The sequence below is a fragment of the Pseudophryne corroboree genome, chromosome 7 (assembly GCF_028390025.1).
Source record: "Pseudophryne corroboree isolate aPseCor3 chromosome 7, aPseCor3.hap2, whole genome shotgun sequence".
In the NCBI taxonomy this organism is placed as follows: domain Eukaryota; kingdom Metazoa; phylum Chordata; class Amphibia; order Anura; family Myobatrachidae; genus Pseudophryne; species Pseudophryne corroboree.
Genome location: NC_086450.1, coordinates 448,216,151 through 448,731,780, shown reverse-complemented (window position 1 = coordinate 448,731,780; position 515,630 = coordinate 448,216,151). Strand labels below are relative to the sequence as shown.

General features: G+C 48.1%; 3 protein-coding genes and 2 pseudogenes across 14 annotated transcripts; 2 read left to right on the top strand and 3 right to left on the bottom strand.

Moving 5' to 3' along the window:
- Positions 1–47,840: 47,840 nt before the first annotated feature.
- GLYR1 (glyoxylate reductase 1 homolog) lies at positions 47,841–186,673 on the bottom strand. 5 transcript variants are annotated; one of them, XM_063935037.1, is made up of 19 exons: positions 186,515–186,673; positions 177,754–177,790; positions 175,151–175,230; positions 174,432–174,570; positions 158,383–158,448; positions 151,707–151,895; positions 144,371–144,457; positions 139,171–139,224; positions 96,391–96,462; positions 95,434–95,484; positions 95,272–95,345; positions 89,813–89,912; positions 89,015–89,068; positions 88,783–88,893; positions 85,472–85,573; positions 51,992–52,154; positions 50,868–51,047; positions 50,545–50,669; positions 47,841–50,399 (listed from the first exon to the last, which is right to left on the bottom strand). In XM_063935037.1, the coding sequence occupies exons 1-19, from the start codon at positions 186,550–186,552 to the stop codon at positions 50,325–50,327; spliced, it is 1,797 nt and encodes a 598-aa protein (XP_063791107.1). In that variant the 5' UTR covers positions 186,553–186,673; the 3' UTR covers positions 47,841–50,324. The 5 variants fall into 5 exon arrangements, with proteins under 5 accessions (XP_063791107.1, XP_063791109.1, XP_063791108.1 ...); XM_063935039.1 differs by lacking the exon at positions 89,015–89,068; XM_063935038.1 differs by lacking the exon at positions 139,171–139,224 and having other exon boundaries at positions 186,515–186,672.
- Positions 111,288–111,406, bottom strand: LOC134947377 (5S ribosomal RNA; annotated as a pseudogene).
- Positions 186,674–186,712: 39 nt separating the features above from the next.
- Positions 186,713–316,161, top strand: UBN1 (ubinuclein 1). Of its 7 annotated transcripts, none has more exons than XM_063935032.1 (18): positions 186,713–187,062; positions 189,241–189,700; positions 191,437–191,526; positions 193,858–193,953; positions 195,625–195,759; positions 197,244–197,329; positions 199,978–200,356; positions 231,436–231,503; positions 233,577–233,706; positions 234,321–234,430; positions 235,561–235,683; positions 236,004–236,180; positions 236,439–236,489; positions 239,598–239,634; positions 239,731–240,729; positions 241,386–241,629; positions 242,355–242,450; positions 314,589–316,161. In XM_063935032.1, the coding sequence occupies exons 2-18, from the start codon at positions 189,464–189,466 to the stop codon at positions 314,639–314,641; spliced, it is 3,111 nt and encodes a 1,036-aa protein (XP_063791102.1). In that variant the 5' UTR covers positions 186,713–187,062; positions 189,241–189,463; the 3' UTR covers positions 314,642–316,161. The 7 variants fall into 7 exon arrangements, with proteins under 7 accessions (XP_063791102.1, XP_063791104.1, XP_063791105.1 ...); XM_063935030.1 differs by having other exon boundaries at positions 186,716–187,062; positions 234,321–234,439; XM_063935031.1 differs by having other exon boundaries at positions 186,716–187,062; positions 189,238–189,700; positions 234,321–234,439.
- LOC134946223 (5S ribosomal RNA) lies at positions 190,677–190,795 on the top strand (annotated as a pseudogene).
- Positions 316,162–331,495: 15,334 nt separating the features above from the next.
- Positions 331,496–451,424, bottom strand: PPL (periplakin). 2 transcript variants are annotated; one of them, XM_063935028.1, is made up of 22 exons: positions 451,239–451,424; positions 371,626–371,725; positions 362,790–362,944; positions 356,077–356,200; positions 354,497–354,622; positions 354,372–354,413; positions 354,025–354,186; positions 353,647–353,754; positions 352,597–352,692; positions 350,912–351,034; positions 350,231–350,377; positions 349,923–350,074; positions 349,720–349,814; positions 345,941–346,107; positions 345,341–345,519; positions 339,720–339,858; positions 339,132–339,325; positions 338,899–339,049; positions 338,650–338,733; positions 338,072–338,185; positions 336,866–336,958; positions 331,496–334,980 (listed from the first exon to the last, which is right to left on the bottom strand). In XM_063935028.1, the coding sequence occupies exons 1-22, from the start codon at positions 451,301–451,303 to the stop codon at positions 332,314–332,316; spliced, it is 5,283 nt and encodes a 1,760-aa protein (XP_063791098.1). In that variant the 5' UTR covers positions 451,304–451,424; the 3' UTR covers positions 331,496–332,313. The 2 variants fall into 2 exon arrangements, with proteins under 2 accessions (XP_063791098.1, XP_063791099.1); XM_063935029.1 differs by lacking the exons at positions 362,790–362,944; positions 371,626–371,725; positions 451,239–451,424 and adding an exon at positions 362,380–362,510.
- Positions 451,425–515,630: the final 64,206 nt, after the last annotated feature.

Here is a 515,630-nt window from a genome sequence, read left to right as displayed (position 1 = left end):
TTTTCACTCGTGCTTTGGAGATGATAGCGAGAGGAAGTGGCTGCGTTCTCGCAGTTTCTGTGTTCACTGCTCAGTGTGCTGCAAATATCTGTGCCCAGTGTGCTGCAAATATCTACGTTCTCTGCCTGAAAACACTCCATATCTGTGCTGCATTGTAGGAGGACAGTGCAGAATTTTGCTGACCACCAGTATGTATGTATGTATGTATATATATGTATATATATATATATATATATATAGCAATACGGTACAGTAGTCCATTGCTCTACCTCTGTGTCGTCAAGTACACTATCCATATTTTTGCTGCATTGAAGTTGTGTGCAGTATATAGTAGGAGGACAGTGCAGAATTTTGCTGACCACCAGTATATGTGTGTGTGTGTGTGTGTATGTATATATGTGTGTATATATATATATATATATATATATATATATATATATATATATATACGTTATGGTAAGAACTTACCGTTGATAACATGATTTCTCTTATGTATACAGGTATCCACAGGATAACCTTGGGATATTGTCGAGCGACAGCGAAAATGGCACCAACACAGTCACGAGCTTTCTGGCCTCCCAGGATGCATTGGGGCCTCCCCTATATAGTCCCGCCCACTGACTCAGTCAGATCAGTTCTTTCCACAGCGATTTTAGGCAGGAACATTAGGTAGAGACCTGTACAGGCGATAAGAACACACATGCACACCCTTCCATACAAGAAGGAAGAGGTTTTAGTGATTGTCTAGATCCTCAAATCAAATGCGTCAGGGTGGGATCCCTGTGGATACCTGTGGACATAAGAGAAATCACGTTATCAACGGTAAGTTCTTACCATAATGTTCATTTCTCTGGCTGGGTCCACAGGATTATTCACAGGATAACATTGGGATTCCCAAAGCCATTTTAGTGGTGATTGCACAGAAGGACCTTTCACCCGAAGTCTGCGTCATGAGAGGCAAAAGTATCCAAGGCATAATGTCTGATGAATGTGTTTATGGAAGACCATGTGGCTGCCCTACATATCTGTTCTGCTGATGCACCCTGTTGTGCTGCCCAAGAAGGACCTACCTTACGTGTAGAGTGTGCAGAGACATTAGCCAGAACAGGGAGATCTGCATGAGAATAAGCTTCATATATTACCATTCGGAGCCATCTCGCCAGCGTCCGTTTACTAGCAGGCCATCCTCTTCTATGGAATCCGTAGAGCATGAAGAGGGAATTTGTTTTCCTGATGGCACTAGTACGATCTATGTAGATTTTTAAAACCCGGACCACGTCCAGCGACGCTTCTCCCGCAGATAGTCCCGATACCTGAAAGGCTGGGACTACAATCTCTTCCTTCAGGTGAAACTTTGACACCACCTTTGGAAGATAACTAGATCTCGTTCTGAGAACTGCTCTATCTGGAAAAAAACTTAGGAAAGGAGACTTACAAGATAATGCTCCTAAATCTGACACTCTTCTGGCTGACGCCATTGCCAGTAAAAAAAGAACTTGACCCGTTAACCACTTAAGATCTGCTCTCTCAAGTGGTTCAAACAGAGGACCCTGGAGAAATTTAAGAACTAAATTCAAATCCCAGGGAGCTGCAGGAGGAACAAATGGAGGTTGAATATGTACTACTCCTTGGAAAAACGTACGTACATCCTGTAGGTCAGCAATCTTCTGCTGAAACCATACAGTCAACGCTGAGACTTGCACCCTCAAGGAAGCAACCTTCAACCCTTTATCCAATCCTGCCTGCAGGAAATCCAAAATCCCAGCTACTTTAATTTTTTCCAGAACACCAATGAATATAGGCTTGCCATATTCTATGATACACATGGGCCGAAGAAGGCTTTCTTGCTCTAAGCATGGTTTGGATTACTTGCTTTGAAAATCCTTTAGACTCTAAGATAGAGGTTTCAACAGCCACGCCGTCAAAGACAGGCGATCCAGATGACTGTGACAACAAGGACCCTGCATTAATAGATCTGGACGTTGAGGGAGCAGTATCGGTGCTTCCACGGACATTCTCAACAGATATGTTTACCAATGCCTTCTTGGCCAAGCTGGAGCTATTAGAATGATTGCTCCTTTTGCCTGTTTTTATCTTTCTCACTACTCTGGGTAACAGAGATATTGGTGGGAACAGATATGCCAGCTGAAACCTCCATTCTACTGACAGTGCGTCTATCAGGACCGCTCCTGGGTCCCTTGTTCTTGATCCGTACCTCGGAACTTTGTTGTTTAGACGAGACGCAATAAGGTCTATCTCTGGTAGACCCCATCTGTTCACCAGTGTCTGAAACACTTCTGGGTGTAGTGCCCATTCGGTTTCCTGAATGGTGTGCCGACTGAGAAAATCCGCTTCCCAATTTAGTACACCCGACACAAATACTGCTGACAATGCCGGGAGATGGAGTTCTGCCCATTTTAGAATCAGAATCAGCTTTATTGGCCAGGTGTACTCACGTACACTAGGAATTCTTTGTGGTACAATGCATCGCCAAGCAGCAACATGGAGGAAAAAACGTAGCATACATTACACATATGAGTTCATACTGCACATATGCAACTGTACAGTAGACATATTATACATTTAAGACTAAAAACTAAGGCTGCTTGGCAGAGCAGCACCGAGGCAGCCATCCGCGGCGCCAACTAGAACTCACACAATGCACATAATACAGAAGATTTAAGTATTACATCAAAAGATAAACCACACAGACAAAGACAGAAATAATAATGCATGATTGGTGTAGGCATTTTGAGTAATAACCTCCAGGGGTTGTGTATTCCACCATCACAAGGCACCAGGTGCGGCAGCCATCTTAGGCGCACTGCATAGGATTACCCAGGGTGGAATAGTCCACCCCTAGAAGAGAACACAAAATGGGGAGATTGCAGAGTCCTTAAGTTCAGAGTAGGGTTCCAATAAAAACATCAGGTCCACACATTTTTCATCCCATCCACAAGCGCACCAGATAATGCAGCCATGTTGGGCGCACTACAAGGTTACACAGTGGGAGATGAGCCATACAGGGGCCAAATGCATGTATGGGAGAACTGACACGTGTGTAGGAGTATGCTATACCCTGCATGGAAAGATCCAAATGAAGCACACCCCGCCCACAGGGGAACCATCCGAGGCAGCCATGTGGGGCGCACTGCATAGGTTACTGCTGGCAGGGTGTGCAACCAATGGAGGTACACATTACGGGAATAGCACACAGTGGGGTGGAAGTACCGTGTAAGAAGAAAGAGAAGAGAAAGACACATTTGCAGGAAAACTGTACTAACATTATTTTGTGAAAAAGATAAATGTCCTGGTCTCATGAGAGCAGTGCGGGTGGGTGTGAGAATGTGGGGTGCACACTAATGTCCAATGGAACTGACCCAGCAAAGTCTAGTCCTGATGCGCACGTCCCTCAGTTCCCTGCTGAGCTTGAGGGGTAGTCCCGGGGTCAGTCATGATGTTTTTGGACACAGAAGTAATAGGCATTGGTCCTGGTGTTCTCATGGCAGAGGTGAGGAGAGGCCACATAATGTTCCAGATTTCTTTCTTGATGCTGTTCAATGTTTGTTTAACTGTTTTTTTAACTGTTCATTTTCAAGACGCTTAGAGAAGGAACGCTTTCAGTATTGGAACGCACAGCTGTGCATGGTTGAAGTTACAGATATACTATGGGAAATTGACCCAACTACAGCTGAGGCAAATGTCCCCCTTGTCAAAGGTGTTACATTACACAGTGATTGACTAAACAAACACCAGCCCAGTGAGCCTTAATTAAATATGCGGCACTGACCAAGCTTTGAAATGCAGGTATTTTAAATTACAAACAAAAGCATAAATCACAAAACTGTCTAACAAATGATTTAAACATACATTTGGAATATAGATGATTTGCATAGGTGCAGATAGCAATAGCCAGATTACATGGGGAGATTTGAACATACATTTGGAATATAGATGATTTGCATAGGTGCAGATAGCAATAGCCAGATTACATGGGGAGATTTGAACATACATTTGGAATATAGATGATTTGCATAGGTGCAGATAGCAATAGCCAGATTACATGGGGAGATTTGAACATACCTGAGGATGAGAAGAAAAAGGAAGATGGTTAAATTCAGTCCAATGCAGGATCTGTTTTTTTAACTGTTCATTTTCAAGACGCTTAGAGAAGGAACGCTTTGAGTATTGGAACGCACAGCTGACATGCACAGCTGTGCATGGTTGAAGTTACAGATATACTATGGGGGTTACTTCCTCCATCAGACTCTTGCTGCGAGTTCCTCCTTGATGATTGAGGTATGCTACTGCCGTCGCATTGTCTGAACGGATCTGGACTGGTCATCCTTGTAGATTGTCCTTTGCCTGAACCAGAGCCAAGTAAATGGCTCTTATTTCTAACAGATTTATTGGCAGGCGACTTTCCCTTGCGGTCCATTTTCCTTGGACCATAGGCTTCCGAGTACCGCCCCCCAGCCTTACAGGCTGGCATCTGTTGTCAGGACTTGCCACTCTTTTATCCAAAAGGGTCTCCCCTTGTTTAAATGGTCTGTCTGTAGACACCACGCTAGAGACCTTTTTACATTTAGTGGAATCTTTATCATCTGCTTCTTTATCGTTTGATGATTTCCGTTCCATTTGGTCAAAATAAGGTGCTGCAACGGTCTGGAGTGGAATTGCGCATATTCCACCATGTCGAAGGTTGATACCATCAGACCCAACAGTCGCATTACTGCATGGACTGACATTGTCTGGGCTTGCAACGCTTCCTGAGCCATGACCTGCACCTTGACTATCTTTTTCTCCGGTAAGAGAATTTTCTGTAGGTCTGAATCCAATATGGCTCCCAAATGAACTCTGTGACGGATTCAGGGACGACTACTCCCACTTTATGAGCCACCCGTGTCTCTGTAAACAAACTATCGTCTGTTGGAGATGGCTCAACAGTAAATCTTGCGACTGTGCTAAGATTAATAGGTCATCTAGGTGTGGGAATATTCTTATCCCTTGTTTGCGCAGACAGGCTGCCATAACCACCATGATCTTGGTAAACACCCTGGGAAAGCGCTTAAGCTGGGGACTCTTGTGTGCTGGACTGACTGGAACTTTGGAGAACGGACCTGACAGCGTGGGGACACCTCGAGTGAACCGGGACTTGCGGTGACTATAATCCGTGCTGCTGGTGGCTGTTTTACTCTTGCCCTGATGTCCATGCAATTTCTTCCTTGTTATATGCTATTTTCAAGTCTGTGTTTTGTGAGTGGTTTTTATTAAATATCTTTTTAAATATACACAGACAGGATTGCACTATTTTTTATTTTCTCTTTTCTATGTGCTAATTGGATTTTATGCTCTCTGCATATTTATGAAGTTGAGTCATCACGCTTATGGATTTCTACATGTGAATTTAACAATTCTATCATGTGAGTGAGACCAAGAAGCAATAAAGATCCATCAATCAATTTATTTGGAATACACTATGTTTTTGTGTTTCTTCTGTTATATCCTTAAAATTCATATTTGTGGAAGGTGAATTTCAATTCACCCATTTTCTCTCCGGCTGTGAGAATATTTTATGTAAGCATCTCTGTGTGTCCATAGAAGTGACAAGTTGCGCCATCTCTTCCTCACGTTTTCTGTTGGTGTATACCCTGGGTGCTGTAGCTAGCTCGAAGGGCAGAGCTTGGAACTGGAAGTGTTCCTTGAGGATAGCAAACCTGAGGTAATACTGATGTGATAGTGCTATAGGCACATGTAGGTAAGCATCCTGTACATCCAGAGATACCATGTAATCTCCCGGTTCCATAGCCAACATTATGGAGCGTAACGTCTCCATGTGGAACTTCGGGATCCATATGTATCTGTTCAACATTTTCAGATTTAGAATTGGTCGATATGACCCATTTGGTTTCTGGATTAGAAATAGATTTGAGTAATACCCCTGTCCCTTTTGTGATGGAGGTACTGGGACAATCACACCTGACTGCAGTAATTTTTGGACTGCTTCTTGCAGGGCATTGGCCTTCGACTCTATACGAGACGGGCTGGTGCAAAAAAATCTTTGAGGAGGCTGCCTCCTGAATGGGAACCCATACCCCTGAGATACCACCTTCTGCACCCAGGCATCTGTTGTTTACTGTTGCCATGTGTGTGCAAATTGAAGGAGTCGGCCCCCAACCCTGGAATCCTCCAGGCGGAGGCCCGCCTCCTCAGGCTGAGGGTTTCTGTTCAGGTTTGGAAGCTGGCTTCTTGCTAGCCCACTGCTTTCTACCCCTGGATTTAAACTGGGGCTGTTTAGGCTCCTCTTTAGCTTTCGCTTTGCCAACGAAAAGAGCGAAATTTTAAACCCTTGGACTTAGGGTTATAAGCAGCCGGAAATCTGACCTTTTTCGATTCAGCCTCTGATTCTAGGATATCCGATAAAGGTTTTACAAATAATATATTACCCACGAAAGGCAACGCTTCCAATTCTTTCTTGGACTCTGCATCCGCCTTCCAGGTCCGTAGCCAAACTGCTCTGCGAGCGACTACTGTCAAGGCTGAAGCTTTAGAAGCAACAGTGCCTACATCAATTGCTGCTTCTTCTAAATACTGGGCAGATTGTATTAAATGGCAAAAACGATCCTCTTGCTCCCTAGTAGGAGAGGGGATGTCATTCTCTAGTTCCTCTATCCATTCGCGCATTGCCTTTGCTACCCAGGCCGAAGCCATAGCAGGTCTTACCACTGCTCCTACAAGAGAAAAAATATTTTTCAATAGGTGACATCATTCAATGAGGTAGATGACAGTGGTAAAGCAGATTTATGCACGAGTCGCAGAACATGTGCATCTACTTTTGGAGGAACTTCTCTCTTCGAACAATCCACAGCAGGAAATGGATAATAAGAATCCCATCTCTTAGGAATCTTATAATTTTTACTGGGCGCTGCCCAAGACTCATCCATCATTTCCGTCAACTCATCTGACGCTGGAAATTCAGCTTTCACTGATTTTGTTTGTTTAAATACAGGTGCTTTTGCTTTTAAACACTGTCTTGGCTGGCTCTTCCAAAGAAAGCACAGCCTTCACGGCATTAATAAGTTCAGCTACATCTTCTGAACTAAAGCTCTGCGACTGATCATCATACGGAGTTGAATCTATTGTTTCCGCATCATCATCTGATGTATCATCTTGTGTAGTCTGCCATACAGACGTATCTGTCTTAGTCTTACCTGCCCCTTGGTTGCTTGTAGAAGCTACTGGAACCAAACCATAGGAAGGGAGCTGCATGTATGGGTTCATAGTGTAACCTAATCCTTGAGGTGGTGCTACCGGAGCTAACCTGTCCGCTATTGAAGACAGAGTCTTTGCGAACATATTCCATGGTGGCTCTACTGGAGGTTGAACTAACTCCTGTTTTTTACTTCGCTGAAAAGCGAAAGTTTGCACACAAACCCTCATAAGTGACCAATTGATTCATATCAATTACCCCTGACTTACAAGATAAGCATGTTAGGGTTATAGGAGTGCTTGGTAAATTCTCCTCATCACTTTTGCCGCTCATAGACATGGTATTAACCTGTTATCGACTACACACTTTGTGACTGAAAAACACCCTATATGTCAGTATATAGAGGTGAGATCAATCTGACCAAAGTGCACCTGATTTGAGGATCAGAACAGGACTGAAATTACACAGAAAAGTCAGCACACATACTAGCAGTCAGTCACATGATAAAGCATTAGACATTGTCATATGAGAATACAACTTCCATAATAACTTAAACATAAGTAGGAAAATTGTACTTCTGTTTTAACTGGTTCTAATTTCAACATAACATGCAGAAAACAGTAATATACAGGTCTCATATGCAATAGGTACTAAAAAATTAACAATGCATACTAAGAAGCAGAGAGAATTTTTAGTACTGTATACCCTGCCTCCAGAGAGCGGGATACAGGGAGACTCACCACACTTCCATATCCAAGCAAATACACTCGTAAGACGCTGAGTGGATTCAGACGCTACTGGTGTACACTGCCGCTCTTGGTAACTGATAACGGACACGGACGCTCACCAACGGACACGGACGCTGAGCGACTTCCACGTGTATGCAGACGCTAAAGGCCTGCGACTCGGTCTGGGCGGGTTTATATCCAGTGTACACAACCGCAACGTCTAAACTGCGACCGAGTACCCTCGTGGTAGCGTCTGAGCCGGAAGTGAGGTCATTCAGTTCATGAAACGAGAGACACGCGGGAACTGGCCATGAACTCGGAGGGGCGGCCAGGAGAGCGTCTGAATCCCCCTGTTGACTTAAACTCCCAGGATCGCGACCTCTACCTAGTCCTGGCGCCTATGATCCCCGGAGCGTAGCGCTGTCACACTCGAGATGTTCGGCGCATCAACACACTGTAGTCTCCACCAAATCAGTGTAGCTGTGTCCTGACCCCTCTAGTAAGAGGAAGTCCATAGACTCACCGTCTCCCCATGCTCCGGCCACAGCCTGGTTACGTCTGCTGGACCTGCTAGAACATCCGACACAGACGCCCGTCGAAACAGCACTGATACCCGAAGGTAAGCGTTGTTGCGACCCGGTGGGGAGTTGTTGGAGCGACTCTTTCTAATATGCGTTTAAGACGCTGTTAAGAGAAGTCGCTCTAAAAAACATTATAGTAAGTCTATAAAAATAAAGTAATGAAAATTTGAGGCTGCTCTCACAGCAGCCCTGTGACCATGCGGCTTCCTGCCGCACCAAGCAGAAAACTGATCTGACTGAGTCAGTGGGCGGGACTATATAGGGGAGGCCCTAATGCATCCTGGGAGGCCAGAAAGCTTGTGACCGTGTTGGTGCCATTTTCGCTGTCGCTCGACAATATCCCAATGTTATCCTGTGGATAATCCTGTGGACCCAGCCAGAGAAATATAGCAGTACGGTACAGTAGACCATTGCTCTACCTCTGTGTCGTCAAGTATACTATCCATATCTGTGCTGCATTGTAGTTGTGCGCAGTATATAGTAGGACAGTGCAGAATTTTGCTGACCACCACTATATATATATATATATATATCTATATATAGCAGTACGGTACAGTAGTCCATTGCTCTACCTCAGTGTCGTCAAGTATACTATTCATATCTGTGCTGCATTGTAGTTGTACGCAGTATATAGTAGGACAGTGCAGAATTTTGCTGACCACCAGTGTGTATATATAATATATATATAGCAGTACGGTACAGTAGTCCATTGCTCTACCTCTGTGTCATCAAGTATACTATCCATATCTGTGCTGCATTGTAGTTGTGCGCAGTATATAGTAGGACAGTGCAGAATTTTGCTGACCACCAGTATATATATATATATAGCAGTACGGTACAGTAGTCCATTGCTCTACCTCTGTGTCATCAAGTATACTATTCATATCTGTGCTGCATTGTAGTTGTGCGCAGTATATAGTAGGACAGTGCAGAATTTTGCGGACCACCAGTATATATATATATATATATATATAGCAGTACGGTACAGTAGTCCATTGCTCTACCTCTGTGTCGTCAAGTATACTATCCATATCTGTGCGGCATTGTAGTTGTGCGCAGTATATAGTAGGAGGACAATACAGAATTTTGCCGACCACCAGTATATATATATATATATATATATATATATATATATATATATATATATAAAAACACAGTAGTATCTTTATCTCGCGCCAACCTAGAAGCGGCACCACGGGAGAGATCTTTGTTGAGAGACCTCAAAAGCATACAAGAATAAACACAAATTTCCAAGTGCGCTAAAGTGGAATGTAATTACACAGTTCTTCCAGCGTTATTTTCGTCGGAATGTAGACTGGAGGGTATTTAAATCTGGGGACCTGTAACAGACACCCCTCACCAAATAGTCACCCAAACAAGAGGCCAACAGGCTAATTAGTAAAAAGTTATTTTAATAATGTATACACAGTTCAAAGTATAAAATTGTGTCAATAAAATGCAACTAAAAGAGTACACAGCCAACACGTTTGTAAGGTGGAATCTAGATATCCCCTCACCTTTTGCAAGGTGCGAGCTCGACAGGGAGTATCTTTACAGACTAGGTTGTGATTCTCTGACTGACAAACCCAATGCGTTTCGTCTTATCGACTTCATCAGGGGTAACTTGTTTGGGGGGGAAATAAAAATAGTGGACTATTTGAGAAAAACTGCTACTATAAATTGGGAAAATTACATGTTTGTGGTATGTAAACAGTACCTACCGAATATAGGAAAAGGCTAATTTGCTCATGATTAATTAATATAAAGGATCATAACCTGAAATAAATATGTAAATAACACATTCTTAGATGTGTTTATTTTAAGGAACTAATAAAACATTATTATTGTCGTCATTACTACAAATATTGACTGGACATACCTCTAATGTACGATTATTCAGAATCTCCTATATCTGGACTTAGTGGATGAAGGTCTTATATCAGGGCTCCTGATTAGAGCTTAAGAGGTATTCCTTCTTAAATGTGTAATCGGTTGGATAATGGTGTTTTGTATAAACTACCTAATGAAAAGAAGTAAGAAATCCACTATGGACAAATTTATCATCTATTAGATTCTATTAATTAATTATAGGAAATACCATACCTTAAAACTGATTGGGCGTAAATCCTTACAGGGTCGCCTAGGAATACTATTGGTTATAATCTCTTAGGAGTGCTGACAACCATATGTCGGCATTTTTGCAAACTACCTAATGAGATATATAAATACAAAAAAATAGTGTTATTTATATAAAAATACCTATTGATGTGATTTAATAGTCCAGTCTATTGAAAGCATACCTAAAGTGTGGTGTCCAATTTTTAATTCAAGACTATTTCTGATTCGGATGTTGACCAACGTACAACGAAATTCTGGAAAAATCAATATTAATTTCTCTAACGTCCTAAGTGGATGCTGGGGACTCCGTCAGGACCATGGGGTTTAGCGGCTCCGCAGGAGACAGGGCACAATAATAAAAGCTTTAGGATCAGGTGGTGTGCACTGGCTCCTCCCCCTATGACCCTCCTCCAAGCCTCAGTTAGATCTTTGTGCCCGGCCGAGAAGGGTGCAATCTAGGTGGCTCTCCTGAGCTGCTTAGAATAAAAGTTTAAGTTAGGTTTTTTATTTTCAGTGAGTCCTGCTGGCAACAGGCTCACTGCTACGAGGGACTTAGGGGAGAGAAGTAAACTCACCTGCGTGCAGGATGGATTTGCTTCTTAGGCTACTGGACACCATTAGCTCCAGAGGGAGTCGGAACACAGGTCTCACCCTGGGGTTCGTCCCGGAGCCGTGCCGCCGACCCCCCTTGCAGATGCCGAAGTTGAAGAGGTCCAGAAACAGGCGGCAGAAGACTTTCAGTCTTCATAAGGTAGCGCACAGCACTGCAGCTGTGCGCCATTGTTGTCAGCACACTTCATACCAGCGGTCACTGAGGGTGCAGGGCGCTGGGGGGGGGGGCGCCCTGGGCAGCAATGTATTATACCTTTTTTATGGCTAAAATACATCACATATAGCCCTTGAGGCTATATGGATGTATTTAACCCCTGCCAGATCTCACAAACTCCGGGAGAAGAGCCCGCCGTTTTAGGGGGCGGGGCCTATTCTCCTCAGCACACGGCGCCATTTTCCTGCTCAGCTCTGCTGTGAGGAAGGCTCCCAGGCTCTCCCCTGCACTGTATTGATTTATGGAATCCTATTTATGAATATTAATATTTAATATAACATATATGGTTATTAATATATGGATATATTTAAATTAATATGCGTTATCATATATATCTGCAAATATATTATGTCAGGCTTACAAATTAATTGGCTGATACATATATGCAGTCCTTATATATATATGACTTATGAAATTATGAAGTTAAGATTCCTTAAAGAGAGTTCAAGCTTGAATATTACCGCTCTTTTTATATGATTATTTATTTACAGGCAGATCAAATCGTACAGAATAAGATATACACAGTAGTGATATATATACTAATTATATATTAAGCTATGCTATGCTTCCTTCGTTACATAACATAAAACAACATGACATAAGTTTCACAAACAGTTTCAATTGCTAACATAAAATGTATACTTGCATCCTTTCCTCCTGCATGTTCTCTCCATGACTTCTTCTCCTCCTGACTGACTTCCTTCCTTCTCCTTCTTCTCCTTCTTCTCCCTCTAACTCCTAACTAAAAAGTCTGCTGCTTTTTATCCCATATTTTACCAATTCAAACTATCATATTCTCATAGTTTCCAATGGAATAGGTAATTATAGGTTTGTCATTTACATTCCAAGGTGTCGTAAAACATGCTCTGCTCCAAGTTGGATATTCTGCTCAAGCAGGTATGGTGCCATAAAATGTGTCCTTTCCTTATACTGTACATCAAAGACCTTCCTTTGGTTATTTGAAGTGTAACAATATTTGTTTGCCTGAAGCATGTTTTATCAATGGATGTGATCTTTTTTCGTAGTAGTTAATTTATGGTCCTACTGGACAATTGACCAGCTAGTTTTATAATTGCTAAAGGTATTGCGAATCTTGATTCTGATCTACTGTAAGCACACCTGGGAATTCCAATGACCAACAGAGCTCTGTCACACACCTATTATCATTTATGGCCTAATACCTTTTCTCTACAATGACTCTTGATCTTACTGTGACCTCTCTAGCCTTATTTATGACTAGAGCAGAATAAACCTGTTCCCTACACTGTTTTACCATCTTGCAGTAAAACACAAATATACAGTATATCTATATAAACACATACACAAACCTAATCTCTTTAAATCAGCTAAACATTACCTCATACATTCAAACTTATTTCATATCTATTCCTTACTATATATATCCAGTATACTGTCCACTATGGTAACATCGCCTATTTATAATGAATTCTATTTTGATTCAGACAACATCTATTGGCCTAATATTAAACTAAGTGCAGACAATTACCCATATGGCAACAGTTGCACTACAGAAACAGGGTTAAAACAGAGAGGGGGGGCACTTATTTGGCGATATGATTACATATGTGAAAATGCTATAAGGGAAAACACTTGTATAAGGGGTTGTCCCTGTATAATTATAGCGTTTTTGGTGTGTGCTGGCAAACTCTCCCTCTGTCTCCCCAAAGGGCTAGTGGGGTCCTGTCCTCTATCAGAGCATTCCCTGTGTGTGTGCTGTGTGTCGGTACGTGTGTGTCGACATGTAGGAGGACGATGTTGGTGAGGAGGCGGAGCAAATTGCCTGTATTGGTGATGTCACTCTCTAGGGAGTCGACACCGGAATGGATGGCTTATTTAGGAATTACGTGATAATGTCAACACGATGCAAGGTCGGTTGACGACATGAGACGGCCGGCAAACAAATTAGTACCTGTCCAGGCGTCTCAGACACCGTCAGGGGCTTGTAAAAACGCCCATTTACCTCAGTTGGTCGACACAGACACAGACACGGACACTGACTTCAGTGTCGACGGTGAAGAAACAAACGTATTTTCCTTTAGGGCCACACGTTACATGTTAAGGGCAATGAAGGAGGTGTTACATATTTCTGATACTACAAGTACCACAAATAAGGGTATTATGTAGGGTGGGAATAATCTACTTGTAGTTTTTCCTGAATCAGATAAATTAAAGTGTGTGATGATACGTGGGTTTCCTCCGATAGAAAATTATTGGAGGTATACCCTTTCCCGCCAGAAGTGAGGGCGAGTTGGGAAACACACCTTAGGGTGGATAAGGCGCTCACACGCTTATAAAAACAAGTGGCGTTACCGTCTCCAGATACGGCCGCCCTCAAGGAGCCAGCTGATAGGAAGCTGAAAAATATCCTAAAAAGTATATACACACATACTGGTGTTATACTACGACCAGCAATCGCCTCAGCCTGGATGTGCAGCGCTGGGGGGGCTTGGTCGGATTTCCTGACTGAAAATATTGATACCCTTGACAGGAACAATATTTTATTGACTATAGAGCATTTTAAGGATGCATTTCTATATATGCGAGATGCGCAGAGGGATATTTGCATTCTGGCATCAAGAGTAGATGTGATGTCCATATCTGCCAGACGATGTTTATAGACACGACAGTGGTCAGGTGATGCAGATTCCAGACGGCACATGGAAGTATTGCCGTATAAAGGGGCGGTCCATCGGACCTGGTGGCCATGGCAACAGCTGGAAAATCCACTTTTGTTAACCCAAGTCACATCTCAGCAGAAAAGGACACAGTCTTTTCAGTCTCAGTCCTTTCGTACCCATAAAGGCAGGCGGGCAAAAGGCCAGTCATATCTGCCCAGGGTTAGAGGAAAGGGAAGAAGACTGCAGCAGGCAGCCCATTCCCAGGAACAGAAGTCCTCCACAGCTTCTGCCAAGTCCGCAGCATGACGCTGGTGCCATACAAGCGGACTCAGGTGCGGTGGGGGGTCATCTCAAGAGTTTCAGCACGCAGTGGGCTCACTCGCAAGTGGACTCCTGGATCCTACACGTAGTATCCCAGGTGTACATTGGAAATTCGAGACGTCTTCCCCTCACAAGTTCCTGAAGTCTGCTTTACCAACGTCTCCCTCCGACAGGGAGGCAGTATTGGGAAAAAATTCACAGGCTGTATTCCCAGCAGGTGATAATCAAAGTACCCCTCCTACAACAAGGGAAGGGGTATTATTCCACACTATATTGTGGTACTGAAGCCAAACGGCTCGGTGAGATCTAAAAGATTTGAACAATTACATACAAGGGTTCAAATCAAGATGGAGTCACTCAGAGCAGTGATAGCGAACCAGGACGATATGGTGTCACTGGATATCAGGGACGCTTACCTACATGTCCAAATTTTGCCCTTCTCACCAAGGGTATCTCAGGTTCGTGGTACAGAACTGTCACTATCAGTTCAGACACTGCCGTTTGGATTGTCCACGGCACCCCGGGTCTTTACCATGGTAATGGCCGAAATGATGATCTTCCTAAAAGAAATATGGACGCTTTCCTGATAAGGGCAAGGTCCAGAGAACAGTTGGCGGTCGGAGTAGCACTATCTCAAGTAGTTCTACGACAGCACGAGTGGATTCTAAATATTCCAAAATCGCAGCTTTTTCCGACGACACGTCTAATGTTCCTAGGAATGATTCTGGACGCAGTCCAGAAAAGGATGTTTTCTCCCGGAGAAGAAGGCCAGGGAGTTATCCGAGCTAGTCAGGAACCTCCTAAAACCAGGAAAAGTATCAGTGCATCATTGCACAAGGGTCCTGTGAAAAATGGTGGTTTCTTACAAAGCGATCCCATTCGGTAGATTTCACGCAAGAACCTTTCAGTGGAATCTGCTGGGAAAATGGTCCGGATCGCATCTTCAGATGCATCAGCGGATAACCCTGTCTCCAAGGACAAGGGTGTTTTCTTCTGCGGTGGCTGCAGAGTGCTCATCTATGAAAGGGCCGCAGATTCGACATTCAGGACTGGGTCCTGGTGACCACGGATGCCAGCCTGAGTGGCTGGGGAGCAGTCACACAAGGAAAACATTTCCAGGGAGTGTGATCAAGTCTGGAGACTTCTCTCCACATAAATATACTGGAGCTAAGGGCAATTTACAAGGCTCTAAGCTTAGCAAGACCTCTGCTTCAAGGTCAGCCGGTATTGATCCAGTGGGACAACATCACGGCAGTCGCCCACGTAAACAGACAGGGCGGCACATGAAGCAGGAGGGAAATGGCAGAAACTGCAAGGATTCTTCGCTGGGCGAAAAATCATGTGATAACACTCTCAGCAGTGTTAATTCCGGGAGTGGAAAACTGGGAAGCAGACTTCCTCAGCAGGCATAACCTCCACCCGGGAGAGTGGGGACTTCAGCGGGAAGTCTTCCACATGATTGTAAACCGTTGGGAAAAACCAAAGGTGGACATGATGGCGTCCCGCCTGAACAAAAAACTAGACAGATATTGCGCCAGGTCAAGGGACCCTCAGGCAATAGCGGTGGACGCTCTGGTAACACTGTGGGTGTACCAGTCAGGGTATGTGTTCCCTCCTATGCATCTCATACCAAAAGTACTGAGAATCATAAGAAGGAGATGAGTAAGAACGATACTCGTGGTTCCGGATGGGTCAAGAAGGACTTGGTACCCGGAACTTCAAGAGATGCTCACGGAAGAACCGTGGCCTCTACCTTTAAGAGAGGACCTGCTCCAGCAGGGGCCTTGTCTGTTCCAAGACTTACCGCGGCTGCGTTTGACGGCATGGCAGTTGAACGCCGGATCCTGAAAGGGCATTCCAGATGAAGTCATCCCTACCCTGGTCGAAGCCAGGAAGGATGTAACCGCAAAACATTTTCACCGCATTTGGAGAAAATATGTTGCGTGGTGTGAGGCCAAGAAGGTCCCTACAGAGGAATTCCAACTGGGTCGTTTCCTACATTTCCTGAAAACAGGACTGTCTATGGGCCTAAAATTAGGGTCCATTAAGGTTCAAATTTCAACCCTGTCAAATTTCTTCCAGAAAGAACTGGCTTCAGTGCCTGAAGTTCAGACGTTTGTAAAAGGGGTACTGCATATACAGCCTCCTTTTGTGCCCCCAGTGGCACCTTGGGATCTCAATGTTGTTTTGAGTTTCCTAAAGTCACATTGGTTTGATCCACTCACCACTGTGGAATTAAAATATTTCACATGGAAGGTGAAGATTCTATTAGCCCTGGCTTCAGCCAGGCGTGTGTCAGAATGGGCGGCTTTATCATATAAAAGCCCTTACTTAATTTTTCATTCTGACAGGGCAGAATTGAGGACTCGTCCTCAATTTCTCCTTAAGGTGTTTTCTGTTTTTCACATGAACCAACCTATTGTGGTACCTGCGGCTACTAGGGACTTGGAGGACTCCAAGTTACTTGATGTTGTCAGGGCCCTGAAAATATATGTTTCCAGGACGACTGGAGTCAGAAAATCTGACTCGCTGTTTAGCCTGTATGCACCCAACAAGATGGGTGTTCCTGCTTCTAAGCAGACGATTGCTCGCTGGATTTGTAGTACAATTCAGCTTGCACATTCTGTGGCAGGCTTGCCACAGCCAAAATCAGTAAAAGCCCATTCCACAAGGAAGTGGGCTCATCTTGGGCGGCTGCCCGAGGGGTCTCGGCTTTACAACTTTGCCGAGCTGATACTTGGTCAGGGGTACACCCCCTTTTCCACTAGCTCAAAAAACACGGGTAAATGCACGGGGGCGCGCATTTACCCATGTTTTTGGCAAGTGGAAAAGGGTAAACCCGGATCAAGTGACCCGTGAATCCTACCCGGCTATTTACCTGGGTAGGACACGGGAATGATCCGGGTAGGGTGTAGTGTAAACGGGAGCCGTGTCGATGCGACACGGCTCCCGTTTACACTGTATGGATGGGCGGCGCTGGGAGATCATGTGATCTCCCTGCGCCGCCCCTGCCGTGTAGCTAGAAGCGTCACCAACCCGGCATATGCCGGGTTGTGACTGCTAATGGGAAAGGGACCGAGCACGGGTCGCAGCAGGGGGCAGCTCCCGTGTCAGGCTCCCGGCTGCGACCCGTGCTCGTAGGTGTAAAAGGGGTATTAGGAGGACCTGGAGTTCTCTCATTCGGTGCTGCAGAGTCATCCGCACCCTCCCGCCCGTTTGGGAGCTTTGGTATAATCCCCATGGTCCTGACGGAGTCCCCAGCATCCACTTAGGACGTTAGAGAAAATAAGAATTTACTTACCGATAATTCTATTTCTCGTAGTCCGTAGTGGATGCTGGGCGCCCATCCCAAGTGCGGATTGTCTGCAATACTTGTACATAGTTATTGTTACAAAAATCGGGTTATTCTTGTTGTGAGCCATCTTTTTAGAGGCTCCTTCGTTGTTATCATACTGTTAACTGGGTTCAGATCACAGGTTGTACGGTGTGATTGGTGTGGCTGGTATGAGTCTTACCCGGGATTCAATATCCTTCCTTATTATGCACGCTCGTCCGGGCACAGTATCCTAACTGAGGCTTGGAGGAGGGTCATAGGGGGAGGAGCCAGTGCACACCACCTGATCCTAAAGCTTTTATTATTGTGCCCTGTCTCCTGCGGAGCCGCTAAACCCCATGGTCCTGACGGAGTCCCCAGCATCCACTACGGACTACGAGAAATAGAATTATCGGTAAGTAAATTCTTATTTTTCAATATTAATTTCTAGTGAAAGGCGTGTCAGTCATCAAATAATCGATATTAATTTTCAACACTAATTTTTAGTGGAAGGTGTATCAGTCATTAAAGATCACTTACAAATATATGTACACCTATATATTTGTAAGTGATCACTACGGACTACGAGAAATAGAATTACCGGTGAGTAAATTTTATTTTCTCCGACGTCCTAGTGGATGTTGGGAACTCCGTAAGGACCATGGGGATTATACCAAAGCTCCCAAACGGGCGGGAGAGTGCGGATGACTCTGCAGCACCGAATGAGCAAAGGCAAGGTCCTCCTCAGCCAGGGTATCAAACTTGTAGAACTTAGCAAATGTGTTTGAACCCGACCAAGTAGCAGCTCGGCAAAGCTGTAAAGCCGAGACCCCTCGGTCAGCCGCCCAAGAAGAGCCCACCTTCCTTGTGGAATGGGCTTTTACCGATTTTGGATGCGGCAATCCTGCCGCAGAATGAGCTTGCTGAATCGTGTTACAGATCCAGCGCGCAATAGTTTGCTTTGAAGCAGGAGCACCCAGCTTGTTGGGGGCATGCAAGATAAACAGCGAGTCAGTTTTCCTGACTCTAGCCGTCCTGGCTACATAGATTTTCAAAGCCCTGACTACATCCAGTAACTTGGAGTCCTCAAAGTCCCGAGTAGCCGCAGGCACCACAATAGGTTGGTTCAAATGAAACGCTGATACCACCTTAGGGAGAAATTGGGGACGAGTCCTCAATTCTGCCCTGTCCATATGGAAGATCAGATAAGGGCTTTTACATGACAAAGCCGCCAATTCTGACACACGCCTAGCCGAAGCCAAGGCCAAAAGCATGACCACTTTCCACGTGAGATATTTTAGCTCCACGGTCTTAAGTGGCTCAAACCAGTGGGATTTCAGGAAATCCAACACAACGTTAAGATCCCAAGGTGCCACTGGAGGCACAAAAGGGGGCTGAATATGCAGCACTCCCTTAACAAACGTCTGAACTTCAGGCAGTGATGCCAGTTCTTTTTGAAAGAAAATAGATAGGGCCGAAATCTGGACCTTTATGGAACCTAATTTTAGGCCCATAGTCACTCCTGACTGTAGGAAGTGCAGGAATCGACCCAGCTGGAATTCCTCTGTAGGGGCCTTCCTGGCCTCACACCAAGCAACATATTTTCGCCATATTCGGTGATAATGTTGTGCTGTCACGTCTTTCCTAGCCTTTATCAGCGTAGGAATCACTTCATCCGGAATGCCCTTTTCCGTTAGGATCCGGCGTTCAACCGCCATGCCGTCAAACGCAGCCGCGGTAAGTCTTGGAACAGACACGGCCCCTGCTGTAACAGGTCCTGTCTGAGAGGCAGAGGCCATGGGTCCTCTGAGATCATTTCTTGTAGTTCTGGGTACCAAGTTCTTCTTGGCCAATCCGGAACGATGAGTATAGTTCTTACTCCTCTCTTTCTTACTATCCTCAGTACCTTGGATATGAGAGGAAGAGGAGGGAACACAAACCGACTGGTACACCCACGGTGTCACTAGTGCGTCCACAGCTATCGCCTAAGGGTCCCTTGACCTGGCGCAATATTTTTTTAGCTTTTTGTTGAGGCGGGACGCCATCATGTCCACCTGTGGCCGTTCCCAACGGTTCACAATCTGCGTGAAGACTTCTGGATGAAGTCCCCACTCTCCCGGGTGGAGGTCGTGCCTGCTGAGGAAGTCTGCTTCCCAGTTGTGATTGAATCAGCACTGGTTGGTTTTGAAGTAGGGGCTCTGCTTGACTCAGGGCGTTGTAAATGGCCCTTAGTTCCAGTATATTTATATGTAGGGAAGTCTCCTGACTTGACCACTGTCCTTGGAAGTTCCTTCCCTGAGTGACTGCCCCCCATCCTCGGAGGCTTGCGTCCGTGGTCACCAGGATCCAGTCCTGTATGCCGAATCTGCGCCCTCGAGAAGATGAGCACTCTGCAGCCACCACAGCAGAGACACCCTGGCCCTGGGGGACAGGGTGATCAACCGATGCATCTGAAGATGCGATCCGGACCATTTGTCCAACAGATCCCACTGAAAGATCCTTGCATGGAACCTGCCGAAGGGAATTGCTTCGTAAGAAGCCACCATCTTTCCCAGGACTCGCGTGCAGTGATGCACCGACACCTGTTTTGGTTTCAGGAGGTCCCTGACCAGAGATGACAATTCCTGGGCCTTCTCCACCGGGAGAAACACCTTCTTCTGTTCTGTGTCCAGAATCATGCCCAGGAAGAGCAGACGCGTCGCAGGAATCAGCTGCGACTTTGGGATATTCAGAATCCAGCCGTGCTGTAGCAACACTTCCTGAGAGAGCGCTACGCTGACTAACAACTGCTCTCTGGACCTCGCCTTTATAAGGAGATCGTCCAAGTACGGGATAATTATAACTCCCTTTTTCCGAAGGAGTATCATCATTTCGGCCATTACCTTGGTAAATACTCTCGGTGCCGTGGACAGACCGAACGGCAACGTCTGGAATTGGTAATGACAATCCTGTACCACAAACCTGAGGTACTCCTGGTGAGGTGGGTAAACGGGGACATGCAAGTAAGCATCCTTGATGTCCAGCGACACCATAAAATCCCCCTCTTCCATGCTTGCAATAACCGCCCTGAGCGATTCCATTTTGAACTTGAACTTCCTTATATAAGTGTTCAAGGATTTTAAATTCAGAATGGGTCTCACCGAACCGTCTGGTTTCGGTACCACAAACATTGTGGAATATTAACCCTGTCCCTGTTGAAGGAGGGGAACCTTGATTATCACCTGCTGGAGGTACAGCTTGTGAATTGCCGCCAGTACTACCTCCCTTTCCCTGGGAGCAGCTGGCAAGGCTGATTTGAGGTAACGGCGAGGGGGAGTCGCCTCGAACTCCAGCTTGTATCCGAGATACAATTTGTACAGCCCAGAGATCCACTTGTGAGCGAACCCACTGATTGCTGAAGTTTCGGAGACGCGCCCCCACCGCACCTGGCTCCGCCTGTGGAGCCCCAGCGTCATGCGGTGGACTTAGAGGAAGCGGGGGAGGATTTTTGTGTCTGGGAACTGGCTGCCTGGTGCAGCTTCTTTCCTCTACCCCTGCCTCTGGGCAGAAAGGATGCGCCTCTGATCCGCTTGCCTTTCTGAGGCCGAAAGGACTGTACATGATAATACGGTGCTTTCTTAGGCTGTGAGGGAACCTGAGGTAAAAAAGTAGACTTCTCGGCTGTTGCCGTGGATACGAGGTCCGAGAGACCGTCCCCAAACAATTCCTCACCCTTATAAGACAAAACCTCCATGTGTCTTTTAGAATCAGCATCACCTGTCCACTGCCGAGTCCATAATACTCTCCTGGCAGAAATGGACATTGCATTAATTCTAGATGCCAGCAGGCAAATGTCCCTCTGTGCATCCCGCATATATAAGACAACGTCTTTTATATGTTCTATGGTTAGCAAAATAGTATCCCTGTCGAGGGAATCAATGTTGTCTGACAGGGAATCAGACCATGCGGCTGCAGCACTACACATCCATGCTGAAGCAATAGCAGGTCTCAGTATAGTACTTGAGTGTGTATACACAGACTTCAGGATAGCTTCCTGCTTTCTATCCGCAGGCTCCTTTAAGGCGGTCGTATCCTGAGACGGCAGTGCCACCTTTTTTGATAAGCGTGTGAGCGCCTTGACCACCCTAGGGGGCGTTTCCCAACGTAACCTGTCCGTTGGCGGGAAAGGGTACGCCATCAGTAACCTCTTAGAAATTACTAGTTTCTTATCGGGGGAACTCCACGCTTCCTCACACAATTCATTTAATTCATCAGATGGGGGAAAAGTCACTGGCTGCTTTTTCTCCCCAAACATAATACCCTTCTTGGTGGTAACCGGGTCAATATCAGAAATGTGCAATACATTTTTCATTGCAGTAATCATGCATCGGATGGCTTTTGTAGATTGTGCATTTGTCTCATCCTCATCTACACTGGAGTCAGACTCCGTGTCGACATCTGTGTCTGCCATCTGAGCTTGCCAGCAGATCTCACTGAAAATAAAAAACCTAACAAATACTTTCTTTCTAGCAAGCTCAGGAGAGCCCACTAGGAGCACCCAGCTCTGGCCGGGCACAGATTCTAACTGAGGTCTGGAGGAGGGGCATAGAGGGTGGAGCCAGTGCACACCAGATAGTAACTAATCTTTCTTTTAGAGTACCCAGTCTCCTGCGGAGCCAGTCTATTCCCCATGGTCCTTACGGAGTTCCCAGCATCCACTAGGACGAAGGAGAAATATGGAATACATACCAGTGGCGGCATTCCAGTGTTGGCACGGTGCCCACCAGGATCCCAACATGCGATGTCGTTATTACATCCCATATATACAATCTGGGTTCCTTAGTGCATACTGGCTTAAGGAACAATACGAGGAGAGGCATTAGTGATCATAGTACCTCCTTGTAATTAATTCCTATGTTACCATGTATATTATCACATACTAATCAATAGAAATTTAATTTCTAAATGCTAATCTCTTGCAGCAATTGCTATTACCATACAATATGTAAGTACGCAGGACAAATACATCAAATTAATTGCACTACCCAGATCTGGTTTGAAATATACCCCCTCCCGAAGAGTCCATCAGTTACAGAACTGTGCACACATGGGTGGAGGGGCTCCGGTCCTCTCTGAGCACATATGGCTGTAGCTGTACCATATTATGTGTTACAGTAATACATGTTACTGGTCGGTTATGACACAACCTCTTTCCTGACTTTCTGAACACATGGGGGGGGGGGGATGAAAAATATTGCAAAAGACATAAAACATCAGCTCTTCGTTATCTCCATTATTATCCTTTTCTGGCCCAATAGGATCCGTTTTATTTCTCTTGTACTTGAACATGATTGGATCGGATTCCTCTGCGATCCATTTCATAAGTTCTGTCTTCGCTTATAGATGTATATGTATTCCTTCAACAATATTACCAATTTTTTTTTTGTTTACATGTAGGAATGTTATTATTTTGACACCTTTAGTATTTGACATATTGCCTTCTGAGAAATACTATTGCTCTTTAGTTTATTCTTACAACAGTTATTTATTTTTATTTTTTAATATGGAAACGGAAGTTACTGCTACCGCAGAAACTGTAGTGCAGCTATCACTATGCACTAAAGGCCACTACATCTGCTCTTTCGCTGCACCACACGGCTGGCATCAGTGCTGCTTGCCATGGCATTTCTACCACTTTATAAAGATAGCGGTCTTAAAATGCATCCATATCCGTTTCTGCCACCACAATCACAAATCTCACTGCTCTGAATTCCAGGCACAGGCGTTTTATACCCCACCGCTCCCCATGTAAAGTGTCCTCATGGTGTAGTAACCATCAATCTCTCACCACATGCAGCCATTACCTCCAACATGAAGGTACAGCTCAACCCTACTGTAGATTCTGTACCGCCATAAGCTCCCACTGTCTTCCAGGTATGGCGGACCACAAAACTGTTCAGGTCCTTGTGAGCAATATGTGCCTTGACTTGTAAGATTTCTGGAGGGCCGCAGAAGGATCTACCTACCCAATCCACAATACAGATGGAGCCCTGCTCATCTATTCCTTTAATAGGATTAAATGAGGCAGTGCTTGTCAGAAGTAATCCCCTGCTGTATTGTTCTCTCTGTATTGTATTGCAGCTGAGAACAATAGATGAAAGGTTTATGCTAATAAGCCTTGGTGCACCTAGGTGCAACAGAGAGGGCTAAAATGAGCAAAGCTCCATCTGTATGTCAAACCAGAGGAACAATGTCACCGCAAACTGTTTGCCATTCATAGCCCTGAATTACACCTGTCTGGTCTGCCACAGACTCCTGCTTCCACCTTTAATAGAGCGGTAACTACCTTGGTTGCTATAAAACTTCACATAAGTTTAACAGTATTCTAGAAAAGCGCTTCCCAACATTATTTAAATGACTATGTTTGTCCTTAATTGATATTGATGCAATGACTGGTCATTAAGTTATTGGACTCTTGTGCGGCTTATTCGTGTTCACGTACGCTATTAAAACTACTGTATTCTGCGGCCACTGCAGAGATATCCCCAATATTAGCCAACTTCCCCCCTGGCCCAAATGCACGGGGACTATTTATGCATCTAAAACTAGACTATGAGCTTCCATATGAGGACCTCGGTCACACAGCGCACAATAGTAATCCACCATGGCACAAGATGAAGCAAGGGTGCCATTCCCAATTAGGCAACACGTATGGATAGCACTCTACCGCATATTACTATAGGGGACAATTCTTCAAAACTAAAAGCATGCAGTATTAGATTTAAAGGAGTGAATTTAATTAGCATGCCCCTGTGAATCCGTGCGAAAAATAAGATTTTACTTACCGATAAATCTATTTCTCGTAGTCCGTAGTGGATGCTGGGGACTCCGTCAGGACCATGGGGATTAGCGGCTCCGCAGGAGACAGGGCACAAAAATAAAGCTTTAGGATCAGGTGGTGTGCACTGGCTCCTCCCCCTATGACCCTCCTCCAAGCCTCAGTTAGGATACTGTGCCCGGACGCGCGTACACAATAAGGAAGGATTTTGAATCCCGGGTAAGACTCATACCAGCCACACCAATCACACCGTACAACTTGTGATCTGAACCCAGTTAACAGTATGACAACGTAGGAGCCTCTGAACAGACGGCTCACAACAAGAACAACCCGATTTTTTTGTAACAATAACTATGTACAAGTCTTGCAGACAATCCGCACTTGGGATGGGCGCCCAGCATCCACTACGGACTACGAGAAATAGAATTATCGGTAAGTAAAATCTTATTTTCTCTAACGTCCTAGTGGATGCTGGGGACTCCGTCAGGACCATGGGGATTATACCAAAGCTCCCAAACGGGCGGGAGAGTGCGGATGACTCTGCAGCACCAAATGAGAGAACTCCAGGTCCTCTTTAGCCAGGGTATCAAATTTTGTAGAATTTTACAAACGTGTTCTCCCCCGACCACGTAGCTGCTCGGCAGAGTTGTAATGCCGAGACCCCTCGGGCAGCCGCCCAAGATGAGCCCACCTTCCTTGTGGAATGGGCCTTGACAGATTTAGGCTGTGGCAGGCCTGCCACAGAATGTGCAAGTTGAATTGTGCTACAAATCCAACGAGCAATCGTCTGCTTAGAAGCAGGAGCACCCAGCTTGTTGGGTGCATACAGTATAAACAGCGAGTCAGATTTTCTGACTCCAGCCGTCCTTGAAATATATATTTTCAATGCCCTGACAACGTCCAGCAACTTGGAATCCTCCAAATCGCTAGTAGCCGCAGGCACCACAATAGGCTGGTTCAGGTGAAACGCTGACACCACCTTAGGCAGAAAATGAGGACGCGTCCGCAGTTCTGCCCTGTCCGAATGGAAAATCAGATATGGGCTTTTATACGATAAAGCCGCCAATTCTGACACTCTCCTGGCTGAAGCCAGAGCCAGTAGCATGGTTACTTTCCATGTAAGATATTTCAAATCCGCCGATTTGAGTGGCTCAAACCAATGGGATTTGAGAAAATCCAAAACTACATTAAGGTCCCACGGAGCCACTGGGGGCACAACCGGGGGCTGTATATGTAGTACTCCTTTTACAAAAGTCTGGACTTCAGGAACTGAAGCCAATTCTTTCTGGAAGAAAATCGACAGGGCCGAAATTTGACCCTTAATGGACCCCAACTTGAGGCCCATAGACAATCCTGTTTGCAGGAAATGTAGGAATCGACCCAATTGAAATTCCTCCGTGGGGGCCTTCCTGGCCTCACACCACGCAACATATTTTCTCCAAATGCGGTGATAATGTTGTGCAGTCACCTCCTTCCTGGCTTTTACCAGTGTAGGAATGACCTCTTCTGGAATGCCTTTTTCCCTTAGAATTCAGCGTTCAACCGCCACGCCGTCAAACGCAGCCGCGGTAAGTCTTGGAATAGACACGGTCCCTGCTGAATCAGGTCCCGTCTTAGAGGTAGAGGCCACGGATTTTCCGTGAGCATCTCCTGAAGTTCCGGGTACCAAGTTCTTCTTGGCCAATCCGGAGCCACGAGTATCGTTCTTACTCCCCTTTGCCGTATAATTCTCAGTACTTTGGGTATGAGAGGCAGAGGAGGAAACACATACACTGACTGGAACACCCACGGTGTTACCAGAGGGTCCACAGCTATTGCCTGAGGGTCTCTTGACCTGGCGCAATACCTGTCCAGTTTTTTGTTGAGGCGAGACGCCATCATATCCACCTTTGGTTTTTCCCAACGGTTCACAATCATGTGGAAGACTTCTGGATGAAGTCCCCACTCTCCCGGGTGTAGATCGTGTCTGCTGAGGAAGTCTGCTTCCCAGTTGTCCACTCCCGGAATGAACACTGCTGACAGTGCTATCACATGATCTTCCGCCCAGCGAAGAATCCTTGCAGCTTCTGCCATTGCTCTCCTGCTTCTTGTGCCGCCCTGTCTGTTTACGTGGGCGACTGCCGTGATGTTGTCCGACTGGATCAACACCGGCTGACCTTGAAGCAGGGGTTTTGCCAGGCTTAGAGCATTGTAAATCGCTCTTAGCTCCAGTATATTTATGTGAAGAGACATCTCCAGGCTTGACCATACTCCCTGGAAGTTTCTTCCCTGTGTGACCGCTCCCCAGCCTCTCAGACTGGCATCCGTGGTCACCAGGACCCAGTCCTGTATGCCGAATCTGCGGCCTTCTAACAGATGAGCACTCTGCAACCACCACAGAAGAGACACCCTTGTCCGTGGCGATAAGGTTATCCGCTGATGCATCTGCAGATGCGATCCTGACCATTTGTCCAGCAGATCCCACTGAAAAGTTTGTGCGTGGAATCTGCCGAATGGGATTGCTTCGTAAGAAGCCACCATCTTTCCCAGGACTCTTGTGCATTGATGCACAGACACTTTTCCTGGTTTTAGGAGGTTCCTGACAAGTTCGGATAACTCCTTGGCTTTCTCCTCCGGAAGAAACACCTTTTTCTGAACCGTGTCCAGAATCATTCCCAGGAACAGCAGACGTGTTGTCGGGGTCAACTGAGATTTTGGGAAATTCAGAATCCACCCGTGTTGTTGCAGCACTACTTGGGTTAGTGCTACTCCGTCCTCCAGCTGTTCTCTGGACCTTGCCCTTATCAGGAGATCGTCCAAGTAAGGGATAATTAATACGCCTCTTCTTCGCAGAAGAATCATCATTTCGGCCATTACCTTGGTAAAGACCCGAGGTGCCGTGGACAATCCAAACGGCAGCGTCTGAAACTGATAATGACAGTTTTGCACCACGAACCTGAGGTACCCTTGATGTGAAGGGCAAATTGGGACATGCAGGTAAGCATCTTTTATGTCCAGGGACACCATAAAGTCCCCTTCTTCCAGATTCGCTATCACTGCTCTGAGTGATTCCATCTTGAACTTGAATTTTTGTATGTACAGGTTCAAAGATTTCAGATTTAGAATAGGTCTTACCGAGCCGTCCGGCTTCGGTACCACAAATAGCGTGGAGTAATACCCCTTTCCCTGTTGTAGGAGGGGTACCTTGACTATCACCTGCTGAGAAAACAGCTTGTGAATGGCTTCCAATACCGTCGCCCTGTCTGAGGGAGACGTTGGCAAAGCAGACTTTAGGAACCGGCGAGGGGGAGACTTCTCGAATTCCAACCTGTAACCCTGAGATACTACCTGCAGGATCCAGGGGTCCACCTGTGAGCAAGCCCACTGCGCGCTGAAATTCTTGAGTCGACCCCCCACCGCTCCTGAGTCCGCTTGTAAAGCCCCAGCGTCATGCTGAGGGCTTTGCAGAACCCGCGGAGGGCTTCTGTTCCTGGGAAGGGGCTGCTTGCTGCCCTCTCTTATCCTTTCCTCTGCCTCGGGGCAGATATGACTGTCCTTTTGCCCGCTTGTTCTTATAGGACCGAAAGGACTGCGGTTGAAAAGACGGTGTCTTTTTCTGTTGGGAGGGGGTCTGAGGTAAAAAGGTGGATTTCCCGGCAGTTGCCGTGGCCACCAAATCCGATAGACAGACGCCAAATAATTCCTCCCCTTTATACGGCAATACTTCCATATGCCGTTTGGAATCCGCATCACCTGACCACTGTCGTGTCCATAAACTTCTTCTGGCAGATATGGACATCGCACTTACTCTCGATGCCAGAGTGCAAATATCCCTCTGAGCATCTCGCATATAAAGAAAAGCATCCTTTAATTGCTCTAAAGTCTGTAAAATACTGTCCCTATCCAGGGTATCAATATTTTCAGTCAGGGAATCCGACCAGACCACTCCAGCACTGCACATCCAGGCTGAGGCGATGGCTGGTCGCAGTATAACACCAGTATGTGTGTATATACTTTTTAGAGTAGTTTCCAGCCTCCTATCAGCTGGATCCTTGAGGGCGGCCGTATCAGGAGACGGTAACGCCACTTGTTTTGATAAGCGTGTGAGCGCCTTATCCACCTTAGGGGGTGTTTCCCAGCGCGCCCTAACCTCTGGCGGGAAAGGGTATAATGCCAATAACTTTTTAGAAATTAGCCCTTTTCTATCTGGGTTAACCCACGCTTCATCACATACATCATTCAATTCCTCTGATTCAGGAAAAACTACAGGTAGTTTTTTCACCCCCCACATAATACCCCTTTTTGTGGTACTTGTAGTATCAGAGATATGCAAAGTCTCCTTCATTGCCGTGATCATATAACGTGTGGCCCTACTGGAAAATACGTTTGTTTCTTCACCGTCGACACTAGATTCAGTGTCCGTGTCTGGGTCTGTATCGACCGACTGAGGTAAAGGGCGTTTTACAGCCCCTGACGGTGTCTGAGACGCCTGGGCAGGTACCAACTGGTTTGACGGCCGTCTCATGTCGTCAACTGATTTTTGTAATGTGCTGACATTATCACGTAATTCCATAAACAAAGCCATCCATTCCGGTGTCGACTCCCTAGGGGGTGACATCACCATTACCGGCAATTGCTCTGCCTCCACACCAACATCGTCCTCATACATGTCGACACACACGTACCGACACACAGCAGACACACAGGGAATGCTCTATTGAAGACAGGACCCCACTAGCCCTTTGGGGAGACAGAGGGAGAGTTTGCCAGCACACACCCAAGCGCTATAATATATATGGGAACAACCCTATATAAGTGTTGTATCCTTATAGCAGCTTAAATATATTAATATCGCCAAAAAAAGAGCCCCCCCTCTCTGTTTTACCCTGTTTCTGTAGTGCAGTGCAGGGGAGAGTCCTGGGAGCCTTCCTCACAGCGGAGCTGAGCAGGAAAATGGCGCTGTGTGCTGAGGAGAATAAGCCCCGCCCCCTATTTCGGCGGGCTCTTCTCCGGAATCTGTGAGATCTGGCAGGGGTTAAATACATCCATATAGCCTCAAAGGGCTATATGTGATGTATTTTTAGCCATAAAAAGGTATTATATATTGCTGCCCAGGGCGCCCCCCCAACGCCCTGCACCCTCCATGACCGCTGTGTGAAGTGTGCTGACAACAATGGCGCACAGCTGCAGTGCTGTGCGCTACCTCAGGAAGACTGAAGAGTCTTCTGCCGCCTGCTTCTGGACCTCTTCCATCTTCGGCATCTGCAAGGGGGGTCGGCGGCGCGGCTCCGGGACGAACCCCAGGGTGAGACCTGTGTTCCGACTCCCTCTGGAGCTAATGGTGTCCAGTAGCCTAAGAAGCCAATCCATCCTGCACGCAGGTGAGTTCACTTCTCTCCCCTAAGTCCCTCGATGCAGTGAGCCTGTTGCCAGCAGGACTCACTGAAAATAAAAAACCTAAAAACTTTTTCTAAGCAGCTCTTTAGGAGAGCCACCTAGATTGCACCCTGCTCGGACGGGCACAAAAACCTAACTGAGGCTTGGAGGAGGGTCATAGGGGGAGGAGCCAGTGCACACCACCTGATCCTAAAGCTTTATTTTTGTGCCCTGTCTCCTGCGGAGCCGCTAATCCCCATGGTCCTGACGGAGTCCCCAGCATCCACTAGGACGTTAGAGAAAAGTGCGGCTATATGCCAAACTTACGGTAACTCCAGACTCAGATTTTTTATTTATTTTTAGCAGCCACTTAGGGCTGTGTACAAATATCTGCGAGGCCAGGTCATGTATGGGCCACGAGGGAGATAAGAGTAGGTGTCACTGCGGCGTTTCCACACTGCTGCAACGGCAGTTTACCTCCCCTCATGGCTAATTGAATTGACCCAAAGAATATAACAGTGTAGAACACAAGCAAAGGTACAGTAGTGTTTAAGGGTGGTATCCAATTAGCTGCAGTAATTTACCACAGTTAACAGATTCTCCATGAGCTATCCAATTAGCCTCAATACTCGGCACTTATCAGTGATTATACTTAGCGTGCCTCATAACCACGATAACACATGGGATCAGGGACTTATCCCAGATCCCATGCATCAGCACCTGAAAGTGGGTAGTTTTTTGGCAAAAAAAAAAACAAAAACAAAAAAAAAACCACAGACAACAATTGGGATAGCCAGATGACCATCGGGCTAAAATTGCGATGATGGCCTGTTTTTTTGGAGTAAAATGTAGTGCAGCTAATTGAATACCCTCCAAAAACTCAAACTACACAGTATTAAAAAAAAAAAAAAAATAAGAAGATTTTACTTACCGGTAAATCTATTTCTTGTAGTCCGTAGTGGATGCTGGGGACTCCGTAAGGACCATGGGGAATAGACTGGCTCCGCAGGAGACATGGGCACTTTAAGAAAGAATTAAGATTCTGGTGTGCTCTGGCTCCTCCCTCTATGTCCCTCCTCCAGACCTCAGTTAGAGAAACTGTGCCCGGAAGAGCTGACAGTACAAGGAAAGGATTTTGGTAATCCAGGGCAGGATTCATACCAGCCACACCAATCACACCGTATAAAACTTGAGATAAACATACCCAGTCAACAGTATGAACAACAACAGAGCAACAGGTCAACCTTGATGCAACCATAACATAACCCTTATTTTAAGCAATAACTATATACAAGCATTGCCGAAGAAGTCCGCACTTGGGACGGGCGCCCAGCATCCACTACGGACTACGAGAAATAGATTTACCGGTAAGTAAAATTTTATTTTCTCTAACGTCCTAGTGGATGGTGGGGACTCCGTAAGGACCATGGGGATTATACCAAAGCTCCCAAACGGGCGGTAGAGTGCAGATGACTCTGCAGCACCGATTGAGCAAAGACAAGGTCCTCCTCGGCCAGGGTATCAAACTTGTAGAACTTTGCAAAAGTGTTTGAACCTGACCAAGTAGCCACTCGGCAAAGTTGTAATGCCGAGACCCCTCGGGCAGCCGCCCAAGAAGAGCCCACCTTCCTAGTGGAATGGGCCTTAACTGATTTTGGCAGCGGCAAACCAGCCGCCGAATGAGCCTGCTGAATCGTGTTACAGATCCAGCGAGCAATAGTCTGCTTTGAAGCAGGAGCACCAAGCTTGTTGGAAGCATACAGGATAAACAAAGACTCTGTTTTCCTGACCCTAGCCGTTCTGGCTACATAAACCTTCAAAGCCCTGACTACATCAAGCAACTCGGAATCCTCCAAGTCCGTAGTAGCCACAGGCACCACAATAGGTTGGTTTATATGAAAGGATGAAACCACTTTCGGCAGAAATTGTGGACGGGTCCGCAATTCTGCTCTATCCGCATGGAAAACCAGATAGGGGCTTTTATGTGACAAAGCCGCCAACTCTGACACACGCCTAGCCGAAGCCAAGGCTAATAGCATGACCACCTTCCACGTGAGATATTTCAACTCCACCGTTTTGAGTGGTTCAAACCAGTGGGATTTCAGGAAACTCAACACCACGTTAAGATCCCAAGGTGCCACTGGAGGCACAAAAGGGGGCTGAATATGCAGCACTCCCTTTACAAACGTCTGAACTTCAGGTAGAGAAGTCAACTATTTTTGAAAGAAAATGGATAGAGCCGAAATGGACCCCAATGGACCCCAATTTTAGGCCCAAATTCACTCCTGACTGTAGGAAGTGAAGGAAACGACCCAGCTGGAATTCCTCCGTAGGGGCATTCCTGGCCTCACACCAAGCAACATATTTTCGCCATATACGGTGATAATGTTGAGCTGTCACATCCTTCCTAGCCTTTATCAGCGTAGGAATGACCTCCTCCGGAATGCCTTTCTCCGCTAGGATCCGGCGTTCAACCGCCATGCTGTCACACGCAGCCGTGGTAAGTCTTGGAACAGACAGGGCCCCTGTTGCAACAAGTCCTGTCTTAGAGGAAAAGGCCACGGGTCCTCTGTGAGCATTTCTTGCAGTTCTGGATACCAAGTCCTTCGTGGCCAATCTGGAACAATGAGTATCGTTCTCACTCCTCTTTTTCTTATTATTCTCAGCACCTTGGGTATGAGAGGAAGAGGAGGAAATACATAGACCGACTGGAACACCCACGGTGTCACCTGGGCGTCTACAGCTATCGCCTGAGGGTCTCTTGACCTGGCGCAATACCTCTGTAGTTTTTTGTTGAGGCGGGATGCCATCATGTCCACCTGTGGCAGTACCCACCGACTTGCAGTCTGTGCGAAGACTTCCTGATGAAGTCCCAACTCTCCCGGGTGGAGGTCGTGTCTGCTGAGGAAGTCTGCTTCCCAGTTGTCCACTCCCGGGATGAACACTGCTGAAAGTGCGCTTACGTGATTCTCCGCCAAGCGAAGAATTCTGGTGGCTTCCGCCATCGCCACCCTGCTCCTTGTGCCGCCTTGTCGGTTTACATGAGCCACAGCGGTGATGTTGTCTGACTGAATCAGAACCGGTTGTCCAGTAAGTCCCATTGAAAGGTCCTCGCATGGAACCTGCCGAAGGGAATGGCCTCGTATGATGCCACCATCCTTCCCAGGACTCGAGTGCAGTGATGCACTGACACCTGTTTTGGTTTTAATAGGTTCCTGACCAGTGTCATGAGCTCCTGAGCTCTCTCTATCGGGAGATAAACCCTTTTCTGGTCTGTGTCTAGAATCATGCCTAGGAAAGGCAGACGAGCCGTAGGAACCAACTGCGACTTTGGAATATTTAGAATCCAGCCGTGTTGCCGTTACACTTCCAGAGAAAGTGCTACGCTGATCAGCAACTGCTCTCTTGATCCCGCTTTTATGAGGAGATCGTCCAAGTATGGGATAATTGCGACCCCTTGCTTCCGCAGGAGTACCATCATTTCCGCCATTACCTTGGTAAATATTCTCGGTGCCGTGGAGAGACCAAACGGCAACGTCTGAAATTGGTAATGACAATCCTGTACCACAAATCTGAGGTACGCCTGATGAGGTGGATAAATGGGGACATGAAGGTATGCATCCTTTATGTCCAGACACACCATAAAATCCCCCCCTTCCAAGCTTGCGACGACCGCTCTCAGCGATTCCATCTTGAACTTGAACCCTTTCAGGTATATGTTCAGGGATTTTAAATTCAATATGGGTCTGACCGAACCATCCGGTTTCGGGACTACAACATGGTCGAATAATAACCCCCTCCTTGTTGAAGGAGGGGAACCTTGACCATCACCTGTTGAAGATACAATTTGTGAATTGCAGTTAACACTATTTCCCTCTCGTGGGGGGAAGCCGCAGGGCCGTCGGTGAGGGGGCATCTCCTCGAAGTCCAGCTTGTATCCCCTGAGACACAATATCTATTGCCCAGGGATCCAACAGGGAGTGAACCCACTTGTGGCTGAAATTTCAAAGACGTGCCCCCACCGGGCCTAGCTCCGCCTGTGGAGCCCCAGCGACATGCGGTGGATTTTGTAGAGGCCGGGGAGGACTTCTGTTCCTGGAAACTAGCTGTGTTGTGCAGCTTCTTTCCTCTGCCCCTGCCTCTGGCAAGAAAGGACGCACCTCGGACTTTCTTGTTTCTTTGTGATCGAAAGGACTGCATTTGATAATGTCGTGCTTTCCTAGGCTGTGCTGGAATATAAGGCAAAAGATCAGAATTACCAGCTATAGCTGTGGAGACCAGGTCCGAGATCCCTTCTCCACACAATCCTCAGCCTTGTAAGGTAAACCTTCCATATGCCTCTTAAGTCGGCATCACCTGTCCATTGCATGTTCCACAGGACACGTCAAGCAGAAATCGACATAGCGTTGACTCTAGAACCCAGTAGACTAATGTCTCTTTGGGCATGTTTTATTTATTTTTATATATATATATATATATATATATATATATATATATATGACAGCATCTTTAATATATAGATCTATATATATACATATTATATATATATATATATATATATATATATATATATATATATATATCTTTAATATATAGATCTATATATATACATATATATATATATATATATATATATATATATATATATATACATACATACTAAAGTCTCAATCTCTGCTGATAAGGTATCTGTCCACGCTGCTACAGCGCTATAAACCCATGCCGACACAATCGCCGGTCTGAGTAGTGTACCAGAATGTGTGTAAATGGACTTCAAAGTACTTTTACTGCATGCTATCTGCAGGATCCCTGAGGATAGCTGTTAAGTCAGCGCTACCTTTTGGGCAAACGTGACACCCTAGGGGAAGATTCCCATCGTATCCTGGCCCTAGTAGGGAAAAAATACTCCCTGAGAATTCTTTGTGGGAAACTGCAGTCTCTTGTCTGGAGATTCCCGCTCTTTTTCTTCATGAGAGGAGGGAAATTTACCTCAGCTTTCTTCCCCTTAAACATGTGTACCCTTGTGTCAGGGACAGATGAGTCATCAGTGATATGCAAAACCTTTTTTTTATTACAATAATCATAATAAGAATTTACTTACCGATAATTCTATTTCTCGTAGTCCGTAGTGGATGCTGGGGACTCCGTAAGGACCATGGGGAATAGCGGCTCCGCAGGAGACTGGGCACAAAAGTAAAGCTTTAGAACTACCTGGTGTGCACTGGCTCCTCCCCCTATGACCCTCCTCCAAGCCTCAGTTAGGATACTGTGCCCGGACGAGCGTACACAATAAGGAAGGATTTTGAATCCCGGGTAAGACTCATACCAGCCACACCAATCACACCGTATAACTCGTGATCTAAACCCAGTTAACAGCATGATAACAGAGGAGCCTCTAGAAAAGATGGCTCACTACAGCAATAACCCGATTTTTTGGTAACAATAACTATGTACCAGTATTGCAGACAATCCGCACTTGGGATGGGCCCCCAGCATCCACTACGGACTACGAGAAATAGAATTATCGGTAAGTAAATTCTTATTTTCTCTAACGTCCTAAGTGGATGCTGGGGACTCCGTAAGGACCATGGGGATTATACCAAAGCTCCCAAACGGGCGGGAGAGTGCGGATGACTCTGCAGCACCAAATGAGAGAACTCCAGGTCCTCCTCAGCCAGGGTATCAATTTTGTAGAATTTTACAAACGTATTTGCTCCTGACCAAGTAGCTGCTCGGCAAAGTTGTAAAGCCGAGACCCCTCGGGCAGCCGCCCAAGATGAGCCCACCTTCCTTGTGGAGTGGGCATTTACAGATTTTTGGCTGTGGCAGGCCTGCCACAGAATGTGCAAGCTGAATTGTACTACAAATCCAACGAGCAATAGTCTGCTTAGAAGCAGGAGCACCCAGCTTGTTGGGTGCATACAGGATAAACAGCGAGTCAGATTTTCTGACTCCAGCCGTCCTGGAAACATATTTTCAGGGCCCTGACAACGTCTAGCAACTTGGAGTCCTCCAAGTCCCTAGTAGCCGCAGGCACCACAATAGGTTGGTTCAGGTGAAACGCTGAAACCACCTTAGGGAGAAACTGAGGACGAGTCCTCAATTCCGCCCTGTCCGAATGGAAAATCAGATAAGGGCTTTTACAGGATAAAGCCGCCAATTCTGACACGCGCCTGGCCCAGGCCAGGGCCAACAGCATGACCACTTTCCATGTGAGATATTTTAACTCCACAGATTTAAGTGGTTCAAACCAATGTGACTTTTGGAACCCAAAAACTACATTGAGATCCCAAAGTGCCACTGGAGGCACAAAAGGAGGCTGTATATGCAGTACCCCTTTTACAAACGTCTGAACTTCAGGGACTGAAGCTAGTTCTTTTTGGAAGAAAATTGACAGGGCCGAAATTTGAACCTTAATGGACCCCAATTTCAGGCCCATAGACACTCCTGTTTGCAGGAAATGTAGGAATCGACCCAGTTGAATTTCCTCCGTCGGGCCTTACTGGCCTCGCACCACGCAACATATTTTCGCCAAATGCGGTGATAATGTTTTGCGGTTACATCCTTCCTGGCTTTGATCAGGATAGGGATGACTTCATCCGGAATGCCTTTTTTCCTTCAGGATCCGGCGTTCAACCGCCATGCCGTCAAACGCAGCCGCGGTAAGTCTTGGAACAGACAGGGTCCTTGCTGGAGCAGGTCCCTTCTTAGAGGTAGAGGCCACGGATCCTCCGTGAGCATCTCTTGAAGTTCAGTTTACCAAGTCCTTCTTGGCCAATCCGGAGCCACGAATATAGTGCTTACTCCTCTCCATCTTATCAATCTCAGTACCTTGGGTATGAGAGGCAGAGGAAGGAACACATACACTGACTGGTACACCCACGGTGTTACCAGAGCGTCTACAGCTATTGCCTGAGGGTCCCTTGACCTGGCGCAATACCTGTCGAGTTTTTCCCAACGGTTTATAATCATGTGGAAGACTTCTGGGTGAAGTCTCCACTCTCCCGGGTGGAGGTCGTGTCTGCTGAGGAAGTCTGCTTCCCAGTTGTCCACTCCCGGAATGAATACTGCTGACAGTGCTATCACATGATTTTCCGCCCAGCGAAGAATCCTTGCAGCTTCTGCCATTGCCCTCCTGCTTCTTGTGCCACCCTGTCTGTTTACGTGGGTGACTGCCGTGATGTTGTCCGACTGGATCAACACCGGCTGACCTTGAAGCAGAGGTCTTGCTAAGCTTAGAGCATTGTAAATGGCACTTAGCTTCAGGATATTTATGTGAAGTGATGTCTCCAGGCTTGACCATAAGCCCTGGAAATTCCCTCCCTGTGTGACTGCTCCCCAGCCTCGCAGGCTGGCATCCGTGGTCACCAGGACCCAGTCCTGAATGCCGAATCTGCGGCCCTCTAGAAGATGAGCACTCTGCAACCACCACAGGAGGGACACCCTTGTCCTTGGTGACAGGGTTATCCGCTGATGCATCTGAAGATGCGACCCGGACCATTTGTCCAGCAGGTCCCACTGGAAAGTTCTTGCGTGGAATCTGCCGAATGGGATTGCTTCGTAGGAAGCCACCATTTTACCCAGAACCCTTGTGCATTGATGCACTGAGAGTTGGCTCGGTTTTAGGAGGTTCCCGACTAGCTCGGATAACTCCCTGGCTTTCTCCTCCGGGAGAAACACCTTTTTCTGGACTGTGTCCAGGATCATCCCTAGGAACAGAAGACGAGTCGTCGGAACCAGCTGCGATTTTGGAATATTGAGAATCCAATCGTGCTGCCGCAACACTACCTGAGATAGTGCTACTCCGACCTCCAACTGTTCCCTGGATCTTACCCTTATCAGGGAATCGTCCAAGTAAGGGATAACTAAAATTCCCTTCCTTCGAAGGAATATCATCATTTCGGCCATTACCTTGGTAAAGACCCGGGGTGCCGTGGACCATCCATACGGCAGCGTCTGAACTGATAGTGACAGTTCTGTACCATAAACCTGAGGTACCCTTGGTGAGAAGGGTAAATTTTGACATGAAGGTAAGCATCCTTGATGTCCCGAGACATCATGTAGTCCCCTTCTTCCAGGTTCGCAATCACTGCTCTGAGTGACTCAATCTTGAATTTGAACCTCTGTATGTAAGTGTTCAAAGATTTTAGATTTAGAATCGGTCTCACCGAGCCGTCCGGCTTCGGTACCACAACAGTGTGGAATAATACCCCGTTCCCTGTTGCAGGAGGGGTACCTTGATTATCACCTGCTGGGAATACAGCTTGTGAATGGCTTCCAAAACTGTCTCCCTGTCAGAAGGAGACATCGGTAAAGCCGACTTTAGGAAACGGCGAGGGGGAGACGTCTCGAATTCCAATTTGTACCCCTGAGATATCACCTGAAGGATCCAGGGGTCTACTTGCGAGTGAGCCCACTGCGCGCTGAAATTCATTGAGACGGGCCCCCCACCGTGCCTGATTCTGCTTGTAAAGCCCCAGCGTCATACTGAGGGCTTGGCAGAGGCGGGAGAGGGTTTCTGTTCCTGGGAACTGGCTGATTTCTGCAGCCTTCTTCCTCTCCCTCTGTCACGGGGCAGAAATGAGGAACCTTTTGCCCGCTTGTCCACGAAAAGACTGCGCCTGATAATACGGCGTCTTCTCATGTTGAGAGGCGACCTGGGGTACAAACGTGGATTTCCCAGCTGTTGCCGTGGCCACCAGGTCTGAAAGACCGACCCCAAATAACTCCTCCCCTTAATAAGGCAATACTTCCAAATGCCGTTTGGAATCCGCATCACCTGACCACTGTCGTGTCCATAACCCTCTACTGGTAGAAATGGACAACGCACTTAGACTTGATGCCAGTCGGCAAATATTCCGCTGTGCATCACGCATATATAGAAATGCATCTTTCAAATGCTCTATAGGCAATAATATACTGTCCCTATCTAGGGTATCAATATTTTCAGTCAGGGAATCCGACCACGCCAACCCAGCACTGCACATCCAGGCTGAGGCGATTGCTGGTCGCAGTATAACACCAGTATGTGTGTAAATACATTTTAGGATACCCTCCTGCTTTCTATCAGCAGGATCCTTAAGGGCGGCCATCTCAGGAGAGGGTAGAGCCCTTGTTCTTACAAGCGTGTGAGCGCTTTATCCACCCTAGGGGGTGTTTCCCAACGCACCCTAACCTCTGGCGGGAAAGGATATAATGCCAATAACATTTTAGAAATTATCAGTTGTTATCGGGGGAAACCCACGCATCATCACACACCTCATTTAATTTCTCAGATTCAGGAAAACTACAGGTAGTTTTTCCTCACCGAACATAATACCCCTTTTTGGTGGTACTCGTATTATCAGAAATGTGTAAAACATTTTTCATTGCCTCAATCATGTAACGTGTGGCCCTACTGGAAGTCACATTTGTCTCTTCACCGTCGACACTGGAGTCAGTATCCGTGTCGGCGTCTATATCTGCCATCTGAGGTAACGGGCGCTTTAGAGCCCCTGACGGCCTATGAGACGTCTGGACAGGCACAAGCTGAGTAGCCGGCTGTCTCATGTCAACCACTGTCTTTTATACAGAGCTGACACTGTCACGTAATTCCTTCCAACAGTTCATCCACTCAGGTGTCGACCCCCTAGGGGGTGACATCACTATTACAGGCAATCTGCTCCGTCTCCACATCATTTTTCTCCTCATACATGTCGACACAAATGTACCGACACACAGCACACACACAGGGAATGCTCTGATAGAGGACAGGACCCCACTAGCCCTTTGGGGAGACAGAGGGAGAGTTTGCCAGCACACACCAGAGCGCTATATATATACAGGGATAACCTTATATAAGTGTTTTTCCCCTTATAGCTGCTGTATTGTTAATACTGCGCCTAATTAGTGCCCCCCTCTCTTTTTTAACCCTTTCTGTAGTGTAGTGACTGCAGGGGAGAGCCAGGGGAGCTTCCCTCCAACTGAGCTGTGAGGGAAAATGGCGCCAGTGTGCTGAGGAGATAGGCTCCGCCCCTTTTTCGCGGACTTTTCTCCTGCTTTTTTATGGATTCTGGCAGGGGTTAAAATTCATCCATATAGCCCTGGGGGCTATATGTGATGTATTTTCGCCAGCCAAGGTGTTTTTATTGCTGCTCAGGGCGCCCCCCCCCCCTAGCGCCCTGCACCCTCAGTGACCGAAGTGTGCTGAGGAGCAATGGCGCACAGCTGCAGTGCTGTGCGCTACCTTGGTGAAGACAGGACGTCTTCTGCCGCCGATTTTCCGGACCTCTTCTGTCTTCTGGCTCTGTAAGGGGGCCGGCGGCGCGGCTCTGGGACCCATCCATGGCTGGGCCTGTGATCGTCCCTCTGGAGCTAATGTCCAGTAGCCTAAGAAGCCCAATCCACTCTGCACGCAGGTGAGTTCGCTTCTTCTCCCCTTAGTCCCTCGATGCAGTGAGCCTGTTGCCAGCAGGTCTCACTGAAAATAAAAAACCTAAACTAAAACTTTCACTAAGCAGCTCAGGAGAGCCCCTTAGCCTGCACCCGTCTCGTTCGGGCACAAAAATCTAACTGGGGCTTGGAGGAGGGTCATAGGGGGAGGAGCCAGTGCACACCAGGTAGTTCTAAAGCTTTACTTTTGTGCCCAGTCTCCTGCGGAGCCGCTATTCCCCATGGTCCTTACGGAGTCCCCAGCATCCACTTAGGACGTTAGAGAAATATTGAATACTTTCCTGCCATTTTGGCTGTAACTTTGCATTATCGTAGTCGACACTGGAGTCAGACTCCGTGTCGATAATAGTGTCTATTATTTTGGATAGTGAGCATTGAGAGACTCTGAAGGTCTCTGCGACATAGGGACAGACATGGGTAGATTCCCTGTCTGCTCTCTAATCTTTTGTGCAATAAATTTACCTTAGCACTTAATTTCACATATCCAAACAGGTGTTGGCGTTGTCGATGGAGACACCACTCACACACACATTTGCTCCATCTCCTCCTTAGGGGAGCCTTTTACCTCAGACATGTCGACACACACGTACCGACACACCACACACTCAGGGAATGCTCATCTGAAGACAATTTCCCCCACAAGGCCCTTTGGAGAGACAGAGAGAGAGCATGCCAGCACACACCCCAGCGCTATAAACCCAGGAATAACACAGTAACTTAATGTTAACCCAGTAGCTGCTGTTTATATAGATTTTTGCGCCTAATTATGTGCCCCCCTCTCTTTTTACCCTCTTCTACCGTTTATCTGCAGGGGAGAGCCTGGGGAGCTTCCTCTCAGCGGAGCTGTGGAGAAAAAAATAAGAATTTACTTACCGATAATTCTATTTCTCGGAGTCCGTAGTGGATGCTGGGGTTCCTGAAAGGACCATGGGGAATAGCGGCTCCGCAGGAGACAGGGCACAAAAAGTAAAGCTTTTCCAGATCAGGTGGTGTGCACTGGCTCCTCCCCCTATGACCCTCCTCCAGACTCCAGTTAGGTACTGTGCCCGGACGAGCGTACACAATAAGGGAGGATTTTGAATCCCGGGTAAGACTCATACCAGCCACACCAATCACACCGTACAACTTGTGATCTAAACCCAGTTAACAGTATGATAACAGAGGAGCCTCTGAAAGATGGCTCCCTAAACAATAACCCGAATTAGTTAACAATAACTATGTACAAGTATTGCAGATAATCCGCACTTGGGATGGGCGCCCAGCATCCACTACGGACTCCGAGAAATAGAATTATCGGTAAGTAAATTCTTATTTTCTCTATCGTCCTAGTGGATGCTGGGGTTCCTGAAAGGACCATGGGGATTATACCAAAGCTCCCAAACGGGCGGGAGAGTGCGGATGACTCTGCAGCACCGAATGAGAGAACTCCAGGTCCTCCTTTGCCAGGGTATCAAATTTGTAGAATTTTACAAACGTGTTCTCCCCTGACCACGTAGCTGCTCGGCAGAGTTGTAATGCCGAGACCCCTCGGGCAGCCGCCCAAGATGAGCCCACCTTCCTTGTGGAATGGGCCTTAACAGATTTAGGCTGTGGCAGGCCTGCCACAGAATGTGCAAGTTGAATTGTGTTACAAATCCAACGAGCAATCGACTGCTTAGAAGCAGGCGCACCCAACTTGTTGGGTGCATACAGTATAAACAGCGAGTCAGATTTTCTGACTCCAGCCGTCCTTGAAATGTATATTTTTAAAGCTCTGACAACGTCCAACAACTTGGAGTCCTCCAAGTCGCTTGTAGCCGCAGGCACTACAATAGGCTGGTTCAGGTGAAACGCTGATACCACCTTAGGGAGAAAATGCGGACGCGTCCGCAGCTCTGCCCTATCCGAATGGAAAATTAAATAAGGGCTTTTATAAGATAAAGCCGCCAGTTCAGATACTCTCCTGGCGGACGCCAGGGCCAGTAACATAGTCACTTTCCATGTGAGATTTCAAATCCACATCTTTTAGTGGTTCAAACCAATGGGATTTGAGGAAATCTAAAACTACATTTAGATCCCACGGTGCCACCGGAGTCACCACAGGAGGCTGTATATGCAGTACTCCCTTTACAAAAGTCTGGACCTCAGGAACTGAGGCCAATTCTTTTTGGAAGAATATTGACAGGGCCGAAATTTGAACCTTAATAGATCCCAATTTGAGACCCATAGACAATCCTGATTGCAGGAAATGTAGGAAACGACCCAGTTGAAATTCCTCCGTCGGAGCACTCCGATCCTCGCACCACGCAACATATTTCCGCCAAATGCTGTGATAATGCTTCGCGGTGACTTCCTTTCTTGCCTTAATCAAGGTAGGAATGACTTCTTCTGGAATGCCTTTCCCTTTTAGGATCTGGCGTTCAACCGCCATGCCGTCAAACGCAGCCGCGGTAAGTCTTGGAATAGACACGGTCCCTGCTGAAGCAGGTCCTGTCTTAGAGGTAGAGGCCACGGATCGTCCGTGACCATCTCTTGAAGTTCCGGGTACCAAGACCTTCTTGGCCAATCCGGAGCCACTAGTATCGTTCTTACTCCGCTTTGCCTTATGATTCTCAATACCTTTGGTATGAGAGGCAGAGGAGGAAACACATACACCGACTGGTACACCCAAGGTGTTACCAGCGCGTCCACAGCTATTGCCTGCGGATCTCTTGACCTGGCGCAATACCTGTCCAGTTTTTTGTTGAGGCGAGACGCCATCATGTCCACCATTGGTCTTTCCCAACGGTTTATTAGCATGTGGAAAACTTCTGGATGAAGTCCCCACTCTCCCGGGTGAAGATCGTGTCTGCTGAGGAAGTCTGCTTCCCAGTTGTCCACTCCCGGGATGAACACTGCTGACAGTGCTATCACGTGATTCTCCGCCCAGCGAAGGATCCTGGCAGCTTCTGCCATTGCACTCCTGCTTCTTGTGCCGCCCTGTCTGTTTACATGGGCGACTGCCGTGATGTTGTCCGACTGGATCAACACCGGTCTTCCTTGAAGCAGAGGTTCCGCCTGGCTTAGAGCATTGTAGATTGCTCTTAGTTCCAGAATGTTTATGTGAAGAGACTTTTCCAGGCTCGACCACACTCCCTGGAAGTTTCTTCCTTGTGTGACTGCTCCCCAGCCTCTCAGGCTGGCGTCCGTGGTCACCAGGATCCAATCCTGTATGCCGAATCTGCGGCCCTCCAATAGATGAGCCCTCTGCAACCACCACAGAAGAGATACCCTTGTCCTTGGAGACAGGGTTATCCGCAGGTGCATCTGAAGATGCGACCCTGACCATTTGTCCAACAGATCCCTTTGCAAAATTCTTGCATGGAATCTGCCGAATGGAATTGCTTCGTAAGAAGCCACCATTTTTCCCAGGACTCTTGTGCATTGATGTACAGACACCTTTCCTGGTTTTAGGAGATTCCTGACCAGGTCGGATAACTCCTTGGCTTTTTCCTCGGGAAGAAAAACCTTTTTCTGAACCGTGTCCAGAATCATCCCTAGGAACAGCAGACGAGTTGTCGGCATTAATTGGGATTTTGGAATATTCAGAATCCATCCGTGCTGCTTTAGCACCTCTTGAGATATTGCTAATCCCATCTCTAGCTGTTCTCTGGACCTTGCCCTTATTAGGAGATCGTCCAAGTATGGGATAATTAATACGCCTTTTCTTCGAAGAAGAATCATCATCTCGGCCATTACCTTTGTAAAGACCCGAGGTGCCGTGGACAAACCAAACGGCAGCGTCTGAAACTGATAGTGACAGTTTTGTACAACGAACCTGAGGTACCCCTGGTGTGAGGGGTAAATTGGAACGTGGAGATACGCATCCTTGATGTCCAAGGATACCATAAAGTCCCCTTCTTCCAGGTTCGCTATCACTGCTCTGAGTGACTCCATCTTGAACTTGAACTTCTTTATGTACAGGTTCAAGGACTTCAGATTTAGAATAGGCCTTACCGAGCCATCCGGCTTCGGTACCACAAATAGAGTGGAATAATACCCCTTCCCTTGTTGTAGAAGAGGTACCTTGACTATCACCTGCTGAGAGTACAGCTTGTGAATGGCTTCCAAAACCGTCTCCCTTTCGGAAGGGGACGTTGGTAAAGCAGACTTCAGGAAACGGCGAGGTGGATCTGTCTCTAATTCCAACCTGTACCCCTGAGATATTATCTGCAGGATCCAGGGATCTACCTGCGAGTGAGCCCACTGCGCGCTGTAATTTTTGAGACGACCTCCCACCGTCCCCGAGTCCGCTTGAGAAGCCCCAGCGTCATGCTGAGGCTTTTGTAGAAGCCGGGGAGGGCTTCTGTTCCTGGGAAGGAGCTGCCTGTTGCCGTTTCTTCCCTCGACCTCTGCCTCGTGGCAGATATGAATAGCCCTTTGCTCTCTTATTTTTAAAGGAACGAAAGGGCTGCGGTTGAAAAGTCGGTGCCTTTTTCTGTTGGGGAGTGACTTGAGGTAGAAAGGTGGATTTCCCGGCTGTAGCCGTGGCCACCAAATCTGATAGACCGACTCCAAATAACTCCTCCCCTTTATACGGCAAAACTTCCATATGCCGTTTTGAATCCGCATCGCCTGTCCACTGTCGCGTCCATAAAGCTCTTCTGGCCGAAATGGACATAGCACTTACCCGTGATGCCAGTGTGCAGATATCCCTCTGTGCATCACGCATATAAAGAAATGCATCCTTTATTTGTTCTAACGACAGTAAAATATTGTCCCTGTCCAGGGTATCAATATTTTCAATCAGGGACTCTGACCAAACTACCCCAGCACTGCACATCCAGGCAGACGCTATAGCTGGTCGTAGTATAACACCTGCATGTGTGTATATACTTTTTTGGATATTTTCCAGCCTCCTATCTGATGGATCTTTAAGTGCGGCCGTCTCAGGAGAAGGTAACGCCACTTGTTTTGATAAGCGTGTTAGCGCCTTGTCCACCCTAGGAGGTGTTTCCCAGCGCTCCCTAACCTCTGGCGGGAAAGGGTATAATGCCAATAATTTCTTTGAAATTATCAGCTTTTTATCAGGGGCAACCCACGCTTCATCACACACGTCATTTAATTCTTCTGATTCAGGAAAAACTATAGGTAGTTTTTTCACACCCCACATAATACCCTGTTTAGTGGTACCTGTAGTATCAGCTAAATGTAACGCCTCCTTCATTGCCAAAATCATATAACGTGTGGCCCTACTGGAAAATACGGTTGATTGGTCACCGTCACCACTGGAATCAGTGCCTGTGTCTGGGTCTGTGTCGACCGACTGAGGCAAAGGGCGTTTTACAGCCCCTGACGGTGTTTGAGGCGCCTGGACAGGCACTAATTGATTGTCCGGCCGCCTCATGTCGTCAAACGACTGCTTAAGCGAGTTGACGCTATCCCGTAATTCCACAAATAAAGGCATCCATTCTGGTGTCGACCCCCTAGGAGGTGACATCCCCATATTTGGCAATTGCTCCGCCTCCACACCAATATCGTCCTCATACATGTCGACACACACGTACCGACACACAGCAGACACACAGGGAATGCTCTAAACGAAGACAGGACCCACTAGCCCTTTGGGGAGACAGAGGGAGAGTCTGCCAGCACACACCAAAAAGCGCTATATATGACAGGGATAGCCTTATAATAAGTGCTCCCTTATAGCTGCTTTATATATATCAAGATATTGCCATTAAATTTGCCCCCCCTCTCTGTTTTACCCTGTTTCTGTAGTGCAGTGCAGGGGAGAGACCTGGGAGCCGTCCTGACCAGCAGAACTGTGAGAGGAAATGGCGCCGTGTGCTGAGGAGATAGGCCCCGCCCCTTTTTCGGCGGGCTCGTCTCCCGCTATTTTGTGAATACAGGCAGGGGTTAAATATCTCCATATAGCCTCTGGGGGCTATATGTGAGGTATTTTTAGCCTTTTAATAGGTTTTCATTTGCCTCCCAGGGCGCCCCCCCCCAGCGCCCTGCACCCTCAGTGACTGCGTGTGAAGTGTGCTGAGAGGAAAATGGCGCACAGCTGCAGTGCTGTGCGCTACCTTTAGAAGACTGCAGGAGTCTTCAGCCGCCGATTCTGGACCTCTTCTTACTTCAGCATCTGCAAGGGGGCCGGCGGCGCGGCTCCGGTGACCATCCAGGCTGTACCTGTGATCGTCCCTCTGGAGCTGATGTCCAGTAGCCAAGAAGCCAATCCATCCTGCACGCAGGTGAGTTCACTTCTTCTCCCCTCTGTCCCTCGTTGCAGTGATCCTGTTGCCAGCAGGAATCACTGTAAAATAAAAAACCTAAGCTAAACTTTCTCTAAGCAGCTCTTTAGGAGAGCCACCTAGATTGCACCCTTCTCGGCCGGGCACAAAAATCTAACTGGAGTCTGGAGGAGGGTCATAGGGGGAGGAGCCAGTGCACACCACCTGATCTGGAAAAGCTTTACTTTTTGTGCCCTGTCTCCTGCGGAGCCGCTATTCCCCATGGTCCTTTCAGGAACCCCAGCATCCACTAGGACGATAGAGAAATGGCGCAGGTGAGTGCTGAGGAAGAAGCCCCGCCCCCTCGACGGCGGGCTTCTGTCCCGCTTAAATATACATTTTCTTGGCGGGGGCTCATACATATATACAGTGCCCAACTGTATATATGTGTACTTTTGCCAAACGAGGTCCATATGCTGCCCAGGGCGCCCCCCCCCTCTGCGCCCTTACAGTGACCGGAGTATGTGAGGTGTGTGGGAGCAATGGCTCACAGCTGCAGTACTGTGCGTTACCTCAGTGAAGAACGTAGTCTTCTGCCGCCGATTTCGAAGTCTTCTTGCTTCTCATACTCACCCGGCTTCTGTCTTCCGGCTCTGCGAGGGGGACGGCGGCGCGGCTCTGGGATCGGACGACGAGGGTGAGATCCGGTGTACGATCCCTCTGGAGCTAATGGTGTCCAGTAGCCTAAGAAGCAGGACCTATTTCAGAGAGTAGGGCTGCTTCTCTCCCCTCTGTCCCACGATGCAGGGAGTCTGTTGCCAGCAGAGCTCCCTGAAAATAAAAAACCTAACAAAATACTTTCTCACAGCATGCTCAGGAGAGCTCACTGAACAGCACCCAGCTCGTCCTGGCACAGTCTCAAACTGAGGTCTGGAGGAGGGACATAGAGGGAGGAGCCAGAGCACACCAGAATCTAAATTCTTTCTTAAAGTGCCCATGTCTGCTGCGGAGACCATCTATTCCCCATGGTCCTTTACGGAGTCCCCAGCATCCACTAGGACGTTAGAGAAAAACACAAAAACAAAACACCAGCAAGAGTTCAAAAACCGAATGACGCTTTTTGCAGACACTTCCCTAAGAGAAGAAATGTAAATAGGATATACTACTGATTTGAAGACCGCGCACGTTTCAGACAACAGCACAGATGGCCCTTGGTTACGATTCTTCACTATACCTAACAAAGTAGAGCAGGTGTCTAAGGAGATCTATTCATTATACAGTACTCACAATCAATGGGCACAATGACCGTAATTACCAAGGTAGGTTTTATTGTTTGCCAGTAGCATAGCTAATTGCACAAAACTCACTTAATTACCCACTTCCCTCCCGCCCCATATAACACACTTTTTCCAATGACAAAACTTGAATTATAAAACATAAAAGCGCCACCCCTTTCACAAGGCTCCCCTCAACCCCCCTCCCCAACAAAATAAACAATAAAAAGAAATCATAACTTATGCTACTGGGTTTTCGGATCAGCAGGAAAGCTGCAATGGGGGAAATTATAGCATGGGTGATTGGAAATGAAGAGGGGGGGGGGGGGGGAGATAGGGTAATCATCAAAAAAACAAGGATGTGGAGAGAAATCAAAGCTCATATGGCATTGCATGTGACACAAATAGCACTATTCACAAAAGCCGGAATAGACAATGGTTCTATCAGTGCAGGTTTTCTGGTCACCTGAATTGTTCTTCACCATACCCATGGCCTTTAATCCACAACGCTACAAAGAGGTCATAGAGTAATCATGTTTTATCAGGTAACACGTCTGATAAGCAGCACAATCTGCGGCACCTTAACGGTAACCGGCTTCAATACTGAACATTCGTTATTGCAGAAGGATGGTTGTTTTAGATGGTGCTGCATAAAAGACACGGATAAATACGTACGGGCACGGTGCAATTAAATTAACACTTATATTATGGCTTACTGGACAAAGCAAAGCACAAACCTCGGCATATTTCTTTGGAAAAATTTACCATCAAATAAGATTTTTAATTTTTTTCAGTCATGCAAGAAGTTGGTTTATGTACACAGCAGGCAGCCATGTTGTGGACCGAGCCATTATTCCGTCTACCGGTACAGCTGCAACTGGTGACATTACAGAGGCTACATGGGGAGATCACTAGCTTACAGTGAAGGTATTACCAAGAATATTCCTCGGCTCCACAAAAATGGCTGCCTCCATTGCGACGGTAATGTGATCACATTAAAACTGGTTGTGCCTCATCCTCAATATTTGTATATTAAGACTAACACAGGAGAAAACAAGCACTTGTCTCCAAATATGATGGGCGAGGTTCACCTACAAGGCTGCCTTTACCTTAACTGAATCAAAAGTGTATTAAACTCAGAAAAATGCAGATTAATGCCTTGGTGCTCGGAAACGGGATGCTTGAGATAGGATAGCTATGTGGTATGTGTACAACACAAACGCCCGATGCATAAATACACACCTACGTTTTATATGGTAAATACATGGACAATATCTCATCTTTCAGAGGATGCATTTGGACACTGTTGTTCTTTATCAAGGACCTCCCCAGTAACAGCCCATAGGACAACCCCCTTTGGGTACCAAGATCCAGCCTCGCCAGCATGCCATTTTCTAGCTTATCGCAAAACAATTGCACAAAAACAGGAAGCGAACACAATTATTTAAAAACTCAAAAGCAGAAATAAAACGCACAATAAAAATCGAATTAAAAAATTAAATAAATAAAAATGTTATTAAAAAAAAAGTTGACTTCAGTGAGAATGTGTTTTGTTTTGTTATACTTCGGGATGACGTCTGGTCTTTTAGCTGCCATTATTGTTGAAACGGCCAAATAAGGTTTCTGGAGGGGCTGGAGATAGAAAGGGTTGGGAATGAATGTGTAACATCCAAAAATACATTCTGTATATGGTAACTGAGGCTCATTTTACGGAGGATGTCAGACTACTATATATTCCTGCATCATAAACCGAGGTCTAATGGGGGAGAATGTTTTCACCTAGGATGATCAGACACCTATGGATCACCAGCTTTTATGGAACGACATGACCCAGCGGGCCATAACACCTGTAAAAAGACACAGGTTGCCCAAACTTGGTACCAAGGAAACCCAAGTAGAACCTTTGCATTGTAGCACAGACCACGGGAAGAGTGAAGACAGGTGATCAGAAAGAGCGCCTGAACCAATAACCACTTTACGTGGGACTGGAGAAGGAGGTGCACGGGATCCAAGAAAAAATAAAATAAAAAAAGTGCACTGTACAACTACAATACAATAATCTTCCAAGAAAGTAGTCATCTGGAGGACACGCGCTCTTGTGAAAACCAGGTGCTGGTGTCTACAAGTCAACATTTCTTGTATGTCCTTCAGCAGGTGAAGAGGAGCATGTACTGGTGGTTTCACTCCGACGGCAAAGTCCTGCGCACCAGAGGGTCCACTGTGTGGGCTTGGTCACTACAGAGAGCACTGCATGAACTGTCGCCTTTAGTGCAAGGCTGGAAGGGTTCCAGCACCCGCCTCTCCTCTGGCCATGGCGCCTGGAAAGGAGCAGACGTGTTGACAGCTCACAAGAACTTGACTGTGGTGCCAATGGTAGAAATTGAACAAAGGACAACAGCAACAAAAAAAATAAAAAAAAAGTATATATATATATCTGGAGAAAAAAAGAAGACCGATGGACTGGTGGTGTGTTAGAAACAAGTTATAGAAACAATCCTTAACAATGAAACGGAGGAACTAGTGGATGTAGGCTCTGTAGACGGCGGACATGTCATTGTCGGATTGATCCAATGCTTTCGCTCTTTTGTAGACCTGCAAGACAGAAAAAAGTTTATGGATAGAGTCCATCACAACGGGCAAACTAGATGGGCCACGTGGTTACCATCTGCCATTAAACCAACAATAACCTCCTCGCATAGAGCCGGCACGTCATGGGTGCAAGCCTCAGCAGACTCACCTCGTTGGCTGCAGCAGCCATAGGAGTTGGGTGGTTGACGGAGTCTCCCAAAGCAATGGCTAGCCTCAAGTCTTTCTGGATGTACTTCAGATAGAAGTCTGGCTTGAAATTCCCCTGCAGGATATCTGCAAAGAGACCACAGCGGTTAGGGTGAGCCTCAGAACCAGCTGTAAAGCTCTGAATCCTTTCAAGTTGTTCTTTGGAAACACGGCAGAAAATGCGGCATGGATACACACATTTCATGCCCTTCATAGCTTAACAGTTAACTAATGTCATTCAGCCGAGACAAAGAGACGTCATCACAGAAAGACTTCAGTCCTTACTTTGGCACTTCTGGTCCAGAAAGATACTGGCGAGCTGTCCTTGATTCAGGATGTCCAGCAGGGTCTGCTGAGACTGACCGGTCACCTGGGCTAAGGTCATGCCCTCTGCTATTGTGGCCATGAAGCTGCCTTGAACCATGTTGAGAATCAGCATCATTCTTGCTGCGTTACCCACCTCCCCTAGGACAAAGAGACGCACCAGTGAGAATTGCTTCATCCTCGACCTGTCTATATACAGTATTCAGGAGAGATCAGCTCAAGGATCTGGGGACATCCATGAACACATGGGCTGTTTTTATGAATACCAAATGCCTTATTGGGACCCTGCTCCTTCCACTATATAACTGTTACCTCCATCCCCCTCCTCACATCATGTCACATGCAGCCTTGTCCTCACTGACATATCACTTCTCTCCTGATGTACTCTGTGCTGCTGGTGTCCCTGCTTCTTCCACTAACTAACCCTCAGTCTGTGGCTTCCTGCTGCCTCCATTCCCCTCCTCACATCATGTCACTGCCTCTGTCACATGCAGCTCCAACCTCACTGACACATCACCTGATATACTCTGTGCTGCTGGGGACCCTACCCCTTCCACTATATAACGCACTCTTGCTGCCTCCATTCACCTCACATCATGTCACTGGCCCTGTCACATGCAGCCGTGTCCTCACTGACACATCACTCATCTCCTGATATACTCTGTGCTGCTGGGTACCCTGCTCCTCCCACTATATAACGCTCAGTCTGTAGCTTCCTGCTGCCTCCATTCCCCTCCTCACATCATGTCACTGTTCCTGTCACATGCAGCCCTGTCCTCACTGACACATCACTCATCTCCTGATATACTCTGTTCTGCTGGGTACCCTGCTCCTCCCACTATATAACTTTCAGTCTGTGGCTTCCTGCTGCCTCCATTCCCCTCCTCACATCCGGTCACTGCAGCATTCTGACAATCTGATTGGCCTAACACCCACAAACATCAAAAGTGGAACCATAAGAGAGAAGCAGGAGATGAAAGGCCTCAGATGACGTAATGTAATGAGAAGTGCGCTACATAGCTTACATACACCACCTGCTGGAGATACTATATCACAGCACTGAACAGCAGCATAGGTCTCATTACCGAGAAAGAAGGAGGTTTTCCCCATGGCCTGGAAGCAGCTGCTGCAGTCCTCATAAACACCATGATCTCCAGCTGCCAAGATCATCAACATCCCGTCATTGGATAACTGCTGGTTACCAGACACAGGGGCCTCCAGAAAACGCCCACCCCGGGACACAATAACCTGGGAACCAAAGAACAGTGAGCTGGTTTAAAGCGCAATGTGAAATAGTGGAACATACAATGGGCATGGTAAAAATAACAAGAAACAAATTGACATGCGCACATGCATTTTTTGTGTATATACATATACAGTATATCACACAATACCTCTTGAAAGACCTTGGAGAGACTGGAAGTGCAGTCTGCTCCGTAGCAGTGACATCACAACACCCCAATTACATCACGCCACTATAAGGTGAAGTTACTTATAATTGATATATATAACTGATGATTGATAAAGGGAGCTTGGGAGAAAACAACAAGAGTTATGGTAGACTTTACGTTGATAACCGTTTCTCCGCGGTCCACAGATCCACAGGATATACATTGGGTAGTAGGTGGTGTTAGAGGATCGGGCATCAAACGGTTAAACTTTTGGTCTCCCAGCATGCTCCGGTCCAGCCTCCCTATAACCCCGCCTCCTGGCTCAGGGAACTCCGTTTGTCATACAGCCCAAGGCAGGAGCAGGATTAGAGCAAGCAGGAAGACCTATTCAGGCGAGAAACACACACACACACATACATACACACACACACACACACACACACACACACCCTATACCAGAAGGAAGGAAGGGAGGGATTAGTAAGTGTAGAGATTCTCAAATGAAGTGCATCAGGGTGGATTCCCTTGGATTCTGTAGATCTCAGAGACACAGAGTTATCAATGGTAAGTCTACCATAACTCGTTTACTCCATCGGGGTCCAAAGTAGATCCACAGGATATACATTGGGATGTCCCAAAGCAGCAATTAAGGGAGGGGACGCTCCTGATTTGACAGGAGAATCCTACGCCCAAACGCAGCATCCTGAGAGGCAAAGGTATCAAAGGCATAACGTCTAACAAATGTATTTATGGATGACCATGTGGCTACCTTACAGAATTGCTCGGCTGAGGCATCACGGTGGGCTGCCCACGAAGGACCCACTGAACGGGTAGAATGGGCAGACATGTTACACGGGATAGGGAGACTGGTTTGAGAGTATGCTTCTGAGATAGTCATCCGAAGCCATCTAGCCAATGTTTGCTTATTGGCAGGCCATCCTCTCTTGTGGAATCCATATAGGACAAAGTGTCCGTTCCTCTGATGGCACTGGTACAATCCAAATATATCCTTAGTGCAAAAACTACATAAAATCATGCATCTCCCACAGAGAGATCCGGCAATTGGAAGGCCGGAACTACTATTTCTTCATTAAGATGGAATTTTGATAGCACCTTAGGAAGATATCGAGAAATGGAGAGCCACACGATTGCACCCCTAGATCTGATACTCTTCTAGCTGAAGAAATTGCCAGTAGAAAGAGAACTTTTGCTGTCAACTATTTGAGGTCCACCTTTTCAAAGGTTCAAATGGAGCACCTTGAAGAGCCTTGAGGACTAATTCCAGGTCCCAAGGAGCAGTTGGAGGTACAAACGGAGGCTGAATGCGAAGCATTCCCTGGAAAAATGTGCAAACATCGTGTAGATTTGCAATTTTTCTTTGGAACCATATTGTTAATGCTGACACTTGTACCTTCAGGGAGGTTAGGTGGCGACCTCAGTCCATTCCAGCTTGAAGGAATGCTAAGATTCTTGAAACTCTGAAAGACCTTGGGTCATAGTTTCTGGCAGAGCACCACTGAAAATAGATGTGGGTTGAGGATGGTTTCCTTGCTTTAAGCATCATTTGAATTACCACCTGTGAAAAGCATTTCACTTTTAGAATAGATGTTTCAAGTGCCGCGCCGACAAAGACAGCCGATACAGGTGTGCATAGAGACAGGGATCCTGAATCAATAGATCTGGTCGTTGAGGTAGTAGGAATGGAGTGTCCATGGATAGCATCTGCAGAATCGAGTATCAATTTCATCTGGGCCATGCTGGAGCTATTAGTATCACGGCACCCCCTTCCTGTTTGAATTTTTGAATCACCCTGGGTAACAGGGAGATTGGTGGGAGGACATATGCCAGATGAAATTTCCATCTCACCGACACGGAATCCACGAAGATTGCTTCGGGATCCCTTGTTCTTGACCCGTATACTGGTACCTTGTTGTTCTGACATGAAGCCATAAGGTCCACTTCTGGCAGTCCCCATTTGTTTACCAGAATCTGAAAGACTTCTGTGTGCAACGCCCATTCGCCCGCATGAATGTCGTGCCGGCTGAGGAAGTCCGCTTCCCAATTTAGGACTCCGGATATAAATACTGCGGACATGGCTGTATGATGAAGTTCTTCCTATTTTAATGTGCAACTTACTTCCCTCATTACCATCCGACTGCAAGTGCCTCCTTGGTGATTAAGGTACGCTACTGCAGCGGCACTGTCTGACCGAATCTGAATCGGCTTGCAGTGAAACATTTCCTTTGCCTGGGTGAGTGCCATGCAGATGGCCTGAAGTTCCAGGACACTGATTGGCAGACAACTTTCTTCCTTGGTCCAACGGCCCTGGAGAGAGTACTGCCTTTTTACGGCTCCCCAGCCTCGTAAACCGGCGTCCGTTGTCAGAAGTTCCCAGTCTGAGATCCAAAAGGGTCGACCTTTGTCTAAGTGGGACGTCTGTAGCCACCAGGCTAATGCCTGATGTACTTCCTGAGGAAGAGAGTCATTTTTTGGACTTATCGTCTGATGCTGTCCATTCTATTTTGAGAGAATCAGATGTTGAAGGGGTCTTGAATGGAACTGGGCGTATTCTACCATGTCGAATGCAGAGACCATTGATCCCAGGATCCACATTGCTGCATGTATGGATACTCTCCGACTGTGTAGCAATTCGTGAATTCTCATCTGTATCGTGGATATTTTGTCCAGAGGTAGAAAGATTTTCTGACCACTGGAATCCAATACAGCCCCTAGGTGCGTCATCAATTGGGATGGAACTAGGGTGGACTTCGTCCAATTTACTAGCCAGCCGTGAGCCTGTAGGCAGGCTATTGTCACTTGTAGATGGTAGTGAAGGGTTTCCTGGGATTGTGCCAGGATTAGCAGGTCGTCTAAGTATGGGAAAATCAGGATTTTGGTACTTACCGATAAATCCCTTTCTCCGATTCCACAGGGGCCACTGGAGCGCAGTTACAATGGGGAAATAGTAGGCAGTAATTGGGAGCTGGCACTTTAAAATTCTAACACTGTGGCTAGCTCCTCCCCTACTATGTCCCCCCTCCAAGCCAGTCTACGTAAAACTGTGCCCGAGGAGAGCTGGAATAAACAAACTTTAAGGTAGAGGAGGTTAACGCCGCCATGTAAACCAGGATAACACAAACCAAACCTGGAACATAACCTAACAAAAAAAGGTTAACCTGAACCAAACAAGCAGTCACATAGTGATCTGCAAACTGTTAAGCAAAAAAGGAGGAAACAGCGCTGGGCGGGCGTCCAGTGTCTCCTGTGGAATCGGAGAAAGGGATTTATCAATAAGTACCAAAATCCTGATTTCTCCTTCATCCACTAGGGGCCACTGGAGAGCAGTTACAATGGGGACGTCCCAGAGCTCCCAAAACGGGTGGTAGAGCGCTGAGAAGTAGCCGCCCGACATAAAGTAGTCATGGAGACCCCACGGGCAGCCGCCCACGAAGGTCCCACAGAGCACGTAGAGTGCGCTGAAATTGAAGATGGAGGTTCCCGGGAAGCTGCCAAATAAGCTTGTCTGATGGTCAGTCGAATCCATCGAGACAAAGTCTGCTTAGAAGCCGGCCAACCACGGCGAGCAGCATCGTAGAGAATAAATAAGGAATCTGACTTCCTAATAGCTGAAGTCCTATCCACATAGATCTTGAGCGCCCTGACAACGTCCAATGATCTCGAATCCGGAGAGTCCACCGAGAGTGCCGGAACCACAAGCGGCTGATTGATGTGAAAATCAGACACCACTTTAGGTAGAAAAGACATACGAGTACGAACCTCGACCCTATCCGCATGAAACACCAGGTAAGGAGACGTACAAGAGAGGCCCCAAGTTCCGACACTCGTCTAGCTGAAGCCAGCGCCAGGAGGAGAACCACCTTCCAGGTGAGATATTTTATCTCCACTGATTCCAGGGGCTCAAACAATGAAGACTGCAGAAAGAGAGGACCAGACTGAGGTCTCATGGCGCTGTTGGCAGGCGGAAGGGAGGCTGTATTCGAAGAACCCCCTGTAAGAAAGTCTGAACTTTCGGCAGCAAGGCTAACTTTTTCTGGAAGAAAACCGAAAGAGCAGAGACCTGCACCTTTAGTGAACCCAGTCTTAGGCCTGCTGAAAAACCTGCCTGCAAAAAACGGAGAAGGCAGGCTAAGCGAAACACGGAAGGAGAAAATTCTCGACGTTCACACCAGGCTACATAAGCCTTCCAAATGCGGTAGTAGTGAGAAGATGTGACTGACTTTCTAGCCCGAAGCATAGTAGGTATAACCGTACGAGGAATCCCCTTCCTTTTCAAGATGGCTTTCTCAACAGCCACGCCGTCAAACGTAGCCTGCGTAAGTCTGGATAAAGAAAAGGACCCTGCTGTAGAAGATCGTCTCGTAGTGGCAGGGGCCAAGGCTCGGATACGGACAACAGGTGTAGGGTGGAGTACCCTGCGTGGCCAATCCGGAGCCACCAGGAGAACCAGAGCGTTTTCTCTCTTGATGCGCTGCAGAACCCACGGCAACAGCGGGAAAGGAGGAAAGAGGTAAACGAACCGGAAATTCCAAGGAGCCGTGAGGGCATCCACGCCCGCCGCCGCCGGGTCCCTCGTCCGAGAGTAATAAAGAGGCAACTGATGGTTCAGGCGGGACGCCATGAGGTCAATCTGTCGTTTTCCCCATCGGCGGACCAGTTGCCAAAACACCTGGGGATGTAGTGACCACTCTCCCGGGTGCATGTCCTGTCGGCTTAGATAATCGGCTTCCCAATTGTCCACTCCCGGAATGAATATCGCCGAGAAGGACAGAGCAAACTTCTCCGCCCAGAGAAGGATGTTGGTGACCTCCCTCATCGCTGCGCGGCTGCGAGTGCCGCCCAGACGGTTGATGTACGCCACCGTCGTGGCGTTGTCGGACTGAACTCTGACCGCTTGACCGCGTAGTAGGTGATGTGCCTGAAGCAGAGCAGTGTACACCGCCCTTAGTTCAAGAATGTTTATAGGGAGAGCGGATTCGTGGCTTGACCAGCGCCCCTGAAACCGATGTTCCAGGGTCACTGCCCCCCAGCCTCGCAGACTGGCGTCCGTGGTGAGGAGAGTCCAATCCCATACACCGAACCGCCTTCCTTCCAACAGATGTGTCGACTGGAGCCACCAGAGAAGCGACGACCGTGCCTTTGGAGATAGCGTCACCCTTTGATGAAGGAACAGATGAGATCCTGACCACTGATGTAGAAGACACAGCTAAAAAGGTCGAGACTGGAAGCGACCGTACGGAAGAGCTTCGAACGCTGCTACCATCTTTCCCAGAAGGCGAATGCACAGATACACCAACACCCGACGGTGTCGAAGAACTGACTGTACCAGTGTCTGCAGAGACAGGATCTTGTCCTGAGGAAGGAAAACCTTCTGACGGACCGTGTCGAGAATCATCCCGAGAAACAACAGCCATTGTGAGGGGCATAAGAGAGACTTCGGGAAATTCAGGATCCACCCGTGTCGAATCAGAAGGTCCTGCGTCATCCGGATATTCTGAAGCAACAGTTCTGCCGAGCTGGCTTTTATTAGCAGATCGTCCAGATAGGGAACAATCGTCACACCCTGCTTCCGAAGTAGGGCCATCATGACCGCCATGACCTTTGTGAACACTCTGGGAGCAGAAGAGAGACCGAAAGGAAGGGCCTGGAACTTGAAATGAGCGTCCTGTATCGCGAACCGGAGAAAAGCCTGATGAGGAGGCCAAATGGGAACATGCAAGTATGCATCCTTGATGTCTAAGGACGCCAGAAACTCATCTTTTTCCAACCCAGCAATAACAGACTGAAGGGACTCCATCTTGAACTTGAATACCCTCAAAAACGGATTGAGATCCTTCAAGTTCAGAATTGGCCTGACCGAGCCGTCCGGCTTCGGTACGAGAAACAGGCTTGAGTAATAGCCCTGTTTCTGATGATGAGAGGGAACAGGGATCACCACACTTGCGGACAGAAGCTTCTGGACCGCTGCCTGTAAGGCAACTCCTCGGTTGTCGGAAACTGGCAAACCCGTGGTAAAAAACCGCTGGGGCGGTTGTTCCTGAAAATCGAGCTTGTAACCGCAAGTGATTAGATCCCGGACCCAAGCGTCTGGACAGGACTGTACCCAGACCTCCTTGAAATCCCACAGACGAGCTCCCACCCTGTGATCTCCCAGGTGGGAGGGAAGCCCATCATGAAGTGGTAGTGGTAGAGGACTTAACCTCTGACTGGGCTGAGGCTGCAAAACCTCTACCCCTGCCGCTGCCTCTACGGCCACGGAAGGTAGAAGCTCCTCCCCGGGCCTGGCCTCGAAACCTGGAAGGGGCACGAAAGGATCGAAAAGTGGGACCCCTATATGGCCTGCCAGTGGCTGGAGCAGCAGAAGGAAGATAAGTCGACTTACCACCGGTGGCCTGAGAGATCCAGGCATCCAGATCCTTACCAAACAGAACCTCACCCGTAAAGGGCAACGCTTCTGCTGCTCTTTTGGATTCCGTATCCGCTTGCCACTGCCGGAGCCAGAGACCTCTGCGGGCCGCAATTGCTAAAGCGGAAATTCTAGCTCCGAGAATACATATGTCCTTGGACGCTTCGCAAAGATAAAGGGCTGATTCACGGATGTGTTCCGCCAACTGTATCAATTGATCCGCCGGCAATTCGTCACGAATTCCAAGGACAAGTGCTCCGCCCAAGTTTCGATCGCCTTGTTAACCCAACCACCTACCTGCGCCGGGCGATGTAATACCCCCGCCGACGAGTAAATAGTCTTCAAGGTGGATTCCAACTTCCTATCCGACGCCTCTCCCTTGGGCACAAATTAAAGACTGGCTTGGAGGGGGATATAGTAGGGGAGGAGCTAGCCACAGTGTTAGAATTTTAAAGTGCCAGCTCCCAATTACTGCCTACTATTTCCCCATTGTAACTGCGCTCCAGTGGCCCCTAGTGGATGAAGGAGAAATTCTTATTCCATGACGACGTAGGTGAGCTGCCATCACCACCATAATTTTGGTAAACACCCAAAGAGCCGTAGCATGGGCAAAGGGTAGTAAAATGTTGGAGGAATGTGAACCTGAGATAGCACTGATGGGAGAGTGCTGCTATTGGTACATGTAGGTAAGTATGTTGAATGTCCAGGGACACAATGAAATCCCCCGTCTCCATTGCCAAGATAATGGTCCGTAATGTTTCCATATGGAATTGAGGCACCCAAATTTATTTGTTCAGAGCTTTGAGATTGAGACTGGGCCAGTGAGACCCATTTGGCTTCTGAACCAGGAACAGGGTAGAGTAGAAACCTAGCCCTCGTTGTGCTGAGGGAACTGGTACTGTCACTCCAGATTGTAGCAACTTCTGAATTGCATCTTGTAGAGCCCTGGCCTTCGTTACGACTGGCGGTGGGCTGGCACAAAAGAACTGTTGAGGGGGGCGCTTCTTGAAGGCGTACCCGTGAGACACCGCTCCTTGCACCCAGGTATCTGTAGACTGCTGCCAGATCTGTACAAATTGAAGTCGGCCTCCCACCCTGGGGTCCCCCAGGTGGAGGCCCATGCCATCAGGCAGAAGACTTGTCTTCTGGTTTAGCAGTAGTGCATCTGGTTGACCAAGCCTGTTTGGACTAATGTAACCCATACACTTGTGAGATAATCGATGCTAATCTTCTATTTCGACCGGATCTGTGAGAGAAATCGAAGGATTGTATGCACATTTTAGGTACCTTGTGACGCGATGCCCGGGCACGCCGGTCGAATCTCACGTCTCAAGATAGTATGTGCTGCACTTAATATTTATCGAATCGCAGTGTGGTCGTATGTGTTTTAAAAACACATGCGATATATCGCACTGCGATGCGCACCGGCCGGGAGCGGACGGAGGCTGCTCCCACTCGGCAGCGACATGCCCATCACATGATTACCATGTGATCTATCGCATGATAATCACTTTGGCAGTTCAGGTGCGATTTAATCGCATCTGAACTGCCGGTGCGATGCTCCGCGATGTCGTGTCGCGGGGCATCGCACAAGTGTATGGGCACCATTAGTACTTAACAGTTTTATATGATTGAGACTGTTTGACATAAGCCTTTGGCTATGTACACATTAGAACGATGGGATACAGTAAGATATTGTACACAACTTTCCTTGATCTCCCGGCCACGTGATATCTTATGTACACACTATACGATGTGACATAAGATATCTTACGTCGTATGCCTCATACAAAAAAAACAACAACCACCATATTCTAAGTAAAATAAGAGAGACTTAGATGAACTCTCCAAATGCCAGCAAGCCCTGCCTCAGATGTGCTCTCCGTGACAGCACATATGTCAGATCATGCTGGGACTTGTAGTTTCACAGCAGCTGCACAAACAATGCATGCCCAGACCTGAACAGAGAAACATTACAAACATCACGGTGGTAAGCAGCAGCAAGAGACTCTTTTTATAATTTAAAAACATACCAAATAACGCTGGAAATATTCTTCAAAGCTTTATAACTATTTTAAGAAACACTGCCGGGATACAGTCATTAGGTCGACATGCATTAAGTTATTATTTTGACAGTTCAAAAGGTCGACATGAGTTTTTCACATTTATTTCCAATTTTTGAACTTTTTCATACTTTACGATCCACGTGGACTACAAGTGGGAACGGTAACCTGTGCCGACCGCAGCGGTAGAGGAGCGAGGCACCTTGCCCGAAGCATGGTGCACTAATTGGGGTTCCCCGTCACTGCACGAAGAAAAAGACACAAAAAAATGGAAAAAACAAACAAACTCATGTTGACCTTTTGACCTGTCGACCTAGCACGTCGCCCAAATGACTATCGACCTAAGTTGTGCCGACCCATACCCACACTGGCTTGCTTCCTGTAATTACTGCTCTCCTCTCTACACGTCCTGCCACACAGTAGAGAAGAGGGGTCTGGCTGGCATCCAGTTGCGTATGATATCCTATGATGTCATGATCGTATGTCCACACTAAACAATATGTGCAGAGCATCACCCAAATACACTATCTCACCATGAAGCCTGCATGCAGGACTATAGCTGGCCCATACATTAGGACAACCATCATCCGACCAGATTTCTCATAGGATTTCCCTTAAATCCCCCCCGGGAGCCCCTAGGACACGGTTTGGAGTGAGTTTTATGTGCATACGATGAAGCATACAATCGATGTGATCACCTGGAAGGAAATGTCACTCAATAATGATGCTGATCGTATACGATGCATTATATGTGCATAAAACAAGGTGCGACGTGCATACTATTACGACGGACAATATGGGCTGCACGTATGATCTGAGGATGCGACATTTGACCCACGGGGCTGCACACTGCATTGTAATCATGCACAAAACACGTACGATGTGCACACAATGGGGCAGATGTATTAAGCCTGGAGACGGCATAAAGAAGTGATAGAGCAGTGATAAGTGCAAGGTGATAAACGCACCAGTCAATCAGCTCCTAACTGTTCATTTACATATTGGAGCTGATTGGCTGGTGCGTTTATCACCTTGCATTTCTCACTGGTTTATCACTTCCTTATGCCTTCTCCAGGTTAATACATCTGCCCCAGTGCATCATACGACGCGTCCAAATCGTACATTTGTATGTGATATCGTACTAGTGTATGGCCAGCATAACATACGATGTCTCATAAGATGCACGGAAGTGCGCATCTTACAACAGATCGCGTGTACACATTATACAATATTGTACCAAACTGAATTAAACCGTTACAATTGTGTACAATATTGCATAATGTGTATGCCCTTTCCCTTTGCTCTACCTTGGGGCTGAAAGGCAGATAATCTAGGTTTAGATGTTGAGGGAAACCCTGTTGATTTAGAGTTTGCTTCAGACATTAGAATGTAGTCTATAATTCTGTTCCAAACAGAATATTTCCGACAAAAGGTAGGGATTCCAACACCTTCTTGGATTCCGTATCAGCCTTCCATGAACGTAGCCATAGTGCTGTGTGAGCTGCTACTGAGAAAGCTGAAGCCTGAGAAGCTAATATACCCATATCTAGGGCTGCTTCTTCCATATAGGCAGCTGCTTGCTTTATATTTGTTATATGGGATAATTGTTCCCTTGTTCCTAGAACTGAGAAATTATTTTCCAAAGCTTCCGCAAAGCCTGTCACGGCTTTTGCCATCCATGCTATGGCCATAACTGGTCTTGTACTTGCCCCCGTTAGGGAAAACACAGTCCGAAGATAGCCATCAATTCTTCTGTCCGTTGCATCATTTAATGATGTTGAAGGCAGAGGTAGTGTAGATTTGCGCACCAGTCGAGCTACGTGATCATCTACCTTGGGAGAAACTTCCCTTTCTGAACAGTCCACAGGTGAAAGAGGATAGTAAGAGACCAATTTTTTTGGTAACTTAAACTTCTTACTGGGTGTTACCCATGCGTCCTGCATAATTTACGTCAACCGATCTGAGACTGGAAATTCAGTTTTTACTGTTTTTGGACGTTTAATGATTGGAGCCTTAGGGGTACATTCAATTGAGGTCGGATCCATTCCGACATGCATTTGTCGGAATGGTTCAGACAAGGGCTATTCAATGCCCATCTCAATTCAACTTTAAAAAAATAAGAATTTACTTACCGATAATTCTATTTCTCGTAGTCCGTAGTGGATGCTGGGGACTCCGTCAGGACCATGGGGAATAGCGGCTCCGCAGGAGACAGGGCACAAAAATAAAGCTTTAGGATTAGGTGGTGTGTACTGGCTCCTCCCCCTATGACCCTCCTCCAAGCCTCAGTTAGGATACTGTGCCCGGACGAGCGTACACAATAAGGAAGGATATGGAATCCCGGGTAAGACTCATACCAGCCACACCAATCACACCGTATAACTTGTGATCTGAACCCAGTTAACAGTATGACAAACGTAGGAGCCTCTGAACAGACGGCTCACAACAATAACAACCCGAATTTGTTTGTAACAATAACTATGTACAAGTATTGCAGACAATCCGCACTTGGGATGGGCGCCCAGCATCCACTACGGACTACGAGAAATAGAATTATCGGTAAGTAAATTCTTATTTTCTCTAACGTCCTAAGTGGATGCTGGGGACTCCGTCAGGACCATGGGGATTATACCAAAGCTCCCAAACGGGCGGGAGAGTGCGGATGACTCTGCAGCACCGAATGAGAGAACTCAAGGTCCTCCTCAGCCAGGGTATCAAATTTGTAGGATTTTGCAAACGTGTTTGCCCCTGACCAAGTAGCAGCTCGGCAGAGTTGTAATGCCGAGACTCCCCGGGCAGCCGCCCAGGATGAGCCCACTTTCCTTGTGGAATGGGCCTTGACAGATTTAGGTTGTGGCAGGCCTGCCACAGAATGTGCAAGTTGAAATGTGCTACAAATCCAACGAGCAATCGTCTGCTTAGAAGCAGGAGCACCCATCTTGTTGGGTGCATACAATATAAGCAGTGAGTCAGACTTTCTGACTCCCGCTGTTCTTGAAATATATATTTTCAATGCCCGGACCACGTCCAACAACTTGGAATCCTCCAACTCGTTAGTAGCCGCAGGCACCACAATAGGCTGGTTCAGGTGAAACGCTGACACCACCTTAGGCAGAAAATGATGACGCGTCCGCAGTTCTGCCCTGTCCGTATGGAAAATCAGATATGGGCTCTTATATGATAAAGCCGCCAATTCTGATACTCTCCTGGCTGAAGCCAGGGCCAGTAGCATGGTTACTTTCCATGTAAGATACTTCAGCTCCACCGATTTGAGCGGCTCAAACCAATGGGATTTGAGAAAATCCAAGACTACATTAAGATCCCACGGTGCCACTGGGGGCACAACCGGGGGCTGTATATGTAGTACTCCTTTTACAAAAGTCTGGACTTCAGGAACTGAAGCCAATTCTTTCTGGAAGAAAATCGACAGGGCCGAAATTTGAACTTTAATGGACCCCAATTTGAGGCCCATAGACAATCCTGTTTGCAGGAAATGTAGGAATCGACCCAGTTGAAATTCCTCCGTGGGGGCCTTCCTGGCCTCACACCACGCAACATATTTTCTCCAAATGCGGTGATAATGTTGTGCAGTCACCTCCTTCCTGGCTTTTACCAGTGTAGGAATGACCTCTTCCGGAATGCCTTTTTCCTTTAGAATTCGGCGTTCAACCGCCATGCCGTCAAACGCAGCCGCGGTAAGTCTTGGAATAGACACGGTCCCTGCTGAAGCAGGTCCCGTCTTAGAGGTAGAGGCCACGGATCCTCCGTGAGCATCTCTTGAAGTTCCGGGTACCAAGTTCTTCTTGGCCAATCCGGAGCCACTAGTATCGTTCTTACTCCCTTTTGCCGTATAATTCTCAGTACTTTTGGTATGAGAGGCAGAGGAGGGAACACATACACTGACTGGAACACCCACGGTGTTACCAGAGCGTCCACAGCTATTGCCTGAGGATCTCTTGACCTGGCGCAATACCTGTCCAGTTTTTTGTTGAGGCGTGACGCCATCATATCCACCATTGGTTTTTCCCAACGGTTCACAATCATGTGGAAGACTTCTGGATGAAGTCCCCACTCTCCCGGGTGTAGATCGTGTCTGCTGAGGAAGTCTGCTTCCCAGTTGTCCACTCCCGGAATGAATACTGCTGACAGTGCTATCACATGATCTTCCGCCCAGCGAAGAATCCTTGCAGCTTCTGCCATTGCTGTCCAGCTTCTTGTGCCGCCCTGTCTGTTTACGTGGGCGACTGCCGTGATGTTGTCCGACTGGATCAACACCGGCTGACCCTGAAGCAGGGGTTTTGCCAGACTTAGAGCATTGTAAATCGCTCTTAGCTCCAGTATATTTATATGAAGAGACATCTCCAGGCTTGACCATACTCCCTGGAAGTTTCTTCCTTGTGTGACCGCTCCCCAGCCTCTCAGACTGGCATCCGTGGTCACCAGGACCCAGTCCTGTATGCCGAATCTGCGGCCCTCTAACAGATGAGCACTCTGCAACCACCACAGAAGAGACACCCTTGTCCGTGGCGATAAGGTTATCCGCTGATGCATCTGCAGATGCGATCCGGACCATTTGTCCAGCAGATCCCACTGAAAAGTTCGTGCGTGGAATCTGCCGAATGGAATCGCTTCGTAAGAAGCCACCATCTTTCCCAGGACTCTTGTGCATTGATGTACAGACACTGTCCCTGGTTTTAGGAGGTTCCTGACAAGTTCGGATATCTCCCTGGCTTTCTCCTCCGGAAGAAACACCTTTTTCTGAACCGTGTCCAGAATCATTCCCAGGAACAGCAGACGTGTCGTCGGGGTCAACTGAGATTTTGGAAAATTCAGAATCCACCCGTGTTGTTGCAGCACTAGTTGGGTTAGTGCTACTCCGTCTTCCAGCTGTTCTCTGGACCTTGCCCTTATCAGGAGATCGTCCAAGTAAGGGATAATTAATACGCCTCTTCTTCGTAGAAGGATCATCATTTCGGCCATTACCTTGGTAAAGACCCGAGGTGCCGTGGACAATCCAAACGGCAGCGTCTGAAACTGATAATGACAGTTTTGCACCACGAACCTGAGGTACCCTTGATGTGAAGGGCAAATTGGGACATGCAGGTAAGCATCCTTTATGTCCAGGGACACCATAAAGTCCCCTTCTTCCAGATTCGCTATCACTGCTCTGAGTGACTCCATCTTGAACTTGAATTTTTGTATGTACAGGTTCAAAGATTTCAGATTTAGAATAGGTCTTACCGAGCCGTCCGGCTTCGGTACCACAAATAGCGTGGAGTAATACCCCTTTCCCTGTTGTAGGAGGGGTACCTTGACTATCACCTGCTGAGAAAACAGCTTGTGAATGGCTTCCAATACCGTCGCCCTGTCTGAGGGAGACGTTGGCAAAGCAGACTTTAGGAACCGGCGAGGGGGAGACTTCTCGAATTCCAACCTGTAACCCTGAGATACTACCTGCAGAATCCAGGGGTCCACCTGTGAGCAAGCCCACTGTGCGCTGAAATTCTTGAGTCGACCGTTCCCGAGTCCGCTTGTAAGGCCCCAGCGTCATGCTGAGGGCTTTGCAGAACCCTGGGAGGGCTTCTGTTCCTGGGCAGGGGCTGCTTGCTGCCCTCTCTTACCCTTTCCTCTGCCCCGAGGCAGATATGACTGTCCTTTTGTCCGCTTGTTCTTATAGGAACGAAAGGACTGCGGCTGAAAAGACGGTGTCTTTTTCTGTTGGGAGGGGGTCTGAGGTAAAAAAGTGGATTTTCCGGCAGTTGCCGTGGCCACCAGATCCGATAGACCGACGCCAAATAATTCCTCCCCTTTATACGGCAATACTTCCATATGTCGTTTAGAATCCGCATCACCTGACCACTGTCGCGTCCATAAACTCCTTCTGGCAGATATGGACATCGCATTTACTCTCGATGCCAGAGTGCAAATATCTCTCTGCGCATCTCGCATATAAAGGAAAGCATCCTTTAATTGCTCTATAGTCAATAACATACTGTCCCTATCCAGGGTATCAATATTTTCAGTCAGGGAATCCAACCAGACGACCCCAGCACTGCACATCCAGGCTGAGGCGATGGCTGGTCGCAGTATAACACCAGTATGTGTGTATATACTTTTTAGGGTAGTTTCCAGTCTCCTATCCGCTGGATCCTTGAGGGCGGCCGTATCAGGAGACGGTAACGCCACTTGTTTTGATAAGCGTGTGAGCGCCTTATCCACCCTAGGGGGTGTTTCCCAGCGCGCCCTAACCTCTGGCGGGAAAGGGTATAATGCTAATAACTTTTTTGAAATTAGCATTTTTCTATCTGGGTTAACCCACGCTTCATCACATACATCATTTAATTCCTCTGATTCAGGAAAAACTACAGGTAGTTTTTTCACCCCCCACATAATACCCCTTTTTGTGGTACTTGCAGTATCAGAGATATGCAAAGCCTCCTTCATTGCCGTGATCATATAACGTGTGGCCCTACTTGAAAATACGTTTGTTTCATCACCGTCGACACTAGATTCAGTGTCTGTGTCTGGGTCTGTGTCGACCGACTGAGGTAAAGGGCGCTTTACAGCCCCTGACGGTGTCTGAGACGCCTGGGCAGGTACTAACTGGTTTGCCGGCCGTCTCATGTCGTCAACTGATTTTTGTAATGTGCTGACATTATCACGTAATTCCATAAACAAAGCCATCCATTCCGGTGTCGACTCCCTGGGGGGTGACATCACCATTATCGGCAATTGCTCTGCCTTCACGCCAACATCGTCCTCATACATGTCGACACACACGTACCGACACACAGCAGACACACAGGGAATGCTCTTATCGAAGACAGGACCCCACTAGCCCTTTGGGGAGACAGAGGGAGAGTTTGCCAGCACACACCCAAGCGCTATAATATATATATGGGAACAACCTTATATAAGTGTTGTTCCTTATAGCAGCTTAAATATATCCAATATATATCGCCAAAAAATGCCCCCCCTCTCTGTTTTACCCTGTTTCTGTAGTGCAGTGCAGGGGAGAGTCCTGGGAGCCTTCCTCACAGCGGAGCTGAGCAGGAAAATGGCGCTGTGTGCTGAGGAGAATAAGCCCCGCCCCCTATTTCGGATTTAGATAACTGGCATGGGTTAAATACATACATATAGCCTTAATGGCTATATGTGATGTATTCTTTTGCCATAAGGTATTAAAATATTGCTGCCCAGGGCGCCCCCAGCAGCGCCCTGCACCCTCCGTGACCGCTTGGTGTGAAGTGTGTGACAACAATGGCGCACAGCTGCAGTGCTGTGCACTACCTTCATGAAGACTGAAGAGCCTTCTGCCGCCTGTTTCCGGACCTTCAATCTTCAGCATCTGTAAGGGGGGTCGGCGGCGCGGCTCCGGGACGAACCCCAGGGTGAGACCTGTGTTCCGACTCCCTCTGGAGCTAATGGTGTCCAGTAGCCTAAGAATCCAATCCATCCTGCACGCAGGTGAGTTGAAATTCTCTCCCCTAAGTCCCTCGATGCAGTGAGCCTGTTGCCAGCAGGACTCACTGAAAATAAAAAACCTAAAAAACTTTTTCTAAGCAGCTCTTTAAGAGAGCCACCTAGATTGCACCCTGCTCGGACGGGCACAAAAACCTAACTGAGGCTTGGAGGAGGGTCATAGGGGGAGGAGCCAGTACACACCACCTAATCCTAAAGCTTTATTTTTGTGCCCTGTCTCCTGCGGAGCCGCTATTCCCCATGGTCCTGACGGAGTCCCCAGCATCCACTTAGGACGTTAGAGAAAGTCGAATTGAGATGAGGGACCGGAGAGAGGGGGGAGAGCCGCGGGCAGACGGGACAGCAGCGCTGCAGGAGGATGTGGCACAGCCACCAGACCTCACGGCAGCATCCACCCAGCTCCAGCAAGCGGGACCTCACTTGCTGGAGCCGGGTGGAAGCTGCCGTGAGCGGCGGCTATGCCAAACCCTCCTGCAGCGCTGCTGTCCCCCCCCCCATCTGCCTGCGGCTCTCCCCCCTCTCAGGTCCCTCATCCCAGTCCGATTTTTTTTGTTTTTTTTTTAAAGTCAGACAGATGGTCGGAAACGGGGCCAAAACCTGTCGAATTTGGCCCCGTTTCCGTCAGAAGCACCAGAATCGGCAGCTATACCGCCAATTCACGTACTATTCAACAAGTCGAATTCCCTGACTTGTCGAATAAAAATGCTAGGGACTGAATAGGTCGGAACCCCTTCCGACCTGAAAAAGTCAAAAACTGCCGTCTTTTCGACAAGATGGCAGTTTCGACCTTAATTGAATATACTCCTTAGACTTTAGTACAGGCTCTGCTACTTCATCCATTGACAATATGGATTTCACTGCACAATTTATATACATTGAGGCGTGGTGCTCCTCTTCTCTTGAGGCAGACACAGAGAGAGAAGATTCAGCTTAATCTGCAGTATCCTCGGATTCTGAACCATGCGTAGATTGTGAGGGTGATACCTCATGTCTACCAGTTTTCAAATCCCTGGGCCTGTCTGCCTGTAACAATTGCTGAAAGGCAGACGAGGTCTGGGCCAAATCTTGGGCTGAGTATAACAGCACATTCATCCATGGGGGTTGTTGCATGAGATCGTGTCTGCTGAGGAAGTCTGCTTCCCAGTTGTCCACGCCTGGAATGAAGACTGCTGACAGAGCCCTTGCATGTCTTTCCGCCCAGCGAAGAACTTTTGTGGCCTCCACCATTGCCGCTCTGCTCTTTGTTCCGCCCTGGCGGTTTATGTACGCCACTGCTGTTATGTTGTCCGACTGAATCAAGACGGGCAGACCTCGAAGAAGATGTTCCGAATGCAGGAGGCTATTGTAAATGGCCCTTAATTCCAGAATGTTTATGTGCAGACAGGCTTGACCATTTTCCCTGACAATTTTCCCCTAATGTGACTACTCCCCAGCCTCGGAGACTTGCATCCGTGGTCACCAGGATCCAATCCTGGATCCCAAACCTGCGTCACTCTAGAAGGTGAGAACTGTGCAGCAACCACAGGAGAGAGATTCTGGTCCTGGAAGATAGGATTATTTTCCAGTGCATGTGCAGGTGAGGCCCGGACCACTTGTCCAACAGGTTCCACTGAAACACCCTGGCATGAAACCTGCCAAATTGAATGGCCTCGTAGGCCGTCACCATCTTCCCCAGCAACCGAGTGCATTGATGAATCGACACTCTTGCCGGTTTCAGAATCTGTTTGACCATGTTCTGGATTTCCAGAGCCTTTTCCATTGGAAGAAAAACTCTAATTCTGTATCCAGAATCATACCCAAGAATGACAGCCGTGTTGTCGGAACCAACTGTGATTTTGGCAAGTTTAGGAGCCAACCATGTTGTCGCAGGATCGCCAGGGAGAGCGTAACATTCTTCAGTAATTGCTCCTTGGATCTCGCCTTTATCAGGAGATCGTCCAAGTACGTGATAATTGTGATTCCTTGCTTGCGCAGGAGAACCATCATTTCCGCCATTACTTTGGTGAAAATCATCGGAGCCGTGGACAGACCAAACGGCATGTCTGAAATTGGTAATGACAATCCTGAACAACAAACCTCAGGTAAGCCTGATGCGGAGGATATATGGGGACGTGTGAGTAGGCATCCTTTGTGTCGACCGACACCATAAAATCCCCCTCCTCCAGACTGGAGATCACTGCTCGGAGAGATTCCATCTTGAATTTGAATTTTTTTAGATAGAAATTGAGGGATTTTAGGTTCAGAATTGGTCTGACCGAGCCGACCGGCTTCGGAACCACTAACAGGCTTGAATAAAAGCCTTCTCCCTGCTGTGACGGGAGTACCGTGACAATAACTTGATTTTGACACAGCTTTTGTATTGCACCGCATACTACCTCCCTTTCCGGAAGAGAAGCTGGTAAGGCGGATTTGAAAAATCGGTGAGGGGGCACGTCTTGAAACTCCAACTTGTACTCTTGGACTACTATTTCTAATACCCAAGGATCCAGGGCAGAGCGAACCCAGACCTGACTGAAGAGTTTGAGACGTGCCCCCACCGGTGCGGACTCCCGCAGAGGAGCCCCAGCGTCATGAGGTAGATTTGTCAGAAGCCGGGGAGGACTTCTGTTCTTGGGAACCTGCCACAGCCGGTGACCTCTTTCCCCTTCCTCTTCCTCTAGTAGCAAGGAATGAAGACCCTCGTCCTTTTTTGTATTTATTGGGCCGAAAGGACTGCATCTGATAGTGGGGCGTTTTCTTTTGTGGTGCCGGGACATAAGGTAGAAATGATGACTTACCCGCAGTAGCCGTAGATACCAGGTCAGCGAGGCCGTCACCAAACAATACACCACCTTTATACGGCAGAGACTCCATAGCCTTCTTAGAGTCAGCATCAGCATTCCATTGATGAATCCACAATGCCCTCCTAGCCGAGACTGCCATGGTATTGGCCCTTGATCCCAAAAGGCAAATATCCCTTGCAGCTTCCTTTAGGTAGGCTGCAGCGTCCCTGATATAACCTAGTTTCAAAATAATGCTATCCCTATCCAGGGAATCCATATCAGATGACAAGTTATCTGACCACTTTTCAATAGAGCTACTCACCCATGCCGATGCAACGGCAGGTCTGAGTAGCGTACCCGTAGTGACATAAATGGATTTCAATGTATTTTCCTGCTTACGATCCGCAGGATCCTTCAGGGCTGCCGTGTCGGGAGACGGAAGCGCCACCTTTTTGGACAGACGCGATAGAGCTTTGTCCACAGTGGGGGTTGATTTCCACCTTTCCCTTTCCCCAGAGGGGAACGTATATGCCACTGCAATTCTCTTGGGAATCTGTAACTTTTTGTCAGGATTTTCCCAAGCCTTTTCAAAAAGCGCGTTCAGTTCATGAGAGGGAGGGAACGTCACCTCAGGTTTCTTTCCTTTAAACATACAGACCCTTGTGTCAGGAACAGCAGGATCCTCCGTGATATGTAAAACTTATTTTATTGCCACAATCATGTACTGAATGCTCTTAGACAGTTTAGGATTCAATGTGGAATCACTACAGTCGACACTGGAGTCCGAGTCCGTGTCGGTATCTGCATCCGCTATCTGGGTAAATTAACGCTTCTGTGACCCCGAGGGGGTCTGTACTTGTGACAATGCATCTTCCATGGATTTTCTCCATGCCTGGTTCTGAGACTCTGATTTATCTAATCTCTTATTCAATCGAGCCACATTAGCATTCAAACCACTCATCACATTTACCCAATCAGCAGTCGGCGGTGCCGACAGGGTCACTCCCACAGTCTTTTCTGTCTCCAGCCTCCTCCTGGGAAGAGCACTCAGCCTCAGACATGCCGACACACGCGTACCGACACCCACAACCACACTGGGGCTATAGGGGACAGACCCACAGCAAAGCCTGTTAGAGAAACAGAGGGAGTATTGCCAGCTGACAACCCAGTGCCCATCCCGGTACTGAAACGTTTAGAATAATGCCTCAGACCTGTTAGCGCTATTAATATTAAAACAGCACCAAAATTACTGTCCCCCCCGTTTTTGCACCCTGTTACTTGTACAGCAGTGTAGGAGGTCAGGGCCAGCGTCTCTGCAGCTCTGTGAAGAGAAAATGGCGCTGATTAGAACTGTGAGGGCTAAGCCACGCCCCCTTAATGGCACGCTTCAGCCCCGCTATTTTTACACATATTTATACTGGCGGGGGTCTGGTTTTTGTGCCCAGGCACTGTATACCGCGTTTGACAGTCCATTTAGTGAAGTTTTATGCTGCCCAGGGCGCCACCCCTGCGCCCTGTAGTGCCGCTGTGTGTGTGGGAGCATGGCGCGCAGCGCGGCCACTACGCGGTACCTCAAAGCAGTCACTGAAGTCTTCTGATCTTCTACTCACCCGTCTTCTGACTTCTGGCTCTGCAAGGGGGTTGACGGCGCGGCTCCGGGAACGAGCATCTAGGCGTACCTATCGATCAGACCCTCTGGAGCTAATGGTGTCCAGTAGCCTAAGAATCAGAGCCTTGAAACTCACAGAAGTAGGTCTGCTTCTCTCCCCTCAGTCCCACGAAGCGGGAGCCTGTTGCCAGCAGGTCTCCCTGAAAATAAAAAACCTAACAAAGTATTTTTCCGAGAAACTCTGGAGAGCTCCTCAGTGTGCATCCAGTCTCACTGGGCACAGAATCTTACTGGAGTCTGGAGGAAGGGCATAGAGGGAGGAGCCAGTTCACACCCATTCAAAGTCTTAAAGTGCCCATGTCTCCTGCGGATCCCGTCTATACCCCATGGTTCTTGAAGCGTCCCCAGCATCCTCTAGGACGTATGAGAGAAAAAAGATAGTTTAAAGCAGCACTAGCAACATCACATAAAATAAGATTTTACTTACCGATAAATCTATTTCTCGTAGTCCGTAGTGGATGCTGGGACTCCGTCAGGACCATGGGGATTAGCGGCTCCGCAGGAGACAGGGCACAAAAATAAAAGCTTTAGGACTAGGTGGTGTGCACTGGCTCCTCCCCCTATGACCCTCCTCCAAGCCTCAGTTAAGATACTGTGCCCGGACGAGCGTACACAATAAGGAAGGATTTTGAATCCCGGGTAAGACTCATACCAGCCACACCAATCACACCGTATAACCTGTGATCTGAACCCAGTTAACAGTATGACAAACGTAGGAGCCTCTGAACAGACGGCTCACAACAATAACAACCCGATTTTTTTGTAACAATAACTATGTACAAGTATTGCAGACAATCCGCACTTGGGATGGGCGCCCAGCAGACACTACGGACTACGAGAAATAGATTTATCGGTAAGTAAAATCTTATTTTCTCTGACGTCCTAGTGGATGCTGGGACTCCGTCAGGACCATGGGGATTATACCAAAGCTCCCAAACGGGCGGGAGAGTGCGGATGACTCTGCAGCACCGAATGAGAGAACTCCAGGTCCTCTTTAGCCAGGGTATCAAATTTGTAGAATTTTACAAACGTGTTCTCCCCCGACCACGTAGCTGCTCGGCAGAGTTGTAATGCCGAGACCCCTTGGGCAGCCGCCCAAGATGAGCCCACCTTCCTTGTGGAATGGGCCTTGATAGATTTAGGCTGTGGCAGGCCTGCCACAGAATGTGCAAGTTGAATTGTGCTACAAATCCAACGAGCAATCGTCTGCTTAGAAGCAGGAGCACCCAGCTTGTTGGGTGCATACAGTATAAACAGCGAGTCAGATTTTCTGACTCCAGCCGTCCTTGAAATATATATTTTCAATGCCCTGACAACGTCTTGGAATCCTCCAAATCGCTAGTAGCCGCAGGCACCACAATAGGCTGGTTCAGGTGAAACGCTGAAACCACCTTAGGCAGAAACTGAGGACGCGTCCGCAGTTCTGCCCTGTCCGAATGGAAAATCAGATATGGGCTTTTATACGATAAAGCCGCCAATTCTGACACTCTCCTGGCTGAAGCCAGGGCCAGTAGCATGGTTACTTTCCATGTAAGATATTTCAAATCCACCGATTTGAGTGGCTCAAACCAATGGGATTTGAGAAAATCCAAAACTACATTAAGATCCCACGGTGCCACTGGGGGCACAACCGGGGGCTGTATATGTAGTACTCCTTTTACAAAAGTCTGGACTTCAGGAACTGAAGCCAATTCTTTCTGGAAGAAAATCGACAGGGCCGAAATTTGAACCTTAATGGACCCTAATTTGAGGCCCATAGACAATCCTGTTTGCAGGAAATGTAGGAATCGACCCAGTTGAAATTCCTCCGTCGGGGCCTTCCTGGCCTCACACCACGCAACATATTTTCTCCAAATGCGGTGATAATGTTGTGCAGTCACCTCCTTCCTGGCTTTTACCAGGGTAGGGATGACCTCTTCCGGAATGCCTTTTTCCCTTAGAATTCGGCGTTCAACCGCCATGCCGTCAAACGCAGCCGCTGTAAGTCTTGGAATAGACACGGTCCCTGCTGAAGCAGGTCCCGTCTTAGAGGTAGAGGCCACGGATCTTCCGTGAGCATCTCCTGAAGTTCCGGGTACCAAGTTCTTCTTGGCCAATCCGGAGCCACGAGTATCGTTCTTACTCCCCTTTGCCGTATAATTCTCAGTACTTTTGGTATGAGAGGCAGAGGAGGAAACACATACACTGACTGGAACACCCACGGTGTTACCAGAGCGTCCACAGCTATTGCCTAAGGGTCTCTTGACCTGGCGCAATACCTGTCCAGTTTTTTGTTGAGGCGGGACGCCATCATATCCACCTTTGGTTTTTCCCAACGGTTCACAATCATGTGGAAGACTTCTGGATGAAGTCCCCACTCTCCCGGGTGTAGATCGTGTCTGCTGAGGAAGTCCGCTTCCCAGTTGTCCACTCCCGGAATGAACACTGCTGACAGTGCTATCACATGATCTTCCGCCCAGCGAAGAATCCTTGCAGCTTCTGCCATTGCCCTCCTGCTTCTTGTGCCGCCCTGTCTGTTTACGTGGGCGACTGCCGTGATGTTGTCCGACTGGATCAACACCGGCTGACCCTGAAGCAGGGGTTTTGCCAGGCTTAGAGCATTGTAAATCGCTCTTAGCTCCAGTATATTTATGTGAAGAGACATCTCCAGGCTTGACCACACTCCCTGGAAGTTTCTTCCCTGTGTGACCGCTCCCCAGCCTCTCAGACTGGCATCCGTGGTCACCAGGACCCAGTCCTGTATGCCGAATCTGCGGCCCTCTAACAGATGAGCACTCTGCAACCACCACAGAAGAGACACCCTTGTCCGTGGAGACAAAGTTATCCGCTATTGCGTCTGCAGATGCGATCCGGACCATTTGTCCAGCAGATCCCACTGAAAAGTTTGTGCGTGGAATCTGCCGAATGGAATCGCTTCGTAAGAAGCCACCATTTTTCCCAGGACTCTTGTGCATTGATGCACAGACACTTTTCCTGGTTTTAGGAGGTTCCTGACAAGTTCGGATAACTCCCTGGCTTTCTCCTCCGGAAGAAACACCTTTTTCTGAACCGTGTCCAGAATCATTCCCAGGAACAGCAGACGTGTCGTCGGGGTCAATTGAGATTTTGGAAAATTCAGAATCCACCCGTGCTGTTGCAGCACTACTTTGGTTAGTGCTACTACGTCCCCCAGCTGTTCTCTGGACCTTGCCCTTATCAGGAGATAGTCCAAGTAAGGGATAATTAATACGCCTTTTCTTCGCAGAAGAAACATCATTTCGGCCATTACCTTGGTAAAGACCCGAGGTGCCGTGGACAATCCAAACGGCAGCGTCTGAAACTGATAATGACAGTTTTGCACCACGAACCTGAGGTACCCTTGATGTGAAGGGCAAATTGTGACATGCAGGTAAGCATCCTTGATGTCCAGGGACACCATAAAGTCCCCTTCTTCCAGATTCGCTATCACTGCTCTGAGTGACTCCATCTTGAACTTGAATTTTTGTATGTACAGGTTCAAAGATTTCAGATTTAGAATAGGTCTTACCGAGCCGTCCGGCTTCGGTACCACAAATAGTGTGGAATAATACCCCTTTCTCTTTCATCCATCTGGGGGACGCTGCGCCATTACTTGTGGGTTAGAGGTGTGTGGTAGTGGAGTTTGGCACAGAACTATTAAAACCTGACTCCTCCCCCCTCTAACCCCTCCCATCTCCTTCCTGCCTAGCCAGTACCTCAGTTTTTGTTTTGTGCCTGTGGAGTACAGACACAGATTTTTTTTCTCTCTGAATATTTTAGTTAGGTATTTTCTTATTTTATTATTTAAGTGCCTAGTCCCTGTATACAGGTGACAGGTACTATTAGAGTGGGGTTAGATAAGTTCCCACTCTATAATCTGCCGCTGGAGGTCACCACACTTCGGTCACTGGGGCTGGATTCCTATTTCTAAGAAGTCGGCAGTGAGAAGGTACAGGATAGACACAATCTGTCTCTGACAGTATTGGTCTATCCTTCCTATATCCTTCCTATATCTTTATATATTTATTATGTTCCCCCTATCTCCCCCCCCCCCTCCCCCCACCCCCACCCCAGCTCTCTCTCGGGAGGTGAACGGAGGAGCGCATTACCAAGGATTTATTTATTCCTACTAAGGTTGTTGGCGGAGTAGCCCGGGAGAGTGGTGAGTCACTCCCTGGGAGATATGTGGATAGATGCTGCCGAACAGAGCCGCTGTGAGTAGCGGCGCGCGGGAGCCACTAGCAATCAGATGGCGGCGCACGGGAGTCACTGCTTGAGCAGGGCCGCTGTAAGTAGCGACACCCGGTGGCCGCTGTAAGTAGCGACACCCGGTAGCTGCTGCCGAACAGAGTCACTGTATGTAGCGGTGTACGGGAGCCGCTACCCGAACAGGGGGACGCGGCGGGAACTGTAAACTTCCGGTTATAGCGCGCCTACGCTGAGCTACCCGGCGCGCACTTGCTTCAGAGAAGGGACGGATTCCCGCCCTGCACTACCTGACACACACTCCCGTACAGCGTTTACAAAGCTCCGGCCGCCATCTTCTCCAGGCAGTATGGGGGACGCGGTGAGACACACAGCACTGAGCTTGGACACCTTTTAAGTAATACTCACCCTGTTTATTCAGTGGAGGTCACCTAACAACAAGTATACTTTGGGGGGCATTATGTATTCTATACTTTAATGAGTGAACAGAATTTGTCTCAATATAAATTACACAGTATGCTTCACAGTGCTGACCACTACTCTACTGAGTTTATAGTACATTGGTAGTGCATTTGTTTTTAAAAAATTTCATTATGAACATAAGGTGGTCTGTGATGTCATAGTGGTTTCAGTCTCCACCTGTAATGCGTGCATCCCGTGTTCGAATCCTGGCGAGACCAGAATTTTCCAGAAGGGGGAAGACACCCTAGGGGTTTTTAAATTGCCTACTTGCAATGTGAGTCAAGGCTCGCTAAGGGTAGGGCGGACGCGGGTACCCTATATCCTTTATGCTCTGGTGCATCGGTGGTGGACCAACAGGAAGGTTCTGCGGACCTGTCTCTGCCTCCGTGGGCTCAAAATATGGGCAGATGTCTTGCTAATTTAACTCAATCCCTAAACAAGTTTGTAAACTTGCCGACAGTTTTCCTACTACAACACGGTCACAACCGTTGCCCGCTATAACTTTATGGGGGAGGAGTTAGAGTCAGTCCCATTGGAGAATGGGGACATAGACCCAGAGTGGGACAAAGTTTCGGTCTGAAAAAATTATTGTGTTATTAGCTCAAGTGTTAGATTGCTGTTAGACACCATCCGGCAGACTCTTAATAACAGGGATATTTTAAAGGAGGCCTGACTTAAACCGGATTATCGTTCCAAGTCCCTAAGAAATTAAAATTTCTATATCCTTTTACAGAAAACAGCCCAAAGGTAGGCACACTCATTTCACTTTTAGCAGGAGCTACGGCTATTCCTTCGGTACAGTCGGTGACATGGAAAGATCCTACAGATAGGATGATTGAAGCAATGCCTAGATCTGTTTTCTTTATCACGATTCTAGCTGGCGCTTGGGTCCTCAGGGCCGCGGATGACGGACTAGCACAGGTCATATCTGGAATGCAATCTGACGATCCATCGGAAGCCATTCAATTAGCAGGACAGATTTCAGAGACTCTTATTTATGTGGGTGAGGCCTTGATTGATTCTGCTACACTACACTCCCGTATTTCTGCCTTGACCGTGACAGCAAGACGGTCTCTTTGACTTCGGGGTTGGAATGCCGATTTTGACTCCAACAGACCTTGTCGGCGGTACCCTTTGAAGGTGAGTTCTCTTTGGGTCGGAATAAAAGAAGATTATTTCAGCTACTACAGGAGGGCAGGAGCCCTTTCTTCCGGCTGTTCCTTCCGAAACCAAATACAAGGGTTTGTTCCTTTCATGTACAGGACAGAGGTAGTTCCATTCCTTTCGTGCTGTCTCCACATATCCACGAAAACAGTTTCAGAGGTAGAAGTAAACCTACCGACAAACCTACTGCATAACGCCGGAGGGAGCAGTGACGGTCGGGACTCTGTTACTACAGTTCAAAGAAGTGCGACTCCTGTCGAAACCAAATAGGTAGGTGACGGAGGTCATATCCAGAGGATATACGTTAGATCTCGAGGAACCAGTCCCGTATCGTGTGTTCTTCACTTCTCTTCCAAACGGTCCCTCCAGCCGTCGAGTTCTTCGTCATGCAACAGCCACTCATCTACGAAATTAAGAAAATTTTTCTAGTTCCCGCTCATTAGAGAGGTTGGGGATTTTACCCGTGGACAAAGTGGACGGTTCGTTTCAACCCAAAAGCTCAAAATGGACTACATCCCCTCGATTATCATCGCCATGGAAACAGGGGAATATTTGGTTGCATTAGACATACTGTAAGACGCATATCTGCTTGTTCCTATTTGTACGGATCATAAAGCTCTTAGAGTCACCGTCAGCCTTGACATTTCAGTTTCAGGCTCTTCCCTTTGGCCTAGCCACGGCTCCTCGGGTATTCACAAAGATCATAGACCATGCGGTTGCAGTTTTGCAGCGTCAGGGAGTCAACATTACTCTGTATTTGGATGATCTGTTGATCAGGGCACCGTCAGAGTTGATTCTTCACCAGACCTTGCGTCTCACAATAGAGACCCTACAGTTATTTGGATCAATAATAGATTGTCCAAAGTCGTCTTGGCTTCATTCCCAGAAGATAATGTTTCTGGAACTCTTATTCGATACCAACAACAGAAAGTGTTCTCCCTCATTCAGGACATACAGTCCAGAATTTGAGCACTGCTGCATTTCCAGGATGGTGGCAACCTTCGCGGCAGTTCCATATGCCAAGTTTCATGCTCGACTCCTTCAGGCTCAGATTCTCAACTGTTGGACTCGGACAGGGCCTCATCTCAACTTACAGCTGTTCCGCTTGTCTGTACAGACTCGTCAGTCACTTCGCTGGTGGCTTCACAGCTCCAATTTGACCAGAGCTCGAGGCCAGTCAAAGAGTCAGAGTTGCAGATCAACATCTTGGAGTTGAGGACGATTCGGTAGGCACTACTCCGGATTCAAACCAGAGTACAGGGTCATCAAGTGCGGATTCGGTCCAACACCACCACGGCGGTTGCTTACATAAACAAGATTTTCATATGGTCGGAACATTGGGTTCCGACCAGATCCGAGATTCACATGCCAGGAATCGAGACCTGAAAAGCGGATTTCTTAAGCCGTCACACGGTGCATCCAGGAGAGTGGGAACTTCACCGGGTGGTGTTCTGACTCTAGTAGCTGGTCGGGGATACCCGATGTAGTACTCGGGTCCCTCTAGAAATTCTAATCGATGCACTGATGGCGCTGTGGCACTTTCAGCTGGGTTAGGTGCCAACATTTCCACTAACTCCAAGTCTGCTTCAACGCATTCGGAGAGAAGATCTTCCAATCATTCTGGTGGCCCAGATTGGCCAGGCTGACAGTGGTACGCTCTTCTGCGCACTATGGTCATCAGGGAACCATTCCGACCCCCTCCGCATCCACATCTTAGGATTCAAGGACCATCTCACTACCCAGGTTGAATCGGCTGGTTTTCAAGTAAAAAAAAAAAAAAAAAAAAAAAAAAAAGTTTTATTCTCGTCCTGTTGTGTAAATTATGATTCAGACTAGCAGGCCGGTGGCTTCTGAGATTTACCACAGAGTGTGGCGTATTTACGTTGCTTGGTGTAAAAAGCGTGGTTTAACACCGGATTTGTTTAGAGTTCCTCGTCTGTTATTCTTCCTTCCGGAGGGTCTCAATAAGGGTCTGAGACTTTCTTCACAAATGGGTCAGGTTTCTGCCTTGACGGTTCTTTTTTCTAAAGAGACTGGTTATCATTCCAGAGGTTCTGACGTTCCTTCAGGGATTTCTGCGGATTTAGCTACCTTTTTGTTCCTCCGGTTCTTCCCTGGGACTTTACCTTAGTCCTTACGTCTCTTCAAAAATCTCCATTGACCCTTTGGAATCTGTAGAATTGTGGTGTCTAACGTTCCTCTATTGTTTTCCTATAGAAAATTGCCTCAGCAAAATGAGTATCTGTATTGGCAGCTATTTTCTTGCAGTCCACCCTTGTTGGTGTTTCATGATAATCGGGGGGTTCTGCGAACAAAACATTCCTTCTGAAGGTTGTGTCAGCATTTCATCTAAATCAGGACATTGTCCTTCCAGCGTTACTCTTTCCCCTTCCACGGAGGATTCCCAGTTGATTTTTTAGATGAGCTTAGGACCTTATGGTTTTCTTTATCTCGTGCGGATTATATCCATCGTACGGATGCTTTGTTGGTTTTTAATTGATGCGTCCAAACGAGATTGTCCGGCTTCCAAGTACATAGTGGCTCGTTGGGTACCTTCGACCATATCAGTCTTCTGCCGTTTCAGTTCCTGAGTCAATCCGAGCTCCTTCACCTCGAGCTGTTGGAGTTTCTTGGGCTGTTCGCGGGGGTGCGCCTATTGAGCAGCTGTGTCGGATGGCGACATGGTCATCTGTGCATTAGTTTAATAAATTTTACAGTTTTCATACTTTCGGTTTGTAGACTGCCTTTGTTGGGCGTCACATTTTGCGGACGGCTATGCCGTCTCCGTCTCCCTCCTCTTATTGGCTTGCTTTGGGAAATCCCACAAGTAATGGCGCAGCGTCCCCCAGATGGATGAAAGAGAAATAGGGATTTTTGTTTACTTACCGTAAAATCTCTTTCTCTGATTCCATCTGGGGGACGCTGCGATCCCTCCCAGATGTTTGTCTGGTTTAACCAGTAAATTTTTGTTGGTCTATCTTGTCTAACCAGAAAATTTTTGTTGGTCTATCTCCTTTGGCTTGGCTAAACGTTAACTGAGGTACTGGCTAGGCAGGAAGGAGATGGGAGGGGTTAGAGGGGGGAGGAGTCAGGTTTTAATAGTTCTGTGCCAAACTCCACTACCACACACCTCTAACCCACAAGTAATGGCGCAGCGTCCCCCAGATGGAATCAGAGAAAGAGATTTTACGGTAAGTAAACAAAAATCCCTATTTCCCTGTTGTAGGAGGGGTACCTTGACTATCACCTGCTGAGAATACAGCTTGTGAATGGCTTCCAATACCGTCGCCCTGTCTGAGGGAGACGTTGGCAGAGCAGACTTTAGGAACCGGCGAGGGGGAGACTTCTCGAATTCCAACCTGTAACCCTGAGATACTACCTGCAGAATCCAGGGGTCCACCTGTGAGTGAGCCCACTGTGCGCTGAAATTCTTGAGTCGACCCCCCACCGCCCCTGAGTCCGCTTGTAAAGCCCCAACGTCATGCTGAGGGCTTTGCAGAAGCCGGGGAGGGCTTCTGCTCCTGGAAGGGAGCTGCTTGGTGCACTCTCTTACCCTTTCCTTTGCCTCGGGGCAGATATGACTGTCCTTTTGCCCGCTTGTTCTTATAGGAACGAAAGGACTGCGGCTGAAAAGACGGTGTCTTTTTCTGTTGGGAGGGGACCTGAGGTAAAAAGGTGGATTTCCCGGCTGTTGCCGTGGCCACCAAATCCGATAGACCGACCCCAAATAATTCCTCCCCTTTATACGGCAATACTTCCATATGCCGTTTGGAATCCGCATCACCTGACCACTGTCGCGTCCATAAACTTCTTCTGGCAGATATGGACATCGCACTTACTCTCGATGCCAGAGTGCAAATATCCCTCTGAGCATCTCGCATATAAAGAAAAGCATCCTTTAATTGCTCTATAGTCAATAAAATACTGTCCCTATCCAGGGTATCAATATTTTCAGTCAGGGAATCCGACCAAACCACCCCAGCACTGCACATCCATGCAGAGGCGATGGCTGGTCGCAGTATAACACCCGTATGAGTGTATATACTTTTCAGGGTAGTTTCCAGCCTCCTATCAGCTGGATCCTTGAGGGCGGCCGTTTCAGGAGACGGTAACGCCACTTGTTTTGATAAGCGTGTGAGTGCCTTATCCACCCTAGGGGGTGTTTCCCAGCGCGCCCTAACCTCTGGCGGGAAAGGATATAATGCCAATAACTTCTTTGAAATTAGCAGTTTTCTATCGGGGTTAACCCACGCTTCATCACACACTTCATTCAATTCCTCTGATTCAGGAAAAACTACAGGTAGTTTTTTCAGACCCCACATAATACCCCTTTTTGTGGTACTTGCAGTATCAGAGATATGCAAAGCCTCCTTCATTGCCGTGATCATATAACGTGTGGCCCTACTGGAAAATACGTTTGTTTCTTCACCGTCGACACTAGATTCGGTGTCCGTGTCTGGGTCTGTGTCGACCGACTGAGGTAAAGGGCGTTTTACAGCCCCTGACGGTGTCTGAGACGCCTGGACAGGTACTAACTGGTTTGCCGGCCGTCTCATGTCGTCAACTGATTTTTGTAACGTGCTGACATTATCACGTAATTCCATAAACAAAGCCATCCATTCCGGTGTCGACTCCCTAGGGGGTGACATCACCATTACCGGCAATTGCTCCGCCTCCACACCAACATCGTCCTCATACATGTCGACACACACGTACCGACACACAGCAGACACACAGGGAATGCTCTTATCGAAGACAGGACCCCACTAGCCCTTTGGGGAGACAGAGGGAGAGTTTGCCAGCACACACCCAAGCGCTATAAATATATAGGAACAACCCTACAGAAGTGTTGTTTCCTTTATAGCAGCTTAATATATCAATATCGCCAAAAAAGTGCCCCCCCTCTCTGTTTTTTTACCCCGTTTCTGTAGTGCAGTGCAGGGGAGAGTCCTGGGAGCCTTCCTCGCAGCGGAGCTGTGCAGGAAAATGGCGCTGTGTGCTGAGGAGATAGGCCCCGCCCCCTATTTCGGCGGGCTCTTCTCCCGGTGTTTGTGAGACCTGGCAGGGGTTAAATACATCCATATAGCCCCAGGGGCTATATGTGATGTATTTTTAGCCAGAACAAGGTATTATCATTGCTGCCCAGGGCGCCCCCCCCCAGCGCCCTGCACCCTCAGTGACCGCTGGTGTGAAGTGTGCTGACAACAATGGCGCACAGCTGCAGTGCTGTGCGCTACCTCATGAAGACTGAAAAGTCTTCTGCCGCCGGTTTCTGGACCTCTTCACTTTTCGGCATCTGCAAGGGGGTCGGCGGCGCGGCTCCGGGACCGGACTCCATGGCTGGGCCTGTGTTCGATCCCTCTGGAGCTAATGGTGTCCAGTAGCCTAAGAAGCCAATCCATCCTGCACGCAGGTGAGTTCACTTCTTCTCCCCTAAGTCCCTCGTTGCAGTGAGCCTGTTGCCAGCAGGACTCACTGAAAATAAAAAACCTAATAACTTTTTCTAAGCAGCTCTTTAGGAGAGCCACCTAGATTGCACCCTGCTCGGACGGGCACAAAAACCTAACTGAGGCTTGGAGGAGGGTCATAGGGGGAGGAGCCAGTGCACACCACCTAGTCCTAAAGCTTTTATTTTTGTGCCCTGTCTCCTGCGGAGCCGCTAATCCCCATGGTCCTGACGGAGTCCCAGCATCCACTAGGACGTCAGAGAAAAATGCATTAATATACATTTGCAAATGAGCATATAGTCAACTACATACTCTAAGGTAGGTAGGAATCATTACTGTATAACATCACTACGGGGAGACTAGCGTATACAGACGCACAGCGAATAATACAGCAATATTTTTACACCGTCATGCATTTGCATTAAAAACGTATTCAACGACGCAACACCACAGAGGTAGGTAGGAAATCAGTGCTGTATCACCTGCCTCCGGAGGGCGGGATACAGGGAGACTACAACCCGGCTTCCTCAACTCGATAAAACTGCTAAGAAAAAAAAAAAAAAAAAAAAAACAGCCATCACTAAGAGACGCTCCAGTGAACACAGCGGCATAGCGACTCCTTTCAGTGTACTTAGACTCATTGCGTCTCAGCTGGAAGCAGGTAAATGCAGTGGATTGTGGGAAACTCGGAGGAAACTGGGGGAAGGGGCGACCAGGGAAGGACCATTACTCCCCGCTACGGACATCCATCTCAGGGTTCTGCCGCCTACAAATGTATCCCCGGAGCCTGTGATCCTTAAGGTCTAGTGCTGGTCCACGACCGCATCAGCGACTCTCCAGTAGTCTCCAACCCGAGACTGCAAGACTGCGTTACATGCGTCTCATAAAGCAAGCGGAAGAGACGCCTTACCTACTCCTCGGGCTCTGGGAGCAGCCTGGTATAGTCAGCGTGGACCTGCTAGTACATCCAGCTGGCACCCGCCGTAACACCGGTGTTTACACAAGGGTAACTGTTGTTGCAACACCGGTGGGAAGTTGTTGGAGCAACTTTGTTAATGCGTATAAGATGCATATAAAAGTCACAAAAATAAAATAAAATTAAAAAACCCTATAAAATAAAAGTTTTACAAAACAAAAGCTTGTGCTGCACCCAACAAAAAAACTCAGTTCCTGAGCCAGAAGGCAGGGTTATAGGGAGGCAGGACCAAAGCATGCTGGGAGCCCAAAAGTTTAACCATTTGGTGCCCCATCCTCTGACGCCACCTACTACCCAATGTTATATCCTGTGGATCTACTGCGGAACCCGATGGAATAAATGGGATTATAAGGGAAGATGAAAGACCACTATAAAAGAGAATTATAGAATGCATATAAGGTTTGTGGGGTCTGTAAGTGAAAGTCTGCAAGTCTCACAAGCGACAGCGGCACGGTAACACATATGCACCCGACAGCGGATGTTACGACCAACTGTAACTGGAGGAAAGCCTGCTGCCCTTACCTGTGCTAATTCCAGCACTGTTTCTGCATCCACTGTGGACATATCCACGTAACATTTTCCTGGACGGATACCTTGTAACACCCCACTGGGTCCCAACACCAACTGGGAAGAGGAGAGACAGAACAGTTTCAGGTTACAGATGGATTCCTGTATATACTGAGGCAGCCATTTTGTAAGCTGAACCACTCTGTGCATCATGAGGTCCCACTGGCTCCTAATGGCTGCAGTCTCAGCGAATAAAATGGTTACTTTCATTGTAAGTGATGGGCAAACACATCCTTATGCCTCCAATACAGACGACAACAGACCTCTCTCTCCACTTCTCTTGGGGAACAAAAGGGGAATTCAATTCCGAGTGTAGGGTGCAAAATGCAGTTGCAGCAAAGTTTACACACCAGCAACGGCACCGCATCTTGGCACCCTTCGCTCGCCTGTCCGAATGCAGAACTCAAATCAAAAGCACAGCTTTTGTCGCGCTGATTCGGTCAGGCGGATTTATTCACCCAAAATTGAATTACCCCTTAAATCTCACAGTCACCCAAATCTTCTCTTCTCCCCTAACCAGTCACCTTCTATATCTTATGTGACCAGCTGTCTCCCTGCTATATCCACATGGATGTCCCAGCACAGCCTAAAAATCATCAGGATTCATGTTCCCGTAGTGCCAATTCCCCCCTCACTATCAATAACACCACGTTTCCCTCAGTCTCCCAATCATGCTGGTGGTGCACCATAGGTGTAACCCCCTGCCCGCCTTATTGCTCTTGTAGTCTTGCGCTATACAACCATAATGCTTACCCACTCTCCTCACTTCTTGCATTGAATACGACAACCTCCGACAACCTTGGACAAGGTTGAAAACGACAACCTTTAGCATTCCCCTCAGCCCTCTATCCCGGATTCAGTATGATTTCCCGGCTGACGGGATCCTGGCAGCGGCATAAAGCCAGCCAAAATACCGGCAGCGAGCCCCCTCATGGGACTGCTGTGCTCGCCACGCTTCAGGCCAGGAGGCGAGCCTCCAACCTTCAATCCATGATATATGTTGCGGCAGGACTCATTTCTTCACTCCCAATCTCTAGTCCAGCTCCCCATATACTGCATAGAAGCTTCCCATCCCTACCATGGTTACTTAGACAATCCCCACCGCATTCACATCACAATGCCTGAAAACACATTACTATTAGATATTACTCCCAGCAATACTACCCACCCCTATACTATATCAACTTATACTTACCTTATTAATGCCTCCTCACACCTACCCTACTCCCACCCATACTACCCACAATAATACACCCTTAAACCTACCCTACTCCCACCTATACTGCCCACACACCTACCCTACTCCCACCTATACTACTACTACTACACCCTCACACCTACCCTACTCCCACCTATACTACTACACCCACACACCTACCATACTCCCACCTATATTACTACACCCTCACACCTACCATACTCCCACCTATATTACTACACCCTCACACCTACCCTACTCCCACCTATACTACTACACCCTCACACTTACCCTACTCCCACCTATATTACTACACCCTCACACCTACCATACTCCCACCTATACTACTACACCCTCACACCTACCCTACTCCCACCTATATTACTACACCCTCACACCTACCCTACTCCCACCTATACTACTACACCCTCACACCTACCCTACTCCCACCTATATTACTACACCCTCACACCTACCCTACTCCCACCTATATTACTACACCCTCACACCTACCCTACTCCCACCTATATTACTACACCCTCACACCTACCCTACTCCCCACCTATATTACTACACCCTCACACCTACCCTACTCCCACCTATATTACTACACCCTCACACCTACCCTACTCCCACCTATATTACTACACCCTCACACCTACCCTACTCCCACCTATATTACTACACCCTCACACCTACGCTACTCCCACCTATATTACTACACCCTCACACCTACCCTACTCCCACCTATACTACCCACACTATTATGCATCCTCACAGCTACCCTACTCCCACCTATACTAATCACACTAATATACCCTCCCTCACACCTACCCTACTCCCACCTATACTACACCCTCACACCTACCCTACCTATACTACTACACCCTCACACCTACCCTACTCCCACCTATACTACCCTCACACCTAACCTACTCCCACCTATACTACTGTACCCTCACACCTACCCTACTCCCACCTATACTACCCTCACACCTAACCTACTCCCACCTATACTACTGTACCCTCACACCTACCCTACTCCCACACTAATACACCCTCACACCTACCCTACTCCCACACTAATACACCCTCACACTTACCCTACTCCCACACTAATACACCCTCACACCTACCCTACTCCCACCTACCCACACTAATACACATTCACACCTACCCTACTCCCACACTAATACACCCTCACACCTACCCTATTCCCACCTACTCTACCCACACTAATACACCCACACACCTACCCTAACCAAACTAATAAAACCTCACACCTACCCTACTCCCACCTACCCACACTAATATACCCTCACTCCTACCCTACTCCCTCGTACCTACACTAATACACCCTCGTACCTACCCTACTCCCACCTACCCACACTAATACACCCTCACACCTACCCTACTCCCTCGTACCTACACTAATACACCCTCACACCTACCCTACTCCCACCTATACTACCCACACTAATACATCCTCAGACCTACCCTACTCCCGGCTACACTTCCCACACTAATGCACCCTCACACCTACCCTACTCCCACCTATAACCACCACAATAGTACATCTACCCTACTCCCATTTACCCTAATCCTACCAATGCACCCTCACACCAATCTTAGTCCGTATCTCAGAGTACGCTATACCAACAAGACTGTAAGCTCCTATGAGCAGCGCCTTCTGTATCCTTTAGTTTCACACGTGCATTTAGTATATAACCTGCTTGCCACACTGTTTGGCACTGATTAGTACTGTGATCAATGGCAACATTAAAATAATCTTAGGACGGTGACATATACAGACCATAAAGATAAATATGTGGTCCTAGTAGTGTCTGTGACAAGCCTGCACCCAACCTTGTGCATTCATCAGTCTGTACAACAAGTCGGCCAGGCTGTCAGTCACTCTGCTAAAGAAGCTCCTGCCCCCCACAACATGACAGCCTGGCATGCAGGAGTGAAGTATAAACACTCTAGTTCCTTCAGCAAAACATAGTCTTTTGGGAAACCTATCTTGAATAGGAACTGTACAATGATGGCAGACATGACATGAACGCACATCTTTAGCTGCTGAGGGATCTGCCACGCAGGCAAACGTGATGTCACAGGTGGAGACCACTTCTGCTGGAGTCCGGCCCAGGTGTGCCCCTTCCTGGATGAACAAGTCACACTGCAAGGATGAAAATAGAGGAATGAGGCGAGAGCAGCACTTGTGACCCACCATATACTTTACAGCCAAGTGAAGGTAAAGTCCAACCTATTTACTGTGCGGTTAAACAAATTGTCTTTACCTTTCTGTTCTCATCTTGATCCCACACTTCACTGTCATTTCCTCCAGACGTTTTCTATTTTAGGGATATAACGGAAATTGATTTTCTCAGGGCTTTTTATTTTAGAGCAACAAAAATATGAAGCCAGAGATCAGCCCATCTGACACCGATACAAAAAATGCTGCAGTGATTCCAATGAAGTATGAGATCACACGTGAAGCAGTACATACAGCCGGGTATATCACATGTATGTGACAGAACCGGCAGGAGTAATACCACCAGTAATGAGAGCAGCTTCTTTTAGAAATACAGACTCAGGAGTGTTTTTTTTTTTTTTAGCCCATTGTATTATACATGGGGGGAGATTCAAATGTTTGAAAAGTCAGTTGGGAGTCTGTTTTCACCTATCTAATAGACAGGAAAAAACAGGCAACTAACCAACTTTTCAAACATTTGAATTCCACCCATGGAGTTCAAAAAGTCCTTCCCAGTGCAGTAAGTCTCCACGCAGAGAATGCGCTAATTAATAGGACGACTTTACTGTTTTTAAACACTTTATTTCCATGAAATAAGCTTATGCTGCAGGGTCTCTGGCGGCCCTGTGAGTCCACACCGCCTTTGTTCCTCCCAGATCTCAAGAGTGCAGAGTAGATCTGCAGTCAGACTTGTTCACTGCGGAGGGACTTTTTGAACTCCCTATATAACAGTATTTTCTGTGTAACGAATATAAAATACAGAGGTTCTGAATTACACATATACCAAAATCATACTTATGGGTAAATGGCGGTCTGGGGCCGCGGTCGACGCCTAGTTTGTTACCTTCTCTGCAGTCCTGTTCCATACAGTCACAGTGTGCCCCCTCTTCAGCAGGTTGGATACTATCCCACTTCCCATTAACCCCAAGCCGAGAAAGCCAATCCTATGTAAAAGTAGAGAGGACAGGATATAACACTGACAAGCTGACATTACTAACAGCACCGCAGCACGTCTCCAGCAATATACCTACACGACTGTAACAAGTCTATTCCTACCGCATTTTGCGAGTTAGATTTTGGTGGAATAATTTTATTATTTGTAGGCTATAAAGTAATTTGCTTCATCAGGGATGGTAAGACTACAATGTTAGTGTGACAAGACTTATGCACAGCAATGTGATGCATTGCTCTGCAGGTGTTACATACAGCAATATAATAGGGAGACACGGCCCTGCAGGTGCGTCACACACAGCAATGTGATAGGGCTGCATCGCCCTGCAGGTGCGTCACACACAGCAATGTGATAGGGCTGCATCGCCCTGCAGGTGCGTCACACACAGCAATGTGATAGGGCTACATCGCCCTGCAGGTGCGTCACACACAGCAATGTGATAGGGCTGCATCGCCCTGCAGGTGCGTCACACACAGCAATGTGATAGGGCTGCATCGCCCTGCAGGTGCGTCACACACAGCAATGTGATAGGGCTACATCGCCCTGCAGGTGCGTCACACACAGCAATGTGATAGGGCTACATCGTCCTGCAGGTGCGTCACACACAGCTATGTGATAGGGCTACATCGTCCTGCAGGTGCGTCACACACAGCAATGTGATAGGGCTACATCGTCCTGCAGGTGCGTCACACACAGCAATGTGATAGGGCTACATCGTCCTGCAGGTGCGTCACACACAGCAATGTGATAGGGCTACATCGTCCTGCAGGTGCGTCACACACAGCTATGTGATAGGGCTACATCGCCCTGCAGGTGCGTCACACACAGCAATGTGATAGGGCTACATCACCCGGCAGGTGTGCTACATACAGCAATATAATAGGGAGACACGGCTCTGCAGGTGCGTCACACACAGCAATGTGATAGGGCTGCATCGCCCTGCAGGTGCGTCACACACAGCAATGTGATAGGGCTACATCGCCCTGCAGGTGCGTCACACACAGCAATGTGATAGGGCTACATCGTCCTGCAGGTGCGTCACACACAGCAATGTGATAGGGCTACATCGTCCTGCAGGTGCGTCACACACAGCAATATAATAGGGAGACACGGCCCTGCAGGTGCGTCACACACAGCTATGTGATAGGGCTACATCGTCCTGCAGGTGCGTCACACACAGCAATATAATAGGGAGACACGGCCCTGCAGGTGCGTCACACACAGCAATGTGATAGGGCTACATCGCCCTGCAGGTGCGTCACACACAGCAATGTGATAGGGCTACATCGTCCTGCAGGTGCGTCACACACAGCAATGTGATAGGGAGACACGGCCCAGCAGGTGCGTCACACACAGCTATGTGATAGGGCTACATCGTCCTGCAGGTGCGTCACACACAGCAATGTGATAGGGCTACATCGTCCTGCAGGTGCGTCACACACAGCAATGTGATAGGGCTACATCGTCCTGCAGGTGCGTCACACACAGCAATATAATAGGGAGACACGGCCCTGCAGGTGCGTCACACACAGCTATGTGATAGGGCTACATCGTCCTGCAGGTGCGTCACACACAGCAATATAATAGGGAGACACGGCCCTGCAGGTGCGTCACACACAGCAATGTGATAGGGCTACATCGCCCTGCAGGTGCGTCACACACAGCAATGTGATAGGGCTACATCGCCCTGCAGGTGCGTCACACACAGCAATGTGATAGGGCTACATCACCCGGCAGGTGTGCTACATACAGCAATATTATAGGGAGACACGGCTCTGCAGGTGCGTCATGTACAGCTATGTGATAGGGCTGCATCGCCCTGCAGGTGCGTCACACACAGCAATGTGATAGGGCTACATCGCCCTGCAGGTGCGTCACACACAGCAATGTGATAGGGCTACATCGTCCTGCAGGTGCGTCACACACAGCAATGTGATAGGGCTACATCGCCCTGCAGGTGCGTCACACACAGCAATGTGATAGGGCTACATCACCCGGCAGGTGTGCTACATACAGCAATATTATAGGGAGACACGGCTCTGCAGGTGCGTCATGTACAGCTATGTGATAGGGCTGCATCGCCCTGCAGGTGCGTCACACACAGAAATGTGATAGGGCTACATCGCCCTGCAGGTGCGTCACACACAGCAATGTGATAGGGCTACATCGTCCTGCAGGTGCGTCACACACAGCAATGTGATAGGGCTACATCGCCCTGCAGGTGCGTCACACACAGCAATGTGATAGGGCTACATCACCCGGCAGGTGTGCTACATACAGCAATATAATAGGGAGACACGGCTCTGCAGGTGCGTCACACACAGCAATGTGATAGGGCTGCATCGCCCTGCAGGTGCGTCACACACAGCAATGTGATAGGGCTACATCGCCCTGCAGGTGCGTCACACACAGCAATGTGATAGGGCTACATCGTCCTGCAGGTGCGTCACACACAGCAATGTGATAGGGCTACATCGTCCTGCAGGTGCGTCACACACAGCAATGTGATAGGGCTACATCGTCCTGCAGGTGCGTCACACACAGCAATGTGATAGGGCTACATCGTCCTGCAGGTGCGTCACACACAGCAATGTGATAGGGCTACATCGTCCTGCAGGTGCGTCACACACAGCAATGTGATAGGGCTACATCGCCCTGCAGGTGCGTCACACACAGCTATGTGATAGGGCTACATCGCCCTGCAGGTGCGTCACACACAGCAATGTGATAGGGCTACATCACCCGGCAGGTGCGTCACACACAGCAATGTGATAGGGCTACATCATCCTGCAGGTGCGTCACACACAGCAATGTGATAGGGCTACATCACCCGGCAGGTGCGTCACACACAGCAATGTGATAGGGCTACATCGTCCTGCAGGTGCGTCACACACAGCAATGTGATAGGGTTACATCGCCCTGCAGGTGCGTCACACACAGCAATGTGATAGGGCTACATCGTCCTGCAGGTGCGTCACACACAGCTATGTGATAGGGCTACATCGCCCTGCAGGTGCGTCACACACAGCAATGTGATAGGGCTACATCACCCGGCAGGTGTGCTACATACAGCAATATAATAGGGAGACACGGCTCTGCAGGTGCGTCATGTACAGCTATGTGATAGGGCTACATCGCCCTGCAGGTGCGTCACACACAGCAATGTGATAGGGCTACATCGCCCTGCAGGTGCGTCACACACAGCAATGTGATAGGGCTACATCGTCCTGCAGGTGCGTCACACACAGCTATGTGATAGGGCTACATCGCCCTGCAGGTGCGTCACACACAGCAATGTGATAGGGCTACATCGCCCTGCAGGTGCGTCACACACAGCAATGTGATAGGGCTACATCGTCCTGCAGGCGCGTCACACACAGCAATGTGATAGGGCTACATCGCCCTGCAGGCGCGTCACACACAGCAATGTGATAGGGCTACATCGTCCTGCAGGCGCGTCACACACAGCAATGTGATAGGGCTACATCGTCCTGCAGGTGCGTCACACACAGCAATGTGATAGGGCTACATCGTCCTGCAGGTGCGTCACACACAGCAATGTGATAGGGCTACATCGTCCTGCAGGTGCGTCACACACAGCAATGTGATAGGGCTACATCGTCCTGCAGGTGCGTCACACACAGCAATGTGATAGGGCTACATCGTCCTGCAGGTGCGTCACACACAGCAATATAATAGGGAGACACGGCCCTGCAGGTGCGTCACACACAGCAATGTGATAGGGCTACATCGCCCTGCAGGTGCGTCACACACAGCAATGTGATAGGGCTACATCGTCCTGCAGGTGCGTCACACACAGCAATATAATAGGGAGACACGGCCCTGCAGGTGCGTCACACACAGCAATGTGATAGGGCTACATCGCCCTGCAGGTGCGTCACACACAGCAATGTGATAGGGCTACATCGTCCTGCAGGTGCGTCACACACAGCTATGTGATAGGGCTACATCGCCCTGCAGGTGCGTCACACACAGCAATGTGATAGGGCTACATCACCCGGCAGGTGTGCTACATACAGCAATATTATAGGGAGACACGGCTCTGTAGGTGCGTCATGTACAGCTATGTAATAGGGCTACATCGTCCTGCAGGTGCATCACACACAGCAATGTGATAGGGCTGCATCGCCCTGTAGGTGCGTCACACACAGCAATGTAATAGGGCTGCATCGCCCTGCAGGTGCGTCACACACAGCAATGTGATAGGGCTACATCGTCCTGCAGGTGCGTCACACACAGCAATGTGATAGGGCTACATCGTCCTGCAGGTGCGTCACACACAGCAATGTGATAGGGCTACATCGTCCTGCAGGTGCGTCACACACAGCAATGTGATAGGGCTACATCGTCCTGCAGGTGCGTCACACACAGCAATGTGATAGGGCTACATCGCCCTGCAGGTGCGTCACACACAGCAATGTGATAGGGCTACATCGTCCTGCAGGTGCGTCACACACAGCAATGTGATAGGGCTGCATCGCCCTGCAGGTGCGTCACACACAGCAATGTGATAGGGCTGCATCGCCCTGCAGGTGCGTCACACACAGCAATGTGATAGGGCTACATCGTCCTGCAGGTGCGTCACACACAGCAATGTGATAGGGCTACATCGTCCTGCAGGTGCATCACACACAGCAATGTGATAGGGCTACATCGCCCTGTAGGTGCGTCACGTACAGCAATGTGATAGGGCTGCATCGCCCTGTAGGTGCGTCACACACAGCAATGTGATAGGGCTGCATCGCCCTGTAGGTGCGTCACGTACAGCAATGTGATAGGGCTGCATCGCCCTGCAGGTGCGTCACACACAGCAATGTGATAGGGCTGCATCGCCCTGTAGGTGCGTCACGTACAGCAATGTGATAGGGCTGCATCGCCCTGTAGGTGCGTCACACACAGCAATGTGATAGGGCTGCATCGCCCTGTAGGTGCGTCACGTACAGCAATGTGATAGGGCTGCATCGCCCTGTAGGTGCGTCACACACAGCAATGTGATAGGGCTGCATCGCCCTGCAGGTGCGTCACGTACAGCAATGTGATAGGGCTGCATCGCCCTGCAGGTGCGTCACGTACAGCAATGTGATAGGGCTGCATCGCCCTGCAGGTGCGTCACGTACAGCAATGTGATAGGGCTACATCGCCCTGCAGGTGCGTCACGTACAGCAATGTGATAGGGGTGCGTCACGTACAGCAGTGCGATAGGGCTACATCACCCAACAGGTGCATCACACACAGCAATGTGCGGGGATGTTTTGCCTATCTCCTGCCGGTGGACAAGTGCAGCGCTGTGGAAGCCGGCATAGTACCGTGTGAAGCGGGCGAGGACGTACTTTTTGTCTGTGGGTGTGATGCTGCCGTTGATGGCTGTGCTGTCTGCTGCCTGGATGGACGTTGAGCCGGTATCCTGAAGACAGTAAGAAAGAGGATTATTAGTAACACACATCAGATGGTACTGGGACTTAACAATGAGCACGAGGGGCGGGGGTTCTCACTTCCTCAGACACCTTCAGTCGCTTGCTGATTGCTTGATATGTGACGCTGGGCTGAGGGCAGAAGAGTCATAATTAGGGGTCAGGTACAATATGATGCTCTAAATCACACTCACACTATAAATAAAATGTATTGGTCAATAGGCCCATTTACAAACCGATATGCTTTTAATCTTGTATGGTCTCCCTCCTCCCCCCTCTTATGTAGATAGGGCAGCAGAAGAAACTATAGCCTCTGGTTTCGCTTCAGAGAACCTTTTACAAAATCCGGCATTTCACATAACCTATTTATGGATAGCCTAATGAGTGCTGATAAAATGTAAAATCACTGATACTGCAGTCATTTGAGCTGCTGTGACATAACTGGCCACACCCTTTCTATATGAACCCATGCAGTATTTCTGCACTGCAAGGCCGCCAGTCAATGTATATCCTGTTCTGATAGGGAACCATCACCCCCACCATCGATAACCTGCGTCAGGAGGTAAGGGCAGCATGATAAATATACAGAGAGGAAGAAATGCTGCAGGATTTGTCCAGGTATATTATTCGGCTGCACAGGATTTAATACATATTCATTTCAAATACTGACTTTACTGTCTCTTTAATTCAAGGAAAGAAATACATCAGCAGAAGTTTGGAGGGAGGATTACAGGACTAAGCAGAGGTGGCATAACAGTCCCTCCCCCAGAACACTGGCTACGCAAACTGAACCTATGTACTAAAATATCTGATTCCGTACAGGTATTTTAAAAACTCAGAAGCTCCTATGAGAAACGCAGCATCAAATATTTTTTTAGGTGATGCTACACGATAATAGCACAATAAGATTACATTAATTTTAACAACCTTAATTAAGAACAAGCAGTATAATTTACTTAATGGCCTGATCTATTCTATCCACCCTGCAAACACAGTTTTTCATTTGACCAGTGGAGGGAGCTAGAGTCATTATAGTACCTTTTTCAGCACCATCTCTGTGCCTAGTGTTCTGTGGCCATGCATCAGCCAGCTGTCACCTGCTGTATCCTCCTGCAATGGGAAACAGAATTACATTCGTCAGGCCACCAGTCAGTAACACCGTGAGGAAATACTACAGTACGAAAAAAAAAAAAATGTAACGGAGATCTCTGAATTCTAATATTCATATGTGGGATTTAAATCTGGTTACTGTTATCATTCAGGGTGCTGGGGGAAACAAAATGTTTTTTTTTTTTTTTCTTGCTTAGAAATACCCCTCCCTTTCAAGCACCTGTTGATATCACTAAGCTAATTGAGCATCTGCCATTATATATGTCTGTTGTGAGAGGCAGAGAGGTTCCTGCATTAGGAGGAGGTGCAGACCCTGACATGCCATATGGAGCATTATGGGGTTGCTCCAAGGTAGGTAGCTCTTAGCTTAGATATATTTAAGTAAGGATCCATCATCATGTGGCTCCTTGCTGGTTAATCATAGACCCAGAGTGGGGTAATGGAGGTGTGATGCCCCTGGACTGGCTGAGCTGGATGGCTTTAGTGTGGCATACCTTTACATTCTATTAACACTTTTTACAAACTAATTTCTATAACACTATATCTCCATTTTAAATTACATCTCATTTTTGTATCCCATTTATAGCTTCGGATTCCTAACCCTAATTTATTAACACTATAGTTTTTTCACTGGTATGCTGCCCTGGGCTTTCTGGTTTATGCTGGTGCTTTGGGGTGCCACACCCTGCACCTAGATATAGCGCTAGGGACCCCAAATATACAGAGGTGCCTTGATGCGGCTTTGGGGCTTATTCATACATCTGCGCAAATATATGTAACCAAGATCTCTGATTCCTAATATTGTGTGGGATTTAAATCTGGTTACTGTTATTATTCAGTGTGCTGGGGGAAACAAAATTTATTTTTTCTTGCTTAGAAATACCCCTCCCTTTCAAGCACCTGAATGATATCACTAAGCTAATTGAGCATCTACCACTATATATGAAATACTACAGTACACAAGAGACCAGTCACCTATACGGACGTGCTGAGCGCAGTAAGGAAGGGGGGAACCGGCTGGAGAGTATGAGTCCATCTCATCGGCTCCAGCTGCAGTTCTGCACAATAAATGGCACTCTAACCTCTTCTACAGCAGCCCCCCATTGGATTATCTACATATATGGTACATAAACACTCCCAATGAAAGGCTGCCCATGCTTTTATATCAGCAAGCAGTGAGATTAGATGTAACGCAAAACCCTTCCCCCATCCGCCACCCTCCCCAATGTGTCAGGGCAGGTATTAGCACTCCCTGGCCAGAAATGTGCACACAAATAGGAACACATGCAAACTTCTCCAGAGCCTCAGGGAGGTGTTACATGCTGCATGCAGGACCAGAAGTGGATGCCCAGGGTACGGACCCACTTACTGCCATGACCAAGATACATTACTATAAAGTTACATTATAGTCTGGATATAGCTCTCAAAAGTTATTTACAAAAGAAACTGAACATAATGGCAACCAATAATAAATCTTAAATATTTAAAGAACATCTCACAATGTATGTGCCACGATATCTAAGCTCCACCCCTGGGAGGAGACATTTCTCCATTCCTCCCCTGTGAGATACGTCACAGTGTATGGCTGCACAGTATCTGTCCCCCGCCCCTGGGAGGAGACATTTCTCCATTCATCCCCTGTGAGATACGTCACAGTGTATGGCTACACAGTATCTGTGCCCCGCCCCTGGTAGGAGACATTTCTCCATTCATCCCCTGCGAGATAGGTCACAGTGTATGGGCCACAATATCTAAGCTCCGCCCCTGGGAGGAGACATTTCCCCATTCCTCCCCTGTGAGATACGTCACAGTGTATGGCTACGGCCCCTTGGGAGGGGACATTTCCCTGTTCGCACCTGTGAAGGAACAGGGAAAATGTCGGTCAGGCAGCGCAGAGCGGTTCAGAGACGGCATCTTACAGGGATCAGTGATCCCCACTTTTATTCCGGTTCAAGATGTATTAATACTTATGCCAACGTACCAGACACTGAGGATTCTGTCCATGAGTATTAGGCCTATTGTAATAAGTACATTTTCGCTGTTAGTCACTAGTAGAGTGTCTGTCGCCCCTTCCCACTAGATTGTTAGCTCCTCAGAGCAGGGCCCTCTTCTCCTTACATTTCACTCACAGCTCTCTCCTACTCAGCGACCATCTTCACCCACCTATTCTCCTGCTGGTAAAGGCTCATCTCTATCTATGGCCGCCAGTCCCTAGTAGTGCGCTGAATACTCCCTCGCTACTTACATCTTAGCTATATTGTGTATTGAGACTTGTGGTGCTCTTTGTTACCTTTGTTATTTTTTACCTTAATGTTAAGTTCTGTCTCCCTGTACTGTTCTATTGTATGCCCTTTGTGCAGCGCTGCAAAACGCTTGTGGCGCCTTATAACTAAAATTAAGTAATAATAATAATATACCTCCTGCAGATTACAAGCAGTAGGGTGTAGGTGGGTACTGGACAGACAGGTATCTAGTGGAGTTCACTGGGTGTGAACATAGTAACACAAATGGATACCTCTGTAATCTGATGTCATATTAGAAAGCCTTCACAACAGCAGATTTAGGGGGGGGATATTCAATTTGCCAGCAACGATTGTGGGTGTAAAGTATCGCCGCCAGGGGGCTATCTAATTAGCCCCGATAAACCGGCGCGTGCAGCGGCTTATCAGGGATTTTGCTTCACTTGCCTTAGGCAGGCAAAGCAAAATGGCCGATAACAGCCCCATGTTCATCCGAAAACGGGGCTATTTCACCCGAAAACACACAGGTTTCACTGAACCTGTGTGTTTACAGTTGTAACTGCACTCATTACCAGCCAAGCGAATTAAATAGCCCGACCGCAGCACCTGAAGAAACATCAGGGTTTTTACTCCCAATGTCTCTTCGGAGGCAAATTGAATAACCCCCTTAAGGTTTAAGAAAAGGCAATGGTTGCTCCCAGACCAACAGCCTAGAGAAGTGTGACTGTAAACGCTGTGACATGTACAGGCTTCAGTGCAGCCACCTGGATGAACCCCGGCAGCAGTCCAAACCTGCCATGAAGAGAGTTTACCGTCAAATATCTCCACCCGGTGATGGCAGGAGCAGTTTTGGGAACATATGTGGGATGAGAGTTCCCATTCTAATGCCATCTACCCCCACACACACACACACACACACACACACACACACACACATACCCACGTGTCCACCACGGACGGAGATAGATTAAGGCACAATCCATACTTGCTTTACTAGTATATAAGGCTCCTCATGGAACGCACTGCCTTGGGGGACACTTCGAAAAAATAAGATTTTAAACCTACCGGTAAATCTTTTTCTCCTAGTCCGTAGAGGATGCTGGGGACTCCGTAAGGACCATGGGGTATAGACGGGCTCCGCAGGAGACATGGGCACTATAAAGACTTTAGGTGGGTGTGCACTGGATTCTCCCTCTATGCCCCTCCTCCAGACCTCAGTTAAAGAACTGTGCCCAGAGGAGACGGACAGTACGAGGAAAGGATTTTTGTTAATCTAAGGGCAAGATACATACCAGCCACACCAATCACACCGTACAACATGGAATATACTAACCAGTTAACAGTATGAAACAAAACAGCATCAGCCAGAGACTGATCAAACTGTAACATAACCCTTATGTAAGCAATAACTATATACAAGTCTTGCAGAAGATAGTCCGCACTGGGACGGGCGCCCAGCATCCTCTACGGACTACGAGAAAAAGATTTACCGGTAGGTTTAAAATCTTATTTTCTCTTACGTCCTAGAGGATGCTGGGGACTCCGTAAGGACCATGGGGATTATCCCAAAGCTCCAGACCAGGCGGTAGAGTGCGGATGACTCTGCAGCACCGATTGAGCAAACATGAGGTCCTCATTAGCCAAGGTATCAAACTTATAGAATTTAGAAAAAGTGTTTGAACCCAACCAAGTAGCTGCTCGGCAAAATTGTAATGCCGAGACACCTCGGGCAGCCGCCCAAGAAGAGCCTACATTCCTAGTGGAATGGGCCTTTACCGAATTTGGTAACGGCAATCCAGCCGTAGAATGAGCCTGCTGAATCGTGTTACAGATCCAGCAGGCAATAGTCTGCTTAGAAGCAGGAGCGCCAACCTTGTTGGCTGCATACAGGACAAACAGTGCCTCTGTTTTCCTAACCCGAGCCATCCTGGCTACATAAACTTTTAAGGCCCTGACTACATCAAGAGACTTGGAATCCTCCAAGTCACCCGTAGCCACAGGCACCACAATAGGTTGGTTCATATGAAACAATGAAACCACCTTAGGCAGAAATTGAGGACGAGTCCTCAACTCTGCTCTATCCACATGGAAAATCAGATAGGGGCTTTTTGTGAGACAAGACGCCAATTCAGACACCCGCCTCGCAGATGCCAAGGCTAACAACATGACCACTTTCCAAGTGAGAAATTTTAACTCAACTCTTTGAAGAGGTTCAAACCAGTGTGACTTAAGGAACTGGAACACCACGTTAAGGTCCCATGGCGCCACTGGGGGCACAAAAGGAGGCTGGATGTGCAGCACTCCCTTTACAAGCCAATTCCTTCTGAAAGAATATTGACAGGGCCGAAATCTGCACCTTAATGGAGCCTAACTTTAGGCCCATATCCACTCCTGTCTGCAGAAAGTGGAGAAAACGGCCCAGGTGGAAATCTTCTGTAGGAACATTCTTGGCTTCACACCAAGATACACATTTCCTCCAGATGCGGTGATCATGTTTCGCCGTCACCTCCTTCCTAGCTTGTATCAGAGTAGGGATGACTTCCCCCGGAATACCTTTCCTAGCTAGGATTTGGCGTTCAACCGCCATGCCATCAAACGTAACCGCGGTAAGTCTTGGAACACGCAGGGCCCCTGCTGCAACAGGTCCTCCCTGGGAGGAAGAGGCCACGGATCTTCTGTGAGCATCTCCTGAAGATCTGAATACCAGGCCCTTCGAGGCCAATCCGGAACAATGAGTATTGTCTGGACTCTCTTTCGTCTCAATATTTTTTAAATGAGTGGAAGAGGAGGGAAGACAGACCGATTGAAACACCCACGGTGTCACCAGGGCGTCTACCGCTACTGCCTGAGGGTCCCTTGACCTGGCACAATACCTCCGAATCTTCTTGTTGAGGCGTGACGCCATCATGTCTATTTGAGGAAGCCCCCCAAAAACTTGTTATCTCTGCAAAAACTTCTTGATGAAGTCCCTACTCTCCTGGATGGAGATCGTGTCTGCTGAGGAAGTCTGCTTCCCAGTTGTCCACTCCCAGAATGAAGACTGCTGACAGCGCGCTTACGTGATTTTCCGCCCAGCGAAGAATCCTGGTGGCTTCCGCCATTGCCACTCTGCTCCTTGTCCCGCCCTGGCGGTTTACATGAGCCACTGCTGTGGCGTTGTCCGATTGAATCAGAACAGGTAGGTCGCAAAGAAGAGTCTCCGCTTGTCGTAGGCCGTTGTATAAGTCCCTTAATTCCAGCACGTTGATGTGTAGACAAGCCTCCTGGCTTGACCACAGTCCCTGAAAATTTCTTCCTTGTGTGACTGCTCCCCATCCTCGGAGGCTCGCGTCCGTGGTTACCAGAACCCAGTCTTGAATGCCGAACCTGCGACCCTCTAGAAGGTGAGCACTCTGCAGCCACCACAGGAGAGACACCCTGGCCCTGGGGGACAGGCTTATTTTCTGATGTATTTGTAGATGGGACCCCGACCACTTGTCCAGAAGGTCCCACTGAAATGTCCTCGCCTGGAACCTGCCGAAGGGGATGGCCTCGTAGGCCGCCACCATCTTTCCCAGTACTCGAGTGTATTGATGAACGGACACTCTTTTTGGCTTTAACAGGTCTCTGACCATGTTCTGGAGTTCCTGGGCTTTTTCCGTTGGGAGAAAAACTCTCTTCTTCTCCGTGTCCAGAATCATGCCTAAAAATGATATCCGAGTCGTTGGAATCAAATGCGACTTTGGCAGATTTAGGATCCAGCCGTGTTGCTGCAGCACTCTCAGGGAGAGTGACACGCTTTTCAGCAACTGATCTCTCGATCTCGCTTTTATCAGGAGATCGTCCAAGTATGGGATAATTGTGACTCCTTGCCTGCATAGTAGCACCATCATTTCCGCCATTACCTTGGTGAAAATCCTCGGGGCCGTGGACAGCCCAAACGGCAACGTCTGAAACTGGTAATGAGTGTCCTGTACAGAGAATCTCAGGTACGCCTGATGGGGAGGATAAATGGGGACATGAAGGTATGCATCCTTTATGTCTAGTGATACCATAAAATCCCCCCCTTCCAGGCTGGAGATCACTGCCCGGAGAGATTGCATCTTGAATCTGAAACTCTTTAGACACAGGTTTAGGGATTTTAGATTCAGAATGGGTCTGACCGAGCCATCCGGTTTCGGGACCACAAATAGGGTTGAATAGTACCCTTTCCCCTGTTGTATTAGGGGAACCGTGATAATCACCTGCTGTCGACACAGCTTTTGTATTGCAGCTAAAACTATTTCCCTCTCTGGGGGAGAAGCTGGCAAAGCCGACTTGAAAAATCGGCGAGGAGGCACTTCTTTGAATTCCAGTTTGTAGCCTTGGGATACAATTTCTATCGCCCAAGGATCCAAATCTGACAGAACCCAGACCTGGCTGAAGAGTCGAAGGCGTGCCCCCACCGGCGCGGACTCCCACAGTGGAGCCCCAGCGTCATGCGGTGGATTTTGTAGAAGCCGGGGAGGACTTCTGTTCCTGGGAACTAGCCGTAGCAGGCATTCTTTTCCCTCCACCCTTACCTCTGGCGAGGAAGGACGAGCCCCGACCTCTTCTAGACTTATGCGACCGAAAGGACTGCATCTGATATTGAGGTGTTTTCTTTTGCTGTGGGGGAACATAAGGCAAAAAAGAAGATTTACCCGCGGTAGCTGTGGAAACCAGGTCCGCGAGGCCCTCACCAAATAAAACCTCACCCTTGTAAGGCAAAGTTTCCATATGTCTCTTTGAATCAGCATCACCCGTTCATTGGCGGGTCCACAGGGCTCGCCTAGCAGAAATTGCCATGGCATTGGCTCTTGAACCCAATAGCCCAACGTCTCTCGCAGCGTCTCACATATATAACGCTGCGTCTTTAATATGAAAAAAAGAAAAAGAGGGTGTTCCGCACTGGTAAATGATAACAGACAAGACCTTATTTGAGGAAATGTGTCCGTGACCGACATCGGAAATGTAACACTGATGTGTAAATATGCCGTCGGTGGTGCTCCCAGAGTCATTGGGTTTACATTGAAAAGAGGAGGAAAAAATAAAGACTCTGTGCTGGGGCACTCTTTATGAAAAAATGAGACAATAAAAATGAACATTTATTTAGGATCATATAAGATATAGTGTGACAATCAAGATCAAGTATTTTTAAATAGAAAATAAGAATTTACTTACCGATAATTCTATTTCTCATAGTCCGTAGTGGATGCTGGGGACTCCGAAAGGACCATGGGGAATAGCGGCTCCGCAGGAGACTGGGCACAAAGTAAAAGCTTTAGGACTAGCTGGTGTGCACTGGCTCCTCCCCCCATGACCCTCCTCCAAGCCTCAGTTAGGATACTGTGCCCGGACGAGCGTACACAATAAGGAAGGATTTTGAATCCCGGGTAAGACTCATACCAGCCACACCAATCACACCGTACAACTTGTGATCTGAACCCAGTTAACAGCATGATAACAGAAGGAGCCTCTGAAAAGATGGCTCACAACAACAATAACCCGATTTTTGTAACAATAACTATGTACAAGTAATGCAGACAATCCGCACTTGGGATGGGCGCCCAGCATCCACTACGGACTATGAGAAATAGAATTATCGGTAAGTAAATTCTTATTTTCTCTAACGTCCTAGTGGATGCTGGGGACTCCGAAAGGACCATGGGGATTATACCAAAGCTCCCAAACGGGCGGGAGAGTGCGGATGACTCTGCAGCACCGAATGAGAGAACTCCAGGTCCTCCTCAGCCAGGGTATCAAATTTGTAGAATTTAGCAAACGTGTTTGCCCCTGACCAAGTAGCTGCTCGGCAAAGTTGTAAAGCCGAGACCCCTCGGGCAGCCGCCCAAGATGAGCCCACTTTCCGTGTGGAATGGGCTTTTACAGATTTTGGCTGTGGCAGGCCTGCCACAGAATGTGCAAGCTGAATTGTACTACAAATCCAACGAGCAATCGTCTGCTTAGAAGCAGGAGCACCCAGCTTGCTGGGTGCATACAGGATAAACAGCGAATCAGATTTTCTGACTCCAGCCGTCCTGGAAACATATATTTTCAGGGCCCTGACTACGTCCAGCAACTTGGAATCCTCCAAGTCCCTAGTAGCCGCAGGCACCACAATAGGCTGGTTTAAGTGAAATGCTGAAACCACCTTAGGAAGAAATTGAGGACGAGTCCTCAATTCTGCCCTGTCCGTATGAAAAATTAGGTAAGGGCTTTTATAGGATAAAGCCGCCAATTCTGAGACACGCCTGGCTGAAGCCAGGGCTAACAGCATTACCACTTTCCATGTGAGATATTTTAAGTCCACAGTGGTGAGTGGTTCAAACCAATGTGATTTTAGGAATCCCAAAACTACATTGAGATCCCAAGGTGCCACTGGAGGCACAAAAGGAGGCTGTATATGCAGTACTCCCTTGACAAACGTCTGAACTTCAGGAACAGAAGCCAGTTCTTTTTGGAAGAATATTGACAGGGCCGAAATTTGAACCTTAATGGACCCTAATTTGAGGCCCATAGACAGTCCTGTTTGCAGGAAATGCAGGAAACGACCCAGTTGAAATTCCTCTGTAGGGGCCTTCCTGGCCTCGCACCACGCAACATATTTACGCCAAATACGGTGATAATGTTGTATGGTTACATCCTTCCTGGCTTTGATCAGGGTAGGGATGACTTCATCCGGAATGCCTTTTTCCTTCAGGATCCGGCGTTCAACCGCCATGCCGTCAAACGCAGCCGCGGTAAGTCTTGGAACAGACATGGTCCCTGCTGGAGCAGGTCCTTTCTTAGAGGTAGAGGCCACGGGTCTTCCGTGAGCATCTCTTGAATTTCCGGATACCAAGTCCTTCTTGGCCAATCCGGAGCCACGAGTATAGTCTTTACTCCTCTCCTTCTTATGATTCTCAGTACTTTGGTATGAGAGGAAGAGGAGGGAACACATACACTGACTGGTACACCCACGGTGTTACCAGAGCGTCCACAGCTATTGCCTGAGGGTCCCTTGACCTGGCGCAATATCTTTGTTGAGGCGGGACGCCATCATGTCCACCTTTGGTTTTTCCCAACGGTTCACAATCATGTGGAAGACTTCTGGGTGAAGTCCTTACTCCCCCGGGTGAAGATCGTGTCTGCTGAGGAAGTCTGCTTCCCAGTTGTCCACTCCCGGAATGAACACTGCTGACAGTGCTATCACATGATTCTCCGCCCAGCGAAGAATCCTTGCCACTTCCATCATTGCCCTCCTGCTTCTTGTGCCGCCCTGTCTGTTTACGTGGGCGACTGCCGTGATGTTGTCCGACTGGATCAACACCGGCTGACCCTGAAGCAGAGGTCTTGCCTGACTTAGGGCATTGTAAATGGCCCTTAGTTCCAGGATATTTATGTGAAGTGACGTTTCCATGCTTGACCACAAGCCCTGGAAATTTCTTCCCTGTGTGACTGCTCCCCAGCCTCTCAGGCTGGCATCCGTGGTCACCAGGACCCAATCCTGAATGCCGAATCTGCGGCCCTCTAGGAGATGAGCACTCTGTAACCACCACAGGAGAGACACCCTTGTCCTTGGAGACAGGGTTATCCGCTGATGCATTTGAAGATGCGATCCGGACCATTTGTCCAGCAGATCCCACTGAAAAGTTCTTGCGTGGAATCTGCCGAATGGAATCGCTTCGTAAGAAGCCACCATCTTTCCCAGGACCCTTGTGCATTGATGTACTGACACTTGGCCTGGTCTTAGGAGGTTCCTGACTAGGTCGGATAACTCCTTGGCTTTCTCCTCCGGGAGAAACACCTTTTTCTGTACTGTGTCCAGAATCATCCCTAGGAACAGCAGACGTGTCGTCGGAATCAGCTGTGATTTTGGAATATTTAGAATCCATCCGTGCTGTCGTAGTACTACTTGAGATAGTGCTACTCCGACCTCTAACTGTTCTCTGGACCTTGCCCTTATCAGGAGATCGTCCAAGTAAGGGATAATTAAGACGCCTTTTCTTCGAAGAAGAATCATCATTTCGCCCATTACCTTGGTAAAGACCCGGGGTGCCGTGGACAATCCAAACGGCAGCGTCTGAAACTGATAGTGACAGTTCTGTACCACAAACCTGAGGTACCCTTGGTGAGAAGGGCAAATTGGGACATGGAGGTAAGCATCCTTGATGTCCAGAGACACCATATAGTCCCCTTCTTCCAGGTTCGCTATCACTGCTCTGAGTGACTCCATCTTGAACTTGAACCTTTTTATGTAAGTGTTCAAGGATTTCAGATTTAAAATGGGTCTCACCGAGCCGTCCGGCTTCGGTACCACAAACAGCGTGGAATAATACCCCTTTCCCTGTTGTAGGAGGGGTACCTTGATTATCACCTGCTGGGAATACAGCTTGTGAATGGCTTCCAATACCGCCTCCCTGTCGGGGGGAGACGTTGGTAAAGCAGACTTCAGGAACCGGCGAGGGGGAGACGTCTCGAATTCCAATTTGTACCCCTGAGATACTACCTGCAGGATCCAGGGGTCCACTTGCGAGTGTGCCCACTGCGCGCTGAAATTCTTGAGACGGGCCCCCACCGTGCCTGAGTCCGCTTGTAAGGCCCCAGCGTCATGCTGAGGACTTGGCAGAAGCGGGGGAGGGCTTCTGTTCGTGGGAAGAGGCTGTTTGCTGCAGTCTTTTTCCCCTTCCTCTACCCCAGGGCAGATATGAGTGGCCTTTTGCCCGCTTGCCCTTATGGGGACGAAAGGACTGAGCCTGAAAAGACGGTATCTTTTTCTGCTGCGAGGTGACTTGGGGTAAAAAGGTGGATTTTCCAGCCGTTGCCACCAGGTCCGATAGACCGACCCCAAATAACTCCTCCCCTTTATACGGCAATACTTCCATATGCCGTTTGGAATCCGCATCCCCTGACCACTGTCGCGTCCATAATCCTCTTCTGGCAGAAATGGACATCGCACTTACTCTTGATGCCAGAGTGCAAATATCCCTCTGTGCATCTCGCATATATAGAAATGCATCCTTTAAATGCTCTATAGTCAATAATATATTGTCCCTGTCCAGGGTATCAATATTCTCAGTCAGGGAATCCGACCAAGCCACCCCAGCACTGCACATCCAGGCTGAGGCGATTGCTGGTCGCAGTATAATACCAGTATGTGTGTATATACTTTTAAGGATATTTTCCGGCTTCCTATCAGCTGGTTCCTTGAGGGCGGTCGTATCATGGGACGGTAACGCCACTTGTTTTGATAAGCGTGTGAGCGCCTTATCTACGCTAGGGGGTGTTTCCCAACGCGCCCTAACCTCTGGTGGGAAGGGGTATAATGCCAATAATTTATTAGAAATCAGCAGTTTTTTATCGGGGGAAACCCACGCTTCATCACACACCTCATTTATTTCCTCTGACTCAGGAAAAACTATTGGTAGTTTTTTCACACCCCACATATTACCCTTCTTTGTGGTACTTGTAGTGTCAGAAAGGTTCAATGCCTCTTTCATTGCCGTGATCATGTAACGTGTGGCCCTACTGGACATTACGTTTGTCTCGTCACCGTCGACACTAGACTCAGTATCTGTGTCAGGGTCTGTGTCGACCCACTGAGGTAACGGGCGTTTTAGCGCCCCTGACGGTGTCTGAGACGCCTGGACAGGCACTAATTGATTTGCCGGCTGTCTCATGTCGTCAACAGTTTTTTGCAAATTGCTGACATTATCACTTAATTGTTTAAATACAATCATCCAGTCAGGTGTCGACTCCCTAGGGGGTGACATCACCAACACAGGCAACTGCTCCGCCTCCACATCATTTTCCTCCTCATACATGTCGACACACGCGTACCGACACACAGCACACACACCGGGAATGCTCTGATAGAGGACAGGACCCCACTTAGCCCTTTGGAGAGACAGAGGGAGAGTCTGCCAGCACACACCCAGCGCTATATATATATACAGGGATAACCTTATATAAGTGTTATTCCCTTATAGCTGCTGTTATTATCGTTATTTGCTGCCAAAAATGCCCCCCCTTCTCTTTTTTACCCTGATTCTGAAGCAGGACTGCAGGGGAGAGTCAGGGAGCCGTCCTTCCAGCGGAGCTGTGAGGGAAAATGGCGCTTGTGTGCTGAGGAGATAGGCTCCGCCCCTTCACGACGTCCTTATCTCCCGCTTTTTTGTGTAAAAATGGCAGGGGTTAAAATACATCCATATAGCCCAGGAGCTATATGTGATGTATTCTTTTTGCCACCTAAGGTATATACTGTTATATTGCGTCTCAGGGCGCTCCCCCCCAGCGCCCTGCACCCTCAGTGACCGGAGTGTGAAGTGTGCTGAGAGCAATGGCGCACAGCTGCGGTGCTGTGCGCTACCTTAGTCTGAAGACAGGATGTCTTCTGCCGCCGATTTCACCGTCTCTTCTGGCTCTGTAAGGGGGACGGCGGCGCGGCTCCGGTGACCCATCCAGGCTGAACCTGTGATCGTCCCTCTGGAGCTAATGTCCAGTAGCCTAAGAAACCCGATCCACTCTGCACTCAGGTGAGTCCGTTTCTTCTCCCCTTAGTCCCACGATGCAGTGAGCCTGTTGCCAGCAGGACTCACTGAAAATAAAAAAAAACCTAAACTAAACTTTTATTCTAAGCAGCTCAGGAGAGCCACCTAGATTGCACCCTTCTCGGCCGGGCACAAAAATCTAACGGAGGCTTGGAGGAGGGTCATAGGGGGAGGAGCCAGTGCACACCACCTGATCCTTAAGCTTTTATTTTGTGCCCTGTCTCCTGCGGAGCCGCTATTCCCCATGGTCCTTACGGAGTCCCAGCATCCACTAGGACGTCAGAGAAAATACGTTTGTTTCCTCACCGTCGACACTGGAGTCAGTGTCCGTGTCAGTGTCTGTTTCGACCTGAGGTAACGGGCGTTTTATAGCCCCTGACGGTGTTTGAGACGCCTGGACAGGTATTAACTGATTTGCCGGCTGTCTCATGTCAACAGTCTTTTGTAAAGTGCCGACACTATCACGTAATTCTTTCCATAAGACCATCCAGTCAGGTGTCGACTCCCTAGGGGGTGACATCACTAACACAGGCAATTGCTCCGCCTCCACACCATTTTACTCCTCATACATGTCGACACAGCGTACCGACACACAGCACACACACAGGGAATGCTCTGATAGAGGACAGGACCCCACTAGCCCTTTGGGGAGACAGAGGGAGAGTTTGCCAGCACACACCAGAGCGCTATATATATATATATATATATACAGGGATAACCTTATATAAGTGTTTTTCCCTAATATAGCTGCTGTATATATTAATATGCCAATTTAGTGCCCCCCCTCTCTTGTTTTACCCTGTTTCTGTTGTGCAGGACTGCAGGGGAGAGTCAGGGAGCCTTCCTCCAACGGAGCTGTGAGGAAAAAATGGCGCTTGTGTGCTGAGGAGATAGGCTCCGCCCCTTTTTCGGCTGCCTTTCTCCCGCTTTTTGTGGAAAACTGGCAGGGGTTAAATACATCCATATAGCCCAGGAGCTATATGTGATGTATTTTTAGCCATTTAAGGTATTTTCATTGCGTCCCAGGGCCCCCCCCCCCAGCGCCCTGCACCCTCAGTGACCGGAGTGTGAAGTGTGCTGAGAGCAATGGCGCACAGCTGCGGTGCTGTGCGCTACCTTATTGAAGACAGGACGTCTTCTGCCGCCGATTTTCCGGACCTCTTCACTCTTCTGGCTCTGTAAGGGGGCCGGCGGCGCGGCTCCGGGACCCATCCATGGCTGGGCCTGTGATCGTCCCTCTGGAGCTAATGTCCAGTAGCCTAAGAAGCCCAATCCACTCTGCACGCAGGTGAGTTCGCTTCTTCTCCCCTTAGTCCCTCGATGCAGTGAGCCTGTTGCCAGCAGGTCTCACTGAAAATAAAAAAACCTATTTAAACTTTTACTCTAAGCAGCTCAGGAGAGCCACCTAGATTGCACCCTTCTCGTTCGGGCACAAAATCTCAACTGAGGCTTGGAGGAGGGTCATGGGGGGAGGAGCCAGTGCACACCAGCTAGTCCTAAAGCTTTTACTTTGTGCCCAGTCTCCTGCGGAGCCGCTATTCCCCATGGTCCTTTCGGAGTCCCCAGCATCCACTAGGACGTTAGAGAAATATAAATACCAGAATTGTATAAGATTAACCGTAAACACTGCCAAGGTGAAAATGTATTATATATAGTCACAGGAGTGGCTTAACATATGTCCACTGACAATGAGTGAATAGCCAAAGTCTCCTAAGGTGATATCCCGTGGGTTAACCTGAGCACCAATAGATTGAAAGGTTTGTTGCCTAATGTGGTGTGGATCCACCTTCTGTATAGATGTCTAACAGTTGTGTCACCATAGGCATTTTAATGCAGCGGATTAGACAAGAGTGTATAATCTGCTGAGTTTATAGGAAATTAGTGATGGCCAACAGATAGTGGTTTAAGTCATGAAGAGGTGGTGTTGAGACACAGCAAGTTTGTGGGAAAGTACACCTGTAAAACTTGGGAGGGCCGTTCTGTTAGTTCTAATGAGAGAAGAAAAAAGGGAAATACGGTTGAAGATTAAGGGAATGTTCCTGCTGCTTTCCAACCAAGTTTACTGCACCTGGTGTTCCTTGGCAGTCTCCCAAACAAGTACTGACCAGGCCTTCCAGAGCTTAGCTTCCAAGATCAGACGAGATTAGGCGTCTCCTGTGGAGTATGGCCGTAAACAGGTGGATGAGTGAGTACTTAATCTTATACAATTCTGGTATTTATATTTAAAAATACTTGATCTTGATTGTCACACTATATCTTATATGATCCTAAATAAAGGTTAATTTTTATTGTCTCATTTTTTCATAAAGAGTGCCCCAGCACAGAGTCTTTCTTTTTTCCTCGTCTTTAATATGACCCAAGGTCAATAAAATGCTATCCTTATCTAGGGTGTCAATGTGAGATGACAAGTTATCTGCCCATGCTGCTATTGCGCTACATACCCATGCCGATGCTACTGCCGGTCTGAGCAAGGCACCCACATATGTGCATAAATTGATTTTAAGGTAGTCTCCTGTCTGCGATCAGCAGGATCCTTAAGCTGCCGTGTCTGGAGACGGTAGCGCCACCTTTTTTGACAAGCGCGTCAAAGCCTTGTCCACCCTGGGCGAGGATTCCCACCGTAACCTGTCCTGTGCGGGGCAAGGATACGCCATAAGAATTCTCTTGGGAATCTGCAGTTTCTTGTCCGGCGTTTCCCAAGCTTTTTCAAATAAAGCGTTCAGCTCATGAGATGGGGGAAAGGTTACCTCAGGTTTCTTCTCCTTAAACATGCATACCCTCGTGTCAGGCACCGAGGGGTCCTCTGTGATATGCAAAACATCTTTTATTGCAATAATCATATAATGAATACTTTTGGCCACCCTTGGGTGTAACTTCGCATCTTTGTAGTCGACACTGGAGTCAGAATCTGTGTCGGTATCAGTGTCTGCTACCTGGGACAAGGGACGTTTATGAGAGCCCGAAGGGCCTTGTGACACAGTCAAAGCCATGGATTGACTCCCTGCTTTTTCTCTGGACTCTGCTTTGTCCAATCTTTTATGTAATAAAGACACATTTGCATTTAAAACATTCCACATATCCAACCAATCAGATGTCGGCGTCGCCAACGGAGACGCCACAATCATCTGCTCTACCTCCTCCTTAGACGAGCCTTCCGCTTCAGACATGTCGACACACACGTACTGACACCCCCACACATACTGGGATATACAATTATGGGGACAGCCCCCCAATAAGGCCCTTTGGAGAGACAGAGAGAGAGTATGCCAGCACACACCCAGCGCCACTGGACACTGGAATAAAATCCCAGACTGTACAGCGCTCTTTTATAGAATAAATAATACACTCACTGCGCCAATTAAATGTGCCCCCCCCCCTCCTCTTTTTTGCCGTCTGTACTTGCTCAGCAGGGGAGAGTCCGGGGAGCAGCTTCTCTGCAGCTTGCGGTGAAGAAAAATGGCGCTGGTTGGTGCTGGAGGATCAAGCTCCGTCCCCTCAACGGCGGGCTTCGGTCCCGCTCAAATTCTTTATCCTGGCGGGGGGGTTTCAATATACTGCCTCCGCAGTATCTAATATATTAGCCAGTGTCCCTTGAGGTTAATATTGCTGCCCAGGGCGCCCCCCCTGCGTCCTGCACCCGTACAGTGCCTTCTGTGTGTGTATGTGTGGGAGCAATGGCGCGCAGCGTTACCGCTGCGCGGTACCTCAGTGAAGATCTGAAGTCTTCTGCTGCCTGTGAAGTCTTCTTTCTTCTTATACTCACCCGGCTTCTATCTTCCGGCTCTGTGAGGACGGCGGCGTGGCTCCGGGACGAACAGCGAGGACGACACCTGTGTTCCGACCCTCTGGAGCCAAGGGTGTCCAGTAGCCTAAGAAGCAGAGCCTATCAGTTAAGTAGATCTGCTTCTCTCCCCTCAGTCCCACGATGCAGGAAGCCTGTTGCCAGCAGTGCTCCCTGAAAATAAAAAACCTAACAAAAAGTCTTTTCAGGGAAACTCAGTAGAGCTCCCCTGCAGTGCATCCAGTCTCCTCTGGGCACAGGATCTGAGGTCTGGAGGAGGGAGGAGCCAGTGCACACCCATCTAAAGTCTTTAGAGTGCCCATGTCTCCTGCGGAGCCAGTCTATACCCCATGGTCCTTACGGAGTCCCCAGTATCCTCTAGGACGTAAGAGAAACAAATACAACTCTGATGGATTGCAGAACCACATCCACACAGTGGTAATGAAATACATGTAGCATTTTCTGTAACACAGCTGCACGGCTAATCATATAAATGTCCTGGCTAACCAGAAAATAAGATTTTACTTACCGATAAATCTATTTCTCGGAGTCCGTAGTGGATGCTGGGGTTCCTGAAAAGACCATGGGGAATAGCGGCTCCGCAGGAGACAGGGCACAAAAAGTAAAGCTTTTTCAGATCAGGTGGTGTGCACTGGCTCCTCCCCCTATGACCCTCCTCCAGACTCCAGTTAGGTACTGTGCCCGGACGAGCGTACACAATAAGGGAGGATTTTGAATCCCGGGTAAGACTCATACCAGCCACACCAATCACACCGTACAACCTGTGATCTAAACCCAGTTAACAGTATGATAACAGCGGAGCCTCTGAAAGATGGCTTCCTTCAACAATAACCCGAATTAGTTAACAATAACTATGTACAATATATGCAGATAATCCGCACTTGGGATGGGCGCCCAGCATCCACTACGGACTCCGAGAAATAGATTTATCGGTAAGTAAAATCTTATTTTCTCTATCGTCCTAGTGGATGCTGGGGTTCCTGAAAAGACCATGGGGATTATACCAAAGCTCCCAAACGGGCGGGAGAGTGCGGATGACTCTGCAGCACCGAATGAGAGAACTCCAGGTCCTCCTTAGCCAGAGTATCAAATTTGTAAAATTTTACAAACGTGTTCTCCCCTGACCACGTAGCTGCTCGGCAAAGTTGTAATGCCGAGACCCCTCGGGCAGCCGCCCAAGATGAGCCCACCTTCCTTGTGGAGTGGGCCTTTACAGATTTAGGCTGTGGCAGGCCTGCCACAGAATGTGCAAGTTGGATTGTGCTACAGATCCAACGAGCAATCGTCTGCTTAGACGCAGGAGCACCCATCTTGTTGGGTGCATACAATATAAACAACGAGTCAGATTTTCTGACTCCAGCTGTCCTTGCAATATATATTTTTAATGCTCTGACAACGTCCAGTAACTTGGAGTCCTCCAAGTCACTTGTAGCCGCAGGCACTACAATAGGCTGGTTCAGATGAAATGCTGACACCACCTTAGGGAGAAAATGCGGACGAGTCCGCAGTTCTGCCCTGTCCGAATGGAAAATCAGATATGGGCTTTTGTAAGATAAAGCTGCCAATTCTGATACTCTCCTGGCAGAAGCCAGGGCTAGAAGCATGGTCACTTTCCAAGTGAGATATTTCAAATCCACCTTATTTAGTGGTTCAAACCAATGAGATTTTAGAAAGTCCAAAACCACATTGAGATCCCACGGTGCCACTGGAGGCACCACAGGAGGCTGTATATGCAGCACTCCCTTAACAAAGGTCTGGACTTCAGGGACTGAAGCCAATTCTTTTTGAAAGAAAATCGACAGGGCCGAAATTTGAACCTTAATAGATCCCAATTTGAGACCCATAGACAATCCTGAGTGCAGGAAATGTAGGAATCGACCCAGTTGAAATTCCTCCGTCGGAGCACTCCGATCTTCGCACCACGCAACATATTTTCGCCAAATTCGGTGATAATGTTGCACGGTTACTTCCTTCCTTGCTTTAATCAAAGTAGGAATGACTTCTTCCGGCATGCCTTTTTCCTTTAGGATCCGGCGTTCAACCGCCATGCCGTCAAACGCAGCCGCGGTAAGTCTTGAAACAGACAGGGACCCTGCTGAAGCAAGTCCCTCCTTAGAGGTAGAGGCCACGGATCTTCCGTGATCATCTCTTGAAGTTCCGGGTACCAAGTCCTTCTTGGCCAATCCGGAACCACTAGTATCGTTCTTACGCCTCTTTGCCGTATAATTCTCAATACTTTTGGTATGAGAGGCAGAGGAGGAAACACATACACCGACTGGTACACCCAAGGCGTTACCAGCGCGTCCACAGCTATTGCCTGCGGATCTCTTGACCTGGCGCAATACCTGTCCAGTTTTTTGTTGAGGCGAGACGCCATCATGTCCACCATTGGTCTTTCCCAACGGGTTACCAGCATGTGGAAGACTTCTGGATGAAGTCCCCACTCTCCCGGGTGAAGATCGTGTCTGCTGAGGAAGTCTGCTTCCCAGTTGTCCACTCCCGGGATGAACACTGCTGACAGTGCTATCACATGATTCTCTGCCCAGCGAAGAATCCTTGCAGCTTCTGCCATTGCACTCCTGCTTCTTGTGCCGCCCTGTCTGTTCACATGGGCGACTGCCGTGATGTTGTCCGACTGGATCAACACCGGTTTTCCCTGAAGCAGAGGTTCTGCCTGGCTTAGAGCATTGTATATTGCTCTTAGTTCCAGAATGTTTATGTGAAGAGACGTTTCCAGGCTCGTCCATACTCCCTGGAAGTTTCTTCCTTGTGTGACTGCTCCCCAGCCTCTCAGGCTGGCGTCCGTGGTCACCAGGATCCAATCCTGTATGCCGAATCTGCGGCCCTCCAATAGATGAGGACTCTGCAACCACCACAGAAGAGACACCCTTGTCCTTGGAGACAGGGTTATCCGTAGGTGCATCTGAAGATGCGACCCTGACCATTTGTCCAACAGATCCCTTTGGAAAATTCTTGCGTGGAATCTGCCGAATGGAATTGCTTCGTAAGAAGCCACCATTTTTCCCAGGACTCTTGTGCATTGATGTACAGACACCTTTCCTGGTTTTAGGAGGTTCCTGACAAGCTCGGATAACTCCTTGGCTTTTTCCTCCGGGAGAAAAACCTTTTTCTGAACCGTGTCCAGAATCATCCCTAGGAACAGCAGACGAGTTGTCGGCATTAACTGGGATTTTGGAATATTCAGAATCCACCCGTGCTGTTTTAGCACTTCTTGAGACAGTGCTAATCCCATCTCTATCTGTTCTCTGGACCTCGCCCTTATTAGGAGATCGTCCAAGTATGGGATAATTAATATGCCTTTTCTTCGAAGAAGAATCATCATCTCGGCCATTACCTTTGTAAAGATCCGAGGTGCCGTGGACAATCCGAACGGCAGCGTATGAAACTGATAGTGACAGTTTTGTACAACGAACCTGAGGTACCCCTGGTGTGAGGGGTAAATTGGAACGTGGAGATACGCATCCTTGATGTCCAAGGATACCATAAAGTCCCCCTCTTCCAGGTTCGCTATCACTGCTCTGAGTGACTCCATCTTGAACTTGAACTTCTTTATGTACAGGTTCAAGGACTTCAGATTTAGAATAGGCCTTACCGAGCCATCCGGCTTCGGTACCACAAAAAGAGTGGAATAATACCCCTTCCCTTGTTGTAGAAGAGGTACCTTGACTATCACCTGCTGAGAGTACAGCTTGTGAATGGCTTCCAAAACCGTCTCCCTTTCGGAGGGGGACGTTGGTAAAGCAGACTTCAGGAAACGGCGAGGTGGATCTGTCTCTAATTCCAACCTGTACCCTTGAGATATTATCTGCAGGATCCAGGGATCTACCTGCGAGTGAGCCCACTGCGCGCTGTAATTTTTTAGACGACCGCCCACCGTCCCCGAGTCCGCTTGAGAAGCCCCAGCGTCATGCTGAGGCTTTTGTAGAAACCGGGGAGGGCTTCTGTTCCTGGGAAGGAGCTGCGTGTTGCTGTCTCTTCCCTCGACCTCTGCCTCGTGGCAGATATGAATAGCCCTTTGCTCTCTTATTTTTAAAAGGAACGAAAGGGCTGCGGTTGAAAAGTCGGTGCCTTTTTCTGTTGGGGAGTGACTTGAGGTAGAAAGGTGGATTTCCCGGCTGTAGCCGTGGCCACCAAATCTGATAGACCGACTCCAAATAACTCCTCCCCTTTATACGGCAAAACTTCCATATGCCGTTTTGAATCCGCATCGCCTGTCCACTGTCGCGTCCATAAAGCTCTTCTGGCCGAAATGGACATAGCACTTACCCGTGATGCCAGTGTGCAGATATCCCTCTGTGCATCACGCATATAAAGAAATGCATCCTTTATTTGTTCTAACGACAGTAAAATATTGTCCCTGTCCAGGGTATCAATATTTTCAATCAGGGACTCTGACCAAACTACCCCAGCACTGCCCATCCAGGCAGTCGCTACAGCTGGTCGTAGTATAACACCTGCATGTGTGTATATACTTTTTTGGATATTTTCCATCCTCCTATCTGATGGATCTTTAAGTGCGGCCGTCTCAGGAGAGGGTAACGCCACTTGTTTAGATAAGCGTGTTAGCGCCTTGTCCACCCTAGGAGGTGTTTCCCAGCGCTCCCTAACCTCTGGCGGGAAAGGGTATAATGCCAATAATTTCTTTGAAATTATCAGCTTTTTATCAGGGGCAACCCACGCTTCATTACACACGTCATTTAATTCTTCTGATTCAGGAAAAACTATAGGTAGTTTTTTCATACCCCACATAATACCCTGTTTAGTGGTACCTGTAGTATCAGCTAAATGTAACGCCTCCTTCATTGCCAAAATCATATAACGTGTGGCCCTACTGGAAAATACGGTTGAATCGTCACCGTCACCACTGGAGTCAGTGCCTGCGTCTGGGTCTGTGTCGACCGACTGAGGCAAAGGGCGTTTCACAGCCCCTGACGGTGTTTGAGTCGCCTGGACAGGCACTAATTGATTGTCCGGCCGCCTCATGTCGTCAAACGACTGCTTTAGCGTGTTGACACTATCCCGTAGTTCCATAAATAAAGGCATCCATTCTGGTGTCGACTCCCTAGGGGGTGACATCCTCATATTTGGCAATTGCTCCGCCTCCACACCAATATCGTCCTCATACATGTCGACACACACGTACCGACACACAGCAGACACACAGGGAATGCTCCTAACGAAGACAGGACCCACTAGCCCTTTGGGGAGACAGAGGGAGAGTTTGCCAGCACACACCAAAAGCGCTATATATATATCAGGGATAGCCTTATAATAAGTGCTCCCTTATAGCTGCTTTGTTATATCAAAATATCGCCATAAATTTGCCCCCCCCTCTCTGTTTTACCCTGTTTCTGTAGTGCAGTGCAGGGGAGAGACTTGGGAGCCGTCCTGACCAGCGGAGCTGTGAGAGGAAATGGCGCCGTGTGCTGAGGAGATAGGCCCCGCCCCTTTTCTGGCGGGCTCGTCTCCCGCTATTTAGAAAAATCAGGCAGGGGTTAAATATCTCCATATAGCCTCTAGGGGCTATATGTGAGGTATTTTTAGCCTTTATAGGTATTCATTTGCCTCCCAGGGCGCCCCCCTCCCAGCGCCCTGCACCCTCAGTGACTGCCGTGTGAAGTGTGCTGAGAGGAAAATGGCGCACAGCTGCAGTGCTGTGCGCTACCTTTAGAAGACTGCAGGAGTCTTCAGCCGCCGATTCTGGACCTCTTCTGACTTCAGCATCTGCAAGGGGGCCGGCGGCGCGGCTCCGGTGACCATCCAGGCTGTACCTGTGATCGTCCCTCTGGAGCTTGATGTCCAGTAGCCAAGAAGCCAATCCATCCTGCACGCAGGTGAGTTGACTCCTTCTCCCCTCAGTCCCTCGCTGCAGTGATCCTGTTGCCAGCAGGAATCACTGTAAAATAAAAAACCTAGCTAAACTTTTTCTAAGCAGCTCTTTAGGAGAGCCACCTAGATTGCACCCTTCTCGGCCGGGCACAAAAATCTAACTGGAGTCTGGAGGAGGGTCATAGGGGGAGGAGCCAGTGCACACCACCTGATCTGAAAAAGCTTTACTTTTTGTGCCCTGTCTCCTGCGGAGCCGCTATTCCCCATGGTCTTTTCAGGAACCCCAGCATCCACTAGGACGATAGAGAAAATGTTGTTCTTCTAATAACCTGCGTTGCGTGGGCACATCAGGCGGCATTTACACTGCTCGCTGCGCTGGCGAACAGGGGGTCTGTATTTGCTGCCCTGACCACTTTGGTTTATACCACAGGTTCTCAAACTCGGTCCTCAGGACCCCACACAGTGCATGTCTTGCAGGTCTCCTCACAGAATCACAAGTGAAACAATTAGCTCCACCTGCGGATGTTTTAAAATGGGTCAGTGAGTAATTAATACACCTGTGCACCTGCTGGGTTACCTGCAAAACATGCACTGTGTGGGGTCCTGAGGACCGAGTTTGAGAACCACTGGTTTGCAAACTCGGTCCTCATTACCCCACACAGTGCATGTTTTGCAGGTAACCCAGCAGGTGCACAGGTGTATTAATTACTCACAGACACATTTTAAAAGGTCCACAAGTGGTGTTAATTATTTCACTTGTGATTCTGTGAGGAGACCTGCAAAACATGCACTGTGTGGGGTCCTGAGGACCGAGTTTGCAGACCTATGGTTAATACAGTATACGGACAGCATGACATTTGCCGGAGGGATCATCATTCCCATCACATTACGTTAAAATCACAGGGGCGTTAGTGTTTATCGCAGCGGCTGATGGCCACACTCACAGCAACATTATAGGCTGCGCCTGACAAACCAGTCACTGTGCCTGCTGAGAGGGAAGGACTCTGGGCTCGGCTTAGTGGCGAGACATCTCAACCAAACCGTACTGTGTTCACTGCACTTGGCAGAGCCTAATCTCTTTCTACAGCGGCAAAGATAAAGAATAACGGGTCTTCCTCTGTGTTAGACAGGACACCACGCACAGGAAATAAAGTGTCAATAACATGACCCAAAAAAGACTAACAAAAAAAAAAAAAAAAAGGTTTTCTTTTAGGTACATGTACGCAGTCATTCCTGTGGTGTTTTTTTTTATCTGCAACCTCCTGGCAGGTAACTATTATATGTATATGGGACCTAGAACAAAAATGTTCTCCTTATAAAAAAAATTCATAAAAATTACATCTCAAAAAAATTAACACAAATCAAATGATGCTGATGAGGATAACGGGTCACCAGTCTCTCTGTAAGGGCTCAAACGCAAAGCTCTTGCAACACTTTCCAAACAGAATTGAGACATAAAAGTGTGCAGTGACTTTTCAGACATGTTATCCGGGAATTTGCAGGGTCTAGCTGCCAGCAAATTCCTGGGTCTCAGCTCCGTGATCCTGGTCGGGAGTAGGGTCAAGGACCCAGGACTTACTCCCAAGTTAATGAGTGTTCACATGCATAAATCCAGGATTTAGCTGCATGTCTGAAAGGGGTATTACCCATCTATCGCTGCATGTTGCTGCTGTCTGCTTAGACCACAGGTTCTCAAGACCCCACACAGTGCACAATAATAATTAGCTCCACCTGTGTCCTTGAGTAATAAATACACCTGTGCACCTGTTGGGTAACCTGTACGAACAGAGGGACAGATGTATTAACCTGGAGATGGCATAAGGAAGTGATAAATTCAAGGTGATAAACGCACCAGCCAATCAGCTCCAATATGTAAATTAACAGTTAAGATCTGATTGTCTGGTGCCCTTATCACCTTGCACATATCACTGGTTTATCACTTCCTTATGCCTTCTCCAGGTTAATACATCTGCCCCTCTGAGAGTTTGAAAACCTATAGTTTAGAGCAGACTATTGTTTATCATCTCCATCCCTCAAATACTCCTGTCAGGTCTGTTCTCTGGATTTCATTACGCATGCACAGGGGAGATGATCTATTTGGGTGGGTCAGTTATTATCCCACCAGCTTGCACGGACAGAAATCCTGAAAACATGACCTGTTGGGGATACTTAAGGACCGAAGACTCAGGACAAGGATTTGCATTGCGGGGTGCTTAAAAGGGTGGTCTTCAGTATGCCGACTGACGGGATCCCGGCGCACAGTATACCGGCGCCGGGATCCCGACAGCCGGCATACCGACACTTATTCTCCCTCGTGGGGGTCCACGACCACCCTGGAGGGAGAATAAAATAGCGTGGCGCGCCACCGTGCCCGCAAAGGGGCTCATTTGCGCTCGCCACACTGTCTGTAAGCCGGCGGTCGGGCTCCCGGCGCCGGTATGCTGGTCGCCAGGAGCCCGACCGCCGGCATATCGTAGTGAACCCGCTTAAAATAAATACAATAAAATATAACTTTTATTTCACTACTTTCAATATTACATTTTTAATGACAGTGAGATAATGTTAAGATTTACGTGAATAAAGATAGGAAAGTGATTAAAATGTTTTTCCTGTTTGCAAGAATGCCGCTGTAATGTCTCTTTTCTTATTCTTAGAATCTGTTTTGGCGTTTGCATTCATTCATATTTATTGATGTCAGTTGAGTAAATATAACAGACACTGCAGAGAGTTACACAGGGGCAGATTTATTAAGTTCGGTGAAGTGATAAATTAGAAGGTAATAAAGGACCAGCCAATCAGATCCTGTCATTTTTCAAACCCAGCCTGTGACATGGTAGTTAGGATCTGATTGGCTGGTCCTTTATCACTTCACCGAGCTTAATAAATCTGCCCCACAGTGTGAAGTTCTGTACACTGTTTTACAATATTGATCAATATATCATTACAATGTTGCTTGCATAAGGAGGAACCCTGTGATTTAATATGAAGCAGTATTCTCAGGGGTTTTATGAAAGCATTTGCAGACACACACTATTCTGCCATTTATATTGCAGGGATTGGGTATGGCTGTCTAGATTGACCTGCAAAAGGTCAACAGGCAAAGTCCTCACATAAAAAGGGTCGACATGACGAAAAGGTCAACGTGAGGTTTAAAAAATGAAAAATGTAAGTTGTTTACTCCGTAAAGTGACTGGGAACCCCAATTAGTGCACTGCGTCCCCTTGCCATGCTGCGGGTAAGGTGCCTTGCTTCCACTACTGTTACGCCCGGCACAGGTTACTATTCACAATCCTAGTCCACATGGATGGTAAAGTATGAAAAAAAGTTTTAACATTTTTTTTGTTGTAAAAAGTCATGTAGACATTTCCTGTGTCGACCTTTTGACAATGATCACCTAATGCCTGTCCACCTAGTATGCGGATACCGCAGGGATTGATCCCCCTTTATCTCCTCACACATGAGTGTACCCCTAATATTAAGTAGAATACTGCCTCAGATTAAATCAAAGGGTTTCTCCTTATGCAATCAACACTGTAGCTATATATTAAACAACATTGTAAAACAGTGCACATTACTTCACACTGTATACATCTCTGTATTGAAAAACTTTATTTGTTCTATATTTATGCACATTAATTGGAACATTATTTCGCAGTCATTTTAACTAGAGATGAGCGGATTCGGTTTTACTCGGTTCTCAAAACGACATCTTATTGGCTCACGGATGTCACGTGTTTTGGATAGCCAATAAGATTCGGTTTTGAGAACCGAGTAAAACCGAATCCGCTCATCTCTAATTTTAACATTTTCAATAAGTGAAATAAAAGTTATATTTTATTGTATTTCTTTTGTGTACCACGCAAATCCTTGTCCGGAGTCATCCTAAATTGTTTGTGCAGTGGCAGCACCCCCTAACCAAGACTTCTGCACATAAAAGTAACTTCTTTAAATGATGGCAATAGGGAATTGTGTGATACAATCCAAATCCTGTGCGGTTAGTTACTTTTCTGGTACTTAAAGACCACAAGACTGTGGCTAAAGATGTGTAAATTACTACCTTGCCCCGGGTGACGAAAGTCTTAGTTTCGGCCCTGGCGGAACAATCAATTATGCTGTCCAGAAATAGAAAGAAGCAATCCTGTTCCCCTGCAAGCAGCGCCATTGCAGCGGCGCTAACACACTGGCAAGGGCACCACACCCACTGTAGCCCTTTCTAGTGCCAGACTCACACATTTTTGCTTGATACCGTAACTGCAGCATAAAGACGCACTTAGGGGGTTATTCAGAGTTCTTAGCAAACCAAAAAAGTTAGAAATTGGGCAAAACCATGCTGCACTGCAGGTGGGGCAGATGTAACATGTGCAGAGAGAGTAATGGGCCCTACACACTGGCCAATTGCCGCCTGAGGTGGTAGACAGGCACCCCCGCGGCGGAGGGGATGTGTGTGACTGGGGGGGGGGGGGGTGAAGTTTCTTCTCTCCCCGGTCACCCGACCTCATAGCCCTGCATGCTAATACGGACAAGTTAAATTAGCATACTGGCTTGCATGTATAAACGAGCCAGCACCAATGATGAACGAGCGCGGGGTAGCACATCGTTCATGCCTACACACTGAAAGATATAAACGAGAGATTGTTCATATCTTTCAGTGTAATCGGCTAGTGTATAGGGCCCATTAGATTTGGGTGGGTTATACTGTTTCTGTGCAGGGTAAATACTGGCTGCTTTATTCTTACACTGCAATTTAGATTTCAGTTTGAGTACACCCCACCCAAATCTAACTCTCTGCACATGTTACATCTGCCCCCCCTGCAGTGCAGCATGGTTTTGCCCAACTGCTAACTTTTTTGGTTTGCTAAGAACTCTGAATAACCCCCTTTGTTGCGGATAATTGGATTCCACCCAGAAGTGCCATATAATGTGTACATATTAGGTGCTGTAGCTTCAGCAAACACTGTGAAGCCACATTTCCTGGTATAAACCAGGCCCATACACCAGGGTTCTACTGGCGTAAACCTGGCAGATATACTAGAGCTGGGGACAGTGTTATGCATCCAATCCATATACTGTAGGGACATTTTTTCCTGGACAAAGCCAAAAAATAAGAATTTAAACCTACCGGTAAATCTTTTTCTCGTATTCCGTAGAGGATGCTGGGGACTCCGTAAGGACCATGGGGATAAACGGGCTCCGCAGGAGACATGGGCACTTTAAGAAAGAACTTTAGGTATGGGTGTGCACTGGCTCCTCCCTCTATGCCCCTCCTCCAGACCTCAGTTAGAGAAACTGTGCCCAGAGGAGACGGACAGTACGAGGAAAGTATTTTTGTTAATCCAAGGGCAAGATTCATACCAGCCCACACCATTCACACCGTATAACTTGTGTTATATACGAACCAGTTAACAGTATGAAACAACACAGCATCAGTTCGAGACTGATGAAAACTATAACATAACCCTTATGTAAGCAAAACTATATACAAGTCTTGCAGAAGTAGTCCGCACTTGGGACGGGCGCCCAGCATCCTCTACGGACTAGGAGAAAAAGATTTACCGGTAGGTTTAAAATCTTATTTTCTCTTACGTCCTAGAGGATGCTGGGGACTCCGTAAGCTCCCAAACGGGCGGGAGAGTGCGGATGACTCTGCAGCACCGATTGAGCAAACAGGAGGTCCTCCTTAGCCAGGGTATCAAACTTATAGAACTTTGCAAAGGTGTTTGAACTTGACCAAGAAGCAGCTCGACAAAGTTGTAATGACGAGACGCCTCGGGCAGCCGCCCAAGAAGAGCCCACCTTCCTAGTAGAATGGGCCTTAACCGGTTTTGGTAACGGCAATCCAGCCGTAGAATAAGCCTGCTGAATGGTGTTACAGATCCAGCGAGCAATAGTCTGTTTTGAAGCAGGAGCGCCAACCTTGTTGGCTGCATACAGAACAAAGAGTGCTTCTGTTTTTCTGACCCTAGCCGTTCTGGCCACGTAAATTTTCAAAGCCCTGACCACATCAAGGGACTCGGAATCCTCCAAACCTCGCGTAGCCACAGGCACGACAATAGGTTGGTTCATATGAAAAGATGACACCACCTTAGGCAAAAATTGAGGACGGGTCCGCAATTCCGCTCTATCCATATGGAAAACCAGATAGGGGCTTTTATGAGACAAAGCCGCCAATTCCGAAACTCGCCTAGCCGAAGCCAAGGCTACCAACATGACCACCTTCCAAGTGAGATATTTCAACTCCACCGTTTTAAGTGGTTCAAACCAGTGCAACTTAAGGAAACTCAACACCACGTTAAGGTCCCAAGGCGCCACCGGAGGTACAAAAGGAGGCTGAATATGCAGCACTCCCTTCACAAAAGTCTGTACTTCTGGGAGAGAAGCCAATTCCTTCTGAAAGAAAATGGATAAGGCTGAAATCTGAACCTTAATGGAGCCTAACTTTAGGCCCAAATTCACTACAGTTTGCAGGAAGTGAAGGAAACGGCCCAGATGGAATTCTTCCGTATGAGCATTCCTGGCCTCACACCAAGAAACATACTTTCGCCATATACGGTGATAATGTTTAGCTGTCACATCCTTCCTAGCCTTTATCAGAGCAGGAATGACCTCATCCGGAATGCCCTTTCCCGCTAGGATCCGGCGTTCAACTGCCATGCCGTCAAACGCAGCCGCGGTAAGTCTTGGAACAGACAGGGCCCCTGTTGCAGCAGGTCCTGTCTTCGAGGAAGAGGCCACGGATCTTCTGTGAGCATCTCCTGCAGATCAGGATACCAGGCCCTTCGCGGCCAATCTGGAACAATGAGAATTGTCTGTACTCCTCTTTTTCCTATTATTCTCAACACCTTTGGGATGAGAGGGAGAGGAGGAAACACATAGACCGACTGGAACACCCACGGTGTCATTAGCGCGTCCACAGTCACTGCCTGAGGGTCTCTTGACCTGGCGCAATACCTCTGTAGCTTTTTGTTGAGGCGGGACGCCATCATGTCTATCTGTGGCAGTCCCCACTGACTTGCAATCTGTGCGAAGACTTCCTGATGAAGTCCCCACTCTCCTGGATGCAGGTCGTGTCTGCTGAGGAAGTCTGCTTCCCAGTTGTCCACTCCCGGAATTAACACTGCGCTTACGTGATTTTCCGCCCAGCGAAGAATCCTGGTGGCTTCCGCCATTGCCACTCTGCTCCTTGTCCCGCCTTGGCGGTTTACATGAGCCACTGCGGTGATGTTGTCTGACTGGATCAGAACCGGCAGGTCGCGAAGCAAGGTCTCCGCTTGACGAAGGGCGTTGTATATGGCCCTCAGCTCCAGGACATTGATGTGAAGACAAGTCTCTTGACTTGACCAAAGACCTTGGAAGTATCTTCCCTGTGTGACTGCTCCCCCGCCATTAAAGTACATAAAACGCGGGACAGAAGCCCGCTGCCGCTGAGGGGGCGGGGCCTTCTTCCTCAGCACACCAGCACCATTTTCCCTTCACAGCTCCGCTGGAAGCAGCTCCCCAGGTTCTCCCCTGCAGTATCTGGATACAAGAAGGGTAAAAAAGAGAGGGGGGGCACATAAATTTAGGCGAAAATAAGATAATAAACAGCTATTGGGAAAAATCACTCATTATAGTGTAAATCCCTGTGTTATATAGCGCTGTGGTGTGTGCTGGCATACTCTCTCTCTGTCTCCCCAAAGGACTTTGTGGGGTCCTGTCCTCAGTCTGAGCATTCCCTGTGTGTGTGCGGTGTGTCGGTACGGCTGTGTCGACATGTTTGATGAGGAGGGTTACGTGGAGGCGGAGCAGGGGCAGATAAGTGTGGTGTCGCCCCCTACGGGGCCGACACCAGATTGGATGGATATGTGGAAGGTATTAACAGACAGTGTCAACTCCTTACATAAAAGGTTCGATGACGCAGCAGCTTTGGGACAGCCGGGATCTCAGCCCGCGCCTGCCCAGGCGTCTCAGAGACCATCAGGGGCTCATAAACGCCCGCTAGCTCAGATGGTAGACACAGATGTCGACACGGAGTCCGACTCCAGTGTAGATGAGGATGAGACAAATGTACAGTCTACAAAGGCCATCCGATGCATGATTACTGCAATGAAAGATGTATTGCACATTTCTGACGTTAACCCGGTTACTACCAAGAAGGGTATTATGTTTGGGGAGAAAAAGCAGCCAGTGACTTTTCCCCCATCTGATGAATTAAATGAATTGTGTGAAGAAGCGTGGAGTTCCCCTGATAAGAAACTAGTGATTTCTAAGAGGTTACTGATGGCGTACCCTTTCCCGCCAACGGATAGGTTACGTTGGGAAACATTCCCTAGGGTGGACAAGGCGCTCACACGCTTATCAAAAAGGGTGGCACTGCCGTCTCAGGATACGGCCGCCCTAAAGGAGCCTGCGGATAGACAGCAGGAAGCTATCCTGAAGTCTGTGTATACACACTCGGGTACTATATTGAGACCTGCTATTGCTTCAGCATGGATGTGTAGTGCTGCAGCAGCATGGACTGATACCCTGTCAGACAATATTGATTCCCTCGACAGGGATACTATTTTGCTAACCATAGAACATATAAAAGACGTCGTCTTATATATGCGGGATGCACAGAGGGACATTTGCCTGCTGGCATCTAGAATTAATGCAATGTCCATTTCTGCCAGGAGAGTATTATGGACTCGGCAGTGGACAGCTGATGCCGATTCTAAAAAACACATGGAGGTTTTGCCTTATAAGGGTGAGGAATTGTTTGTGGACAGTCTCTAGGACCTCGTATCCACAGCAACAGCTGGGAAGTCGACTTTTTTACCTCAGGTTCCCTCACAGCCTAAGAAAGCACCGTATTATCAAATGCAGTCCTTTCGGCCTCAGAAAGGCAAGCGGGTCAGAGGCGCATCCTTTCTGCCCAGAGGCAAGGGTAGAGGAAAGAAGCTGCACCAGGCAGCCAGTTCCCAGGAACAAAAGTCCTCCCCCGCTTCCACTAAGTCCACCGCATGACGCTGGGGCTCCACAGGCGGAGCCAGGTGCGGTGGGGGCGCGTCTCCGAAACTTCAGCAACCAGTGGGTTCGCTCACAGGTGGATCTCTGGGCTGTACAAATTGTATCTCAGGGATACAAGCTGGAGTTCGAGGCGACTCCCCCTCGCCGTTACCTCAAATCAGCCTTGCCAGCTGCTCCCAGGGAAAGGGAGGTAGTACTGGCGGCAATTCACAAGCTGTACCTCCAGCAGGTGATAATCAAGGTTCCCCTCCTTCAACAGGGACGGGGTTACTATTCCACAATGTTTGTGGTACCGAAACCAGACGGTTCGGTGAGACCTATTCTGAATTTAAAATCCTTGAACACTTATATAAAGGAAGTTCAAGTTCAAAATGGAATCGCTCAGAGCGGTTATTGTAAGCCTGGAAGAGGGGGATTTTATGGTGTCGCTGGACATCAAGGATGCTTACTTGCACGTCCCCATTTACCCACCTCATCAGGAGTACCTCAGGTTTGTGGTACAGGACTGTCATTACCAATTCCAGACGTTGCCGTTTGGCCTGTCCACGGCACCGAGAGTTTTTACCAAGGTAATGGCCGAAATGATGATACTCCTTCGGAAAAAGGGAGTTATAATTATCCTGTACTTGGACGATCTCCTTATAAAGGCGAGGTCCAGGGAGCAGTTGTTGGTCGGCGTAGCACTCTCTCGGGAGTTGTTGCAACAGCCCGGCTGGATTCTGAATATCCCAAAGTCGCAGCTGATTCCTGCGACACGTCTGCTCTTCCTGGGCATGATTCTGGACACAGAACAGAAGAAGGTGTTTCTCCCGGTGGAGAAGGCCCAGGAATTGTCATCTCTGGTCAGGGACCTCCTGAAACCAAAACAGGTGTCGGTGCATCATTGCACGCAAGTCCTGGGAAAGATGGTGGCTTCTTACGAAGCAATTCCCTTCGGCAGGTTCCATGCAAGGATCTTTCAGTGGGATCTGTTAGACAAATGGTCCCGATCGCATCTTCAGATGCATCGGTTGATCACCCTGTCCCCGAGGGCCAGAGTGTCTCTGCTGTGGTGGCTGCAGAGTGCTCATCTTCTCGAGGGCCGCAGATTCGGCATACAGACTGGATCCTGGTGACCACGGATGCAAGCCTCCGAGGATGGGGGGCAGTCACTCAGGGAAGAAACTTCCAAGGACAGTGGTCAAGTCAGGAGACTTCACTACACATAAATATACTGGAACTAAGGGCCATTTACAACGCCCTGAGTCAAGCAGAGCCCCTGCTTCAAAACCAACCAGTGCTGATTCAGTCAGACAACATCACGGCGCTCGCCCATGTAAACGCCAGGTCAAGGGACCCTCAGGCGATAGCTGTGGACGCACTAGTGACACCGTGGGTGTACCAGTCGGTTTATGTGTTCCCTCCTCTTTCTCTCATACCCAAGGTACTGAGGATAGTAAGAAAGAGAGGAGTAAGAACAATACTCATCGTTCCGGATTGGCCAAGAAGAACTTGGTACCCAGAACTACAGGAAATGATCTCAGAGGACCCATGGCCTCTGCCTCTCAGACAGGACCTGTTACAGCAGGGGCCCTGTCTGTTCCAAGACTTACCGCGGCTGCGTTTGACGGCATGGCGGTTGAACGCCGGATCCTAACGGAAAAGGGCATTCCGGATGAAGTGATTCCTACGCTGATAAAAGCTAGGAAGGATGTGACAGCAAAGCATTATCACCGCATATGGTGGAAATATGTTGCTTGGTGTGAGGCCAGGAAGGCCCCAACAGAGGAATTCCAGCTGGGTCGATTTCTGCACTTCCTACAGTCAGGGGTGACTATGGGCCTAAAATTGGGGTCCATAAAGGTCCAGATTTCGTCCCTATCTATTTTCTTTCAAAAAGAACTGGCTTCACTGCCTGAAGTTCAGACGTTTGTTAAGGGAGTGCTGCATATTCAGCCCCCTTTTGTGCCTCCAGTGGCACCTTGGGATCTTAACGTTGTGTTGGATTTCCTGAAATCCCACTGGTTTGAGCCACTTAAGACCGTGGAGCTGAAATATCTCATGGGGAAAGTGGTCATGCTATTGGCCTTAGCTTCGGCTAGGCGTGTGTCAGAATTGGCGGCTTTGTCATGTAAAAGCCCTTATCTGATCTTCCATATGGACAGGGCAGAATTGAGGACTCGTCCCCAATTTCTCCCAAAGGTGGTATCAGCGTTTCATTTGAACCAACCTATTGTGGTCCCTGCGGCTACTCGGGACTTGGAGGACTCCAAGTTACTTGATGTAGTCAGGGCTTTGAAGATCTATGTAGCCAGGACGGCTGGAGTCAGGAAAACTGACTCGCTGTTTATCCTGCATGCACCCAACAAGCTGGGTGCTCCTGCTTCAAAGCAAACTATTGCGCGCTGGATCTGTAACACGATTCAGCAGGCTCATTCTGCGGCAGGATTGCCGCATCCAAAATCAGTGAAAGCCCACTCCACAAGGAAGGTGGGTTCTTCTTGGGCGGCTGCCCGAGGGGTCTCGGCTTTACAGCTTTGCCGAGCTGCTACTTGGTCGGGTTCAAACACATTTGCCAAGTTCTACAAGTTTGATACCCTGGCTGAGGAGGACCTTGCCTTTGCTCATTCGGTGCTGCAGAGTCATCCGCACTCTCCCGCCCGTTTGGGAGCTTTGGTATAATCCCCATGGTCCTTATGGAGTTCCCAGCATCCACTAGGACGTCAGAGAAAATAAGAATTTACTCACCGGTAATTCTATTTCTCGTAGTCCGTAGTGGATGCTGGGCGCCCGTCCCAAGTGCGGACTCTCTGCAATACATGTATATAGTTATTGTTTAACTTAAGGGTTATTGTTATGAGCCATCCATTGAACGAGGCTCAGTTATTGTTCATACTGTTAACTGGGTAAGGTTATCACAAGTTGTACGGTGTGATTGGTGTGGCTGGTATGAGTCTTACCCTGGATTCTAAATCCTTTCCTTATTATGTCAGCTCTTCTGGGCACAGTTTCCTTAACTGAGGTCTGGAGGAGGGGCATAGAGGGAGGAGCCAGTGCACACCAGGTAGTACCTAATCTTTCTTTTAGAGTGCCCAGTCTCCTGCGGAGCCCGTCTATTCCCCATGGTCCTTACGGAGTTCCCAGAATCCACTACGGACTACGAGAAATAGAATTACCGGTGAGTAAATTCTTATTATTATTGAATGCAGTGTAAAAAATAAGAATTTACTTACCGATAATTCTATTTCTCGGAGTCCGTAGTGGATGCTGGGGTTCCTGAAAGGACCATGGGGAATAGCGGCTCCGCAGGAGACAGGGCACAAAAAGCAAAGCCCCAGGATCAGGTGGTGTGCACCGGCTCCCCCCCCCAAGCCAGCCAGGTACTGTGCCCGGACGAGCGTACACAATAAGGGAGGAATTTTGAATCCCGGGTAAGACTCATACCAGCCACACCAATCACACCGTACAACTTGTGATCTAAACCCAGTTAACAGTATGATAACAGCGGAGCCTCTGAAAAGATGGCTCACAACAATAACCCGATTTTTGTAACTATGTACAAGTATTGCAGATAATCCGCACTTGGGATGGGCGCCCAGCATCCACTACGGACTCCGAGAAATAGAATTATCGGTAAGTAAATTCTTATTTTCTCTATCGTCCTAGTGGATGCTGGGGTTCCTGAAAGGACCATGGGGATTATACCAAAGCTCCCAAACGGGCGGGAGAGTGCGGATGACTCTGCAGCACCGAATGAGAGAACTCCAGGTCCTCTTTTGCCAGGATATCAAATTTGTAGAATTTTACAAACGTGTTCTCCCCTGACCACGTAGCTGCTCGGCAGAGTTGTAATGCCGAGACCTCTCGGGCAGCCGCCCAAGATGAGCCCACCTTCCTTGTGGAATGGGCCTTAACCGATTTAGACTGTGGCAGGCCTGCCTCAGAATGTGCAAGTTGAATTGTGTTACAAATCCAACGAGCAATCGACTGCTTAGAAGCAGGCGCACCCAACTTGTTGGGTGCATACAGTATAAACAGCGAGTCAGATTTTCTGACTCCAGCTGTCCTGGAATATATTTTCAGGGCCCTGACAACTTCTAGCAACTTGGAGTCCTCCAAGTCCCTAGTAGGGGCAAGGCACCACAATAAGCTGGTTCAGGTGAAACACTGACACCACCTTAGGGAGAGAACTGGGGACGAGTCCGCAGCTCTGCCCTGTCCGAATGGACAAACAGATATGGGCTTTTTAGAGAAAAAACCACCAATTTGACACTTGCCTGGTCCAGGCCAGGGCCAAGAGCATGGTCACTTTTTATGTGAGATGCTGCAAATCCACATATTTGACTGGTTTTAAACCAATGTGATTTGAGAAATCCCAGAACTACGTTGAGATCCCACAGTGCCACTGGAGGCACAAAAAAGGGGTTTGTATATGCAATACTCCCTTGACAAACTTCTGGACTTCAGGAACTGAAGCCAATTCTTTCTGGAAGAAAATTTACAGGGCCGAATTTGAACCTTAATGGACCCCAATTTGAGGCCCATAGACACTCCTGTTTGCAGGAAATGCAGGAAACGACCGAGTTGAAATTTCTTTGTGGGGCCTTCCTGGCCTCACACCACGCAACAAATTTTCGCCACACGTGGTGATAATGTTGTGCGGTCACCTCCTTTCTGGCTTTGACCAGGGTAGGAATGACCTCTTCCGGAATGCCTTTTTTCCCTTAGGATCCGGCTTTCCATCGCCATGCCGACAAACGCAGCTGCGGTAAGTCTTGGAACAGACATGGTACTTGCTGAAGCAAGTCCCTTCTTAGCGGCAGAGGCCATAAGACCTCTGTAAGCATCTCTTGAAGTTCCGGGTACCAAGTCCTTCTTGGCCAATCCGGAGCCATGAGTATAGTTCTTACTCCTCTACGTCTTATAATTCTCAGCACCTTAGGTATGAGAAACGGAGGAGGGAACACATACACCGACTGGTACACCCACGGTGTTACCAGAACGTCCACATCTATTGCCTGAGGGTCCCTTGACCTGGCGCAATACCTGTCCCGTTTTTTGTTCAGACGGGACGCCATCATGTCCACCTTTGGTATTTCCCAACGGTTTACAATCATGTGGAAAAAACTTCTCAATGAAGTTTCCACTCTCCCGGGTGGAGGTCGTGCTGAGGAAGTCTGCTTCCCAGTTTCCATTCCCGGGATGAAAAACTGCTGACAGTGTTATCACATGATTTTCCGCCCAGCGAAAAGTCCTTGCAGTTTCTGCCATTGCCCTCCTGCTTCTTGTGTCGCCCTGTCTGTTTACGTGGGCGACTGCCGTGATGTTTTTCCCACTGGATCAATACCGGCTGACCTTGAAGCAGAGGTCTTGCTAAGCTTAGAGCATTATAAATTTACCCTTAGCTCCAGTATATTTATGTGGAGAAAAGTCTCCATACTTGATCACACTCCCTGGAAATTTTTCCCTTGTGTGACTGCTCCCCAGCCTCTCAGGCTGGGCTCCGTGGTTACCAGCATCCAATCCTGAATGCCGAATCTGCGGCCCTCTAGAAGATGAGCACTCTATAACCACCACAGGAGAGACACCCTTGTCCTTGGATATTGGGTTATCCGCTGATGCATCTGAAGATGCGATCCGGACCATTTGTCCAGCAGATCCCACTGAAAAGTTCTTACGTGAAATCTGCCGAATGGAATTGCTTCGTAGGAAGCCACCATTTTTACCAGGACCCTTGTGCAATGATGCACTGTTTTTAGGAGGTTCCTGACTTGCTCGGATAACTCCCTGGCTTTCTCTTCCGGGAGAAACACCTTTTTCTGGACTGTGTCCAGAATCATCCCTAGGCACAGCAGACGTGTCGTCGGGATCAGCTGCGATTTTGGAATATTTAGAATCCACCCGTGCTGATTGTAGCAGTATCCGAGATAGTGCTACTCCGACCTCCAACTGTTCCCTGGACTATGCCCCTATCAGGAGATCGTCCAAGTAAGGGATAATTTAAGACGCCTTTTCTTCGAAGAAGAATCATCAATTCGGCCATTACCTTGGTAAAGACCCCGGGGTGCCGTGGACAATCCAAACGGCAGCGTCTGAAACTGATAGTGACAGTTCTGCACCACGAACCTGAGGTACCCTTAGTGAGAAGGGCAAATTTGGGACATAGAGGTAAGCATCCCTGATGTCCCGGGACACTATATAGTCCCCTTCTTCCTGGTTCGTTATCACTGCTCTGAGTGACTTCATCTTAATTTGAACCTTTGTAAGTGTTCAAAAAAAATTTTTTAGAATAAGTCTCACCTAGCCTTCTGGCTTCAGTACCACAATATAGTGTGGAATAATACCCCTTTTCTGTAGTAGGAGGGGTAATTTAATTGTCACCTGCTGGGAACACAGCTTGTGAATTTTTTTCCCATACTACCTCCTTGTCGGAGGGAGACTTGGTAAAGCAGACTTCAGGAGCCTGCGAAGGGGAAACGTCTCGACATTCCCATCTGTACCCCCGGGATACTACTTGTAGGATCCAGGGGTCCTGTACGGTCTCAGCGCCATGCTGAGAACTTGTCAGACGCGGTGGAACGCTTCTGTTCCTGGGAATAGGCTGCCTGTTGCAGTCTTCTTCCCTTTCCTCTATCCCTGGGCAGATATGATCTTATAGGGACGAGAGGACTGAGGCTGAAAAGACGGTGTCTTTTTCTGCAGAGATGTGACTTAGGGTAAAAAACGGTGGATTTTCCAGCAGTTGCCGTGACCACCAGGTCCGATGGACCGACCCCAAACAAGTCCTCTTCCTTTATACGGCCATACTGTGCCGTTTGGAATCTGCATCACCTGACCACTGTCGTGTCCATAACATCTTCTGGCAGTTATGGACATCGCGTTTATTCATGATGCCAGAGTGCAAATATCCCTCTGTGCATCTCGCATATATAGAAATGCTCTATAGTCAATAAAATACTGTCCCTGTCAAGGGTATCAATATTTTTAGTCAGGGAATCCGACCAAGCCACCCTAGCTCTGCACATCCAGGCTGAGGCGATCGCTGGCCGCAGTATAACACCAGTATGTGTGTATATACTTTTTATTATATTTTCCAGCCTTGTCAGCTGGTCCTTGAGGACGGCCCTATCTATAGACGGTACCGCCACTTGTTTTGATAAGCGTGTGAGCGCCTTATCCACCTTAAGGGGTGTTTCCCAACGCGCCCTAACTTCTGGCGGGAAAGGGTATACCGCCCATAATTTTCTATCGGGGGGAACCCACGCATCATCACACACTTTATTTAATTTATCTGATTCAGGAAAAACTATGGTAGTTTTTTCACATCCCACATAATACCCTCTTTTGTGGTACTTGTAGTATCAGAAATACGTAACACCTCCTTCATTGCCTTTAACGTGTGGCCCTAATAAGGAATACGTTTGTTTATTCACCGTCGACACTGGATTCAGTGTCCCTGTCTGTGTCTGTGTCGACCGACTAAAGTAAACGGGCGTTTTAAAACCCTTGACGGTGTTTTTGAGACGTCTGGACCGTACTAATTGTTTGTCGGCCGTCTCATGTCGTCAACCGACCTTGCAGCGTGTTGACATTATCACGTAATTTCCTAAATAAGCCATCCATTCCGGTGTCGACTCCCTAGAGAGTGACATCACCATTACAGGCAATTGCTCCGCCTCCTCACCAACATCGTCCTCCTACATGTCGACACACACGTACCGACACACAGCACACACACAGGGAATGCTCTGATAGAGGACAGGACCCACTAGCCCTTTGGAGAGACAGAGGGAGATTTTTCCAGCACACACCAAAAACGCTATAATTATATAGGGACAACCTTATATAAGTGTTTTCCCTTATAGCATCTTAATATATATAAGCATATCGCCAAATTAGTGCCCCCCCTCTCTGTTTTAACCCTGTTTCTGTAGTGCAGTGCAGGGGAGAGCCTGGGAGCCTTCCCTCCAGCCTTTCTGTGAGGGAAAATGGCGCTGTGTGCTGAGGAGATAGGCCCCGCCCCTTTTTCGGCGGCCTCGTCTCCCGCTCTTAACGGATTCTGGCAGGGGTTAAATATCTCCATATAGCCTCCGGAGGCTATATGTGAGGTATTTTTAGCCAAAATAGGTATTCATTTGCCTCCCAGGGCACCCCCCTCCCAGCGCCCTGCACCCTCAGTGACTGCCGTGTGAAGTGTGCTGAGAGGAAAATGGCGCACAGCTGCAGTGCTGTGCGCTACCTTTAGAAGACTGAGGAGTCTTCTGCCGCCGATTCTGGACCTCTTCTTACTTCAGCATCTGCAAGGGGGCCGGCGGCAAGGCTCCGGTGACCATCCAGGCTGTACCTGTGATCGTCCCTCTGGAGCTGAAGTCCAGTAGCCAAGAAGCCAATCCATCCTGCACGCAGGTGAGTTCACTTCTTCTCCCCTAAGTCCCTCGTTGCAGTGATCCTGTTGCCAGCAGGACTCACTGTAAAATAAAAAACCTAAGCTAAACTTTCCTAAGCAGCTCTTTAGGAGAGCCACCTAGATTGCACCCTTCTCGGCCGGGCACAAAATCTAACTGGCTTGGAGGGGGGTCATGGGGGGGGGAGCCGGTGCACACCACCTGATCCTGGGGCTTTGCTTTTTGTGCCCTGTCTCCTGCGGAGCCGCTATTCCCCATGGTCCTTTCAGGAACCCCAGCATCCACTAGGACGATAGAGAAATTGTCTGCTTTTGCATGTAGCCCACAACGGCTGAATCGCTCTTGTTGCACTGCAAATTAGATAACAGCTAGGACACTACCCAGCACATCTAACTCTCTCTGCACATGTTACACCTTCCCCATCTGCAGCGCAGCATGGTAATACCAAAATGCATAGTTACTGTGTGAGACTGAGAACCAGCCGTACAGTGCACAGAATACATCTTTTTGCTGGTGCATTTCATGTAAAACCCACAGGTGTAACATGCGCCTCTACTAACTCTACCTCGTTCCCAGTGTGAGTAGGGTGAAAGTTAGGAAAATAAGGCAAATTAAAGAGAAGGGGGGAATGTGACATAATCAAGCTCATTCAATTAAAAGTGATGCAGTAAGCACATCACCCGCACTTATAGTAATTCATAATCAGTGTCACTTAATATAAGGCAACAACAAATGCTCAATTCGATGAAGTGTCACTGCCGGAATTCCAACTGTCCCTGATGATTTCATGCCCTGCACACAGAGCCTAGGCACACCATACCAACAAGGGGCAGTAGACCGACGAAATCATGCCTGCTTTCCTTCTAATATAGAGTATCTACCGCTGGTATATAAAAGTACAAAAGACATTTTGGTACTTTGCCCGTTACCAGACTGCAACTTGCTATAATCACCCCATTACCAGGACAGGACACTCTGCACCTTTACCTCCAATTGGCTTATTGCTCTCGAATAAAGAGATGATCTGCCGGCGTTTAGCCTCACCCGTGCCAGGAGCCCAGCAAAGCAGCTCCAGAAATACTGTACTCACACTACCGGCACCCTACAATCCTAAAAATACGTTATATATACTGACTATAGGAACCTGGCGATCTGATGTAATAAATACCTCCGTTTTGAGATCTTAAAATATACAGATTAACAGAGGCCAGAAAGCTGCCAGTTCTCTTCTCTGTGCCCGCCACTATATCTGCTAATCCGCATAATACCAGCCATCACTCCCTGCTGTCTATAGGATACCCCCTTGTCAATCCCACAGATGGCACCAATTACACCTTTGCAAGCTTCACTTGTAGCCTCTTCTGAATACTATAGCCCAGCAGACACTGTAGAACATCCGTGTGTGGGTGGGCATTTAGACTACAAGGAAATGTTCTATTTGGCCCTACCCGCCTGAGATGCCATATTGGAAAGAGGTTCTACTAGAACGCTCTAGGGCCGACCCAGATTTCGGGTTAAACTCTGTCCCAAAAGTTTACTTGCCCCAGATGCAGCATTAACACAAATCAGCATCTTCCAGAGGTCTCGTCGGTGGACTAGGCCTGCTGGAGCATAGGCAGTCCTGGACATCTGGAGCACCTGCTGCATCCCCTCATTCCAGCCAACCCGGTCTCTTTTCAGACACTGTCAGCAGGATCAGGGAGGAGGTAACTGAGCTGAGCTGCAGGGGGTGCTCATAAAACATTGGGGACCCGGCTGATCAGGTCACTCAAGGCAAGCAAGCTCCTGGGACCAGTTGTACATAGGGATGGACTTTGGGAATCCCGGCCTCAAATGTCGTGGTGCAGCCATGCGGTGGATACTAGCCAATATGTCTCAATAATTCGATGGTTTACCATTGAATATGTTACAGTGCATATGCGCAGAAGCTTTCTGAGGTTCGTACACGTGCACATTAGCCGAGCTGCAGACCCCACCGGGTATCCGCAGCTGCACAGAAGCAGCCAGCCACTGGATGGGCACTGGAAAGCTGCATCCGATGGCTGGCAACCATTGAATACCTGCAAATCGATGCAAAAAGTACTTTCATCAATTCGGGAAGATCAATGGTTGCCAGCCACTGTCCATCCCTAGTTATACTAGGGTTCTTTCACCCAAAAACTAATTTAAAAGGGGAAGAAGCGGAGAAGTTTTGGGAAGAAGGAGTGCGTGTGACCTCGCTAAGGACAGCAAATGGTAGAGTCAGGGAGCCCCCCAAAGTGTACTCATAGGGGGGAGCTTAAGGTCAGTAAATTGTGGGGCCAGGGAGTCACCCCAAAAGGTACTATCATTAGGAAGGGGGACTTACAAAATATTAAAGCAGTAAAACCCATATAAATAAAAGCTAGCCCCGGCGAGGAGTTACAGGACATCTACAGGGCATGCACAGGAAATGCACATTTCTAATCCACTTTCAGGCCTCACAATGCACCCATCAAACCCAATTATAAGTTTATAATATACTTAGTTATTTAACAGTATTGCATAGTCTAGGTTTCCAGCCAAAAACGGATAATACACTTTACAACCGAGGTAGACAGCAGCTACGGGCTCTCCCAACGCACCTCTCACATCCACCTGCATGGCAGCCGCCAGCTGCAGCACAAGAGGGAGAGGTGTGTTCTCAATGACAATGAGGCAGACCAGTGACTAATGGCGGATGTCACGCTGTGTAGGAACCTCAGGCCATAGTCTCAGGTCAGTCTGTAGCCCAATAGCCCACTATGTACTGTGATAACATAGAGGCGTAAATGCCAGTAACCAACACTCAGGAGGAACTTATATGAATGGCACATTCCTGGAATGGAGTGGTCTGATGCTAAAAGCACAGAGGTCCAGACATGGCCTCAGGTCTGCTCTTGCATGCGTGCGTGGCCTACCTTCTCGGTCTGGCTGAGCAGGAAGTGCTGGAAGTGAGGGTCATCCCAGGAACGCTGCAACCGAACAGAGAGAGAAACTGAGATGCTTCCCTCTATAGCAGGACAAGTCAGGCTGTGCTTACACTATCACCACACCAGTGTGAGAGGAGCCTCTACCGCGTGTGACAGAAGCTTTACCAGACAGGAGGGACCATAGGGCACCGCTCTAGTGTACAAGCAGCGTCTGCACTAAGATGGACATCTAGTTCCGTAAGGAGCATCAGCTGTCTCACTGCGGAGCACACAGGAGGCCAGAACAGCTGTGACTGTGCAGAGAATATTCTCTGTACAGCACTGTGTAGAATGGTGGTGCTATATAACCGGAAATAGATGTCAGTGACGTGTGGTGAGGTGAGGCAGAGCCTCTATCATATAAACGTATTTGCCAGAGTTTTGACTATATAAAGTATATAATAAATACACCGACTATATTATAAATATCTTCTTTGTAGTAATCTAATAATTTTCATAGTCAAACCTCTGGAGTAAAAAAAGTCTATGGTAGGTAAGGCATCCCCCATCCTCCTGCCTATCTTTTCTGCACATCTCTGATCAACACTCACCAAATTTCCAGCAGTATATACCGCTGCACCTGTGTATAATGCCCACATGTATATACCGCTGCACCTGTGTATAATGCCCACATGTATATACCGCTGCACCTGTGTATAATGCCCACATGTATATACCACTGCACCTGTGTATAATGCCCACATGTATATACCGCTGCACCTGTGTATAATGCCCACATGTATATACCGCTGCACCTGTGTATAATGCCCACATGTATATACCGCTGCACCTGTGTATAATGCCCACATGGAGACACTGCTGTACCTGTGTGTAATGCCCACATGGAGACACTGCTGCACCCATGTATAATGCCCACATGGAGACACTGCTGCACCTGTGTATAATGCCCACATGGAGACGCTGCTGCACCTGTGTATAATGCCCACATGGAGACGCTGCTGCACCTATGTATAATGCCCACATGGAGACACTGCTGCACCTGTGTATAATGCCCACATGGAGACACTGCTGCACCTATGTATAAAGCCCACATGGAGACACTGCTGCACCTGTGCATAATGCCCACATGGAGACACTGCTGCACCTATGTATAATGCCCACATGGAGACACTGCTGCACCTGTGTATAAAGCCCACATGGAGACACTGCTGCACCTGTGCATAATGCCCACATGGAGACACTGCTGCACCTGTGTATAATACCCACATGTATATACCACTGCACCTGTGTATAATGCCTCATGTATATACTGCTGCACCTGTGTATAATGCCCACATGTATCTACTGCTGCACCTGTGTATGTCCACATGTATATACCGCTGCACCTGTGTATAATGCCCACATGGAGACACTGCTGCACCTGTGTATAAAGCCCACATGGAGACACTGCTGCACCTGTGTATAATGCCCACATGTATCTACTGCTGCACCTGTGTATGTCCACATGTATATACCGCTGCACCTGTGTATAATGCCCACATGGAGACACTGCTGCACCTGTGTATAAAGCCCACATGGAGACACTGCTGCACCTGTGCATAATGCCCACATGGAGACACTGCTGCACCTATGTATAATGTCCACATGGAGACACTGCTGCACCTGTGTATAAAGCCCACATGGAGACACTGCTGCACCTGTGCATAATGCCCACATGGATATACAGCTGCACCTGTGTATAATACCCACATGTATATACCGCTGCACCAGTGTATAATGTCCACATGTATATACCGCTGCACCTGTGTATAATGCCTCATGTATATACTGCTGCACCTGTGTATAATTATGCCTCATGTATGTACTGCTGCACCTGTGTATAATGCCTCATGTATATACTGCTGCATCTGTGTGTAATGCCCACATAGATATACAGCTGCACCTGTGTATAATACCCACATGCACCCTTGGGCTCATATAGTGTGTGTAAATCTGGCTCTGGTACTAGCCAGTGCCGCCTCAGCCATTTACCTCGCTGCACTGATCGATGTGATAGAAGTTGACACCCTGGAGAGTACAAGTGATGTGAGCAGTAAAGTGTAAGCTCCTCAGCACAGTGCCGTCACACTAAGGTAGTACAGTGCAATCACCGCACAGTAGGCATACAAGCATTGTTAGAATTTGCACGCTGAAGCCACTATGAGACCAAATTTCATCCCCTCACAAATCACTTTTCTGCCATCGTCTACATGTTCTACAGGTCACCCATGTGTGTGCCAGGGGTTCCCAAAGTCTGTCCACAAGCCACCCCAACAGTCCAGGTTTTAATGAGGAGTTGAGAACAGAAGGATAAATCAATGTGACCGATATATTAAGTCACCTGTGTTCAAGCACTGGTTTCCTTAAAACTTGGTCTGCTAGGGTGTCTTAGGACAGAGTTTGGGAACCTCCGGTGTGGGCTAAACCAGTGTCTATGACAATGCAGTGTGTCAATCATTATACCAAACACAAACATTGTACAAGTACAGGCATGTCATTCAGGGACAACAGTCCCTGCCCCCTGCGGAGCTTACAATCTAATTTCCCAGACATACAGGCACACGTGACATGCACCAGGGCATATAGGCACGTCTGTATGTCCTTACACCATGGGAAGAAAGCCACACAAACTAGATTGTACCCTGGGGGCGCTTATGAAGATATCAATGCGAGCAGCTTAAGTCGCACTGCCCGCTGGGGGTACGGATCACCACCAGGGCACCATGTGTCCTAGGGTCTTAGTGACGTTATGAGCTGCATTTTCATACACGTTGGTTCAGCATACAAAATGGCTGCCGCCCAGTGTGTTTGGAGACAGGTGCAGCGAAGCAGAAGACAAAGCATAAGAACTATTGCACATTCCCCTTACCCTCCACAACTCTATAATATGATTATTCTGAAAACAAAAAGCTTTCAAACTAGTTTTTGTAATAACAGAAGTGCACCTAATGCGTGTGTAGTAAGATGCAGGTAGCGGACCAAAAACAAACACCAGTAACGTTACTTAGGAACCACAGTATGGCATGGAGCCTGTCTATGTCTGTGGGAATACAGCACTGTTCTTCTACAAGGCACCTGATGACAGGGATGGAAAGTGCCACCACAGAGGTTGTTCTAGAATATCCCATATGTGGACAGCGGCGTCAGGTGTGGTGAGCAAGATGGGAATCACATATGGAGACACTGTTCTAAAATATACCATAGGTGGACAGTGGCATCAGGTGTGGTGAGCGAGAGGCCCATCACATATGGAGATACTGTTCTAGAATATCCCATAGGTGGACAGTGGTATCAGGTGTGGTGAGCAAGACGGGAATCACATATGGAGACACTGTTCTAGAATATCCCATAGGTGGTCAGTGGTGTCAGGTGTGCTGAGCGAGACGCCCATCACATATGGAGACACTGTTCTACAATATCCCATAGGTGGACAGTGGCATCAGATGTGGTGAACTGCACCAGGAAAGCGTACCATACAACAGAACAAACCATCCACGTACGGTGTCCTACTCAGGCGCCTCACATGCACACACCCGTTTGTGGGGAACATGATGGAGGGTGATCCGCCTGCCTCCAGTGTCCTGTAGTCTAATCGCCCTTTTTTTTCTTCTTTTCTTCTTCTCTCACTCCTCCCCTTATTTCCTTCATACTCACAGACCTCCGACCCACAGTAGGACCTCCCTTTCTTCTCTCTTCTTCACCTCTCGATTTCTCTCTCTAGTTCCTCCCTTTCTACACCTATCTGTCTTGCTAAATACTTATCGTCTCTATTATAGCTCGAACCCTTACGAGCTCCCGCCTCTTCCTGATGTTATATCTTTTTCTCTAAAAATGTCTTACTAAATGCGCACTGCCAGGTGTGAGGCGAGGCCTATGCACTACAACTTTACGATGATGTCCTGCTCCGTGGACTCCTCACCAGACATACCAAACGTGTCTGATAAATCCTCTCCTACATACAATAATTCCCTGATCTCCCCCTGCAGCCAAGCCAACCATAAGCCCACCATTTCTATACATGCCCATGTCATCCATCGCTTTTTCAGTGGTTGCTTCCCCGCATCCTCTATCAGATGGGGACTAAAAGGCTCACAGATGTAACATGTGCAGAGTGAGTTAAATTTGGGTGAGGTGTGTTCAAACTGAAATCTAAATTGCAGTGTAAAAATAAAGCAGCCAGTATTTACCCTGCACAGAAACAATATAACCCACCCAAATCCAACTCTCTCTGCACATGTTACATTTGCCCCACCTGCAGTGCAATATGGTTTTGCCCATTAGTGTGTTTTTTTTGGTTTGCTAAAAAACCTAAATAGCCCCCAATATTCACACCGGCCAATAGTAGTTCCCGACCTGACATCTATTTCTTTTTCCATGACAATAAACCCTACCCATTAAGTTTGCTGTCTAGGGGGGGGGATTCAACTGAAAGTAGGAAATTTAAAGAAAACCTGTGGCGTAGATTTTATTTTTACTCACACCCCTGTGTATCTTCTGACCCTCCAGAGAGGATTGTACTTCTATAACATCTGTATGCTGTGATTTGTCCCAAGCACCTTCAGCAAGGAACAATAAACATCTTGCCGTAAGATGCCTGCATCTGCCTGTATCCTCTTACTGCCAGGAGAGCCAAACACCACTTCATTCTCCGGCTGTTCTAAATTGAGCCCAGTGCCTCTAAGCTGAAACCCTCCGCCAGCTACTCAGTGCAGACTGGTCCGTAGTTAGGGACCAGTGGGAATAAGCCACCACTGTCTAGGAAGTGTTCCAGCAGCGTGGCCACACATACCCAATAGTTAGCGGTGCCAGTGGAAGGAACATGGTATAAGTAGATCCAGATGCCAGTGTAGGAGCATGGGTGGTACAAGCAGTTCCAGGTGCTGGTGTAGGCACCTGATTATGACCGTGACTTACCCGCCCACTACGCAGTGAGAGGACTGAAACAGGTGGTTATAGATGTGAGAGGGAATCCTTAAGGGTGGTAAAGTAAGCCCTCTCAGGGACACTCACATACAGTTACCATCAGTGATCTAATACACAGTACTGCACGCTATCCAGGACCCAAAGCTCAGCACTGCACCAACACCAGGACAATAGGGCTATAGCGGACGGTATCAGCAGCTTCTATAGGTTCAGTGCCTAGTCTTACCTCGCTTGTGGGTGGGGGCCAGCTGAACCGGGACACAGTTTTCATTGCCAGCTTCTTCAGGGAACTCGGCTGTGGGGATGCGATGCCCTGAAGAACCAGAACGCGGAACATTAGCTACAATCCGTCACCTCTGTATTCCAGACTCCACTTGTGGACAATGTGGTTTCTCTTCATCAAGGGGGAGGGGGAATCATACTGCAACACCACCAGTTATTAGTCACATCCCTACATAACAGTGTTATACTGGGGGCCATACCGCAGCTCCCCCTCCCCCCCAGTTGCCAGTCACATACTTATGTATCAGTGTTATACAGGGGGGTCATACTGCAGCTCCCCCCCCCCCACCAGTTATCAGTCACATCCCTATATATCAGTGTTATACTGCAGCTCCCCCCTAGTGATCAGTCACATCCCTATATATCAGTGTTATACTGCAGCTCCCCCCTAGTGATCAGTCACATCCATATATATCAGTGTTATACTGCAGCTCCCCCCTAGTAATCAGTCACATCCCTATATATCAGTGTTATACTGCGGGTCATACTGCAGCTCCACCTAGTGATCAGTCACATCCCTATATATCAGTGTTATACTGCGGGTCATACTGCAGCTTCCCCCTAGTGATCAGTCACATCCCTATATATCAGTGTTATACTGGAGGGTCATACTGCAGCTCCCCCCTAGTGATCAGTCATATCCCTATATATCAGAGTTATACTGCGGGTCATACTGCAGCTCCCCCCTAGTGATCAGTCACATCCCTATATATCAGTGTTATACTGCGGGTCATACTGCAGCTCCCCCTAGTTATCAGTCACATCCCTATATATCAGTGTTATACTGCGGGTCATGCTGCAGCTCCCCCCTAGTGATCAGTCACATCTCATTATATCAGAGTTATACTGCGGGTCATACTGCAGCTCCCCCTAGTTATCAGTCACATCCCTATTTCTCCTTCATCCACTAGGGGCCACTGGAGCGTAGTTACAATGGGGAAATAGTAGGCAGTAATTGGGAGCTGGCACTTGAAAATTCTCACACTGTGGCTAGCTCCTCCCCTACTATCTTCCCCCCAAGCCAGTCTTAGTTTAGTGCCCAAGGGAGCTGGTTCACTTGGGTTTAGCTGAAGAAATTTTTCTTTTTTCTTTATTATTTTATTTTTCTTAATGTATATAGTTGTGCTGGGTATGTATATATGTGTATAGATACATATCTTGTATGTATATTATATTATGTTTTATATATAGTGTTATATCGGATTATATCCATATATGCATATATAATCAACTAGCGCCGTTGATTTTAAAGTTAGGCGCCATAGCAGTGCCCCTTTGTCAGGGGGGCTAGTGCTGTTAATTCAACACGGAGTCCCCTGTTTTATGGTATACGGAGTAGGTGGCTCCGTGGCGCAATGGATAGCGCATTGGACTTCTAGCGGGGGAAGTGATTCAAAGGTTCCACAGCTCACTACTGCTCTTTATCAGGGCACGGTTAGGCTTACTGAATATTTACAATAAGATAGAACTACAAGCTCCACCGACATTTCTTATAATAACACCTGGGTTCCCGTACCACATATCTTCACCCTGCCATATTGATTTTTCACCCGGCAGGCTGTCCGCCATTTTGCTCAACCAGCGGGGGTGGGTGTTGTCACCCCTTTATTACTCTTTTATTTCACTTGGTAATAATACTGTGTGTAATTTGGGGGAATTGGTGTGGTATCGGCCAAATAGCCGATGGGACTCGGTACGCTTATAGCGGGGACATCTGAACACAGATTGAATTCCACCAAACACAGCTTTAGGGGATATGCGCCTGTCAAAGCACGTTATAGTGCAGAGTTTATAGAGGGTTACACTTCTTTAACCTGTCTTTTCTCTTTTCGTTTAACTAAACGTAACACCCAGGACAGAGAATTCCCTGTTATGTGTAGATTGTGCGGTGGAGCCATCTAATTATCCCTCAATGCAGCGGCAGGACGTTCCTGTTTGAACAGTTCAGCTTATGCAGGTAAGGTCACCGTTACCAGAGACCCCGTCCGTCATTTCTTCCCAGGTTGCTAAACGACGCTGCGGATGACAGACCTCTCTGGAAGGAGGCAATGAATGTCCGGGATACTAAGGATGTCTGTTTTCGATGGAGTCCGACCAGTGTCTCTGGGTCCTGGAGACATCCGATTGCACGTTTTCAGGTTTCTAAAAGGATCTTGCTAACCTCCATGTTACACGAGATACTGATTATGTTTCGGTGCAGTCTGAACCAGTATCTTAGGATATTGAGGCGTATTGTACAGCAGTTCGTCTGGTGCTGCAGGTAAAGAGGTTGGACACGTCAGATCCCTCAGGGTTTGACGCCAAGGAAGAAATGACAGCTACTTGTTCAGTTTCGGATGAGCTGGGCATGTTCCGGTAGGCGGCCGGGAGACATTCGAATTCACAATTTCAGGTATCGAACAATGTTTGTTTGCCTATCCTTTTCCCGCAGATAGCAGGAAACGATATCAGACCTCTCCAGGTATACGTCTCAATGTATCGCCGGTCCAACAAGCTGCCGTTTTCCTGGGCCAGCCTTGCTGAGGGATCCATCTGAGAGACAGATGCGACAGCAGGGGTTCGACCTTATCCGGAGCAGGTAGGTTGCGGAACAATCGTCTTCTAGGTTACTGGATAATTCGCATCAGGATCACCGGATGCTTTGGGATACATCAGAATCACGATTCTGCTTTATATTCTTTTGAGGTCTCCACGTCTGTATACTCGGAACCTGCATTTTCGCTTGGGCTGTCTTAACCCGACGACCTCTGGGGCTGCACCAGTGACAGGTGAACATGAAATCCTAAGGGGCAGCGGGTTCAGGGGAAGGAACTTCTGGCATGATTTCTCGAACCATTGGGGGTAAGTCCATTTTTCTTTCCCCTACTGCTGCCCCAGCTCCAAGACGGACCTTTACAGGTTTTTCCTTTAGATCTTTATGTGCCTTTTCAGGCTTTCGACTCCACACGGGCGGTATGTCCGTTGCCAAGGGATCTCATGGTAACAGGCTGAAGCAGAGGTTCAGCAACCTCGGTCCAGTCTGATTTTAGGTCATCCTATACATCCACTACAGGTCAGACCTTCCTACCACCTGGAGGGTCCCAGGGTAGGGGCAGGTCGGTGGTCCTACTGGGAGGACTGAGAAGGCTTGGGCGGTTACAGACTAGATTTGAGTACAACCGTCTCAGGGGTCCCTCGGCATGGGTCGGCCGATTTACGATGACAAGAGAGTCATACTGCAAGCGGTGCTCCATATGCTTCTAACCGCAAAGGGTGTTGATCCCTGCTTTCACATATCATTTGAATCGGGACAGTTCTCAGGCCTTTGTTTTCTTTTCACGTGCCGAAGCCAGATGGCTCGGCCACGCCTATTCTGGCCTTGCAATCCTTTCAGTCTGTGATTGCTAGTTTTGAACCAGATTCGCATTACAGTCCATTCGGTCTCTCTTCCGCTCCCACAGGGTTCAGGAAGATCTCAGAATATCTCTTTTTCAAGGGCAGGAAGTGACGTTTGTTCCCTAATGGCACAATCTACTGCTAATATCTCACTCTGCAGATTAGGTGGCTTCTGAATATCCGGAGGATCCAGGAGTTTCTGGGTCGACACGGATCCAATTTATGCTCCTCGTAGATGTTTCTCAACACGGTCCGTCAGAGGATTTTTCCTTCCTCGGCACCGAGTACTCTCTTTCTTCAGTCAAGTTGCGACGCAATGAGTGGTCGCCTACATTCCCCTCTGTGCAGAGGACAACAATCTTCTTTCCAGGTCAAGCCGACAGTTCAGACTCCCGGGTGAGAGGACATTCCTCTGTGTTTTGTCAGCTGGTCCGCTGTTGGCGGAGATTTCGGATCAACCTCCGGGCGTTCTGACTGACTCTTTAACCCTTTACTACTCTCGGACATGAGCTCTGGCGGCAGTAGCCGAGGATGACCTCAGGGCTCCTTGGAGTTTCGGGTTAGTCTATCCTGCCTCCTTTTCTATTTCTACCTCACTTTCGGTAACACAGGACGGGAGAATGCGTGCTATTCCTCTCTGTGGCTCCGGTTGGGCCACGCATGACTTAAAGATCCAGCCTGCACCGGTTGTCAGTAGAGGAGCCTTGGCTCCTACCTCGACTGGACTGTCTACTTCAACAGGGTCCTTTTTCTTTGTTCAATCTTACACTGGTTTCATTTAACCGCGTGACTGTTCACGAGACCTCGGAAGGGAGGAGTTTCCTAGTTCGGTTATGCCTACTGGGCCCCGATTTCAGAAGTCTGGTACCTCTTTTCGCTTTTGCCACTTTTGGAAAACTTTATGGGGCATAGTGAGGATAACAGGGGTTTTCTCCTTCTTTCAGTTACATTCAGCCGTCATCTCTGGTTTTTCTGGGAGGTTTCGCTCGGCTGCACTTCAACCTACATTGACCTGAATTTTAGGTCTCTGCCCTTTAGGTTCTCTTCCAAAAGAGTTTAGCCTGGCAGCCGTAAGTTCGAGCTGTCTTTCAGGGAGTACTCTATTGACAACTCCCCCGATGGAGCTTCAGACTCAGCAGTCTTTTCTTCCGGGGGGGATGTCCGTTTTTCATATATGTCTGACACTAGTGTTTTTCAGCCCTCTTTGAATGTTGTCAGGGCTCGCCGACTCTCTCTACAGAGGTCTTAGGCTATTCGACGAAGTGTTTTCTTCTTTGTTTCTGTACGATGCTCCCGTACTAAATAACTGGGGTCCCAGCATACACTGGGCCGTTGGATACATCTGACCATCAGAGAGTCTTATTGGCGGTGGCTCGGGAGCCTCCGTTTTCCATTTCAGCGCGCTCTACGCGCGTTGTGGGACCTTCGTGGGCAGCTGCCCGTGGGCTCTCCATGAATACTTTGTCGTGCGGCTACTAGGTCAGACCGACATTCATTTTGTCAAATTCTACAAGTTTGACACGTTTGCGGCCTCGGCATCACAGATTGGCCGAGCGGTTTTACAGGACTCTCAGCGCTCTCCCACCCGTTTTGGGAGCTCTGGGACGTCCCCATTGTAACTACGCTCCAGTGGCCCCTAGTGGATGAAAGAGAAATCAGGATTTTGGTACTTACCGATAAATCCCTTTCTCCGATTCCACAGGGGCCACTGGACGCCCGCCCAGCGCTGTTCCTCCTTGTTTTTTTGCTTAACGGTTTGCAGATCACCATGTGACTGCTTGTTGTGTTCGGGCTAGCCTGTTTGTTAGGTTCTGTTCCAGGTTTGGTTTGTGTTATCCTGGTTTACAGGGCTTCATTAACCTCCTCTACCTTATAAGGTTTGTTTATTCCAGCTCTCCTCGGGCACAGTTTTACGTAGACTGGCTTGGGGGGAAGATAGTAGGGGAGGAGCTAGCCACAGTGTGAGAATTTTAAAGTGCCAGCTCCCAATTACTGCCTACTATTTCCCCATTGTAACTACGCTCCAGTGGCCCCTGTGGAATCGGAGAAAGGGATTTATCAGTAAGTACCAAAATCCTGATATATCAGTGTTATACTGCGGGTCATACTGCAGCTCCCCCCTAGTGATCAGTCACATCCCTATATATCAGTGTTGTACTGCGGGTCATACTGCAGCTCCCCCCTAGTGATCAGTCATATCCCTATATATCAGTGTTATACTGCAGCTCCCCCCTAGTGATCAGTCACATCCCTATATATCAGTGTTATACTGCGGGTCATACTGCAGCTCCCCCCTAGTTATCAGTCACATCCCTATATATCAGTGTTGTACTGCGGGTCATACTGCAGCTCCCCCCTAGTGATCAGTCACATCCCATTATATCAGAGTTATACTGGTGGTCATACTGCAGCTCCCCCCTAGTGATCAGTCATATCCCTATATATCAGTGTTATACTGCGGGTCATACTGCAGCTCCCCCCTAGTGATCAGTCACATCCCTATATATCAGTGTTATACTGCGGGTCATACTGCAGCTCCCCCCTAGTGATCAGTCACATCCCTATATATCCGTGTTATATTGCGGGTCATACTGCAGCTCCCCCCTAGTAATCAGTCACATCCCTATATATCAGTGTTGTACTGCGGGTCATACTGCAGCTCCCCCCTAGTGATCAGTCATATCCCTATATATCAGTGTTATACTGCAGCTCCCCCCTAGTGATCAGTCACATCCCATTATATCAGTGTTATACTGGGGATCATACTGCAGCTCCCCCCTAGTGATCAGTCACATCCCATTATATCAGTGTTATACTGGGGATCATACTGCAGCTCCCCCCTAGTGATCAGTCACATCCCATTATATCAGTGTTATACTGGAGGGTCATACTGCAGCAACCCCCCCTAGTTATCAGTCACATCCCTATATTATCAGTGTTATACTGGGGGGGGGGGGGGGGGGGTTTCATACTGAAGCTCCCCCCCTAGTGATCAGTCACACCCCTATATATCAGTGTTATATACTGGGGGGGAGGGGGTCATACTGCAGCAACACCCCTAGTTATCAGTCACATCCCTATATATCAGTGTTATACTGGGGGTCATACTGCAGCTCCCCCCTAGTGATCAGCCACATCCCTATATATCAGTGCTATACTGGGGGGGTGGGGGGGGGTTATACTGCAGCAACCCCCCTAGTGATCAGTCACATCCCATTAGATCAGTGTTATACTGGGGGTGCAGTTTCCCCCTAGCGATCAGTCACATCCCTATATAGTGTTATAATGGGGGTGGGGGGTGTCATATTGCAGCACACATAATCAGTCACATCCCTATATATCAGTGAATTATCCTATGCGCCATGCTCTGTCCATGCCAGCGAGACTGCACTGTGGATCATTATATTGCGTTCCCGTGATACTATCCCTTTATATGATGTTTCTTTATGTCAATAAGTGATTCACAACAATGAGAAAAATACATCAAAAGGGGCCACATGGGGCCAATCCAGCTGCTCTGACCAAGTGCAGCGATAGGATGAGCGTCTTATCTATCGGGTCACATATACATGGATGGGCAGTGCGTACACTGGCGTCATTCACCCACTGGTTCTACCAACGTGGCCAATAATCACAGTCAGACATCTCAGATTGTGAGACAATATTATCATTTGGGATGAAATTGAGGCTTCTGCTGAAGTACCCAAGCGATACACAGCTGATCACAGCCAACAACAACAACTGTATGTAATGAAGCCTTTCATTACAGACATGCTACCGGAAGTTACGTCACCACCAATCAGGAAGAAACCATAAAGGTTTAGTGGCCATTTAAACTGAGCACAAACATATCCTGTTCCATTATCTGTTGTCTCCATCTACTGGAAGTCTCAGGAATTACAAACCTTGTCTTCCTTGGGCGGCCTTCCACGTTTGCGTGGGCTCTGATCATTGGGCTTTTTCTGTGACAACTTAGTGCCAGGCTTTGGGGGCTTTGTGGGCTTCTTGCGTTCTCCGCTGGCTTTCTTAGCCCGTTCTCCGCTGGCCTTCTTAGCCTTCCCTTCCCCCTTCTTGCCCTTGTCTTCTCCAGCGTTCTGTGGAATGACAGCGAGAAACATCGACTGGGTCACCGGAATGCATAACAGAGGAGAACCAGTAACCTATGTTACATCGAGGACATAGTGTTTATTTAGAACGGAGATATAAACAAGTCATTTTATGAATATGCTAGTGCTATATAACGTTGTAAATAATAACAATAATATATTTCAAAACACCACAATACTCAAAAATCCAGCTGCATGAATGTCACAAATATACATTCTATACCATAACGTTATAATTCAAAGTTATTAGATTCACTTGAAGTAGATGCATCGAACCTTCTAATGGTTGGACAAATTGCCTATCCTATATAATAAAAGGCTGCTCCTAACCTCTATGGGGAGAATTCAAGTGTTTTGCACGCCGGTGGCCACTAGATGGCACCTGAAGGAGTTGCTCTGTTCGGGCAGCACAGCTGACATTACTGTTCTGCTGTTCCGTCATTTTAATGAGCTGATAACTAGTAGAAACCTTAAATGGTTACACTCCTCATAGGCTTCTGCCAGGCTGGGCTCAGAGCTGCCCCCTACAGTTTTGGATATAGACACTGAAGTGCCTGACTCCTCATCTCTTTTACTCTCCCTCTCCTGGATATATGTTATTATATACATACACGCTGCATGACGGCCGATCAGTCACAGCTACACTGGGCGGCACATTACCAGTAATGGAATTCCATGCTTAGAATGAGGCCACTTGGTACTAACTTAATAGACTAGATGCACCAAGGTGGTAGAGGCAGCTAAAATTATTCTTGGTGAGGATTTACCCTCCTGTCCTAGTTTTTGGCTATTAAATCTTACGCGTACACCCAGGCATCAACTCAAGAAATCGCTACTACGCCATATCTTGAGTGCCTCTAAGGCAGTCATCCCAGTACACTGGAAATCTACAGTGATTCCTACCATGAAGGAATGGAATGCCCGCCTAGATCATTATATGGCAATGGAGGACCTCATTTGGTCACTAGAAGTGAGAAACCCATCCTTCACTGCTACTTGGAGCCCTTGGCTGGAATACAAAGGGACAACCCATTATAAATCTTCCCTTTAAGGGATACCTTATTTTCTATCAATTTTGAGTAGCCCGCTGTTGTTGCGTCAAGGCTCTCTGAGTCGGGAGGAGATAACCCCCCCATTCCCTCTAACGCTCTTCTCTTGTGATACCCTTTCCTTCTTTATCTTGGGAGTCACTGTACTCCTCTCTCTCTCTCAGCTCTCTCTTTCTTATTCTTCGTCTTTCCTTTCCCTCTGCCATTTTTTCCTCTTTTTTCTTTTTCTATATATAAGAAGTTGTAATTTTATCTATGTTTTAAGAGATACGATATGTTAATGGAAATGTTGCATTCCCTTTACGAGTCTCATTAATGTGTATGGCTTTGGGAATTTTTTGATGTTGTATCTCTGATTGCCATTTGATGTTCGTATTTTTGAAAATATCAATAAAATTAATTTGTAAAAAATAATAATAATAATAATAATAATAATAATAATAATAATAATAATAGACTAGATGCACTATAGCTGCTAGGCTACTAAGGAGTATTGGAGGATAGCTAGTCTGTAGTGGGAGATCTTATTCTTGTACAGGCTGACAATGCCAGACCAATATAGTCCAACACTGTCTGCCAATAGAAGCTAGTTCGTTAACTTGGTAGGGAGGTGGCAACCATTCATTGGAATATGGAAGGGTGGAGAGAAGAACTAGTGAATGGTTTGGTACGTGGACCGCTGTTTAGACAATCAGTGGAAAGGATTTACTTCATGTAAAATGATCATACAGATAGTAAAGCAGAGATAAAACACATCAAGCCCTATGTAACCAGAAGGCAGCTGCACACAACAGTACATGAATATAACAAATACAGCTGCCTCCAAAACTGTCAGATGCTCTGTATGAAGTGTGGGGCGTTAGGTACAATACTGTCAGCACATCACATAAGAACATCTGCAACATTAGAGCAACCTAGTACTTGGCCAGATCCCTAAACAAACATCCCGGACAGGACAAGCCCAGAATGATGGATTCACCACCCCGGTGATATCCTGTAGAACACACAGCGGCTGCTGCCAGGAGTCTGTGTACTGGTGTAATAGCAGCTGAGTGTAGGAGAGAGTACAGAACAAATCCTCCTGTGACATGTGAGGATAGAACAGGAGTGTGTCTCCATCTATAGGATGCAATGGTTCTACACATGGGTAACACAGATAAACTACCCATCTGCCAAAAGGAAGCGTCCCTATCCGAGGGACAATGGGGGTAATGCAGACCTGATCGTTGCAGAAAATTTGTTAGCAGTTGGGCAAAACCATGTGCACTGCAGGGGGGTGGGCAGATGTAACATGTGCAGAGAGAGTTAGATTTGGGTGGGTTATTTTGTTTCTGTGCAGGGTAAATACTGGCTGCTTTATTTTTACACTGCAATTTAGATTGCAGATTGAACACACCACACCCAAGTCTAACTCTCTCTGCACATGTTATATCTGCCCCACCTGCACTGCACATGGTTTTGCCCAACTGCTAACAAATTTGCTGCTGCGATCAGGTCTGCATTACCCCCATTGTCCCTCGGATAGGGACGCTTCCTTTTCGGCAGATTGGTAGTTTAACCTTTTAATTCCAGTTAATTCCTTTTAAACTAGGAAATGCAACACTGGGAAGATAACAGGAAAACCTATGTAATGTAACTTCAGCCAACATTTCCATCTCCCAATGAAAAGATCTCATGTGCTATAGCCCTGCAGAGGTTCAAGAAGGCCCCTCCCCTCAAGTTAACTAAAGGCCCCCCATACATCAGAAATTAATTGGGGGAATTCGCCGTTTTGCAGATGATTGTGCAAATACATTTGCAGTACATGAGGTTCACCCATCATAGATTCAGACCAAAAATCGATTGGGGTTGGTAAATCAGGTTGTCCGACACATTGGATTTCACAGACTAATTGGGGCTGTAGATTGCTAGTGTTATGTAACAATCGGCAGATCTGCAGACCGTTTCTAGTAAACTGATGGGCCTTTCAAGATTGTCAGACCTGTATTTGCTGAAAATGATCTGCAAATCACTGAAAAATATCTGTACTGTACAGTATGGGTGCAGTTTGGTGTATTGGGGAACCTTTAAATCTGGGGACAAATCTCAGAACCTGCATATGTTTTACATGACTGCTGATGTATGGGGGTCTTAAACTGCTGTCAAAAAAAGATCAATGTAGACTGCTGCCCCTAGTAATAAAGTCTGTTCTGTTTAAGCCATTTCCTACACCGCTTGCCCATTGCACAATGTAAAGGCCCTATCTCCAGGTGTATAACAGTTTAATTCTGCCAGATCAGATCTATCGGATGACCACAAACGAGGGCCCGCGTTTGACCAAGCTGGCACCTCATCTCTGACCAGATCTGTATAACTGGGCCCTGCTGATGAGTACAAGACTAAGACCTCATAAGGGAGAGAAGACCGCTGTATAAAAACAGGACGTCTCACGAAGGGTTTCTACACGCACTTAAAATAATTCAGTAGTAAATTAAAAGAATACATTTAATCAATAAAAGAAGACCCCCTGGGGGTTAATGGGTTAAACATCTTGTTTTCCGGTCTGTAATTAGAGACGTCAAACTGAGGCAGAACTGCGCCACGGAGGCGAGTACTATTAAATGAAGGAACATTATACACCCATGTTCTGGCTGACTGTACCTCTGCCAGTCTAATCCCAACTCTAAAAATAAAACCGTATCCTACGTATGTATTTAACAAAAACACTACAGGCTATGCCGCGGCTGCTTGGCAGGGTGGAGCTGTTAATGTAAAGCGGTAATAACAGTGTAAAGCCTGGCATGGCTCATAAATATAGGCCTAGCGACTGGTAAATGGGCACAGTGCACGTCCAGCCTACGTTAGGGATTATCTCCAGTTTGGCAAGAACCCTTTTAGAATCTGAATATTTGTTGCAATGGTCAGTAATTTGTTTGATGGCTAGAACGGACTCCCCAGGCCTGGCTACAAATAATGGGCCAGTCTAATTGTCTACGACCCTACAGTAATGTCTGAGGAAGTACAACTTCCATAACTGCGCCAGAAGGGAAGATGATGGACAACCAGCCCTGTTCCCCTCTGCACAAACAACGGATCAGATACAAAGCAGTTATAGGTGTTATATATATTGATCACATAGCTACAAATCCATTCTTTTCCTTCCGGTTTAGCATTTTGCATAATTGACCCCAGCTAATTAGGTCAAAAGATTTTTCTGCATCAAGGCTCGTTACACTATTAGGTTCCTGCAGCGTTTTCCCTCACAATATTGGACACAGGACATTTTTGCCATGTGAAACCGGTTTAATCTTCAGCCAATTAGTTTGTTAGAGTGTTAACGAGGTCTGTAGGATGAGAGATCTCACCCTGTATTGGCAATACATTAATAGAAGCAGGATTGAACCCTGCTGACACAATATCAACAACTGGAACATAACACACCTCCTGATAATACAAAATTATAAAAATTAAAAAAAACCTCTCGCCTGAAAATCTCCAGGGCCAGACGGGTGAGTTTACGGGTCTATCTAGTGTGAAATTGCAGGATTGTCCTCCATAGTTATTCATTTCAATATTCCAACTGCACCTCAGTGATTTGCCGTAAACTAATATGGTTTCCATAGGGTTGTCCCAATAACCAAAAAGCTTATGGAGAGATTATTAGAGAGCTGGTTTCCATGACTTAGGGCAGGTCTGGCCTGTGGCTCTCCAACCGTTATGAAACTACAAGTCCCAGCATGCCCTGTCACAGTTTTGCCATTAGGGAAAGCTAAAACCATGCCAGGGCATGCTGGGATGTGTAGTTTCACAACAGCTGCAGAGCAACAGGTAGGGTAGGCCTCACTTAGAGCCGGATTCTGAGTTGGGAGTAAAGATATACCCCTTTTAACACCAAAATCCCAGGTCTGACCTAGTATTTAGAACACATTTCCAATCCGGGACAGAACCCCATCGACACAGCATCTCCAGGTCAGCACACGGGTACAGTGGAAACCGTCTGTTAGCGGTTAGAGATGACATGATCTCCAAGTGCCGGGAATCCGGTTCTCCCTATAATGTGAACAGGACCTACCCAATCACACTGCCACTTAACCCAGCTCCTTCTGGGGACCCCACCCTGCAAACTACCTCGGTTGGATTCCATGGTCACTGGACTCTGGATTTTTTCTGGGACCTTTTCACACAGACACTTAGAAACTTAGATTTGGGTGGAGTGGGTCCAAACTAAAATCTAAAAATTGTAGAGTAAAAAACCAAGCTGTCCAATATTTGTGGGCTACATGGAAAAGCAGCCCGTATTTACCCTACATGCAGACAACTACCTGTATTTGCACTATCGTACAGGTCCATCTCCTTTATTTCACATTGCTGCCTTGGTCTGCCAGGAAAGTACGGCTCAGTGTAATGCGGATTATCGGCAAGAAAATATACCATTTATGCTGTAGATCAGGAGCATACAACATGCAGACCTCCAGCTGTTGTGGTACTACTCATCCCAGCATGTCCTTCCATAGTTTTGCTACTAGTGCAATTTACACGGTGGCAGGGCATGCAGGGATTTGTAGTTCCACAGTCGGATGTTGAATACCCCTGCTCTAGATAGTCTTAATAGATTACAGTCTGACAGGGAATCTCTATGGTTTGGAACAGTGCTTCATAAACCCAGTCCTCGGTACACACTAACAGGGCATGTTTTCCACATCTACTTGCAGGAGCACAGGTATTTTCATTGGGTGTACTACGCTATACCGGCACTACCGGCACTAGGGATTACGGCGCCCAGCATACCGGTGTCGGGTTCCTGACCGCCAGAATGCCGGCAGCGGGGTGAGCGCAATAGAGCCCCTTTGCGGGCTTGCTGCACTCGCCACGTTGAGGGCACGGGGCCCTCCAGGGGTGGACACCCCAAGAGGGAGAATAGTTGCCGGTATCCCGGCGGTCGAGTTCCCGGCACCGGTATGCAGGGCGCCGGGATATCGAATGCCTCCCATTTTCATTACAGACGTTTTAAAAGATCCACAGGTGGTTATTAAATTCACTTGCGATTCTGTGAGGAGACCTGGAAAACATGCACTGCTATTGTATCCCAAGGGGGTGACTTGAGAAGCACTGGTTTAGAATATCCTCACTATTTAAAGATAGGGAGAACCACACCAAAGCATGATCTCAGATTAAAGTGGGCTCAGTCATAGCGTGAGTCACATCCACAAAAATACATGCGTCTCCTAAAATACATCCAGTCTGGTCTGGAAAATGAATCAGAAGCATTAGAGTGAGTAGAATGTCTTCTTCCACCAGGCTGTGCAGTTCTCCACACGTCCACCAGCTGGAGATATGCATGCATCAGCTAAAAGGGGCAATTCAATTAGAAGCAAACTTTGGGCTTTCAGCATAAAAATAAAACACAGTTGCATGAAAAAGCTATTCAATTATGAGACTTCATTCACCTGTTTTTGCATCTCAAACGTTGGACAAAATGATTTACAAATGATCCATTTCAATCTACTGTAGAACTGACAGAATAAAAGCACAAAACATCAGGTTAATAACTCCCTAAAAGAGAAAAAAAAAAAAAGTATTTCTGTAGCAAAATGAAGATCACTTAGGGGGACATGTACTAAGCAGTGATAAAAGTGGGGAAGCGAGCCAGTGGCAACCAATCAGCATTGACGTAACATTTATAATTTGCATGCTATAAACGTATACAGAGCAGCTGATTGGTTGCCACGGGCAACTTCTCCACTGGCTCCATTCTCCACTTTTATCACTGCTTAGTACATGTCCCCCTTAGTCTTTAAAGCACAATAGTGACCTAGAGATGTGTTTATGTGGGTCAGGCATGTTGTTGATGTATATAGGTGAATTCGGGTGGGATATTACACTTCTCCGGGGTAGGGGGGGAAGGGGGGGGGGTAGGAGAATCTATATATTTGGTAAGCCTATTTAATTTAAATAAAACCCATTACTGCTAGGCATTCAATAAGTAAAAAGAGTTGAATGACTTACATGCGGTGGCTGCATTGCCTGAATGTGCAGTGCTGGAGGGAACCGTGCTGTCTAAAACCCCTCCCTGCAAAACGGTACATTAAAGAGCCGTGTGGAAATGATCAGCAGGTGTGCTTGTGTGTGTGTGTGTGTGTGTGCGCGCGCGCGCGCGTGCGTGCGTGCGTGTGTGTGTGTTAATATGTGCCTTTGGAGTGGGCCTGCTTACCAGACCCGCTCTTAGGACCGCTAACCAGGGATAATAATGGTGCAGTGAGTACAGAAGTCAGGGGCTCACAAGCCAGACATGTCTAAAAATAGACCAAAAAGAAAATAAGAATTTACTCACCGGTAAATCTATTTCTCGTAGTCCGTAGTGGATGCTGGGACTCCGTAAGGACCATGGGGAATAGCGGCTCCGCAGGAGACTGGGCACAACTAAAGAAAGCTTTAGGACTACCTGGTGTGCACTGGCTCCTCCCACTATGACCCTCCTCCAGACCTCAGTTAGGATACTGTGCCCGGAAGAGCTGACACAATAAGGAAGGATTTTGAATCCCAGGTAAGACTCATACCAGCCACACCAATCACACCGTATAACTCGTGATACTATACCCAGTTAACAGTATGAAATATAATTGAGCCTCTCAACAGATGGCTCAGAACAATAACCCTTTAGTTAAACAATAACTATATACAAGTATTGCAGACAATCCGCACTTGGGATGGGCGCCCAGCATCCACTACGGACTACGAGAAATAGATTTACCGGTGAGTAAAATCTTATTTTCTCTGACGTCCTAAGTGGATGCTGGGACTCCGTAAGGACCATGGGGATTATACCAAAGCTCCCAAACGGGCGGGAGAGTGCGGATGACTCTGCAGCACCGAATGAGCAAACTCTAGGTCCTCCTCAGCCAGGGTATCAAACTTGTAGACTCTTGCAAAAGTGTTTGAACCCGACCAAGTAACAGCTCGGCAAATTTGTAAAGCCGAGACCCCTCGGGCAGCCGCCCAAGAAGAGCCCACTTTCCTCGTGGAATGGGCTTTTACAGATTTAGGGTGCGGCAGTCCAGCCGCAGAATGTGCAAGTTGAATCGTGCTACAGATCCAGCGAGCAATAGTCTGCTTAGAAGCAGGAGCACCCAGCTTGTTGGGTGCATACAGGATAAATAGCGAGTCAGTCTTCCTGACTCCAGCCGTCCTGGAAACAAATATTTTTCAGGGCCCTGACTACGTCCAGTAACTTGGAATCCTCCAAGTCCCAAGTAGCCGCAGGCACCACAATAGGTTGGTTCACATGAAAAACTGATACCACCTTAGGAAGGAATTGGGAACGAGTCCTCAATTCCGCCCTATCCATATAAAAAAATCAGATAAGGGCATTTGCATGACAAAACCGCCAATTCTGATACACGCCTGGCCGACGCCAAGGCCAACAGCATGACCACTTTCCACGTGAGGTATTTTAGCTCCACGGATTTAAGTGGCTCAACCCAATGCGACTTCAGGAAATCCAACACCACGTTGAGATCCCACGGTGCCCCTGGAGGCACAAACGGGGGCTGACTATGCAGCACTCCCTTAACAAAAGTCTGAACTTCAGGCAGTGAAGCCAGTTCTATTTTGGAAGAAAATCGATAGAGCCGAAATCTGGACCTTAATGGAACCCAATTTTAGGCCCATAGTCACCCCTGACTGTAGGAAGTGCAGAAATCGACCTAGCTGAAATTCCTCCGTTGGGGCCTTCCTGGCCTCACAGCACGCAACATATTTCCGCCATATGCGGTGATAATGGTTTGCGTTCACTTCTTTCATAGCTTTAATTAGCGTAGGGATAACTTCCTCCGGAATGCCCTTTTCCTTCAGGATCCGGCGTTCAACCGCCATGCCGTCAAACGCGGCCGCGGTACGTCTTGGAACAGACAGGCCCCCTGCTGCAGCAGGTCCTGCCTGAGCGGCAGAGGCCATGGGTCCTCTGAGATCATTTCTGGGAGTTCTGGGTACCAAGCTCTTCTTGGCCAATCCGGAACCATGAGTATAGTTCTTACTCCTCTCCTTCTTATTATTCTCATTACCCTGGGTATGAGAGGCAGAGAAGGGAACACATACACAGACTGGTGCACCCACGGTGTTACCAGAGCGTCCACAGCTATCGCCTGAGGGTCCCTTGACCTGGCGCAATATCTTTTTAGCTTTTTGTTGAGGCGGGACGCCATCATGTCCACCTGTGGCCTTTCCCAACGGTGTACAATCATTTGGAAGACTTCTGGATGAAGTCCCCACTCTCCCGGGTGGAGGTCGTGTCTGCTGAGAAAGTCTGCTTCCCAGTTGTCCACTCCCGGAATGAACACTGCTGACAGTGCTAACACATGATTTTCCGCCCATCGGAGAATCCTTGTGGCTTCTGCCATCGCCATCCTGCTTCTTGTGCCGCCCTGTCGGTTTACATGAGCGACCGCCGTGATGTTGTCTGACTGGATCAGCACCGGCTGGTGTTGAAGCAGGGGTGTAGCCTGACTTAGGGCATTGTAAATGGCCCTTAGTTCCAGAATATTTATGTGTAGGGAAGTCTCCTGACTTTCCTTGGAAGTTTCTTCCCTGTGTGACTGCCCCCCAGCCTCGAAGGCTGGCATCCGTGGTCACCAGGACCCAGTCCTGTATGCCGAATCTGCGGCCCTCTCGAAGATGAGCACTCTGCAGCCACCACAACCGCGACACCCTGGCCCTTGGAGACAGGGTTATCCGCCGATGCATCTGAAGATGCGACCCGGACCACTTGTCCAACAGATCCCACTGGAAGATCCTTGCATGGAACCTGCCGAATGGAATTTCTTCGTAAGAAGCTACCATCTTTTCCAGGGCTCGCGTGCATTGATGCACCGACACCTGTATTTGTATTAGGAGGTCTCTGTCTAGAGACGACAACTCCTTGGACTTCTCCTCCGGGAGAAACCCTTTTTTCTTGTTGTGTCCAGAACCACACCCAGGAACAGTAGACGCGTCGTAGGAACCAGCTGCGACTTTGGAATATTCAGAATCCAGCCGTGCTGTTGTAGCACTTCCCGAGATAGTGCTACTCCGACGAACAACTGCTCCCTGGACCTCGTCTTTATAAGGAGATCGTCCAAGTACGGGATAATTATTTCGGCCATTACCTTGGTAAATACCCTCGGTGCCGGGGACAGACCAACGGCAACGTCTGGAATTGGTAATGACAATCCTGTACCACAATTTTGAGGTACTCCTGGTGAGGAGGGTAAATAGGGACATGCAGGTAAGCATCCTTGATGTCCAGTGATACCATGAAATTCTCCAGGCTTGCAATAATCGCCCTGAGCGATTCCATTTTGAACTTGAACCTTCGTATATAAGTGTTCAAGGATTTCAATTTTAGAATGGGTCTCACCGAACCGTCTGGTTTCGGTACCCCAAAAATTTTGGAATAGTAACCCCGGCCTTGTTGAAGGAGGGGTACCTTGATTTCACCTGCTGGAAGTACAGCTTGTGAATTGCCGCCAGTACTACCTCCCTTTCTCAGCAGGCAAGGCTGATGTGAGGTAACGGCGAGGGGGAGTCGCCTCGAACTCCAGCTTGTATCCCTGTGATACTACTTGCAGAACCTAGGGATCCACCTGTGGGCAAGCCCACTGGTCCCTGAAGTTCCCGAGACGCGCCCCCACCGCACTTGTCTCCACCTGTGGAGCCCCAGCGTCATGCGGTGGACTCCGAGGAAGCGGGGGAAGATTTTTGATCCTGGGAACTGGCTGTCTGGTGCAGCTTTTTCCTTCTTCCCTTGTCTCTGTGCAGAAAGGAAGCGCCTTTGACCCGCTTGCTTTTCTGAAGCCGAAAGGACTGTACCTGAAAATACGGTGCTTTCTTAGGCTGTGAGGAAACCCGAGGTAAAAATTTTTCTTCCCAGCTGATGCTGCGGATACGAGGTCCCAGAGACCATCCCCAAACAATTCCTCACCCTTATAAGGCAGAATCTCCATGTGCCTTTTAAAGTCAGCATCACCTGTCCACTGCCGGGTCTCTAATACCCCCCTGGCAGAATGGACAGTGCCTTAATTCTGGATGCCAGCCGGCAAATATCCCTCTGTGCATCCCTCATATATAAGACGACGTCTTTTTTTTTTTTAAATTCAACAATTTTTATTGAAATTTGTTTCCTTTTTTGTACATGTTACAAAACAAAAATACAACATAAACCTAAAGCATTACTGACGACAATAGTATCAGGCAACATATAGCATATCACGCACAGACCTATATTGTAATCGGTTGACATCTGTTATTGAACCCGGCCGACACGTCACTTCACCCATATATATATCTATATGCACACATACACCTATGCATATATATATATATATATACACATATTTACACATACCTACAAATACATACACAAAAAAGAAAAGAATACATCTTTCCAGAACCGCTGAATACAACCATATCAAATACAGGAAGTAGTGCCTCGGGTGGGCTACATAGTAAATAACAATATTGTGCAAGCAGCACAATTTCCTAGCCTCATCAGGTAGCTTCGGGGTGATTATGTTAAAGCTAAACTTGCATCCGCAGATATTGTAGTGCAGGCACCCCCAACATATGGTGATGACAACCATCTATCCCATATCGCATAATATTTATTAATGGCTTTCCTGGATACATAGACAAATCTTTCATGCGCCACTGTAGTATTCACTAAAGCAATCCATGAGTCAATATCTGGGCCATCAGGTGCCATCCACGACCGGGCTATAGAAACCTGTGCAAGAGCACACATGTTGATAACGTAACGCCTGGAGGGGGCATCCAGCAACTCCTCATCCACCACCGCCAGCACACACACAGGGGGGGTCAGCACATCAGCAGGTATACCAGTGGAAACCACAATCTTGAGTACATCCTGCCAGAAGGCATTAACTATCCTACAGGACCAAATCATGTGCCAAAAGGTGCCCCCATCTAGAGTACACTTGGGACATTTAGAATCCATTCTTCCTCCGAATCTCATCAACCTCTCAGGAGTAATATAGACTCTATGTAAAACAAAAAGATGCACCTGTTGGTAACGGACCGCTGTGGTCGCCAGTCTAGAGGCACCCAGTGCATTCTCCCAGGTATCATTAGATATGGGCCCCAAATCACTTTCCCATCTAGATTTAAGAGAAAGAAGGGTCTCACAATGATAAGCACGCAGTAGAGCCGAATAGAATATGGAAATAGTACAATTTTGAAGCTTAACAAATAGTTCCCTAACTGGTGTGTCCCGGAGCATCAGGGAAGTGTTTGCAAATTGAGTTTGACAAGCATGGCGGAGTTGTAGATATCGATAGAAATAGAAGGTAGGAATATTATAATCCTCCTGCAATTGTTGGAAAGACTTAAATACCCCCATATGATACAATTGCCCAAGAGACTGCACTCCCCAGCTGCTCCAGACCTCCCTCATCTGCAACGATGTAAGCTCATTAAAAGAATGTGCATAGGCTAGAGGTGTTTCCGGATCCCAACCCTCTCCCTGGAGCAATCTATGCGTCTGTCTCCATACCATAATTGCTTGTTTGACAATGGGAAGGTTAAGTAGCGATACATTGTCACTCAACAGTAGTTGTAATGGGGTGCAATTCCGATCGGTTACATAGAGAATTCGGGAAATCAATTCATCTCTACCAGGATCATGTAACCACTTACTAATATGTACCATTTGTGCCGCTAGATAATATAATCTGAATTTAGGGAGGCCCAGGCCCCCAGAGTCACGTGGGCGCGTGAGGGTGTCTAATTTTATTCTGACCCGACGTTTAGACCATACGACAGAGGACAGAAGACTATCTATTCTCCGAAAGGTTTTTAATGGGAGATAAACAGGGGAGTGCTGTAGCGCATACAGCAACTTAGGCAGGGCCACCATTTTCACTAAATTAATTCTACCCGTTATAGTTAGAGGTAGAGTCCCCCACACCGCAATACGGGAGTGCAAATAATCCATGTGAGGTTTTATGTTAAGGGAAAAGTATTGAGAAGGATTATTTGTGACCCAGATTCCCAAGTACTTGAATGAGTCCACCCAGCGAAGAGGGAGGGCCACGGGCGGGACCCCAGGACAAGCACCCCGAAAGGGCAATATGCAGGACTTATCCCAATTTATGGACAAGCCTGAATACCCGCCATAGGTGTCAATAATACGCAACACGTGCGGCATGGTGTTGCAGTAGTCTGATATAAACAGCAGAAAATCATCCGCGTATAGAGCAATCTTGTCCGTGGTGGGGCCCACCCGGAACCCCCCCACCCGCAGGTCAGAACGCACCAAGCACGCCAAGGGCTCCACTGCTAGAGCAAAAAGGATAGGGGATAGCGGGCAGCCCTGTCTTGTACCCCTGGCCAGAGGGAATGCAGAGGAAATAAATCCATTTATCGAGACCCTGGCTAATGGGGTGGAGTAAAGTAACTTGACCCACCGTATAAAGCGTGGTCCAATACCGAAGCGGGCCATAGACCCCCACAAGAACGCCCACTCCACTGAATCAAAAGCTTTAGCAGCGTCGAGAGACACTACAACAGAAGTGTCGGCGTCCCCGCGAGGGCCCTGTAAGTGCGTGAACAAGCGCCTAAGGTTAGTTAGAGTGGACCGCCCCGGTACGAAACCAGTCTGATCTGTGTGTATAATTTGGGTAATAACGGAGTTGAGTCTAAGTGCCAGGATCTTTGCTAACACCTTGACATCAGTTGTAAGTAGCGAGATAGGTCTATATGAATCTACCCGCTCTGGGTTCTTATCCGGTTTCAATAGCACTATTATCAAAGCCTCAGTCATGGAATCTGGCAGCGACCCCAACTTCAACAAGTCATTGAACAGAGTAAGTAATCTAGGGGCATAAAAGTCAATATGCTTCTTATATAGCTCAATAGGAATTCCATCTAGCCCTGGTGCCTTGCCTCCAGGAAATGATTTGATGGCTGTTTCAATCTCCGTCAATGACAAAGGGGAGTCCAGGAATTCAACCGCCACATTAGAGAGCGAGGGCAATGGTATACCAGCAAGATAATCATCTATTTCGGTTAAATCAGCCGATAGTCTCGTACTATACAGACTTTTATAATAATCAACAAATTGGTCCGCTATTTCCGGAGTTTTTACATAAGTTACACCGTCATCCCCACCTATCGCCAGGACAGTATTAGAGAATTTATCTGCCGCCGCTAAATGTGCTAGATAAGTACCAGGTCTATCGCCTGTAGCATAATAAGAGTGTTGGGCATACAGCAAACGGTATTTAGCTTTATCAGACAGACAGTTCCTCCATTTGGACTGCGCAAGCAACCATGCGTCCTTGGAGGCAATCAATCCATCTTGCAAATATTGTATTTCTAGGGACCTACAGGACGCTTCAAGTTCCATTTCTTGGCGTTTGTAACCATTTTTTAAGGTAGCAACCCGTCTAATTAGGGAACCACGTATAAATGCTTTAAATGTGTCCCAGAGGATTGCTGGTCCAGCAGTACCCCCGTTTAGCTCCAAGAACTCCCGCCAAGCAAGCTCAAGCTCCGCTCCAGTGCCCATCTGTGACAGCCAGAATGAGTTAAATTTCCAAAACAACTGTCCCCGGGTACCCCCAGTATCCAGATTCAACAGTACTGGTGAATGGTCAGAGATACCTCTAGTTGCATACTGGATATCAACAATTTTGGGAATTAAACAGGGGGAGACCAGGGCCATATCAATCCTAGAAAAGGAGGAGTAAGTAGGGGAGAAGCAGGAGAACTGTTGAGCAGCTGGATGCCGCGCCCTCCAGACGTCCACCAAACCCATACCCTCCACTAACAGAGCAAAGTTACCCGGACGTGGGCGAGGCACAGTAGCATTGGTGCTGAATCTATCCACTCTAAGATCCATGACATTATTAAAGTCCCCAATGCAGACAGTGGGAATATTGGGGTAAAGGGACATAAAATCAGCAGCCTTGCGTAGAACCTCCGGGGAGTACGGTGGAGGAATGTAAATAGCTAACAATAATAAAGACATGGAATTTATCTGACATTTAAGAAAAATATATCGTCCCCATTGATCCACCTGGGCCTGGTCCAAAACAAACGGGACAGATCTACGGATCAGAATGGAGACGCCTCTGGAGTGGGAGGTATGAGTGGAGTGGTATAGCCACCCAATCCATGGCTTTTTAAGAGATAGAACTTTGGCTCCCTCCAGGTGCGTCTCCATAAGACAAACAACATCTGCGGAGTACTGCCTAATCTGCCGAAGCACCAGGGCCCTTTTAATTTTATCGTTAAGGCCCAGCACATTCAAGGATAACATTTTTAGACTAAGTGATGCCATAATACATAAGAGCACCAAGTGCCAAATGTGCCCACAACATTGTTATTTGAAAGAGACAGAAAAGTAACCGCCTGCGAAAAATTTCTCTAAACATGTCGCAACAGCAATGCTTATAAAACAACCACCCATTAAATCCTCCCTTCCCCCCCATACAACCCCCCACCCTGTATACCGGCCCGAACTGTGGCATACCTAATTCCAAAAAAAACCCCTTCAAAACTAAATAACTAGTAAAGAGGACAAAAAATACAGCGGTCAAAAGCAGGCACTGCTCCCCCGCCATAACCCAACCCCCCCAGGGCCAAATAAGCACCCAACCCCCTAACATGCAGGGACCCAATATCAAGTGCAACATTTAGTATACTACCAATAAAGGCTGTATTGACCCCCTAGTAGGAAAAAAGAAAAAGTCAACAAACATTAATGCAATAGCTGTATACACAAATACTTAATGACATAAATCACAGCCCAGTCAGCGGGCAGCTGCGACATTCAGTCATTTGCCAGAGCACGCCCCGCCGGGAACTGCCGGTCAAGCCACGTCGCCGCCTCCCGCGGGGTCAAAAATTATTTAGTCTCTCCTCCTGCGACCACCCGCAACTTTGAGGGAAAGAGCATAGCATAAGGGAGATTGAGCTCCCGGAGACGTCTCTTAATTGGAAGGAGCTGGGCTCTCTCCTTCTGGACGTCGACCGCAAAATCAGGAAACACAGAAATCCGGGTACCATTCCATTTAAGTGGGCCTTTGGTGCGTGCCAGGGTGAGTACCATGTCCCGATCCTTGAAGTGGAGGAATTTAGCTATAAATGTACGGGGAGGAGCCCCCGGCGGTAATGGCCGCATAGGGATTCTATGTGCTCGTTCCACCGCGTAGTGTGACGTAAAAGCATCCGTCCCAAAGAAATCTGTAAGCCACTTCTCCAAAAACCGCTCAGGAGCATCACCCTCCTCCTTTTCCGGCAAGCCCACAAACCGAATGTTATTCCGTCTCAGACGCCCCTCCATATCGGTCAATTTTTTCTGCACCTCCGTCATCTGGGATTCAAGGGCAGTGGTGCGTCGGCCAAGCGGGGCCACAGTATCCTCGACAGTAGAAATGCGGGTTTCCGCCTCCCCCACTCTCTCTCTAACTCGTTGTAGATCCTGGTGAATTAAGGAAAGATCTGATTGCACCTGGGTGATCTTTTCGGCCAGCCTGCATTCGCTGGCATTAACTGCGTCCAGTACCCTTTGGATAGCATCCTCTGAAGCCTCCGGGGGGCCGGAGCCAGCACTTGTAACCGGAGAGGGGGGAGAAGAACCATCCTGCGACCCCCCATTCTCTTATTTTGCGCGGGAGGATTTCTAGCGTATTTTTCAAGCTTGGCCGCGGCCTGAGAAGTCTTCCCCATAGTATTCGTTATAGTCACCCTTACAGGGAGTTGCAGCACTATATGAGAGAGTTATGGTAAACCAGGCAGGCAAGCCTCCAGTCAGTGCTATATCAACAAATCAGGAATCACACAGTGGTATACCAGCAGCCTCCAGCTGGATATATATAATGAAAAGAGAAAAAGTCACAGTAATATATTTCTGACAGGGATTAAGCAGCAGAGGGGGCCGTGATCCGGGGGCACTGAGCAGTTGTTAGGACAATGGGTGGGAGCCTAATTCCTCATCTCCCAAGCCCCACACTGGAAGGTTATATACTATCCACAGCAGGGGTTCTCAGAGACTGCAGCCGGAAGTGCCTGTGCAGCCTCTGATAGAGCTCGTTTTATTTATTTATTTATTTTTTATTTATTTCCCCCCCACAGTGCCCCAGCCTGTGGAGCAGGAGAGCAGTGACAGGCAGAGAGCGTCAGGCAAGGAGGACACGCTCAGCCCAGCGGACTGCAGCAGAGTCTCCCAGCCGCCGACCGGAAGTAGCAGGGCCAGCCGCGGCCGGAGCAGGGGAGACCGCACTTACGGCAGCGGGTTCAGGCGGCAGCAGGAAGGAGGAGAGCAGGGAGCGCTCACCGCCGCAGATCTCTCTCCGGGAGCCCGACAGGCAGTGCAGACACAACGCGCCGATCCCCGCCACCACGGACACCGCGTCCCACGTGGCGCGACAGCAGCCAGGCCGGAGCCGTCCCGCCGACCAGGCAGTACAACGGAGCGAGCCAGAAACACTCCTATGGGTGCACCAGACGTCAAGGCAGGTCCAGGGCACCTCCAAACCCCGGGGGGGAGACTTCAGGGTATTTTTGAGGATGTTCAGGCAGGAGAGCTCAGCACAGTACGTGCTACTCCATGCCCAGCATAGCCACGCCCCATAAGACGACGTCTTTAATATGCTCTATGTTAGCAAAATATTATCTCTTCATATTATCTGACAGGGTATCGGACCACGCTGCAGCAGCACTATTCATGCTGAGGCAATTGCAGGTCTCAGTATAGTACCTGAGTGTGTATATACAGACTTCAGGATAGCCTCCTGCTTTTTATCAGCAGGCTCCTTCAAAGTGGCCGTATCCTAAGACGGCAGTGCCACCTTTTTTGACAAACGTGTGAGCGCCTTATCCACCCTAGGGGATAACTCCCAACATGACCTATCCTCTGGCGGGAAAGGGTACGCATCAGTAACTTTATAGAAATTACCAGTTTCTTATCGGGGGAACCCACGCTTCTTTACACACTTCATTCACTCATCTGATGGGGGAACAAAGCACTGACTGCTTTTTCTCCCCAAACATAAAACCCCTTTTATGTGGTACTTGGGTTCATGTCAGAAATGTGTAACACATTTTTCATTGCCGAGATCATGCAACGGATGTTCCTAGTGGATTGTGTATATGTCTCAATCTCGTCGACACTGGAGTCAGACTCCGTGTCGACATCTGTGTCTGCCATCTGAGGTAACGGGCGTTTTTTGAGCCCCTGATGGCCTTTGAGACGCCTGGGCAGGCGCGAGCTGAGAAGCCGGCTGTCCCACAGCTGTTACGTCATCCAGCCTTTTATGTAAGGAGTTGACATTGTCGGTTAATACCTTCCACCTATCCATCCACTCTGATGTCGGCCCCACAGGGGGCGACATCACATTTATCGGCCTCTGCTCCGCCTCCACGTAACCTTCCTCATCCAACATGTCGACACAGCCGTACCGACACACCGCACACACACAGGGAATGCTCTGACTGAGGACAGGACCCCACAAAGTCCTTTGGGGAGACAGAGAGAGAGTATGCCAGCACACACCAGAGCGCTATATAATGCAGGGATTAACACTATAACTGAGTGATTTTTTCCCCCAATAGCTGCTTGTATACACATATTGCGCCTAAATTTAGTGCCCCCCCTCTCTTTTTAACCCTTTGAGCCTGAAAACTACAGGGGAGAGCCTGGGGAGCTGTCTTCCAGCTGCACTGTGAAGAAAAAATGGTGCCAGTGTGCTGAGGGAGATAGCCCCGCCCCTTTTTCGGCTGACTTTTCTCCCGCTTTTTTCATGGATTCTGGCAGGGGTATTTATCACATATATAGCCTCTGGGACTATATATTGTGATTTTTTGCCAGCCAAGGTATTCATATTGCTGCTCAGGGCGCCGCCCCCCCCCCCCCCCCCCCCATCAGTGACCAGAGTGTGAGGTGTGCATGAGGAGCAATGGCGCACAGCTGCAGTGCTGTGCGCTACCTTGTTGAAGACCGAAGTCTTCTGCTGCCGATTTCCAGGACCATCTTCATGCTTCTGGCTCTGTAAGGGGGACGGCGGCGCGGCTCCGGGACCGAACGATCGAGGTCGGGTCCTGTGTTCGATCCCTCTGGAGCTAATGGTGTCCAGTAGCCTAAGAAGCCCAAACTATCTCCAGTCAGGTAGGTTCGCTTCTTCTCCCCTTAGTCCCTCGTAGCAGTGAGTCTGTTGCCAGCAGATCTCACTGAAAATAAAAAAACCTAAATATACTTTCTTTTCTAGGAGCTCAGGAGAGCCCCTAGTGTGCATCCAGCTCAGCCGGGCACAAGATTCTAACTGAAGTCTGGAGGAGGGTCATAGTGGGAGGAGCCAGTGCACACCAGGTAGTCCTAAAGCTTTCTTTAGTTGTGCCCAGTCTCCTGCGGAGCCGCTATTCCCCATGGTCCTTACGGAGTCCCAGCATCCACTTAGGACGTCAGAGAAAAGAAAAGGTCAAATGGCACCAATTACTGTAGCAAAGAAACTCAAACCGTAGCAGCTGATTATAATAAACCTCTGCATGGTTTATAATCAAATACTGACCCAAACCTGAATATACCGCACTATAAGGTTCCATGTAATCAAGTGGCTCCAAGGAGCAATAAAAAGTGTTTGATACAAATAAACGGTATAAAAAGCAACCATAATGCAACAGTGTCATATCTCAAATGTGTAACAATGGGGCAGATGTATTAACCTGGACTAGGCAAGATGATAAACACACCAGCCAATCAGCTCCCATATGTAAATTAACAGTTAGGGGCTGATTGGCTGGTGCCTTTATCACCTTGCACATATCACTGGTTTATCACTTCCTTATGCCTTCTCCAGGTTAATACATCTGCCCCATTGTTCCAAGCAACAGTATGCTATTCAGAACGAAAATCCCTTTCCAAAATGGGATACAGTCAATAGGTCGACATGTACTAGGTCAAATGGTCGACATGAGTTTTTCACTTATTTTTTCATACTATCTCATACTTGACGATCCACGTGGACTACAATTGGGAACGGTAACCTGTGCAGAGTGCAGCGGCAGGTGAGCGAGGCACCTTGCCAGAAGTTTGCTCGCCATGCAAGGGGACACGGTGCACTAATTGGGGTTCCCCGTCACTTTACGACGAAAACGACGCCAAAAAAAAGTCCAAAAGCCCATGTCGACCTTTTGACCTGTCGACCTAGTACATGTCTACCTACTGTCCCTGTCGACCTTCCATGGTTGACCTAATGACTGTCGACCTAAGTTGAGTCGACCCATACCCTCTGAAATCGCTTGGGTACACACTAGCAGATATATTGGCAAATTAATTGGTCGGCCAATAGATCTTCTGCTGATCTGCAGGTGTGTACAAGCAATATATCTGTGTGTAGATTGAACTGCGAGATATATCTGCCATGTGTACCCAGCTGAATGGTGCCCACAGACTTGTGCGATGCCCCGCGACATCGCAGGGCATCGCACCGGTAGTTCAGGTGGGATGAAATCGCACCTGAACTGCCAAAGTGATTACCATGCGATAGATCGCCTGGTAATCACATGATTGGCGCATCACCGCCGAGTGGGAGCGGCCTCCATCCGCTCCCGGCGGGTGCCCATCGCACATCGTAGTGCGATATATAGCATGTGCGATCGCACTGCAATTCAATAAATATTAAGTGCCGCAAATACTATCGAGACATGAGATTCCATGCGATGCGCGGGCACGCCGGTCGAAAGGTAACTAAAATGTGCATACAATCCTATTTCTCACACAGATGCGGTCGAAATCGAAGGTTAGTACCGATTATCTCACAAGTGTATGGGCACCATTACTGTTGCCTGAAACAATGTCACACATTTGATCTATGGTACTGTTGCAACATTATTATTTTTTTTATAATGTTAGTTTTATTTGTATTAAATACTTTTTATTGCATCCTTCCAGTCATTTGATTCCAAACCTCAAAGTGCCGTTTATTGCAGTTTTAGGTCTAAAAGCAGGTGGGAAACAACAAAAGACTTGCTTGCGATACCGGAAAACAATATTCGATTAAACAAGCGGTTTCCTTATGGTATACATAATCATCTGCACCAGTGGTCTATATTACACGGGCAAACAACAAGACCATTCAAGGGCCGCATGGCCATGTATAAATCCACCAGCAGGCCAGCACACCCACAGCAAGACATTTCCTATGCAGCCCAACTGTCTGGCATCCCTGATACATCATCACATCCCAGAGAAGGGGAGATCCTGCTAACCTACTGCTCACACCCCAGGCTGGTTGGATTCACAGGACTTAGGGGGTCATTCCGACCTGATCGTAGAGGTGTTAAATTTAGCACAGCTACGATCACTTACACTGACATGCGGGGGGACGCCCAGCACAGGGCTAGTCCGCCCCGCATGTCAGGTCGCCTTCCCCTCGCACAAATACAAAAGCATCGCACAGCGGCGATGCTTTTGTACTTGAAGAGTAACTCCCAGCCTGCGCATCTCCTGTGGCTGGCCGGGAGTTACTCGTAGTTGCCTGGGTCGCCGCAGCTGCGTGTGATGTCATGTAGTCGCTGCCCCACCCACGGTCCGGCCACGCCTGCGTTGGCCGGACCGCACCTACAAAACCCATGACACCCCCTCCCGCCCATCGCTAGGCAACGACAGCCGTTGGCTGTCAGCCATGCGCCGGCGCACTGCGGCGCCGGCGCAGTTCTGACCTGATCGCTGTGCTGCGAAGAACTGCAGCGAGCGATCAGGTCAAAATGACCCCCTTAATACTATAGCACCTACGGTCCTCAATGAAACCATATATTGAACAGCTTCCTAGAATCCTCCTCCATAAACTATATTCAGTCATTATGTTTCCATAATGCATCCTGCTTGGCAACCATTGTTTTCACACTATCCTCATGCACTGATGGGGCACATTACTATACGCTGGCCTGATCACTTGGTTACTTTACCTTCAGATGCGTTTCTACACCATGCCTCAGCAGGTTTGCAGTTCCAGCCAAGCTTCAGTCACATTATCCATGCAAACCCTAGTGATCAGACCTAAGTATGGTCACTGAATATGCTTATTTTTCTGCTTTGCACTATTGACGCACCCGTCACACTTTCTGCTTTTACCTTCCTGTACACTCCTGGTTGCCATGGAGACAGAGGGAGCCACCTGCTAGCCACACCCACTCCTCCTACACACGTTGTATTGGTGTCTGAATGCGCAGCAATTTAAAGTCAGCGTCTCACCTTTTCTGTTCTCCCTATAGAAAGTTTCTCTGTAAGCTGAAATGTTGGGATGAACACTATCTTTGTTTAGAAGGACCCGAGTTGCGGCTTCTAAACAGACATAAAACTCTCATATATATAATATGAGTCTACACACATATAACTCTCATATATAATCAATGTATTTTATGCATTCCATGCGGTTTCAATAACCAGACTGAGTTATCCACCAACGCATCTAAACACACCGGGGATGTATTAATCTGGACCCACCTGTTCCTTTGCTTTGGCCTTCTTCAAGTACTCCTCCACAGCATTGACCGCTTGCTGGAAGCGCTTCCCCTTGGTGGCCTTTAGCATCTCTTCCTTGTGCGCATGGTAGGGCTTCAGCTGCTCCACCTTGATCCAGGCACTGCCAGAGGACACACATTGGAAGTTACGCTGGTCCCAGAGGAAGAGATCTCTCCATGACATAACAGGTCTGATCTTTACAATTAGTTATGTTTATTTTTACATGGGACGTATAAGCAGATAACTCGCAAGGATAAATGTGTACACCACGGGGTAAATTTACTAAGATGTGAGTTCTATGTAAGATGGGATGTTGCCCATAGCAACCAATCAGATTCTACTTCTCATTTATCTAGCACCTTCTAGAACATAATATCTGGAATGTGATTGGTTGCTATGGGCAACATCCCATCTTAAATTGAACTCCCATCTTAGTAAATTTACCCCCACGACTTAAAGGCTAGCTCCGCGTCCACCATGCCCCAGACATATACAGAAGTACAACCCCCAAGAAATCTTCTGTCCTGTAACACAGCAAATCCACTGAAATAAAACATGCACCATATAGTATAGGATTCACATAGAAGTGTGAAATACAACAAATATGGTTTATTAATCAGGCTGTAAGACTACAATCTCCTATGTACAGTACTTTCCCGAGAGCCTGGAGTTCTGCATCTTGTTTTTAGAAAAATACTTACTGGTCCTCACTGCCAAAAAATTTCACAAACAAGGATTTTTTGCCAGTCGGCTTCTTTAAATCTTTGGGCGGGTTGACGATCTGCAGATTAAAAAAAATAAAAAAAGGTTGGAAGGTAAGGACACAGGATTACTAATGGTCAACAGTAGGTTTACTATAGTGTTCCCCCTAATTTTTGAGGGCAGGGCGCCGGTCTGTGGGGGCACTTGAGCACGCGTCTGAAAACGTGGCGTGGCTATGCAAATTGGGGGCGTGGCTCTAAGATCTCTTTAGAGCGGGCAGTGCTGCCCCCACAGACGTCACTAAAGGGGGCGTGGGCAGCGTAACTAAAGGGGGCGTGGGCGGCCGGCAGCGTCGCTAGTGGTGCTGGGCTTCCCCAAAGCGTGAATGGATGCTGTGCACATGCGCACAGCATCTATACACGCTGGGAGAGCAGGAAGCGGGCAGGCTGCTTTAGCAGGGCGCCGCAGAAAGGGCAGGACAGATTTTGCCTTTAAAAGAACCTGGCAGGGCACCGTGCCCTACTAAAACAGCCTAGCGTGAACACTATACTAGCCAAATGCAGATAGCGGTAAGCAGGACACAGGATTAGTAATGGTCACCAGTAGGTTTACTAGCCAAATGCAGATAGCGGTAAGGAGGACACAGGATTAGTAATGGTCACCAGAAGGTTTACTAGCCAAATGCAGATAGCGGTAAGGGGGACACAGGATTAGCAATGGCCACCAGTAGGTTTACTAGCCAAATGCAGATAGCGGTAAGGAGGACACATGATTAGTAATGGTCACCAGTAGGTTTACTAGCCAAATGCAGATAGCGGTAAGGAGGACACAGGATTAGTAATGGCCACCAGTAGGTTTACTAGCCAAATGCAGATAGCGGTAAGGAGGACACATGATTAGTAATGGCCACCAGTAGGTTTACTAGCGAAATGCAGATAGCGGTAAGGAGGACACAGGATTAGTAATGGTCACCAGTAGGTTTACTAGCCAAATGCAGATAGCGGTAAGGGGGACACAGGATTAGTAATGGTCACCAGTAGGTTTACTAGCCAAATGCAGATAGCGGTAAGGGGGACACAGGATTAGTAATGGTCACCAGTAGGTTTACTAGCCAAATGCAGATAGCGGTAAGGTGGACACAGGATTAGTAATGGTCACCAGTAGGTTAACCAGTAAACCAGAAATACTTAAAATGTCTTTTGCACCTGATTCTTGATTACATTTTTAATAGAATCCGTTGTATTCCCTATAATTATTAATTTCCTTGCCTCCTTATAGGAAATACAGAACTGAATGGCACCTAACTTTTCCCTTTTAACTGCTTTTCTTCAATCTGCAATCTTGAGGGAATGAGCGTAGTGTTCCTTCTAGGCTGTTTCAGCAGGGTGCTGCACCCTGCCCATTTTTGAAATGTGAAAAAGCACCCTGCCCTTTTTCAGTGCACCCTGCAGGACCATAAATCACCCCCTTGTATACAGAATGCAACAGTCAGAGGGCATGTTACAATTTTATTGTCTACTCCTTGCTCATCTCTGAAATTGGAGCACAATTTCTATCCTTAAGGGGGTACTCCCGGAGCGATATTCTAAGCAATCTGACTAGATTGCTTAGAATTTAAGCATTATCGCTCCGTGTGTACCCCCTACAGCGATAGCGATGCGCAGCCCTGCGTATCGCTATCGCTGGTGCTAGCGGGTCGCTCACTTCACCCGCTGGGTGAAATGAGCGGCCCCCCCGTCTCCCCCCGCACGCTCGGCACACATCGCGCTGTGCTGAGTGGCGGGAGAGGTGTGTGCTGAGCGGTTCGCTCAGCACACATCTCTCCCACATCGGCCCGTCTATATGGGCCTTTAGCGAACTGGATGGCAGATGAGGGACTGTAAATGACATCACTGCTGTGACTGCCTGCATAACACTGCGCTCTGATGAAGAGGGAAAGAACAGGGTAAGCAGTGAGCATGTACTGCTTACAGTATTTCCCTAGTAGAACAGACTTTTTTTTAAACCTATATGTTTGAACCCTCTGCTTAACTTTTCTGGTTTATAACACATACGGATTATAACCACTTCAGCACTGGAGGAGACATTTATTATTACCTACTTATGTATAACCTACAGCCAATCTTTCACGAAGACTGGACATACACAGTATGTTTCTCAGTACAGATGTTGGGTGTTACATGGGTGTCCTATATGTGTATGTATGTATGTATGTATGTATGTATGTATGGGTATATGATATACTAAGGGGAAAATGTATGTACAAAAACGATAAATATTTGCGCTATGCTTTGTGCGCAAAGCGTCACATCAAAAATGTGCCCTTCAAAATAAAAATGTGCCCTCTTCAATGACCAGCACCCTGCCCTAAAAAAATCCTAGAGTGAACACTAGAGCGTATGCAAATGATGTAAGTCAGTGAGATTGCTGCGGCAATATACCACAATGACGCTACCTGGCGAGCACCAGCAGCTCACTATTACTGCGCACTGACCCCTACAACCTCTCTCTATACTTATCTCAGTCACTGGGCTACATGACAGCTACATCTAAGACGGCTTATAGTCATTGTGCATTATTACAACAACTGTCATCTACTCACCTTCCCAGGCCACGGGGGATATCGGCCCAGCTTTCCCCTACAACATAAAACAAACAAGGATCAAACAAACTATAATAGCTGTAGTCAGTGAGGGGTCCCCATATTCCAGCACATCACATAATCCCCATTGCATATGTATCAGGCCCGGACTAACGCTACTCATAGCACTTACATAGCGATACAGACTGTGGGGCAGATTTATTAAGCTCGGTGAAGTGATAAAGTGGATGGAGATAAGTACCAGCCAATCAGATCCTAACTTCCATGTCACAGGATGGGTTTGAAAAATGACAGTTAGGAGCTGATTGGCTGGTTCTTTATCACCTTCCACTTTATCACTTCACCAGGCTTAATAAATCTGCCCCTGTGTATGATGCCCTAAAGGCCACATGGGTGGCTTTTACCTGCTTTTTAGGCCTAAAATCATACACAGAAAAATAACAAAATCCGCCAGTAACCAGAATGACACTTTCCGGGGTATAAAGTCATCACACCGGTGTAAAGGAGACAGACACAAGGCTGGCTGCCAATCTTCGCCAAGAGATCTCTATGAGCTGTATATTCCTTCGGATAATCCAGCTATGGAAGGACAAAGCAGGCATTGTTCTCAGCAACTATCTCAACACTGAAAACCTGGTACAAAATATTTCACAGCCCAGAGAGGATCCACGGCAATCAGAACATCACGGTGAGATACAGGTGTCTCGGATAAGGCTGCTATAAGAGGTAATTCAGACCTGATCGCAGCAGCAAATTAGTTAGCAGTTGGGCAAAACCATGTGCACTGCAGGGGGGGGCAGATAGAACATGTGCAGAGAGAGTTAGAATTGGGTGGGTTATATTGTTTCTGTGCAGGGTAAATACTGGCTGCTTTATTTTCAAACTGCAATTTAGATTTCAGTTTGAGCACACCCCACCCAAATCTAATGCTGCATTCAGATCGCAAATGCCGGATCCTACCCGGTAAGAGAAACGTGTACTTACCGGGTGGGATCCGGCATTTGCGCTCCGTTGCTGGCTTTCCGACCCGGCAATATACCGGGTCGGTTGCCATAGCAGCGGAGGGCGCAGCAGCAGCGGGGGTGGAGGCGGCGCCGGGAGATGAGCTCATCTCCTGCGCCGCCTATGCTGTGAATGGGAGCCGTATCGCATCGGAACGGCTCCCATTCACACTGCGCCTGACCCGGTAATCAACCCGGTAATAACCCTTCTTTTTTACCGGGTTGAATTACCGGGTCAGGCGACCCGCTAATTCACCAAAGGACCTTTCACATCGCACACGGACCCGTTTCGACACGGCAATATGCCGTGTCGATACCGGGTTTTTAGTGCGATGTGAAAGGGGTATAACTCTCTCTGCACATGTTATATCTACCCCCCCTGCAGTGCACATGGTTTTGCCCATTAGCTAACAAATTTGCTGCTGCGATCAACTCTGGATTAGGCCCATAATGTATTACCCCGCTATAATGTAATACCCCATTGCAGCAGTAGAAAAGGCGCATATAATTACAAACTCAGTTTCCAGCAAAATAACCACAACACAGAAAACTAGATCAGCATCTGCACAATGGCGAGAGCTTTATACGGCGCTAAATCAGACATCTGTAAACACACACATAATGATCTGTCCCCTAAAAGATCATTCAGAGACCAGTACTAGGTTATGCTGGTACTTGCAGTTACTCTGGTTTCTCAAACCTGCATTATGGCAAGAGAAACCAAAATGAGGAAAACTGTTATTATTCCACATAACACAACCCAATGTAGAACTGAGGTAACACTAAGACAGCTGAAGCCATATGCAAGAGCCGTCTATTGCCCTTATAATCCACAATAGGAGCCCAGATATTCCACATTATATAGGAGCTGTAGTACTGATCTTGGGAATTACAATGCTACACAGACAACATCAATGTTTCCTCATAGGAGACTTATGAAATTACAAACAAAATTGCACTTTGCTTTGCAAACAAATCATCCTCATTCAGAAACAAGATTTCACTGGCAGAATATTTTCCAATTCTGACCCAAAACCACTCAGCATAACGAGCTGACCCTGCCGTCTGCTCATCTCTAGTGACAATCTACCACTTCCTGCCGACAGTAACTTCTTATAGCACACTACTAAAATGTCATAACCAAGTCTCCGCGGCTGAAAGATAAACAGTGTCAGGCATAAGTAACAGTATTTCCTACACAGAGACTGATGGGCTTTCGGAAGACTTGATTGGTATCTGAAAACAGATTATTTTTAGAGGATAAATATAAATTTACAGTCATGTCGCAGATGCCTGATTGCAGGTGATTACTCACGTCCCAGCGATTGATCGCTCTACAGCAGCCATCTTCCTACGTAGGCACAGGGCATTTACCATTGCGAAGACCATCGCCTTCAACCACGCAATACTGCAATTTTATGGTGTGTCCTGGACTCCAAGATATCAAACATATCCACAGCCCATTGTGGGATGAGCAATCAATTCTCATTCATGCAGAATATACTCTGTGCCTACAGCGGAAGCTGCTGCGCACACTGGCCGCGTGCCTATAAAGTGATAAGGATGGAAGTACAGTGGCTATACACAGTCTCAATAAACCTGCAGCTTTTTGCCCCTTATATTTAGTTCAAGATCCATCAAACTACAAGGGCACAGCCTTTTCTAAGACATTTCACAGGTTCTCAATGGGATGAAGGTCTGGGCTATTCAAAGGGGCAGAAGCTGGCAAAATGTGTCCCGACAGCTTCCACGCATTAACGGCAGAAGCCAGATATGGCGCGCAGTCTATTGATCCGCAGCCGCAATGCGTCACTAGCTACTGGAAGTGAATCAGCCCCCAAGTCTTTTATTCCCTTCTCTGAAGCCATACCTTGGTTGCCTCAGTATAGCTCTTTGGACCATTACCATGTCGGAACATGAGGTTCCCCGTCATCTTCAGCTTTCCGACAGCAGCAGTACGTTTCACACCAAAACATCTTGCTATTTGGAACTATACATTATCCTTCTAGCTCAGGGATTGGGAACCTTCAACCCTCCAGCTGTTGTTGAACTACACATCTCAGAATGCCCTGCAACAGCTTTAGCATGGCCAAAAAGCAAAACTGTAGCAAGGCATGCTGGTATGTGTAGTTCAACAACAGCTGGAGGGCCGAAGGTTCCGCCCCAGGGCACAACGCTGTCACAGCGGGTACGGTGATCTTTGGGTTATGAGCTGCTTTGTCTTTGTGGCAAAAGCAGCTGTTAGAATTAAAGTTCAACCTTGATTTTGTCAAACCAGAAAACATTTAGCAAGCGGTTGGTGGTGGTGGGGGGGGGGGGGGCGGGTGCACTACGAGTGGCCGGCGCCGGGATCCCGACAGCGAGGCAAGAGCAAAAGCGCAGCTTGCGGGCTTGGAGGTGCTCCAGGGGCGCTCCATCCCAAGAGGAAGAACAGTTGTCGTTGTCCCGGCGGTCGGGGATCCCAGCGCCGGTATATCGATTGCCACCCTGATTTGAGGATACGTAATGTTTCTTTATCTGTAAAACTGAAAATGGTTCTGACGTCGTTCTTTTTGAGAGAAAGGGCTTGCGTCTCGTCACCTACCCCAAGACGTGTGCAGGATGAGGGAGGCTGCTGTCACATGCAGGGACCAGCCCCTGACCGAAACACCTTCCCCATGCCTCCTGGTGGCCTACTTAATGAGGTCGATCTTTGCGATGCCCCGATCTTGGTGACGTCCCTGTTGTTCTCCACTTATAGATGAAAGTCTCACCGTGTATCATGGTACATTTAATGCCTCTGAAAATCTTTTATTCGCCTCCTCTCCTAATTGTTCGCTTTCAACAAAGAGATCCCGTAAATGTTCTGAAAGCTCCTTGCGGAGTACAGCTATCCCAGTAGGATGCAACCAGGAAAATAGCAGGATCTGTATTTGGGATTACTCACAGCCACTGTGAATGCTCAATGCCGTTCAACATGACTTTAGATTGTGATTACTTAACTCTGAACACAGCAACAGCCCCGTCATGTACAGGTGTGCACATTTATGCAACTGGGATATTGTTTTTTTGTGTGTGGGGGGGGGGGGGGCTATTTTTCCTTAAAATGTCCTATTTGTGTGTCACTTTTTGTTGGTTGCAAGGTGACATTACAACAGGGTGGACACGCTGTAGTCTTTCTATAAGCACTGTATGTATGTGGTTCCAGGTGCAGATCAGTAATCCATAGGTCACCTCTGTAAGTTTTAGCCACCTGATCATCATTCGTTTTATTGGGTAATTCTTTGGCGCGAAAAGATGAACAAATTTAGTCACAGCTCTAATTGCTTCCAATACACAGCAATGTAGAACACCACCAGGATGACTAATGGTATTGCTGACATGGTTTCAATGTTGTCGTTCTGAAAGTCAAATGGACGTCATGTCGACAGTGAACATGTCAACATGGTTATTACACGGACATTGCAGATTTGGAGCTAGAATAAGATATAGTAAAGACGTCATGCAACAAGATTGTGGACCTGTCGAGCACACATGCGGAGGAGATCTAGTGGTCTGTTTACTAACCCTTGGAGAGAGATAAAGTACCAACCAGCTGCTGTCATTTTTCAAACACAGCCTGTGACATGGCAGTTAGGAGCAGACTGGTTGGTACTTTATCTCTCTCTCTCCAAGGCTTAGTAAATAGACCCAAAAGTCATTCAGCACTGGGCTGGAATGCAAGGTATGGCACAGAGACTAGCGGTGACACTCCAACAATGACCAGCCATCTCACTTTCCGGCACACGTACCGCGATAATCGCTGGATATGGCGGCATGTGGCTGGCCTAATCCTAGCAAGCCCTGTAGGAGAAACCCAAACCATGGTAGTCTATAGGGAGCTATGCTTGTTGCAAACAATCCATCAGGATTCTAGTGTACTGACGCTTACTTCCCAACTCTGCATTAGCCGCCATTCCGTCCACACAACTTTGTCAATATGTCAACAACAGGTTACAGCTCAGTTCTGCCTACTGCAGTGTAAGTGAAGGTGCAATCAAAATGCGTAGACCCCTGCACTCGATCCAGAGCATGCACAGAGCAAACACAGAGCAAGATAGGTTCCGTAAACAGGTGTAGGTGCAACGCAGTCGCAGACCCTAATTCTGCTTCAAATCGCATACTAAAAATGTTTCTATGTAACAGAACAATAACACTTACATTGAACTGTATTACAAAAAAAGGCCTAAGTTTTAACTACTGAGCACACGCACCGTATCACTTACATAGGCTATAACATGGATCTAGTCAGGAATTCTTACCACTGATCAATACAAAACATTCGAATGTCAAAAACAAATTTAAACATCAAAGGGTTCTTCTTATATGTCCGTTAGGTTTAGGCAGCAGATGGGGGGTTAGGGTGCAGGCATGGGAAGGTTAGAGTTAGGCACCCAGCGGGGAGTATTAGGCTTAGGCAGCAGGAAAGGGAGGGTTAGGGGGCTAAATGGGGGACTGTCAGGATTCTGATGGAAGGGATGCCACTATCAGTATACTGACTGCCAGCATCCCGTCCATCGGCGAGTCATACTGAACACCGGAAAGCACAAAGATCTCCCTCCCCATACACAAGATGCTTTCTCCACCAACCATACCATCCCTGTCATCGTTTCTGCTGCCACTCCATAACCACTAATGGCCCATTCTAAATGCCCAATACCAGCTCCCTATTACTTAGGTCACCAAATGACCAAAGACAACCCACTCAATGTTTGACCAGTTAGACCGGCCTGGCTTAACCGCCAATACTGTATCCACCAAGCCTTGATTAGCGCTTTTTAATTAAATACTAAGGTGTCAATCCAATTAGGTGCAAGATGTTTCAAGAAACGCACAGACATTCGCACAAAAGGCGCACCCCCGAGAATTCTCCAATCCAATTAAAAATGACTATTTGCGATACTCGCAGTGGAGGTTTGCGAATTCTCAGCCCTATGCGATGTGAGAGAAGTGCATGAAAAGTGGGATGACCTTCCTGGACCGACTAAAAATTATTACCAATGTAAGATCCAGCCATACTCCACTCATATGACCCCCAATGCAAGGAACCCTTTCATACGTCCACCCCCACGAACCCCAATGCAGGACCCATCAATACCCACCTCACATGATCAACAATGTAAGATCCATCCATACGCCCCCTCACATGACCCCCAATGCAAGGAACCCTTTCATACACCACCCCCCATGAACCCAGACGCAGGATCCGTCCATACCCCCCTCACATGAACAACAATGTAAGATCCATCCAAACCCCTCTGACATGATCCCCAATGTAATAGGCCAGTGATGGCTAACCTTGAAACTCCAGCTGTTGTTGAACTACACATCCCAGCATGCCGTGCTACAGTTTTGCTATTTGGCCATGCTAAAATTGATGCAGAGCATGCTGGGATGTGTAGTTCAACAACAGCTGGAGTGTCAAGGTTAGCCATCACTGTAATAGGCCCTACACATTGGGCGATATTACTGAAAGATATGAACAATCTCGTTCATTAATGAACGAGAACTCGTTCATATCGTTCAGTGTGGAGGCAGCAATGATGAACGATGCGCGGCCCCGTGCTCGTTCATCGCTGGTGCCCAGTCGCTTGTGTATGCAGGCCAATATGGACGATCTCATCCAGATGTGCCTGCAATGCTATGGAGCCGGGTGACAGGGGGAGTGAAGAAACTCCCTCCGTCACTGCCCCCCCGCCGCCGGGTCGCCCATATCGGCGGCAGATCGCATAGTGTGTAGGGACCTTAAGATCCATCCATAACCCCCCTCACATGACCCCCAATGTAAGATCCATCCATAACCCCCCCTCACATGACCCCCAATGTAAGATCCATCCATTACCCCCCAATGTAAGATCCATCCATAACCCCCCTCACATGACCCCCAATGTAAGATCCATCCATAGCCCCCCTCACATGACCCCCAATGTAAGATCCATCCATAGCCCCCCTCACATGACCCCCAATGTAAGATCCATCCATTACCCCCAATGTAAGATCCATCCATAACCCCCCTCACATGATCCCCAATGTAAGATCCATCCATAACCCCCCTCACATGATCCCCAATGTAAGATCCATCCATAACCCCTCACATGACCCCCAATGTAAGATCCATCCATAACCCCCCTCACATGACCCCCAATGTAAGATCCATCCATAACCCCCCTCACATGACCCCCAATGTAAGATCCATCCATAACCCCCCTCACATGACCCCCAATGTAAGATCCATCCATAACCCCCCTCACATGACCCCCAATGTAAGATCCATCCATAACCCCCCTCACATGACCCCCAATGTAAGATCCATCCATAACCCCCCTCACATGACCCCCAATGTAAGATCCATCCATTACCCCCAATGTAAGATCCATCCATAACCCCCCTCACATGACCCCCAATGTAAGATCCATCCATAACCCCCCTCACATGACCCCCAATGTAAGATCCATCCATAACCCCCCTCACATGACCCCCAATGTAAGATCCATCCATAACCCCCCTCACATGACCCCCAATGTAAGATCCATCCATAACCCCCCTCACATGACCCCCAATGTAAGATCCATCCATAACCCCCCTCACATGACCCCCAATGTAAGATCCATCCATAACCCCCCTCACATGACCCCCAATGTAAGATCCATCCATAACCCCCCTCACATGACCCCCAATGTAAGATCCATCCATAACCCCCCCTCACATGACCCCCAATGTAAGATCCATCCATAACCCCCCTCACATGACCCCCAATGTAAGATCCATCCATAACCCCCCTCACATGACCCCCAATGTAAGATCCATCCATAACCTTCCTCACATGACCCCCAATGTAAGATCCATCCATAACCCCCCTCACATGACCTCCAATGTAAGATCCATCCATAACCCCCCTCACATGACCCCCAATGTAAGATCCATCCATAACCCCCCTCAGAACATCAACAATGCAGGAGCCATCTATATCCCCTCACACATGATCCCCAAAGAAGGAGCCATCTATACCCCCCCTCACACATGATCCCCAAAGAAGGAGCCATCCATAGCCCCCTCACACATGATCCCCAAAGCAGGAGCCATCTATACCCCCCTCACACATGATCACCAAAGCAGGAGCCATCTATACCCCCCTCACACATGACCCCCAATGTAAGATCCATCCATAACCCCCCTCACATGACCCCCAATGTAAGATCCATCCATAACCCCCCTCACATGACCCCCAATGTAAGATCCATCCATAACCCCCCTCACATGACCCCCAATGTAAGATCCATCCATAACCCCCCTCACATGACCCCCAATGTAAGATCCATCCATAACCCCCTCACATGACCCCCAATGTAAGATCCATCCATAACCCCCCTCACATGACCCCCAATGTAAGATCCATCCATAACCCCGCTCACATGACCCCCAATGTAAGATCCATCCATAACCCCCCTCAGAACATCAACAATGCAGGAGCCATCTATATCCCCTCACACATGATCCCCAAAGAAGGAGCCATCTATACCCCCCTCACACATGATCCCCAAAGAAGGAGCCATCTATACCCCCCTCACACATGATCCCCAAAGCAGGAGCCATCTATACCCCCCTCACATGGTCCCTAAAGCTGATCCCTTACACACGTCCATAAGACGAAGCTCTCCCGGGAGCACAGTGCGCCCCCACCGCTCTCCCCGCTGAGCCCGAGCTATGTGCTGGTCACGGTAACCCCCAGGGACGGAACTCACCACACCAGATCTCCCTGTCGCAGACTCACTGTCGCCATCTTACCGACGCGGGCGGAGCGGGAGGAGGAGGTGGGAGGAAGGAGGATGGACGCGCGAAGGATGCCGGGAACAGGAACCCGCTCACCTCCCCCCTCTGACGTGCCGTGCGCGCTCCTTGCGCCCTACGTACCCACGTGATAGCGCGCGCCAATCGGGCACGTCCACAGTGCCCAGCGCTCCACTAATGGGTGAAGGCGGGAACGAGCGTCTGCGCAGACCACACCCCCGTAGCGGCAGAGGGAGACGACGGTTGGCTGTCAACGTCACGTGAGCCGGCGTGCGGCTGTCAACGGCCGCCGCAGCTTGTGTTGTTGTTATGCTGGATAATGGGGGGGAAGCGAGGGACGGGTCACGTGACGCGGTGGGGACGGCGGGGAGGAGCGAGGGACGAGCCTCTAACGTTCCTGCGGGACACGTGACCCCCCCTCCCGCCTCCGCTGAGTGACGTCTCCCGCTCTGCGCCCACTCCGGCTGCTGCCAACGGAGAACCGCGGACCGGACACATCGCGGTGAGTGAGCCGGGGGGCAGTGAGGGCATCAGAGTGGGGACAGTCGCCGCCTGGGTGTATTGTCCGAGAGCACTTCCGGGTACTCGTCTCACCCCTCTGCTGGGACTCCAGTGGGATGGTCCTCCCCCCCGTGCTGCTCGCGATGGAGCAACCCGCGGCTATAAAGTGCGGACACCACAGAGAGCGGGGAGTCGGGACTGTCCGGCTGACGCGGTCATTGTGCTGCATGCCGGCGTGTATTCCGATATACCTGTCATATGCAGTACACCTGTATATCCCGATATACCTGTCATATGCAGTACATCTATAAATGTGTCCTATAGCTCATATAATCCCCTATATACCTGTATATAATATTCCTATACAATGTTACCTATTTATGTATATAGATATGTGTATAATATACTCCCATATATATGTTACTTATATACAGTATATATCAATATGTCTGTAATATACCCCACTATATATTATACCTATACAATCTGTCCTATATGTTGCTAATATACCTAGGGTCGCCACCTCATCTCTTTAATTCTGGACACATATTAATTACACAGGTTCTGTGGCTGGCTGTCTTCAAGACTCCATTTCACATGGTTTTAATCAGCCACAGAACCTGTGTAATTAATATGTCCACAATTAAAGGGATGAGGTGGTGACCCTAAATATACCCCATATGTACCCTACATCTCTACAGTATATCCATATATACCTGTGCAATATATATCAGTCGTATATCCCCTATATACATTATTACTTCTATACAGCATATCCATATATATGTCTGTAATATACCTCAATATATATTTTCTATATTCAGTGTATTCTATGTATCTCTCATATATCCCCATACCCTTGTATACAATATTACCCCTATACAGTATATCTGTAAAATACTCCAATATATAGTATACCTATACAGTATATCATATTACTGACTGCTCCTCTACACTGTATCCCTATATATCTAATACTGTATACCCCCACCAAGCGCTTTATTCCTATACAGTATATCCCAGTATTGACTGCTCCACTGTACTATATCCCAATATATCTGTAGGTACATTACTCTTATACACTGTGCCATATGACTGTGCTCCATTGTAGGATGTAACTGTGTATCCTGCCAGGTACATTACTCCTGTACATTGTATAAAACAGATATCCGATTTCAATCCAGTTGTTGGTTATTATCCGGGACTAGTTTTATCCCTGTGTTCTGGATGGAAGTATAATCCTACGCTGCTCCTCCGACCAGTCAGTGTATGCAGTGAGACCTATCCAATAAGGTGCAGATATGTCCTCATACATCTTTACTGCAGTCACACCAAACAGTCCCAGATCTTTTTTGCTGAAAATGCGCTTTAGTTGCAACGAGACTAAGACGCACGAGGAGACTGTGCTGATTAAATGACCGCAGTATATATGTGTGCAACTAGTGCTGGGCATACACAGGCAGATAAAATGCCAGTCAGACCAACAGTGTCCTAGTTCCTGTTCTGAATCACCCACCAGACTGACTGTCTCCACTGTGTACAGGCAATGCTGATTATTTACTAACCAGGGGCAGTGCGTTTTAAGTGTCACTTCCCATTTGCAACCAATAGCTTTTGTTTTCCAAATGCCAAAAAAAAAAGACGTGACTGGTTGCTAGAGGTTACAGGGTTTTTAATTCTCTTACACCAATGCTTGCAACTAACGTGCATGCCCGAGACAGCGGTACCGGTTCTGGTTTTCAATTCTAAATATACAGATATGTTTTGATTATACACAAGCAGAAACTGTAGGAAAGATCTCTAATAACATTACAGCTGTAACAAGAGAAGTTATCTAGCTGTGGGAGATTGGCATGGGAATCCTCAGATTTGGAAATGTGTGTATACTGTATGAGTGGGTGAATTGCATACACAATGGGTTTTTATCTAGACCCATGCCCTGTGGGCAGTGAGACAACCTTATGTCGTACCAATGTTCCTGAGAGCACGGGCCAGCAATTCACAAGGAACCTGCAACATCACTTTGTGCCTCCTACCATAATGTTACCAGGCCCTGGTGAATTGGCAGGCTGATACTGGCTTAGCCCAATGGCAGGTGGCTCCGCTTTCAGGGCAGAATGAGGATGGCGCAGTGCCTAATCGTCTCCTATACTCACCAGCCATGATTATTTTTCAGCAGGACAGTAAAAATGCAGCATGAGTGGAAGACCTCACCCACGTACATATCCCCCAATAAAGGCCCCAGGATAGCGGCATAGATACCTACAGCATCTCCCACCAGCAGGCAGCCCTGTGGCGTCATATCCCAGCTGGCGAATTCTCTCCGACGGCATACTGACACTTTGCTGAGGCGATGGCTGTTGTAAGCTGAACACAGAGGCGTATCTGGGGGGGGGGGGAGCATGGCTGAGTCTCGGAGGCTGCAACTTCCCTGTATCCCTTCATCGGCTCCTTTACACCCTTCCGCCCCAAAGAGGGCTGTGAACGACGATCAGGACCCAGAGTCACCCGTGGCTGCCACGGTCCGCATTGCTGTGTCCCTCTTTGAGCCAGATCAGAAGCGCTGCCCAGAGTTCTGCTACCCAGAATTGTTAAAGAACCTGCAAGGAAACAGCAAGAAGAGGCCACCCGGGGAGAAGGTAGGAGATCATACAACAACGTACTGTAGCAATGTGCAAAGATTTCTGTTTTCCTTATGTGGTGGCAAAAATGTGTCGGGCGCCCAAGCGCAGGACGTTCGGTAGTTTGCATGGTTTTTTGCTGCCTTATACGTCCAGTCTGGTGTATTTGGATGCAACATATGTGAAAAGAAATGGACGCCCAGTGGCACAGACAATTGAATATTGCCCGACACTTTAGATGGGAGTTGCTGTCCCCCCTCCCTCCCCCGCCAAGTAATGCAATATACAGTTTATTTTGTTCTAATTGCAAATTCCCTAGTACACTGTAGTGGCTGAGCGCATTGACTGTTGCAGTCTGATGGTGCTATAGGGTTGTAAGTAGTCTAGTTATGCAGCAAGTCTCGCTGGGCTGTACGGTCATGTATCTCACAACATAGATATGATTCCGCACTGGTTCTGAGTTTTCACGAAAAATAATAACAATAGTAGAGTACCAGAATGACGTATAATGTGTACATATAATTCGTTTTTTGATGAATGAGTCTGGTGGTGCACCCAGAGTCAGAGGCGAGCTAGGAAGAAAAGGAATTACAGAAGACTCTTGTGTGGGTGCACTCTTGTTTAGATTGTTAATATGACAATATTAAAACATAACTTTTATTATCTCATAATAGTTAGAAAAAAATCCACACTTTTATAATCCACTTGAATTAATTAGACAAACTATATTGTTACCCATGTAGACCACAAACATCTATGCGAGGTGTCACCCCTATTTGATGGATCTATTGGGAATTTTTATCTCACAAAAAATTGGAAATGTTCTGGTTAGTCTATGTTATTAGACTCAGGAGGGATGTAGACACTCAGGCTCTACACCCTGATCCTATCCCACCAGCACAAGCTCAGCTTGTATTAATAAGACCTCCAAGGGTCATTGATCCGAAGTATTAGGTGCACTCTCATTGGTGAGTCGGCTATAGAAGGCCCAGTGAATTACTACCATACCCCACCGACAGAGCCCGATCTCGTCCGATCTTGGAAGCAAAACGGTGGTGGGCTGGGTTAGTATCTGTGAGGGTGACCCCCAGAGAATACCCGGTGTTGTAACTCGTGACCCTCTCGACTTGAAACCAACAGCAGGATCACCACATTTTCTTCAATCATCTCTTTCTGCTCACCTACTTGACCTGTGTCACCAAAACTTTGACTCTCTCCAAGTACCGTTTTCCTTGATATGTCACAGATCTGACATTTGCCAATGCGAATAAAGATCTATACTCCTGATAATACTTCGGATCAATGACCCTTGGAGGTCTTATTAATACAAGCTGAGCTTGTGCTGGTGGGATAGGATCAGGGTGTAGAGCCTGAGTGTCTACATCCCTCCTGAGTCTAATAACATAGACTAACCAGAACATTTCCAATTTTTTGTGAGATAAAAATTCCCAATAGATCCATCAAATAGGGGTGACACCTCGCATAGATGTTTGTGGTCTACATGGGTAACAATATAGTTTGTCTAATTAATTCAAGTGGATTATAAAAGTGTGGATTTTTTTCTAACTATTATGAGATAATAAAAGTTATGTTTTAATATTGTCATATTAACAATCTAAACAAGAGTGCACCCACACAAGAGTCTTCTGTAATTCCTTTTCTTCCTGTACGGTCATGTGACAGATGTGCGATGGGTGACCTGTCAGTAGGAAGATGCAGATGAAACTCAGCCTTCCCGCTTTTTTGCCTTTCAGCCTCAAAAGAAACCTTCCAACCTCTTTAACTATGAAGAAGCGGAGATGAAGGAGGTCGCAGATTTAGCGCATAAGTTTGAAGAGAAATATGTAAGTGTCAGTAGTTCAGCGGGGCTTTATATTACTGTACTGAGTCGGGCGGCTCTCCGTGCACTGACGCATATGGTGGTGTTTGCATGCGCACATACGAATTTATGCATCTTTGTGTATTTCTGTCCTATTCTAAGTTGTATGGAACTCCTCAAAACTGTCTGAACAAGAAATTGGATGTTGGGGGGAAACACACTCGCACAGAGTCACCCTGACTTGGACGTGTTTGTAAAGCTTTCATGTGAGTCATGTGTTCAGAGAGGGGAAGCATATTGCACCTAATATGGGGCAGTTGCAAGTGCGGATTCTCTTGATGGCAATGACGGTTGCTGGTGTAAAATCCATGGGCGGCACAGGTTACCGCTTGCAGGAGCTGAGGCTTCCTGAATTAGCATAAGGTAGTAAATCTTATTATGTGTTCCTATTAATGTGCCCGACGGCTACACACATGAGCCATTATCCACGAGAATGCAACCTACCCTGTCACTTGGATCCAGTAACATTACTGAGACATGAGGCAAAAAGTGCCTCATGTCTCATTGAGGTCACTGCTGGCTGAGGAGCGGATAAGCTGCGTTTTCGTGGATTTTGGTTGCGTTCACAGAAAGTGTTATTTTAGTGTGTGGAGGAAACAGAATTCAATGTAATTATGTCAGTCATGCCCTTTATGTGCTATGTTCTGCTCACACTGCATCCCAGCTGTAACGGAAAGAGCAGGTGTCCTGGGCGCCTTCTGTGTAATGTTACAGAAAGCCTTTATGCTGGCTCTTGGTAAAGGAAAAGAGACGTGTGATCTAAGAACAGGCAGAGATGGTATGGGTACTATACGCCAGGCAACCTAATAGTGTTTGCCACCCCAGGGAGGCAGGGTCATTATGTGCAGTTAATAAGCAGATGAGCGGTGTGTGCAGCTGGCAGACTGGGTACTCTGGGGGTCTTTGCTGTAACGTGCAGTGAGGATCGGGCAGAAGTCATTCTGTTCGCTGATATGGCCTTGTCACACACTGCTGAGGTGTCTCTGGGTAATGAGCTTGCCTCACACTGAATCAGAATTGGAAAGGAAAACTATCCGTTTAGCTGTTTAGGGTATGTACTCCTTGCTGGGTTCACCTGAACCTCCAAGTCTGTTGATCTCTGAGGAGCACTGTCAGCACTCACTAGACATCCCAAAACACTAAACAAGCTGCCTTCAGGGTCTGACCAGAATCGACTATTCTATACACCTATAGTGGGAGTAGACCCTGTGTGTTGGCATTCAGTCCTGCAGCATTGTGATTGGTCCGGATCCCGAGCGCCAGTCACATAACCGCAACCCCCGTCCAGTGCTAGACGGAACGTTTCTCATGTAATCACAAATCATTCATTTATGGTCTGCTTATAATCCTCCACAGCCGGTGGATGCAGCGCAGAGTAACTCCACACCCCAGGCACTAATATCAATACATATAAATCGGGATTGTGCGCCAGCGCCCAGATTAGTCCCTTGTATCCTAGGTGTGAGGTGTATGTACATCCAGTGCTCTTATTTTTGTTCAATAATATTGAAACTACTTGTTTTGAATGAATGATATATTACTCCAACAGAGCTAAGGTTGTGCAACAGTGGTGTGAGGTGTGACTTAATGATGTCTGGGTACGGGGCCTGATTCAGTGCTAGACACAGTAAGCACAGCAGCTGCATCCGAAAATATGCCAACGTAGCTGGAGACGGGCGCAATCCACACGCTTGGGTGATCTGCTGCAGCATCGGATCCCTCTGTGGGAATATCCGTCACCTTCAGGTTACGCAGAACGGCCGGGGAATTCACAATGCAGACGACAGTGTGAATCAGGACTCCTCCGTTTTTTGGGAACCGCTCTCAGCCCATAGCTTGTAAACCAGGGGAGGGGGGGGGGGGGGGGGGGGGGTTGTCGGGCGGGAAGGGGATCTACATCCAACGAAGCCGTCACCACTGACCTCTGTCTGCTGAGTGTACTGTATGATCCTGCCCACCTCTGGCCCTGTGTTAGTGAGACTGGCAGACATAATTTATAACCTCCAGAGAGATTTTGAAAAGGAGATAATAATTTGCAGAAGGGTAGCTAGAAAAATTACCTTCGAATGCACGCTTAAAAGATACGTAACCTGCTATTTAAAGAAATTGAACCTCCTATGCCTGATTGCTGCTTCATTAAGTGACTTTAAAATAAGCCTCATCCAGTGCGGAAAACATTTGCTTTGTTTAACCCATGAACATATAACCTGTAAAACAGAGGTGCTTTATCTCCTGGAATAATGTGCTTGCAGTTTATGCTTTGTGGCCTCCAGTCATGAAATGTATATGTTCACAGGGGAACAAGAGGATGTGCAGGGACCGCGTGCAAGACATGATCGACATGGGCTATGGGTACGATGAGTCCGACTCCTTCATTGACAACTCCGAGGCAGTAAGTTGTCGGCGCGTGAGGCGGAGCCAGGTCTGGGGTTGTGTAAGGGGCAGTACAGAGAAATGTGACCTGCAGGGATCTTGCTCTATCCCCTGACAGTTGCATCCCATTCCTACCTGTGGGTTATGTTCTATCCCCACCGCACTGATGGGTACGCGCAGGTAATGGTGATCGCTGTGCACAAGATCCCATCCCCTGCGAGCACTGGTAATTTGTTTTGAATCTTCCTGTACTGGTCCCTAAACAGTTGTCTCCATTGACATTTGGGATTTGGAATGTCTCTGGTTTCTCTGCCAGGTGCAAGCTATGGAGGAATCAGTCCCGAAGGATTAAAAAAAAAAAAAAATGAAAGACCATGTGTGATGGCTTGTTAGAATTAATAAGGGAAGAGTATATTACAGGTGTGACTTGTCACTTACACAATGGGGGCAGTCATTCATGTGCTGAACAGGAGTTATGACTGGAGCATGGTCATCATAAATCAGTGGTATTGCTGAGTTGTAGTGCCTCAATACCTCTGGTTCCTTGTGTGGGGTGTGTAGTGCCTCATTAATACCTCTGGTTCTTTGTGTTGGGTGTGTAGTGCCTCATTAATACCTCTGGTTCCTTCTGTGGGGTGTGTAACGCCTCATTAATACCTCTGGTTCCCCATGTTGGGTGTGTTGCGCCTCATTAATTCCTCTGGTTCCCTGTGTTGGGTGTGTAGTGCCTCATTAATACCTATAGTGCCTTGTGTAGGGTGTTTGGTGCCTCATTAATACCTCTGGTTCCCTGTGTGGGGTGTGTAGTGCCCTGGTGATATCTCTGGTTCCCTCTATGGAGTGTGTAGTGCCCTGGTGATATCTCTGGTTCCCTATGTGGGGTGTGTAGTGCTCTTGTGATACCTCTTGTTCACTCTATGGAGTGTGTAGTGCCCTGTGATACCTCTTGTTCCCTCTATGGAGTGTGTAGTGCCCTGTGATACCTCTTGTTCCCTCTGTGGAGTGTGGAGTGCCCTAGTGATACCTCTTGTTCCCTCTGTGGAGTGTGTAGTGCCCTAGTGATACCTCTGGTTCCCTGTGGGGTGTGTAGTGCCTCGTGATACTTATGGTTCCCTGTGTGGTGTATGTAGTGCCCTGGTGATACCTCTGGTTGGCTTTTTGCGTGGGTCAGTTTTGTCCTCCGGTTCCTCATTAAGGGCACATAGGGCCTTGGTAATGCCTCCTGTTTTCAATGTTTGGGGCACACAGGGCCACAGTGATGCCTCTGGTCCTTGTATTGTGCACTAGAGCCTTGGTGATGCCTCTGGTTGCTTATGTCTGTCACATATGGCCTTTAGTGATACCTCTGATTGCTCATGTAAGGCACATAGCGCCTCGGTAATGCCTCCAGTTTCCTTGTGTGGGGTACAGTGATGCCTCTGGATTATTGTGTGGGGCATGTAGAACCTCTGTGATTCCTCCGGTTCATTTTTAGTTGCCCATAGGGCCAAAGCGATGCACAAGGTTCCTGGTGGACTTCGGCCTGCATGTCATGGCTATCTATTCAGCACACAATTGCTGCCTCTACTTCATGTAAGAAGCAGTTCCACCATAGTAACACAGTACATCTGCATGTCAGTGAGATAAGAGTCTCTGACACTTGCGGCTCTGCCTAAAGGCTAACCCCTGCACCCCACCTTCCTCTCCTCAGTATGATGAACTTGTACCGGCCTCCCTGACCACCAAGTACGGAGGATTTTATATCAACTCGGGAACACTGCAGTTCAGGCAGGCATCAGAATCAGAGGATGAACTTGTCAAAAAGAAGAAAAAGAAATCTCCTAAGGTACTGTCCTCTTTCTCTTCACCTCCTTTCTTTCTTTCTTTCTTTCTTTCTTTCTTTTCTCTCTCTCTCTCTTTTCTCCCCCCCCCCCCCCCCTACTTTTACATAATCCTACAACTATAGCGTATTAATCCCTGGGAATATTTTCGGCCCAGCAGCCAGATCTGTCACATTTCATAAGATGTATGTACACGTGGTAGTTCAAATCTGAGGGACCCAGACTATTCGCACTAGAGACTAAAGGCTGTTTTTGACAATGCACACCTGTAGATCTACTGCACAGTGACCCCAGTTTTCATCTGACCCGCATTTCAATCGCTTCCAATTGCCCTAAAGCGTGGCATTCCGATATTGGTTTGAAATGGCGGCCTCTCTGGGTCTGTACACGTCACATACCACCCAGCTGTCCGGATTTCTGCAGGACTGTCCCAAATAGCAGGCCTCAAAATGATCCAGATTTCATTGCATTGGGCAGATTGCCACCAGCAGTGGGTGTGAATGGGTGGAAAGTGTCCAGGTTTGGATAGATTGGGGGTGGGGCCTCCTCTGTCCCAAGGTTGACAACTGAAATGTTAGGAGGCGTGATGCTGAGATCTGTGGACTGGTCAGTGTAAAGTGGCCCATGTACAGATGTGCCCTGCTACACTGTGGCTATAATCACGGCTAACAGGCGCTCTCGGTGTGCCAGTTCCCGGGTGACGCAGCCACGCAGGAGTTTTTTTTTGTTTTGTTTTTTCACACAAAATGTACATCATAAGGCGGGTACACACTATGCGATGTGCTCTATGAGCGATGTCGCCTAGTGTTTCCCCCTCCCGGGCGGCCGGCGGCAGTGCATACACACTGAGCGATATGACGACCATATTGCTCAGTGGCATCACGCCGCGGGCGGGACGTGCAGGCAGCTGTTAGACGACGGTTCAAATTGAGCTGCATGCATGGCCAGCAGAGAGGGTCGTTAATGACCAGTGGGGGCCGCGCATCCCTCGTCGTCGGCGGCATATACACTTGCCAAGAAAGTGAACAACGTCGCTCAGGAAGGGTGAAAATGAGCGACGTCGTTCATTTTCTCGCCAAGAGTGTATGCAACTTTAGTCACATAAATAGAACAACCTGGAGCATCTGAATGATATTGCACTGATCCATTGGATGTGTGACACTCTTACATCTGCGTGCGACTGAGTCCGAATCTGTATAGGAAGTGCAACGATGCTGCGGCTCTTTCTTGCGGCAACTTCTGTTGTGCCTCATCTGTGACTTTGTACGTTTTTAAAACTATTCCCTGTGTGGTTACAGTCGCAGCCCAACATCTCTGGTGTTTAGTTGCATCTGTGATGTAAATGAGATGAACAATGTAATGAAAAAGACGCTACATTACATGGCTCGGAGCGACTCGGTGGCGCTATGTGGCGTGTGGGCTATAGGTGTATGAGGACTCATCTGTTTGTTATAATTGTATTAAAGCGCCGTCTGTTTTCTTTTGGCAGAAAATGAAGGAGCGAGGAGACAAAGTGAAGAAGAGAAAAAGAGAGGAGGACAGAAAAGGCAAGAAAAGCAAGCACCCAAAGCTGGGGTAAGATGTGCTGCTGCATATTCCGTGCCTGTGTCTTCGCACACCCGTCCTATTGGTTCAGTGAATAAAAACACATTTGTGACTTTCTGTATAGCAGCTGGAGTCTCGGGCAGTGGGATTGACTGCGTAGAGCAAGAATTGGCCGCACTTGACGCCTCTGCCAGACTCCTGTGGAGGCGCAGTGGGCCTGATCTGAGTCGGACAGGTCTGACATATTGGACACAATTGGTGCGTTTTGCACACAGCACATGCACGAATGGATGTACACATTGAGTCAAATGGACCTTGGCCAGATCTCTCATTCCGTGAAATGGACATTTCCGGGCGGGCGGTGAGGATGCGATCACTCGGCGCTTTTCTGCCTGGTAGAAGTGTTCTGGGAATATAGTGAGAGTTACATGCTAGTCTGATGAGTGGTGTGTGCGGAGAAGGGAAGTCTGTGTCAGACGGTCGCTGCCGAGGACAGGGAAACCATGGGAGGAGTGGCTTACGGATGGAAGACACACGGATCCTCACTGGGGTCGATTCAATTCAGCAACAGTTGAATAGCGCCAGGAATTAGCTCCTGGCGCTATTCAATACAGCGACTAGTTACCCTCAATTGTCAGGAATTCTTCTCTCGCCCCCGGGGGGTGAGAGAAGAAAACCGACAAAAGGGCTGCTTCTGTCGGGAATCAGCATCGGCGCGGGTAGTTAAGTCGGAGAATGCCCATTCTCCCAACAAAACAACCTGTTAAGTCCGCGAAAACGGGCATTCGCCAACTTAACTTTAGCTGAATATAATAGCGTCGGGAGCTAATTCCCAGCGCTATTCAACTGTTTCTGAATTGAATCGACCCCACTGTAACCCTATGGAAACTCACATTAGCATAAGGAAATAAAATAGGCTTCAGCGGCATCACGCCAAACCAGCCACATTGTGTTCATCCCAGAATCCGGCCCTGTGAGTCTCTACCAATAAAAGCAGAAGACAAATTGGTTATACAAACAATTAGGTCCATTTTAAAAGTGCAATAAATTATACAGGATGAGGCAGAAAAATCTCCCAAGATTTAAAAGGTTAACAAAAAAAAGGTAAATGCTTTTCAAAATCTAAGTACATAATGTAAAAGTGCTTGGAATACAGTTTCTATCACTTGGTTATGAATATATTTTATAGCCCAGATGGTGGTCTTCATTCGTGATATACACTTGTAGTCGATTTCTGAAGTGTCGCATCACTCGACGGGTCATTTCCGGTGTTATCGCTACAATCTTCCTGATGAAGCTCACTTTCATCTGTCAGCTTCATGAGAGGCCTCCACACAGCCAATGAGGCCATCTGACAGCTGAGGCCTACACGCATCCACCAAGAACCATTAATGAACTGAAGCCTGCTATACACCAAGAAATGAGCATATCCTATTCAGCACCAACTGAAAAGAAACTATTCCCTGCATTTTTACATTATATACTACAATGTTGAATAGCATTAACCAGGCCTGTTTTGTTAACTTTTAAAAACTGTGAGGTTTTTTCTTGTACGAGTCTGGGGACTTATTGCCCTAGCTGGCATTAGATGCTGGGCATGGCCACCCTATTACCACTTACAGATAGATGTGTCCCCTTTATGTAGGGTGTAACACATTATCCAGGTATGTTTTCGTGGTTCTTGTGTTCACTCGTACATCTGCCCAATAACACGGGCACATTATCATCTCTGGGGCCTGGCATTCGCACACTAGGTGATACAACATGCAGGACAATTTATTTCCATAGAATAAATACAAAGTCATAACACTCAGCCAAAGGTCCAGCAACAGAACCATCGCAGCTGGATAACCGTGTCCTGTTGATGAAGACAGAAGATGACCTTCCGCCATGACCAATGATGGACTGAATGCAGAAGATGGATTATGTAGTATTGATGGTTTTACCATTGAACACGCCATTGAGCCAGTAGTACAGTGTCGCCTGTGCTGTCCCTGCGTATGTAGCCAGCTGCACAGTGTGGCCCAGTGAAGGTCCATAATACAATACTAAAAGCACCAGTCTGTTAGCGTCAGTCTGTTACTGAAGGTCAGGAGAAGTGAGCCAGTGGAGTAGTTGCACATGGCAACCAATCAGCATTGAAGTTACATTTATAATTTGCATACTGTAAAATTATACAGAGCAGCTGATTGGTTTCCATGGGCAACCTCTCCACTGGCTCACTTCTCCACACTTTTCACTGCTTAGTACATATCCCTCTAAAGCTCTGCAGGGGAAGCTATTGAGAAGCTATCTAAGAAGGATGCCCCAAGGGCGACTACACAGCAGAACCGTGTGTAGGCAGATGATTTGGCGGGCGACGAGACCCAAAATTGGCAAGTGTGTGTGCATTGCAGGGAGCGACAGAGAATGATGCAGCCTGCAGCGTGGGCCGACCAGAAGACATCGCTAAGGACCGCAGGAGTGGGTAAATCACGGGTACCAATACGTCGTTCCGATTTGGCCGGAAATGGCGTATTGGGCCGAGGATGCTCTAGTGTTCACCCAGCCTAAGTCCACATATTTTACAGTGCACTTATAGTAAACTTAATTGAAAACTAAGTCTATGTTAAATCCTGTTTAATTCGGTAACAATATAGTCCGCTTATAAGTAATTGTCGTAACTTTGGCCTTTTCAGTTTTGCAGCTCTGAACGGTACAAAGGACAAAAAGAAGAAAAAATACCCCATGCCTTTAAGAGAGATGCTGGAAAAATTTAAAAGAGAGAAAGAGGCTGAAAAAAACAAATTGCAAGCTTCTACCACCCCAACGCCCCCAGCCCCACCACCTACACCTCCGCAGGAAGCCAAGCCGCCTCCTGAACCTTTACCATCCACCGTGGTGTCCGAGACTGCAGCCAAGCCGATGAACTCGCTGAGCCCAAAAGACGCAGAGAAAGGGGCCAACATTCCAGCCGGGAGAGGTGGCGGCTGTCCAGTTGGGGAGACACTCGGTCAGGAACTTATCCCAGAGGGACTGCCGCCTCCTCTGGAAAAGCAGATCAAGGAGCTCACAAAGGTATAGAAGATTTCAGTTAGTTGAATGGAACCTGTACAGTGACCCTTGGGATAGACCTGTGTAACAAAGGTGCTGTTACCATAGAAACTATTCAGATGTTCTCACCGATATCTAAGCTGCAGTGATAGGGTGGAATTCAAATGTTTGAATAGTCTGTTGGGTGTCTGTTTTTTCCTGTCTACTAGATAGGAAAAAACAGACTCCCAACTGACTTTTCAAACATTTGAATCTCCCCCATAGAATCTTAACAGTTGCTATGGATACAGAACCGTTTTGCACAGCTGTACACCATTTTCTTGAATGTTCCACATTGGAAATTATATGCCAATTTCTCCTTCATCCACTAGGGGCCACTGGAGCGTAGTTACAATGGGGAAATAGTAGGTAGTAATTGGGAGCTGGCACTTTAAAATTCTAACACTGTGGCTAGCTCCTCCCCTACTATCTTCCCTCCAAGCCAGTCTTAGATAGTGCCCGAGGGAGCTGGTTCACTTGGGTTTTAGCTGAAGATTTTTTTCTTTTTTCTTTATTATTTTTCTTTTTCTTACTTACACTCACAGACTGGCTGCTTTGCCACTGCCAGTCTGCACCGCGGGAGCTGCCGGCGGGGTCCCATCGCAGCTGCATGCGGCTCGGGATGGGCCCCGGCTGAGGGAGACACTGAGCTCTCCTGAGCTGGCCGGACACCGCTGCGTGCGGCGCGTGTCGGGGCCGCTCCACCAGCAGAAGATTCCGGCAGCATGGCAGCGGTAAGTCTCAAAAGTGGCCGGACACCGCTGCATGCGGCGCGTGTCGGGGACGTTCTGTCGTGCAGAGTATGAGTTAACACCGCTGAGTGCGGCGCGTGTCGGGACCACTCCATCTGGACAGCGGTGAGTACAATCTCCCCCCCTCCACACTGATGTAGGTTTTTACATGCCTTTCATTTAATTGTGCACATTATGTGGTGGTTGGACGGCTCCCCTATAATCCCCAGTCAGAGTCTGTCTGGAGAGTATCAGAGGCGCAATTACTGTTTTGAAATTGGCGCCATTATGGGGGGGGCGGAGCTTCAGCCCGCTCTGTAAGCGGGCTCAGCGCTCCCCGGCCGCGGCATACATTGCAGGCGGGGGATACACGGCGCTTCCCGCTTCGTTTACACTGAAGCGGGTCTGTTTTGAAATTGGCGCCGAAACGGGGGGGCGGAGCTAACTCCCGCTCTGTACGGCGGGCTCAGCGCTCTCCGCTCCCCGGCCGCTGCAGCATGCCAAGACACCGCTTCACAGTCCTACCGCTCCCCGGCCGCTGCAAGCTCCCTTCCCTCTGCCTGGCTGTTCGGTGCAGGATATTTTCCATCTTACATTTAAAAGGTATGAGGTGGGGGAGGAGCTTATTCCCCGGCGGCGGCTCGCAGCGTTCATTGTCTCTATGCACAGTTACTGTCTCAGTGGGATTTTAGTTTTTTCTGTGCATTGTGATGCTGAAATATTTGTAATATCTCACTTTGGCTGCCATTCCTCCCTGCAGGGGAGTCCTCTGCCCGGCAGTTCATAGAGGCTGTAGATCAGGGAGTCTGCTCTATAACAGGAGCTGTGGCTCAGCTCATTAATGATTAAAATCTAGTGTGCATAGACAGTATTTATCAATATTTATCTACCCTATTAGGTTCACATAGACAGTATTTATCTACCCTATTAGGTTCACATAGACAGTATTTATCTACCCTATTAGGTTCACATAGACAGTATTTATCTACCCTATTTATATATATATATATATATATAAGTCCAGAAATGAAGCGCACACACTTAAATGAGATCCAGGGGTGCCGTGTCAATACCTAGTAATACAATCGTTCCCAATGTTTACCCAGCAGGGTCATACATAAGGAGACCAGCACACCACCAAGTAGAAAAATGAAAAAAAACATTTAATATTTAAGCAGCATTATCAGGCCTTTTGAAAAAAGTTATTGGTACTCATCAAAGTTCGCTGAAAAGAGTCCATAATACATCATATCAGCCATCCCTACGGCCCGTTTCGGTTGTTACACCTTCATCATGGGGTCATCATGGGGTAGCTGACCCCATGATGAAGGTGTAACAACCGAAACGGGCCCTAGGGATGGCTGATATGATGTATTATGGACTCTTTTCAGCGAACTTTGATGAGTACCAATAACTTTTTTCAAAAGGCCTGATAATGCTGCTTAAATATTAAATGTTTTTTTCAGTTTTCTACTCGGTGGTGTGCTGGTCTCCTTATGTATGACCCTGCTGGGTAAACATTGGGAACGATTGTGTGTATGTATATATATATATATATATATATATATATATATATATATATATATATATATATATATATATATGTGTGTATGTGTGTGTATATGTATGTGTATGTATATATATATATATATATATATATATATATATATATATATAATGTGTATGTATATATATATATATATATATATATATATATACAATACCATATATAGGGGATAAAACAAAACACTTCCGCAATGTTTTATAATAACAGAACAAGCCCCGCCCTGCCACATAACATTTTCCCCCATCTTTTCTCGCAGGCTGGTCACCATTTTGGAAAACCAGCGGAACCTCCGAGAAACATCTGGTGCACCTAAATTAGCAGTACACTACATACAGGGCGGGGTGTTGCCTTCCCTTTATTATTCCTTGGTGTCACTTGGTACTAATGCTATTTGTAATTTGGGGAATGTGTGTGGCATCAGACAAATAGCGCTGTGGCTCAGTACGTTAGTAGCGGGTATCTGAAAGACCAGGGTTTGAATCCCCCCCAAAAAAAAAAAACTTTAAGGGGAGCTCCTATAGCCTAGTGGCTAAGACTCCTGTCCCACAGCGCAGCGCTACTGGTTCAAGTCTCCACTGCTCCAGAAAGTTTATTTGAATCGTGTCGGTCACTGCACGTTATAGTGCAGACCTTACATAGGGCTGTGTTTATTTAACACACCTTTTCTCCTTTCGTTTGTCTCACCTGGGATAGTCAAAGAAATCCCTCTTAGGTGTGAAGTATGCGGTGGAGCCATCCGCTTAGCCCTCCACGCACCTGCAGGACGCTCCTGTTTGAACAGCTCAGATTATGCAGGTAATGTCACTGTTAACCAGAGACCTTGTACGTCATTTCACCTCTCCAGGTTTCTAAAAGAACCTTGCTAACCTTCCATGTTATACGACTCGGCGGTGGAAAGGCCTCTCTTGGAGGAGGCGAGAGATGTCCAGGATACTGATGATGTCTGTTTTCGGTGGAGTCTGAAGCAGTGTCTCAGAATATCAGGGTGCATTATACAGCAGTTCGTCTGGTACTGCAGGTAAGGGAGGCAGACACTTCAGGTCCCTCGGGGTTCGACGCCGATGACGAAATGACAGCGACTGGTCCAGTTTCGGATGAGCTGGGCATGCTCCGGTAGACGGCCGTCAGACACCCGAATACACAATTTCAGGTATCAAACAATGTTTGTTTTCCTATCCTTTCCCCGCAGACGGCAGGAAACGGTATCAGAAACTCTCCAAGGTATACCCCTCGATGTATCGCCGGTCCAACAAGCTGCCGTTTTCCTGAGGCAACCTAGCTCAGGGATCCATCTGAGACACATATATGGCAGCGGGGTTCTACCTTGTTCGGAGCAGGTAGGTTGTGGAACAATTGTCCTCTAGGTTACAGGATAATTCGCATCAGGATCAACTGATACTTTGGGACAGATCAGAATCACGATTCTGCTTTACTTTCTTTTGAGGTCTCCACGTCTGTAGACTCGGAACCTGCATTTTCGCTTGGGCTGTCTTAACCCGACGACCTCTGGGGCTGCGACAGTGACAGGTGAACATGGAATCCTAAGGGGCAGCTGGTTCAGGGGAAGGAACTTCCTGCATGATTTCTCGAACCATTGGGGGTAAGTCCACTTTTCTTTCCCCTACTGCTGCCACAGTTCCAAGACGGACCTTTACCGGTCTTTCCTTTAGATCTTTCCGTGCCCTTTCAGGCTTTCGATTCCACTCGGGCGGTATCTCCGTCGCCAAGGGATCTCAGGGTAACAGGCTAAAGCAGAGGTTCACCATCCTCGGTCCAGTCTGATTTTAGGTCATCCAACACACCCACTGCAGGTCAGACCTTCCTACCACCTGGAGGGTCCCAGGGTAGGCGCATGTCGGTGGTCCTCTTGGGAGGACTGAGAAGGCTTGGGCGGTTACAGACTCGATTTTGGAGTCCAACCGTCTCAGGGGTCCCTCGGCAGGGGTCGGCCGGTTTACGATGACAGGAGAGTCATGCTGCAGGCGGCGCTCCATATGCTTCTAACCGCAAAGGGTGTTGATCCCTGTTTTCACATTTCTCTATCGTCCTAAGTGGATGCTGGGGTTCCTGAAAGGACCATGGGGAATAGCGGCTCCGCAGGAGACAGGGCACAAAAAAGTAAAGCTTTACTAGGTCAGGTGGTGTGCACTGGCTCCTCCCCCTATGACCCTCCTCCAGACTCCAGTTAGATTTTGTGCCCGAACGAGAAGGGTGCAATCTAGGTGGCTCTCCTAAAGAGCTGCTTAGAGAAAGTTTAGTTTAGGTTTTTTTCTTTACAGTGAGTCCTGCTGGCAACAGGATCACTGCAACGTGGGACTTAGGGGGAAAGTAGTAAACTCACCTGCATGCAGAGTGGATTTGCTGCTTGGCTACTGGACACCATTAGCTCCAGAGGGATCGAACACAGGCCCAGCCGTGGAGTCCGGTCCCGGAGCCGCGCCGCCGACCCCCTTGCAGATGCTGAAGCGTGAAGAGGTCCGGAAACCGGCGGCTGAAGACTCCTCAGTCTTCATAAGGTAGCGCACAGCACTGCAGCTGTGCGCCATTTTCCTCTCAGCACACTTCACTGGGCAGTCACTGAGGGTGCAGAGCGCTGGGGGGGGCGCTCTGAGAGGCAAATATAAACCTTATACAAGGCTAAAAATACCTCACATATAGCCCATAGGGGCTATATGGAGATATTTAACCCCTGCCTGACTGGAAAAATAGCGGGAGAAGAACCCGCCGAAAAAGGGACGGGGCCTATCTCCTCAGCACACGGCGCCATTTTCTGTCACAGCTCCGCTGGTCAGAACGGCTCCCAGGTCTCTCCCCTGCACTGCACTACAGAAACAGGGTAAAACAGAGAGGGGGGGCACATTAATGGCTATATATATATATATATTAAAGCAGCTATAAGGGAGCACTTAATATAAGGATATCCCTTGTATATATAGCGCTTTGTGGTGTGTGCTGGCAGACTCTCCCTCTGTCTCCCCAAAAGGGCTAGTGGGTCCTGTCTTCATTAGAGCATTCCCTGTGAGTTTGCGGTGTGTGTCGGTACGTGGTGTCGACATGTATGAGGACGATATTGGTGTGGAGGCGGAGCAATTGCCAAATATGCAGATGTCACCCCCCAGGGGGTCGACACCAGAATGGATGCCTTTATTTGTGGAATTACGTGATGGTTTATCTTCCCTTAAACAGTCAGTTGAGGACATGAGGCGGCCGGACAATCAATTAATGCCTGTCCAGGCGCCTCAAACACCGTCAGGGGCTGTAAAACGCCCTTTGCCTCAGTCGGTCGACACAGACCCAGACACGGGCACTGATTCCAGTGACGACGGTAGAAATTCAAACGTATTTTCCAGTAGGGCCACACGTTATATGATTTTGGCAATGAAGGAGACGTTACATTTAGCTGATACTACAGATACCGTAAAACAGGGTATTATGTATGGTGTGAAAAAACTACAAACAGTTTTTCCTGAATCAGAAGAATTAAATGACGTGTGTGATGAAGCGTGGGTTGCTCCTGATAAAAAGTTGATAATTTCAAAAAAGTTATTGGCATTATACCCTTTCCCGCCAGAGGTTAGGGCGCGCTGGGAAACACCCCCTAAGGTGGACAAGGCGCTCACACGCTTATCCAAACAAGTGGCGTTACCCTCTCCTGAGACGGCCGCACTTAAGGATCCATCAGATAGAAAGATGGAAGTTATTCAAAAGAATATATACACACATGCAGGTGTTATACTACGACCAGCTATAGCAACTGCCTGGATGTGCAGTGCTGGAGTAGTTTGGTCAGAATCCCTGATTGAAAATATTGATACCCTAGATAGGGACAATGTTTTACTGTCGTTAGAACAAATAAAGGATGCATTTATCTATATGCGTGATGCACAGAGGGATATTTGCACACTGGCATCTCGGGTGAGTGCTATGTCCATTTCAGCCAGAAGAGCCTTATGGACACGACAGTGGACAGGCGATGCGGATTCAAAACGTCACATGGAGGTTTTGCCGTATAAAGGGGAGGAGTTATTTGGAGTTGGTCTATCAGACTTGGTGGCCACGGCTACTGCCGGGAAATCCACTTTTTTACCTCAAGTCACTCCCCAACAGAGAAAGGCACCGACCTTTCAACCGCAGCCTTTTCGCTCCTACAAAAATAAGAGAGCAAAGGGCTTGTCGTACCTGCCACGAGGCAGAGGAAGAGGGAAGAGACACCAACAGGCAGCTCCTTCCCAGGAACAGAAGCCCTCCCCGGCTCCTGCAAAAACCTCAGCATGACGCTGGGGCCTCTCAAGCGGACTCGGGGACAGTGGGGGGCCGTCTCAAAAATTACAGCGCGCAGTGGGCTCACTCGCAGGTAGACCCCTGGATCCTGCAGATAATATCTCAGGGGTACAGGTTGGAATTAGAGACGGATCCTCCTCATCGTTTCCTGAAGTCTGCCTTACCAACCGTCTCTTCCGAAAGGGAGAGGGTGTTGGAAGCCATTCACAAGCTGTACGCTCAGCAGGTGATAGTCAAAGTACCCCTATTACAACAAGGAAAGGGGTATTATTCCACTCTATTTGTGGTACCGAAGCCGGATGGCTCGGTAAGGCCTATTCTAAATCTGAAGTCCTTGAACCTCTACATAAAAAAGTTCAAGTTCAAGATGGAGTCACTCAGAGCAGTGATAGCGAACCTGGAAGAAGGGGACTTTATGGTATCCTTGGACATCAAGGATGCGTATCTACACGTTCCGATTTACCCCGCACACCAGGGGTACCTCAGGTTCATTGTTCAAAACTGTCACTATCAGTTTCAGACGCTGCCGTTCGGATTGTCCACGGCGCCTCGGGTCTTTACCAAGGTAATGGCCGAGATGATGATTCTTCTTCGAAGAAAAGGCGTATTAGTTATCCCATACTTGGACGATCTCCTAATAAGGGCAAGGTCCAGAGAACAGCTGGAGACAGCTTTAGCACTATCTCAAGAGGTGCTAAGACAACACGGGTGGATTCTGAATATTCCAAAATCCCATTTAATCCCGACAACTCGTCTGCTGTTCCTAGGAATGATTCTGGACACGGTTCAGAAAAAGGTTTTCCTTCCAGAGGAAAAAGCCAAGGAGTTATCCGATCTGGTCAGGAACCTCCTAAAACCAGGAAAAGTGTCAGTACATCAATGCACAAGAGTCCTGGGAAAAATGGTGGCTTCTTACGAAGCAATTCCATTCGGCAGATTCCATGCAAGAATATTCCAAAGGGATCTGTTGGACAAATGGTCAGGGTCGCATCTGCAGATGCACCTGCGAATAACCCTGTCACCAAAGACAAGGGTGTCACTTCTGTGGTGGTTGCAGAAGGCTCACCTATTAGAAGGCCGCAGATTCGGCATTCAGGATTGGATCCTGGTGACCACGGACGCCAGCCTGAGAGGCTGGGGAGCAGTCACACAAGGAAGAAACTTCCAGGGAGTATGGACGAGTCTGGAAAAGTCTCTTCACATAAACATTCTGGAACTAAGAGCAATCTACAATGCTCTAAGCCAGGCGGAACTTCTCCTGCAAGGAAAGCCGGTGTTGATTCAGTCGGACAACATCACGGCGGTCGCCCATGTAAACAGGCAGGGCGGCACAAGAAGCAGGAGTGCAATGGCAGAAGCTGCCAAGATTCTTCGCTGGGCGGAGAATCACGTGATAGCACTGTCAGCAGTGTTCATCCCGGGCGTGGACAACTGGGAAGCAGACTTCCTCAGCAGACACGATCTTCATCCGGGAGAGTGGGGTCTACATCCAGAAGTCTTCAACATGTTAATAGACCGTTGGGAAAGACCAATTGTAGACATGATGGCGTCTCGCCTCAACAAGAAACTGGACAAATATTGCGCCAGGTCAAGAGATCCACAGGCAATAGCTGTGGACGCACTGGTAACTCCTTGGGTGTACCAGTCAGTGTATGTGTTTCCTCCTCTGCCGCTCATACCAAAGGTATTGAAGATCATACGGCAAAGAAGAGTAAGAACAATACTAGTGGTTCCGGATTGGCCGAGAAGGACTTGGTATCCGGAACTTCAAGAGATGCTCACGGACGAACCGTGGCCTCTACCTCTGAGAAGGGACCTGCTACAGCAGGGTCCCTGTCCTTTTCAAGACTTACCGCGGCTGCGTTTGACGGCATGGCGGTTGAACGCCAGATCCTAAAAGGGAAAGGCATTCCAGAAGAAGTCATTCCTACCTTGATTAAGGCACGGAAGGAAGTCACCGTGAAACATTATCACCGCATTTGGCGAAAATATGTAGCGTGGTGCGAGGATCGGAGGGTTCCGACGGAGGAATTCCAACTGGGTCGTTTCCTACATTTCCTGCAATCAGGATTATCTATGGGTCTCAAATTGGGATCCATTAAGGTTCAAATTTCGGCCCTGTCAATATTCTTCCAAAAAGAATTGGCCTCTGTCCCTGAGGTCCAGACTTTTGTCAAGGGAGTACTGCATATACAGCCTCCTGTGGTGCCTCCGGTGGCACCGTGGGATCTAAATGTAGTTTTAGATTTCCTCAAATCCCATTGGTTTGAACCATTGAAAAAGGTGGATTTGAAATATCTCACATTGAAAGTGACTATGTTACTAGCCCTGGCCTCTGCCAGGAGAGTATCTGAATTGGCGGCTTTATCTTATAAAAGTCCTTATCTAATCTTCCATTCGGATAGGGCAGAACTGCGGACTCGTCCGCATTTTCTCCCTAAAGTGGTATCAGCATTTCATCTGAACCAACCTATTGTGGTGCCTGCGGCCACTAGCGACTTGGAGGACTCCAAGTTGTTGGACGTTGTCAGAGCCTTAAAAATATACATTGCAAGGACGGCTGGAGTCAGAAAATCTGACTCGCTGTTTATATTGTATGCACCCAACAAGTTGGGCGCACCTGCTTCTAAGCAGTCGATTGCTCGTTGGATTTGTAACACAATTCAACTTGCACATTCTGTGGCAGGCCTGCCACAGCCTAAAACTGTAAAAGCCCACTCCACAAGGAAGGTGGGCTCATCTTGGGCGGCTGCCCGAGGGGTCTCGGCATTACAACTCTGCCGAGCAGCTACGTGGTCGGGGGAGAACACGTTTGTAAAATTTTACAAATTTGATACCCTGGCAAAGGAGGACCTGGAGTTCTCTCATTCGGTGCTGCAGAGTCATCCGCACTCTCCCGCCCGTTTGGGAGCTTTGGTATAATCCCCATGGTCCTTTCAGGAACCCCAGCATCCACTTAGGACGATAGAGAAAATAAGAATTTACTTACCGATAATTCTATTTCTCGGAGTCCGTAGTGGATGCTGGGCGCCCATCCCAAGTGCGGATTATCTGCAATACTTGTACATAGTTATTGTTAACTAATTCGGGTTATTGTTAAGGAGCCATCTTTAAGAGGCCCTTTCTGTTGTCATACTGTTAACTGGGTTTAGATCACAAGTTGTACGGTGTGATTGGTGTGGCTGGTATGAGTCTTACCCGGGATTCAAAATGCCTCCCTTATTGTGTATGCTCGTCCGGGCACAGTACCTAACTGGAGTCTGGAGGAGGGTCATAGGGGGAGGAGCCAGTGCACACCACCTGACCTAGTAAAGCTTTACTTTTTTGTGCCCTGTCTCCTGCGGAGCCGCTATTCCCCATGGTCCTTTCAGGAACCCCAGCATCCACTACGGACTCCGAGAAATAGAATTATCGGTAAGTAAATTCTTATTATCTTTTGAATCGGGGCATTTCTCAGGCCTTTGTTTTCTTTTCACGTGCCGAAGCCAGATGGCTCGGCCAGGCCTATTCTGGCCTTAGAATCCTTTCAATCTGTGATTGCTAGTTTGAAGAAGAAAGGGGGTTTTACGCGTCCCTTGTCTTCAGGGATGCCTGTTTACTGATTTCCGTTGGGTTTTCTCATCGGGCTTTTCTCAGATTCGCATTACAGGATACTCATTTTCACTGTCAGTCCTTTCCATTCGGTCTCTCTTCCGCTCCCACAGGGTTCAGGAAGATCACAGAATAGCTCTTTTTCAAAGGCAGGAAGTGACGTTTGTTCCCTAATTGGACAATTTACTGCTAGAATCCCACTCTGCAGATTAGGTTGCTTCTGCATATCCAGGTTCTGGTTCGACACGGGTCCAATTTATGCTCAACGTAGACGTTTCTCAACCCTGTCCGTCAGAGGATTTTTCCTTCCTCGGCACCAGGTACTCTCTTTTTTTCAGTCAAGTTGCGACGCTATAGCGGTCTCCTACATTCCCCTCTGAGCTGAGGACAACAATCTTCTTTCCAGGTCAAGCCGCCAGGTTAGACACCCGGGTGAGGGGACATTCCCCGGAGTTTTGTCAGCTGGTCCGCTGTTGGCGGAGATTTCGGATCGACCTCAGGACGTTCTGACTGGCTCTTTACCCCTTTACTACTCTCGGACGTGAGCTCTGGCGGCAGTAGCCGAGGATGCCCTCAGGGCTCCTTGGAGTTTCTGGTTAGTCTATCTTGCCTCCTTTTCTATTTCTACCTCATTTTCGGTAACACAGGAGGGGAGAATGCGCGCTAGTCCTCCCGGTGGCTCCGGTTTGGCCACGCATGACTTAAAGATCCAGCCTGCATTTGTTGTCAGTAGAGGAGCCTTGGCTCCTACCTCTGCAGGACTGTCTACTTCAACAGGGTCCTTTTCTTTGTTCAATCTTACACTGGTTTCGTTTAACGGCGTGGCTGTTCACGAGACCTCAGAAGGGAGGAGTTCCCTAGTTCGGTTATGCCTACTGGGCCCCGATTTCGGAAGTCTGTTACCTCTTCTCGCTTTTGCCACTTTGGGGAAACTCTATGGGGCATAGTGAGGATAACAGGGGTTTTTCCCCTTTTCTCTGACGTCCTAGTGGATGCTGGGGACTCCGTAAGGACCATGGGGAATAGCGGCTCCGCAGGAGACTGGGCACAACTAAGAAAGATTTAGGACTACCTGGTGTGCACTGGCTCCTCCCTCTATGCCCCTCCTCCAGACCTCAGTTAGAATTTTGTGCCCGGCCGAGCTGGTTGCACACTAGGGGCTCTCCTGAGCTCTTAGAAAAGAAAGTATATTTAGGTTTTTTATTTTCAGTGAGATCTGCTGGCAACAGACTCACTGCTACGAGGGACTGAGGGGAGAAGAAGCGAACCTACCTGCTTGCAGCTAGCTTGGGCTTCTTAGGCTACTGGACACCATTAGCTCCAGAGGGATCGAACACAGGCCCAGCCTCGGTCGTCCGGAGCCGCGCCGCCGTCCCCCTTGCAGAGCCAGAAGCAAGAAGAACGTCCAGGAAATCGGCGGCTGAAGACTCCGGTCTTCATTAAGGTAGCGCACAGCACTGCAGCTGTGCGCCATTGCTCCCCATGCACACCACACACTCCGGTCACTGATGGGTGCAGGGCGCTGGGGGGGGGGGCGCCCTGGGCTGCAATAAGAGTACCTTAGCTTGGCAAAAAAACACATAATATAGTCAGTAAGACTATATATGTGTAAAATCCCCTGCCAAAAATATCCTGAAAAATGCGGGAGAAGTCCTCCCTCAGCACACTGGCGCCATTTCCTCTCACAGCTCCGCTGGAAGGACGCTCCCAAGGCTCTCCCCTGCAGTTTCCAGGCTCAATAGGGTAAAAAAGAGAGGGGGGGGGGGCACTAAATTTAGGCGCAAACTGTGTATTATAGCAGCTATAGGGGAAAAATCACTGTGTGTAGTGTGTATCCCTGCATTATATAGCGCTCTGGTGTGTGCTGGCATACTCTCTGTCTCCCCAAAGGACTTTGTGGGGTCCTGTCCTCAGTCAGAGCATTCCTTGTGTGTGTGCGGTGTGTCGGTACGGCTGTGTCGACATGTTTGATGAGGAGGCTTATGTGGAGGCGGAGCAGGTGCCGATAAATGTTATGTCCCCCCCTGCGGGGTCGACACCTGAATGGATGGACATGTGGAAGGAATTACGCAACAGTGTCAACTCCTTACATAAAAGGTTTGACGACATAGCAGATGTGGGACAGCCGGCTTCTCAGCCCGTGCCTGCCCAGGCGTCTCAAAAGCCATCAGGGGCTCTAAAACGCCCACTACCTCAGATGGCAGACACAGATGTCGACATGGATACTGACTCCAGTGTTGACGACGATGAGACTAGTGTACATTCCAATAGAGCCACTCGTTATATGATTACGGCAATGAAAAATGTGTTGCACATTTCTGATATTACCCCAGGTACCACAAAAAAGGGTATTATGTTTGGGGAGAAAAAGCTACCAGTGGTTTTTCCCCCATCTGATGAATTAAATGAAGTGTGTGAAGAAGCGTGGGCTTCCCCCGATAAAAAACTGGTAATTTCTAAAAAGTTACTAATGGCGTACCCTTTCCCGCCAGAGGACAGTTCACGTTGGGAGACATCCCCTAGGGTGGATAAAGCGCTCACACGTCTGTCAAAAAAGGTGGCACTACCGTCTCCGGACACGGCCGCCCTAAAGGAGCCTGCGGATAGAAAGCAGGAGGCTATCCTGAAGTCTGTATATACACACTCAGGAATTATACTGAGACCGGCTATTGCTTCAGCATGGATGTGCAGTGCTGCAGCTGCGTGGTCAGATTCCCTGTCGGAAAACATTGATACCCTAGACAGGGACACTATATTGCTAACCGTAGAGCATATTAAAGACGCTGTCTTATACATGAGAGATGCACAGAGGGATATTTGCCGGCTGGCATCTAGAATAAATGCAATGTCCATTTCTGCCAGGAGAGGATTGTGGACTCGGCAGTGGACAGGAGATACAGATTCTAAAAGGCACATGGAAGTTTTGCCCTACAAGGGTGAGGAGTTGTTTGGGGATGGTCTCTCGGACCTCGTTTCCACAGCGACAGCTGGGAAGTCAGCATTTTTACCCCATGTTCCCTCACAGCCAAAGAAAGCACCGTATTATCAGGTACAGTCCTTTCGGCCCCAGAAAGGCAAGCGGGTTAGAGGCGCGTCCTTTCTGCCCAGAGGCAGAGGTAGAGGGAAAACCTGCAAGATACAGCCAGTTCCCAGGAACAAAAGTCCTCCCCCGCTTCCTCTAAGTCCACCGCATGACGCTGGGGCTCCACAGGCGGAGCCAGTTACGGTGGGGGCCCGTCTCAAGAACTTCAGCGACCAGTGGGCTCGCTCACGGGTGGATCCCTGGATTCTACAAGTAGTATCTCAGGGGTACAAGCTGGAATTCGAGACGTCTCCCCCTCGCCGTTTCCTCAAATCTGCCTTGCCGACAGCTCCCCCGGACAGGGAGACAGTGCTGGAGGCGATTCACAAGCTGTATTCTCAGCAGGTGATAATCAAGGTACCCCTCCTTCAACAAGGACGGGGTTACTATTCCACAATGTTTGTGGTACCGAAACTGGACGGTTCGGTGAGACCCATTTTAAATATAAAATCCTTGAACACTTATATAAGAAGGTTCAAGTTCAAGATGGAATCGCTCAGGGCGGTGATTGCAAGCCTGGACGAGGGGGATTACATGGTATCACTGGACATCAAGGATGCTTACCTGCATGTCCCCATTTACCCTCCTCACCAGGAGTACCTCAGATTTGTGGTACAGGACTGTCATTACCAATTCCAGACGTTGCCGTTTGGTCTGTCCACGGCACCGAGGGTATTTACCAAGGTAATGGCCGAAATGATGATACTCCTTCGGAAAAAGGGAGTTTTAATTATCCCGTACTTGGACGATCTCCTTATAAAGGCGAGGTCCAGGGAACAGTTGTTGATCGGAGTAGCACTAGCTCGGGAAGTGCTACAACAGCACGGCTGGATCCTGAATATTCCAAAGTCGCAGCTGGTTCCTTCAACGCGTCTACTGTTCCTGGGGATGGTTCTGGACACAGAACAGAAAAAAGTGTTTCTCCCGGAGGAGAAGGCCAAGGAGTTGTCATCTCTAGTCAGAGACCTCCTAAAACCAAAACAGGTGTCGGTGCACCACTGCATGCGAGTCCTGGGAAAGATGGTGGCTTCTTACGAAGCAATTCCATTCGGAAGGTTCCATGCAAGGATCTTTCAGTGGGATCTGTTGGACAAGTAGTCCGGATCGCATCTTCAGATGCATCGGCTGATAACCCTGTCTCCAAGGGCCAGGGTGTCGCTGCTGTGGTGGCTGCAGAGTGCTCATCTTCTAGAGGGCCGCAGATTCGGCATACAGGACTGGATCCTGGTGACCACGGATGCCAGCCTTCGAGGTTGGGGGGCAGTCACACAGGGAAGAAACTTCCAGGGACAATGGTCGAGTCAGGAGACTTCCCTACACATAAATATTCTGGAACTAAGGGCCATTTACAATGCCCTAAGTCAGGCAAGACCCCTGCTTCAACACCAGCCGGTGCTGATCCAGTCAGACAACATCACGGCGGTCGCCCATGTAAACCGACAGGGCGGCACAAGAAGCAGGATGGCGATGGCAGAAGCCACAAGGATTCTCCGATGGGCGGAAAATCATGTGTTAGCACTGTCAGCAGTGTTCATTCCCGGAGTGGACAACTGGGAAGCAGACTTTCTCAGCAGACACGACCTCCACCCGGGAGAGTGGGGACTTCATCCAGAAGTCTTCCAAATGGTTGTACACCGGTGGGAAAGGCCACAGGTGGACATGATAGCGTCCCGCCTCCACAAAAAGCTAAAAAGATATTGCGCCAGGTCAAGGGACCCTCAGGCGATAGCTGTGGACGCTTTAGTGACACCGTGGGTGTACCAGTCGGTTTATGTGTTCCCTCCTCTTCCTCTCATACCCAAGGTACTGAGGATAATAAGGAGAGGAGTAAGAACTATAATCATTGTTCCGGATTGGCCAAGAAGAGCTTGGTACCCAGAACTTCAAGAAATGATATCAGAGGAACCATGGCCTCTGCCGCTCAGACAGGACCTGCTGCAGCAGGGACCCTGTCTGTTCCAAGACTTACCGCGACTGCGTTTGACGGCATGGCGGTTGAACGCCGGATCCTGAAGGAAAAGGGCATTCCGGAGGAAGTCATCCCTACGCTGATTAAAGCTAGGAAGGAGGTGACCGCAAACCATTATCACCGCATATGGCGAAAATATGTTGCGTGGTGTGAGGCCAGAAGGGCCCCAACGGAGGAATTTCAGCTGGGTCGATTTCTGCACTTCCTACAGTCAGGGGTGACTATGGGCCTCAAATTAGGTTCCATTAAGGTCCAGATTTCGGCTCTGTCGATTTTATTCCAAAAAGAACTGGCCTCACTGCCTGAAGTTCAGACGTTTGTTAAAGTAGTGCTGCATATTCAGCCCCCTTTTGTGCCTCCAGTGGCACCTTGGGATCTCAACGTGGTGTTGGATTTCCTTAAGTCACATTGGTTTGAGCCACTTAAAACCGTGGAACTAAAATATATCACGTGGAAAGTGGTCATGCTGTTGGCCTTGGCTTCGGCCAGGCGTGTGTCAGAATTGGCGGCTTTGTCATGTAAAAGCCCTTATCTGATTTTCCATATGGATAGGGCGGAATTGAGGACTCGTCCCCAATTTCTTCCAAAGGTGGTATCAGCTTTTCATTTGAACCAACCTATTGTGGTGCCTGCGGCTACTAAGGACTTGGAGGATTCCAAGTTGCTGGACGTAGTCAGGGCCCTGAAAATCTATGTTTCCAGGACGGCTGGAGTCAGGAAAACTGACTCGCTATTTATCCTGTATGCGCCCAACAAGCTGGGCGGTCTATTGCTCGCTGGATCTGTAGTACGATTCAACTTGCACATTCTGCGGCTGGACTGCCGCATCCTAAATCTGTAAAAGCCCATTCCACGAGGAAAGTGGGCTCTTCTTGGGCTTTACAACTTTGCCGAGCTGCTACTTGGTCGGGTTCAAACACATTTGCTAAATTCTACAAGTTTGATACCCTGGCTGATGAGGACCTTGAGTTTGCTCATTCGGTGCTGCAGAGTCATCCGCACTCTCCCGCCCGTTTGGGAGCTTTGGTATAATCCCCATGGTCCTTACGGAGTCCCCAGCATCCACTAGGACGTCAGAGAAAATAAGAATTTACTCACCGGTAATTCTATTTCTCGTAGTCCGTAGTGGATGCTGGGCGCCCATCCTAAGTGCGGATTGTCTGCAATACTTGTATATAGTTATTGCCTAACTAAAGGGTTACTGTTTGGAGCCATCTGTTGAGAGGCTCAGTTGTTATTCATACTGTTCATTGGGTATAGTATCACGAGTTGTACGGTGTGATTGGTGTGGCTGGTATGAGTCTTACCCGGGATTCCAAATCCTTTCCTTATTGTGTCAGCTCTTCCGGGCACAGTTTCCTAACTGAGGTCTGGAGGAGGGGCATAGAGGGAGGAGCCAGTGCACACCAGGTAGTCCTAAATCTTTCTTAGTTGTGCCCAGTCTCCTGCGGAGCCGCTATTCCCCATGGTCCTTACGGAGTCCCCAGCATCCACTACGGACTGCGCTTCAAACTACGTTGACCTGAATTTTCGGTCTCTGCTCTTTCGGTTTTCTTCCAAAAGAAATTAGCCTGGCGGCCGTAAGTTCGGGCTCTCTTTCAGGGAGTACTCTATTGGCAACTCCCCCTTTTCGACTGGGGTTACGGCTGAGCTTCAGACTCAGCGGTCGTTTCTTCCAGTGGGGATGTCCGTTTTTCATATAAATCTGACACGGGTGTTTTCGGCCCTCTTTGAATATTGTCAGGGCTCGCCGACTCTCTCTACAGAGGTCTTCGGCTATTCGACGAAGTGTTTTCTTCTTTGTTCTGTACGATGCTCCCGTACTAAATAGCCGGGGTCCCAGCATAAGCTGGGCCATTGGATACATCTGACCATCAGACAGTCTTATTGGCGGTTGCTCGGGAGCCTCCGTTTTCCATTTCAGCGCACTCTACGCGCGTTGTGGGACCTTCGTGGGCAGCTGCCCAGGGGGGTCTCCATGAATACTTTATGTCGGGCGGCTACTTGGTCGAGGCCGACATACGTTTGTCATATTCTACAAGTTTGACACTTTTGCGGTCTCTGCATCACAGGTTGGCCGAGCGGTTTTATAGGACTCTCAGCGCTCTCCCACCCGTTTTGGGAGCTCTGGGACGTCCCCATTGTAACTACGCTCCAGTGGCCCCTAGTGAATGAAGGAGAAATCAGGATTTTGGTACTTACCGATAAATCCCTTTCTCCGATTCCACAGGGGCCACTGGATGCCCGCCCAGCACTGTTTCCTCCTTGTTTTTTGCTTAACGGTTTGCAGATCACTAGGTGCCTGCTTGTTGAAATCAGGTTAACCTGTTTTTTATTAGGTTCTGTTCCAAGTTTAGTTTGTGTTATCCTGGTTTACAGGGCGTCATTAACCTCCTCTACCTTCAGGTTTGTTTATTCCAGCTCTCCTCGGGCACAGTTTTACGTAGACTGGCTTGGAGGGGAGATAGTAGGGGAGGAGCTAGCCACAGTGTTAGAATTTTAAAGTGCCAGCTCCCAATTACTGCCTACTATTTCCCCATTGTAACTATGCTCCAGTGGCCCCTGTGGAATCGGAGACAGGGATTTATCGGTAAGTACCAAAATCCTGATTTTAGACCTATTTACATGGACAAATCTGCCAGTGCTGTTTGCAAAGGGAACATGTCACTAGATTTTGACACATGTCCAAGACGGCTCTGTGCAAATCACATTGCCCCTACCCACTGCTTCACCCACCTGGCAAGAAAGGTTAGGCAGTTTTATACTGGGCTAATACATAAACTGTTGTAAAACTGGTAATTTCTTTATTCTCATTATGTTGAATCAGATACCCATCTTAGAATCACGAATGAATGGCATGGTAGAATAGAGGAGTATGGATAGAAGGGACGCTTGTTGTGGCATTGTTATTTTCAAAGCACTAATATGACCAAGATTCACCAATTTGTGAGAGTGTACAGCCTGAGATCATCGATGTTCCCCGGATGACAGTGTACTGCCTGTGGTCACCAAGGCCTCCTGGATGAGACTGTACTGCCTATGGTCACCAAGGCCGTATGTGAGAGTGTACAGCCTGATGTCACCGAGGCCCCGGGATGAGAATGTACAGACTGAGGTCACCAAGGCCTCCTGGATGAGAATGTACTGCTTGAGGTCACCAAGGCCTCCTGGATTCAGAGTGTGCAGCCTAAGGTCACCGTGGTCCCCAGATGAGTGTGCAGCCTGAGGTCACCGTGGCCCCCCGGATGAGATTGTACAGCCTGTGGTCACCATGGCCCCGGATGAGAATGTACAACCTGAGGTCACCAAGGCCACCAGATGAGCGTGTACAGCCTGAGGTCCCCAAGGCCCCCCGGATGAGAGTATAAAGCCTGAGGTAGCCGTGGCCCCCGGATGAGAGTGTACAGCCTGAGGTCACTGAGGTCCACGGATGAGAGTGTACAGCCTGTGGTCCCCAAATGAGAGTGTACAGCCTGAGGTCACCGAGGCCCCCAGATGGGAGAGTACAGCCTGAGGTCCCTGTGGTCCCCGGATAAGAGTGTACTGCCTGAGGTCCCTGTGGTCCCCGGATAAGAGTGTACTGCCTGAGGTCCCCGTAGTCCCCGGATAAGAATGTACAGCCTGAGGTCCCTGTAGTCACCGAGGCCCAGAATGAGTGTGTACAGCCTGAGGTCACCAAGGCCCCCTGCATTAGAATGTACAGCCTGAGGTCACCGAGGCCCCCCGGATAAGAGTGCACAGCCTGAGGTCACCGTGGCCCCCCGGATGACAGTGTACAGCCTGTGGTCTCCGGTTGAGAGTGTACAGCCTGAGGTCCCTGTGGTCCCCGGATGAGAGTGTACAGCCTGAGGTCACCGAGGCCCCCAGATGGGAGAGTACAGCCTGAGGTCCCTGTGGTCCCCGGATAAGAGTGTACTGCCTGAGGTCCCCGTAGTCCCCGGATAAGAATGTACAGCCTGAGGTCCCTGTAGTCACCGAGGCCCAGAATGAGTGTGTACAGCCTGAGGTCACCAAGGCCCCCTGCATTAGAATGTACAGCCTGAGGTCACCGAGGCCCCCCGGATAAGAGTGCACAGCCTGAGGTCACCGTGGCCCCCCGGATGACAGTGTACAGCCTGTGGTCTCCGGTTGAGAGTGTACAGCCTGAGGTCCCTGTGGTCCCCGGATGAGAGTGTACAGCCTGAGGTCCCTGGATGAGAGTGTACAGCCTATGGTCTCCGTGGTCCCCGGATGAGAGTGTACAGCCTGTGGTCCCCGGATGAGAGTGTACAGCCTGTGGTCTCCGGATGACAGTGTATAGCCTGTGGTCTCTGGATGAGAGTGTACAGCCTGAGGTCACCGTGGCCCCCCGTATGAGAGTGTACTGCCTGAGGTCCCTGTGCTCCCTGGATGAGAGTGTACTGCCTGAGGTCCCTGTGGTCCCCGGATGAGAGTGTACAGCCTGAAGTCCCCGTAGTCCACGGATGAGAGTGTACAGCCTGGCATCAGCTAGAGCCTGATTTAAGTTCATAGGGCCTAGCTTCATTATCACATAGGAGAGTTCTATTGCTGAAGTAGAAGGAATGTATTGTTATTTTCTCTGACGTCCTAGTGGATGCTGGGAACTCCGTAAGGACCATGGGGAATAGCGGCTCCGCAGGAGACTGGGCACAAAAGAAAAGCTTTAGGACTACCTGGTGTGCACTGGCTCCTCCCCCTATGACCCTCCTCCAAGCCTCAGTTAGATTTTTGTGCCCGACCGAGCTGGGTGCAATTTAGGGGGCTCTCCTGAGCTTCTTAGGAAAAGTTAGTTTTAGGTTTTTTATTTTCAGTGAGACCTGCTGGCAACAGGCTCACTGCATCGAGGGACTAAGGGGAGAAGAAGCGAACCTGCCTGCTTGCAGCCAGCTTGGGCTTCTTAGGCTACTGGACACCATTAGCTCCAGAGGGACCGAACACAGGCCCAGCCTCGGAGTCCGGTCCCAGAGCCGCGCCGCCGGTCCCCTTACAGAGCCAGAAGCAAGAAGAGGTCCGGAAAATCGGCGGCAGAAGACATCAGTCTTCACCAAGGTAGCGCACAGCACTGCAGCTGTGCGCCATTGCTCCTCATGCACCACACGCTCCGGTCACTGATGGGTGCAGGGCGCTGGGGGGGGGCGCCCTGAGCAGCAATATAAACACCTTGGCTGGCTAAAATACATCACATATAACCCCCAGGGCTATATGGATGTATATTAACCCCTGCCAGATTCCTGAAAAAAGCGGGAGAAAAGTCCGCAGAGAAGGGGGCGGAGCCTATCCTCTCAGCACACTGGCGCCATTTTCCCTCACAGCTCCGCTGGAAGGACGTCTCCCTGACTCTCCCCTGCAGTCCTGCACTACAGAAAAGGGTAAAACAAGAGGAGGGGGGGGGGGGGGGGGGGCACTAATTAGGCGCAGTATAATATACACAGCAGCTATAAAGGGAAAAACACTCTGTATGGTGTTATCCCAAAATATATATAGCGCTCTGGTGTGTGCTGGCATACTCTCCCTCTGTCTCCCCAAAGGGCTAGTTGGGGTCCTGTCCTCTATCAGAGCATTCCCTGTGTGTGTGCTGTGTGTCGGTACGACTGTGTCGACATGTATGAAGAGGAAAATGATGTGGAGGCGGAGCAATTGCCTGTACTGGTGATGTCACCCCCTAGGGAGTCGACACCTGAGTGGATAAGGTTATGGAAGGATTTACGTGAAAGTGTCAGCTCTTTACAAAAGACAGTTGATGACATGAGACAGCCGGCTACTCAGCTGGTGCCTGTCCAGGCGTCTCAAAGACCATCAGGGGCTCTAAAACGCCCGCTACCTCAGATGGTAGATACAGACGCCGACACGGATACTGACTCCAGTGTCGACGATGAAGAGACGAATGTGACTTCCAGTAGGGCCACACGTTACATGATTGAGGCAATGAAAAATGTTTTACACATTTCTGATAGTACAAGTACCACTAAAAAGGGTATTATGTTTGGTGAGAAAAAACTACCTGTAGTTTTTCCTGCATCTGAGGAATTAAATGAAGTATGTGATGAAGCGTGGGTTTCTCCCGATAAAAGACTGATAATTCCTAAAAAGTTATTGGCATCATACCCCTTCCCGCCAGAGGATAGGGCACGTTGGGAAACACCTCCTAGGGTGGATAAAGCGCTCACACGCTTGTCAAAACAGGTGGCACTACCGTCTCCGGATACAGCCGCCCTTAAGGAACCTGCTGACAGAAAGCAGGAGAATATCCTAAAATGTATATACACTCACACGGGTGTTATACTGCGACCAGCAATCGCCTCAGCCTGGATGTGCAGTGCTGGGGTGGCTTGGTCGGATTCCCTGACTGAAAATATTGATACCCTGGATAGGGACACTATATTACTGACTATAGAGCATTTAAAAGATGCGTTTTTATATATGCGTGATGCACAGAGGGATATTTGCCGACTGGCATCAAGAGTAAGTGCGCTGTCCATATCTGCCAGAAGAGGGTTATGGACGCGGCAGTGGTCAGGTGATGCTGATTCCAAAAGGCATATGGAAGTATTGCCTTATAAAGGGGAGGAGTTATTTGGGGTAGGTCTATCGGACCTGGTATCCACGGCAACTGCTGGGAAATCCACATTTTTACCCCAGGTAGCCTCTCAACATAAAAAGACGCCGTATTATCAGGCGCAGTCCTTTCAGCCCCATAAGGGCAAGCGGGCGAAAGGCTCTTCATTTCTGCCCCGTGGCAGAGGGAGAGGAAAAAGGCTGCAGCAAACAGCCAGTTCCCAGGAACAGAAGCCCTCTCCCGCTTCTGCCAAGTCCTCAGCATGACGCTGGGGCTCTACAAGCGGACTCAGGCACGGTGGGGGCCCGTCTCAAGAATTTCAGCGCGCAGTGGGCTCACTCACAAGTGGATCCCTGGATCCTTCAAGTGGTATCTCAGGGGTACAAATTGGAATTCGAGGCGTCTCCCCCTCGCCGTTTCCTAAAGTCTGCCTTACCGACGTCTCCCTCCGACAGGGAGGCGGTATTGGAAGCCATTCACAAGCTGTATTCACAGCAGGTGATAATCAAGGTACCCCTCCTGCAACAGGGAAAAGGGTATTATTCCACGCTGTTTGTGGTACCGAAGCCGGATGGCTCGGTGAGACCTATTCTAAATCTAAAATCTTTGAACACTTACATACAGAGGTTCAAATTCAAGATGGAGTCACTCAGAGCGGTGATCGCGAACCTGGAAGAAGGGGATTATATGGTGTCTCTGGACATCAAGGATGCTTACCTCCATGTCCCAATTTACCCTTCTCACCAAGGGTACCTCAGGTTTGTGGTACAGAACTGCCACTATCAGTTTCAGACGCTGCCGTTTGGATTGTCCACGGCGCCCCGGGTCTTTACCAAAGTAATGGCCGAAATGATGATACTCCTTCGAAGGAAGGGAGTTTTAATTATCCCTTACTTGGACGATCTCCTGATAAGGGCAAGATCCAAGGAACAGTTGGTAGTCGGAGTAGCACTATCTCAAGTAGTGCTGCGGCAGCACGGTTGGATTCTCAATATCCCAAAATCGCAGCTGATCCCGACGACACGTCTTCTATTCCTAGGGATGATCCTGGACACAGTCCAGAAAAAGGTGTTTCTCCCGGAAGAGAAAGCCAGAGAGTTATCCGAGCTAGTCAGAAACCTCTTAAAACCAGGCCAAGTATCAGTGCACCAATGCACAAGGGTCCTGGGAAAAATGGTAGCTTCCTACGAAGCAATCCCATTCGGCAGATTCCACGCAAGAACATTCCAGTGGGACCTGCTGGACAAATGGTCCGGATCGCATCTTCAGATGCATCAGCGAATAACCCTGTCCCCAAGGACAAGGGTGTCTCTCCTGTGGTGGTTGCAGAGTGCTCATCTTCTAGAGGGCCGCAGATTCGGCATTCAGGACTGGGTTCTGGTGACCACGGATGCCAGCCTGCGAGGCTGGGGAGCAGTCACACAGGGAAGAAACTTCCAGGGCTTGTGGTCAAGCCTGGAGACATCACTCCACATAAATATCCTGGAGTTAAGAGCCATTTACAATGCTCTAAGCCAAGCAAGACCTCTGCTTCAAGGTCAGCCGGTGCTGATCCAGTCGGACAACATCACGGCAGTCGCCCACATAAACAGACAGGGCGGCACAAGAAGCAGGAGGGCAATGGCAGAAGCTACAAGGATTCTTCGCTGGGCGGAAAATCATGTGATAGCACTGTCGGCAGTGTTCATTCCGGGAGTGGACAACTGGGAAGCAGACTTCCTCAGCAGGCACGACCTCCACCCGGGAGAGTGGGGACTTCACCCAGAAGTCTTCCACATGATGATAAACCGTTGGGAAAAACCAAAGGTGGACATGATGGCGTCCCGCCTCAACAAAAAACTGGACAGGTATTGCGCCAGGTCAAGGGACCCTCAAGCAATAGCTGTGGACGCTCTGGTAACACCGTGGGTGTACCAGTCGGTGTATGTGTTCCCTCCTCTGCCTCTCATACCCAAGGTGCTGAGAATTATACGGCGGGGAGGAGTAAGAACTATTCTCGTGGCTCCGGATTGGCCAAGAAGGACTTGGTACCCGGAACTTCAAGAGATGCTCACAGAGGACCCGTGGCCTCTACCTCTGAGAAGGGACCTGCTCCAGCAGGGACCCTGTCTGTTCCAAGACTTACCGCGGCTGCATTTGACGGCATGGCGGTTGAACGCCGGATCCTAAAGGAAAAAGGCATTCCAGACGAAGTCATCCCTACTTTGATAAAAGCCAGAAAGGATGTAACCGCAAAGCATTATCACCGCATCTGGCGGAAATATGTTGCGTGGTGCGAGGTCAAAAAGGCCCCGACGGAGGAATTTCAACTGGGTCGATTCCTGCATTTCCTGCAAGCAGGAGTGTCTATGGGCCTAAAATTAGGATCCATTAAGGTCCAGATTTCGGCCCTGTCGATTTTCTTTCAAAGAGAACTGGCTTCACTGCCTGAAGTCCAGACGTTTGTTAAGGGAGTGCTACATATACAGCCTCCTTTTGTGCCTCCAGTGGCACCCTGGGATCTGAATGTTTTGGGTTTCCTAAAATCACACTGGTTTGAACCACTCAACACTGTGGACTTAAAATATCTCACATGGAAAGTGGTCATGCTGTTGGCCCTGGCTTCAGCCAGGCGTGTGTCCGAATTGGCGGCTTTATCCTGTAAAAGCCCTTACCTGATTTTTCATACGGACAGGGCAGAATTGAGGACTCGTCCTCAATTTCTCCCAAAGGTGGTTTCAGCGTTTCATCTAAACCAGCCTATTGTGGTACCTGCGGCTACTAAGGACTTGGAAGACTCCAAGTTGCTGGACGTTGTCAGAGCCCTGAAAATATATGTTTCCAGGACGGCTGGAGTCAGAAAATCTGACTCGCTATTTATCCTGTACGCACCCAACAAGCTGGGTGCTCCTGCTTCTAAGCAGACTATTGCTCGCTGGATTTGTAGTACAATTCAGCTTGCGCATTCTGTGGCAGGCCTGCCACAGCCAAAATCTGTAAAAGCCCACTCCACAAGGAAGGTGGGCTCATCTTGGGCGGCTGCCCGAGGGGTCTCGGCTTTACAACTTTGCCGAGCTGCTACTTGGTCAGGGTCAAACACTCTGGCTGAGGAGGACCTGGAGTTTTCTCACTCGGTGCTGCAGAGTCATCCGCACTCTCCCGCCCGTTTGGGAGCTTTGGTATAATCCCCATGGTCCTTACGGAGTTCCCAGCATCCACTAGGACGTCAGAGAAAATAAGAATTTACTTACCGATAATTCTATTTCTCGTAGTCCGTAGTGGATGCTGGGCGCCCGTCCCAAGTGCGGATTATCTGCAATACTTGTACATAGTTATTGTTAACAAATCGGGTTATTGTTGTTGTGAGCCATCTATCCAGAGGCTCCTCTGTTATCATGCTGTTAACTGGGTTCATATCACAAGTTGTACGGTGTGATTGGTGTGGCTGGTATGAGTCTTACCCGGGATTCAAAATCCTTCCTTATTGTGTACGCTCGTCCGGGCACAGTATCCTAACTGAGGCTTGGAGGAGGGTCATAGGGGGAGGAGCCAGTGCACACCAGGTAGTCCTAAAGCTTTTCTTTTGTGCCCAGTCTCCTGCGGAGCCGCTATTCCCCATGGTCCTTACGGAGTTCCCAGCATCCACTACGGACTACGAGAAATAGAATTATCGGTAAGTAAATTCTTATTTCTCTAACGTCCTAAGTGGATGCTGGGGACTCCGTAAGGACCATGGGGAATAGCGGCTCCGTAGGAGACTGGGCACATCTAAAGAAAGCTTTAGGACTAACTGGTGTGCACTGGCTCCTCCCCCTATGACCCTCCTCCAAGCCTCAGTTAGATTTCTGTGCCCGACGAGAAGGGTGCACACTAGGGGCTCTCCTGAGCTTCTTAGTGAAAGTTTTAGTTTAGGTTTGTTATTTTCAGTGAGACCTGCTGGCAACAGGCTCACTGCATCGAGGGACTAAGGGGAGAAGAAGCGAACTCACCTGCGTGCAGAGTGGATTGGGCTTCTTGGCTACTGGACATTAGCTCCAGAGGGACGATCACAGGCCCAGCCTGGATGGGTCCCGGAGCCGCGCCGCCGGCCCCCTTACAGAGCCAGAAGAGCGAAGAGGTCCGGAAAAATCGGCGGCAGAAGACGTTCCTGTCTTCAATAAGGTAGCGCACAGCACTGCAGCTGTGCGCCATTGCTCTCAGCACACTTCATACTCCGGTCACTGAGGGTGCAGGGCGCTGGGGGGGGCGCCCTGAGACGCAATAAAACATGATAAAAATACCTTACATGGCAAAAAATACATCACATATAGCTCCTGGGCTATATGGATGCATTTAACCCCTGCCAGAATATACAGAAAAACGGGTGATAAGGCCGCCGAAAAGGGGGCGGAGCCTATCTCCTCAGCACACTGGCGCCATTTTCCCTCACAGCTCAGTTGGAGGGAAGCTCCCTGGCTCTTCCCTGCACTACACTACAGAAAGGGTTAAAAAAAGAGAGGGGGGCACTAATTAGGCGCAGTATTAAAACATACAGCAGCTATAAGGGGAAAAACACTTATATAAGGTTATCCCTGTATATATATATATATAGCGCTCTGGTGTGTGCTGGCATACTCTCCCTCTGTCTCCCCAAAGGGCTAGTGGGGTCCTGTCCTCTATCAGAGCATTCCCTGTGTGTGTGCTGTGTGTCGGTACGTTTGTGTCGACATGTATGAGGAGAAAAATGATGTGGAGACGGAGCAGATGTCTGTAACAGTGATGTCACCACCTAGGGGGTCGACACCTGAGTGGATGTACTGTTGAAAATTACGTGACAGTGTCAGCTCTGTATTAAAAAAAACAGTGGTTGATATGAGACAGCCGGCTACTCAGCTTGTGCCTGTCCAGACGTCTCATAGGCCGTCAGGGGCTCTAAAGCGCCCGTTACCTCAGATGGCAGATACAGACGCCGACACGGATACTGACTCCTGTGTCGACGGTGAAGAGACAACCGTGATTTCCAGTAGGGCCACACGTTACATGATTGAGACAATGGAAAATGTTTTATACATTTCTGATAATACGAGTCCCACCAAAAAGGGGTATTATGTTCGGTGAGGGAAAAACTACCTGTAGTTTTCCTGAATCTGAGAAATAAAATGAGGTGTGTGATGATGCGTGGGTTTCCCCCCGATAACAATTGATAATTTCTTAAAAAGTATTGGTGTATACCCTTTCCCGCCAGAGGTTAGGGTGCGTTGGGAAACACCCCCTAGGGGGGATAAGGCGCTCACACGCTTGTAAGAACAAGGGCTCTACCCTCTCATGAGATGGCCGCCCTTAAGGATCCTGCTGATAGAAAGCAGGAGGGTATCCAAAAATGTATTCACACACATACTGGTGTTATACTGCGACCAGCAATCGCCTCAGCCTGGAGGTGCAGTGCTGGGTTGGCATGGTCGGATTCCCTGACTGGAAATATTGATATCCTAGATAAGGATAGTATATTATTGCCTATAGAGCATTTAAAAGATGCATTTCTATATATGCATGATGCACAGCGGAATATTTGCCGACTGGCATCAAGTATAAGTGCGTTGTCCAATTCTACCGGTAAAATGGTCAGGTGATGCGGATTCCAAACGGCATTTGGAAGTATTGCCTTTGAAAATGGACATTTGGGGTCGGTCTTTTAGACCTGGTGGCCACGGCAACAACTGGGAAATCCACGTTTGTACCCCAGGTCGCCTCTCAAAATAAGACGCCGTATTATCAGGCGCAGTCCTTTGTTGGCAAGCGGAAAAAAGGTTCCTCTTTTCTGCTCGTGACAGAGGGAGAGGAAAAAGGCTGAAGAGATTAGCCAGTTCCCAGGAACAGAAACCCTTTCCCGCCTCTGCCAAGCCCTCAGTATGACGCTAGGGCCTTACAAGCTCAGGCACGGTGGGGGCCCGTTCTCAATGAATTTCAGTGCGCAGTGGGCTCACTTGCAAGTAGACCCCTGGATCCTTCAGGTAATATCTCAAGGGTACATATTGGAATTCGAGACGTCTCCCCCTCGCCGTTTCCAAAAGTCGGCTTTACCGACGTCTCCCTCTGACAGGGAGGCAGTTTTGGAAGCCATTCACAAGCTGTATTCCCAGCAGGTGATAATCAAGGTACCCCTCCTGCAACAGGGAACGGGGTATTATTCCACACTATTGTGGTACCGAAGCCAGACGGCTCGGTGAGACCGATTCTAAATCTAAAATCTAAAATCTTTGAACACTTACATACAGAGGTTCAAATTCAAGATTGAGTCACTCAGAGCAGTGATTGCGAACCTGGAAGAAGGGGACTACATGATGTCTCGGGACATCAAGGATGCTTACCTTCATGTCAAAATTTACCCTTCTCACCAAGGGTACCTCAGGTTATGGTACAGAACTGTCACTATCAGTTCAGACGCTGCCGTAGGGATGGTCCACGGCACCCCGGGTCTTTACCAAGGTAATGGCCGAAATGATATCCCTTCGAAGGAAGGAAATTTTAGTTATCCCTTACTTGGACGATTCCCTAATAAGGGTAAGATCCAGGGAACAGTTGGAAGTCGGTGTAGCACTATCTCAGGTAGTGTTGCGGCAGCACGATTGGATTCTCAATATTCCAAAATCGCAGCTGGTTCCGACGACTTGTCTTCTGTTTCCTAGGGATGTTCCTGGACACAGTCCAGAAAAAAGGTGTTTCTCCCGGAAGAGAAAGCCAGGGAGTTATCCGAGCTAGTCAGGAACCTCCTAAAACCGAACCAAGTCTCAGTGCATCAATGCACAAGGGTTCTGGGTAAAAATGGTGGCTTCCTACGAAGCAATCCCATTCGTTAGATTCCACGCAAGAACTTTCCAGTGGAACCTACTGGACAAATGGTCCGGGTCGCATTTTCAGATGCATCAGCGGATAACCCTGTCACCAAGGACAAGGGTATCCATCCTGTGGTGGTTGCAGAGTGCTCATCTTCTAGAGGGCCGCAGATTCGGCATTCAGGACTGGGTCCTGGTGACCACGGATGCCAGCCTGCGAGGCTGGGGAGCAGTCACACAGGGAAGGAATATCCAGGGCTTAGGGTCAAGCCTGGATACATCACTTCACATAAATATCCTGAAGCTAAGGGCCATTTACAATGCTCTAAGCTTAGCAAGACCTCTGCTTCAAGGTCAGCCGGTGTTGATCCAGTCGGACAACATCATGGCAGTCACCCACGTAAACAGACAGGGTGGCACAAGAAGCAGGAGGGCAATGGCAGAAGCTGCAGGGATTCTTCGCTGGGCGGAAAATCATGTGATAGCACTGTCAACAGTATTCATTCCGGGAGTGGACAACTGGGAAGCAGACTTCCTCAGCACGACCTCCACCCGGGAGAGTGGGGACTTCACCCAGAAGTCGTCCACATGATTAAAAAACTCGACAGGTATTGCGCCAGGTCAAGAGACCCTCAGGCAATAGTTGTAGACGCTCTGGTAACACCGTGGGTGTACCAGTCAGTGTATGTGTTCCCTCCTCTGCCTCTCATACCCAAGGTACTGAGATTGATAAGATGGAGAGGAGAAAGCACTATATTCGTGGCTCCGGATTGGCCAAGAAGGACTTGGTAACCGGAACTTCAAGAGATGCTCACGGAGGATCCGTGGCCTCTACCTCTAAGAAGGGACCTGCTCCAGCAAGGACCCTGTCTGTTCCAAGACTTACTGCGGCTGCGTTTGACGGCATGCCGGTTGAACACCGGATCCTGAAGGAAAAAAGGCATTCCGGATGAAGTCATCCATATCCTGATCTAAAGCCAGGAAGGATGTAACCGCAAAAACATTATCACCACAATTGGCGAAAATATGTTGCGTAGTGCGAGGCCAGTAAGGCCCGACGGAGGAAATTCAACTGGGTCGATTCCTACATTTCCTGCAAACAGGAGTGTCTATGGGCCTGAAATTGGGGTCCATTAAGGTTCAGATTTCGGCCCTGTCAATTTTCTTCCAAAAAAGAACTAGCTTCAGTCCCTGAAGTTTAGACGTTTGTAAAAGGGGTACTGCATATACAGCCTCCTTTTGTGCCTCCAGTGGCAATTTGGGATCTCAATGTAGTTTGGGTTCCAAAAGTCACATTGGTTTGAACCACTTAAATCTGTGGAGTTAAAATATCTCACATGGAAAGTGGTCATGCTGTTGGCCCTGGCCTGGGCCAGGCGCGTGTCAGAATTGGCGGCTTTATCCTGTAAAAGCCCTTATCTGATTTTCCATTCGGACAGGGCGGAATTGAGGACTCGTCCTCAGTTTCTCCCTAAGGTGGTTCCAGCGTTTTCACCTGAACCAACCTATTGTGGTGCCTGCGGCTACTAGGGACTTGGAGGAATCCAAGTTGCTGGATGTTGTCAGGGCCCTGAAAATATTTCCAGGACGGCTGGAGTCAGGAAATCTGACTCGCTGTTTATCCTGTATGCACCCAACAAGCTGGGTGCTCCTGCTTCTAAGCAGACTATTGCTCGTTGGATTTGTAGTACAATTCAGCTTGCACATTCTGTGGCAGGCCTGACACAGCCAAAATCTGTAAAAGCCCATTCCACAAGGAAGGTGGGCTCATCTTGGGCGGCTGCCCGAGGGGTCTCGGCTTTACAACTTTGCCGAGCAGCTACTTGGTCAGGGGCAAACACGTTTGCTAAATTCTACAAATTTGATACCCTGGCTGAGGAGGACCTGGAGTTCTCTCATTCGGTGCTGCAGAGTCATCCGCACTCATCCGCCCGTTTGGGAGCTTTGGTATAATCCCCATGGTCCTTACGGAGTCCCCAGCATCCACTTAGGACGTTAGAGAAAATAAGAATTTACTTACCGATAATTCTATTTCTCATAGTCCGTAGTGGATGCTGGGCGCCCATCCCAAGTGCGGATTGTCTGCAATACTTGTACATAGTTATTGTTACAAAAATCGGGTTATTATTGTTGGGAGCCATCTTTTCAGAGGCTCCTCTGTTATCATACTGTTAACTGGGTTCAGATCACAAGTTATACGGTGTGGCTGGTATGAGTCTTACCCGGGATTCAAAATCCTTCCTTATTGTGTACGCTCGTCCGGGCACAGTATCCTAACTGAGGCTTGGAGGAGGGTCATAGGGGGAGGAGCCAGTGCACACCAGTTAGTCCTAAAGCTTTCTTTAGATGTGCCCAGTCTCCTGCGGAGCCGCTATTCCCCATGGTCCTTACGGAGTCCCCAGCATCCACTACGGACTATGAGAAATAGAATTATCGGTAAGTAAATTCTTATTTATTAGTGATTACAATAAATGGAATTTACCACTTATGTTTTAGACTGTCCGTATGTCAGAAGGTGACAAGAATATATTATTTACCCAGGAAGTGAACACTGCTTTACTAGAGTAAGTATTATAGGGCATTGCTTTGTATTAGTGACCAGGAACACCAGCTTTGTATGCTGTCACTGGCACACTGTATTCAGCACTGGTTTATGTTATTATATGTACCCTCCTCCATGGGAGGTGTCTGTCCTGGGGCTCACCTTAGGACGCCAGCGTTATGGTTTTACAGGTGTACTGCCCAAGTCACGCTGACCATCTGCTGTAATAATCCCTGCTGTGCACTGCTCAATTCCTTCAGCTGTGCGCTGCCTTCTGCCTCTGTCAGTCCTGCCTCTATGCACTGCCTCCTGTATTAATCCGTCTCTTCCGCTATGCGCTGCTTCCTGTATTAATCAGTCTCTTCCGCTATGCGCTGCCTTCTGCCTCTATCAGTCCCTGCCGCTATGCACTGCCTCCTGTATTAATCAGTCTCTTCCGCTATGCGCTGCCTTCTGCCTCTGTCAGTCCCTGCCGCTATGCACTGCCTCCTGTATTGATCAGTCTCTCCCGCTATGCACTGCTTCCTGTATTGATCAGGCCCTCCCGCTATGCGCTGCCTCCTGTATTGATCAGGTCCTCCCGCTATGCACTGCTTCCTGTATTGATCAGGCCCTCCCACTATGCACTGCTTCCTGTATTGATCAGGCCCTCCCACTATGCGCTGCCTCCTGTATTGATCAGGCCCTCCCGCTATGCACTGCCTCCTGTATTGATCAGGCCCTCCCACTATGCGCTGCCTCCTGTATTGATCAGGTCCTCCCGCTATGCACTGCTTCCTGTATTGATCAGGCCCTCCCACTATGCGCTGCCTCCTGTATTGATCAGGTCCTCCCGCTATGCACTGCTTCCTGTATTGATCAGGCCCTCCCACTATGCGCTGCCTCCTGTATTGATCAGGTCCTCCCGCTATGCATTGCTTCCTGTATTGATCAGGCCCTCCCACTATGCGCTGCCTCCTGTATTGATCAGGTCCTCCCGCTATGCACTGCCTCCTGTATTGATCAGGCCCTCCCGCTATGCACTGCCTCCTGTATTGATCAGGCCCTCCCACTATGCGCTGCCTCCTGTATTGATCAGGCCCTCCCACTATGCGCTGCCTCCTGTATTGATCAGTCTCTCCCGCTATGCACTGCTTCCTGTATTGATCAGGCCCTCCCACTATGCGCTGCCTCCTGTATTGATCAGGCCCTCCCACTATGCGCTGCCTCCTGTATTGATCAGTCTCTCCCGCTATGCACTGCTTCCTGTATTGATCAGGCCCTCCCACTATGCGCTGCCTCCTGTATTGATCAGTCTCTCCCGCTATGCACTGCTTCCTGTATTGATCAGGCCCTCCCACTATGCGCTGCCTCCTGTATTGATCAGGTCCTCCCGCTATGCACTGCTTCCTGTATTGATCAGGCCCTCCCACTATGCACTGCTTCCTGTATTGATCAGGCCTTCCCACTATGCGCTGCCTCCTGTATTGATCAGGCCCTCCCACTATGCGCTGCCTCCTGTATTGATCAGGCCCTCCCGCTATGCACTGCCTCCTGTATTGATCAGGCCCTCCCACTATGCGCTGCATCCTGTATTGATCAGGTCCTCCCGCTATGCATTTCTTCCTGTATTGATCAGGCCCTCCCACTATGCGCTGCCTCCTGTATTGATCAGGTCCTCCCGCTATGCACTGCCTCCTGTATTGATCAGGCCCTCCCGCTATGCACTGCTTCCTGTATTGATCAGGTCCTCCCGCTATGCACTGCCTCCTGTATTGATCAGGCCCTCCCGCTATGCACTGCCTCCTGTATTGATCAGGCCCTCCCGCTATGCGCTGCCTCCTGTATTGATCGGGTCCTCCCGCTATGCGCTGCCTCCTGTATTGATCAGGCCCTCCCGCTATGCACTGCCTCCTGTATTGATCAGGTCCTCCCGCTATCCACTGCTTCCTGTATTGATCAGGCCCTCCCGCTTTGCGATACCTTCTGTAGTGATGATCCTCCCAGTGCCCACTGCTGTAGGTAGTGATCAGCCTCACTTCTGCACATAGCTTCTAACCGTCATGAGAGCACACTGACTGACCCTAAGTGAATGATCCTACTGTCTTTGTCAAAGCATTTGCCTTCTGACCCGGGATCTCAGCTCCGCACTGCGTGCTGCCGTCTTCAACCACCTGTCCTCGGTTCTCCCCTGCAGTAAAGATACCCTGATGAAATGGGCCACCCGCCTCTACCTACAGAAACAGGTGAGCCACATCTAGCGGTGTTACTCAGCCACCCAGTAGCTATAAGTGCCACCTGAGAGTAGGTGCTGCCACCAACACCTGTAGCCATTCCTGGGTAGTGCGTGCAGCTGCGGCAGCACCCCTGTGACTGGGGCTGGTTCCTCCAGACCACTTACATTAGATCAGGACTGCAGGCAGTGATGGTCAGAGGATTCCAGCAGGTATAGGTTCTTCAGGAATATTGTCATTAATAAATAATAGCGCTTAGACTGTGACATCACAAAGGCATACATGCATACATTTTACTTGGGGCTCTTGACCTTTTAGACACATTAGCAGCGGATAACCCAAATCTGTTTGGAATTGACATCAGGGGAAAGTGCAAAATGTTGAGTTTCCTAAATCAGCATTTTGCAGAATGAACGGAGCACGACGATGATGATGGTCCATTGATTTGAAACCCAAAATTGCATGGGCAGAAGTTTGTGGGTAAAACCAGAACAAGGCTAAAATGTTGCAGATCAGTTCTTACATTACATTTATCATCTGCCCTAGAGAATTGTTTTTTTAGCATGGATTAAATGATGCATCCTGGAAGCACAGAACTGACCGTCCCTGCGCCGCTTTCTCCACAGGGCGGGCGACTGCAGGAGCCGTTACAGAAGCTGCGGGAGGCTGTGGCGAAGGCTATGCCAGAACAGGTCAACAAGTACCACGAAGAGTGCAAAGTCCACAACAGGGCAAAGTACGCCAAGTAAGCAGCATCGCAGTATTGCCACAGTGGTTGGAGGGAGCGAAATACAACATTACTACATTTCTGTCCATGTGAAAGTCCAGTATAGGATACGCAGCACAGAGAGCCATGCTACGTATTGGACAGACACAGTGTTACCCATAGACCTCAGTGACACAGTGCCCCCTGATGGCCAACTTATTATCCAAGTGTCAGGGATAAGGGGGGTAATTCTGAGTTGATCGCAGCAGCAAGTTTGTTAGCAATTGGGCAAAACCATGGTGGTCATTCCGAGTTCGCTCGTTATTTTTTTTTCTCGCAACGGAGCGATTAGTCGCTAATGCGCATGCGCAATGTCCGCAGTGCGACTGCGCCAAGTAAATTTGCTATGCAGTTAGGTTTTTTTACTCACGGCATTACGAGGTTTTTTCTTCGTTCTGGTGATCGTAATGTGATTGACAGGAAGTGGGTGTTTCTGGGCGGAAACTGGCCGTTTTATGGGAGTGTGTGAAAAAACGCTACCGTTTCTGGGAAAAACGCGGGAGTGGCCGGAGAAACGGAGGAGTGTCTGGGCGAACGCTGGGTGTGTTTGTGACGTCAAACCAGGAACGAAACTGACTGAACTGATCGCAGATGCCGAGTAAGTGTGGAGCTACTCAGAAACTGCTAAGAAGTGTCTATTCGCAATTCTACTAATCTTTCGTTCGCAATTTTACTATGCTAAGATTCACTCCCAGTAGGCGGCGGCTTAGCGTGTGCAAAGCTGCTAAAAGCAGCTTGCGAGCGAGCAACTCGGAATGAGGGCCCATGTGCACTGCAGGTGGGGCAGATATAACATTTGCAGAGAGAGTTAGATTTGGGTGGGTTATTTAGTTTCTGTGCAAGGTAAATATTGGCTGCTTTATTTTTACACTGCAATTTAGATTTCAGTTTGAATACACCCCACCCAAATCTAACTCTCTCTGCACATGTTATATCTGCCCCCCCTGCAGTGCACATGGTTTTGCCCAATTGATAACAAACTTGCTGCTGCGATCAACTCAGAATTAGGCTCAAGATCGGGTAGGATAGATGCCTGGAAAAGCCACAGAAAACAAAGATCACTGTACTGAAATTTTCACGTTTCACTCTGTTTCCGCCAGGATACTGGCAGAAGACAAGGAGAAGGAGCAGAAGATGCTTTCCGAGGAGGAGGAGGAAGAGGACAAGAGCAGCAAGAAAGCAGCTGGCCCACGGAAAAAGTTTCAGTGGAATGATGAGATCAGGTGAATGGGCTCAATGACTACCAGGGGAGAGGGAGGGGGATTCAGTGGGCAGACCCCTCGGAATAGGTTAAGGGGCGGTTAGGGAAGCGCTTGATGGGTGCAGGAGCAAGGGAGATCCTCAGTGGGTGACGGGGTCAGCGAAGGGCTTGGTTGGTGCCAGTGGTCGGGAGGGGGGGCTCTGTGTTGGGTGGCTTGATGGGTGCCAGGGTCCAGAGAGGAGCTTGGCAGATATTAGGGGAGTGTAGGATTAGATAAAACAAGGGTCTCAGTGGATGCCACCAATCAGGGATATAATAAATGTTTTATGTAATGTTCACCAGCCGCTTTCCCTGCACCCTATGCTGTCTCTGCAGGCAGCTCCTGTGCCACCTAGTGCGTGTAAAGGTGGAGTTGTGTGAAAAGGAGGGGAGCTGTGTGCCAAGCCTGGAGGATTATTTCAAAACCTTTCTGGATGTGGAGGTGAAACCCCTGTGGCCCCGGGGCTGGATGCAGGCCCGGTAAGTATATACAGGGTAAAACATCTGCTAAATTCTTAAGTGATTATTAAAAACAGTCCTCTTCCAGGACCACTAACTCTAAATTCTGCAGCGTGCTTGAATATATATATATATATATATACACCTTTGCAGCTCCTTCTTCTTGCTGTCTGTAAATGCATGGGCAGTGTTCTCACCGGAGTAACATTCCTCTCCCCACCATCCGCATACGTACAGCCACTGATCAGATGGGTGTCTATGTACTTGTTTTCTCTGCAGGACTCTGTATAAAGAGAGCAGACGTTTGTACCCACAGCTGAGCTCCGTGATGTAAGTATGGCTTTCTCCCACCACATTTTACTTTGCCACAATAATGCTCCTATATCCAGTGTCTGCACACGGTGGAAGCAGCCATCTTGTGTGACCTTACTGGTTCTTAGTAAAGTCTATTAAGTCATAACTGCCCCAACTCTGTATAGGTAATAGCCAGTATGATGCATCAGCATTACTTTCCCCACTTTCTCAGAAACCTCTCACATCTTCTACAACAGGCACCCCAACAGTGCAGGCCTCAGTGATAGCCAGGCTTCAGCACAGATAGTTACATCAGAATAACTGAGGTACTGATTAAGTCACCTGTGCTCAAGCCTGGATATCACTAAAACCTGGACAGTTAGTGTGCCTTGAGGGCTGCGGTTGGGAATGCCCATTCTACAAGCAGCTGCTGTGCTTGCTGAGTGGCGATAAGATCAAGATCTGACCACAGAGTAGGAGAGCGGTGGCCATTTTCTTGTAGCACACTAGTAATTGATGTCATTTTTGTGTGTGTGTGATAGATCAAAACATCACTAAGCATTACTTTTTTTTTCTTGCTGTTGCTTTGTTTATTAAGAAGAGTACTACAAAGTATTGTCCTACCAAGTGGGCAGTGGCCATAGTGTCACCTACTACTGGCTGGCCGTAGTGACCATAGTGTCACCTGCTACTGGCTGGCGGCAGTAGGCATTGTGTCACCTGGTGGTGGTAGTGGCCGTAGTGTTAGTGGGCTATAGTGTAACCTGGCTGCTGTCCGGCGGCAGTGAGCACAGTCTCACCTTCTGACAGGCGTTAGTGGGCATAGTGTCACTAGCGGTAGTGGGCATAGTGGCACCTGCTGGCCATCGTAGTGGGCATAGTGTGACCAGCTGGCCAGCGGTAGTGGGCATAGTGTGACCAGCTGGCCAGCGGTAGTGGGCATAGTGTGACCAGCTGGCCAGCGGTAGTGACCATAGTATCATCTGGCTGCTGGCTGGCGGCAGTAGGCATTGTGTCACCTGGTGGTGGTAGTGGCCATAGTGTTAGTGGGCTATAATGTAACCTGGCTGCTGTCCGGCGGCAGTGAGCACAGTTTCACCTTCTGGCAGACGTTAGTGGGCATAGGGTCACCTGCTGGCCATCGGTAATGGGCATAGTGTCACCTGCTGGCCGGCGGTAGTGGGCATAGTTTGACCCACTGGCCTGCGGTAGTGGGCATATTGTCACCTGCTGGCCGGCGGTAGTGGGCATAGTCACCAGCTGGCCGGCGGTAGTGGGCATAGCGTCACCAGCTGGCCGGCGGTAGTGGGCATAGCGTCACCAGCTGGCCGGCGGTAGTGGGCATAGCATCACCAGCTGGCCGGCGGTAGTGGGCATAGCGTCACCAGCTGGCCGGCGGTAGTGGGCATAGCATGACCAGCTGGCCGGCGGTAGTGGGCATAGTGTCACCTGCTGGCCATCGGTAGTGGGCATAGTGTGGCCAGCTGTAGTGGGCATAGTGTGACCAGCTGGCGAGCAGTAGTGGGCACAGTGTGACCAGCTGGCAAACGATAGTGGGCATAGTGTCACCAGCTGTCCAGCGGCAGTGGGCATAGTGTGGCCAGCGGTAGTGGGCATAGTGTCACCAGCTGGCCAGTGGTAGTGGGCATAGTGTGGCCAGCGGTAGTGGGCATAGCGTCACCTGCTGGCTGGCGGTAGTTGGTATAGTGTGACCAGCTGTCCGGCGGTAGTGGGCATAGTGTCACCTGCTGTCCGGCGGTAGTGGGCATAGAGTCATCTGCTGGCCGGCGGTAGTGGGCATAGTCACCTGCTGGCCGGCGGTAGTGGGCATAGAGTCACCTGCTGTCCGGCGGTAGTGGGCATAGAGTCACCTGCTGTCCGGCGGTAGTGGGCATAGAGTCACCTGCTGTCCGGCGGTAGTGGGCATAGTCACCTGCTGTCCGGCGGTAGTGGGCATAGAGTCACCTGTTGTCCGGCGGTAGTGGGCATAGAGTCACCTGCTGTCCGGCGGTAGTGGGCATAGAGTCAGCAGCTGGCCGGCGGTAGTGGGCATAGTGTGACCAGCTGGCGAGCAGTAGTGGGCACAGTGTGACCAGCTGGCAAACGATAGTGGGCATAGTGTCACCAGCTGTCCAGCGGCAGTGGGCATAGTGTGGCCAGCGGTAGTGGGCATAGTGTCACCAGCTGGCCAGTGGTAGTGGGCATAGTGTGGCCAGCGGTAGTGGGCATAGCGTCACCTGCTGGCTGGCGGTAGTTGGTATAGTGTGACCAGCTGTCCGGCGGTAGTGGGCATAGTGTCACCTGCTGTCCGGCGGTAGTGGGCATAGAGTCAGCAGCTGGCCAGCGGTAGTGGGCATAGTGTCACCAGCTGCCCAGCGGTAGTGGGCATAACGTCACCTGCTGGCCGGCGATAGTGGGTATAGTGTGACTAGCTGGCCGGCGGTAGTGGGCATAGCTTCACCAGCTGGCCAGCGGTAGTGGGCATAGTGTGGCCAGCGGTAGTGGGCATAGTGTCACCTGCTGGCCGGCGGTAGTGGGTATAGTGTGACTAGCTGGCCGGCGGTAGTGGGCATAGTGTCATCTGCTGGCCAGCGGTAGTGGGCATAGTGTGACCAGCTGGCAAACAGTAGTGGGCGTAGTGTCACCAGCTGGCCAGCGGCAGTGGGCATAGTGTGGCCAGCGGTAGTGGACATAGTGCCACCAGCTGGCCAGTGGTAGTGGGCATAGTGTGGTCAGCGGTAGTGGGCATAGTGTGGTCAGCGGTAGTGGGCATAGTGTGACCAGCTGGCCAGCGGTACTGGGCATAGTGTGACCAGCTGGCCAGCGGTACTGGGCATAGTGTGACCAGCTGGCCAGCGGTACTGGGCATAGTGTGACCAGCTGGCCAGCGGTACTGGGCATAGTGTGACCAGCTGGCCAGCGGTACTGGGCATAGTGTGACCAGCTGGCCAGCGGTAGTGGGCATAGTGTCACCTGCTGGCCAGCGGTAGTGGGCATAGTGTGGCCAGCGGTAGTGGGCATAGTGTGACCAGCTGGCCAGCGGTACTGGGCATAGTGTCACCTGTTAGTCGGCAGTAAAGGGATCTCCTCTTTCTAGTGTGAATGTGTTTCTATTTTGGTGTCATTTATTTTTTCTATTACCAGGGCAAAGAACAAAGCACCAACCCCTCCAAAAGCAAAGGTAATATAACAGGCTTGTTCTTTTTTTTTTCTCTAGGCCTTTTACAATACCATCATATAACCTGTATTTCTTTCTTTTCTATTTTTTTTGTTGTAGGAGTCTTCTAACAAGCCTGATAAAAATGTCTCTCCCAGCCCCGTGGAGACGTCGGGCGCTGCGGTCACCACTCCTGTTTCAGCCAAAGACAGTTTAGTTCCTTCCTCTGGAGGATCTCCGGTGTCTACCTACACCCAGGATAACTCTCTGGATGGAGATCTGATCCTCCATCCGCCTTCCCTGGATGCCGTGTCGGAGCACCTGACCGCCCTGGCTACCCGAACATCTGGCATCTCCTTTGACTTTACTGCCCCCAAATCAGCGCCTGCTGCCGAGAAAACAACAGTAGTGGAGGACAGAAAGAAGCCATGTCCTTCTGTATCTGTAGCCACCAGTTCCCAGCCACCCCCACCACTACGAGCAGTGTTTGTGGAACAGCCTTCAGTTTTAGGCCTGGAGAAGAAGTTGCCAGCTCACAGCCCGAAGCCTATGCCTGAAGTCAGGCATAAGCAGGTGCCTCAATACCCACATGGGCTGATAAAGACTTCCCAGATCACAAGTCCATCTCTTCAGCCCTCTGTGAAGCTCTACCAAATGGACACCCAATACAGCAAGGGGAGCATAACACATACTATTCAAAGTGGGGGTCCCAAAGTGCCCACACCCTCACCTACGCAACGGCCTATTGCCCCCCAAACCAAATCTTCTAAACCACAGGTGTTAACCCCTCCAGCATCTTCTGCAGGCAGCAAACACAAGTCCATAATATCCCCAAGTTTTGTCGGCAAGCACCCCAGCAATGGCGGTACTGTCACGGCACAAGTCTACAGACCACCGGTGCCAAGACTGGCGGTTCCTCTGCACAGTAACTCAGGGAATAATGCAGCCTCTCTGAACCCATCTCTCAATCGTAATCCCATCACCATTCCTGCCAAGAAGCACCCTCACAATCCTCACAGGCTGACCCTGATGGCACCACAAGACTCTGGGGGGTTTGGAGTGGCCAAACTGCTCACTTCCTCCATTGTCACGGGAGGAACCCCCGTGCCCCCTCCCAATGTAAGTGCACCATGTGACCTGTTTGGCGGAGGCACAGCATAGGTATATAGTGTAGCGAATAATGTGATTATGTGACAAATACACGGCCTGTTTACAGTACTCATCTACTATAGCCGTAACTATACTTTCCATTGTACAGTAAGGGGTCAAACCTCAGTTACAATTCCAGATGCTTACACTGGATTCAGGGGCAGATTTATTAAGCTTGATGAAGTGATAAAGAGGAAGGTGATAAAGTACCAGCCAATCAGCTCCTAACTGTCATTTTTCAAACCCAATCTGTGACATGGCAGTTAGCTTAATAAATCTGCCCCACTGTTCTTATCGAGCTATCTGCCCGTATGTCGTACTCCTCACATTGCAACTGCCCCCCAGCAGTGATCACCACCATCAGCTGCACTTACCTCCACCCCATGATAGGTGTATGAGTTGCACAGAAATTTGGCGTGTACTGTGCATACCCTGATAACACGCCTGCAAACGTCCTGCTGCCACCCAGTGGTTGCCTAGTAACGCCCATTCAACTGTCGCAGACAACTCCGATGTGTACAATTTAGAATCTCTCGTAAATACCTTATATGCTTCATCATGAACGACTTAAAACTGCTTTTATTGTATATTAATAGTGTATTTTGCCTTATCTTCCTCTTTCGCAGTCCCAAAAAGGCAGCACAGGATCCGGACTACTCAACAGCTCCCCTTCACTGATCGTGGTGACTCCCTCTTACAAACCCAATGGTGGGAAGCTCCCTGGAACCTTGGACCTCCTGTCCTCTATGCACTCTCTTCCTCTGCACGTCTCATCCTACACCAACGTTCCCACCCCAAAGACTGCAAATTCAAAAGATGCTGTCGTCACCGGACCAGCCCCAGGCACTTTTAACCACGGATTGCAACGGAGTAAGTTCTGCTGATCGGAATAAGTGGGCATCATAAATAGCCCTGTGGAAAGAATGAGGGGGATATATATGTGAGACCCCCAGGAAGCAGACGTCTTATTCTATAAAATGTGATGTTTTCCACTTAAAAAATATATTTATATATTACTAACTCTTCTCCACCAGTATTGCACCGGGTGTCGGGATCCCGGCAGCTGGCAACTTGATTGCCTCCCCCTCATACACTATTGCTGCACTCACGACATTCAGCCCTTCTCTGTGCTCCAGGAGCCTGATTCTGATTTGGAAGTAAAGCAAAAAAAGCAAGAAACTGTGCACCTGGGCAAAACTATGCTGCACTGCAGGTGGGGCAGATGTAACATGTGCAGAGAGAGTTAGATTTGGGTGGGAGGTGTCCATGCTGAAATCTAGATTGCAGTGTAAGAATAAAGCTGCCTAACATTTGTGGGCTACATGCAAAAGCAGCCAGTATTTAACCTGCACCAAAAAAATTCTAAATGTATTCCCTTTGCATTGCAACATGGTTTGTTCCAAACACAAAGTTACTTGCTTCACGAGACTGCACTTATTCATTTGATATGTGAAAGAGATGCTACGCCATCTGGCGCTGCTCACCATATAGCGCATTGACGCTTGGTGCATGAAACACATCTGTATGTTCTAGGTGTCAGGATGTGAAGATGACACCCCCCCCCCCCCCATTCCTCTCTCTCTCTCTCTCTCCAGATCTCCTCGTGAGTGGTCTGCGTGCAAATACAGGTCATCATTCCAGCCAGATTGCCCACCCAGCCCTGTCCGGACACATGCAGCCAGCACAGACGGGTAACAGTCCATCTGCCAGACATATAATACAACAGAGGTTTCATTTATAATGCTACTGCTGTTAGCCAGCTGAAACAAAACAGTGTTTTTTTTGTTTGTTTTTTTATTTCTTAGCCTTAATGTAAATGCAACAAATGCATGTCTTATAAAAGATAAACTTGAAAGGAGAAAAAATAATTAATGATGTAGATCTGAGTAGCCGCATTCCAAAGGCCCCCCCCATATGCTAGCTGCATCCATAGCCCCACTGCGTCTGCTAGCTGCATCCATAGCCCCACTGCGTCTGCTAGCTGCATCCATAGCCCCACTGCGTCTGCTAGCTGCATCCATAGCCCCACTGCGTCTGCTAGCTGCATCCATAGCCCCACTGCGTCTGCTAGCTGCATCCATAGCCCCACTGCGTCTGCTAGCTGCATCCATAGCCCCACCGCGTCTGCTAGCTGCATTCCAAAGCCCCACCCCTGTCTGTTAGCTGCATTCCATAGTCCCACCCCTATCTGCTAGTCTCATTCCAAAGCCCCACCCCTATCTGCTAGCACAGTGGTTCTCAAACTCGGTCCTCAGGACCCCACACAGTGCATGTTTTGCAGGTAACCCAGCAGGTGCACAGGTGTATTAATTACTCACAGACACAATTTAAAAGGTCCACAGGTGGAGCTAATTATTTCACTTGCGATTCTGTGAGGAGACCTGCAAAACATGCACTGTGTGGGGTCCTGAGGACCGAGTTTGAGAACCTGTGTGCTAGCAGCATTCCCCACTATCTACTAGGCACATTCCAAAGCCCCACCCCTATCTGCTAGCAGCATTCCATAGCCACACCCCTATCTGCTAGTCGCATTCCAAAGCCCCACCCCTATCTGCTAGTCGCATTCCAAAGCCATCACCCCTGTCTGTTAGCTGCATTCCATAGCCCCACCCCTATCTGCTAGCAGCATTCCCCACTGTATCTACTAGCCACATTCCAAAGCCCCACCACTATCTGCTAGTCGTATTCCAATACCCCATCCAATAGCCGTATCCAATGCCCCTCCCCAACCACTAGCCACATACAAAGCCCTATCCCCTAGCAGCATACTAATCATATACTGCTGCCACTCTAGTTACACAGTAGAGCATGGCAAAATTAGTAATTCTCCTTTTCCCGGATCAATCGGAACTTCACACACTTACAGAAAACAAGGGATAGAAGACTTATATGCCCTACACACTGGCCGATCCGCCGCCGAGCTGCCCGACGACGGATATGGGCGACCCGGCGGCGGGAGGGCAGTGACTGGGGGAGTGAAGTTTCTTCACTCCCCCCGTCACCCGGCTGCATTGAAGTGCAGGCAAATATGGACGAGATCGTCCATATTGGCCTGCATGTACAGCCGACGGGGGACCAGCGATGAGCGAGCGCGGGGCCGCGCATCGTTCATCGCTGGAGCCTACACACTGCACGATATGAACGTTATCTCGTTCATTAATGAACGAGATCATTCATATCGTGCAGTCATGTCGGCCAGTGTGTAGGGCCCTTTAGTGTGGGCTCTGTGACAGACCCTTCACTCTGATGAGAGTGTGGAGCCTGTTTCTACAGACTTACTATTGTCCAAAAGGAAGAAGAAGAAAGCGTCTGTTTCTTTCTCATCCTCTCCTCACCTGGAATATTTGCTTTGTGAGTCGGGGACCAAACCAGACTATTTTCAGTGTCTCACACAGACTGAAGTCCTTTGATATTTTCCTGGAAGAAGATAGGGACTAATGGGAGCCTCTGCTTAAGTTGGATGCTCCTGTTAAATGTTTGGGTCACAACGATTCCTATTCTCAATGCATTCACTCTCAAAGAAGACTCAGATAGAAGATAAGTACTTTTAAAATCTCTATTGCTGCTGGAACCTTAGACCCATGTCTGCATCAGTCTGGGTTACCGAGCACTGGGAAAGTTGTTGGAGCACCTTTTAGAAGGGCTGCAGTAGTTCAAGGCCAAGATCAGAATTGATGACGTTGGTTGACTACATGCAGGAGCCTTCTGAGAATCTGGGAAATGCAGGACATTTTAGGAAGAAAATTTCTATCCCAGTGGTCAGGGCTGAAAGCTGAGGTCTATAAACATCCACCAAGAACCATTAAGGAACTGAAGAAGGCTGCTATATGCCAAGAAAATAGAATTTTAAATACCTACCGGTAAATCCTTTTCTCGTAGTGCGTACTAAAGTAACATCCCAGTATCCCCTATGGATGTAAGAGAAATGACCATATCCTATTCAAAACCAATTGAAAATAAATTGTATTCCATGCACTTTTAGATTATGTACTAACAGCTTGAATAGCATTTACCAGGCCTTTTTTGTTAACCTTTAAAATCTGGGGGGCGGTTTTGTCTCACCCTGTATTTCTCTAACGTCCTAGAGGATGCTGGGACTCCGTAAGGACCATGGGGATAGACGGGCTCCGCAGGAGACATGGGCACTTTAAAAAATACTTTGACTCTGGGTGTGCACTGGCTCCTCCCTCTATGCCCCTCCTCCAGACCTCAGTTTGATACTGTGCCCAGTGGAGACTGGGTGCATTTCAGGAGCTCTCCTGAGTTTCCTGTAAGAAAGCATTTATGTTAGGTTTATTATTTTCAGGGAGCTCTGCTGGCAACAGACTCCCTGCATCGAGGGACTGAGGAGAGAGAAACAGACCCACTTCTCTGAGTTCAGGGCTCTGTTTCTTAGGCTACTGGACACCATTAGCTCCAGAGGGATCGGTACGCAGGTCTCACCCTCGCCGTCCATCCCAGAGCCGCTCCGCCGTCCTCCTCGCAGAGCCGGAAGAAAGAAGCCGGGTGAGTATGTGAGGAAAAGACCCATCTGAGGCGGCAGAAGACACTTGGATCTTCACTGAGGTAACGCACAGCACTGCAGCTGTGCGCCATTGCTCCCCTTCACCTCACACACTCCGGTCACTGTAAGGGCGCAGGGGGAGGCGCCCTGAGCAGCAATATAAACCTCTCTTATGGTACAGATGTATATATACATGTACAGCTGGGCACTGTACATGTATAAAAAGAGCCCCCGCCATGTATTGAAAAAATTGAGCGGGACAGAAGTCTGCCGCCGAGGGGGCGGGGCTTCTCCCTAAGCACTCACCAGCGCCATTTTTCTCCACAGCACCGCTGAGAGAAAGCTCACCGGACTCTCCCCTGCTTGACACACGGTGACAGAGGGTTTTAAAGTAGAGGGGGGCCACATAATTGGCGCAGATACATAAAACAGCGCTGCTGGGTAAACATTAATTTCTCTTACGTCCTAGAGGATGCTGGGGACTCCGTAAGGACCATGGGGTATAGCCGGGCTCCGCAGGAGATAGGGCACCTAAAAAGAACTTTGACTATGGGTGTGCACTGGCTCCTCCCTCTATGCCCCTCCTCCAGACCTCAGTTAGATCTTGTGCCCAGAGGAGAATGGGTGCACTGCAGAGAGCTCTCCAGAGTTTTCTGTTGAAGAAGAATTTTGTTAGGTTTTTTATTTTCAGGGAGTCCTGTTGGCAACAGGCTCCCTGCATCGTGGGACCGAGGAGAGAGGAGCAGAGCTGGCTTGTCAAGTTGGGCACTGCTTCTAAGGCTACTGGACACCATTAGCTCCAGAGGGAGTCGGAACACAGGTCTCACCTGGGGTTCGTCCCGGAGCCGCGCCGCCGTCCTCCTCACAGATGCCGAAGATAGAAGCCGGATAGAGAAGGCAGAAGACCTCCGATCTTCATGAGGTAACGCCATTGCTCCCAGTCACACACACACAGAGCAGCACTGAAGGGTGCAGGGCGCAGGGGGGGGCGCCCTGGGCAGCAATAAACCTCACATTTGGGCAAATACAGTTTGATTAGGCTGCGGAGGCAGTAAATCTATGATCCCCCGCCATTTTTATTGAAAAATCACTGGGACCGAAGCCCGCCGTCGGGTGGGCGGGGCTTGATCCTCAGCACTAACCAGCACCATTTTCTCCACAGAAGCTGCATGAGGAAAACGCTGGCTCCCTGGTCTCTGCCCTGCTGAACTTCACAGGCTGGAAAAAAGAGGAGGTCGGCACATTAGCGACGCAGTGAGTGGGAATTGGCATATTATATATAGAAAAGCGCTATCTGGACATATTTTTCCAGTGTTTTTAAGTGCTGGTGTGTGCTGGCATACTCTCTCTCTGTCTCTCCTTAGGGCCTGGTTGGGGTTTTGTCCCCTTATAGGTTAATCCCTGTGTGTGGGGTGTCGGTACGTGTGTGTCGACATGTCTGAGGCGGAAGGCTTCTCCAAGGAGGAGGTGGAGCAAATGAGTGGTGTCCCCCCGTCGGTTGTGCTGACTCCAGATTGGATGGACATGTGGCATATGTTGAATGCAAGTGTGGCATCTTTACATAAAAGGCTTGATAAGGCTGAAATAGGGGGGACATCAGGGGGTCAATCCTCGGATTGGACCGACTCACAGGGCCCGTCGGGGTCTCAAAAGCGTCCCTTAACACAAGACACTACTACCGACACGGATTCTGATTCCAGTGTCGACTATGACGAAGTAAAATTGCACCCTAGGGTGACTAAAACCATTCAGTGTATGATTGTGGCAATAAGGGATGTGTTGCATATTGTGGATGAACCCTCGGTCCCCGACATAAGGGTACACATGTTTAAGGAAAAGAAACAGATTATTAACTTTCCCACATCTCATGAATTAAATGAATTCTTTGGAAAAGCTTGGGAGACTCCGGATAAGAGACCGCAGATCCCCAAAAGAATTTATATGGCATACCCATTCCCTAAGCAGGACAGGGAGATTTGGGAATCACCCCCCCACTGTGGACAAGGCCCTGACGCGCTTGTCCAAGAAAGTGGCGCTACCGTCTCGTGACACAGCAGCCCTTAAGGACCCTGCAGATCGCAGGCAAGAAACTACCTTAAAGTGTATTTATTCTTATACAGGTGCTGTGCTAAGACCGACAATTGCGTCGGCATGGGTGTGTAGCGCAATTGCAGCTTGGACAGATGAGCTGACAGATCAATTTGATAATATGGATAAGGATACTATATTCCTAACTCTAGCCCATATTAAAGACGCAGTCTTATTTATGAGGGATGCTCAAAGGGACATTGGATTGCTAGCTTCTAGGGCCAATGCCATGTCTGTCTCAGGGAGAAGATCCTTATGGACTCGCCAATGGACGGGTGATGCGGATTCCAAAAAACATATGGAAGTACTACCCTATAAGGGTGATGTATTGTTTGGGGATGGGCTGACGGACCTGGTTTCCACAGCTACAGCAGGTAAATCAAATTTTTTACCATATATTCCCCAACAGCAAAAGAAAGTAACACCCTATCAGATGCAGTCCTTTTGGTCGCACAAGTCCAAAAGAGGTCGGGGATCCTCTTTCCTCGCCAGAGGTAAGGGCAGAGGCAAGAGAGCACCTGCTTCGACAGGTGCCCAGGAACAAAAGTCCTCCCCGGCTGCTCCAAATCCCACAGCATGACGCTGGGGCTCCCCTGAGGGAGTCCGCACCGGTGGGGGCACGTCTTCGACTTTTCAGTCAGGCCTGGGTCAGTTCGGACCTGAATCCCTGGGTGTTGGAAATAGTTTCCCAGGGTTACAAATTGGAATTCGAGGAGGTGCCCCCGCGCCGATTTTTCAAATCGGCCCTACCAGCTTCCACATCGGAAAGGGATATAGTGTTAGCTGCAATTCAAACGCTGTGTACACGGCAAGTGATAATCAAGGTTCCCCTGCACCAGCAGGGAAGAGGTTACTACTCAACCCTATTTGTGGTCCCGAAACCGGACGGTTCGGTCAGACCTATCTTAAATCTGAAATCCCTAAACCTGTACATAAAAAGATTCAAATTCAAAATGGAATCTCTCAGGGCGATTATAGCCAACATGGAGGAGGGGGAGTTTATGGTGTTTCTCTGACGTCCTAGTGGATGCTGGGGACTCCGTAAGGACCATGGGGAATAGACGGCTCCGCAGGAGACTGGGCACATCTAAGAAAGATTTAGGACTATCTGGTGTGCACTGGCTCCTCCCCCCTATGACCCTCCTCCAAGCTTAGATTTCTGTGCCCGGCTGAGCTGGATGCACACTAGGGGCTCTCCTGAGCTCCTAGAAGAAAGTATAGTTTAGGTTTTTTATTTTCAGTGAGACCTGCTGGCAACAGGCTCACTGCATCGAGGGACTAAGGGGAGAAGAAGCGAACCTACCTAAGTGGTGGTAGCTTGGGCTTCTTAGGCTACTGGACACCATTAGCTCCAGAGGGATCGAACACAGGACCCGACCTCGTCGTCCGTTCCCGGAGCCGCGCCGCCGTCCCCCTTACAGAGCCAGAAACAAGAAGGTGGTCCGGAAAATCGGCGGCTGAAGACTTCTGTCTTCTCCAAGGTAGCGCACAGCACTGCAGCTGTGCGCCATTGCTCCTCATGCACACCACACACTGCGGTCACTGATGGGTGCAGGGCGCTGGGGGGGGGGCGCCCTGAGCAGCAATAGTAACACCTTGGCTGGCAAAACTAACACCATATATAGCCCCAGAGGCTATATAGGTGTATATTAACCCCTGCCAGAAACGATAAAATAGCGGGAGAAAGCCCGCCGAAAAAGGGGCGGAGCCAACTCCCTCAGCACACTGGCGCCATTATTCCCTCACAGCTTCGCTGGAAGGAAGCTCCCTGGCTCTCCCCTGCAGTCCTGCACTACAGAAAGGGTAAAAAAGAGAGGGGGGGCACAATTTAGGCGCAGTATATATATATATATATATATATATATATATATATATATATATATATATATATTCTAGGCAGCTATAGGGGAAAACACTCTGTATAGTGATATCCCTGTGTTATATAGCGCCCTGGTGTGTGCTGGCATACTCTCCCTCTGTCTCCCCAAAGGGCTTTGTGGGGTCCTGTCCTCTGTAAGAGCATTCCCTGTGTGTCTGCTGTGTGTCGGTACTGCTGTGTCGACATGTATGATGAGGATAATGATGTGCAGGCGGAGCAAATGCCTGTGAATGTGATGTCACCCCCTGCGGGGTCGACACCAGTGTGGATGGACTTATGGAAGGAATTACGTGACAGTGTCAGCTCCTTACATAAAAGGTTTGACGACATAGGACAGCCGGCTACTCAGCTTGTGCCTGTCCAAGCGTCTCAAATGTCATCAGGGGCTATAAAACGCCCGCTACCTCAGATGACAGATACAGATGTCGACACGGATACCGACTCCAGTGTCGACGATGATGAGACGAGTGTACCCTCCAATAGATCCACCCGGTATATGATTGAGGCTATGAAAAATGTTTTACACATTTCTGATGATACCCCAGGTACCACAAAAAAGGGTATTATGTTTGGTGAGAAAAAACTACCAGTAGTTTTTCCTGCATCTGACTAATTAAATGAGGTGTGTGAGGAAGCGTGGACTTCCCCAGATAAGAAATTGATCATTTCTAAACGGTTAATGGCTGCGTACCCTTTCCCGCCAGAGGATAGGTCACGCTGGGAAACACCCCCTAGGGTAGATAAAGCATTGACACGCTTATCAATGAAGGTGGCACTACCGTCTCCGGATACGGCCGCCCTAAAAGAACCTGCTGATAGAAAGCTGGAAAGTACCCTAAAAGCTATATACACACACACTGGCATTATATTGAGACCCGCTATTGCATCAGCTTGGATGTGCAGTGCTGCTGCTGCGTGGTCAGACTCCCTGTCGGAAAACATTGATCCCATGGATAGGGACAATATTTTGCTAACGATTGACCATATAAAAGACGCGGTCTTATACATGCGTGATGCACAGAGGGATATTTGCCGGCTGGCATCAAAAATAAGCGCTATGTCCATTGCCGCCAGACGGGGGTTATGGACTAGGCAATGGTCAGGTGATGCCGACTCCAAGCGGCACATGGAAGTTTTACCCTATAAAGGGGTGGAACTTTTTGGGGAAGGTCTTTCAGACCTCGTTTCCACAGCTACTGCTGGGAAATCGACTTTTTTGCCACAGGCTACCCCACAGCAAAAGAAAGCACCGTATTATCAGGTACAGTCCTTTCGGCCCCAGAAAAATAAGCGGGCTAGAGGCTCATCCTTTCTGCCGAGGGGCAGAGGAAAGGGGAGAAAGCTGCAGCACACAGCTAGTTCCCAGGAGCAGAAGTCCTCCCCTGCGTCCGGTAAGTCCACAGCATGACGCTGGGGCTGCTCAGGCGGAATCGGGAACGGTGGGGGCACGTCTCAGGTTTTTCAGCGCACAGTGGGCTCTCTCACAAGTGGATCCCTGGGTCCTTCAAGTAGTATCTCAGGGGTACAGGCTGGAATTCGAGACGTCTCCCCCCCGCCGTTTCCTAAAATCTGCCTTGCCGGCAACTCCCTCTGCCAGGGAGGCAGTGTTGGTGGCTATTCAAAAACTGTATTCACAGAAAGTGATCGTCAAGGTACCCCTCCTTCAGCAAGGAAAGGGTTACTACTCCACAATGTTTGTGGTACCGAAACCGGACGGTTCGGTGAGACCCATCTTAAATTTAAAAACCTTGAACACTTATATCAAAAGGTTCAAGTTCAAGATGGAATCGCCCAGGGCGGTTATTGCGAGCCTGGAGGAGGGGGATTACATGGTATCCCTGGACATCAAGGATGCGTACCTGCATGTCCCCATTTACCCTCCGCACCAGGAGTACCTCAGATTTGTGGTACAGGACTGTCACTATCAGTTCCAGACGCTGCCGTTCGGGTTATCCACGGCACCGAGGGTCTTTACCAAGGTAATGGCCGAAATGATGATACTCCTTCGCAAGAAGGGAGTTTTAATTATCCCGTACTTGGACGATCTCCTGATAAAGGCGAGGTCCAAAGAACAGTTGATAGTGGGGGTGGCACTTTCTCAGGAAGTGCTACAACAGCACGGCTGGATTCTAAACATTCCAAAGTCACAGCTGGTCCCGACGACACGTCTTCTGTTCCTGGGAATGATTCTGGACACAGACCAGAAAAGAGTGTTTCTTCCACTGGAAAAAGCCGAGGAATTGTCATCTCTGGTCAGAGACATCCTAAAACCAGGAAAAGTGTCGGTACATCAATGCACACGAGTCCTGGGAAAAATGGTAGCTTCGTACGAAGCAATTCCATTCGGAAGGTTCCACGCAAGGACGTTCCAGTGGGACCTGTTGGACAAATGGTCCGGGTCCCATCTCCAGATGCAACAGCGGATAACCCTATCGGCCAGAACCAGGGTGTCGCTGCTGTGGTGGCTGCAGAGGGCTCATCTACTAGAGGGCCGCAGATTCGGAATACAGGACTGGGTCCTGGTGACCACGGATGCCAGCCTTCGGGGCTGGGGGGCAGTCACAAAGGGAAGAAATTTCCAAGGACTGTGGTCAAATCAGGAGATTTCTCTTCACATAAATATCCTGGAGCTAAGGGCCATTTACAATGCCCTAAGCCAGGCAAGACCCCTGCTTCAAAACCAGCCGGTACTGATCCAGTCAGACAACATCACGGCGGTCGCCCATGTAAACAGACAGGGCGGCACGAGAAGCAGGATGGCGATGGCAGAAGCCACAAGGATTCTCAGATGGGCAGAGAATCATGTGTTAGCACTGACGGCAGTGTTCATTCCGGGAGTGGACAACTGGGAAGCAGACTTCCTCAGCAGGCACGACCTCCACCCGGGAGAATGGGGACTTCATCCAGAAGTCTTCCAAATGCTGGTCAACCGGTGGGAAAAACCACAGGTAGACATGATGGCGTCCCGCCTCAACAAGAAGTTGAAAAGATATTGCGCCCGGTCAAGAGACCCTCAGGCGATAGCGGTGGACGCTCTAGTGACACCATGGGTGTACCAGTCGGTTTATGTGTTTCCTCCTCTACCTCTCATACCCAAGGTACTGAGAATAATAAGAAGGCGAGGAGTGAAAACCATACTCGTGGTTCCGGATTGGCCAAGAAGAGCTTGGTACCCGGAACTTCAAGAGATGCTTACAGAGGACCCTTGGCCTCTGCCGCTCAGACAAGACCTGCTGCAGCAGGGACCCTGTCTGTTCCAAGACTTACCGCGGCTGCGTTTGACGGCATGGCGGTTGAACACCGGATCCTGAAGGAAAAGGGTATTCCGGAGGAAGTCATCCCTACCCTGATCAAAGCCAGGAAGGATGTCACCGCAAGACATTATCACCGCATTTGGCGAAAATATGTTGCTTGGTGTGAGGCCATGAAGGCCCCGACGGAGGAATTTCAACTGGGTCGATTCCTGCACTTCCTGCAAGCAGGGGTGACGTTGGGCCTCAAATTGGGGTCCATAAAGGTCCAGATTTCGGCTCTGTCGATTTTCTTCCAAAAAGAACTGGCTTCACTACCCGAAGTTCAGACTTTTGTCAAAGGAGTACTGCATATTCAGCCTCCTTTTGTGCCCCCAGTGGCACCTTGGGATCTCAATGTGGTTTTGGCATTCCTGAAATCACATTGGTTCGAACCACTTAAGACTGTGGATTTAAAATATCTCACGTGGAAAGTGGTCATGCTGTTGGCCTTGGCGTCGGCCAGGCGGGTTTCAGAATTGGCGGCTTTGTCTTGTAAAAGCCCTTATCTGATTTTCCATATGAACAGGGCAGAATTGAGGACTCGTCCTCAGTTTCTCCCAAAGGTGGTCTCAGCTTTTCACTTGAACCAACCTATTGTGGTGCCTGCGGCTACTAGGGACTTGGAGAATTCCAAGTTGCTGGACGTAGTCAGGGCCCTAAAAATTTATATTTCCAGGACGGCTGGAGTCAGAAAGACTGACTCGCTGTTTATCCTGTATGCACCCGCTAAGCTGGGTGCTCCTGCTTCTAAGCAGTCTATTGCGCGCTGGATTTGTAGCACTATTCAGCTGGCGCATTCTGCGGTAGGCTTACCGCAGCCTAAATCTGTAAAAGCCCATTCCACACGGAAGGTGGGCTCATCTTGGGCGGCTGCCCGAGGGTTCTCGGCTTTACAACTTTGCCGAGCAGCTACTTGGTCGGGGGCAAACACGTTTGCAAAATTCTACAAATTTGATACCCTGACTGAGGAGGACCTGGAATTCTCTCATTCGGTGCTGCAGAGTCAAATCCCGCCCGTTTGGGAGCTTTGGTATAATTCCCATGGTCCTTACGGAGTCCCCAGCATCCACTAGGACGTCAGAGAAAATAAGAATTTACTCACCGGTAATTCTATTTCTCGTAGTCCGTAGTGGATGCTGGGCGCCCATCCCAAGTGCGGATTGTCTGCAATACCTGTACATAGTTATTGTTACAAAAATCGGGTTTTGTTGTGAGCCATCTCTTCAGAGGCTCCATTTGTTATCATACTGTTAACCGGGGTTCCTATCACGTGTTATATGGTGTGATTGGTGTGGCTGGTATGACTCTTACCCGGGATTCAAAAATCCTTCCTTATTGTGTCAGCTCTTCCGGGCACAGTTCCTAACTGAGGCTTGGAGGAGGGTCATAGGGGGAGGAGCCAGTGCACACCAGATAGTCCTAAATCTTTCTTAGATGTGCCCAGTCTCCTGCGGAGCCGTCTATTCCCCATGGTACTTACGGAGTCCCCAGCATCCACTACGGACTACGAGAAATAGAATTACCGGTGAGTAAATTCTTATTTTCTGGACATAAAGGATGCGTACCTTCATGTCCCCATATATGCCCCCCATCAGGAATACCTGAGATTCGCTGTACAGGATTGTCATTACCAATTTCAGACGTTGCCGTTTGGACTCTTCACGGCCCCGAGGATTTTCACCAAGATAATGGCGGAAATGATGGTGGTCCTGCGCAAGCATGGAGTCACAATTATCCCATACTTGGACGATCTCCTGATAAAAGCGAGATCAAGGGAGAAATTGCTGAGCAGTGTTGCGCTTTCTCTGAGAGTGCTCCAGCAACACGGTTGGATTCTAAGTCTACCGAAGTCACAGTTGATTCCGACAACTCGACTACCGTTCCTAGGTATGATACTGGATACGGAACAAATGAAGGTCTTCCTCCCAATAGAGAAAGCCCAAGACATCCAGAACATGGTCAGAGACCTGCTAAAACCGAAAAGGGTGTCAGTTGACCAATGCACTCGAGTTCTGGGGAAAATGGTGGCGGCCTACGAGGCCATTCCCTTCGGAAGGTTCCAGGCAAGGACTTTTCAATGGGACCTTCTGGACAAGTGGTCCGGGTCCCATCTGCACTTACATCGGAAAATAACTCTGTCCCCAGGGACCAGAGTGTCCCTCCTGTGGTGGTTGCAAAGTGCTCACCTCCTGGAGGGTCGCAGGTTCGGAATTCAGGATTGGATCCTGGTTACCACGGACGCGAGCCTCCGAGGTTGGGGAGCGGTCACACAGGGAAAAAATTTTCAGGGTCTTTGGTCAGACCAGGAGTCTTGTCTACACATCAATGTGTTGGAACTCAGGGCCATTTACAACGGCCTTCGACAAGCGGTTCTGATTCAGACAATGTCACAGCAGTGGCTCATGTGAACCGCCAAGGCGGGACAAGAAGCAGAGTCGCGATGGCGGAAGCCACAAGGATCCTTCGCTGGGCGGAAAATCATGTAAGCGCTCTGTCGGCTGTCTTCATTCCGGGAGTGGACAACTGGGAAGCAGACTTCCTCAGCAGACACGATCTCCATCCAGGAGAGTGGGGACTTCATCAAGAAGTCTTTGCAGACGTAACACGTCTTTGGGGAACTCCTCAAATAGACATGATGGCGTCACGCCTCAACAAAAAACTTCGGAGGTATTGCGCCAGGTCTCGGGACCCTCAGGCAGTAGCAGTAGACGCTCTGGTAACACCGTGGGTGTTCAAATCGGTCTACGTGTTTCCTCCTCTTCCTCTCATCACAAAAGTGTTGAGGATCATAAGACGAAGAAGAGTACAGACGATACTCGTTGTCCCAGACTGGCCTCGAAGGGCCTGGTACTCGGATCTACAAGAGATGCTCACAGGAGATCCCTGGCCTCTTCCTCTGAGGGAAGACCTGTTGCAGCAGGGGCCCTGTGTATTTCAAGACTTACCGCAGTTACGTTTGACGGCATGGCGGTTGAACGCCGAATCCTAGCAAAAAAGGGGATTCCGGAAGAGGTCATCCCTACTCTAATAAAGGCTAGGAAGGAGGTGACGATAAAACATTATCACCGTATCTGGCGAAAGTATGTGTCTTGGTGTGAGACCAAGAATGCACCTACGGAAGATTTTCATCTAGGTCGTCTTCTCCACTTTCTACAGACAGGAGTGGATATGGGGGGTCATTCCGAGTTGTTCGCTCGCAAGCTGCTTTTAGCAGCTTTGCACACGCTAAGCCGCCGCCTACTGGGAGTGAATCTTAGCTTATCAAAATTGCGAACGAAAGATTAGCAGAATTGCGAATAGACACTTCTTAGCAGTTTCTGAGTAGCTCCAGACTTACTCGGCATCTGCGATCAGTTCAGTGCTTGTCGTTCCTCGTTTGACGTCACAAAAACACCCAGCGTTCGCCCAGACACTCCTCCATTTCTCCAGCCACTCCCGCGTTTTTCCCAGAAACGGTAGCGTTTTTTGACACACACCCATAAAACGGCCAGTTTCCGCCCAGAAACACCCACTTCCTGTCAATCACATTACGATCACCAGAACGAAGAAAAAACCACGTAATTCCGTGAGTAAAAAACCTAACTGCATAGCAAATTTACTTGGCGCAGTCGCACTGCGGACATTGCGCATGCGCATTAGCGACTAATCGCTCCGTTGCGAGAAAAAAATAACGAGCGAACAACTCGGAATGACCCCCATGGGCCTGAAATTAGGCTCTGTTAAGGTACAGATTTCGGCCCTCTCGATTTTCTTTCAGAAGGAGTTGGCTTCTCTTCCAGAAGTCCAGACGTTTGTAAAGGGAGTGCTGCACATCCAGCCCCCTTTTGTGCCTCCAGTGGCACCATGGGACCTAAACGTGGTGTTGCAGTTCCTAAAATCACACTGGTTTGAACCGCTTAACAACGTTGAGTTGAAATTTCTTACCTGGAAGGTGGTCATGTTGTTGGCCTTAGCATCAGCAAGGCGAGTGTCAGAATTGGCGGCTTTGTCACACAAGAGCCCCTACTTGATTTTTCATGTGGGTCGAGCGGAATTGAGGACACGTCCGCAATTTTTGCCTAAAGTGGTTTCTTCGTTCCATATGAATCAACCTATTGTGGTGCCTGTGGCTACAAGTGACCTGGAGGATTCCAGATCCCTGGACGTAGTCAGGGCCTTAAAAATTTATGTAGCCAGGACGGCTAGAATTAGGAAAACAGAGGCTCTGTTTGTCCTGTATGCGGCCAATAAGATTGGCGCTCCTGCTTCGAAGCAGACTATTGCTCGCTGGATCTGTAATACGATTCAGCAGGCTCGCTGTACGGCTGAATTGCCGGTACCAAATTCGGTTAAGGCCCATTCCACTAGGAAGGTGGGCTCTTCTTGGGCGGCTTCCCGAGGCGTCTCGGCTTTACAACTTTGCCGGGCAGCTACTTGGTCGGGGTCAAACACTTTTGCTAAATTCTACAAGTTTGATACCCTGGCTGATGAGGACCTAGAGTTTGCTCAGTAGGTGCTGCAGAGTCATACGCACTCTCCCGCCTGATTGGATGCTTTGGTATAAACCCCATGGTCCTTACGGAGTCCCCAGCATCCTCTAGGACGTAAGAGAAAATAAGATTTTAAACCTACCGGTAAATCTATTTCTCCTAGTCCGTAGAAGATGCTGGGCGCCCGTCCCAGTGCGGAAACTCTGCAAGACTTGTACGTAATTGTTGCTTACATAAGGGTTATGTTACAGTTGACATCGGTCTTGGACCGTTACTGTTGTCTGTTCATACTGTTAACTGGTTATGTATGTTCCAGGTTACATGGTATGATTGGTGTGGGCTGGTATGAATCTTGCCCTTGGATTGCTAAATCCTGCCTTGTATTGTCCATCTCCTCTGGGCACAGTTCTCTAACTGAGGTCTGGAGGAGGGGCATAGAGGGAGGAGCCAGTGCACACCCATAGTCAAAGTTCTTTTAAGGTGCCCTATCTCCTGCGGAGCCCGTCTATACCCCATGGTCCTCACGGAGTCCCCAGCATCCTCTATGGACTAGGAGTAATAGATTTACCGGTAGGTTTAAAATCTTATTTTACTGTGTTATTCCTGGGTCATATAGCGCTGGGGTGTGTGCTGGCATACTCTGTCTCTCCAAAGGGCCTGGTGGGGAACCTGTCTTCAGAAAAGAGCTTCCCTGTGTATGTGTGGTGTGTCGGTACGTGTGTGTCGACATGTCTGAGGTTGAGGGCTCACCTAAGGAGGACGGGGAGTTTAATAATGTTAGGTCTCCGTCGGCAGTGCCGACGCGGGACTGGATGGATATGTGGAATGTTTTAAGTGCAAATGTTAATTTCTCTGACGTCCTAGTGGATGCTGGGAACTCCGTAAGGACCATGGGGAATAGACGGGCTCCGCAGGAGACTGGGCACTCTAAAGAAAAGATTAGGTACTATCTGGTGTGCACTGGCTCCTCCCTCTATGCCCCTCCTCCAGACCTCAGTTAGAATCTGTGCCCGGCCAGAGCTGGGTGCTCCTAGTGGGCTCTCCTGAGCTTACTAGTAAAGAAAGTATTTATTAGGTTTTTTATTTTCAGTGAGATCTGCTGGCAACAGACTCACTGCTACGTGGGACTAAGGGGAGAGAAGCAAACCTACCTGCTTGCAGCTAGCTTGTGCTTCTTAGGCTACTGGACACCATTAGCTCCAGAGGGTTCGAACACAGGCACCTGTCCTCGATCGTCCGTTCCCGGAGCCGCGCCGCCGTCCCCCCTCGCAGAGCCAGAAGAACAGAAGCTTGAAGACGACGAAATCGGCGGCTGAAGACTCCTGTCTTCATAAAGGTAGCGCACAGCACCGCAGCTGTGCGCCATTGCTCCCAGCACACTTACACACTCCGGTCACTGTAGGGTGCAGGGCGCTGGTGGGGGGCGCCCTGGGCTGCAATTGAAGTACCTTTTGGCATAAAAATACATATATACAGTCTGGCACTGTATATATGTAAAAACCCCCGCCATTTTTTCACACCGAAAGCGGGACAGAAGCCCGCCGCTGAGGTGCGGGGCCTTCTTCCTCAGCACACCAGCGCCATTTCTCTTCACAGCTCCGCTGGAAGCAGCTCCCCAGGCTCTCCCCTGCAGTATCCAGGTACAAGACGGGTTAAAAAGAGAGGGGGGGCACATAAATTTAGGCGCAAATAAGACATATAAAGCAGCTATTGGGTAAATCACTTATTATCAGTGAGAATCCCTGTGTTATATAGCGCTGTGGTGTGTGCTGGCATACTCTCTCTCTGTCTCCCCAAAGGACTTTGTGGGGTCCTGTCCTCAGTCTGAGCATTCCCTGTGTGTGTGCGGTGTGTCGGTACGGCTGTGTCGACATGTTTGATGAGGAAGGTTACGTGGAGGCGGAGCAAGGGCAGATAAGTGTGGTGTTGCCCCCGTCGGGGCCGACACCTGATTGGATGGATATGTGGAAGGTCTTAAATGACAATGTAAACTCCTTACATAAAAGGTTTGATGACGCTGCAGCCTTGGGACAGCCGGGGTCTCAGCCCGCGCCTGCCCAGGCGACTCAGAAATCGTCAGGGGCTCATAAACGCCCTCTATCTCAGATGGTTGACACAGATGCCGACACGGAGTCCGACTCCAGTGTCGACGATGATGAGGCACATTTACAGTCTAAAATGACCAAGGCCATCCGATACATGATTATTGCAATGAAAGATGTATTACACATTTCTGAGATTAACCCTGTTAATACCAAGAGGGTTTATATGTTTGGGGAGAAAAAGCAGCCAGTGACTTTTCCCCCATCTGATGAATTAAATGAATTGTGTGAAGAAGCGTGGAGTTCCCCTGATAAGAAATTAGTGATTTCTAAGAGGTTACTGATGGCGTACCCTTTCCCGCCAACGGACAGGTTACGTTGGGAAACATCCCCTAGGGTGGACAAGGCACTGACACGCTTATCTAAAAAGGTGGCCCTGCCGTCTCAGGATACGGCCGCCCTAAAGGAGCCTGCGGATAGAAAGCAGGAAGCTATTCTGAAGTCAGTGTATACACACTCTGGTACTCTACTGAGACCTGCTAATGCTTCAGCCTGGATGTGTAGTGCTGTAGCAGCGTGGACAGATACTCTGTTAGACGACATAGATTCCCTCGACAGAGATACTGTTTTGCTAACCCTGGGCCATATCAAAGACGTCGTCTTACATATGCGGGATGCTCAGAGGGACATTTGCCTGCTGGGCTCTAGAATTAATGCTATGTCCATTTCTGCCAGGAGGGTCTTATGGACTCGGCAATGGACAGGAGATGCTGCTTCTAAAAAACACATGGACTTATAAGGGTGAGGAATTGTTTGGGGACGGTCTGTCGGACCTCGTGTCTACAGCGACAGCTGGAAAGTCGACTTTCTTGCCTCAGGTTTCCTCACAGCCTAAGAAAGCACCGTATTATCAAATGCAGTCCTTTCGTTCCCAAAAAGGCAAGAGGGTCAGGGGCGCATCCTTTCTTGCCAGAGGCAGGGGTAGAGGTAAGAAGCTGCACCATGCAGCCAGTTCCCAGTAACAAAAGTCCTCCCCTGCTTCCACTAAGTCCACCGCATGACGTTGAGGCCCCACAGGCGGAGCCAGGTGCGGTGGGGGCGCGTCTCCGAAACTTCAGCAACCAGTGGGTTCGCTCACAGGTGGATCTCTGGGCTATACAAATTGTATCTCAGGGATACAAGCTGGAATTCGAAGCGACTCCCCCCCGCCGTTACCTCAAATCAGCCTTGCCAGCTTCCCCCATGGAAAGGGAGGTAGTACTGGCGGCAATTCACAAGCTGTACCTCCAGCAAGTGATTGTCAGGGTCCCCCTCCTTCAACAGGGACGGGGTTACTATTCCACAATGTTTGTGGTACCGAAACCGGACGGTTCGGTGAGACCCATTCTGAATTTAAAATCCTTGAACACTTATATAAAGAAATTCAAGTTCAAAATGGAATCGCTCAGAGCGGTTATTGCAAGCCTGGAAGAGGGGGATTTTATGGTGTCGCTGGACATCAAAGATGCTTACTTGCATGTCCCCATTTACCCACCTTACCAGGAGTACCTCAGGTTTGTGGTACAGGACTGTCATTACCAGTTCCAGACGTTGCCGTTTGGCCTGTCCACGGCACCGAGAATATTTACCAAGGTAATGGCCGAAATGATGATACTCCTTCGGCAGAAGGGAGTTATAATTATCCCGTACTTGGACGATCTCCTCATAAAGGCGAGGTCCAGGGAGCAGTTGTTGATCAGCGTAGCACTCTCTCAGGAAGTGTTGCAACAGCACGGCTGGATTCTGAATGTTCCAAAGTCGCAGCTGATTCCTACGACGCGTCTGCTTTTCCTGGGCATGATTCTGGACACAGAACAGAAGAAGGTGTTTCTCCCGGTGGAGAAGGCCCAGGAATTAGCATCTCTGGTCAGGCACCTCCTGAAACCAAAACAGGTATCGGTGCATCACTGCACGCGAGTCCTGGGAAAGATGGTGGCTTCATACGATGCCATTCCCTTCGGCAGGTTCCATGCGAGGATCTTTCAGTGGGATCTGTTGGACAAGTGGTCCGGATCGCATCTTCAGATGCATCGGCTGATCACCCTGTCCCCAAGGGCCAGGGTGTCTCTTCTGTGGTGGCTGCAGAGTGCTCACCTTCTCGAGGGCCGCAGGTTCGGCATACAGGACTGGGTCCTGGTGACCACGGATGCAAGCCTCCGAGGATGGGGGGCAGTCACTCATGGAAGAAACTTCCAAGGGCTGTGGTCAAGTCTGGAGACTTCTCTACACATAAATATACTGGAACTAAGGGCCATTTACAACGCCCTGAGTCAAGCAGAGCCCCTGCTTCGAAACCGGCTAGTACTGATTCAGTCAAACAACATCACGGCGGTCGCCCATGTAAACCGCCAGGGAGGCACAAGAAGCAGGATGGCAATGGCGGAAGCCACAAAGATTCTTCGGTGGGCGGAGAATCACGTGCAAGCACTGTCAGCAGTGTTCATTCCGGGAGTGGACAACTGGGAAGCAGACTTCCTCAGCAGACACGACCTCCACCCGGGAGAGTGGGGACTTCATCAAGAAGTCTTCACACAGATCGCAAAGCGATGGGAACTGCCACAGGTGGACATGATGGCGTCCCGCCTCAACAAAAAGCTAAAAAGATATTGCGCCAGGTCAAGGGACCCTCAGGCGATAGCTGTGGACGCCCTAGTGACACCGTGGGTGTACCAGTCGGTATATGTGTTTCCTCCTCTTCCTCTCATACCCAAGGTACTGAGAATAGTAAGAAAGAGAGGAATTAGAACAATACTCATTGTTCCGGATTGGCCAAGAAGGACTTGGTACCCGGAACTGCAAGAAATGCGCACAGAGGACCCATGGCCTCTGCCTCTCAGACAGGACCTGCTGCAACAAGGGCCCTGTCTGTTCCAAGACTTACCGCGGCTGCGTTTGACGGCATGGCGGTTGAACGCCGGATCCTAGCTGAAAAAGGCATTCCGGATGAAGTTATTCCTACGCTGATAAAGGCTAGGAAAGACGTGACAGCAAAGCATTATCACCGTATATGGCGAAAATATGTTGCTTGGTGTGAGGCCAGGAAGGCCCCTACAGAGGAATTCCAGCTGGGTCGTTTCCTGCACTTCCTACAGTCAGGGGTGACTATGGGCCTAAAATTGAGGTCCATAAAGGTCCAGATTTCGGCCCTATCCATTTTCTTTCAAAAAGAACTGGCTTCACTGCCTGAGGTTCAGACGTTTGTTAAGGGAGTGCTGCATATTCAGCCCCCTTTTGTGCCACCAGTGGCACCCTGGGATCTTAACGTTGTGTTGGATTTCCTGAAATCCCACTGGTTTGAGCCACTTAGGACCGTGGAACTAAAGTATCTCACGTGGAAAGTGGTCATGCTGTTGGCCTTAGCATCGGCTAGGCGTGTGTCGGAATTGGCGGCTTTGTCATGTAAAAGCCCATATCTGATCTTCCATATGGACAGGGCAGAATTGAGGACTCGTCCCCAATTTCTCCCAAAGGTGGTATCATCGTTTCATTTGAACCAACCTATTGTGGTGCCTGCGGCTACTCGGGACTTGGAGGACTCCAAGTTACTGGACGTAGTCAGGGCTTTGAAAATATATGTTTCCAGAACGGCTGGAGTCAGGAAGACTGACTCGCTGTTTATCCTGCATGCACCCAACAAGCTGGGTGCTCCTGCTTCAAAGCAAACTATTGCGCGCTGGATCTGTAGCACGATTCAGCTAGCTCATTCTGCGGCTGGATTGCCGCATCCAAAATCAGTAAAAGCCCATTCCACAAGGAAGGTGGGCTCTCCTTGGGCGGCTGCCCGAGGGGTCTCGGCTTTACAGCTTTGCCGAGCGGCTACTTGGTCGGGTTCGAACACATTTGCAAAGTTCTACAAGTTTCATACCCTGGCTGAGGAGGACCTTGTGTCTGCTCATTCGGTGCTGCAGAGTCATCCGCACTCTCCCGCCCGTTTGGGAGCTTTGGTATAATCCCCATGGTCCTTACGGAGTTCCCAGCATCCACTAGGACGTCAGAGAAAATAAGAATTTACTCACCGGTAATTCTATTTCTCGTAGTCCGTAGCGGATGCTGGGCGCCCGTCCCAGGTGCGGACTTTCTGCAATACGTGTATATAGTTATTGCTTAAATAAGGGTTATTGTTATGAGCCATCCGTTGAGTGAGGCTCAGTTGTTGTTCATACTGTTAACTGGGTAAGGTTATCACAAGTTGTACGGTGTGATTGATGTGGCTGGTATGAGTCTTACCCTGGATTCAAATTTCCTTTCCTTGTAATGTCAGCTCGTCCGGGCACAGTTTCCCTAACTGAGGTCTGGAGGAGGGGCATAGAGGGAGGAGCCAGTGCACACCAGATAGTACCTAATCTTTTCTTTAGAGTGCCCAGTCTCCTGCGGAGCCCGTCTATTCCTCATGGTCCTTACGGAGTTCCCAGCATCCACTACGGACTACGAGAAATAGAATTACCGGAGAGTAAATTCTTATTTTATTGCACAAAAGGCTAGACAAAGCCGAACCTGGGGCACAGTCAGGGAGTCAACCCATGCCTGTCCCTATGTCGCCGGGACCTTCGGGGTCTCAGAAGCGCCCACTATCCCAAATAGTTGACACAGATACCGACACGGATTCAGACTCCAGTGTCGATTACGATGATACAAAATTACAGCCAAAGGTGGCTAAAGGTATTCGATATATGATTATCGCAATAAAAGATGTGTTGCATATCACTGAGGAACCCCCTGTCCCTGACACGAGGGTACACATGTATAAAGGAAAGAAACCTGAGTTCTCCTTTCCCTCCTCACATGAGCTGAACGAAGTATGTGAAAAAGCGTGGGAAACTCCAGACAAAAAACTGCACATTCCCAAAAGGATCCTAACAGCGTATCCTTTCCCGTCGCAGGAAAGGATACGGTGGGAATCCTCCCCTAGGGTGGACAAGGCCTTGACGCGCTTATCAAAAAAGATAGCGCTTCCATCCCAAGATACGGCTACCCTCAAGGATCCTGCTGACCGCAAGCAGGAGGTTACCCTGAAGTCCATTTACACACATTCTGGTACGTTACTCAGACCGGCTATTGCGTCGGCCTGGGTTTGTAGTGCTGTAGCAGCATGGACAGATTCCTTATCAACGGATATTGAGACTCTTGATAAGGATACCATTTTATTGACCCTAGGGCATATAAAAGAAGCGGTCTTGTATATGAGGGATGCTCAAAGAGACATTAGTTTACTGGGTTCCAGGATAAATGCTATGTCTATTTCTGCTAGGCGTGTCTTATGGACCCGACAGTGGACTGGTGATGCCGACTCCAAGAGACATGTGGAGTTGTGGCCTTACAAGGGTGAGGAATTGTTTGGAGAGGGACTTTCGGACCTCGTCTCCACGACTACGGCAGGTAAATCAAATTTTTTGCAATATATTCCCTCACAATCTAAGAAAGCGCCTCATTATCAAATGCAGTCCTTTCGTTCCAATAAAAGCAAGAGAGCACGTGGATCGTCCTTTCTTGCCAGAGGTAAGGGCAGAGGGAAAAAGCTGCATAACACAGCTAGTTCCCAGGAACAGAAGTCCTCCCCGGCCTCTGCAAAATCCACCGCATGACGCTGGGGCTCCCCTGAGGGAGTCAGCTCCTGTGGGGGCACGTCTTCGACTGTTCAGCCACGTCTGGGTCCACTCACAGGTGGATCCATGGGCAATAGAAATAGTTTCCCAGGGTTACAAGCTGGAATTCAAAGAAGTGCCTCCTCGCCGGTTTTTCAAATCGGCCCTACCGAAACAACCCCTGGAAAGGGAGATAGTGTTACATGCGATTCACAAATTGTGTCTTCAACAAGTGGTGGTAGAGGTTCCCCTGCTTCAAAGAGGGCAGGGGTACTACTCAACTGTTTGTGGTTCCGAAACCGGACGGTTCGGTCAGACCCATTTTAAATTTAAAATCCCTGAACCTTTACTTAAAACGGCTCAAGTTCAAAATGGAATCGCTCAGGGCGGTCATCGCCAGGCTAGAAGGGGGAGATTTTTTGGTATCTCTGGACATAAAGGATGCATACCTGCATGTCCCCATATATCCTCCTCATCAGGCGTACCTGAGTTTTGCGGTACAGGATTGTCATTACCAATTTCAGACGTTGCCGTTTGGGCTTTCCACGGCCCCGAGAATTTTCACCAAGGTAATGGCGGAAATGATGGTGCTCCTGCGCAAGCAGGGTGTCACAATTATCCCGTACTTGGACGATCTCCTCATAAAAGTGAGATCACGGGAGAAGTTGCTGAACAGCGTATCAGTTCTGGGCACCGTACTACAAAAAGGATATCCTGGAGCTTGAAAAGGTACAAAGGAGTGCGACCAAACTAATTAAGGGCATGGAGACGATGGAATACAAGGAAAGGCTTGAAAGACTAGGCATGTTTACATTGGAAAAGCGGAGACTAAGAGGGGATATGATCAACATCTACAAATATATAAGGGGACAATACTCAGAGCTTGCGCGGGACCTGTTTTTGGTTAGATCAACACAGAGGACTCGTGGACACTCGCTCAGGTTAGAGGAGAGGAGATTCCGCACAATACGGCGTAAAGGCTTTTTCACGGTAAGGACAATACGTGTTTGGAATTCCCTGCCCGAGGGAGTTGTAATGGCGGAATCTGTCAACACCTTTAAGAATGGGTTAGATCAGGCATGTCAAACTCGTGGCCCTCCAGCTGTTGTGAAACTACAAGTCCCAGCATGCTTTTCCAGCATACCTTCCACTGATCAGCTAGTAAAGCATGCTGGGACTTGTAGTTTCACAACAGCTGGATGACCACGAGTTTGACATGCCTGGGTTAGATAAATTCCTATTGGATAAGGATATCCAGGGGTATGGTGCATAGTCATGCATTATAGTTACTATTTAGTCAAATCATCATGCAGAGGACACCACAAATAGGTTGAACTCGATGGACAATTGTCTTTTTTCAACCTCAGATACTATGTTACTATGTTACTTTCACTGAATGTGTTACAGTGACACGGCTGGATTCTCAATATTCCAAAGTCGCAGCTGAATCCTACAACTCGTCTGCCCTTCTTGGGCATGATTCTGGACACAGACCAGAAAAGGGTTTTTCTTTCGACGGAAAAAGCGCAGGAACTCATGACTCTAGTCATGAACCTGTTGAAACCAAAACAAGTGTCAGTACATCATTGCACTCAAGTTCTGGGAAAGATGGTGGCAACATACGAAGCCATTCCATACGGCAGATTCCATGCAAGGACCTTTCAATGGGACCTATTGGATAAATGGTCCGGGTCGCATCTGCAATTGCATCAGCGGATCACCCTGTCCCCCAGGGCCAGCGTATCTCTCCTGTGGTGGCTAAACAGTGCTCACCTTCTAAAGGGCCGCAGGTTCGGCATTCAGGACTGGATCCTGGTGACCACGGACGCGAGCCTCCGAGGTTGGGGAGCAGTCACACAGGAAAGAAATTTCCAAGGACTTTGGTCAAGTCAAGAGACTTGTCTTCACATCGACATCCTGGAACTAAGGGCCATATACAACGCCCTACGTCAAGCAGGGATCTTACTTCGCAATCGACCAATTCTGATCCAGTCAGACAACATCACCGCAGTAGCTCATGTAAACCGCCAAGGCGGCACAAGGAGCAGAGTGGCAATGGCGGAAGCCACCAGAATTCTTCGCTGGGCGGAGAATCATGTAAGCGCTCTGTCAGCAGTGTTCATTCCGGGAGTGGACAACTGGGAAGCAGACTTCCTCAGCAGACACGATCTGCATCCGGGAGAGTGGGGACTTCATCAGGAAGTCTTCGCGCAGATTGCAAGTCTGTGGGGACTACCCCAAATAGACATGATGGCATCCCGTCTCAACAAAAAGCTACAAAGGTATTGCGCCAGGTCAAGAGACCCTCAGGCGGTAGCTGTGGACGCCCTAGTGACACCGTGGGTGTTCCAGTCGGTATATGTGTTTCCTCCTCTTCCTCTCATACCCAAGGTGTTGAGGATAATAAGAAAAAGAGGAGTGAGAACAATTCTCATTGTTCCAGATTGGCCACGAAGGACCTGGTATCCGGATCTGCAAGAAATGCTCACAGAAGATCCGTGGCCTCTTCCTCTAAGGCAGGACCTGTTACAACAAGGACCCTGTCTGTTCCAAGACTTACAGCGGCTGCGTTTGACGGCATGGCGGTTGAACGCCGGATCCTAGCGGAAAAAGGTATTCCGGATGAGGTCATTCCTACGCTAATAAAGGCTAGGATGGACGTGACGTCTAAACATTATCACCGAATATGGCGAAAATATGTTTCTTGGTGTAAGGCCAGGAATGCTTCTACGGAAGAATTCCATCTAGGCCGTTTTCTTCACTTCCTACAAACTGGAGTGAATTTGGGCCTAAAATTAGGCTCCATTAAAGTTCAGATTTCGGCCTTATCCATTTTCTTTCAAAAGGAATTGGCCTCTTTACCTGAAGTACAGACTTTTGTGAAGGGAGTACTGCATATTCAGCCTCCTTTTGTACCTCCGGTGGCGCCTTGGGACCTTAACGTGGTGTTAAGTTTCCTTAAGTCACATTGGTGTGAACCACTTAAAACAGTGGAGTTGAAATATCTCACTTGGAAGGTGGTCATGTTGTTAGCCTTGGCTTCGGCTAGGCGAGTTTCGGAATTGGCGGCTTTATCACATAAAAGCCCCTATCTGGTTTTTCATGTGGATAGAGCGGAGTTGCGGACCCGTCCTCAATTCCTACCTAAGGTGGGCTCATCCTTTCATATGAACCAACCTATTGTCGTGCCTGTGGCTACATGTGACTTGGAGGATTCCGAGTCCCTTGATGTGGTCAGGGCTTTGAAAATTTACGTGGCCAGAACGGCTAGGATCAGAAAAACAGAAGCACTGTTTGTCCTGTATGCAGCCAACAAGGTTGGTGCCCCTGCTTCAAAGCAGACTATTGCTCGCTGGATCTGTAACACGATTCAGCAGGCGCATTCTACGGCAGGATTGCAGTTACCGAAATCGGTTAAGGCCCATTCCACTAGGAAGGTGGGCTCGTCTTGGGCGGCTGCCCGAGGGGTCTCGGCATTACAGCTGTGCTGAGCTGCTACTTGGTCGGGGTCAAACACCTTTGCAAAATTCTACAAGTTTGATACCCTGGCTGAGGAGGACCTCCAGTTTGCTCAATCGGTGCTGCAGTCATCCGCACTCTCCCGCCCGTTTGGGAGCTTTGGTATAATCCCCATGAGTCCCAGCATCCTCTAGGACGTTAGAGAAAATAAGATTTTAAACCTACCGGTAAATCTTTTTCTCGTAGTCCGTAGTGGATGCTGGGCGCCCGTCCCAAGTGCAGGCTACTTCTGCAAGACTTGTATATAGTTATTGCTTCAATAAGGGTTATGTTATAGTTTCATCGGTTTTGGGCCGATGCTATGTTGTTCTTCATACTGTTAACTAGATAGTATATCACAAGTTATACGGTGTGATTGGTGTGGCTGGTATGAATCTTGCCCTTGGATTACAAAAATCCTTTCCTTGTACTGTCCGTCTCCTCTGGGCACAGTTTCTCTAACTGAGGTCTGGAGGAGGGGCATAGAGGGAGGAGCCAGTGCACACCCAGAGTCAAAGTCTTTCTTAAAGTGCCCATGTCTCCTGCGGATCCCCATGGTCCTTACGGAGTCCCCAGCATCCTCTACGGACTACGAGAAAAAGATTTACCGGTAGGTTTAAAATCTTATTTTTACTGGAACTGCTGAGTAGGCATAGCCACTGTGTCTCTGTAAGAGTCTTGTACATCAGTGCAGTCTCGCCAGGTGCTAGTACCCTGCTTTATTCAATCAGATGTGGTATACAAGATCTGCAATGTCTAGGTGTCAACATGCATTAGGTCGAAATTAAATGGAATGTCTGGAGGAACAGATACACCTTTAACAGTGAGGGGGATGTAGGGCTGCCACGTGTATACCGGAAATGGAATGAGCACTCTGTTCCACAAAACTATAGATATGCTAATGAGGTATATACGTTTGGCGCTGATATCTCCTTGATGTCTCAATGAAGAGTAACAATTTGTATTAAAAAATGCAGATTTTTAATGATAAACGATAAAAAGTACAGTACAATTCATTATCACAATGCGTTAGCAACAGAATAATAAAGTGACTCGGTGCATTTCCATAAATCACAGTACCATCAAGTGACACAGTGCATGGGGATCATCAATTTGTACTTGGGTCTCTCACCCAAAGAGGTGCTGCGGTGGGCTAGCTATATGGCAATGCTGGTCCCGGGCTAAAAAGCTTGGAACCACCACAGTAAGTATGGATCCATTCTTGAAAAGGTTTATGAAACCGAAACGCGTTGTTTGGACTGCCTGCTCTTTATATCCACACAGGAGGGGAGAACATCAGACTGGTCCTACTAAGCCTACTACGGTGGTGCTGTGCTTTTTAGCCTGGGACCAGCATTGCCATATAGCTAGCCCACCGCAGCACCTCTTTTGGGTGAGAGACCCAAGTACAAATTGATGATCCCCATGCACTGTGTCACTTGATGGTACTGTGATTTATGGAAATGCACCGAGTCACTTTATTATTCTACTGCTAGTGCATTGTGATAATGAATTGTACTGTACTTTTTATTGTTCATCATTAAAAATCTGCATTTTTTTATACACATTGTTACTCTTCATTGAGACATCAGGGAGATAGCGCCAAATGTATATACCTCATTTGCATATCAACATGCATTAGGTCGACATTGACAAAAGGTCAAACTATGAAAGGTCGACAGGAAAAAGGTTGACACGGACAAAAGGTCAACATGGCAATGGTCGATGCACCTCTTCTTCTTCTTTTTTTTTTTTTTTGCATTTTTGGGGTTAGCGTGGATAGTTTTTCCATCTGCAACCACCATTTGTAGAAACGCGCCCCCTCACAGGCTCGCTTCGCTCAACACAAGGTTACTAACGGTTATGATTTCTGACATGGATAGTCAAGGATGGAAAAAGGTCAAAGACATGAAAAAAATCCCCAAAAACGTGTCGGCCATTTGAACCTGTCGACCTTTTGTCCATGTCGACCATATAGGGTCGTCCTGTTGACTGTCAACCTATAGTCCGGATCCCTATTCGCTCAGTCATCCTACAGTGATGTCATCTGTCTATATGTCTACATCCTCAGTCATCTGTAGATCAGCCTCAGAGACTTTTCTATGTAGCATATTATCCATATAGAATATATTACAACTATGGGGTAAATTTACTAAGCTCCCGATTTTGACCGAGATGGTGTTTTTTTCTTCAAAGTGTCATCTCGGGAATTTACTAAACTCAAATCACGGCAGTGATGAGGGCATTCGTATTTTTATTACGGCTGTGTAGTAAAATTACGAATGAATACACCATCGGTCAAACGCGGCTGTTTAGGTATTGAACACGGTCATTTACTAACCATTCGTATTTGAAATCTCTACCGTGAAAATGCATGTGCGGCCGTGAAAAAATACTAATCGTACAAAAAGCCTAAAAAAAAATAGACCTGCTTTTGAGAAGCGTGTTTACATGTGTTGCCAATTCTACATTACTCACACCTGACTTTTTGGACCTTTAAAAGGGGCCCCAACACATTTCTTTTTCATCCACTAGGGGTCACTGAAGTACTCTTGGGATATGGACGGCTTCCGCAGGAAACAGGGCACTGAATATTTAAATTTAGAACTCTCCACCCCTCCATATCCCCGAGTACCTCAGTGTTTTTTCTGTGCTCATGCACTAACAGAGGCTTGTGTGGGTTCCCACACTTTTCTTTGAATATTTTTTATTTTAATTTTTACCTTTTTATTGCTATTTCAGCACATCCCTTCCCAGTTTCTCCTAAAAACATGGGTCCGGGATAGTGCCGCTGCACAGAAGCAGCGCATGGCGTGTCGGTCCTCACAAAGAGCACCCTCACTGCCACACGCAGCTCACTGAATTGCTGCAAGAGCTGGACGGAGCTTACAGAAAGAAGCCCCGTCACAGCCATGAACTGATGCAAGAGCTGGACGGAGCTTACAGAGAGAAGCCCCGTCGCAGCCCTCCCTACTGGAGACAAGGTATGCTGGGGGGGACGGGGCGGTCAGCGCATGCTGCCGCCCCGCTGTGTGGGGTCCGTGTTTAACCGCTGCCCGCACCCGCCGCTAATACACCAGCCGCTCTGTCTGGCCGCCCAGCCGCTCCGTCCGCGCTGTATCCAGCGCTAAGAGGGGGAGAACCGCTGCAGCTCATCGCTCACACTAGCACCGCCGGAAGCCGCTAGCTCCAGCCAGCCGAACTCCGTTCACTCAGCGGCTCTCCTCACAAGCGTCCCCCGCCTCCCTGCAATGAAGGTCAGCTTCCTGGCACCCGCTCCCCGCTAAGACACAGCGCTACACGGAGCACAGGGGGAGGGGAGGGGGACAAGTCTGATCACAGGCAGCGCTGCTGCAGGGGAGAGAAACTTATAAGGCTGCATGACATGCTGCCAGATTTCATATTCAGGCACCATAGGTATATTAATATTGTGCCTATATTAAACACAGGAGGCATGTATTGTAACCTGACCTGTGGTTATCAGTGTAAGCATGGCATGGGGGCCATTGTAACCATGCTTCCTGTTTTCTTCCTGTTTGTAATTCCAGAACGTTCCTGTCCTACATCTCTACTCCACCGGAGGCGCAGGGGTGTTAGTGGGAATTTTGGTTCAGGTTTCACATAGGCTGGCCATGTGAACTGCACTTCGGCCATATATATATATTACACACCTTAAGTAATAATTTTACTGAGTCGTGCAAGTGTCTGTCTTTGTCTATTGTGTTGTCTGTCTGCATAATGAGTAAGGCACCAGCAAAGACTAAAAATAATGTCTGTACATAAATCTATGTTTTGTAGGTTTCCACTCCGGAAGCCGGTTTCATTCCCAGATCCTATGTTAAGCAAATGTAATGGCTGGGTTGGCAATTAAAATGGCCGCCGCTCGACAGGAGCGGCAAGATCGGAATCTCGGGTGACACCGCCAGCTCTAACGGAGGAGTCTCAGCCTTTGCAAAGGTCCAACTTCACTTTGGGTAACAGGGTGTTAATTTAATTGGTCTTCTAATTTAACCATTTCTGCTATGTTGCAGTCTGACAATTCTATGCCAAACCTCACGGCGCTAAATAAGGGTGAGGAGGGCACATTAGACCAGCAGTCAGTCAGTGCGGTTTTGACAACCAGACATTGATAATGACCAGTGCGTCAGTCTCTGAAGTTTACAGAGACTAAGAAGCCTCTAACATATAATCAGTCGTATTTACTAAACGACAGAGATCTCCAATGGGCTTCTTATTTAGGATATCTTACTAAGATGTTAGTAGAAATAAGCGAATAACCCGTTCTATACCTCACAGATTTAAGTCTATTTACCCGTTTCCACACAGTGACATCTACATTGGAGAATCCGCCATTGGTGAATTCGTCTGTGTCAAATATTATAAAGACCCAACATACATTTGGGTCACTAAGGCGCTCTATGTATGGAAACAATGACGATCACGTTATACTTATCGTTAATCAAATCTGAGAAGCTGCTGAGTATCTATGTACAGCTTCTGCTGCCGGCTGTTAGCTCGCTTCTCGCCGTTCATCGTCGCTAGTTACAGCACGACAAGGACTCTGGCTGCGTTCTTGGCAAGCGGAGTCAGAGGTCAAAAGAATACGGTGGCCAGAAGTTGTTTGGTCCTAAATTTGACAAATGTATTTCTCAGGCCAAGGCGGTGGGGGGGGAGTCTAGTTTCCTGCCATTGCCTCCTCCGGTACCAAGACGGAAATACTCTGGTCCGGCGTTTAAATCCTTTAGACTTCAATCTTTTCAAGGCTGTGGTACAGAAACAGTCACGCCTTGTAACGCCAGGGCGCTAAAGTTACCGACAAGCCAGTGGCTTGACGGGCTCCCAGGCCATCTCGGATTTCCAATTGTGGGAGCGCGCCTTTAGACGTTACATTTGCCGGGATTCCAGACATCCACTGATGGATGTATCCGCAATTTGGTGTTAAAAGAAAGCTGTCTCCAGCCACTGCGCTTTTTCTAGATAGGACTGCCTCTGTCGGACGACAAGAAGGCGTTTTGGCAGATTGCCATTCAGTCTCTGCTGGATTCAGCAGTTTTTAATTCCAGGCCTGGTACACCAACAAGGTCAGGGTTATTATTCCCGTCCGTTTGTGGTACCGAAGCCGGAGGGCTCCGTCACAGTCTCAATCAGTAAGTCACTTACTACAGATTGAAGATGGAATTTCTGCGGTCAGTATTTGCAGAGTTGGAGCCACAAGATTGCATGATTGCACTTGATTTCCAGGATGCGTACTTACACATTTCGATTTGGTCACCTCATCAGAGGTTCTTGCGTTTTGCAATACGCCACAACCATTAACTGTGTCAGGCTCTACCGTTTGGCCTCTCGTCAGCGCCACGGATATTCACCAAAGTGATGTTTGTGATGATAGCTCATCTCAGATCCCTGGCAGTGACATTCGTTCCGTACTTAGACGATCTGCTCATAAGAGCTCCATCTCAACAGATGCTCCTCCAACTTGCGCTGCTAACGTACACCACGGTTGCAGTGTCAACTTCAAGAAATCGCATCTAATTCCGTCTCAACGACTTAAATTCCTAGGTATGATTCGAGATACGGTAAATCAGAGAATTTACCTACTACACCAGAAAGTACAGATTATTCGCCATCTGGTACAATTAGTGCTCAAGCCACGCACACTCTCGGTACATTTGTGTATTCGCCTATTGGGAACAATGGTGGTGGCTTTCGAAGCGCTTCAGTTCGGAGGTTTTCACTCGCGTCCATTTCAACAGCATGTGCTCGCACAGTAGTCGCCCTCGCATCTGCAGATTCCCCACAGGGTGAGGTTGTCGCCAAGGGCGAGGGTGTCTCTACTCTGGGTGAGAGTCTCAGAAGTTGGGGAGCTGTAGTTTAAAATGGTCAGCGACAGGGTCTCTAGGCGGATCACGGCAGATTGCTGTCTTTAAATGTCATGGAACTCCGCGCAATTTACAATGCACTACATGCTTCGCTCTCAGACTGTCCAAGTGCAGTCAGACAACGCGACGGCAGTCGCATACATCAACAACCAGGGAGGAACGAGCAGCTGCATGGCAATGCGGGAAGTAGCTCGAATCCTCAATTGGCCAGAAGACCACCAGGTGATATTGTCAGCAGGGTTCATTCCGGGAGTGGACAACTGCGAGGCGGATTATCTCAGCTGTCGGGATTTTCATCCAAGGACTGGGCATTAAATCCAGAGGTGTTTCACATGTTGGTCCACAGGTGGGGTTTCCCTCAGGTGGATCTGATGGCACCTCGCCACAATTACCAAACGCTCCAGTATGTGTCCAGAACGAGAGATCCAAAGGCAGTGGCGGTGGATGCTCTCACAATCGCGTGGCCGTACAGCCTCGTGTATCTGTTTCCACCGTTTCCGCTACTCTCTCGGTTGCTAAAACGGATCAAAAGAGAGTCCGTCACAGTCATACTAGTGGTGCCTCATTGGTCTCGGAGAGCTTGGTTCTCGGATCTCCGCGGACTACTCGCATAAGATCCTTGGCCGCTCCTACTACGTCCAGACCTGTTACAACAGGGTCCGTTCTTTTACCCCGATTTAGCGCGGCTGCGTTTGACGGGGTGGCTGTTGAGACTGCCCTCTTAAGAAAAGAGGGCATTCCAGTATCGGTTATACCAACCATGTTACGAGCTAGGAAGCCGGTTACGGCAGCTCATTATTACAGAATTTGGCGTGCCTATATAGGTTGGTGTGAAGCTCGGAAGTTTCCGACATCATCTTTCAAGTTATCCCGTCTTTTGTTATTTCTACAGACGGGGTTAGATGGAGGACTGCGTTTATCTACACTAAAGGTGCAGGTATCTGCGTTGTCAATTTATTTTCAAAGACGATTGGCTCTATTGCCGTCGGTACACACTTTTCTACAAGGTGTCCTCAGAGTACAGCCTCCATTCATTCCACCTACAGCGCCATGGGCAGGGCCGGACTGGCCATCTGGCACTTCTGGCAAATGCCAGAAGGGCCGATGGCCACTTGGGCCGGTACAGCGGTCACTGAGACACGCTGCCGCTCAGTCAGGCGGCAGCATGTCTCAGCTGTCAGGAGAGGAGAGCAGAGCTGCGGCGGCTTCGCTCAAACCAGCCGCCGGTTCCTGAGCCAATCAGAGCTCGCGGACCGGCAGCCAATCAGAAGCCGCCGGTCCGCGAGCTCTGATTGGCTCACGAACCGGCGGCTGGTTTGAACGAAGCCGCCGCAGCATCAGACAGAGCCGCGCTGGCGGGCGCTCTGCTCTCCTGATTCACCCCCGTCCCTCACAGCCCGGAGGAGCAGCAGCAGCAGCAGTGCAGCAGCGCAGCAGCGGTAAGTAGCTGCAGCACTGGCTGCTGAGGGGACAACTGTATATCTGGCACTGTGGGGGCAATTGGCTGGCACTGTGGGGCATTTGTATACCTGGCACTGTGGGGGCAATTGTATACCTGGCACTGTGGGGGCAATTGTATACCTGGCACTGTGGGGGCAATTGTTTACCTGGCACTGTGGGGGCATTTGTATACCTGGCACTGTGGGGGCAATTGTATACCTGGCACTGTGGGGGCAATTGTATACCTGGCACTGTGGGGGCAATTGTTTACCTGGCACTGTGGGGGCATTTGTATACCTGGCACTGTGGGGGCAATTGTATACCTGGCACTGTGGGGGCAATTGTATACCTGGCACTGTGGGGGCAATTGTTTACCTGGCACTGTGGGGGCAATTGTTTACCTGGCACTGTGGGGGCATTTGTATACCTGACACTGTGGGGGCATTTGTATACCTGGCACTGTGGGGGCAATTGTGGATCTGGCACTGCACTATTGGGGGCATATAATGTAAATTTCGGCTCATACTGGGTGCTATAATGTAAATTTCGGCTTATACAGTGTGCTATAATGTAAATTTTGGCTCATACTGGGTGCTATAATGTGAATTTTGGCTCATACCGGGTGCTATAATGTGAATTTTGGCTCATACTGTGTGGTATAATGTGAAAGAGGCACCAGTACTAGATAGTATAAGGGGTCCTACTATTGTGGTGCATAATGCGTATAAGGGGTGTATGGTGTGATAAACTACACTGAAGGACACGCCCCCTTTTGAGTGGCCACGCCCCCTTTTCCGGAGCGCGCGCGCCTTCGGCGCGCGCTTATTTACAAACTTCACATTTGCATACCCCCACTTAAAAATTTACACTTCAACCACAGGTTGTGTGTATTTTAATAGAAAATGATGTACGCTTGTATGTTGTTAGAATATTAATTATATTTGTAAGAGCATAGACTAATAAGTGGGAGGAGTCAGGAATAGTAAGGGGAGGAGTCACAAAGGTGGGCCTGTGTGCTTCAAAAATGCCAGGGCCTATTTTTAGTCCCGGCCCTGGCCATGGGACTTGAATCTGGTTTTAGATTTCTTACAGTCTTCATATTTTGAACCCTTACAACAAGTGGATATAAAGTTTCTCACTTGGAAAACAATTTTTCTTCTAGCCTTCGCTTCGGCAAGGCGTGTTTCAGATTTGGGTGCCTTGTCATGCAAGCCACCGTATTTGGTGTTTCCTGATGACCGAGCGGAACTTCGGACGAATCCCGCTTTCTTACCAAAGGTAGTGTCATCTTTTCACATCATTCAACCAATAGTAGTTCCTGTGTTTACAGCACATTCTGGAACTCTGAATGTGGTACGCGCATTACGCGTTTATGTATCCCGAACGTCTACAGTTCGTAATACGGATACGTTGTTTGTTCTCTATGATGCTGCCAAGTTGGGTCGGCCAGCTTCTCAGCAGACCTTATCCAGATGGATAAAACTGACTATACGTCAGGCTTACCTTAATGCTAGGTTACAGCCGCCTACATCAGTAACAGCTCATCCCACACGTTCTGTGGGAACTTCATGGGCAGCTGGTCGTGGAGCTTCTATGACGCAGCTTTGCCGTGCGGCTACATGGTCTTCAGTGCACACGTTTGTGCGCTTTTACAAGTTTGATACGTTTGCGGCATCAGCATCTAGATTTGGCCGCCTAGTGTTACAGGTGTCAAACAGCTCTCCCGCCCACGGGGGAAGCTTTGGTACGTCCCAAGAGTACTCCAGTGACCCCTAGTGGATGAAAAAGAAAATAGGATTTTGGTACTTACCAGGTAAATCCTTTTCTTTGAATCCATAGGGGGCACTGGACGCCCACCCAGAGCAGTTTTACCTGGTTTGTATTAAGCTCAGGGGATCTTATGGTAACACATTTTCACAGACTGGTTCAAATTATAAGGTTTTATCGGTTATGGTGTCAACTGTTTAGTTGTCAGTAACGTTATGTGTCAACTTTGTTGTTGTCCGTTATGTTATATGTAATTCTCCATTGTCAAGCTCTCTATAGTTCCTGTTCGGCTCAGTAAAAAACACTGAGGTACTCTGGGATATGGAGGGGTGGAGAGTTCTAAATTTAAATATTCAGTGCCCTGTTTCCTGCGGAAGCCGTCCATATCCCAAGAGTACTCCAGTGCCCCCTATGGATTCAAAGAAAAGGATTTACCTGGTAAGTACCAAAATCCTATTTTTTCTCCTCTCTCACTCTGAAATGGCTGCTACTGTGTGTAGTACTGCTGTCTTGTTTGCTGGGGGATACCTGACACTGCTCCATGAGGCTACAATAAACCCAGGCCAGGAAAATGAACATGGTCAGCAGGTTGTACAGGTTCCGCATAGGCTGGACATGGCTTGTTTTTTTAGTGGGCGTTTAAACTTTAACAAATTGGCTGATGACCATGTTATACAGATGGTCCGACTAAATGTAAATAACATTTTCCGTCTGTATGACCTTGACAAACTGAACCTAGACCCTGAGACAGCACGCTCTCGCTCTGTCTCAGGCCTGCTCAAACTCCTGGCTGTGTTGCACTTTATGGCTACTGGCAGCTTCCAGCCTGTGACTGGCGATGTCATTAGTATCTCACAGGCCACCTTTTCTAAATATTTAATTCAGGTGAGTTAAAACATACATACACGTCTATGTCTAAGTGGTGCTTCTGTAATGTAATATAACACAGTATTGTATTGATTACAGGTCATGACACTCACCTTAAATTTAGGAATGTGCACTCAGGTTTTGGATGTCTTGGATGGCCACATAGATGCCTCTCTCTGCTTCCCTACCCAGGAGTCGCAGTGGCATGCAGTCAGGGTAGCTTTATCTGAGCTTGCGGCCATGCCCAATGTGCTGGGTCCCATAGATTACACACACGTTGAGCTGAGGCCACCTAGGGGCAGGCAATATATTTATACCAATAGACATCTGGCCCAAGACACTAATGTGGAGGTGGTTTGTGTAGCTAATTAAACAATACACATATTCCGTGTTAACAATTTATTAAGTTGAACACAGGCATTTTTGTTCAAACAAATAAACATAATTTTTTAATGTACAAACTATTATCAGCAGGCCTGATTATTATTTTTTTTGGTGTGTTCTTTGTGCCGAGGATTGGGCTGGCTCGTTGGTCCGGGTTCTACTGGAGCGTGTAACTGGGGATTGAACTGGGGTCTGGCTTGGTGTAGTTGTCTACGAGCTAGAGCTGACTTGGTGTGATGCCAACACATTAAGGCTTTGACTTAGTATATTGAGGCTTGCAGTCCATTGCGTATTAGCGGCAGTGTTGCTTGCTATTATTCTGGACAGGTTGTCGTTTACAATTTGGTTGTGTTGGATTAGCTGGATTAGGGATTGGTGCTGCCGCTGTTGTTCATCCATGATGCGTTGGAGATTGGCTTGCATTTGGCAGTTGTCTGCCCTCATCTGCTCCATTGAATTGGCAATTCTGCCCACCTGAACTATAAGTCTGCCTGAGTTTCGACTCAGTCTAGGCAGATGATGGGGCAGACTTGCCAGGTATTGGCTGTGGGTGTTGAGGCACGCGTAGTTTTGATCTTGTTGTGTGGCCCAACGGCTCCAAAACTCAGGGCCCATTTGTGTCTGGGGTGGTGTTGTGCTCATTTGGGGGTTGTGGGATGTTTGGGGTGGTTGGGGTATGTCCTGTGGCGTCGTGGTTGGCTGGGTAGGATCGATGGGCTGCAGGTGTAGTGTGTAGGTTTCCTGCTGGTCACTTTCCTGCTGGGCATCCTTGGTCATGATGGCTGGTTCTGTATGGGGTTGAAGACAGCCACTATTTAGTAATTATTTAGCATTGGTCTTACTATAGCTTTACGTCAACATGCATTACTTCTTAATATTCATGTTGGAATTGATAAATAGATTGTGGCCTAAACTTAACTCTGGTGGTCATTCCGAGTTGTTCGCTCGGTATTTTTCTTCGCATCGCAGCGATTTTCCGCTAATTGCGCATGCGCAATGTTCGCACTGCGATTGCGCCAAGTAAATTTGCTATGCAGTTAGGAATTTTACTCACGGCATTACGAGGTTTTTTCTTCGTTCTGGTGATCGTAATGTGATTGACAGGAAGTGGGTGTTTCTGGGCGGAAACTGGCCGTTTTATGGGTGTGTGTGAAAAAACGCTGCCGTTTCTGGGAAAAACGCGGGAGTGTCTGGGCGAACGCTGGGAGTGTTTGTGACGTCAAACCAGGAACAAAACTGACTGAACTGATCGCAGTTGCCGAGTAAGTCTGGAGCTACTCAGAAACTGCTAAGAAGTGTCTATTCGCAATTCTGCTAATCTTTCGTTCGCAATTTTACTATGCTAAGATTCACTCCCAGTAGGCGGCGGCTTAGCGTGTGCAAAGCTGCTAAAAGCAGCTTGCGAGCGAACAACTCGGATTGACCACCTATGTTGTTCACCTTTTTGTATAAGTATGTGGCTTCTAACGTTCACTACTCAGTTGTAATAAGTTTGAGGGAATTGTTGGACTCTGAGCCATAATTAATGTGCGAACACGAAGAACTCTAACAAATACAAATGACTACATTTACATATTGGGCATGAAGCTTCCTTTGGAACAACACACACAATACAATAAATGTGTTGACCAATACACTCATACATTGTTCAAGGCAGTCAGTGGTCTGCCCAAAACGTTAACAAATATAGGGGTATATGCAATTAGCGGCGAATCGCGGCAATTTTTCGGCCGTTTTTTAATTCGACACAATTCGACCGTCTAATTTCGGCAAGTGGGTGCCGAAATTGACCATATTCAATAAAAAACGGATTCGATAGTCCCGCTGACGAAAAACAGCCGATTTGACGGATTTTGTTCCAATTTTTAAAAAACGGGAAAAAACATTGCGTGGGGTCCCCTCTCCAAAGCATAACCAGCCTCGGGCTCTTCGAGCTGGTCCTGGTTCTAAAAATCCGGGGGGAAAATGGACAGGGGATCCCCCGTATTTCTCTGACGTCCTAGTGGATGCTGGGTACTCCGTAAGGACCATGGGGAATAGACGGGCTCCGCAGGAGACTGGGCACTTCTTTATAGAAAAGATTAGGTACTACATCTGGTGTGCACTGGCTCCTCCCTCTATGCCCCTCCTCCAGACCTCAGTTAGAATCTGTGCCCGGCCTGAGATGGATGCACTTAGTGGGCTCTCCTGAGTTCACTATAAAGAAAAGTATTTGTTAGGTTTTTTATTTTCAGTGAGATCTGCTGGAAACAGACTCACTGCTACGTGGGACTTAGGGGAGAGAAGCAAACCTACCTGCTTGCAGCTAGCTTGTGCTTCTAGGCTACTGGACACCATTAGCTCCAGAGGGATCGAACACAGGGCCCGACCTCGATCGTCCGTTCCCAGAGCCGCGCCGCCGTCCCCCTTGCAGAGCCAGAAGACGGAAGAAACCGGAGAAAATTGGCGGTTGAAGACTCCCACAGCACACCACACGCTCCGGTCACTGGTGGGTGCAGGGCGCTGGGGGGGGGGGGGTGCCCTGGGCTGCAATTAATTTACCTTTTGGCACAAAAAAGCACATAATACAGTGTATAACACTGTATATGTGCAGAAACCCCCGCCATTAACGTTATAAAAAGCGGGAGAAGCCCGCCGCTGAAGGGGCGGGGCTATCTTCCTCAGCATAGCCAGCGCCATTTTCTCTTCACAGCTCCGCTGGAAGGACGCTCCCCAGGCTCTCCCCTGCAGTATACACTACAGAAAGGGTAAAAAAGAGAGGGGGGGCACATAAATTTAGGCGCAAATTGTGATATAAGCAGCTATAGGGGGGAAATTCACTTTGTGTATAGTGTATATCCCTCTGTTATATAGCGCTCTGGTGTGTGCTGGCATACTCTCTCTCTCTGTCTCCCCAAAGGACTTTGTGGGGTCCTGTCCTCAGTCTGAGCATTCCCTGTGTGTGTGTGCGGTGTCGGTACGGCTGTGTCGACATGTTTGATGAGGACGCTTACGTGGAGGCGGAGCAGGTGCCGATAAGTGTGATGTCGCCCCCTGCGGGGCCGACACCTGAGTGGATGGATATGTGGAAGGTATTAACCGACAGTGTCAACTCCTTGCATAAAAGTTTCGATGACGCAGCTTTGGGACAGCCGGCATCTCAGCCCGCGCCTGCCCAGGCATCTCAGAGGTCATCAGGGGCTCAAAAACGCCCGCTACCTCAGATGGCAGACACAGATGTCGACACGGAGTCTGACTCCAGTGTCGACGAGGATGAGACAAATGTACAATCCACTAGGGCCATCCGATGCATGATTACGGCAATGAAAAATGTGTTGCACATTTCTGACATTAACCCGGTTACCACAAAAAAGGGTATTCTGTTTGGGGAGAAAAAGCAGCCAGTGACTTTTCCCCCGTCTGATGAGTTAAATGAATTGTGTGAAAAAGCATGGGGTTCCCCAGATAAGAAACTAGTAATTTCTAAGCGGTTACTTATGGCGTACCCTTTCCCGCCAACGGATAGGTTACGCTGGGAGACATCCCCTAAGGTGGACAAGGCGCTCACACGCTTATCAAAAAAGGTGGCACTGCCTTCTCAGGATACGGCCGCCTTAAAGGAGCCTGCAGATAGAAAGCAGGAGGCTCTCCTGAAGTCTGTGTATACACACTCAGGTACTATACTGAGACCTGCTATTGCTTCAGCATGGATGTGTAGTGCTGCAGCAGCATGGTCTGATTCCCTGTCTGATAACATTGATTCCCTTGACAGGGACACTATATTGCTAACCATAGAGCATATTAAAGACGTAGTCTTATATATGAGAGATGCACAGAGGGACATTTGCCGGCTGGCATCTAGAATTAATGCAATGTCCATTTCTGCCCGGAGAGTATTATGGACTCGGCAGTGGACAGGTGATGCTGATTCTAAAAGGCACATGGAAATTTTGCCTTATAAGGGTGAGGAATTGTTTGGGGACGGTCTTTCAGACCTCGTATCCACAGCAACAGCTGGGAAGTCGACTTTTTTACCTCAGGTTCCCTCACAGCCTAAGAAAGCACCGTATTATCAAGTACAGTCCTTTCGGCCTCAGAAAGGCAAGCGGGTTAGAGGCGCGTCCTTTCTGCCCAGAGGCAGGGGTAGAGGGAAAAAGCTGCACCATACAGCCAGTTCCCAAGAACAAAAATCCTCCCCTGCTTCCACTAAGTCCACCGCATGACGCTGGGGCTCCACATGTGGAGCCAGGTGCGGTGGGGGCCCGTCTCTGGAACTTCAGCGACCAGTGGGTTCGCTCACAGGTGGATCTCTGGGTTCTACAAGTGGTATCTCCGGGATACAAGCTGGAGTTCGAGACGTCTCCCCCTCGCCGTTACCTCAAATCAGCCTTGCCAGCTACTCCCCAGGACAGGGAGGTAGTACTGGCGGCAATTCACAAGCTGTACCTCCAGAAGGTGATAATCAAAGTTCCCCTCCTTCAACAGGGACGGGGTTACTATTCCACAATGTTTGTGGTACCGAAGCCAGACGGTTCGGTGAGACCCATTCTAAATTTGAAATCCTTGAACACTTATATAAGGAAGTTCAAGTTCAAAATGGAATCGCTCAGGGCGGTTATTGCAAGCCTGGAAGAGGGGGATTACATGGTATCACTGGACATCAAGGATGCTTACCTACATGTCCCCATTTACCCACCTCACCAGGTGTACCTCCGTTTTGTGGTACAGGACTGCCATTACCAATTCCAGATGTTGCCGTTTGGTCTGTCCACGGCACCGAGGGTATTTACCAAATTAATGGCCGAAATGATGATACTCCTTCGAAAGAAGGGAGTTATAATTATCCCGTACTTGGACGATCTCCTTATAAAGGCGAGGTCCATGGAGCAGTTGTTGGTCGGAGTAGCACTATCTCAGGAAGTGCTACAACAGCACGGCTGGATTCTGAATATCCCAAAGTCGCAGCTGGTTCCTACGACGCGTCTGCTGTTCCTGGGTATGATTCTGGACACAGAACAGAAGAAGGTGTTTCTCCCGGAGGAGAAGGCCAAGGAGTTGTCATCTCTGGTCAGAGACCTCCTGAAACCAAAACAGGTGTCGGTGCATCACTGCACGCGAGTCCTGGGATAGATGGTAGCTTCTTACGAGGCAATTCCATTCGGCAGGTTCAATGCAAGGATCTTTCAGTGGGATCTGTTAGACAAGTGGTCTGGATCGCATCTTCAGATGCATCGGTTGATCACCCTGTCCCCGAGGGCCAGGGTGTCTCTGCTGTGGTGGCTGCAGAGTGCTCATCTTCTCGAGGGCCGCAGATTCGGCATACAGGACTGGGTCCTGGTGACCACGGATGTAAGCCTCCGAGGTTGGGGGGCAGTCACTCAGGGAAGAAACTTCCAAGGACAATGGTCGAGTCAGGAGGCTTCCCTACACATAAATATTCTGGAACTAAGGGCCATTTACAATGCCCTAAGTCAGGCAAAACCCCTGCTTCAAAACCAGCCGGTGCTGATTCAGTCAGACAACATCACGGCGGTCGCCCATGTAAACCGACAGGGCGTCACAAGAAGCAGGATGGCGATGGCAGAAGCCACAAGGATTCTCCGATGGGCGGAAAATCACGTGATATCACTGTCAGCAGTGTTCATTCCGGGAGTGGACAACTGGGAAGCAGACTTCCTCAGCAGGCACGACCTCCACCCGGGAGAGTGGGGACTTCATCCAGAAGTCTTCCAGCTGATTGTAAATCGTTGGGAAAGGCCACAGGTGGACATGATGGCGTCCCGCCTAAACAAAAAGCTAAAAAGATATTGCGCCATGTCAAGGGACCCTCAGGCGATAGCTGTGGACGCTCTAGTGACACCGTGGGTGTACCAGTCGGTTTATGTGTTCCCTCCTCTTCCTCTCATACCAAAGGTACTGAGGATAATAAGAAAGAGAGGAGTAAGAACTATACTCATCGTTCCGGATTGGCCAAGAAGGACTTGGTACCCGGAACTACAAGAAATGATCTCAGAGGACCCTTGGCCTCTGCCGCTCCGACAGGACCTGCTACAGCAGGGGCCCTGTCTGTTCCAAGACTTACCGCGGCTGCGTTTGACGGCATGGCGGTTGAACGCCGGATCCTGATGGAAAAGGGCATTCCGGTTGAAGTCATTCCTACGCTGATAAAAGCTAGGAAGGATGTGACAGCAAAACATTATCACCGCATATGGCGAAAATATGTTGCTTGGTGTGAGGCTGTGAAGGCCCCAACTGAAGAATTTCAGCTGGGTCGATTTCTGCACTTCCTACAGTCAGGAGTGACTATGGGCCTAAAATTGGGATCCATTAAAGTCCAGATTTCGGCCCTGTCTATTTTCTTTCAAAAAGAACTGGCTTCACTGCCTGAAGTTCAGACGTTTGTTAAGGGAGTGCTGCATATTCAGCCCCCTTTTGTGCCTCCAGGGGCACCTTGGGATCTCAACGTTGTGTTGGATTTCCTAAAATCACATTGGTTTGAGTTACTTCAGACCGTGGAGTTGAAATATCTCATGTGGAAAGTGGTCATGCTTTTGGCCTTGGCTTCGGCTAGGCGTGTGTCAGAATTGGCGGCTTTGTCATGTAAAAGCCCCTATCTGATCTTCCATATGGACAGGGCAGAATTGAGGACTCGTCCCCAATTTCTCCCTAAGGTGGTGTCAGCGTTTCATTTGAACCAACCTATTGTGGTACCTGCGGCTACTCGGGACTTGGAGGCTTCCAAAATCTATGTTTCCAGGACGGCTAGAGTCAGAAAAACTGACTCGCTGTTTATCCTGCATGCACCCAACAAGCTGGGTGCTCCTGCTTCTAAGCAGACTATTGCTCTCTGGATCTGTAGCACGATTCAACTTGCACATTCTGCGGCTGGACTGCCGCATCCTAAATCAGTCAAAGCCCATTCCACGAGGAAGGTGGGCTCTTCTTGGGCGGCTGCCCGAGGGGTCTCGGCTTTACAACTTTGCCGAGCTGCTACCTGGTCGGGATCAAACACGTTTGCAAAATTCTACAAGTTTGATACCCTGGCTGAGGAGGACCCTGAGTTTGCTCATTCGGTGCTGCAGAGTCATCCGCACTCTCCCCCCCGTTTGGGAGCTTTGGTATAATCCCCATGGTCCTTACGGAGTACCCAGCAGTCACGGGGGGGTCTCTGCATTCGGGGAAAGGGGTCCCATGTGTAAACATGGGACCCCTTTCAGTCCGGCTTGGTCGGGTGTTCGTTTATTTTTTTTGCCAAGTACGAGGATTTATATCTGGACACTGGATTGAGGTGAGTATAATTTTATTCACAGGTACCCCGGATCGTCGGATCACGAGACGTGGCAGTCAGCGGGTCAACATAGGTAAGTATGTGTGTGTCGGCAGGTGTGAAATAAAGTTTCTCTATCGTCCTAGTGGATGCTGGGGTTCCTGAAAGGACCATGGGGAATAGCGGCTCCGCAGGAGACAGGGCACAAAAGTAAAGCTTTCCGATCAGGTGGTGTGCACTGGCTCCTCCCCCTATGACCCTCCTCCAAGCCAGTTAGATTTTTGTGCCCGGCCGAGAAGGGTGCAATCTAGGTGGCTCTCCTAAAGAGCTGCTTAGAAAAGTTTAGCTTAGGTTTTTTATTTTACAGTGAGTCCTGCTGGCAACAGGATCACTGCAACGAGGGACTTAGGGGAGAAGAAGTGAACTCACCTGCGTGCAGGATGGATTGGCTTCTTGGCTACTGGACATCAGCTCCAGAGGGACGATCACAGGTACAGCCTGGATGGTCACCGGAGCCTTGCCGCCGGCCCCCTTGCAGATGCTGAAATAAGAAGAGGTCCAGAATCGGCGGCAGAAGACTCCTCAGTCTTCTAAAGGTAGCGCACAGCACTGCAGCTGTGCGCCATTTTCCTCTCAGCACACTTCACACGGCAGTCACTGAGGGTGCAGGGCGCTGGGAGGGGGGCGCCCTGGGAGGCAAATGAAAACCTATTTTGGCTAAAAATACCTCACATATAGCCTCCGGAGGCTATATGGAGATATTTAACCCCTGCCAGAATCCGTTAAGAGCGGGAGACGAGGCCGCCGAAAAAGGGGCGGGGCCTATCTCCTCAGCACACAGCGCCATTTTCCCTCACAGAAAGGCTGGAGGGAAGGCTCCCAGGCTCTCCCCTGCACTGCACTACAGAAACAGGGTTAAAACAGAGAGGGGGGGCACTAATTTGGCGTTAGAAATATATAAAAAAGATGCTATAAGGGAAAACACTTATATAAGGTTGTCCCTATATAATTATAGCGTTTTTGGTGTGTGCTGGCAAACTCTCCCTCTGTCTCTCCAAAGGGCTAGTGGGTCCTGTCCTCTATCAGAGCATTCCCTGTGTGTGTGCTGTGTGTCGGTACGTGTGTGTCGACATGTAGGAGGACGATGTTGGTGAGGAGGCGGAGCAATTGCCTGTAATGGTGATGTCACTCTCTAGGGAGTCGACACCGGAATGGAAGGCTTATTTAGGGAATTACGTGATAATGTCAACACGCTGCAAGGTCGGTTGACGACATGAGACGGCCGACAAACAATTAGTACCGGTCCAGACGTCTCAAAAACACCGTCAGGGGTTTTAAAACGCCCGTTTACTTTAGTCGGTCGACACAGACACAGACAGGGACACTGAATCCAGTGTCGACGGTGAATAAACAAACGTATTCCTTATTAGGGCCACACGTTAAAGGCAATGAAGGAGGTGTTACATATTTCTGATACTACAAGTACCACAAAAGAGGGTATTATGTGGGATGTGAAAAAACTACCATAGTTTTTCCTGAATCAGATAAATTAAATAAAGTGTGTGATGATGCGTGGGTTCCCCCCGATAGAAAATTATGGGCGGTATACCCTTTCCCGCCAGAAGTTAGGGCGCGTTGGGAAACACCCCTTAGGGTGGATAAGACGCTCACACGCTTATCAAAACAAGTGGCGGTACCGTCTATAGATAGGGCCGTCCTCAAGGACCAGCTGACAGGAGGCTGGAAAATATCATAAAAAGTATATACACACATACTGGTGTTATACTGCGACCAGCGATCGCCTCAGCCTGGATGTGCAGAGCTGGGGTGGCTTGGTCGGATTCCCTGACTAAAAATATTGATACCCTTGACAGGGACAGTATTTTATTGACTATAGAGCATTTAAAGGATGCATTTCTATATATGCGAGATGCACAGAGGGATATTTGCACTCTGGCATCAAGAGTAAATGCGATGTCCATAACTGCCAGAAGATGTTATGGACACGACAGGGGTCAGGTGATGCAGATTCCAAACGGCACAAAGGTGTATTGCCGTATAAAGGAAGAGGAGTTATTTGGGGTCGGTCCATCGGACCTGGTGGCCACGGCAACTGCTGGAAAATCCACCGTTTTTACCCTAAGTCACATCTCTGCAGAAAAAGACACCGTCTTTTCAGCCTCAGTCCTTTCGTCCCTATAAGATCATATCTGCCCAGGGATAGAGGAAAGGGAAGAAGACTGCAGCAGGCAGCCCATTCCCAGGAACAGAAGCGTTCCACCGCTTCTGACAAGTTCTCAGCATGGCGCTGAGACCGTACAGGACCCCTGGATCCTACAAGTAGTATCCCAGGGGTACAGATTGGAATGTCGAGACGTTTCCCCTTCGCAGGCTCCTGAAGTCTGCTTTACCAAGGTCTCCCTCCGACAAGGAGGCAGTATGGGAAAAAATTCACAAGCTGTATTCCCAGCAGGTGATAATTAAATTACCCCTCCTACTACAAGAAAAGGGGTATTATTCCACACTATATTGTGGTACTGAAGCCAGAAGGCTAGGTGAGACTTATTCTAAATCTAAAAAATTTTTGAACACTTACAAAGGTTCAAATCAAGATGGAGTCACTCAGAGCAGTGATAACGAACAGGAAGAAGGGGACTATATAGTGTCCCGGGACATCAGGGATGCTTACCTCTATGTCCCAAATTTGCCCTTCTCACTAAGGGTACCTCAGGTTCGTGGTGCAGAACTGTCACTATCCGTTTCAGACGCTGCCGTTTGGATTGTCCACGGCACCCCGGGTCTTTACTAAGGTAATGGCCGAAATGATGATTCTTCTTCGAAGAAAAGGCGTCTTAATTATCCCTTACTTGGACGATCTCCTGATAAGGGCATAGTCCAGGGAACAGTTGGAGGTAGGAGTAGCACTATCTCGGATACTGCTACAACAGCACGGGTGGATTCTAAATATTCCAAAATCGCAGCTGATCCCGACGACACGTCTGCTGTGCCTAGGGATGATTCTGGACACAGTCCAGAAAAAGGTGTTTCTCCCGAAAGAGAAAGCCAGGGAGTTATCCGAGCTAGTCAGGAACCTCCTAAAAACAGTGCATCATTGCACAAGGGTCCTGGTAGAAAATGGTGGCTTCCTACGAAGCAATTCCATTCGGCAGATTTCACGCAAGAACTTTTCAGTGGGATCTGCTGGACAAATGGTCCGGATCGCATCTTCAGATGCATCAGCGGATAACCCTATATCCAAGGACAAGGGTGTCTCTCCTGTGGTGGTTATAGAGTGCTCATCTTCTAGAGGGCCGCAGATTCGGCATTCAGGATTGGATGCTGGTGACCACGGAGCCCAGCCCGAGAGGCTGGGGAGCAGTCACACAAGGAAAAAATTTCCAGGGAGTGTGATCAAGTCTGGAGACTTTTCTCCACATAAATATACTGGAGCTAAGGGTAAATTTATAATGCTCTAAGCTTAGCAAGACCTCTGCTTCAAGGTCAGCCGGTATTGATCCAGTGGGAAAAACATCACGGCAGTCGCCCACGTAAACAGACAGGGCGACACAAGAAGCAGGAGGGCAATGGCAAAAACTGCAAGGACTTTTCGCTGGGCGGAAAATCATGTGATAGCACTGTCAGCAGTGTTTCATCCCGGGAATGGAAACTGGGAAGCAGACTTCCTCAGCAGGCACGACCTCCACCCGGGAGAGTGGAAACTTCATCGGGAAGTTTTTTCCACATGATTGTAAACCGTTGGGAAATACCAAAGGTGGACATGATGGCGTCCCGTCTAAACAAAAAACGGGACAGGTATTGCGCCAGGTCAAGAGACCCTCAGGCAATAGCTGTGGACGTTCTGGTAACACCGTGGGTGTACCAGTCGGTGTATGTGTTCCCTCCTCTGCTTCTCATACCTAAGGTGCTGAGAATTATAAGACGTAGAGGAGTAAGAACTATACTCATGGCTCCGGATTGGCCAAGAAGGACTTGGTACCCGGAACTTCAAGAGATGTTTACAGAGGTCTTATGGCCTCTGCCGCTAAGAAGGGACTTGCTTCAGCAAGTACCATGTCTGTTCCAAGACTTACCGCAGCTGCGTTTGTTGGCATGGCGGTGGAACGCCGGATCCTAAGGGAAAAAGGCATTCCGGAAGAGGTCATTCCTACCCTGGTCAAAGCCAGAAAGGAGGTGACCGCACAACATTATCACCACATGTGGCGAAAATATGTTGCGTGGTGTGAGGCCAGGAAGGCCCCACAAAGAAATTTCAACTCGGTCGATTCCTGCATTTCCTGCAAACAGGAGTGTCTATGGGCCTCAAATTGGGGTCCATTAAGGTTCAAATTTCGGCCCTGTCAATTTTCTTCCAGAAAGAATTGGCTTCAGTTCCTGAAGTCCAGAACTTTGTCAAGGGAGTATTGCATATACAACCCTCTTTTGTGCCTCCAGTGGCACTGTGGGATCTCAACGTAGTTCTGGGATTCTTCAAATCACATTGGTTTAAAACCAGTCAAATCTGTGGATTTGAAGCATCTCACATGAAAAGTGACCATGTTCTTGGCCCTGGCCTGGACCAGGCGAGTGTCAAATTGGTGGTTTTTTTCTCAAAAAAGCCCATATTTGTTTGTCCATTCGGACAGGGCAGAGCTGCGGACTCGTCCCCAGTTCTCTCCCTAAGGTGGTGTCAGTGTTTCACCTGAACCAGCTTATTGTGGTGCCTTGCACCTACTAGGGACTTGGAGGACTCCAAGTTGCTAGATGTTGTCAGGGCCCTGAAAATATAGGTTCCAGGACGGCTGGAGTCAGGAAAACTGACTTGCTGTTATCCTGTATGCACCCAACAAACTGGGTGCTCTTGCTTTTAAGCAGACTATTGCTAGTTGGATGTGTAATACAATTCAGCTTGCACATTCTGTGGCAGGCCTGCCACAGCCAAAATATGTAAATGCCCATTCCACAAGGAAGGTGGGCTCATCTTGGGTGGCTGCCCGAGGGGTCTCGGCTTTACAACTGTGCCGAGCGGTTATTTAGTCAGGGGCAAACACGTTTGTAAAATCCTACAAATTTGATACCCTGGCTAAGGAGGACCTGGAGTTCTCTCATTCGGTGCTGCAGAGTCATCCGCACTCTCCCGCCCGTTTGGGAGCTTTGGTATAATCCCCATGGTCCTTTCAGGAACCCCAGCATCCACTAGGACGATAGAGAAAATAAGAATTTACTTACCGATAATTCTATTTCTCGGAGTCCGTAGTGGATGCTGGGCGCCCATCCCAAGTGCGGATTATCTGCAATACTTGTACATAGTTACAAAAATCGGGTTATTATTGTTGTGAGCCATCTTTTCAGAGGCTCCGCTGTTATCATACTGTTAACTGGGTTTAGATCACAAGTTGTACGGTGTGATTGGTGTGGCTGGTATGAGTCTTACCCGGGATTCAAAATTCCTCCCTTATTGTGTACGCTCGTCCGGGCACAGTACCTAACTGGCTTGGAGGAGGGTCATAGGGGGAGGAGCCAGTGCACACCACCTGATCGGAAAGCTTTACTTTTGTGCCCTGTCTCCTGCGGAGCCGCTATTCCCCATGGTCCTTTCAGGAACCCCAGCATCCACTACGGACTCCGAGAAATAGAATTATCGGTAAGTAAATTCTTATTTTTACTCTCAAGGTGTGTGTCTCCTGTTTTTATTTGGGTATTTTTTTTCCAGTAGTACTACAGGTACCAGTGGGCCCGTTTTTCTCCCGCATGCTGGTACTTGTGGTTCTCCAAGTACCAGCTTGCGGGGGAGGCTTGCTGGGACTTGTAGTACTACAGGGGAAAAAAACAATATTCTTGTCATTTTCACAAGGCTATCAGCCCCCCATCCACAGCCCTTGGATGGGGGGGACAGCCTCGGGCTTCACCCCTGGCCCTTGGGTGGCTGGGGGGGGGGACCCCTTGATTGAAGGGGTCCCCACTCCCCCAGGGTACCCCGGCCAGGGGTGACTAGTTGGATATTTAATGCCACGGCCGCAGGGCGCTGTATAAAAGTGACCCCCGGCTGTGGCATTATCTGTCCAGCTAGTGGAGCCCGATGCTGGTGTAAAAAATACAGGGGACCCCTACTCTTTTTGTCCCCCATATTTTTTGCACCAGGCGCAGAGCCCGGTGCTGGTTTTAAAAATACGGGGGATCCCCTGTCATTTTTCCCCCCGGATTTTTAGAACCAGGACCGGCTCGAAGAGCCCGAGGCTGGTTATGCTTTGGAGGGGGGACCCCACGCCATTTTTTTCCGGGATTTTACCATTACATCTAAAAAAAAAATATATATATATATTTTTAAAAATATATAAATAATACTTGTGCCTCCCAAAAAGACAAACCAAGTACCTAATCCCTTCTAATATAAATAGATATGCTATTACCAATAAAAAAAACACCCAAAAAAACATGTTTTAAATTTTTTTTATTAGATTCACCCACCAAAGTGTGGCGGATTGAAAATTACGAATTTACTATCTAAAAGCACTGTTGTCGAATTTCCAAACTTCAATTGAATATACTTTTGTCGAATTGCCGCAGTTGTACCATTGCAGAAATGTCGAATTTGACAAATGTCGAATTTCAAAAAGTCGAATTTTGAAAGTCCGGTTTTTTTGACGGAAAGTACTGAATTGCATTGTCGAATTATTATTTTTTTTTGGCGAAAAAGTCCAGTTTTTCGACAATTTCGGGAATTCGACCGCAATTGCATATACCCCATAGTGGTCTAAAATGTACACATTAACAATGGGTGAAAAAGTATTAGGGTGCCCTATGTTTCGAACTGGTGATGTTGGCCATGCAAAACAATTGGATGAGACTGAACATTTATGTAGGTGTTTTTAGCAAAAATTAAAACTATAAATATTTGTTGATATGGCCAACATCACATCTGTCAATTAACCATCTTAAAAAACCTTACCACCATGTGCTTGTTGTTGGTGATTATTACAAGGATGACTGGTCATTTGTGTCTTTTTTTTTTTTGCTGTGCACAAACAGTGGTGCAGATGTATAAACCTGGAGAAGGCATAAGGAAGTGATAAACCAGTGATATGTGCAAGGTGATAAAGGCACAAGGCAAACAGCTCCAATATGTAAATTAACAGTTGTGTTTATTTTGTGCTGCTGCCTTTATCACCTTGCACATATCACTGCTTTTTCACTTCCTTATGCCTTCTCCAGGTTAATAAATCTACCCCACTGTTTTTTTACTTATTTACAGGTAATTGTTATGTTTACTCACCAGACAACTGAGGTGATTGTGGATCCTCACTTTGTGGGCTGGCCAAAAGAGCTAGTGGTGGCAGGGCCGACACTGCGGAGATGCGCCGTTGGGGTGGTGATGCTGGTGCTGGAGTTTCAGCCTCAAGCCGGCGTCTCTTGGTTGGCCTACTAGCCACAGTAACCGAGCCCTGTGATGGGCGCCTTAGTGGAGGGGGGTTTGCAGATGAAGAATCCATGTGATAAGATAAACATTAACATTTTGTATTTCTATGTGTTTGCAGAATATGTGTTTACAGTAAAATCTTACCTGCATTGCCACCATCTGCATCTCTTGGCAGTGTGGGATGTGGCCTGGCTGTGCTGCTTCTCTTTCGTACTGTAGAAATATGAAGAATGTCCTTATGAACATACTTTCTCTTACGTCCTAGAGGATGCTGGGGACTCCGTAAGGACCATGGGGTATAGACGGGCTCCGCAGGAGACATGGGCACCTAAAAGAACTTTTCCTATGGGTGTGCACTGGCTCCTCCCTCTATGCCCCTACTCCAGACCTCCGTTAGATTCTGTGCCCAGAGGAGAAGGGTACACTGCAGAGAGCTCTCCTGAGTTTTCTGTGGAAAAATAATTTTGTTAGATTTTTTATTTTCAGGGAGTCCTGTTGGCAACAGACTCCCTGCATCGTGGGACTAAGGGGAGAGAAGCAGACCTACTTAACTGATAGGCTCTGCTTCTTAGGCTACTGGACACCATTAGCTCCAGAGGGAGTCGGAACACAGGTCTCACCCTGGGGTTCGTCCCGGAGCCGCGCCGCCGTCCTCCTCACAGATGCCGGAAGATAGAAGCCGGGTGAGTATGAGAAACAAGAAGACATTTCAGGCGGCAGAAGACTTCAGATCTTCATGAGGTAAGGCGCGCAGCGGTAAGCTGTGCGCCATTGCTCCCATACACAACACACAGACAGCACTGATGGGTGCAGGGCGCGGGGGGGGGGGGGCGCCCTGGGCAGCAATAAACCTCGTTTTGGGCAATAAGGTGCTATTAGGCTGCGGAGGCAGCAAATAGATGATCCTCCGCCATTTTTGTGAAAATTGAAGAGGGACCGAAGCCCACCGCTGGGGGGGGCGGAGCTTGATCCCTCAGCACTAACCAGCGCTATTTTCTCCACAGAGCTGCATGAGAAACGCTGGCTCCCCGGACTCTCCCCTGCTGAACGCTTCAGAGGTTGGAAAAAAGAAAGGGGGGGCACATTGGCGCGCAGTGAGTGGGAAATTGGATATATATATATATATATATATATATATATATAATATAAAAGTGCTATCTGGTTTTTCCAGTGTCATTTGGGCGCTGGGTGTGTGCTGGCATCTCTCTCTCTGTCTCTCCTAAGGGCCTGGTTGGGGTTTTCTCCCCTTATAGGTATATCCCTGTGTGTGGGGGGGGTCGGTACGTGCGTGTCGACATGTATGAAGCGGAAGGCTTCTCCAAGGAGGAGGTAGAGCAGATGAGTGGTGTGTCGACTCAGGAATGGATGGACATGTGGCATATGTTGAATGCAAGTGTGACATCTTTACATAAGAGGCTAGATAAGGCTGAATTCGGGGAGGCGTCAGGGGGTCAATCCTCGGATTGGACCGACTCACAAGGCCCGTCGGGGTCTCAAAAGCGTCCCTTGGCAAAAATTGTGGACACAACTACTGACACGGACTCTGATTCCAGTGTCGACTATGATGAAGCTAAATTGCACCCTAAGGTGACAAAGAGCATCCAGTGTATGATTATAGCAATAAGAGATGTGCTGCATATTGCTGATGAACCCTCTGTTCCAGACACGAGGGTACACATGTTTAAGGGAAAGAAACCGATAATAAACTTTCCCCCATCTCATGAACTTAATGAGTTTTTTGAAAAAGCTTGGGAGACTCCGGATAAGAGACCGCAGATCCCCAAAAGAATTAATATGGCATACCCCTTCCCTACACAGGACAGGGTACGTTGGGAATCCTCTCCCACTGTGGACAAGGCTTTAACGCGCCTGTCAAAGAAAGTGGCGCTACCGTCTCCAGACACAGCGGCCCTCAAGGATCCTGCGGATCGCAGGCAAGAGACTACTTTAAAGTCTATTTATTCACATACTGGAGCTTTGCTAAGACCGACAATTGCGTCAGCATGGGTATGTAGCGCAATTTCAGCCTGGACAGATAATCTGTCGGCTGACCTTGATACCATGGATAGAGATACTGTTTTGTTAATTCTAGCCCATATCAAAGACGCAGTCTTGTATATGAGAGACGCTCAAAGGGACATTGGATTACTGGCTTCCAGAGCCAATGCCATGGCTATCTCAGCGAGAATATCCTTATGGACCCGCCAGTGGACGGGTGATGCGGATTCGAAAAAGCATATGGAGGTTCTACCCTATAGGGGAGACGTGTTGTTTGGGGATGGGCTGGCGGACCTGGTTTCCACAGCTACCGCAGGTAAATCTAACTTTCTCTAACGTCCTAGTGGATGCTGGGGACTCCGTAAGGACCATGGGGAATAGACGGGCTCCGCAGGAGACATAGGCACTTTAAGAAAGAATTTAGATTCTGGTGTGCTCTGGCTCCTCCCTCTATGTCCCTCCTCCAGACCTCAGTTTGAATCTATGCCCAGACGAGCTGGGTGCTACTTAGTGAGCTCTCCTGAGCTTGCTGTAAGAAAGTATTTTGTTATGTTTTTTATTTTCAGGGAGCTCTGCTGGCAACAGACTCCCTGCATCGTGGGACAGAGGGGAGAGAAGCAGCCCTACTCTCTGAAGCTAGGTCCTGCTTCTTAGGCTACTGGACACCATTAGCTCCAGAGGGATCGTACACAGGATCTCACCCTCGTCGTCCGATCCCAGAGCCGCGCCGCCGTCCCCCTCGCAGAGCTGGAAGACAGAAGCCGGGTGAAAGAAGCAAGAAGACTTCGAAATCGGCGGCAGAAGACTCCAGTCTTCATATGAGGTAGCGCACAGCACTGCAGCTGTGCGCCATTGCTCCCACACTACACCCACATACTCCGGTCACTGTAAGGGCGCAGGGGGGGGGGCGCCCTGGGCAGCAATTATAGACCTCTTTGGCAAAAGTTTGCATAATATACAGTTGGGCACTGTATATATGTATGAGCCCCCGCCAAAATTGTACATGAAAGCGGGACAGAAGCCCGCCGTCGAGGGGGCGGGGCTTCTTCCTCAGCACTCACCAGCGCCATGTATTTTCTCCACAGCACCGCTGAGAGGAAGCTCCCCAGCCTCTCCCCTGCAGTTACACGGTAGAAGAGGGTGAAAAGAGAGGGGGGGCACATAATTAGGCGCAAAAATCAATGTAAACAACAGCTATTCCTGGGTTAATAGCGCTGGGGTGTGTGCTGGCATACTCTCTCTCTCTCTCTCTCTCTCTCTCTCTCTCCAAAGGGCCTTATGGGGGAATTGTCTTCAGATGAGCATTCCCTGAGTGTGTGGTGTGTCGGTACGTGTGCGTCGACATGTCTGAGGTAAAAGGCTCCCCTAAGGAGGAGATGGAGCAAATATGTGTGTGAGAGGGTGTCTCCGTCGACAACGCCGACACCTGTTGGATATGTGTAATTAAGTGCTAAGGTGAATTTATTGCACAAAAGATTAGAGAACAGACAGGAAATCTACCCATGTCTGTCCCTATGTCGCAGAGACCTTCAGAGTCTCTCAATGCTCACTATCCAAAATAATAGACACTGATATCAACACGGAGTTTGACTCCAGTGTCGACTACGATAATGCAAAGTTACAGCCAAAATGGCAGAAAAGTATTCAATATATGATTATTGTAATAAAAGATGATTTGCATATCACTGATGACTCATCTGTTCCTGACACAAGGGTACACATGTTTAAGGGGAAGAAAGCTGAGGTAAATTTCCCTCCTCTCATGATGAAAAAGAGCGGGAATCTCCAGACAAGAGGCTGCAGATTCCCACAAAGAATTCTCAGGCAGTATCCTTTCCCCACTAGGGCCAGGATATGATGGGAATCTTCCCCTAGGGTGTCAAGCTATTCTCAGGGATCCTGCAGATAGCGTGCACTTTCTGGTACACTACTCAGACCGGCGATTGTGTCGGCATGGGTTTATAGCGCTGTGGCAGCGTGGACAGGTACCTTATCAGCAGAGATTGAGACCCTAGTATGTATATAGATATATATGTATATATAGAGATATATCTATATATATATATATTAAAGATGCTGTCTTAAGAGATATGTATATATAAAACATGCCCAAAGAGACATGAGTATACTGGGTCCTAGAGTCACAGCTATGTTGATTTCTGCTTGACGTGTCCTGTAGAATATGCAATGGACAGATGATGCCGACTTAAGAGGCATATGGAAGGCTGAGGATTGTGTGGAGAAGGGTTCTCGGACCTGGTCTCCACAGCTATAGCTGGTAATTCTGATATTTTGCCTTATATTCCTGCACAGCCTAGGAAAGCACGACATTATCAAATGCAGCCTTTCCAATAAAGAAACAAGAAAGTCCGAGGTGCGTCCTTTCTTGCCAGAGGCGGGGGCAGAGGAAAGAAGCTGCACAACACAGCTAGTTCCCAGGAACAGAAGTCCTCCCCGGCCTCTACAAAAATCCACCGCATGTCGCTGGGGCTCCACAGGCGGAGCTAGGCCCGGTGGGGGCACGCCTTCGTAAGTTCAGCCACAAGTGGGTTCACTCCCTGTTAGATCCCTGGGCAATAGATATTGTGTCTCAGGGATACAAGCTGGACTTTGAGGAGATGCCCCCTCACCGACGGCCCTGCCGGCTTCCCCCCACGAGAGGGAAACAGTGTTAACTGCAATTCACAAATTGTATCTTCAACAGGTGGTGGTCAAGGTTCCCCTCCTTCAACAAGGAGGGGGTTATTATTCGACCATGTTGTAGTCCCGAAACCAGACGGTTCGGTCAGACCCATATTGAATTTAAAATCCCTGAACATATACCTGAAAAGGTTCAAGTTCAAGATGGAATCGCTAAGAGCGGTCATTGCAAGCCTGAAAGGGGGAGATTTTATGGTGACTCGGGACATAAAGGATGCATACCTTCATGTCCCCATTTATCCACCTCATCAGGCGTACCTCAGAATTGCGGTACGGGATTGTCATTACCAATTTCAGACGTTGCCGTTTGGTCTCTCTACGGCCTCGAGAATATTCACCAAGGTAATGGCGGAAATGATGGTGCTCCTGCGGAAGCAAGGTGTCACTATTATCACGTACTTGGACGATCTCCTCATAAAAGCGAGATCAAGAGAGCAGTTGCTGAACAGCGTATCACTTTCTCTGGAAGTGTAACGGCAACACGTCTGGATTCTATATATTCCAAAGTCACAGTTGGTTCCTACAGCTCATCTGCCTCTCCTAGGCATGATCCTAGACACAGACTAGAAAAGGGTTTATCTCCCGATAGAGAGAGCTCAGGAGCTTGTGACACTGGTCAGGAATCTATTAAAACCAAAACAGGTGTCAGTGCATCACTGCACTCGAGTCCTGGGAAGGATGGTGGCATCATACGAGGCCATTCCCTTCGGCAGGTTCCATGCGAGGACCTTCCAATGGGACTTACTGGACAAGATCACATCTTCAGATGCATCGGTTAATCACCCTATCCCCCAGGGCCAGGGTGTCTCTCCTGTGGTGGCTGCAGAGTGCTCACCTTCTCGAAGGTCGCAGATTCGGCATTCAGGACTGGGTCCTGGTGACCACGGATGCAAGCCTCCGAGGGTGGGGTGCAGTCACACAGGGAAGAAATTTCCAAGGGCTGGGGTCAAGTCAGGAGACTTGCCTTCACATCAATATCCTGGAACTAAGGGCCATATACAGCGCCCTACGTCAAGCGGAGTCCCTGCTTCGCGACCAACCGGTTCTGATTCAGTCAGACAATGTCACCGCAGTGGCTCATGTAAACCGCCAAGGCAGCACAAGGAGCAGGGTGGCGATGGTAGAAGCCACCAGAATTCTTCGCTGGGTGGAGAATCACGTAAGCGCATTGTCAGCAGTGTTCATTCCGGGAGTGGACAACTGGGAAGCAGACTTCCTCAGCAGGCACGACCTCCACCCGGGAGAGTGGGGACTTCATCAAGAAGTCTTCATGCAGATTGCAAGTCGGTGGGAACTGCCATAGGTGGACATGATGGCATCCCGCCTCAACAAAAAGCTGCAGAGATATTGCGCCAGGTCAAGAGACCCTCAGGCGATAGCTGTGGACGCACTGGTGACACCGTGGGTGTTCCCGTCGGTCTATGTATTTCCTCCTCTTCCTCTCATACCAAGGTGCTGAGAATCATAAGGAAAAGAGGAGTGAGAATAATACTCTTTGTTCCGGATTGGCCAAGAAGGACTTGGTATCCAGATCTGCAAGAAATGCTCACAGAGGACCCGTGGCCTCTGCCTCTAGGACAGGACTTGTGCAACAGGGGCCCTGTCTGTTCCAAGACTTACCGCGGCTGCGTTTGACGGCATGGCGGTTGAACGTCGGATCCTAGCAGAAAAAGGCATTCCGGATGAGGTCATTCCTACGCTGATAGAGGCTAGGAAGGATGTGACGGCTCAACATTATCACCGTATATGGCGAAAATATGTGGCTTGGTGTGAGGCCAGGAATGCCCCTACGGAGGAATTCCAGCTGGGCCTTTTCCTTCACTTCCTGCAGTCGGGAGTGACTTTGGGCCTTAAATTGGGTTCCATTAAGGTTCAGATTTCGGCCTTATCCATTTTCTTTCAAAAAGAACTGGCTTCTCTGCCTGAAGTACAGACGTTTGTAAAGGGAGTGCTGCATATTCAGCCCCCTTTTGTGCCTCCAGTGGCACCTTGGGATCTTAACGTGGTGTTGAGTTTCCTGAAATCACACTGGTTTGAACCACTCAAAACGGTGGAAGTAAAATATCTCACATGGAAGGCGGTCATGCTATTAGCCTTGGCTTCGGCTAGGCGTGTGTCAGAATTGGCGGCTTTGTCACATAAAAGCCCTTATCTGGTTTTCCATGCGGATAGAGTAGAATTGCGGACCCGCCCACAATTTCTGCCGAAAGTGGTTTCATCCTTTCATATAAACCAACCTATTGTGGTGCCTGTGGCTACTACTGACTTGGAGGATTCCGAGTCACTGGATGTGGTCGGGGCTTTGAAGGTTTATGTAGCCAGAACGGCTAAGGTCAGGAAAACAGAATCTTTGTTTATCCTGTATGCTTCCAACAAGCTTGGGGCGCCTGCTTCAAAGCAAACTATTGCTCGCTGGATCTGTAACACGATTCAGCAGGCTCATTCTGCGGCTGGGTTGCCGCTGCCTAAATCAGTTAAGGCCCATTCCACAAGGAAGGTGGGCTCTTCTTGGGCGGCTGCCCGAGGGGTCTCTGCAGTACAGCTTTGCCGAGCGGCTACTTGGTCAGGTTCAAACACCTTTGCAAGGTTCTACAAGTTTGATACCCTGGCTGAGGAGGACCTTGTGTTTGCTCATTCGGTGCTGCAGAGTCATCCGCACTCTCCCGCCCGTTTTGGAGCTTTGGTATAATCCCCATGGTCCTTACGGAGTCCCCAGCATCCACTAGGACGTTAGAGAAAATAAGATTTTACTTACCGGTAAATCTATTTCTCGTAGTCCGTAGTGGATGCTGGGCGCCCGTCCCAAGTGCGGACTTCTTCTGCAATGCTTGTATATAGTTATTGCTTAAATAAGGGTTATGTTATAGTTGCATCAGGGTTTATCTGATGCTCTGTTATTGGCCCTCATTCCGAGTTGTTCGCTCGCAAGCTGCTTTCTTAGCTTCTTAAAATTGCGAACGAAAGATTCTCAAAATTGCGACCACACACCTCTTAGCAGTTACTGACTTACTCTGCATCTGCGATCAGTTCAGTGCTTGTCGTTCCTGGTTTGACGTCACAAACACACCCAGCGTTCGCCCAGACACTCCTCCGTTTCTCCAGCCACTCCCGCGTTTTTCCCAGAAACGGTAGCGTTTTTTCGCACACACCCATAAAACGGCCTGTTTCCGCCCAGAAACACCCACTTCCTGTCAATCACATTACGAACACCAGAACGAAGAAAAAACCTCGTAATGCCGTGAGTAAAATTCCTAACTGCATAGCAAATTTACTTGGCGCTGTCGCACTGCGGACATTGCGCACGCGCAGTAGCGACTAATCGCTCCGTTGCGAAAAAAAATAACGAGCGAACAACTCTGAATGACCCCCATTGTTCATACTGTTAACTGGATAAAGTTATCACAAGTTATACGGTGTGATTGGTGTGGCTGGTATGAGTCTTACCCTGGATTCCCAAAATCCTTTCCTTGTACTGTCAGCTCTTCCGGGCACAGTTTCTCTAACTGAGGTCTGGAGGAGGGACATAGAGGGAGGAGCCAGAGCACACCAGAATCTAAATTGTTTCTTAAAGTGCCCATGTCTCCTGCGGAGCCCGTCTATTCCCCATGGTCCTTACGGAGTCCCCAGCATCCACTACGGACTACGAGAAATAGATTTACCGGTAAGTAAAATCTTATTTTTTACCGTTTATTCCCCAACAGCAGAAGAAAACTCCAACATATCAGATGCAGTCCTTTCGGTCACTAAAGTCCAGAAGAGGTCGGGGATCCTCCTTCCTTGCCAGAGGTATGGGTAGAGGGAAAAGAACACCTGCTTCGGCTAGTGCCCAGGAACCGAAGTCCTCCCCGGCTTCTAAAAACCCACTGCATGACGCTGGGGCTCCCCTGCGGGAGTCCGCACCGGTGGGGCTCGTCTTTGACTCTTCAGCTCAGACCTGAATCCTTGGGCGTTGGAAATAGTTTCCCAAGGCTACAAACTGGAATTCGAAGAGGTGCCCCCACGCCGATTTTTCAAGTCGGCCTTACCAGCTTCTACCCCAGACAGGGATGTAGTGTTAGCTGCAATTCAAACGCTGTGTCAACAGCAAGTAATTATCAGGGTTCCCTTGAACCAACAGGGAAGAGGGTACTATTCAACCCTCTTTGTGGTCCCGAAACCGGATGGTTCGGTCAGACCTATTTTGAATCTAAAATCCCTAAACCTGTACATGAAAAGATTCAAATTCAAGATGGAATCACTCAGGGCGATAATAGCCAACATGGAGGAGGGGGAGTTTATGGTGTCACTGGACATAAAGGATGCTTACCTTCATGTCCCCATATATCCTTCCCATCAGGAGTACCTGAGATTCGCTGTACAGGATTGTCATTTACCAATTTCAGACGTTGCCGTTTGGGCTTTCCACGGCCCCAAGGATTTTCACCAAGATAATGGCGGAAATGATGGTGGTCCTGCGCAAGCATGGAGTCACAATTATCCCATACTTGGACGATCTCCTGATAAAGGCGAGATCAAGAGAGCAATTGCTGAGCAATGTGACACTCTCTCTGAGAGTGCTCCAGCAACACGGTTGGATTCTAAATCTACCGAAGTCACAGTTGATTCCGACAACTCGACAAACGTTCCTAGGTATGATACTGGATACGGAACAAAAGAAGGTTTTTCTCCCGTTGGAAAAAGCCCAGGACATCCAGAACATGGTTAGAGACCTGCTAAAGCCAAAAAGTGTATCAGTTCATCAATGCACTCGTGTTCTGGGGAAAATGGTGGCAGCCTACGAGGCCATCCCCTTCGGCAGGTTCCATCCAAGGACGTTTCAATGGGACCTTCTGGACAAATGGTCCGGGTCCCATCTACATTTACATCGGAAAATAACACTGTCCCCCGGGACCAGGGTGTCTCTTCTATGGTGGCTGCAAAGTGCTCACCTTCTGGAGGGTCGCAGGTTCGGAATTCAGGACTGGATCCTGGTAACCACGGACGCGAGCCTCCGAGGATGGGGAGCAGTCACCCAAGGAAGACATTTTCAGGGACTGTGGTCAGACCAGGAGTCCTGTCTACACATCAACGTGTTGGAGCTAAGAGCCATATACAACGGCCTTCGACAAGCGGAGAGTCTTCTTCGCAACCTACCGGTTCTGATTCAATCAGACAATGTCACAGCAGTGGCTCATGGGAACCGCAAAGGCGGGACAAGAAGCAGAGCCGCGATGGCGGAAGCAACCAGGATTCTTCGCTGGGTGGAAAATCACGTAAGCGCTCTGTCAGCTGTCTTCATTCCGGGAGTGGACAACTGGGAAGCAGACTTCCTCAGCCGACACGATCTCCATCCAGGAGAGTGGGGACTTCATCAAGAAGTCTTTGCAGTGATAACGGGTCTTTGGGGAGTTCCTCAAATAGACATGATGGTGTCCCGCCTCAACAAGAAGCTTCGGAGGTATTGTGCCAGGTCCCGGGACCCTCAGGCAGTAGCAGTAGACGCCCTGGTAACGCCATGGGTGTTCCAATCGGTCTACGTGTTTCCTCCTCTTCCTCTCATCACAAAGGTGTTGAGGATCATAAGGCGAAAAAGAGTACAGACAATACTCATTGTTCCAGACTGGCCTCGAAGGGCCTGGTACTCAGATCTTCAGGAGATGCTCACAGGAGATCCCTGGCCTCTTCCTCTAAGGGAGGACCTGTTGCAGCAGGGTCCTTGCATGTTCCAAGACTTACTGCGGTTACGTTTGACGGCATGGCGGTTGAACGCCGGATCCTAGCTGAGAAGGGGATTCCGGAGGAGGTCATCCCTACTCTAATAAAGGCTAGAAAGGAGGTGACGGTAAAACATTATCACCATATCTGGCGAAAATATGTGTCTTGGTGTGAAACCAAGAACGCCCCTACGGAAGATTTTCATTTGGGTCGTTTTCTCCACTTCCTACAGACAGGAGTGGATATGGGCCTAAAATTAGGCTCTGTTAAGGTACAGATTTCGGCCCTCTCGATATTCTTTCAGAAGGAATTGGCTTCTCTTCCAGAAGTCCAGACTTTTGTAAAGGGAGTGCTACACATCCAGCCTCCTTTTGTGCCTCCAGTGGCACCATGGGACCTGAACGTGGTGTTGCAGTTCCTAAAATCACACTGGTTTGAACCATTTAACAAGGTTGAGTTGACATTTCTTACCTGGAAGGTGGTCATGTTGTTGGCCTTAGCATCTGCAAGGCGAGTGTCAGAATTGGCGGCCTTGTCTCACAAGAGCCCCTACTTGATTTTTCATGTTGATAGAGCGGAATTGAGGACACGCCCTCAATTTTTGCCTAAGGTGGTTTTTTCATTCCATTTGAACCAACCCATTGTGGTGCCTGTGGCTAGGAGTGACTTGGAGGATTCCAGGTCCCTGGATGTAGTCAGGGCCTTGAGGATTTATGTAGCCAGGACGGCTAGAATTAGGAAAACAGAGGCTCTGTTTGTCCTGTATGCTGCCAACAAGATTGGCGCGCCTGCTTCGAAGCAGACTATTGCTCGCTGAATCTGTAACACGATTCAGCAGGCTCATTCTACGGCTGGATTGCCGTTACCGCATTCGGTTAAGGCCCATTCCACTAGGAAGGTGGGATCTTCTTGGGCGGCTGCCCGGGGCGTATCGGCATTACAGCTTTGCCGAGCAGCAACTTTGTCGGGGTCAAACACTTTTGCTAAATTCTACAAGTTTGATACCCTGGCTGATGAGGACCTAGCATTTGCTCAGTCGGTGCTGCAGAGTCATACGCACTCTCCCACCCGATTGGGAGCTTTGGTATAAACCCCATGGTCCTTACGGAGTCCCCAGCATCCTCTAGGACGTAAGAGAAAATAAGATTTCTCTGACGTCCTTGTGGATGCTGGGACTCCGTCAGGACCATGGGGAATAGCGGCTCCGCAGGAGACTGGGCACAAAAGTAAAAGCTTTAGGACTACCTGGTGTGCACTGGCTCCTCCCCCTATGACCCTCCTCCAAGCCTCAGTTAGATTTTTGTGCCCGAACGAGAAGGGTGCATACTAGGTGGCTCTCCTGAGCTGCTTAGAGTAAAAGTTTAAGTTAGGTTTTTTATTTTCAGTGAGTCCTGCTGGCAACAGGTTCACTGCACCGAGGGACTAAGGGGAAAAGAAGCGAACTCACCTGCGTGCAGAGTGGATTGGGCTTCTTAGGCTACTGGACATTAGCTCCAGAGGGACCGATCACAGGCCCAGCCATGGATGGGTCCCAGAGCCGCGCCGCCGGCCCCCTTACAGAGCCAGAAGACAGAAGAGTCCGGGAAATCGGCGGCAGAAGACGTCCTGTCTTCAATAAGGTAGCGCACAGCACCGCAGCTGTGCGCCATTGCTCTCAGCACACTTCACACTCCGGTCACTGAGGGTGCAGGGCGCTGGGGGGGGGCGCCCTGAGACGCAATAAAAACACCTTAGATGGCGAAAAATACATCACATATAGCTCCTGGGCTATATGGATGCATTTAACCCCTGCCAGTTTTCCTTAAAAAAGCGGGAGAAAGGCCGCCGAGAAGGGGGCGGAGCCTATCTCCTCAGCACACAAGCGCCATTTTCCCTCACAGCTCCGCTGGAAGGACGTCTCCCTGACTCTCCCCTGCAGTCCTGCACTACAGAAACAGGGTAAAACAAGAGAGGGGGGGCACTAATTTGGCAGATTAATCAATACAGCAGCTATATAAGGGAAATACACTTATATAAGGTTATCCCTGTATATATATAGCGCTCTGGTGTGTGCTGGCAAACTCTCCCTCTGTCTCCCCAAAGGGCTAGTGGGGTCCTGTCCTCTATCAGAGCATTTCCTGTGTGTGTGCTGTGTGTCGGTACGTTTGTGTCGACATGTATGAGGAGGAAAATGGTATGGAGGCGGAGCAAATTGCCTGTAATAGTGATGTCACCCCCTAGGGAGTCGACACCTGACTGGATGGTCTTATGGAAGGAATTACGTGATAGCGTCAGCACTTTACAAAAGACTGTTGACGACATGAGACAGCCGGAAAATCAGTTAGTACCTGTCCAGGCGTCTCAAACACCGTCAGGGGCTCTAAAGCGCCCGTTACCTCAGATGGTCGACACAGACCCAGACACGGACACTGACTCCAGTGTCGACGGTGAGGAAACAAACGTGATTTCCAGTAGGGCCACACGTTACATGATCACGGCAATGAAGGAGGTTTTGAACATTTCTGATACTACAAGTACCACAAAAAAGGGTATTATGTGGGGTGTGAAAAAACTACCCGTAGTTTTTCCTGAATCAGATGAATTAAATGAGGTATGTGATGAAGCGTGTGTTTCCCCCGATAAAAAACTGCTAATTTCGAAAAAATTATTGGCATTATACCCTTTCCCGCCAGAGGTTAGGGCGCGTTGGGAAACACCCCCTAGGGTAGATAAGGCGCTCACACGCTTATCAAAACAAGTGGCGTTACCGTCTCCTGATACGGCCGCCCTCAAGGAGCCAGCTGATAGGAAGCTGGAAAATATCCTAAAAAGTATATACACACATACTGGTGTTATACTGCGACCAGCAATCGCCTCAGCCTGGATGTGCAGTGCTGGGGTGGCTTGGTCGGATTCCCTGACTGAAAATATTGATACCCTGGACAGGGACAGTATATTATTGACTATAGAGCATTTAAAGGATGCATTTCTATATATGCGAGATGCACAGAGGGATATTTGCACTCTGGCATCAAGAGTAAGTGCGCTGTCCATTTCTGCCAGAAGAGGGTTATGGACGCGACAGTGGTCAGGTGATGCGGATTCCAAACGGCATATGGAAGTATTGCCGTATAAAGGGGAGGAGTTATTTGGGGTCGGTCTATCGGACCTGGTGGCCACGGCAATGGCTGGGAAATCCACCTTTTTACCCCAGGTCACCTCTCAGCAGAAAAAGACACCGTCTTTTCAGGCTCAGTCCTTTCGTCCCCATAAGGGCAAGCGGGCAAAAGGCCACTCATTTCTGCCCCGGGGCAGAGGAAGGGGAAAAAGACTGCAGCAGACAGCCTCTTCCCAGGAACAGAAGCCCTCCCCCGCTTCTGCCAAGTCCTCAGCATGACGCTGGGGCCTTACAAGCGGACTCAGGTACGGTGGGGGGCCGTCTCAAGAATTTCAGCGCGCAGTGGGCTCACTCGCAAGTGGACCCCTGGATCCTGCAGGTAGTATCTCAGGGGTACAAATTGGAATTCGAGACGTCTCCCCCTCGCCGGTTCCTGAAGTCTGCTTTACCAACGTCTCCCTCCGACAGGGAGGCGGTATTGGAAGCCATTCACAAGCTGTATTCCCAGCAGGTGATAATCAAGGTACCCCTCCTACAACAGGGAAAGGGGTATTATTCCACGCTGTTTGTGGTACCGAAGCCGGACGGCTCGGTGAGACCTATTCTAAATCTGAAATCCTTGAACACTTACATACAAAGGTTCAAATTCAAGATGGAGTCACTCAGAGCAGTGATAGCGAACCTGGAAGAAGGGGACTATATGGTGTCTCTGGACATCAAGGATGCTTACCTCCATGTCCCAATTTGCCCTTCTCACCAAGGGTACCTCAGGTTTGTGGTACAGAACTGTCATTATCAGTTTCAGACGCTGCCGTTTGGATTGTCCACGGCACCCCGGGTCTTTACCAAGGTAATGGCCGAAATGATGATTCTTCTTCGAAGAAAAGGCGTCTTAATTATCCCTTACTTGGACGATCTCCTGATAAGGGCAAGGTCCAGGGAACAGTTAGAGGTCGGAGTAGCACTATCTCAAGTAGTGCTACGACAGCACGGGTGGATTCTAAATATTCCAAAATCGCAGCTGATTCCGACGACACGTCTGCTGTTCCTAGGGATGATTCTGGACACAGTCCAGAAAAAGGTGTTTCTCCCGGAGGAGAAAGCCAGGGAGTTATCCGAGCTAATCAGGAACCTCCTAAAACCAGGCCAAGTGTCAGTGCATCAATGCACAAGGGTCCTGGGAAAAATGGTGGCTTCGTACGAAGCGATTCCATTCGGCAGATTCCACGCAAGAACTTTCCAGTGGGATCTGCTGGACAAATGGTCCGGATCGCATCTTCAGATGCATCAGCGGATAACCCTGTCTCCGAGGACAAGGGTGTCTCTCCTGTGGTGGTTGCAGAGTACTCCTCTTCTAGAGTGATAAAGCTAAAAGTTTATCGTATATAATACCCTTTATGAGGTCTAAGAACACTGTACGCTATTTATGTATGAAGTACCGTAAGGGTACGCTAGTTGCGTAACAATCGCTTTGCCGTGATCGAGACGCTCAAGCGTCACGTTCACTCACGGCCAAGAGATCACAGGCAGGCACGTTATTGGCTGTTAACTAAAGTAATGATTCGCTATAGCGTAGCGAACGCTCGGGACCACGAGGAGATCACCAGCGGAGCTGACGCTCACTATATTAAACCTTTGTATCTAAACCATAAACAGTGTATTGTGCAGTAAAACCTTAGTGTAATGTTAGAGAGTAAATGCAACACAGTATAACCTTATTACCTTAAAAGCTGTTTGAGCGTCACCGACACTCTGAGAATACTTAATACTATAAGAAACACACAGATACCGTGCTCAGGGTCCAACGCCTAAAATATATATTATGAATGCTATACTTGCAAAAGAGTTAAACACAATACAAGTCATACACTACAATATAACAGACTACCTAACCAGATAACTACACAGGAAATACAATACAATACAATTTAAGGGAAAATGAGTGAGAAAGAGAAGGAGAGAGAGAGAGAGAGAGAGAAATTGAGAGAGATTGGCCCACAATAACAAGAAGATCAATATAGTTGCGGAGAAACACTTACGCACAAGGGGAAACGATCGCATGCGCCTCGATATCCAGCTCCCGATTATCAGCAATGAGAACCGTTGAAGAGAGTGAACTGGATATGGTCGGCCTGCCTATTTATGCCCCACACACAATACAATTCAATGGTCCCTACAATCTTATTGTTCATTGGACACAGGAATTCGGCTTCGCATTATAACAAAAGGTCATAGGTTGATTCATACAGGTGGGCTGTGACTATTTCCAACAGCTCAGGTGGGAGGGAAACTGGGTTTCCCGCCGCATGGGTAATAAAGTGCAAATAAAGTAAATGTTCATAAACTTCTTATGTCCATAACTATTCGCACGAGCGATTGATCTGCTTCAAACCAACACCGGAATATTTCTAATTAAATATTCTTCCGATGGATACTAAACACCACTGTATTACTCCTGTCTGACCCTTCGTATCAAACAAAGAGGGATTTCTCTGTTCATGAACATTCTATATTAACCAAACTTGCAGAATCTATCAAAGGGACCATGATCTACAAAATACATTATATAGTGAAAATATGTAATGATTGAGTCGCACGCTACGATCGCAGAAACTCTACCGTAAATACGCATACCATGCGCCTGCGGGTGCCCGCGACTGTGAGTATGCGCACGTACGGGAGAGCGTACGCACGCGCAGCACGGACCTGTGTGAGGTGCAAATATGGTAGTGTGCATAGAGATATTTTTCTGACTTTGACAAGAGGGTCGCAGATTCGGCATTCAGGACTGGGTCCTGGTGACCACGGATGCCAGCCTGAGAGGCTGGGGAGCAGTCACACAGGGAAGAAATTTCCAGGGCTTGTGGTCAAGCATGGAAACGTCATTTCACATAAATATCCTGGAACTAAGGGCCATTTACAATGCACTAAGTCAAGCAAGGCCTCTGCTTCAGGGTCAGCCGGTGTTGATCCAGTCGGACAACATCACGGCAGTCGCCCACGTAAACAGACAGGGCGGCACAAGAAGCAGGAGAGCGATGGCAGAAGCTGCAAGGATTCTTCGCTGGGCGGAAAATCATGTGATAGCACTGTCAGCAGTGTTCATTCCCGGAGTGGACAACAGGGAAGCAGATTTTCTCAGCAGACACGATCTCCACCCGGGAGAGTGGGGACTTCATCCAGAAGTCTTCCAAGTGATTGTGAACCGTTGGGAAAAACCAAAGGTGGACATGATGGCGTCCCGCCTCAACAAAAAACTAGACAGGTATTGCGCCAGGTCAAGGGACCCTCAGGCAATAGCGGTGGACGCTCTGGTAACACCGTGGGTGTACCAGTCAGTGTATGTGTTCCCTCCTCTGCCTCTCATACCCAAGGTACTGAGGATTATAAGACGGAGAGGAGTAAGAACTATACTCGTGGCTCCGGATTGGCCAAGAAGGACTTGGTACCCGGAACTTCAAGAGATGCTCACGGAGGATCCGTGGCCTCTACCTCTAAGAAGGGACCTGCTTCAGCAAGGACCCTGTCTGTTCCAAGACTTACCGCGGCTGCGTTTGACGGCATGGCGGTTGAACGCCGGATCCTGAAGGAAAAAGGCATTCCAGATGAAGTCATTCCTACCCTGATCAAAGCCAGGAAGGATGTAACTGCACAACATTATCACCGTATTTGGAGGAAATATGTTGCGTGGTGCGAGGCCAGGAAGGCCCCGACAGAGGAATTTCAACTAGGTCGTTTCCTGCATTTCCTGCAAACAGGACTGTCCATGGGCCTAAAATTAGGATCCATTAAGGTTCAAATTTCGGCCTTGTCGATTTTCTTCCAGAAAGAATTGGCTTCAGTTCCTGAAGTCCAGACTTTTGTAAAGGGGGTACTGCATATACAGCCGCCGTTTGTGCCTCCAGTGGCACCCTGGGATCTCAATGTGGTTTTGGGATTCCTAAAATCTCATTGGTTCGAACCACTTGCCACAGTGGATTTAAAATATCTCACATGGAAAGTGGTAATGCTGTTGGCCCTGGCTTCAGCCAGGCGCGTATCAGAATTGGCGGCTTTATCCTATAAAAGCCCTTACCTGATATTTCATTCGGATAGGGCGGAATTGAGGACTCGCCCTCAATTTCTCCCTAAGGTGGTTTCAGCGTTTCACCTAAACCAACCTATTGTGGTGCCTGCGGCTACTGGGGACTTGGAGGATTCCAAGTTACTGGATGTAGTCAGGGCCCTGAAAATATGTTTCCAGGACGGCTGGAGTCAGGAAATCTGACTCGCTGTTTATATTGTATGCACCCAACAAGCTGGGTGCTCCTGCTTCTAAGCAGACTATTGCTCGTTGGATTTGTAGTACAATTCAGCTTGCACATTCTGTGGCAGGCCTGCCACAGCCAAAATCTGTCAATGCCCATTCCACAAGGAAGGTGGGCTCATCTTGGGCGGCTGCCCGAGGGGTCTCGGCTTTACAACTTTGACGAGCAGCTACGTGGTCAGGGGAAAACACGTTTGTAAAATTCTACAAATTTGATACCCTGGCTAAGGAGGACCTGGAGTTCTCTCATTCGGTGCTGCAGAGTCATCCGCACTCTCCCGCCCGTTTGGGAGCTTTGGTATAATCCCCATGGTCCTGAGGGAGTCCCAGCATCCACAAGGACGTCAGAGAAAATAAGAATTTACTTACCGATAATTCTATTTCTCGTAGTCCGTAGTGGATGCTGGGCGCCCATCCCAAGTGCGGATTGTCTGCAATACTTGTACATAGTTATTGTTGCCAAAAATTCGGGTTTTTGTTGTAGTGAGCCATCTGTTCTGGAGGCTCCTCATGTTATCATACTGTTAACTGGGTTTAGATCACAAGTTATATGGTGTGATTGGTGTGGCTGGTATGAGTCTTACCCGGGATTCAAAATCCTTCCTTATTGTACGCTCGTCCGGGCACAGTATCTTAACTGAGGCTTGGGGGAGGAGCCAGTGCACACCAGGTAGTCCTAAAGCTTTTACTTTTGTGCCCAGTCTCCTGCGGAGCCGCTATTCCCCATGGTCCTGACGGAGTCCCAGCATCCACTACGGACTACGAGAAATAGAATTATCGGTAAGTAAATTCTTATTTTTAAACCTACCGGTAAATCTATTTCTCCTAGTCCGTAGAGGATGCTGGGCGCCCGTCCCAGTGCGGAAACTCTGCAAGACTTGTACATAGTTGTTGTTTACATAAGGGTTATGTTACAGTTGGAATCGGTCTTGGACCGCTACTGTTGTTTGTTCATACTGTTAACTGGTTATGTATGTTCCGGGTTACATGGTATGATTGGTGTGGGCTGGTAGGAATCTTGCCCTTGGATTTATAAAATCCTGCCCTCGTATTGTCCATCTCCTCTGGGCACAGTTCTCTAACTGAGGTCTGGAGGAGGGGCATAGAGGGAGGAGCCAGTGTACACCCATAGGAAAAGTTCTTTTAGGTGCCCATGTCTCCTGCGGAGCCCGTCTATACCCCATGGTCCTTACGGAGTCCCCAGCATCCTCTACGGACTAGGAGAAATAGATTTACCGGTAGGTTTAAAATCTTATTATTTTGTTGATATGTTTATGCAAATTCCTTATTGTGATGTAAACATATGTGGAACCTGATGAGAAGTAAACTAAACGATGCTTATGCTTTTCTGCCTGACTTCATTGGGTGTTTATACTTTAAATAAGAAACAATTTCACCAAATAATCCATACACAAAGGCGCATAATGCACAATATTATACTACTTAAAACCCAAACGTCGTAGCTTGACACAACCACAATATTGCACGCTAAGGTACCAATTTTTGATGCTAACAAGAAAACACTAGCCACAAATATCTGCAAAAAATTGTAAACATCAAAACCAAAGATGCATGAAAAATCACATCAAGCACACAAAGGACAACCCAGAATAACACACAATAAACATAAATCCTATGAAATTGTAAAAAAAAATTTTTTTTGCATAAAACAGATTTATCACACTTCTTTAAAATACACCTACAAACATTTACTTTTGACATAAAACACCAGAAAAAGGCCAAGGCAACCAGAAAAAAAAAACTATACAATGGAAAAAAAACATACATAATTGAGAATAACACTACATCAGGCCTGGCCAACCTGTGGCTCTCCAGATGTAGTGAAACTACACATCCCAGCATGCCCTGCCACAGTTTTAGCATTCCCTAATAGCAAAACTGTGGCAAGGCATGATGGGACTTGTAGTTTTACAACAGCTGGAGAGCCACAGGTTGGCCAGGCCTGCACTACATCACCAACACATTAGAAGAATGAACTAACTTACAATCACAATTAGCTAGAAGACATTTCAGACAACTAAGGACAAAGCACAGATGTTTAAATTTTAAACAACAAGACAAATAACTCACCATCCTGCCTTGGCCGATCCGAATCCCGGACATGAGTCGCACCAACCACTTCTGGCGGAATGAGAGTATGCACAGGCTCCTCCCAATCCCGATAAGACGCTCAGAAGGGGTGTCCACCCCCGGTTTGGCGGGCTGATTTAGCCTCCTTGGCCATCTTCGCCTTGACACGGCGCTTTATGTCGTAGAAACGCTTACGACACGTGTCCTTGGTCCGCCTCACCACACCCTCACTATTAACAGCCGCAACGACCTTCCCTCACAGAACAGTCTTCCTTCGTGACGACACCTTTGCAGCATCATGGCCAAACAACTGATGATGATGCCTCATCAGCTCCCGCACCAAAGCCATATTCTCAGCGTAGCTGAATTTAACATTGCACCCCGTCTTTGTAGTGGTGCGTGGCTGCGGAGCCACAGCACCATCACTATCACTATTACTGGAGGCTGCAGCAGCAACCTCCCCCTCCTCCTCACTAACCTCCTCCACCTCACTCACCTCCTCCACCTCACTCACCTCCTCCCTCTCACTCACCTCCTCCCTCTCACTCACCTCCTCCCTCTCACTCACCTCTGACTGGGACATAATCAGGACAAACAACAAATAACACTGAGAAAAAAAAACAGTAAACACACTCCTCCACTACCACTACACACCACACACCAAACACACTCACTCACAAACAATGACAGTAGACGTTAAAAAAAAAAACAATGACAAAAAACTAGACAGACTTTTAAATAACTACACAACAAGTATGACGAGACTACTTACACACACAGTACAGCACTCAACAATCGAAAATAACCTCCTCAAATCCTCCACAAACTCCAAAAAACTCACCAACTCCTAACACACCTTCCTCTCACCTCTCCACTAGCTAAACCCACGAGGTTCGGCCGGTTTGGGGCAGATTTATAGTAATGTGCACAGGCACTCCTCCATCACGAATCAAACCAATCACGGACGAGTGACAAAAACGAAACTTAGAAAAAAACGCGTCTGGGAACGGATAAACACTGCCGTAACAGAAATGTGACGCAGTCGTAAAAAAAAACTCATAACACGGCCGCAAAACCACTAAATCGGCCGCATTCTACCTTACAAAACCACGAATGACATCGACATCGGAAAACACGAAAAATAAAAATACGACAGCTTAGTAAATGAGGCGTAAAATTTTCAAAAAGCTGCAAATTCACACATTCGATGTCATTCGTGATGAATCTCCCTCCAAATCGGTACTAAAACGAATTTTAGTAAATTTACCCCTATGTTTATTCGAAAGGGAATCCCTACAATCTGTGCTTTGCCTCCAACTATTTATGCCCCCTATAATGGAACGTACTAGCTGAGGATTCTAGCAACGATCGACCGGTGTGTGGGCACAAGCCGCCGGAATACTCTCTGCATACACTAGGCGGGTGTGATTGGTAGTTATTGGTTGTGGACGGTTAATTTGTCACTTAATATGTTTGTCTTGATGAAACAGGATGGTAGGACGGTGCAGAGAAGTAATTTCCTCCTTTAAGCAGTTTGCTTTCTGTCCTGCAGATGGTGCACAGGTCCACGGGAAAGGAAGTATCCCCCCTCAAAGGAAGCTTTAACTGAAGTCGCTGACCGCAACCATAAGAAGATATGGACGAAGCGGCTGGGGCACTGGATATTCCAGGAGCGCCTGTAACGCAGCTGGTCCTAGCTTTCCTACACAGGCACTTATTTTTTACAACACTGCAGTGATATTTGCAACTTTTCTATTTGCATAAAGGACACGACTGTAGTGTTTTGTTTTTTGCATGGTCATTTTGGTGCTTGCTGTCCCACCGAAACTTTTTGTTAAGTGTCTCCTAATCCTGAGCTCTGCCCTCACTTTTTGTTCTGTGATTGCCTCTATAACTCCTCTTGCTTCCACATCTCTAGACGTATGTGATCTACCCACCCGTTTTTGTTTTTTTTATTTATTTTACTTTTTTTACCATAATTTGATGGCCAGTGTTTTCAGACCGAACTTTGATTTGCGTTTGGTGGGAGACTAAGCATCCACGTGTAAATGCTGCTGCCCTAAACACAAGGGTCTCCTCCTGGCTGACCAGTGGATATAAGCTACTCTTTAATATTATGCACCATTACTTTTCATCAGGCCTACATGGAAAGACGAATGAGCCACTTAGATGACAAATAGCAGCTTGCCGTATGTAAGGCTCAAGCAGATGTCACTTACCAATGAGAAATGACTTGACAAAAAGTGCAAAGGATTCTGGGAAGATGGGATCAATGGCTCAGGTCTTCCATATGACAATCGAAGAATAATGTTTATATGATTTTGTTGATGGGGCGACAGGGGGATGACATCGCACTAAATTATGCCAGAGGTCCGCACTTCTAAATTGGCCCCTGGCACTCTGTGGTATGCAGTAGATAGTTTTGACAACTTTTTCACATTTCTTAACGTTTGCAAAGCACTTAGAAAACGTAGGGCTCTTTTTCTAGTAGAATGTATGCTGACCATGTATTTTACCAAGACCAACAAAGTAACTTTATATTTTAAAAAGCTCAAAAGCAATGAGACCAGCGTCTCTGGGGTCTACAGATCCTTGGTCACTACTAGTTGCGAGATTCTAGAACATAGCAATTTTTGGCAGGTTTGGGATTAATCCTGATTTTAGTATTGATTAAAAAAAGGAAAATAGGATATTTTAATCAATCTGAGCTACTTTCTTGAAGTTTTGCTAGATTTTATTTGTACATTCCTGCTGCTGGCTTGCTGGACGTCTCGTTATGGAGCGAGTGTTGGTGCTTTCCCTCTGCATAATAATGACATTGTACGTGTGGTGGCACAGTACATTTTTATAGCACTTTGTAGCAGTTTTTGATATTTATTTTAATTTGTTGTATCTTTGGGTGGCGGGAGATGGACTGTGCCAGACGGTGTCACCGCGGTGAGGTTCATGGTCAGAGGTGCACCCTGCACTCTCCCTGCCGCCTCGCGCCATGATGTGAGGTCATCCAGCCGTGATGTAATCTAGCACTCAGAAATGGCTTAATACTCTGCACATTCCCAGCTGTAAGAACTGAAAATCTTCTGAATAAATCCACATTTCATTTTTAATAAACCGTACGAGAGTCAGGGTGTGTTGGGTGATTTTTACCGGACAGGACTTTATCACCCTCATCCTCTACTACTGCATGAGCAACCATTATCATTAGCTGGATCTTTAGAACACGATGTCCCTGTCGCATCTGTTGATATACACTGTATGACAAAGCCTTTGGTGTAAGACAAGGGGAGTAATAGTTTTTCTTTGCCGGAAGATATAATCTACTGTAGTTCAACGACAACGTTTGATTCTCGCCTCAAGGTGGCGCTGTTGATCACACAGGTTATATCTTCTACATCTTCCTTATAATTCACGGTTGCATGCATTGGAAAAAGACAGGAGCTGGATAATGTTGATTTTATTATGACATTTTGGAGTCTTTTCATCTTGGGAGCACTGTAGAAGGGATTTGGGTGCACATTTAACTAGGTGGGAGCTGCCTTATCTCTATAGCTGGCTGTCTAAAACACTAGACAAATTAAAATGTTATCCCCTGTACTCCTACAAACCCCAACACTTGTTACCGACTTCCTGGGATAAAACGATGACGGCATGTCCATAAATCTTCATTAATTCATTCTGCACTCTAACCAGTACAATACTAAGGGGGTGATGTACTAAGCAGTGAAAAGAGTGGAGAAGTGAGCCAGTGGAGAAGTTGCCCATGGCAACCAATCAGCTGCTCTGTATAGTTTTATAGTATGCAAATTATAAATGTTACTTCAATGCTGATTGGTTGCCATGAGCAACTTCTCCAATTGCTCACTTCTCCACTCTTTTCACTGCTTAGTACATCTCCCCATGAGTTCTTTATGACATATGGAGGAAGGAACTTGGGGAGTAGGACCTCCATGATTCTGCTAGCCAGGAGTGGACATTGAAGCTGTTTTCCACTTTTGGGTCACTTTAATTTAGTGTTTTCCACATTCCCTCCTGCGGCCTCTCCTAATACATTAATTTATTTTCCTGGCTGTAGTCTTCACCCATGTCTTCATATTATACATGGTTTGTGCAATATGTGCGAAGATTGGGCCTTTAGAGACATTATTCTCCAGTGCAGATTGTGCAGCAGATATGAATCACACCCAGAGGCAATAAGGACACCAGCAGCCCTGAATAAGTGGATATAGTAAAAGTTGCTTGAGAAGGGGTTAATAAGTTACGGTCGTCTGACTTAAACAAAGCACTTTTAAGTGAAATAAGCGCACTCGTGCGGAAATTATGAATTTGCTTTAACATGAGAATCCAGTCTCCACTCGGCCTATGTCACACTCTAGAGTTGTAGGTTTCTGTATTTAATCATGTTCTTCCATTCAGCTGTATTACGGCAGGGAATACAGATGGTGGGTTATGTGGGATGCGGGAGGCTGCGCACCGGAAGAGAACGGACCAGTCACTCTCACTATAAGCCTCTGCTCTGACCCCAGCTTCATTATCTCTTACATTTCATATTTTATTTGATCTACTGAGTAAACCTTGGGTGTCCCCTGGGCTGTGGGTGGGTGGGGTTCTTATTACACCTCCACCTGTACACTCCTCAGTTCATCACCCCATCTCAGTCTCCAGCCGCTGGTGAGGAAGAGTTGTTACTAATGCTTGCAGAATTATGGCTCAGCCTTAGCCACCTTGGTGTCGTGAATGTAGCCGCTGTGCAGGTAAAACATGGTCTCGCTGATCCAGTGTTCTAGGAGTGTAAAGCCATACGCTTTTCCAGGATGGCAGGTAAATGGACCAAACTTGCACTGATGGCACAAGACGTGGGCACGTCATGTCTGAAGGGAATTTGGGGGTGGGGATTTGCCCCCCCACCCTGTTTGTTGTTTGTCTGTGACCCCTCCCCCTTCCAGCACCTGATACATAATTATCTCCAGGAATGACCGAGCAACTACCATTGTTTGTCTACATAAGACAAGTATGGGTGCCTATAACAACCAATCAGATTCTAGCTATCGTTTATCTAGTGGTCAATAAAATAGTAGTCACTGATTGGTTGCTAACGATAAACTTGGTAGAACCATGAGAACAAATGACAATAGGGGAGTGTCGGTAACTTTTGTCCAGTTCTGTGTCTCCTAACCCATCATCTATTTTCTCCTACAGCATCACAGAAAAGTATATAGGTTAGACCTAACTTCCATAGAAGTACAGATTCCACACCAGCACACTCATACTTTGAGATCATGGCCCTGATTCAGAGATGTGCGCTAATGCAGCTGCGAATGTGTACACTGCTGCTGTGCGAAAATATGCAAACGTCACCGCCGTCTGGATTTGTATTGAGACGCCCCACTGGCGGATATGCAAATGCAAGCGACCTCGTACAAGTGTGCAGCTTCAGTCGCAGATCAGACTGCTATCGCCCCTCGGAAGAACCCTATGGCGGGGGGGGGGACTGAGATGCTGGAGCCGTTGTAACTGTCAATGGGATGACAGTCGCAGGCCGAGACATGCCCCAAAAACCGTTGCAACACACTTTATTATTAATATTTATTAATATTATGCTTTATATGACACCACAAGGGTTCCACAGAGCCTAAAAAAGTACATTGTACATAAACGTTTCTGCATCAGCAGGCATGACACTGAGATAAGTGTTAGGGTGGTAGCAACCAAGGGTGTGGTGCGTTGCAAGGAGTATAGGATAGAGGATAGTCTAAGAAGAAGAAAAAAGCACATGAGGGAAGAGGGCCCTGCTCGTAAGAGCATACATTCTAAAGGGAGGGGAGACAGACAGGGGTGACACAGGTGGGATAGACAGTAAGGAATGGCCATCGACCGTTGATGATTCTAAATCATCAATGGTTGCACACCAATGTTAAATAGTTTTACCGTCGATGGCGGATACACAAATGGTTTCCCACCATCGATGGTAAGCGTGGTCCTGGTGGTTCTCTTTTTCTTGTTTGCACAGCAGCGCAGAGCTACTAAGCTGTCAGCCAGTAGCTCTGCGCTGCCACTGGTTCAGGGTCCGGCAGCACTACTCTTTAATTGAACTGCAATAAAAGTGTGTGCACCAGGAAGGGTAGGGCAGAGCTGCCTGCTGTGGCCCACCTCCTTGACAGGGGCTGGAACTGCTGTCAGTCAGCAGCCCATGCCTGCCAGCTGCAACCCTTCCCCTGGCCCGTCCCTGCTCCAATGACACAGACCGATCAGAAGCGCAGAGCCAAAGAGAGACTTAGGGGGACATTTACTAAGCAGTGATAAGAGCGGAGAAATGAGCCAGTGGAGAACTTGTCCCATCAACCAATCAACAGCTCTGTATAATTTTTCAGTATGCAAATTATAGATGTTACTTCAGTGCTGATTGGTTGCTATGGGCAACCTCTCCACTGGCTCACTTCTCCGCTCTTATCCCTGTTTAGTAAATGTCCCCCTAAGCGTCCAGCCACTGCGCATGCACAGAGGAAACATTTGCACGCTGATAATCTTTATACATCAGCGCAGGCTGTCTCTTCTGCACATGTGCTATCATTCGATGGCGGATACCATCGATGATATGACATGTCGTAGTTTCATACTATCATTTATCCCTTTTAATTTAACCATCAATGAAGGTAGTACTGATAGTCGTCCCTAGTAGACAGCGAGCATGGGACAGAGGACTTAGGATGAGAGACAGCTGGGTTTGAAGAAGAAGTGGATCTTGAGAGTCCATTTGAAGTTACGTAGAGAGGTGGAGAGTCTGAGAGGGAGAGAATTCCAGAGAAAGGGAGCAGCACGTGCAAAATCTTGGAGGTAGAGGTGATAGGAAGTAATCAATAGGCAGGAGAGGCGGCGTGTACAGTTTTTGAGTGACAGAGTGTGGCCGGACAGCTCTGGTGGCCACATGGTTAATGGCGGCTGTGGCACTGAAGGGGTTAACCTCAGTGCCCGGCGCCATATTCATTGACAATGGGCACTTGGCGACATTTTTAAAGGTGCCCTGGCGCTAGGCACCAAATTTAAAATGTTATGGGCGCCAGCGCGGTGTGTTTAAAATGTTTTAAAAGTGTATTTAATTGTGTGCCGCGGTCCCGGACCTCTCCGGCAGCAGTAAGGGAGCCCCCCCTGTGCGCTGTGCTGTGTGTACGCGCCGGGGGAGCCGCTACAGCTGGGAGATCAGCTCCCGCTGCAGCGATCTGTGTGAGCCGCTGACCGCCGGAGTCCGGGAGGTCCGCTCCCGGCAACGGCAGCTGCGAGTACAGCCCCCGGCTCACTGAGCTGTGTGTGCGCCGGGGGAGAAGGGTGAGCCGCTGCGGCTGGGAGATCAGCTCCCGCTACAGTGCACTCTGTGCGTGCCTCTGCTGGGGGCCGGGAGTAGAGGTGCTGGAGGTGGCCAGCCGCGGCAGCCGGGACGAACGTCCCGGGCTGCTGGGCGGCAGGGGGGGGTGCACCGCAGCCCGGATGACTGCCAGACGCTGCGGCGAGGGCACAGAGTTCAGCGCCGCTCATGGGGGACCGGGCTAGCCGGCTCCCTAGCGGCGGGGATGATCAGGCTGGTGAGTGCTGGGGTCCGGGAGCTACGCTTCAGGCACCTCAGCGCTGCAAAGGGTACAGAGCCATGGTGGCCGGGACAAGCGTCCTGAGCCGCCGGGCTTCAGATCAGGGGGGTGCGCCGCACCGTGCGGCGAGGCCACTGAGTGAGTGCCACACTGGGGGGACAGGGAGAGCCAGCTCTCTGGATCCCAGTGGCAGTCTGGAGGATGGGAGAAGCCAGCCCCATCCCACCAGCACGGAGAAAGCCCTAGCAGCCAGGCTGCAGGGCTAGGGGAGCCCAGCGCTGGGCAGAATAAAAACAAAACAATGTATTTTTAATGTAATAAAATATAAATATAGTGTGTTGTGAGGCAGGATATATTTAGAGAGAAATGTACAGTGTATTTTAAATGTATTTAAAGGTAAAATGCACTTACTTGGTTGTGTGTCCCAGGAGGGGGGAATCCATGGCTGTGCAGGCTGATGGATTCTCCCAGACCTTTTCCCCAAAAAAACGGAATGCTTTCTCTTCCAGCCTCATACTTGAAAGGAGCATTGGAAGAGAGAGGAGAAGCTCAGCTTTGAAACAAGCCGAGTGGTTTTCTGGAGCTCCATAGGGATCACCCGTAATGGCCAGGAAACCCTGACCGGGGATCTAGGCTGCCCAGCTCTGGAGCCCGAATCCAGGCTGCAGACAGTGGGCTAGGTCCCGGGCAGGTTTCTGGAAGTCAGTTTAGGCGGGAAAACTTCCCCCAACCTAGACTGAACGGCACCGGGGTGTATCCTGATCCTCCAGGATGGGACGGTCAAAGGAGAGTGACCACTCCCCACTGTCCATAGAGGACAATGGTAGCTGTACATGTGACCAAGGAATGCACAGCCCATGGGTAAACATTGATTGGTTGTAAACCACAGGGCAGACTTACCCCCTGTGGTATTGAGTACTGGAGTAGGATAAAAGGAGGGCAGTTGCCCCATGAAAAGTGTATTATACCATTTCCATTCTGCTGTATCATCTTGCTGTATGGCTGAGTTCTTTTCAGAACTATTTGTTGGCATTAAAACATCTGCCTCAAGAAGATTGCGTAATCTTGTGATTTACAGGGCTGTGCGAAACCTAGCCCCGTTCACCGGCTGTCCAGGGTGAACCAGCATCTCCAAGTTCCGCCTTCCGCCAGCTACCGGTGCAGGCCTAGTCCAGTGACTAGTGGGGATTTGTCAACACCACACAGGTGTGGTAAGGCAGCGTGTCGGCACATACAGAGCAGAACCGTGGTTCTAATCGCCATGGCAGGTTAGGAGTTTGTTGGTGGCAGCATAAACCCGCCCACAGCGCAGTGGGTGGAGTCAGTAACAGGTGGTTACTGATGGTAAGCGGGAATCCCATATGTGGCCAGGTCCCGTGTGACCTAAATATCCATACTGGGGACGGGACGCGAAAGCGGTGAGGGATTTTCGTACGGGACCGTCCGGTCACACGGGGGATAAGGTCAGAGAGGTAAATAGGAGAGGAATGGGTGAGGGCTTTTGTAAGTGAGTGTGAGAATCTTGACATTGATTCTGAAAGTGAAGGTCTTGTAGGAGAGGGGAGGCAGACATAGTACGTGAAGGAGAGGGAGGAGTCAAGGATCACTCCAAGACAGCACACTTGGGAGCTGGAGGAGATAGTAGTGCCATCAATAGTTAATGAAATTGTGGGAAGTGAGTTCCTGCACCTCCCACAAACGGTCACTACCTATCAAATAATGTGTGCTCCAGGGTATAATGCCATTGTTCATATAATGTCATCATTTGTCTGTCCCACGATGTCCAATGAAGACTGTTGGCTGGGTGTTCTGCAATATAAGCTTCTAAATGGGTAATGTCTCCAATTCGTGATCTGTATCCAAATATTGTTCCTTGTCTCTCTCACGGGGATTGTATGATATTTTAGTCACACAATATACCCTGAAGATCACCTTTTCTCCTATCTGTTATATGAGCTGGTGGAGCCGTATCTCCTGTGACTTTCTGTATGACAGTACACGCAAAACGCAAGCCAAATATTGTCTCCTATGCTGCACTAATTCATTATATATCACACAGCTATGGACTGTATTGTAGATAACATTTGTATAAACCAAGTGTTATTTCACACTGATTGCACAATTTAATTACCCAGCTGCCCTCCGTGGTTCCCATCATGTAACAGTCCACGCTGAGCACACAAGCCGACGCGTCGCCATTTTTTCCTGCTAGCTTATGCTCACTGCCAACAGTTACTGTATGTGACAGCGTTTTGTGTACCCCACAGATTATATCCCATAGTGGGTCTGGGATATGCAAGAAGTTCACGCCAAAGGATGGAGGCCTGACGCAGAAGGAGGGGTTACATGATGGGAGCTTATGCTATAAGTGTTAAGGTGGGTGTTGCGGGTCCGTCGGCCAATGTGTACGGGAGATATGTCTGTGAACTCCATCGTTCACAGACATATCGCGTCGGCCGCGCAGCACAGCCAACACCGGTGTGTTTATGGGCGACCAGCCGGCTGCCTGTAGACATGCTGCGGCGGCCAGCAGTGATTGACAGCTGAACTGGGCGGGCACAAAGTTTCCCGCCATCGATGGCACAGGACCACCCGTTGGTTTCTTTTTTTATCTACAAGATACCGGGATACGGAGCATTGCATATCCGCCCCCTGACATCTGTGAAGCCCCACCCCCAGGTTCTCCCACGGGCCAATCGGTGAAAGAACAGGGATAACCATTGGTTGGAGAAACCATTGATGGTTACTTGCTGTTTCATCATTGATGGCAACCATCGATGGCCAGCACACCGATGGCCATTCCTAGTTCCTGCAGCCACTTATTTTTACTGTTTATGCACAGCCACTGTATGAAATCACTGTGTGTTACCAATTAGAATAATGTTACATAAACTGAGTGTGTATCCACAGACTCTCATCTCTCCTCCACAGTAGTAGCTGCCGTGCAGGGTGTCTTGTCTCTCCTCCACAGTAGTAGCTGCCGTGCAGGGTGTCTCGTCTCTCCTCCACAGTAGTAGCTGCCGTGCAGGGTGTCTCGTCACTTCTCCACAGTAGTAGCTGCCGTGCAGGGTGTCTCGTCTCTCCTCCACAGTAGTAGCTGCCGTGCAGGGTGTCTCGTCTCTCCTCCACAGTAGTAGCTGCTGTGCAGGGTGTCTCGTCTCTCCTCCACAGTAGTAGCTGTCGTGCAGGGTGTCTCGTCTCTCCTCCAGAGTAGTAGCTGCCGTGCAGGGTGTCTCGTCTCTCCTCCAGAGTAGTAGCTGCCGTGCAGGGTATCTCGTCCCTCCTCCACAGTAGTAGCTGTCGTGCAGGGTGGGATGAGTTTCTCTGACTAAGCAGGCAGAGTCTGGGTTACAGCTTTGCAGACGTAGGGGTAGATTTACTATACCTAAAAATGAAAAGTGCTGTATCAACCAATCTTGATTATACAGTAGATACCTCTGTTGCACCTCAGAAACTAAAAGACCGAAGCTAAACCTGAATAATGTGTATTTCCTTCCTGGTTCCTAGCTGCAAATTTAAATTTGGGGTATAGTGGTCACATCCTTGGGTCGGGTATGCGTGACCGGCAGCCAGCACTCCTCCGCCGGTATCCTGGCAGCGGAATGCTGGAAGGGGGTGCGAGCGCACCAAGCCCCTTGTGGGCGCGGCGGTGACCGACGCCCACAAGTGGGAATAGTCCCTGTTAGTTGGCATGCCGACTGTTGGGATTCTCAGGAGGTGGGATGTAGGGTGAGGTGGCCACCGGTCACATAACTACATTCCCACCTGCAGAAGTGCTCTGTAAACATGCAGTAACACTAGTTTATCACCAGATGGCGATGTGGCTGCTCTCAAGAATTATTAGCATTTATGCATGAAAACATAGGGGCTGATTCTCTGAGCCGAATGTGGCAGCATTATATAGTAAATATAGATATTCTGCTAATGGAACACTAATACGACTATATGTCTACATATTTTGTAACAAGCTTTCTACAGTACGTATATATATATATATATATCTTTCCAATATTGTGTTCTGCACATGTGGAGGGAGAAAGACAATATTTAGTCTGTCCGTGAAGGTATAAAACAGGTAGAGGGGCACTAATTGAATCATTTGCTAACGAAATGGCTTGCTGGAAGGAGCTAACCGAGTTTAAAAAGGGGATCATCACCGGCTACGTGATGTCATGTTTCCAGAGCGATGCTGGACTGGTCTACAGAAGATTCAGTGTCCGTATGGACTGGCCAGCTCAGGTTACAGATATTAACTCCACTGAGAACCTCTGGGACGAAGTTGAGTGACGTTCTAGACAAACTCAACCTGCTTCAGTGCCGCAGTCGGTCACTGTACTTAAGGCGGTATGGCAAAACATACCGCCTGCTGTGGGCCAGGAACTTGTGAACAGTTTGCCAAGAAGGGTGTCTGCAGTAATCACTGCACGTGGTGACCTACACAGTACTGACGTCAATAACATCTCATTGATCTACTTGCTGTCAGTGTCCAATCACTTTTCTCCACAGTGTACTGTACAACCAGTTGTGCAATATAATAAACTATGGGGGTAATTCAGACCTGATCATAGCAGGAAGTTTGTTAGCAGTTGGGCAAAACCATGTGCACTGCAAGGAGGTGGGGGGGGGGGGCAGATATAACATGTGCACTGCAGGTGTGGCAGATGTAACATGTGCAGAGAGAGTTAGCTGGCTGTGCAGGGTAAATACTAGCTGCTTTGTTTTTACACTGCAATTTAGATTTCAGTTTGAACACACCACACCCAAACCTAACTCTCTCTGCACCTGTTACATCTGCCCCACCTGCAGTGCACATGGTTTTGCCCAACTGCTAACAAATTTGCTGCTACAATCAGGTCTGAATTACCCCCTATGTTAACAAACTTTAAGTGAAACTTTTCCAGTTGCTACAACACTACAACAGGCCGCGTTCAGCGGCGATTGGGAATTCTAACCTTAGATCTGGGGGCTATGTGGTCAGTTGTGAGTAACCAGTCTCACTTGCCTGTTATTAGATGGTAGATGCAGTGACAAATGTGCACCTCGTCCTTACTCTAAATGGTGCAAGATAAAGCTGCCCTGTTCTCAATCAGTTTGTCATTTCTATGCATTACTTAGAAGGAAGGACTCCAGTTACATCTGTGTTGGGTATTTTAAGGTGTTGGGTATGGTATGCCGGGAGGGATCCGGTCTCTAGGTCGACAGTAACTAGGTCGACACTATCTAGGTCGACCACTATTGGTTGACAGTAACTAGGTCAACAGGGTCTCTAGGTCGACATGTTCTAGGTCGACATGTCAAAGGGTTGACATGAGTTTTTCACAATTTTTAAAAAAATTTTTTTAACCTTTTCATACTTAACGGTCCACGTGGACTACGGTTGGAACGGTAACCTGCGGGCGAGGGGACACGGTGCACTAATTGGGGTTCCCGGTCACTCTACAAAGAAAACGACACCCAAAACAACATAAAAAACCTCATGTCGACCTTTTGACCTGTCGACCTAGACCAGCGGTCTACAACCTTAATTGGGGTGTGAGCTACTTTCGGAAAATAAAATCTCTGAAGGAGCTATCCCCTCCCCCCAATGCGTGTGTGTTCCTGCGAAAGTGGGTGTGGCCTCATAAAAGTGGGTGTGTCCTCACAACTACAAGTAATGCCCCCCGCGTAGTGCCAGTTACACAAATAATGCCCCTCAGCAGTGCCAGATACACAAATAACGACCCTCAGCAGTGCCAGATATACAAATAATGCCCCCAGCAGTGCCAGATACACAAATAATGCCCCTCAGCAGTGTCAGATACACAAATAATGCCCCACAGCAGTGCCAGATACAATGCCCCCACCAGTGCCAAATACAATTCCCCCCCGCAGTGCCATTTAAAATGCCCCCCCCCCCCCCCCCCCGCAGCGCCAGATAAAATGCCCCCCCCCCCCCGCCCGCAGTGTCCGATACAGTGCCCCACACAGTGCTAACCCTTGCTGGCTTCTTCTTCTGCCGCCGGTGCTGCTCCTCCTGTATGAGGGACAGAAGGGGAGGAGAGCGCAGTGTGCGCCTCTCCTGTGAAGTCCGGAGAGCAGCTGCGGTGAGGGTGACAGAGTCTCCGGCGGCGGCGAGCATTTAAAATATGGTGCCGGATAGTTCTACTTCAAGAAACACATTTTAAGCGTAATGGCCACCCCAATTTATCTTCCAGACGATTCTCCACTGTGTTGTACTCCTCAAGTGAATCTAAACGCAACGGAGTCGCTATCCTGATAAGCAGCAAACTCCCCTTCACCCAAAGCTCGGTTCATGTTGACACAGAGGGGAGATATATCATTCTGGTTGGCAGGCTGGGTCACCTGGATGTAACTATAGCCAACCTATATGCGCCCAATACGGGCCAACAACGGTTTCTGAGCTCCTTTTTCAAAGCCCTTCAAAAACACAGAGCGGGATATGTATTCCTGGGAGGGGACTTCAACGCAGTTCTAGACCCTCTGCTAGATAAATCCGCTCCCCAGAAGCGCCCCCGCACCTGTCCTATATCCGACACCTTCTCCAAACTTATCAAAGAGGCATCTCTCTTCGACACCTGGCGTGCTCTGAACCCATCCTCCAAGGACTATACTTTTTTTTCCTGCCCCCATCAATCGTATTCCAGACTAGATTATCTCTTCTGCAGCCCCCCGGCTTCTAACCATATTCTGTCCTCTTCAATTATCCCCAATGTCTGGTCGGATCACTCCTCCATCGCGTCCGCATTTGATCTGTTGGATACCCCAACTTCCCGCCCATCTTGGCGCCTGAACGAGACACTTCTTAAAATCCCCTCCTTCAAAGCCATGATAACCGGGCATCTTAAGGAATACTTTTCTTTTAACAATCCTGAATCAGGATGTTCCCCATTGGTCTGGGAAGCCCACAAAGCGGTCCTCAGAGGCCATATAATCAGCTATGCATCCCATCGCAATAGGGAACACAAGGCACTACTCAAGGATCTCACTGATCAGGTCCAAAACCTAGACTCTCTTCATAAGCGCAGTCCCACGGACTCGAACTACAAACAGCTTTTGGCAGCCAGGGCAGCCCTCAATGCATTAATCACAGAAAAGATAGATAAATCCCTTCGTTGGCTGAACCAGCGATTTTATGAAAAAAGCAACAAGGCTGACGTCCTATTGGCAAACAGGTTAAAGGCACGTAAAGCCCTCTCTTCCATAGTCTCACTTAAGGACTCTAATGGCAACACCCACTATAAACCCTCAGATATTAACTCTATCTTCAAAGATTATTACGCCCATCTATATAACTCCCCAAACAGTTCGTCATCCCTACCTGACTCAAATATGCGAATTTCTGATTTCCTGACCTCATGCTCTCTTCCACAAGTGGATGCTCCTTCAGCCACTGCACTATGTAAACCTATATCCGACGAGGAAGTATCGGCTGCTCTTATTCAGAAACCCTCTAAGGCCTCAGGACCGGACGGCCTACCCTTCGCGTACTATAAAACATTCGAATGTGATCTAGTCCCCCACTTGACGTCTACTTTTAATAAAATCCTTAACGGGGAACTCTTTCACAGCGAAACTACTAGAGCATTAATCACTGTTATTCCCAAACAAGGTAAGGACCACCAGCAGGTCTCTAATTATCGCCCTATATCCCTCCTCAACACCGATCTGAAACTTTTTGCAAAAATTCTTGCCTTACGCCTGAACCCTCTTCTCCCATCCCTTATACACCCCGACCAAGTCGGATTTGTCCCTTCACGCCAAGCTCTAGATAATACCAGACGCACCATCAATTTGATCCATCACGCTAATTCAGTCAAGCTCCCCTCTCTTTTATTGGCATTGGACGCGGAAAAAGCCTTCGATAGGGTTTTGTGGGCCTTCCTCGATCAAACACTCCGCAGCTTTGGTATCCACGGGAAATTTCTCCAAGCAATATCGGCACTCTATCACAACCCCTCCACTTCTGTGCTAACAAATGGAATTCTTTCTGACACCTTTGCCATCACCAACGGTACGCGACAGGGATGCCCACTGTCGCCTCTCATCTTCGCTCTGATAATTGAACCTCTCGCCTGTCGCATCCGTCTCAACCCAGATATTACGGGCTTCTCTATCAAAGACTCACAATATAAACTCTCTCTTTTTGCGGATGACGTCCTCCTCACTCTCACTAACCCGCTAATTTCCCTTCCCAATCTTTTCAAAGAACTAACTCTCTATGGGGACCTCTCTGGATACAGGGTGAACAACGACAAATCAGAGGCCCTCCCGCTACACATCCCTCTCAACTCCCTAAACCTTCTGAAATCCAACTTCCCCTATGCATGGCGTCATACCTCCATTAAATATCTGGGGGTACAAATCACTAAATCTTACCACTCTCTCTATGACGCCAACTTTCCACCCCTATTTAAGGAAATATCTCAAAACATCTTAGGATGGAAAAAACATTTCATTTCTTGGATTGGCAGAATTAATGCCATTAAGATGAACGTCATCCCAAAGATATTATACCTTTTCCAGACTCTCCCTGTCCCGGTCCCTCCTCGGATTCTATCCTCCCTCCAGACCCAATATGGTAAATTCATATGGAATGACAAGAAGCCACGTTTGCGCAGGGAGATCCTCCAGCAAAGCTCTTCATGTGGCGGTCTAGGTCTCCCCTCGCTGTCAAGATACTACCATGCCACGGCTCTCAGTCAACTTGTCGCATGGCACTCTCCACGGCACACAAGGAGATGGGTGGATTTGGAGAGTGATCTGGCTCAAGTCGATTCGGTTTCTCACCTTCCATGGCTCCCCCGCCAGCATAGACCTAAAACCACTCAACTAGTGCCAACAATATCCTTAACTTTATCGGTGTGGGACTCGCTAAAATCTAAATTTTCACTCCACACAACTCCCTCTCCCCTAACCCCCATTTGGAACAACCCCTCCTTCTCACCGGGCCGATCCCACCAACTTGCCTCCATATGGACTAGAGCAGGAGTCTCCCGCTATCACCATCTACTTTACAACAATGCACCGTACTCATTCGCAGACCTCCAAACAAAACACTCTCTCCCGACGTCATATTTCTATCAATACCTTCAAATTCGAAATTTCGTTATGTCCTCAACCAGGACAACGCCTATCCCTAATGTCCCGACTCCGATGGAACGCCTTTGCATGTATCGCCCCACGGACCGAGGCACTATATCTAATCTGTACCACTCCATTTTGTCTCCAGCCGCGTCAACTCGCATGGCGCATGAACTTGCTTGGGATACCGACTTGGGAACACCCCTGGAAGACGACATGTGGGAATCTATCCGACTGAATATTTCTAAATGTTCTATTAGTGTCTCCATTAAGGAGAACTCCTACAAAGTTTATGCGCGATGGTATCTGGTCCCCGAGCGCCTACACCAAATGTATCCGAACACTTCTAACCTCTGTTGGCGCCACTGTGGTCAAGTAGGCTCGTTTTTTCACGTTTGGTGGAGATGCCCGAGGATAGCCCCCTTTTGGTTTATGGTCCGCACCCTTATCCAGTCGCTTATTCCGGACTGCCCCCTTTTGCCCCCTGAGACGTTGCTCTTGTGTGCCCCAGCCTGCCAGCTATCCAAGTCGGAAAACAAACTAGCTATGCATATAGCCTGTGCAGCTAAACTCCAGATTGCTAAATCATGGAAACTCCCCAACCCTCCAACACGTCTGGAACTCATGAACCGCGTTTGGTTTGTGGCTAAGATGGAATATCTTTCCTCCTTGATGAACAACACAGTGGATAAATTTCATGGCGTCTGGACACCTTGGTACACTAAATTTCAAGTCGCTCTCCCAGGTCTTTCCTAGTTCGCATTACCCTTTTTCCCCACACGACTCTTTCCCCGACTCGCTCTCCCCCCGCTCACGACATGCACCTGCTTCTCTCTGCCCTTTTTTTTTTTTTTCCTCTTTTTCTCTCCCTCTCTCTTTCTCCTCTCCCTCTTACTCTTTTTTTCTCCTTAACTTTTCATTCTACTCCTCCTTCTTTTCTCATATAACTCTCGGTAGTCTCCTACAAATCCTCTCAAGGATCCTAATGTTTATCCCTCTGGAATATTTTATCCTGTTTCCTAATCTTGCTCCTAGTTCTCGATTGTTTTTTGATATGTTCAAAGCAAAAAATAAAAGAAATAAAATAAAAAGGTAAATATAATAGAACAGTTAACATGAGAACACACTCTTACACTTAATCTTCTCTATATACTAGTTTTGTTATGCTTCGAGAGTGTCCATTGCTTTCATATGTCATTGTATTCCTTTTGTTAATGAACTTTTGTGATTTAAAATATGGTGCCGGTAAGTGAGCCAATCAAAACTCGCGGTCCGGCAGCCAATCAGGTGCCGCCACTGCCGGTCCACGAGCTCTGATTGGCTGACGGCCGGCACCATATTAAAAATGAAGGGAGGAGGAGTGCCAGTGACTGCCCAAGCCCGTGCGCTCTGTGAGCTACCGAAAATACTACGTTGAGCTACGGGTTGGAGATCACTGACCTTAGACCATGTCGACCTAAAGACCCTGTCGACCTAGTTACTATCTACCTTCCATACCACACCAATGCCGGGATCCCGGCCGCCAGAATGCCAGCAGGGGGGCGAGCGCAATGAAGCCCCTTGCGGGATTGGTGGCTCAATGCGCTTGCCACAGGTTCTGTTCCCACACTATGGGTGTCGTGGACACCAACGAGTGGGAATAGACCTTGTTAGCCGGGATTCCGGCGTCGGTATCCTGACCTCCAGGATCCTGACTGCTGGCAACGTAACTGCATCTCATTTTAAGACCCTTGCAAGCATTCATAAACTATCAGCTGTTGCTGTGGACACAAGTTTATATTAAATAACAAAGCTTTCAATATTCAAAACCACCGCATCTTTATTTAGCTTTACCATAAATACAATACATTTTACATATTTCCCCAATCCAGCTCAGAACTAAATGAAAAAGCTACAGAAACCATGAACATGTGACCGGGAAGGGTTGGGTTAGAATGGCACCACAGTAGAAATGTAACAATACAGTATGCAATAATGTGCTTATCTAAACCATATACCAAATTTATATATCTAAATATAGAATATCTCTCTACTTATGGCATAAAGGAAGGTTATGCACGAAAAAAAAAATCCTCTGTGGTTTTGTTTATATTTTACAAACTCATCTATTCAGTGCATGTTCCTTATAAAATGCGTTCTTCAACGCTCTGGTTTGAAAATAACATAATAAAGAATAAAGTACAAAATACATCGCCATCGTACAGGGCAGCATCTTGAGATCTTTCATGAAGTAGTATAGATGTGAAGCGGGAATGTTTCACAATTTTTCAAAGTCTCCATAGGTTACCCAGAATGACCTTTAAAGAACAAAACATCTCTGTGACATCTTCTATATCTTGACTTGCTGTCGATGAATAAACGTTACCACCTGACAACTGAGCTTTGGACTCTAGGTCCACGTCGAAGAAGTTGTGGGATATGAGACACCACCATATTCTCCCCCTTGGGGACCATAAGGAACACAGCACTGTTATGGCAAAAGATTTCCTCTGCAGTGGATCAACAAAGAGTAACAGGAGCAAAGAAGTTCTGATATTGATGATCAGGTCAGAAGGGCAGGTCTATCTGTTTAATGTCTATATCATTTCCGCAGTCCATGCGAAACGTGTGTAACCAAATTTACTTCTTCCCTGAAGCTAAGGCTGCAAATTCTTGGATGGACATTTCTTTGTTGAGGTAACTTTCATACTGACGTTTGGTGATGCGCCCATTCCTCAGAGCTTCTTCAATGTCAAATTTCCTGCCTGACTTCTTGTCATAGATTACGGATGAATCACCATTTGGCCCCTTGATAGTGGTCTCTTCCCAGTCACACTCTTGGCTCTGCAGGTTGACAAACATTTTCCAGTCGATCAGACCCATATTGCGGGCTTCTTCTGGGGACATCTCCCTACCAGTGTCGGGATCAATGACAACAATGGAACGGCGGAGATGATTCTCTCTCTGTTCCCTCTTGATCTGCATGGTCTCAAGGCGTTTCTGAAGCTGTTCAATTTCTGCATCTTTATCTTGAGATATTTTCTTCAGTTCCTTTAGCTCTTCTTCCAGGGAAGAAAAGCGGGAATCTAGTTTGACACTACTGTCAACCTGAGTTAAACTTCTCAGACCTTGAGCCTCCTTTACGGTAATTTCAATCTCTGACTGTAGGTGGCGGGTTTCCAGCTGTAGACTTTGCTTTTCCATCTGTAGTTTATGGACCTCCTCTCTCAGGTATTCCAGCTCCTTGTTGGATTTAGAGTTGCTGAATTCCAATTCGGAAAGTTGCGATTGGAGATGGTCAGCTTCTGTCTGTAGCTCTCTTCTGCGTCTGACCTCATCATCCAAATTGGACTTCAGTCTTTGTATCTCCTGTTCTGTCTCAGGATCTTTCTCCACCTCAATTTTCTCAGTAAAAACAACTTTTTCCTTCACCTCCATCTTCTCCAGCGTGATAATCTTTTTCCTTAGTGCCTCCAGTTCAGTCTCAAGAAGTTGTCTCCTGTGTTTTTCCTCTTCCACTTGAAGTTTCAGGAGGTTGTGTTCCTTCTCTTGTTGAGGGTCCTGTTGTAAGACTACTTTTTGCTTCAATGTTACCTTCTCTTTGGTCTCAATCTCTCTTTGTTCTAACTCATTGAGCCGAAGTTTAAGCTTCTGGATCTCTAGTTCTGCTTCACGTCTAGCTTGTCTCTCCTTTTCCAGTCCTTCTAGCTGACGTTCAAGCTCAGACTTCCTCCACTGCAAGTTGTGTAGTTCATCTTGCAGAGAATCCTTTTGTTTCAACTCAGTTTCAATGCTCTTTGAGTAACTGTTGACCTCGGACTTCAATAAAGGATCCTCTTCATATTTCACAACTTCTTGTTGCACCACCTTCTCCGTCACCTGTGACAGCTCTCTTTCTTTCTGCCTTATTTTTTCTTCTTGCACCATTCTTTCCCGTTCCAGATCCATGCGCTTCTTCTGTTCTTCAGCCAGTTTGGCTTTCAAGGTTTCCACTTCATTTTTGGTAGCAAGGTCTTCACGATATTGCAGGACCTCTTGAACTACCTCTTTAATTTGCACTTGGGGTTTGGTATCTATCCAACTTTGTATCTCCTGCTTAAGCTGAGTGATCTCCAGTTCTGAGCGTTCTACTACTCTGTTTTTATCCAGGATTTCCCCACGAAGCCTCTCCAGTTCTGCTAAGACTTCTGGATCTGTTTTATGCTTAATCACTTCTTTTGTTATCTCCTTCACTTCCACTTGCGGCCCACGAGCTTTTATGGCTGCTAGCTCACTTTGGAAAATCTTCACTTGCTCTTCGCTGGCGCGATTCTTCCTCTCTTGCTCAGTCAGTTCAAGGCGTAGATTGGCCAACTCGCTTTCAGCTTTCGGGTCTGGACGAATGATCTCACGCACTTTCTCCTGGACTACAACCTTGGCATTCTCCTCCTCCAAAATGGTAATTTTGCGAATCAGCTCATTTTTTTCACGTTGGGTTATTCGTATCTGTGAGGTCTCCTCTTCATACTGCCTACGGAGATCAGCTACCTCTCTCTCAGCGGCGACGTCCTTCTCTACCTTCAACACTTCCTTTACCATGATTTTGCCTTCAGCCATAGCTCTCTCTTTCTCCAAGCGTTTCAGTTTCTCTTGGAGCAGTTTTAGCTCCTCCTCCTCTTTCTGCCGCTGTGCACTCTCTCTCTGCATATTATCCTGAAGCGTTCTGTATTCTGAAGCCAGCTGAGGATCATTTTGAAGCTTCACTACTTCCTTCTCTGTGATCTTTTCTTGAGGCTTGTTCTTTTCTTCTGTCAAGATAAGGATGCGTTCCTTCAGGCTGGCAATCTCATTTTGCTTGGTCCCCTTCTGCCTGTTTAACTCCTCCAACTCTTCTTTGAGCCTCAAGAACTCTTCCTGCTGCTCTTTGTCCTTCTCAATCCTCAACACCTCTTTGACTACATACTGCTGCCCACCTTCCTTCTGCTCAAAATCTAAAGTCCGGACTTTCAGCCTCAGGGAATCCAGCTCATCCTGCAAAGATTTGTTCTTGCGTTGTTCTTCTGAAACTTTCTCAAGGACCTTTTGGTACTCCTCCTGCAGGTGTGGGTCCGGAACTTTTTTCAATACTTCCTTTTTCACTATGGTCTCTTGCGGTTTTTGGTTCTGAAGAAAGATGATCTCTTGTTGAATGCTCTCGATCTCTGAGTTCAGTTGCTGCTGACGCTGCACCTCGTCATCCAACATATTTTTGATTTTCCAGGTCTCTTCGGCAGGTTTTCCCGCCCGGGTCGTAGATACTGTCTCATTGCGTATTTCCGCTTCTGGCTGCTGTGTATACAAAATAAATGAGATGCTGTGAGATTTCATTTTTTGGAGATACAACTGTAATCTATAAAGATGGCACAAACCAACTAGAATAGCATAGGCATTAAAAAAAAAGAAAACATATACTGAATTTTCATAAACATTTTTTGCCGCAAAATCTATACACTTAATGTCAAGTCTATCTGTCTCATTGAAGGCTGATACACATAAATACAATATAAGAGACAGGAGGCTTTGGCAGGCCTCTAACATTGCGCTAATCACTCATACTGAAAGAAGCTAACTGAAAGTAAAACCAAAATTTACCAAGATCGAGAATATCAAGACACCATGGGGCAATTCATTTAGATGAGACATACGGGCAATGCCCCATCGTGACTGTGTTTGAACATCACCAACAGCAACATAGATCACCCCTACATCATGCATTTTACGTCACAGCTCCATATGGATGATCAGGAAAAGGCACAATGTTAGCCTACTGTATGTACGGGATTCGTGCTCACTGAACATCGCCCAGGAATGTGCAATATTACATGAATTGACCCGTATGAATCAGTAATAACACCAGTGAGCAAGGTTTCATTGACGTCACTGGTTCGTCCTAAATTGACAGTCCACTGTCTCATTAACAGAGACTATGTAACCGCACACTGAATATAAATTTTGTCTGGTTGCTGCCCCCTACTGAAGGGAAATAATACTCCACCCAAAGAAATATTAAATCTATGCAAAGAGATTACACTGAGAATATATAGTATAAACGCAAAGCTTTCCCATACGCAATGAATAATCCATAAATTCAATTGGACTCTATACAAAATGTAATTAAATCAGCATATACGTCTCCCTACACAAAATCTCAAAGATAGATCAGGAACTGTTGTATAATGTCCAGCATATATCTGATGAAACTAGTGACAACTGGAGAAACGCGTTAGCATTGTAGAGGTATATTCACTGCAGGTTTTTAGAATTTCAGATTCTACCTATTATCTTCTAGAAGGTGCTAGTTAAATGTTAAGTAAAATCTGATTGGTTGCTATGGGCAACATCTTGACTTCTAAAAACCTGCACTTTAGTAAATACTGTATACCTCCAAGTTGCTGTTGTGTAGATCAGTTCACAACCCCAGAGGTCCACGTACTGTCTGTCGTATACTGACCATACATGAGGGGGCCTCATATTTAACAGATGCATTTTTGTGCTTGGCTGATCACCAACACTCCAGAAATCACTCCTTAAAGCGATGTCATGTTATACCCCTTTTCCATCTGTAGCACGGGTCGCAGCCGGGAGCCTGACACGGCTGCGACCCGTGCTACAGCCCCCTCTTTCCCACAGCACTCACCAACCCGGCATATTGCCGCGTTGGTGACGCTGCTACTGACGCGGCAGGGGTGGCGCTGGGAGATCACATGATCTCCCAGCGCCGCCCTTCCATTCACTGTGAATGGGAGCCGATACTACACAGCTTCCCGGTTTGAACACGTGTTCAACCCGGCAAGCTACACGGCTTGATCCGGGAGTTTGCAGGGGGACCCTTTTTCAATAGGAAAAAATACAGGTAAATGCGCGCCCCCGCGCATTTACCCATGTTTTTAAATCTAGTGGAAAAGGGGTATTAGTGAGCGTGACCATATAAGAAAGCAGTGGGAAAGGCTCTCTGCTCTATAAGCAAGCACATCACACCTTAAATATAGTTAACCTCTTGCAAACAAACTACAATTTTACATCTGTATTTTTACATTTATATAGTGCTGTTACTTATATAATGTTGCATAACGTGTGCGCAATATATAAGTGACTGTCAATAAATACTGAATATCCTACACCTGCATAATCTCTACTAACTGTCTGGAATGAAAGTAAGCTTGGCTTGTATTACCTGACGTAGAAGACTCTGTGCAAATTCCAGGGTCTGCAGCCTCTGTTTGTTGACAGCGCTGGCCTCTGTAAATCTAGCGGACAAATCAGCCTCCTGAAAATAAAAGCGAAATGCGTTACAGAGGTCTACACAACTCTATAACCATCTCTCATAATCTCTGATCACCTTAAGCATTCACCGATCCTTCATATTGGTCATGGATCACCAGATCTACATTACAAAGGTCATAAGATCTACCACTATTGGTCAACATGCATTAGGTCGACAAGGTCAAAAGGTCGATACATTAAAAGGTCGACATGGGAAAAGGTGGACACAACATATCTAAGTTTTTTGGTGTCGTTTTCTCCGTCAAAGCACGTGGAACCCCAGTTAGTGTACCACGTCCGGTCGCATGGTTACTATTCCCAGTCGTAGTCCACGTGGATGGCAAAGTATGAAAAACTTGATTAAAATGCTAAAAAACCCTAAAAAGCTGTGCTAACCATATGTGTGTTGACGTTTTGTACCTGTCGACCATAAGCACTGTTGACCTTTTACGTGTGAGCTTATTTTGCATGTGGACCTTTTGAACACGTCAACCTACTGCATGTGTAGCTAGAACATATCGCCACTGCAAAGGGCACATTCGTTTCTTTAGTGCAAAGTTGGTCCCAAATCATAAATCCAAAAACACCTCTAGGTTATTGCTGCACAGGGCGCGTGTCTGCAACAAAAGTGGTGGGAAAAAATCTAAAGCTTGCTTCATTTATTTTATGTTTTCAACTGGAATGACCATGTTTCTGCTAGTGACTCCCCACTTACAGTAAGCGGAGACCTACTGATCGGGATTTCAAGCAAATAATTATTTTCAAAAACTCAGACGTGGCTGTGTCTTTATAATAATGCTGCAACCAGTTCTGTTCACTGCGAGATGTCTGCTTAAGGCGGTGCAAATCCGTCTCGGTGCATTTCTAGGTGCACCAACGGTCGCACCATCAAAGCTTGCAGTAGATCTGCTGTTGTCTTCTGAATCTGTGACACGTCCACGCCAGACTAGCAGACTCTGAAATTAGCGGCATAAGAGCACCTGCAAGCCACTCCATGGTCTCTTTATTTTTTGGGGGGGTGTTTTACGTCTTTATATGTTTTTAGAACCATTTTTATATTCAATCATTTGCAAATAGACCTAAAGAGTTGTCATTGGTTGCACAGTTCTCTACTCACCTCGTCCTTCACCTTGCTGGCGGGAGAAAGCAATTTTGCTCGCTTAGTGTATGAATTCCTCCTGTTCTCCGTATCCAGAATAGACCTCAGTTTCTCCGCGTCCAGCTCATAATCCTGCCACACAGCAAGAATAAGTGATGAGACTTATGCATGCTGGAGGATGAAGGTCAACACATTGGCGCCAGTCTAATGGAGCAACTGACTAACGTTACAGCTTTAGGAATATTTGCCCTACTGACAGGTGACCTGTACCACCTTTGTAAAGGGTTACAATTGGTCATTAGGTTACACAATTTTGCTGCCACCAACCAGATTTACAAGGGGTGGCAGTAGCCTCTAAGGTGAGCAGGATGACTGCCGGCTGTTGTGTTTGGAGCAATTGGTTTAGTGGAATAACTGAGATTAAGTTACTAAGGTCCCTTCATTTCATGTACACTAGAACATTTTAATTCTCCTTAAGACTACAAAGCTGCAAGAGAACAATTTATGTTTAATGGTCTTTAGACTGCTGATATTGGTTCTTGCAATCATGAAGATATTATAGGCTACCGGCAAGTTGCATGAGAATGGTGACCTACTTTCACTGCTTGCTGGTACTGCCGAGCACTGCTGGTCACATGTTCCAAGTCCTGCTCTCGGTCCGTGATCTCACCCAACAGGAGCTGTGGAAAGAAGATATTGTGACTTTTCTGACACTGTATAGACTTCCATCTTTACAAGTTATAAGCCACGGTCTGCTCATAGACCAGTATTGGTGACTTGTGTCTTCTCATGACTGGAAGCAAAGCACAACTGCATTAGACATTTTTACAAGAGACAAGGTTTACCCGTTGGCTATTTAGCTTGCCCTCCACTTGCTTGACACTGTCTGTGTCCTTCGGCTCATAGTTGGGAATGTTGCGTAGCCACTGATCCAGGTGGTCGTAGCTGCTTCGGTAGTTAGAATAGGCAGTGTTGCTTTTCTGCAGGCCCTGCGACCTAGGTATGAATGTGTGTAAGTCAACTTGTATTCCCATAGCAGAAACAGGAATCTGATGTCTACTGTTGTCCTGATGCTCACCTGCTCTGAATCTGCTGGTCTAACTGGGAGTAACGCTGGTTAAGCTTTGACACCTCTGCCTCCTGGCGGTCAATATCAGGACAGTGCTCCTGGAAGCGGTTAGCGAGATTATTGCAGCTCAGTTTAGAGTTGTGCAGGTTCTGCTCAGCTTCGGCAAGAATGCCTCTCCCCATCTGTAGCTCCGAGCTCATGGCCTGAAAAGATGAGGAGGTAGGTCAACAAGAGAACTCTAGTTCTAGTTAGGGGGCCTTGGCCTGGGACACATTCTGAAGTTATAATTATCTGCAGAAGCTATTGTGGCCTTCAGACAAATGGAAAACAAAACAAACAAAAAAAAAACACCTTTTAAGGGTTTTAAAAACCAGTTAATAAATTAAAAACCACACATACAAGTTTGATAGGATAAAAGGTTTGAAATAATGGCCTGGAGTGTCCTACAACTTATACAAGCATCTGTCACTCATAAATGGGAAATTGACTGAAGAGTAAGAAGGAGGATTGAGTTCCTCTAGGTGTCTGAAACCTTCTATAGATATCTCAGTTTATTATCGGGAGGATTTTCTTCCACTCCTCCCATTAGTCACTGACCGACAACTCCTGCAGTTTCTTATTCACATCTCGTGGGTCTTCCGGTACAGTGTCATCCTGGCTCAACTTGGTTTCATAAGTGGTAAGAAGGTCTCTGCTCTTCTGCAAGCTGTTCTCCAGGCGGTTGGAAGCTTCAACCCTGAAAGATACGTAGAGGTCAGCAAGAGCGGAGTCTTTCTCTTTCTTTAACAATCATGATTTCACTCTTGGGTGTTATGCGATAATAAAAAAAAATAAGATTTTAAACCTACCTCTAAATCTTTTTCTCCTAGTCTGTAGAGGATGCAGGGGACTCCGTAAAGACCATGGGGTATAGACGGGCTCCGCAGGAGACATGGGCACTATGAAGAACTTTAGATGGGTGTGCACTGGCTCCTCCCTCTATGCCCCTCCTCTAGACCTCAGTTAGAGAAACTGTGCCCAGAGGAGACGGACAGTACGAGGAAAGGATTTTTGTTAATCCAAGGGCAAGATTCATACCAGCCCACACCATCCACACCGTATAACCTGGAATATACGCAACCAGTAGCTGCTTGGCAAAGCTGTAAAGCCGAGACGCCTCGGGCAGCCGCCCAAGAAGAGCCCACCTTCCCAGTGGAATGGGCTTTTACCGAATTTGGTAATGGCAATCCAGCCGTAGAATGAGCTTGCTGAATCGTGTTACAGATCCAGCGAGCAATAGTCTGCTTAGAAGCAGGAGCGCCAACCTTGTTGGCTGCATACAGGACAAACAGTGCCTCTGTTTTCCTAAGCCGAGCCGTCCTGGCTACGTAAATTTTTAAGGCCCTGACTACATCACGGGACTTGGAATCCTCCAAGTCTCCCGTAGCCACAGGCACCACAATAGGCTGGTTCATATGAAACGATGACACCACCTTAGGCAAAAATTGAGGACGAGTCCTCAACTCAGCTCTATCCACATGGAAGATGAGATAGGGGCTCTTATGAGACAAGGCCGCTAATTCGGACACCCGCCTTGCAGATGCCAAGGCCAACAACATGACCACCTTCCAAGTGAGAAATTTCAATTCAACTGTTTGAAGAGGCTCAAACCAGTGAGATTTTAGGAACTGTAACACCACGTTAAGGTCCCAAGGTGCCACTGGGGGCACAAAAGGAGGCTGGATGTGCAGCACTCCCTTTACAAAAGTCTGGACTTCTGGAAGAGAAGCCAATTCCTTCTGGAAGAATATAGATAGGGCCGAAATCTGTACCTTAATGGAGCCTAACTTTAGGCCCATATCCACTCCTGTCTGTAGAAAGTGGAGAAAACGGCCCAAGTGGAAATCTTCCGTTGGAGCATTCTTGGCTTCACACCAAGATACATACTTCCTCCAGATACGGTGATAATGTTTCGCCGTCACCTCCTTCCTAGCCTTTATCAGAGTAGGGATGACTTCCTCCGGAATACCTTTCCCAGCTAGGATTCGGTGTTCAACCGCCATGCCGTCAAACGTAACCGCGGTAAGTCTTGGAACACGCAGGGCCCCTGCAGCAACAGGTCCTCCCTGAGGGGAAGAGGCCATGGATCTTCTGTGAGCATCTCCTGAAGATCTGAATACCAGGCCCTTCGAGGCCAATCTGGAACAATGAGTATTGTCTGCACTCTTTTTCGTCTTATGATTCTTAATATTTTTGAGATGAGAGGAAGAGGAGGGAACACATAGACCGACTGAAACACCCATGGTGCCACCATGGTGACGCCCTGTCCACCGCTACTGCCTGAGGGTCCCTTGACCTGGCACAATACCTCCGAAGTTTCTTGTTGAGGCGTGACGCCATCATGTCTATTTGAGGAAGTTCCCAAAGACTTGTTATTTCTGCAAAAACTTCTTGATGAAGTCCCCACTCTCCTGGATGGAGATCGTGTCTGCTGAGGAAGTCTGCTTCCCAGTTGTCCACTCCCTGAATGAATACCGCTGACAGAGCGCTTACGTGATTTTCCGCCCAGCGCAGAATCCTGGTGGCTTCCGCCATTGCCACTCTGCTCCTTGTCCCGCCTTGGCGGTTTACATGAGCCACGGCTATGACGTTGCCTGATTGAATCAGAACCGGTAGTTCGCGAAGAAGATTCTCCGCTTGTCGTAGGCCGTTGTATATGGCCCTTAATTCCAGTATGTTGATGTGTAGGCAAGCCTCTTGGCTTGACCACAGTCCCTGAAAATTCCTTCCTTGTGTGACTGCTCCCCATCCTCGGAGGCTCGCGTCCGTGGTCACCAGAACCCAGTCTTGAATGCCGAACCTGCGACCCTCTAGAAGGTGAGCACTCTGCAGCCACCACAGGAGAGATACCCTGACCCTGGGGGACAGGGTTATTTTCTGATGTATTTGAAGATGGGACCCGGACCACTTGCCCAGAAGGTCCCACTGAAAAGTCCTCGCATGAAACCTGCCGAAGGGGATGGCCTCGTAGGTCGCCACCATTTTCCCCAGTACTCGAGTGCATTGATGGACTGACACTCTTTTCGGTTTTAACAGGTCTCTGACCATGTTCTGGAGTTCCTGGGCTTTTTCCATCGGGAGAAAAACCCTCCTTTGTTCTGTGTCCAGAATCATGCCTAAGAAAGATAGCCGAGTCGTTGGAACCAACTGTGACTTTGGCAGATTTAGAATCCAGCCATGCTGCTGCAGCACTCTCAGAGAGAGCGACACGCTTTTCTGCAACTGTTCCTTTGATCTCGCTTTTATCAGGAGATCGTCCAAGTACGGGATAATTGTGACGCCTTGCCTGCGCAGGAGCACCATCATTTCCGCCATTACCTTGGTGAAAACCCTCGGGCCGTGGAAAGCCCAAATGGCAACGTCTGAAACTGGTAATGACAGTCCTGTACAGCGAATCTCAGGTATGCCTGATGAGGAGGGTATATGGGGATGTGAAGGTATGCATCCTATGTCTAGTGACACCATAAAATCCCCCCCTTCCAGGCTGGAGATAACTGCCCTGAGCGATTCCATCTTGAACTTGAACCTTTTTACGTACAAGTTTAGGGATTTTAGATTTAGAATGGGTCTGACCGAGCCATCCGGTTTCGGGACCCCAAACAGGGTTGAATAGTACCCTTTTCCCTGTTGTATTAGGTGAACCTTGATAATCACTTGCTGTAGACACAGCTTTTGAATTGCAGCTAAAACTATTTCCCTCTCTGGGGTTGAAGCTGGTAAAGCCGATTTGAAGAATCGGCGAGGAGGCACGTATTCGAATTCTAGCTTGTAGTCTTGGGATACAATTTCCATCGCCCAAGGATCCACGTCCGACTGAACCCAGACGTGGCTGAAGAGTCGAAGACGTGCCCCCACCGGTGCTGACTCCCTCAGTGGAGCCCCAGCATCATGCGGTGGATTTAGTAGAAGCCGGGGAGGATTTCTGCTCCTGGGAACTAGCCGTAGCCGGCATTCTTTTCCCTCTACCCTTACCTCTGGCGAGGAATGAAGAGCCCCGACCTCTTCTGGACTTATGCGACCGAAAGGACTGCATCTGATACTGTGGTGTTTTCTTTTGCTGTGGGGGAACATAAGGCAAAAAGGTAGATTTGCCCGCGGTAGCTGTGGAAACCAGGTCCGCGAGACCTTCCCCAAATAAAACCTCACCCTTGTAAGGCAAAACTTCCATTTGCCTCTTTGAGTCGGCATCACCTGTCCATTGGCGGGTCCACAGGGCTCGCCTAGCAGAAATCGCCATGGCGTTGGCCCTCGAACCTAGCAGCCCAACGTCTCTCTGAGCGTCTCTCATATATAATACTGCGTCCTTAATGTGACCTAGGGTCAATAAAATGGTATCCCTATCTAGGGTATCAATGTCAGCTGACAAGGTATCTGTCCAAGCTGCTACCGCGCTGCAAACCCAAGCCGATGCTATTGCCGGTCTGAGCAAAGCGCCCGTATATAAATTGATTTTAGAGTAGTTTCCTGTCTGCGATCAGCAGGATCCTTAAGGGCTGCCGTGTCTGGAGACGGTAGCGCCGCCACCTTCTTGGATAAGCGCGTTAAAGCCTTGTCCACCCTGGGCGAGGATTCCCACCGTACCCTGTCCCGTGCAGGGAAAGGATACACCATAAGAATTCTTTTGGGAATCTGTAGTTTTTTTTCTGGGGTTTCCCAAGCCTTTTCACATAACGCGTTAAGCTCATGAGATGGGGGAAACGTTACCTCAGGTTTCTTTTCCTTAAACATGTGTACCCTCGTGTCAGGGACAGAGGGGTCATCTGTGATATGCAAAACATCTTTTATTGCAATAATCATATAATGAATACTTTTGGCCACCCTTGGGTGTAACCTTGCTTCATCGTAATCGACACTGGAGTCAGAATCCGTGTCGGTATCAGTGTCTGCTATTTGGGATAGTGGACGTTTTTGAGACCCTGAAGGGCCCTGTGACACCGTCAAAGCCATTGATTGACTCCCTGAAGTATCCCTGGACTCTGCTTTGTCTAATCTCTTATGTAACAAAGTCACATTTGCATTTAACACATTCCACATGTCCAACCAATCAGGTGTTGGCGTTGCCGACGGAGACACCACAATCATCTGCTCCACCTCCTCCTTAGATGAGCCTTCCGCTTCAGACATGCCGACACACGCGTACCAACACCCCCACACACACAGGGATATGTTTATATGGAGACAGATCCCCAATAAGGCCCTTTGGAGAGACAGAGAGAGAGTATGCCAGCACACACCCAGCTCCAACTGACACTGGAATTCAATTCCCAGATAAACCGCTTTTATATATATATATATATATATATATATATATACACTCACTGCGCCAATTAAAAGCGCCCCCCTCTTTTTTGCCCTCTGTAACCGTGTTCAGCAGGGGAGAGTCCGGGGAGCCAGCTTCTCTGCATGTGCTGTGGAGAAAATGGCGCTGGTTAGTCCTGTGGGATCAAGCTCTGCCCCCTCAGCGGCGGGCTTCGGTCCCGCTCAATTTTCTGAACACTGGCGGGGGATTGTATAATCTACTGCCTCTGCAGCCTCTATAACTCTAATAGCCAGTCCTAGAGGTATATTGCTGCCCAGGGCGCCCCCCCTGCTCCCTGCACCCTTCAGTGCCCGCTGTGTGTGTGTGCATGTGGGAGCAATGGCGCGCAGCGTTACCGCTGCGCGTTACCTCAGAGAAGATCTGAAGTCTTCTGCCGCCTTTGATGTCTTCTTTCATTCTTATATTCACCCGGCTTCTATCTTCCGGCCCTGTGAGGAGGACGGCGGCGCGGCTCCGGGACGAACGGCAAGGGTGAGACCTGCGTTCCGACCCTCTGGAGCTAATGGTGTCCAGTAGCCTAAGAAGCAGAGCCTATCATTTAAGTAGGTCTGCTTCTCTCTCCTCAGTCCCACGATGCAGGGAGCCTGTTGCCAGCAGTGCTCCCTGAAAATAAAAAACCTAACAAAATTCTTTTACAGAGAAACTCAGTAGAGCTCCCCTGCAATGCACCCAGTCTCCTCTGGGCACCGGATCCAACTGAGGTCTGGAGGAGGGGCATAGCGGGAGGAGCCAGTGCACACCCATCTAAAGTTCTTTATAGTGCCCATGTCTCCTGCGGAGCCCGTCTATACCCCATGGTCCTTACGGAGTCCCCAGCATCCTCTAGGACGTAAGAGAAATATGTCTTCATCATACTTACTTGTCTTGCGCATATGACAGGAGGTCGTTGACTTTCTCATATTTCTTGTTAGTCTCGTTGACTTTGCTACGTAGGATGGGTGCGTTGGAGACCGCCGGGGCCTTGGAAAGATAGACCTCGCAATCTTGCACTTGTTGATTTTTCTCAGGCTCTACGCGGTGCACATTATTGGCGATATTCTGGACGGACAAAAATATAGGGAAATATCAATCTACTGAGCAGTGGTTTATTGATGATGAGCAATGAATACCCCCATCATCACCTACTAAGGTCAGAGTCCCTTTTGTATCTACAGAATATATATGATGCACTGCCATAGTGTGACATCATTTGCTGTTAATACATATTATATAATCTCATGCTCGTGTGCAGTAAATGCTGGACAATGACAGCAGACTATGTCTGATACTTATACAGTGCTGAAGCTAATGAAGTCAAAGTGGAACCCGTCACCTACAGTGGAGGCAGCCATTTTGTCGGTTGACTAAATGTTCAAGAGACTATCCAGCACTGAGCATATGTTATCCTTCATTCAGACTCTCTATATTCCAATTGTGTTCCCCGGAATCCTTTGGGCCACTTCGGTTCCCCAACCCTCACCTTGAGATCTTTAAGCCTTTCTGAGCTGTCTTGCACGGCACGGTTCTGATCCAGGGGTGGCCGTAGGTGGGAACTGATGGCCTTCTCCTGTCTGTCTAGGTCAGTGATGACTTTGTCCAGCCCAGCGAGGTGCTGGCGTCCCTGGGAATCCTGAGCATTGATGGTAGCTGCGGAGAATGAGTCATTACATGCGGATTAATTCACACTTGCCATTTCTGATGCCGTGTTCCTGTCATCTGCAGGCAGTATGTAGTTAGTAAAAGTAGCACAAGGGTTTGTACCAGCCAATAAATGAATGAATAAATCTCTAGGGTGTTTTAAGTATTAAGCGGTTACGATTGAAGCAGGTTCCTGCTTGAACACTGGTGGTAGCCCTGTGGTGCTGGCTGGGAGGTTGGGAATATGTCCCCACCCCTTAGCGTCTTACATCCAATTTATTTCCCTGGGTCTCCTCTCAGATTGGGAGGACAAATTACAAGCCTCAACTGCATTGCGGTTTGTTATTGGTCCTCCCAATCCTATGCTCTCCTCAGGTGCATTGGTTTACACCGGACATGCAGCTCTATGTGGCATCCCCTAAGTGATACTACAGCCTTAAAATAAGGAGTCCATCTCCAACTCTTAAGTTGATATAAAATTTACTGTCCAAGACAGTGAAAGATCTACTGCTGATATTTCCAGTGCAGTATTCCAGTTATACATTCCCTTTAAGTTACTACATGTCCAACAACATAATACTGATGACAATCTTTTATTTAGATGGGCTCTATCTTTGATCCACAGATTAGTTACAGCCGATACTGCCTGTCATCACAAAGATCATGCACCACAGCCGGCCAATAAAACTCTACAACCGGTTTTAAGTTTCACTCATTTGGAGCAACTGAAACAGTCTGACTGTAATGAAGCGGTAAATACACAATACACATCATCTGGGAAGTGACCGCAAGGGCGAGAGGCTCAATAATGGCGGACACACAAAGAATGAAACATCTATAGTTATATCGTACATTCCAAGGCACATCGGCACGGATTGGATTTCAGGCTGGCCACTGCGATTTAATCTGTGGTGTATCACTAACATCTAGACGATCTGAATGGCTATTTGGTGGCAATAAATTTGCATTGCAATGTGAGTAGCATTGCTAATAGATGGAGTTAGGGGCCGCTAGGTCTGCAATTTAATAATTTCATGAAGTTAATCTACAGAACTATTTAAATGTTAATCCAAGCCCATCTAATTGTAGGGGGCAAGTAGGGGATACTGGGTGCACTGGACAGCTTGTTAGTAATGCTGTTGAAGGACGACTCCTAAAATAGTTGATGCATTTACAAAATCAGACACCTGTCTTCCTCCCCCACCCCCAGACGTAGAGACAGACCTTTCGGGTAGGGGGGGGTTAGTATTCATATTGGCAGACTGGTGGCTGGATGGATCAGGGAGGAGTTTGAGCTGGCTGGGCGGAGTTTTTGCTGTTTGGAGGTGTGGCTTATTTTGCATTTTTAATTGTTGGCCGGTACACAGTCCATGAATGGGTTTTATTACATAATTATTCAGGAATGCTGCCTGATATATTAAATCCTACTTTCTAGTCTAGAGGACGGTGCCTAGCCATTCATGCTGCAATGTAACCTTTTGCAAAATATGCTTGGCATACAGTGTGGATTGTATTACATAAAAGCTGCCAATGCTGAACAGCCCAGAACATCTGTTTCAGGGCAGAATACGTATGATAAGCTTATTTGGCAATTGGGTTGTCACTTTTGGCCAAGACCAAAATCAGTGTAATTTTTGAGGCAGCTGGAAAACCCAGAGAACAAGCATTTCAGGTAACAGGCACTATCCCAGTACTTAGTGCACCGTGCCTGGCTGCTGTCAGTAAGCTGATTAATACAGAGGGAAAATAAAGACGTCCTTACTGTGTAACACCATCCATAAGCTGTGGCTGTTACAAGAAAGCATTCTGGGGCAGATGTATTAACTTGGAGATGGAAAAGGGAGGGATAAACCAGTGATATGTGCAAGGTGATAAAGGCACCAGCCAATCAGCTCCAATATGTAAATTAACAGTTAGGATATGATTGGCTGGTGCCTTTATCACCTTGCACTTATCACTGGTTTATCACTCCCTATACCATCTCCAGGTTAATACATCTGTCCCTCTGTTCTATATCTTACCATAATGAGAAAGCAACCGGTAAGGTCATCTGGACACAACGAAGTGAATCTCTCGCCAGCAGAGCCGGCCCTAACCAATATGATGCCCTAGGCAAGATTTTGGCTGGTGCCCCCTAGCACCGCCACTGGTTCCGCCTCTGACCTTGCACCTCTTTCCCTGCACCATCACCCCTCATCCACAGCAGTCCTTATTTTGGTGTTTGTACCCCCTATATTTTAAATAGGAACAGTTTTCACATTTGGCGCACAGCCCAAAAAGGGGTGTGTTTATGCTGGCAAGGGGCATGGCCACACAATAGTAACCCCAATTCCAATTACGCCACAAAGTACTGCAACTTTATTCACATTTGATCATGCGATAGTGTCCATAATTCATATTACATCCTACAGTAGTATCACTTTACCTTATAAAAGTTACTCCTCACAGTAGAGCCCCTTATTCACATTACATCACACTGAATTGCTCCTTATTCACATTACACCACACCCTATTGCTCTTTATTCACATTAGACGACACAGTAGTGCCCTTTCTATACGCAATGCCACATAGTAGAGCACCTTATACACATAATGCCACACAGTAATGCCCTTACACATATGAGACACATTATTAATGTCCTTATAAACATAATGCGCCTTGCACATTATGACAACCTTTATTAATGCCCTTTTACACATAATGTCCCTTACACATATGCTGCACATTATTAATGCCCTTATACACATAATGACACACAGTGCCCCCTACACATTTGCTGCACATTATTCGTGCCGCTATACACATAATGACACACATACAGCAGTACTGTTGCACATATGCCGCACATTATTAATGCCCATATACACATAATGACACACATAGTGCCCCTTACACATATGTTGCAGATTATTAATGCATTTTTACATGACACACATAATGCTTTTACGCATACAGTATTACGAACACTACTGCACAACCAATCCACTCACATGCACACAGCACTCACACTGCCACTAACACTGTGACCTTTGCCTCTGCTTGGATATAGATGTGTCCTCATAAATCTTGCCACAATGCTAACGACGGGCACATTTTTTTAATGAAAATGCATCTTATTTGCATTGCTATGTGGCTAGGATGCACAAACAGCTTCTTCTGATTAAAATGATATGCAGCATGCCTATATACTGTGTGAGACTGTGGCTGTATCTGCATATGAAATGCTACAAACAGAATATAGGCATGCCGCATATCATTTTAATCAACAGAAGCTGCTGATGCCCCTAGGCATATCAAATGCCCTAGGCAATTGCCTAGTTTGCCTATACCTATGGCCGGCTCTGCTCGCCAGCCTCAAGCAAAGCTTCGAAACATGCTACACCAGCTGCCACCCAATCATTTATCCCCATACATTTCCTTCCCACCCGAGGTTTGGGTCAATTCGAAAATTGGCCAAACTGGCCAGAAATCTCCAGACATGATCTGAATGCGCTTAAACCTGGACCAGCTGCTGCGTTTTAATTTGCTCCACCTCAGAATCAGCCTCCCCTTGAGGACAGGACTGAGAAATGTCTACATCATCGGGTCAGACCACCACTTTACGATAGGGCTGGACCTACCTTTAGACTCTCTATTCAGGTCATCCAGGCGCTGGACCAAAGAATTCTTACAGCCCGCTGCTTTCTGCTTGGTGGCTCGGTACTGGTTGGAGATACTGGAGGAACGAAAAGACACGGGGCAGAGTTAGATACTGGACCAGTATCATGGGCGGGGGACAAGCCACAGGAAGTGCCCTACTTTACTATGTAAATCACACACTTACCTCTCCGCGAGACCCAGAGCCTCTGGGTCGGTTGGGGGGATGGTGAAGCAAACCCCGGGAGCCACCAGTTTCTTTCCACTGCTATCGGTCACCTCCCATTTCTCCCCCCTGTTGGCCTTCAGCGTGTACAGTGCCCCTCGGGTAATCTGATCCTGCAAGACACACATATATGTAACATTATGATATACACAGAATAGTTCATCATAAAAATAGTTATCGCTTCTATGTTGCATGTGGATATTACGGACCATATATGATAGTTCTGCTCTGGGAGAGGAGTCGGCCTGCAATGCAAAAATATTCATTACCTCATCTGTGTAAAAATCACACAGAGCTTCCACTGGGATGGGTTTCAGTGGAGTCTCTCGGCGGAACTTCAGCGGAAGCACCTGGTTACTGCGCTTTTGCAGGGAACGCACAACCTCGTCGTATTTATCCAGAGCCTTGTCCTGGTCCTGAGACAGAGAGGAGAGTTAATTACAGGAGGTCTACAGACATCTAGAGCACCATCTCCAGTTGTGACATGGACACGCCCCCACTGTAAATGGCCACACCCCTTTTAGGAGAAGGCGTGGCCATATCCTAATTGAAAAGGTGTCAGGTTTGGTTTACGGAGTTAATATGGTAAAATAAGGCTGACACACTGGGATGAGTCCAAATTCTGTCTCTATTTAGCCAGGACAGTCCAAATTTCAGGAGACTACCCTGCGGATAAGGACTTTTGTACAAAACAGAACCGTTGGGAGGTGTTTCCTATTAGTTACTATTTTACTCTGGCTCTGACTACCTAACGGACCACAGCGGGCAATCCGGCCACCAAGAAATCCATAAAATATGGGCAGAGCTACTGGATCACTGTTGGCATGATTGGGCCCACGCTAGTGATGGGGTTGATGTATGAAGCAGTGGAAAGATGATTGGTGGCCTTCAGCTAGTCATGTGATCAGCAATCTTATTAAATGGACAATCCCACCTTTGTTCTCTCTTACCTCTAGCTCACGTAGCTGAGCCTCAATCTGGTATTTGTCCTTGAAGTCTGGGTTATACTTGTGCTCCAGATCACCATCCACTTTCTTCAGAAGATCCTGAGTGTCCTTGGCATCTCGGAAAAACTGGATGAGAAAGCAGATTGATGACAATCCATGAGGCCACATGATGCTTTCTCTTATCACTCAGCTCAGGAATGAAGGGACCTCTAGCTGGAGCAGTGGCTCCGTTTCCCAATAGAGCAGCATTCACCAGCTAATAGTATGCATCTCAATACAATGTACTACGTATCTGACAACCAGGGGAGGTACAAAACACATCCCTGGGACCCCACTCGGGGGTTGCACAAGGCCATTATGGAACCTAAAGTCCCACTACAGTCCGAGAGCCACATGCTGTTTACCACCGTCATAGAGATACTGGGATTTATCACTAGCGGTAACAGATTCTGAGGAGTCTTTATAAAAAATGGTCAATAACTACAGCGGTCAATGGGGGTCATTCCGAGTTGATCACTCGCTGCCGTTTTTCGCAGCGCAGTGAACAGGTTACTAGTGCGCATGCGTATGCACCGCAATGCGCAGGCGCGTCGTACGGGTACAAAGCGGATCATTGCTGGGCGATGCATTTAACGAAGAATCCATTCGCATAGCCGATCACAAGGAGATTGACAGGAAGAGGGCGTTTATGGGAGGTAACTGACCGTTTTCAGGGAGTGTTTGGAAAAACGCAGGCGTGTTCAAGCGTTTGCAGGGCGGGTGTCTGACGTCAATTCCGGGACCAAAAAGACTGAAGTGATCGCAAGGGCTGAGTAAGTCCAGAGCTACTCAGAAACTGCAAAAAACGTTCTTGTCCCACTCGGCTGCACACGCGTTCACACACTTGCAAAGCGAAAATACACTCCCCCGTGGGCGGCGACTATACGTTTGCACGGCTGCTAAAAGTAGCTAGCGAGCGATCAACTCGGAATGACCCCCAATGACCTGACTAGTCTCAATTCTCCCAGTATGGATGCACAACATTAATACAGGTTGAGTATCCCTTATCCAAAATGCTTGGCACCAGAGGTATTTTGGATATGGGATTTTTCCGTATTTTGGAATAATTTCATACCATAATCAGATAACATGGTGATGGGACCCAAATTTAAGCACAGAATGCATTGATGTTACATATACACCTTATACACACAGCCTGAAGGTCATTTTAGCCAATATTTTTTCTAACTTTGTGCATTAAACAAAGTGTGTCTACATTCACACAATTAATTTATGTTTCATATACACCTTATACACACAGCCTGAAGGTCATTTAATACAATATTTTTAATAACGTTTAGTATTAAACAAAGTCTGTGTACATTGAGCCATCATAAACAAAGGTTTCACTATCTCACTCTCACTCAAAAAAGTCCGTATTTCGGAATATTCCGTATTTCGGAATATTTGGATATGGGATACTCAACCTGTATTTAGGAAAAATGAAAGCATTTAATTGGTTACTATTGGCTTTAGAATATATTTAGCACAGTTATGTAGATGTGCGCCAGTTTATATTACATTGTCCATATATTGTATATTCAGTCATGGGAGATTATTTGTTGCAGCCAGTAGTAACACCGGATACAAAAGCTGTGTGTTATTGTCATGCAGACCGTCTGGATTCTCTAAACCAGCGTCTCTCTCACCTGGTGATAGTCCTCCATGTACTTCAGGTGGCTTTCCTCACAGATCAGGAGGTTGAGGTACTCTTTCCAGTCAGCATGTACAGCATCCATGTGAGCCTGAGGAAGGACAGATAAGAAGAGGTGTAGCTGCAGGAATATATGCCATGTGTTCAATGAAAAACTCACATAATAATAATAATTATGGAACCAATAAGACTAAAACTAGCCAATGACTTTGCCATTGGCTGCTTAGATGAATTGACAGTCTCTGGCCGCTTAGTCAGACTGCCAGATCTCTGGCTGCTTTGCCGGACTGCCAAATCTCTGTCAGATTTGTCAGCACAGGAGAGTGCACAATGGCCTGGCACTTGCAAGGTACTGCTGGTGTGGTTGGACCATGGCAACAGATAGTCATACAAGGTCATGGTTCAACTCTTCAACATTCTTCAGTTCATAGATGCTGCGGTCTGTCGCCAATTACAACTAAAACCGCCAAGGTGGCCAATAAAGGCACAGCCTACAATATGGGCACCATGATTTCAGGGTCTCAGGTTGACTTTTGTTCTTAAATTACCAGCATTTGTCACAACCTCCATGTTGTCATACATGTAAGACAAGGAGTCCATTTTGTAAGATGTGTGAGATATATTTAATTGAAACATAATACTTGTTTAGATTTTAGGACCACAACTTTAAGGAGAACCAGATTATGTTCAAGTAAGCACATTTTTGTTTTGTTCTACATAGTGCCTTATCATCTGGGACCAATGAACCTCGCTGTTTCTACATAACAGTCATTGGTGTGCTCCATTGTGACAAGTGAAGACTGGCAGGGGACTGAAATGTCTGGAGACCGAAACATCTATTGACAAGAGCTGTGAAGAGAATGCTTGTGGACAGCTGCAGGAACCGCATTCTATTCTAGTCCTCCAGAGATGGCGTCTGCAGTCCTCCATCTTGTCAGGTTTCAAAACAACCAGAAATAACTATAAGGCACAATAGTGGGAGGGTGGCAACTAATGACTGAATATTCTCCCTCCCGCATGACTACGGGTCTGTGGAATAATTTACCTCTATAGGGATCTTTGCTGGGTGTCCTTCAGCCAGCAGTTTATCCCCCTCCTCCTGCAGTTTATTGACCTCATGTTCCTTAGCTTCCAGACTCCTTTGGATAAAGTTCTGTTAGAAAAACAGAGAGCATTAAAGGGGTTCTCCACACAAATAGCCTTTCCTTTATTAGTTGGAGGTGCAGCCATCTTCTCACCATGCTAATAGACCAAACAAAAAGCCAGGTGTGATCCAGCCGCTCAACCGGAAAGCTGAACGGCTGGATCTTATCCAAGTCAGGTGCTGATTGACCGGTACTTTATGTCTCTCCACTTTATCTCTCTCCAAGCTTTGATAAATCTCCCCTAATATCTGAAGTGCCATTACAAAGGGGTGATTTACCTCATACTGCCTACGACGACTGATATAGTCAGTGTTGCGATCGCTCCAGTCGTACTCCATGCGTTCCTTCTCTTGCTGGTCCAGCCAATAGAGCTCGTTGGTGCAGCGCTGCATGTAATCCTGCAGGGTGTTCAAGTCCCTCTGACGCTTCTGGGACGCACTCTACGGAAGACAAAAGGGAAGAGTCAGGTCACTCATGACAAGGAAAGACGGGATGACGATAGAGAGAGCAACACTGAAGGGAGAGAACAAGGGGAACCAAGAGGCTAAACTGACAACACAGTGGTTGCTGCTAGTTACTGCATGCTGGGGCTGTATTAATGTGGGCACAAGCTGGAGGTCCTTACCGAAAGCTTCTGGTATTTAACTTGCATTCCGCTGATGTACTCCTGCAGAGGAAGAGAAGCGGCGCATGAGAACATGGTAAGGGTAGCAGGCACCACTCCTGTTGTCCTCTCTGGGTGACACTCACCTTGTCACTGTCCTTGTTCACATGATCTCCAATCACCTTGACCTCATTGTGGAACATGTTGTGATCCATGATCTGGTTCTCTACGTTGGGTAGATCCGTGGCAAAGCCTGCGCTATTCAGCGTGTCCTGCATAACGTATGTCATCATATATAAGTGTTCTGATTGTACATCCCCCGCCTACTGTACATCTTCTACCCTGTCCTCACATTCACTAATATAGTCTATGTTACATCTTGTAATGGGTGTAGTATGTTATGCTGGCGCTTGGAATCCCGGCGCCGGGATCCCGACCACTGGCATGCAGGCAGAGGGGTGAGCGCAAAAGAGCCCCTTGCGGGCTCGCTGCGGGCGCGGTGGCGCACGTATTCTCCCTCCAGGGGTGTCGTGGACACCCCAGGATTGAGAATAGTTATCAGTATACCATGCGGGCGGTCGGGATTCCGGCATTGGTATGGTGAGCGCCGGGATCCCGACAGCCAGCATATCAGATGCCTCCCTTTGTAATGTGTACTGAGATTAGCCTGTATAAGGGAATGTGCATACTGTATTGTCACCTCAGAGTCACACCTAGTGGAGTGCACTACTGCGCAGACTCCAAGTTCCTGCTCCTCCAGGGAAGCTCCATTCCCTGTACCAAGATGGCTACCGAGGTTACTACTGAGCATGTACGTGCTGCTCTGGAATTCCCTACCTCTCCCCCTCAGACTCTCCACCTCTCTACAAAACTTCAAACGGGCTCTTAAGACCCACTTCTTCACCAAACCCTGCCAAATCTCATCCTAACCCTCTGTTCCACGTTCTCTATGTACCCCATCTGTATCACCCCTGTCTACCTACCCCTCCCCTTTAGAATGTAAGCTCTCACGAGCAGGGCCCTCTTCCCTCATGTGCTTATTCTTTGTCTTACTTTAATAATCTTCAACTGTACCACATCCAGCAGTCTTCTGCCACCTGATACTTATTCCAGTGTCATCTGCTGATGTAACTATGTTTATTTACCCTGTACTTGTCCTATATTGTCATCAACTGTAAGTTGCTATTTTCCTGTTTGATTATTTATGTACTGTGCAATTGGGCGCTGTGGAACCCTTGTGGCGCCATATAAATAATGGATAATAATAATAATAATAATAATAAATTAATAATAATAATGTGCCCAGCCATCTTGGGACTCTGTGTGCCATAGTAGGAGACAGTAGTCTTCCACTTAGCTCCAGTGAGACCTGCAATATATCCGCTGCTCCAGCATTCGGCATCTTTACCCGGTACCTACATACACTCACTGGCTGGTGAGCTATATGACACCCTGCTCCCCTCAAGCTCTGTTCCATTTACCAGTGTATAACAGTGAGTACGACTGTACCTACTTTATCTTCTTCAATAAAACATATTCGTAATACGTCCTGGGGTTCAGACCTATGGTACACCTTATAGTGTCTCCTGAAACTCACTCCTGCTACATAGTCCATTGTAACTGGGTAACGTCTGCTAAGATTCACTCCTCTACTTCCACCTATTGTACATCCTGTAACGTTCCCTGTCTTCCTACCACAGTGTAACTAATAATGCACATTATATACCATCTTATCATCGATGACTTTGTTCCAGTTGACTTTCGGGGCATCCAGTGTAGGAATCTTCTGATTGTAAATCTGGTTGTGCTTCGCTCTTTGGTTTATTATACGCTCCTTCAGCTGCCGGATGCTGTAGACAAAGAAACCTGAGCGTCACAAGGGGGCAGTATAGCGCTTTGTGTGTCACCATTAATCAGCAGTATCAGAATATATAAGTCAAGAAAGTTATGACTTCTATATAGCTGGAAAAACGTTTTTAAAGAAGAGTAACCCAGCGCAAGCTGATAATATTTTGATATCTGCAGCCTCTAAAAGTGGGTGTGCTCGTCCCACTAAAAAGCAAAAAGAACCTGAAAAGTTCCTTTTCCCAACAAGTGGGAAAAAGAGTTGAGGCGCTGATATGAAAATATAATGAATAAACAAACCATATAACAGTATATAATTAATGATTTATTAAAACTAAAAAAATGTTTGTATATAGAGTACCGGCCGGTATGTACATTCAGATTAATACAATCCTTAAAACAGAACAATTTAAAACAAGTGCATTCCTGTGTCTAAATGGCTACACTCAGAAATAATTTGTAGTAAACATGTATCAAGATGCTCATACAAAATATATATATATATATATATGTTTAGAATCACACTTCCCATCCGCTGGTGGCAGTTCCTTTATGTTCGGACGTATCTGGAAGTCCATAAGGTAATCTTTAGTGCAAAGTTGGTTAATGTGAGACTCAGGGTGGACTGTTAATATACTCCGTGACTTGCACTGTGGAGCAGTCTTTTAGTAGTAATAACCCAGAATGGGCACACTATATGCAGTCTTTATGTCACTGTATGGCAAGAGGGGCACACTGATCTTTCGTGCAAATGCTTGTTAGCTGGGTGATGGGGGAACTGGACGGCAAGGATTTTTATTATTAGCAAGAGGTGTATGATCACATGCTCACCTCATCCTCCACATTGGTCAAACAGCTGCTTCTGACTTCGGCTGTCAGCGTTATTGCAAACGCTCGTCCTTCCCACCTCTATGACACAAGCTTCTCCCTCTGCGTCGTGGCGCTAGGCGCTGGGCTGCACCCGGGCTAGCCGGCAGTTGTTATTTTTCGTGCCGCCCGCCTCCGCACCAGGTTACCACCGCTGCTGGGACACTCGTCTCACCTGCAGCTGTCTCCTCGTCGGTAACCTTTTTGCCTGCAGTGTCAGGCTCCACACTGCCGTTTGGCAGTAATTATTCTCCAACTCGCTCCTCCTCATGTATCATCAGTTGTAGAGCAAATGACCAGTAAATGGAAATACCGGTTTGGGGTACACTCAACAGAATGTTTACGCGTTTCTCTGCCTTAGATACAATCGGCAGCTTCTTCAGAACAGAAGCTGAAGAAGCTGCCGATTGTATCTAAGGCAGAGAAACGCGTAAACATTCTGTTGAGTGTACCCCAAACCGGTATTTCCATTTACTGGTCATTTGCTCTACAACTGATGATACATGAGGAGGAGCGAGTTGGAGAATAATTACTGCCAAACGGCAGTGTGGAGCCTGACACTGCAGGCAAAAAGGTTACCGACGAGGAGACAGCTGCAGGTGAGACGAGTGTCCCAGCAGCGGTGGTAACCTGGTGCGGAGGCGGGCGGCACGAAAAATAACAACTGCCGGCTAGCCCGGGTGCAGCCCAGCGCCTAGCGCCACGACGCAGAGGGAGAAGCTTGTGTCATAGAGGTGGGAAGGACGAGCGTTTGCAATAACGCTGACAGCCGAAGTCAGAAGCAGCTGTTTGACCAATGTGGAGGATGAGGTGAGCATGTGATCATACACCTCTTGCTAAATAATAAAAATCCTTGCCGTCCAGTTCCCCCATCACTCAGCTAACAAGCATCTGCACGAAAGATCAGTGTGCCCCTCCTGCCATACAGTGACATAAAGACTGCATATAGTGTGCCCATTCTGGGTTATTACTACTAAAAGACTGCTCCACAGTGCAAGTCACGGAGTATATTAACAGTCCACCCTGAGTCTCACATTAACCAACTTTGCACTAAAGATTACCTTATGGACTTCCAGATACGTCCGCACATAAAGGAACTGCCACCAGCGGATGGGAAGTGTGATTCTAAACACATATATATATATATATATATATATATATATATATATATATATATATATATATATATATTTTGTATGAGCATCTTGATACATGTTTACTACAAATTATTTTTGAGTGTAGCCATTTAGACACAGGAATGCACTTGTTTTAAATTGTTCTGTTTTAAGGATTGTATTAATCTGAATGTACATACCGGCCGGTACTCTATATACAAACATTTTTTTAGTTTTAATAAATCATTAATTATATACTGTTATATGGTTTGTTTATTCATTATATTTTCATATCAGCGCCTCAACTCTTTTTCCCACTTGTTGGGAAAAGGAACTTTTCAGGTTCAATATAGCTGTTTGTATCATTGCCATACTATGAAGGTAACAGGATATACAGTATAATATACAAGTGATGTGAGTACTACTATAAGTCACGGTTAGATATATTGTTATTGTGGTCACACTTTTGACACCAATAGCCATGTATAACAATATAGATCTCCTTCATTCCACACAGTGACATAGACCATATTCACTATATTTGATCACTACTAACAGCTTCTCTTCCTTCCTCCATGAAATTTCCCTTAGATAATAATGACAGTGCCTGATGGCAACCAACCCCACCACCACCACCAACAGCACCACCACCACTGAACCATTTAAGGTGGGTGAACACTAGCCGATATGTCGCTCAATCCCACAGATCAAGTTGACATATATCGGGTACATCATCTAGTGTGTACCCATGATATGCACGCTCCTGCAGGTCGCTAGCGACATCCTCCGTCGGCCCTCTAGCAGGGCTGACGGGATATCGGTGGCGATTACATTCTGCAGAATGCACGTCAGACCCGGCGACGGCAAGTGTGTATGCACTTTCCGCATGCTGGGTTCCGGCGTCGATGTCGGACTGGGTACACATCGCTAAGTGTGTACCCAGTTTTACACTATAAGCAGTGGCTCGGGTATTATTTATTATCCAGGTCCAGGCTTGTTGTAGGTTCCAGCGGGGTCCGGGTCCTGCAGCCTCTCTCCCTAGCCCAGCACACGCTGCTGAGTGCAGCAGAGGGGAGGGGGTTTAGCGGTCGCACTGATATTTGTGGGATATTCCCCCGAAAAACACCCCCAACTATTAAGTATATGCAGTGTCAGACTGGGGCATAAAGGGCCCACCGGGGGGATACATTTTAAGGGGCCCATGTTTAGGGGTGTGGCTAAATGTCAGAGTCTTGGCTAACCATTAAAGAGTGCATGGCATACTTACCTACTCTCCCGGAAGCTGCGGGAAGCTCCCGTTTTTTGGGGTAGCCCCCCGCACCCCCGGAAGAGTGGGCAGGTCTCCCGCATCCTGCTCGCACCCTAGTGATGCGAGCAGGATGGAGAGAAAATCTCCCGTATTCGCGGGTCCGTCGGGTGGAGAAGGGGTTAAAATGACGCAAATTGCGTCATTTTAGCCCCGCCCCCTTCACGCGGACCCGCGAATCGCGGCATTTCCCGATGCAGGGCGGGGCTTAGCGATGTCACAGTCCTGCCCCGCCCCCCCGAATACTCCTGCAGCGACTTCTCTCCGGGCTTCTCCCGGAGAGGAGAAATAGAATGTAGGCAAGTATGGTGCATGGACTGCTAGTGCATGCATCATAATGTACCAGATTAACAACAGAAATGCACTGTAGAGAATACACCATACTCCTGTGTAATATAAGGTAGTATATGTATAATCTATAATTCAAATGCACAGTCTGGAACCTGATTCCTTAGAGGAGGTCGTCCCCCCAAACCCCCAGGTCATGGGGCCCATCGGTGGTTTCCCCTGTGGGCCAGTCCAACCATGAGTATATGCCTCTGTCCCTCCAGAAGCAGTCCCCACAGGCTTCTACGAAGGCTGCTAGGCTGTCTGATTTACCAAGTTCCAGAATGCTTTGCCCCCGCCCGCTAACACGGTCTTCAGATGCCATTACCCATTGTAGCCTATAGGCTACACTTTGCAGAAATTACCAGGTCAGGGTTCCGTAAGAAGTTCCGGCACCAATGGCCACTTGGGCATGCGTGGTTAGCATCCCGCACAGCGCAGGAGCACTGCGGGGTCCCAACAGAGAAGTTAAGTGATCACCAATGCAATCAATTCACATATAACACATCGCAGAGACGGTCTCCATCGCAAAATGGAAATAAGAAATTATAATTATCGGGATAACTAATAAACGAAAAATGCATTTAACCGAAACATATGTTGAAACTAAAATGTAATCACAAACATTTTAATTTTAACATATGTAATCAGCCAGCGGCCTAGATCACTAGGCATTTATTAAATCCATGCAGGTTTGCAGTGGGAGTTGCATTATCCCATACACTATACACCGGCCAGGGAACAAGCCTCAAGTATGACTTGATTTACATAATGGTTCCTATAGCAAACGCTAATAACATCGATCATGCACCATAATGTAAACGTCTAGTAATCTGCATGCGGCAGATGAAACAAGTTTAGCACTCGGAGACCCACTGACCACCACGGAATGTGACTGACGCCAGTTCTGGTGACCACCTGCTGGAGATCAAGTAACAGTCTATTTCTGTAACACAGATTAGTTAAAAAGCTCATCTTTAAGCCTCATAAATATAAACCATGATGGTAACAAGGAGAAGGCCAGGCTTCATTACAACCCAGAGACTGCATTCAGTTGGCAGGGAGGTGGTTTAGCAAGTTCATGATTGATAAACTTAGCATGAAATATTAGAATGATCTAAATAGTAGACCTGAGATAAGGTCTATTCATGAAGCAGTGAAAAGAGTGGAGAAGTGAGCCAGTGGAGAAGTTGCCCATGGCAACCAATCAGCTGCTCCGTACAATTGTATAGTATGCAAATTTCAAACGTTACTTCAATGCTGATTGGTTGCCATGGGCAACTTGTCCACTTGCTCACTTCTCCACACTTTTCACTGCTTCATGAATAGACCCCAAAATGTGATTTTATGAAAAGATTTTATAAAGCAGCAGGAGGAAGCAAGTTGAGCTGTCCTGCTGTACCGGCCTCTGTCACGTATGCCTGTGAGCCAGAGAACAGGAGAAAAAAAAGCTCTCTTAGATCCTCCTACATCAACGGCTCTTTCCACCTAGTACCGTACTCATGCCAAAAGCTCTGTGACATCATCACACGAACACAGGGGAAGGAAATATTCATCAATACGATGCTGCGTGATCGGTGAGTATATCATTTCTCCCAAGAGAACCGTGCTCTGCAGAGGATCAGGACCAGATTTACAATGGGGAGGATGGAGCAACAGCTCCAGGCATACACATCAAAATAGGCAGCATGATGACGAGCAGTTGCCTAGAAGGCCACACAGTCGGCCATAAACCATAAATATGATGCAATTTATCTATTTTTATATATTTAGGGCGACATGGGTGCAGATAGTGTAGGGGTGTACACTCCCACCTGCCACTGGCCACACCCACATATCACTGGTCACACCCATATAACATTGGTCACATCTCCACTTCTTACAATAGGCCCTTCACCATTTTCAGCTCCATGCCCATGCGGCCTTTAATCCAGCCCAATTGAGGATGAGTGGGACTTTGCTGTCATGGGACATATCTGAAGGCCAAGTCCCTCAGCAGTGAAGGGGTTAAACTTGACATGTCGCATAAACACAGTGGGGGGGGGGGGGGGGGGGCATTTAGTGGGCTGAGGCAATATTCATCAGAATCCACTCCATCAATACACTAGGATCCAGGGACATCACTTTAAGTCTTTCCTAGTGAATATCTGAAAATGTAATCTCAATTTCAGTGGCTGCGTAAACTATGTGTTGGTGCCCAGCAGGCTTGTAGTTCCTCCTGATTGGTGTATTTTTACCAGAATATATTATAGTGGTAAATTGGTAAATAAATAGACCCAGCAGCCGCTCTGCTCCTCCTGTCCCTGACCCCTCCCGTCCTCTTATACTTACTCCCCTTCCCCAGTTACTGGTTCACTTCTCTACCAGTTCATGTTGCACCTAATATGCACAATGCTAGCAGTTGGAACTAGGTGTGGAAACTTTGGTCTACAGATGAAATAATACAGCTGGTCGCTGCATGACCAAGGGTCTCTATTGCGCATGCAAAGACTGGGATTCTTATGCATCCACAATTGTTCATGATTGCTCTTCCGCCAAATAGTTTTGATGCGATAATTAGTTACCTTACCATCACATTGATTCAATGTCAGAAGCCTGTCCGCCATTCCATGACAGGTTTTCAATGCACATTCCTATCTCAGACAGGCCAAAACACTGCGAGTGCAGTCACCTGAGTTAGTATGGCATCACAGGCCCCACCCTGCGTATTAAACCACTAATCCACAATGCATTTTCTACATAGCAAGTCTACAAATCTGTCACTCCAACTCTGCCTGCTTAGTCATAGAAGCCCCTCCCCCCTCCCCTTATCATGTGACCTGCTGCAGAGGCGTGGCAGAAAGCACAGTGGACATTTACTGATACAAATAATTCTGTTATTTAGTGTATATTATTCAGCTACATAATACACAGCCTTTATATATTATCACATCAGTAATGTTTCTACAACGTATGTTAATAAAACACGGAATCACTCACTCTTCTTGGATCATGTCACCCTGTGGATGACTGAGTTGGCGCGCCAGAAGCGCGTCAGTCTCCAGAACAGATATCAGCCTCTCAGAGTCCATCATGGTTTGGGCCGTATTGTCCTTGTACATTACAGGCTGGGAGGAGACAATCTTATCCACATCCTAGGTGAGAGAATGTGACACATCCGTGTAAATAACACATATGGACCTTTTATCTCATAAGCACACAAAGGGGAAATTCATTTCAAAACATCTAGAGACATTTATTTACAAAATGTCAGATACAAACTTATATGTTAATTACATATTAGTTTATTATTAATTTTCAATTTCATTATTTTAATTCCTTGCAATTTCCACCAATTTTATCATTTATGTTATATACTGTAATGCTGCATTCATTTACATTTAGGGGGGAATCTATCCACGACGGTCGATTCAATCAGCGGGGATTACCCCGTGCGTTAAGGACTTTCCTTCCTTCAGAAGCTGCGCAGAAAGGTCTGCGATCAAAGACGGCCTCTGGGGTTAAACCCGTCGAGTCTGCATTTTACGTGAAATCAAAGGGTTAGAGCATGGGTATTCAACCTGCGGCCCTCCAGCTGCTGTGGAACTACACATCCCAGCATGCCCTGCCTCAGTTTTAGCATACCTTAATAGCAAAACTGTGGCAGGGCATGTTGGGATGTGTAGTTTCACAGCAGCTGGAGGGCCACAGATTGAAGACCCATGTGTTAGAGCATATGACTCAGGGTTTTCCATGGGGGTAAAAGCCAGTTTTATTGAATAGCTCCAGGCATGAAACCCAGAGCTATTCCCAGATTGGCAGACCCCCCACAGAATATTGCATGTGCTCTCAAGAGTGTCTTGCAATCTCAAGTGATGCCATGCCAGAATTAGATATGGTGGGCGTAACACAATGTGACAACGCATTTCGCCTCATCATGCTACAGTGGCCAATTCTGACGGCGCTAATTGTATCATGTGTCACAGTGGGAGGAGCATGATGTAATGAAACCCATCACTAAGTCTCACCTAACCTGACATCATAAAACTCTGTCTCATTCCCCAGAGTGGAGTTCATAAAGGGAGATACATATGAGATAATTTAGATAATAAATTTTCTCTATCGTCCTAGTGGATGCTGGGGTTCCTGAAAGGACCATGGGGAATAGCGGCTCCGCAGGAGACAGGGCACAAAAAGTAAAGCTTTAGGATCAGGTGGTGTGCACTGGCTCCTCCCCCTATGACCCTCCTCCAAGCCAGTTAGATTTTTGTGCCCGGCCGAGAAGGGTGCAATCTAGGTGGCTCTCCTAAAGAGCTGCTTAGAAAAGTTTAGCTTAGGTTTTTTATTTTACAGTGAGTCCTGCTGGCAACAGGATCACTGCAACGAGGGACTTAGGGGAGAAGAAGTGAACTCACCTGCGTGCAGGATGGATTGGCTTCTTGGCTACTGGACATCAGCTCCAGAGGGACGATCACAGGTACAGCCTGGATGGTCACCGGAGCCTTGCCGCCGGCCCCCTTGCAGATGCTGAAGTAAGAAGAGGTCCAGAATCGGCGGCAGAAGACTCCTCAGTCTTCTAAAGGTAGCGCACAGCACTGCAGCTGTGCGCCATTTTCCTCTCAGCACACTTCACACGGCAGTCACTGAGGGTGCAGGGCGCTGGGAGGGGGGCGCCCTGGGAGGCAAATGAAAACCTATTTTGGCTAAAAATACCTCACATATAGCCTCCGGAGGCTATATGGAGATATTTAACCCCTGCCAGAATCCGTTAAAAGCGGGAGACGAGGCCGCCAAAAAAGGGGCGGGGCCTATCTCCTCAGCACACAGCGCCATTTTCCCTCACAGAAAGGCTGGAGGGAAGGCTCCCAGGCTCTCCCCTGCACTGCACTACAGAAACAGGGTTAAAACAGAGAGGGGGGACACTAATTTGGCGTTAGAAATATATAAAACAGATGCTATAAGGGAAAACACTTATATAAGGTTGTCCCTATATAATTATAGCGTTTTTGGTGTGTGCTGGCAAACTCTCCCTCTGTCTCTCCAAAGGGCTAGTGGGTCCTGTCCTCTATCAGAGCATTCCCTGTGTGTGTGCTGTGTGTCGGTACGTGTGTGTCGACATGTATGAGGACGATGTTGGTGAGGAGGCGGAGCAATTGCCTGTAATGGTGATGTCACTCTCTAGGGAGTCGACACCGGAATGGATGGCTTATTTAGGGAATTACGTGATAATGTCAACACGCTGCAAGGTCGGTTGACGACATGAGACGGCCGACAAACAATTAGTACCGGTCCAGACGTCTCAAAAACACCGTCAGGGGTTTTAAAACGCCCGTTTACTTTAGTCGGTCGACACAGACACAGACAGGGACACTGAATCCAGTGTCGACGGTGAATAAACAAACGTATTCCTTATTAGGGCCACACGTTAAAGGCAATAAAGGAGGTGTTACATATTTCTGAGACTACAAGTACCACAAAAGAGGGTATTATGTGGGATGTGAAAAAACTACAGTAGTTTTTCCTGAATCAGATAAATTAAATAAAGTGTGTGATGATGCGTGGGTTCCCCCCGATAGAAAATTATGGGCGGTATACCCTTTCCCGCCAGAAGTTAGGGCGCGTTGGGAAACACCCCTTAGGATGGATAAGGCGCTCACACGCTTATCAAAACAAGTGGCGGTCCCGTCTATAGATAGGGCCGTCCTCAAGGACCAGCTGACAGGAGGCTGGAAAATATCATAAAAAGTATATACACACATACTGGTGTTATACTGCGACCAGCGATCGCCTCAGCCTGGATGTGCAGAGCTGGGGTGGCTTGGTCGGATTCCCTGACTAAAAATATTGATACCCTTGACAGGGACAGTATTTTATTGACTATAGAGCATTTAAAGGATGCATTTCTATATATGCGAGATGCACAGAGGGATATTTGCACTCTGGCATCAAGAGTAAATGCGATGTCCATATCTGCCAGAAGATGTTATGGACACGACAGTGGTCAGGTGATGCAGATTCCAAACGGCAAAAAGGTGTATTGCCGTATAAAGGAAGAGGAGTTTTTTGGGGTCGGTCCATCGGACCTGGTGGCCACGGCAACTGCTGGAAAATCCACCGTTTTTACCCTAAGTCACATCTCTGCAGAAAAAGACACCGTCTTTTCAACCTCAGTCTTTTCGTCCCTATAAGATCATATCTGCCCAGGGATAGAGGAAAGGGAAGAAGACTGCAGCAGGCAGCCCATTCCCAGGAACAGAAGCGCTCCACCGCTTCTGACAAGTTCTCAGCATGGCGCTGAGACCGTACAGGACCCCTGGATCCTACAAGTAGTATCCCAGGGGTACAGATTGGAATGTAGAGACGTTTCCTCTTCGCAGGCTCCTGAAGTCTGCTTTACCAAGGTCTCCCTCCGACAAGGAGGCAGTATGGGAAAAAATTCACAAGCTGTATTCCCAGCAGGTGATAATTAAATTACCCCTCCTACTACAAGGAAAAGGGGTATTATTCCACACTATATTGTGGTACTGAAGCCAGAAGGCTAGGTGAGACTTATTCTAAAAAAAAAAAATTTTTTTGAACACTTACAAAGGTTCAAATCAAGATGGAGTCACTCAGAGCAGTGATAACGAACCAGGAAGAAGGGGACTATATAGTGTCCGGGGACATCAGGGATGCTTACCTCTATGTCCCAAATTTGCCCTTCTCACTAAGGGTACCTCAGGTTCGTGGTGCAGAACTGTCACTATCAGTTTTAGACGCTGCCGTTTGGATTGTCCACGGCACCCCGGGTCTTTACCAAGGTAATGGCCGAAATGATGATTCTTCTTCGAAGAAAAGGCGTCTTAATTATCCCTTACTTGGACGTTCTCCTGATAAGGGCATAGTCCAGGGAACAGTTGGAGGTCGGAGTAGCACTATCTCGGATACTGCTACAACAGCACGGGTGGATTCTAAATATTCCAAAATCGCAGCTGATCCCGACGACACGTCTGCTGTGCCTAGGGATGATTCTGGACACAGTCCAGAAAAAGGTGTTTCTCCCGGAAGAGAAAGCCAGGGAGTTATCCGAGCTAGTCAGGAACCTCCTAAAAACAGTGCATCATTGCACAAGGGTCCTGGTAAAAATGGTGGCTTCCTACGAAGCAATTCCATTCGGCAGATTTCACGCAAGAACTTTTCAGTGGGATCTGCTGGACAAATGGTCCGGATCGCATCTTCAGATGCATCAGCGGATAACCCTATATCCAAGGACAAGGGTGTCTCTCCTGTGGTGGTTATAGAGTGCCCATCTTCTAGAGGGCCGCAGATTTGGCATTCAGGATTGGATGCTGGTGACCACGGAGCCCAGCCCGAGAGGCTGGGGAGCAGTCACACAAGGAAAAAATTTCCAGGGAGTGTGATCAAGTCTGGAGACTTTTCTCCACATAAATATACTGGAGCTAAGGGTAAATTTATAATACTCTAAGCTTAGCAAGACCTCTGCTTCAAGGTCAGCCGGTATTGATCCAGTGGGAAAAACATCACGGCAGTCGCCCACGTAAACAGACAGGGCGACACAAGAAGCAGGAGGGCAATGGCAAAAACTGCAAGGACTTTTCGCTGGGCGGAAAATCATGTGATAGCACTGTCAGCAGTGTTTCATCCCGGGAATGGAAACTGGGAAGCAGACTTCCTCAGCAGGCACGACCTCCACCCGGGAGAGTGGAAACTTCATCGGGAAGTTTTTTCCACATGATTGTAAACCGTTGGGAAATACCAAAGGTGGACATGATGGCGTCCCGTCTGAACAAAAAAAACGGGACAGGTATTGCGCCAGGTCAAGAGACCCTCAGGCAATAGCTGTGGACGTTCTGGTAACACCGTGGGTGTACCAGTCGGTGTATGTGTTCCCTCCTCTGCTTCTCATACCTAAGGTGCTGAGAATTATAAGACGTAGAGGAGTAAGAACTATACTCATGGCTCCGGATTGGCCAAGAAGGACTTGGTACCCGGAACTTCAAGAGATGCTTACAGAGGTTTTATGGCCTCTGCCGCTAAGAAGGGACTTGCTTCAGCAAGTACCATGTCTGTTCCAAGACTTCCCGCAGCTGCGTTTGTCGGCATGGCGGTGGAACGCCGGATCCTAAGGGAAAAAGGCATTCCGGAAGAGGTCATTCCTACCCTGGTCAAAGCCAGAAAGGAGGTGACCGCACAACATTATCACCACATGTGGCGAAAATATGTTGCGTGGTGTGAGGCCAGGAAGGCCCCACAAAGAAATTTCAACTCGGTCGTTTCCTGCATTTCCTGAAAACAGGAGTGTCTATGGGCCTCAAATTGGGGTCCATTAAGGTTCAAATTTCGGCCCTGTCGATTTTCTTCCAGAAAGAATTGGCTTCAGTTCCTGAAGTCCAGAATTTTGTCAAGGGAGTATTGCATATACAACCCCCTTTTGTGCCTCCAGTGGCACTGTGGGATCTCAACGTAGTTCTGGGATTCCTCAAATCACATTGGTTTAAAACCAGTCAAATCTGTGGATTTGAAGCATCTCACATGTAAAGTGACCATGATCTTGGCCCTGGCCTGGACCAGGCGAGTGTCAAATTGGTGGTTTTTTCTCAAAAAAGCCCATATCTGTTTGTCCATTCGGACAGGGCAGAGCTGCGGACTCGTCCCCAGTTCTCTCCCTAAGGTGGTGTCAGTGTTTCACCTGAACCAGCTTATTGTGGTGCCTTGCACCTACTAGGGACTTGGAGGACTCCAAGTTGCTAGATGTTGTCAGGGCCCTGAAAATATGTTCCAGGACGGCTGGAGTCAGGAAAACTGACTTGCTGTTATCCTGTATGCACCCAACAAACTGCGTGCTTTTGCTTCTAAGCAGACTATTGCTAGTTGGATGTGTAATACAATTCAGCTTGCACATTCTGTGGCAGGCCTGCCACAGCCAAAATATGTAAATGCCCATTCCACAAGGAAGGTGGGCTCATCTTGGGTCTCGGCTTTTACAACTTTGCCGAGCGGTTATTTAGTCTGGGGCAAACACGTTTGTAAAATCCTACAAATTTGATACCCTGGCTAAGGAGGACCTGGAGTTCTCTCATTCGGTGCTGCAGAGTCATCCGCACTCTCCCGCCCGTTTGGGAGCTTTGGTATTATCCCCATGGTCCTTTCAGGAACCCCAGCATCCACTAGGACGATAGAGAAAATAAGAATTTACTTACCGATAATTCTATTTCTCGGAGTCCGTAGTGGATGCTGGGCGCCCATCCCAAGTGCGGATTATCTGCAATACTTGTACATAGTTACAAAAATCGGGTTATTATTGTTGTGAGCCATCTTTTCAGAGGCTCCGCTGTTATCATACTGTTAACTGGGTTCAGATCACAGGTTGTACAGTGTGGCTGGTATGAGTCTTACCCGGGATTCAAAATCCTTCCTTATTATGTACGCTCGTCCGGGCACAGTATCTAACTGGCTTGGAGGAGGGTCATAGGGGGAGGAGCCAGTGCACACCACCTGATCCTAAAGCTTTACTTTTTGTGCCCTGTCTCCTGCGGAGCCGCTATTCCCCATGGTCCTTTCAGGAACCCCAGCATCCACTACGGACTCTGAGAAATAGAATTATCGGTAAGTAAATTCTTATTATATATAGATTATAAAATCCAGTGATTATACATAGTCTGTTCTGTTTAATATGTTGGCGCTATTTAACTAAAGGTTACTAACAGTTACTCTGGGGTCACCTCTGGCATGCATAATAGTTTACCTTAGGGCAGAGGCTCCCAAACTGTGTGCCGTGGCTCCCTGGGGTGCCTCGGGACACTTGCAGGGGTGCCCTGGGTTGGTGGTCCAGGACCAATTCAAATTATTCATGGTCAATATTATAGTCAAAACCAGTGCTGGTGGCTGCCAGTCATAAAATATGTGGTCAAACAGAAGCAAATCTTGTCCCTCACCACACAACTGACCTTAAGGATGACATATAAACGTGATCTACTTAATGTAATATTTCTTTCTAAATTTCTCAATAAGAAATTTTTGGCCTAGGGGTGCCGTGAAAAAAATTCTGATATTCTAGGGCGCCGTGATTCAAAAAAGCTTGGAATCCACTGCCTTAGGGGGCAAGTTTTGTATATCCTTATAATACACACATTTTAACATTTTTTAATATTAATATTAGTACCTTGTTCCCCAGTACTAGTCACGCATTTCACACTAGCGGTTGTATTATTCTGTATACAGTTATACATTGGGGAATGTAGGGTCCTTGAAGGAGGAAGGGGGTACCCAGAATTGCGCCCATGGCAGTTCCACCAAAATGTTGTAGTCATTTACAATGAGCTTCCTATTTGTGGCACATCCCAACAACTGAGAATGCACATGTTGAATCTCCTCACACTTACATACGCATATATATATATATATTACAGTTACAATTAAATCTTTCAACATAGACCCCTTACAACTTGTCAACTATAAATCTGAGGCTTAACTGAGGAATACATTGTCTGTATTAAGGTGATGGATATTTTCACATACAATTAGGCTACTTTAAACCTAACTAGCTGCAAACTGCAGCTCAGATCAGTCCATAAAGGCTTCAAATCCGGATTAACATTTGATGGGGCGTTAAATGTGATGTTACAGTGGCAGCTGGCTGTGTATATGGTCATTGGTGTCTGTCAGACCCTGACATTCCGTCCCAGCTCCGAAAGGCTGTATCTTTTTTGTGTGATTATAGATGTGTATGTTCGAGTGTGCAAAGTTATTTTTCTTTTTCTTTCTTTTTTTTTTTAAACATCATTAGTTTTCATTGAACAATATGCACACACAGAACAATACAAACCACAACTATTGGGCATATCCCAGTGAACAATCTTTTCTCGTAAGACATTTTGAGTGCTACTGTAGATGTAGTAACTTAATCAGGCACATATGCTGAGTCTAAGATCCCTTCTAATGGAATCACTTTATGAAGATAAACCATTGAATGCACATGGGCATGTGGGGCTGTGATTAGACTCCAGGGGGTAAATTTACTAAGGTGGGAGTTTTCTTTTAGAACCGGTGATGTTGCTTATAGCAACCAATCAGATTCTACTTAACATTTATCTAGCTGCTTCTAGGAGATAATAGATAGAATCTGATTGGTTGCTATAGGCAACATCACCAATTCTCTGTTTTAGTAAATTTACCCTGTAGTCTCTGGTAAAACATTACATCCCATGTTCACATTTAGGGGGAGAGTTATCATAGTTTGGAGAGAGATAAAGTGGAGAGAGGTAAATTACTATCCAATCAGCTCCTAACTGCTATGTTATAGCGTGTGTGTGTGTGTGTGTGTGTGTGTGTGTGTGTGTGTGTGTGTGTGTGTGTGTGTGTGAAAGATGGCATTTATGAGTGAATCGGTTGGTAGTTTATCTCTCTCTGCTCTATCTCTCTCCAAGCTTTGGTAAATCTCCCCCTAAGAGAGGTTAGAGACAGGCACAGCATGGGTCATTACTTGCCAACTGGGACTAATCAATGGTGGCTGACTCGCCCGTAAAGTAGGGGTCTGGGTCATATCTACAGTAAAACAGAGTCTGTGACTGATTGAGAGCAGGTGAGGTTACCTGGGACATGTCGCCAGTTTGCACCGGCCGCCCAGTCTGGGTATTAAGTAATATAATGGATTGCACCGATAAAAAGTTTGCACCTGACCTAGGGATATTTATTAAAAATTGTTTACACAGACAGCTGTGCAAATAAAGAAGTTCTGTATCTCATATATGTCAGAAAACAAATTGTCCCTTATTACAGGGATTTAGAAGCACCCCCCCCTGTCATCCTCCCCAATGTGATCTGGAGCATCAAGTACCTTCTGCAGCTTAGAATCGACGTCCACCACGTTCCGTTCCACCTGGTCGGCATTTTTCTGGAGTCGGTCGATGAGCTCGGACAGTTCCTTGTTGGAGACCCTGTAAGGAGAGAGAGAAGGAGAACTGACATCAGACAGGCACAACATAGTCCTCACTCAGCAGCCAGAGCTTCCAGCTCTCGCCCACCCCTCTGGGTTCCCACCCCTGGGCCGGCTGTGCTCCAGAACACAGCTGTGTGCCAAGGGAGAGCATGGACAGGGCACCTTGCCAGCTCATTAGCTGGTGACTCATCCGGTCTTTTGTATTGCTTTCCAAACTATGCGTGTTCCAAAGCCAAGGGATCAGGCTGGAGCAACGTGCATGTGTCCCAGCCCAGCTCTGCACAATGAGCTGTTTACCTATTACACAGGACTCTCCGTCCTTAGAGCTTCCCATGAGAAAAGTGGCTATTTATTATTGATGCCGTCCGCTGTATCCCATCATATGCAATGAAAGCTGTTACTGATTATTTTTACTCATCCCAATGCCATTTGTAGAGAAGCTACACATACAGCAAACAATCAGCTGCAGAGGTGGCAGACAGCTTATCATCTCACAAGCTGTGTGGCTTGTGAGAGTGACTGGCCCCAAGAGCTTACGATCTAAAGGAATGGCTGTTGCTCCATCGTTGTCAGGCTGGCACAGCAACAAGTAAATTATGTTGTTGTCCCTGACTGCGGTAAATAATATAATTAGGGGGATGTGGAGTTAATAATTGAATTCCACCCTTTCTATTCTCTCTATCCTCCTACGCAGAGGAATAATGTCTCCAGCCTGTGTCGAAGCCATGTGACATACATGTGCTGCTTCCCTGCCTGGCATGATGAAACAATGTAAGGCATAGCCAGGCCTGAACTGGCCCACAGGGGTACAGGGAAAACCACCGGTGGGCCCCACTGCCTGGGGGCCCCACCTCCTGCTCTAAGGATCAGGTTCCAGACTGTGCACTTGAATTACACATTATACATATGTTACCATATACTGTACTATGGTGTATTTTCTACAGTGCATCATACCTCCCAACTTTCTTTACTTGTGGAGCGGGACACTCGCGCGCTCCCGAAAAGGGGGCGTGTCCTATGGAAAGGGGGCGTAGCGGGAGGACCCGCGATCGTGAGCCACGCCCCCGTTTTCGTCACTGAGGGGGCATGCCCAGCGCTCTGTGAGCCGCTGGCATGCTCCCTCTCCCTCTGACTCCACTGAATAGACGCTGTGCGCATGCGCACAGCGTCTATTCACCGCTGCTCTGCTAAGCAGAGCAGCGATTGACAGAGCCTCCCAACTGACCCCCCCACCGCGGGACACTGTGGCCCGCGGGTGGGACAGCGGGACAGTCCCCAAAAAATGGGACTGTCCCGCGAAAATCGGGACAGTTGGGAGGTATGGTGCATTGCTGTTATTAATCTGTTATTAATCTGGCACATTATCATGCATGCAGTAGCTGAATTTACAGTACATATTTATGAAGGGGCCCAGACATTGCACTCTCTAATGGTTAGTCAAACCAATGAGGTGTCAGGCCACACACCCTCAGCAGACTGACCACACCCCTAAACATGGGCCCCTACCACTGCATTCCCCCGGTGGGCCCAACATGCCCCAGTTCGACACTGGGCACAGCTAGCACTACCAGTAGCAAGAGCCTCAATTATAGCACCCATGGCATGGACACATATAACAGAATGCACAGTACACCTATATTACTGACCACCTTCCATGCTCCTGGGCGTGTCTCAGGGAATAATGGGTGGAGCTACTGTAATAGTAGAAGGGGCCATAGATCACTCCGGCACACAATTTAAAAAGTTTAAAGTGCAATTTGATGACATGCGAGTTATGGCTAAGGCGCGGTGTGTTTTTACCAAATTCGCTGCTACATTTAAAGCACTGGGGGCCCTTCATATTTTGCTATGTGGCCCACAAAGTATGTGGCACCTGCCTGTATCTCTACATAGTATAAAATAAAGTCTCTGGTAGGGCTAATCTCGAGAAACCACTGAACGGTTTTTGTTGCAGTTTTCATCATTCTATAGAGCATTTGTCAAAGAAGGTTTAGGTGTATGAAACATTCATCTATGACAAAAGGGAGCTGTGCAGTGATGATTTTAGTAAAGCAAGTCAGCTCACGTGTGAAGCCAGGGTGGGGCGCTAGTATGTGTATGTATGTATTTATAATATATATAAAGCAACCAGTTGGTCCACACTCGCGTAATTGAAAATCACTTGCCAGGGTGCCATTCAATGAAGGAAACCCTGTGGTCACCATGCCAATATATCTGTATTAAGTGGGAGCACTCACCAGTCTTCTTATATGCAGATTTTTAATTAGATCATCATATCATGGCAGTTCACGTCAACGTTTCAGTCCTAATGTGGACCTTGGTCAAAATCCAAGATCTTGACCAAGGTCCACATTAGGACCGAAACGTTGATGTGAACTGCCATGATATGATGATCTAATTGAAAATCTGCATATAAGAAGACAGCTGAGTGCTTCCATTTTATATATATATATATATATATATATATATATATATATATATATATATATATAGGAGTCCAGTGCGGGATTAACAACAGGGTGACAGTGGGCGGCCCTCCACGGGCTGCCACGTATATATTAGAGATGAGCGGGTTCGGTTTCTTTGAATCCGAACCCGCACGAACTTCACTTTTTTTTTCACGGGTCCGAGCGACTCGGATCTTCCCGCCTTGCTCGGTTAACCCGAGCGCGCCCGAACGTCATCATGACGCTGTCGGATTCTCGCGAGACTCGGATTCTATATAAGGAGCCGCGCGTCGCCGCCATTTTCACACGTGCATTGAGATTGATAGGGAGAGGACGTGGCTGGCGTCCTCTCCATTAGAATAGATTAGAAGAGAGAGAGAGAGAGAGAGATTGTGCAGACAGAGTTTACCACAGTGACCAGTGCAGTTGTTGTTAAGTTAACTTTTATTTAATATATCCGTTCTCTGCTATATCCGTTCTCTGCCTGAAAAAAACGATACACAGCAGTCACACAGTGTGACTCAGTCTGTGTGCACTCAGCTCAGCCCAGTGTGCTGCACATCAATGTATAAAAGCTTATAATAATTGTGGGGGAGACTGGGGAGCACTGCAGGTTGTTATAGCAGGAGCCAGGAGTACATAATATTATATTAATTTAAAATTAAACAGTGCACACTTTTGCTGCAGGAGTGCCACTGCCAGTGTGACTAGTGGTGACCAGTGCCTGACCACCAGTATAGTAGTATATTGTTGTATACTATCTCTTTATCAACCAGTCTATATTAGCAGCAGACACAGTACAGTGCGGTAGTTCACGGCTGTGGCTACCTCTGTGTCGGCAGTCGGCACTCGGCAGGCAGTCCGTCCATCCATAATTGTATAATTATATACCACCTAACCGTGGTTTTTTTTTCATTCTTTATACCGTCATAGTGTCATACTAGTTGTTACGAGTATACTACTATCTCTTTATCAACCAGTGTACAGTGCGGTAGTTCACGGCTGTGGCTACCTCTGTGTCGGCAGTCGGCAGGCAGTCCGTCCATCCATAATTGTATTATAATATATACCACCTAACCGTGGTTTTTTTTTCATTCTTTATACCGTCATAGTCAGTCATACTAGTTGTTACGAGTATACTACTATCTCTTTATCAACCAGTGTACAGTGCGGTAGTTCACGGCTGTGGCTACCTCTGTGTCGGCACTCGGCAGGCAGTCCGTCCATCCATAATTGTATTATAATATATACCACCTAACCGTGGTTTTTTTTTCATTCTTTATACCGTCATAGTCAGTCATACTAGTTGTTACGAGTATACTACTATCTCTTTATCAACCAGTGTACAGTGCGGTAGTTCACGGCTGTGGCTACCTCTGTGTCGGCACTCGGCAGCCCGTCCATAATTGTATATACCAGTGACCTAACCGTGGTTTTTTTTTCTTTCTTTATACATACATACTAGTTACGAGTATACTATCTCTTTATCAACCAGTCTATATATTAGCAGCAGACACAGTACAGTGCGGTAGTTCACGGCTGTGGCTACCTCTGTGTCGGCACTCGGCAGCCCGTCCATAATTGTATATACCACCTAACCGTGGTTTTTTTTTCTTTCTTTATACATACATACTAGTTACGAGTATACTATCTCTTTATCAACCAGTCTATATATTAGCAGCAGACACAGTACAGTGCGGTAGTTCACGGCTGTGGCTACCTCTGTGTCGGCACTCGGCAGCCCGTCCATAATTGTATATACCAGTGACCTAACCGTGGTTTTTTTTTCTTTCTTTATACATACATACTAGTTACGAGTATACTATCTCTTTATCAACCAGTCTATATATTAGCAGCAGACACAGTACAGTGCGGTAGTTCACGGCTGTGGCTACCTCTGTGTCGGCACTCGGCAGCCCGTCCATAATTGTATATACCAGTGACCTAACCGTGGTTTTTTTTTCTTTCTTTATACATACATACTAGTTACGAGTATACTATCTCTTTATCAACCAGTCTATATATTAGCAGCAGACACAGTACAGTGCGGTAGTTCACGGCTGTGGCTACCTCTGTGTCGGCACTCGGCAGCCCGTCCATAATTGTATATACCACCTAACCGTGGTTTTTTTTTCTTTCTTTATACATACATACTAGTTACGAGTATACTATCTCTTTATCAACCAGTCTATATATTAGCAGCAGACACAGTACAGTGCGGTAGTTCACGGCTGTGGCTACCTCTGTGTCGGCACTCGGCAGCCCGTCCATAATTGTATACTAGTATCCAATCCATCCATCTCCATTGTTTACCTGAGGTGCCTTTTAGTTGTGCCTATTAAAATATGGAGAACAAAAATGCCACTCCTAGATGGGCCCGGTGTTTGTGTCGGCCACTAGGGTCGCTAATCTTACTCACACAGCTACCTCATTGCGCCTCTTTTTTTCTTTGCGTCATGTGCTGTTTGGGGAGGGTTTTTTGGAAGGGACATCCTGCGTGACACTGCAGTGCCACTCCTAGATGGGCCCGGTGTTTGTGTCGGCCACTAGGGTCGCTTATCTTACTCACACAGCGACCTCGGTGCAAATTTTAGGACTAAAAATAATATTGTGAGGTGTGAGGTATTCAGAATAGACTGAAAATGAGTGTAAATTATGGTTTTTGAGGTTAATAATACTTTGGGATCAAAATGACCCCCAAATTCTATGATTTAAGCTGTTTTTTTAGTGTTTTTGGAAAAAAACACCCGAATCCAAAACACACCCGAATCCGACAAAAATAATTCGGTGAGGTTTTGCCAAAACGCGTTCGAACCCAAAACACGGCCGCGGAACCGAACCCAAAACCAAAACACAAAACCCGAAAAATTTCAGGCGCTCATCTCTAGTATATATACATTACCAGCATGGGAGGAGGCATGTGTTACTGTGGCATATGTTAAAGGGGGTTTCTGTGTGGTATAATGTGAACTGGGGGCACCACAATGAGTTTATCACATTTGTGGTGCTGGGAGTAATTACACATTATACTTTTTTATAACATCACCAGTGTTTGTGGGCCCCCACAAGTTAGTTGCCCTGAGATCCCCACAAACATTAATCCGACCCTGGGGTAGTTGGTAGGCCACTCTCCTGGAATCCCATCTGATCTGATCTTCCTGTAAAGTGGGCAGCAGTGCTGTACCAGGGCACTTCTGCAGTCTGGGTGTGATTGAGTGATCCAGGGACTGAGGCAATAGGCACCTCATGCCTCATCAATGTCACTAGTTCCTGCATTCTAATGTTGCAGAATGATTCAGCATGTAGTGTAGTATTCAGTATAGACGCATAGACCAATGTATGGAGAGGTTTCTGTGTAGGGTTTATATTTCATGTTAGACCAATTTATCCTGTTCCTTTAGTCTTCTCAATAATCATTTCTGCAATTCCACCCAACCCTATAAATCACACCCCGGCTGACACCAGTATCTGTGGAATGCATTGATCAGTCTTGTTTGCTACAGCCTTGTGTCCTCCTAAATTTTGTACAGCATCTGTAATCCAAAGGGCACCTGTCACATACACAAAGTGGATGAAGCCAATTTGAAGATGCAGCAAACTTAATGAGAGTGCCGTGACAGAATGGGTAGAGAATACTGGGGCTGTGGGGCAATGCCATGTTTGAGAATATATCCCATTCATTCACTAGAAACTAGATATCGCTAATTGATGCAGTGCTCCAGTGAGGTCCAGTGTCGGCCTGAGGTAAAAGGGGCAGGGGAAGCAGTGGCCGATCTATGGAGAAGACGTAACCGTGTAAGATTGCGTAGCCAGGCCACAGACTGTGTGACTAGCACTTAACTGCCCACTTCCCAACAATCTCCATCCCACACCCATGTATGTGTAGGGAATAGGTCAGCACCCTCGGACAGCTGCGACCAGGAGGCATTCCCCGTTATCCCAGTGGGCCAATACAATACTGGTGATTTTGCCACTGTCTAGTAAATTGATAGCCCACAAAACATGTTTGTCTTGAATTAATTTTACACTCGTTCCCTACTGCATGTAGAATCTCGACAATACCTGTATGCAGGGCTGCCATCAAAAAGTGTTAGGCCCAGGACTGACAAAATAGGCAGGCCCCCTTCCACCCAAACTACAAGGCTCCCATGCTGGATGTCTCGGGATCTGGACGGCGGGGAGGGGGGTGATTTATTCCATTAGCCACTGCTCCGCTCCTTTCAAGCGGCTTCCTGTTTGCGTTCCAAATTCTGGGAGCACTGCAGTTGGCCCGGCAAACTTTTGGATTAGCCCGGGTCGGCGAGCAGTGTGAGCTGGGGGGCCCCCCTCTCTGTCTGGGCCCAGGACTCCAGTCCCGGCAGTCCCCCCCTGATGGCAGCCCTGCTTATAAGAAAATCATTTATAACTGCCATGCCACGTAATAATAATATTTAGGTTGAAAGACTATTACATTACATGTTATATGTCATGAAAAATATATATATATATATATAAATATTATTTACCTTTAACAATAATAATTATTATTATTATTTAAAAAAAAAACAACATTCAAAGCTGTTCTGGGATTTTTGGCTGAAGTGTCCACTGTTCACCTTTGGCAGTTTATATAGACTTGGCAAGGACTCAGGGATTTGACAGATGTCCAATCTCAGATCAAGGAAACAGAACTAAATTCTTACTCATGCGCCAGGAATGTTTATGGGGAAATCACTGTAGATAAAGGGTGTTTAAACACATGAAACTGGGCATCAGAGAGCTCAACGTTAACAGGGCATTTGGTGCAACTAGACAGCATTCCTCCCTAGCTATCCTAAATAATTGATATGCATCACATAACAGATCCCTCACTGTATATTATAAGACTATTACAGCCAGCAGAACGTTTTCTTCGTGTTCAGTTATTATTTTGTTTTTTGTTTTTTTTTAAGAAAAAAAAAATCAGAAGATAATTAATGGCTGGTTAAAATGCTTTAATGAGCACTACAATGCGTCCGCATACTGGTGTAGGCATTGTACCGTCGATGTACTGTGCTGGCGGTTTTAGGTGTGGGCTAGCAAGGTGTCCGCTAGGGGCGCTGCGGCCTGAGGACGCGGCTGCATTCACCCCAGCAGCGCCATCTGATTTGCATATGGCCCCCTGTTGCCTGCACCGTTGGCCACCTCCCACTTCCCGAACCCCACCCCGCTCTGGCCGCATACCGCTACTGATTTCCAAGCAGCTTTGCCTCTGGTGAGAGGACTAGGGGACTAATTCAGAGTTGATCGCCGCAGCAAATTTGTTAGCAGATGGGCAAAACCATGTGCACTGCAGGAGGGGCAGATATAACATGTGCAGAGAGAGTTAGATTTGGGTGCTGTGTGTTCAAATTCAAACTGAAATCTAAATGGCAGTGTAAAAATAAAGCAGCCAGTATTTACCCTGCACAGAAACAAAATAACCCACCCAAATCTAACTCTCTCTGCAAATGTTTTATCTGCCACACCTGCACTGCACATGGTTTTGCCCAACTGCTAACAAATTTGTTGCTGCAATCACCTCTGAATTACCCCCTAAATCCGATGCGGCTGTGGGACTCCCAAGGACATCAAAGGAGAGGAGGTACCTTGCCGGGGGACCTACTGCTTCATTGCTTCATCGGGAGCCGGGGAACCAATTACTGCATCCCGAGAGCTCGTGAATGATGGTGACACAGGCAGCGGATGACACTCTCACTCACTCACTCACTCTCTCTCAAGTGGCTCTACCTGGCATAATGTGTATAAAGGGCTCTACCTAGCATAATGTGTATAAAAGGCTCTACCTGGTGCAATGTGTATAAGGGTCTCTAGCTGGCGCAATGAGCATAAGTACAGTAGCTCTACCTGGCGCAATGTGTATAAGGGGCTCTACCTGGCGCAACATGTATAAGGGGCTCTACATGGCTTCATTTGTATAATGGGCTCTGCTCTTCTGTGATGTAATGCGTGTAAGGGACTCTAACATGGCATAATGTGTACAAGGGGTACTACCAGTAGCGGATCTTGCCACGGGCAAGCAGGACTTTTGCCCGGGGCGCCGCCTTCCGGAGGGCGCAGGGTGCCATCCGGAGGGCGCCGCACCAGGGCAAGATCTGCTGCTGCTGTGTGCCCCCCGCTGCCCCTCTGCTGCTGCTGGCCGCTGTCCCCCCGCTGCCGCTGTGAAGGGAAACTAGACGGGTACGCGTCTAGTTTCCCTTCGTGGAGAGGTCCTTTACTGTGCGGTGCGCGATGACGTCATCGCGCACCGCACAGCAAAGGTCCTCTCCACGAAGGGAACTAGAAGCTACGTGTCTAGTTTCCCTTCGTGGAGAGGACCTTTGCTGTGCGGTGCGCGATGACGTCATCGCGCACCGCACATCATTTCAGTCTGTACAGGGGGCGTAAATTACCACGCCCCCTGTACGAAGCAACGCCCCTATTGCTGCCCAGGGCGCACAGAGCGCCAGAACCGGCCCTGGGTACTACTGTGTGGTGTAATGCGTGTAAGGGACTCTAACATAGTATTATGTGTATAAGGGGCACTACTGTGTGGTGTAATGTGACTGACGGACACTCCTGTGTGGTGTAATGTGAATTGGTACTATTCTGTGGCCACATCCCTTTCCCATGAAGCCACGACCCTATATTTTTGCCTTGTGCCTTCCGTGCACTGTCCCTGTTTTTAATGGGGTGGGGGGAGAAACACAGGAAACATTCGCCCTCAGCGCTACAAGTTCTAGAACCGGCCATGATACTTGGTGTCGACACACCATGACCGCATAGCTTTATCAGAATGATAAGACTTTACTTCAGTAAATTTGTAAAAATGACTCCTGGCACCTTCTAGGATATTTTTGGACTCGTACGTGAAACTCTTTGCTGTTCTAGTTACTGAATTTTATAACATGTGGTTAAATCCATCATTTCATTGACAGATATTTCCCTGTTCTGCTATTACAATTGGAAGAGAAACAGATAAACCTCATTGAGTACAGCATGTGAGATAATAGAGGGCAGCCGGAGGGGGGCTGTTTACAGAAGGATAGTCAGACAGCGTGGGTGTGACGCTGACACCACAGAATACAAACACCCAACTGCAAATCGTTTCAGATTAAAGGCAAAACTAATGAGCGGTTGTGGAGTTCAGACGTAAATTAATAATGAAACAACATCTGTATCATTCTAATAATATTATTACTGGTGAAAGAGAATCGAGATTTCCCAAACCTAAAACATCAAAAATGCCGCATAAAAAACATAAACATACAACATAAAACAAAGACTTAGAAGGAAGCATGTGGACAATATATATATATATATATATATATATATATATATATGTAGTGTGATATCATCTCCCCCATCATAAATAGCCCCGAAAATACATTGAAAATGGTGAAAATGGCTGCAATTTGTAGGTATAAGGGATGTTACTTTTTGGAGCTTGACCCTCTTAAAAGAGGCTCCATGAAGTGGACCCATTACATAGTGGAGGCAGCCATTTTGTGGGTTAACCAGTTATCAATAGTAACTAGCACTATGACACAGAGGTATGATCCACACAGTGGTCAGCACTCCCAATTTTGTTTTTTCTTATTTAGTCTATTAAAACGCACGTAATTACACCAAGAAATCATTACTAAATGGGAGATAGGTAGGTTACCTCACAAAGAAGTCATAATTTCCGCTGGGCAATTCCAATTTGTGGCTGCACTAATGTGTATTGTGTACTGATTTGGGGTGTGCAGCCACCGAACAAAAGCATAAAAGCTGACTGTATGCTGAAGTGAAACAACATAGGGTAAAATGACAATGAGGAACGCAGACTAAATACCTTGGCCTATTACCCTCTGCAGTGCCGCAACGGTTTTATTGAAAGGCCTTAGATACCAGTACTTGCCGAAACCTGTAATAATCTGCAGAACAGAGGGACATGAGAGACGGTTTCAAAATTGCTGCAGGGAGCACATTTTAATACACGTTACAAAACACACAGAAAAAGAAAATTATCTGAGGAATTTCTAGCCTCCTTTAAGGTTTACACATCCTTGAAGCTGCTCTTTGGCTGTTCCAGTCTTCTCCAGGCCGGTAAATCAGGCTGGAAACGGTTGCTACCTGCCCTGGGTGGCAGTATCTCCAATAGAGAATAATAATAATAATAATTTCTGAGGTATAAAGCTATTGTGAGGGCCACCCGATTTTCGGGAGCCTCCCGGCCGTCCGGGGAGAGCAGGCAAGTATGCACATATGTATTGTAACGGGATGTAGTTATGTGACCGGCAGTCAGGGGCACGCCGGTCACAATGCAGACGCCTACATCCCGCCCCCTCAAAATCTAGACAGTCGGCACACCGACTAACAGGGACTATTCCCACTCGTGGATGTCCACGACACCCAGAGTGGGAATAGAACCTGTGGTGAGCCACCGAACCCGCAGGGGGCTTCCTTGTGCTCCCCCTCCGCCCACCCTTCCCCGCCAGCATTCTAATCCCTTGGATCGCAGGCATTGGTATGGTGACCGGAGGGATCATAAGCGCTGGTCAACCATACCCAACCCATTGTAACATGTACTATATGTCTGCACAATTGGAGGAATCAATAGTAGGGATGGCCATCAACCATTGATGGTTAGCAACCAAAGTGGTTTTAGTGGATGGGACAGTGTCGGAGCCACGTGGATGCCACGTTTTTACAAAGGTTCCAATGTTCCTCTCATAGCTCCGGTTGAAAATCTGATGGAGGTGTAGTGGGGAAGGGGGGAAGGGGGGGGGGGGGTGCACGCAATCTCCGTAACTGGTTCCCCCTCTCCACCATCCACCACCAGTGTAAAAGGGCAATGATAGTGTGTGGGTGGCCTACACCTCTATTTACAATAAACATGGCACAGCTGGCATGTATCAACATATGTAGCTAGGACAAGGAAAACTGCACCAAAATCTGTGGGTTGAAGTGAGTGAGAGCAGTATAACGTTACCTCAGGTGGGATAATATCTCGCCTTTACTAGATGAGCCCCTCAGTTGTCATGAGCGATGGATAAGCTAATTAATGGACAGTATCACTGTCAGGGCTGCTCTGGAGGTGATTTTAAAGCTCAGCGATGGAATTGTGTCATCTACAGCAGGTTGGGACCTGCTCAGCACATTATGCTATAAATATTCAGGACTATACCTGCTAATACTCCATCGGAAAGATTGTCAGGTATTAATGGTACTGCCCTTCGGGTTCCACAATTACTCACAAATTATTACTGCATTATTTTGTTGTTTGCCTCATTAAAGGCAATTTAAGCAACAAATATACATTCAATGTACGTACTGTCTGTCCCGATCTTATCAGTTTACTAATTATAAATACTCTGCTTTCTTTTATTCCTCGGTCATTTAATTTTCTTATGTCGCCATCTGGTCATGTTGTGGTTTAGTTACAGAGTCGGTCAGGGCCTTTTTCACACAGTTAGTGGGGCAGCCCCCACACACAATAGCTCCTCATTTTGTCAAGGTCCCCATGTCTCTGCCTATAAGGAACACTACGGTAGCATTCTTCCGTCAGTGTACTATATTTCACACCACACAGGTTTATCTCTGAGAGAATGGGTGCACAAATATTTGCCGTCTGCTGAGAGACCTTGTCACGCTGTAGACTCTCAATTATTGATAGAGGCTTTTCATATTATACAATATGCCTTTAATACAGTCTACGGGGCTTATGCATCAGTGCGTGGAGAGAGATTGGGGGACATTTACTAAGCAGTGATAAGAGCAGAGAAGTGAGCCAGTGGAGAAGTTGCCCATGGCAACCAATCAGAACTGAAGTAACATCTCTAATTTGCATACTATAAAATGATACAGAGCTGCTGATTGGTTGATGGGGCCACTTCTCCACTGGCTCACTTCTCCGCTCTTATAACTGCTTAGTAAATGTCCTCCAAAGCACCAACCAACCAGCTGATAACTGTCAGTTTTCAATCACAGCCTTGGCATGGCAGTTAGGAGCTGATTGTCTGGTACTTTATCTCTCTCCACTTAGGCTTAGTAAATAGACCCCTGTAACCCTAACATCAGCATTCAGCTCTATTATCACAAGAAAATACACTTTTCAATGTCAGTGCCATTCTATATCCCAAGTGAAAAGTAACCTATTATAAATGTTTATACTCACAGTATTCCTGCTCCTGATTAATTGGAGTCGTATTGAGTATATTTACTAAAGTGCAGGTTTAAAGAAGTAGAGATGTTGCCCATAACAAATCAGATTCTACTTATCGTTTATGTATCACCTATTAGAACAAAATAGCAAGAATCTGGTTGCTATATGGGAAACATCTCTACGTCTGTAAACCCACACTTTAGTAAATATACAGCTTAAAGGGGCTGCCCATCTCTGGCTGTGGAGGAGGCTTCACCAACCATATCCCACACTCTGACACACTGGCAACCCCTCTTGTGCCCAGTTCTTCTAGGACCCTCCAGTACGTGACATAGGGGCTGACGCAGCGTTAGAAGCAGAATATGCACATATTGGGGTCTATTCATGAAGCAGTGAAAAGAGTGGAGAAGTGAGCCTGTGGAGAAGTTACCCATGGTAACCAACCAGCTGCTCCGTACAATTGTATAGCATGCAAATGATAAATGTTACTTCAATGCCGATTGGTTGCCATGGGCGACTTCTCCACTGGCTCACTTCTCCACACTTTTCACTCCTTCATGAATAGATGCCCATTATGCCAAAGCAGTAAGGTACGCAGTGCAAACTCACTGAAAATACGCCAGGCAATTGAGTGTACACTCAGAGCCGCATCAGCCCTGTCATTTGTGACGATAGGGTGTCACCTGCAGGGTGGGAGGGATCTTATGCAGGGACTGAATACTGCCCCCTCCTGATTGGACGAATACAATAGCACCAGGACCATGCAATATTGAACAAACAGAGGGGGCCTGTCCTAGGGACTCCCACCAATGTATGAGTGCAAAGGAAAAGGGATATGAACCACCCCAAAGAAAGAGCGTTAGTTAAACAGCATGACTGGTGACCTCATGTTTTGGGGGCTGATTTACATAGAGTAATGCAAATCCATCTGAACATTTACATGGAAACAAATCTTTCCTTATAAGAAGTACTGAGACTGAGGCCGCACTGCTAGGCCCAGCATGATATATATAATACACAATACAGGTGGCAGGGAAGGGACGTCTGTCATCTACAACCTGGAGGGTGCACAGGACTGCAGCTTGCTTGACTGGGCGTTGGTTGGGAGATCAAAAAAATAAAGTTCATTAATGCAGGTCTGAGCTGTGTCGGAGAAGCGCTCTACAGCCTTTCATATAAAACCAGTTTCCTTTCATTCTGACACTCCTTTGTATTGTAGAGAAAACACGACAGTGTGTGTCACTTGTATCAGTCACCGCTGAGAGCACCCTCGCTGCTTGCTCCAAACTAAGGCTCCCATTTACCAAGCCTCGGAGAGTGAGAAATTGCACGGTGATAAAGCACCAATCAATCAGCTCCTAACTGCCATGTCACAGGCTGTGTTTGAAAAATGACAGAAGCTGATTGGCTGGTATTTTATCAACGCACTACTTATCACTCTCCAAAGCTTGATAAATCTGGGCCTACAGCTGGGCACACACTAGGCGATATTTTGGACGGATTGCCGATTTCTAACGGATTGGGACAACAAATCGTCCAGTGTGTAGTCACTAGTGCGCGCTCCCAAGGGTTGTTCGTCGCATAGGTGTATATACTATTTACAAGTCAGATGTAAAGCTAGTACCCAGCTTTACATTGTCTGCACCCCTCTGCCCCGAAGTTACAAAATAGGGCCATCAATTTACACTGCTAGTCTTATATAAATAAATATATATAATTGATTTATTAGTTATATTTAACTGGTAGTAGTAGTAATAATAATAATAATAATTACAAATCCCCGCTGGCATTCGGCCCAGCAATAATCACACAATATGCACAGCGGGAGCTGCCTTGCTGGACTTAGGAGCAGGGCCGGTTCTTGGGCGCTGTGCGCGCCGGGCGACAATAGGGGGCGTGGCTTTGTACAGGGGGCGTGGTCATTTACGCCCCCTGTACAGACTGAAATGATGTGCGGTGCGCGATGACGTCATCGCGCACCGCACAGTAAAGGACCTCTCCACGAAGGGAAACTAGACGCGTACGCGTCTAGTTTCCCTTCACAGCGGCAGCGGGGGGCAGGCGGCCAGCGGGGGGCACAGTAGCAGCGGATCTTGCCCTGGTGCGGCGCCCTCCGGAAGGCGGCGCCCCGGGCAAAAGTCCTGCTTGCCCGTGGCAAGATCCGCTACTGCTTAGGAGCCACGTACAGTATATGTCATTTGTGAAGCACTTCTTCAAAGTGTAAGCAGTTGGTAGGAAAGGGACCAGAGCTCTCACTATGTCAGCAGTAATACAGTACACACAATGCTCTGCAAACCACAGGCCTGAAGAAACAAGTAATATTGTTATTACAGCCACAACAATGGGCGACAACAGGCCCCTCGTGTTCACATTATTGTGGGACATGCCAAGCTGGCTGGAAGACCAGCGAATAAGCACACATTGATTGACAGCCTGAGGTACACTGATGTCCCCACAAATTGTGGTGTGTGCAGGACACTAAGGGGTCTATTCATGAACCAATGAAAAGTGTGGAGAAGTGAGCCAGTAGAGAAGTTGCCCATGGCAACCAATCAGTGTTGAGGTAACATTTATAAAATGCATTCTGTAAAATGATACGCAGCAGCTGATTGGTTGCCATGGGCAACTTCTCCACTGGCTCACTTCTCCACACTTTTCACTGCTTCATGAATAGACCCCAAACGTTTGTTTCAGATCTAGTTGCAGACGCTGGCAGCGCCCAAAAGAGCAGGAGCAGCTCCGTGTGACTTATCTCAGTGGTTTATGGTGGTCATTCCGAGTTGTTCGCTCGCTAGCAGTTTTTAGCAGCCGTGCAAACGCAATGCCGCCTCCCACTGGGAGTGTATTTTAGCTTAGCAGAAGTGCGAACGAAATGATCTCATAGTGGTGGCAAACTTTTTTTGTGGTGTCTCAAAACCTACTCAGCGCTTGCGATCACTTCAGACTGTTCAGTTCCTGTTTTGACGTCACGAACACACCCTGCGTTCGCCCAGCCATGACTACGTTTTTTCAGCCACGTCTGCGTTTTTCTGAACACTCCCTGAAAACGGTCAGTTGACACCCAGTAACGCCCACTTCATGTCAATCACTCTGCGGTCAGCAGTGCGACTGAAATGCTTCGCTAGACCTTGTGTGAAACTACATCGTTCGTTGTAATAGTACAACGCGCATGCGCATTGCGCCGCATACGCATGCGCAGAAGTGCCTTTTTTTGCCTCAGCGCTGCACAGCGAATGAAAGCAGCTAGCGATCAACTCGGAATGACCCCCTATGTTACTTATTAGCAGGAATCCTAGCTTTCCATCACAACAGTCGCCATCTGCCCCTATTGTCACAGATTTTGAAGGTTGTTTGTTTTTTTAAATTATTATTATTAGTTTTCTTTTTTATTTTTTTATTTTTTTTTCTGAAAGTTCATACAAGTTTTAATTATGCATGTTTGATTGTTAATTTATGTTTGTGTCCTCCACAAATAACATTAAAAAAAAATAATATTAATTTGATAAAGTACCAATCGTTCAATTCTGTATTGTGAATGTAATTCTTAATAACTGTTTTTATGCATCTGATTTATAAGATCAGATTTACTGAAGGAGGCAAAATAAAATAAACAGGAGGCCGCTGGTCACATTACCGACCTGCAAAAGTGGGTGTGTCCTCACAAAAGTGGGTGTGTCCTCACAACTACAAGTAATGCCCACCCACCCGCGTAGTGCCAGATACACAAATAATGCCCCTCAGCAGTGCCAGATACACAAATAATGCCCCTCAGCAGTGCCAGATACACAAATAATGCCCCCAGCAGTGCCAGATACACAAATAATGCCCCACAGCAGTGCCAGATACAATGCCCCCACCAGTGCCAGATACAATTCCCCCTGCAGTGCCATTTAAAATGCCCCCTGCAGTGCCAGATAAAATATGGAAGATTTATTATCAATTACCAGTTATTTATATAGTGCACACATATTCCGCAGCGCTTCACAGAGAGTATTTGCCCATTCACATCTGTCCTGCCCCAGTGGAGCTTACACTGTATATTCCCTACCACATGTACCCACACACACATTCACACTAGGGTTCATTTAGTTCCAATTAACCTACCAGTATATTTTTGGACTATGGGAGGAAACTGGAGTACCCGGAGGAAACCCACGCAAGTACAAGGAGAATATACAAACTCCACACAGTTAGGGTCATGGTGGGACTCAAACCCATGATGTCAGTGCTGTGAGGCAGTAATGCTATCCATTACACCAGCTGTACTGCCAAAGATGAGTCATTGCTGTACTGACCGGTGGTTGTTGTACTGAGCGGTTGCTGTACTGACTGGTGGTTGTTGTACTGAGCGATTGCTGTACTGACCAGTTGTTGTTGTACTGAGCGATTGCTGTACTGACCAGTTGTTGTTGTACTAAGCGATTGCTGTACTGACCGGTGGTTGTTGTACTGAGCGATTGCTGTACTGACCGGTGGTTGTTGTACTGAGCGATTGCTGTACTGACCGGTGGTTGTTGTACTGAGCGATTGCTGTACTGACCAGTGGTTGTTGTACTGAGTGATTGCTGTACTGACCGGTGGTTACTGTACTGAGTGATTGCTGTACTGACTGGTAGTTATTGTACTGAGTGGTTGCTGTACTGACTGGTGGTTGTTATACTGAGCGATTGCTGTACTGACTGGTGATTATTGTACTGAGCGATTGCTGTACTAACCGGTGGTTGTTGTACTGACCGATTGTTGTACTGACTGGTAGTTATTGTACTGAGCGGTTGCTGTACTGACTGGTGGTTGTTATACTGAGCGGTTGCTGTACTGACCGGTGGTTGTTGTACTGAGCGATTGTTGTACTGACCGGTGGTTGTTGTACTGAGCGATTGTTGTACTGACTGGTAGTTATTGTACTGAGCGGTTGCTGTACTGACTGGTGGTTGTTATACTGAGCGGTTGCTGTACTGACCGGTAGTTGTTGTACTGAGCGGTTGCTGTACTGACCGGTGGTTGTTGTACTGAGCGGTTGCTGTACTGATCGGTGGTTGTTGTACTGAGCGGTTGCTGTACTGACCGGTGGTTGTTGTACTGAGCGATTGTTGTACTGACCAGTGGTTGTTGTACTGAGCGGTTGCTGTACTGACCGCTGGTTGTTGTACTGAGCGATAACTGTACTGACCGGTGGTGGTTGTACTGAGCGGTTGCTGTACTGACCGGTGGTTGTTGTACTGAGCGATTGCTGTACTGACCGGTGGTTGTTGTACTGAGCGGTTGCTGTACTGACTGGTGGTTGTTGTACTGACCAGTGGTTGTTGTACTGAGCGTTTGCTGTACTGACCGGTGGTTGTTGTACTGAGCAATTGCTGTACTGACCGGTGGTTGTTGTACTGAGCGATTGTTGTACTGACTGGTAGTTATTGTACTGAACGGTTGCTGTACTGACTGGTGGTTGTTATACTGAGCGGTTGCTGTACTGACCGGTGGTTGTTGTACTGAGCGATTGCTGTACTGACTGGTGGTTGTTGTACTGAGCAATTGCTGTACTGACCGGTGGTTGTTGTACTGAGCGATTGTTGTACTGACTGGTAGTTATTGTACTGAGTGGTTGCTGTACCGACTGGTGGTTGTTGTACTGAGCGATTGTTGTACTGACCAGTGGTTGTTGTACTGAGCGGTTGCTGTACTGACCGGTGGTTGTTGTACTGAGCGATTACTGTACTGACTGGTGGTTGTAGCACTGAGCGGTTGCTATACTGATCGGTGGTTGTTGTACTGAGAGATTGCTGTACTGACCGGTGGTTGTTGTACTGAGCGATTGCTGTACTGACCGGTGGTTGTTGTACTGAGCGTTTGCTGTACTGACCGGTTGTTGTTGTACTGAGCGATTACTGTACTGACTCATACCTCCCAACTGTCCCGATTTTCGCGGGACAGACCCGTTTTTTGGGGACTGTCCCGCTGTCCCACCCGCGGGCCGCAGTGTCCCGCGGTGGGGGGGGGCAGTTGGGAGGCTCTGTCACCCGCTGCCCTGCTTAGCAGAGCAGCGGTGAATAGACGCTGTGCGCATGCGCACAGCGTCTATTCAGTGCAGACGGAGGGATAGGGAGCATGCCAGCGGCTCACAGAGCGCTGGGCATGCCCCCTCAGTGACGAAAACGGGGGCGTGACTCGCGATCGCGGGTCCTCCCGCGAAACCACGCTCCCTTTTCGGGAGCGCACGCGGCTTCGCCGCGCGAGTGTCCCGCTTCCCAGGAGAAGAAAGTTGGGAGGTATGCTGACTGGTGGTTGTAGTGGTACATACTAAGCTCAGATGCAAACAGGGTTGTAACTAGGCTTTTGCACACAAGCAAAGTAAAGCAAAGGGGATGCTGATGTGGAGCAGTTGTGTGGGGAGAGTTGTGTGTGCATGCAAATGTACCTTTCTTTCAAACCATCCATTGCACCATGATAGGACCAATGTAAGTGTGCACTGATGGTGATGATGATGATGATGACGATGATGATGATGATGATGATGATGGTGATAGTTATGAAACAAGCATTCGGATATCGGAGGTCCAGCTCAGAGTCATCTTAATGTATAGGCACAGTGGGCAGCTGCCCAGGGCTCAATGATTCTAGGAGTGTTTGAGCAGGGACAGGCTGGTGCCTCTGCAGCTTCCTTGGAGTCAGGCAGAAAACGCTGCCCAGCAGCTATGACTGTGGATTACACACAATCAGAGTGGCCAGCCAGCATTCTCTACCAGCCTCCTAGCCTGCAGCCGGACAGTGAATGGCTGTCAGCATGCTGATTGGTGGATAGCTCCAGCCATCCACCAATCAGAGTTCTGACAGACATTCACTGTATGGGGTCTGTGGAGAAATCGCAGGAGGAGCAATTTATAATTTATTCCCGTGAATGGGTGGTTAGGGGCCCCAGTACATTGCTCTGCCCAGGGCGTACAATGCTGATAAGATGGCCCTGGTCCTGCTCCAGCGACTTTGGGTCATACTTACCTACTTTTCTTCTCTCCTCTCCGGGAGATACTCAGAGAGGAGAAGCAGGTGGGTGGCGACGGAGACGGGGCCGGGTCAATGACGTCATCAGGCCCCACCCACTGCACAAGCAAATACCGCAATTGGGCGGTATTTGCATATGGGCGGAGCTTCAATGACGCGATTAGCAAATAATCGCGTCATTAAGCCCCGCCCCCTCCGCCGGGTCCCCGATTCAGCATTGTTTAGCTCCCCATTCTGCCCACTTTCCTAGTAAGTGGACAGAATGCGGGAGGGGTGCCCACTCTTCCGGGGCTGTGGGGGACTACCCGAGAAACCGGGTGTCTCCCGCAGAATCCGGGAGAGTAGGCAAGTCTGCTTTGGGTGGATTCTGACTGCATTGTGTCTCTTTATGGTGATTATACTCAGAGTCAGTATTAGTGCGTCGCAGCTATCAGTAGTGATGAGCGGGTTCGATTCCTCGGAAACCGAACCCCCCCGAACTTCACCCATTTTACACGGGTCCGAGGCATACTCGGATTCTCCCGTATGGCTCGGTTAACCCGAGCGCGCCCGAACGTCATCATCCCGCTGTCGGATTCTTGCGAGATTTGGATTCTATATAAGCAGCCGCACGTCGCCGCCATTTTCACTCGTGCATTGGAAATGTTAGGGAGAGGACGTGGCTGGCGTCCTCTCCGTTTATTAATGTTGATGCAAATATTTGTGCTTATTGCTAAATTGTGGGGACTGGGGACCAGCAGTATTATATAGGAGGAGTACAGTGCAGAGTTTTGCTGATCAGTGACCACCAGTTTTATCCGTTCTCTGCCTGAAAAACGCTCCATATCTGTGCTCAGTGTGCTGCATATATCTGTGCTCTCACTGCTTTATTGTGGGGACTGGGGAGCAGCAGTATTATATAGCAGGAGTACAGTGCAGAGTTTTGCTGACCAGTGACCACCAGTTTTATCCGTTCTCTGTCTGAAAAAAACACTCCATATCTGTGCTCAGTGTGCTGCATATATCTGTGCTCACACTGCTTTATTGTGGGGACTGGGGACCAGCAGTATTATATAGGAGGAGTACAGTGCAGAGTTTTGCTGACAGTGACCACCAGTATACGTTGTCTGCCTGAAAAACGCTCCATATCTGTGCTCAGTGTGCTGCATATATCTGTGCTCACACTGCTTTATTGTGGGGACTGGGGACCAGCAGTATTATATAGGAGGAGTACAGTGCAGAGTTTTGCTGACAGTGACCACCAGTATACGTTGTCTGCCTGAAAAACGCTCCATATCTGTGCTCAGTGTGCTGCATATATCTGTGCTCACACTGCTTTATTGTGGGGACTGGGGACCAGCAGTATTATATAGGAGGAGTACAGTGCAGAGTTTTGCTGACAGTGACCACCAGTATATATAGCAGTACGGTACGGAAGGCCACTGCTCTACCTACCTCTGTGTCGTCAAGTATACTATCCATCTAGATTCTATACCTGTGGTGCATTTAGTTTTGCAGTTTGAAGCTGCTGCCACTAGTCACGGCAGAGACAATGAAATGCCATCAACGTCGTCTGCCAAGGCCGATGCCCAATGTCATAGTAGAAAGCATGTAAAATAAAAAAAATAAAAAAGTTCAGTAAAATGACCCAAAAATCAAAATTGAAAGCGTCTGATGAGAAGCGTAAACTTGCCAATATGCCATTTACAGCACGGAGTGGCAAGGAACGGCTGAGGCCCTGGCCTATGTTCATGGCTAGTGGTTCAGATTCACATGAGGATGGAAGCACTCATCCTCTCGCTAGAAAACTGCAGTGCCACTCCTAGATGGGTCAGGTGTTTGTGTCGGCCACTTGTGTCGCTTAGCTTAGTCACACAGCGACCTTGGTGCGCCTCTTTTTTTCTTTGCATCATGTGCTGTTTGGGGACAATTTTTTTTGAAGTGCCATCCTGCCTGACACTGCAGTGCCACTCCTAGATGGGCCAGGTGTTTGTGTCGGCCACTTGCGTCGCTTAGCTTAGTCACACAGCGACCTTGGTGCGCCTCTTTTTTTCTTTGCATCATGTGCTGTTTGGGGACTATTTTTTTGAAGTGCCATCCTGCCTGACACTGCAGTGCCACTCCTAGATGGGCCAGGTGTTTGTGTCTGCCACTTGGGTCGCTTAGCTTAGTCACACAGCTACCTCATTGCGCCTCTTTTTTTCTTTGCATCATGTGCTGTTTGGGGACTATTTTTTTGAAGTGCCATCCTGTCTGACACTGCAGTGCCACTCCTAGATGGGCCAGGTGTTTGTGTCGGCCACTTGTGTCGCTTAGCTTAGTCACACAGCGACCTCGGTGCAAATTTTAGGACTAAAAATAATATTGTGAGGTGTTCAGAATAGACTGAAAATGATTGTAAATTATGGTTATTGAGGTTAATAATACTATGGGATCAAAATGACCCCCAAATTCTATGATTTAAGCTGTTTTTGAGGGTTTTTTGTAAAAAAACACCCGAATCCAAAACACACCCGAATCCGACAAAAAATTTTCCGGGAGATTTTGCTAAAACGCGTCCGAATCCAAAACACGGCCGCGGAACCGAATCCAAAACCAAAACACAAAACCCGAAAAATTTCCGGTGCACATCACTAGCTATCAGCTGCATTACATGTAGCTCTGCAGCCACCATGGGCGACTACCCTATGGCACATTAGCGGTTCATACCACGCCGGTACATCCCATAAAGAACGCGGTAGATGTATTAACCTGTAGAAGGCATAAGGAAGTGATAAACCAGTGTTAAGTGCAAGGTGATAATGCACCAGCCAATCAGCTCCTAACTGTTAATTTACATATTGGAGCTGATTGGCTGTGCCTTTATCACCTTGCACATATCACTGGTTTGTCACTTCCTTATGCCTTCTCCAGGTTAATACATCTGCCCCACTAAGTGATATTCTAGTTATCACTTGTTATGAATCATGAATGGTGCTCCAGCCAATCAGCTCCTGACATTTTTCAAACATATGACAGTTAGGAGCGGATTGGCTGGAGCACCATTTATCATTCATAACGTGTGATAACAAGATTATCACATGTTGTTAAATCTGACCCATAGTGACAATATTTTATCTGTAATGTCATACACTGCTTGTAAACAAATCCTATCTATGGTAGTAGTGCATAATAGTGAGAAGAGCACACTATCACTCCCCACCGCAGTGCAACGCCTGGCCACACCCCAGGTAACTATCTACCAGAATATGTCACATTCTCAACCTCTCATTCTTAAACATTATGTATATTTATGTGAATTTCTAGCTCTTGGAAACTGCCTGTGAGAGAACAATAAATTTGTTGGCTGTCATCCTAAATATTTCACCTCCCCTGCTTCCACGCCTAGTCAGAGTGAAGGCAAAGAGTTGCAGAGCGCTCGCTTCTCATTACATCCCAGTGTCTTACAGCCCTGGAAATCCGGGAACATCAACAGCAAAAACAGATGTATTAAGCCTGTAGAAGTGATAAAGTAGTGATAAGTGGAAGGTGATAACACACCAGCCAATCAGCTCCTAACTGACAATTTACATATTGGAGCTGATTGGCTGGTGCGTTATCACCTTCCACTTATCACTGCTTTATCACTTCTTTATCACTTCTCCAGGCTTAATACATCTGTCCAAGGGGTCTATTCATTTAGCAGTGAAAAGAGTGGCAACCAATCAGCATTGAGGTAACATTTATAATTTGCATACTATACAATTGTACGGAGCAACTGATTGGTTGCCATGGGCAACTTCTCGACAGGCTCACTTCTCCACTCTTTTCACTGCTTCACAAATAGACCCCTATACTTGCAACACTGACAATCTCTCAGCAGTGATGACACCTAACAGTCCTGTACGCCCTTCACTCTCTAAGCAGTGAGTGCTCAGGGCATGCATATACCTACTAAAAGGCCTCTAATTGTAAAGCCGATGGGTTCTATCACCACCAATTGAAAAGTCCACATGTTATACATAGGATAATCCACTCAGCTGCCTGTAAACTGAGGCAGCACAGTACAAAATAAGCGTGTTTCCACAAAGCCCCTGCCGCCTGCAGACAAACTTCACGCCAGCCAGGGGATTAATCCTTGGCAGGTAAACAATGAGACTGCTACATGCAGCCTCCCACTGAGGTATCCACTCCCACAGGCACACAGAGGACAATTACATGGGACCATTCCTGACTGAAAGGGGCAAATCAGACGCACAAATGACTCCGTAAACACCCCTCACGCTTTGACTGTGCATTCAGTCAGGGCAAAAGTTATTTACAGCACTGGCCATAGAAATAGATGGCTTGCTGTTTAAGGTTACCAGACAGGAGGCGCAGCCGTCAATCACACTGCAAAGCTCCCTGGATGATTGACAGCGCCTGCCACTTTTCCTGTAGTGGCCTCAGATAGGGGAAGTGACTGGGAGAAGGCTTTTCCTCCTATGACAGATACATTCTCTTCTATTCTGAGGAATTCACACCTGCAGGATTCTTCTGCGCTTCTAAAGCATCACTAAGCCTAAAATAAATAATATACTATTATATTATATTGTTTACACGTATGTAAGTCTGTATGCCATGACAGGGTCTGACATAGTATAGGGTTATTGGTGAGGTCACGTAACTCCAGGCACCTATGAATTACACCTGCTCCATGGCGTGTATCCAGAGTTATACGGACACTGTGACGACCCTAATCTCGTGTGTGACCTCATTTATTCCAATTTCCCGCTATGTGACCTATTCTCTTCTGAACACGCGTGTGCTGCGTGTGCTGTGTTTTCTTCCCCTACTTTCTCTATCGTCCTAGTGGATGCTGGGGTTCCTGAAAGGACCATGGGGAATAGCGGCTCCGCAGGAGACAGGGCACAAAAAGTAAAGCTTTAGGATCAGGTGGTGTGCACTGGCTCCTCCCCCTATGACCCTCCTCCAAGCCTCAGTTAGATTTTTGTGCCCGGCCGAGAAGGGTGCAATCTAGGTGGCTCTCCTAAAGAGCTGCTTAGAAAAGTTTAGCTTAGGTTTTTTATTTTACAGTGAGTCCTGCTGGCAACAGGATCACTGCAACGAGGGACTTAGGGGAGAAGAAGTGAACTCACCTGCGTGCAGGATGGATTGGCTTCTTTGGCTACTGGACATTAGCTCCAGAGGGACGATCACAGGTACAGCCTGGATGGTCACCGGAGCCTCGCCGCCGGCCCCCTTGCAGATGCTGAAACGAGAAGAGGTCCAGAATCGGCGGCAGAAGACTCCTCAGTCTTCTTAAGGTAGCGCACAGCACTGCAGCTGTGCGCCATTTCCTCTCAGCACACTTCACACGGCAGTCACTGAGGGTGCAGGGCGCTGGGAGGGGGGCGCCCTGGGAGGCAAATGAAAACCTTTTTTGGCTAAAAATACCTCACATATAGCCTCCGGGGGCTATATGGAGATATTTAACCCCTGCCAGAATCCATTAAAGAGCGGGAGACGAGCCCGCCGAAAAAGGGGCGGGGCCTATCTCCTCAGCACACAGCGCCATTTTCCCTCACAGAAAGGCTGGAGGGAAGGCTCCCAGGCTCTCCCCTGCACTGCACTACAGAAACAGGGTTAAAACAGAGAGGGGGGGCACTAATTTGGCGTTAGAAATATATAAAAGATGCTATAAGGGAAAACACTTATATAAGGTTGTCCCTATATAATTATAGCGTTTTTGGTGTGTGCTGGCAAACTCTCCCTCTGTCTCTCCAAAGGGCTAGTGGGTCCTGTCCTCTATCAGAGCATTCCCTGTGTGTGTGCTGTGTGTCGGTACGTGTGTGTCGACATGTATGAGGACGATGTTGGTGAGGAGGCGGAGCAATTGCCTGTAATGGTGATGTCACTCTCTAGGGAGTCGACACCGGAATGGATGGCTTATTTAGGGAATTACGTGATAATGTCAACACGCTGCAAGGTCGGTTGACGACATGAGACGGCCGACAAACAATTAGTACCGGTCCAGACGTCTCAGAAACACCGTCAGGGGTTTTAAAACGCCCGTTTACTTTAGTCGGTCGACACAGACACAGACACGGACACTGAATCCAGTGTCGACGGTGAATAAACAAACGTATTCCTTATTAGGGCCACACGTTAAGGGCAATGAAGGAGGTGTTACATATTTCTGATACTACAAGTACCACAAAAGAGGGTATTATGTGGGATGTGAAAAAACTACCGTAGTTTTTCCTGAATCAGATAAATTAAATGAAGTGTGTGATGATGCGTGGGTTCCCCCCGATAGAAAATTATGGGCGATATACCCTTTCCCGCCAGAAGTTAGGGCGCGTTGGGAAACACCCCTTAGGGTGGATAAGGCGCTCACACGCTTATCAAAACAAGTGGCGGTACCGTCTATAGATAGGGCCGTCCTCAAGGAGCCAGCTGACAGGAGGCTGGAAAATATCATAAAAAGTATATGCACACATACTGGTGTTATACTGCGACCAGCGATCGCCTCAGCCTGGATGTGCAGAGCTGGGGTGGCTTGGTCGGATTCCCTGACTAAAAATATTGATACCCTTGACAGGGACAGTATTTTATTGACTATAGAGCATTTAAAGGATGCATTTTCTATATATGCGAGATGCACAGAGGGATATTTGCACTCTGGCATCAAGAGTAAGTGCGATGTCCATATCTGCCAGTAGATGTTTATGGACACGACAGTGGTCAGGTGATGCAGATTCCAAACGGCACAAAGGTGTATTGCCGTATAAAGGAAGAGGAGTTATTTGGAGTCGGTCCATCGGACCTGGTGGCCACGGCAACTGCTGGAAAATCCACCGTTTTTACCCTAAGTCACATCTCTGCAGAAAAAGACACCGTCTTTTCAGCCTCAGTCCTTTCGTCCCTATAAGAGTCATATCTGCCCAGGGATAGAGGAAAGGGAAGAAGACTGCAGCAGGCAGCCCATTCCCAGGAACAGAAGCGTTCCACCGCTTCTGCCAAGCTCTCAGCATGACGCTGGGACCGTACAGGACCCCTGGATCCTACATGTAGTATCCCAGGGGTACAGATTGGAATGTCGAGACGTTTCCCCTTCGCAGGCTCCTGAAGTCTGGTTTACCAAGGTCTCCCTCCGACAAGGAGGCAGTATGGGAAACAATTCACAAGCTGTATTCCCAGCAGGTGATAATCAAATTACCCCTCCTACAACAAGAAAAGGGGTATTATTCCACATTATATTGTGGTACTGAAGCCAGAAGGCTAGGTGAGACCTATTCTAAATCTAAAAAAATTTGAACACTTACAAAGGTTCAAATCAAGATGGAGTCACTCAGAGCAGTGATAACGAACCAGGAAGAAGGGGACTATATAGTGTCCCGAGACATCAGGGATGCTTACCTCCATGTCCAAAATTTGCCCTTCTCACTAAGGGTACCTCAGGTTCGTGGTACAGAACTGTCACTATCAGTTTCAGACGCTGCCGTTTGGATTGTCCACGGCACCCCGGGTCTTTACCAAGGTAATGGCCGAAATTATGATTCTTCTTCGAAGAAAAGGCGTCTTAATTATCCCTTACTTGGACGATCTCCTGATAAGGGCAAAGTCCAGGGAACAGTTGGAGGTCGGAGTAGCACTATCTCGGATACTGCTACAACAGCACGGGTGGATTCTAAATATTCCAAAATCGCAGCTGATCCCGACGACAAGTCTGCTGTGCCTAGGGATGATTCTGGACACAGTCCAGAAAAAGGTGTTTCTCCCGGAAGAGAAAGCCAGGGAGTTATCCGAGCTAGTCAGGAACCTCCTAAAATCAGTGCATCATTGCACAAGGGTCCTGGTAAAGATGGTGACTTACTACGAAGCAATTCCATTCGGCAGATTTCACGCAAGAATTTTTCAGTGGGATCTGCTGGACAAATGGTCCGGATCGCATCTTCAGATGCATCAGCGGATAACCCTATATCCAAGGACAAGGGTGTCTCTCCTGTGGTGGTTACAGAGTGCTCATCTTCTAGAGGGCCGCAGATTCGGCATTCAGGATTGGATGCTGGTGACCACGGAGGCCAGCCCGAGAGGCTGGGGAGCAGTCACACAAGGAAAAAATTTCCAGGGAGTGTGATCAAGTCTGGAGACTTTTCTCCACATAAATATACTGGAGCTAAGGGTAAATTTATAATACTCTAAGCTTAGCAAGACCTCTGCTTCAAGGTCAGCCGGTATTGATCCAGTGGGAAAAACATCACGGCAGTCGCCCACGTAAATAGACAGGGCGGCACAAGAAGCAGGAGGGCAATGGCAAAAACTGCAAGGACTTTTCGCTGGGCGGAAAACCATGTGATAGCACTGTCAGCAGTGTTTCATTCCGGGAATGGAAACTGGGAAGCAGACTTCCACAGCAGGCACGACCTCCACCCGGCAGAGTGGAAACTTCATCGGGAAGTTTTCCACATGATTGTAAACCGTTGGGAAATACCAAAGGTGGACATGATGGCGTCCCGTCTGAACAAAAAACGGGACAGGTATTGCGCCAGGTTAAGAGACCCTCAGGCAATAGCTGTGGACGTTCTGGTAACACCATGGATGTACCAGTCGGTGTATGTGTTCCATCCTCTGCTTCTCATACCTAAGGTACTGAGACTTATAAGACGTAGAGGAGTAAGAACTATACTCATGGCTCCGGATTGGCCAAGAAGGACTTGGTACCCGGAACTTCAAGAGATGCTCACAGAGGACTTATGGCCTCTGCCGCTAAGAAGGGACTTGTTTCAGCAAGTACCATGTCTGTTCCAAGACTTCCGCAGCTGCGTTTGACGGCATGGCGGTGGAACGCCGGATCCTAAGGGAAAAAGGCATTCCGGAAGAGGTCATTCCTACCCTGGTCAAAGCCAGAAAGGAGGTGACCGCACAACATTATCACCACGTGTGGCAAAAATATGTTGCGTGGTGTGAGGCCAGAAAGGCCCCACGAAGAAATTTCAACTCGGTCGATTCCTGCATTTCCTGCAAACAGGAGTGTCTATGGGCCTCAAATTGGGGTCCATTAAGGTTCAAATTTCGGCCCTGTCGATTTTCTTCCAGAAAGAAGTGGCTTCAGTTCCTGAAGTCCAGAAGTTTGTCAAGGGAGTATTGCATATACAACCCCCTTTTGTGCCTCCAGTGGCACTGTGGGATCTCAACGTAGTTCTGGGATTCCTCAAATCACATTGGTTTAAAACCAGTCAAATCTGTGGATTTGAAGCATCTCACATGAAAAGTGACCATGCTCTTGGCCCTGGCCTGGACCAGGCGAGTGTCAAATTGGTGGTTTTTTTCTCAAAAAAGCCCATATCTGGTTGTCCATTTGGACAGGGCAGAGCTGCGGACTCGTCCCCAGTTCTCTCCCTAAGGTGGTGTCAGTGTTTCACCTGAACCAGCTTATTTTGGTGCCTTGCGCCTACTAGGGACTTGGAGGACTCCAGGTTGCTAGATGTTGTCAGGGCCCTGTAAATATAGGTTCCAGGACGGCTGGGGTCGGGAAAACTGACTTGCTGTTATCCTGTATGCACCCAACAAACTGGGTGCTCTTGCTTCTAAGCAGACTATTGCTAGTTGGATGTGTAATACAATTCAGCTTGCACATTCTGTGGCAGGCCTGCCACAGCCAAAATATGTAAATGCCCATTCCACAAGGAAGGTGGGCTTATCTTGGGCGGCTGCCCGAGGGGTCTCGGCTTTACAACTTTGCCGAGCGGCTATTTAGTCAGGGGCAAACACGTTGGTAAAATCCTACAAATTTGATACCCTGGCTAAGGAGGACCTGGAGTTCTCTCATTCGGTGCTGCAGAGTCATCCGCACTCTCCCGCCCGTTTGGGAGCTTTGGTATTATCCCCATGGTCCTTTCAGGAACCCCAGCATCCACTAGGACGATAGAGAAAATAAGAATTTACTTACCGATAATTCTATTTCTCGGAGTCCGTAGTGGATGCTGGGCGCCCATCCCAAGTGCGGATTATCTGCAATACTTGTACATAGTTGCAAAAATCGGGTTATTATTGTTGTGAGCCATCTTTTCAGAGGCTCCGCTGTTATCATACTGTTAACTGGGTTCAGATCACAGGTTGTACAGTGTGATTGGTGTGGCTGGTATGAGTCTTACCCGGGATTCAAAATCCTTCCTTATTGTGTACGCTCGTCCGGGCACAGTATCCTAACTGAGGCTTGGAGGAGGGTCATAGGGGGAGGAGCCAGTGCACACCACCTGATCCTAAAGCTTTACTTTTTGTGCCCTGTCTCCTGCGGAGCCGCTATTCCCCATGGTCCTTTCAGGAACCCCAGCATCCACTACGGACTCCGAGAAATAGAATTATCGGTAAGTAAATTCTTATTTTTACATAGGTAAAGAAAGTAAACTGTTTCATGCAATAGTAAAACAGAAAAACATTAAACCAATAGGTTCCCCCAGCACGTGTAGGGTTAAGATGGAAACCGCACAGTAGGGATCACTTACAACCAGAGGCAGAACTCTGGGAGGCAACGGAGTCATCTGCCGCCGGGCTCCTGCTCTGAAGGGGGCACCTCTCCTCCCATTCTGTGACTTCATTGAATTAAGTTAATTGATAGCTGTCGCTATCTTTTCAGTGGCCGACTTCCTCACAACATTTATCTTGCCTCCGGGCAACTGGGACGAACTTACGCCACTGCTTACAACTGAAAGTGCAAAATGTACTTACAGCTTTACAGCGTCGTCCTTTATCGGGTGAGGTATAAAAGATCTACAGTATTTAGGCCGACAGCCAATAGGTCGACATTAAATGGTCAACGTGCAGTCTTTAGGTCGACAGGTACAAAAGATCGACAGGTTTAAAGGATCCACTGACAAGGATCGACACAAGTGTTTAATAATATGTGACCACCAGCAGTAAAAACATATACCCACTCCGACTCGATTCGCTCGCCGTGCTTCCGGCAGGTTACTATTCCCAAGCATAGTCAACATGGATTTGAAAATCAAGCAAAAGTTGGGAAAACACATAAACCCCCTTCCCCACAAAAAAATACATCAACATTTATGTGTCAACTATTGTAATGTCAAACATTTGAACCTGTCGACCTTTTATACCTGTCGTCATTAAGTACTGTCAACCTTTCATCCACTGACCTATTGTCATGGTCGACCGAATGCATATAGAGTCGACCAATTGTCTGTCTACCTATCATCCGGATACTCCTTTAATAAGACTAAAAACAAACTTGCATCCTACATATTAAATGGGGAACGACTAGGTAAAACAGAGTTGGAAAGAGATTTGGGGGTACTCATTGATAATAGGCTTAATAACCATACACAATGTCAAAACGCAGTAAAGAAGGTAAGCAAGGTGCTAGCGTGCATAAAAAGGGGAATTGAGACAAGGGACTCGGATGTAACCATGCCGCTGTATAAGGCATTGGTGCGTCCGCACCTGGAATACTGTGTTCAGTTTTGGGCACCATTGTATAAAAAAAATATCGGTGAACTCGAAAGTGTTCAAAGGCGAGCTACTAAATTGATTAAAGGCCTAGAAGGACTGGACTATAAGGAAAGGCTCACTAGGCTGAATATGTATACACTGGAAAAGAGGCGTCTAAGAGGGGATATTATTAATATCTTCAAATATGTAAAGGGACATCACAAAGAGTTATCAGAGGAATTATTTATTAAAAGAACTCTGTTTAGGACACGTGGGCACTCGCTGCGACTGGAGGAGTGAAGGTTCCGAACGCAACGGAGGAAATGGTTCTTCACTGTTAGGACAATCAGGATGTGGAATTCCCTGCCAGGGAAGGTGGTAATGGCGGACTCTGTAATTGGATTTAAAATAGGAATGGATACATTTCTGAATGAAAAAGCTATCCAAGGTTACAATATTTAAAATAACAAAATGGTTAATCCGGGGGTAACATGAGTTATAGTAGCTAACTAGTCATAAAACATTACTCAGCGGGTATGTAGATTCATCACAACTTAATACAGGTTGAACATGATGGGCAATTTGTCTCTATTCAACCTCAATTACTATGCTACTATGACTATAAATTGTGATGATCTATGAGGTGGGGAAAGCCTGTTGATGGGAAGTTTGCATGGGGCCCGCTCTTTCCTCTCCCTACAACAGGACTTTATGGGCACTCAGGAGGTGGCAGCTTTCAATGGCACATATATGTTACTTCTAGGAGTTTATCTACAGGAAAGAACCTTCATGGGCACATTTTTAAACCAATAATAATAATCTTTGTTTCTGTTCTTATATTATTTGTACAGAACTACACAGTGCCACTTCTCTATACTGTACTAAATTCTTAGTATCTGTTCTCATATTCTATGTACAAAATGCCACAGTGTCACTTCTCTATACTGTACGCAATTCTCAGTATCTGCTCTCACATCGTATGTACAGAACTGCACAGTGTTACTTCTCTATACTGTACTAAATTCTTAGTATCTGTTCTCATATTCTATGTACAAAATGCCACAGTGCCACTTCTCTATACTGTACGCAATTCTCAGTATCTGCTCTCACATCGTATGTACAGAACTGCACAGTGCTACTTCTCTATACTGTACTAAATTCTTAGTATCTGTTCTCATATTCTATGTACAAAATGCCACAGTGCCACTTCTCTATACTGTACGCAATTCTCAGTATCTGCTCTCACATCGTATGTACAGAACTGCACAGTGCTACTTCTCTATACTGTACTAAATTCTTAGTATCTGTTCTCATATTCTATGTACAAAATGCCACAGTGCCACTTCTCTATACTGTACGCAATTCTCAGTATCTGCTCTCACATCGTATGTACAGAACTGCACAGTGCTACTTCTCTATACTGTACTAAATTCTTAGTATCTGTTCTCATATTCTATGTACAAAATGCCACAGTGCCACTTCTCTATACTGTACGCAATTCTCAGTATCTGCTCTCACATCGTATGTACAGAACTGCACAGTGCTACTTCTCTATACTGTACTCAATTCTTAGTATCTGTTCTCATATTCTATGTACAGAACGCCACAGTGCCACTTCTCTATACTGTACGCAATTCTCAGTATCTGCTCTCACATCGTATGTACAGAACTGCACAGTGCTACTTCTCTATACTGTACTCAATTCTTAGTATCTGTTCTCATATTCTATGTACAAAATGCCACAGTGCCACTTCTCTATACTGTACGCAATTCTCAGTATCTGCTCTCACATCGTATGTACAGAACTGCACAGTGCTACTTCTCTATACTGTACTAAATTCTTAGTATCTGTTCTCATATTCTATGTACAAAATGCCACAGTGCCACTTCTCTATACTGTACGCAATTCTCAGTATCTGCTCTCACATCGTATGTACAGAACTGCACAGTGCTACTTCTCTATACTGTACTCAATTCTTAGTATCTGTTCTCATATTCTATGTACAGAACGCCACAGTGCCACTTCTCTATACTGTACTCAATTCTCACATCGTATGTACAGAACTGCACAGTGCTACTTCTCTATACTGTACTCAATTCTTAGTATCTGTTCTCATATTCTATGTACAGAACGCCACAGTGCCACTTCTCTATACTGTACGCAATTCTCAGTATCTGCTCTCACATCGTATGTACAGAACTGCACAGTGCCACTTCTCTATACTGTACTCAATTCTTAGTATCTGTTCTCATATTCTATGTACAGAACGCCACAGTGCCTCTTCTCTATACTGTACGCAATTCTTAGTATCTGCTCTCACATCGTATGTACAGAACTGCACAGTGCCACTTCTCTATACTGTACTCAATTCTTAGTATCTGTTCTCATATTCTATGTACAGAACGCCTCAGTGCCACTTTTCTATACTGTACTCAATTCTCAGTATCTGCTGTCACATCGTATGTACAGACCTGCACAGTGCCACTTCTCTATACTGTTCTCAATTCTTAGTATCTGTTCTCATATTATGTGTACAGAAAGCCACAGTGCCACTTCTCTATACTGTACTCAATTCTTAGTATTTGTTCTCATATTCTATGTACAGAACGCCTCAGTGCCACTTCTCTATACTGTACTCAATTCTCAGTATCTGCTCTCACATCGTATGTACAGAACTGCACAGTGCCACTTCTCTATACTGTACTCAATTCTCAGTATCTGCTCTCACATCGTATGTACAGACCTGCACAGTGCCACTTCTCTATACTGTACTCAATTCTTAGTATCTGTTCTCATATTCTATGTACAGAACGCCACAGTGCCACTTCTCTATACTGTTCTCAATTCTTAGTATCTGTTCTCATATTATGTGTACAGAAAGCCACATTGCCACTTATCTATACTGTTCTCAATTCTTAGTATCTGTTCTCATATTATGTGTACAGAAAGCCACATTGGCACTTATGTTTACTGTACTTAATTCTTAGTATCTGTTTTCATTCTATGCGCTGAACTCCACAGTACCACTTCTCTATACTGTACTCAATTCTAAGTATCTGCTCTCATATTCTATGTACAGAATTCCACAGTACCACTTCTCTATACCACACTCAAATCGAAGTATCTGCTCTCATATTCTATGTACAGAATTCCACAGTGCCACTTCTCTATACACAGCCAGAACCTCAGAGGGGCACAGATAGGAGAGCAGAGATAATTTATGTGCTCAGCAGGATTTGGTAATGATGTCAGAGTTGCCCTTAGGATATGTAGGAATATGCTTAGTACTACTTCTCTTGTGGGCTTTTGTTTACGAAATCCATATTGAGATTTACAAACAAACGAGAAACACAACACAGAGCATCTGGCTTATATTGGAAAACAAAACTACAATCAAAGAAAGTAGGGGGGTACACACGGAGAGATCCGTGTTTAAAATGGTATCCGTTCACATGGTCGACCATGTTATGGTCGACAGTCATTAGGTCGACCACTATTGGTCGACATTGACATGGTCGACATGGACACATGGTCGACACATGCAACTGGTCGACACATGAAAGGTCGACATATGAAAAGGTCGACATGAGTTTTTTAACTTTTTTTTTCTTTTGGGGAACTTTTCCATACTTTACGATCCACATGGACTACGATTGGAATGGTAAAGTGTGCCGAGCGAAGCGAAGGCACCATGCCCGAAGCATGGCGAGCGAAGCGAGCCATGCGAGGGGACGCGGTGCTCTAATTGGGGTTCCCACTCACTTTACGCAAAAAACGACACCAAAAAAAGTTAAAAAACTCATGTCGACCTTTTCATATGTCGACCTTTCATGTGTCGACCATTTTCATGTGTCGACCATGTGTCCATGTCGACCATGCCAATGTCGACCAATAGTGGTCGACCTAATGACTGTCGACCATAACGACCATGTGTCCATGTCGACCATGTCAATGTCGACCAATAGTAGTCGACCTAATGACTGTCGACCATAACATGCTCGACCATTCATACCGGAACTGTTTAAAATCTAAGCAAACTGACTAGATTGCTTATATTTTAAGCACGGATCTGCCGTGTGTATGCCCCCCAGCGATAGCGATGTGTGGCTATCGCCGGTGCTAGATTGGCCTGCATGCAGACTCAATCTAACGGGTCGCTTACTTCAGTGCTGTGTGAAGTGAGCGCCCCCCGTCGTCGCCCCCCCTCGCTCAGCACATCGCGCTGTGCTGAGCGGGAGGAGAGATGTGTGCTGAGCAGTCTGTGTTAAGATCGCTCAGCACACATCTCTCCCGTCAGTACCCCCCTTAAAGATCGCTCAGCACACATCTCTCCCGTCAGTACCCCCCTTAAAGATCGCTCAGCACACATCTCTCCCGTCAGTACCCCCCTTAAAGATCGCTCAGCACACATCTCTCCCGTCAGTACCCCCCTTAAAGATCGCTCAGCACACATCTCTCCCATCAGTAACAATAACAGAAGAAAATTCCAGGATGAAATCTACAGTAGCTAGATGCTTTGGACATCTTCAACAAAATGAAGTTTGACAAGGGCACATTATTACAGCCATGGGTTAATTACTATATTTACCTTTCATTACTGGTATTATGTATTGCGTACATGAGAGACCAAGGAGAATGGTATAAATAATATATGATAAAGCCTGAAGTGGCCGCATTAAATAGAAAAATACCTTTTCTTATTGCCTGGAGCACAGAGCTGAAGATTGTGACGATTGTGACGCACAATTAAGTCTTTGATCCATAGTCTTTACATGTACTATTAACAAAAACACTTCTGAGAAAATATTTTGGTTTCTTTTCTATCTCACTAAGGGGTCTATTTATTAAAATTATGTTTACTAAAATAATGTGAAAAAAACATTTTTCACATTATTTTAGTATCGCCGGACTGTATTAAAGGGCATTTGGAGCAGTTTTCATGAAAAACTGCTCCAAACCCTTTCATTCACTATTTTTTAGTAACCCACATCGCATTCCCCATACTTATAATGGGAAATGTGATGTGGCCAAATTTACAAAAAAAAACAATGTGAAAAAATACCACAGTGTGCCCTGTGATAATCTTGCCAGCTCAGGCTGACGAGTTCACATGGCAGCACTACGATAAGCACCGTTTTGCCCAGATTTCTCTGCCCCTGGCAGAGAAAGCTGAGCGGGGACCCAGCAGAGTGATCAGCTATGTATGTCCGATGGACAATGCTGATCACAGTGTAAAAAGAGAAAGAAAAAAAAACCCATACTCACCTGTCCAGGGAGCCGGTGTCTGCTGCTCCGGTGAGCGCTGCCGGGCACTTTGCAGCACCGGGGGCCACCACAGCATCCGGTGCCGGGCAGCACAGTATATTGATCTTCTGGGGGGGAAGGGGGGCGCGTGGATAGTCGCAAGGTGGGGGGGGGTTGATCGGGCGACGGCGGTAGCGGCGATGATGGCGGGGGCGGAGCATGCGCAGCAGGACATCGGGTATTTTTTTCTGAAAAATACTCCAATGATGCTGCGGAGTATCATCGCAGGGACAGAGCTTGACCGCAAGCGGATGGTGATAAGTAGGCCCCTAATAAGTTGTAGCCTCTTGCCGCTTATCTCAAAACTGAAGCGTCTCAATATTTTAAACAGTAATTGGACTCCACAATCTAAGATGCTCTTTTATAGAATGGCATGTAATATATATATATATATATATATATATATATATATATATACTGGGCATAACTGTCCACTCAAAGTAATACTGGAATTTACAGCTATAGAGCTGGTGGGATCAAAGGTCGCCAGGCTGGTTCTTACTGGGACATAGTGACCCCATGGTTACCAAGTGTCATACTGTATGTAGCAGCAGGTGTGACCTCTGTCAGTGACATCAGGAAACCTCATATAAAGTCTCACTCCTTGTAATTACTCTACGCTAAGAGGGGTGATTCATACCTGATTGTTGTTGTGCGTTTTCGCACAGCGGGCGATCAGCAATAGACCACAATGCGCACCCGCCTCGGCCAACAATAGGCATCTCCAGTCAGCGACAGGCTGGTGAGAACATTCCGATTGCACAGGTGTTCGCAAGGTGATTGACAGGAGGAAGCAGTCTGTGGGTGGTAACTGACCGTTTACTGGGAGTGTCCAGAGAAACGCAGGCATGCCCAAGCGTTTTCAGGGAGGGTGTGTGACGTCAGCTCCGGACCCGATCAGCCTGTTCTCATCACACTGTAGGAGTAAGTCCTGGGCTGCGCACACACTGCACACACTGGATCTTTGCAGCTCGGCATTACACATGCGATCGCACACTTGCACAGCGAATTTATCTGAACGCAGGACAGCAAAGTTAGCAGCCCAGCGATCAGGTCTGATTCACCGCCTTTACCTTCAAAGATAAAATTTGGCCCCCTGTTCTAATCATCAATCTATACGTCACTTCCCAGAATTCTGCAGACAAAATGTAACATTTGCAAATACTGTAAACTTTAATGATAAAGGAAACTGTTACTACTGTACAGTATGTAGCAACAATGTTATCACGTTATCTGCAAAATAGTTACTTCGTTCTTAGCGCTGGATAACAAATATACAACAGTGAGTCATCTTGGGAGTAAAACAAAATGAATCAGCGTCTTAAAATCGCTATAGTTGTTTTCCTTGGACTAAACGTTTTACATTTCCTGTGCTCCTATTGTTGACTACTAGGAAAACTTTGATGTCGCAAGGAAGGAACAGAAAACAAAGACGAGATTCAGGCTGTAGAGACTCTCCTGCACACTCCACAGCTGTCTATGACAGAGAGGTTCAGCTACCTGGGTGCAATCTCAAGACGTGGAATTTACCCGCCATAACAAACTGCCATGTGCCCCAGCAGTGTAATAATAAATGGGGAAATTGCAAGGTGTGTGTTTGCTCCTTGCGATGGGAAAAGTTGGGAATGGGTGTTTCGGGGTGTTAGAGGGCTGAACGCAGGCTTGGTGCAATCATGCAGTTTGCAGTGCACCAACATACAAAAATTAGATTTCATGTTGCCGGATGCATGCAAATTAATAAATAATAATGCAATAAAAATCTACAATTGGTTTCATACATCTCCCCCACACTCAACAATGGCAAAGCCCAACGAGGATTCGGGACTTTTTCCCGCCCTCCCTTTGGCACAACATACAGAATGCTAAAAAGGGTTATTTATATCATTTTGTGTAATAACGCAGCACTGTGTCAGGACGGCTTGTTGGTCTTGTCTGGTCATGTTAGACACTTCCTACAACACTTTCTACCTTTATATACATTGACTGCAGCTGGAATACTATGCAGACGGACATTATTCTCATCTGTGGTTGCTAAGAAATTCTTTCCAGCAAAAATGCTGAAGTAAAGGCTGCGTGTACCGTACTCAGACACTCAATAAACATGGAGGACATACAATGAAATCAGGAATAGAGTAGACACTGAAGGCGTACAACAAACTGAGTGTCGGGGTCTGTGTAAAGAACAGGATCAAAAGGGTACTTTAGTGTTTGTAAAACCATGGAGATTTCTCATGGATACTCGAAACTGTCTGATGGTGTAGGCAGGGCAGCCACCAGGGGGGGCCTGCAGGGACTGGAGTACCAGGCCCTTACAGAGAGGGTGGGCCACCCCTGGCTCCTACCGCCAATACCTGGAGAGCTGTACCAGGCTGTGCAACAACAGCAGGCTAATGCACAGGAAGGACTTCTTATAAGAAGGCTTCCTTGTGATTCAGCTCTCTGAGAAACATTTATGCAGGTCCGCAATACTCCACCTGTATGAAAAATCACAATGTGTGACATCACATAGGGGTGGAGTGATGCGATAAAAACCTTTCTTCTTGAGAGGGGGGGGGAGGGGGGCTGTCTGTTTTGTCAGTCCCGGGCCCCACAATTTCTGATGGCAGCCCTGGGTGTAGGTGTCACTTTATACCATTGTATTGTTGTGGTTCCCACACTCTGCAAAAAGAGAGGGATATGTGCTATCTGTGTGTTAACTAATTATCCTGATGGGGTTAACTCTAATTAGGAAGCCCACCACCTACAGGGATCCATAACTACTGCCCCTGGAGGGATAATAATACAGAGAAATTACCCCACAAGCAGATGTGTAATTGAATAACCTTATTATTGAAAAGAATGACAATATAATACAGGGTAACAATGCACCCCTTACATAAACTCTTGCAGAATATGCTTCATTGTTCCAGCACCACACTGGGAAGAATGTAGGATAAACATTACTGTGGCAAGTATATGTCAACTTCTTAATGTAACATAGAGGATTAATAAACAAGAAGGTGTAAGAGAGTAAAACTTGCACAATAAGGTGAAACTACAACAATGACAACTTCAGATACAGCACCTCCTCCGGCGGGGAGGGGCGAGTGCAGCAAGCCCCTTGCGGGCTCGCTACGCTCGCCACGCTGCGGGCTCGGTGGCGACCTGCGGTCGCCACGGGTTCTATTCCCACTCTATGGGTGTCGTGGACACCCACGAGTGGAAATAGTCCCTGTTGGTCGGCATGCCGACCATCGGGATAGTGAGGGGGCGGGATGTCGGTGGAGGTCATGTGACAGTCACAGGGTAATCCCTACAAAATGGAACACTGTAAAGGTGTGATGGAATAAAATGGCACGAGCTTCATTTTTGGTTAGCCAATGGGATCACTGCTTGACTGCCAATGACAACAGAAAATGGGCGTGAGCAGGAGGACCATTAGGAAGACGTCATTCCATGCTTGTGGTATTCCATTGGTCCCCCATAGCCTATGTGCCAAGCATGAGCTTTCGACGGGGACATATGCTTCATCGTGCAATTCCCTAGGAGGAATAGCTCCATTAAGCTTTAACCAGGAGTGTAGTATTAACATCTAATAATTAGAAATAAGAAAAGGCAGTGTAGTCCAACCAAAGTTTGCACAGCTTCAGCGCTTACATAAGGCTCCCATCTCTTTGCAACAAAAACACAGGACATCCTTGTGACATGGTTCAGATCATAAAAGCAGCCCCGAGCTTCATTTGGGGAACCAGATGCAATTTACAAATCACAGGAACCAGTCTTCACAGTAAAGGCCCCCCCATCCACTAGTCCGATTTGGGCATTTTGCTTCAGATTTCGACGCATCTGAACAAAAAAAATGAAGAAAAGTGTCCTTCCGATCAGATGCGCAGTCCCGTGTCAGATATGTCTGAACTACAGATCATTGTGGCTGCCCCACCTATTTATCTGAATCTGAAGAAATCAGGTGCACATCGGAGTGTTTTTTTTTACTTCAGATGTATAAGATCAGATTCATCTGAAGCGTCATTTGACTGGCATCTAGTAGCCCAGTCTATTATATTTTTTTTTTTAAATTCAATAATTTTTATTTGAATTTTCAAATTTTCATAAACATTTCATACACACAAATAAAAACAGACATAACAGTACATACACACCCAATGGGGGTAATTCCAAGTTGATCGCAGCAGGATTTTTGATAGCAATTGGGCAAAACCATGTGCACTGCAGGGGAGGCAGATATAACATTTGCAGAGAGAGTTATATTTGGGTGGGTTATTTTGTTTCTGTGCAGGGTAAATACTGGCTGCTTTATTTTTACACTGCAAATTAGATTGCAGATTGAACACACCCCACCCAAATCTAACTCTCTCTGCACATGTTATACCTGCCCCCCCTGCAGTGCACATGGTTTTGCCCAATTGCTATCAAAAATCCTGCTGCGATCAACTTGGAATTACCCCCAATATGCACAAAACAGCTGCACATATACAGGGCACATGGCACATCAATTGTATATAATATCTCCTATAACACATAATCTCAGATGGACTATTCTTGAGAGTATCGCATCCCAAACATAACCTTTCCAAAACATACACCAGCATATTAGAACAAGCACAGTGGAGTTCACTAATCCTCTGTAGGGCCGGCCGCGGGGCAACTACCCCCAAAATATACCAGGACAAAGTAAGGAGAAAGGCATAAGGCAGGATTTTATGTATCCTTGAAATATTTAGACTCTATCCACCTGCCCCAAATTGTACACCATTTCCTCTCCACCTTCCTCGCCAGAAACACAAATTTTTCGTGTGCGACAGTTTCGTTGACCAGGGCTATCCAGGCCTTAACTGTCGGGGCCTCACCCGCCAGCCACAGCCGGGCTATACAAACTCTGGCTAAAGCGCATAGATTGATAACGTATCGTCTGCTAGGTGGGTCTAGAGCTTCCTCGTCCACTATCAACAAGGTACATAGAGCAGGTGTGCATATGGCGGAAGGGACCCCCGTATCACATATAGTGCGTATGACAGCCATCCAAAAACGAGACACCCCAGGGCACACCCAGAGCAGATGCCAGAAATCAGCACCCATGGTTCCACACTTAGGGCATTGGGAGCTGTGAGATCCCCCAATATGTGCTAACCTCACCGGGGTCATATATATTCTATGCAGGATATATAGTTGTATTTGCTGGTACCTGACAGAGGAGGTGGAGATCCGATGGGCTCCCATAGCGGTACTCCATGCATCATCCGACAATGTACCCACATCCGATTCCCACTTTCCCCGGAGAGCAGATAGAGGATCCGCATGATATAGCTGTAGAATACGACCATATATCTTAGAGACCAAGTGTCCCGAGTCCAGCGTCTGCAGCATTAATTTGACAGGGGAATCAACAAGGATCGGAGAGCCACCTGGGAACTGGGTAGCCAAAGCGTGTCTCAGTTGAAGGAATCGATAAAAGAACCTCGAGGGGATATTATGTGCCTGTTGAAGTTGTTGAAATGAGGTAAGGGTCCCATCACTATATACCTGTCCTATGGAGTGTACTCCCCAACTACCCCACATCTCCCTAACCTGAAGTTGACTCAGCTCCGGCAGCCCGTACGCGTTATCCAGTGGGGTATCAGGATCAATACCCTGGCCCTGCATCACAGAGTGTACCAATTTCCATATCAGGATAGATTGTTTAATCAGTGGCAATGTGGACATTTTGACGCTACCACACAGGCGCAACTGCAATGGGGAGCCCCCGGGGTAGTCATGTTGTAACATCAGTGAATGCAAAGCCAGGGCATCAAGGTCGGTAATCCACTCCCAGACATGCGCCAGCTGTGCCGCGTAATAATAAAAGCGGAAATTGGGGAGGGCCAAACCCCCCATGTCCCGTGACCTGGTCAAAGTATCCAATCGCAAACGTGCCCGCTTACTAGCCCACACCAGGGAGGACAGCAGCCCATTTATTTGTTTAAAAATCTTCAGCGGGATGTAAACGGGAGAGTGTTGGAGAACATACAGAAGTTTGGGCTGGAAGACCATTTTTACCATATTTACCCTCCCTGTGACTGTTAGGGGTAGTTTTCCCCATACCTTCACCCGACTACGGAGATACGTTATTTGTGGAGTGATATTTAGGGAGGAGAACTTTTGAGGATCATTAGACACCCATATGCCCAAGTATTTGAATGAGTCCACCCATCGCAACGGAAGAGCCACCAGTGGGGAAGCAGGAACCTCCCCCCGGAGTGGGATAATAAAGGATTTCTCCCAATTAATCAGGAGCCCAGAGTATCGCCCGAACTCAACAATAACTTCCAAAATCCTAGGCATAGACTCAGCATAGCGATCCACAAATAGCAGGACATCATCAGCATACAATGCCACCCTATCCTCACGGGTACCCACCCTAAAGCCAGCGATCCCCGCGTCCGCCCTCAAGAGGCACGCAAGGGGCTCAATGGCCATAGCAAACAGAGTAGGGGACAGTGGGCAACCCTGTCGCGTACCTCTAGATAAAGGAAAGGAATGAGACACGAAACCATTAATTGCCACTCTCGCCGAGGGAGAGGAATACATCAATTGAACATATTTAATGAAGTTCGGACCTATGCCGAATCTACGCATAACTTCCCACAGATAAGCCCATTCTACGGAATCAAAAGCCTTAGCGGCATCCAACGAGGCGACTATGGAGGAGGTGGGGTCCTTACATGGGAGTTGTAGATGGGTAAATAAACGTCTAAGGTTAATGGATGTTGACTTATTGGGCATAAATCCCGTCTGATCCGGATGTATAATGTGAGATATGACTGTATTTAACCTGCCAGCCAGAACCTTAGCCAATATTTTAATATCAGTGGGTAAAAGGGATATAGGGCGATAGGACTCAACTCTCCTAGTATCCTTATCTGGTTTAGGGAGAACCACAATCAAAGCCTCCGCCATAGACGGAGGGAGAGACTCCTGTGTAAAAATTTGGCCGTACAGCTCTAGAAGGTGAGGGACAAAAAAATCCAGATGATGCCCATAGACCTCTGAAGGTATGCTATCCATGCCGGAGGCTTTACCACTAGGGGAGGCCTTAATAGCAGCCATAATCTCTTCGGATGAGATAGGCGCCTCCAGTAGATCACAAGCATCGCTGGACAGGGTAGGAAGGGAAACATTGTCCAAATACTCGTTGAGATGCAACTGGTTGCACCCCAGCTTAGATTCATATAAGCGGCTATAATATGACACAAATTCAGCCGCCATTTGTGGGGTCTGAGTTAGGGAAATGCCATCAGAATTTAAAATCTCAACCACTACATTAGAAGGTCTGTCTCCCCAGGCCAGGGAGGCCAAGTACGCCCCCGGCCTATCACCCGTAGCGTAAAATGTATGGGAGGAGAAAAGGAGTCTATGCTGAGTCTTCACCATTAGATAATCCTTCCATTCTCTCTGAGCCGATAACCAGGCTAACTTAGAACTATTCAAGGAATCTTGCAAGTACTGCAATTCTGCGGCGACACTCTGGGCCTCCAACACCATCTCCCGTTGTTTATAAAAGGACTTCAAGTTAGCTACCCTTTTAATCAAACTCCCTCGCAGGAAGGCCTTAAACGCGTCCCATAGAATAGAGATAGCAGTTCCGGCACTATTTAACTCAAAGAATTCCCGCCATGCGGCCACCAGGTCAGAACCATCCCCCATGTGGACAAGCCAGAATTGGTTAAATTTCCATACAGCCTGGCCCCTAGAACAATTAAAATCTAAAGTAAGAGTCAAAGGGGAGTGATCCGATATACCCCTGGTTTCATATCTAATATCGCCCACCCGGGGAACCATGTCGCTCGAGAGGAGGGCCAGGTCAATCCTGGAGAACGAAGAATGGGAATGAGAGAAACAGGAGTATTGTCTAAGAGACGGGTGTCTCAATCTCCAAGGATCAACCAGGCCCAACCCCGACACCACATTAGCAAAGGAGATATTCCCAGGGCATGCAGTCGACGGAGACCTAGACAGCCTATCCATCGCCGCATCAAGCACATTATTAAAATCCCCGAGGCAAATAACCGATATCCCGGGGGAAGAGGCCATGAACCCGGCAGCCCTCTTAAGTACATCAGGGGAATAGGGAGGGGGCACATAAACCGCCAAAAGAAGGACAGGGACGTAAAATAATCTACATTTCAGAAACACATATCTCCCCCACGGATCCGTCTGCACAGATTCTAGCACGAAAGGGACGGTCCGCTTAATGAGGACTGAAACTCCACGAGAGGCAGAGGTATACGTGGAGTGGTACGCCCATCCCACCCAGGGCCTTTTTAGTGACAGAATCTTATTCCCCACCAAGTGTGTTTCCATAAGGCAGACCACATCAGCGGCAAGTTTTAATCTGTCGGAGTACCAGTGATCTCTTAACTTTATCACTGAGACCCCGCACATTCCACGATAACACTTTAGTCCCAGCCATAGTACATCAAAAGTAACATAAATGCAGTACCCCCGCGGCCAGCCAAATCCACCATGCTTATGTTCAGTCACCAGATACCGATACTCAGATAATACAACAATGAACCATGTCCACGCACACCGTACATCTCCACCCACAGTAAAACCATAACCCAGAGCCCTCCCCCGCCCCCCTCCCTGTATACCACCCCCAACTTGCAGCATACTTGGATCCCAAAACTAAACACAAGTACCCAAATTCAAATATACAACCTTCGTAGCACCATTAAGTGGTGGCACCACTTAATGGTGCTACGAAGGTTGTGGTGCAAGTACACCCTAATCGGGGCCAAGAATATAATGACTCTCGGGAGAACAGAGATAGCCTCCAGCCACCAACCCCCCCCCCCCCGATCAAGATAGGAGGGGAAATCACAAACATCCCACCCCCCCCTGGGTCCGTGCATACCTAAAACAAAACAAGCATATCTGCGTAATAAAGAGCCAACATAGCGAACTGTGAATGCAACCCCCCACCCCCTCCCCCCAGAGGCAACAGGGGATAACAGAAATTCCAGGGCCTACCCGAAGCATCAAAGTAGGCAAACGAGTACTCACTCGACCTGTCATACCTGCAATAGCAGAGTAAGGTATCTAGGATAATGGGATATAGAGGACACTGACCCCAGTTCAGCACACCCGCAGCCCATCGCCACACATTAATTAACACGCATGTATATCCCACATAAGCAATAACAAAAGGAGCATATAGGGAGAGTGAAAAAGAGGACATGACTAAGGCAACCAGGGTAGAACTAGCATTAGAGTTAGGCCGGAGACTCAGGGATCTGCAAGAGCACGCCTCGCCGGGAATCGTCTATCCAGCCACGCCGTGGCCTCACGGGGAGTCGTGAAAAACTTTGTTTCTCCATCAGCCACTACTCGTAACTTAGAGGGGAAGAGCATGGCATACGGCAGGTCAAGTTCACGGAGCCTCCTCTTAACAGATATGAACTGAGCCCTATCCTTTTGTACATCCACGGCAAAGTCTGGGAAAACTGATATGGGCGATCCATTCCATTTCAAAGGGCCCTTAGTGCGGGCCAGCCTTAAGACTGTGTCACGGTCCCGGAAATGGAGGAACTTAGCAATAAAGGTGCGAGGTGGAGCCCCTGGAGGAAGTGGGCGCATCGGAACTCTATGGGCCCGTTCCACGGTAAAGTAAGGCGAGAATTCCTCAGTTCCAAAAGCATCATGAAGCCATTTTACAAGAAATTCTTCGGGAGATGAGCCCTCCTCCTTTTCCGGCAGGCCAACAAAACGGACGTTATTGCGCCGCAGGCGCCCCTCCATATCTGTCTGTTTTTTGCGCACCTCGGTCATTTGAGATTCCAAAGCATCAGTGCGGCGACACAGCGGGCCGACAGAGTCTTCAACATTGGATATACGGGTCTCAGCTTCGCCCACTCGCTCTCTCACCCGTTGAAGGTCCTGATGTATAATGGAGAGATCAGACTGCACTTGCCCAATCTTGTCCGCCAGACGTGTCTCGCTGGCATTCACCGCATCTAATACTCTCTGCAGATTAGCATCGGGATGGTCTGAGGAAGCGGAACTGTACGCAGGAGATGGTGGTGCAGATTCAGATCCAGCATTCTCACCCCCCCGCCGCTGATTGCCAGGATTACGGACAAACGTATCCATTGCGCCCGCCGCCGCATTACTTTGGCGGCCGCGCACCATTTTAGACAACACGGTGTCGTTCTGCCCAGCCGAGCAAGTATATCAAAGCAAATATAAGCAAGCCGGGGGGGAGGGTCCACGTCGACACCCTAAAGAAAGGTCAGCGAGTTCAGGGCAGGATATAAATATGTATAGATAAACAGCAGGGCCAAGGGCTCCGGAGATAATATATGTCTGCTTGATGTAGCAGGGAGTCAAGTAATCCCCCTTAATCAGAGCCGTGCAGTGGAGATAATGCCCCCGTACTGACCTCCAGGCAAGGTAAGTCCAGGATCAGCCAGCCAGAGATGTGCAGCGGAGGTAGAGGAGGGAGGGGCCCACACGACCCAGCGGATGTCTAACCAGCTCAGATATGCCCCCACAAAACAAAGTGTCCCTGATGGCTGTAGCTAGCAGGGAGAGAACACAGGAGCCTCACTTCCGGTCCCCCGGGCCCGCGGCGGCGGAGGACAACACTCCGGGCAGCCTCAGCTAAAATCTTCGTCCCCCAGCAGGCTCACAGAGCGGCAGCAAGCTCTCCTCACTCATTACCTCAGAATTGCGGGCGGCGGTAGAAAGCCGGGGCAGAACTTCCGGTCCCCCGGGCGGCACGGACCTGCGGTGGTGCAGAGCGCCCCAGGCGCTGCAGACTCCCCCGAGACCCCTTTGCAGGCACACTAGGCGGCGGGTAGGTGTCCCTCACTTCTCCCCACTCAGACAGTCACGGGCAGCGGCGGATAGCGGGAGCCGAACTTCCGGTCCGGGGTTGGCGCGAGGCAGCAGCTCCAGCGCCGAGCAGGGCCCGCCGGACAGATAGGGCTGCAGGAGTCCAAGGAGTACAGACATCCAGCCCAAATTTACTCCAGAGGGGCAGGGGGCACTCATGCAGCGGTGACTGCAATTACAGACCCAGGGAGGGAGTCCAGGATATTATATCAGGAGATATTGGCTGGAGAGCTGCACTGTGCAAGTGCTACTCCATGCTCGTCCAGGCCACGCCCCCAGTCTATTATATTTTAATATTGCATCAGATCAGTCAGATGTAGCATGTACGCATCAGCTATATCTGATGCCATCTTTCGGCACATGATAGATAGCATCAGATATATCTGAAGTGAATGTAGTGAAAATTAAAGCCAGGGTCCGATCCGATTCCCAGGACGCTCCAGCGAGAGTTCAAGAGAAATCTGATGTCATCTGCAGTTCAGACAAGTCTGAGTAGTGGATGGGCACCTTTACTCTAGGTTAGTGTTTTTCATCCACTGTTCCATGGCACACTAGTGTGCCCTGAACAGTCTCAGGTGTGCCGCCATAAAAGCAGAGCCAGGACTGTCAGTGTTTTGCCGCTACTGAGGCCCTGGAATGATCAACACTGGTGGGTTTAGTGGTTGCAGAGCCAGTTCTAATTTCGGGCCCGGGCAGTGTTGGGCTCTTCTGGCTTTCTCAGATGTGGTTCAGGCGTTACCTATGGAGAAGCTGCGGCATGATATTCTAGGACACGCAACCGCACCATGCATCACCATTATGTTTGAGTGTGCCTTGGCAATATTTAGATCTTGTTCAGGGTGCCACGAGTTGTAAAAGGTTGAAAAACATCTGTTCTAGGTGCACCACAGCTGTAGGGTAACAATCTGTTATTTGAAGGCACACACATGAAATAACCCTAAACCAGAACTGGTGGGGCGAGAGGGGAGGCAAAGCTTACATGAAGGACCCGGAAGAGCGTAATACGTAGCTGGACCTTGGCCTAAAATCACTTCCCTACATCAGTATTATGAATCCACTACAGAAATTGTTTTGCTTGAACATTAGGGCGAAACCGGCAACAGAGAAATTTGGCACAAGAAATTAAAATGCTAATTGCTCACATCACAGCCAAAACACACTGCTAATCACACCCCACATTTGTGCCTATATCATTTTATTGTGAGTAAAATATTTATAGTGGTGGGGGGAGTGGGAGGGGGTGCTTTATATGCTCCAGGGGTTATGCAAAGAACGGTTTTCAGGGGCACTGAGCTGAGCCAACAAAGGGTTAAAATAAACAGAGGGCGCCTGTGAAAATCAGGGCAGATGAGAACCACGCCCTACACAATATTATCACTCATTCGCAATTTCGCAGTCACCAAAGGTATACAGCCGTCGCACCAACAGTGCGTTACCTGCATGTAGCTGTGTGTACCTCAGCTGTGTGAGAGACACACTACTATTACTGTACATTGCTTTTACAAACATTGACTAATGCTGTATACTATATATACTGAGATAAGACATGACAGGAATAATATTTGCTCAGTAATAAAAGTCTGCAATATTTATTTCATGCATCAGGAGCAGTGTTACTGTCAGCCTCTAACTGAGCCATTTATATTTCACTGATGTTTGTCTTTAAGGTAGAGATGAGCGCCTGAAATTTTTCGGGTTTTGTGTTTTGGTTTTGGGTTCGGTTCCGCGGCCGTGTTTTGGGTTCGACCGCGTTTTGGCAAAACCTCACCGAATTTTTTTTGTCGGATTCGGGTGTGTTTTGGATTCGGGTGTTTTTTTTAAAAAACACTAAAAAACAGCTTAAATCATAGAATTTGGGGGTCATTTTGATCCCATATTATTATTAACCTCAAAAACCATAATTTCCACTCATTTTCAGTCTATTCTGAATACCTCACACCTCACAATATTATTTTTAGTCCTAAAATTTGCACCAAGGTCGCTGGATGACTAAGCTAAGCGACACTAGTGGCCGACACAAACACCTGGCCCATCTAGGAGTGGCACTGCAGTGTCACGCAGGATGTCCCTTCCAAAAAACCCTCCCCAATCAGCACATGACGCAAAGAAAAAAAGAGGCGCAATGAGGTAGCTGACTGTGTGAGTAAGATAAGCGACCCTAGTGGCCGACACAAACACCGGGCCCATTTAGGAGTGGCACTGCAGTGTCACGCAGGATGTCCCTTCCAAAAAACCCTCCCCAATCAGCACATGATGCAAAGAAAAAAAGAGGCGCAATGAGGTAGCTGACTGTGTGAGTAAGATTAGCGACCCTAGTGGCCGACACAAACACCGGGCCCATTTAGGAGTGGCACTGCAGTGTCACGCAGGATGTCCCTTCCAAAAAACCCTCCCCAATCAGCACATGACGCAAAGAAAAAAAGAGGCGCAATGAGGTAGCTGACTGTGTGAGTAAGATTAGCGACCCTAGTGGCCGACACAAACACCGGGCCCATTTAGGAGTGGCACTGCAGTGTCACGCAGGATGTCCCTTCCAAAAAACCCTCCCCAAACAGCACATGACGCAAAGAAAAATAAAAGAAAAAAGAGGTGCAAGATGGAATTGTCCTTGGGCCCTCCCACCCACCCTTATGTTGTATAAACAAAACAGGACATGCACACTTTAACCAACCCATCATTTCAGTGATAGGGTCTGCCACACGACTGTGACTGATATGACGGGTTAGTTTGGACCTCCCCCAAAAAAGAAGCAATTAATCTCTCCTTGCACAAACTGGCTCTACAGAGGCAAGATGTCCACCTCATCATCACCCTCCGATATATCACCGTGTACATCCCCCTCCTCACAGATTATCAATTCGTCCCCACTGGAATCCACCATCTCAGCTCCCTGTGTACTTTGTGGAGGCAATTGCTGCTGGTCAATGTCTCCGCGGAGGAATTGATTATAATTCATTTTAATGAACATCATCTTCTCCACATTTTCTGGATGTAACCTCGTACGCCGATTGCTGACAAGGTGAGCGGCGGCACTAAACACTCTTTCGGAGTACACACTTGTGGGAGGGCAACTTAGGTAGAATAAAGCCAGTTTGTGCAATGGCCTCCAAATTGCCTCTTTTTCCTGCCAGTATAAGTATGGACTGTGTGACGTGCCTACTTGGATGCGGTCACTCATATAATCCTCCACCATTCTTTCAATGGTGAGAGAATCATATGCAGTGACAGTAGACGACATGTCCGTAATCGTTGTCAGGTCCTTCAGTCCGGACCAGATGTCAGCATCAGCAGTCGCTCCAGACTGCCCTGCATCACCGCCAGCGGGTGGGCTCGGAATTCTGAGCCTTTTTCCTCGCACCCCCAGTTGCGGGAGAATGTGAAGGAGGAGATGTTGACAGGTCGCGTTCCGCTTGACTTGACAATTTTCTCACCAGCAGGTCTTTCAACCCCAGCAGACTTGTGTCTGCCGGAAAGAGAGATCCAAGGTAGGCTTTAAATCTAGGATCGAGCACGGTGGCCAAAATGTAGTGCTCTGATTTCAACAGATTGACCACCCGTGAATCCTTGTTAAGCGAATTAAGGGCTCCATCCACAAGTCCCACATGCCTAGCGGAATCGCTCCGTGTTAGCTCCTCCTTCAATGTCTCCAGCTTCTTCTGCAAAAGCCTGATGAGGGGAATGACCTGACTCAGGCTGGCAGTGTCTGAACTGACTTCACGTGTGGCAAGTTCAAAGGGCATCAGAACCTTGCACAACGTTGAAATCATTCTCCACTGCGCTTGAGACAGGTGCATTCCACCTCCTATATCGTGCTCAATTGTATAGGCTTGAATGGCCTTTTGCTGCTCCTCCAACCTCTGAAGCATATAGAGGGTTGAATTCCACCTCGTTACCACTTCTTGCTTCAGATGATGGCAGGGCAGGTTCAGTAGTTTTTGGTGGTGCTCCAGTCTTCTGTACGTGGTGCCTGTACGCCGAAAGTGTCCCGCAATTTTTCTGGCCACCGACAGCATCTCTTGCACGCCCCTGTCGTTTTTTAAATAATTCTGCACCACCAAATTCAAGGTATGTGCAAAACATGGGACGTGCTGGAATTTGCCCATATTTAATGCACACACAATATTGCTGGCGTTGTCCGATGCCACAAATCCACAGGAGAGTCCAATTGGGGTAAGCCATTCCGCGATGATCTTCCTCAGTTGCCGTAAGAGGTTTTCAGCTGTGTGCGTATTCTGGAAACCGGTGATACAAAGCGTAGCCTGCCTAGGAAAGAGTTGGCGTTTGCGAGATGCTGCTACTGGTGCCGCCGCTGCTGTTCTTGCGGCGGGAGTCCATACATCTACCCAGTGGGCTGTCACAGTCATATAGTCCTGACCCTGCCCTGCTCCACTTGTCCACATGTCCGTGGTTAAGTGGACATTGGGTACAACTGCATTTTTTAGGACACTGGTGAGTCTTTTTCTGACGTCCGTGTACATTCTCGGTATCGCCTGCCTAGAGAAGTGGAACCTAGATGGTATTTGGTAACGGGGGCACACTGCCTCAATAAATTGTCTAGTTCCCTGTGAACTAACGGCGGATACCGGACGCACGTCTAACACCAACATAGTTGTCAAGGCCTCAGTTATCCGCTTTGCAGCAGGATGACTGCTGTGATATTTCATCTTCCTCGCAAAGGACTGTTGAACAGTCAATTGCTTACTGGAAGTAGTACAAGTGGGCTTACGACTTCCCCTCTGGGATGACCATCGACTCCCAGCAGCAACAACAGCAGCGCCAGCAGCAGTAGGCGTTACACGCAAGGATGCATCGGAGGAATCCCAGGCAGGAGAGGACTCGTCAGAATTGCCAGTGACATTGCCTGCAGGACTATTGGCATTCCTGGGGAAGGAGGAAATTGACACTGAGGGAGTTGGTGGGGTGGTTTGCGTGAGCTTGGTTACAAGAGGAAGGGATTTACTGGTCAGTGGACTGCTTCCGCTGTCACCCAAAGTTTTTGAACTTGTCACTGACTTATTATGAATGCGCTGCAGGTGACGTATAAGGGAGGATGTTCCGAGGTGGTTAACGTCCTTACCCCTACTTATTACAGCTTGACAAAGGGAACACACGGCTTGACACCTGTTGTCCGCATTTCTGTTGAAATAGTTCCACACCAAAGAGCTGATTTTTTTGGTATTTTCACCAGGCATGTCAACGGCCATATTCCTCCCACGGACAACAGGTGTCTCCCCGGGTGCCTGACTTAAACAAACCACCTCACCATCAGAATCCTCCTGGTCAATTTCCTCCCCAGCGCCAGCAACACCCATATCCTCCTCATCCTGGTGTACTTCAACACTGACATCTTCAATCTGACTATCAGGAACTGGACTGCGGGTGCTCCTTCCAGCACTTGCAGGGGGCGTGCAAATGGTGGAAGGCGCATGCTCTTCACGTCCAGTGTTGGGAAGGTCAGGCATCGCAACCGACACAATTGGACTCTCCTTGTGGATTTGGGATTTCGAAGAACGCACAGTTCTTTGCGGTGCTACTGCTTTTGCCAGCTTGAGTCTTTTCATTTTTCTAGCGAGAGGCTGAGTGCCTCCATCCTCATGTGAAGCTGAACCACTAGCCATGAACATAGGCCAGGGCCTCAGCCGTTCCTTGCCACTCCGTGTGGTAAATGGCATATTGGCAAGTTTACGCTTCTCCTCCGACAATTTTATTTTAGGTTTTGGAGTCCTTTTTTTACTGATATTTGGTGTTTTGGATTTGACATGCTCTGTACTATGACATTGGGCATCGGCCTTGGCAGACGACGTTGCTGGCATTTCATCGTCTCGGCCATGACTAGTGGCAGCAGCTTCAGCACGAGGTGGAAGTGGATCTTGATCTTTCCCTAATTTTGGAACCTCAACATTTTTGTTCTCCATATTTTAATAGGCACAACTAAAAGGCACCTCAGGTAAACAATGGAGATGGATGGATACTAGTATACAATTATGGACGGACTGCCGAGTGCCGACACAGAGGTAGCTACAGCCGTGAACTACCGTACTGTGTCTGCTGCTAATATAGACTGGTTGATAAAGAGATGTCGTAGTATGTATGTATGAAGAAGAAAGAAAAAAAAACCACGGTTAGGTGGTATACAATTATGGACGGACTGCCGAGTGCCGACACAGAGGTAGCCACAGCCGTGAACTACCGTACTGTACTGTGTCTGCTGCTAATATAGACTGGTTGATAAAGAGATGTTGTAGTATGTATGTATGAAGAAGAAAGAAAAAAAAACCACGGGTAGGTGGTATACAATTATGGACGGACTGCCGAGTGCCGACACAGAGGTAGCCACAGCCGTGAACTACCGTACTGTACTGTGTCTGCTGCTAATATAGACTGGTTGATAAAGAGATGTAGTAGTATGTATGTATAAAGAAGAAAGAAAAAAAAACCACAGGTAGGTGGTATACAATTATGGACGGACTGCCGAGTGCCGACACAGAGGTAGCCACAGCCGTGAACTACCGTACTGTACTGTGTCTGCTGCTAATATAGACTGGTTGATAAAGAGATGTCGTAGTATGTATGTATGAAGAAGAAAGAAAAAAAAACCACGGTTAGGTGGTATACAATTATGGACGGACTGCCGAGTGCCGACACAGAGGTAGCCACAGCCGTGAACTACCGTACTGTACTGTGTCTGCTGCTAATATAGACTGGTTGATAAAGAGATGTCGTAGTATGTATGTATAAAGAAGAAAGAAAAAAAAACCACGGTTAGGTGGTATACAATTATGGACGGACTGCCGAGTGCCGACACAGAGGTAGCCACAGCCGTGAACTACCGTACTGTACTGTGTCTGCTGCTAATATAGACTGGTTGATAAAGAGATGTAGTAGTATGTATGTATAAAGAAGAAAGAAAAAAAAACCACGGTTAGGTGGTATACAATTATGGACGGACTGCCGAGTGCCGACACAGAGGTAGCCACAGCCGTGAACTACCGTACTGTACTGTGTCTGCTGCTAATATAGACTGGTTGATAAAGAGATGTAGTAGTATGTATGTATAAAGAAGAAAGAAAAAAAAACCACGGGTAGGTGGTATACAATTATGGATGGACTGCCGAGTGCCGACACAGAGGTAGCTACAGCCGTGAACTACCGTACTGTGTCTGCTGCGACTGGATGATAAATAATGATATAAAAAATATATATATATCACTACTGCAGCCGGACAGGTATATATATTATATAATGACGGACCTGCTGGACACTGTCTGTCAGCAGAATGAGTTTTTTATAGAATAAAAAAAAAAACACCACACAAGTGAAGTCACACGACGAGTGTTTAACTTTTTCAGGCAATCACAATATAGTATACTACTAACTATACTGGTGGTCAGTGTGGTCAGGTCACTGGTCAGTCACACTGGCAGTGGCACTCCTGCAGCAAAAGTGTGCACTGTTTAATTTTAATATAATATGTACTCCTGGCTCCTGCTATAACCTATAACTGGCACTGCAGTGCTCCCCAGTCTCCCCCACAATTATAAGCTGTGTGAGCTGAGCACAGTCAGATATATAATATATACATAGATGATGCAGCACACTGGGCTGAGCAGTGCACACAGATATGGTATGTGACTGTCTTGTACTCCTGGCTCCTGCTATAACCTATAACTGGCACTGCAGTGCTCCCCAGTCTCCCCCACAATTATAAGCTGTGTGAGCTGAGCACAGTCAGATATATAATATATACATAGATGATGCAGGCATGCAGCACACTGGGCTGAGCAGTGCACACAGATATGGTATGTGACTGAGTCACTGTGTGTACCGTTTTTTTCAGGCAGAGAACGGATATATTAAATAAAACAACTGCACTGCTGGTGGTCACTGTGGTCAGTCACTAAACTCTGCACTCTCTTCTACAGTATCAGCCTCAGGTCAATCTCTCTCTCTCTCTCCTAATCTAAATGGAGAGGACGCCAGCCACGTCCTCTCCCTATCAATCTCAATGCACGTGTGAAAATGGCGGCGACGCGCGGCTCCTTATATAGAATCCGAGTCTCGCGAGAATCCGACAGCGTCATGATGACGTTCGGGCGCGCTCGGGTTAACCGAGCAAGGCGGGAAGATCTGAGTCGCTCGGACCCGTGAAAAAAAAACATGAAGTTCGTGCGGGTTCGGATTCAGAGAAACCGAACCCGCTCATCTCTACTTTAAGGGGCGTCTGTTCATGAAGCAGTGAAAAGTGTGGAGAAGTGAGCCAGTGGAGAAGTTGCCCATGGCAACCAATCAGCTGCTACGTATAATTTTACAGAATGCATTTTGTAAATGTTTCCTCAACACTGATTGGTTGACACGGGCAACTTCTCCACTGGCTCTCTTCTCCACACTTTTCACTGTTTAATGAATAGACCTCTCAGAAGTATATAGGGGTCTATGTACTATGCCTGGGAGAGTGATAAAGTGGAGAGAGATAAAGGTCTATTCGTGAAGCAGTGAAAAGAGTGGAGAAGTGAGCCTGTGGAGAAGTTGTCCATGGCAACCAATCAGCTGCTCCGTACAATTGTATAGTATGCAAATTACAAATGTTACTTCAATGCTGATTGGTTGCCATGGGCAACTTATCCACTGGCTCACTTCTCCACACTTTTCACTGCTTCATGAATAGACCCCAAAGTACCAGCCAACCAGCTCCTAACTGTCATTTTTCAATTCCTTAATGATCGGCCGGTGCGTTATCACCTTCTCCAGGTTCATACATCTGTCCCAGAGTCTGTAACATGGCAGTTAGGAGCTGATTGGCTGGTACTTTGGGGTACATTTACTAAGCAGTGATAAGAGTGGAGAAGTGAGCCAGTGGAGAAGTGCCCATGGCAACCAATCAGCACTGAAGTAACATCTATAATTTGCATACTATTAACAGATACAGAGCTGCTGATTGGTTGATGGGGAAATTTCTCCACTGGCTCACTTCTTCGCTGTTATCACTGCTTAGTAAATGTACCCCTAAATCTCTCTCCACTTTATCTCCATCCAAGGCTCAGTACATATAGACCCCTATGCGCCAGCTATGGCCAGTATGCAGTAAGAATGTCAACTTGGTTACAATGTCAACATAATTACTGTTGACATCTGCAAAATGTTGATCTTGATAGAATGTTGACATGGGAAATGTTGACAGTGCCCATTGTCGACATTTCCATTTGAGGTAACAGTACTATCAGGCATAGAATTAGACTAAAAGCGCACTGTTCACATTCCAACAAAGTCAACCTTACATCAGCGTTGGCATGATGACATACAACATGGCTAATGTCAACATCAGGAACATGTGAATGTATTCAGTGTCGACATTACAACCATGTAGTCATTCTCCTGACAAAATACACCATGCCCTGATTGTCCCATGACTCATGCCATGGTGCCAAGCTCCTACATCCAGTCACTATCACTGCAACAGATACAGATATGAAAAACAGGGTGTAGTATGGCTGACCGGCGGTCTCCTGACCGCCAGTCATATGCGTGCGCAGGGGGGGTGCCTGGTGCGCACAGGCACCCCCTAATGTCTGGCACCCCGATCTCACATGCCTGATGCAGCGATCGCAGAGCAGGCTGATTACTGTCCCCTCTGCGTTGCACTCTGTCAGGACTGCATTACTGAATGGACGCCTGAGTTAATCAAGGGTGCCACTGCCACTGGCTTTCAAACTCCCGACTCCACCTCAATGTACAAAAACAGCGTGATGTGACGTGATGACATCATGCTGCTCGCATGCCCACCTGTCACACCCGTCATAAGCCCACCTCTCTCCTTCTATTCTATGCCAACGCCAGCCACTGATGAGGAGCAGCATGCAGCCAGCGTTCCTTTTAGGAAGACAAATTCAATACTGGCAGGCAGTCGGCAGCAGGATTGACACATAACGCTTTTTCCAGCAGCAGCAGTAACTAGTCTGCGACTGTCAGTGTCAGTGAGTGACTGCAGCTTGCAGGGGAAAAAGAGAGGGAGCCAGACCAGGCTGAGGAGGAGTAGTGTAATTGCAGTGAGGCCATCAGGGGTGTTTGTTTGGTGCACACCACAACATCTGACAATGTATCTGCTTTATTAGGATTGGTACAAGGGTGGATATTTTATATTGCGTTGACCGTCAATAGATGGTGCTAGACACGCCCAAAAGGTGGTGCTAGACACACCCTTCCAAAAGTGCACTCCCTAATAAAATGTGCTGCGCACGCCTATGCCGCCGGTCAGCTTACCGACGCCGGGATCCCGGCAGCATACCGACGCCGGGATCCCGGCGGGGAGGGGCGAGTGCAGCAAGCCCCTTGCGGGCTCGCTGCGGGCTCGGTCGCCACGGGTTCTATTCCCACTCTATGGGTGTCGTGGACACCCACGAGTGGAAATAGTCCCTGTTGGTCGGCATGCCGACCATCGGGATACTGAGCCGGCGGGATGGTGGAGGAGGTCATGTGACTGTCGGTCAGCAGACCGGCGGTCACATGAATACCACCCGAAATACGCATGCAGAGAATACAGAGAAGTCTACCCGCACCATTCTGTGAGCCAGTAACAAGAGCTGTCATTCTACTGTACATTGCAGAAGTCTACACCAGCAGATATACTGTATGATAAGCTTGTGGAACTTGAACGGTAGCCGATGCCCGAGGCATAGCCACCTTCACTGGAAATACCCACCTCCTCATAGACAGAGCCCCTCCCCCTGCTACTCTTCACCTCAGCAGATGGGAAGTGGGGGCGACATGAAAATGACTTTGTGCAATACATTGTGCCTGACAGATTGGGCCTCATTACAGACCAATTACACCCTCATGAACAGATGCAAGTGAAATGCATGCAACTCTGCCCCGCCCATGCTCGTGTACGCTGGGTTCTAGGTCATGCGCAGTGCGAAAACACACAAGGCCTACCTCACACACTGTATCGGCTCCATTATGTCACTCATTCAGTGCTTTAGGTAAACCGTAATTATTGGTGCCCTAGACAACCACCTAGGTTTAGCTCCAAATGGCACTACAAGGACCAGCACTTCCCATACTTGCCTACCCTCCCGAAATGGCCGGGAGGCTCCCGAAAATCGTGTGACCCTCCCGGCCCCCCGGAAAGATGGGCAAGCCTCCCGCTTTCCCCCTCGGCCGCCCTCAGCAGTGAACAAGTAGGCGGGCCGAGGGGGTCCGATGATGCGATTCGCGCTGAATCGCGTCATCGTAGCTCCGCCCCCCGCTATGCAGCGCCTAGTTTCTCGGCACAGCACAGCGGGGGGTGGAGTCACGATGACGCGACCCTGATGCAACGCCCCCGGACCGCCCATCCTGCTGCCGGCCACGCCCCCGAACCACCCATCCTGCTGCCGGCCACGCCCCCCATTCACCTACAACGCTGCCTCCTCCCGGAGGAGGAGGCAGCAAAGTAGGTAAGCCTGGCACTTCCTTTCAGCTACTGATCTTAGACATGCCTAACAGACAATGGTGCCCAAAATGGTAGTTGCTTAATCACGTAATATCAACTGGAAAACCTGCTGAACATTATAAATTGTATAGCTTTATTCTTTCACAGGTTGTGATGTCATCAGTACATGGGCCTGTTATACAAAATCCAAGATGGCTGTGTTATTTCCCTCTGAGGTACATTACTGCCAGGATATTTTGTAAGAAAATGCCACACTAGACAGGTCCCCCTGATAATACTGTTGCACTTGAACTAATGTAGATCGAACATCAAATTGCAAAACACAAAAATGTGCAGAATCCGCAGAATGTCGCTCTACTCCCATCGTTAATGACACTGGAAGCCATGCTCCAGGGGAGGGAGTTATTACAGTGCCCCGACCATCAGGTTTGGCAAGATGAAAATTATTCACATTTTTTTGCTTCACACTAAAGTTTCCTACATGAAACACTGAACGCTCTGAGGAAATGTCATGTACTGATGCATAGTTCATGCATCTCAGCTATGATAAAAGCCTCCTCGTGTTCTTACTCCACATACATTCTGGGCACCATTCACAGTTCTTAACTGGCGGCCATTTTATTAAGAATATAAAGGGTACATTGCAAAAAATCATTGACTATAATTGTGTGCTTGATGATGTCACAGCCCGGCCCCACCCCCTAAAGTCTCCTGCAGCGTCTCCTCGCTGGGCTTCTCCCGAAGAGGAGACATTAAAAGTAGGTAAGTATGTTCCAGACTCTGCACAGGACTATGGCGTATTTTCTACAGTGCATTGCGGTTATTAATCTGCTACATTGCATACCTCCCAACTGTCCCGATTTCAGCGGGACAGTCCCGCTATTCAGACACTGTCCCGCTGTCCCTCCCGCGGGTCACAGTGTCCCGTGGGCGGGGGGGGCAGTTGGGGAGGCTTTGATCACCCGCTGCTCTGCAAAGCAGCGAGTGATCTCTAAATAGATGCTGTGCGCGTGCATCTATTCAGTGCAGGGAGTGAGCCGGGGGCTGCCCAGCTGCTCAGGAAGCGCTGGGCACGCCCCCAAAATGACTAAAACGGACCCACGGCGTGTGGCCACGCCCACTCGATTGTAGCCACGCCCATCCCATACGAGGCCACGCCCCGTGTCCCGATTTAGGAAGATTCAAAGTTGGGAGGTATGCATTATCATGCATGCACTAGCAGTATTTAATATATACTGTACAGAATATTTATCAAGACCAGACCATGCGCTCTCTAATGGTTAGCCAAGCCTCTGTGGGGGCTGTCCACAGCCCCTCTGGAGGCTAGCCACACCCCTAAGCATGGGGCCCTATCACGGCCCCCTTCCCCCGGTGAGCCCTTGATGCCCAGTCCCACACTGCTTCTTCACAGTAGGCAGGCATGTGTGAGCTTTGTGAGTGAGGGAAGGAGAAGCACATGAGGGCAGAGGGCCCTGCTCGTCGTGAGAGCGTACAGTCTAAAGGGATGACAGACAGAATCAGATTGCTTTCATAGGACTACAATGCTTTGGGAATTTCTAGGGCCCTTGTCCCCAGCAGTAAATTAAGGAGGTGACTGGCAGGTCGTTGTCATTGAAACCACTGAATAAATTCTCTGACACTTCACAGAAATTGCAATGAAACTGTATCACAGTCACACCCCTTGCCCCTAATTCCTGTAGAACCTGCTCTGCTCCCCTGCTCTGTGTTATGTGTGTGTCTCACACCCTTCGCATATATCCACTGCCTCTGCTCCTCCCTCCGGACAGCACAAGCGCTCTGGAGGTGCTTCTATCATCCCAGCCTTACACACTGGGCGGGATGTGCAGTTTCAGTATCTGCTATAGCAGCCTAAATTTAGCTTCATAAACTGGTAGTATCAAATAAGAATTACACCCAAACAGTAACGAGAGAAGCATCACCCTAATGACTGGGTCAGACACAGGGCACTTGTGGGCACTAATGTATAATAATATATCTGAAACAACTGGAGTGTTTATATGTAACTATGTGGGGTCAATGTACTACATACTTGCCTACCCTCCCGGAATAACCGGGAGGCTCCCGGAAATCGGGTGACCCTCCCGGCCCCCCGGAAAGGTGGGCAAGCCTCCCGCTTTCCCCTTCAGCCACCCGCAGCAGAGAACAAGTGGGCGGCCCGAGGGGGTCCGATGACTCGATTCGTACTGAATCGAGTCATCGTAGCTCCACCCCCCGCTATGCAGCGCCTCGTTTCTCGGCACAGCGGGGGGTGGAGTCACGATGACGCGACCCTGATGCAACGCCCCCGGATCGCCCATCCTGCTGCCGACCACGCCCCCGAACCGCCCATCCTGCTGCCGGCCACGCCCCCATGCACCTACAACGCTGCCTCCTCCCGGAGGAGGAGGCAGCAAAGTAGGTAAGTATGATATGCTAAGCCTTGGAGAGAGATAAAGTGGAGAGAGATAACGTACCAGCCAATCAGCTCCTGTCATGTTGCAGGCGGTGTTAAAAAATAACAGGAGCTGATTGGCTGGTACTTTATCTCCGCCCACTTTATCTCGCTTCAAGGCTTAGTACATAGGCCCTCATTCTGAGTTGATCGCTAGCTGCCGTTGTTCGCTGCGTAGCGATCATCTAAAAAAACGGCAAAACTGCGCATGCGTATGCACCGCAATGGGCACGTGCGCCGTGCGGGTACAACGAGCATTGTGGTTTTGCACAGGTTCCAGCGACGCTTTCAGTCGCACTGGCGGACGCAAGGATATTGACAGGAAGAGGGCGTTTATGGGTGGCAACTGACTGTTTTCTGAGAGTGTTTGGAAAAACGCAGGCGTGGCCGGGCGTTTGCTGGGCAGGTATCTTACTTCATTACCGTGTCACTCGTCGCAGCAATCATCGCACAGAATAAGTAACTACAGGGCTGGTCTTGTTTTGCACAAAATGTGTTTGCAGGCGCTCGGCTGCACAGGCGTCCGCACTCCTGCTAAGCGAAAATACACTCCCCTGTGGGCGGCGACTATGCATTTGCACGGCTGCTAAAAGTAGCTAGTGAGCGATCAACTCGGAATGAGGGCCATAGACCTCATAGGGTTCTACGCATTTTGTGGAATAATATTACCGCCATTTTCCCTTGGACTTCAAAAATGATTGATATCTGTAACTGAGTATCTGGATATAAAGGATTTTCTTGGTTGTATAAATAGACCTCTAATCAATCCAGCATGCGGCCTGGTCTATCTTTATGCAGGAATGACTTCGGATGGTGGTGCGCCTCAACCACGCATTATTCTAGTGTACATCAGAACAGGCTGTAAAGGGACCCATACACTAGAACGATAATGCCCGATTTCATCCAATTTCGGGCATTCGGGACGATATATCGGGTGAAATCGGGCATTTTGGAGGTGCTTCCGATCCGATCTGATGCGCATTCCGTGAGGGTCGGATCGGCTCCCCTAGATCGTTAGTGCTGCACTCGTGATATGTCGGTTCCCGCAGGCATGGCTGGGATCGCATACGATATATCACATGCAAAATGTACCAAATCGTATGGAATCGTATGGAACCACTCCCGGGAAGCTCCCGGGAGAGTTCAAGGGAAAAGGCCTCCGACTTCAGACATATCTTTGTAGTGTATGGGGCCCTTTAGACTGTACATGATGACATTATTATTATTATTTTATTATTTTCCTTTATTTATATGGCGCCACAAGGGTTCCGCAGCGCCCAATTACAGAGTACATAAACAAATAATCAAACAGGAAAACAGCAACTTCCAGTTGATGACAGTATAGGACAAGTACAGGGTAACTAAACATAGCTACATCAGCAGATGACACTGGAATAAGTATCAGGTGGCAGAAGACTGCTGGATGTGGTGCAAGAAAGGATAAGCACATGAGGGAAGAGGGCCCTGCTCGTGAGAGCTTACAATCTAAAGAGGAGGGGTAGACAGACAGGGGTGACAGGGGGTACATAGGGAGCGTAGACCAGAGGGTTAGGAGGAGATTTGGCTGGGTTTGGTGAAGAAGTGGGTCTTGAGAGCCCGTTTGAAGTTTTGTAGAGAGGTGGAGAGTCTGAGGGGGAGAGGTAGGGAATTCCAGAGAAGTGGTGCAGCACGTGAAAAATCTTGGAGGTAGGAGTGGGAGGAAGTAATCAGTTGGCAGGAGAGTCGGCGTGCATTAGCAGAGCGAAGAGGACGGGTGGGAGTGTAAAGGGAGATAAGGTCAGAGATGTAGATGGGACATCCATCATCGCTTCTCTGTACATAGATTATCATGTTGTATGGCATGCCTTGGTGTATTATTTTTGCATATACAAAGCGTCAGAGAAAAATACCAGTGAATTATTATATTATTATATTATATTATTATCATTATAGACAATATATAGCCATGTGGAATAGACTGGTATGAATAACACCTCTATCTTCCAACGTTAGATCACTATGAAAACATAATTCACTTATTGCTTTTCTTCAGATCAATTGACACTGATGTCATAAAATATACTAGAAATGGACCAAATAATATCTTACTCTTAATAGATATCTGTACTTAAATTTGCATGCCTATAATGAGTCAATATAAGGCAGTATTCGCAGGAAGCAAGTTTTGTAGGGGGGGGGGGGGGACAAAGAGGTGGATGCATTTGTTGAAATTGCTGGTAGATCTGTCACTCTGTGACTGTGTGGATAATGCTGGGCGTGGCTAGGAGCTCTCATTGGGATAGCAGCAGGTCTATCACACCCAGTCCACAGCTGATTGGGCAAGAAACGCCCTCCCACACAGGTTACATCCAATGGGAGGCTGCTGTGTGTTCCCAGAGCAGGATTAACACTGGGGCTGATGGAGCTGCAGCTCCAGGCCCACACCCCAAAATAGGCCCACTACATCTGCAGCAACACACCCTCCAACAATTTACACATAAACATCACTACAAATTAGAAACCTTTTCCTATACTTTGAATGGAAGTTTGGAGAGCCAAAAATCGGTACAGACCATAAAAAAAAGGTTCTGTACCTACCAAAAAGGTCCAGCTGGAGGGTATGCCACTGCATCTGCAGCAAGTCTCTGCACTGTAGATAGGGGGGAAAAAAATCCTTTTACTGCAGCGTCCTATGTCCTGCTGCCAGTCCGCCTGCCCCCTCCGGCATCAACAATCCCACTCCCTAGCTGCGGCGCAGGTGGAACAAAAGCTGCTGCGGCCACCGGCATAGATGTGTATGAAAGCGGCGCAGCGGAAGGCTTTCATAGCCCTCCCTGCACCGCATACTCTGAGCCCCAGAGCCTCCTCTGCGCGTGATGTCACAGAAGTGCCCAGATCCCCAGAGGCCCTGACTCCGCAGCACAGCACCTGGGCTGCCGGCCTGGAAGCCCCGAGATGGCTAATGTAACGGATAGAGTGGGTGATATCGCGGAGGGTAATGTCTGGACGCTGAATCAATGTAAAAGGTGACAATGCTGTGCAGTGCAGTGGGTGTGCAGTGTCACTGACACTGCACAGCACTCACCTTTTACAATGATTCTGCAAGTCAGTCAGTTCTGCCAGCCAGTCACTATTGTTAGCGCTGGTGTCCCAACGCGCCGCATTACAGGGAAGTAGACGCACTAAATAAACTACAGCTCCCAGCAGCCCTTAGCGCCAAAGCATTCCAGTGCGAAGGGCTGCTGTGAGCTGTAGCTTATTGAGTGCATCTTCTTCCCTGTAATGTGGCGCGTTGGGACACCGGCACTAACAATAGTGACTAGCTGCTTGGTTGCTGTGTGAGTTTCTGGGAGAGCCACTGCCAAAGGGAGGACAGCAACTTAGCCCCTCCCCCACTCGCAGTACTTCTGGGCCCCATCCGCGACACCCCCCCCCCCCCTCCACCACCCACGGTGGCTCCGGACCCCCTCCCCCACCCGTGGCACCCCCGATACCGCTCCGGACCCCCTCTGCTACTTGCGGCACCCGCCCCTCCCCCACCCACTGCACCACCGCACCAGCCCCTCCCCCACCCACGGCACACCCGCAACCGCCCCCCACACCCGCGGCACCCCTGGACCCCCTCCTCCATCCGCATCTCGCCCGCACCCGCCACTCCCCCAACCACAGCACCTACTAGGTGATTCATCAGACCCTGCGTGCGCTGTTCACGCCATTGCAAGGGGCTACGACCCCTTAACCACTGCACGCCCTTTGTCCATGCAATATTTAACCACTCACACAATTATGATTGGAGGTAATACTCCATATAATAAAAATATTGCACGCCACAAGGGCGTGCAAGGGTTAAGGGAGCATAGCCCCTTACAACGATATAAAGAGTGTCCGTAGGACGCGATGCATCACCTAGTTAACTATATTATTGCAATATCTGCACAGAACAATTGCTGTTACTACTGAAGTTTGTGTTAGGGATGAGAGCAGCATTATTATAATTGCCTCCTTAAGCAGCATGGTTCCCTGTCACTAACCCACCGGCCACAAAAACAGCCATTTTGTGACCTTAGCCTATGTCCAATATACTAAGAACCATTGACCACCCTGGGGCACTGCCTGCCTAATAACATACATTCCCTGAACCCTAATTGGGATGTTTATGAAAGCCGGTGCCAGGTAACTTTACTCAAGATGTGGTGTAACTTATAGCAACCATTTGCTGTAATTTTCTCATCTAGGGGGATATCCAATTAGTCCTGCCGGGGGCTATCTAATTAGCCCCGATAAGCCGGTGCGTGCCGCGACTTATCAGGGATTTTGTTTCACCTGCCTTCGGCAGGCAAAGCCGAATCCCTGGAAACAGCCCCGTTTTTGTCCGCAAAATGGGGCTATTTCAAACGAAAACACACATGTTTCACTGAACCTGTGTGTTTTCGGGAGAAAGCGGTTTTTGTTTACAGGCGATCAATCTGTAAAAAAAAATTGGTGAAACATCGGAAAAAACGCCCGTTTTTCAGACCCGATGTTTTACCGGGGATAATTGGATATCCCCCTAGACTTGAAAACGACAGACTGGTTGCTATAGCAATCAGCTCCCAAGTGTCATGTGTTCAGATCCTAACTGTCCTGTGTTTGAAAAATGACAGTTGGGAGCTGATTGGCTGGAGCACCAATGATCACACACAATGGGTGGAATTCAAATCTTTGAAAAGTCGGTTGGGTGTCTGTGACTCCCAACTGACTTTTCAAAGATTTGAATCTCCCCCGATGAGTTTTATCATTCACAACGAGTTTTATCATTCACAACGAGTTTTATCACTCATTGATAAATGGGCCCCTTATTTTCTGCAGAGCCAGATCTCCACACATTACTTGCATTCTAGTATAAAAAGCACAATATAATGAATTCCTGAATACTGCATTGACAGAGTCTGATATCGTCAAAGCTCTGCGACCTTCCCTCTAGACAAGGACAAGGTGACACCAGAGTCCAGCAAACGTTAGATAATCCGTTTACAGTTATGATAACAAACCAGTGACTCCCTCCACCACATCGCCCATTGTGTAGAAAACAAAGGAGACCTTTTTCATTGAAGGGAGTGTTAGGCTGGGAAGACAGCCATTGCGAGATAGACGGCCAATGCTGAGTATAACATGGATCTCGTGAGAAGTCAGGTGACAGGGACCTGCATGTATTGAGACTGGGAAATAAAATAAGGCCTATATGGCTTCTCAGGTAACATGGACCTGCTAAGACCGAGAAACAGCAACAAACATTCAGTGGGAGGTGTATCAAACCTCTGAGAGAGATACAGTGGAGATGTTGTCGATAGCAACCGATCATCCTCTAACTGTCGCATTTATAGAATGTGCTACATAAATGACAGCTAGAAGTTGGTTGCTACGGGCAACTGCTCTTTATCTCTTTCAAAATGTTGGTACATCTCCCCCCCATAATGAGAATTCAGGTGCTGAGCATTCCCTTAAGACATCCTATATAACAGCAAGGACAAGCAGTGTGTGTCTAGTTTTGTGGAGGTTTATCTCTTATTGACATAAGATAAATGAGTGGAGATAGTGCATTGTGAGGGACTTTCCTTCATGCACAGCGGGAGACACAGGGATATGACTTAGCTAGCTGGCATGCATCGGTTATATTCTATATTTCCAATGGGGTATAAGCTAGAGTGACCATATTATCCCTTTTACCTGGGATGCTCATGAATTACACAGGTTCTGTCACTGTGGCTGGCTGACTTCAAGCCTGCATTTTTCAGCTGCTTTTAATCAGCCACAGAACCTGTGTAATCCGTGAGCGTCCCAGGTAAAAGGGATAATATGGTCACTCTAGTATAACTTGCACCACGTGGTTGCACATTGGCAGAGACTTTGCACAATGTTAAGCAATGCTTAGCCACTTGCACTGCGACCCAAATGTTCCTCACACCCACTCAATGACTGGCACCGCGAGCATTCGGCGCGTGGATGGCACTGCTGCGTTTGTATTGCTGCATACAGTGTAGGGATGATCACCTTGCATGTGGTCTGAGTGGGAGTGACATTATGACTGTCGACATTTTGTACCCAACCCCATTGGTCTATTCATGAAGCAGTGAAAAGAGCAGAGAAGTGAGCCTGTGGAGAAGTTGCCCATGGCAACCAATCAGCTGCTCCGTGCAATTGTATTGTATGCAAATTATAAATGTTACGTCAATGCTGATTGGATGCCATGGGCAACTTCTCCACCGGCTCACTTCTCCTCTCTTATCACTGCTTCATGAATAGACCCCTAATGGACCCTACCGTCTACCATTGCTCACCATGCAGTGAAGCAGGATTAAACTGTATGTGTTTACGATACATTGGTCTATTCCTGAACCGACCAATAAAATCCCCGGCTGGACACTGATCATGTGACATGACACTAGCACAGTAGCCCCTGGGTATCCAGCATAAGAGTGAGATGTGAAACCATTATCCTCCAATCCCTGCAGAGAGGATAATAATCTCTTATTACTGTACATACAAAGAAGCTCTCAGCTTCATAACATCTAACTAACACGTCTTGGTTTCATCTTTCCAGCCTCCCTCCTTGTTAATCCCCACACACAGCAAGGGAGGTGTCCCCTCAGTACTATTATTCATTCACACATTTCATATGTACCATCCACTCCAGTATCACACCCAGAGATCAGCCACCGTCACAGAACTAAGTGGGAATGCAGTCACAGACGTTCTCCGGCAGCTGGGATCTCACTCAGTACAATAGGTGTGATTGAAACCCTAGTACACAGACAAAACAAGGCACATTATAGCAAGGGAGGTATCCGTTCACATAGTCGACCATGTTATGGTCGACAGTCATTAGGTCGACCACTATTGGTCGACATTGACATGGTCGACATGGACACATGGTCGACACGTGAAAATGGTCGACCATTCATACCGGAACCAGCAAGGGGGCATATCATGGGCTACAGGACTTTAACAAAAAAATTAACTACCATACATTTCTGGTTTCCCTTCCTAATTTCTTTATTGATATACTACTAGTATATTGGACCTGGCATGTCGGTCTGCCCCCCACTATCACTCCTCTGCTAGATATATATATAAAGCAAATGAGTGATAAAAATGATGTCATCGTGCTGGAATGTAATGACAGTATGAACTTTGACCTCTCTCACCTGTGTCAGTGAGGAATCCCGGCATAACACACATCTACAGTCTCCAAATAATTGTTTCCATAGTTACCACATTATGATGAAAATACAGAATCTGTTCAAAATCAACCAATAGCAACATAGCAGCATTATCCACAACCAAACGTGTATAACAGTCCAGAAGACAGGAAGAAGGCGCCCAGGTATGCACAGGCATCATACAAAAAGGAAAAGCACTCTATAGAGGAGAAAAGGTGAGGATGTCCCAAAGTATACAAAAGAAAGGATGAAAAGAATAAAGTTAATGGTAAGGTAACGCTACATAATAAACTCAACTTCTGATACGTGAGATCAACAGAAGAGGGTGAAGAGAGGGATGGAGTAAGAGGGGGACAGAGAGGAAAAGAAGAGGAACAGACACTAGGAAAGAGCCTTAGGGACATACAGTACTTGTATATCGCTCGATAGCTTCACAGGATTATATTTAAAATGTGACACAGAGTTTCATTCAACCGACCATTATAAACTGACAGCATGAGGCTCTATACATACGTAGTGGTTATAGAATAGATTGCATTGAAATTCCCTAGTAGCACATCATCACACACTAGGCTTTGGTGCACACCTCGATTACACAACATGCCTCACTATGATGAATGATGGATGTAGTCTCATCCACACCCAGTCACCTTTTATTCATTCAAAAGAGAAGTTCTTGTCACTGGGCTGGAATCACCATACACCACAATGGTCCTTTGGCTACGGGCAGCAGAGACCGGGAGGTGGCTCGTTCCTTGCACAGCATAGGGCAAGTTTAGTGCTGCACAGTAGTTTATGGAATTAGTGGGACTATACAGGGGGCACAAGTGTGCGTCTGAGTGTGCAAGGACTGAGACACCACTTGGTGCGACTTTAGACACCACCATTGAACCCACCATCAAAACTTGCAACAGTCATGCTAGGTCCAGAGTATGGCCTCCAACGCAAGCTCACAAGGAACACCCAACACATTTCTGACCCTGTACGTGCACACCGTGGGACACATGCACTGTGCAACATTTTACCTACTCAGATGCATGTCCTCAGAATCAGATCCTGTCCAGTGACCCGAGAATCCAACCTAGCAATCTTGCATGGTTGGTCCTGGGAAGGACATGGGTTACGGGGCAGTGTCAACTGGTAAACCAGGTAATCCGACCTTGGGTCCCATTCCCTGCATAGGGAAAGCGGCATTCCAGGCGCTTGGAGATGATGTCACCCTCAAGCACCGGCAGAGGTAAGTCCCGGCAATATCCCTGGTCCAGCCTGCAGGGTAACGGTGTTCAAGCAGCTGTGACACATCATGAAACCTTTCAGTGACCCGGGGTGGACCAGGGAATCCGATGTACAAGGGGTATAAGGGTCACCAGGTAGGAACACAGGTCCTGCAAGAAATTACGTGCAGTAACTTTCCTGAAGGCATCATTATTATCCAAATGAATGAGGTATAAGGGATAATTCCCATTTCATGTTTGGGAAAGTCTGCAATAAACAAGTAGCCTGATAGAGCCTAATAATTACCCTTCTACAGATCTCTAAATAAATGACAAATTATAATATGGAAATTATTACTACAATTTTATTACTAAAAAAAATAAATGTATGAGTTTCTCACATGAATATATAGAATAAATACAATTTATACTGAGAATCCGAGGGTGGGCTCCAGATTACTGTATAACCCTGTATAACCAGCAGCAGGACACTATCACCCTGTATAACTAGTAGCAGGACACTATCACCCTGTATAACCAGCAGCAGGACACTATCACCCTGTATAACCAGCAGCAGGACACTATTATCCTGTATAACCAGCAGCAGGACACTATCACCCTGTATAACCAGCTGCAGGACACTATCACCCTGTATAACCAGCTGCAGGACACTATAACCCTGTATAACCAGCTGCAGGACACTATCACCCTGTATAACCAGCGGCAGGACACTACCACCCTGTATAACCAGCTGCAGGACACTATCACTCTGTATAACCAGCAACAGGGCACTATCACCCTGTATAACCAGCTGCAGGACACTATCACCCTGTATAACCAGCTGCAGGAAACTATCACCCTGTATAACCAGCAATGGGTCACTATCACCCTGTATAACCAGCAGCAGGACACTATCACCCTGTATAACCAGCAATGGGTCACTATCACCCTGTATAACCAGCAGCAGGACACTATCACCATGAATAACCAGCTACAGGACACTATCGTCCTGTATAACCAGCAACAGGTCACACTATCACCCTGTATAACCAGCTGCAGGACACTATCACCCTGTATAACCAGCTGCAGGGCACTATCACCCTGTATAACCAGCAATGGGTCACTACCACCCTGTATAACCAGCAATGGGTCACTACCACCCTGTATAACCAGCAATGGGTCACTCTCACCCTGTATAACCAGCAACGGGTCCCTATCACCCTGTATAACCAGCTGCAGGACACTATCACCCTGTATAACCAGCTGCAGGGCACTATCACCCTGCATAACCAGCAACAGGTCCCTACCACCTTTTATAACCAGCAACAGGACATTATCACCCTGTATGACAAGCAACGGGTTACTCTCACCCTGTATAACCAGCAACCTGTCCCTATCACCCTGTATAACCAGCAACAGAACACTATCACCCTGTATAACCAGCAACATGTCTCTCTTACCCTGTATAACCAGCAACAGAACACTTTCACCCTGTATAACCAGCTCCAGGGCACTATCACCCTGAATAACCAGTAGCAGGACACTTATCACCCTGTATAACCAGCAGCAGGATACTACCACCCTGTATAACCAGCAACAGAACACTATCACCCTGTATAACCAGCAACAGAACACTATCACCCTGTATAACCAGCTGCAGGGCACTATCACCCTGAATAACCAGTAGCAGGACACTATCACCATGTATAACCAGCAGCAGGACACTATCACCCTGTATAACCAGCAGCAGGACACTATCACCCTGTATAAACAGCAACAGGGCACTATCACCCTGTATAACCAGCAATGGGTTACTACCACCCTGAATAACCAGCATTGGGTCACTATCACCCTGTATAACCAGCAACAGGCCCCTATCACCCTGTATAACCAGCTGCAGGGCACTATCACCCTGCATAACAAGCAACAGGTCCCTATCACTCTGTATAACCAGCAACAGGTCCCTATCACCCTGTATAACCAGCAACAGTACATTATCACCCTGTATGTCAAGCAACGGGTCACTCTCACCCTGTATAACCAGCAACATGTCCCTATCACCCTGTATAACCAGCAACAGAACACTTTCACCCTGAATAACCAGCAACAGAACACTTTCACCCTGAATAACCAGCAACAGAACACTTTCACCCCATATAAGCTGCAACAGAGCACTATCACCCTGTATAACCAGCAACAGGACACTATCACCCTGTATAAGCAGCACCAGATCCCTATCCCCCTTTATAACTAAGACACTATGATCAGCAATGGGACACTATCACCCTGTAAAACTAGCAGCGGGACACTATCACCCTGTATAACCAGCAGGAGGTCACTATCACCCTACATCACCAGCAACAAAACACTGTCACCCTGTATAACCAGCAATGGGGCATGATCACCCTGTATCAACAGCAACAGGACACTATCACCCTGTATAACCAGCTCCAGGGCACTATCACCCTGAATAACCAGCAGCAGGACACTCTCACCCTGTATAACCAGCAGCAGGACACTATCACCCTGTATAACCAGCAACAGAACACTATCACCCTGTATAACCAGCAACAGAACACTATCACCCTGTATAACCAGCTGCAGGGCACTATCACCCTGTATAACCAGCAGCAGGACACTATCACCTTGTATAACCAGCAGCAGGACATTATCACCCTGTATAACCAGCAGCAGGACACTATCACCCTGTATAAACAGCAACAGGGCACTATCACCCTGTATAACCAGCAATGGGTTACTACCACCCTGAATAACCAGCATTGGGTCACTATCACCCTGTATAACCAGCAACAGGCCCCTATCACCCTGTATAACCAGCTGCAGGGCACTATCACCCTGCATAACAAGCAACAGGTCCCTATCACCCTGTATAACCAGCAACAGGTGCCTATCACCCTGTATAACCAGCAACAGTACATTATCACGCTGTATGACAAGCAACGGGCCACTCTCACCCTGTATAACCAGCAACATGTCCCTATCACCCTGTATAACCAGCAACAGAACACTTTCACCCTGTATAACCAGCAACAGGTCTCTATCACCCTGTATAACCAGCAACAGAACACTTTCACCCTGTATAACTAGCAACAGGGCACTATCACCCTGTATAACTAGCAACAGGGCACTATCACCCTGTATAACGAGCAACAGGGCACTATCACCCTGTATAACCAGCAACAGAACACTTTCACCCTGAATAACCAGCAACAGAACACTTTCACCCCATATAAGCTGCAACAGAGCACTATCACCCTGTATAACCAGCAACAGGACACTATCACCCTGTATAAGCAGCACCAGATCCCTATCCCCCTTTATAACTAAGACACTATGATCAGCAATGGGACACTATCACCCTGTAACACTAGCAGCGGGACACTATCACCCTGTATAACCAGCAGGAGGTCACTATCACCCTACATCACCAGCAACAAGACACTGTCACCCTGTATAACCAGCAATGGGGCATGATCACCCTGTATCAACAGCAACAGGACACTATCACTCTGTATAACCAGCTCCAGGGCACTATCACCCTGAATAACCAGCTGCAGGACACTATCACCCTGTATAACCAGCTCCAGGGCACTATCACCCTGAATAACCAGCTGCAGGACACTACCAACCTGTATAACCAGCAACAGAACACTATCACCCTGAATAACCAGCTGCAGGGCACTATCACCCTGAATAACTATCAGCAGGACACTATCACCCTGTATAACCAGCAACAGAATACTATCAACCTGTATAACCAGCAACAGAACACTATCACCCTGTATAACCAGCTGCAGGGCACTATCACCCTGTATAACCAGCTGCAGGACACTATCACCCTGTATAACCAGCTCCAGGGCACTATCACCATGAATAACCAGCTGCAGGACACTATCACCCTGCATAACCAGCTCCAGGGCACTATCACCCTGAATAACCAGCTGCAGGACACTATCACCCTGTATAACCAGCTCCAGGGCACTATCACCCTGAATAACCAGCTGCAGGACACTACCACCCTGTATCAACAGCAACAGGACACTATCACTCTGTATAACCAGCTCCAGGGCACTATCATCCTGAATAACCAGCTGCAGGACACTATCACCCTGTATAACCAGCTCCAGGGCACTATCACCCTGAATAACCAGCTGCAGGACACTACCACCCTGTATAACCAGCAACAGAATACTATCAACCTGTATAACCAGCAACAGAACACTATCACCCTGTATAACCAGCTGCAGGGCACTATCACCCTGAATAACTATCAGCAGGACACTATCACCCTATATGGGTTCACTACGAAATGCCGGCGGTCGGGCTCCCGGCGACCAGCATACCGGCGCCGGGAGCCCGACCGCCGGCTTACCGACAGTGTGGCGAGCGCAAATTAGCACCTTGCGGGCTCGCTACGCGCGCCACACTATTTTATTCTCCCTCCAGGGGGGTCGTGGACCCGCACGAGGGAGAATAAGTGTCGGTATGCCGGCTGTCGGGCTCCCGGCACCGGTATGCTGGTCGCCGGGAGCCCGACCGCCGGCATACTGAAGACCACCCCCCTGTATAACCAGCAACAGGCCCCTATCAGCCTGTATAACCAGCAACAGGCCCCTATCACCCTGTATAACCAACAACAGGCCCCTATCACCCTGTATAACCAGCAACAGGCCCCTATCACCCTGTATAACCAGCAACAGGTCCCTATCACCCTGTATAACCAGCAACAGGCCCGTATCACCCTGTATAACCAGCAACAGGTCCCTATCACCCTGTATAACCAGCAACAGGCCCGTATCACCCTGTATAACCAGCAACAGGCCCCTATCACCCTGTATAACCAGCAACAGGTCCACTCCCTATCACCCTGTATAACCAGCAACAGGCCCCTATCACCCTGTATAACCAGTAACAGGTCCCTATCACCCTGTATAACCAGCAACAGGCCCCTATCACCCTGTATAACCAGTAACAGGCCCCTATCACCCTGTATAACCAGTAACAGGTCCCTATCACCCTGTATAACCAGCAACAGGCCCCTATCACCTTGTATAACCAGTAACAGGTCCCTATCACCCTGTATAACCAGTAACAGGCCCCTATCACCCTGTATAACCAGTAACAGGTCCCTATCACCCTGTATAACCAGCAACAGGCCCCTATCACCCTGTATAACCAGTAACAGGTCCCTATCACCCTGTATAACCAGCAACAGGCCCCTATCACCCTGTATAACCAGCAACAGGTCCCTATCACCCTGTATAACCAGCAACAGGGCACTATTACCCTGTATAACCAGCAACAGGACACTATTACCCTGTATAGCCATCACTGGATGCCAGACTTCAATATAACCTACACTGAAAGAGTAGAAACCAGTAAGACACAGCAAAGTAATTGTAATGGTCAGTAAGCACCAGGACCCGGCTGTCAGTGCGATCACACACAGTGGAGTACTAATGATTTTGTGAGTCTTACATTTAAAACTCCTGAAGCCCATTTTGTTCTCTTACTGGCTGTAATTTCAGCTCGGGGCAAACTTTGAAGCTGCTCAATGTTATGTCAGTAAGAACGACAGCTGACAGTACATTGCTATAAAACAGTCAGAGTATTATTAGGGGTTGGCAACCCTGTAGACAGCACCAATATACTACACCAGGCCTGGCCAATCTGTAGCTCTCCAGCTGTTGTGAAACTACATGTCCCAGCATGCACTGACAAAGTTTTAGCATTCCCTAATAGCAAAACTGTGGCAGGGCATGCTGGGACTTGTAGTTTAACAAGAGCTGGAGAGCCACAGATTGGCCAGGCTTCTTCTAGGCGCAGTGTGAACCCACTAGATTTCTGAATAATGTATTAGATAAAGATTAAGGACCTCATTCAGGACGAATTGCAAATGAATGCAACCGCAATTTTTGAGATCTGGGCGCATGCAGTTAATGCGGTTGGGTCGCATAAACTGCTAATGCATCTGTCTGATTGACAGGCAGAGGCGTTCACGGGGAGGGTGGGGGGTGGTGATGTAACGTTGCGGGGGGCAGCGCGGGGAAAACGGAGATGGTCGGCAGAAGGAGGCTTCCTTAGCTTCTGTGATAATGCACTAATTGCGGCATGATCGCCATTAGAGCACTGTTGCAGTTGGTGGGCAGCCTTGCCCTAAGATGGGCGGTCCACAGCATGTGTTTTAAAGAGTAGCAGATTCTGCTACAAAGCAGAATCTGCTACTCTTACTGAATAACCCCCTAAATCCACTAGATCTCAGTATAGTGTATTATATAATGACTGAGCCCACCAGATCTCAGTATAATGTATTATATAATGACTGAGCCCACCAGATCTCAGTATAGTGTATTATATAATGACTGAGCCCACCAGATCTCAGTATAGTGTAATAGATAATGACTGAGCCCACCAGATCTCAGTATAGTGTATTATATAATGACTGAGCCCACCAGATCTCAGTATAGTGTATTATATAATGACTGAGCCCACCAGATCTCAGTATAATGTATTATATCATGACTGAGCCCACCAGATCTCAGTATAATGTATTATATAATGACTGAGCCCACCAGATCTCAGTATAGTGTAATAGATAATGACTGAGCCCACTAGATCTCAGTATAGTATAATAGATAATGACTGAGCCCACTAGATCTCAATATAGAGCAATAGATAATGACTGAGCCCACCAGATCTCAATATAGAGCAATAGATAATGACTGAGCCCACCAGATCTCAGTATAGTGTATTATATAATGACTGAGCCCACCAGATCTCAGTATAGTGTAATAGATAATGACTGAGCCCACCAGATCTCAGTATAGTGTATTATATAATGACTGAGCCCACCAGATCTCAGTATAGTGTATTATATAATGACTGAGCCCACCAGATCTCAGTATAATGTATTATATAATGACTGAGCCCACCAGATCTCAGTATAGTGTAATAGATAATGACTGAGCCCACCAGATCTCAGTATAGTGTATTATATAATGACTGAGCCCACCAGATCTCAGTATAATGTATTATATAATGACTGAGCCCACCAGATCTCAGTATAGTGTAATAGATAATGACTGAGCCCACCAGATCTCAGTATAGTGTATTATATAATGACTGAGCCCACTAGATCTCAGTATAGTGTAATAGATAAGGACTGAGCCCACCAGATCTCAATATAGAGCAATAGATAATGACTGAGCCCACCAGATCTCAGTATAGTGTAATAGATAATGACTGAGCCCACCAGATCTCAGTATAGTGTATTATATAATGACTGAGCCCACCAGATCTCAGTTTAGTGTATTATATAATGACTGAGCCCACCAGATCTCAGTATAGTGTAATAGATAATGACTGAGCCCACCAGATCTCAGTATAGTGTATTATATAATGACTGGGCCCACCAGATCTCAGTATAGTGTAATAGATAATGACTGAACCCACCAGATCTCAGTAGAGCGTAATAGATAATGACTGAGCCCACCAGATCTCAGTATAGTGTAATAGATAATGACTGAGCCCACCAGATCTCAGTAGAGCGTAATAGATAATGACTGAGCCCACCAGATCTCAGTATAGAGTATAAGGCAACGACTGAGCCCACCAGATCTCGGTATAGTGTAATAGATAATGACTGAGCCCACCAGATCTCAGTATAGTGTATTATATAATGACTGGGCCCATCAGATCTCAGTATAGTGTATTATATAATGACTGAGCCCACCAGATCTCAGTATAGTGTAATAAATAATGACTGAACCCACCAGATCTCAGTATAGTGTAATAGATAATGACTGAGCCCACCAGATCTCAGTATAGTGTGATAGATAATGACTATGCCCACCAGATCTCAGTAGAGCGTAATACAGAGGTTCCCAAACTGTGTGCCGTGGCTCCCTGGGGTGCCTCGGGACACTTGCAGGGGTGCCTTGGGTTGGTGGTCCAGGACCAATTCAAATTATTCATGGTCAATATAATAGGCAAAACCAGTGCTGGTGGCTGCCAGTCATAAAATATGTGGCCAAACAGAAGCAAATCTTGTCGCTCACCGCACAACTGACCCTAAGGATGACATATAAACGCAATCTATTAATGTAATATTTCTTTCTAAATTTCTCAATAAGAAATTTTTGGCCTAGGGGTGCCGTGAAAAAAATTCTGATGTTCTAGGGCGCCGTGATTCAAAAAAGTTTGAAAACCACTGGCGTAATAGATAATGACTGAGCCCACCAGATCTCAGTAAAGAGTATAAGGCAACGACTGAGCCCACCAGATCTCAGTATAGTGTAATAGATAATGACTGAGCCCACCAGATCTCAGTATAGTGTATTATATAATGACTGGGCCCATCAGATCTCAGTATAGTGTATTATATAATGACTGAGCCCACCAGATCTGAGTATAGTGTAATAAATAATGACTGAACCCACCAGATCTCAGTATAGTGTAATAGATAATGACTGAGCCCACCAGATCTCAGTATAGTGTAATAGGTAACGACTGAGCCCACCAGATCTCAGTATAGTGTAATAGATAATGACTATGCCCACCAGATCTCAGTAGAGCATAATAGATAATGACTGAGCCCACCAGATCTCAGTAAAGAGTATAAGGCAACGACTGAGCCCACCAGATCTCAGTATAGTGTAATAAATAATGACTGAACCCACCAGATCTCGGTATAGTGTAATAAATAATGACTGAGACCACCAGATCTCAGTATAGTGTAATAGATAATGACTGAGCCCACCAGATCTCAGTATAGTGTAATAAATAATGACTGAGCCCACCAGATCTCAGTATAGTGTAATAAATAATGACTGAGCCCACCAGATCTCAGTATAGTGCAGTGGTTCTCAAACTTTTTTGAATCACAACGCCCTAGAGTATCAGAATTTTTTTCATGGCACCCCATGGCCAAGTTTGCTATTGGGAACACGGCACACAGTCTGAGAATCCAATGGTAAAGAGTATTAGGTAACAACTGAGTCCACGAGATCTCAGTATAGCGTATAAGGCAATGATTGAGCCCACCAGATATCAGTATAGCGTATTAGGTAATGACTGAGCCCACCAGATCTCAGTATAGTGTAATAGGTAATGACTGAGCCCACCAGATCTCAGTATAGTGTAATATAGGTAATGACTGAGCCCACCAGATCTCAGTATAGTGTAATAGGTAATGACTGAGCCCACCAGATCTCAGTATAGTGTAATAGGTAATGACTGAGCCCACCAGATCTCAGTATAGTGTAATATAGGTAGTGACTGAGCCCACCAGATCTCAGTATAGTGTAATAGGTAATGACTGAGCCCACCAGATCTCAGTATAGTGTAATAGGTAATGACTGAGCCCACCAGATCTCAGTATAGCGTATTAGGTAATGACTGCGTAGATCTCAGTATAGTGCATACATTAGAGACAGATTGATCACAGGAGATCTCAGAGAAGTGCATTATTGAAAGCCACATAAGCCCACTAATATATCCTATATATCATACTCTCAGGGGATTACGCTACAGTATGGGGGCTGATAGTCAGGACAGTATAATAACTGTACTTTGAGAAGGTTACCTTGTATCACTGTCTGTACATATATGATCACAGCAGCTGCAGGGTCACACTGTACAGCAGAGGAGTTACTGGGTATACACTGAGTATATAGAGCAGATGAGTTGGTGTGATGCCATGGTACAGTATAAGGGAAAGGGGGTGACCATACATCCAGCAGTGGGGGGCAGTATAATAGAGTACCTGTACTTTGTGTCACTGTACATGCAGGATCCCACCATCTCCAGGGTCACACTGTACAGCAGGAGGGGTTACTGGGTATACACTGAGTATATAGAGCAGATGAGTTGGTGTGATACCATGGTACAGTATAAGGGAAAGGGGGTGACCATACATCCAGCAGTGGGGGGCAGTATAATAGAGTACCTGTACTTTGTGTCACTGTACATGCAGGATCCCACCATCTCCAGGGTCACACTGTACAGCAGGAGGGGTTACTGCCAGGGGGAAGCATAGTACTGTATATAGAGATGACAGGCTACTCACGCTTTGGGCAGCACGGCGTTTGGGCTGTACTTGGCAATGGTCCGTTTCTTAAACAGGGAGCTCATGTTTCTGGGTCCCTCAGGATGACAGGTTGCGGAGACTGGGGTGCTGCTGCAGGCTGAGGACCCCTGGCGTGAGGTCCAGAGTATCTGCTAGGTGCTGCTGGCTGCAAGTGTGGGAGCTGCAGGTAGTCAGTGAGGCTGGCCTGGGGATCCTGCTCTGCAGGTAGCAGGGGGTGTGATCTGGATGGGCTGGTTATACCTGGGACTGGGAGGAGGAGGAAGAATCAGACATACTATACAAGTCTACACCCCTCATGCAGTGACAGTGACCCACAGCCAGTCACTAATGCAGCTCTGGGGCAAGCAGCATGCTCTGGCTGTAACCCTTACACTTCTGTCACACTTTAATGTCTCCTGGCAGGAGAGGGGTTAATCATACGTGTGCTGTGTTTGGAGCGTGCTGTTGAGTACATATAATAGCATATCATATCTCATGTATTTGCAGCTGTGCAGTGGTGTTGTATTTGCACTTTCTTCTTTCCTGGCAGGACAGGGGTTAATCATACGTGTGCTGTGTTTGGAGTGTGTGTGTAGGGACAGGCGTGGCTACCAGTGACAGCTCCAGGCTGGGTGAGGGAGGGAGGGGAACATACCAGAGAGACAGGAGGGGTCACATCTGACAGCCTAAAATGCACCAGTAACATCAGAAGGATTTACTATGTGACTCATCCCCAGGACCGTGCACAGGTGAGCTGCACAACTTGCAGAACCTGCTGAGTCTCCAGCGTGGGCCCCAACATAAGGGCCCCTGCTGCAAAGGTGTAACAGGCAGAGAGGTGCATTGCTGGGGGATCTCAGCCCAAATACGCAACAGCATCACTATGCAAATAATAGATGGAAACACCCTTTATTTATTTATTACACAAGCGCATTAATATACAGTGCACCGTGCTGAAATAGGCCAGGTGCAGCTACCTGCCCGGTGCAATCATGTATTCACTTGCTGGTCAACGTTTATTTATTCATGGTTCTATAATTGCATGACAGATGCATACATACATATTATTCTACGCTTTGCTGAACAATAGAACATTACAAAACTCTTGCTGACTGATAGGTATTCGTGGCCCCAATATGTATTATAAATAATAGTGTCATATGTACTGTATTACTTTCCCTGTGTGCCGTCATCTGACACTTCCCCACATTTGTACCTTGTCCTTAGCTGATATTCCTCCATCTGTGTTCCCTTTGTCTGAGTCCCCCATAGATGCCAGCTCACTAAATACAGGAAGCATATTATTTATAGGTGCCATCCTAACACTGTAATAACAAGAGTCAAATGTACAGTAGAATAGTGACACATGGATGTTCTGCTGTTCCCTTGTCCTCATGACTCATATAAGACATACTGTACCTGCCAACTCTCCCAATTTCAGATAAACAGTCCTGGGTAGAGGGTACTGTCCCAACATTCTACGAGCTCACTGGATAATGGGAGATGTGCCCGTGTTTGGGACCTGGCTATGCCCATAATGTGATGCAGACATGCCCATCCTAGACAGTAATTCCTAACATTTCTTGCTCTGATGAATGTGGCTCAGGGATGGACATGTTGGGTATGGTTATGGGAGCTGATATATCCTAGCAGAGAAGAGAGTAGAGGAGAGAAGAAGAGATAGCAGAGAAGAGAGTAGAGGAGAGAAGAGAGAGTATAGAAGAGAGAGCAGAGAAGAGAGGAGAGGAGAAAAAGCAGAGAAAAGAGAGCAGAGAAGAGGGAGTAGAGGAGAGAAGAGAGAGCAGAGAAGAGGGAGTAGAGGAGAGAAGAGAAGAGAAGAGAGAGCAGAGAAGAGGGAGTAGAGGAGTGAAGAGAAGAGAAGAGAAGAGAAGAGAGAGCAGAGAAGAGGGAGTAGAGGAGAGAAGAGAAGAGAGAGCAGAGAAGAGGGAGTAGAGGAGAGAAGAGAAGAGAGAGCAGAGAAGAGGAAGTAGAGGAGAGAAGAGAAGAGAGAGCAGAGAAGAGAGTAGAGGAGAGAAAAAGAGAGTGAAGAGAGTAGAGGAGAGAAGAGAAAGCAGAGAAGAGAAAGAGCAAAGAAGAGAGAGAAGAGAATAGAGGAGAGGAGAAAGAAGAGAGTAGAGGAGAGAAGAGAAAGAGCATTGAAGAGATAGGGGCCCAATAATCAACGTTCACATACTGAAAGACTGCGTAGGGAACATACTGTGACCATAGCAGCATAAACGCACCGTCGGGGCTTCCAGAGCGCCGCTCAATGCATCACCTTGGCTTGGAAGGGGTTAATGTTTTGTGGTGGGAGGAACGTGGAGAGAGGGTCCGAGGGGCTGATTGGCTGGATCATGTATAGGGGCTGGCCTGTCATACATATAGGCTGCTGACATGGTACTTCCTCCCTCTTTTCAGCTCTTCTCGTGACCCGCCCTCCCGCCCTGGGGACTTGGTTTTGTTTTTATTTCATTTGTTCTACAGTCGGGTTCATTGTGTCGGCTTTTGGTGGCCGGTTTCTGAACGGTTACTTAATTTTAATTATGAGTTCAAGGTTAGTAAGTTTGGGTGTACTTTTAGGTAAATTTTATAGTTTTATAATTAGTTTACGGGCATCGCTTTACCAAGTGGGTCCATATAACTGGTATAAACATATGTGGATGGTGGGGCCGGTGGCCCAATTTTTACCATGTAGGGGCAGAGCGTACCTCCGTCCCTGCAACTGTTGGTGGGCAGGGGTAGTGGCAGAAGGTCGACCCCTGTCCTTGGATTTTTGATTTTCGATGTCTGGGATGGAGGCAGGAGGCCGATCCCGGAACATCTGGGGCAGAAGGCTCCCTCACACATATGTTTTTATTGCTTGTTTTTCTGTATTATAACATTGATCACCCATGTTACGTTTATCATGCTTAACCGTTCTTCTCCCCGCCACCTTAGTTAGAGAGGGAAGTCTGCATTTTAGTTTTAGTATTTAATAGGCCTTCCTCTCAGTCAGAAAATAAAAGCTGACCCCTTTCACGCCAATTACAGTTGTTGTGTCTTTATTTTATAAGATAAGTGTGCTTGAGTGGCGCGTGGATGCATCTGACGTGTGAGGTTTATGCGATCTGGGTGGGACCTTACCGCCCAGGATCACATTGCAATATGCGATCCCTTCGGGTGAATGTATCACCCAGCACCCGCAGGGACAGGGACTTCCCGTCCCGGCAATGTGCTCTGCGGGCGGCTGAGGGTCCTGCGCATGCGCGGTCACAGGTGACTGCGATGCACTGAGGCTTTCCAGCGGACCGGTCCTAGGGAACCCAAACAGAACTTTTTCTGTGATCTGTAGCCCATAGGCTACAATAGGCTACCGCAATCAAAAGATATCAGACAGCATAGCATTCCCCATAGAATCCTATGGGGTATGTGGCTGTGGGGGGAAATGGAGAGATACTTTATATTTGCGGCTAACCCCCCAAATACACAAATGTATTCGGGGACTTAGCCGCAAGTATTACTTGATAAATGGGCCCCAAAGAGCCTTGAATACAGTAGAGGAGAAAAGAGAGTGACAGCAGAGAAGACAGTTAAGGAGAGAAGACATCATATAAGAGAGTAGAGGAGAGAAGAGAAGAGAAGAGTAAGCAGAGAAGACAGTTGAGGAGAAAAGAGAGAGAGAGTATAGAATAGAGTAGAGAACAGAGTAGAGAAGAGAAGAGAGTAGAGGATAGAAGATAGAGCACAGAAGAGAGGAGAGAAGATTGTAGAGGAGGGAAAAGAAAGCAGAGAAGATAGGAGAGAAAAGAAGGAAGAGAAAGAGAGTAGAGAAGAGACAGAATAGAAGTGAGACAGAGTGGCTATACCGCGCATATTATATCCATTACAAACACTTCCCATACTGCTGACTAAACAAGACGTACAAACAATCAACAAACTCATCAGAACCTTTATATGGAAGGGGGGCCGGGCACGTATTGCTTTGCGTAAACTAGCTCAACCTAAGTCCAATGGGGGTATCAACTTTCCAGATATAGTAGTTTACAATCACGCTGCACTCCTGAGACACTTGAGAGATTGGCTGCAAAATAGCTCTGTATATACGAACACATCCCTCGAACAGAACTTTTTAGCAGATGTGGGTCTGACATGTTTTCTTCACCAACATGATTGGGAGATACCGGACCATGTTAGGTCTAACCCACTTTTGTGGTCTACTAGGAAAATGTGGCACATACTGCGCCATAATGCAAAATTAAATCAGTACTACTCCTTACACTTGCCCTTACTTAAAAACCCAGAGTTCTCGGACGGCATGGCTGCCCATCCCTTCACATGGAGGGAGGCTGGTATAGCATCAATTCGGTCATTGGTATCTGTGGAGCCATCGTTTGCTCACCTTCTCAGAGGTTTCAACGGGACATACTGTGGTCGTTTCGTCCCCCCTTTCATTTTTGCAAACACAATTTTACGTTAGGCATGTTCTTACACATTTTGCGGAGGGGGACTGGACTAATCTTCTAGATAGTCTCTTAATGCACCCTGTACCGAGTCACAAGGCTATATCCATACATTATACTTTTTTGAGGACAATATTAGACCACGCTACTGTGACAGGTGCAATGTCCAAATGGTTGGCCCACTTTCCTGGACTGACCATACCAACAATGGAAAAAGCACTATTATTCTCCCGGAAGGTCCTCCCAGCAAGCATGTACACTGAATTATTTCTTAATGTGCATCATAACACTTATCTATCCCCGCTACGACGATACCATATGGGAACGTTGGAAACACACTCTTGCCCACGATGCCACCAGAGTGAGGCTGACACATATCACTGTTTGTGGGCATGCCCAATTGTACAATATTTTGGGCATCTCATTAGGAGATATGCGGAGGCTAATTTAATAACCTATGTGCCCTTACCCCCCAAATGGGCAGTTTTGGGTATCATTGATCCCACTCTCCGCATGCCATTGGAATGTAAAAAAACTACTGATAGCCCTTAGTGCGCCCGGGAAAAAAACGATTCTACAGGGGTGGATAGATAGTACACCACCACAGATACCATTATTTTTGAGTAAACTACACCATATATTCAGGATGGACTGGGTGGAGGCTATTGTTGATAGAGGTAAACAAGTAGACAGGTTTTTCACTCTCTGGGAATATTATATCTCTACTTTCCCCCTCACTACACGGCTACACATTCATAACAGCCTCAAGAACACTACGTGGTACCTGACTAGATTGGCTGTGCAAGACCAACCTATATCTTTGGTTTAGGAGTGGACGGTTGTGACGGCTCCCCTTATGGTTACATCAACGATGTATAATACAATCACTGTGTTAAACGATTATTCACTTATAATGCAAAAGTCTCTGCAGTTTGATGTATGTGAATTTGTTGTACTACTCCAGCTACAAACTCTTCATATTATTGTACTTTACAATTTCGGTATATTTTATTTTGTAATGTGATATCTGTGATGTCTCAATAAAAAGCTTATTGAAAAAAAAAAAAAAGAAGTGAGACAGAGAGATAAAGCAGAGAACAGAGGATCAAGTCAGCATGTCCAGGGCTGTCCTAAGCTCTGATAGGTCATGCTCCAGGGGGCATGGTTAAAAATGTTTTAAGCAAAATAGTATGTGCTGCACCACAAAGCTTGGTAGAGGGACGGCTCAAGGGGGGGATCAATGGGCCCACATATAAGACACCACCTCTCTGCCCACATCACGCCCAGTGTGCCACTGTGACTGTGCTGCTATACAGATGCGGCCACAGCGGTAGTGGGTAGAGAGGTAAAGTGTTATAGGTGGAGGCGATCGCCACTATGACATTTGTTTATTTTTAATTACTGTATGTATACAGATTTACTAAGTAGGACAGCTTACAGGGGCAGCCTGTGCATGTCCTACCCATTTACACTCCATTCCGGATGGCATGAGGTACAGTACAGTGGAAATATTTTACAGTTCCTGGTACATTTTGGTCTGACAGTACCAACACAAGAATCCAAGTGCCACCCCCATACTAATGCCTCCCCTAGGCAAGTGCCTAATGGGAAATTCGCCACTATGGGGGAGATGAATCGAAGCTTGGAGAGAGATAAAGTGGACGGAGATAAAGTACCAACCAATCAGCTCCTAGCTGTCATTTTTCAAAAACAGTATGTAACATGGCTGATTGTCTGGTACTTTCTCTCTCTCCACGGCCTAGTACATATCACACTGTAACCTGGAGCTCAATGTGAAGAGGTTAAATTTTGAGGAGAACCAGGTTGTTCTGACAGGGTAAAACCAATCCCTTCTCTATTCTGGCACCAAATAACTCACATTCCTCTCTCACAGAATCAATAACATCTTGTGCCCAGGTCATACATGTACTGTACGTGGGACTGTCCAGTGTGAGTCATTGGTAGGGAACGCGTAAATCTAATCCCAAAGCTCCTGCTGACAGAACGGCTGAGGTACCCGCCAATGCAGCCGTGCTTATACTGCATATATATGGCTATCAGACTGTCAGGTCAATGAAGTAATTGTTGGGCCCCAAGCGAATTACTTTCTGGGCTCCCAAAGCAGGCAAATTCCCTGCCATCTCCAGGTTTACTAATTTGGCTCATTTACTAACATTGCATTCAGGTGCAAATTTGCTCTGAATTATCAGTACACCACCAACCAATCAGCAGTTAGCTTGTACCTGTCTGGCGCACGGTAAACATTGAAAGCAAATGTCTTATTGGCTGTCAGATGTAATGTGACTGCTTTGTATTTGGCAGCGAAAGAAACGCCAAACGTAAGCATAAGATTACACCTGCAAAATGTCAGTTTTCCCTGGGCATTCTGATTTCCACGTGTCTTCAGGAAAAAAACAAACCACAAGCATATACCGTACATGCAGGCACATGCTTCATTCTATAGATGCGGCTGAATTTAGGGTGCGGCAGGCATTTATCACCATCAACAACGTTGATAATGACTGTTGTGTTTTTGCTATTAAAAGATAGAAATTATTTATTTTAAAAAAGTTGTAGCTTTAGGGGGAGATTAATCGACGCTTGTAGAAAGCTAAATCGGATAGAGATAAAGTAACAAGCAATCAGCTCCTAAGTGACATTTCCCACACACAGAGCCTGTAACATGGCAGAAGCTGAATGGTTTATACTCTAGCTCTCTACACTTTATCTCACTCCAAGGTTTGATACTCCCCCCCCCTCTTATTATGGACATTCCTAGGCCAGGGAGAGCCGGGTGCTGGTTTGCAAGTGTGGAGGGGACCCCAGTCTCATCGATCCCCCTGCTTTAGCGGATTACAAGAGCAGATTATAGCATTGGTGATGGTTATCCACAGGAGGGAGGTCAAGGGTCATCTTTTGTCAAATGTATTTATTTACAAAATTATATGCCACCCAACAGTCCCGATTTTTGCAGGGCAGGCAGTCCCGATTTCAGAGAACTGCCCTACAGTTGTGGTAATGTATGAGGTATTTCCATGAGAACACCATAAAAATTGGCTTTTATGTGGTGACGCCGATTAGCCTACTATGGTGCTGCCCTGCCCCTGAATACCATAATCAGGCCCCCTTCCTTAATTTACTATTGGCTGATTTTGGGAGGTATGGAGGTTTTGTTTTGTTTTTTTTTTGTTTTTTTAATAATGAATATTCATGCAGATTCTGTCACATTATCAACATGTATGTTTACATCACGCTTAAGGATCTATAGCAGATAGGCTTCATAGAGATGTATCTGAAGATGCTTGGGGGAGGATGTCCTCTCGCAAACCTTTGAAAGAGACAAATTGGAGAAGTTGCCCATAGCAACCAATCAGGTTCTAACTTTCATGTAGCCTGTGCTAGATAAATGACAGTTATAAGCTGATTGGTCGCTTTAGGCAACTTCTCCACTGTATCTCTCTCCAAGGTTTGATACATCTCCCCCCACCTATGTGGTGTCAGGAACTCTAGATTTGCAGTGTGTGTAGCTTTTTGATACCCACAAGCAGTGCCATTTCTAGCGGCACTTGCTGGCTCTCCTACACTGCTCCCGCTCCTCCCTTCCATAGTACTCCGCTTGGGGGGCGGAGTTTTGTGGAATGATGGAGGACTATGGAAGGGAGGAGGAGGAGCAGTATAGCAGAAGGGAGGAGGAGGAGCAGTATAGCAGAGCTGCAGGGTTCACATCCCTGGCAATGAACATTACCCTTGCCAACAAGCATGACACCCAGTGCATGAAACCCCTGGCAACAAGCATGACACCCAGTGCATGAAACCCTTGGCAATGAGCGTGACACCCAGCGCATGAAACACCTGGCAACGAGCATTACCCTTGCCAACGAGCATGACATCCAGCGCATAAAACCCCTGGCAATGAGCATGACACCCAGCGTATGAAACCCCTGGCAACGAGCATGACACCTAGTGCATTAAACATAAAAATATTTTGCACCTGACGGAAGTAAGACAATGGAGAGCAAATTTTGGTCCAGGAGCTGGTAGTAGGGTGAGGTTGGGGCTGCTTCGGTGGTCTTGACGCATCAGGACTGGCCCCAATATGAAGGCAGTGACATGATGGGAGGGCGGCCATTAATGTGCCTAGGGGTGGCCTGGCCCCCTAAATATGCCCCTGCCAGTGGGATCGATGTCCTGGATTTACTATTGTCTCAGAGTAGTCCTGATAGGTTACTTATAGGGTCTGATTCAGGGTATCACGCAATCCGTACATGCAGTAGTACTAATGTTTACATAGTTGAGTGGGTTTTTTTTTATGTGAAATGTGTAAAAAGTCCTACGACAGGTGTTATAAAGTCTAAATAATGTTGAATCTATTTTGCGACACCTAGCACAGCATAACCATGGCTGTCTTTCACTTGTAGTGCACCTGGTCTGCATCTTGAGAACAATGTGGAATCCCAATCTGTCATCCGGAGGATTGAGAGCAAATGCAAACTATAATAATGTTTATAGACCGTTCCCCTTTAATGTAGATAGGGGCAGTGGATCTGCCTTAGATCAGGGATAGTTTAGTTTGCCTGTATGTTAGTGAGTTATTACTTCTCAGGCAGAGGTGTCAGTAGAAGGTTATATACAGCATTTGCTTATATTGCCATGTATTAGTAAACCCCAGCTCATGCCAGGGAATGTGAGGCCGGGTGTTTGTTTAATTATGCCCTCAGTTCAGTATATTGCTAAGTTTATTACAGATGATGTAATAACACATTCTCCATTCTCAGCCTTGCAAAACAGAAGAAGCACACATTAGAAAGGAGGATCAGTTCAATAACTATTAATAGTAGCCACTCTCCATACTCCCTAAATATATTTTTTATTCCTTAACCTTTTCTATTTTATTCTAGCTTGCATGTGTTTAAAATTTAAATGGTCATGTTTATGGCATAATCAGGAATTAAGAAATTGATAAATCCCAGATGGATAGGGAACATCAAGAAATTACGGGTCAAATGTAATAGAGTGAGAGTTTCGAAAAGTAAGAGATTTGGTAAGATTTTTCCGTGTTTTTTTTGTTTGTTTTTTAAAGTGGCAATCATTTACACTGCAAAACCAGGTTGATCTTGCTGTGTAAATGATTTCCGTTTTAAAAGAAAACTGAAAACCCTTACCAAATCTCTCACTTTTTGAAACTCTCACTCCATTATATTTGGCCCTACATGTCTTCCCAATTAATCCATATTTGATAATCATGTTTCATATGAATGTGTGTGTAAATTCAAATGATTTGAATGTAGTTGCTATTAAAACGCTAGTATCTTTACTAGAGTTTTAATAGTAACTATGAATCTTTACTATAGTGGTGGAAAATACACGCATAGAATGGTAAACTTTCTAGGTCATTTCAGTACTGATGAACTGCATAAATGTGGCAAAAAAGCAATGGTGGTCATTCCAAGTTGATCGCAGCAGGATTTTTGATAGCAATTGGGCAAAACCATGTGCACTGCAGGGGAGGCAGATATAACATGTGCAGAGAGAGTTAGATTTGGGTGGGTTATTTCGTTTCTGTGCAGGGTAAATACTGGCTGCTTTATTTTTACACTGCAAATTAGATTGCAGATTGAACACACCCCACCCAAATCTAACTCTCTGCACATGTTATATCTGCCTCCCCTGCAGTGCACATGGTTTTGCCCAATTGCTATCAAAAATCCTGCTGCGATCAACTTGGAATTACCCCCAATGTTGTGATACTATATGTTGTGATACTATTGTATAAATTATACCATGCTTCTGGGGGTCAGGGATAAATGGGCCTTTACTCTTTTTGAGGCAGGCCTGAAGTCCCACACCAACTTTGAGTACTTTATTTATGTTTATACACTTTTTTTTTTTTTACTTTTTCACTTTTTTAAAAAACTTTTGGCTTTTGTGAGCACTATTCCAGTCTTTCAATAAAGAAAATGATTAACATTCTACCATCTCCGTACACCCTAACTGCAGTCCTGACACATTGTCAGCCGTAAGATGCCTCAGGGTGACACACGTATAGCCATATAGCGACCGGAGAGCATCACACAGAAATTGGTTTCAAAGTACTGTAGACCCCAGCCAATAATATGCAGCAGGACATATAATAAATGACAATTATTTACATCCCTGTATTAATATTGTAACTAGAGATGAGCGGATTCGGTTTTACTCGGTTCTCAAAACGGCATCTGATTGGCTATCCAAAACACGTGACATCCGTGAGCCAATAATATGCCGTTTTTAGAACCGAGTAAATCCAGTAAAACCGAATCCGCTCATCTCTAATTGTAACCCATGTTAAATTTTGTTGGGATGCTGACAATTGACAACTGGTATATATTGAGAACATACGGAGAGAAAATATGTTGTCTTTGCCTGGTGCACAACTGAATTATATTAATGCTTCACTTTCATTATACCATGATAAATATCCTAATTTGGATAAAGTCCAGTAAATTCTAGAACATAAAGTGAACACAAGGAGTTTTGGTGAAGAGAGTGCAATTGAAAAAAAATATGCATCAAAAACAGTGTGTGTCCCACTTCATTATAATGTTTAAGACACACCGGGACACTCTCCGTTTTTAATACACATTGGGGGTCATTCCGACCTGATCGCACGCTAGCTATTTTTTTGCAGCGATGCGATCAGGTAAAAACTTGGCAAAACTGCGCATGCGTATGCACCGCAATGCGCAGGCGCGTCGTACGGGTACAACGCGGATCTGTGCTGGGCGATGGATTTAACGAAGAATCCATTCGCACAGCCGATCGCAAGGAGATTGACAGGAAGAGGGCGTTTGTGGGTGTCAACTGACTGTTTTCAGGGAGTGGTTAGAAAAATGCAGGCGTGTCCAAGCGTTTGCAGGGCGGGTGACTGACGTCAATTCCGGAACCGGACAGGCTGAAGTGATCGCAGCGGCTGAGTAAGTCCTGGGCTACTCAGAAACTGCACAAACTGTTTTTGTACCGCTCGGCTGCATATGCGAAAATACACTCCCCTATAGGCGGCGACTATCTGCTCGCAGTGCTGCCAAAAATAGCTAGCGAGCGATCAACTCGGAATGACCCCCATTGTTCTTTTTATCTCACTCTCTTTGACCACAACTCTGTGTGATCACTTTATGTTCTAGATTTTGTGGACTTTGTCCAAATGAGGATATTTTTCATGGTATAATAAAAGTGAAGCTTTACTATAATTCAGTTGTGCGGCAAGAAAAAAAGACAACATAGGCTTGCCTTTCTCCTTTATTTTCGGACTATAACTATGGTCGCCAGATCATCCCTTTAATAAGGGAAAAATATAAATTATGCAAGTTCTGTGGCTGCTGATTTTAAGTCTCCATTTCACCTGGTTTTAATCAGCCACAGAACCTGTGTAACATGTGTCCATTATTAAAGGGATGATCTGGCGACCCATAATTGTGTGGCGCAAATGAAGAGGTTGATTGTTAAATCCCGGCGGTCAGTATACTGATGGTCAGAATCCCAACAGCAGAATCCTGACGGTTAGCATGCCAATTAATCCCGGTGACTGTTCTAACACTATCCCTAGCTCTAGCTCTAACCATTCACCCCCGCATCCTAACCCTGTCGCCTCCCGCAGCCTAACCCTAACTGTCCCCTCCGCAGCCTAACCCTAACTCTCCCCTCCGCAGCCTAACCCTAACCGTCCCCTCCGCAGCCTAACCCTAACTCTCCCCTCCGCAGCCTAACCCTAACCGTCCCCTCCGCAGCCTAACTCTAACTGTCCCCTCCGCAGCCTAACCCTAACTCTCCCGTAGCCTAACCCCCCCTCCCGCAGCCTAACACTAACCGCCCCCCTCCCGCAGCCTAACACTAACCCCCCCTCCCACAGCCTAACCCTAACCCCCCCTCCCACAGCCTAACACTAACCGTCCCTACCGCAGCCTAACACTAACCGTCCCCTCCGACAGCCTAACCCTCCTCTCCCGAAGCCTAACACTAACCCATCCCTCCAGCAGCCTAATCCTAACCGTCCCATCACTGCCTCCTGCAGCCTAACCCTCTTCTCCCGCAGCCTAATCCTAACCCATTCCTCCTGCAGCCTATCCCTAACCCATCCCTCCAGCAGCCTAACCCTAACCGTCCGCTCCCACAGCCTAACCCTAACTGATCCCTCCCGCGGCCTAACCCTAACCCATCCCTCCAGCAGTCTAACCCTAACCGTCCCCTCCAGCAGCCTAACCCTAAGCATCCACTCTCGCAGCCTGTCCCTCCTCTCCCGCAGCCTAACCCTAACCCATCCCTACAGCAGCCTAACCCTAACCGTCCCCTCCCGCAGCCTAACCCTAACCGTCCACGCCCACAGTCTAACCCACCCCTCCCACAGCCTAACCCTAACCGACCCATCCCGCAACCTAACACTAACCCACTCCTCCCGCAGCCTAATCCTAATCCACCCCTCCCGTAGCCTTACCCTTATCATCCCCTCCCGCAGCACAACCCTCCCCTCCCACAGTTTAACCCTAGCCCTCCCCTCCTGCAGCCTAATCCTAACCCACCCCTCCCACAACCTAATCCTAGCCGTCCCCTCCTGCAACCTAACCCTAGCCGTCCCCTCTCGCAGCCTAAACCTAACCCTCTCCTCCTGCAGCCTAACACTAACCCTCCCTTCCCACAGCCTGACCTAATCCTCCCCTACCGCAGCCTAACTCTAACCCACCCCTCTTGCAGCCTAACCCTTTACTCCCACAGCCTAACTATAACCGTACCCTCTTGCAGCCTATCCCTAACTGCACCCTCCCATAGAATAACCGTCCCCTCCTGAACCTAACACTAACCATCCCCTCCCGCTGCCTAACCATAACCGTACCCTCCCGCAGCCTAACACTAACCCTCCCCTCCTTCAGCCTAACACTAACCCTTCCCTCCTGCAGCCTAACCCTAACCCACACCTCCCGCATCCTAAGCCAAACCCTCTCCTTAGTGCCCAACCCTAAAACTAACCATACCCCTAATACTCACCTTCTGGATCCATGGGCATTGTAACCGTAAGGCTATAGCTGAGCATACTGGGGTATGTAAGAAGACATATGAGGCTACATTGGGGTGTATGGGTCTATATTATTATTCATTATTTATCCAGTAATAACATATTATGCAGCGCTGTACACAGAGCGGATCATAATAAAAATAAAACAGAAGGTCATTTCTGTAGCAAGTTCTAATCCTATTCTATGTTAATTAGCCGAATACATTTCATAATCTCATTCCTCATCAAATTCCTATCAAATAACTTAGCAATGACTGGATTCCGTCTCATAGTCCTATGATCTCCTGGTACAGTATGCTTCCTTACCCCTTCTTGTTTCCTGACAATCTTGTGGGCTTGACCTGGTTACGAGAGGTCTATCAATTTCCAAGCTTTAGCACATATGGGTGGATTCCATCTGTGCTAAAGGAACTGAGCTGTCCTAGGATTATTTTGTCTTAACTACACCCCCGGCCCCTGCCCATAGGCTACTGCTTTACACCATGGGGTATATTTACTAAGCTCACGATTTTGACCGAGATGGTGTTTTTTCTACAAAGTGTCATCTCGGTCATTTACTAAACACAAATCTCGGCAGTGATGAGGGCATTCGTATTTTTTTTTAAGTCAACGGAAAAAAATACGAATGAATACATCATCGGTCAAATACGCCTGTTATTTGGTAGAACTCGGTAATTTACCAAGAATTCGTATTTGTGTTTTTCACCGTGAAAGGTCCATTACGTTTGTGTTCAAGATAGAATCGTAAAAAAATATGACCAAAAAATAGACCTGCTTTTGAAAAGCGTGTTTACATGTGTTGCACCCTCACCAAAAATTACACATATAATTGTGATACTTTAAAAGGTCAATAAGTACAAGATTAACATCTCACCCTCAGAAATGGTAGAAATAACGATTATCCACAACATTTTTATGTTTAAACCACAAATATGTTTATTAAAGCGTGAAAGTGTGTACATTGCAAACGTCAACAGACAGTGTTAACCCCACTTATGCATCTGCCATCTGCAGAGGCTGGCTTTATTTTTTTCGTGTAGCCTTGGAGGCTTCAGAGGTGGGGCCAGGGACATGAGCTCTTGATCTGCTCGACCTCCTTATTGGGGAGGTCACTGGGGTATTTATTGGAGTTGTAGTTCCTGAGCTAGTGCTCGCTTGTTGGGAGTGTAAAGCACTTATGTTGTGGCTTAAGTTAGTGAGTGTAGCATTTAATTGGTTATTGGAGGCCGTGTTATTGTCTATAATTCTACCCAGACTTTCTGTAAGGCTATTGTTCCTTTCAAGGAGATGCAGGTAGTTTTGGTGTTGCCTCATTTGTTCATCCAGAATTCGCTGTAAAGTGGTCATCATGGTGCTGTTTTCTGCCCGCATTTGCTCCAGGCAAGTCGCCACATGACTGGTTTCCAAATGTTCTCTGCTGAGATTTCGACTTATGCGTGGCATGGGATGTGGCAGACTTGCCAGCAGCTGATTTTGTCTTTGGAGACAGTCTGAATTGAGCCTCTGGTGGTTTGCCCAGTTGGCCCAAAATGTCTGCTCTTCAGTTTGAGCCAGTGGTGTACTTGGGCTCATTATTGGTTGCGGACTTGTTTGTTGTGGAGGCGGGGCCACAGGTACCGTGCTAGGTTGCGTTGTCTGTAATGGGCGGAGATCCAGAACAAACGTGGCATCAGTTTGCAGTGTCTGCTGGTCCGTGGGCATGCTGTCATCATCTGTGTGGGGTATAAGAATACAACATTGTAGTAATATGCAACATGTATTTTATACTTCTATCATATTGCATTGCATTTATTATTCTGTTTGTCAAAAAATATCACACATATGTTTGTAACAAAAGCCACAACAAATATTTTTCTTAACGGAAGACCCTATTTTGTTTTAGGTTCGTGGTTTTGATTGATTTAAAAACATTAGACAATCAGGAATAGACAAAAAAAACAATCATGTACTACTACAAACCCTGTTGAAGTAAGATGAGGCAGAAAACACAACATGAATGGAATAGTAGACCAACATTTTTTTTCTTTTTCGTAAGGTCGCAGGAGCAGGGACTTCTTTCCTCATGTTCCTTTTCTTTAATTATTTTCACTATCTTATACTCAATACTCCATTTGATGGCACCTAACACCGGCTTTTCTAAACCTGTCCTATTTTGTCCTGTAGTATAACTGTGCTTTTCAAGGTTTGCAGATTTAATTATGTACTGTGTTATGGGCGCTGCGGATCCCTTGTGCCGCCATATAAATCAAGGAAAATATCTCATATATAATAGCCCAGATCTGTGACTTTGTGATTCATTTGCTAACGCTGGGCGGAGTCACAAGACTGGGCGGAGTTAGTCAAATGAGTCACAGATCTGGCCAAATCTATAGGAGACTAGGAGCAGAAGCAGATAGTATGGGCATAGCACATGCAGGGGTGCATAACTCCCAGCTTTCTTCAGGAGCTTTCTTCAGGCAGAAGGAGGGACACACACTCGGCGAAAAGGGGGCGTGGCTTCACGGGAGGGCCCCCGTTTTCGTCAATGAGGGGGCTTGCCCAGCGCTCTGTGAGCTGCTGGCATGCCCCCAGGGGCTGATTATGAGTCCGGGGGGCCCAGGGCACTTGTGACAGGGGAGCCCTATCTTATTGCTGTGCCTGCTGTGGGTTGGGGGCGTGGCCTAATCGCGGGTCGCGAGGCCACGCCCCCTTACGCAAATTCCGGGATTTTTTTTTTTTTAAATGGAATTTTGGCCCCTCAGCTAGGGGTAAATCCAGAGGAGGTGGTCGCTCCCTTCTACACACCCGCACAGGCAGAAGAAAGCAGGGAGACTGCTGCCTCCCTGCAACACCACAGACCTGCCAATACGCAGCAGCGTGTGCCGACTGTAGCACAATGCTGCCGCTGTTACTGGCAGGACGGGGGAGCTTCAGAGCTGGGACAGAGCTAGGGGGGCCCCCTAAAACTGTGGGGCCAACGGTACGTACCCCCTGCCCCCCCCCCCTTAATCCGGCTCTGCTGCTGGAACCCCCCCTTAATCCATACCCCCTGATGCCCCCTCTCCCTCTGTCTCCACTATTCACCGCTGCTCTGCTAAGCAGAACAGCGAGTACAGGAGCTTTCCAACTGACCCCCCCGTTACCGTGAGACACTGCGACCCGCGGGTGGGACAGCGGGACAGACCCAAAAAAATGGGACTGTCCCGCGAAAATCGGGACATTTGGGAGGTATGGGTGTGTGTGAGGGGGTATGCCGTACAGACAGACGGGCACCGGCTCACTGTGTGCTTGACCCCCCCCCCTCTCTGGCGCAGAGGAGCGTCACTTTCTGGCACACTCCACGCTTCTTAGCTGCAGTTTTGTGGGGCACCTGCCGCTGTGCAGGTTCCGTACTGCCTCTGTTATCTCCAGCCCCGGCAACCCCACTGCTAGCTGCAGCGCTGCCACCCACAGTGAGGTGCGCCCAGCTCCTTCACACACTTTAGCTGGCGGGTAACGCTGCAGAAGTCCGAGCTGCTTGCAGGCTCTGACCCCCTCCTCCCTCCAGCCGCAGCATCTCCTGGGGGCTAACCAGTCACTCCCAGTCTCCCCTTACCACAGTGCCCGGCAGCTGCACCAGGTCTGCGGTGTGTGACCGAGGAGGGGGGGAGGGATGCGGACGGGCAGAGGAAGCAGGACTCCAGCCTAAGAGAGTCAGCCATGCCAAGTCTCCACCAGCAGCAGATCCCAACAGGTTGGAGTGGAACAGCAGCAGCCAGCAGCAGTGACTCCGGTAAGACACATCTGTCTGTCACCACTGTTTTGTCCCTAATACCAATCTCTCCCGTGCCCTGTGTTCTGTCATGTCCCTGTCACCCCTGGCCTTGCCCTGCCACCCTTATCCTGGCCCTTTCACCCTTATCCTGGCCCTGTCACCCTTATCCTGGCCCTTTCACCCTTATGCTGGCCCTGTTACCCTTATGCTGGCCCTGTTACCCTTTTGCTGGCCCTGTTACCCCTATCCTGGCCCTGTTACCCCTGTGCTTGCCCTGTCAACCCTATACTGGCCCTGTCACCCCTGTCCTGTTCCTGCCAACCCTACCCTGGCCTGTCACCCCTATCCTGTCCCTGTCATTTCTGTCCTGGCCCTGTCACCCCTTTTCTGACCCTGTCACCCCTGTCCTGGCCCCGTCAACCCTGTTCTGACCCTGTCACCCCTGTCCAGGCCCTGTTACTGCATACCCTCCAACTACCTTTTTGGCATGTACAGTACCCGCAGCGCCTCCAGACCTCTCCCCAATGCACCACACCTCCGCACCTTCCCCTCCACCACATGCGGCACTCCACCCCTCCCCCACACGCTGTGCCTCCAGACCCCCTACACCACCCGCGGCTCCCACTCCTCCGCCCCTTCACCACCCACAGCACCTCCAGGCCCCCTCCACCATCCACCCCCTTTATATGTCTCCCCCCACACCTGCCCCCCTCCACCCGCAGCATCTGCAGACACCCTCCTCCATCCGCGGTCCCCCCCTCACCCACCCCTTCCCCACCAATGGCACCACCGCACCTGCCCCTCCACCACCAGCAGCACCTCCGGACCTCCTTCCCTATGCACCGCACCACCCGTACCTGCCCCTCCCCTACCCATGGCGCCTGCGGACCCCTACCCCACCCCCGCCCCTTCCCATCCCACAGCACCTCCGGAACCCTTCACCCATCCACAACATCCCCACACCTGCCCCTCTCCCACCCATGGCACCCCTGCCCCTCCCCCACCTGCAGTGCCTCCGGACCCCTCCCCAAACTGCATCCCCCACTCCTCTGCCCCTCCCACACCTGCAGCACCTCTTCACCATCCGGGCCCCACCCCCACTTCTGCCTCCCCCTCCACCTGCAGCATCTACAGACACCATCCGCAGTCCCCTCCGCACCCGCTACATTCTGTACATCGTGCCCTGCAGGTGCTGTTCACGCCGTCGCAAGGGGCTGTGCCTCCTTCACCATCGCACGCCCTTTCATTGTGCAATATTTAACCACTAACAAATGGAGATGCTGCGGCTGGAGGGAGGAGGGGGTCATAGCATGCACGTGGCGCGGACCTCACGGCTTCCGGGCACTGTGGTAAGGGGAGACTGGGAGTGACTGGTTAGCTCCCAGGAGACGCTGCGGCTGGAGGGAGGAGTGGGTCAGAGCCTGCAAGCAGCTCGGATTTCTGCAGTGCTACCCGCCAGCTAAAGTGTGTGAATGAGCTCCTGTACTCGCTGTTCTGCTTAGCAGAGCAGCGGTGAATAGTGAAGACAGAGGGAGAGGGGGCATCAGGGGGTACGGATTAATGGGGGGGTTCCAGCAGCAGAGCCGGATTAAGGGGGGGGGGCAGGGGATACGTACCGTTGGCCCCACAGTTTTAGGGGGCCCCCCGGCTGGAGTAGCTCTGTCCCAACTCAGAAGCCCCCCCCCCCCCGTCCTGCCAGCAACAGCGGCAGCATTGTGCTACAGTCAGCACACGCTGCTGCATATTGGCAGGTCTGTGGTGTTGCAGGGAGGCAGCAGTCTCCCTGCTTTCTTCTCCCTGTGCGGGTGTGTAAGGGGGAGCGACCACCCCCTCTGGATTTAGCCCTAGCTGAGGGGCCAAAATCCCATAAAAAAAAATATATATATCGGAATTTGCATAAGGGGGCGTGGCCGCGTGGGTCGCGATTAGGCCACGCCCCCAACCCACAGCAGGCACAGCAATTAGATAGGGCTCCCCTGTCACAAGTGCCCTGGGCCCCCCAGACTCATAATCAGCCCCTGGGAGCATGCCAGCAGCTCACAGAGCGCTGGGCATGCTCCCTCACTGACGAAAACGGGGACCCTCCCGTGAAGCCACGCCCCCTTTTCGCCGAGTGTGTTTCCTTCATTCTGCCTGGAGAAAGCTCCTGCAGAAAGCTGGGAGGTCTGCACCCCTGCCTGTGACATGCCCAATGCCCATGCTATCTGCTTCTGCTCCTAGTCTCCTGTAGATTTGGCCAGATCTCTGTGACTCATTTGACTAACTCCGCCCACTGTTGTGACTCCGCCCAGCGTTAGCAAATGAATCACAAGGTCACAGAATAGGGCTATTATATAGGAGATATTGAACCCCAGAAAGGCATGCAAGGGTTAAGGGGGCGTAGCCCCTTGCGACGGTGTGAAGAGCGCCCGTAGGGCGCGATGAAGCACCTAGTTAATAATAAGATTAAAACCCAATAAGCAATGATCCTCATGTGCTGAAGTTTGCCCAGCAGATTATGGTGTGTACTTTAATAAGCATTATATTACTGTATACCTCAAGTGTGCACTCATGTAGTTTGGTTGCTTTAGTGAGGAGGTGTTCAGCCCTTTACATTAATGTTTGTTTTAGTAGAAAAATAAAAATTATACTGACGCTGCATTACTGTGTGTTTGTTTCGTTGACATCATTATCAGAAGTACACTGTGTTTGTAAGTGTTCAGATGTGTTATTTTATGGACTCACCAGCCAGATGAGGGGATTCTGCTTCCCGTGTTGGGGAAGGTGCCAGTAATTGTGATGGTGGCCTTGAGGACACAGTAGAGATGCGTCTGTGAGGGGGAGATGCAGATGTGGCCCTCGGGAGATCTGGCCGTGGTCTTTTCAATGCCACGTGTTTGCGGCTGGATGTTGGTTGTCCTGTGCGCATTTGCGGACTAAGGTGTGGCCTGGATGGGACTATGGAAAAACGTAATACATTAGTGTATTTTCAAAAATATATTTTGGCTAAAAAAAACCATAAAGGATACTTTACCTGTAGTAGCAGCAGCATCCTCCTGTGCAACATTTGTCCTGCTACTACGGGCTGCTCTTCTTTGTGACACTGAAAAATATTTAGCGTTATGGTATGTATTTTGGCAAAACATTTACAACATGATAATCAACATTAGCCATGTAGCCATTAGGACAATCAAAACCATACCTGTGTTTTGAAAATTGTTATTAAAAATAGTCCGCCATATATTGTCATCAGCAAGTACAGATATAATATACATCTAAAAATACAACAAGATGACCACACCTGCTTACTTTACCAAAAACACCTATGCTTACTACAACATAGATGTTTGCCACAAACAAGGAATGTGCAGTAAAACACTACATAACAAATGCTATATTCAAATACCACATATGCTTACAACTTATACATACAGTAGAACTGACAAAAATCAGCTGCAGCAAATATACCATCTGATACTGTAAACAAAAAACCATGCTAAGCACATTCAACATAAATGGATAAAGGTAATGGTTACAACTAGGAACACAACGTTTTACACACATCACTACTTCAACAATTTGTACCAGACAACGTAAGCCAATATTTTATTAATAGGTTTAAACCAGAGCCGGCCCTAACCAATATGATGCCCTAGGCAAGATTTTGGCTGGTGCCCCCTAGCACCGCCGCTAGTTCTGAAGGAGATGCCTGGCATGAGTCAGCTGGCAGCTCTGCTAACGTCGGGCGCCTTTTGTTTATGAAAATGCATCTTATTTGCATTACTATGTGGCTAGGATGCACAAGCAGCTTCTGCTGATTAAAATGATATCCAGCATGCCTATATACTGTGTACGACTGTGGCTGTATCCTCATACGAAATGCTACATTACAGTGATTTCCAGCAATACACTGCAACGTAGCATTTCTTATGCAGATACAGCCGCAGTCACACACAGAATATAGGCATGCCGCATATCATTTTAATCAGCAGAAGCTGCTGGTGCCCCTAAGCATACCAAATGCCCTAGGCATTTGCCTAGTTTGCCTATACCTAAGACCGGCTCTGGTTTAAACATTAAACTATCAAACTGGGAACATACAAATTGCAAAAAATACAGTATGGTCTGAGCCCCATATGGCACACATAATCGTTCCTTTTACATAACGTAAATGATGGTGAAAATCCCCCCCAAAAAAACAAAAAACAAACAAACAAACAAACAAACATTTCATATGTCATAATACATATCCCTCACACACAAACACATTAAAACAACACATCCTCAATGCAACAAATATGCCAAACACTAAAAACAGTTTTGCCCACATTAAAACACATTTTTAAAACAATTACACTGATAAGAAGAAACAAAACAATACTCACCATTCTGCCTGGACTGATCAGAATCTCTGACATGAGTAGCACGGACAACTTCGTGTGGAATAATGCGACGCACGGGCTCCTCCCACTCAGCATATGTGGCAATGAAAGGATGGCCACCCCCAGTTTGTCGGGCTGACTTTGCCTCCTTGGCCATCTTTGCCTTTACCCTGCGCTTTATGTCATAAAATCGCTTTCGGCAAGTGTCCTCAGTCCGCCTCACCACACCCTCGCAGTTCACTGCCAAAACTACTTGACCCCACAGCACAGCCTTTCTGCGAGATGTCACCTTGGAGGCCTGAGGGCCAAACAGGTGCCAATGATGACGCATTAACTCATTCACCAATGCCACATTTTCTGCGTGACTAAATTTTACATTTCTGCCTGTCTTCGTAGTGGTGCGTGGCTGCGGAGCGCCATCAGCATCACTCTCACTCTCACTGGAGGCCGCAGCAGCAACCTCACCCTCCTCCTCTGCCTCACTAACCTCCTCCCTCTCACTCACCTCCTCCACCTCACTCACCTCCTCCACCTCACTCACCTCCTCCCTCTCACTCACCTCCTCCCTCTCACTCACCTCCTCCCTCTCACTCACCTCCTCCACCACACTCACCTCTGACTGGGACATAATAAGGACAAACAACAAATAACACTGAGAAAAAAAAACAGTAAACACACTCCTCCACTACCACTACACACCACACACCAAACACACACACACTCACTCACAAACAATGACAATAGACGTAAAAAAAAAAACAGGCAAAAAACTAGACAGACTTTTAAATAACTACACAACAAGTATGACAAGACTACTTACACACACAGTACAGCACTCAACAATCGCAAAGAACCTCCTCCAAACCGCCAAAAACTCCAAACTACTCTCCAACTCCTAACACACCTTCCTCTCACCTCTCCACTAGCTAAACCCACGAGGTTCGGCCGGTTTGGGGCGGATTTATAGTAATGTGCACAGACACTCCTCCATCACGAAACAAACCAATCACGGACGAGTGACAAAAACGAAACTTGGAAAAAAAACACGGCCGGGAACGGATAAACACTGCCGTTACCGAAAAATGACGCAGTCGGTAAAAAAAACGCATAACATGGCCGCAAATCTACAAAATCGGTCGCATTCTACCTTTGAAAAACACGAATGACATCGACATCGGAAAACACGAAAATTTCAAATACGACAGCTTAGTAAATGAGTCGTAATCCATTCAAAAAGTTGCACTTTTACACATTCAATGTCATTCGTGAATGAACTTTAAGCTCATTCTGAAAAATACGAATTTTAGGAAATATACTTTAGTAAATATATTGTCCTTGATGCCCTTCCACAAAGGTTTTTTCCTGTTCTGTTATTTAGGGGATACTGTCCTTAGGTCGACCTTACTTAGTGCAACACTCAATAGGTTGACCATTATTGGTCGACATGCATTAGGTCGACACCTGCAAAAGGTCGACATTAAAATTCTGACCCATAGAGATCTTTGAGACAAGCAGCACTCAGGGGCCCATTTTTAAAAAAAAATACTTGCGGCTATTTCCTCCAAAAGACCCCTTTTCGGGGGTTAGTCACAAATATTAGCTATCCCCTGGATTTATGACAGATGGACCACAGCAGATATCTCCAATACCTGCTGTGATCCCTCCATTCCCGCCGACAGCCGCGTCCCCCATTGCTTTCTACGGGGGGATGTGATGCTGACAGATTTACCACTATCTGGCAATGCTAAGCATTCCCGAGATTGGCCACCACATTTACCGCCACCTGACGGTAACGGTAGCCCGTTGTAGCCTATGGGTTATATTCAATGGATGTCGGATCCTTTCCGACAGGATTTGGCCGTTCCTGACAATGCCAGTCCGACTTTTTTTTTCTAAAGTCAGATTGACATTGTTGGAAACAAGGCTAAAACCTGTCGAGTTTGGCCGCGATTTCGCCAATCCACATGTTTTCCAACAAGTTGGAATTGCTGATTTGTCGGAAAAACGGCAGGGGGATTAAATAGGTCGGAACGGTTTCCGACCTAAAAAAGTCAGAAACTGCCATCTTTCTGGCAAGACGGCAGTTCCGACTACAATTGAATACCCCCCTATGGGTTACTAACTGCATACGTAGTTTGCTGTGCATGTGCGGTCAGCGGGATGGCGCGTGCGCAGAAGCCCTGGCATCTCACGGAGCACATGGCAGGGATGGGATCATTTCGGAGCCCCTGTCCCTGCGAGAGCGGATCATACAACTGCCCAATGTAATCGCATATTGCAATGTGATCCTGGGTGCTAATATCACGCCCAGATAGCACTGCATATGTGATTAATAATACATTTTCAAACAATAAACTCCATTTAAAAAACACAATACTTTAGGTGGACACCGGAAAAGTCTCCGATTTCTTCAGTGGTAACCTTTTGATAAATTGAGAGAAACTTTTTCTCCAGTGAAAACTGACTTTTCTCAGCCATTTATTTACATGCACAATATTGTGGCATTGGATTTGCTCGTTTATATAATACAGTTGTCAGCTACAGTCTTTGCTAACCTGATTTCTGACTGTTCTACCTTGCTGCATTTCTTGTATTCTCATAATTCATTTTTCCATCCCTTCTAGTTTTAGCAATATAAGTACTCTCTATTTCCCCCCATTATCTCAGTTACAGGGTCTTGTTATGTAACCACGTTGGTTTTCTTTTGGTGATAGAAATGTTGTTGCCAGACAGTCTGTACTTATTTATTTAAAAATTATAAAATCTTCCCCAACATCTACCAGCATCACAACGGGCGGGATGCCGGAGGTCATGTGACCGTCGCCGGAATCCCGACTCCACTGAGGAGATCGGCACCGGATCACCGTCTGCCGAAGAGGAGTATAGGGTTAGGGTTAGGACCCGGGCAGGGAGGGTTAGGGTTAGACGCTAGGGAGGGTGGTTAGCCATAGCCGCCACTCCCTGAGGGTAAGGTAGGTGGGGTTCATTGGGTCGGCCCTAGCTAGGTCGACAGTCATTAAGTCGACCACCATTGGTCGACAGTGACTAGGTCGACACGGTCATCAGGTCAACACGGAAAAGGCCAACATGGAAAAAGGTTGATATTATGTTTTGGGGAAAAATTGGTGTCGTTTTCTTCGTAAAGTGACCGGGAACCCCAGTTGGTGCACTGTGTCCCCTTGCATGGCCCGCTTCGCCCGCCATGCTTCAGGCAAGGTTACTATTCCCAATCGTAGTCCACATGGATTGTAAAGTACGAAAAAGTGTAAAAAATTTAAAAGAAATTCTGAAAATCTCACGTCGACCTTTTCTTGTGTCGACCGTTGCCTTGTCGACCTACTGACCATGTCAACCTACTGACCATGTCGGCCAATATTGGTCAACCCAATGACTGTCGACCTAAGTTTGGTTGACCTAAAGATCGGATACCAGGTAAGTTGTAGCCGACACCCGCGGAGGGTTAGCCATAGCCGACACCTCCAGAGGGTTAGGGTAGGGGACAGGGAAGGGATGGGATCTTCAGTGTTGGGATGCCGCTGTCGGTGACCGTCGGCATCCCAACCGCAGGTACTTCGTATGTATTCCCTGCCAATATCTACCACCTCTCTGAGCTTCTAAGGCCCATCTTAATACACAGTTCCTGTAGACCCCTTACACAATTATTTATCTGTGACAACACCATATTGTAGCTCTCCCCTCCCCTTACTTCTATCACTTGCAGAAGGTGGTTTTCTACTAGATTAAAATCACCTTACTTTCCAGAATCACTAATTTCATTCATTGTCCCAGGTCATATCTGGATAATTAATCATTAAACTATTGATTCTTTACTCATACAAGGCATTCTTGCCTTGTATAAAAATGTATGATTATCGCATAAAGGCCGGATGTAATGGCGCCCAAGATCTCCGGAGATGCGAGATGCCGGTTGATCTTGCATGTTTTTTTAAAGGGGCAATCACTTACAAGGTACAATCATTGCCCCTTTAAAAAAACATGCAAGATCGGCCGGCATCTTGCACCTCCGATGATCTCAGGAGTCAATACATCCGTCCCATAATTCTTTTAAACAGAGCTTTGTGTCTTCTGGTGTGCAATAGGCGTCAGTGTGTATGCAATTTATCAATTGAAAGTGAGAGAGTATCTTCATAAAACAAGGGTTCTAGTTGGTCAGGCCATTGGGATTATTAAATCCTCCAGTTTGCATTTAGAACGTTGGGAGGTAAGAATATAATTCAAGCATACAGTGAATTGAGGTTCTGTAGCATCTCCATCACAAGAACTAGCCAACCTCACTGACAGAGCCATGAGCTTACTGTACCCAATGGTGAATCTATTTAACACATGTTATTGTGACAGGGAAGATGGGCCCCCTCAGTGGAGGGCCCCATAGCGGCTGCAGCCCCTGCACCTCTGGTAGTTACACTCCTATATCTGACACAATTACATTGAACCAATAGAATGCTTTGTTTCTTAGCACACAGCAACTGCCAATTGTCCCAGTTCCTTATGTGACACATTGTTGACAAAGTCAGTATCAGAATTTACTGTAGAATATCATCATAAGGACCTATTAGCAAATAGTGGAGTGGAGATATCTACAGCAATAATAGTACAATGCTGACTGTAGAAAATTAATCGTTAACATTTCAACCAACAATATAGATATAGATAACCTACACTATAGATATACAATTATAATAGGCGTGATACAAATGAATACATTTCTCACTCATGCGTAGCAAAGATAACAGACTTAGGTTGCACAAGATGCAGACTTAGAACTGGTTACAGATAGGGGTGGTCCATTACTTTCCACCAAACAAATCCACAAGAATAAAATGAAACACATAGCTGCAAAGTAGGAAATGCCCCATAGCGCACACACATACCACAGCACTGGTGCAGAACTGAGACAGGTATTCTCACGGAATGGTTTGGATCAGTAGCTATGATAATCCTGATGTCCTAGATACATCTACTGCAGAGACGCCAAACTCTGCTCTGATTCCCAGGGTCTCTCGCTGCAGTGGTCAGTATCCCGCAGTAGACCTCTGGGACCAGCGGTGATGAAATCTGCGCATTTCGCTATGCTTTCTAATGCCTTCTTCAGGCATATAATAAATGCTGGAATCTTACATTGGGATAATTGATAGTGTCATAGTCAATTGACCGACACAAAAACAACAATTCTAAAACCAATTTTAAATATAACCATTGTTTACATAAAAGCATTAACAATTATTGGTTGAGTTTACACCCATATGCTTAGCAAATCCAACACGTTGGACAATCTCAATTTGCCGACACCAAAAAGTTTCAGAATCAGTGAGTCAGCAATCAGATTGACATCTGAGAATTAAGGATTCTTCAGGGGCGGGGCATTGGCGTACATAGTATTTGCCATTCATTTTTATTCTAAGGAGGTGTGGCCTAGTCTCCACATTTAGCCACGCCCCCTTGTAGAACTCAGGCCCACAGAACATATCAATGTCCCTGTGCATAAGCTGTACATGTGACGAAGGGATGTGGCTGCACCATCTTGGGTTTGTGGTTATTCCTCCATATCAGGAAGACTTTGATAACATATCGACAGGGTCAGTGATGTCAACATTTTCATTATGTCAACATATCGCGTGCAACACAGCTCTGCCTCAGGCTGGGTACACACCAGACAGATATATCAGTGGACCCGCCATCATGCTGGCTGACACAGGTAAGTATACACACTTACCCATCAGCCGCTGGATGTGTGGGTCCTCTCATCCAGCTAGAATTTGCCCGCCCAGCTGTGATGCCAGGCCTCCCCCCTGCAGAATGTGTACGGGTGATCGGCAGACTGTACACACAGCCAGATGCGCCAATATACCTTTAGATATATCGGCCGCCATCTGCTGTACTGCACAGCCGACGTGTTATGTCTACAAGCCACGTACCTCACAGACATATCAGGGGTACACACATGCCGACGGGCTCGTGATATATCGCCCATTCACTCGAACGCACTGGCGTTTCTATCATGGGTGCAATGTGTGCAGTGCACACGGGCCCCTGGGGGGCCCACACTGCACTCGCCTCTCCAAAGTTCACCGCTGGGCGCTGCAGCGGCAGCCGTTGCTGCAAAAAAAAAAAAAAAAAAAAAATGGCCGCCGCGCATGCGCAGTTCGACTTTTGTCTCCAAAACATGGCAGGTGCCATGTTTCAGGAGACCTGCGCATGCGCAGTAGACTCCGGCATATTGCATTTGCCGGAGCCTATGGCGCCGTAGAGAGGAGTGGGACTACCCAGAGTGTGCACACGGGCCCACTCCTCTCTTAGGACGCCCCCTGCTGGAACGCCTGATTTTTCGCCCAGTGTGTACCCTGGCCAAGCTCCGTATGAGTACAGTAATTCACTTCAAACCATTTCAGCAAGTAATATATACTAGGTGCTTCATCGCGCCCTACGGGCGCTCTTCACACCGTCGCAAGGGGCTACGCCCCCTTAACCCTTGCATGCCTTTCTGGGGTTTAATATTTGTATTATATGGAGTATTACCTGCATTCCTTTGTTAGTGGTTAAATATTGCACAATGAAAGGGCGTGCGATGGTGAAGGAGGCGCAGCCCCTTGCGACGGCGTGAACAGCACCTGCAGGGCACGATGTACAGAATGTAGCGGGTGCGGGGGGGACTGCGGATGGTGTCTGTAGATGCTGCGGGTGGAGGGGAGGCAGAAGTGGGGGTGGGGCCTGGATGGGGAAGGTTCGAGAGGTGCTGCGTGTGGGGGAGGGGCAGAGGAGTGGGGGATGCAGATGGGGGAGGGGTCCGGAGGCACTGCAGGTGGGGGAGGGGCAGGGGTGCCACGGGTGGGAGAGGGGCAGGTGTGGGGATGTTGTGGATGGGTGAAGGGTTCCGGAGGTGCTGTGGGATGGGAAGGGACGGGAGTGCCGGGGGTTGGGTAGGGGACAGCAGGCACCATGGGTAGGGGCAGGTACGGGTGTTGCGGCGGATGGGAAAGGAGGTACGGAGGTGCTGCAGGTGGTGGAGGGGCAGGTGCGGGGGTGCCATTGGTGGGGGAGGGGTGGGTGTGGGGGGGACCGCTGATGGAGGAGGGTGTCTGCAGATGCTGCGGATGGAGGGGGGCAGGTGTGGGGGGAGACATATAAGGGGGGTGAATGGTGGAAGGGGCCTGGAGGTGCTGTGGGTGGTGAAGGGGTGGAGGAGTGGGAGCCACGGGTGGTGTAGGGGGTCTGGAGGCACAGCATGTCGGGGAGGGGTGAAGTGCCGCTTGTGGTGGAGGGGAAGGTGCGGAGGTGTGGTGCATTGGGGAGAGGTCTGGAGGCGCTGCGGGTACTGTACATGCCATAAAAGGTAGTTGGAGGGTATGCAGTAACAGGGCCAGGACAGGGGTGACAGGGTCAGAACAGGGGTGACGGTGCCAGGACAGGGGTGACAGGGCCAGGACAGGGGTGACAGGGCCAGGACAGAAATGATAGGGACAGGATAGGGGTGACAGGGCCAGGGTAGGGGCGGCAGGACCAGGACAGGGGTGACGGGGCCAGTATAGGGTTGACAGGGCAAGCAAAGGGGTGACAGGGCCAGGATAGGGGTAACAGGGCTAGCATAAGGGTGACAGGGCCAGGATAAGGGTGAAAGGGCCAGGATAAGGGTGGCAGGGCAAGGCCAGGGGTGACAGGGACATGACAGAACACAGGGCACGGGAGAGATTGGTATTAGGGACAAAACAGTGGTGACAGACAGATGTGTCTTACCGGAGTCACTGCTGCTGGCTGCTGCTGTTCCACTCCAACCTGTTGGGATCTGCTGCTGCTGGAGACTTGGCATGGCTGACTCTCTCAGGCTGGAGTCCTGCTTTCTCTGCCCGTACGCATCCCTCCCCCCCCCTCCTCAGTCACACACCGCAGACCTCGCGCAGCTGCCGGGCACTGTGGTAAGGTGAGACTGGAAATGACTGGTTAGCCCCCTGGAGATGCTGCGGCTGGAGGGAGGAGGGGGTCATAGCATGCACGTGGCGCGGACCTCACGGCTTCCGGGCACTGTGGTAAGGGGAGACTGGGAGTGACTGGTTAGCTCCCAGGAGACGCTGCGGCTGGAGGGAGGAGTGGGTCAGAGCCTGCAAGCAGCTCGGATTTCTGCAGTGCTACCCGCCAGCTAAAGTGTGTGAATGAGCTGGGCGCACTCCACTGCGGGTGGCAGCGCTGCAGCTAGCGGTGGGGTTGCCGGGGCTGGAGATAACAGAGGCAGTATGGAACCTGAACAGCGGCAGGTGCCCCACTAAACTGCAGCTAAGAAGCGTGGAGTGTGCCAGAAAGTGATGCTCCTCTGCACCAGAGAGACCCTGCTGAGTATGCTGATGTGGGGGGTCAAGCACACAGTGAGCCGGTGCCCGTCTGTCTGTATGACATACCCCTCACACACCCCCATACCTCCCAAATGTCCAGATTTTCGCGGGACAGTCCCATTTTTTGGGGTCTGTCCCGCTGTCCAACCCGCGGGTCGCAGTGTCCGGCGGTGGGGGGGGGGGGGGGGGGGCATTTGGAAAGCTCCTGTACTCGCTGTTCTGCTTAGCAGAGCAGTGGTGAATAGTGAAGACAGAGGGAGAGGGGGCATCAGGGGGTACGGATTAATGGGGGGGTTCCAGCAGCAGAGCCGGATTAAGGGGGGGGGGGCAGGGGATACGTACCGTTGGCCCCACAGTTTTAGGGGGCCCCCCCCGGCTGGAGTAGCTCTGTCCCAACTCAGAAGCCCCCCCCCCCCCGTCCTGCCAGCAACAGCGGCAGCATTGTGCTACAGTCAGCACACGCTGCTGCATATTGGCAGGTCTGTGGTGTTGCAGGGAGGCAGCAGTCTCCCTGCTTTCTTCTCCCTGTGCGGGTGTGTAAGGGGGAGCGACCACCGCCTCTGGATTTAGCCCTAGCTGAGGGGCCAAAATCCCATAAAATAAAAATAAAAAAATCGGAATTGGCATAAGGGGGCGTGGCCGCGTGGGCCGCGATTAGGCCACGCCCCCAACCCACAGCAGGCACAGCAATTGGATAGGGCTCCCCTGTCACAAGTTCCCTGGGCCCCCCAGACTCATAATCAGCCCCTGGGAGCATGCCAGCAGCTCACAGAGCGCTGGGCATGCTCCCTCACTGACGAAAACGGGGACCCTCCCGTGAAGCCACGCCCCCTTTTCGCCGAGTGTGTTTCCTTCCTTCTGCCTGGAGAAAGCTCCTGCAGAAAGCTGGGAGGTCTGCACCCCTGCCTGTGACATGCCCAATGCCCATGCTATCTGCTTCTGCTCCTAGTCTCCTGTAGATTTGGCCAGATCTCTGTGACTCATTTGACTAACTCCGCCCACTGTTGTGACTCCGCCCAGCGTTAGCAAATGAATCACAAGGTCACAGAATAGGGCTATTATATAGGAGACTAGGTGCTTCATCGCGCCCTACGGGCGCTCTTCACACCGTCGCAAGGGGCTACGCCCCCTTAACCCTTGCATGCCTTTCTGGGGTTTAATATTTGTATTATATGGAGTATTACCTGCATTCCTTTGTTAGTGGTTAAATATTGCACAATGAAAGGGCGTGCGATGGTGAAGGAGGCGCAGCCCCTTGCGACGGCGTGAACAGCACCTGCAGGGCACGATGTACAGAATGTAGCGGGTGCGGGGGGGACTGCGGATGGTGTCTGTAGATGCTGCGGGTGGAGGGGAGGCAGAAGTGGGGGTGGGGCCTGGATGGGGAAGGTTCGAGCGGTGCTGCGTGTGGGGGAGGGGCAGAGGAGTGGGGGATGCAGATGGGGGAGGGGTCCGGAGGCACTGCAGGTGGGGGAGGGGCAGGGGTGCCACGGGTGGGAGAGGGGCAGGTGTGGGGATGTTGTGGATGGGTGAAGGGTTCCGGAGGTGCTGTGGGATGGGAAGGGACGGGAGTGCCGGGGGTTGGGTAGGGGACAGCAGGCACCATGGGTAGGGGCAGGTACGGGTGTTGCGGCGGATGGGAAAGGAGGTACGGAGGTGCTGCAGGTGGTGGAGGGGCAGGTGCGGGGGTGCCATTGGTGGGGGAGGGGTGGGTGTGGGGGGGACCGCTGATGGAGGAGGGTGTCTGCAGATGCTGCGGATGGAGGGGGGCAGGTGTGGGGGGAGACATATAAGGGGGGTGAATGGTGGAAGGGGCCTGGAGGTGCTGTGGGTGGTGAAGGGGTGGAGGAGTGGGAGCCACGGGTGGTGTAGGGGGTCTGGAGGCACAGCATGTCGGGGAGGGGTGAAGTGCCGCTTGTGGTGGAGGGGAAGGTGCGGAGGTGTGGTGCATTGGGGAGAGGTCTGGAGGCGCTGCGGGTACTGTACATGCCATAAAAGGTAGTTGGAGGGTATGCAGTAACAGGGCCAGGACAGGGGTGACAGGGTCAGAACAGGGGTGACGGTGCCAGGACAGGGGTGACAGGGCCAGGACAGGGGTGACAGGGCCAGGACAGAAATGATAGGGACAGGATAGGGGTGACAGGGCCAGGGTAGGGGCGGCAGGACCAGGACAGGGGTGACGGGGCCAGTATAGGGTTGACAGGGCAAGCAAAGGGGTGACAGGGCCAGGATAGGGGTAACAGGGCTAGCATAAGGGTGACAGGGCCAGGATAAGGGTGAAAGGGCCAGGATAAGTGTGGCAGGGCAAGGCCAGGGGTGACAGGGACATGACAGAACACAGGGCACGGGAGAGATTGGTATTAGGGACAAAACAGTGGTGACAGACAGATGTGTCTTACCGGAGTCACTGCTGCTGGCTGCTGCTGTTCCACTCCAACCTGTTGGGATCTGCTGCTGCTGGAGACTTGGCATGGCTGACTCTCTCAGGCTGGAGTCCTGCTTTCTCTGCCCGTCCGCATCCCTCCCCCCCCTCCTCAGTCACACACCGCAGACCTCGCGCAGCTGCCGGGCACTGTGGTAAGGTGAGACTGGAAATGACTGGTTAGCCCCCTGGAGATGCTGCGGCTGGAGGGAGGAGGGGGTCATAGCATGCACGTGGCGCGGACCTCACGGCTTCCGGGCACTGTGGTAAGGGGAGACTGGGAGTGACTGGTTAGCTCCCAGGAGACGCTGCGGCTGGAGGGAGGAGTGGGTCAGAGCCTGCAAGCAGCTCGGATTTCTGCAGTGCTACCCGCCAGCTAAAGTGTGTGAATGAGCTGGGCGCACTCCACTGCGGGTGGCAGCGCTGCAGCTAGCGGTGGGGTTGCCGGGGCTGGAGATAACAGAGGCAGTATGGAACCTGCACAGCGGCAGGTGCCCCACTAAACTGCAGCTAAGAAGCGTGGAGTGTGCCAGAAAGTGACGCTCCTTTGCACCAGAGAGACCCTGCTGAGTATGCTGATGTGGGGGGTCAAGCACACAGTGAGCCGGTGCCCGTCTGTCTGTATGACATACCCCTCACACACCCCCATACCTCCCAAATGTCCAGATTTTCGCGGGACAGTCCCATTTTTTGGGGTCTGTCCCGCTGTCCAACCCGCGGGTCGCAGTGTCCGGCGGTGGGGGGGCATTTGGAAAGCTCCTGTACTCGCTGTTCTGCTTAGCAGAGCAGCGGTGAATAGTGAAGACAGAGGGAGAGGGGGCATCAGGGGGTACGGATTAATGGGGGGGTTCCAGCAGCAGAGCCGGATTAAGGGGGGGGGCAGGGGATACGTACCGTTGGCCCCACAGTTTTAGGGGGCCCCCCGGCTGGAGTAGCTCTGTCCCAACTCAGAAGCCCCCCCCCCCCCGTCCTGCCAGCAACAGCGGCAGCATTGTGCTACAGTCAGCACACGCTGCTGCATATTGGCAGGTCTGTGGTGTTGCAGGGAGGCAGCAGTCTCCCTGCTTTCTTCTCCCTGTGCGGGTGTGTAAGGGGGAGCGACCACCCCCTCTGGATTTAGCCCTAGCTGAGGGGCCAAAATCCCATAAAAATAAATATCGGAATTGGCATAAGGGGGCGTGGCCGCGCGGGCCGCGATTAGGCCACGCCCCCAACCCACAGCAGGCACAGCAATTGGATAGGGCTCCCCTGTCACAAGTGCCCTGGGCCCCCCAGACTCATAATCAGCCCCTGGGAGCATGCCAGCAGCTCACAGAGCGCTGGGCATGCTCCCTCACTGACGAAAACGGGGACCCTCCCGTGAAGCCACGCCCCCTTTTCGCCAAGTGTGTTTCCTTCCTTCTGCCTGGAGAAAGCTCCTGCAGAAAGCTGGGAGGTCTGCACCCCTGCCTGTGACATGCCCAATGCCCATGCTATCTGCTTCTGCTCCTAGTCTCCTGTAGATTTGGCCAGATCTCTGTGACTCATTTGACTAACTCCGCCCACTGTTGTGACTCCGCCCAGCGTTAGCAAATGAATCACAAGGTCACAGAATAGGGCTATTATATAGGAGACTAGGTGCTTCATCGCGCCCTACGGGCGCTCTTCACACCGTCGCAAGGGGCTACACCCCCTTAACCCTTGCATGCCTTTCTGGGGTTTAATATTTGTATTATATGGAGTATTACCTGCATTCCTTTGTTAGTGGTTAAATATTGCACAATGAAAGGGCGTGCGATGGTGAAGGAGGCGCAGCCCCTTGCGACGGCGTGAACAGCACCTGCAGGGCACGATGTACAGAATGTAGCGGGTGCGGGGGGGACTGCGGATGGTGTCTGTAGATGCTGCGGGTGGAGGGGAGGCAGAAGTGGGGGTGGGGCCTGGATGGGGAAGGTTCGAGCGGTGCTGCGTGTGGGGGAGGGGCAGAGGAGTGGGGGATGCAGATGGGGGAGGGGTCCGGAGGCACTGCAGGTGGGGGAGGGGCAGGGGTGCCACGGGTGGGAGAGGGGCAGGTGTGGGGATGTTGTGGATGGGTGAAGGGTTCCGGAGGTGCTGTGGGATGGGAAGGGACGGGAGTGCCGGGGGTTGGGTAGGGGACAGCAGGCACCATGGGTAGGGGCAGGTACGGGTGTTGCGGCGGATGGGAAAGGAGGTACGGAGGTGCTGCAGGTGGTGGAGGGGCAGGTGCGGGGGTGCCATTGGTGGGGGAGGGGTGGGTGTGGGGGGGACCGCTGATGGAGGAGGGTGTCTGCAGATGCTGCGGATGGAGGGGGGCAGGTGTGGGGGGAGACATATAAGGGGGGTGAATGGTGGAAGGGGCCTGGAGGTGCTGTGGGTGGTGAAGGGGTGGAGGAGTGGGAGCCACGGGTGGTGTAGGGGGTCTGGAGGCACAGCATGTCGGGGAGGGGTGAAGTGCCGCTTGTGGTGGAGGGGAAGGTGCGGAGGTGTGGTGCATTGGGGAGAGGTCTGGAGGCGCTGCTGGTACTGTACATGCCATAAAAGGTAGTTGGAGGGTATGCAGTAACAGGGCCAGGACAGGGGTGACAGGGTCAGAACAGGGGTGACGGTGCCAGGACAGGGGTGACAGGGCCAGGACAGGGGTGACAGGGCCAGGACAGAAATGATAGGGACAGGATAGGGGTGACAGGGCCAGGGTAGGGGCGGCAGGACCAGGACAGGGGTGACGGGGCCAGTATAGGGTTGACAGGGCAAGCAAAGGGGTGACAGGGCCAGGATAGGGGTAACAGGGCTAGCATAAGGGTGACAGGGCCAGGATAAGGGTGAAAGGGCCAGGATAAGGGTGGCAGGGCAAGGCCAGGGGTGACAGGGACATGACAGAACACAGGGCACGGGAGAGATTGGTATTAGGGACAAAACAGTGGTGACAGACAGATGTGTCTTACCGGAGTCACTGCTGCTGGCTGCTGCTGTTCCACTCCAACCTGTTGGGATCTGCTGCTGCTGGAGACTTGGCATGGCTGACTCTCTCAGGCTGGAGTCCTGCTTTCTCTGCCCGTCCGCATCCCTCCCCCCCCTCCTCAGTCACACACCGCAGACCTCGCGCAGCTGCCGGGCACTGTGGTAAGGTGAGACTGGAAATGACTGGTTAGCCCCCTGGAGATGCTGCGGCTGGAGGGAGGAGGGGGTCATAGCATGCACGTGGCGCGGACCTCACGGCTTCCGGGCACTGTGGTAAGGGGAGACTGGGAGTGACTGGTTAGCTCCCAGGAGACGCTGCGGCTGGAGGGAGGAGTGGGTCAGAGCCTGCAAGCAGCTCGGATTTCTGCAGTGCTACCCGCCAGCTAAAGTGTGTGAATGAGCTGGGCGCACTCCACTGCGGGTGGCAGCGCTGCAGCTAGCGGTGGGGTTGCCGGGGCTGGAGATAACAGAGGCAGTATGGAACCTGCACAGCGGCAGGTGCCCCACTAAACTGCAGCTAAGAAGCGTGGAGTGTACCAGAAAGTGACGCTCCTCTGCACCAGAGAGACCCTGCTGAGTATGCTGATGTGGGGGGTCAAGCACACAGTGAGCCGGTGCCCGTCTGTCTGTATGACATACCCCTCACACACCCCCATACCTCCCAAATGTCCAGATTTTCGCGGGACAGTCCCATTTTTTGGGGTCTGTCCCGCTGTCCAACCCGCGGGTCGCAGTGTCCGGCGGTGGGGGGGGGGGGGCATTTGGAAAGCTCCTGTACTCGCTGTTCTGCTTAGCAGAGCAGCGGTGAATAGTGAAGACAGAGGGAGAGGGGGCATCAGGGGGTACGGATTAATGGGGGGGTTCCAGCAGCAGAGCCGGATTAAGGGGGGGGGGCAGGGGATACGTACCGTTGGCCCCACAGTTTTAGGGGGCCCCCCGGCTGGAGTAGCTCTGTCCCAACTCAGAAGCCCCCCCCCCCCCCGTCCTGCCAGCAACAGCGGCAGCATTGTGCTACAGTCAGCACACGCTGCTGCATATTGGCAGGTCTGTGGTGTTGCAGGGAGGCAGCAGTCTCCCTGCTTTCTTCTCCCTGTGCGGGTGTGTAAGGGGGAGCGACCACCCCCTCTGGATTTAGCCCTAGCTGAGGGGCCAAAATCCCATAAAAAAAAATATCGGAATTGGCATAAGGGGGCGTGGCCGCGCGGGCCGCGATTAGGCCACGCCCCCAACCCACAGCAGGCACAGCAATTGGATAGGGCTCCCCTGTCACAAGTGCCCTGGGCCCCCCAGACTCATAATCAGCCCCTGGGAGCATGCCAGCAGCTCACAGAGCGCTGGGCATGCTCCCTCACTGACGAAAACGGGGACCCTCCCGTGAAGCCACGCCCCCTTTTCGCCGAGTGTGTTTCCTTCCTTCTGCCTGGAGAAAGCTCCTGCAGAAAGCTGGGAGGTCTGCACCCCTGCCTGTGACATGCCCAATGCCCATGCTATCTGCTTCTGCTCCTAGTCTCCTGTAGATTTGGCCAGATCTCTGTGACTCATTTGACTAACTCCGCCCACTGTTGTGACTCCGCCCAGCGTTAGCAAATGAATCACAAGGTCACAGAATAGGGCTATTATATAGGAGACTAGGTGCTTCATCGCGCCCTACGGGCGCTCTTCACACCGTCGCAAGGGGCTACGCCCCCTTAACCCTTGCATGCCTTTCTGGGGTTTAATATTTGTATTATATGGAGTATTACCTGCATTCCTTTGTTAGTGGTTAAATATTGCACAATGAAAGGGCGTGCGATGGTGAAGGAGGCGCAGCCCCTTGCGACGGCGTGAACAGCACCTGCAGGGCACGATGTACAGAATGTAGCGGGTGCGGGGGGGACTGCGGATGGTGTCTGTAGATGCTGCGGGTGGAGGGGAGGCAGAAGTGGGGGTGGGGCCTGGATGGGGAAGGTTCGAGAGGTGCTGCGTGTGGGGGAGGGGCAGAGGAGTGGGGGATGCAGATGGGGGAGGGGTCCGGAGGCACTGCAGGTGGGGGAGGGGCAGGGGTGCCACGGGTGGGAGAGGGGCAGGTGTGGGGATGTTGTGGATGGGTGAAGGGTTCCGGAGGTGCTGTGGGATGGGAAGGGACGGGAGTGCCGGGGGTTGGGTAGGGGACAGCAGGCACCATGGGTAGGGGCAGGTACGGGTGTTGCGGCGGATGGGAAAGGAGGTACGGAGGTGCTGCAGGTGGTGGAGGGGCAGGTGCGGGGGTGCCATTGGTGGGGGAGGGGTGGGTGTGGGGGGGACCGCTGATGGAGGAGGGTGTCTGCAGATGCTGCGGATGGAGGGGGGCAGGTGTGGGGGGAGACATATAAGGGGGGTGAATGGTGGAAGGGGCCTGGAGGTGCTGTGAGTGGTGAAGGGGTGGAGGAGTGGGAGCCACGGGTGGTGTAGGGGGTCTGGAGGCACAGCATGTCGGGGAGGGGTGAAGTGCCGCTTGTGGTGGAGGGGAAGGTGCGGAGGTGTGGTGCATTGGGGAGAGGTCTGGAGGCGCTGCGGGTACTGTACATGCCATAAAAGGTAGTTGGAGGGTATGCAGTAACAGGGCCAGGACAGGGGTGACAGGGTCAGAACAGGGGTGACGGTGCCAGGACAGGGGTGACAGGGCCAGGACAGGGGTGACAGGGCCAGGACAGAAATGATAGGGACAGGATAGGGGTGACAGGGCCAGGGTAGGGGCGGCAGGACCAGGACAGGGGTGACGGGGCCAGTATAGGGTTGACAGGGCAAGCACAGGGGTGACAGGGCCAGGATAGGGGTAACAGGGCTAGCATAAGGGTGACAGGGCCAGGATAAGGGTGAAAGGGCCAGGATAAGGGTGGCAGGGCAAGGCCAGGGGTGACAGGGACATGACAGAACACAGGGCACGGGAGAGATTGGTATTAGGGACAAAACAGTGGTGACAGACAGATGTGTCTTACCGGAGTCACTGCTGCTGGCTGCTGCTGTTCCACTCCAACCTGTTGGGATCTGCTGCTGCTGGAGACTTGGCATGGCTGACTCTCTCAGGCTGGAGTCCTGCTTTCTCTGCCCGTCCGCATCCCTCCCCCCCCTCCTCAGTCACACACCGCAGACCTCGCGCAGCTGCCGGGCACTGTGGTAAGGTGAGACTGGAAATGACTGGTTAGCCCCCTGGAGATGCTGCGGCTGGAGGGAGGAGGGGGTCATAGCATGCACGTGGCGCGGACCTCACGGCTTCCGGGCACTGTGGTAAGGGGAGACTGGGAGTGACTGGTTAGCTCCCAGGAGACGCTGCGGCTGGAGGGAGGAGTGGGTCAGAGCCTGCAAGCAGCTCGGATTTCTGCAGTGCTACCCGCCAGCTAAAGTGTGTGAATGAGCTGGGCGCACTCCACTGCGGGTGGCAGCGCTGCAGCTAGCGGTGGGGTTGCCGGGGCTGGAGATAACAGAGGCAGTGTGGAACCTGCACAGCGGCAGGTGCCCCACTAAACTGCAGCTAAGAAGCGTGGAGTGTGCCAGAAAGTGACGCTCCTCTGCACCAGAGAGACCCTGCTGAGTATGCTGATGTGGGGGGTCAAGCACACAGTGAGCCGGTGCCCGTCTGTCTGTATGACATACCCCTCACACACCCCCATACCTCCCAAATGTCCAGATTTTCGCGGGACAGTCCCATTTTTTGGGGTCTGTCCCGCTGTCCAACCCGCGGGTCGCAGTGTCCGGCGGTGGGGGGGCATTTGGAAAGCTCCTGTACTCGCTGTTCTGCTTAGCAGAGCAGCGGTGAATAGTGAAGACAGAGGGAGAGGGGGCATCAGGGGGTACGGATTAATGGGGGGGTTCCAGCAGCAGAGCCGGATTAAGGGGGGGGGGCAGGGGATACGTACCGTTGGCCCCACAGTTTTAGGGGGCCCCCCGGCTGGAGTAGCTCTGTCCCAACTCAGAAGCCCCCCCCCCCCCGTCCTGCCAGCAACAGCGGCAGCATTGTGCTACAGTCAGCACACGCTGCTGCATATTGGCAGGTCTGTGGTGTTGCAGGGAGGCAGCAGTCTCCCTGCTTTCTTCTCCCTGTGCGGGTGTGTAAGGGGGAGCGACCACCCCCTCTGGATTTAGCCCTAGCTGAGGGGCCAAAATCCCATAAAAAATAATAATATCGGAATTGGCATAAGGGGGCGTGGCCGCGCGGGCCGCGATTAGGCCACGCCCCCAACCCACAGCAGGCACAGCAATTAGATAGGGCTCCCCTGTCACAAGTGCCCTGGGCCCCCCAGACTCATAATCAGCCCCTGGGAGCATGCCAGCAGCTCACAGAGCGCTGGGCATGCTCCCTCACTGACGAAAACGGGGGCCCTCCCGTGAAGCCACGCCCCCTTTTCGCCGAGTGTGTTTCCCTCCTTCTGCCTGGAGAAAGCTCCTGCAGAAAGCTGGGAGGTCTGCACCCCTGCCTGTGACATGCCCAATGCCCATGCTATCTGCTTCTGCTCCTAGTCTCCTGTAGATTTGGCCAGATCTCTGTGACTCATTTGACTAACTCCGCCCACTGTTGTGACTCCGCCCAGCGTTAGCAAATGAATCACAAGGTCACAGAATAGGGCTATTATATAGGAGATGACATTACTACTGTGCAATATGACATTACCGCTATACAATATGACATTACTACTGTGCAATATGACATTACCGCTATACAATATGACATTACTACTGTGTAATATGACATTACTACTGTGTAATATGACATTACTACTGTGCAATATGACATTACCGCTATACAATATGACATTACTACTGTGCAATATGACATTACCGCTGTGCAATATGACATTACCGCTATACAATATGACATTACTACTGTGCAATATGACATTACCACTATACAATATGACATTACTACTGTGCAATATGACATTACTACTGTGCAATATGACATTACTACTGTGCAATATGACATTAGCGCTATGCAATATGACATTACTACTGTGCAATATGACATTACTACTATGCAATATGACATTACTACTATGCAATATGACATTACTACTGTGCAATATGACATTACTACTGTGCAATATGACATTATAATATGACATGTTGGCATATTGTGCATGTTAAATATTGTTGTTTGCGCCATTCTGTATACTGTCAAGTATATTTATTTCTTAAAAAGGCATGCACACTAAATATTTCATATTTTCATCCATTTCATCATACCAGTAATGCATTTAATAATTGTGTGTCTTGTGCTGGCCTCTCCATGCTGCAGGGTGCCATTCCCAACACCCATGAAGCCTGGAAGGGGGGTACCACTGGAGGGGTTCACTACGGCTGGCCGGCGGTCGGGCTCCCGGCGACCAACATCCCGGCGCCGGGAGCCCGACCGCCGGCTTACCGACAGCTTGGCGAGCGCAAATGAGCCCCTTGCGGGCTCGCTGCGCTCGCCACGCTACGCGCGCCACACTAATTTATTCTCCCTCTATGGGGGTCGTGGACCCCCACGAGGGAAAATAAGTGTCGGTATGCCGGCTGTCGGGCTCCCGGCGCCGGTATACTGAGCGCCGGGAGCCCGACCGCCGGCAAACAGAAGACCACCCCCACTGGAGCACCTCTCAGCTGTGCGACCTTCCTGTCCTGTGTGCATATTGTTTCACCTTACCACATTCCTTCCTTCTCTAGGTGCACTGAGTATGTAATTATTGGGTAGTACTCATTCTATGCACACCTTGCCCAGAGTTTATTTATTAACTATTATTAATTCTTAACTATTGTTACTTATTATTATTATTATTATTACTATTACCACTATGTTTTTGGAGTGTGGGAATAAACCGGAGCACCCAGAATCAAACTACCTCCAACACTGGGAAAACGTACAAACTCCATGCTGATCGCCCATGACCGGGATTTGAACTCATGACCTTAGTGCTGTGAGGTAGTAACGGTAACCACTACGCCAACCATGCTGCCCAGTTCTTAAGAATAGAGCAATGTATTATGCTTTTGTTTTGCAGGCACCATTCTGTGGTGGAGTTAAAGTTAGCCCCAGCAGTCATTATATTTTGATTGTTTGCCACGGTAATCCAGTGCATTGTAGACATTAGGGTTACTGTGGTACTTTGTGGTAAAAGAAGGCTCCTGAGTGTCTGACTTAATATGTCTGAAGCAAGGCCACCAAGAGAGATTCAGGGCCCCAATAAGGGGTGCCGTGGACAAGCCAGTAGGGCCATGCTCCCATCATGAATATTGAGTCCCGCCATAGCTACACCATCTTGGGGCTGGGGCTGTGGCTGTGTCTATTTGTCAGGCAAGGGTTCCGGAACGGGCCTGGGTACTTTATACCTGGCACTCCCTTTTACCACCACTGATACATGGAGCAGTCATCCTGCACCACCGCCACTCCCTGCTATTCAGTCTGTGCATTCGACTTGCAGATGGGAACCACACCGTGTATGCAAGTTACGGGTGTGGAGGTTCGAGGTGTGTGGAACAGGACAGACAACAATGAGAAAATAATGAGATTTTTCTGCCGTACATTCCAGGCATACTGAGAGGTTCCCCCTGTTTCATACAACCTAAGAGGAAGATCTTGACACAACTGGTTTTTGGAACTCAGATGAAAATACACAAAGCAGAATATCCACATTCCTGGCCGCTGAAGAGCCCTGTGTTATTCTAGAGGGAGTGACAGCTCACACTCTCATTCTTCCCACGGAAATGTCAGGGAAATTCTATGTTAAAGATTGTCATACTGGGCTCTACGGCGTGATAGGATGGGCTTACTCTGCCACCCACCCCGGTTACCAGTATATATCGGGCTTCGCCAGGGTTGGCCATCGACCATCGCTGATCTGATGGCAACTAGTTTCTAGCATAAATGGGAGGCCACCGATGGTTTACATCAGTGGCGGAGTCCTCAGGGCTGGCTCTACCATTAGGCAGCGGCTGCCTAGGAGTGCTGGCCCCTAGAGGGCGCTACTGAATTCATCTAGCAAAAAACTGTGAGACATCCTCTCCTCCTTTTACGCTGGGCTGGCTGCTGCTGCGGGTCAAATCAATTGCAGCCGACGCTATCAGGCTGCACTACATAGTGCCCCAGTGCTGACACGTGTAACATCAAGTCATGTGACGGCACATAGGAGGTGGATGTAACTATGGCTCCTGAGGTGCGCCCCCATGGCCGCTCCTCATTGCCCTGATGCACCTCCTCCAGGCCCCTGGACCCCGGCTCTCCAGCAGCAAGCAGCACCTGACTACATGTCTGCATACAGCAGCGTCGCTGTAATGCTGCTGCTGCTGCCTGTAAGGGGAACCACGTCAATGCTGAGAGTAAACAAGGAAACAACCTATACGAAGTAACTTATGGGGGCTTCTGTGTTCTGTGGGACCACAGGCAGGACAGCTCTTACAGGCCGATGGGTGGTTTGTAAACAGCATAATAGGGAAAACACAGGCACTGGGGCACAATACAGTACAAATGGAGGAGAGGAGGGTGGACAGTAATGAACTTACAGATGGGGGGATGGAATGCAATAAGGAGCATGCACATATACTGTATGTATGTGTGTGTATACATGTATGTGTACACGTACAATGAAACATCCCCACCATACCACATATGCAGATGCAGTAATACTGTATGTATGTATGTATGTATGTATGTATGTATGTATATATAAACACACACACCATACTTGCCTACTCTCCTGGAATAGCTGGGAGGCTCCCGAAAATCGGGTGGCGCTCCCGGCCGCCTGGAAGAGTAGGCAAGTCTCCCGGCCGAGCGACAACCACCCACAACATCACTCCCCCCCCCGCATCACCTACCACCCCCCCCCCCCCCGCACCACCTACCAAAATGCGCGGTCTAAGAGTAAGATGACGCGATTCGCGTCAACCTGGCCCCGCCCCCTGCCTTGCAATGCCAATATTAACAGCATTGCTAGGCAGGGGGCGGTGCCACGATGACGTGATCATGCAGCCACGCCCCCAACCCTGCCCCTATACGTTATCAAGCCGCATCGCCACGCCCCTGCTGCTCCGACCTGGCTGCCTCCTCCTGGAGGGGGCAGCCAGATTGTCGGTAAGTATGACACACACACACCAAGAAATGTGAACTTGACCTCAGTGTCCTTTACAATTCCTAGCATGCCAGCTAGTGTGTATACTGTACATAGGCCCTCATTCCGAGTTGTTCGCTCGCTAGCTGCTTTTAGCAGCATTGCACACGCTAGGCCGCCGCCCTCTGGGAGTGTATCTTAGCTTAGCAGAAGTGCTAACGAAAGATTAGCAATTCTGCTATTAAGTATTTCCTTGCAGTTTCTGAGTAGCTCCAGACCTACTCCTAGATTGTGATCACCTCAGTCCGTTTAGTTCCTGGTTTGACGTCACAAACACGCCCTGCATCCGGCCAGCCACTCCCCCGTTTCTCCAGACACTCCTGCGTTTTTCCCTGGCACGCCTGCGTTTTTTAGCACACTCCCTGAAAACGGCCAGTTTCCGCCCAGAAACACCCACTTCCTGTCAATCACACTCCGATCAGCAGAGCGATTGAAAAGCTTTGTTCGCCCGTGAGTAAAATAGCATAGTTTTCTGTAAAATTGCTCAGCGCGTGCGCCCTGCTGTGCATACGCATGCGCAGAACTGCCGGATTTTAGCCTATTAGCAATTCTGCTAAAATTAGCAGCGAGCGAACAACTCGGAATGAGGGCCATAGGCAGAAAGGATGGTGGTCACTCAAGAATATGAAAGTAAAAGTATATTGCGAACAAAGTCACAAAATTCTGTAACTTTGTTTACAATATACTTTTTCACTTGAGTTGTTGTCCCTTTTCTCTGTACAGAGCTGTAACTAGACTTTTTGGTGCCATTATTCATTTATTTATTTATTAACAGTTTCTTTTATAGCGCAGCAAATTCCGTTGCGCTTTACAATTGGACACAATTAGAAGACAAAACTGGGTAATAAACAAGCAGTCATAGAGGTAGGAAGGCCCTGCTCGTGTGAGAGGTGCGGCTGCGGTGTGGTGGTGCCTGTACTCACCAGGCGCCGCTCTCTCTCACCTTCAGGTACCGGAACCTCCAACGGACCTGGAAATCTTCAGTCGGATCCGGACACGGCGATTCCCTCTCGGAGCTGACCGACGACCGAACTGAGGAGAGAATAATTTACCTTAGGGGGGGTATCGACCCTTCTTCCACTGGAACAGGGGATACCCCAGGGGTGACCGCGACCTTCACCGGTTGGGTGAAAGGTCATCACTGGCACAAAGCCTCAGCCACCCAGCTTTCACACACTCGCGCTCTCGCACGTAGTGTGATGAAAGGGATTCTCACGTCCGTGAGCAATCCTGACTCCGGCGCTCGGGGACAGACAAGGGACAAACGTACACGGATGCTACTCACCGTCACAAGTCTTGCACTCCGATCTTCTCCACTTACAGGTCCCTGTAAGGAGGCAAAGAGAAACAGCCGTGCAGGGCCTAACTCTAACCTAGTGTGCGTCCGCTACACTAGCTACATAAACAGAGCCCTCAAACTAGCTCGTGTGGGTGGTGCGACACAACTATGCACAACTTAAACAACACATACACTTTGCCCTGCACGGTAACAACATACATCACACTATCGGAATACAAGATCACACGGCGTTGTCCCTTTAAATCCCTACCTGCCGCTGGAAGGGGGTGGGTGACACACGGCCTGCCCACCTAAACACCTCCGGGTGGCCCGAGCCTAATGCCCAGTGCCACCTTTACTCACCTCGGGGAAACACTGATTCGCTGGGCCTAGCGCCCCCTAACTGCACACAGGCCGGAGGCCTGACTTCGCCCACGGGCCTAGCGCCCGCCTAACTTGCTGCCCGTTGGGTGACCTGGGCCTTGTGCCCAGGGTCACCTTATATGTACCTACTCGGCCAAAATACCCTAGGGCCTAATGCCCTCTAACGCCGCACAGGCCTATCGCCTGATATGCCCCCGGGCATAGTGCCCGCCTAACTGGTGCCCGTTGGGAGAGGGTGGCTTGGGCCTAATGCCCAAACCACCTAATCAGAAAATGGCCCCCACTCTCCTACCTGTGCCACAGGCCTAGTGCCTGACTTGTGCCCTCGGGCCTAATGCCCGTCCCTGGTGGTCGAGGGAGGAAAAGGGAGGGGGTGAAGTTGCCTCACTGAGGCCTCACCTGCTCCAGGGATCTTCGGTGCCCTCTTCGGCCGCTGGCCCGTCCTGGCCAGCGGCGCCGCCGTCGCATCGCCGCGTCCAGCCGCCGCTGGACATCTTCTTTCCCAGGGCTGGAGTCTTCAGGCCTCTTCCGCGGCCACCCGAGCTCCGTCTTCTTCCTCGCGCCGCCGGGATCTTCTGCGCTCCGGCGCGCCGACGACCGTCCTCGCTGTTCCCGCCCATCTTCTTTCTTCTTCTCCGCGCTCTTCCGCGCGCGCGGTCTCTTCGGCTCCCGCCCGGCATCTGACGTCAGACGCCGGGGGCGGGGCCTATGACGCGGCGAGCGCCGATTGGCTCGCCGCGTCCCTCTCTGACTGGCTGCCGCTTCGGGAGCCGCGATTGGCTCCCGGAGGGCGCCAACATTTGAATCCTCACGCAGCCTCCGGTCCGGTGCAGGGAAAAGGGTAATCCCTGCACCGGACACCCGCCGCTCCTGCCCACGGACAAACGCTGGGGGCAGACCAACTGCCCCAGCGCTGCCCCGCACACACTTCCGCAGGGGACACAGATCCCCTGCGTGCTGCTGAAGGGATGTGTCTCGGGGGACCGGACACATCTCCACACTCGCAAGCTTACAATCTATAGGGAAATAGGCATTGACACACAAGGAAAGGCACTATTGCATATTTGTCCACTGGACTGCAAAGGTTCTAGATGGGTTGCATGATATCACATCCAGTAGTGGATCTTGCTACAGGCACACAGGATTTTTGCCCGGGGCACCGCCGTCCGGAGGGCACCGCCCGGCGTGGCAAGATCCGCTACTGGTGGTGCCCCCCGGTGCTGTGCGGTGCTGTGCGGTGCTGACTGTGCGGTGCGTGATGAAGTCATCGCACACCGCACTGCATCGTGGGAGTGACACATAGACACTAGAGGTCATGATTGACCTCTAGTGTCTATGCGGTGCTATGGGAGAGACATCATGATGTCTCTCCCATAGATCAGAGGAGAGGCGCCGGCGGCCGGACACGGAGGGCAGCAGCGGTCGGGAGTCAGGAGCGGGGATGGTGAGTATTCATTTATTTATTTTTTCGTTTTTTGTAAGCGGCACAAACTAGGTGGCACAACTCTACTGGGGGCACAAACTAGGGGGCACAACAACTCTAATGAGGGCAATACTACTGGGGGCATAACTGACCACACCACTTCAAGAAGCCACGCCCCTATTTTTTTGCCTGTTGCGCCACAAGGGCTAGTTCCGGCCCTGATCACATCACAGCAATGATGAACCATGGTCAGAAAGAAGGGAAAGTGAAAATATGTGGAGGATATGTGCGGACTGTACAGTGGGGATATAATCGGATAGGAAAGCTTATGAAGGTTGAGTGAGTGGTTCTGGAATGTGATATGTGCCAGAGAAAGAATTGTGTGTCCCCCCCACACCTTTTTTTTACAATAGGGACATATATATATATTACACACACTTCTAGACCACTACAAGAAAATGGATTTGGACACAAATTCTCTGTATACCACATTCATGCACTTAACTTGAGAGCTCCTTGTTATTCAGTTACAATACCCTTTATTAAAGAACACATTTCCATATACTGCCATACCCAGGATTCAAACCTATAACCTGTTGAATTCTAATCAGACACCCTACTCATTGAGCTATTTGATCCTGTATAAAAACTATGAACACTATATGAAGCTACTGGTACTTTGTAAAAAAAAAATTAATCAGCATTGCAGTTGAGCAGATCTATGTAGTGTGCAGCCACACGTCCAATTTCTGGAGCCATACACTGAATAGATCTGCTCAGCTGCAATGCTGATAATTTTTCACAAAGTACAAGGTAAGCTTCAAATAGTTAGAATTCTCTCGCTTTCTATGCAAGGGCAGATAGAGCAATGAATAGAGTGTCTGACTAGAATGCCACAGGCAATGGGTTAGAGTCCCAGGTATGTCTGCATCTTGAAATGTAATAAAGTACAGTGTGACTGAATAACAAAGACATTTTATGTTGAGTTCATGAATGTTATATAGGTATTAGTGACAGAAGGGGTCAGGATAGGAGACAGCAGCGGTCAGGAGATGCTGGGCTTCAAAGGGGGGGGGGATCTGCAAGTGAAAGTAATAATGCTCAGATTGATATTGATCGGAATATTATTAGGGACTGTAGCCGCGTCAGCGCTACATACTCTGCAACTACAACCTCGCGCCAATTACCACGCGTGGCAGTGTGCCAGTTGCCTTTTTTTTTTTCTTTTACCATAAAATGTTATCTATTGTATTGTATTGTATCAGTTATATGATTGAAGAATATAGCGATGGTCACGAAATTTGTGTGCTTTTTTTTTAATATCTCACTAAAAACCGTAAAACAAACCATATGTGGGAGGTGCCTCGTTGTGCGTCGGACAGTAAAGCCACATTAATGTTCAGCTCCCGGTGCGATTGTTGTATCATTACATTTACTTGTTCCTTCAGTTGTACAAATATAATGTTCATGGGAGATTCGTGCAGGAATAGATGTGACTACAAAATCACGGTTCAAAGTCTGTTTATGTAGTTTTTATGTGGTTTTTCGTTCCACCACTTTGGAGAATACTCGATTGTCTGATACCTGATACGGCTGACACAAAGATTGCCACCGAGATAAAAGTGAGCACCTGCCTTGCACACAGAGGGTACAATATACTCCCTCTCATGCTTACACTGGGCTATTATGTCCCCGTGTGCCGTCTGGCACAGGGATATTATTATTGCCTAACAAAGCAAACAGAGCCAATTACAGTGTGTGGGGCTTGTGTACACATTCATCTGGCTGCTGATCTGTTGTCGACGGGGATTAGCCAGCAGTAGCTATCCTGCCACTGATTCTGCCTGGAGTGGTGGGGTCTGCAGGGAAGACAGTCAGGGTGGGGCGAGATCGCTATGCAGGGTGTGTCCGCAGCGTGCGGAGAGGAGCTGCCAGGTAAATAGTGCAGACAATGAGAATTACATGAAAGGGACATAACTGACATTTAATGATCCCTTCTCCGCCTCAGTACACGGCTTCACATACCTGCTTACTCTGACGGAGAGTCCAGGAGACTCACACATTCCTGAGAGTCCTCCTGGAGTCTGGGGAGATTGGGCCACCCTCCTGGATGACATACCTCCCAATTGTCCTGATTTCAGCGGGATAGATCCAGTTTTCGGTCAATGCCCTGCTGCCCCACCCGCGGGTGGGAGATTGATGGAGCATTCTAAACATATCGTAATCGGACGAATTGTCGACAAGTAACCATGTCAGTGTTCATAAGGTTGATGCCACAATGTTGACATCGGAATGTCGACGTGGTTCAAACTGTTGACAGGCACCAGGTCGATATCCTCAAACTGTCAATAAGTTGACAGTGTCACCATGTGAAATGTCTGCAGTTTCAGGATGCCGGTAGTAAGGGTTAGGTTGCAAGGGGGGATGATTACGGTTAGGCTGTGGGAGAGGTTAGGATAAAATGGTGGGTGGGGGTGGATAGGGGAGGCTAGGTTTAGCACTAGGGGGAGGCTTAAGGGTTTGGACTAGGTTTAGGGATAGGGGGTAAAATATCAGAATGCAGCAGCATTGGATATCTGTTCTGTGCAGACTCTTTCTGCGACCACTGCAAATTTGTTTTTAGAATAGAGCAAAGGGTCCATAAAGGGACACAAGGGGGCTGGGATGGCATATAAAGGGGCATGTGTGGGCACTGATGTCATATAAAGGGGCATGTGGGGGAACTGATGGCATATAAAGGGGAATGTGGGTGCAATGATGGCATATAAAGGAGCATGTGAAGCCAATGATGGCATATAAAGGGGCATGTGGGGGCACTGATGGCATATAAAGGGGTATGTGGGGGCTGTGATGGCATATAAAGGAGCATGTGGGGCCAATTATGGCATATAAAGGGGCATGTGTGGGCACTGATGGCATATAAAGGGGCATGTGGGGGCACTGATGGCATATAAAGGGCATGTGGGGGCACTGATGGCATATAAAAGGCATTTGGGGGCACTGATGGCATATAAAGGGTATGTGGGGGCTCTGATGGAATGTAAAGGAGCATGTGGGGCCAATGATGGCATATAAACAGGCATGTGGGGGCACTGATGGCATATAAAGGGGTATGTGGGGGCTCTGATGGCATATAAAGGAGCATGTGGGGCCAATTATGGCATATAAAGGGGCATGTGTGGGCACTGATGGCATATAAAGGGGCATGTGGGGGCACTGATGGCATATAAAGGGGCATGTGGGGGCACTGATGGCATATAAAGAGGCATTTGGGGGCACTGATGGCATATAAAGGGTATGTGGGGGCTCTGATGGAATGTAAAGGAGCATGTGGGGCCAATAATGGCATATAAACAGGCATGTGGGGGCACTGATGGCATATAAAGGGGCATGTGGGGGCCCTGATGGCATATAAAGGGGCATGTGGGGGGCACTGATGGCATATAAAGGGGCATGTGGGGCACTGATGGCATATAAAGGGTCATGTGCGGGCACTAATGGCATATAAATGGGCATGTGGGGGCTCTGATAACATATAAAGGGGCATGTGGGGGCAATGATGGCATATATAGAGGCATGTGCCAGATATCATAGCATCAGGCCACGGAGGCGGGGCCACCAGCAGCGGGAGGTACGCTCCAGGTAACTGTACAAGCTGCAGGGTGCCATTCCTGGTAACCTACAAGCTAGATGCAGGGGTTGTGGGGGAATGCCAGTGTTGGAAATAGGTGTGTACAGACTTGAGGATGTAGCTGCGTTTCTGTCACACCGGCGGATGCCTTACAACTACGAACAGTCCAGTTACTAAACCAGTGGCGTGGTTACATTGAAGGTAAAGCAGATACAGCCTTACTCACTGTTTTACACACTGGTAGATGGAGCGGAGTTTGGGGTCATATAGCTCACCAGCCAGTGACTGTGTGTAGATACTGGGTAGCGGTGGCGGATGCTGGGACAGCGGTTATAGTGCAGGTAATCACAGGTCTCACTGGAGCTAGGTGGAAGGCTAATGTCTCCCACTGTCGCACTCTCACTAGGGGAGGGGAGATGCTCAAAGCCTTGGAGAGAGATAAAATGTTGAGAGATAAAGTACCAGCCAATCAGCTCATAAGTGCCATGTTACAGGCTGGGTTTGAATAATGACAGTTAGGAGCCGATTGGTTGGTACTTTATCTCCGTTCACTTCATCTCGCTCCAAGGCTTAGTACATCTGCCTCTGAGGTCAGTTTCAAGATGGCTACGCACTTGATCAGTAGTATCCTCGGTGGCCATCTTGGTACAGGGAATGAAGCTTCCCTGGAGGCAGAGGCGGATTGGCCATAGGGTGTCCAGGGAAGATTCCCGGTGGGCCGACGCACCCGCGGGGCCTGTTTTGTTTGAGGACATGTGGTTCTATTTCTAGACATAATGAATAAGATGCAAAGTAATTTGTATATATGAGAATTACTTTGCCACTTAGCCTGTGATTGCAGATGATCTAGTGCAGAGGTTCTCAAACTCGGTCCTCAGGACCCCACACAGTGCATGTTTTGCTGGTCTCCTCACAGAATCGCAAGTGAAATAATTAGCTCCACCTGTGGACCTTTTAAAATGTGTCAGTGAGTAATTAATACTAGAGATGAGCGCCTGAAATTTTTCGGGTTTTGTGTTTTGGTTTTGGGTTCGGTTCCGCGGCCGTGTTTTGGGTTCGACCGCGTTTTGGCAAAACCTCACCGAATTTTTTTTGTCGGATTCGGGTGTGTTTTGGATTCGGGTGTTTTTTTCAAAAAACCCTAAAAAACAGCTTAAATCATAGAATTTGGGGGTCATTTTGATCCCATATTATTATTAACCTCAAAAATCATAATTTCCACTCATTTTCAGTCTATTCTGAATACCTCACACCTCACAATATTATTTTTAGTCCTAAAATTTGCACCGAGGTCGCTGGATGACTAAGCTAAGCGACCCTAGTGGCCGACACAAACACCTGGCCCATCTAGGAGTGGCACTGCAGTGTCACGCAGGATGGCCCTTCCAAAAAACACTCCCCAAACAGCACATGACGCAAAGAAAAAAAGAGGTGCAATGAGGTAGCTGTGTGACTAAGCTCAGCGACCCAAGTGCCCGACACAAACACCTGGCCCATCTAGGAGTGGCACTGCAGTGTCACGCAGGATGTCCCTTCCAAAAAACCCTCCCCAAACAGCACATGACGCAAAGAAAAAAAGAGGCGCAATGAGGTAGCTGTGTGAGTAAGATTAGCGACCCTAGTGGCCGACACAAACACCGGGCCCATCTAGGAGTGGCACTGCAGTGTCACGCAGGATGTCCCTTCCAAAAAACCCTCCCCAAACAGCACATGACGCAAAGAAAAATAAAAGAAAAAAGAGGTGCAAGATGGAATTGTCCTTGGGCCCTCCCACCCACCCTTATGTTGTATAAACAGGACATGCACACTTTAACCAACCCATCATTTCAGTGACAGGGTCTGCCACACGACTGTGACTGATATGACGGGTTGGTTTGGACCCCCACCAAAAAAGAAGCAATTAATCTCTCCTTGCACAAACTGGCTCTACAGAGGCAAGATGTCCACCTCATCATCATCCTCCGATATATCACCGTGTACATCCCCCTCCTCACAGATTATCAATTCGTCCCCACTGGAATCCACCATCTCAGCTCCCTGTGTACTTTGTGGAGGCAATTGCTGCTGGTCAATGTCTCCGCGGAGGAATTGATTATAATTCATTTTAATGAACATCATCTTCTCCACATTTTCTGGATGTAACCTCGTACGCCGATTGCTGACAAGGTGAGCGGCGGCACTAAACACTCTTTCGGAGTACACACTTGTGGGAGGGCAACTTAGGTAGAAAAAAGCCAGTTTGTGCAAGGGCCTCCAAATTGCCTCTTTTTCCTGCCAGTATAAGTACGGACTGTGTGACGTGCCTACTTGGATGCGGTCACTCATATAATCCTCCACCATTCTTTCAATGTTGAGCGAATCATATGCAGTGACAGTAGACGACATGTCCGTAATCGTTGTCAGGTCCTTCAGTCCGGACCAGATGTCAGCATCAGCAGTCGCTCCAGACTGCCCTGCATCACCGCCAGCGGGTAAGCTCGGAATTCTGAGCCTTTTCCTCGCACCCCCAGTTGCGGGAGAATGTGAAGGAGGAGATGTTGACAGGTCGCGTTCCGCTTGACTTGACAATTTTGTCACCAGCAGGTCTTTGCACCCCAGCAGACTTGTGTCTGCCGGAAAGAGAGATCCAAGGTAGGTTTTAAATCTAGGATCGAGCACGGTGGCCAAAATGTAGTGCTCTGATTTCAACAGATTGACCACCCGTGAATCCTTGTTAAGCGAATTAAGGGCTGCATCCACAAGTCCCACATGCCTAGCGGAATCGCTCCCTTTTAGCTCCTTCTTCAATGCCTCCAGCTTCTTCTGCAAAAGCCTGATGAGGGGAATGACCTGACTCAGGCTGGCAGTGTCTGAACTGACTTCACGTGTGGCAAGTTCAAAGGGCATCAGAACCTTGCACAACGTTGAAATCATTCTCCACTGCACTTGAGACAGGTGCATTCCACCTCCTATATCGTGCTCATTTGTATAGGCTTGAATGGCCTTTTGCTGCTCCTCCAACCTCTGAAGCATATAGAGGGTTGAATTCCACCTCGTTACCACTTCTTGCTTCAGATGATGGCAGGGCAGGTTCAGTAGTTTTTGGTGGTGCTCCAGTCTTCTGTACGTGGTGCCTGTACGCCGAAAGTGTCCCGCAATTCTTCTGGCCACCGACAGCATCTCTTGCACGCCCCTGTCGTTTTTTAAAAAATTCTGCACCACCAAATTCAAGGTATGTGCAAAACATGGGACGTGCTGGAATTTGCCCATATTTAATGCACACACAATATTGCTGGCGTTGTCCGATGCCACAAATCCACAGGAGAGTCCAATTGGGGTAAGCCATTCTGCGATGATCTTCCTCAGTTGCCGTAAGAGGTTTTCAGCTGTGTGCGTATTCTGGAAAGCGGTGATACAAAGCGTAGCCTGCCTAGGAAAGAGTTGGCGTTTGCGAGATGCTGCTACTGGTGCCGCCGCTGCTGTTCTTGCGGCGGGAGTCCATACATCTACCCAGTGGGCTGTCACAGTCATATAGTCCTGACCCTGCCCTGCTCCACTTGTCCACATGTCCGTGGTTAAGTGGACATTGGGTACAACTGCATTTTTTAGGACACTGGTGAGTCTTTTTCTGACGTCCGTGTACATTCTCGGTATCGCCTGCCTACAGAAGTGGAACCTAGATGGTATTTGGTAACGGGGGCACACTGCCTCAATAAATTGTCTAGTTCCCTGTGAACTAACGGCGGATACCGGACGCACGTCTAACACCAACATAGTTGTCAAGGACTCAGTTATCCGCTTTGCAACAGGATGACTGCTGTGATATTTCATCTTCCTCGCAAAGGACTGTTGGACAGTCAATTGCTTACTGGAAGTAGTACAAGTGGGCTTACGACTTCCCCTCTGGGATGACCATCGACTCCCAGCAGCAACAACAGCAGCGCCAGCAGCAGTAGGCGTTACACGCAAGGATGCATCGGAGTGACAATGCTAAATTCTTTTGTCGTATAAACAACCCTTAATGAAGTCTAAGAACACAGTACGCTGTTTACTTAAGAAGTACCGTAAGGGTACTCTAGTTGCGTAACGATCGCTTAGTCGTAGGCGAGACGCTCAAGCGTCACGTTCGCTCACGGCCCAGTGATCACAGGACAGCACGTTATTGGTGATGACAATGATTCGCTATGGCGTAGCGGACGCTCGAGACCACGAGGAGATCACCAGCGGCGCAGACGCTCACAACGCTATACCTTTATGTCTAAACCTTTTATCAATGAAATACACAGAATACCTTAATGTGAATACAGGGTGTAAGTGCAACCTTGTGTAACCTGACTAACTACAAAGCTGCTTGAGCGTCACCGACGCTCAAGTGAACACTTAAAACTATAGGAAATACACAGATACTGGTTTAGGGTCCAAAGCCTATTATCTGTATTATAACTATTATACTTGCAAAAAGAATCACAGTACAAATGATACACTACAATATAACAGAGACTTCCTAACCGAATAACTATACAAGAAATACAATACAATACTATGCTGATCTAATACAATACAATATTAGTCAATGGGAGATACGAGAGAAAGAGAAGGGAGAGAGAGAGAGAGATTGGCTCACAGTAAGACAATATGATTACGGAGAAAAACTTACGCACAAAGGGTATGATCGCATGCGCCTCTGGACATCCAGCTTCCCGATTATCAGCAATGAGAACCGTTTGATGAGAAGTGAAAGCCGGATGCCACAGGCCCGTCTTTTATGCTACTCACACAATGCAATCTAATGGTCCCTACAACCTCATTGTCCATTGGACGCAGGAATTCGGCTTCGCACTATAACAAAAGGTCATAGGGTGATTCATACAGGTGGGCTGTGACGATTTCAAACAGCTCAGGTGGGTGGGAAACTAGGTTTCCCGCCGCATACCTGAGTATGAGTAAATAATAGAAATGGACATAAACTTCTTATGTCCATAACTATCCGCACGAGCGATTAATACGCTCCAAACCAACACCGGAATATTGCTATTTAAATACTCTTCCGATGGGTACCAAACACTGCTGTATGATTCCTGTTAGACCCTTAGCACAATACAAAGAGGGATTCCTCCGTTCAGGGACATTCCATATTAACCAATGTCAAAGTCAGAAAAATATCCCCATACACACTGCCATATTTGCACCGCACACTGGTCCGCGCTGCGCATGCGTACGCTCTCCCGTGAAGGCGCATACCCGCAATAGCGTGCACCCGCGGGCGCACGGTATGCGTATTTACGGTAGAGTTTATGTAGTCGTAGCGTGCGACTCATTCGTTACATATTTTCAGTAATAATGTAGTTTGTAGATCATGGTCCCTTTGATAGATTCTGAAAGTTTGGTTAATATAGAATGTCCCTGAGCTGAGGAATCCCTCTTTGTATCGTAGGAAGGGTCTAACAGGAGTCATGCAGTAGTGTTTGGTACCCATCGGAAGAGTATTTAAATAGCAATATTCCGGTGTTGGTTTGGAGCGTATTAATCGCTCGTGCGAATAGTTATGGACATAAGAAGTTTATGTCCATTTCTACTATTTACTCATACTCAGGTATGCGGCGGGAAACCTAGTTCCCCACCCACCTGAGCTGTTTGAAATCGTCACAGCCCACCTGTATGAATCAACCTATGACCATTTGTTATGATACAGGGCCGAATTCCGACGTCCAATGGACAATGGGATTGTAGGGACTGTAAGATTGCATTGTGTGTGGGGCATAAATAGGCAGGCCGACCACATCCAGCTCTCACTCTTCAACGGTTCTCATTGCTGAAAATCGGGTGCTGGATGTCCAGGCGCATGCGATCGTTTACCCTTGTGCGTAAGTTTCTCTCCGTAATCATTGTCTTTCTGTGAGCCATTTCTCTCATATTTATATCTCTCTCTCTCTCTCTCTCCCTTCTCCTTCTCTCGTATCTCCCATTGACTAGTATTGTATTGTATTAGATCAGCATAGCATTGTATTGTATTTCTTGTATAGTTATTTGGTTAGGAAGTCTCTGTTATATTGTAGTGTATCATTTGTACTGTGATTCTTTTTGCAAGTATAATAGTTATAATACAGATAATAGGCTTTGGACCCTAAACAGGTATCTGTGTATTTTCTCATAGTGTTGTGTTCACTTGAGCGTCGGTGACGCTCGAGCAGCTTTGTAGTTAGTCAGGTTACACAAGGTTGCACTTACACCCTGTATTCACATTAAGGTATTCTGTGTGTTTCATTGATAGAAGGTTTAGTCATAAAGGTATAGCGTTGTGAGCGTCTGCGCCGCTGGTGATCTCCTCGTGGTCTCGAGCGTCCGCTACGCCGTAGCGAATCATTACTCTAATCATAGCCAATAACGTGCTGTCCTGTGATCTCTGGGCCGTGAGCGAACGTGACGCTTGAGCGTCTCGCCTACGGCTGAGCGATCGTTACGCAACTAGCGTACCCTTACGGTACTTCTTAAGTAAACAGCGTACTGTGTTCTTAGACTTCATTAAGGGTTGTATATACGATAAATATTTAGCTTTATCAATTGGCGGCTCGTCCTGTCCTTCACATATCTGCACTAGGTAGATCAGCAGACATTATCCCTCAGCAAAGGGCGGGAGGTTGTCTCGTAGTGCTGACGGGATAAGCGTCTGCTTCGCTTAGATAACGAGTGCTGAAGGAATCCGGGAACCGGAGGTAAGAACAAAATGCTTGTGTTTTTTTTTTTTTAAAAACTGTTTATTTTTCTTCTGTCTTGCGTATATACGCACGCATACATATATATATCTGCACTTCTTTTCCATCTGTGTATTTCATTTGTCGTATATCACCATCCTGTCTGCCAGTTTTTATAGTTGATAGAAAAGTGCTAAAAGAGACTTGCTGTTATTTCATAGTTTAAGGATAGAGGTAATAGTTAAAAGGGTAGACAAACACACAGGTTTGCCTGGGAGATAAGGCAAAGCCAGTGGGGTACGCGGTAGATGATCAGGGATCGTTTACATTGATAAAAGTATATTGTGTTACGGTGGATCTTTGTTTTGCGTACACGTGTCTCTAACAAAGACTAGCGTACGCAATCCAAAGGCCGACGCACGCAGCGTTCATTACGCAACGTAGCGTCCGGTTACGCCCACGTAGCTCAAGTCACGATAAGTTGATTTTTAACGCAACGTGATAAGTAACGCACAGCGGTAAATAGCGCAACAGGCGGTAAATAACGCAAGTCTATTTTTGGAAATCCAAAAAAAAAAAAAAAAAAAATTTAAATTAACAGATCCTGCTCCTAATTGGTAACACAGCTGGGCTGAAGAAAATTTTCTGCGCAGAAATAGAAATAGAAACAAAAGTGTACATGTGATGAGTGAGTGTTTTTACAATTTTAAAGGTTGAACCACAAGAAAAGTCGAGTACTCGTGAGGTACATGCGTGTAAGTGACGTGCACGGTGGCTAGGGAGGCATCTCTGGTTAAATACAATTTTGAGCATTAGAGTATAACAAGACCAGGAGGTCATACTGTAACAAGACCAGGAGGTCATAACAGACCAGGAGGTCCAGGTACAGCCGACAAGGAAGTCCGCTATACAGTTCACAGGCACAACACCGAAAAGGGTTGGTGCAACACCCATATAGGCCATATAAGCTCTGGCTGAAGGAATTCGCAGTCGTAAGTTTCGATTCCATTGGTCTTTCCGTACATAAGCTTAGTTGTTTGTGTACTGAACGACTGGACCGCACGTAAGTGTGTGCAGTAGTTAGTAATCTGACCTAATACCATTAGAGTAAAGGGGTCACAAACGCTATCTGTACACTCTAACGTGATTTGTGTAATTTTTTTTATTTTAAGGGAAGTTCGCTGCTCACTCAGGAACTATCCAGCAACCAATAGTTACTGGAAAGAGTAAGTGTTCTTCGGATAACCCTCACAGGTTCCAGTAAATAGAGGTTCAGGTCGCAGGGGCCCTAGGTCGAGTACGCCAGCACCATATCGGTGTGATCAGGTCGTATAGGTCGGCGTGGGCGAGTGAGTGGGGTACTCGGTAAACCGCCACCGTCAGCCTATTGTTGGCATTTGGTTTTTCGTAAAGGGTTGGCTAAATAAAGCAACACTTTCGAACAATGGGGGCCACTTGTTCAGGTAGGGGGCGATCAACCTCGGTTCGGGTTGATTCAGTGGTCCGGCCAATTGGGTCGGCCAGGTATATCATGTGTGAGAAATATGGAAGTCACACAGAAACTTTATGTGATGAATGGGAGAGAATGACTGTGCATGACGGGGAGAAATTCCCAAGAATAGGGAGCTTCAGCTCAGAAGTGTTACAAAATTTAAGGAGGAGGATATGTCTCATAAAATCAACAAAGAGACGAATTCAACATTATGATTATTTACAGTTGTGGCAACAGGAAGGTGAGATACAGAGAGGTTTGGCTCAGGCGGCGGGATCTGGCACTAACAGAAAATTAATTGCCACGGCCCCGCCGCCACCATATATATCAGGAGAGAAGTTGATTACGGAGAAAGACGCACTAAGGTGTAACACAAAATCACTTAGTAACTGTGTAAATGTTAATGATAATGTTAACTCATTAACCCATGCAAGTATTAACCCGTGCAAGTTGTACCCTGTTTTGAACTTTCCTCAGGAGTGTGATCAAGAGGACGAATCGGCAACGATTTCAGCGCTCTCTCTAGCAGCCACCATAGCAGAGACCACAGTAGGCACAGCTCCACCCACGAGATTAGTAAAGGTCCCTAGCGGAGGGATAGGTGAGGTCGTATCAACTGGTAAGTACGGCACCATGCATTATGCTGAAACTATTTCACCACAGCCTGTAGAATCTACACAGAATGAGGTTGTTAGAATCACACCTGTTAGAGTAATAGCAGTACCAAATGGGAAAACAGACGCATCAGGAGCCACTCCCATTAGGAACATCGCCATGTACACTCCATTTTCCCGAATGGAATTAAGGACCATAGTGTCTGAATTTCCTGACCCTAGAAAAGACTTAGTTGCCAGTCAAAAATACATCAGAGACTTAGGTAACACTGTAGAGCCCAACAACAAAGACTGGCAGATATTGCTGAGAGCGTGTTTACCCTCAAATGTCGACGCAACTCAATTTTTAGCTGATTGCGGACTAGATCATGATGTACCTCTTACAGATGTGTACAACCAAGATAATGTGAAAAGAATAAACTTGCAGCTAAAAGAGTATTTCCCAGCAGTAGCTAAATGGAATAAGATATTCTCCATTAAACAGAAGGAGTCAGAGACAGCTGCAGAGTATTTTCACAGAGCATTATTAGAAATGGCAAAATACACAGGTATAGAGGACATTAAAACAGACACAAACCATCGGGAAGTAGCAGTATCGGTACTGATGGATGGTTTAAAAGAGTCATTGAAGACTAGGGTACAGACCACGCAACCTTGTTGGCGAGGTCTGTCTGTGGCTACTTTGAGAGAGGCTGCTATTGATCACGACAGAAACATCACTAGACACAGGGAACAACAAGGTGACAAATTAATGTCAGTAAGTATACAGGCTCTGACCACAAGGCAGCCTTTGTTTGTATCACCAAATCCTGTGGGTAAGTCAAGTATGGTTACTTGTTATTCTTGTCACAAACAGGGACACATGGCACGAGATTGTAGAGTAAAGAATCCACGAAACTCATACCAAACCCCTAGACAACGACACGACACACGACATTGGGAGCAAGGTCCGCAGAAACGGAGTTATGAGCCACATACAGGGGAAACAAAAAGATATCCCCCAAACAGAGACTGGCATGCCTCTGGTAGTTCCCAACTATCTCCCTCACAAGTAGTTGCTGCCAGCGGGATTCAGGGAGGTCACCATACCCAATAGGGGTGTGGCCATACCTGTAATCTGCAGCCAGTAAAATTAATTGCCAACCTTGAAAGTGAACCCGAGGTCGCAATCAATGTAGCTGGTAAAACTTTAAACTTTCTTGTAGACACAGGGGCGGCCAAGTCAGTGATAAATTCGACAGTGGGCATAAGAACCACTGGTAGGACAATTCCAGCCATGGGAGTAACAGGAGTAGTCCAGCACTACCCTGTTAGCAAACCAGCCGAGATTACAATAGGGCCTTTGCATACCAAGCATTCCTTTTTGCTGGCTGCATCGGCACCAACCAATCTCCTGGGAAGAGACTTACTGTGTAAAATGGGGTGCGTCATTTATTGTACTCCTGAAGGTGTATTCTTGGACATACCTGAGAAACACGCTCAGGAAGTGCGAGACATGTTAGACTCCCCATCAAAATTAACGTCACATACCATTATGACAAATAGGAATTCATCCCAAATAGAAGAGATGACATCTCAGATACCAGAGTCACTTTGGACAAAAGACGGACAGGACACTGGATTAATGGCAAACGTAGCTCCAGTAGTGGTACAAGTAAAAAATGGTAGGATAGCTCCAAAAATCCCACAATATCCTCTGAAGCCAGAGGTGGAGTTAGGAGTTTACCCAGTAATAGAGCGCTTGCTACAACAGGGCATTCTAGTAAGAACGTCCAGCACTGCCAATAGTCCCATCTTCCCTGTTAAGAAGAGTGGGGGGAGGGGTTACAGGCTAGTGCAGGATCTAAGGGGGATTAACAAAATAGTTGAGAGTCAGTTCCCCGTAGTGCCAAATCCAGCTGTCATCCTAATGCAAATCCCTCCCACTGCCAAATTTTTCACTGTTATTGACCTCTGCTCCGCTTTCTTTTCGGTACCTCTGCACCCTGACAGCCAATATTTGTTTGCATTCACATACAGAGGAGTCCAATACACATGGACTCGGTTGCCCCAAGGTTTCATAGATAGTCCAAGTATATTTTCTCAGGCTTTGCATGATTGTTTACAGTCTTTCCAACCAGACAGTGGATCAGTATTGATACAGTATGTGGACGATTTATTACTGTGTTCAGATTCACTGGAAGCATCTCTGAAGGATACGAAACAGCTCCTGTTTCATCTTTCAGACACCGGACACAAGGTGTCCAAAGACAAGTTGCAATTATGCCAAACTAAGGTAAAATATTTGGGACACTGTCTAACACAAGGACTGAGACACCTGACCGCTGATAGAATCCAAGCAATTAGAGACATGACACTGCCACAAACCCAGCAACAGATCAGGACGTTTTTAGGAATGTGTGGGTATTGCCGTAATTGGATCCCAGGGTTTTCCATATTGGCGTTACCTTTGCAGGAAATGGTCTCCTCAAACAAACCTGATAGGATCTCGCATACAGACGAATCCGAAACAGCATTTGAGAGACTCAAACAGTGCCTAACGCAGGCGCCAGCACTAGGTATGCCAGACTATGGGAAACCCTTTGAACTATACGGAACAGAAAGTGCTGGTTGCGCAGCAGGTGTACTAACCCAAAAACACGGTGATGCCAGCAGGCCAGTTGCATACTACAGCGCCCAGCTAGACACGGTAGCGCGATCCCTCCCCACATGCTTGCGAAGCGTTGCTGCGATAGCATTGCTAGTGACAAAAAGCGAAGACGTCGTGCTAGGCCACAACCTCACAATCCATACGCCACATGCAGTATCAGCCTTATTGAATTCTGCCCAAACCAGACACGTCTCATCAGCAAGGTTTACAAGATGGGAATTGGCACTAATGGCCCCCGTAAACATCACCATAAGGAGATGCAGTGCATTAAATCCTGCAACATATCTCCCAGGTGTGCCTGGTCAGGCACAAAGGGTGGAAGGTGAGAGTGCTGGGGAAGGAGGATTCAATACAAAGGAAGATACACATGATTGTATGGAATATTTGACCCAAAATTTTACCGCAAGGCCTGACATCAGTGACAACCCACTGGAAGATGCAGAACTCACGTTCTACACGGACGGTAGTTGTCACAGACAGTCAGACTCGGGAGACTTGTGTACTGGATACGCAGTCGTAGATGACCAAGACACCATAGAAGCGGAACCGCTAGGCCCACCTCACTCAGCCCAGGTTGCTGAACTGGTCGCCCTAACCAGAGCATGTGAACTGGCTAAGGGTAAGTCAGCCAATATCTACACCGATTCTAGATACGCATTCGGGGTAGTCCATGATTTCGGAGCCCTATGGCGTCTCAGAAACTTCATGACGGCCGCTGGTACACCGGTAGCGCATGCAACTCACATAAAAAGGCTTCTAACAGCGATACAGGAACCCGACAGAGTGGCTGTTATCAAATGTAAAGCACATACATATAGCCAAGACCCGGTATCACTTGGTAACAGCCGAGCAGACGAAGCTGCTAAGTTAGCAGCTGCTACCCCCATACAGACAGACACCACACAACTGATGGTATTTAATACCATCAACACACAGAAGTTGTGTGAGATGCAGAATTTGTGTTCCACACAGGAAAAGGCAGTCTGGAAGGCAAAGGGATATGGCCAGGAGTCCTCAGGGCTCTGGACGGATGGACATGGTAAACCAGTGGCCCCCAGGACATACCTTCCATGTCTGGCTGAAGCAGCTCACGGGCTGACTCATCTAGGCAAGGAGGGGATGTGCAAATTGGTAAGAGCATACTGGTGCGCCCCAGGATTCTCCTCTCATGCGGTTAAAAGAGCAATGTCATGCCTTACCTGTCTGAGAAAGAATATTGGAAAAGCAATACCTACAGAACCATCCCATATCCCACCTGCCGGCGGCCCTTTCCAGGTAATACAAATTGACTTCATTCAATTACCCCCATGTCGAAATTTGAAATATGTACTTGTTTGTATAGATGTGTTCTCGAATTGGGTCGAAGCATTTCCAGCAGCTACAAATACCGCTATGTTTACAGCTAAGAAAATTGTGCAGGAATTTGTATGTAGATATGGTATCCCTAGAATCATTGAAAGTGATAGGGGTACCCATTTTACCGGTGATGTCTTTCAAGGAATGTGTAAATTAATGGGTATTGATAGCAAGCTACACACTCCGTACCGTCCACAGGCGAGTGCGAAGGTCGAAAGAGTGAACAGCACTATTAAAAATAAATTGAGTAAAGTGATGGCAGAGACAGGATTGACATGGCCAGAAGCTTTACCCATTGTATTGTACAGTATCAGAACCACTCCCAGGTCCCCTCTTAATCTGTCCCCTTTTGAAATCTTGTTTGGTCGACAACCGCATGTCATGATTAACCCTCAGGATGATTTGAAATGTAACAATGAAGTAACTGTAAAGTACTTGATTAACATGAGTAAACAGTTGAGGAATCAAAATGATAATCTGAAGTTGGTGATTCCTGATTTACCAGATAGTAATTGTCATGACATTGAACCTGGGGATTATGTAATGATACGAAATTTTCTACGCTCAGGTTGTCTTATTGATAGATGGGAAGGACCATACCAGGTCTTATTGACTAGCACCACAGCATTGAAGGTTGCTGAGAGAGAGACTTGGGTCCATTCATCCCACTGCAAAAAGGTTGCTGATCCAGAGAAGTCCCGTGATAAGGAACAGACGGTAGAGGTTGTATCACTGGAGTGTCTGTTCCAGGAGGACTGAGGCGGCACCTGAGCCTTGAAGACCGAAAGCAGTTGTTGACCCCCTTCTCCCTTTTATTGTTTTCTCCACTTCCCATCCCCCTCTCCCTTAAAAATTTATTTTTCCCCCTTCTCATTCTTCTCTATTTCCTCCTCAAAGATGGACTTGCCCCAAGAGACTGTGATCCGGATCTTGATGTTAACCATGATGTTGACCAGAGCAGTCTGTTCCGGCGAGAGTACCATAGAGGTCGAGAGAGGTTCTGGAATGGGTTCCGATTATGATGATGGAGGCGCAGTTTTCCAAGATCAACCAAGCCAACAAGCAAAGGCGAGTATCAGAAAACGATCCGATAGAAGAAATTGTGATGGATTGTTAGCTGAAGAAAACTGTATCTGTAGGCTCTGTCAAAGTCAGAAAAATATCCCTATACACGCTGCCATATTTGCACCTCATGCTGGTCCGTGCTGCGCATGCGTGCGCTTTCCCGTGATAGCGCATACCCGCTGATGCGTGCACCCGCTCGCATCGGTATGCGTATTTACGGTAAGGAGTATGTAGTCGTAGCGTGCGACCCAATCGTTACATATTTTCACAATTAATGTAGTTTGTAGATCATGGTCCCTTTGATAGTTTCTGAAAGTTTATTTAATATAGAATGTCCCTGAGCTGAGGAATCCCTCTTTGTATTGTGGGAAGGGTCTAACAAGAGTCATGCAGCAGTGTTTGGTACCCATCGGAAGAGTATTTAATT

Excerpts from the sequence above, each read along its gene's own strand:
- GLYR1 (XM_063935037.1), bottom strand. The coding sequence starts at position 186,552 with ATGGCGACAGTGAGTCTGCGACAGGGAGATCTGGTGTG. Across the intron at positions 51,048-51,991 it reads GAAAACCTCCTTCTTTCTCG|GGGAGGTGGGTAACGCAGCA; the intron begins GTAATGAGACCT and ends TCTTTGTCCTAG. Across the intron at positions 50,670-50,867 it reads TCTGGACCAGAAGTGCCAAA|ATATCCTGCAGGGGAATTTC; the intron begins GTAAGGACTGAA and ends GTCTCTTTGCAG.
- UBN1 (XM_063935030.1), top strand. The coding sequence starts at position 189,464 with ATGGCTGAGTCTCGGAGGCTGCAACTTCCCTGTATCCCTTCATCGGCT. Across the intron at positions 191,527-193,857 it reads ATAAGTTTGAAGAGAAATAT|GGGAACAAGAGGATGTGCAG; the intron begins GTAAGTGTCAGT and ends ATATGTTCACAG. Across the intron at positions 197,330-199,977 it reads AGCAAGCACCCAAAGCTGGG|TTTTGCAGCTCTGAACGGTA; the intron begins GTAAGATGTGCT and ends TGGCCTTTTCAG.
- PPL (XM_063935028.1), bottom strand. The coding sequence starts at position 451,303 with ATGAGCTCCCTGTTTAAGAAACGGACCATTGCCAAGTACAGCCCAAAC. Across the intron at positions 345,520-345,940 it reads AAAGGCTTAAAGATCTCAAG|AATATCGCCAATAATGTGCA; the intron begins GTGAGGGTTGGG and ends TTGTCCGTCCAG. Across the intron at positions 339,326-339,719 it reads AGAAACTGCAGGAGTTGTCG|GCCATGAGCTCGGAGCTACA; the intron begins GTCAGTGACTAA and ends TCATCTTTTCAG.